At 41.6% G+C, this 505,147-nt stretch overlaps 2 protein-coding genes across 3 annotated transcripts; one reads left to right on the top strand and one right to left on the bottom strand.

Annotated features, from left to right (window-relative positions):
* Positions 1-2,223: 2,223 nt before the first annotated feature.
* On the bottom strand, positions 2,224-4,048 carry IL17A (interleukin 17A). Its single transcript, XM_005239204.4, has 3 exons — positions 4,022-4,048; positions 3,201-3,445; positions 2,224-2,461 (listed from the first exon to the last, which is right to left on the bottom strand). The coding sequence occupies exons 1-3, from the start codon at positions 4,046-4,048 to the stop codon at positions 2,224-2,226; spliced, it is 510 nt and encodes a 169-aa protein (XP_005239261.4).
* A 44,270-nt stretch (positions 4,049-48,318) lies between these two features.
* On the top strand, positions 48,319-328,040 carry PKHD1 (PKHD1 ciliary IPT domain containing fibrocystin/polyductin). 2 transcript variants are annotated; one of them, XM_027789196.2, is made up of 67 exons: positions 48,319-48,529; positions 53,947-54,102; positions 55,244-55,365; positions 56,621-56,698; positions 58,725-58,869; positions 59,844-59,943; positions 63,113-63,170; positions 64,502-64,580; positions 66,796-66,870; positions 68,111-68,175; positions 69,183-69,222; positions 69,784-69,854; positions 71,749-71,850; positions 72,152-72,247; positions 73,360-73,495; positions 74,327-74,441; positions 75,276-75,551; positions 76,320-76,409; positions 77,147-77,240; positions 79,418-79,560; positions 80,476-80,606; positions 81,593-81,777; positions 82,150-82,288; positions 84,876-85,030; positions 86,511-86,695; positions 87,747-87,869; positions 89,480-89,585; positions 90,069-90,347; positions 93,370-93,500; positions 94,294-94,429; positions 97,796-97,991; positions 99,441-99,508; positions 102,146-103,759; positions 103,915-104,058; positions 111,932-112,145; positions 116,556-116,706; positions 140,918-141,068; positions 154,261-154,473; positions 171,209-171,416; positions 172,384-172,541; positions 174,138-174,332; positions 175,399-175,524; positions 178,175-178,308; positions 183,265-183,377; positions 185,351-185,450; positions 186,768-186,902; positions 190,143-190,278; positions 191,983-192,229; positions 208,439-208,616; positions 209,124-209,319; positions 217,309-217,374; positions 219,070-219,189; positions 227,872-228,009; positions 236,549-236,662; positions 238,604-238,691; positions 242,105-242,259; positions 244,179-244,331; positions 244,700-245,578; positions 246,747-246,909; positions 250,858-251,018; positions 293,541-294,546; positions 308,133-308,268; positions 310,617-310,704; positions 314,303-314,410; positions 318,013-318,168; positions 319,360-319,494; positions 323,558-328,040. In XM_027789196.2, exons 3-67 carry the CDS (start codon positions 55,314-55,316, stop codon positions 323,623-323,625), a joined length of 11,796 nt encoding a protein of 3,931 aa, XP_027644997.2. In that variant the 5' UTR covers positions 48,319-48,529; positions 53,947-54,102; positions 55,244-55,313; the 3' UTR covers positions 323,626-328,040. The 2 variants fall into 2 exon arrangements, with proteins under 2 accessions (XP_027644997.2, XP_027645000.1); XM_027789199.2 differs by lacking the exons at positions 293,541-294,546; positions 308,133-308,268; positions 310,617-310,704; ... (2 more) ...; positions 319,360-319,494; positions 323,558-328,040 and adding an exon at positions 285,734-289,887.
* The last annotated feature ends 177,107 nt before the right edge of the window (positions 328,041-505,147 follow it).

Genomic DNA, 505,147 nt, shown 5'->3' with positions numbered 1-505,147 from the left:
CACCCAAGCGGCTCACAGAGGTGAGCATAAACTTGGCTTGAGGCCAAAAAAATAGAAAATGGCTGTGTCCTAAGGCACGGATTTAATTGGGTTGGCAAGTGGTCCAAGGGAGAGTGACATTGCTGGAAGGGCAAAGTGTCTTTGCAGCCTGTCCACAGAAAGCTGTTAGTGTTTTGTTACTCCAACGGTTTCATCTCTTGCTGACCTGCTTCTGACTTTTCCCACACAGTAGCTCTCAGCATTACTAACTAGTCTCCATTACTCATGTGCCAACCCCAGCTAACAGCACATCACTACCAGGTAATAAAGGGTGGGACTTACTGTAACTTTAACCGTTAGAAGTTACTTGGGCTGCTGTAGACAATTTGCCAAAGCTCTTTCTATAGTAAGTGGTAGGACATGGAGAGTTTATCTAATGGACAAGGCAGTCAGCTCTAGTTCAGTCTTCCTGGACTGATATAATTTATATAACTCCTTGAAAACCTCAAAGGATGAGTGTTCCTTGATATTTTTTTGTTTTGTTTTGTTTTTTTGTTTAAAGTCTGTTCCTGTGCTTAATATTCTTGGGACAGTCAACTGGGGTGAACCTCAGGACTTGCAGGGGACCTTAAGGAAGAGTAGTTGGAGATAAGGTAGGAAACAAGCTAAGTTCGGGTCACATATGGGCAAAGTTCTGTCAGTGTTTGAAGGAACAGGAGTTCATTGCCATTGCAGATACTGTGATCACTCAGACTTCATGTTTCCTTGGACCAGTGTGTATCTGCTAGGTCAAGGGGTAGTACGAAACCTGTGGCTGTGCTGTGAATTTATCTTACGGGCTGACCCACCTGATTTTGCCTGGAGTAGATTAGGGAGGGTTTAGGCTCACTGGCACAGCTGGAGGGAAAAACCTCCAGCAGTAAAAGTTGGGATGATTACATCTCCAGTTAGCACAGTTCTATCTGGAGAAGATGCTTTCACCTGAGAGGACTTTGCCTGTCATTAGAGACTTGCACCCCTGAGTTCTGCATCTCTAGAAATTCTCTATTTGCTGTTGCATTTGCCAGCGGCTTTTTGCCAGTGCCTGAGAAGGGTCACACCTCCCCGGGATGGCAGCAAACAAAACATCCACATCTTCACAAACTGGCCTACCCTTTGAAACAGGGAACATTTTAATCTAAGCATTTTCAACCCAAGGTGCATTTGCAGGGCTAGATATCCACCTATGCAAGTCCCAGCACAATGTAGTAGAAGTGCTGCGTCAGTGTGCTCTACATTTGGAGCGCTAACTGCTGACAGCGGATGTGTCGGAAGGACACGAGTACTGAGAAAACTACGACTGCAGTTAGCAATACGTGGTTATTTCCTTCAATTATCCACCCGACTCACTCATATGCTTCTCCTTGTGTACCCAGGCAGTGACCCTGCTGCACAGAAACTGTGTTGGATGGGTTGGGCTGAAATTCACTGATGGTGTTGGACCAAAGTTAAAACTCAGCAGTGGAAATGCCCTCACCTCTTTAGGGGGGGGAGTCTCTTTGTGCTGAAAAAAGTATTCAAAGTGTTGTGTTGAACCTCTCTTTACAAATTCCTTTCAGATAATTAGGTGGATAACTGGGTAGTGACCCACTGCTTTTTTTGCCAGTCTGCCTTTAATGTGAATCTATTGGGTGTCACTTGGTAAATCGTTTTCCTCCAGGCATCTTAGTTTCTCTTTCGGTAAGGTGGTGTTAATGATACAAGCCCTAGTATTTCCATGGGCTTTACGTTCTTCTGCAGCATCATGCAAATCTCTTATATAGTCATAATTGAATTGGGTGATTTCTTGCCTTATCAAAAAGGCTTCTTTATAAAGAATGGAGAATACCATAATTTTTTACTGTTTTAAATATTTTTTATTACCCAAAGATAAATAAACAGGTACATTATTACTAACATTTCCACCAGCATAAATAAAGTTACATAAACAGACATTTCAAAACATAAACTGAAGATGTGCAAATAACTCCCATTACTTCTTCAGCCCAGCATATGAAGGTGTCCGGATTCTGAAATCATAATTCAAGATTTTGGGGAAAAACATGTATTTTTTTTTTTAAAACTGAGACTCTTTCAATTTTTAATACATTTTGATAGATTCTAGCTAATCATTATGGCTTGATTCAGTTTTGTGGAGACTGAATTTCAGTGCTGTTAGGCAAAGGAGTTCTCCACAGCTCCCTGCTCTTACGTTCCTGGCTCCCTTTAAGCCTGGTGTCGGATCAAGGGGGTGACACATGTGCAGCCCACAGTGATTATTTTCTTTTCCAGTCGGTATGATTGGTGGGAGCCCTTCTGCTCCCTCTGGAGGACGAGGATCTCCTGCTTGATGGGGACAGAGTTGAGGCTGTGGTCCAGCTGCCCATCCAAATTCACGCATCTGGAGTGGCGGCACTTGGCATCAGCAATCACTTGGGGGAAACGGTTGTGGTCCTCGTCGATCCTGCCAGTGGACATGAAAGGAAATAGCTGAAATGGAAAATGCTGCTGCATCTCCAGAGGCATGATAGTCTAGATCACTATGGGCTCCCAGCTTGGGAATCTGTACTTCCTGGGAGATTGCCAATGAAGGGGCAGTAGACCCTCCACTACTGTAGGTTTTTAAGAAATAGTGTAAATAAGTAAATATTGCAGGTTTTTAAGTGTAAGGCAAGCATGTCAGGACTGCATGCAACTGCCTTGGCAAAAACAGCTTTCTTCAAAAGGGCACTGACTTTGGAAGACGGATTAGTAATTATTTGAGCTTTCCAGCATGTCAGACTAATGGACCCAAAGACCTTCAGCTTCCCCCCAAACCATGAAACAGTCTTAGGGCCTGATGCTGATGTTACTAAACCACCACTGAATTTGGTGCAATGTTAGCCCTCCAAGGTATTTTTTATGATGTCTTAGGTAAAGAATGCTTTTGAAGCTAAAGCTTGTTCCCATACACAAATAAACTAATTAAATCACAGAAGTAATTTGCTTTGCCTTCTGTATGTTGGCCTAGACCATGTTTTTGCTCTGTGGTCCTTTCTGTATTGGTTATCTTTCAAAGGGGATTCTACGATCTGTGGATACCCTCATATTTCCAAAATAGCTCAACAGTGAAGCACTGAAAATAAAGACGTGGGCATAGCCTTGGCGTTATTCTTGACCAGGGCAGCCGGTGGATTTCTAGACCACAGGGACAGATATTGTACCTGTAATCCCATGGAGCCAAAGAGCGGCTGCTGACATCAGGAGTCACTTTGGTGTCCTGGTTCATGCTGCTGATGCTTACATTGACTCTCACCATCTGAGGGAATTTTGAGTCTTTTTGGGGCGGACAGCCAGCATACGCTTGCTTGAGGAGGCTCTCCAGCTTGAGCCCAGGGTGTATCACCTTCCCATCAGCAGAACCGGTGGCTGACAGCACGGTCAGCAGCATCAGGAGCAGTGAGCTGAACTGAAGAGAATTGGTGCATTTAGGAACACGACACAGGTACAGCTGCTGTGACACAGCATGCCTAATGAACTCTTCTGTGCAGCTGGGAAATTCATCCACAGTCAGCCTTGCTGGTAGTTAAAGCCTACACTGCAGGTTGCAGTAAATATGGAAAAATGTGCCATATATCACATCCACTCTTGCTTTCATTAAGTAATTCTTACAGTGCTGACAGGTATGATATACACTTAGTTGTAATGTGGTGCTAAAATATTAAATTATGGAAAATAATATCATACAGGATATAGCACAAAGGATATAACAATAAAAAGACACTTTAAAGTTGAGTTTTCAATGTATTTCTTGACTCAGCGTAATTTGCAGTAGTCCTGTTCACTAACATACCTGTGCAGCCTTGTTGTTGCCCTGTGCTGGTGCTATTCAGCTGTCTCCCATTTTACTTATTTTTAGTTACTAATGGTTTAAACAAGCATTTTAAAGGTGGGTGCAGATCTCCATTCCTGACACTCATCTATTAAAATTTAAATATGTCTCTGTCAAACTGGGGGGAGAAAAAACCAGAAAGCAAGTTCTTACCAGAGAAGCACGAAGGATTGGCAACATCTTCCTTCCTTCTTTTACTGTGGCTGATGCTTGTGCTGGGCTCTGTTGAATTGAAGGTGTTTGGGTACATGCGCTGCTGGACGTTTTATAAGGCCTCCTGTGCTGTCCTAGTTAATTTGGAGTAGGTGTTTTTTTCCCAACCTGAACTGTGGTTTCTGACCATAGCTTAAGTGTATGTATATATATTCCATTAACGCAGGTGGAAGACAGGATATGGGCTCACTCTTTCTTAGATCTGTAGATGGTGTCTTTACTTTTAGCTATGCCACCCAAGCAGTAACAAACCTCAGTGATGATACTAGAAAACCACCATAAAATGGGCATGTGCTGCAGTAAGTGGGGGCAAAGTATACAATTTTAAAGTGAGACTAGAGTTGTTATGAAGTCAAACTATATTGATGTGTTTCATCGTCTTGGGATACTGTAGGTATCAAACCCACTGATGTCACTGGCATTGACAGATTGGATCTGTTTTCTCCTAGGTCAGTCTGATGTCTTTTCATCCTGAATTGGGCAGATGTTGGACAGCTGGCCCCTGTCCAATTGCTCTCCAATACTTGCCATTTGCTGTCATTTGTCTTGATGCCTGAAGAGCTAGGTTCCTTCTCAGCCTCCCATTTTTTTTCTCAAATGTCCTAGTTTGGATCAAACTATTTTTATTCATGTCTACACCTCAGGTGAGGTATGTCAGTTTTGATCAGAAATCCAAACAGCGTCATTCTCCATCTGGGAAAAAAACCCCCACCAACCATAAACATTGGTTTTGAACTTGCCACCTTTTCATTTCACTTCAGGCTCTTGCACTCTGAGACCGGGCTTTCATCCTAAGGAAAGGGGTCTGGGAAGTGTCTCCTAAGCTAGGGAGAGGACAGAGGGGCTCAAGAGAAACCTTGCAAAGGCTGTGAGATGCAAAATGACTTCTCTTGTAGGCAGGAAAACCGGAAGGAACCACACACACCTCCTCCATGGTATACAGGTGACAGCATGCTGCACTTGGAAATATTGGGGGCTAAAATACCTTGCATCGTGTAGCCCCAAGGCATTACGACTCCCTGTGTCCCAGCCCTGTATCCTGGGTGACAGTGATCCGTGTTCCCATGTAGCTCCTAACCCCACCCTGCTGCCTCTCCATCCTTGTAAAACCAATACACTGCAGCTGTGATGTACTCTGCCACGTTAGGATTTAAACATGCGATATTTAAGTATTGCATTTTTAAATATTTAAATCCACATGTTCAAGTGGACCGACACTATGTGATGAGGTGACAGTCAGAATCCCTTTCTCCCTTTCAGCAGTATTTTTCTAGATTTTCACTAAGATACTGTAACCTGGAGAGGCTGAGCTGTTTGAAGGCTGTGCCCCCTTGTGACTTTGGCTCTTTGTTGTTGCTCTAGCTGATAGCAACCACATTGTTTTGTCTTAGGCAGGTGTCTTCATGAGCCCTGAGTGCTCATGAAAATCTGTGGGCTTGACCTTGAAAGAGACCTTGCCTTAAAGGAGGCATGTCTGCATTCACTCCCCTCATCTGCTTTCAGGGATTTAAATCAAGTTGGTATTACTCTCTAGTAAGTATTTTTGTCACTGGGATTTATAGCATGTTCTGGGCCAGGGTGCTTCTGTGGCATCATCATTATCCTTCGTTGAGAGCTGAGAGCTCCACAGCTATGCCAGCCAGCAGGAAAGCAGGGATGTGAAAATCCTGGATAAAGCAGATACTGGCCTAGGAACTATTGCTTTCTCTTCCAGGCAAAAATCCCAACCACTAGCCTGCAGTGTCTTCTTCCTGGTAAATACTTCATGGCATAGCTCGTTAAGACAACTCAATGTCTTCCAAGGAAAGACTCTGCACCCAGAGTGCTGCAAAACCTGGCATGCAGAGGGAGGGGGAGGCTCAGATCCCTCAGGCTGCAGCTTCTCAGGTCATGATGCTGATGGTAATGAACTATGAGATATAATAAACCAGCTACTGCCTTCTCTGCTGAAGTTCCTGGAGAGTAAGTAGGTGGGTGATAGACAGACACAAGGGTGTTGATGCTGCTCTTAGGCTGAATTTCAGTTACATTCTTTGACCAAGGGTCTTGCCTTTTAGAAAGGAGGGAGTGAACATAGAGTCTAGCCTTCTCGAACATTTCTTTCTTTGGAAATGGCTCTTGTCACTTTGCTCTGACTGTGGGTTACAGATAGCTGGGGTGTGCACCATACAGTAACAGTCAGGGTAACAGCCTTGATCTGCTAATGTATTCCTTTTCTCAGGTCTGATTTTGATGATGTTTTCAGATGAAAATGATGCAAATGAAGTGTGTTTTTTACATTTGCTTAGTATTTATGGGTAAGTCCAAATTTTACTCACCTTGTGCCATCCAAAGGAGGATGCAAATAAAGGTAGAATTTAGTTTGTGGTTTCTGGGATAGAAATGACCTATATCAGCTTGTTTAAAAGATGCTGATGCTTGAAAAGTTTAATGTATAATTCAGTTTCCCTCTTAGAGTTAGAGGTGCGCATGTTAAAGGAAACGGTCCCCTCAGAAGGGGTTTTCTCTAATGCCAGTTACTGAAATAGCCATTCAAAGTGGGACAGTTAAATTTCCAATTTTAGAAGCAAAAAAAGATTTCAAAAGACTACAAGGTAGTGGAAGGTCAAATTCAACCAGCCTGACCCTAAATCCAGGCTCATCTACTTTAAATATGTCAGTGGTTTGGGTTACCTCAGTGCTTGAAAGGTGAATAGTTAAACATTCAAACACAGCTAATGGAGCACAATGTTGCAATAGTGAAAAAAACCCCAAAATACTTTCCATGGTTTACTTTGAGCCATGAACACATTCATTTGCAATTGTCATAGGCAAGATGAGAGGCTCTCAGGAGAAAATTTACTTCTTGAAATGTTTCCATGAGGTCTGAATTATACAGACGAAACTCACATTTCTGGTTCCAAGATTTTTCCAACTTCTAAATAATTATTCTCTAATTTTTCCTGGTCTGAAGTGAAAACAAAAATTGAACACAATTTTTGCCATGAGATTAGAATTTACCCCATGGGAATTGTTTTGTTCTGACACTTATCTCTCTTTCAGCTAGAGATCTGAAAACTAGGACACTAACAAATGTTTACAGAAACAGAAAAATTAAAGGTTATCTAAAGCTTTTTGAAATCAAGCCTAGCCTTTCTCTTGGCTCCGGTGAAAGCTTTCTTGCTATTAAGCTGCTACTTAAGTACTTGACCCAACTGAGATCCTTCAGGCACCCAAATTTGAGTGTGATGGTCTTGATGACATTTTCTCCCCTCAAAGTCAGTGTGCGTCAGTGCCAGAGCTCTAGTGTCCTGTTGTAAATTAAGAGAAATAACAGATAGCTCCATATACTTTAAACAATTTTTTTTCAATCAATGTTTTTTTTCCCAATCACTACCAGTTCAGTTTATGCTACTTCTGGAAAATAAGGAACTTTACTGTTTAGATGTAGGAAGATACTTACTTCTTTTTTCTTGTTGGAGAGAATGCATTTTCTTCCTCCTGAGTTCATATTTTTATAAATCCCTATAAATAAGACAACACTCTTCCTCCCACATATAAGCACTGGATGACCCACTGCATTGTGGTGGCACTTTCTAGGAGAACAATGTTTCAACCGAGCTAGAGGCCTGTGGTTATCTGAGAGAAACTCAGAACTTGGCAGGGCAAGCTCTGAGCACCCTGATTAAACACTGAAGCTTAAGTTTAGTTTAGTTTAATTTAACCCTGCTCTGAGTAGATGGTTGGATACTTTTCCTTCCCTGTAGATGGGGTAGAAATTATCATCTCCTACTCCATGCCTAAATTTTCCAAGCAACTAAATCAATATCACAGTTATTCAACCTCTGTGGTCGCTGTCAGTGGTTGACACGTGTGTTGCATGACTAATATCTAATCGATAGTCAGCAACGGGGAAGTCACCATAAAGGAAACAAACCACTCAATCTTTTGGATTACTGTTTGGAGAGACAGGCGAAAAAGAGGGCTTCCAGGTATGTGCGTTGGACTTAACAAGAAGCAGGGATTTTAAACCTGCTCTGTGGTAATTAATAGATGATTAATATTATATGACAGTATACATAATATTACATGACTGTCATGTAGTCCAAGTAAGTGGAGGGGGGCTTTACATGGTCAGGAGGTGGGCGCAGGATATGACCACTCAGATCACAGCCAGATCCTGACCAGCAGAGTACCACTACTTGTGTTACTGCAGTGCCTAAGGGTTCGTCGTAAAGCTGGGACAAATTAGCGCCTGATGCCTAATGGAAGGGACAATATCTCCTGGTCAACACAAGATACTTGTCTGCATGTAAAGGGAGGTCTGAGAAATGCAATGACTGGCTGATGAGAAGGAATCTAGGCTGAAACCAGATCATCAAAGGTGGTAAAGATCTTCCTTGAACAATTTGATTTGTCCCCTCGTTTATTTATTTTTGCAGTTACCAATAATGTTAATGACCAAATAATTTTGTTATCGATTAAAGATCTTGCTGTCCATGTTTATTTTCATGGCTTCAGAGGCATCCTGTGGCAATACATTTCACAGCCTGTTAAAAACTGTACAAGAAGAAATCCTTTATGCATAAAATTGGCTGATATTGAAGCTGATAGAATGGTTCATACAATTAAGTCATTTTGAAATTCTCTGCTGTGCTATCTGCTTGCATCCTGTGTCTCAACCACACCTTGGTGTCAGCAAATGTCAGGAAGCAGGGGGAGAAGGACTGAGGTCCCTGCTGCTGCCCTGCACCCAGCAGGTCCTGCTTGCAGCACTTCCCAAATATCCATCTGAAGTTTTGTTTACTACAGGTTGAGACATTTATTTCCCATCCAGACTGGGTAGAGGGACAAGTTGTTCCTGTTCCCTTTCCCTCTTGGGTTATGCTTTCAAGACCTTTGCACATCTGGTTTTTATCTTGCTCTGCTTGGGAGGATCTCCACTTGACCCATCCATCCCTGGCAGAGCAGCACTCCAAGCTCAGGCAAATTGTCTGCATCGTGCTGACACATCCTGATGCTCACAGACCCTCTGAGGGGCAGGGAACTGGTACCTGGCAGCTCCTCACAATGGCAGCACTGAGAAACTCCCCGGGCTGCACAAAACCGGTGTCAATTTTCCAGGCTTTGGAAAATCTTCCTTTTTGGGATGATTGTAATTAAAATTTATCTGAAATGCAGTAAGTTCTGAAGGTTGCCAGGAAGCCCTTGGTGTATTTGTCTTTATCTCAAAACCAGTTGTCAGGTACAGATTTATCAGCCTCTTTCACCTCCAGCTACACATACTTTTTCTGCAGTAAATTAGCAGTAGATGCACTGGAGTGCTCATTTTCCAAAACTGAATATCTGTGGCAAACAGAGAGAAAAACATGTCACCTTGTCTGGAGAACATCTGAGATGCTTTGCACCATCCATTGGGGAAAAAAAAAAAAGATAAATTGTCCTTGTGTAGTTTTAGCAATTCCAGATGTTTAAATCTGCAAATATGAGTTTCTCATAATGGGCACAGCTTGTGATTTTACATTTGTGTCTCAGCCCTGACTTCAACAAGACAACAAAAGGAGAAATGCAGCAGTGCACGAGGTTACTCTACAGTTGTTTACTCTCTCCTGGCTGCTTCGAGAGAGGAGAGAGACCAGAACATGGGATGCTGAAATTCCTCACTTTGTACTCTTAAACACCTCATGAGGATGAAATTTATCTTGGTCCCCAGTCTGATTAATCCTGTTTATTTGGGAAGGCTTCAGAAAGCACAGTGCAAATAAAAATCTGTCCCTGAAATGTTCAACCGTATCTGGATGGAGAGCGAAGCGGAGGGAAGATGAAGCAGAACTGTTAAATAGGAGCAGTCTCCTGCATCCTCAGTTCTCATCTGCCAGAGGTTCTCCCCGCAGCCCTGGGCTGGGCTGATGCCTGCCAGGCTTGGGATCTGCCCCCCCAGCCACTCGGCAGAGGTGAAGCAGCCCTCACTGCGCTGGGCACCACGCAGTGCCCGCCCAGCTGGCTCATGGCTTCAGCTGCAGCCAAGGCGATGCCGAAAGAAAGGGGCTCAAATTGAGCGTTGAGAGGTCAGTGCCACGTGGGGAAACACCAGCCCTTAGCCGGTGGCTGCTCCGCCACCAGATTTCCAACCAATTTCAGGTCAGAAAATGGGTTTTATCACCAATACACTCACTGTCGATATCCCAGGGCTTACACTGGGGGCTGCCTGGCAGGTTTCATAAGGCAGGCTGCAGAAATAAAGTTGTTTCCACTGTGGCCATTTGCCCACTGCTTGGGTAAAATCTGAAAAACGGTCATTCATCACCTCGTTTTAAGAAGTCAAGCTCTTTTTTTTTTTCTTTTTTTTCTTTTTCTTTTTTTCTCTCACAGAGAAACGACTCCTGGCCACAACATTTTGTGTGCAAGAGTGTCAGAATTCAAAAGCATTAGAGAATAAAGGGCTCAGAGGGCTTTTGGTGAGAGTGGCAAATGCGTAATGGGGATCCTAATTTTCAAGCCCATTCTCCTAGCTGGGGTTTGAGTTGAGGGTTTTTTTTTTGTTGTTGTTGTTTTTGGGGTTTTTTTTAAATAAGAAAAGGAAATTCATCATTTTCCCAAACATATGCAAATTCAGACCGCAGTGCAATGCAGTTTCCAGAACTATGCCAGGCAGAGATTTCAGAGAATAACCACTGCTGAAGGTCTCCTCCTCCAAGGTGTGTGGCTTTGCAGCAATGGAGTGGGGGTGATGGGTGGGTGACAGAAGCCCATTATCCTATTTTAACCTGAATGATGCCTTTTAGCCAGACCTGATCCTGTCTGTGCTGATGCCGTGGCTACAAGAGCAGAGCGGAGAGCTTTGGCAGAGCTCTTGAGTAATTTCTTTGTTGAAGTGGACCACCACTGCTGTTTTTAACAGCTGTTCCGGGTGGACTGACTGTACTGAATCCAACTAGGGCTAGAAAAGGGACTTGTGGTCCTGCCTGTATTTCAAACAATGTGCAATCTTGCATGACTGTTTACTCCTAACAGCTCTAACAGCTTCTCCATCAACACTGCAGGACATCATCCATTCTCTGGCGTTCATTTACAGGCCTTACTCTCTTCATTTTCCATTGCAAAGAGTAGGCAACAAACGACAGCCAACAAGTTAGCCCCAAAATGGATACAGGGATGAGAATAGCCAAAACCAAAGCTCAGCAAACTGTAAGGGTTGGGAGCTTTTCTTTCTTCAGTCCCTCTTGAGACCAGAGTCAGATAACTTAGTTGCTTCATCAGATAACTTCTTCACAAAAAAAGAATTCAAGTAGCTCTGCCAGAGTGAAGTCTTATTTGTAGTTGCAGCTCATAAGCCTCCCAGCCAAGAAGCTGTGTGGCTACCGTTCTCACGAATGCTGCTTATACACACCCTACTCATTGCTAATGGGTCAATCTAATTGGTAGAAGAGGTTATGAAGAAGCATACAGACAAAGGTCTCACATGGATCACAGAGGGATTACAATGTCATATTTCGGTCTTTGCTTCCCTGATGCTCCTCTGGGAATTAAGGAATGTCTGTTTTCTCCACCCCACAGAAGCTTTGAGAAGTGGTGTTGGGTTATAGGCAATGGTGGAATTTTCTGGGCAGGACGGTGCATGAAGACCTCTCATGGGACACCATGAACTCATGGGGTAGTAACTGCTCCCTTGTGATTCCAGGCTAGGGATAGCAGTACACAAAACATAAAGGTGTTTCTTTGCATTTTTGTTCCAGTGTTTCCAACCACTTTTTCCCCTTGTGTGCGCAGATCCTAGACATCCATACACGAATCTGCTCTCCATCTCAAAACCAATAGAAATATTCTGGTCTGAAATCGATTTTCAAGAGAATTACTTGTATTGTTTGCAGTTTTGAACTGCTGTCCTTTTAAAGCTTGAATTCTCCTTGTTAAAAGTACTTAAGAGCTTGAGAGAAAGTGGATTCAATATTTAACAAAATAAATCTACAATCAACCACGTGAGAATTTTGGGTTTAGTCTATAGAGAGAAATAAGTAATAAAGACTACAAACTGAACTAAAGACACCAATATATAAAAAGTCTGAATAACTAACACCAAACTAGAACCTAAACATGCTTCTCAGTTTCATAAACATCATAAAATGAACCTGTGTATTATTTTTGCTTTTCATTTGTAAGCTGCAATAACAGGTTTGGTTGTGCAGGCTGGTTGTGTATGTATTTGGACACAATTCCTTGGCACAGAATTAAAATATCTGTTTTAACTACCTCACAAGTAAAAAAAATTACAAAATTATAATCTGTGGACTATAGAGGTTATTTATGTAATTGCAACCACACAATTATCACGGTAACAGTCTGTCACAGCACTCTCCAACCTATCAAGCTGCAGCAAGGTCTTTCACCATCTCATACCAGCATACTCTTCATGCCAGTCCCTCTGCTGCCTTTTCGTCACCTCATCCAGGGCATGTGTTTTCCCTTCTCTCACTTCTTCCTCCCTCTGTTTCTTTCTCGGCTGCTCTCTCTTCATTGGGTCTCAACCACTTAACCAGCCACAGCTGCACCTTATCTACATCGGCCAACCCACCACCCCTGAAGCCAACCGACAGCTGTATATCATCAATGCTAATTAACTCAGCTTCATTCCACTACAACAGTCCAGACACCTTCATCTTTGCATCCAACCTTCACTTCAGAAGATCTGTACCCTTTTAAAAGTACCAATACTTGAAATCAAGCCTTTGTAGATACAACGAACAATATATAGAATATATAGACATCTGTATTTATTTCCTCTGGAAATACGGTACAGACACTCAGGAATAGAGGAAGCTGTTGCACTAGAGGGAACAAGCTGAATGGGGTAGGAGCAACAAGCTTTCAGAGGAGAGAAAATCAAAGTTACGGATTGTTAGACGTTGGTTTTCTGACTGCTCTTCACATTACCTGTATAAGCCATGCTGTGCCGAGCAGTGGGAAGGTTGTATAAATATACAGGATTTGCATGCAGAACTGTAAGAAAACTCTGATTTCCCCAAAGTAACTGGTTAAGGATTTGCTAAAAGCTCTTCCAAAACAGTATCTGAATTTTGTCTCCTTTTTTTTTTGTCTTTCCTATTATTTTTGTTACTGTGAAGATTGAAATAATTACAATGAAACGTGTCCAACACTTCTAACCAAGGAGAGAAATCCTCTTGCTGCTTCCTACCAGTTTGCAAAGCCTGTAAAAAACCTTCAGCACATCCCTGCAGAGGCACATGCCCACAGCCTTCACCTCAGCTGCCTCCCCTCAGGCGGTTCCTCTGGGCTGGCTCAGGAGATGGGATTTAGCGCTGAGAGCAGCAGTGCAGGAGATGGTAGATATCACAAGGCTTCTGTGGTGCACAAGAGCTGATGACTGATAAGCAACTTCTATGAGACAAGCGGAAGGAGACAAGCAGGCAAAGTAACCAAATGTCTCATCATCCCAGCCCGAATTTAGTTTGCAAAGGATTCAAGCAGCATTTTACCATATAAAGTTGCATCTGGCCAAAGTAAAATGCTAATCAGATGGTGGGGTGATCGCTTATCTGTCTTGTATTCTTTCATTATTTTTTTTAGCAAAGGAGGGATGGGCAGAGGCTTTTTGCATGTGCGCAGGTGACCTTTGTTCCCTCAGGGGAACATTCAACTGCATTGAATGGTCTCATGCCCTGGCAAAACCTGGGCATGACTGGTGGAAGAGCAGGTAAATGGTAGTTGGTCAAAAGGTGGGTCTTGGTCCTTCTCCTCATGGAAGAGTTATGAGGAGAAAAGAGAGAATGGTAATGCTCTTCCCCTTGGAAAGCAAACACCAACAGCGGTCCTCCTTGACGATGATACTCAAAAGCTTTTGGGTGATAAGTGTCTGGTTTTGGAGAACTGAGGTAATGAGGTGGATCACATTTAGCTTATGGAGGTGTTCCATTTTGGGTTATTCAGTGTGAATATATAGACTTCTATGTTTATTTCCTCTGGAAAACAGCCATTTGGGGTGAATGCAATGCTTCCTGAAAACTGACAGTTGTGACAATTAATGACCAGTAAAATTGTATTTTATTTTACTTTCATAAATATGCAGAGTATTCTCTAGGTGGATTTGCACCATGTTTTCATCTGTTGTGAATAGGGAGTTTGCTTAAAGAAAGCAGCAGATTGCTGAAGGCTGTTTCTAAAGTGGTTTAGACTTTAAGGTGCCTGCAGTAAACAAAAATTGGGTCAAATTTATACTTTCGGAAGGCAATGGAACTTGGTGATTTCTAAGAATGATTTCCTTCCTGAATTTACTCATCGATGCTCCTTGTATCTCATAATTGTTTGGCTAATAAAATGTAATGGAAGAGCATGTCTTTCTGCGTAAGTCAGTGGAAAAAATCACATTAGCAGCACCGAAGCAAAATGAGATGTGGTGACAGTCAAACCATGCGGATGACATATGTGTGAAAATGCTGCTGACTACAACCCTCTTCATTCCTGCTGTGCCAGGACTAAGTACGAAGGATGGCCTTGTCTTATAAAGCTTGGCAGAGAAAGGAGTGAGATATGGTCCTGCTGTGCTTACTCCATGGTGGAGAAAGCTGAACCACATACAGTTCAACGTCCAATGCCATTTCTTGCTTTCCAAAACATGTCCTGGGGGACCAAAACGACTCCCAAGTTCACTGGAAAGCAAAAAACCACAAAACATGACATTTTTCTTTCTTTTTATAAGATTTTATTATAAGAATTATAAAAATTTATCATGGAAAGAAACTGGATTTTTGATCCTTAGTGAAGCAAGGTATTTTTGTCCAGATCATAATGAAACAAAATTGTGAGTATTTGAGTATTCAGAAAGACCTTTCCTTTTAATAGTTGTTGATATTAGTTTTCATTTATGGTAGTGGTAAGAAATCTGTTGGTGGAAGCTCTGAGTTTATTAACTGCTGAAATGCAGGAGGAACACAACTATGGGAAGAATATCCTGTGCCCAGTCACTCTAATGCAAAGGATGCTTACCAAGATGGAACATCACATCAAGAAGCTAAATATTAATTTCTGTCTTGTTTTACACATTTTATTTTTCCTCACATTGTTGAGCAAGTAGACATATATACTTGTTCCCCACTCATTTTTTTTTACATAATTTTTCTAAGGTACTTGACAGGACAGTTGACTGGAATCTCTTTTCCTTTTTAAGTTATGGGACTATTTCCACTTATGTGCTGCTTCTCCTGGTTTTTGGGGTTTTGTTTTTTTTTTTTGGTTTGGTTTGGTTTTGGAGTTTAAGTTTTTGTTTGTTTGATTTTTCTTGGGTTTTGTTTTTAATATGGCTGCTTTTTCCCCTTCAGAAAAAAAAAGTAATAATCCATTTTTTTGCTTTCAATTAAATCTTAAAAACCCCTCAAAATTACTTCTTAAATTTTTTATGTTCAAAATCCATGATTTTTGAGGTGCTGGGAGAATCCCATTATATTTATAGTACAACCAATGAAATGATGAAAGAGAAAACAAAGAAACAAACAAAATCTTAACAACTCTGAAAGGGTAAACTGGAAGACAAAAAGGCATACACACCAAAAAAAAAAAAAAAAAAGGAAAAGAAGAAAAGTACAATATTTGAGGGGAAGGGCAGCAGTGGCTGGCAATACTGTACTTTGGTGATGCTGTGTGCTTCAAAGGAAGGATGCAAGATGCCTGGAAACGCTGTTTTGGGTGAACTGTGTGTGACAGGAGTCACCAATTGTAACTCTCTCAATTTTTAGTTGCTTGGAAAGCCTGCAAGCAGTTATCTTATTTCAGGCATCTGTTTAAATGGGACTTGAGCAGAAATCTCTTTGTAAACCAGGACTGGATTTAAGCATGTGTTGTACTCAGTCCAGAGACAAACAAGACCTTGCTTGGGATGACTTTTCCAGCCTTGCTTTCTGCTGTATGTTACTGCTGTAGACAAAGGTTTTGGCTTCTGCTTCTCAGCAAAATCAACATGAAATAAGGTTCAGAGGATATTCTGTAAAAATGGATTATTGCTGCTCTTCACATGCCTGGAACACCTGAGTGAAGGTGTACGGGAGGGAAAATACTCTCCTTGCTTGGGAAAGGAGTTCAGTACAGAGATCCCAGAAGAAGAGCCATGGGGAAGGAGCTGTGAAAGTACAAGGTTATGCTCCCTGCTCCATCCACACAGGTAACAGAGTCACTGAGCAGCAGAGAACCCATCTCTGATGTCTGTGTCATCTGTAGCCTTGCAGGAACTGCTCAGCTCCAGGAAAGGAGGTCAGATGAGAGGAGGTCATGTTTTCAATGGTGAAGGAAAGCGGAAAGCCCTTCTGCAGCAACTTCAGAGCTGACCAGCACATTTTGGGAGGAAGAGGCTGAGCAGAGATGTGCTCAACCTGAGCATGACTCATCCCAAACACCAGGAGGTTTCCAGCAGCCAGCAGCGGAACAGCTCCTGCAAGGATGTGAGTGGGTGACCATCAAGGGCTCAGTGCAACACATTCCACCCCACAACCCTAAAAGACTGAGCTTGCCATAGCACTGACCTCTCAGTGCCTCTGTGCAAGGATAAGGCTGTGTCTGCAAGGAAGGCAAGCCCATGGGCTGGCCAAAACTGCTGCTCCAAGGGTTAACTCTAACCCAACTCATGCTGGTGTGCGGAAGGCCAAGCATAGGCAGGTGAAGTGTGGGGATGTGCTGGGACATGCCGTGCTACACCCTGGGGTAGTGCTGGGCTGGCAACGGCATTAGGGAAGGGATTTGTTCAAACCCAAAGGTCACCCAAAGGCACACACAAGACTTTTAGCTAAGGGAAATTCAGTTAATTTATTAGCAACGAGTAAACCCTCCCTAAGAAACTTTTAATTGGATAATTAAATAATTGGAAACTGACTTGTATACTGAAAAACAAAGAAGGAAAACCATAAAGCAGACACTTAGGGAAAAACCTTCTTTCCCTTCCCACAAAGCTCAGATCCAGGCAAACACCTCTCCTCCCCCTTCCTTGTCTCCAGTCCCCTTGTCACCACACACTGTACTCAGACCTCCCAGTCCCTTTGGTGAGTCCTTCAGGGGACACTGCTCCAGCATCGGTCATCCATGGCTGCGGTCCTGCAGAGGTACCCACTCTGCCACAGAGGGCCTCTGGATCAAGATGGATTGACCAAGCTCCCACACATTGTCTGGATTTCCCCAGTCAAATGTTTGTAGAGCCCTTGCTGGCCCAGCAAACCTGGGGCAGGAGGGACAGTGTGGCCATGGGGACCTTTTTTTCTTCCCTTGAGGATTTTGTCCCCTGCTGGTGTTTCCCCTGTTGAATCTTAAGTTGCTGCTGAGCACTTGGACCCAGCCTGTTGTATCTCCTTCCCCATCCAAGACAGCTCTGCTTCAGCGATGGGTCTTCAGCCTCCACAGACTGGTGCTGGTCCTCGAGTGCTGAACACCAGGAAACAGTTTAAAGGTAAGGACATGCTCCTGGGTAAAGACATGCTCCTGGATAACCCCAAAAGCCAGCTCCTGACATGGCTAGAGGGTTTTAGGGTGCAATAAGTGCTGGATGAATGTAAGCTGCCATGTCCCTGACCATGTCCTTGCTTTGCAGTCACTGCCGGTGCTGTAGGACTCACTCCTTATTGGTGCCTGAGGGATATCCTGGGTCTCCCATGAAGGGCTTGCTCCATGACTAATGTCTGCTGGAAGCATCAAAGCAGAGAAGAGCTAACCATCCCTGCTGACTGCCCACCACCACTGCCAAGCTCGAGGCTGGGAGAGACCCACCACCTCCTCTCCATCAGCCATCTGGGATATGGTTTATTACCTGGCCACCTCTTGGGAAGTAGTTTGAACTCAGTAATGCTGTGGTGGTGGCTGAGTGTGGACATGACCAGATGAGTCCATCAGGTCTCAGGGACAGAGAATGGGCCCTGGCACAAGTTATTGCTTTAGCAGAAATATACCTTCTACATACTGTGCTGGAAGTGTTGGATCTTCTGTTCGGGTTGAGTTTATTTTGGATGGGACCATATTTTCAGACATTTCCTACCATGAAAAACATGTTTTTTTCTCAACTGAGAAGCTGAGGATTGCACATCCTAATACTTGCTTTGCCTGCTGTGTTAGGAGGCTCTGGGTATCTACTGCATAACCTGACACTGTGCCCTGCAGGTGTACCTTCTATAGATGTGGTGTTCCTGCAGGGCAGTGCTGAGGCTGAGCAAACCCAAGCTGTGTAGAGTGCAGGTGCAGTGAGACATGAGATGTTAAAAAACTCCCCTTTCGACTCATCTCCAGGAACCGTTTCAAATCGGGAGCAGGTTGCCTCAAGTGCTAAGAAACCTCCAGGGATTTAGAACTGTGAAATGTGGTATCTGCCTGTGTGGTGGTGAAGATCCGTGAGTTGCCAGTGATGACAGAGTCCTTGCTTATCATCAATTGTGTATCTGGCATATGAATGAAACCTGGGTATCTTGGAATGATTTGGGTTTTTTTACCTGAATTTACTAAACCTTTAAGATTCAGTAGTGCCATCAAACCCATACAACTCCTCCTTGCCTCTCAGAAAACCCCCTTGACATGTGATGGGGACTTAAAAGCTGGTGTCTTTGCTCTATCTGTCACACACACATGATCCTGGCCAGACTGCCCCCCTGTGCACTGTAAACCTTGTGTGTCTGAGTCTTCCAAAGGACACTGGCCATGGAGACCTGGCAGAAATGGAGCTGTGTTCTGATATATCCCCGTGGGGAAAATGCAGGGACTGAGAAGATGTGGCACTCCATGGAGCATTGTTGTCCTGTAGCAGAGGCTGAAGCTGCTTGGGAGAGACTGATGCCAATCCGTACTCTGTACAGGCTGCATCTATGCTCCCTCCTCCCCATTCATCCAGCAAAAAATAAGGGCATAATGGATGATGAACATAATGAGCTTTTGTTAATATGCATTTGTTCATTTATTTATTGATAGCTTTGCTTTTTTTCCCCTTTTTTTCCCCCTTTTTTTTCTGCTTTTTTTTTTCTTTTTCTTTTTCTTTTTTGCTGGGATGAAGACAGGGGTCAACTTTCTGATGAATCCCTAAAGTTAGATGTCCAAATTCATTGCCTGGCACAGAGAACAGGTCAGGCCCTGTCAGCAAAGCCTTTTTCAAGTTATTTGGCTGCTTTTCTTCATTTGTTGCAGTGTGGTGTGGGTGAGAAGATTTGGAAGATACCTTGCATGAAGATGGGTAAGGTGATGTGTCTGTGGTGGGCTAAATGGCTATGGGATAACTAATGTGCTGTTTCCTGTGGGTCACAAATACGTACCTTGTAGACTATGGTTATGTATAGCTCCTTTTTGCATTAAATAAATAAGAAAAGACACAAGGACACAGTGTGCTTTCAAGGATATGTTACTCTTGATCTTTATGTTTTAATTATTTTTAGATTTTAAATACAAATTCTTCGGACTGGCAGTGCTCAGTAAAAGGGGGTGTGGTGGATGCGTGCTCAGTAGGGAAGGGGAACAAAGCAGGTTGTATCTTAGGGTCTTGTAGGTCCACATTGACTTAGAAACCTGCTGAACGTTGCAGAGCCAGCAAGCCTTGGATGTGATATTTTGGGCCCGTGGTAATACTAGAGCAGGCACGTGTGTGTACCCTTGCAGGGGCAAGCACCCTTGCAGTAACACTTATTAAACCCAAAAACCTATCCCAAACCTTTTCAGGTGGCTCATCCCCAGATGCACCTCTGGAGGTGTTCAGAGAGATAGCAGATCCATCCAGGAGGAAGGGCTGGTGGGGCCGAGCTGAGGCAGAGGGAGGCACACCTTCCCGGCTTGATGTTTTCAACACTGCTATAGCTGGTTGAAGGGGACCAAACCTCCGAGGAAGATGGGCTTGGTTCCGTTTGACCAGCCAGAGCAGAGCATAGCTCCTGACCATGCGACTTGCTTGGCTTCGCTGCACCTTACCTGCAAGGGGAACTGGATAGATTAAACAGGGGCACTGGTGCCCACCCTTGCTTAAATGGAAAGAAGGGTGCTGCAGCACTTAGGACACCGGCTTAGGAGACCTCACCAGTTTCCATCTTAGGTGTCTTCTTGTACATCCATTTTGGCTGAGAACTGGTCTATACACAGGGTCCATGTGATGCCTCCGTTCCTGGGTGGGTGGTTGGACTAGGGTGAATTTCCCACTAATACATAAGGTAATAGCATTTAAGGATGGAGATAAGCCTCAGGAGCCAAATCCTGGGTCCCTGTCTAGATGTTTCACAGAGTCTGGGCTTGTTTTGGAATCTGGTCCCAGCTCATGAGCCTGGACATGGGTGATGAGGAAAGTCAGCTGAAGCTTGGAGGATTGGCATTTACCCATCTTGAGCCACAGCAGCATGTGTCTGAAGATTTCTCTTCATACAAGCAATTTCCTTCCTGCCACTTTCTCTCTCCTTATTTTCCCTCTTTCCTTTTTTTTATTTATTTTTTTAAATTATTTTTTGTTTGTAATTTTTAGATAATAAAAAAAGGGAAAAGCAGGAGGCAGGAAGAGAGGAAAGACCCTTCCTTTGTCAATTGAAGGGAGGTCACCTGCCAGTTGTCAGTCAGGCATCACTTTTCAGAGAGCCGCCCCAAGCCCTCCAGCTGTACCTGGGTGCCTCGGCAAGGAGACAGCTGCTGGAGCGTGAGCAGCGGGGCACGGGGCAGCTTCCAAACAGGACAAAAGCAGCATTTTTCCAACCCTGTGCATAGGCCCCTTTCCATGTGCATATGGTTTTTCAGGGACCTGATAACATTTTTTGCTGAAAAGCATTTTTAATTAGTAGGAGGTTTTTTTCCTCTTTATTTTTTTCTCCCTTTGCCCTCTCAGTGCTCAGTGTAGGGAGCAATACTAATTCAAGTAACCTCGGGACTCCTTTGCTTGCTTCATGGGAGCTCTTTGCTTCATCAGGTCTATTCATTAGCAAGGAAAGCATCAGCAACATAAACTCTGTGTTCCCTATGGACACATCTACCCTGGTGCCAAAAGAACAGCTCAGGCAGACCTTCAGCTAGAACATTCATTTCATGTGCTCTCCCATCAGTGCCAGACTGTTGCAAATGTAAGAGAAGTGAGGAAGAATTAGATCTATCCTTAAGCTGTTTGATAATTTTACTTTCAGTCAGGGTCTGGGTGCAGATAACCCAACCAGGGGATGGAGGGAGGAACAGAGGGTTGAAACAGTGGCCTTGACCCCAAGCCAGGCTATAAGTTTCCCTAAACCTTAGCCCCATGTCTGCATGACTAGTCTGCATTATTTCTTCTCATGTGTCCTTGCAAGTGTGTGCCTGTAAATTAATCCTGGCCCATGCTGTGCGGCAAGAGTTAATGCTGATTGCAGGCTCCAGTGGAACAGGCGTATGCAGGCTGGAGACAGCTGCAGAAAGTAAATAAGGGATGGGATTCCACTCCAGATTTAAAACTCAAATTTATATAGTCAGTCAAGACTAGGAACAGGTTCAGCTGACCAGCCAGAAGGGTTGCCTTCATTTGCCAGCACATGAGCATCTGCCACCATCTGGGGAGCCATAGGGTATCTGAGACTTTGACAAGTCACATGCAGATATGGCATAGGACATACCTGAAGAAAGGCTAGAAGCCAGTGGACTACTCTTAGGGTATAAAGAGCATCTTTATAGGCACCTAAATAAAGTTTGAATCTCCACAGACTACAACATGTCTTCAATGTGTTAGACATGAAGAGACCACCAGATGCAAAAAGGAAATGTTGTGTTGGAGACATGGACAATGGGTTGATCAGCAAAGCCAGGGAGAGAGCAGAGGTCAGGATTCACACCTCTCTCTGCTCTTTCCACTGGGTGTCTTTTTATCTTGCATAGTTCTTAAGATCAAAGAGAAAAAAATAATTTTCCTCTACTCTGTTTCTCTTCTGAATTAGTCTTCATAACTTAAGAGTTAGGTCTGTAGAAGAAAGACAGGATGAAATGATGTTTGACAAGCACCTTCCTGAATTACATGTAGGAGACCACAGGACTTGGGTCAGATGCAGAAGCCTTGGTTTTGATTCAGATCGAAATTTTGCAAAGCATCTTGGTGACTGAGGAACATAAATGTCATTGGTTTCAAGGTCTATATTGGTATATTAGATAGTGCTGAGGTACAAGCACAGGAACTCAGTGGTTTCTGCTGTGTTTAGCACAGTTGCTGGCACAGTTTTGACCTGTGTTAACTAGCGCTGACCCTGATGGTTCCCAAGCTGAGCTTGGGAATCAGGACAGGTCAAGGACCATTCCTAGTAGGGAGTCTGAAGATGACCATCTATTTAAGAAGGTGAGGGAGATGAATAGTCTTTTTTGCCCATTGTTTTTAGGGCAAAAGTACAGGTCCTGGCACTATTTAGTCAGCTAACAGTGACGCAGACAATGAAACTTGGACTTCTAGATGCCAAAGTCTCTTTGGAGTATGAGGCCAAGGAATATAAACTACAGTGGTAAAAGCTAGGTAGCTCCAACATTGCCTGCAGCAGAGTGTTGCCAGCCTGAACTACATAACTGGCCTGGAGGTTGGACAATTACATGGGTACGAATTTGCTGAGTTATGAGACCTACCTGCTAGGACTACCTCTCACAGCCAGGTTAAAATTCAGTTGTGAACATTAAATACTGCAGCATAGATGTGTCCTTAAGCTTCTAACTAGATCAGCTTTGTAGAGGGAATTTTGGGGTGAAAATGGGAAATGAGGGTCTGAAAACCTTTTCAAAACTGAGACTGTGATGCTAACAGCAATTCCCATCACTGCAGAGCTTCAGAAGATTTCCTAAATGCTTTATTAAAACAGAGATTGATTGAAGACTGCCTAAAATTTTGAGTATTTGGCCTACAGTGGAAGAAATTGATGTATGAGAAATGGTTTGAACTTTTCAACTCTGTGGAACAGGATATTCAGGATATCCTCAAGATATTCAAGGCATCTCTAGGTTGTCCTAGATGGGTGAAAGGCAACTGGCCCACTGTCTTGCAGTTTGCGCTTAAATATATGGAATTTATTGGTACATGGTGTTGTTAGACCAAAGGATTAAGCAGTCCTTAGAAGAGGAAGGGACATTTGTGTGCATGGCAAGACTATCCTGAGCTATGATAATATAGATTTAGGGAAAAAAAGCCCATCATTCTTCAAAAGTCTGTGTGCCTGCTTTGCTGCACACTGTCACATTAAATAGGAGGCAACTTTCTGCCGCCTGTTCTATTACTGTACTGAGAGAGTGTATTGCATTGATCTTGACCACTCTGCTACAGCAATTCCTGCTTCTGTAGCATTCATTTTAATCCCATTAAAGAAAATCTTGTAATGAATTACTGGGAGTAAAGGGGAGATCACATAACCGATGTGAGATCTAGATCATATTCAGTCTCGTTCCTTGCAAGTCATTCCTACTCAGTGCTGTTTGATTCACTCCACGTCACTAAATCCGAAGCATTTTCCACCAGCTGAGAATGGATGATAATTATTGAGGCTATCTGGGTTGTAGTAATTTTCTGAATGCTCTTGAAAACCACTTTCAGGACAGTGTAAATACTGGGGTTTTTTAGGTGGAGCCTACAGTCAGATGGGTGATTTTTCTGGAGAAAGATGTACAGAGTACATCTTTGTTACCAAATTTGCATGGATTCAGGACTTTGCAACCTTTTTAGATTTGCAGATCCCTATGGGCTTTCCACAGGCACTGAGGGCACTGTAGAGTGAATATAAGCTGCCTGACTATATTTGACAAAGTAAAATTTAAATAGAATGCAGTTACAGAAAAGCATTTGACTCCTTGCAGTAGCTGGAAGCAGAGGACACTGGTGATGTCTCCCTGAAACCACACACTTCCTTACATTCCATAGCAGCCTAATCCATATGGGGATATAAAGAAGCATGTCATCTCATAAGAGAAGTCTGGGTTGTGACCTCTGGGCAGCAGGACATCTGTCCATCCTCCGCTCCTGAAGAGTTAGTGCTGCTTCTCGGAGTGTTTCAGTGTTTTAGAGCTGATGGTCTGCTTCCTCCTTGGAAAAGCAGTGGCAGCACAAACCCCTGTAATTTCATGGGTGCCCTTGGGCAGTTCGGGATGTTTTGGAGGTATATTTTCAGGTGGTTCATATTTTCCAGTGTCTGTTGTTTGCAAGCACTCCTGTGTACGCCAGTGCACAGTGCTGAAGGCTCGAATCTCATGTGCGTGCATGGAAGTACACGTTGGATCATGTCTTGGACTTGTTTCAATAGCCCTGAAATCCTGAAAAACTAGAGTTTGCTGTAAAAAAACAAGTCACATGAGTAAGAGGTGGTAGATCACGTCCTTTCCTTTCACTTTATTACTGGTATGAGGGCCTGGCTGAGAAGAGGAGCTGTTAATATGTGCACAGGGAGATAGTCCCTGCCCTGGAGAACTGCCTGGCCAAGTAGGCAAAGCATTCAAAACCAGACAGCAGCTAACTGGAGCCTGGCCAGGTTTTTCAGAGACAAGCTTTTAAGCTGTAGCATCACAGTCATTTAGGTCAGAAGGGACATTTGGAGGCCTCTTGGGCATCTCCTGGCTCAAAGCAGGGCCAGCTTAGGTCAGATTGCTCAGCACCACGTCTAGCTGAGTTTGCATCTCCCCAAGAATAGAGATGTCTTAGCCACTGTGGGTCTCTGCCCCAGAGTTTGACTTCCCTCATGGCAAAAATCTTGTTTGTTGATATCTAATTGGAATTTCCCGTATTCCAACATGTGTCATGTCCTGGTGCACCTTTGAGAGGAGTCTGTCATGACACAGAGATCAGGAAATACGGACCCATTTCTGCATTTGATGACAGAAATGACCTACAGAAGTGAAACACAGGGCACCCTTGTGCCTGCTCCTACGCTAAGCACTCAGTTTGGAGCTTTTGTGCCCTCTCGTCCTCAGTCGGGCAGGCATGCTCAGGGATGCCGGACGGGCTCAAAGGGAGTTCTGGCCATGCTTGGGAAACAGCTTGTTGAAATCAATTTGCTCACGTACCAGATTCACAAAGATGGTTTATTTCTAAGCTGAAGCATCTCTGAGGATGGGGGAGGAGAGGGAAGCAACCAGGCTAGTGATATGCAACTAGTCCACATGAGTATAGAGTGCAGGAAAAGAAAGTAAGTTTTGTTCCCATGTCTTCTCTTCCAAAAGAGCCAAAAGACTAAGGAATGATCTCAGTTGATGAAAAGCACTACAATCAAGCTGGGAATAGCCCCAAGCTTTGAAGGAAACACAAAGCCTCTTTGAAGGCAGACCCTAGCAAGAGGTTGCTGGCCAGGCACAGACTCCGGATGGCCACAGAGCGTGTACGCACTGCTCAGGGGCTGCAGACCTTCCTGGAGCGTGGAGGCCTCTCCCCAGCTTTGTTGTCACCCTCCAGGCATTTTATTGTGTGTTCAAGAAATTGGGTCAGAGTGGCTTTCCATGCCTACAGGGTTCTCCATCCTTCCCTGTGGCAGAGGCGTTCCCCTGCATGGTGCTACTTCAGAAAATACCTCTTTTGCAGCTTCCTCCAAGATCTGACATTACTGATTTTCCACCTCTTACATGCAAGCACCTTGGTTTTTCTGCTCCTACTTTCTCTCCCTGTTAGTTGCTCAGTAAATGTGTGTCATTCAGTGACGTATGTCCCCAAAAGGGTTTAGGATGGAAGTCCATCCCGTGGCATGGCTCATTGTAACGCTCAGTTGGGGCTGAACAGGTCAGTCACCTATGTTTTTACTTACAGTCAGATTTGAAGGACTAAATAGTTTGTGGCTAGAACAAGGCACGGAAAGGGATTCATGTACTCTGTGTCAGCAGAAAAAGTGATGTCAAGACATACATGGCTGGCCCCGTGGTGCATGGGAAGGTCACAGCAGAAGAGAGACTCACACTTCTCTCCTGAGCCCCAGCTTGGACCCTTCTTCTGTATCTGCCACCAGTGGAGAAACAATCCAAATAGCTACAGATATTTGTAAAAGAAATTATTTTACTGGCACTTTGTTCAAGCAGTATTTCAAGCCTCGGTCATCACTACGTTTGCCAGAGAGAGTCCTGGGACAGGTAATAGCTGCTTCCCTTTAAGTAGCAGCAATCCAGCAGATTTCTGCAAGCAGAACTGGCAAAAATTGTGGTAATTACAAATATAAACTCATAGCTCATACAACATTACTATCTTTTCTTTTCCATGGATTTACAGGCTGTTGAGTCTAAGAATGACTCAAATTTATTTTCACTTAGAAATTTTGTGATTTTGATATTATACATGCTGCTTTAAGGAATTTTGCTGTTATAAAAAAGACTTATTGACTGCAGTGAAAAGGTGCATGGCTTTTGTAGCGAGTTGCTTGTTTGTTTTAAAAGTAAAGGTAAAAAGGTAAAGACTTCCCTTTGTGATTTCTAGAACAATTCATGGTGGGGAATTTCAGATTCAGTCATTACTTCATTAATGACAGCAACTGAAAAAACAAATGAGTGTGAATTTTAGAGGAAAATGAGTCAATGCAGTGACCCAGTACATGATATTGTTTAAAAGCCCACAGGATCAGGAGTGGTGTCTGCATTTGTGCTGTATAGAGATTTTCACACCAAGTGCAACACAGGTGTTGAAAAAGACCTCCAGCAAAATATTCCTGCTCTTTATTTTTTTTTTTTTAGTGGAAGAGAGACCAATATTATAGGACCATTTATTATGATTTGAGATTAAGAACTCAATGTAATATTTGCTTCCCAGTTACATGAAGGTTTTTGACTCAGAAGAGGTGGGGAGCTTGAGTCTTGCTGGCATGAGGGTAAAACTCCCAGAGATTTCAGTAGAGCTATGACTCAGTCGGTGGGTTCCCACTCTCTCGGGTGCAGAGATCTGTTTACATGAGTTATCAACAATAATGAATGAAAATACGTTTCCTCTTAGCCCAGTTAGCCCTCATGTGGATCTGCATGTTTCATATTAGTCATGATTATAAACACCTAATCGAGTAGAAAGAACCAACCCTGCTTCATCTCTGTGCTACATCTGGTGCCCTGAACAGGACAGGACTAGGGGCTACTGCAATAGCCTTGTAAGAGATTTTCTCCATTAAGGAGAAAAGGTACCCTTGCCAACGAATTTCAGTTAAGGTTTGCTAAATGACATCCACTTCCTCGCCCCCAAGTCTTTGACCCCAGATTTCTTGCTTCTCATTCCAGTTGCACAAAAGTTTTGGATTGCAAACCTGTAGGTGTCAGGCAGGGAAACTGAGGCTTAGCAGAGGGAAGTGGACAGATGGGACCAGCATCAGATCTCCAGAATCCCCACCCCATTTGCTATCAAGTACATTACTGTACCTTCCTATACATGGCTACCGAGCATGGCAGAGGAGCTCGAGGAGGTGAGATCCACCTCACTTGGTGTGGGACACAGGGAAGTTGTACATCCAGCCTCACTAGGGGCTGGGCTGTTGGCAGCTTTGACAAGGACACATACCATCATCAACTGGCAGTGGGAGGCCAGAAGCTTAACCTAGAGGAGACTGAGGGCAGGAGAGAGGAAAAATGGAAATTTGCTGTCTAGAAAATAGGGAAGGAAATAACAGCATTAGTAAATTTCATGGGTCTAATAAAAAATTCTGCCTAAAGGTGGGGGAACTGAAACAAACAAACAGAAAGGATTAAAGATAAGGGAGGAAAATTCTTGCTCAGACATAAGCAGCAGCCCTCTTCAGCAAACCTTTCATTTTGGTTCCTGGCTTTGGCTAAGCCATCTAAACTCCTGTGTCTTTATAGGAAAGACTAAGAGCCCTTACCCAAGAGTACTAATTTCTGAAGTTTTTCCTGTTTGGTTTTTTTCTGAAATAAGCCTAAGAATTCTAGAGCAAAGAAGTTTTGCATAGATACATTTTCTAGACTCATTTAATATATACGGAAAACATATTGTCCTTCAACAAATTGTACAGGATACTTACAGTTGCTTACTGGCAGCATGTTCTTAAATTTCTTATATGCCTGTATCAAAGTATCATACAAGTTCTGGGAACAGATATTGTGTGCAGCATGATTAGGGATGAAACTGTCACTTTGAAGATCCTTGATCCCAAGCATGTAGGTAGGCAAATATTCCCAAGTTATGTATATTATTCTGGTATAATTTGTTGACTGGGATTTTAAAATCTTATGTAAGTATAAATGGGCACTTGCTGATGATGCTAAAACCTAACTTGAGCAAGATGTGTGTAAAATTCAATGACTTGAATGAACTGGGACTGTTGCAGTACAGGCTCACTAGGTTGGCTTTCCAGACCACGCTCTCTGAAGATTTAAAAACCTCAAAACAGGTAGAATGAAGAAACATGGATTTGGAAATTATAACCAAGTTACTAGAAGTTAAGGAGCTGACTGGGACGCATACTTGAGTGTAAGAGATTGACAAGAATAGCAATAAAAGCCTGCAATGATGGAAGCCAGTAGGGTATAAATGTATCCATTTCGAGCCAGTATCTTTCTTTTTGACTATCGAAGAATATTATATCCATTGTGAACAGCAAATATGTGAACTAAGAGCCAACAGATCATGCCTTTTTGAGCCACTGAGGGTAACCCAATCGTCTGAGGCATATCCAGAGCCACATCTGTCCCTGCCTGGTGTGAGGAAGAGGAGGAGGAAAGAATGGGGCAGCTGTCCTCCAAGGGTCCCTGTGATTGGGACAGTTTGCCACTGAGGACGAGATGGGAGGTGATAGTCCCAAAACAGGGTCTCTAATATGCCTGGCATTCAGGCACTCACTCATCTGGGCTCTTTGTCAAGTTTATTTTTCCACCCTGTATTTGAAGACAAATGCTTTCCTAGGAGCAGTTGCTACTGGAAGGAGGGAGGCTGTTTAGCCTTTCGTTTGCCTGCTTACACGCACATGCATAGTGAGGTGCATTGATGTGACAGCAGTGCAAAGCAGGGAATGGGTAAATAAAAGTAATCTCATTGTCTCAAAAGGGAGACACCCCCATCCCCCCACCCCCAACCTGAGAGCTAAAAGGTGTTGTGGTTTCTCTCCCTAATCCTAATCCTTCCAAATACACTACCTTTTTCCGCAGGAAGGATTTGATCCCAAACCTTTGCATGGCTGGAATTTACCACCTCACTGTTCCTCTATCTATATCAAAAGGCACCTTGCATGAGACAAAAACTCATGTAGAGCCTTTTCTTGTCTTTCTTGCAAATTTTCTTTGTGATCACAGGCAAAGCAGTTAGCTTTGGAAGTCGAATTCGTTGTCTGAGGGTACATTTATGCAGCAGGGCTAATTATTCTCATCTAAACACTGTCCCAACCACAGCTTCCAGGAAGTTAAACACTCAGCAAAGCAAGTTTGCATCTGTCTGCAAAACACTGCTTGTATCTAGCCAGAGACTATATTTAGGCATTTGGGTTTTAGAGGTATTTTGTATGCCTGGGTTTTTCAAACTGTGGTAGGGTTTCATGAGGGTGTCTCAGAGATTACTGAGTTTGCTCCATAAATTATGGTAATGAGCCCTCTGCCTGAAGTCAGTGGGAATAAGGCTTCAGTGAGCACCTCTGAAATGTTCAGTCCTAGCGTGCTGATATTTCTTGTCTTGAAAAAGGGAGGTACTAAGCAGAGTACAAAGCTGGAGAGAATAAGTGAGTTGCCCAAGGTTGTTTGGAAAGGCTGTGTCAGAATCACCAGCAGTCCTGGCAATATGCCTGTCCATCCTACTAGTCTCCTTGGTTGATTTTCTACCACTTTTAACTTGATATAAAAAGGAATTGATGTTATGGCTCTGGCTCTTTAAGTTGTATTTTCTGCTTTATCTGGTCTGATAGATGGTCCTTTTAAACTGACATCTTGGCTCTGGTTTAGCCCCGTCATAATTTTATTTAGCCGGCCTGATCCTTTGCACAAGAGCAGAATAATTGTCCTTGAGCAAAGCCTGCTCACCCATATCCCCACATTATGAGTGGGGAAACTGAGGCACAGAGCTGAAGCTGTTTGCCTGCAACAAACTGGAGCGCCTGTAGCAATGCCTATACAGGTTCAGTGTGGCCCCCCTTGCCCCTTAGCTTTCCTTTTTTCCCCATATCTTGAGTGCAAGTGAAGTTAGAAAATAGTGCAATTCAGGACAATTGTCCTTCAAGAAGCTGCTAGGATTTTTGCCACTGGCTTGAAAAGGTGGGGCATCTCCCTTGTCTTCTTTCTCCATCTAAGACTGTTTAGCTGGGGAGTTTTGGATCACCTCATCTCATGAACCCTTCCTCGTGCTAAAGCTTTCTCCTGGAGACCACGAGTCTTGATGGTATGCTCTGAGAGCAGGTGTGAAGGGTACAGCCTTGGGGAAGAGGGCAGAGCCCTTTTCCTTTAATTTCTTTTTTGGTTAGTTCCTCCACATGTGGTCCAAGCGTAGGAAGCTGGGGGAATGCATTCAGCCAGGAGGAGTTTAACCTCACTGCTAGGCTTTTGATGGCTTCAGTCATGCCTTCCTAATTAAAATAACCAATACTGCTACCAGGCTGGAAGTACAAGGAGCAGCCACCCATGAAGGGCAAGGACCCACAAAGAGGGCCCAGGAATGTGTCAGGAAGGGGCTGTCTCCGTCCATCGACTCCAGAAGGAGCCAGGGTTGACTGTGGTCTTCACTTAAACTCCTCCCTTGAGAGTCTAAGGGTAATGAGGATCAATCTGGACTTATGAGTGCCTGTACTCCTGCCTTCCACCCACGAAATGGAGAAAACACTTCATTCCTGGTAAGGATTCTGGAGTGATAAATATATCAAAACCATTGTGGAGATGACATAGTCTAACAGCTGGCTTTGGTGGACAGGGAGCCACTAGCTGAAACTTGCTGGTGACTAATTATTTCAAGATGATAATTAAAATCAGAAGATCACTTCCCCTGGAAGGTTTTAGTCACACCTGGGTACCCTTCACAGTCAAAGGAGTCTCCTAGGGAGGAATCTGAGATTGCAGAGCTTCCCAGGAGGTGACACTGGCTCTCCAGCCTATGCTGGGTGGCTAAGATCCTACAGCCCTTCCTCAACAGTCCCTGTACCCCCTGGGTTGCTGAAGGTTTCCTTGTGAGCTGAGAGGTCTGGCCAACAAGGCACCAAACACCATCTCTTCTGCCCTTTTTTTGAAGATGTTCCTGAAACTGAAACACATCTCTTGGTGTTTTTCTGTCCATAGCTATGAGGCTGAACACATGCACCTTGAAGGATGCTTCAAAGCCGTGACCATGGGCCACATCCAGGCAGTGTGGTCTGGTCCACAGCATCCTGTTTGGACCATGAGGGCACCATCTCACCACCCTTCTCTTTTCCATCCTCGGCATCTCCTTCCATCCTGAGCATCTCTTGCCCTGCCCAGAGTTCCTTGTGGTTCCTTAAAATGCTTCACTTAACCCTGGATACATGACATTGCCTGCCTCTTGCCTGTTCTTTCTAGGCTTGGCCACAAATATCAGCAATTCTCACTCTGCAGGAGATATTGCATTAAAAAAAGAGTAAATCTCAGACATTACCTTCAGCAAAGTAGCAGTCGGTCTCTTCATCCTCCTCTCCTGGGTCCTTTATGGCTTCATAGCACCCTAGGAGTGTTATCTGGGCTGGCATCTTCAGCAAGGGGTGTTTTCCTCCTTTTTAAGGTTTCCCCAAGGAAGCAGGAGCTGGTGTGGTCAGAAATCCTGTCCAGCAAGCAGCCTATGCCTGTGGGTGCCGAAGAGTCTCTTAGCAAAGGCTGAGGCTAAAAAAGCACTCGAAGCAACATATGCTACTGACCCCTATGTGTGTGCAAGTGTGTACGGGGAAGCAGGTGTTTTCCCCTTTCCCGCTCTCCTCTGTATCACTGCCTCTGTTTTGTCCTTCTCTCTAGTGACAACCATGTTACACTACGCTCTTCTCACTCAGTTTTCTACCGTCTGGACTCATTTCCCCCACACTGCATTAGCATCCTCCTGACTCCCTTGCTAGGTCTGTTGCTAAAGGCTTTCCACCAGTGTTTCTGTCTCGTCCCGCTCAGGGCAGACCAGCTTTCTGCAGCCCTGGGGTCTGGTTGTCTGTTGGCTCTTCACATGCACCTTCCCCTCCCTGCCTCGCTCTACTGCTAAGATGCTCGCCTGCCATCCCGCGTGGTCCCTGCCCCAGCAGGCTGTCACCATCCCTTTTGTACTGCCAACCCGCCCGCCACCCCCACCCCCACCCCCACCCCCCGGCCAGCCCACCCCATTGCCCCGTCCTCCCACCTGCCTATGTCCTTTACAGCCGGTGGCCATTCCCATCCCTCCTGTCCACCTCAATCACCCTGCTGACAGCGGCATGTTGAGTGACACCGCTTCAGCTGTCCTGTGCTGGGAAGGCACTTCTTCATTTTATCCCTTTTTCCAATGCCACAGCTTGGAAAAAAACCCCAAACAAATCAAAAAACCCCCAAACAACCACCATCCCACCCTCACCCCCCAAACTCCAACCACTACAGATTTCTGAGAATGGAGGCATTTATTACAGGTACATCGGTTTAGTATTTTAGCGGTTAGAGGGCTGCTGCAGGAGGAGAAGGGAGCTAGAGCTGGAGCTGCTCTGAAATGCTGGTGGGGTGCTTTGGCTAGCAGGGGTGGTTGGCAGGGCAGGAGGAGCTGGGCTTTTGCAAGCGTTGGGGTCAGAGATCAGGGGCTGAGCTCAACCAGCTCCACAGGTCACACCGGTACAGCCAGGAATACCAACCCTGCCCTGGGTCCCCTCCACCCTGGTGTCTTTACAAGTACATCATTAACTATAATCACCTTCTCTTTTCTTCTCCCTCAGAGCTGTTTAAAAACTGGCATCCCTGGGAGACTGGAAATTAATCCATTTGTATGGGTGGATGTTTGCAGAGAGGTTTTGTCCAGTCTGTTGTCTGGCAGATAATATCAGTGAGGTGTTTGAGTGCCTCAGGGTGCCTTTTAGGTCCTCATCCTACCCTGGGAGAGGGCAGTGCTCTCAAAATGTTTAAGGTAGAGAAACTGAGGCACAAGATGACATACGCAAGTTCTTGGAAGGAGTTTATGGCACAGCATGTACTTAAAAAATCACACCATTTACTCTGTGTCTAAACTAGTAATTCAATATAATTGGCACAGTTCCCTGGCCCTGATGGTAAATGGCCTCACACTAGTATCATTAAAGCCTTTTAACCTCCAAAATGAGGTTGCTGTATCCAGCTGCCAGTTGGGAAGTGTCTTATCCCATGCAAACTCCTGAACCGTGCCTGGAAAATGATGGAAGAGAGTATTTGTCTCAGCTAAAACCATGCTGAGGATGTTCCTGCAGTAGGGGTGATGGAGGTCCTGCACTGAGCAGCATTGCCTGGTCCTGTTTCATTTACTTTAGGGCATTGCTCTCCCAGACAGACTTATTACAGGCTGTCTTTTACCACACAGCATGCTTCCTGGTTTTTGTCCCCATCCTACCACTACTTATATCCCAGGTGAGTGTTCAAACCTCTGGAGGGGATTGCAGGGTTATATGGTCACTCTGCTTTTAACATGAAAATGTTTCCCTGCTAAAAAAGCTGAGTACACTTCAAAAATATTTTTCCCTGCAGAAGAAAAAATGACACTAAACATTGATGTTTTGGCAGAAAATAGGGGAAAAAATATCTATACTTTTAAAGGGTATCTTAGTTTCAATCTCATAGGAGTCTGGTAAGGAGCAGAGTGACAGGTTTACTTTTAAATTTGCTTCTTTAACTTGAGAAAGATGAGGATTTTTCCAAATTTCAACATAAGGAAAAAAAAAAGAGGTGGAGAGGGGAGTGGCGGTGAAAAGTATGAAACTAAGATAAGTTACTTAGGCAGATGCATTGGCCTGGTCCTGTCCTATCTGGTACAACCCTGACTTCTTGCTCCATGGTAAACAACAGTAATACTAATTTCAGAAAAAGATGTAACCTGTTTTTTTTTCACTGAGTTCACTATCCCATGTAACTACACAACTTGAAAAAATAATTTTTTCTTCAAACATTTTTGTAGTGCTCAAAGATTTTTGGACAGTAGGGAAGAAATGCTTATTTGATCTGCTTGTGAAAGATAATAGTTTGGGAAGGAGCATTTCCCCCCACCCACTAAGCAATGTGAATAAATTACCTAAACCCCAAAAGCTCCTGACATTCAACGCAAAGTGTTCCTGGTGTTGCTCGCCCAAGATAGTACATGGATGGTGCTCAAGGTGCTTTCCTATGGACATGTGCTCCTCTGAAGCCTGGGAGGGTGCAGCACACAGAGTGGGGGCTGTACACCACCCCCTGCCCTCCCCCAACAGCCTTCATAGCTGGCATGCTTTGCAGAACAGGTGGGTGCCCCTATGGCATGAACCAGAGCTGTGAGGGTGCTGTGCACATGTATGTCACCTTCTGCCTTGAAGCCTCTGCAAAATCTGTCTGTGGTGAAAGGGGACAGAAGTGGGATGAGAAGAAATAAGAGAACAAATATGAGCATCTCATCTTTGCAGTGTAGCCAAGGTCCCGACATTGGGTTTCACATGGACTCAGAATCCCAGGCTGCATCACCAGCAGCGTGGGCAGCAGGTTGAGGGAGGTGATTCTGCCCTCTGCTCTGCTCTTTTGAGACCCCCCTGCAGTGCTGCGTCAGCTCTGGGGCCCCCAGCATAAGAAGGACATGGACATGTTGGAGCAAGTCCAGAGGAGGCCACGTAGATAATGAGAGGGCTGGAGCACCTCTCCTATGGGGACAGGCTGAGAGAGCTAGGGTTGTTCAGCCTGGAGAAGAAAAGACTCCAGGGAGACCTTAGAGCACCTTCCAGTACCTAAAAGGGGCTGACAAGAAAGCTGGGGAGGGGCTTTTTAACAGGGCCTGTAGCCACAGGACAAGGAGGAATGGCTTTAAACTAAAAGAGAGGAGATCCAGACTAGATATAAGGAAGAAATTTTCCTACAGTGAGGGTGGTAAAACACTGGCACAGGTTGCCCAGAGAGGTGGGAGATGCCTCATCCCTGGAAACATTCAAGGCCAGGTTGGACGAGGCTCTGAGTGACCTGATCTAGTTGAAGTTGTCCCTGCTTATGGCAGGGGACTTGGACCAGATGGCCTTATAAAAGTCCCTTCCAACCCCAAGCATTCTATGAATCTATGATCTTTCCATTCAACCTTTTGAAATGTACCTGTAGTGCTGTCAGTGCTACAACATGGACTAGTTGCCTGTGGGAAGCTCTGCTGGAAAAACATGGTGATCTTACCAGGATGCTGGAGACGCCACCACTCTGTCCTCCCACTCTCCTAATGTTGTAGTTTGATCAGGTTGATGGGAGCATGGGTACAAGGTCACCAAAGAAAGGAAGGAAAAGGAACCACAACATATCTTGTGCATGGCAGCAACATGAGGTTGCAGGAAGGAAGACATGACAGGGAAAGGAGACACTCATGCCTCAGTTTACCCACCTGCCAAAGAGGGAGAACCATGTGGATGACTTTCCATTGCCCTCTAGTAGTTTATTGAGGTTCTGCATTAATCTTGCCATGGAAAGATTACATCTGGGTGGCTGGGGGCTGGTGCTCTCCTGTAACACCCTGGGTAGATGCTTGGTTGGACGCAGTGTCACTGGAGCCTGCTGGTGCTTGCAGGTGGTGCTGGGTTTCATGAGGATGCAGGGACAGCAGCTGGCACAAGGTGAGCATGTAACTTCTTCTGCAACCATGTGAAAGCTGTAAAAAGAGGATCTTTTCTATATAGAGCTACCGATACACCTTGTAGTGATACTGAGAGCAGCACTTTAGCTCAGGGACCGCGCATGGTCCCATGTGGTCATGGTGGTCATGAAATTAACCTTGGCTTCCCTGAATTTGCTATAAGGTGTCAGCCTGCTCCTTATGGATAGAAACGTGGTTGTCCCTCTAACCCCATCACTCTGGTCCATTGCACACACTGAAACTTGCAGTGTAAAATGAAAAGTCTCTCTTTTTTTTTTTCCTTCATTTTTATTAAAATCCCACTTGTTTGAAAGAAAGAAGTTGAATGTGCTGCATTGTTTTTGGGGTTTTTTTTGGAGTCCTAACTAATAACCTATAGGGCATAAACTGCCCAAACTATGTTCACTTCATTTTTATTTTATTTTTATTCAATACTTAAAGATTCATGGGGATGTGGGTAAAATCAGTCTTCTACAGTGCTCCATGCTGATTATCATTCATGAAATAATTGATATGATGGATAACTATAAACTTGCCAGGCAAGTGTTCCTCTTGTAGCATTTGAACTACTGTAACATTAACCAAGAAGAGACTAATTTCTGTGTAAGGTAACCAGTCTCAACAGAAATGAGAAAAGCGTAACCATCACTACAGAAAGGCATTTTGTATAAGTAATGCAAAAGACCTACCTAAACCTTGTGTCTGAGGATTGCACCCAATTGTTTCTTTAATGGACAGACACCTCTTCTCTAGAGTTTTCCTCTCAGTGTAGGACATTTATTCAATAATAGGTGGTTGGCAGTGCAAATCTGATCAGTGAAAGTGTTTATAAATATTGGAGCTTTTCACAAGTGTTGGGATGGGGAGGCAAGTACAGACTATGGCAGATGAAAAGTTGTAGTGACGCCAACTTCTGCTGTTGCAGGTAAATGAACAGATGCTTAGATCTAGGATGAAAACTTTCTGTGTTGTGGCTGTGCTTGATCTGCTCAACTGAGCAGAGTCACACCAGATTTTCCCCTCAACAGGATGGGGTACAACATTTCTGCTGCCAGAGACTGGATGAGGGGACTGGGGAAGAAGCTCAGGCTCTGAGCTGATGATGGACACTTAAAACTAGATATCCTGGCAATTTTGTATGGTAGTTCTGGTATTCCTGGAAGATGTGAAAAGGGTAATTTTGCTTTCCCACTTTGTTTTTCTTTGCCATTGTAACTCTGTAATACCTACCATTGCCTTATAGCTTGGCTGGTTGGAGGAAAGCAGCCAGCAGTAGTTGTTTTTTTCATGACTAGCGAAAAACTTGGGGTTTGTTCCATCTTGGTCTTCACTAGCAACTGTTATTCTTCAGAATCCTTTCACTGAGGATCCTTTTTAGTGTGAGAGTAATACAGATGCTATTTATTTTGCGCAGTATTCTGTATCTTTACCAATCTAAATAGCACATGCTCCCGATATTCCTTTGTAACTGTGTACTGTGGTGCACCAAAACCCATGGACTTTTCTCATTTTCATTGTAGATGTAAAGTCCTTGTTAGATGGAAGTAGGGAGGAATTATATTCAGTCACGTAAGATTCATCTTTTCTGGGTCTTCAGTGGTGGTGGAGATCGGTTTGTATTTCTGTACGTTCCCTGGAGGGATGCAAAGAGGATGGAGGGGAACAGATCATCTGCCCTTCTGGCTGTGCCTTCATTCACACTGCCTGGGTAAACGTGGCTAGGAACAAGGAAAGTTGTGGTGCCTCACACCTGCTTGCATATTTGCGGGGGTGGAAAAGAGCAGATGTCCAGAGCTGCCAATTCTGGGAGTTCTGCAGGAATGTGGGGCCTGTGACAGCTGATTGAGCTGGAGAGGGTTTGGGTGGGGGAGTGTGCCTGCATGCTGCCTGGGAGAGTAGGTGATGGGGAAGGGAAGTGGAAAGTTGGCATGGACTCCAGAATGGAAAAGGCTGTTTGAACCTGGAACTCTTATGGCCTGGACGAAGCAACTACATCCTCTACCCTTGGGAGACACTAATTCTCGAGCCTCTGCTTCATTTTGAGTGTGCTTTCTGGGTTAGTTGATAGGAAAATCAGTTTGTTGACCTCTTCAGATTTGGCCTGATAGGGCAACTGCCAAAAGTTATCATCAGTCCAATTTCAGCAGCCAGAACTTCAACTCCAACAGTCCCTTGCACCATTAAGGGACATGAAACATGGGAAGGATAATAATCTCAAGAAAAGGCCAAGAAGTAGCCTGGTTTTCACCCAATATTCAGTGAATCTCCTAAGAAATTCTCCTGAACCGTGGCCTTTTCTGAACTGGCTGTTGTTGAGTTTGATTTGGCAACAAGTTTGGTTTGAAAGCATCTGAGTAGGACTCCACTGAGTGGGTTTGAGCAGAGCAAAGGCTACAGAAGCCCCCAGATCCTCCCAGCAATGCCAGTAACTCATGTGGCAAGTGCTCCTTGTTTCCTGTATTAGAGGTTCCCCAGTCTAAGGGATCTGAAGTATTATATTATTCCCTGCTTCATCAGGTTGATAGAACATTATGATGCCTATTGGCCCACTTAGTTCTTGTGAAATCAAGGTTCAAACAGACAAAGATTACAATGAATCATGCAAACAGCATAGTGCTGTCCACCTGCGGGCACAGATGTGGTAAAGGAACAGGACAAAATTAATAATAATGTAGAACACAAGGATGTTACCTGCTTTTGATGTTGAACTAATGAGAGAAAAATAGCTAATAAGATATTTATTACCTTCACAAACTCATTGTCTGAGGATCCAAGAAGTCATTAATCTCACATTACTCTGCTGTTATTTTTACTTAGATAAGGAGACCTTAAGTGAAGACCTGAAGAACTGAAGAGAACCACCCAGGGTGCCCTGTAAGTCTATGGGAGAGCTGGCAAATGGACCTGGGCTCCAGGTAGATCCACCTTTTTAGGACATTCAGTCTCAATTGTGGAGTGGTTACTTCAGATCTCCAGATACTTTCTGAAATCTGGGAAGAAAGGAGATAGATTTTTGAGGCTATCCAGTAGTAAAGGTGGGTCAGGTAAGACTGCTGGGAAGGCAACAGTCTTCACTTCTTTGCTCCTCTTGCCTGATGAAGGTCAGGAGCACCAGGGAGGCTGCTCTGCTGTATGGCCAAGGACTCATTGCAGCAGTAGGACTGCTTTTTCTAGCTATTGCCCAAGCCAGGAAGCCACTGTCATGCTGGTCTGCTGAGTTGGACAGCTTGTGGCTGTCTTAACTTATTGGCATTAGAACAGGAACAATGTATTCCTGCCTTCCTCTCCTCTGTACAGGAATGTCTTTCCTGGCAGGACAGCTCCATCTGCCTTCAAGGCAGGAAAAAGGATCCTGAAGAAGTGTTGTTGAGTTCTGGCATGTACTTAGACAGGATTAAAAAAAATTATGCCTTAGGGTAGTGTTTCAACCTCATCCACTGGTGTTCTTACAATTAAGGAGATTAAGGAAGAGCTCATCAAGGTCCAATTCCATGTCTGGTTTTTGGAAAATAGCTTGCAGGCAGGCAGGTGCACACATGGGTTGCATCAAGCTGTGCATCTTTGTCTTTCTGAAGCCAGGGTGTGAAATTTACTGCTCCTGACTGCCAAAGGATGGAAGAAAATTCTTCCTTCAGTTTCCAGGTAGTTTCAGGGCTTCATCCAGCACTCAAAAGAAGAGTTCATCTCATTCTTTTCTCCCCTCCCCAACCTGAGGCTGCAAAAAGCCCCAGGTTGCCCACGGTTCTTCAGGAGCCCCTTGGGGTCACAGCATGGCTGAGCAGGTCCTGAACCCAAAACCCCAACCCGGAGTCCCTTGGGGCAGGCAACTGTCAAATTGCCACCTTGTGTGAGAATGCATCTCGAGAGCTAATTGAGCTGGATTTATGGGCATGGGGTTCAAATGCGGGTAGCACCAAACCTCATCTGACTTAAATAAATAGAGTCCCCACCAGCAGGCCAGTGATTTGGAACCCTTGCAGATGCCCTTTGCTGTACCTCCACCCAGGAGCTGGAGGCATCATCCCCAGCCCCCAGCTGTTGCCCTTGAGGTTTACACAGCTGCCGCGGGGAGTGGGGGAGTGAGGGGTGGGGAACACAGCCTCGCAAGCGCCTTGGTCCCGCAGCGGGGTCAGAGGTGGACACGTTTGGGCTAAAAGAGGAACAGGTGGGTAAAGGGCTGACAGCGGGAACACTGGCACTTTTATTTTTAATGGCCCTCCCCCTGGTACGCTCACATACGACGCTGGAAAGAGCAAGACACAACTGTACAAAATGCATCTCACCAGACTGAATGGGCCCCCCTCCCTAAATATAAGGGATTGTCTTGCTTTTGGGAGTTGAATATTCATTCAATTTGCATTTTAACCCATGCAAAACTTCTAAATTAAAGTATTAATGCATACACTTAAGTGAGCAGGCTGTGATCAAGGCTTTCTTACTCATCCCACCTGTGTTCTTTTGTCCCCTCTTTTTCTGTATTTTGCATTGCTGTTGGGTCAATGAGTCCGTGCAGAGGCAGGCACAAGGATATTTTGTTTAGAGATGTAAGAATAATCAGTTGTTCAGACCTCTGGCAGTACTGAAAAGCTGGGGGAAAAGATATCTTGCTGTGGTTTAACAGAAGGGGTTTTTTTTTAAGACTGGGTAGGAAATGTTTTCTTGCTGGATTCAGGCAGTTTATGAAGGCCCTATGATCATAAGGAGAACAACAGAAGGAAATGTGAAAGAAGTAGTTTTGAGTGAGAAAACAAATTAAGATTCATAACACTAAAAATAGCAGGTGTGCTGGACACCAAACAACCCGTCAGGGGTCCAAACCGAACCCTGACACCTTAATTTAAGAGAAAAGCAATATGCAGATGCCACATCTGTCCTGTAGTTGGTCAAGGTACTTTCACCAACAGTAAAGGGATTTTTTTTCTTTAGTGTCTCATCCTCATAGGCATGTTATTGTCCCACCCTGGTGGAACTGTATCCTTCCCTCTGCTTTTAGGGCCCTGTATTTCTGCCTGAAGACGGTTAGGGGGGGAATGGCCAAGCTGACATACAAGCAGAGCTCGTTGTGTGTGCAAGCACCTGAGATACTTGAGAAAAAGGCTTTACTCTTGCTGGATGGGGTGTAAAACTGTTTGCTTGCGGTGTAACTGCTGTTGTTGAGCTGATGTGGGAGCTCTGTGGCTTCCAGCAACCAGAAGTAGCTGACAGGAGTGGAAATGCTCCTACTTGCTGGTATTAGGGCAGGCAATCAGTGTGCCCATAAAAACCAAAGTTAATCAAGCCTATGGTAAAACCTATTCTTTGACCGTGGCAATACAGAGCAGACTTAAGGTTATTTAGGTATCTGCATAGCTTTCTCATGGTGTAATAGGTTTGCTGCTCGTCTGTGCAACTTCCATGAGTTTGTGTCTTTTACTCCCAAGAGAAGGACAATATCCTCAAGATGCAGTTCACTGACCAGTACATAAACATGAGTCCAACTTAACACGGGTCTGTCCGGGAGTTTGTTGTGTGTGACATCGGATTAGTAGAGTTAGGACTGAGAGAGACCATTAATGCTCTGCTTGAACCCACCATGTGATGACAGGCTGTGGAGCTTCATACAAGGTGAATGAGACCAAATCCCACCCCAAAGATTTGATGACAGAAGAAGATCTCATTTTCTATTTGGCTTTACATGTTTCCCTTCACAACTGGGATCATTGCAAGTTGTTCTTTTTTTTTTTTTTTTTTTTTTTTTCCAGTCAGGGCTGTGGCACATCTTACATAGAAGCCAATTTGTGCAAATAATGAAAAAAAACTGTCACTTGACTCCAGCCCTGAGGAATACAGTGGCAAACCATTCCCTCGCCTGGAGGTGAAGTAAAGCCCAGGAGCAGCTTGCTGCAGGCTCTTTTCTTTCATGTGACTAATACACACAAATCCCCAGTCCTCAGGGACTTGGGGATCGCCGACAGCAGTGGCAGGCTGTGAGAAAGGGGTGAAGGGAGCAAAACTGTGCTCTCCTTTCATTCACCAGGGTCAGCTGTCCCACCTGTTCCCTCTGCTTAGACATGGGTAGCAGGGATGCAGGGGATGGGGCAGTGGCAGCCTTTAAAATGAAAACTCACCGAACAGGAGGAATTTTGTATTAAAATGAGAAACAAGTGGGCATTTGCCTTGCCACAAGGGTAGGGACGGGCAGAAGAAAAGAGACTGCTGGACACAGCGGTGGGATTGGTGTTTGCCTGAATCACTCCTCTGAGAACTGGGGACCAGGCCAAGGACAAGTTTCCTAATGAAAGACTAATGATGGATGAAGCTCAGTAGGTGCTGGGTTGCAGTTTGATTCAGAAACCCAATCCTCTACCAGCTGTTTATTTAAGCAAATGCCACGGCTTCATTCTGCCACAGTGCCTGCCTAGACTTCCCTGGGAGATTTCTTCCATCAAAGTGATGCTTCTTGATTTTAACCGCCAGCGCTGTCTCTGGGGTTTGCAGTCCAACCTGTGCAGTTCTTTTGTGCCATACAGTTTGCAAAGCCTGTAGCAGGTATCTTTTCCCACAGTCATGTGGGGTTGTGTTTCTTTGGCCCTCTTTAAATTGAAAACTTTTTTAGGCTAGATGCTATCTGGTATTGTGTGGTTACAGAGGACATGACACAAGAGAGCTGTAGCCTATCTTGGATACTATTGTTAGCATGATAAAAAGCCCTGTAACACAGAGACTGAAGGAGTGATGGTCCATCACACTGAAACAGAGCCCTGCTTGATGGGAAGTGTGAATGAGATGGTGTGTATGAGCAGCCCAGCAGAGGAAAATCTCTTGGAAGACCTCAGTACGAGGATGTTTTTTAACAGTACAGATGCAGCTAGTGCTTGATTTGAAGTTGCATTTTCCCCTCTTGTGGCTGCATTTGTTACTTAGGAGGATTTCTATGCCATGATGGGTCTGGGAACTGGCTTTGACCTTTGTTTTCCCTGGCCATCTCATGAGCTTCACAGATCCCACAGGAGCAGGGGACCACCCTCTACATGCTGCCGAGAAAACCAAAGCTGCAGCAGACAAATCCCCTGCAAGGTGCTGGTTTCTCCTTACTCAGCTGCCTTGTGCGTCCCCAGGCTCCAGCATCTGCCATGGGCAGGCAGCCGGGTGACTTGCATCCCCTCCACAACCCGTGCGACCACAGGGGACACGAGCTGAAACACACTCAACCTTGAAACCAAAGAACCCTCAAACCTGTCATTAAAGCAGCTGCACTGGCAATAAATTTAGTATTTAAAGAAGTTCATTGCTTGTTTAAAATGCAGCAAGAGTAGCTATGGGAACAACTTCAACAGTTTTATCATGATGAAAATTGACCCTGGAAAGACATGCAGAAAGGCTCCTGGAAGCACCAACATTTTTCCTCTCAAAGGAAAGTGTGGAACCTATTGCAAATCAGCTAGGAAAATGAACCAGGCAAGTCAGGAAGCTCAGTTAGGGGCTGCAAGTGTATGTAGAAGTAGTGGTAATAAAAGGTTTTAAAATCTGAATAATATGAATGTTAAAATTTTCAGGAAAAAATGCTTTTTTAAGTGCAAGGGATCAGGAATAAAGGAAAATTTGAAGGATATTTATTGCTTTTCAGCTTCTTAGTTGACTTTCAATCCCCTTTTGAAAATTCTTATGATGTCCCCTACATTGGCTCATGCAATATTCATGTTAATATTCTCTGCCTTCACTACTCTGCCTTGCGTAAATCATGGCAGACAAGGGAGCAGCTCAGCTGGAGAGGTTATGGCTTGGTGCCTAAAACACCCGAGTAAAGATGAGGAGATCTGAATGCCATTCCTGACCTAGCAGCAGCTCTTTCTTCTCCTGACATGGGAAATGTTCATGAACTAGCTGTACTGGCTTTCTCATATGCAGATTTCTGTGCTAAGGTGTTTAATGAGGAACTGAATGGGAAAAAAACAGACACTGCTTCTAAAATGCCTCTGCTCATCCCTGTCTGACTATTCTTGCCCTGCCTGTGAGCATCCAGACATAAGTGATTCATGACTTAAGTACATTGAACCTCAGAAGGAAAGATGGGATTTTCTGTGTGTTATTTTACAAAAGATGCACCTAATATCTCAAGCCAGTTTAACTCAGCCCTACTCCTGTGGCTATGACTGTGATGGAAAGGGCATGGTGCTTACCATGATGGGGACAGCTCAGCCTGTTCCACTAAATCCAGGACTGAACACAGTGGCTTGGTGAGGGCAGAGGTTTAAGGCTGAGATGCTGGTCCCATTTGAAGGAAGCTCAGGGCTGTAGAAAGCGGGGAAGCTGTAGGTACAGTCCACCCTGCATGGTGGGACTCTAGCAGTGAGAGGTATTTACCCAGTCTATGGAGACCATTAGGTCCTGATTACAACCAAAGAAACCCAACCCCTGTGACCCCTGGGGGCCAACTCTGAGTATGGCTGACAGATGCCAGATCCCTGCTGAGCATTACTGCACTGTCTCAACTCATCTTCCCATGGGTAGCTTCACCCAGATGGATGGTGATGGCCAGAAGGAAGAAGGCTGGAATTCAGAGAGGGAAATTCAATCAGAGTGGGGTTTCCAAATCCCCTAGGTTCTCTTGGAAATCCCAGCTCAGCACCCTGCCTGCTGGTGTCTAACAAGCCTCTCAAGAAAAAAGACATCAAACCCCAGGATTTATTATTAATCAGTCCAGCTTCTTAACACCTTCTCTTGTGACCTTGGTTGCTAGGAAATTTGTGTCAATACACAAAAAGTGAAGTATTAATAGAAAGAAAGAGCAGCTGTAAGAGCTCTGCATGGAGTGGCATGGCCAGTGCAGGGGCTGCCCTTGCAGGACACTCTAGCCTGTGAAGACTTCCACACTACATGTCTGCTAGGAAGCCAACCTTGCAGGGCCCCTTTCCTGCTTCTGCAGTAGTGCCCATGCTATAAAACTCAAAACCAGCCTCAAAACCTTAGTCACTGCATCCATCCTGCTCATCGGGAGGAGACACTGGCCATGCTGACTCCTGAACCATGCCTGGGAATTGTTTGAGCTAATGTGAGCTGGTCTGGGTCAAAATGATGCAGGGATTTGTGATCCACGGAGGTGCAATGCCCAAACCCTTGGTCCTTTTATTTCACTCACAGATATATCCACAAAGCTTGAGGCCCATATGCTGAAATCTTCTTCAGAGACTGGGAGCTTAGCTGCAGATCCTCAGTATCTGCAGAATTCCTGATTTGATTTTGGCAGGAGGCTGATGGTGTGAGTGCATAACCTGTCCCCTCTTGGGCACAGAGGGTTTGCAGGTTGCCTGGGGAGGTGACAAATGCAATAGGCACAGGTTGGAAGAGGATGCTAACTACGGACAGTGCCAAGCTGGAAGGCACAGACCTTTCTCCAAGACCCGTGTCTGGACTGAGTCCCTAAGTTTAAGCACTTTCATGTTGTTCTTCCCCCGCTGGGTGTCCAGCACAGCATACCTTGCATGGGAGAGGAGGGTGCTTAGCAACAGCAGTGTCCAGGAGAAACATGATGAGGCTGGTGAGGCTGGTGGAAACATAAGCCTCATTAGGCTTGCTTTCCTTTGGGGTGTTTTATGCTCTATTTAGAGGTGTGGATGCAGGAACTGTGAGTGCAGGCACCATTCCCACATCGTTCCCTGGTGACCATGTTTGACTTTGGTGAGGAGAAGGCAGGGAAGGCTGGTGTCCTCCACATGGGGTGGTTCATGCACCAGCAGGGCTGCGAGGGAGGAGGGAGGTTGCAGAAAAATTGCTAAACCTCGCCTTATCCCACATTATCCTCCCCTCAGCTGTTCAGCTGGGATGTGCCATGTGGTGTTCAACAACTGCCGCATTCCTCTCGCGAGGTGGCCACGGTGCGACGGCTGGGGGGAGCGCGAGGGGAGCCCTGGCTTGGCTCCGGCAAAGCTTTTCCATCCCAGAAATGCTGCAAGTCCTGGGGAAACTTAGAGCCTCCCATGATGCTACTTTCTGAGAGCACCTGCCCTGAAAAAGGCCTCATGGCCAGTGCACTGCCGTCCCCATTTTACATGCAGATGACTTGAAGATGAAGCTGTTCAGTCCAAATCATGCATTAGTGAGGGAACAAGCTGGGGGTAGGTCCCGCATCTCCTTCTCTTGTGCTTTTCTGCTTTATCTTGGCCTTTCCCTCAAGTGCAGGGGCTTAACAGAAAGCGGTCCTGGACCTGTGTCCGACAGAGCAGTGGCAGCTTGGCCGACCTTCAGTTGGGTTTCAGGGGTAGAGAGGTCTTCAACGGTTCCCTGCTTCCACCTAGTGACGAAGAACTACTGCTCACCCCTCCTGCTTTTCTCGGTGGCCTTGCGGGTTGCAGCGCAGGAATGTTTCTCAGATTCACGATGCTGGCCTGTCTGTAAGGCTATTTCTAGTCATACACCTAAAACCTGTAATCTCCAAATGGATAATTGCAAGCAGAAACAACCAGATGGCCCGGGGGTGAATGGTTTTGGGCAGAACTTTCCTTCAGCAGGAAAAAACTTGCTTGCACAGATATACAAACATACGCTTATCCATCAAATGGTACTGCTTTCCTGGTTTTGGGTAATCATACCCAAACCTAGTCATCAGCTTGGAGTGGGAGAGTATATACACTTCATTTAACAAGATTCCCATGTGACTTGACCATTCCTCTCCTGATCTGAATTACAGGCCTGTGTTTCTGGTTATTAAGGACAATGTTCTTCACCAGCTTCCCTTTTTCTTTTGACTTTTCAGCTCCTTCAGGGGGATGGTTTCCTACACAGTGCCTTACCTGATCTGTGACTTTCTGCACAGAATACACACCTTGTTCCAGGCAAATCCTTTGCATCTGCAAACCTTGGACATTTAGAATCATAGCATTATTTAGGTTGGAAAAGACTTTTAAGATCATTGAGTCCAACTGTTAACCCAGGACTGTCGAGTTTGCCACTAAACCATGTCCCTACATACCTCATCTATGTGTTTTTTTAAACACTTCTGGGGATGGTAATTCCACCACCTCCTTGGGCAGCCTGTTTGAGTGCTTGGCCACCCTTTCAGTGAGGAAATTTTTCCTAATACCCAATCTAAACCTCCCCTGGTGTCACTTGAGGCCATTTCCTCTTGTCCTATTGCTTGAATTTTTCCTATATAAAGCATTTCTTTAAGACTGGATTGCAAAATGTTATATAGAAAGACAGAGGTGACAGTTCATTTTTTTGCTCACTATGATCTAGAGAGTTTGAGTGACTGGGTATATCAGGAGCAGAAATGTCAGGGATCTGAAGGCAGCAATAAGCCTTAATGGCCCTGATCAGCCTCACCTGTGACCTTCATCCACACCCTGCCCATGGGTCAGGAGCACTAGATAACTTCAGCTTTGAGCCTGTAGTCCCTCCTTGAGATGTCATGTAGGAATACTGGTCTTTAGTCCTGATTCTAGTCCTGCCTTCTAGCTGGATTGTGGGCTCGTGCTGCAGTTGAGCCTCCCTGCTCCTGAGGGCACTCCCTAGACTGACCCTGTACCTGGTCCATCCCCTCATTTGGGACTTTTAGTGGACCTTGTTACCAGTATCTAGCTCAGTCTGCTGTGTTCAGGTTATCATCTTTGAACTGTCTCTTCTTTGACAATACTTCTTTGAGAATTTCTTCAAGTTTACTCTTCCTTCTGGCCATGTTTCCACTGTAATTCCAGCTAATGAGTAAACTGAGTGCGGACTGCTGAGCAGGATAGGGTTAACTTTTATTTGGTTCCTGTAATCATTTGCTATATTCAGCCGAGACATTGGGGCTTGGCCTAAGAATAAACCAAATGCAACTGGTTCCACTGCTGGGCAGAGCTCCAGAACTTCCCTAAAGGTTGATTGCCCATGACTTTGTGCCTCTGAATTGAGGTTGGGGAAGAACAAGGAAGCCTGTTTCACCTCCCCTTTGGGATGAGGTAAGAGCATGGATACATACTGCTATTGCATGATTGGTGCATGGTAACTCATTAAACGGCAGTTATGCTGTGGTGTCTGAGAGCTTCCTCAGTGGAAACTTCTATGAAGGCGTCCATACCGGTGTAAGGGCTCAACAGCCTATCATGTTTCTGGTGGCTCCATCAAAAGCCATCTGGGTTTCAAACAGATGAGTGCAGAGCTGGGAGTAGGGGTGATGCTCACCCTGTTATTCAGCACCTGATTTAGGCTGAGCTGGGTCTTCCCTGTAGCCAGTGGAGGCACATGGCTCTCCATGGGGTGAATGATAACACTATGTATGTCCACTGTACTCTTTTTCCACTGCTGACTGTATAAAGAGCTACACTTGAGGTGTGGTAAGAATTCCTGTCAAATGTAGACACTGTTGGGAATGCCATGGAAAAAGGGAATTAAGTGTATATAAGGAAACCCTGAGGTCCACTTGCTGTGAAAGTCACTCTCAGACTGGCTATTAGCATATCAAGAAACCATTCCATCTGTTTCTCTGTCATATTGTGGGGGGAAAAGATGATAAAATGGATTAATTGTTCTCCTGTTGGAGGATCTAGTAGTCTACCAACAGAAAAACGATTCCAGGTTAACTCTGTAATGGCCATTAAAGACTTGGAACAAAACAGTTAATAGCAGCAAGTAGCTTAGGTTAATAATTAAGCATGCTCAATGGATGGCTCTGAGCTGTCTGTGACAGGCATTGAACTTGGAGAAACTAGTCTGGTGGGTTTCAGCACACAGTGACTCAGTTACCCATGCAGGGGCTGAACTGAATGCCTAACAACCTCAGACTGAAAGTTGTGGTAGAGCTGGTGTCAAAGGGATGGAGCAGTTATGCTGGTGTCGGAGCCTCTGCACTTGACTCATCGGAGGAATCGAAGAACAAATTGAATAAGGTAAGTAACACCAGGAAAAGCCCTAATAAGAATAAAAAAAAGTAAACCTAAATGATCTTTTATGCACCTGCCCTGAAATAGGAGGTTCATGTGCATCAGGGCTCTGGAGTCTGATCTCTACAAACTGCAGTTAGGGTAAAATGTGCAAGAAAAAAAGGGGGGGGGGGGGTGTAGTTACAGCAGGCCTTGTGGTAGAAAAATCAATAGAAGCTTAGAATTTGGCTTTAAAGGGTCAGTGTGTTTGCTGTGGTTATGTGGCAAGTAAAGTTTCTGCCCAACCCTCACCTCTGAGAGTGTCGCTCTCCTGTTGCATTTTTTATACGGTGCTAACTCACACTGTGCATCTCTGCTCTTACCCAGCAGCTCTGAGGAGGCTTTCTGTTTGACATTTCATGACCATGATGTATAGCATTTGGATGATCTTAAAACCATGTTTATGGTAATAGCAATAGGGGAAGGAACACATGAAAAACTTTTAGCTTTGTTATAAGGTTTGCCTTTCCTAGAGGACCAACCAGCAGACTTGGTTTCTGGAACACCCACATCTATGGATGCATTGCATTACACTCTAATCTTGCAAAAAAAGTCCCCGCTCCTAAGGGAGGGAGAGGCTTTAGAGGCTGTGCAATATCTCCTTTGGTGTCTATTTTAGATCAGGAGTGTGCTTTTCAAGCAAATCAACTCATCTCCAGATAAGGTGATTTATTCCATGCCACAGAACTGTCCCAGTGAACTGATGCCAATCCTTCTGGCTAAATTCAAACCAAGATTGGCACCAAAAACCACTCCAGCTGCAGGAGCGGTCTGGAAACTAGGACCATGCATGGCAATCAGTTAGCTGAGGGCAATGTGCTCGAGCTTGTCTAGACAACAATTAACATGATGAGGCGTGTTTACAGAGCACAGGGGAGTGGGGGACGGATGGCGCCAAGGAAAGGTAACACCTTGCGGTTAATTGCTGGTAGTTAACCACCAATCGGGGATTGCCTAGGATGCAATGCTTAGCTTCAAGAACCAATCTGTTTAAAACGCGCAGCTTCTGAAAGTGTATAAACCCTCGTGCTTCTGTACAACAAATCGACATTTGCTTGCATTAAGCTGCGTCCCGTCTCTTCATTCGCCGCAAATTGGTGACCCCGACGTGATGCGTTTAAGGATCTAACGTGAAGGGCTTTCGAATCGCCTATCTGAGCGACATGCAGCGAATCCCACAGAACTTTGAATGATCTGCTGAAAGGAAGCAGGAGCCGGCCAGAAATCCCTCCGGAGTTGAGAGGTGAGCTGTGGGAAATCCGTAACGGGGAATCAGGCTTCGTCCCCAGAAAGAGACGTATATGGACTCATGAAGGGTCTTCTAGTCAGATCAGGGAGTCCGTGCCTCAGTCTCCTCAAATGGTGACCCCTATGGTGGTGTTCCGAAGCCTTGGAAGAATAAGGACGGAAAAAAGACAGCTCGTGGAAGAGGGCTGCGTTCCGGAGGAGACGGCTTGGCTGAACGATCGCCTTGCCGTCTGGACCAGGCGGACAACCTAAACCCCGAGGATAACGCCTGTATGCATCGAGACAGGTGAGCAGCCAAGAAACTTTAGAGACTTTGAAAGAATGAAAGTGTGTACATACAGCAGCCAATTGTATGATGCTGCCGCGGAGGGGAACTCCGTGTCGGGAATGCATTTAACATCTTGGTGGCAAATCCTGACTACTCTTTGCCAAGTGTGGACTAATTCTACTAACGGTGCCAAACCAGAGGAAGCTGTAAATTCCACCGACAGCGCGACTCTTCTCAAGACACCGTCAGTGATGGCGATTCTGTCCACACCTCCTCTGCCCCCAAAGCTTCTGTCACTGATTGCAGCGACCCTCACAACACAGGACCAAGCACAGGAACAGGACAACTCGGACAATGATTCCATTGACACTGATAAACCTTTTGATCCAGGTCCTATAGATCTGGAAAAGGAGCTAGACCTTTTCCCCACCCCCTCGTCTCTCCTGATGCATTGATTGTATTTTTGGGGAGGGTGAAAGGGAGTCTGAGGGATTGGTGGCAGGAATGCAAGTGGGAAACACTCAAGTGATGGGTTTTGGGAGTCGCTATGGCATGTTCAGTATTTTGTCAGACAAATCAACCTGCAGAGTGGCAGCCTGTGCAATACGAGGCTGTTAAAGGGTTAAGCAAAGCAGTGCGGGAAGGGAGGATTCATAATACATTTGCTATGTCCCTTCTTGAAGTGATGGCAGAGCCTTATACACTCACACTGCATGATTGGAAGTTATTGCTTTGTATGGTACTAACTGATACAGTATATGATGTGGTTATTTGATTTTTGTGAGCTATGTGTAGTGGCCTTGACTGAAAACCTTAATCGGGGAATTGCTGTTAACTATGAGCAGTTGGCTGGAGCAATTAACTGTGCCGATTCTGTGACTCAGGCAAGGTATCCCAGGGACAACCGTTTGCAAATGAATGAGATGGCTATTAAGGCAGTCAGGATGCGGGAGTCTTGCCACAGTCTTGCAGGGTCCTAGAGAGTCACTAACTTTAATACTAACTTTATTGATTGGCTTCAGAATATTTTGCAACAAGTCGAACATCAGGAAGCTCAAGGGTTGCTTTTAAAACAACTGGCTGTGATAACGTCAATGAAAATTGTAAACGGGCAACTTTCACAATCGCAACCCCAACATGTGTCAAATGATTGTAACGCAGAACTCACAGCAGACTGTAACTCTCAGGCTGAGTTCTGGAATGCAGCATAACAGATTTTTGCTTCTCTAATCTCTTCTGTAAGAATAGTACACGCTTTTAACTTGCTTAGTAAATTAGGCTGCTAGCTTGCTAAACAAAGTAATACTACAAATACTATTTTTTTTTCTGGCTTATTAACAGATGTTGATTCTGTCCATCATATGTTGCTACAGAACCGAGTTGCTATTGATTTTTATTATTAGCACAGGGACACAAGTGTGAAGACTTTGATAGGATGTGTTACGTGAATCTGAATGACCACTGTGAATTAATTTACAAAAGTACACAAAACTCAAAAGCCTTAAAACAAAGATCTGCAACAGAGCCAGGGGCGGGATGCCTTTGGTCTCTTCTCACGGCTGGGAAACTTTGGGCCATGACTCAAAAGTATTACAGGTTTTATTATAATTATCTTTAACCACCTTATTGATGTTTGCCTTATGTCTCCCATACTTTTTTTTTTTCCTGTATTCAGTGTTTAGTTGATTGTAACATAAATCAGGTCATGGTCACCCAGCTACACACAACCTTTGCCTTGTCGCAATTAACAAGCAAAAAAGAGGAGGATAGAGAATGTCTGAAGAGAGATGTAGTAGAGGAAGCTGGAGAATATTTGACCTAACAAGAGATGAGAGAACAGCTAGGTATTGTGAAGGAGAATAGGAGAGATAAACATGGTTATCTAGTGTTTAATAGGTGTCTGCATACTTGTAGAGATACATAGCTATGTAACTACATGAATGATTCCTGCCCTGAGCCTGGTGGAGCATACAGCTGCGGTTTGTGTCCGGGCTCAGAGATGTAAATAGGGGCTTCTCTGTTATGGTAAAAGTGTTTCTCTTTGCATAAAAAAGAGAGGGAATGAAGGGAATGACCCCAGAGGTATGTTCAGAGAAGGCATGCGATGTTTCGAACTTTTTGACTGAACCAGTTCTTGTTTGGTGTGCCCTTCCATCTATGTATAATGTTAATCTAAAAGAAGCTGATATTGTTTACACTTTGTCGATAATTTTCTGTAGATGCTAATGTAGTAGGAGGGCTATGATGGGAACGTGTCGCAGCGGTTCTTCTCTTATCCAGAGTAACAGCAGGGAAAGCATTAAAGAGTTGAATCACCTTGTTTGGTAGGCAGTTAAGAATGTGTCAAAATTGCCACTGCTTTTTGTTGTTGGTTCAAGGACATGGCTGTGAGGATTTTGATGGTATGTGCTGCGTGGATTTTAGGCGCCCCATTGCAGCAACATGTTATCAAAATCTGAGAAAATGTCAGCCTTTTTTGGCATCCATTCACTCAATTGGCAGTATTGTTTGTTTGCTATTACCTTGGTTGCTGTCATGTTTGCAAGGGCCCTGCAGAACATGGCAAACCTGGTACTAGCTGTTCAAAAACAAAAAGGGGAAATTGTAAAATTGTACGGAACAAAGACAGTGGGTTATTTTGACATTGATAATATGTCTTAGTTGGTTTTTTATTTGTTCTATTACTTGTGCCTTGTTTTTGCTCGGTTTCAGGGGTTCTTTTGTGCAACGGGAAGGGGGAGATGCAGGAGCGGGCTGGAAACTAGGACCATGCATGGCAATCAGTTAGCTGAGGGGAATGTGCTCGAGCTTGTCTAGACAACAATTAACATGATGAGGCGTGTTTACAGAGCACAGGGGAGTGGGAGACGGATGGCGCCCTTGGCGCCAAGGAAAGGTTACACCTTGTGGTTAATTGCTGGTAGTTAACCACCAGTCAGGGATTGCCTAGTATGCAATGCTTAGCTTCAAGAACCAATCTGTTTAAAACGCGCAGCTTCTGAAAGTGTATAAAAAACCTCGTGCTTCTGTACAACAAATCGACATTTGCTTGCATCAAGCTGCGTCCCGGCTCTTCATTCGCTGCATCCAGCCATTAATGGATGTTCGGTCCTTGGGGCTAGGCTAGAGCTAGTGCTATGCAACACCCCTAAATGTTTGCAGTGTGGATGTTGGGTCCTCAGCATCAGTTGCTTTGCTCTGCAGTTCTGCTTCTTTTGGGTTGTGCAACAAATGCAGACGTCTTTATTCTGGCTCTTGTATTTTTCTGCTATTATCACCAAATGATTTGCTGCCCAGTCCTGAGCAGTTCTGTTTTCCATTAATTCCCTCACTTTTGCATGAGGTCAGTATATTGCTATCAAAAATATCCCAATTACCAGATCAGTGTTGGGCGTCTCAAAGTGCTTGGAGAATGCTTTTTCTCCGACATTTTGTCAACGGCCCTGAAACTCGTTACTGTATTATCTGGTGAAGGCCAGATGGAAAGAAATGGGAACAGAGAAGCAAGTTCCCTTCCCTCCACTTTCCTCTTAAGGAAGGTATGCACAATGCTCCAACAATACTCAGCACCCTTGGACACAAGTTGACCACATCTTCTAATCAATGTTCAAGAGCACTTTGTGCCTATAGACCACAAGTAACTTCTCTGCATGTGTCAGTCCTTTTAAAAATTACTTAAACCATGAGGTATTCTGAATTGCTGTAGCAGTAACAAAGACCATCACCCCCACTTTTTTTCTCTTTAATTCTTTGATTAGTCTTGTTTTCTTTAACATAGCCAATTGAATTGATTAACAGCTTAATTTTGATTGGTTGTACGAACATTTACAGAAGGCAGCAAAGCAGAGTGCTATGGGCAATTGTTTAGGCTTTTTCAGGTGACCTGACGGGCTTTCACAAATGCACAAGAGAGCTTGAATCTTTGCAGCGTATACATTGACTGAAGCAAGACCACTACATGGAAGAACACATGAGATCTTGGTACCATTGTCCTGCGGAGGAACTGGGCCTGAGGAAAGTCGAGGTCAGTTCTTGTCCTTTTGTCCAATAACTGGCTGGTGGAGCAGGGATGTGAAATTTCTTTGCATCATTTTGCTCTTCTGTGGGACATGCGTTCTCTCTTTGAGAGTTGGTGATTATACAGTGCCTCATACAGTGATTGTGGATTTTGCCTTTTAGGTCCTACCGTAACAACAATCAAAAACCTGTATTAGGTTCTTGCCATATGATTTTATGTTTTGGGCTTTGGTGGTCTGAGCTGAGTTTTAACAACCAAGAGATGTTCTGAGTAAAGGGAACAGAACCCCACGAAAAGTAGTTGTCCCAGTCTCTGTTACTCGCTAGCGAGAATTTGGGCTTCTTTCTCATTTGCAAATGTGGCTAAATTAATTTCCATACTAGTACAAAGCTCAGGGTGAAGGCAGTAGAATTTTTTTGTCTATATTTTTAAATGTTAGAACAGTTCCTCACATGGGCTTTGCAAAGAGAATGTGTGATATGTCTGGCTATGATAACAAGTAAGACCAAGTAACTTCCTAGTGTACAAGGGTACTCAAATGTTTATTTTCTTAAATTTTAGAACAGTTCACAGCTGTTGGGGTTAAATTTACCAGTGTTCTTCCAAACAGTTCCTAGGCATGCCTGAGGAGCCGGCATGGTCCATTCCCAGTTTGGAGCTAGCTGTGTAAGGCTAGAGAGCTTAATAGTGTAGAAAAGTCCTACCGTTTGGCTTTGGAGCTGGAGAATGAGCATGGCATGATTTAATTTAATCTAATGGAATGATTTCACATGAGGAAGCATGGAGCTAGGAGATTTCATCATCAGGGGCTCTAAATCCTGTAATTGTTTTCACCAGTTCACCTGTGTCTAATGCTTAATTAGTCAGCCACCTGAAACGTGGCTCCAGTGGGGAGAAAGCTCAGCCTGAGCCTGTCTGGAAAGCGGTCTGCTCAGAGGGGCATATATTCTGTGTAGGTTTTTTGCATGGCAGGATAAAGAGTATGGTTTGCAATATGTCGATCCCTTATACTGTGTGAGATGTGACTCGGTGTATTCTCTGTGACTCCACATTGCAGCCCATCTTGTCCGTTGTAACACGGACCATTGCTCCCACAGCTTTGCAGTGTGAAGAAAAAATACAGGTGGGGTTTGTTTTAATGTTACAGGAAAGGTCCTAAGGCCCCAAGCCATGATCCTGGAGCCTGACTCCCATGAAATCCCCATCCAAAGTTCAAGATGAACCCTTGGAGGTCATTCTTTCTGAGTGCCGAGCTGATATTCCTTGCAGGTGGGTGATAGAGAGGTGTTGACTCCAACCACGCTGGTTGTAAAACTGCAGCAAAATCTGATGCCACTGGGTTGGATATGGGTTACTGTGAGACATGGAGAAGCATCTCTCAAAGGTGTTGGGTATTATGGGATATTAACTGCAGTATACCAGACATTATCTGTCCATATCAGTGGCTTTTCATGGTGTTATATCCATAGCCACTGGAGATTTCTGGATTAATTGTTAATTTTTTTTCCTGTTCTATCTGGGTTTATCTCATGTCTGTTGTTTTCATTCACTTGGTGATAGTCATATTGCTGTTTGCATGTTGATAGTAAGGGTTCATGATGCAAGTGTGTGCAATATTTGGGTTCAGTGATCAATACTGGTGTTCGGTGAGATTGTGTTCAGGTGCAACTAAGAAGTTGAAAACCTCCTGAAATGCTGAAAAGGAAAGTGGATATCCCTGTAAATGGACTTCTGGAAAATTCTGATCATTGGCTACAATAAAAGAAACCAGCCACTGGTTCACCTTTATTAGCTTCAGAGGATGAGGGTCACTCTAATAACTCCTAAATTACCTTAAGCATTTGATGCCTTTATGAAAGGCACAGCATAGCAAGTTACAAGTGATTTGATTTCAGGAAGCAGGAGTTTCTTTCCAGGCCTGTGGTTGTCTCTTTCCAGGCCTGTGGTTGTCTCTTTCCAGGCCTGTGGTTGTCTCTTTCCAGGCCTGTGGTTGTCTCTTTCCAGGCCTGTGGTTGTCTCTTTCCAGGCCTGTGGTTGTCTCTTTCCAGGCCTGTGGTTGTCTCTTTCCAGGCCTGTGGTTGTCTCTTTCCAAAGGACTTTGGCAAGAAAGAGCTGGACAGGCTGTCTTGGAACCAGAACAGGTTATGTTTTCTGGGGTAGCCCGAAGTCTGGGAGAGTGTACAGAAGACAGCAGACTCATTTCTTTGAGGGCTGGGGGAACAAACATGAGGTTTACCGTCTTTATTTTAATTATTGAGGAGAACAGGAAACTCAGACTGTAGCTTGGTTCCCCAAGTCCTGAAGGCATCAAAGCCCTCCTGAGGGGAAGCAGTACTGTTGCATGGAGGAGACAGTTGGAGGAAGAAGGATGAGCAATGTGACTAATTTGGATGCCTGCAAAGAAACGAGGTGAAGGGTGGGATTACAGGAGGACAGCTGTCTGACCACTGTGTCTCACCCTGAATGAGATATTTTAGATGTTTGCATTGCACTTCAGCCTGATGCATCTGGGTTGTTTTTGCAGTGACAGCTATGGGATTGCTCATTAAGCCCCAAGAAGGCAGTGTCGCTGGAGGGACGTGGATTACTGTTACTCTGGATGGTGAGTTTTAAACTTTTACAAAGCACCTGTCAAAAGTAGCAAAGGATCAGCTCCATACTGAGATCTGTGGTTGGAGTGATGAAACGACAGACCCTAAGCAAGCGGCATGGACTGTGGCACCCATAACATGAAATTGGCTTCAAATTATTACTTCATAAGCTATTGCTTATAGTTGCTTGTTTTTAAGTTCTTTCTAAGCAGAAGTCAGATTTTTACCTTATTTTTGCAGATGTAGGGCTAGAAATTTCCTCCCTGCCACCCTTTTTTTGAAGAAAACCTGAAAATCTCTGTTCATAAGTCCTATGATGTTGAAGCTTTAAAAACACTAATGCTAAACGTGAGATCTGAGTAAAAAATTCACAGAAATTGATATGTCATGCTCTTTTGGGCCAAAACCAGCTGCAAAAAGCTAGACCTGATTTTCCACAGTGTTGACTATTGATTCATTGGGAAGAGAGTTGGTTTCTGAGTCAGCTGTATGTTTGGTTTAGCTGCTTAAGTTCTGACACTTGATCATTCATAACTATGATGAATGATATTAGTCTTATTTGTCTGAATATTGTGCATTCACACAGAGATGATGAAATGGATGGAAGAAAGGAAGCTCAAGTATTCAAGGGAGTTGTTTACCCTGAGTGGCAGGCAGAGACAGTCACAGCTGGGAACTCACAGTTCAAGCAGAGTCTCTTTCTTTTTGGTGGGGGGAAGCAGACAGCTAGGCCTTGGGAGAAAGGGAAGAACCTTCCTGGGACCAGGAGGAAATGGAGAGTTTGCTGCAAATCAAGAAACATTGATGTCATTTAAAGTGAGTCTGTGGGCTGAGAACCACCTGTGAAGATCGTGAGCAAAGGCAGAGCTGTTTGTAAGCCTCCTTCATTTTTAGTTGTATTTGATCATGCTACAAAGGTGAAGCATGCTAGTTTATGTTCAGGTAAAGCTTGACTTTCTGAAGGTTAAAAGTCATTGATCCTTTGGACAGGTCACTCCAAAGAAATGGGCCAAGCAGATCTATATTACAGCACAAGCTGACTTGAGGTCTTGTCAGCAAAACTGCAAGGCATCAGCAACTGCAAAGACAGTGTCAAACGATGCTAATTTTGCAGGGCTTTAAGTATCTGTGAGCACGTGTTTTTTTCCAGTGTAGATGGCTGAGGCGATTAAAACTCCTAATGACTGTCAATCTCTGCAGTAGAATACATGTGGGAGAGACCAAATACTGTACTAGAGGCAAAAACCCATGCAGCCGCGTGTGGGATGAACTTGGTCTTAATGTGTGTACTGGTTCTGGCTGGGCTAGTTAAATTTCTTCATAGTATAAAAAACATAGCTTGTTTGGTGCTCTATTTTGGATTTGTGCTGAAAAGTGTTGATAACACAGAGATGTTTTAGTTACTGCTGAGCAGCATTTGCACACAGTCAGGGTCTATTCTGCTCCTTACACTGCCCTGCCAGCAAATACGTTGGAGATGTATAAGCAGTTGGGAGGAGACACAGCCAGGACAGCTGACCCCAACTAGCCAAAGGGATGTTGTATAACACATGATGTTGTGCTCAGCAATAAAATGGGGGTGGGGTGGGGGTGGGGTGAGGGTGGTGGTGGAGTGGGGCTTCATCAGTCAGTTGGTGGTGAGCAACTGTTTTCATTTGCATCACTTGTCTTTCCTGGGTTTTATTTTTCTCTCTTGTTATTTTTTCTCTTTTCCTTACATTCTGTTGTATTAATATTTCTTTTTCATTATTACAGTGTTTTTTATCTCAACCCGTGACTTTTCTCACTTTTACCCTTCTAATTCTCTTCCTCATTCCACTGGGATGGGCAGGGAGTGAGCAGCTGTGTGGTGCTTAGTTGCCAGTTGGGGTTAAATCATGACAATATGAAATTACAGAAACGTGATTAAAAAAAAGCCTGATTAAGGGCTCTAAGCATTGTGCCTAAAGAGAAGCTGGGTTGGACAAAAAAGTTTGCTGTGTGTGACTGAATGTGAGTGATCCTGTCCTCACAGAACTCTTCTGATTGATTGCTTAGGCTCAACATCCCACCAGCTAGAAAGTGTGTCTCCAGCCAGCGCATCCCCGCTGAAGGTCTTCCTGGTGAATCCAGACCTGCCCAGGCTGCCATGTGATGTGTCTCCTCTATATTTTGACTTATCCACCATAAGATGCAGAACAAGGTATGATCCATGACTACAGTATGGGTGAGACCTTACCGGTTGTCTGGTAGGATCCTCATTTTCTTTCAGTGTCTGTACAGGCAATTTGGGAGTTGAGGGAATTCTGACGACTGCTGCTGTGGCTGCACCTCATCACCTCTGAAGCTGTGTTGCATTTATTCTTGTTTCAACTTAATGAAGCTCTAGACTACCTAGCATGAGAGTCAGTGAGGCTTCTTGGAGAGGCTAGGCTCAGATCTTCAGTGGTTTGTAGACACCTAATTCTTAGACACAAAACTCCCAAGAAAATCTTGACAGAGATTTTACCAGCTCTTTGTGTCCTTGACCTGTCCAAGGTCATAGAGAGAGGTTATGAGTAAAGCAGGAAACAAATATGGTTTCAAGCACTGGCTGGGCAATCTAAACTCCCTGTTTTCTATCCTGTCATAACTTTAAAGGAGGTTGTTTGACTACAAGATGAAGGATGTTGCAAGAGGCTGTAAGAGTGACCCTAATTGGGCTCTTCCATCTCTTACTGCTATGATTTGGCTGGGAGTTAATTCTGCTGAATGCTGTGCTGGGAAATTGTGTGCATTAAGGATGCAGCATTAATTTACAAACCAGGATCAAGATGCCCTGTAGATCCAGGCAGCCCTGGGTTATTTTAATACTAATGAATAACAATTATTGTCTGAGCATGTCTAATGAGCATGTCTGTGTTTTGCATTAATGTACAATTTGGATAGAGTTCTGTAGTAGTCCTCTCACCTTCTGCACTTAACTGTAATTTCTTGCTGTGCCTCCACATTTCTTTTAAATCTTAGTTTTAGTGTTTGGGTTCATATGTGTAAAGGTTGGGTTCACAGTATAAATTTGCTTTGCTCTATTGAAGCCTCAGTGAACCTGCTAAGACTACCCTGTGAGGGAACTGACTTTTCCTAAAAAAATAAACCCAATCTGTATAAAAATAATATAACACATTTTCTTCCACCTAGGTCTTCACCCCAGGAGGGTTCATATTACGTGGAGGTGATCTTTAAAGGACGTTTGATTAACAACCTGACTGATGCAGAGAAAGAAAATTATACTTTCAAGGTAATCACCAAGCAAATATAGAAGTGATGATAAAGAACTCAAGGCATTGAAGGGAGTCTTAACTTCAGACATAGTATCACAGCGAATAGGTTGAAATTTTCTCTCTTATATGCTGTATGTATGTTTGTATGTCAGGACAAGATGTTAGGATGTTCCTTCTGCCCCTTGAGACTGGGAGCATCAAGGTACTCATTAGTCTGGCACAGGATAGACTAGGTGACCTAAGAGGTCTTACTGAATCAAAAATCTGGGTCCAGGTAAATCTCCCTCTGCACTTAAGCCACACAGAAGACCCTGTGCTGGCTGCTTCTGGTGTTACCCTCTAAGCTGCAGGGCTGACAGCTAACAGTCTGCATTGACAGGTAGCCATGGGCAAGAATACCTCCCATGGGCACTGCTGGTTCCAGGAAAGGACATCCCTTCAGGTCTAGAACAGCTCTCCATACCTAAGATGAGCAAGATTTAGAAAGCTCAGACCTCAGCTGTGATTTCATATCTGTTGCTCCATTGTTTTGAGAGTTTGCTACTCCCCCCACCGACCCTGACCAGTATTTTCCCTTTGGCTCTCAATGTCAAAGTAACACTGTCTCGGGGGTCGTGGGGTATGGTGGTATTTGACCAGTTGAGGATGATGGCCTCAGTATCTCTTGCAGAGCAGAAACCTTAACCATGGCTGCGTGTTTTGTGATGAGGCCTGGTGTATTCAGAAGTCATATCCCACTTCTGTGCTAACTTTGAGAATCGAGCAAGAAACCCCAGCATTTTCAGTAAATTGCACATTAAAGCTGAAGAGTCATTGGGTGGTTCAGCTAGCTTAGAGAGCTGATGAAAAATCACCAGGGGATGCTGTTAATGAGGCACATTCCAAGCTAAATAAAACACAATGTGTCTCTTTGTTTTGGGACTGGGACCTGGGAGCTACGCGTATTAAAAATTAATTTTGCCTCCACATTAGATTGAAAAAGCCTGCTTCAGGCAGCAACAAGTCTGAACAGCTCGGAAGACTTGTGTCAGCTAGTGGCCCTAGCTTTCATGCTGCTTTTGGCTTCTTTCTCCACATCAGCTCTAGCTCAGGGTATGGCATGATGTTGCCTTTGCTTCTCAGAAGCGGTCATCACTGGAGGGAGTTTATGACTACCCCTTCATCTTTAACTTGACCATGAGGAGGAAGCAAGGCAAAGACTGAGCGTTGAAAGGGAACGAGGTTCAAGGAAATCTCGGGGGTGGGTGGGGTGGGGAAACCTCAATATATGCAATGGTGTCTTTGATTTGATTCAGTAAATGAGTTTATAATTATTTATTGGACTGACAGCAGCATCTTTAAGTGCAAGTAAGAATGAGAGAGGGCTCAAAAAAAAGGTGAAGAAGACGAGTCCAAAAAAGAGCAACGAAGTTGGTGAAGGGTCTAGACCACAAGTCTTAATGAAGAGCAGCTGAGAGAACTGGGGTTGTTTAGCTTGGAGAAAAGGAGGCTTGGGGGGACCTTATTGCTCTCTACAACTGCCTGACTGAAATAGAGGTTGGTCTCTTCTCCCAAGTAACAAGTAATAAGACAAGAGGAAATGGCCTCAAGTTGCACCGAAGGAGGTTTAATTTGGGTATTAGAAAAAATTTCTTCACCAAAAGTGTTGTCCAGCATTGGAACAGGCTGCCTAGGAAAGTGGTTGAGTCACCATCCCTGGAGGTATTTAAAAGATGTGTAGACTTGGCACTTCGGGACATGGTTTAGTGGTGGACTCGGTAGTCCTGAGGTAATGATTGGACTCTGTGATATTAAAGGTCTTTTCCAAACTAAACAATCCTGTGATTCTAAATAGCATGTTCCAAGTTATTTATTTATTCATAGAGCTGTAGTTCAAAAGCGCACCTTCCCTTTCTGTAACTCTGATTGTGGCTTTCTCAAGATTTCCAGCTCTTTTTCATTGCCTGTCCAGGTACTTCCCCTCTGACACCAAACCACACTGTCCCAGCTATGTCAGCGTGTTACAAGATGATATGCAGCTAACCCAGCACTGGATAATACCCAGTGTGCTGGAGACAATTCCTTATCCACAGCAAGAATTTTAAAAACGCTTCCAAAGAGCTTCACTGCCTTTGTATTTTCTGTAGTCCTGGGATCCATATGCTCAGTTTGGACATAAGGCACTTTTTAGCTGCTGAAGCCATCCATTTATTTGTCCTCTTTGGTTTGCCATCTTCCAGGGAGGGACAAGGACATTTACAGAATATGCTGGTTCCATGTGAGTTAACCCTGTGTGGAGGATGTGTGCCTCTGGCCACTTCAGAGATGAGTAGTGCTCCCACATGCTTAGCCATTTGAATAGGATTGCTGTCAATGCAAGCAAAAATTTTCTAGAGTAATTTTGATTAAAAGAAGTCTCTCAGGTTTTAAAGCCAACTGGAAAAAAGAGGCAAAGGGCTGTTCTACTTGCAGATGCTTTGGCTGCATGTTCCAGGTCAGGTCTGTGTCTCAGCTGCTTTGGGAGGCTGATGATGACTTTCCTGTACTTGGAAAGTATCCCTGTGTGTTCCCCATCTTCTGAAGGCTTGCTCCAAAGCACAATCTCTGCTCCTTCTTGGATTCTGTTTAAGTCAAAAATAGTACCCCATAGCAGATTTCCAGTATTTCCTTGCTGTTCCCTCAGAGGCCAAGTTAGTGCTTTCACCAAAACACCTCTGACGCATTAAGATGGACCAATGCAAGCTTTTTCTTTGCTACATTGCTTTAGGGTACCCAACAAGTTTGCTGAAGGCTAACTGAAGTATTTTACTTTGTGACTTAGAAATAGTTTTGAAGAGTATACTATTGGGAAGAAAAATGGTGCCATAATGCAAGATAAAATGGAGGTCTTGACTTCAGATAAAGCATAGCTTAGAAATTTTATTGTGTATTAAACTGTATCTTCTGGAACTGACTCAAACCAGGGGGGACAGTCTGGGCACAAAAGGGGATGTAAAAATAGCAATAAGCTGCTCTGAATGCAGAGGGGGCAAGAAGAGTGTATGTGTACTTACTCCCTTCTCAGAGCAGGACTCTGCCTCAAAGATGAAATCTGAAGTGTAAATCTCTGAAATGCTGTTGCCAACCATGTTGTAAGCAATATGTAATCAGATCTTGTTGGACTGCTGCGAAAATGACTGCCATTTAACAACAAATTTCTCTTTGCAGTTCTCTGCTGCGCAGACGCCTGTGGTTTACCAAATTAGTCCACCATCTGGCATCCCAGGTACGGGACCTTTGTTTAAGCTGGAGCCCACTTTAATTATTATTTGATGTTCCATACATTATCCTTATGAGGGATCAGTCTTACTGGGGATTAAAACGGGCACCTCCAGAAATTAATGTCCAAGCCCATGCTGAACACAAAAATGGGTTTGCATAAGGGGAGAGAGTTGGCAGTGCTGGGTACATGAGAAGTGGGTAACACGCAATGACCAGGTTATTTGGTACTTGGCTTGGGCAGCCCAACTCTGCCTGAGTAGAGAGATGTTGCTCAGGAGGTGGACAGGTCTAATCAGTCTCAGCTCTTGAGTTGTCTGCCCTTAGTTATTTAGTAGTAGTTTCAAGAATTACCTATCGGGTGATGATATTGCAATACCATATAGACCTTTTGGTTATTGGGGCTTTAGATCAGACTTTAAAGTTACATGAGAAGACAGGAGTTGGTTTTGGTCTGAATGTTTAGCTGTTTCCCCCTATTTCTAGTCTATTTATATTTGCAGGCTTGTTTAGAGAAAATTCAAATGCTGATTTCCAGTGTCAAGATTAATCAAAACATTTTGGTGTCAAGAGTGCAGAAAGGTACCTGGATGATTAGATCACAGAGATGCTCCTAAATCTAGATTCTTATGCCTTGCTTTAGAGTGCCTGTATGGAGGTTTCTATGTGTTCGCTGGAGGTTTGACCTCCCAGTGTAGTCAGTGAAGAATGAGAGTAATGCTACATGTCTAGTGCTATTTGAGTTGTCCTGGAGCATGAAGGACCTGCATGGAGCAGGTAGATATGATGCAGAACCAGGAAGACTCATTCCCTTCTGGAGTCACAGTGGGAGGATAAGGTGCCCCAAATTTTTGACGGCTCTGTGTGTGTAACTGAACGAAGTTGTCACCTAGTGTTGTCAAGGGAGTATTAGCAGTGATTCAGCTGGCCACATCTATGCTGAGGTCCTCCTTTAGACCTTGACACTTTCTATGGTACCAATCATGCCATTTTGGTTGCCTTATGAGGTTCTACAGTAGAATTTGGATAGAATGTGGGGTTTAGCTCACAAAAGAGTTGAGCAAAATGTCTTCTCAGTACAAGTATTAAAGATCTGCTTTAAATTCAGGAATCAATTTTTTTTTTTTTTGTGGGAAACAAAGGTGTGTGTTTTGGGAAAAGTGAATTAAGTGCAAAGTCACCTTGAACTGTGGTAGAAGCTGAGAGCAGCCATCAGTGCAGCCAGTTACGCACCTCCGCAAAATTCACAAAGACCAAGAACAACTTCTGTTTGCCTCACAAAATCTGCAAATAAATTCTCTGCTTCTAAGACTCCAATTTCAATTTCTTTTTAAACAGGAAATTTAATACAGATTTATGGGAAAACAATTTCTGGAAGATATGAGACGCTGGACTTCAATGTGGATTATATTGATGGGTAATTATATACAGGCAGCTATCTGACCCCGTCCCTTTAAATTGGCATTTCTTCCATCAGCCTCCTTGACAGCAATAAATTGCAACCAGTTGGCCCAGAATTGCCATTTACTTCCTTTGTGGTTTATTGCAGCTCATGAGTTGGGCTCCAGCAAACTTTGTTAATCTAATTGCAACTGGTCCATTAAGCTAGTTGGTTTGTTTACTGGCAGCACAGTCAATCACAGCTCAGTGTGAATTGTACTGTAATTGCGCCTGGTTGCTGTAGATTTTATTTTGGCTAGCAAATTAAAACTTAACTAATTAAAATAATGTCAGAATCTAAAAGTTAAATAAATTTTCCCTTCCATTAGCGTTTTCAGAAAAACTATTAGTTTGAAGCAGATGCTCTGGTGAGTCAGAAGACAAAGCAGAATTTGAGACAAAAGGCTTTGTTGTTCACTACTTTAAACACTCTCTGGTCACTTCCTTGTGCTCAAGAAAGGTTTGATTTTTATTTTCTGCTGCTTCTATGGTTACATGCAACTGAGCAAAGAAGGTAGATTTTACAAAAATTCAGGACAGCAGCACTTTATAGTGAATACAAAATGAGCATGAATGCTGACCTGCTGTCTGTCATATGTATTTACATAGTATGGAAGTGTTCTCAGATACTGCCAAGTTGTGATTTCCTTGCACTTGTGTCAATGGCAGGGAAGAACTAATCCCAGGTGATTGTTGTAAAGAATGAACTATAAATCTATAGTTACTCTGTTGGTATTTTGAGGATCATTTCAGCAGACCAGGGAAGGTGTGTAATCTCAGCAGTTCAAAATTTTAATTGCAGCCTCAGATATTTGACCACTAGATGCTTTTTAATGCCTTCTCAGGCTGAATGGAAATGTCCCATGCTAAGTAATTAAATTCTCTGCTAGTGTGAATGAAAGCACAGTGCAGATTCCTGCCATAGCAGCTGCACCCATTTTTCAGCCCTACATTTTTGTTCACTGGATGCATATTAGCATCCTTTGTTCAATATTAATTATTGTTTTACCTGCCTCTAGTGGAACTGTGAAACCTTTGATCAGTGGGAAGAAAGGCTGGTCTGTCTGACTGCAGGTTGGATGTGCCTGCATGCTCCATTGCTAAATTACTCATTTACAGCTTAAACTCACTGTTGCCAAAAAGGAAATGGCATCAAAATCTTAACATACCAGACAGGTTCACATTGTAGCTTCACATGAATACTTTGCCCATTTTTGGTGTGTTAGTAAATACGTACCAGGTGGGGACTTGGACTAGACCAAAGCAGTCTGTCACGCAGTCACACTGATTCAGTATTTGGAGAGAAAAAGAGAACAGTGTTTTATACTTTCAAGTGTGTTCTGCACCCTTTTCCATGCTTTGTACGGGACGCAACAGCCCAGTGATGCTGAACCAAACATTTTGCAGCACTGAATTTGTTTCTGTTCATCCTTAAAAGGAAAGGTATCTCAATATCAGCAAGCTGTATTAACAAAAGCAAACTCTATTATTAAAACCTCATAAAACTACACTCTGAAACATGGATCATAGCAAAGTCCTTGCGTTATAGGTTTTGATTACGTATTTTCCTTAATTGCCTATTAGTTCTCAAATAATCTTTGCCAACCTTTGCTTATTATGCTAACTACTGTGAATTTATTGGTCCCACCTGATTCCTCCTCTCCAGTGGAAGTTGTTCCTTGCCATAGTGGTTTTTTACAGTGGGGATACTTGAATTTTCTGTTAGGAGCTTGGATGATTTTTAGCAGAGGGTGTTTATAGTGTTTTTCCTCAATGAAACAAAGACGTGACTGAGCTGCATCTTGAAGCAGTATGGCTGTACAAGCACTTGTGCTGCTTCTGGAATGTAGGGGTGGGTTTAATCCTCCTGGAGCTCAGACTTCCAACCCTTCTCTGCAGGGAGGAGATATCCAGCGATTCAGGGCTGGCACGGGTGTCTTGAAGATGGCCATGTCGTAATCTTTACAAAGGTGCAGTTCTCGCAGTATGTGGGTAATATACTTTGCAAGTGAAAAGATAAGAGGTTAGGGCTTGTCCAGTTTTCTAGAAGGTTAATACATGCTAGATACAAGTGAGGGGGAATTCCTGTCCCATTTGAAAATATTGGCTGCTGATTTTGACAGGATCAGGTTTTTATCTGTGAAGCTCTATGTCACATCATATCTTATCATTTCTGTTTATTTTTTGCCTAGGCCAGCTATCCTTATGGCAGAAGGAGATGGATGGACCAGTCTCTGCTCTTTTGCTGACAGGCGAGCTGGGAGCATGTCAGTTCTTGGCTTGCTTTTTGGTATAAGGGCTCGGCATGTCTTGTGCACAAAAAAAGTTCTTAACTTTTGGAGAAGCTCTTCTGCTTTGGCTTTAGGTGGAGACAGACCATGAGGAGTTGATCCTACGGTCTGTGACTGGGGTACGGGAGGGCTGTTGGTTCTCTGTGGCTCTAGCTATAACCAGGCAGGGCCATGGGTTGTCCTCTGTCCTGGAGATGATATGCTATGTCCTGGCCACATCTATTCTGTTCAGCTCTTTAGACTTCAAAACAGGGTAGCCATTTAAAAGCTGCTTATTGACCTTGGTCAATATGTTGTCTTCAGTCATATATAGACACTAATTTTGAAAGGTGAATTAGCTGACCTGAACCCAAACTGGGCAAGCAGAGCTCTTAAAATTTAACAGTGTAAGTAGACAGCCTCTGGTGCCTGGGCCCTGGCACTGCTCATGTACCCTTGTGTCCCCATCATGTATTAACGTATCCTTGTCTCCTGAAAGTTGCAAGAGACCCTTTATGCTGCTAGCTCTTGCACCCTGTTGAATTACACAAAAAGCCATGGGCTCTGCGGCAGCGTTTCTTTTATGAATGGTTAAATTCTCAGCCTGTGAGCCATGGAGAAGGGGGAGGCTGTTTTTACAGGGAACCAGGGGGAAACCTGCCCCCACAGAAGGTCACTGCTAAGGCTGCTGGGGTCCTCAGTGAACCTTCTAATAGCACTGCAAAATTCCTCCTGGCTCCCAGAAGAGGGACTTATATGAAAATCTGAGTTGATGATGAGATCTGCATCATTCTGTGGCTCCAGAAGGTTGGTGTAATGCCAGTTTAATTGCTACTTGTTCCTTCTTACAGAGCAGGGACGTGTAGAGGGGAGATACTTTTGTCTTCCTCTTCACCCTCACCCTGTGCCCAGACTTGTCTTTGCTCAGTTTTTATTTCAAATGAGGGTTCTGAAGGCCAGCAGCAGAATCAGCTTCTAGAAACAAGGGTAAAGGAGCCAAACTGGACCAGTGTGTATTGTTGGGAGGCATTCTCTGAAGCTGCTGAACTCTTGATCATCGGTGGGGAGATGGGTTGTTCCTTTGCCATCTCACGTATTTCACCCCGTTGTTTCTAAAAGGAGGCAAGCATGACTAGCTTAGATGTATAAGCCCACATCTTTTCTTGGTTAGATGATTCTCACTGTATTTTGCTCTTTTTTTTCCCAAGGCTTAGCAAAGTCCTTTGTCTCTTCACAGCTACCCTATTCAGGCAGAAGATGGACTGGGGACCTTGCAGTGCCGGGTGGAAGGGAACCACATAGGTTGGTGAAAAGTGGGGAAAATCATGGGTTTCTGTTATTCCTGCAACTCCGGAAGGTAGAGGAAGGGTGTCAAGCATCCGTTTCTGCTCTGTCTCCAAAGTTAGGAATGGTGTTCAGGGCTGAGTTCACATAAGCTGCTTCAGATCAAAGCTTACCAGTCTTCAACGTAGACACTGCTGTGATTTTATGTCCTCTGCAGTCTTGGAGAAAATGAAATGCTCAAGTGAAACCATGATGTGATGTGGACATTGCTGACAGCACCGGTGTGATTTGGGGTCTTTGCTCAGTTTACTGTTTTACTTTAATCCCTCTTGTATGTGGTGGACCTTCCCTTTGCTGCTTTATTAGAGGAATAAATTGGATGCTCCCTTCTATTCACAATCTATCTTGTAGCAGGTTGGACGCCTTTCATTGTTCCTTGCTTCCAGGCAGCCTGAAGAAGCTTCTGATTTCTTTTGGAGGCTTTGAGCAGCAATCTTCCCACTTGGGGAAGATGATTAGAGATATATAAACCAGAAATCGATATTTAGCTTTCATGTAGACACTGATGGCTCAGTACAATAGCCTGAGCTTTAGAGGTATCTTGGATTATCCAGCAGTTCTCCAGTGGGGTGTCAGAGCTAATGAAGGTCTTGAAAGAGGTCTGCACCTTCCTAGCATGGCAGGTGAGGTCAGATAGGATCCACAGGGTCTAAGATGACCCAAAGGGCTTATGATTAGGCAACCAAATCCTGCTTCTGAGGTTTGGTTTGCAGGTTCAGATATATAACTATGTATCTACATACAGTGTCTACCTATGAACTAAGGCTCTAAACTTCCTAAGTTGATATTTGGTTCAGTTCCTGCACACATACTCTGCTGAAATCAACACAGTTATACTGTTGCAAGGAGAGTGTAAGGAAGAGGAGAATCAGTCCTAGGATACCTGGATAAGGTTTGGCAGGATGAACTCTTCATGAAGCCCTCCACACTTCTGCCATAATGCATATTACTTTTCTCTCCTCCAGGGTCCCACAATGTTAGCTTCTCGGTGTTTAACAAAGGAAAGTGAGTAAAAATCCTTTTCTCTCTTTTTCTGTTGTTTCATATGGAGGCACAGCTGCATATGAGTCTAGGATAAGTGCATGATGTTTTTGCTGAACCTTGTGTTTCATTGCTTAGAAATGAGGTTTTGCTATCTTGAGAGGATGGTCATCAGATTGGGAATGAAAAGGCAGAATGTTTCTGCCCCAAGCGTCTCTGCTTTTGGGATTTAATACTTTAGATTCAGTGCCTGAAGCGTAAGTTATCTGTTAAACCTAGCCGAATAAAATCCTGTCACCACGCTTTTAACTCTTCATCCAAATGGGAAAGAACTTAGCCATAATAGCAGGTGAAAATGATACTGTCAAAACCATACTTTAATATGGGACAGTACTTCTAAGAAAGAATTTCAGCTGTTAATGGAGTCTCATAAATTTATGCCTCCACGTGCTGGTCAAGGGTGATGCTGTTCCTTGTAGAAATGTTCCACTGTTCCTCTGGAGAGCAACTGTCTAGTTCTGCCAAAAGAAGGTCTACTTAAGTTAAATGGCCAATGTTCTCTGAGGCATTTTCTCTCTCTTGCAGGTCAGCAGTACACAAAGATGCTTGGCTCATCAGTGCCAAACAGGAACTTTTCCTGTATCAAACGTATTCAGGTATTGCACTGATCCACCTCACCGGCTGCACTGTCTTTGGCAACCCAAGCGTGGTCTAAGACAAGACCTCTCACTGTTGCCCTTCCCAAAGGCCTAATCCTGTTGTGTCCTTGTTTTGAGTGTGCCACTCCCCTGGTATGGGCTTGACTAAACAAAAAGCTGCAGATGAAAAATTTCAAGATGATGTGCTAAGGCTGGATGTGCTGCCATGGGCTACATTCTACATCCCCAGTGAGTTAGTGCTCCTCTCGGGCAGGGATATGTTTGAACTCTGTTTTGGACAGCCTAACCTGAGACAGTCAGCTACAGGAAAGCCATATGGCAGGGTCTGGAATGACATTGCTTTATTGTTGGTCCTTTTCCTGTCAGATCAGTTGTAGGCTCGAGATGTTGCATCTAGAGAAACTTTTCCCCCCTTAAATCATGCTGCATTTGGTAAGGTTGAGATCTTAGAAGTGCAGACCTTAGGATGAGATAGATCCCACATCAACTATCAGGAGGAGATAGTGTTCAGCTTTTCCAAAAATTGAGTTCTGGATAAATGGTGAATGGCAGGTTACTACACCACTAATTAAAAAAAACAAACAAAAACGCCACAAAAAAAATAAGGTACATTAACAATAACAACCTCCTTGTGACGCTTCCAGCTATATTGTAGACAGCAGACAATGAAGTTCTGAGCACCCACGCAGGATTATGGTCATAGGCAATCACTGTCAGAGGTTCAGCAAGGCTGTATGCCCTACAGCCAAAGCAGAAGTAGGGTACCAGGGGCTGCAGAGCACTGGGCAACTGTTGACCTTAGAGGCTGTATAAAGCGGAAAGATTGCTTGGTTAACCTGCACAGGTCCTCAGCAGGGTCTCATCAGTTTTTTCCATTAAGTTGGCTGAAATTAATGTGATGAATGTACTAGTTCCTTATGGGCTGAATCTGAGACGCTTGTTTTTTTTAAAAGAAAGTAGCTAAGATGTACCTCTGTTATGTATATTGTTTATAGCATACAGCTTGTCGCCTATAAATTCAAAGCGCTTTGTAAAGGAGGGTGATTTTGTGTCCTTATTTACAAACTGAGGCACAGTAAAATGAACTAACCCTGCGTGAAGCTAGCTGTTGACAGAGCACCAGCAGAAACAAGATCTGCTGGATCTATCCAGTAGACTGTACTGTGCTAGCCAGTAGTCGATATTGTAGAAGTAAGGTTTAAATACCAGAGGAATTAACAAAAATTATATAGATGTAGACCAATGTCCCTTATCTTTTTTGCTAGTCTTTTTTTCAGTACTATAGAAGTACAATTGGTTGGTTAAACTATGACATTCGAGTGTAAGGTGGGTAAATGTCATTAAATAGAAAAACAGGTTTCCAGTGTGGAAGGGCATGATTATAACAGAGATAAAATCCTGAAAGATTCTCACGGTCACAATGTGGACGCTCCTTTGTCAGGTGTTCAGCTCCCTCTATTTGTCCCTGAAGCCTAAGGGATGATTGGAAAGCGTGGTAACATCTAAGCCTACAGGCTAAATTGAGAAGTGAGTCAGAGAAGGTCAAAAGGATTAAAAGTTTCACTTCCACTTTTTTTATTTGCAGAGCTCCTCAATAGCACAGAATATAACAATTTGTGATCTGAGCATGACAGATTTAGTCACTGCTAAATAACAGTCCAAGCAGTACAGTATTTCTCCTGTCATGCGGCCAAGTTACCCATGTTGTTACCTGGTGTAATCCCAGCGTCTGCCAAAAACCCCATAAAGGATCAGTGAGATGCTGGTTTCATTTACAAGAGTCTGTGGTGCTGGAAACACTGCAAGTGCACTGCTGACTTCAACCGAAATAGGGCAGGGATTAACTTTTCCAACACTGGCTTTTAGATTTCCCTTTTTCCTTCCTCTGCAGAGATAGCCTCTGTGTTCCCAGCTGGTGGGAGCCTTGGAGGAGGCACTGATCTTACTGTCACGGGGGATTTCTTTGAGGAGCCGGTGCAGGTCACTGCTGCAGGTAAGAGGACAGATGTGTGACATATATATTATTTTTTTTCCCCCAATAAAGTTGGTCATGATCCTGACCACAAAACCCAACTGATGTTCATGGATACCAGTGTGGGAGCTGTAGGACTCACCATTGGGAAGGTCCTGTTATTCTGACTGTGGACATGACCCGTTTTGCTTGCCTGATAGTAAAAGCCAAGGCTTTTAGCAAAGTGTTGACCTCTTTCAGAAACAAGATAGAAACACAGCTGAGCTGGAGCATGAACCCAAGTTTCTCACACAGCACATTTGTCTCCTTTTCCCACTGCCAGGTGTCCCCTGCAAAGTCAAGCATGTCTCTCCCCAGCAAATCAAATGCACCACTGAGCTCATTGGCCAGGACAGGAGGCTTGGTGCCCCCCAACCAGGTACAGTATTCAGATGACTGAAGGTCCAAAGAAGCAAACACATAGAAATGGAGGGCAAAAATCATTTGGTGATGAATGCAGTCAAGAAATGGGGCTTTCCAGAATGCTGTCTGCTTCAATGTCAAGCCAGTTTCTCCTAGGTTTGATAGGGAGGAGGACCACAAAAATGATCAGAGGGCTGGAACACCTCTGCCATGAGAAAAGGCTGAGAGAGTTGGGGTGGTTCAGCCTGGAGAAGAGAAGGCTCCAGGGAGACCTTATTGCAGCCTTCTCAGTACTTAAAGGGGGCTTATAAGAAAGATAGGGACAAATGTTTCAGCAGGGCATGTAGCGATTGGACAAGGGGGAATGTTTTTATACTGAAAAGAGGGGAGATCCAAACTAGATATGAGGAAAAAATTACTGATGATGAGAGTGGTGAGACACTGGCACAGAGAGGGGGGAGATGCCTCATCCCTGGGAACATTCGAGGCCAGGTTGGACAGGGCTCTGAGCAACCTGATCTAGTTGAAGATGTCCCTGCTCATAGCAGGGGTGGTGGTCTGGATGATCTTTAAGGTCCCTTCCAACTTAAACCATCCCGTGATTCTATATAGCAAGGAAAGGCAAGGTGGAGAGCTCAGCCCGCCACTTGCAGATGGGTGATTCTGGGAGGAAGGTCAGCCTGGTTTGTAGGGCTGTGGAAAACGAGGGGAGAAAAGTATGGATAATATTTAGAGGAAGGATAGCTGAACTAGAGCTACTGCAGAGGTTTCTGGGGACACTGCTTGAGTGGAGCATTGCAGTAGGAAACTATTGTGCATACAATGAATCTTAGCTCATTTTGACTGTGGGTTGTCTCAGTAACTTTTCCTATAAGAGTAGATGTGAGCTTGGGTGGATGCTCTGCTCTCTGTAGATTTTTTTGTATTTTCTTGTAGAGAATTTCAAGGTAGAACGAATCCCCTAAAGTGAGATCTGTGTTCTGCCCTGGACTGCAAAAAAGACCCACAAAGAGAGCCAATTTATTAAAATTTTCTGTTCTGGCCTGCCTCCTTACACAACTGATTCTAGTACGTGCTATGGAAGTTTTGTTGGCTGCTACTGAGAATGCTTTTGTTTTAACTTTCTAGGAAACAGAGGGCTTCTCTTTGAAGTCTGGGATGATGCCTCTGATCTGACAGAAGCAGGTCCTGGATATAGATGGCAGTTTGTACCTAATGCGAGTTCCTCAGTAAGACTTCTGTCTGGGGCAAAGAAGTCCTTCAGGTACTTAGTGATCTTAAAAAGAGATGAAGCCATGGCAATCGCCTTTAGTGGTGTAAGGTGTAGCAATAACATCTGACAGCTCTTTATAGCAGAGCCTTGCTGCATAGCTCCTATAAATCAAAGCAAACCCTCTGCTCTGAGGTCCTTTTGAAGCTCAAAATGTGCAGTGAAGTGTTTTATTTTTCCTTCTTTTACTTTCACTCAGTATTTCTACTCTACCTGGCCTAGATGTGCCGAAGTGCTGCAAAAAAAATAGCTACAGAGGTAGAAGGAACTCCAGTTAAAGGCTGTGTTGGGCTGGAGCTCTGGTCAGATGTGGAGCACCAGATCCTCAGCTGGTGTTGGCAGCTGCAGCACAGGTGGAGTTAATGGAAATAAATTTGCACCAAGCTGAGACAGTATCTGAGTCTTGTTGGTGTCCATTGCATCTTCAGATGCAGCCTTGAAAAGCTGTGCAATATGCAAGAATGCTTTCATTTTTCTATCACTTCTCTGTTTTTCTCAGTTGATCTTGTGTGTAATGTTGACCCTTTACCTGCCTGTTTGGGATTAAGACTGCTTGAGAAGAAATACACAAAAATGTGACCAACAGCAAAGCTATACTCATTTTCATGAGGCTGTCTTTTCCTTTTTGAACACTTCTGTAAAGCATAAATGACACTTAATGGGAAAATGGGTCGTCCTGAGGTTCCTTCAGTTTTAAAAGCTGAGATTTTGTTATAACTTGGTCTCACAGTCTCGTTAGACAGTGTACATGTGAAGGTGTGGTGTGGGGCTGGATTTTTTTGCAGTAACTTTTTTGTATATTAAGGTGGTTCTGTTTTTTCTTAGCTCCAGGCTTCGTGGATTTTTTGTGGCTCCTCAGACCAACAATTACACCTTCTGGATTCAGGCAGATAGCCAGGCATCTCTCTATTTAAGTTTATCCCAGGATCCAGAACATAAGGTATTACTTTTGGCAGAGAAAAAATAAGATCAGGATAGGAAATGGTTTTAAGGAAGGTCGTAACAAGTGGGATTTCTCCCAGAGTGAATTGACTTATTGGCCCTTGTGATGAATCTGTTGCAAAGTGCAATCTATATGATTATATTTGATTGGCCCCATCAGCTGCTCAGCTTGTGGAAAAACTCACTCTTCCAACCAGTCTTTGAATGACTTTTTCAGAAGACCTTTTCATTAGTTCAGCACATCACCACCACTAACAATCTGTGCAAGGGGACCTGGAGGCTTGCTGTTTGACTTCCTCAGTTTACTTCCTTTTTTGCCTGTTAAAATTTTGCCCTCTGAAAACATTGGTCCTTTCCTTTGTAAAGCTGAGAGGATGTTATAAATGAAGTTGATCTATTTCTCTGGGTTATTCTTAAACCTAGTAACTTAACAGGGCTAGAAGCAATATAAAGGACTTTTCTATTAAAAAAAAAAAGGGAAAAAAACCCCACCATCTCTCATGCTGCTAATGGTAAATGTACTACATCTCAGAAGGCTGTAGGCAATTCTTTTGTATTTGCAGGACATGTGATGTAGAACTGAAGAGTTCCCCATGCAACTTCTCATGGATGACTTGTTAAGGCTAGGGTTAGCTATAAAAATTATCTTTATGATACTGAAGCCTAAACCAGAGCTCTTTGAGATGATGGCTTTTCCCTGTATAGTAGGAAGGAATGTGTCAACCATCAATGCGCTGCTATCGGCACAAGTCTGTTTTTTTGGAGAGTGGTATTGGACAATGTGTCTTTTGACACCGGAGAAATGTCTTTGATTTGGTTGTTCTGGACACAGGTGAGGATAGCTTCTCTCCCTGCCGGCAATTCAGAGTGGTCTGAGAACTGGGTGAAGAGCTGGAGTGAGCGTTGGCAGCCAAAATCCCAGAAATTTGAGCTAACTGCTGGTTCGAAGTACTACCTGGAAGCGCTGCATCATGGAAAGGCACCCAGCAATGGGATGAGAGTCGGAGTCCAAATACATAACACGTGGCTGAATCCTCACGTGGTGAACAACTACTACATCGAGAGACATGAAATTCGGGCTCACGCCTTGCATCTTCCAGACATGCAGGTCAGTGCTGCATGCTTGACCCTGGGAGCTGGAGGAACCCTGATTCAGTTGACAGGGATGGCAGCAAATCCTGATTGTAAAGGTCTTGTCTGCACTAGATATGAAAGTGTGTTCCCACCGTGTTTTCAATTTGATGAGACAGTTGATGAGAATAGCATCATGAGCTGAAGGTCTTCATGGTTTTTACAAACATTGGTGGGCTCTGTAAACCCTATGGTTACATTATTACCTGCTTGCGTGTTAAAGCGTAAGCAATGCTGACTCCCTTCAGGTTTTATCTCACTCATTAAGGCCTCACCTTGTTAACTAATGCAAATTAGTACGAGTTTGGAATAGTTTTTATTTCCCCTCCTCTGTGACAGCACACTCTGTGTGTGTTACCTGGTCACCCAGATGCTGCAATCAGACAATAGAAGCTTTCAGCCTGATGAAGTGCTCAGCAATGATGGAAGTTTTTCCTGGTGGTTAAATCCCACAGCTGTGGGTCAGGAGCTTTAGGGGCCATTTGTGGCGGTGTGTCTGCACAGGTCATGTACCCCTTGCACTCCTGTTAATCTAAGAACAGAAGCCCAAGGCTTGTGTCAGGAGAGACCATGGAGGACAAGAGCAGTTTAAGAGTAGCTGAAGGGACTCTTGATTTACAGAGGCTTAAAAAGGAAAAATACAGGCCATAAAATCTTCCTTAGTAGAAGACATCAGGTATCAGCCTGTGCGTCTCATGCAGTTTGTACCTGTTTTCATTTATTTATTTGCTTATTTGCTTGCCAGATGTTGACTGTGTCTGGTACAGGGTATTTCAGTATCTCCTGGAATAACTCATTGCGCAGAATGATGCCCACAAATGCTACGGCTCGCCAGGTAGGTGTCGTGAAACACAGATACCCAGTCCTCTGCTGGGGTGTAATTGATGGAGCTCTGGTCCTTGACGGCAGTTAAGCACTTGTCCCAGAAGCTGAGATAAATTTTATATGATGAAGGGGTGATTTTTGTTACTGTGACTGTCTCGCAGTGACATTTTTGGAAAGACTGACTCCCAGGTACATGTTAAGCATAACACAGCATCTTTTCTTGGCCTGTCATGTCTGCAATGAAGTATGCGGTGTCTTCAGATACCAGAATCTTGGGCTTCTCCTTCAAGACCACATGTGTAGTGTATGGCTCTTGCTTCAGACAGGAGCTCCCATCTCACTTCTTCAAAATCCCATAGTCTCTTGGTGAGGTAGTTGGTCACTGTTAAAACTACTCTGGGTGATAGCTCCATGATAGCCATTGGACATCTAGTCAACAGAGCATCATGCAGATGCCCAGGCTGTGATATAGCTCATGTAAGAAATATGCATCTTTCTGAGGTGGCTGCTAGACACCTAAAGGATGTCTCACGCCCCTGAAGGGTATCAGACATGGAAGATTATGCTCTGTGTTGAGTTGAATTTTATTCTCTACCATTTGGCCACCTGCTTGTTCAGAGCTGCCTTGCCACTGGTCCTTAGCTCATGAAAAATGTAGTGATGATGTGTATGTTGAAGATCTCTGCTGAAATGATCCAGAGACCATTGTACTGTGATTGCTTTTCACTTTCTTAATTTTTTTTAAAGGTGCAAACAGCAATAGAGGAACTTCTTTCAATAGGATGTGAAACTGAGCCAACTTTGGCTAAAATCCTTTTCCGTGATGGCTTTGAGAAAGAAGGTAGTGATCTGTGAGAAATAAGCAGTATTTTTTGTGAGAGTAGATTTCCTTTTATGAAATAAATATACTTTAAACAGTTACTGACAGTAAATTTACACTTTTAATGGGTTTAAGTACATATGTTTAAGTTTCTCAGTTATTTGTTGTTTGTGTGTATTCTGATGGGGGAGTTCATCGAACTAATATTTAAAACCATATGATTAACATAATAATGAGTGATTCTTTCTGAATACTCTGTGTGACTTAGTCATATCACAACACGTTTATCAAAGCAGGTGATATGTTTTGCTTGTTAAAAACACTAGGAGTAGAGACCAAAAAAAATTGCAGCTTTTGGGGCATGTGGAATTATTCATGTTTCAGTCTGTCTGCTGAGGAAGCCAATCTGGTGTAGCCATAGCTGCAGCTCAGGCTGTGGAAGTGGCTGATTCTGACTCTGGAGGTCTTTGCTTTCAGTGTTCCTCGACGACTGGAAGTGAAACAGTGCAAATATCTGTGGTATACTTGACTGGTCAGGCAAGGTGTAAAACATCAATCGCTTCTGTAAAAAATATCAAATTATCGATAATGGTTTTCTAATATTGAAGGTATTGTGCACATCAGAAAGCTTCTCTAGTAGAAAGTAACTCCAGTAACACTGGCACAGGTTGCCCAGAGTGGTGATAGGTACCCCATCCCTGGAAACATTGAAGGTCAGGTTGGATAGAGCTCTGAGCAACCTGATCTGGTTGAAGATGTCCCTGCCCGAGGCACAGGGGTTTGACTAGATGGCCTTTAAAGGTCCCTTCCAACACAAACCATTCCATGATTCTATATTTGGCAACAATTACAGTATACTTATCCTATGCCAAAAAGTGGATGTTTGCCTAGAAACCTTGTATTGCATTCTTGTATTTGATATGGAGAGAGAGAACAGGTCCCAGCCAGTAATATGTATATTTGGTGATTGATTCCTTCAGGTGAAGGAAAGCAATTAACATTAATTAGGAGGAGAGGGAAGCTTTATATAGAAAAATGAAAATAGCAACTGGACATTCTTAATGTGATTCCAAAACTACAACTCTGACGACAAAAGAGAGAAAAACTTGAGCTAACAGCCAATGATAGTTCAACAGTACAGTGGGAATAAAAATTGATGTATAACAGATAGAACAAAGGAAAACTTGTATTTTCATTGATGATCGTAAAATGTAGATGATGTAAAAAGACAGCAGAACAACAGTGAAATTATGGCAAATGGATGCCAGGAAAATAGAAGAACAGTCACACACATTCAGACTTAGGGTCTACCTAGCCCAGTGTCCTGACTTCAGCAGAAACTAAAATAGATGCCTAGGGAAGAGTAAAAGCTGGATGATCATGTGTAATAATTCATCATTAATTCTCTCCAAATATGAAATATTTTCAACTCAATAACTTCCTGAGTGGAATGTCTTTTTTTTTTATTTTTAATTTAGTTACTTTCAGTGGCTCTCCTTTCCCTGTATTTACATAATCTACCCTTGAACACCGCTGAGCTGTGCTCATAATCTCTTCCAGTGAAGATTTCAACAGGTCCAACACATGTTGTGCAAAGAACAACTACTATTTCCTTTTGCCTTTTTTTAAAAACAAAAACCAAACAAACAACAAAACACCACCAAAACTCTATTAACTTCATTTTGTAGGCTTTATTTCCCTTACTAGAAGAAAAGGTGAATTGTCAGTATGTGGTGACAGAAGAAAGCCTTTCATGTTCAAGGAAGGAAAGAAATCCTAGCAGTTTTTCAGCAGCGTGGTTGATAGACCAATAGCACAAATATCCCAAAGGGGAAGGTGGATTGGCTGAGGCTTTACCCATCAATATCTAGCTTTGCCTGAGTGTTTTCTGGAAAGGAAGGGTGGGTTTGGTCAAACACACTCTATATGGCTGAAGGCTGCTTTTTGCCACGAGGTTTTATGGTCAGAACAGTAATCTAATGGTCCCTACTCCTGTCTTCTGGCACCCTTTAAGGTGGGGGATAATCGCCCTGCAGATGTTCATCATTTATCTGATGCAGGAGAATATTTAAGTGTAGGACTGTCTGACTAATTTTACATACCTGCTTTCTGTATTTTCATGAATCTCTTGACTGTACTGGTGTCTTATGAATTGTTTTCAAGTGTCCTGTTCCCTCTTGGTTTTTTATCTCTGTCAGATATGAAGGATGTCATTGCCACAGGACACATCGTCAGCGGAACAGAGCCTTTCTGTGGGAGGTTCAGTGTTCACAGACCAAGCCAGCTGGTGAAAACTTCCCGCTCAACTCTACCAAGATATGATCTTACCAAATACACACATGTAGGTGGCTGCTCTTGAGTTGGTTGCACTGGGGACTGAATATAAGAGCCCAACCAGCAACATAATAGCATCTGGTCTGCTTAGACTTCCCCCAAGTACATGAAGGATCATGTCTTTGGACTACGCTTGTGGTCAGAGGAGAGCATCTTTGGTTGGGTGGATAGTCTGAGAGCCCTGAGGCATAGATATTTTTTAACACATCTGGCTGTTATTTGGGGATGTAACTCTGGCTGAGGGAAAGGAAAAGGTGGGGTGGTGTTGGGAAAAGATGAAAGATGCAGGGATGACCTCTGCTTAAGAAAAGGAAAAAAAATCCCTTATCTGGTTTCCAGTCTCACCCACTTTTCTGGTCATCTTCTACATCTACTTTTAATAGGAATAAGGTCCTGATTTCAACTCTTACCCTTTCTTTTTCACCTGGGGGAAGGCAAATTCTTGGGGGTTGCAAGGAAGGAGGTGGGAGGGAAAGACTCATCTCCAAAGCCCCCTGCAGTCCTTCCAGATTCCTTCCAGGTCATCACAGATCTCTTCCAGTCCTATTTCCCCACCTTGTACACATCCTAAACCTTGCATCTTGCAAATCAAACCAAATCTCCAGTCTCTGTTCCTCCCGCCCAGGTACTTGATGTCCCCACTGACACTTACCAGCTATGTTTTGCCCCAAAACTGAGGCCTAAGGGATCAGTTTCACACTATGTGGTGGCACACAGGTCACCTGGATGCCTTGCACTGTCTTCTCTGGGTGCTATTCAAGGCAATTTGGCCTTAAGCGGTGGGCTTCATTGCTGACCTTGAACGACATGTCTCCCTACTAACATTAAACTGGGATTTAAACAGAATATAATATCTTCTACAGGCATTACATACAAATTATGTGTGGTTTGATTTGTGAATTTTTTTCCCCATTTTTTGCAGGTGTGTTTTGCACATAAAGGCCTTATGAGCAAAATCCTTAATATCTTGATGTCCTACACCAACGTCTCTTTAAGTTCAGTGAAAAGGAACCTCACCTGCCTATGGGATTTCAATGAAACTGACTCTAAAAGGTATCCAGACACCTGTAGTTTCCCGAGATTGTTTTCCATAGTAAGGTGTACAAGGAAAACTGTGAGAAGTTCTTATTTGTATAGGAACAAACTGTCAGTTGGAGTAAGCTGATACACTCTTTGTGTCTGCAGAGGCATTCCCAGAATGTGCTTCCATTCTTTTTGAGGATGTACTGAGATAATTTGCATGTTTCTTGTTATATGCATGATCTCACCTTAGTAATTCACAGATGGAGTTTGTTCTGTCTCTGGTAACACCAAAAGGTTTCAGAGGACATGAATTTCCCAGTTTCTCTGGCAACAGTCAGTGGATTTTTCTGCAGTGAGATAGAGTTAGGAATTGATTCCCCCCCCGAAACATCAAGAGATCATTGGTACACAAAGTTTCAAAGAATGCTTTATTCTTTGATTTTCTTTATTCACTTAGAATTACATAGGTAGAAAACACTTGGTGTTAGATGTAAAACTTGGGTCAGGCAGACTTAGGAGTGCCTTAGGAACTTACCCAAGCTGCCAACTTCACTTTGTGATCTGTAAGGCTGTGTTGAGGGGGATGGGTGCATACCTGCAAGGGGAAGAAGGGGTTGGTGTTAATTTACTATGCGGTGGAGAAAGCTGGGAGCCTTGAGCAAACATCTGGTATTCTCAAGGGGCCTGAACTCTGCCTGACCCCCGTTCAGATTACTGCTGTTGTAGTGTCTTGCCAAGACTAGAGTGATGGTATTCATTCCCACATCCCACTCTTGTGATGCAGAGGAGGACACCTGAGCAGAGATCTAAAGCTTTATCTCTTCCTATGGGGAGCCCAAGACATAGAAAATGATCACAAGCCATTGAGCAAGTGTCTTATGTATGAGTAAATGAGTAAACAGTAGTAACAACAGCAGTACTTGACATTACCTGGAAGCTTCACAAAGCATCTCAAAAGTCGATGATTGCACTATCTCACAGCAAAAGTGACCTTGCACAACCTTGCTGTCTTCCAGCTGGACATTCACCTGCACTGACCTCTGGAAGGGGTGTGTGAATCTCTCCACACTTCTCCAGGACCTCCCTGCCAATTCCCCAGTGTTTGTGCATCAGATAGACTTGCTGAGCCCTGTGCTGCGAAAGAAAACATCTGCGTCATATTACCTTGATGAAGTCATCATCTCAGACAGAGCTGTGACTGGTAAAGGAATCTATTTTTTTTTTTTCCTCTTAATGTTACTGTGTTTCCAGGGTACTCCATTAAAATCTTTAATGATAAGGCCAGTTGAAACTTTTTCAAAGGGGAAGGGTATTTCACAACAGGCACAAAAATAATTTTGCTTTCTTGATTTTTTTTTTTTGTGTGTGAAAGCAATCAAGAAGGAATTGCCAAATTTGGGGTTTTGAAAATGTGTTTCTATAAATGAACCTCTTGCATTGTCTTACCCAGACAAAACCAAACACCCCACTCCCCACCCCCCAATAAGTTTCCAGCTATGAAATGAAAATAACTTAGGCATAGTGACAGCTGTTCTCCTTGCTCTAATGAATGCTTGTGCTTTTTTTCTTTCAGTTTCTCGGAGACATCCCAAGCCACCTTGGCCAGGTGGGAGGATAGTTGAAGCAGTGTCTGTAGTAGGGTCATCTCCCACTTACAATGTGTCCTGGGTGGTGTCTGGCTGTGGTGCAAGTCTGCCTCTTCTCTCTCTAAGGTAGGAACAGTGAGGAGATCATCTCAATAACCTGTAATACCTCTCACAGTTTCCCCTGACATGTCTGGGACTGGTTGTCATCTAAGACAGGACATAAGAGGCAGTGGAGGATAAGACTGCAGCTTGGCAACCACTGTGCTTTCACTACAGTCTTCTCCAGGCATTTCAAATGGGCTGTGTTCAGCCTGTTTAGACTACTGAATCCTACACAGATGTCTATACTCGGTAGATGGGCTGCAGGTCTAAATTAAGATACTTAATTTCATTCTCAGTACATCTTTTGAGCTTTGCTCATCGTATAGGGTCTTGAACGTATATTGTAGACATCTGAGTGAATGTATCTGATTCTGGTATTGAAGTTCCATTGTATGAGTGAGATTCAGTTGCCGAACCAGAGGTGCTTAAGATGTTTCAGCTAATCTGGGGTTAAGAAGATATAACGTAGGACTAGAAGGAGATTCAAGCCCTTCTGGAGCAGTGGATGGAGATCAGCCAGAGATGCTCCCACCAATTACTGTGTTAAGCAATGTAAGTGCCTGAGATGGTTTCTATTCTGGAAGTCCCAAAAATGAAAGTGGAGGTAGAACCATAGACTAATCTTAGAGAGTGCAACATTAAAAAGCTACACTGGCAGACAGTAAATCCTATAAAAGTTGGATTGTATCCAGTTAAGACAAAACATGCCTGATGGGAATAATAGAGGCAGGCAAGGGAGAAGCTGAAATGATGCAGCCTCTTCACTGCAGCTGTTATTTTGGCTCAGTTACACCACCCAAACTGACTTGCCCAGGTGTCCATGGGAAACCTCCTTTCAGAAGATGAACCTCAGTCTGCTGTAACTTACTTTGGGTTTTTTTGTGTTCTTTCTTCTTTGTAGCAAATGCAAAGTACCATGTCATTAGTTTTGAGTGCTCTAAAACCAGCTAAATTCTCCTTTAAAAGGTGGCTAAGATCTGAAGAAAATTAGGTCTGGTTCCCAGGGCAGCCAAATCCTTGCATCTTCTGGTGAAATCTAAGGTTTTGGTGAATTCATCAATTACATTTGGGTTCAGAGACATAGTCCAAGTCAGCACAAAGGAAAAGATGGGCACAATCCAGTCTATATCTCATTTTTCCCAGTGTGACAGCTGCTCAGTGGCAGCTCAGACTGTTGTCCTGCAAAGCCCAAGTCTAAGAAGTTAGGACATAAAAATGTTAAACCACATCTCAGACCTAGCTGTTATGTAGAAGTCATCTAGCACAGCACAGAAGGATTTAACTTGTGAAAATCCATCCTTGAAAAGCACATTTAATTGCCAGTGTCAACTGCAGTGTTTTTATATGAACCACTGATGGTAAAGCAAGGATGAGAATACAGGGGGATGTCTGTGGGGTTTAATATGCATAAACAGAGTTGTAACTAACAGAAAGAGGGGAAATTTTTACTCCTGTGTGTAGCCTTTACAAGACTGACATTAGAATACTACATACAGCACTGATGACCGCATTTTTCAAAGGGATTTAGAAAAACTGGGGAGGGGGCTGTGGAGTCATGATCATGATTATGGGGCTGAAGAAAATGTGTAGGAGAGAAAGATTTAAGAAGCTCAACCTGCTTAGCTTGTAAAAAGAGGATTAAGAGATGGATTGATCACAGTACTTCTCACCAGGAGATAAAAAAGAAAGAAAGAAAAAAAGGGTGCTGGCACTGGTGGGCTTCTTCACCTCACAGAGGAAGATGTAAGAGAAACCAGTGTGTGATGCTGAGGCCAGGAAGACTGAGAACAGAAATCAGTGTGTGCTTTAAAAATGAGTGGGCTGATCACTGTCTTTGGATATCTTCAGAATAAACTTGGCTCTTCCTCTTAACTGAGCCTGTGCCGTGCTTTAGTCTAATACAACTTGCTGCTGTCGGGACAGGAATATTAGCTATTATCTGATGTACTGGCTGTACATCAGACCAGAAGGGTCAGTGGATCGTTTGATTTTGTGTTCTTGAAATTTGCTCTGCAGAAGCCGCCGCTGAGCTCTGGGTCGTCAGCTGTTATCCCTACACGTACCCACACGGGGGCACCATTGTACCGCAGAGAATCTCATTTTTCTTTGAAAAAAATAATTTTAGTGGCAAGGGAGGAAATACTTTAAGTTTTAGAAACTGAGCCTTGGGTGAGCTTTAATACACAAAAATTATCACTGTCATTCAGGAGAGGTAAGATTTTGATAGGCTGGAGGAGACTACAGAATGAAGTAGGGGAAGATTTTTGCATTGATGTTATAGCTTGCTGTCCAGGCTGCATTGAATTGGTCCTTTAAAAACACCACTACCGGGATAGAATGTGCTCATGCTTGGTGCTGTATGAACTATGTCTTCTACCATATTTTTTTAAAAAAAGTGTTTTCCCTTTTGTTTCTCTTGTATGCATTGCCTATGTTGTGTAGGTATAAGTTGGGAGTATTTGATTCCAGTTGAGCTCTGAATGTGTTCTCCTTGGGTCCTTCAAGAGTGTTGTTCCCATAGGTGTGTCTCTGCTGCTGGTTGACATGGAGGTGTCAGGAGTGGGGGTTCTTGACTGCTGATGCCTTCAGGTGAATCCTTTCTGTCACACAGAGGTGCTTTGCTTGCGGAGGGCTCTAAGGAGTACAGCTACCTCTATGTCGCCACGGAGGATGTGAGGGTCAGCCTCACCATTCAAAGAGTGCAAAAGTCATCCCCACCTATTGGAGGAACCTTCCACATCCACTTGGCCAATACAGTCATATCAGGTAAAAAAAGATGCAAATATAGGTCCTGGATTTCCTTTGCAGGAAGCCAAGTGAAGCACAACCTTGGAAATGCCTGGGGTACAGGCTGGCAAGTTAAAACAGTAGTGACAGTTTGTAGATCTTTGTATTTGATGTCCTTCAAGACAGGAATTAAGGATTATAGGGAGGGCAGAATTTCTAGACATCAGGTATGGAGTTGTTCCAAAATAAAGACAGCCACTATGAAATACTTGCCTTAATATTAAATAACTTTGGATCCAATCCCGAACTAGGATTTTGCAACCCAAGGTTTTGTTATTCTGCTATTTCTTCAGCCTATGTACTTCTGGTTGTCTTGTATAACAAGATGCATGCAGGTTGGCAGGAATTTCATTCTCTTTTAGGATTACCAGGATTGGTAATTGGCTTGAAGATACTACAAAAGCTCTTGTGCATAGAATTGCTTGACTTCAATTAGTGACGCTTTTAGATGTGCTATGTTTTCTTGTCTTTGGTTTAAATAATCAAGGAGGATTAGAATGAAAGTTACCAGGTTAATCTGAACAAAAGCAATGAGAAAGTAACTGGTGACTCAGTTATAAAGCCAAATAACAAAACAGATAAATGTAGCCTTAGAATATTTGTGAAATAACTCTTTTCTGCATGTTGTTACTTAAGATTTTCATACAACAGCTGGAGGCTGTCTCTATGGTGTCATGCTTTGAATATCATCTTTCAAAAATGTACTCTGTTCCTCTTGCCCCATTCCCAGGTCTTGTGCTTTCCCTTCTTTCTTGTGAATTGGTTTAGAGAGACTTATTGTATCTGCAGCTTTGAATGGCTATGGGTGTTTATGTCAAAAGAACTAAAACTTAATTTGCATTTATTTGGGATTAGACTCTATAAAGTCTTCTTGATAGACTGACTTTTTTCACACCCATCTCATCTAGAAAGTTTCCAACCTTTCTAATTTGAAGGAAAATGATTTGCACACTGAATATTCATGTGTGATGTAATGTAAAAGTATTACTTAAAATTTGTGATGGTCCCAACTGGAGAGAAATGTCTAGGTTTTCTTGGCTATTTAATAGTGCAGAAGATCTTCAGACTAGATATAAGGAAGAATTCATTTATGATCAGGTTGGTAAACACTGGAACATGTTGCCCAGAGAGGTGGTCGGTGCCCCATTCCTGGAAACATTAAAAGTCAGGCTGGATGGGGTTCTGAGCAACTTGATCTAGCTGAAGATGTCACTGCCCATGGCAGAGGGGTTGGACCAGAAGACCGTTAAAGGCCCTTCTGACTCAAACCATTCTATGATTCAGTTCCATGATTTTTTTGGCATTTGGGGTCCAGTAAATTTCTCTCTGCTGCTCTTTGGCAATTACAGAGGTTTGAACCACAACAGCCTTGCACCAACAGTGAAACACCTTTCTACTAGCCGGTAGCTGTGCTTCCCTAGGAGTGATAATAGTCATTGCTTTCTAATGTCTTTTGCAGATGTTTCAGTGCACATCTCCTCCCGCCATCTTCGCAAGCTTTTGCAAGACAACGTAGACAATTCTACAGCCCCGTACTTCAACACCAATGACTTCATTGTGACCAAAGACTCAAACTCTTGCTATGAAAGCATCTGGACACTCACTTGGAAAACAAAAACTGGAGACTTGCCCAATGTTATCAGAGTACAGTAATTTATATTACTAACATCCACTTTGAGCCCCATTCAATATCTTTGTCCTTAGCTGATTCATTCTCCCAACATGTTTTTATGGAGACACACATGTGACCTTAGACAATCTATCTTCTTATCAGGAACAGCAGCTTAAGCAAATTCCAGATTAGATGATTTAAAAACCAATTGCAGTTGCAGGAGGAGAAATTACATCATCAGAGCCTGTGCTTCAAAATAATGAGGAGGCTAGAAAGTAATTTCTGTGCTTTGTTGCAGTTCTGCACAATAAAGGGATTCCTATACTGAAATAAAATCTATTATAATCATGTTAATATTTCAGTACAGTAACTGAAGCTCAGTACAGGTTTGTGGCATCATTTATGGGCCAAGAATGTTTTTCTGTTTGGGTTCATATTTGGTTCTCACAAATCTCAGATGAAGGCTCAGTTCACACTCTCCCACCTCAAAATTTGTCATGCACAAAATGAAAAAATGAATTTTGACTTCAAGTAGAAGGATCTCTTTTGAATAAGTACTTAGACTGAGCTGCTTCCTCCTTCGAAAAGAAAACCTATTTCTTTGTATATTCAGCTTCTAAAAGTGTAAGATCATTTTCAACAAAGCAATGAGCTTTCATGCTCAAGACATTGGCCTAAAGGGTGAGAAAAGCTTGATCTGCATCTTCACCTGTAGCACAGTCTCTTGTTTCACCCAAAGTCATGTATTTGGGAAGCAGATGTTCAGAGCTCTTTCCATGCCTAATTCCAAATGATATTATTGAGTATTAGAAATTTATTTGCAAATCTGGCTCCTGAATCTCTGTGCCTCAGTTTGCAGTCTCTTTGCCTGCAAAGTTACAGTGGGAATGGGGAGGTGTTGTGATGTCTTGGATAATAAAGATTTAGACCTGGAGATAAGATTCCTGGAAGAGCTTGAGAGAAGGCTTCCAGGAGTTATTTGCAGCCTTGTGAAGACTCTGTATGAACAGTGGGGGTATGGTTTTAATTTCAAATCACAGAACAGAAAAGGGCAAGAAACTTAAATTCTTTTTTCTTTGGCAGGTCTCTGCCAAACACCTCACTGGTCTACAACCAACTGTTTCTAGTCGTGTGGTTTATGATGGGGGTGTATTTATTGGACCAATATTTGGGGACATGCTTGCTACCTTCAATAACAAAACACAGGTGAGTTAATGTGCTGTCACACTTCTTATTAATTTATCCAGGTTTTGTAGATCCAGGAGTCTCTTACATATTCAGGTACCCAGTTCTGTGTCTAAATCCTTTCAGAAATCTGTTCTGTGCTTTGCCATAAATTGGTCAGATTCTGCTCCCTGGTTTGGGGAGCAAGACTTTCCTCCAAGAGCTGTTGCAGGTGGGGAGAATGGTTATCATGGGTGATGGAAGGCAGTTTATTTCTTTTGAGGCAGTGGCCGTGGGCTGGCATCAGCTCTGTACAGCCACCCTTGGTGGGTCTTATGGTGCTGGCCACCAGACTTGAGAACGATGCTCTATTCATCTGCAGTGTTCCCACTGTTACACTGATGGGCAAAATAATTGAGATGGTGGCTGTGGTACTTGCCTGTGAATTAGACAAGTCCCTCAGCCTCTGTGGATCTCAATTCAGGTGTGACAAGGGAGTAAGGAAGGCCTCCTGGCTGAGTGGGTCTGCTGGACGGAAAAACGTGAGGCAAACCGTGCTCTTGGTTGCTGCAGAGCAGTGCTCATTGCTGGCTTTGCTCTCAGCAAAGACTGCCAGGCATGATAGCGATAACAGGGTGATGCTGGATATGCGCATAGGGCAGCTGTGTAGCATCTGGGGCTAGGTCACCTTGCTTTTTTGGTAAGCCTGTTCCCCAGAAATACAGGCTGTCCTTCCCACAGTGGCTCAACCACCTATTGTATCTTTGCCACCTGTGTTGCAGATATACCCTCAAACAGACCAAATGAAACAGAAAGGGCAGCAGCAATCAGATTTCCTCTTTATATTTGAAGCTTTATTCTGGCTTGCTGCTAGCAACAAGTACAAAAATATCCCTCTATTTATTGTGTCTCCATTTCAGCAGAGTGCTTGGCAACTCTGTGCCTCTTGTGTTTCTTGGAGATAGTCTGCTTTTGCTTTTTGCAAGCGTTTGTGTTCCGCTGGTACACCCTTAATACCTGGGAGAGAGATGAAGAGGGGCTCTCCTATGCCCTAGCTGTGCCAATTGGCTCTTTTGAGATACCAGGATGTCAGAAGAGATATCTAATTATAACTTTTGTTAGATAATCAAGGTCACAGCCCAGCTTTCTTCTTTCAGCATGAGCAACAAGGGGAAAAAAACCAGATTTGATGGCTGCGTGCTGAAAATACATGTTCTGGGATTCATTCTAATCAGCCTTTCAGGGGGCTTTAAATACAATAAACTTGTTCCCAGGCTGGGGTGGGAAAGACTGGGTTGCGGCACACAAGGTTTTCCATAGATCACTAGAAGAACAGGAATTGCGAGGAGCTGTGGCATCCCAGCAAGACGGGAGATAAGATCCTGCAGGTACCGAGAAAGGGTGTCGATACAGCTTCCAAAGCTGTGCTCTGCTTTGCCGAAGGTGAGCCCTAACGAGCCTTGCAATTAAATTTGTGATGAGGTTGCCATAGGATAAACAGCTGTCTGACTGTGCTCTCCTCTGGCACAGGCCAAGTGCTCTTGGTAGCTCAGGGTGGCTACCAGCATCACTCTGCAGGTCTCCCAGGGGGATGTGGCTGTAGAAAACACCTCTGTTCCCAGCTTTAGGGTAACCTTCTTCTCTGTCTCCAGGTGGTGGTGGTGGTGAATGATGTCCTTGCAAACTGCTCTGGTTCATGCTCTTTCCAGTTCAGCCAGGAGCTGACACCCTTAGTCACTGATGTGGAGTATTCATCAGGTAATGGGGCTCTGTGTCTGGACAAAATGGCAAAAGTAATGTTCTGTGAAAAAGATCTGCCAGATGCTGATGACTTGGTGTGCATGTGTATTCTTTTGGAAATTTCTGATTTTATGGAAACTGTGGTTTCTGGTGGGGTACTTCTGATCAGCTCCAGTCTTAAAGTATGTAACACAGACATGTTTTTACAGCAATGTTGAGATAGTAGAGGTGCAAAGAGAAAAATAGCAATAATCTTGGCACTTAAAGCAAAAGGTGGTTCTCAGTGCCAGTTATTTTTAATAACTGTAAGGAAATACATAATAGCTGGACAGGGACAGGCGGAAATAAATGTTATGGGGGACAATGAGAGATCATTGGTGGTGTAGTTTTTAGGAGGTCCTGATGAAAATGGTAAAAAATTTTTAACTGTTGGTTGAAATTAACTCCTGGGCATTGCTACACAAAAATTCATGAGTCATCTTGTTACTTATATTCCTTCAGATGATAGGTCCCAGGCCACAGTAGTTATCAGGGGAGCTGGCTTCACTGTGGAGAAGCCAGCCTTGCAAGTGGAGGTGAACAACACTATCTGCCACGTCATAATGTTGAATCAATACAAAGTGGTTTGCCAGATGGAGAGGCTGCCAGTTGGAGTCTACAAGCTGACACTACTGGTGAGACCTTATGGCTTCGCACTCAATGGCAGCACAAGAGAAGGCATCTTCCTAAGAGTTGACCCAAAGCTGGTAGCTATTGAACCTCCTACAGCTTCAGAGATTGGTAGGTCTGAATACCAAGCCAACTCTAAAGGGACATCTGCTTTCTGTTGCTTACTTTTCATGGTGTGTCTTAGTTCTGTAGTTTCACTACTAAGGTCTTCACCTGATGAAAAAGCTGTAATATGGCTGGACACATCATGTGTACCCCAAAGCACTGGGGCAAGTCTTGTAAAGAGTGACAGATCTTCCTTGGTTCTTTGTGGACCAACCAGTTTCCTGCCTAGTTTTGTTTGGGAATAGTGAGTTCGAGTGCAGGTATATTCATTCCAGCAAATCAGATGGGTATTAGAGTTTCATAGCTCATCTCTCCACATCCATTTAACACATAGCTTTGCAGTATTTGAATTAATCTGGCCTAATTGTGAAATGGCTGAACTTTGGTTCATCCCACTCATATTGAAATGAATTCATATTCTGAGTTGTAAAATTAGATACAAAACTCAGAAATCTAGAGAAGCTCAAACTAAACTGAATTTCCTTCCATTCCCTTTACCCCTCCTTTCCTCAAAACAGAAGAGGAAATAAAGGGTGATATATTCCACCCCTGAAGACAAGAGCTTGGAAGATTTTCCACAGTGCTCTGGGGTCAAAGGACCATTATGACTCTCTCATCTGCCCTGTATGTGACACAGATGAAAAGACTTCGCCTGGAAGTTCCACCACAGTGTCTAGACAATTGTAGTTAAGACAAACTAAATGCTGTAAAAAGCCACCCTTTCTTTGCTGGGAAAGGGAAGAGCCTCCCCAACCCAATGAGAAATGTGGAGAACCTCTTTACACACTTGAGTTGTGCAGTAAGGACCAACAGTCTCAGCATGTGACTTGCTTTCAAGCAGCTGGGTATGCACCTAGAGAGAACATGATGCAGGTCTACACGGACAGTAAAAATTATCCTGCTTTTGTATGGAAACTTGCTAGTTTCAGTATTGCGGTGCTTTGAAATCATGGTAATACGCATGGCTGAGAGCAGAAGTACTGGCCTAGGTGCAGCATGAAGCTCGCTTAGCCATGTGGCTTGGTGAGCTGTCTGTGCTATGCTTGGCCACCTTGGAGGAGGCAGAGCGAACCTCTCTGGATGAGCCATGGGATGGACTTGGGACAATGTAGAGTTCCAAAGCTGGAAAGCAAGAAGTTATGGCTTTCTTTGCTTTTATTTTGTTGGGGTGCATGGAAAGAAATCTATTCTAACCCTTTTCTTTCTAAACCCAAACCCACAAAAAAAAACCCCAAACCAAAACCCAAAGAACACAAAACCAAAAACTCCCCCCAAAAAACCTAAAAGAAAAAAGCCAACAATGGCAAGTTTTAGTGCCTGGGCCTTGCTTCTTATTTCCTTCACTGGCAATCCTGTTCTCCCAATTACAGTGATCCATCACTCATTAAGAAGAAAGCAAGTATAATGTTATCTTACATTACATATGCCTTGAACATTTATAATTGGAAAGAATTACAGCTTCCATCTGTGTTTTTAATTTCTTCCATTTAAAATACTTCTCTTCAATCTTATCGTAAAGTGCACATATGCAGTATTTCACTGCATATGGATATAAGTGTAGATATCAAAACTTAAGAGCATCAGTCTTTACACAACACACACGGATTTTGTACTCTAAATCTGAGGCTCCTTATCTGACAACTGTTACATTAGACACGTGGCTTCAGGTTTGACTTCTTGCTGTTTCTGACTCTGCAGACTTAATGTTACAGGAGAGGAAGCATCTTGTATTTTGCTGCATCAGCTCCCTCTTGTCAACGTATCACTGGTCTTGGTGGTACTGTGCTGGGAGATCCCTGCGACCTAACTCTATAAGCATGGGATGCCTTTCTAAATATATTACCATGTTCCAGTGGATGGAAGGAACTTGCTGTTAACATATCAGATTGCTGTTACTTGCATGGTTTTGCTGCTAGCCAGAGAAAATCTAGAAGATTAAACTTCTGTAATTCTCTAGTGGTGTAAAGAATTAGCAGGACAAGTTACTTTGAGGAAAAGGTACAAGGGACTCTGCTGTCAATACATAATGACTTTTCTATAGAAGTTTGCTTAAATCACACATGAAAACCATCATATCCAGTTGGTTCCTAACACAGCCATACTAATACATTCACGTAAACACTGCATTGATAAAGTTCCTGCCTGCACAGTCTGTCTGTCCAGCCACAGCCCTAAAACTCTGCGGTACTGATAACTAGAGCAAGCAGCTGTAAGTTTCAAGCAAAATTTCTTTCTTTCTTTTTTTTTAAATTAGTCTCCGAATCACTTCAAAGAACAAAGTCCAGGTTAGAATTGCCATTAATGTCCATTCCTGTTCTCTATCCCGTTTCTCTTTCTAATATCCCTGAATATTCTAGTCACTTGGAAAAGCAGAGCTGCACCCTCACTATTTGCATTGGAAATGGATGCTGCAGAAAGATCAAGTGCGAGTCTGGCTTGTGTTGGGTATGATCCTGCATGTGATTGAAGAGGCTCAGCTGTGGCTGGCACAAAGCAGAACTGAGGCTTCTTAGTGCTTCACAGAATCAAACCCTCTGTGACTTTCCTCATAACCCTGCTAAGCCTTGAGCCCTGCCAAGTCCCCTTTCTAACCCAAGTTTCCTAGACACATGCTACAGGCTTTTTTGACAGCAGGGTGCTTGGCAGCTATTTGAACTGTGAAATCACCTGCTGTGTTAAGCTCATTTTCCATTCTTAGTGCTTCTTCCTTCCTTCCTTATTTCATTCTTGGGCTGGGGATCTTTCTGAGGGTGAGATCAGAGGCCAGACCTTGCTGGCTTAAATAAGTATGTAATTAAAAAATAAACCGAGAAACAAACCCAGTTCTGTATCATGGACAAGAATTCAAATAATAGGCAAGAAGGATCGCTGGTGAAAGAGAGGAAGGTAGGCACAGCAAGGTAGAAGCAGATCATCAGATCAACTGAGAGACAGTACTGCCTTTTGCAGTAACCTATTAATAAAGAAACCTTTGCATATAAAAATATTGTTCTACATCTTGAATGTAATGGAAGAATTGGTTTTGTAGGAGGAGTGAGAGTGGTTCTCAGGGGGACCAGTCTGGAAGGGGTAAACTTGGTGTTATTTGGCTCTCAGCCTTGCCCAGTTTTGGAGGATGGCAGAAATTCAACGAGAATTGAATGTGAAGTTCCCTCTCGGGTAAGAAATCACGGTGTTTTTTTTTTTTGCAACAGTCAGCAGCCTACAGGCCTTCCTGTGTTTTCCTGGCCTAAACCTGCACTAGGGGAAGGGCAAATGATAGTCCATCAGCGAAATCTTGGTTGTGGGACAATTTACTGTGGATGACTCCTACAGTTTAGACCAGCTTAATTAACAATAGATTGACTGGGAATTTATGAAAACCAGTGAAATGGAAAAAAATCCAGATTGCAATGTCATTAGCCAAGCCTTGCATAAACAAACCCGGGGCTTTGAACTCCAGCAAAATTGCCCATCTCTGCTTTCCGTTGTCTACTAGTAAATTAAACGTGCCTGGGACAACTCCTTTTGATCACATTGCTGAATCCTCTTCAGCTCCAAATTTTCTACTTTACATCTAGATCTCCTTTGGACGTTATCTGTGTGTCATGCAAAAATGTGCCTAAGGGGTTGTTAGCAGCAGTGCTGTTTACTGCATGGTGAAGTTATACCCAGGACAATGTTAATAGTTTACATGTAGGGATAAGTGTCTGTAACCTACGACTGTTTCATTTGCTAGAACAGATACAGAGAATAAAAATATCCATAGCCTGGGATTGTTTTAAGGTTTCTAACTTTCCATAGGTGTCCCTTTAAAGTCAATGTAACTATACATTTGATTTTGGTAGATACACAAATTCTGTCAGTGCCATGTGCCTAACTTATTAAGTATGGGAGATGTAGAAATATAGGGAATAACTTTTTTTTTATTGGTGCATTCTTATCCCAGACATTTTTTCATATCTTTTTCTAGGGTACAGAAGATGCTGCTGTCCGTGTGACACTAATTTCTGGATACCAGTCAACAACAGTTACCAACTTGTTCCAGTATGATCCTTCCTTAAACCCTGCTGTAGTATCGCTAAGCAGAAACAGAAGTGGCATAGCAGGTGAAAAGGCTGCAGACGTGTATTGGGCATCATCTATGGAAGTATTGTTGCTGATGGTGGTGGAGCAGGGGGAATCTAGGTCTATGGAGTTTGTTAATCTGACGCTGTTCTTTTGTTGTTTTCTTTTAACTTTGTACTCCTTGTGTTTCCTGCTAGCTCTGCTCAGGTCTGGTTGTTTTATGTTGGTTTGACTCTAGCATACGTGAGATAACGAGGTACTTGCCTTAGGCCAGTATGGATGATGTCCACAGGATGTCAGGTGCTGCACAGTGCTCCCTTTGTGTCCCGTTTCTCTGACTCTGCCCTGAAATTATTCCACCCATTTGTTCCTGGTAACAGGTTCAGCCATGAAAAGAGAAGCGATCCCTAGAGAACGCCCTTCTCCAGGGTCCCAGAGGGTTGATCATAAAGTGCATTATGTGCATTTTGGGTTGCTGAAAACAGAATAGAGGGAAATTTGTCTTACGGTCTCCCATTTCCAAGCTAAACTGTTTCTTCCAGTTTGACCTTGTGTCAAAGCATAGACTTCATGGACTTTGTGGGGGAAAAATCTGAAGTAGATCTCATGGACTGTTTATCATTCCTGTCTTTTGAATGTGTCTACTTGGGGCTGGGTTTTTTGCTCATTTCCCTTCTTTTTTTTTTTTTTTTCCCCACAAGGGTTTGGCTGGGCTTTGGGAATAGAAGGCATTAACAGTGAGCACTGTCTACTTAAAAACAAGTCTTTTGGGAAGGTTTACTACATTTCTGTGTGGCAACCAGATTCCTAGTACCTGAGAGGGAGAGGAAGGAAGACAGGAGGAAGAGAGAAATATTCCTACTTTCCTACCTACCCCACTCCCATTCCTCCAAGCATGCAATCATCTGCAGGTCTTTTCCTTGCTTTTTGTAACTTCTCCAGTACACACTTTAATAAAGCTCCCCCAGCTCAGCAGTTTGGCTGGATTTGGTGGGGATGCAAGGAATTAGGTGACTGCCAGTGACAAAATGCACTTCTTGACTCACGCTCGGCATTTCTGTTCCTTTTCCCAAATGCCCTTGTTGTTTTCTATTACTCCAGAACGCGTAAATAAGAAAAAATGTCCTTTATCATCTGAACATTATGCAGATACCATAGCACCAAGGGGAGATCTTTTTCTAGCCGCTGGCAGCCCAGGTGCAAGAAATTCCTTAATGTTATTGTGTCTCTTGAACAGTGGTGTGGCTGAGTTCAATCTCCTATTCAGAACCTCCATGGCTTCATTTTTTAACATAATTTCCCTCCTATATAATAAAAAGAATAAATAAATTACACTGATGCCTTCCAGGCATCTAGGATTAAGCTGACAATTGACCAAGAGTCCAAAGAGTTCACGCTATAAATATATTCAACTTCACAGGCTTTCAAACTTTATCTGACTCTTGAGCGTGCAGAATTGAAAAGCACTGGCTTCAAGATCTGCTTAGAGGACCTGGTAGATGAAGGGAGCTTTGTACAGGTTCTCCCACCTCACGGGAGGCAGAGACTCCTCCAAAGCAGAGGCTGGGGGGCTGAATGGCAACGGTGACCTTGCTAAAGCCAAGTGACCTTGCCCTCTGCTTGGGAGACAAAATTGCCACTGAATCTTTAGTAAGAATGCATTAACCTATAGAAGTTGATTTTGATTAAGACTTAAGAGAGAGTGAAGCAGGTGAGCTGCTCCTGACTACCTCTCTGTGGCTAGGATAACGGTGACGTGTGCTCAATGAAGAGGAATGGGCTAAAATGGAGTTGGTCTGTGACAGCTAATCTTTGCTATCTGTTCTCAAGCAACTCTGTACATAGACAAGTGTTTTGGGCTGGCTGGCTCAGGAGGATGATAATTTTCTTTTTTCTTGATTAATTTAGGAGAGGGATTTATATAATGTGAAAGCAGGGAGTTAGGGTTGAAGACCCCTCCTCATCCTGTTTATTGGTGCTTCTGCGTAATTGAACCCTCACCCTTCAGAGGAGACAGGAGGATGAGCTTCACCTCCTAAACACATCTCTGTCTGCACTTGTTTAGGTGCCTTGCATAGTCAGTGAAGAGAAATAGATGTTTCTATGGTGGGATTCACCACAGCTTTTTTTTGTCTCCCTTACAGTAAGATGAATCGTGCCATAAAGACCTCTTTTTCTCTTCATTGACTACAGAAAGCTATCTTGGTGAAAATACCTTTATTTGGGCTGTTGGATACCACTCTAATTAAGCTTTTTCAGGAGGAATTTAGGTTGTGAAATTTCCTTGTCTACTGCCCTTGTCCTTTTGTGTTACTACACTATGCACACATAAAGGAAAGCATGCTCTATAAACTGAGTATAATTTAGCTCACAATACAGCTTAAATGGGCGAGGACCATGTTTCCTGAAAACGAGGTGCTTTGGATTTGGCTGGGATAGGGTTAATTTTCTACATAACACCTTGTATGGGGCTATATTTTGGATTTGTGCGGAAAACCCTGTTGGTAACACAGGGGTGGTTTAGTTATCGCAGAGCAGTGCCTACACAAAGCCAAGGTCTTTTCTGTTCTTCACCTCACCCACCAGTGAGTAGGCTGGGGGGGCACAAGGGGCTGGGAGGGGACACAACTGAGACAGGTGACCCCAACTGACCAAAGGGATATTCCAGACCACAGAGTGTCATGCTTAGCATATAAAGCTGGGGGAAGAAGGAATGTGGTGAAATTTGACATTTTGGCTTTTGTTTTCCCGTTACACGTGATGGAGCCCTGCTTCCCTGGGGATGGCTGAGCACCTGCCTGCCCATGGGAAGTAGGGAATGAATTCCTTGCTTTGCTTTGCTTGTGTGTGCAGATTTTGCTTTACTTATTAAACTGCCTTCATCTCAACCTACAGATTTTCTCACTTTCACCCTTCTGATTCTCTCCCCCATCCCACATGGGCGAGTGAGCAAGGAGCTGTGTGGGGCTTGGATTATTTGTTAAGAATTTAGGAAAAATCCCAGAACTCCTCAGCTCCAGATTCTGTGTGCTTTACAAAGGCTGGATTTGGCTCTAATTAGCTGCAGATATTTATAGGATAGGTGTTTATGGTAAGGGAGCACAGATCCTGTCCTATCCTGAAGGCGTATCAGCAAGCTGAGAGTGGCCATCGATGGTTGTAGCCAAGCTCACTGTGCTAATGTCTCAGGACGACATTGGTGGTTGGTGACCTTAACAATGATGCCAAGGGATGAGTGGGATACAGAACTGTTGTGGTCCTCTGGTTTTTGTTTTGGGCTGATGGACATGACCAGACCTGTTCTGGCATGATGGGACTCCATACTCTTCCTCAGGCAATGGTTACACATGCTAAAATAACTCTTGACAGAAACACTGAAATAATTCCACCCATTTTTCTTTCTGCAGGGGGTCAGGAGCTTCACATCGGAATATCCCAGTTTGCCAGCTACCATGGGGCAGATATCAAGGTCCAAATTGGGGGCTCAGGGGCACAGATCCAGGTGCAGACGGACCGTGGTGTCAATGTGACGCTTCCAGCTTTGGCTGCGGGATGGTACAATGTTTCTGTTATCATCAATGGCGTTGCTGTCACTTCACACAGGTGCGTCAATGTATGTACCTTCCATAATATATAAATACAATTCTCCATCCTGTTTGATATTTTAGGGTTAATCTGAAAATAAAGGTAAGAGTTTTCACAAATTCTGTACCTAACGGTGAAATCTGCAGTGTGGTATAAAATTATGAATAATTATCAAGGCATTTATTGATCTGTGAAACCGAAGTCAGCAAACTGCTAATGCTAGTCAATTAACTCCCCTTGGATCAGTAGGAGGCAGAAGAGAAACATTTTAGAAAAAACAGTTGATTTGATGAAAAATGCATATTCAGGAAATCAAAGGTATTCACAGATTCAGGTCAAATGCAGATAAATCCTGCTGTAGGAAAACAGCACAAGAGAAGAAACACTTTTCATGAGAAAAACAAAAGCTAGTTTGAAAAATAAAAAAATGCTTTGTTTGGAGAATTTTTAAATGTTGCAGTTTCCATCTTTTAAGGTGACACCTCAAGTTCATACCCAGATAAATGTAGTATAAGTGAATTAAAATGTGGGGGAATACTGACCTTAAAGGGGGATGCAACAATGCATTCATGAGCAACATAGTTTTGCTCCTCAGCCACACAGCGTCCATGGCAGCTGCTAGGAATGATTCTGAAACAATGGTGCTGGGGAGGAGGGAGCTGCTTTTATTGCTCACAAACCACCCTAAGCTGCTTGTTGAGTTTTTGTACTTCAGAAGGAAAAAGCCCGTGGTCAGTGGGATGACATGCAGGGATTCATCCTATCTGATACTGGAGTCTGTTAGCGGCACCATCACTTTGCCTCCAGGGACAGAGAGTGGAGGGAGATGGGTCATCCCAGGAGACAACTCTGATCTCTGGTGGGCTGGATTGCAGGCTTGGGAAGGTCTACTTCTCTGATGTGTCTTTTTAGGACGGGGCTGTTTTTGAAAGGAGGGTGATGAGGAGGAAAAATAGATGTAGGTGGGACAGAAGCAGAGCTACATCCTTATCTGAGCAGGCTTCAGGAGGCTGTCTCTGGGTTTCCTCTTGCTGAGGTTTCCTCTTGCTGCAGTTACCTCTGCTGCCTCCTGGGAGGACATAAGGAGGGAAGGCAGCTGGGATGTCTCTTCAGTCCACTTGCATCTCCTGTCCATGGGCATAGCTACAGTGGCATTTGTTTGGTAAACCCCTCCCTCGTTCTTGCTTATTTTAATGGGCAATTCAGTTGTACCTCATGGACTAAATTTGACTCACAGGTTGCCACTTGATAAGACAGCATTCATAATAGATGTCACTGAAATCACATGGAAAAATTTGGTGTGTGGGGTGGACTTGTCACTGTGGCATTGAACCAAGGGGGTGTGACAGGCGGATGTTTGGTCTTCCAACCTAGAAGGAGTTGTAAGAAGGAATAGCATCGCAGCAGGAGAGAAAAATATATACAAAAATAAACCAAACCCCTTTCTATGTTGCTTGTGTTTTGCAGGGTTGAGCCATTAATCCAGTACATCTCAGAGATCTTCGGCATAGAGCCATGTTGTGGCTCCTTTCTGGGTAAATCAGTACATCTGCAGCCATTTAGGGACGTTAAAGGGATCAAGGGCACAGTTTTCCTGCAGGAATGGAAAGGGCATCCCATTTCACATCAGTTTAAATGAGGGTGGTTTAAATCTGTGACCCTTGATTGTGCAGACAGCAGCAGTCTGGAAATGTGGGATTGTAGTGAGCATCCCTCTACCTGGTTGGCTGGCTCTGGGCTCCCTGTGCTTTGAATTTCATTTCCCCCAGTGCTTGCTCATGTCTCCTTGCATGTTCCTATTGGGAAAACAAAGCACACCCACACCTGACTCATCTGTGCTGTTTCCTTCAGTCATTACACCTCCATCTTTCAAAGCTTTCTGCAAGAAAGTTAGGTGGAAAGCAGGATACAATTGTGCTTTGAATCAAACAACAATTTCAAGTGATCCCAAAGGGGACGTTCATTTTTAAGTTGAAATGACAAAAAAACCACACCTTTTTCCAATGTTAATTTTAATCGAAAGGGAAATATTTATAATTCCCATTCCAATCTTTTAAACATTGGAAATAATTTATGTGTGTTTCGGAGCAAAACATCTCTGAATTAAAAAGAAAAGTTTTACTTTAAATCTTAAAAAGCATATTTGGGCTGGTTGATTTATTTTGTCATTTGGCTAGGGGTGGGGGAGAGTTAAATCCCTGTAGTGAATTTTACATGAGCCCTTAGAAATGCTTTTATAGAAGACAGAGAAATTCTTGTGATGCAACTTCAGGTCCTCCACAGATTGCTCTCTCAGGTTTACAATGCATTTAAAGATACAAAAACTCAGTGGCTTTGTGGTGTATGATTAGTTCAATAGTTTGTGAAGTGCCCGAGCCTTGAAAGATGAAAGCAGGGATAGAGCTTGGAGAGTAAAGCCTATCATTTATGAAGATTAAGCTATACTAAAAAAAATAAAAATAATAATAAAAAAATTTGCACCTTTTCATATTTAAGCTTACATTGAAATTTAAATAAGAACTGATTAACTCTTTGGCTATAGTTTTATGAATGGCTTAAGCTGACTTAGAATATCACTGCTGCAAAAAGCCCCAGTCTTTCTCCCCTTTTCTCTAATCTTTTGTTGTCTCAACGCTTTCGTGGCCATCTGATTAAGGATTGGAGCTTGCTCAAAAGGAACCCTGTCATAAAACCAGTTATTTTTCAGCCAGATCATGGGAAAAGAAAGGGCATGGGCTTAATGGACAAAGAGGCTGAAACAAGGCAGGGCATGGGGGGTAACAGTACTGAAAACTAAAGGAAGATCGAGAGAGGCTTCAGCTGGGCTCTGGGCTTGGGAGCATGGGATTAGGCTGGGAATGCTGGAGGGTTTGCATTTTTATGATTATGACTTCCTAAAATCCAGACTGCTCCTTCTTCAGTGCTGCCCTTCTTCTCAGCACCCTGGGTGGCAGTGCATATACCGGTGCTTTACAATGTTATATAAATTCATACGTCAAGATTCATGCTTATTCCAGATAATTAGCACCTATTGTCACTGGCAAGGGTGGTAGCAGAGACTCCCAAGGCTCCTTCTCCTGTCAGTGTGGAGAGGAAAACTCCATTGCCATGCTGTAGAACAACTGTGCTGGATCAGACCAAAGATAGCCTGTTTCCCAGAGTGACCCAAACATGGGATGATTTAGGAAGATTATATGAGTGAGGAGCAATGGATGATGATACTTCAACAGACTTCCAGCTTCCAGCACTAGACAACAGGACAACTCATTTGGGGGTCATAACTTTGTATCTAACTCTTCCTGGATTGCTTTTCCATATGAATGATCCTATCAGTTCACATCGAGCCTTGTTTACCCAGTTGCTGTCATCTTCCGTGGTCTTCAGTAGATACCCAGGGAATGAAAACATCCAGGGCAAAGACAGGGGAAAGCAGGCAGCCTGCCTTCCTCCAGCCCCTGCGAGGGAAGCCCTGGTCAGAGTTGCCTTTGACAGTGGAGGGGGAACTGCTCTTCCCTTTCTCTTCCTGTTCTACCCACTTTAAACGGTGCAGGCTGGGAGTATGTCAGTAGGGGGGGAGGGCTTGAACTTGGAAGCATTCATCAATATATCAGCTTTTCTGGTCAGTGAACTCCTCGCGGGCAAGTGACCATCAGTGCATGGCAAATCTGGTGCTCTGCCTGAGTGGCCAGGCAGAACTGAAGACTGAAGGAAGGTCTGCAGTTCCGGCTTTTTGTTCGATAGTTTATCATAACCCATTCTGTTTCTCTGTATGCAGCAGGAGCAAACCATCTCTACCATCTTCTGTACAAGCAATCCCATTCCCTGAAGAATTAATTCTCTGTTTCCTCGCAGAGGCCCTTTCGCAGTGGCTTCTTCTAGTTCTGTGGTGGCTTTCTGCTGTCATTTACTGCCATGAAGGTCCCTGGCTATCTGATACCTTAGCCTCCTGTTCACGTAGGACTATCCTGATATATGATGGCTATTATCTCTAGCTGTCTTGTTCAAAAAAAAAAAAAAAAAAGACTTAATTTCTTCATCCATTCACCCTGGCCAAGACTGTCTGCCGTGCTTATCAGCTTTATGATGGTTTGTGATTGTTCACACACAGTTATTAATTCCTTTCCTGCATATAATGTCTTTCTTCCTTACTTTTTTTTTTTGTTCATTCCTAGGTGGAACGCTGCTCACAATCTCTGGGGTAGGCTTTAGTCAAAATCCTGCCCTGCTTTCTGTTTCAATGGACAGGCAAACCTGTACGGTTACTCACTTGGCAGAAGAGACAGTTTGGTGCCTGACCCCTCCAGCTGCTAATTTGCCCAATGAAGATTCACAAGACGTGTCTGTCAGAGTAAACGTAGTCATCAGCAGTAGGTCACTTCAACATGCTTTCTCTGCAAAAAGGACCACCACCTTTAATTACCAAAGAGCTCTGACTCCTCTGATTACTGTCATTGAAACAGAAATCACAGACAGCAGTCTGCTCTTGAGCATCCAGGGGATAAACATCACTGGATCTGTGGCTAAGCTTGGGCTCAGTGAATGTGATCTGGAGTTTCAACGTGGCAACAACTCTGCCATGTTTTATCAGTGCTCTTTGCCACTGAGCAGCCTGGAGCCTGGGACTTTCCCCATCCAGGTTATTCAGAGGCAGCTAGGATATGCTCGTGTGACAGCAAGGCTGCAGGCCCTTACAATAACTCCACGGATAACCTCTGTATTCCCATCACAAGGATCAGTCTGTGGTGGGATGTTACTCACTATATCTGGTATTGCTTTAAAATCCAGGAGGAATTTGGTACGGGTCAGCTTGGGAAGTAATTATTCCTGCGAGATCCAGAATTCTGGTAACGATGCCATTAGTTGTACTGTCCTCCCAGGCGCTCATCCTTTGCATTACCGCTGGTTGGCTGAGGTGTCTTGGGTTCTTAATGTCACAGTGACTGTCAACGGGATCACCAGTGTCTGCCTTGGAGACTGTACACTCCACCTTCATGAGCAGTGGACCCCCATTGTAGATCTGGTGACCTGGGAGATGAATGAGACGTTCACCTACGTGATGATCAAAGGACAGAGTTTGGCATGGGCAAGCGATAGCCCCGTGGTACATGTGAATAACCAGGCTGTCTGCAAGGTAACTTTCTGGAATGAGACCAGCATCAAGTGCCAGACGGGTTGCATTGCCCCAGGGGAGCACAACGTTTCCGTATCCAACAGGCAAAGTGGGCAAGCTTGCTTCAGAAAGGCGTCCAGTGCTCTCACCATCCTGCCCCAGGTGTACCAGTTTTACCCACGGAACTTCAGTACCAACGGTGGAGGCCTACTCACCCTAGTAGGCTCGGCACTGAAAGGAAAGAGAATGACTTCTGTTCTCATTGATCATCACCCCTGCCTTGTTCTCAGTGTCACCTGTGTAGCTATCCAGTGCACGGTGCCTCCGGGTAAGGGGACTAGGGCTTTGAGTCTAAAAGTAGATGGCATCTCCTATTACCTTGGAAGGATAAGTTACAGCGAGGAGTTCACCCCAGCTTTCCTTTCGCTTGTTGCAACTGGTCTCCTTTTAACCGTGACAGTTTCGCGAGTCACAGAGATGGACACCATCGACGTATTTGTTGGAGACTTTGCTTGTAGCGGTGTCACCATCACTCGCTCTGCTTTGCAGTGCTCAGCTCCCTGGCTCCCTGCTGGCGAGTACCATGTGCTGGGCCTAGATGTCCCCAGGGGCTGGGCTTCCTCCAACCTGACCTTCACCTCTCCTCTGATGGTGGCAGCTGCCCACTACAACTGGGGTAAGTCATGGAGGCTTGCTGCAGCTCCTCCACTGAGGGACTGCAATGACTGTTATTTTTGGCATGAAAGAAAAAATATGACTTCAAAAAAATACCCTTGTTGAGAGCTGACTGTCGGGCTTTGCCTTAAATCCCATTTTCTGTCTTTTTCCAAGGTGGTTTGAACGGAGGAGCGCTTTACCTGCGTGGAACTGGGTTTTCCCCAGGGAATACTTTGGTCACAGTCTGTGGCACCAGCTGTGGACTGTTGGGCAACATGACGATGACTGACCTGAGCTGCCTTGCCCCACGCTTACATGGTCAGTTAAGATGCAAAACCTGGCATTGTGTTAATGTCTTCTAAAAAACTGTCTTGACCCAAAACTGGGGGATCCCAGGGGAACAGAGCAGCAGCAGCAGCTCTGGAGAAAGGAGAGGAGCCAACATAGCACTGAATTGTGGGTTTTGAGCTCAGTCTGAAGACAGTTGCTGTCAGGGGCAGTTTTTGTGTCAATGGCCATGGTTTTGGACTAGATCCACCATGCGCCTGTGGTCACTCATGCTTTGTGGATGTGTATGAGATATGCTTCATCAATTGTGCAACTTCATCAGTTCCTTGTGGCAATGACTCCTTGGGAAAACGGCCTCATACAAAATGTGCATGAGAGCTGCAGGGTTGGGTACCCGAGCTGCTCTTGGCCATCGTGACCATCGGAGTGAGCTGAGCTCCCTTAAATGTCTTTTCTTCTGTGGCCTCATGTGTTTTGTGTTTTGGCTGCATGGTGGGACAGCTTCAGTGGGGTAAGGGGGTGGTGGTGGGGGAAAGATAAATGACTGGGAGGGTGAACAAAAGATGTACTGTGGCCAGTTCATACCTTTTGGAAGCTGGAGATAAGAATTTGAATTCCTTGAAAGGAAGATGGGATCATCCCACAGCCAGAACATCCTCCTTAACTGGAGAGTGGTAGCAGGGAATGATGCCAAAAACTAGCTCTTTCAGAGAGAAATAACCCTGCCTCAATTTTGGAGGAAACTCTTTGAAACGGACATTTCCTGGGGGACAGGATTTATTCCTCCCTCTCCAACTGGCAGCACAGAATTAGGCTTCTAAGACCTGCAAAAGGCAGGATTTAAGACTTGGAATCTCACCCTGAGTCATATGCCATTCCCCAAACACTAGGCAAGAGCCCCTACCTTGGTGCTGCAGCATTCCAACACTTGGTCATGTAACACTTCAGCCCCTTCATAGCTCTGATGTGAGGACAACATCCTGAGATCTACAGAAATATTTGCTGTTCTGTGGCCATTCAGAGGTCCATCATCCAAGTGACCAAAGATTTGTAGCCTCCTGTCTTTTGTGGACCTGGAAGAAAGCTGACAGGGAGAGTGTCTATCAGAGTAAATGGCCAGGGTTTTGCTCAAATGTGTGTGAACTCTCCATCCTTCAAAATAGACAAAAGTTGACTAGATTAGTTTCTGAGAAACCAGTCCAATGTGAAATTTAATGTTCTTTTGAGCAAGGATTGGGACAAGAAGCATCCAGTGGTGGTCTTCAGCCCCAATTATTCCAAAATTCTTAATTTATTCTTATAATTTCAAATGGTCCCTTTCCTCATCCATGAGGAATACTAAGAAAAATGGAGAGGAGGGGAAAAAAGGGATTTAAAACCCAAACCCAAACACTCAAAAGGAGACGCCAAGAGGTTGTAAGGCCTCAATTTTCTTTCTTTTAAAAAAGATCCAGGCATAGTCCACAAAACTGCTTATTATTGTTTTTTAACCAAGAAAAAAGACATGGTGCTGGAGCATTGATAAACCTACAGCGCAAAACAGGGAAGTCTGGTTATTGCAGGAAGAACAGCAGAATAAAATGCAAATCAAATTGATCCAGACTGTGAAAACATTAATAACTGTGTTCAAAATTCACCGGGTGGTGGGTGGCAGAGGCAGCCTCGGGAAAGCCATCTCAGAGGCAGGACCACGAAGCTTATTCCGACACTAGATGTCAGCAAGTGCCCGCTGATTGCTGGCCCCGTGTGGGCCGCCTTCCTGGTGAGGGGATGCGAAGGATGTGCTGCCTCACCAGCCAAAGGGACGCAGGCAGCCCTGCTTTGAGGCCAGTTACAAGACACCCCCTCTCTCCCCTGCCGTGGATTTTTGCAGCGTGCAGTCTTGCAAATCTCACCAGTCGAGTTACAAAAATGTTTCTCTCTCAATAGAGTATTTACAGGAAAATGTTGTGGGGTTTTTTTTTTGGTTTTTTTTTTTTTTTTTTTGCATTTAAGAAAAAGAATAAAAATCCTTCGCAGGCTGCTTAAATCTGTGAGTGTTTGCCAGGCTATTTGTGCTCCCTGAGACAGCCTGTGCACACCTGCATGTGGCATCTGCGAATCTATAGAGTGAGATGCTTTCCAGACAGAGTTCCTCCTAAGGGTTATACAACCCCACCGTCTAGGGCATGAATGGACTTAAGTGCAGTTAGTCCAGTCTCACCTCGTGGTTGACGTGCTGCTGTTTGCCCAGGGAAGTTTGCTATTTGGCACTCACACATCCAGTGCTCAGACCTTTCTTTCACAGCCTCGTCCACGTGGGAGAGATGGCAAAGTGACTTTGGGGATGCGGGACCATAAGCCACAAAAGAGATGGGAGGGATAGGTCTGTGGTGCCCCAGGGCCCCTTTGGCACAGAGGTTGGCCCAGCCAGGTTGGATGCTTGTCTGATATTTTCTAGCACTGCTTGTGGACTGGCTGATGAGAAGTGAAGAGTTCAAGCTGCATTTCTTCTGTTACAGCATGCTGTGAAGCAGAAACACCTCCCCTCTGGCACTGCGGGATGTCAGGTGGCAGCTCACTGCCCTGGGGTTTCAGTGCTAGGTCATGTTGTGTCTGGCCTGCTTAAGATTAAGAGATGTTCACGTGGAAATCCCCAACCAGTCCATCTAGCTTACTCGTGATCAAATCCGTAGGGCAAGGCTCTGCAGGTAGGAAATGTGACTTTTCCTTTTAACAGGCAGTTTTCTAAGACATGAGGAACTGCTAGTCTCCACAGGATCCATCCATAAGCCTGCCTGCCCCACAGGGTCTTCCTTAGGAACGGGTGTTGAGAGGGGTTGCAGCAAGGTTTTGGTTTGATCATTGATAAGAGCTGGGCAGGCTAAGTACTGAAACTGTGCTCAATCCGGAGCACAAGGAGTAGGAACGTAAGCCCACATGCCTTTATGAAAACTGTTGCTTGTTGCCAGCTCCAGAAAAACTGGAACGGAGCGAAAAATTTGAGTTTCACTCTTAAAGCTTAAGAAAATTAAATAAAATTAATGAAACTACGCTCCCTTCATGGAAAAAATAAAACAAACCGAAACCCCCAAACCCAAACTAACCCACAAGTCTTTCAAGGTTTAGTAGAGAACTGGCTTGATCCTGACAGCTCTCCCCTTCTCTGGTTCTTGCTTTGTCACTCGTGTCAAGGCGCTGTTGTGAATAGAGCTGTGGATTCTCTTCAGCTCAGGTTAAATTTACAGAACACGTGATTAACGCCTGTGGGATTGGATTGTGCTCCTGTGAAAGATGGGAAGATTGGCAGGAAGCTTGAGGCAGGTGAGAAAATAACTGAATATTCCTATTAGGTGCCATTAGGGTAGGTACCATATGTAAGTTTTGCAGTGAGCTGGTACCTGAAATAGTACGTTTGACATTGGGGTGAAAAAAAGCAAAGAAAACTAAAAGTGGTAAAGGCGGCACCTTTAAAAGGAGGTGAATTGGTAAGAAGATCCATCAGGGAAAAACCTGGTTGCACCAGCATGCTTGGAGTAACAGGTCTGGCATTAGGACTTTGATGTAACATCTCTTGGGATCTTTGGTGGCAAGTTCTGGACCTACTGTTAGCCAGATTACATTGTTAAAAGTGGATGTTTATGGAAGAGGATTTAGATGGAAGGCTAGAAATTAAATTAGGCTGGTTTAAAAGGAAGAGAGATATGGCTTGGTGGAGCTCTGTCTATGGGGCAAGAGTGGAGGAGAGAGGAATGAGTTTTGGTTGCAGCAGTGCAGATGTTCCAAGGAGATGCGCTGAGCTAGGACTGAGGAGGACTACAGCCAGGGAAATGGGGTGATTTTTATGAGTAAATGCAGAAGATGTGAAGGGGACATGTCATGGCAATTGAGACCTCAGTAGAAACCACGGCCTCTGATGTTTGTTGTGGAGATCTAACTAAAGGATCCAAATGGTCCCTTCTGTCTTTCAAATCTGGAAATAGAATTAAGAAAAAGGCGGGGGGGGGGGGGGGGGGGGGGGAAGCATATTGATTACACAGCAGGAATGTTCTGACAGTGAGATCTATCAGGCAGTAGAATAGATGTTTGCAAAGTCATCTCTTGGGACTTCTGAAACTTGGCTGTGTGAAATGAATGTCTCCTAGGGAACAATTCCTCATAGTCAGAGGTCGGACTTGGTGACCTTAAAAGGTCTATTTTTCCCCTTTCCCATTTATTTATTTATTTTAACCTTTGTCTTCTTTGCGAAGCACATGTTAATAATGTGCTCTTCAGTCTATTTTGTGAGCGGTGGATGACCAGGGATGTGTGGTTTGGCGCTGGGAGTCCTTGGGCAGTAGTTCAATCAGTCTGCAGCTGCCCTTGGAACTCCTGTAGGTTTTAGCCTCATCACACATCCGGCAGTTGTTATTAAACCGTGACCCAGAACAAAGCCCTTGTGCTGAGCATCCCAGGATCCTGCCTTGAGCCAGAGTATCCCTCAAAGACAGGGTTGGGGTCGGTCGGTCCCTAACCCATTACCAACATGCAGAGATTTGGCTGCCATTGGGTCTTATCTGAAAAGAGAAGATGTAATGGGACGAATGGGTTCATCTCAGTGATGGGATTGTATTACATGTCATTAGCAGGTTTTATCTTTATGGGGAATATAAAGCACAAAGCAGCTTCATTTTGAGGTTTGAACGCTAACCAATTAATCAGTATTTTGTCCCAGAACAGACAGACTATCCTTTTAGGACATACGAAGTACGTTGCAATCTTTAGTTGATTTTTTTGTTACTGTTGTGGCAGATCACAGCACCAGTAATACCAAGGGTTATTTGTGTTTAATGGTCAGAGGAACGGGGGTGAAAGGAAGGCCAAGATTTCCTCCTAAGAAAAGATACTAAATCCTCTGGGAGCAGGGGAAAATGAGGACCTTGGAGATCCCCAAGGAAGGAATGAGAAATGGACATCTCCCTGAAGAGTGGTATCTCCATCAGATGGACAGGAGCTGTAGGGTGCAGAGATGAGATCTCTCCCTCTTTCCATCTGAGAGGGAGAAGGTAGTCTTAGGTTTGCTTCTGGGTGTCTAGATTAAGCAGGGTTTTCTCAGATTTAGGTTCCACTGATCTCTCTACAACCCTTTGTAACCATGCTCTTTAGCTTAGATTTTATAAATGAATACCTTTTATTTGCCTGGTTTGATTTAGAAATTATTTCAGCAGTTGGCAGGATGCAAAACCTTACGTTCCCACAGGCATGATAACATTGAGATGTGGGCACCAGAGCACATCAGGAATGCTTGATTTCCATGTAACATTTTGGGAGTATCCAAAGAGTAACAGGCTGTTCTGCTGAGCTCTAAGGACTGTGCAGGTAATATCTTCTGGTGGCCTACATTATCCAGGCAAGTTCTTTGACAGCAGCAAGGTATCTAGGAAAATATCTAGGAAAATATTAATGTCCTGGGATTCCGTGGGTCATTTCTAACATTGATCTTAAAATAGGGTGCAACTGGTTTTCTACCCAGGGAAACTGTCATGTTCTTTCCAAGGCCACAAAAAAAAAAAAAAAAAAAAAAAAAAAAAATCCCAAAGCCTCTTTTGATTAGCTCAGCAACCTGTGGTGGTGTGTGGTGTTTTTTTTTTTTTTTTTTTTTTTTTTTTCCTTCAACTCTGGAATGTGCATTTAATCTTCCTTTGACCACCCATCTTCAGAGGGTGGTCCAACACTGGAACAGGCTTCCTAGTGAGATGCTCGATGCCCCAAGCCTGTCAGTGTTTAAGAGGCGTTTGGACAATGCCCTTAAAAACATGCTTTAACTTTTGGTCAGCTCTGAAGTGGTCAGGCAATTGGACTAGATGGTTGTGGTACATCCCTTACAGTGGAAAATGTTCTATTCTATATATAGATAGATGAATATTCTCTATTTAATGCTATATATGGTATTGGTCTAGCTGGTTATTCATCCAGATTAGCTGTACCTTCTCCATTACCACATCTGAGCTTATCATAGTCTTTTGTGTCACTAGTAGAATAGAATAGTAAAACAGAAGGAGCTGTTATACCCTTTTACAAAAGAGGGACTAGTTCTTTGTTCTGCAGGAAAGGTGTGGGTTTGCAGAGGAAGGAAAAGGGCAGTGCCATTGCTGCTTGGATGTCCTTCATCTTTGCTAGTTTTGAGCAGTTCTCAGCCTCTCACTGGCTGAAAAAAAAACCCCAAAACAGCCCATGCATGGCACCTCTGTTGGAGAAATTCCTGTACTGAATTGGTTCTGTTGCAGGTTGTTGCAAAGGCAAGATCTTCATAGTATTTAGTCCTATTGGATTACACTAATTTGCTAAAACACAGATATCTAGTGCTGCTTAAAATGCCCTTGGAATGGCAGCCTGGCCTCAAGGAAGGCACAAGGCTTTTGTGGGAACTATAGAACACCTGAGGTGGCTCTAGACATCATTTCTGGGAAGTAAAAGCAAAATACAGGCACGGTGCCATAATTGCTTTAGGCTTCTCTGTCTATTACTTGTCTCTCTCATGTTTATATGTTGGTCTTCGAGGCAGGGATTGTGTTTGGCAATGTTTGAATGGATGCCGAGCAAGAGAATTTTCACTGGATTTGGGAAAGGAAAGAGATTAAGCATGTTGCAAAATGTGTGAAGTAATGATGTGGGTAACTTTTTTCTTATTCTAAATTCAGAGAAGAAAAATACAGAAAAATTGTGAACTCTCTCTCTGAAGTTCAGAACAGATGAAATGCTAGGTTTTAATATTTCAAAAAACACCTTAAACATTAAATAGTTACAAACTTTTCAAAAGTACTCCATATGAGATAATTTTTAGAAAAAGCACTAAATCTTTTAACATTAGAAATATAGCATTTTCATATTTTTACCATTTCAAAACCCATTTTCAGAATTGCTTAGCAGCTAAGACATTCATTGACAATGACACTTTCCCAGCAAACAAAATACCTTTTGAACAAACTGGAACTTAGAAAAGTAAACAAACAAACCAAAATATTCCTTTCTTGATAAATTTGCATTGACTGTGTTTCTGAAACTTGAGGAACACTCCTGGATACTGCAGTACAGCCTGTAATACTGTCCATAGACCTTTTCAGGAGTTCATTACAACTATTAGATTAGTTCAGGGTTAATGAAAATTCTCCAAAAGTCCAAAACGTTCAGGGTTTTGAGAGAAACAGTTTTGATCTCCAGCATTGTTTAATCCTTAAATGGTTCCTTTTTTAAATTATTAAAACCAAACATTTCAACTGAGCTGAACTCCAGGGACAGACAGTTCTTTTTTTTTTTTTTTTGTTACCGTTTTTTGTCTGGGTTTAGAATAAGAAAACCTAATTTCTGTTTACACCACTGCTTCCTTAAATACATCTCAAAGCAAAGTGGCTGCTCCCATTACACTTTCTACCACATCCATGGAGCAATCTTGGACCGAGCCTCTAGTCACACTCAGCTGCAAAGCAAGGTGGGAGATCTCACTTATGTTCCCCAGAAGCCCTCCAAGCTGTGGCAATGCTTTCATGAAACCTGTTTCTGAATTTCAAAGTCGTGACAGACATTAAGTTATCACATGTCCCTGGTAAAGGATTTGTGTCTGATCTGTAAACCATGGTCTGTCTTTCCCGGGAGAACTGTCCGTGCATGTATGTAATCACTTCTGTCACCTCCTCCTGGACAGACCAATTTGATCCCAAAGACCATCCTAATGCTCAATGCACAAAGGAGATTTTGCTTTGTGTGAGCGAGCACATAAGGGACAGAAGGAGTTGTATGGAGACCTACCCATCCTCCAAAAGGATGCACCAAAAGGGAGGTTGGGATATGCACATCAGGAATCCACAATGACAACTGTCAGTAGCTAAGATATGCTTAGTATTAGTGGCTGCTTTGAGTTATTTTTTTCACTTTCCTGCCTTTGCAGCTTCTTTGGCCGTTCTCTGTGGCCTCACGCATTCTTCTGTTGACTGCCGAGAAGACAGAGCCACCTTCATCAAATGTGATGTCCAAGTCACCGTGGGTTCCTACCACCAGAGAGGATATGTGTCTTACCTGTATGTCTGTGAGGACAGCCCACCTCAGCAGCACTGGAGGGACATCAACCCACCCCAGAGGCGTTTTGCTGGTCTCTTTGCCAGGTTGGTGCTTCTTCTCCTCAACAGCTGAGTGGGGCCCATCCGAGCAACACCCCCCCGAAGATATCTCACCTTTTGCAGAACTGGCCTCTGCCAAATGATGGACTGAAGAAGCATATTTCTAGTTCTTAGGTTGAAGCCAGCAGAGCGATTTAGCCTTGAGTCCACTAGGGAGCTCCGCTGGGTTGTGAAATTCTTTCCTTGTGTCTATCAAAGCAACACTAGTCCCCCCCTCCTTCCCTCCCGTCTTTTTAAAGGGTTTGAGAGACATCAGAAAATCCATCTCGTAAACAGCCTGCTTTGTTCCTTCTTAGGTTTTAATATTTATCTTCTGATCCAAAGCAACATCTGGTGGATGCCAATGGGGAAAAAGATTAGGCATTATGAGAAGCAGAAGGTTGTGTTTTTTTCTTCTTCTCTCCCCCTGCCCCCCCCCCCCTCGCCCCCCTTCCTTTCTCCAAGCAGTTTCGTGAGTAAAAAGTAGCAGGGAAAATCCAGCAGGTTGTGCAATATTTACTCAGCAAGGGTGCTCAGGCTTTGCAAATCCAAGGCCAAGTTGCCTAGGAGTATAAATTGGTACCATTGCTTTTAATGGAGCTGTGGGGATTTATACCTGCAGAGCACTTACTCCTAGGAGTAAGAGGGAGGTCTGAATTAAGGAATAAATGGATGAACAAAACTTTCTAAAGGACACTAAAGAAATAGAGAATTAGAATATCACTGCAATACATTGCCCATGATCTGCTGTACATGGTGAACCCCATTCCTGTCTGGTGGGTGATGCTGCAGTCCAGGTGTTTCAATGGAGTTGCAGAGATTTGGTACTCATCTTTATCTGGTCCTTATGTCACAGCTGGTGTTGTGAGTCACCAGAGGGAGTTCCAGATGCCCTGTGTTGAGAGAAGAAAACCAACTGGATTTACTGAACACAGGCAGCAGACACAAACGGCATTATGTTTTTAACTTATTTAAAAAAAAATAATTAAAAAGAAAGATCTACATAGTTACAGCATCTGCCTGGCAGACTGTAATTTCTTCCCGCACACCAGTTTTCTTAATTTGACCTGGCTTTCATAAGAAATAGACACCTTAAGAATGATGAAATTTTTGTCAGTTTTGAGAAAATCTGTCCTAGGGCAGAAAAAAATTATTTTCCTGTTGCGGGAGAGCAAGGCAGAATTGTGCCCTGAACTGTTTGCCAGCAGACTGCAGGCCAGAGCGCAGGAATCTGGCCAACTGACCTGTCCAAAGTCACATCGTGCATTGGTAATGTCCTGTGACATCCTAGGAGATGGGGAGGACAGTTTTCTTGGGGCAGACACGAGTAGGGAGTCTTAGAGAGGTAAAAAGAATTAATCTTGAAATTAAACTAATTTCATCAGTTCTATTGCTCCTGGAATGACTTCAGTGTTTCAGTACAAGAAACTTGTCTTGTCTTACTGAATCCTGTTTTTTTTTTTTTTTTTTTTTTTTGCTTTGTGTTTCCTGGGTATCAAAACGGTGCTCAGGTCTTTACTTGTAAAAAAGGTGTCTGCAATGTGTCTATTCCTATGATTGTTTTTCTGCTTGCTCCTTTTCTTGGTTTGAGCTGCTCCTTTGTAAGGAAAAGTAATGCGGTCCGTTCGCTGACTGTTTCCTTATTGTTTTTCGCTGTGGTTTTGTCCAATTTAATTGTGAATGTCCCAGAGACAGGGTTTATTATTCCTTCAGGGAATCCTATCAGGGAGATATTTCTGAACCAAATCAATCAACTTTTTCTTACCTAATGTTTTCCCACTCTTCCAGTGTCTTCAACCTCTTTGTTATTATCATTAGTTTTTCCCCTTGTGCTCAAGCTTGTCTAGTAGTTAGAAATTAAAACTTGGGTTGCTGAGGAATTTTCCAGAATACTGAGTTTTTTTAATGGTAAATCTATTTCTAAACTGGTTCTTGCTGAAGTGGAGCAGGGACAAAGAAGATTGATTTCAAGTGAGTTTCCTGATCTGAAAAAGCTAGGGAGAAGTAGAGGAAGAGGGAGTTTAAAGACATCCAAATTACGTGTTTCAGAACTTTGGAAAACTTTTTTGTTTAAATTTCAGTTCAGAAAAAATGTTTCATTTCCAAATATTAATAGAATTTGTAGAAAAGTATTAGAAAATTCAACTGTTCAAACTAGAAAATAACTGTTTGTGGAATTGCCAAAGTATTACACATGGATTACTGTAATCAATAACAGTAACTAATAATAACCAAAAAACGTATGAATTTGTATTCTGTGCAAACATTCAAGTGGTAAGACATCCATTCCAGGACGGGGACAAAACTACTTAAATCATTCCTGGCTTAACTGCACATCAAATCTCTCCTCTTCTTTCTTACTACTTCTACAGTGGTTTGAATAAAGCTTCTCCTAACCTATTCTGTACTATAACCTACACTTTGTGACTGTATAATGGCAAATGTGTATTACTTAGAAGGGGTGCAAGTCTTGCCATTAACCATTCTGGTACTAAGATGCGTCACTGAATTTCCTTTAATATATCACCCCTTTTTTTTCTTACATTTCATTTAAATGCTGCAGTTTGTTAACAGTTTTCCAGCATCAAGGTTTCAGGATGCAGTTACTAGGGGACAGGGAGGAACTGGCTCTTTGCCTATAAGCAAAGCTTGTTAAGTTTTGTAAAAAGATGTGAACAACTGCTCAAAGGTCCTAGTATTGACTTCAGTGCCTGGCAAGTTGGGCCTATGCCCTGCATCCAGCCCACAACAACCCCTTTCTGTCTTTAAAACAGTTGGTTATTTAAAAGACACAGCTTTTTCTTGTAGCATTAAAAAGAAGTTCTATGCAGTCTTGAAAGATAGCCCAGTCCATTGAATTATTGCACAGGACAAGAGCAGTTCTCAAAGTGTTGCTATCAAAAGCATGTGTAGTTCCCTACGGCTGGCTTTTGATTATTGATACAGCAGAGGGAAAGGTTCATTTAAATATAGCGATAAAAATTCACCGTTAAGAAGGTTCAGCTACTTGCAGAAGGCTTTTTTCCTGTTGTTTCTAATGTGGCTGCTGCCTTTAACACTTTAACCCTGAAGAAGGGCAACAAAACAAACACCCCCTAAATGCACTGTCAGAGCAGCTCTTTGTTTGCACAATGAGCTGCTATATCCAGCATGGTTTGGAAATTTCAGGTTCATTAAACCATTCTGATCATCACCCTCCTAACAAAGCTCTGAGTGTTGCCTTTCCAATTAGGTCAATTTTGGTAGAACTTAGGCTCCTGACTTTGGCACTTCAGAAAATCCTGTTAGATGGGGCTTTCCCGAGCCTGAAAACCTTTGAAAATCCTGGTCCTATCTATCTGGTCCTCTATTTTGTCGAGCAAATCACAGTATGAACTCTGTCCTTTCTTAGCCACTCAGAAAAGTGGTATAATTTCTGAGCTATGTTGGTGTTTGCTCTAACTCATCTCCTTTCTGCTCGCCTTCCCACAAGATGCAGATGTATTTCTGATGGTGGGATGGGGAGAGGAAGAAGAAGGAGCAATGGCTGAGGAAGGAATGAAAAGTGATATTGGATTACACCATTCTGATCCAAAGCCTGTAGAAGTAAATTTGGAAGTTTTCCCCTCATTTTGAGAGATGTTGGATCCCATAGCTCCCCATAATGAAATGCTACCAAAGTCAGCAGCAACTCCAAGGGAAAAAAAAATGTTTCCTCCCCACCACCTTTCCTGTTACTTCTTCCCCCTATGCAAGGGGAGGCTTTAGAGCAAATGTCTGTTAGTATAACTGGCACATATATCGAATCTGCTTAGTCTGGGCTGTTAAGTAACTTTAATTAATTTACTAAGTTAATGTTCCAGTGCTAGCAACAAAGCATCATTGCAATCAGCTGGGTAGCAGGAATTGGAACCCCTAAATGAGCTCATTTTTTCACAGTTGGAATTAGGGACCAGTTAGCCAGTTGTGTGGTTTTTCCAATTTCTCCCCTTGCCCTAGGGGAGTTGCAAGTTATTCATTCCCTATTGCTAAGTGTGAGTAAGATGGGGAGGGGGGAGACAGGAACAAACCCTACACCATGTAGGAGTCCATCTTTGATCCTAACACTGCTGATTCCCTAGCTGTTGTCTGCGCTTATCTTCCTGCCTTGGTCCTAGAGTCGTGTTTGCTACTATTTGTAATAGTTTGGGGAAGCAGAAAGGCATCACTGAGAGATATTTACTGCATGTATTTTCATCCCGAGTCTGTGCAGATAAAGGGGGGAAAAACAAATAAACAATAAAAGAATGGAAACAAAATTACAGAAATTTGCAAAGTTTGACAAATGGTGGCCAGGAGTTGCCACAAGCTAATGGCTTGCAATGATTAATAAGAGTAAAAATAATTGCATTTCATTAAGATTGATGACACCCCATTTAACCTCCCTTCTCGTTTCAGCCCTAAAGTGGAAAGAGATGAAGTTCTCATCTATAATAGCTCCTGTAACATTACCATGGAAACTGAGGCAGAGATGGAGTGTGAGGGAGCTAATCAGCCAATTACTGCCAAGATTACTGAGATATGGAAAAACTGGGGCCAGAACACTCAGGTATAATCAAATCTTTTTTACAGACTGATTCAAACAGCTTAAAATTAAATTTGTAATATTGTGTACATTTAAAGGGGGCAAAAAAAAAAACAATTTAGGCAGAGCAGCAGCAATATATAATATTAAATGCTTTCCAACTTTGAATAGCAGTTGTAATGCAGTGCAGCTGAATTAATGGTTAACTATGGTTAATCATGTATTTTATGAGACATAAATGAGCTTTACCTTATTTTCTGTGCAATGCAGGTGTTTTTTCAAACTCTCCCTTATTTATATAAATTCAAAGTCTGTCTTAAAAGTGTTATTTTCTGTTACTTGAAATCTTAGCCATGAGATACAGAGTTTCAGCTCACTGGCAGAGACTTAGCATTCAGCATTTGTGCAGCTCTGCTTATATTCGTTTTTTTCTCCTCTTCGGTATCTGAAGTAAAATGGGACAGTCCTCTCCGTGCTATGTGCGGGTATAGCAAGAAGAAAGACATATGTAAAGAGTTCATGACAAAAAATTATGACTCTGAATTAACATGATTGTAGGGCTCTATATCTAAAAAGGTAAACGTAAAATGTCCTTTTAAAGTCCACGTGGTGTTGCAGAGTTTCTGGGGGCTTGAGCTAAATACTGGGTTGTGCCACCTGTGAGAAGAAATTCAGAGGGGCTGGATATTTGGAGAACATCAAATATCCCTTTGTCACTCACCTTTCCTAAATGAGCAGCTCCTGAGAAGTGGTGGGGACCTACCATGTACAGGGCAGAGCAAGTGGGAAGAGTTCCTCACCTGACTTACGGTAAAAAACCAAATGCTGTTTTTTAATCTATTAAATCAAATTATCATGCAGTCTTCTTGGTACAGTTGAAACCTAGAGAAATGAAGTTTGTTTGCTTAGCGTTGGTGTTAAATCTACCATGGTCATTTTTAACTCTGTAATGACGTTTCCTTTACTCCCCCATCCCACCCCAAAAGTGGCTGCAGTGTCCTGGCAAAGTAATCTCGGCGTGTTTCCAGTATCGGATTCTAGATCTTTTACTAAGAACCTCTGACTGTTTGCCTTACCTTACATGTATGGTACTATTGCAGCTGGGTATCCCAAAATACAATTGCTTGCCTTCATTCTGTTAAGTCTGTCTTGATCTGTGAAGGAATGTCACGTGTAGCCCTTTACCTATTCGTGTTGATCTGCCAGTCAGCCTTGCTAGTCACGCTACCAGAAACGTGCCCAGCTAAGGAGAAAACCAAGCCCCAAAACTTGCTAGTTGACAACTGCAGGAGGACAGCAAAGGGAAGTGCTCAGGCAAGTATCAGATCAATTGGTAACTGCTCCTTCCTATTCATATTTTCCTTCCTGAATGTGATAAGGGCATCTCTACAGCCCCAGAGCCTGGGCTGCAGCGTGTAGGAGGTATTACCTGCTGTTGGCTGTGATCTGAACAGCTCAGCTGTGTCACAGGTCCTGTAGTCTCAGTAACAAGATGATGACGGGTTGTCTTTGACTCAGGTAGGAGCAAGAATAGGAAGAAGTGGTGAGGTTTGGCCCTACTATGGTTTTTCTGCTCAGAGTGGGGAAAATCACGGAAGTCCTAAGTGTTCTGAATGATTAAATTCATTCAGGGAGAGCAGGACAAAACTAGCCGTGCTTTTAGATCTGGGATTTGTGGCTGCTTAATGAACCCAGAGGGCCTTTGGAATCATTTTATCCCTCTTCCCAAAACTGGTCTGGGTGAGCAGAGGTGGATGGGTGGGGAGTTCAGATAAATGGTTTCAATTTTGGTCCCTTTCCAGCTGACAGCATCCTGTTAAGATTTATGACCTGGTGCAGCATATACATGCTTCACTGTAGAGATTTAAATCATGTCATGTGAACTGGCCTTACCTTTCCAGTGGAAATAATGGTCCCCAGGTTCAGCACTAAGCGGTGAAATGCATTAATAGCACCACGTGCCTTAGGATAATGGTGCTATTAGCAGGCAGCACCACTCTGTGTACCAAGTAATGGGGCTGCATCTCTTTATAATAACATCTGGCACATCTATTGAACTCTCATGCAAGGATCTCAAAGTGCTTCGTAAAAAACGGGCCTGATCCGTAGCTGTTCTCAGCATACCTACACTGCTCAGTGCTTTGTTTTCTACTTACTCTTTTGCTTACTCTCTTCTGAAGGATGCCCAGGCAGGCTGATAACTTAGCAGTGTCTTAGCACAGCTGAGCTTTGTGGGAGGGTTGCGGCAGAGATGATTAGATGATGATGGAGCAGAATTAGCTCCAGGATGGCACTGGAAGTAAAAAGAATTGTTGCAGAAAGGCTGACAGACGCTTATATTATCAAGAGCATGGAATGAATGGGCATTGGCAAGAAGAGAGAACAACCTCTGTTCAGAGCAGAAAATATTTTTTTTTAAAAAAAAGTTTGGTTCTGGGAACTTGAGTCTAAGGGATACAGACATTAGGGTAAGGTCCTTTTTATTTCAGTCATTTTAAGACACCTAATAAGACCTGCCTGTAATTCTAGAAATAATAAGAAAGACATGAATGTGATTAGTTGGGATTTGGTAGGCTGGAAATGAGGTGAACGTAGACTGTGAATGTGACAAGGTTTGGCAGCAATCTCCTGGTGGGAGAACGCTGGGCAGGAAGATCCAGAGATGCCTGGGGAGGAGCGTGGTGGGTGCATGAGGGTGGCTGGGTGCCATGATATCCCCAGTAGCAGGGAACCAAACCAGATGTGACCTGGCAGCATCGAAGAGAAATCCATGCATAAGGATCCTGGTGTACAGTGAGTGGCAGAGGCATGTCCATTGGCTTGATCTGCCTTTGACCAGCACGGGCATTGCAGTGAATGGAAATAGGCCATTTTTCTCTTACCTGACTCTGCAGAACAGTATCCAGACAGTGAATTCACCCTGGATCTGCCAGCTTTACTAAAACTTGTATTAAATGGCTGTTGTAACTCATCCAGGAATCTGACCTTAGCCATGCTTGTTGGGTTTTGAATAACAACATGTTGCCAGATCAATTCTCCCATTTTTCTGGTCACATCCAGAGGGTATTATATGCATTCCTATAGTGTTCCCCCAACGCCTGTTTGAATTGCAAGTGTATATGTGCGCCAAAGATGCCAAAGAGATTAACAAATGCTGCAAATGTTCTTCCTCGGTGCATTAGAGGTGGTTGTCCTTTGAACTTCTTTTACTGTCTTAGATACGCAGAAACTCCAATTACTAGAGGATCATTGTACGTAGATAGAAATTCTTCACAGATGCAATTCCCCCGCCCCATTTCTTTAACTCCCATTTTCCCCTGCTAATTTTCATTAAAATAGATCTTTATATGTATTTAAGAAATTAGCTCTAGGTACCTTAATTTTTGGATGATCTGCATGAGATGGCTAAGCTTAATTCTGCAGGGAAGAGAGTTCTTCTACCTTTGATTTCAATATAACTTTGCTGAAAAATTGGGCTGTAGCTATCATAAAAAATTAGAATGTTATTTTTGAAAATGCTGTCTGTTTTGTTCATGTTGTACATGTTGTTCCCTTGAGTCAGGTACTTGAATTTGCTGTCTAGGTTGAATCCCTCTGAATATTTGTGGGCAGAATCCTCAGGAAAACAGCTGTATTTTCTGGTAGGTGATGCAATATCCATCACTTAAGTTTTGTCCCTTCAAAGCTGATCTCCGAGTTGTTGCTTGCATGGTTACAATCTGAGCTGGGCTCAGCTCTGAATCTAGAGGACCTCCAAGATTTCGGGGAGTTTCAAGTTGCTGGCTGGAGATCCGTGAGTTGCATGGCAGACTTAATGAAATTTAAGTTCACCAGCTTGGACTTTACCTGGGGACTGGTCTGTCCCACCACCCCCAGAGAATAGCTTTTATACTTTTCTTCATAAACTGATTTAGGCCCTTGCCTCACTTTCTGTTTGAAGTATTTTATCCCCTATGACTTAATTAGGTTGTGCAAAGTAAGCAGGAGGCCTCTGCCCCACTGTTGCATTCAGCATCATCAGTGTTTGTAACTTGCTTCTTTATTATCTAAGGAAGAGTTGCAGAATAATTTTTATATTGGTACATAATGAAGTTTAGCCTACTTAAAGGAGAGGGGGAAAAGAAAACAACCCATAACTGCCCCCCCACCCCAGCACTGATTGTATATCCCACAGGACTTAATTAGTTCACAGTTTCATGATACTCTGGATAATGGGAAGATATGAATTAAATAATAAAAGGGAAAAGTTCTAATGCTCACTCAGTACCTGTCCACTTCCACCTTGGTTGCATAATGAGATGTCAGCTACCGTGACACTGATGAGACATGTAAACCATGCTGATAACACACGTAAAGGATGCTCATGGGAAGGTTTGACCAGGCTTGGATGTCTCTGAACCCATTATGCTTAGTGAGCCTTCAGATTATTATTCCGGACCACTGGACCAGACCTAATCATCATGCAAGCATGCTGTTTGAGCAGTGCTTCCCTGCTCTGGCTCCCCCTCCTCCCCTGGCCCAGATGGGTGATATAATGTTTGTCGGAGGGCAGATGCCGCGTACATTAAGTCAGTCATAGGGAAGCTGAACTGGTATACTAGTGAATTCTCTACAACCCAACCCTCGAGGGGTCCCTATTAAGAAATAGAAGGCTAATAAAAAATAACTTGCTAGATAAAAATGCCATCCTGGATTATGGCTCTGCCTGGGTATGCTGTGCTGCCTTTAGTTTGTTTTTAAATAGGGCATTAAAGGAAGGTCCTGAGATTTAAGAAGTGGCTTAGAGTATTGAGGATCTGTAAATTCTTGGCTTGGTGATTGATACCAGGATAACTGCTTTGTTCACTTCTCAGCACAAAAAAAAAAAAAAAGAGAGAGAGAGAAAAATAAAACCACAAAAGGCTGTGTCTGAGAGATGCAGTCACCTAAGATACCCTGGCTGTTCAGCTTCCACTTAATGTAATCAGAACTAGCTCTCCAAATCCCTTGCATTCCACTGCAGATCTTAGAATCACTCCTTTCTTTCTTTTTTTGGGCCCTTGTTTTCCCCATTTACCATCACCCTGGATGCTGCATTATTTGAAGGGAAGGAAGGAGATGAGATCATTTTGCCCGTTGGAGATATACTTTATAAAGGTGGCAAATCCTAGGCAGCTTTCTGGGAAGCATAAAAGGTTCTCCGGAAACACGGAGCACTCTGAACGTAAAGGGCTCTTACTTTGTTATTGACAGCAGGACTGATGCCAAACCTCTCAACCATGTTGTCCATCTGTGAGGGACACAAGTGATGGGAGGTGACTCTGCTTGGCAGGTCCAGCAGGCTCTTTGCACTCTGCATAGTAGATGCCCGATGCTCTTTTACTCTTGTTTTAGTGCCATCCTCATGTTGAGTGGATGTTTGATGGGTGCATTTTTAAGGGTGATAGGGTCATAATTGGTTGTGCCTACATGCAGACAAGTGAGGGCTTCCAGTCCGTGGTCAGATAGGTTTATAAGTATCTTCTGTTTAAAAAAACCCCAATGAAATAACAAAATCCAGTAATTTTAGCAGGGTACCAGTGCCTAAGGATGAAGGTGTGGGGTATTGTCTTTCAAGCTTCTTTGCCTTCAGAGCCCTGGCACACTCTAATATCTACACTGTCTCCCTTTGGTGCCCTTTGGCCATCTATTTCCACCTGCCCTCCATCTCCTGTACTGTCCTTTTTTTTCCTTGAGCACCAAACAACACCAGAAAGGGCAAAGAAATCCTTTCTCTGCCTTCTCCAGTGCTCTCCTTTGCTGGAATGCCTATGAGGGCAACAGCTACACCAGTCTGAGAGTGGTTAAGCAGGATAGGGATGAGACATGCTGCCTGTGAGGGTGGATGCATCTGGGTCTGAGCAGGAGCCCACAAATGAGTCCTGGAACCGTGTGCTAGCAGAGTTGGAGCACTTGGGTTTGTGCTTCCTCTACCTCGATGCAAGGGAAGCGGTGCTGCCTGCCCTGCGTTACTGTTTTGGGGAGATGGATGCTAAAGGGTGCTTCAAAAGTGGCCTTTCCTCTTCACCCTCCTTACCTTAATACAGAAAAGTTTACACTGGAAGCAACAGAGCAGATTCCATCTTGATACATAGTTTTTTTGTAGGGGTTAATAAATCAGCTCCCCTTTTCTCAACTGGAGGGAGAATTATAGTAAGATAGGATATTTCATTCCTGTGTATCCCTTTAGATGCTTTAAAACACCAGATACCTTTATTTGGCCATAAGGGGTCACATCTTGCAGAGGCTGGGGAATCATTTCCTTTGACTCTAGCTTATTAGGGAGGATCCTGATAGTACCTGACATCATGGTGTCTTGGGCTTTGATCAGGGCTCCTGGATGCCTTGGCAGCACAAATAGCCAAAAATAACCATGTCACACAAGATGGGATGTCAGGAGTAAGGCTAGATGAAATTCTTCTAAACTATTGTGTGTATGTTTTTCATAAATATTCACTTTCAACAGCCCAGCAAGCCCACCCTTGCATCTCCATGTTCCCTGTTTTCTTACCCTGCTAGCTTGGTCACAGTGTTATTTTCAGAAGGGGGTAGGGAAGGCAACAAAACCAACCGAGATTTGCAAGCCTCACAGAAAGGAAGTGGGGGAGTCCATAATAATATAATAAAAAGAAAACCAGAACTCCAGTCTTGGGGTGCGGATGCTATCGGAGCAGAGAGGTACCATCTGCGAGGTTGTTAAGATGTAGAGAACCAAGATGGCCTCCACAGTAACCACAGGCAATGTGAAGAGATAAATGGTTGACCCGAGCCCGTGTCAGGCTAGGATTGATGCCACTATCAGCCCTAGTGCCTTTGCAATGATTTTTTAAAAAATCTCTGATAGAGTGTGTTATCTAGTTACTGGCACGAGGGCAATGGCCTGGAGGCAGTGAGGAGGAGGGGGGAGGAAGAAGGAGAGGAGGAGGGAGAGAAAGAAAAAATGGTCATTCCAGGAGGACAATCTCTGTTGGACTAAATGAGAAAATAAGGACCTTGCTCTGAAAGGGGATGGTAAATAAATAAATAATAATAAAAAGTGGCTGCTAGGTGTGTGAGAAAAGGATAAGCAAAATTGCTTCTCTTTCTTTCTCTGTGTTGTTGTGTGGTGTGGTTTGTTTTTTTTTTTTTTTTATTTTTTTTTTTAATGGGATCGGCCTTGGGGCTGCAATAGGAAATTTAGAAGAAGTGCTTGTGGTGTGGGATTTTTTCCTTTTACTTTAATTTTTTGCTTCCTGATTTGAGGCTTAACTCTTTCATCTCCTGCTGTCAGATCAAAAATGAAGGACTGAACAGCCCCTTGTTTTTTGTTGGTTTGGGGTTTTTTGTGTGTGTGTGTGTGTGTGTGTGTGGTTCTTTTTTTTTTTTCTCCCAATCTCGCCATTTTATTAGTATCTCTGAGGAGATTGCTTCCAAAATTATACATGCCTTTTCAGGTAGCCCTCTTCTCTCCATCACTCATACTGCTGCACTAGAGGCACATTGGAAGCTACCCCCAGGGTGGGATTCGGTTACCCCCGAGGTGGGATGCCATTATTCCCACGATGGGATGCCAGTCCCCTGTAACCCACAGCACATCACAGCCTTTCCACTTGCATTTAAACACACCCATGTGAAATCAGAATAGAGCATGGCTCAGTTTAATGAGAACTGTTTTCCTTCTTCTCCCTCCATTTATTCCTGCTCCCCACCCTTAAGAGAAACACAGATTCAGAGTGAAAAGTGTTGTTTTGGAGATGTTCCTCCAGGGGAGAGAAAGCAAATCTTTCCCTTCCTGCATAAAGGGAAGGCTCGAATTAAGGTCAGGAGGGTGTGGGGAAGCCTTCCTGAGGGACTGTAGGCACGTTTTCTCTCCACTTGCTTCTAGGCTCTTGTACAGAGTCTTGCTGCCACTTTCCTGTTTAATTATGACAGAAACTCTAATTGACGACTTCAACATTTAGGCAGTTTTGGGGGCAGGGGGGAGCATTCTGCTGTTGAAAGCATGGCTATGGTTCTCTGTTCATGGCACTCGCTCTCCATTTGGGGGAAGGGGCTTGGGAGCGTTTGATGCCTGGGTTTGTGCTGGGGTGCACGGCCTTGGCCTCTGTTTGAAGCCCGAAGGAAGCCTTCTCCATCACCCCATCTCAAATTCAACTGGAAAAGGGCTGGGCCCCTTGGAAACAGTCATTGCCCAGACTTGTTCTGCATTGGAGCGTGGCTTTGATGTAGGTGAAGGTCTTGCCCACCCTCCGTAGGTGTGATGTGGGCTGAAGATCCTTTCAGACACTTGCACCACTAGCTTGGGGCTCTGTGTCACCATATGACTTCATGTCCTCTCCCCAGTCCTGAACAGAGCAGTACCGGGGACTTGATGCTCCGCACAGGAGTTTTCTGTGTAACAGAGGTACTGGCTGACCTACAACCACTTCCCAAATGTTTCTGGGGCCTGGTTCATCACCCAGCAAGGTCTGGGCATGTGGTCACCTTGTTTTGAAAGCTGGGAGATGTTTATAGCACAGACTTGGACAGAGTGGGACCATCGGCAGGGCCCTTGATTTAACTGGACCATGAATGGAGATGCTGTCTTCATGCTCTTCAAGCACCACCAAAAGCATGTGGCCAAGGCTGAGGACTGGGTTACACCATGGTGTTGGAGGCAGCTCCAGGTCTTAAACAATGAAATGCCAGATCTGGAGGTGAGCGTGTTTCCTTTAGACTCAAGCAATAATCAGAGCCATTTTGCTTTATTTTTATGTTTTCTTGGTGTTTTGTTTTAGGCTCCTAAATCCACACTAAGGCCCTGATTGACAGATGAATGCCCAGTTCTGAGCAAATTTTAAACCTTCCCCTCAATGGCCTTGTTTCCTCATCCACATGAAAATTCATTTGCTTTAATCTTCCAAAATGCTGAGCCTACATGTGTGTTGGTATGTGTCAAGTGCCCTGGTGGCTCCATGTTCCTGCAAGTGACTCCTAACTGTTGGCAATTTATTCACAGACATTTATGCAGGAAAAAGACTTACTGGATGAATAAAAAGCCATTGACTTCTCAGGGACATTTACTCATTTAGATGAGCACTGGCTGGATATGGGTCAGTAACTCCGATGGGTTCATTATCATTAGTCGTGGCTTGCAGAGGAAGCAGGATCTCCTTTTTCTGTTTCTACAATGTTTCTGCTAGGCTGTAGACCATACCTGAATCTGGTGCCTCTGTCATTTATGGCATCTGGTGAGTGGTAGGTGCTGGATTAGGCCACTTCTATAGGGACATAGCTCTAAAAAGCTGAGTTCGGTACATGGCCTGTTCTCTAGCCATGAGTGCAGGATCAGGCTTCCCATCTGATCCACAAGAAGTGAGAAGCAGCCTGGGATAGAGTGTGTATGGTGGGGGCAAGCTGGGTTTTGCTTACTTTAGGAAAAAAGTTGGTAAATCCTGAGGATAACAAAAACCTGAAAAGCTTGATCTCCTAGTAAGCTGGTGGTATTGATAGAAAATCTTGTATTGTGATTTCTTCTGTGTACAGGCTTCAGAGTAAGAGTAGAGTAAGGATGAGCAGTATTTGTTGTGGTGTTTTTTCTTTTTTAAGGTTTGATTTTATTTTCTGGTTTTGTTACTGTTGGTGTTATCGCAAGGTTTTTCGTAGACTCAGCAATGTCAACTAAGTGTACAGTTAGAGGACAGATGAACTGCTGTACTATTTCAGTTCTGAGAGTGTTTATTAAAAACTTACCAAAATAATTGCTGTAGCAGGAGGAAAAACCAGCACGTTCAATCGCTCTGCCACAATTAATCTGCTGGAACCTTCCTTCTGTCTTTAAGGAAAGGGTTAATTTTATGTGACTGCTAGTAAAAACAAGCTGTTTTCATGATGAGTCTGTAATAGCTGGCTGATAGACTGACTTAACAACTGCTTGCTAAACACTGGGTAGGTTCCCCTGATTGGCAGCTCTGTAAGTGGAAGCCCCTCGTGTCCAATCTGTCCCTGTGAATAGCTGCAGAGCAAAGGACTTCATTAAGGGATCGTAAGGCTACCTCGTAAAAGCTAGCAAATAATTATGACAGCAATGAGAAGGAGTGGAGGGGACTGAGCGCTCTGTGGTCTCTGTGAAGAAAAGCAGACATCCCAGGGCAGGGGAGCATCAGGTGAAGTGGATGTTATAAACACTTTCCTGTGAATGCTGCATCTTCTCAATAAAGCCTTGGTTTAGCCCGTCTACAGCTCTAACAAAATATTCCCAGTTAACTTCATGGGTGGTGCAGGGCTGGGAGCTGTTAGCTCATACTCAGTTAAATTTCAAATGTCAGAGCTCATTAACGGTGATTGTAGCCAAAGACAGTTTGTGAGAAGCTCAGTAAATTTCACTTCCTCAAATGAAATTCAGGAAAGAGATTGCCATTTTGCTTATTGATTTATTTTCCTGCTTTCACACATCTTTGAGGCTTTGATAGTGATCAAGGGTCAGGTTCAGCTTCACCCACTTAGGGATTATGGTTCTCCCTCATTCACACAGACCCGCTTGCTCTTTCATTCTCACATTCTCATTTATTTACCTTTTTTCTTCCTGCCCTAATCTGTGTTTGGTGAGTGGAAGATGCAAGTTTTTGCTTTCAGCGTTGGGAAGAACTTTTCCCTGAGCTCACCAGCAAGCCCATGTGGGCACGCACAGCAACGCAGCATGGCTTCAGGTGTTCAGAACTGACCTGGGAAAAGATCGGTAGAGAGTCATGAGGTAATTCTGGATTAATTGTAGGGATGACTCACCCAAGGTACGTCTGTCTAAGCTTTCCTGTTCCTGGGACTTGGCTCTTTGTTGTCCTGAACAATTCTATGCCAAATGAATTGGTGCAGAAGAAGCTGGGCAGTTGGTGTTGCTCTGTAACCCCTTTTTGGGAGTCCTACTAGAGTCAGCACAGGGGTTAGTCAGGGGATGGAACCACTGGAGGTAAAAATGTGGCTTCAAAGCTGAGATGGTGCAGGCAATGCTACAGAAATTGAGATTTTCCATGAAGGAAGGGCTGCAGTCACTGGCCACCAGTATGGCCCCAAGCCAGTGTTCATTTTCAGGTCTGGAAGAAGCAGTTTCTGGATTACCAGGTACCCGAGGGACTTGAAGGCAGGTACCACGGGGTAACAGTTTCGGATAATTTTCTCCAGGTGGTGATAGCTAGTGTTGGCTAGGGCTTTTTTAGGTTTGCACCTGTATGCAAATCCTCATTTGGGTTTGTACTGTGGTATGGTGCCCATCTCTCCTCAAAATCAAATCTGCCTTTGGAAAACACTGCTAGGCACCCGTCTGCATCCTTAACCACTTGGATGTATTCAGATGCCAGGGCAAGGATGTGCCAGCAAGGGTCCTTGGGTAAGGGGACCCCGGATTTTATGTCCCCAAACAGCTAACAGGCAGACAAATGTGTGTGTGGGAGGGCAGACGGCAAAAGCCATGGAGTGTACATTATTTTGGGGGATCTGCATTCCCAACAAAGATGAGCTATTACAGCCTTCCAAGACAGAGGGGTGGCTTTATAGTTCAAACAGCAGCAGTTCGTGCTTTCAACTCAAAGGCCTCTCAGTTCAGAGGGCAGCATCTTGGTCAAGAGGTTCTCTCTCACGCTAGTCTCTTATCTTTTTGTCTGATTTAAATGAAGTTTGGGCTAAAAGCTCTTGAAATTACAAGAGTGGTTACTGTCCCATAACGTGTGTGATGCTGCTATTCAGCGGAGGCATACTCGTTCATGGCACAGCAGTTCAGTACAAAGTGCACTAAATTAACTTCAGCTGCCTTCTGGCTTATGTTGCGGTGCTGTCTGCACCCCTGCTGAAATTGCCTCTCGTGTGTCACTGTGAGCTCAAACTACTGGAAAAAAAAAAAAAAAGAAAAGGAAAGAAAATTAAATAGATGGAAGCACTGTTTCATTGGGAACCAGTTCTAATTTTAGCTATATAAAATAAATGTATTAAAGTGTACATATCTGTTGTAGACGTATCCTCATTTGGAAAGTGTCTTGCGTCAGGAATGTTCTCTTGTGTTTGTGCAGCAACTTGCACAGTAGTTTCTGAGGCTTTATCTGGATTCATTGCAATTAAACAGGTACTCTTGACTGCAGGGAAATAGCATGGGTGCTCCCAGCCTTATAAATGCCACTTAATGCTCAGATTCCCATTAGGACTTGGTAAACTCAGCTCAAGGTGGCAGTGCAAAGGTAACCTTTGCTAAGAGGTGACATCTTCCTGGCCATCGTAACCCAGTGTTACCCTATTGCTTATGTGACCTTTTCTGTAAGAGTCCCATCTTCACCTTTTTACCTTTCTGGCAGATAAGTGTTTTTGATGATGACAATAAAGATACCACAAAGCACTTTTATTCTTGGTTGCCCCATCTGGGCTGTGCGTTTGATCCGAACGGCCGGCGTTCCAGTCAGATTGCACTATCAGATGGAGCTGGCTCTATTTCCTGCATTATTCTTCCTGGCTGTACCACATTATGCAATTATGTTTGCATTTAAACCTGAGCACTTACCTGTAATGATGCTGTAGTTCAGTACATGATACATTACAGCAGTAGATAATGCATACAGATAGGCTAAGAAAGCATGTTGTTGATGTGCTAAAACTAAACAGGGCATTGCATTTGAAAGCGGGCTCTGAAAGCTCACAGATTAGGCTGAGAGGTTTAAAAAGCTTGCATTACTGAAACCACAGCCGTGCAGGGTGAAACCCCCTTGCTGCTGGGCAGGTACAGGATGGAAAGGGCAGGGCAGGTTTCCCGAGGGCTGCCCTTCAGTCTCCATCGCAAACGTCTGCCACTGGCACTGCTGGTTGCTGCCACCCACTTCTGCAGAAGCAGGAGGGTCTCAGCAGCTGCTGGGAGTCCCAAACCCTGCACCCCTGTAGCACAGCCTAAGAGAGGAGCCACGAGGCAGCTGAGAGAACTGACTGTGCCTCCACTGCTGGCCAAGCCCCTTACACCTGCCTTACACCTGCGCTTATCCCTGTGATGCAGATGCAGCCTTGGGGGACAGATTCTGACCAGCTGGTTTGCATTACTGTCATTACTGTGCTGTTATGAACACACACTGCTACACCCACACCCACCCACACCCACCCACACACCCACCCACACACACACACATGTTTACAGTGGTGCTCGGTGGCTGGCTGGCAGACCCTGTCTCCAAGCGCTCAGCGTGATGGTTACCCCTGAAGTGTACCAAGGCACTTAATGTCTCATCTCCTTTAGGATGTCGCTTCTGGCAGATAAGGTGAAGACTTAAGTAACTTCCCCACCTCTTTGCAGGGCACTACACTGGAGCAAGGGCACAGATTTCAGAGAGTAATAGCTTTCGACACTGGAGGTCTGTGTCAGAACCTACCCTGGCAAGGCAGAAAAGCTGTATAGCCTGAAGAAATTTCTTTGTGGCCATTCAGGTCCTCCCTCTCAAAGGTGGAATTTACTTTTAAAATACTTTTGAAACAGGCAAAAACGGTCAGGCAAAATGTTTTGATGAAGCTGCTGCAGTGACTCAGCAGAAACCAAACCTGGTACAATCAGCCATGAGTTTTCCTTGCGGGATAATGAAGCAATTCCCTCCTACTACAGCAAGCACATAAGTTTTCTCTTCATTACAACGGGGATTTCAACCTATAGTCTTCCTAGCAGGTCCCTCCTTCCATCATGTTCTGGGGATCTGTGGATGGAAGGAGCAATGACTGGGCAAATGTCCTCCTGTTTATTTGAGAGAGGGAATATACAGCTGATAACATTAGGGCTCATGAAGCCTTTTACCTTTCAGTTGCATGATGCTTAAAATGTTCTGGGTGGTAACAGATGTTTCAGTGGAGCAATACCGTGATGACAATGAAATATTTTTCAAGATATGCCTGAACCTCTTAATGAAATAGTGAAAAAAATTGTAATAGAAGAACAGAGGAAAAGTGTCCAGTGACAGTCACATAACTGGCTCTGCTGCTTTGGCTGAGGAGATATATGCTGTGGATGCATATATGGCATCAGTGTTTGTCCTTGGATTGTGTGGCTTTGCTGTCTATATGCTTCATTTTATGCATAGGATGTACCAAGTTGTAGCCTACACGCAACGTTTTCTCTCTTCAAAGCACTTTTGAGTCTTGGCCTCAAAAACCAGGTTTGCACTGGAGACGGTTTGTGCATCAGTTCACTTGTATTCCCTACTTCCCCCTGAAAGCTGTGTGAAAGTCGGGGGCTGGATCCCACACCAGTGCTCTGGCCTTCCTCCCACCCTTGCAGCTGATTTGGGACTCTCATGAGTGTTTTTTCTCCTGACTGATCCAAAACCCCCATCATCATCATTGGATCTCCACTGGCACCGTTGGGGTGGACCAGCCTCATTCCTCCCACCCCATTTACTGTAGCGTTCATTCAGAAATCCTTCTTGCTGACATATAGGTACATAATTTGATTTCTTTTCCTGCAAGTGGTTGGAAAATGGTTAAGCTAATCTTTGTATTTGCAATTTTTCTCTTAGATTAGTTGAAGTAAGTCAAGATCATTCAGTTGTGCGATGATACTTGCATGGTGTGTACTGCAAAGGCTAACACAGTCATCAGGCTCGGTTATCCTGTTTGTGTAAACAACATGATGTTGCAATTTTCTCATTACCATTAAATTACCATTTTTAATTTGTCTCAGAAGCCTTCATTTTTTGAGAAATCCCTGGTTTAGAGAGAAGTGTAAAATATATTTGCCCTTTAGCTGTGGTCTGGAAAACGAAAACCAGTCATGATGTGTCTGAAGTGGAAGATTGCACTGAATTCCCCATTGTGTTTACACGCACAGGATTTTCATGTAAATTGGGCTTGCAGTTAAAACTCTGCACTGGGATAGTTTCCACTGAAATAAACTGTCTCTGAATATCAGGCCATAGATGAACATTAGGAAGATTCTTGTGAATTCGCAATGACTAGAGAAAAATTGCATTTTGTAAAACAGGGCTCTTCATGTGTCTCAAGACGTTTCCTCTGCTTCCAGGGCATTTTCCTTAATATTTCCTTAATAATCCTGAGGTTTCGGATTCTAGGATTGACCTCCCATTATAACCATCAGAAGACCCTGACAGACCCAAGAACAACACTTTGGGACTGGTGTGATTGTGGTACCTAGGCCTGGACCTTCCCCTGGGTCTCGTGGTTTGTTTAATTATGGATTGGCTTAACGGCTCGTACCTGCCTGTTGCTTTGTGTTTTACCTCATATTTGGGTGAACTTTGTTGCCTGTGCGTAAGAAGCTGACTTGTGCTATGTCTGGGACATGCACAGCCCTGACACCAGCGGTCTTTTTGTGCCCTCCCTATGAAAGCACCATTAGATTTAACTAATACTCCATGTCCTTAATTAAATACCTCTGGTGCAAAGAGCCTTACCTTCTGTGCTTGGAAATTGCAGTGATTACTCCCCTGCTGGAAAAGCCTTTTTTTTTGGTGGTTGTTTTTTTGAGTGGTTTCGCTGGTTTAGTTATTTGGGATTTTTTTTTCTTTAACAGGAATTAAGCTGTTTCTCATGCCATTGTCCAGCTGCAAATTGGCCTGAGACTTGTGCCATGGGCTCTGACCTCTGAAACTGCCCACTCATTTTTTTTCCTGAACTAATCAGCTAGACGAACTATTTACAGTTGGCTTTTGGGTCTTCTCACTGCTTTTGCGACTGCCCCTGTCTGAGTAATTAATGACAGCGTGGCTTGTTTATGGTCTTGAGTTACTAATGCTGTTGGCTGCAAATGCATTTTTACCTCTGGGACGTGCTAGTTTCCTGGTTCTAGTCCCACCTCACCAGCCCAGGTCAATTTTTTGTGCGTAAACAGATTTATCCTGTAATAGTTGTAGAGAGACTAGGGTCATTCATCAGTCCCATAGAGAACATGCCCAACCAGATTCTTCCCTTCTTGTGCCTGTGCAACTCAGCAGAAGTCAGAAAGATTCTGACAGGACTTCCAAAATTTAAAAAAAAAAGGGGGGAGGGGAGGGGAAGAGAGAGAAAAGGAAAAGCATTTCTTTCTTTTTAACTCGAGATACAGGGAGTCTCAACTAGAATTAAAGGTATTGGATAGTGCACCACCTGTCTAGCCATGTCCCAGACCTGATCCTTGCTGTACCAATGCTTATGGGAGTCATTAATGAAGGAACTGTCACGTGGCTTTCTTCGGTAGGTTAATACCACCTACATCTGAAAGCTGGAGTAAAGGGTAAAGAGAAGTTACATAGCAGGAGATGATGCAGATAAGCATAAAAATATCATCTTGTGGCCTTGGAAAGGTTTTGCTGGGTTATGTTCCAGGCTTGTTCTATCATGGGCAATCATGTCAAGTGTGCCGATCCATAAGGGAAAACACAGTTTGCTCGCCTGCTCCCTCTGGAAATCTGTTACAGACTCTCAATGCATGGATAGTCAGAAGTGTTCTGCCGGTTTCTGTCTTTAGTTTACTCATAGCTACAGTTTCTTTCAGTCTCCTTGGGGATAATGTTGTCTTTTGGCATAAATGATTAATTTTCCCCCACTGTATAGTTCTCTAGGTATCTTTCCTTCCTTGTTTTTTAATATGTGTAAGGCTACTTTCTTAGTGACTGGGGACTCAAGCACAACCATTGCTGCCATTTTTTGTATAATTTCTATCAGAAACTGGAAGAAGACAGTCCCATTATCTCTCTCATCTTTGTTGCCCAGTTCGCTTACCAGTGTCTGCTCAGTTGGGTTAACCATGGGTGGTCTCTGCCATGACATGAATTCGAGAGGGGCTTCCCTTCAGGCCTCTGGATCAATAGTGAAATTCACTGTTTTACCAAGGCAGTTTGTGCCAACATCTAAAACGTGCCACCCTATTACTCATAGCTAAGCTGGCATCAGGGACTGTCTTAACGCTGGCTCTCAGAGAAAAAGGACATCAGTGGTCAGATCATGTTATTATCAGGATCATCATCACATGGAACTGAACTGGGTGAAAAATTTCTCAAGGTCTGAAGCTGACAAACTCCTAGGAGCCAAGAGGCTGTCTTTTCTTTGAGGGAAGGCTGGGAGAAATTAGAGAAGTTCAAATACCCTCCCTGTTTTGCCATGTTCTTCTTTAAAAAGACTTTCTAAGTGGAAATAGGTTAAACAGAAATGGTAGAGTTAAATGCGGTGCTTTAACTAAGAGGATGGAAGTAGATTGTCCATTGCAAACATTTCCAGAGGTTCTCCTTGTGTTACTTTCAACTTCCTTACATCCAGCTTAGAAGGCTGCTTGGAAATGCCTCAATCAATGACAAAGTTGGAGTACTGTGATGATGTGCTCATGAATGAAAGTCCTTTATGGGGTTGCTGATCACATTGTACGATCCACTAGACTGCTTTGGCACTCTGATATCCAGAGAAACTCAACACAGGCTCTTTCAGTGTTTGAAGACAGCTTCTCTGAAATTGCTGCGTGGACAAGACAAGCCCTGCAAAAAATGGTAACTCTTAATCTCTGTCCTGTTTGCTTTTCTGTAGTGAAAACTGACCTTTTGGAATGGGAGGGAAATTCCCTAGAGAAGGATTCACAGTGTGCTGGTTTTTAGCTCTTCCCTGCCAGTTAGTGTTTGTTTGCTGTGCTCGTGTAATGACCATCAGATGGTACCCTCTGTCCTGAGACTGGTTGGAGAAGCCTTGGGAACTTCTGCATTCGTTATTAGCCTTGACCGTCTTCAGTCTGGCCATTCTTTGGTTTCACAGCACTGCCAGCTATTCATTTCTATATAGAAGCCTAAATCCATATATTTGTCTACAAAACAAGGTGTTGCACTGTACTGTTGGTAGAGAGGATATTGTTTCTCACTGCTTATACTTGGTTTTGCACAAAGTAAAGTATTTTCTGTTCTCTTTTGGATGATGCTATTCTGTCTTTTCTATGAAGCTGTATACATGCCTTCATTCTCTCTGTTAGCAAAATCCTTATACGCTGCTGGGAATGAAAAGACAATTGCAAAAGTCCTCTTTCGGTTCTAGTTTATGTAGAAAAAAATACATTTTTTTGCACTGAGTGATGAAAAGCATGCAGGAGACTTCTTATAACAGCAGGATGAAAGAGTGTCCTGTCATGCTTGTCTCAGGGATCCTGGTTATACAGAGGAACACCTAGCCATACCAATTGAAATTCTGTAACTTTGCAGTTGTGAGAATTTTTCAAGTGATTTGGCAAAGGGTTAGAGGCCCTACAAGCAGGAGAGGCAGGGAATGACGCCAAGAGACAGGTTCAGCTTCTACGGGCACTGGGCAGTGTTTTGCATGCTAACTCCACTGTCTGTAGCAAATAACATGCATTTGCATCCCTTTCAAGTATGTGTAGGAGGGAGGAGCCTGCACCAATTTGTCTGTTTTAATTATAGATGTTCTACCCACCTTCCTAATTGCTCCTTCATTAAGGAGTAGTTTGTTGTTTCTTTTTTCCCTAGGAGCTAAAAATAATCAACTTTTGTTTGTTTCTGTAAATATTTTCTTTTTTTTGCCCTTGAGGAGATAATTATTTCTATTGTTGCATGAAGATGGTGGCCAATACAGGAGGAATAATTAGAGCAGATGGCTGAAAATACTTCCCTTGTAAAAGACATCTAGTGTAATAAAATACCTCCCCTCCTCTTTTGTCTCCTCCAAATATACATTTTTCTTTCCTTCAGGTGGATGTGAGTTGGGTGAGGGGTGTAAATCTTTTCCTGATGTATTAAACTGAGGAGCTGTCAAGAGTTCACAGCCTGGAAAGTGAGCTCCCTGTATCCATCACTGAAATTAAAGTGTTTTCGAATGTGGCATGGAGTCCTGGGTCTGCGGCGTGGGGAAATATATGCTGTACTCCATCACTTAAAATGTTAACCTTGTCTCACTGTGGTGACTGAGGACAGGAACACTTGCTCTCCGTACTTGCTGGTTAAATGGCAATCTGTCAGCACCAAGGAAAAGGCTACCTTGTGGGTGTCAGTCTCCGCTGTGTCTGCAGCACTCCAAACCTTTGCTTGGCCACACATGCTGGGAGGGGTGTGCCTTTCTCCAGCTGGAGACCATAGGAAGCAACTAGGAGACTTCCTTGCACATGCAAGCAGGTTGCTGTTGTGCCAGAGCGGTACTGTGCTCCGTGTCTTATCCGGGGTGTCTGGGGGAACAGATAAAGCTGGCTGCCAGGGGTGGAGTTGGTGGGAAAACCTCCAGGCTTTAGATTTTCTCTCTGTGGCCATGTTGCAGATGGCCCTCAGCTGAAACCCACAGCCCAGAAGAGAGTGCTGAAGCACAGAAGAGTCTTTTGTTTAACTACACTGCTGGCTCTTGGTTTGGTATTCAAATGTCCATCGTTTTCCGACCAGAGGATGAGGGCTCTTGTCTTTGTGTCTGTAATGGTTGTTGCAGTCCTCACTTTTGGGACTGTACTTTAAAAAATCCCCACCTAACCAAATTATAAAGTTACCACGAAGTGGGTTCAAATTATTTACACTGTGTCTAAACAGAAGTTTCTCAACCCTTTTAAGCCCAAACCTTGCATTTTGGGGAAGAGGGAGTTAAAAATAACCAGACAAACACGTTTTGTGTTGGCAGAATGATTGTTCTTCACAAAAATTTAGATGAAACATTGAAAGAGTGGTCACTTACAATCCCTTCCCTTTGTGACTTGTTTGCCAGTCTGTGTGGGGATGCCAGTATATCACTGTTATTTATTCATTTGTTGCAGTTGCTGCTGCTGTTTCTGAGCCCTGGCAGTCATAGGCACGAGCTGAGAAACTGGTACTGGGAGATCGTGTCCCCAGAGGCTGACATAAAGGCAACCCCAGGCTGGCTGACAACAGCAGCAGCTAAAAACATAAAATGGAAAGAAATCTGCCTGAAAATGGAAAAAGAAGGTGCAGAAGGGAGGAAGGAGACAATGTGCTGAATGACAAGGAGTACATCTTGTATCATATGCTCTTAAAACATCATTTTACCTTTACATAATTCATTCATTGTTCTGGAGCTCTATAATGGGGAAGGAGTTGCTACCCCCCCTCAAATTAACCTGTGTTATAACAAGAGGTATATAACTTGGTACATAAGGTGCAGGCTTGAAATGAGTTCTGCATGACACACACCAGGTGGATATCAGGCCTGGGGATATATTGCAGGACACTGCTCATTGAATGTTCATGTTGGATCCCGTCCCTGGTACTCATGCACTGTGCTATCCCAGGAAGAGCAATGGGCTCCTTAGAGGTTCCCAGCGCTTGTGATTTCCCACCCACCTGGAGTTTCTGCCCGTATTTTGAGGGTTTGGTTCCCCACTGAGTTAGGGTTATCTGCTGTACTCAATTCAAAGTGCACAATGTTGCCAGGGTGGGTTTTCTGTGGGTGTTGGTGTAAGGGCACATCCTGCAAAAGTTTGGGTGGCCATTTGAAGTGTTCAGTTCATGCTATATTTGTGTTCTTGGGGAAAACACCAGAAAAGTCTCTTGCCTCAATCTAGCCACTGATTTTCACGAACTTTGCATTTCTATGGTCTCACTCCTCCTGTTAAACCCAGTTGAAGTTGGCCATGTTCAAGTGTGAGCGCTGACAGTGACACAGATGGATGCAGAGATGTTACGGTCTCATAAGCTCTGTTCTTTCCAAATCGTCTCCCCAACTATCTGGTGTACATTGGAGCCGGAGTGTGAAGCTACCACTTGACTGCAGCAGCTGCAGCCAGCCAGCTCCAGTTTCACCGTTCAGGCCTTGTTTTATGCCAGCTTCTCTTTCCCCCATCCTGACTTTCAAGCTCCCTGCCATTTGCTGTACCCCATGCTGAAGCTGGAAAAAGCACAGGAGGAAAACGCTCACTGCTAGCCTCTGATGTGCAGCTTTCCTTGGCTCTGTGGGTTCCTCCTGGCTCATTCAACAAGAGAGCATGGGATAGGCACCCAGCCATGACCCTGGCGCTTGCAGCTGCTGCTGCTCTTCAGTCTTACTGAGTAAGTGTTTAAATTAAACACTGTCGGTCAAATGCTGGGTGCCAAGCCGGGGGAAAAATGGAAAAGGAAAGAGTTTTGCTTCTATGAAAAAATAGTGAGGGGGATGAGCTCAGCTGCATTTTGCCATAGGCTGCTTAATAGGGACTGGACATCGCCACCGGCATTCAGCAAAGGAACTTTAAAAGTCCATTACAGTTGGAGATTGCATTGGGCTTTTCTCCCAGAAAACATGAAGAGGGTAATCATATGAGATTCACAAGGTCCAGGCAAACTGTGCTTGTGATTCAGGGCAGCTGGCTATTTCATTAGCCTTGCACTAGGCGATACCTTCTTCTTTCAAAGGTCTTAAGGAGCGGCTCTTTCATCTTAGGGAAGGGTGTAGGACAGCAAGAGAAGGGTAACCAAATAAAATCTTCTGTGGTCTCATTTCCCTTCATCAGTTCAAAGCCTTTCCTCAATTTCTACAGAGCTGCTTTCCCTCTAACCCCCCCCCTACATTCTTCTGTGCCATGGTAATTTAAAGTACTTTCCTTTAGCAAACCCCCTTTCTCTCCTCAGAAAGATTCTTTAGATTTATTCTCTTCATGACAATGCTGGGATGATACAAGAGATTATAAACGTCTCTTCGTCCTGTGTTATTAGTTGATGTTCATCTGTTCACTTTTATTTTTAAAAAAATAATTAAATAATCCAAAATCACTTGAAAGACACACGTGCAAGTGACGCACATGGCAGCAGACTAAGCCAGGCATCTTGTCACTGGCAACCTTTAGGTACTGACTGGATGGAACAACAGAGATTTTTATGACCTTGGCCAACTAATTTCTGCCTCTGTGTAATCATTCTTGGGTAGTAAACTTTCTTTTGAGCAATAAAATCTGTCTGCCTTTGTTTAGGTTGATGGTGCAGGGGTTGCCTCTTACTGTGGATAAACGTATTACCTGAATAACACTTGGTTTCAGCGTGTTTGTATTTTTTCTGAGTGACATTCTTAAGATGGTTAATTGTTCTTAGTTTCCCAGATGGTTCCAACCATTTTTTGCCTTATTACAGTGGTGGGTATCAGCTACTAGCTTTTATGCCAGAGGGTATAACACTGAATGGTGTGGAGTGTTCTAAGGGTTGACAGCAGAAACCTAGCAAGAATAGCTTAAACACTCATGTTATATAGAGAACCTTAAATGAAGAACTAGTGTATTTTCTAGTCAGAAAGAGGGATTATCTTTAAAAAAAATATTCAAATTCAGAAAAGGAGTTTATTCTTATTAACTCTTGCAAAACTTCTACCAACAGCTGACTAAGTTTTTGGTGCTAGCAAGAACAACCTGGTATATTCCTTATGCCTTTGCTTTCCCATTAGAGCTACTGGAGGCTTCTAAGTGACTTCAGAGGGTTAGAGTGACATCAGAGTGACTTTATACTGTTTAGCAAGCCTTCTCAAAAAAACCCCCAATGTTCTGATGGATCCCACAATTTTGCAACTACATGATGAAGTGTTTTGCTAGTAGCATTGGTTGAGTTTGTGCCAGACAAGAATTTATGGAATTTGTAATGGAATATGCAGTTTGTGCTGCAGTTGGCTTGGTAAGCAGTGTGGTAAATATGGGTCTTTCCATGAGCTGTACCCTCCTCTGTCCCTTGTTTTAAGACAAAACCAAGTATAATTATCTACTTTTTCAGTGGATCTATTGTATACCCTTGTATATTGTGTATCATCTGCTTCAAAGCACTGTCAGTGAAGAGCAATTCACAGCCTCTCTGGAAAGACAGTGACTAAACATATCTATCCTTTCAGCTGGAATTTTGTCCTAAATCTCTGAAATATATAGATAGATGTTTGCAAGTAATGAAGATGAAACTTGTCCTATTACACTTAGCAACCATGGAGAAATTATACCCTCTGTAACAGTTGTGTACAGACGTGAAGGCTTATTTGTACTTCTATAATGATGAAGAGGTTCACTCCCTCTGACGCTGGAGGTTTTGCTTCCCAGATGTTTTCACTGCATGTGTGTTAATGCACTCCCAGGCTTCAGTCTAAATTGAACCAAGTAATTCCCTTTGCAAGGAAATCGTAGAATAGGTCAGAGGGTAGAACTTACCAGCATCCATACCCTACAGATGGGATGGATGTAAACCAGTTGTATCATTTAACCTGGGAGCCAGCACCCATTCCTTGCTGTAAACAATCAGGACAGTAGTCACCATATAATAGTTGATGACATATAATCATAGCTGCTATGGGGAATATTGTATAAAATATCGAGCACGTAAAGCTAGAATTGACAAATGCACAGTTGAAAGAATAACTATTGTACCACCAGTATTGATTCACCTAAACCGCAGCTCCAGAGCAAAAGCTTTAATGCACGTGATGTGCTTTGATTGAAAATGGAATAACTTTATTTTGCTTTTGTATTGAGGTTATTCTTTCCACTGCTGTTTTGGATTAGCATAATCCAGTGAGGACCACAAATATTTCCATGTCTGTTCCACGCCCCCCCCTCCCCCAAACAGTTGAGGCTGTTCTTGCTAGTTCACATGTGAGTCCAAAAGAATATGTTATCAGTGCATATGTCCACACTTGTACACACATCCATGCAAAAACATGCACACTTTCCTGAAGAAATCGGTCACACCTTCACTGCAAAGTTCATGATTAAAGTTTAGAGGTAAGGAGACACCATGACTGGAAACAAGTAGGTGACATTCTGACATTGTCACGAGTCGGGAACCAGTGCTTTATTTGGAACTGGCAATGCAAGCCATTGAAGGAGAGGCAATAATAATACTGGGTAAGCTGAGAAAGACAAAAAGGTATTTGAAAAGAGGAATGTGTCTCTAGATGCAGATGAGTGGCTGGAAAGCCTTTGTAAAAGCCTGTAAAGCAAAACATTTCCCATCGAGCGGGATGTTTTAATTCTAAACTCTTTAGGCTGTTTTTACAACATTGCCAGGAATTAACATGCAGTTCTGCCTCTCGGGAGGCAGAGAGAGACACACACTGGGAAACCCGCGGACTTTCCACAGCCAGCCCTGCAGCAACCCCCTGGTGACCCAGACCAGAATGAGACAAGGGGGGCAACCCCCAAGTTGCGGGAGGTGTTTCCGAAGGCCGGGGACCTCTCCAGCCCCAACGCTCCTCCATCCCTTGGCTCCACGCGGTGTCCCCCCGGGAAAGCAGCTGGTGTGGCACAGGCGTCTCCGCTGTGCTCTCGGCCAGCTGGCTTCCTGAAGGGTGGGGAGGGGTGAGCTTTGAACTTCTCTGGGTCTTGTTTTCTTTTCAGCTTGCCCTCCAGTTTTGCGGCCGGTGGGATGAAGACTCCAGCTGGCCTGCTGGCCACCAGCCGCGAGATGGCGATAACGTCACGATAGAAGGCGGCCGGACGCTGCTGCTGGGGACCACCACCACCAGGCTCAACCTGCTGCATCTTAAAGGTCTGCAGGAGGGGGGGTTCAGTGCTCTTCTTCCTCCAGGGCTGGAGTTTTTCATGGCTGTGATCTCTCCTTCCCTTCCCCAGCTCCAGCATCGCAGGAGACCCCTGGTCAGGCAGGCTGAGTCTGCTCTCAGTAGATACAACAGGATGATGATGGGGGACAGGGGAAGGATTTAATTATTATGTATGCAGAAAGCATCGTTTATGCTGTTTGAGACATAATGACAGTACGAGTAGGAAGGCTTTTTTTTTTTTTTTCCCTTTCTCTTTCCCCCAGCTACTGCCAGTGCTGCTGTCCTGAGTGGCGTTCAGTGATAATGGCAGTGCTGATAACAATAATCAACTCTGTTTTGTTTGGCATCTTTGAGGCAAACGTGTTGCAGAAGCATTTACAAAATTAATGATGTTACAGAATTACAGGCCACAGCTACCCAATGTAATAAATAATCCAAGATCCTGGAGCATGACTGGTGGAGAGTAAATAACTGTGCACAATTATGGGGGGAAACACTGGGTTTTCAGGGTTCACGTACCCTGGGGTAGATTCAGTGTGTCAGTATATCTTTGTGGCTTGTCAAAGTAGGAATTAAAATTACTTGTAATTCAGTGCCAGAAATATTACTCCCTGGAAATTAGGCCTTAGTTGTGAAAACTGTTGTGCACATGCTTGCATTAAGTGAATTACTTGTTCTGGTGAAATTACTTGCTCAAAGGTAAGCCTATGTGTAAGCCCCTGCTGAAATGGAGCTCAAAAACTGGGAAAAGGACTCTTTATATGCTTAAGGACCTGGATCATCTTTGCTTGTAAAAATGATTTTTTTATATTAAAGGGATGTTAAGGATATTAGTTTTTCATTGAGATGATGATGAAAAACGTGCTTTGACAATTATATTTCAATCTAACTTCACTCATTCTATAAAGAAAAATCTTTGCAAGTTTATCCCTATTGTGAGAATATTTCCAAAAAATATTAAACTTGCTCTATCTAGGTTCAGAGGTTTTCAAGACTTATTACAGCCGGCATCATTCCTGTTAAAAAACCCCACAAAACAATCAAAATTAAGTTAGAACTGAGATTAAAAACCAAAGTGAAATGTTTCAGTACAACTTTTTTCCCTCTCTTCCCCAGTGAAAATCCTAAATCTATATGATATGAGATTCTTCTTAACCTCATTGTGATTACAGCATACAGTAGAGGAGACAGGTCAGTACCCCAGATTTCTGAGACTTTTGGCTGCAAATCTGGATGAGGATTTCAGGGATCAGTCTCTGTGAAGAACTGAGGCACAATCTTGCAGCAGAAACCCTTTGAACTTTGCGCCCACTCAAAGGCACATTTGATCTATGAGTCAGCACTCACGAAGCAAACGGAGGTCTGATTGAATTTAATGAAGTCTGGAATGGTATCTTTATGGCTTTGCCTCATCTGACATTCAAATCATTTCTCCCCTTTATCATGTGTTCCAAGAAGCTTGGTTTATAATGTAGATTAAGTTAGGAAAGCAGCATTAAAATATTCTAGATGCTGTTATTGTCTGCATTGCTACATGCCAAACACAGGAATCAAACGTTTTAGAAACAGAAGCCTGCAAGGTAGTTGTTTACCCAAGCTTCATCTTTGCTGAAGTTTCTTTGTTGCATCCACCCCCACTTGCATGGGTGCTGCTAGCTGTTTAGTCTTGGTTAGATGTGGAGTCAAGACATGCTGGGGTCTACTCTGATATGAGACTGAGATTTATCTTTTCTAACCTTATCTTTAAGTTGTCCAGCTCAGGGAAGTTGGTTAGGCTCCGGTACTGATAGAGAGAAACACACACCACCAAAGACTTGTTCATCTTAGGCGTTACAGATACCCGTTGTAAGACGAATCATGGTCAGGTGAGCCACTTAAAGTAGCAACTACCTAGTCTGTGAGCAGGTCAGATTATTGACAACTTTCCCCAGCTGCAAGGTGGGCATGACAATAAGCCCCTAACCCGCAGGCAGGTGTAGATACGGGCTTCAACTGAAGCACCCCCTTCCTAGTCTAGCTGGAGTGGTTTTCTTAGTTGGAGCTGGAGAATGGGATTAAATCGTAGTTTTGCTCCCTTTGGCTTTCACGACTCGGTATCAGGCTGTCTGTGCACTCACAAGCTGAGAATATAATGCACTTTACAGAAGAAAAAAAGCTGGAATGCTACTGGATTCATGCCTGTGTAAAGATGCTCTACTGCCCGTTTTCTGGTGCTGTATCCAGCAAACCCAACACATGTTTATGGGCCATTTCTTGGATTCCCCTTTTTTAGGACACCATGAGGATTTTGAATACTGCCTCTATGTTGTCTCCTTATGATGCTTTGAACATTGCAGAAATTGTTTAAAGAGTATTATAAGAAGGGTGTCACCTTTATATGCAGCCTTAAAGTGACCCTGCTTTGGCTGTCTTAATATACAGCAAAATACATATAGTGGTTCTGGTAGTGACCAGGTTGTCTGAGCAGAAGATCTGGAGACCAAAGCAGTAGAGAAACAGCATTAGGCAACTGAATCCTGCTCCCTGCCATGGGGGCTCAGCAGTTTCTACCTCCTCCTCCACAAACGAAGCATGAACACGTGGTTATCGGCAGTGGAAAGTTTAGTAGCCAGACTGTGAAACTGCTCAGACAATACTGATTGGAGAAGAGATACAAGATAGACAGATTGTAGATAACTGTATATTCAGCATATTGCAGTTATTTTCATAATCCCAACATCACAAGTATGGAAATATTTATGGTAACCCAGGACAGATGGAAATTTCCTTTGCGCAGAGCTTACAGTGGAGTAACTCCTTTGTGTTTGATGGGTTGATACCTCAGACATATGTTAATGTCTTTGTCTGAATTTATAGTGCTCTAGGGAGCTCTGGAGGCCAAAAAAGCTGCCTGACCTTTCAGGAGTACCTTGGGGATGAATTTTGGGGTGATGCAGCCAGTATACCCTGTTGCTTTTCTAATGGCAATTTGGAGATGGCCATCATTGGAGGCATAAGGGAGAAGACTCCTTTGGCCCCTATTCTATAAAAGCCTCAATATCACTTGTCACAGCCCTTCCTGTCCCCCTAACATTTGTATCTTTGCTGTATCTTAGCTGTCCTGCTAAAACCAGCGTGCCAGTTCCCTCTTCCATGGTCAGGCTCCAGGCTGAGGTTTTCAGCAAGGTCTGACTCACCTCACCCACAGTTTCTGCCTCTAAAACCTGTGCATTCAGTTTCCAGAATACTCCAGCTAATCTGAGGTTTGGGGTTTTTTTCCAAACTATGAGATTCCAGAAAAAAAGTAGAGAACTGACAAGCCCCAGAGATACTCAGGACAGTGCCAATTATTCTTTTTTTTGAAGCAATGCTTATCCGTCAGTATTTTGCATTTCTTGTAATTCACGCTTAGATCAGACTCTGGCTAGAATGGGTCCTGTGCATAGAGCTGGGGAGCAGAGAAATGCAGATACTGATTTGGCTTGACTTTTTCCAAGGCTTTGGTGCTATTAGCAAAAAGCATCAAATATTAGCTGGTACACCTGCATAAGTAGTTGTCAACTAACCAGTGCTTCAGTCACTGCTGATAAAGACTGCCTTTGAGTTTGCTGAAAGAAGGAGAAAGCTTTTCCCTGTTTTCCTGTCTATGGCATCAACCATAAAACCCATTTAGAAATCCCTTGTCAGTAGGCACAGTTGGAAACTACTTGTGTTGCGGTGTTTTCTGTGCCATTTTGCTCATCCCATTTGGGATGTGCATTGTGATACTTTTTGCAGGCAGTTTCTAGTTCATATTTTCTTTTTTTAATCAGGCAGAGACATTACAATTAAAATACCGTAAAAGCGATTCTGGCAGTATTGCAATAAGCATGTTTTTTAATTAAAGAAAGAACATAGGATGTACAAATAGTACCAGCTAATGGGAAATTTCATCCAATGTATTTTTTAATTGAGATTTAAAAGGAAGAAAAGTCAGCCCTATTTCTCCCTGTTGCTGTGTGGTATTTTCCTGCATTGTTACAGTGAGGTGTACCAAGTCTGCAATAATTACAGTCTCAGAGCCTTAAAGTCCTGACTGTTTTCACGGGGGTGAAAAAAAAAAAAGAAAAAAGAAAAAAGAGATATCAGTTCTTTAATTTGTTAGTATATTTTTTTGCAGGAATTCAGTGTTATTCTGTAGAGTGCAACTTGCAGAGCTGGACATTCCTGGAAGAAGGGTTTTAAGGCACTGAATCTGTAGCAATTTGGTGGGTTTTTTTTTTCAGTTCTTTCCACAGCTCTAAACCCTGGCTTGTGGGTAGGGGCTGCAGATTTCCCTTTCCCATCATGTTTCAGATGGGCATGTACATTAGACTCCCAGGGCTCTTGCTTGCCAATGAAATTGATTTTCTGCAACTTCAGTAGCTCTTGAAACTCCTGTGGAGTGTTGTAGGGTGAGCAGATGGGCGGAAGGTAATCCTGGCCAAGCAACTGCACATCGCTTTGGCAGAGATGGGGCTGAATCCCGAGGCAGAACCATCCTCTTCCTCCACTCACCAGCATGGAAGGAGGGGATGTGCACCTTTCGGGGAAGCAGGTACTGCCTCTAATCATGGGATGGGAAGATCTGCTGAGTTGGTCTCTACCTGTCCTAGATGCTAATCAGGCCTAATCAGTAGCACTGTTAGTAGACCTGTCCTCACATGCTTTCATGTGGTACAGAAATACAGCCATTGTGACCTATGGAGGCTGGGAACTGAGGTCCAGGTCTTCCTAAGTTTTTAAACTACAAATAAATACTTTCAAAGGCATGAGTCTGTATCATGAGCCCTGAACTACAGAGGAAGCATGCTGTGTAATAAGTTTCTTCAGTTTTGAGGTATCCTCCTCTGGTGGCTTGACAGACCGTGCACTGCTATAGCTTTGCTGTAGGAACAGGCTGTCGCTAAGACCAAGGTCCAACCCGCTGTGCTGGACACGAGGAGATAAACCTTTAAATTCAAATGGCAGAAATCAGCTTGAAATGAGATAACCGTGGGTGGAGAGGTATAGCAAATAGAAACAGTCTGGTCTAATAGTCACCCAGACAGACTGTAGGTGAGCAGAAGCATATTCCTGCGCTCAAAACAGTGGTCCTGTCTCTTCCCCAGTGCATCCATCCCTTGCTGAGGGAGAAACATTTAATGCACGTCTGTCACGTGGGGACTTGAAATAATAGCTCAAGGTTATTTTTCCATCACACCTCTACATGTGGTGTTCACCTTGATGACTATACAAGGCTCATCTGGAAGCTTCCTTCATTAGGTTCTAGATGATGTCATACATGTTGGAAGCCATCTAGCAGTGTCCACACCTCTTCCCCACCAGGTTAGCTCTCCTCTTGCAAATGCATCAAAGATAAGTATCTCGGACGAGTACCTAAGAGCTGAAGAAGTAGAACGACTACTTTGAAGGATATATACCTATGGCAGCATTTTCTGGGCTGCCGATCTGAATTGCCTTTGCCTGTCTCCTGTACTCTAAGGGAAGAGCCCAACTGGCTTAAAAGGGAGCATGTGCCATCTGAGCAGATGGCGGTGAGTGCAGCAAGCCAGAAAACACAGGCTTGTTGAGCTTGGGAGACAATTCCTGTCTGAAAGTACACAAGCAGCTGCCGTCTCCTCGCCCAGGGACAGATTAAGGCCTCTGTCCAACCAAACGTTAGAATACAGGCTTAATTTTTTAGCATGTTAGTGATGTTCTGGTGGAAATACACAGGCATGGGAATTCACAGCTAGTTTGGGATCTGTACCCGTGTATTATGAATGTGGAGGTACATACCCAGGGAGGTGGAGAATGAGTTTTGGATTCTTGGTTCAGGCAGCCTTTGGGATGAAGCCAATATAACAAACTTCTTTTCTCCTTTGTGTCTTGCTTGGCAGTGGTCCAGCCTGTAACCAACTTTCATGGCTCATCCGACTGTCAAGTAAGCATGTCAACAGGGTGCAGGTGACAGTCGATGAAATAATCGGTTATTCTTATTTAAGGCTCTTAAACTCTGTATTCCTCTTCCTGTACACAGGAGGACCTTTGTTGGTTTTTTTGTTTTGTTTTGTTTTGTTTTTTTCCCCCCTTCCTGCTTGGAAGCCCCACCAGGAACACCCTTGGAGCCAGAGAGTGAGCAATAAGTGGGCTGCCAGCATACTGCAGCCTTGTTGTACAGGATCAGTTGTTTCAGCAGAGAGATTCCAGCTCTGGCAGTTGCCTTCTGCTGTTTGCCACTCCGGGATGCTTGCCAGGAATATAACTTCTGAGCTTAAGCTTGTCTCATGGGGGGATACTGTGGCTTTGTCATGTGAAACACCAAGTGAGAGGAACCAGTAAAGAGCAAGCTGGAGGCTGTGGGAATATTCATTATACATGGCCGTGGTGTACCCACAGCACAAGCAGAGCAGATCTTCCCTGCACGGTGATGGGAAGGAGCAGTCCAGCTGAGGAGATGACTTTTCAATCAGTAAATCCTCTTCTATGCAGGGGAGGTGTTCTGTTAGTTGAGGGGCATAGCACAATAATGAAGTATAAGACGATTCTTTTGGTACTTTCGTAACACCTTCTATTATTGATTATAAAAAACCCAAAACCTTTTCAGACTATCCAGCATATTTCTTGTAGCTTGCCTGCTCTAACACTTCATTCAACTTTACATAAAGAAGTAGAATTAAATCTGGTGATAATCACTTATATCCTTGCTCCCTAATGAGCTGTTCATTAGGAAAAACTATCTTGTATCTACAGTGAATGCAAAGTATGGCCTCAAAAGATGATACTAAAAAAGGCCTCCACGTAAAAGGTGCACTTTGGAATGGGAACTTTGCTTCCCTCTGGGTTTGGGAAACTGCTAGAGCGCTCTAAATCACAACCAAAATAAGAAATATCAATATCTATTTAATGCATTATAAGAACATCTAGGTTAGAAGGATTTTTTTTTTACAAGGTTTTTGAGAAGGGATATAAGCTGCTATTTATGAAAGTGTGAATCGTCATGACAGAAGCAAGGAGAAACGTCAGTCCTCACAATCCTCTACTCCATCATTATTTGTTCTTTTTTTTTTCTTTTTTTTTCAGAAGTGCATGATGCAGCCTGTTTCCATAGTAAATGTTCTGGAAACCTGGGCTGTGGTATTGCATGAGCCAGTCCAGGACACCTGTCTTAGTGACGTTTACATCAGCTTTCCAAATCCTTTTCTTTTGTTGTGCTCTGCACTATTTCCCAAGAACTTCAGATGTCTTTTTTCACAAAACCAGTTCTGCCAGTGGTATGATGTTGCTGCAGTTATTCACACAGCAGATTACAACCTCCACCTTATTATCAGGTTTTTATCAGGTTGTTTTCCTTAATATTCCCTTTCCCCCCTCCTCCCCATTATTTGGTCTGGCTGTTTCTCCTCTCCTGTGGGACAGATGGAGTTGCCTAGTTTTTCCCTCTTTCTTTTCCTCTCTCTCTCTCTCTCTCTTTCTCTTTTGTAAAGACAGATAAAGAAAGATTTCTTTTCTGGGCAGAGGTGGAGGCTAATCGCTGGGTTAATTGAGAAGAATAGTGCTTCTGATGTTCACACAAAGTATCAAATAGCCTCAACATATTTCTCCCTGCTCTCTGCTCTCCCTCACTCCACCTAAAGAGACCCATTGAATTTGCACATTACTGTACAGAAGTGATTATGGGTTTAATTGTATTTATTTTGCTTGGTGGGGAGGCCATCATAACAGTAGTTGATTGATTTTTATAAAATCACCCTCAAGGTCATATGTAGGACTTTGCTTTCCTGTGCAGCCATAACAAACAATTTGAGGGTCACAGCCAAAGGCTCAGTTGAGCAATATTCTTGCCTTCTGCTTTCAGAGAAGAGATCAAGTGCAATAAAAGAAGGAAGCATAACTTTTATTTTCTTTTTACAAAAGGGGAAGACAACCTTGTAAAGCAGCAGCTGTATATTTATTCTGATCCAATGAAAAACAGAGATACAGAGATCTAAGGGTTAGAGAGACAATATGCAATTTTTTGACATGAAAGTGTTTGTAAGCTTGGCTGGAGTTGGCTTTACAGTTAGACTTGGTAAATGGTTAAATGAAGCCCTGCTAATGCTTTCTTTTCTTTTCTGTGGATGCTGCTCTTCTTTTATCTTCAGCAGATGAACTTTTTTTCCCCCACTTTACCTTCTCCCAAGGACTGCTTGCCTTTTGCCTTGGTTCTGGAAGGGGTTCAGCAGCTTTGCAAATAGCCAGGGGACAACAGCATTACGGTGTGACCGTGAGTGTATATATCTGTTTCCTATGATTATATGTTGGGTCTGACTGCTGCTTCTAAGGGAAAGTGTCACACACAGCAGATGCCTTCTGGTGGTCTTGATCTTGCAAATCTTCGCACCATTGCCAAGTGTGCTTGGGTTGCCATTGCATCTAGCAACAGAGAAAACCAAAAGCCGGGCAATAACCACCACCTTGAAGTCCAATTATTATTACTCCTTCACATCTAAATCTTCACCCAGGGTGGGGAAACCTTGCTTTTGTGTAGGTTTTCCCCCAGGAAGGGCAGACTTGCAGGCCAAGCATCGCACAGCTAGTGCCTGCATGCCTGCTGCTACTGAAACTTCTTGGGACTATTGCTCGTACTTGCACCCGGTGCAGAACAGTCAGCAGCATTCAAATTTATCAGACACCCAGAAATCCACAAAAGATACAGGAATTCTTTGAATCAACAGAGAGAAAAGTCTATCAAGACAGCTGATATGCAGCTAGCTTATTACTGGGGAACAGGGGATTTTAAAAAGAAGAAAGGAAACAAAAGGGAGATAGAGGACTGGTCATAGAGGACCAGGTGTATGTAAGGAGGCAAACAGTGGTTTTTAGGAGCTGTATGAGGGTGAGCTACTCCTGACCTGCCAAAGCCATCTTGTGCAGAAAGGTGCACAAGAGACAGTGCAGAACAAGTGTTAACACCCATCCCAAAAGCATTAACTCTTGCTGGTTGAGCCACTCCTGTTTTTGCAGGAAGAGGGACTCCAATGTGAAGTTCAAGGTGTCACCTTTTCACTCCTTGCTAGTTTTCCAGAGAGGCAGATATCTATACCACTGGCAGCAAAACACAGCTCTGTGGTGTGCTCTGTTGTGTCTCAGCACTGCTAATGAAGGGAGGAAAAATAAACAGGTGCTACTGTTTTTCAGCAGACCTTCTGTGGGCCAGGCAGGAGGAGGCAAATCCCAGACTCTTACGGGAAACAGGCATTTTCCCCTGGCTGCCTCGAAGTCATCGGAATGGCTGCAAAAAGAAAAGGAATGAGGAATCTTACATTCTCCCATCTGTGTCATCCCATGGGGAAGGGATAGAAGGTTTTGTGCGAGGAATTCAGTATTTCTAACCTGTCTTGTAGACAGCTTGAAAATTTTGGATGGACAAAATGTGGCTGAAACTTGGGAAAAAATTTGGGGATGTTATGTGAAGCATAACTACAATTTTGCAATCAAAAGATAGGACAATTTTGGCTACCAGCCTTCCTGGTTCAGTGGTACAGCATGGCAGCAATTAGAATACTCATTAAAAATTGTATGAAGAGAGGTGGAAACAGAAATGACTATACTTCAGCATAGGAAGTCAATAAAGACCTTGGGGTAGAACTCTTTTTTTTAATGCATAAAATTTTATTTTAAAGGAATAAAATAAATTGCAGTGATTTACAGTTCCATTTCTAGATTGCGGGGATGAAATTATTAACACTGCTGCTATAAGGCAAATGTATTTAATAAGTATTTCTGTTCTATTATATCACAAAAGGAAGATGGACCAGCAGGTCCATTTATTACTAAAGAATGTTAATATAATGAAGATGTTAAATAACATCATTCAAGAATGCACATTCTTAAATCAACAGGTCTATTCTCATTCAAGAGCTTAAAACTGCTGGAAAAGGCATTTTGTGGCCCACAAATATTAATTTCAGAGTACATGGGAAATTACAGAGGACTGTAGAAGTTCTGATCTTGTCTCAGGGTCCAGGCAGGTAAACGGAAAAAAGATATTGGCTGCTTAGTCTGATATCAACCACAGGTCAAATGAGAAAACCGGATAAAGTTGAACGTTACAGATGATTGAATCCATAAATTACTAACTGTAGGAATATACTGAGTGAAAGGATAGAAATTTTATGGAAGAAAAGCCAGAAAGCTTTAGTTCACTCTCTAGGAAAATTGCAAGTTTGTTTGATAAAGTTAATTCTGTAGAACATGTGATCGTGTGATGGCTAACTAAGGATCACCTGCCAAGATCTCATGGCAGCCATCAGACATGAAATGTACTAACTCAGAAAGTAAAGTGTTAGTAAATTGAACCATTCTCATGCCTACTTGGATGCCACTGCACATCATTGATAATTTGAAAGTAAATGGAGAGTCGCTTATCGCATTTTGTGAACGCCATTCAAACTAAATGCAGATTTACACCGCTGGGAAGAAAGCTGGGCCAGGAGCAATTAGGAATGAAAGTAATGATTACACAATCAGGGACTTTGTCAGACAAAGCCATGATCATGAAAAGGATCAACAGTCTGTGTGGCTCAGGGATGCCCACCTGATCTCCCAGTGCAATGAAGAGGCAAAAGGAGGCAGTGGGGTGTTTTTTACCATGAAAAGCAAGAGGCAGAGTGTGGGGCTAAGCTGGTTTTGCCTCTATAGGCAGCATCAAGAACAATAAAGCACAGAAGAATTAGGAGGTCAGGATTTCAAACTACAGAATGAGAACTGGGTTGTGAAAGAGGATCCACCACTCCATGAATTGGAGACAATTCCTTGCAGGAAGAGTCCTGAAAACCTTACCAATCAGTCTGGATGAGGGCTGAGATTCGATTTTACCTGTAAGTACCTTCACAGAAAATGCTGTTTTCTATACCTCTCTGCAGTGCAACGCAGGAAGGTGCAAAGGGAACCGCTGTCTGAAAGCTCATCCTTGATGAATTATGGTTGGACATAAAGCAGAAATTGTGAAGAGTAAGAGAAATTTGCTGTGGGAAAAGATGATCATAGAAAACGGTAGAGTGATGTCCCCAAGTCGTTTAATTGATTGTCTGCCTTTCTGGAGGGTATGTGGCAGTCAAACACAGGCAACTTGACTTCCTCCAGTTTTTCAATAGCATGACGTGCACAGGCCATCAGGCGGTATGAGCTAATGGTCCCTTCAGTCTGCAAATGAATACCATTTCAAATATTCCCGTTTCAGCCTGGCATGTTTTGTATTAAGAATATTTCTGTTTTTCAGAAGTCTCAGATGTATCTCAGAAGAAATCAGGTCTCTTCTGCAGTTCTGTATGAGACAAGCTGAAGTTTCTGCTGTTTTATCACAGTGTATTCAGTATAATTCATAAAAATGCTATGTAGCAAGCTTAACAGAAATATATTTGTGTATAGAAAAATACGTCTAGGGAAAGAGAAAATGTACACATAGGGGAGCTAGTGTTTGTGAGATCAATCCCATGGTTCCCAGTGGTTATAAGCAAGAAAATGTAAGATTTATCTCTTTAATCTATTAAGCATATTCTGTAAAAACTTATGTGGAATCTACTGAAATTGGGAAAGAAAATATTTAATGGGTAGTCCTTATTCAAATACTAGCTTTGTTATAAGCCTAATAAATTAGAACTAAGGCTAAGTTATAAGACTTTGTTATAAGACTAAGAAATCAAGAAACAATGAAAGCCCCTCAACACAAGAATAAACAAGAATTACCAGGATAAACAGAATGTGTTCAGCAGGGGTGGATGCAACTAGGTGGGAAAGGCGCAAGTGCTATGCATCTCCTTTATCACTGAGAGCAACAGGACCAAATCAAAGGTGAACAATGATCAAGGTAGTTTTAAATCTGATTTTTATCTTAAAACTTCTTCCTTCCTTTTTCAACTCAATACTGAAGTTAAAGCAGAGGTCTGATCTCCTTCTTGCTAAGGTTTGGTAGTATCTGGTGGTGAAGGAAAGCCAGCTGTTTGGTAGGTATAGAGGTCACCATTAAAAACTGCTAACACCAGTAGAAAGCTGGCCATGGTATGAGGTGGCACAGTTATTAGCTACTTTACATAAAAGGGAATGTTGGGAGGATGATAGACACTTTGTAAAGAGGCCTGAGGTTGCCAGGCTTTGAGATGTTCCCTGCTAGCTCCTGGGAAGCATGGCTTGAGCGGGGAAGCCATCCCACATGCGAAATGATTAGATATCTGAGAGTCCACTGTGTCCAAATACATTGTAAAGGTAGGGACAGTGTCCTTCACAGGGAAGAAAATATGAATGGAGATAAAAGCATAAACCATCCTGAGATGACAGGCTGGGATCACCAGCTCACACGAGGCAAGAACAAAGATAACATTTGACAGAACTGAAGAGACTGAGTAAAAATCAGGGGATAGAAATGCTTTTTCATGCACCATATACTTAGACCACAGAATTCATTGCTTCAAGAAATCACTGAGACTAAATACTAGAAAGATTTGAAGGATCAGATCTATATTAATGACAAATCTTAGATGGTAAAAGGACAATGTTGGCAAGGAGATGAAGCCTTATGCTTTGAAGTGAAGTTAACCTCTAATTAAGGATTAAAATGAGGCTTTCATGGGATGGGGAGGTCATCTCACATTCAGCTAACAGGGAGAAGTTTCTTATATTGTATTTGGAAGCATCTGGTTTTGAACAGCGCCTGGAAGAGTATGCAGGATTAAATCAACCACTGAGCTAAACAAGTTGCCAGTTCTTATGTTCCAAAGATGTTCTCACTTCCTCTCTCCCTGTCACAAGTAGCCTGTAATCTGAAAAGTAACATGCAAATTAAGTAGTACTATCCCTTTTTCATGTTTAGAGAGCCAGTAGGTTGAAACTGAGATTTTCCAAACACAGCTCCCTTGCACTGGAATTGGAGAGACTTAGATGTCTGCCCAGGCTGAATGGCCTTGCTCAAGTCTAGAACGGCAGCCTGTGGTAGAATTGAAGAATGGGCTGAGTTAATAAGGTCTGTAAAAATCTGATAAATCCATAGGCAGAAGCACAGGGCAAGGTGGAAATTTTGCAGGATGCAATAATATTTTACTCTTAATCTCATAATTTTATTGCAAACCCATTTTTTTACCCATCTCTTACAGTTCCTTTGACTGTGAGATGATGACTGGCTTTTAGATCTATGGTTGCATATCACTCTTCTGTTGTCTTCAGGTGGCAAACTCTTGTTCACTGGTCCAGGACCTGTAGAACTCCATGCTCATTACATTCTGATATCTGATGGAGGAGAGCTCCTGGTGGGATCCCATGAGGCCCCTTTCCGTCACAAAGCGCACATTTACCTCTATGGAAGCCTCCATTCTCCATCATTATTTCCATATGGGGTCAAGTTCCTGGCAGTGAGGAATGGGACCCTTTCCATTCATGGTGAGTACATTTTTAAATTTTCTTCAAAAGCAAAGCACAAATGCATAAAAGAAAACAAAACAAAGCAAGAAATGTTTTTGGAGGGGGGAAAAAACCTCACAAAACAACTTTGGTCATGAACTTGGGTTTCTAATTGCAATGAAATATTTGTAGAAATCAAAACCTGTAGAAATTTAGGCCAGAATTTCATATCGTGTTCACCACCAGACCCCTATTTCTGCAGTATCATATGCACTAGATCTTAGTGCTGTATCTCCATAAAAGCTCCCATATGGGGAGCTGAGTAATTTTGAAAATCTGACCCCCTAAAAGTAGATGGTATCAAGTAGATATGAAACCCTGGCAGGGATTTAGGTGCCTAGAAGATGAATTTGTGCACATCTGTTCACAAATGAAAGTCTCTATCCCTTGGACACTGGACCTTGGATCTCTGTTGTGAATCACGTGGGTTTGCTCTGCTGCTAGAACGGGTTATCCTTCTGTCATCTTTCTCCTTAACAACTGGGAAGTTTCCTCCCCAAAGAGTGTATGACTTTTGGGATGCCCAAGAAAGGGTAGTCTGCCAGGTAGGCTGCAGAGTGAGGCCAACGCCAAGCACGCTGCAGTTGGTAGCCTGTGCCAGCTGGAGTGGGGATGATGCTTTGAGCACCAGCAAAGTGCTCCTGGCAGTGTGTTTTCCCCCCCTCCTCCATCTCTCCATGCTGTGCTGGCATCCCCATGCCGGTGGTCTGTCTCTAGCATTAGGAGCACAGCCAGTATCTCTCTGTTTTCCTGGTGGTGCACACAGCTGCACCTGCTCAGCACTGGTTGTTGTCATAAACGACAAGTCCAGGGCTATGAAGAAAAACCTGTGGCAATGCCAAGAATTTCAGTCCTAGATGCCCAGTCCTCTGATTTAACCACTGGACCTCTCTCTCAAAGGAAGCCCCACAGGGCCAGGGCATTATGTTCTTACCAAGTGGAAGAGACAAGGGACATAAAGGACAGAAAATGGCTGTAGGTTTGCACATGTTGTGGCACAGGGGAATTTAGCTACAGAGTTTTTTGGAAGGCTATATTTATACAGGTATAAAATGTCCTTTTCTTGGTGCAGCAGGTTGGATGTGGAATTCAGGTCCAAATTCGGCACGAATCAGAATATTAGTGCAATGCATGTGTGACAAGCTCTTAATTAATGGGTTGTTTTTAAAGGCAATATATGCCGTAGAGGAGAAAAAAACAAAAGAGCACAAATGTATGTGAATGCTTCATCTCTCTCCCTAATGTTCTTGTGCATCTGCCTTCATATTGGTAGGTGTTCATATCCTCCAGCAGGGCTTGAACTTACACCCTCCCGGCCTACAGGCAGAAATGCTGCTATCTGAGCATCGCTGACACATATGCCTCTTGGTCAAAAATTATGTCAGACACCGAGGGATACAAGCTGGGCATAGACGGGGAGTGAGCTGTACCGCTGTGTGGTAATCCTGTCAGTTCACAGGAGCTGAGCAAGGTCAGGAGAGGTGGGTTGTTGGAGAAGAGTTGATGAACAGATGCTTTTCTCGATCAGAAGAGATCAGCGGAGGCTGGGGAAGGTGCTACTGGCAGTGCAAGGGAGATGGGCTGCACTGCTCCTGAACGCCGTGTCAGGTGCTCTTGACCACTTTGTTGAGACACAGTGAGGCTAAATTATTTAGTGCATGCAAATGGATTTAATAATTTTGGTAAACTGGCTTTGCAGAAGGGTAGAGTGTGTCTGTCCCATTTCCTAGAGAGGCTCTGTGAAAAAGGGCCATTAGATTGTCTAGGCTGAACTGACTGTCTGCTACTGGCCATTGAGTTTCACACACTTATCCCAGCCTTGGGTTTGGTAACTCACATTAGATTAAAGCATGCCTTCCAGAAAGGCTTGGTCTTTGAGGACGTCAAGGGAAATGGAAGCTAGCATTTTCTGTGGAGACTTGTTCCAGGGGATTAATTTGAATTTGCCTGATAGCAGCTTTTGCTGCTTTGCTTTATGTGTCTTCTCCTACTACTTTAAAGTATCCTTCCGTTCTTGGTTTGACCCCTGTAAGTCAGGATTTTGTCCTTAAATTGTCAGGACTTTATAACAAGAGCCTTGTCTTCATGCTGGTTTGTTTTCTGGCAACTTAGGAAAAGCCAGTAGCATGTCCTTGCAGCTGTGCCTCCTGTGCTGCTTCCCCTTTCCATTCTGAGCCTGTATCATGACTGGCTACTTGTCTCCATCCTCATGGACAACACATGAAACTATAGAGACCAACAGGGCAGAAGTACGTTTTACAGTGTCACTTTGGCAATATGACAGAGGGAAGTAAACCCAGGTGTCCATTTCAGTACCCTCAAGGCATTTCTCACTGATATTTCATAAGTTTCACTCAGTGGCATAACTCCCAGCAATTCTTCATTCCTGAGGAAACCAGGAAGGTGAGGTCTGCAACCCAAGCATTACCTGGATGGAGATATGTGGAGCCAAAGGTGGCTCGGCCCATTAGTGGAAACATCTCTTGCTTTCAATTTCTTTTTGATTCTTATTCTAGAATACTTACACATTTCTTATTCAGGAAATCCATCTTTGATTCAAGAAAATTAAAGAAAAAAGCTATGAAGTCACTTTTAAGCTCCGCACTACATACAGACCCTGTGCATGGCTGCAATTAAGGTTCATTCAAACCAAGTAATCTGCAATTTAGCATGAAGCAGTAGAAGCCCGCTGGAAAGCAAGACCAAAAGCAGCGTGTTCTTTTGCTGGGTTCATATTGCCTACATAAAACAGAAATGTACTGTTCTGTCTCCAATTTTGTACCAGTCTGCCTTGTGGTACAGAACAAATTGTTGAGCATGACAGCTTCTTTTATAAATGCATGAAAGAGACTGACACGCTTAGCAGCACACATTTGTGAGATGCATACATACACATGCATATAGATGTTATCTCAGATCAAAATCATTAAATAAGCAGGCTTCCAAATTCTTAGCTGTCTTGGTGAAGACAGGACTGAGCACATTTTAGTTTCTTTCCTGTTTCAGACCGGGAAATTTGGGGGATGTTCTGCAGCCATGCTTGAGTTCAGATTGTTTAGTAAGCACTGTCAGCTCCTCACTTTGATATGTTAATATGACTAAGGGTTTCCCACAATCCCCTCGTGAGTGGCAGTCCTTTGCTCCGGTAGTTGTAGCAGACTGGGAAATTTCACTGTTGCCTTTGGCTTTAGCCAACTCCCCTGCCAGTCAGAGCGTGCCACCCATAAACTGCCTGTCAATCACACATCAGTGTTAAAGGGGGTTTCAGTCAGCCAGGGCGACTCGGCTTTTTGACAATGTAATTATGGCCCTTGCATCCGCAGTAGGGGCCTGAGCGGAGCTGAGAGAATTTTATTGATTGTTCAGAAGGGAAATTTATCACTGTCTCCAGCTCCATTCGTACTTTATTCCCTGAGAAACTCTCCTGACAAGCTTCAGGAGAGAAGTTTAGCATGGTGGCCTTGGCTGTTCTTGTGCCTTTGTCCTTCCCAGGGAAACTGGACTGGAGACACCAGTGGATGTTGTGTGAAGGGCAGGGACTGGGTGCAGAGGCAGCTACGTGGAGATGCTGCATCAGTAGCTGAGGACACCTACCCTTCCTTTGTGACAGCCTGACTCTGTGGTCCCCACACTCTAGTTGCCATCAATGGGAAAATTTTAAAGGTCTTTTCCATTCTGTTCCATTTTTAGCAGTCCTGTGATCCTGAGTTTGTTATTCCGTCGTGTCCCCTCAAAACAGACTGTGCCTGTTCCCATAAGAAAACCAGGACTTCTGCTGTGTATTTAGCTGAAACTTTGTCAGTGCCAGCACTGTGATGATATGGGGCATGAACATATGAACTATTCCCTCATTTTGGCTAATAACTTATAGTTCTCCAACTAGATGGAAGGTGTTATGCTTCAGGTTTAATAACATGCTACATTCACTTTGTCCAGATGATGAAAGCTGTGTGGTAAATTAAAAATAATGTGCAAAGAGTTTTGGTTTGATACTGTACCTATTTATAATCAGCAGAACTAAAACAGAGGCGTCAGTGGTCGTTTCAGTCCTCTAAAGTCACGGATAATCCTGCAAAGAATATCCCTGCACTTGCACTGGAAGCTTACTGTGGAAGATGACGTTGTAGAGGCAGTCCTGCACTTCTATCCCAGGCTTCTCTGCAACCAAAACAATCTTATACATTTTCAGGGTTAGCTCAGGAAACAAAAAAAAAGTTTGTATCAGCTGAGCCAATTATTAATTTTAATCACTTTTAATCAATAATGAAACACAAAATGTTTGTGAGCTGTGCACTACACTCCACAGAGCCTGTGTATTCCTCGAGACATCAAACATTTAATCAAATGCTTCTTGCTTTTCCCCCATTAAGCAGTGCTATGTATCTGTGCTGAGTTGGAGATTAAGAGATCATAGACAACATGAGAGAATTTGTTCTACTTTACTCACATATTAAAAAGAAAAGATTCCCAGAGATAAAAAAGAATAAATATCTGCAGCAGCGTGATTCAGGACAGGGTGCAGAGATCCACCAGGGATAAGATGTGCTTTTTTACCTCACTGAAATGTTCATCCATTCAATATGTTATTTGGTACTAACTGAAACCACTGATTTGCACATCCCTGTTAACACCGTGAGTTCAGATCCTTCTTCCCTTTCTGGGGTTACTCCCATAGACTGGTTTTCCTTAGATGCTGGTTGTTCTGTGTGGTGCTTGCAGGAGGATTTTTGCCTTCTGTGACAGCACTTTTCCTTTCAAGACCTTGACTTTAACATGATGCATTAAAGCAGATGGCTCTTGAACAGAAGGCTGAGCTGCCTTGAATCCCCTTGTGTTCACTGGGGGTAAGAAACTGCACTTAGGCACTTCCCATGGAGTAACTAATGTACAATGACTTGTTCCTTCACTTTCTTATTCACAACTATAAGATGACCATTAGATTTTAAAGACCTAGCAGATGGAGGGGAAAAAACCAGAGTGTGCTGGGTTCAGGGAAAGCTGCAGTGTCTTTCATAGCTTGCCTTATTTTGCTAACATAAATGCATCTATCACCTTTGATCCAAACTTAACTCAGTTGCTCTGTATTTTGGTGCTGATCTTAATGAGGAACACGTGGAAAAAATGGGACTGAGGGGTGGGCGCTAGTATATACATATTTAATATACTATATATAGACTATAGCTAATGTATTGGCTTGTGTTCCTTGACAGGGAGAGGTCTGTGGGTTACTACAAATGTGGAGGCTTCTGTGGGATGAAGTAGTTGCATCTTTTAAACTTTTGAATATAACACTGACATACCCCTTCCCAATTACAGAGCCCTTCCCATCCTCAGTAAGATACTCCTTGCATTCTTGAGGGTGCCATTCAAAAACATTTAGGTGGAAATGCTTTTGGTTAAAACTGTAGTTTCACAAAAGGGAACCATTCCACATGACTAGGTCACTTTCAAGGATATTTTCTACTGGAGAAAACAAAAATTATTCACTTTGTCCTCTTGTTTAGATGATTTTTTTCCCCACTGGGAGAAGGCAAAGGTGTTTAATTTTATCATTTTCCTTTCATCTGGACTTTCATGGTGTTATTTTTAGTATTATACCTGTTCCATGTCAACATTTCTACACTACTGAAATGCAATGTGTTCACAATATAAAAATCAAACCCCCTAAACCTGCAAAGTGACGTTAGTCAAAAAAGTGTAATGGTTCCAAAAGTAATTTTTTTGGTGGAATTTTAATTCTGTGGAAGGTGTTGAAGGTTTGGCCTAATTTTAAATTTGGATTAAATCATGTGTAGCTAGCGGTAGACTTGGCTTTCATTCTCCAGAACCCACTCCAGAGCACCACCCCTAATTTACATGAGAGGTGGAAGAAGTCAGAGAGTTACTGAAGCTGTGTCTACATTGGGCCTTGGATGAATGGGCCACTGAGCAGGTTAAAAGCTGATGTTAAAAAGCTGAGCTGTGACTACATCTTTGTACATTCACAGTGCTCGACCAGAAAATAACTACTAGAAAATGTTGCACGTCCTCATGTTGCAGTGGCAACCTCAGCCTAGAGCAGCATCCTGGTCCCCTGCACTGGTTGTACACATCATCAGAGTCTTTCCAAGAAGGACGTCTGCCCAGAGCCAAGCACGTGATAATGCCACAAGTGAGATGGCATATGATGGCTTTGCACATAGGGACCCATGTCAGGGGACTGAGTAGGTCCAAATTTCCTGTCTCAGTCTGCCCATTGCTTGTGCAAAGCTTGTGCCTTGTGCTGGGTTTGGTTCCACACACTGGGGACATCAGGCAAGCTATGGTTTGAGCCCATGCTCAAATTCCATCTAAAACACCCAGTACGGTCCCGAGTGCCCAGCACTGAGGCTGCTGCAGCTCGCCTGTGTAGCAGTCAAAAAGCTGATAAACTTTTGGGTGTCCTAAGGGATAATGAGCAGTTATAAATTAGAAAGGACCTCCTATTTCACCTCCAGGTGTGAATGAAAAGCTTTCTGCACTGGCTGTGGTGGGAAGTAGCAGGAAAGCTGTCTACAACTCCCCAGGAGCAGCCCACACACAGCAGTTTGTCCTTCAGGACTGTACGGGGGTGGAAAGACATCTTCCAGTTTCAGGCACAGACATTCCTGTCTATCCAAGATGCGTACTAGGGAAAAAAAACCCACCCAAATTCCTTTCATTGTGAAACAAGCTAGAAACACTTATGCAATATACCTAGGATTGGAATTAACAGGGAGCAAAAGTAAGCTGGAAACACTCAAGTCCAGAGGGCTGAGGGCTCACGGTTCAGGGGAATTTTTTAAAGACATCTGAAAATAGAGGGAAGCAGCTCTCAGTCTTCCTCATCTGATTCCCTACATTTTATGGCCAGTGACTGCACTAGTCACTGTGAGTTGAGGTAGCTGTGACTTTTTTTTTTTTTTTTAAGTCTTTATCCAATCCAAGTTCATGAAAGAAGTTTTCCAGATCCTTAATTAAGGATCTGGACCTTTAAAGGGCTATTTGACTACAGAGAGCTGCAGCAGCACAGCTGTGTGCAATCCTAACTAAGAAGGCTTTCTGGAAAAGATTTTCTATTCCTTTTAACTGAAGGAATTTTACACATTATTATTTTTACAATTTGTTTTATTAACTGAAGTAGCAGCAGCAAAAAGTCTCTGTGATAGATTTAAAAATATATTTTAAAAAACCCCAAACCCTTTTCTGAAGCACCCATTTCCAATGGCTGTATTCTCACTTGTTTGACACTTGGAAATTTTAGGAATGGCCAAGGTAAGTTTGAGTTGGCAGTGCAATTTGGATAGGGACAAGAGAATAATAAGGGATTATGACAGTGGAGTGGAAGCTGGATTCCTTATGTGGTCTGACACCTGAAACGCTGCAGTAAATTGTGTTGTGTTTTATTATTGGAGACTCACTAGTGGTGGTTTCTCCCCTCCCCTCCCCTCCCCTCCCCTCCCCTCCCCTCCCCTCCCCTCCCCTCCCCTCCCCTTTTTTCTTCCCTTTTCTTTTCCCTTTTTAAAATTAGTATAGCTATAATTCATTGTATTACATTTATAAGTCTATCTCTTGCAAAATTATTTTCTTTTTTTTTGGAAATGTAAACTGCTTGTTTCTTTTCACTTTGTGCAAGGGAATTGAAAGATCTTATTCTCATTTACTGTAAAGATTTACAACGTCCCTGCAACAGATTGACAGATTGTCTGCAGCATAACTTGTATAGTCACCATAAGTAGATTGTGTGTCTGAGCCCTTCAGTTCTTGTAAATTCCTTTTGTGGTATAAAGGGATCTCATTACTTCAACTTTAAAGCACCAATAAACTGTCAAAAGGTGTAAAAGAGCTTTATAGTTTGTCAACAGTGCAAACAAACTTTATGTTCGTAACCTGAGTTAATTAATTTGTGGTAAATAGGAGTGAAGATGAGATGCAGCAGGATCCTGGCCCTGTGTACTTAGAGCAGAAGGGTTCAAAGCCTGATGTCCCATGCCAGAAAACAAAGTTTTTTTGAAAAATATTAAACACATTTGTGAGAAAGACCAACATTCCCATGTCAGGCTTAGGGCTGGAACCAGTCCTCCTAAAATCCATTTAAGGAGTCTAGTTTCTACCAGCACGCCCATGCCTACCCCAGGATCTGCAGCTCTGCCTGCCTTGGGATGTGTCTCACACTGGCTGCTGGCAGGCTTAGTTAGGAGGTTCCCTGCGTTTCTAAAGTCAGGTGACAACACGTACTCCAAAACGTCTTTTTTTCAGGTCAGGGGCATCTGTTTTCAATCTAACCAGCATGCCATCTAGTCACATAAAATCATAGGCCTGGACCATTCCATAGATTTAAATTAGCATTAATCTAACTGAGTAGAAATGTGTGAAAGACAAAAAGTTCCTTTCAGAGCAAACTGGTGGCTAGGGAAATCATTAGGCAGTGAGATCTGGGGTTTCAAGCACCTTCTGGTTGCCACTGGAGTAAGAAGCACGAACGTGTTGTTAACGGTTGCACTTGATCTTTTCTGATCTAAATGCTTCTGTGCTTCTGTGTCTGTGGATGCAGATTGCAAGAGGATCAGACACAGAAGAATGACTGTGACAAATATACTCAGCAGAAAGACTGTTGTATCTTGAAGCAGCATCTTCTGGAAATAAAGTTGTAAGATTATGGCTAATAACTCTGAAAATGCTGGAAAAAACAACAGCACCATAGGACAGCCTTATGCAAGAAGCTGAATTGAGAATGAGAAACCTGAAAGACTCTTCCTAAATGTGCTGTCATTGGATCGATGTGTTGTAGATGTGCAAGAGGCTGGTGATCACAGATGCTTAGAAGAGATGGGCATACATTTTGTTCAAATACAGACTGACCCCAAGACAGCCTTTGTGTTGGGAAGAGAGTTGGAGACAAACAGGAGAAATAGAGGTGCAAAGTAAGAAACTTACGGGGAGAAATATGAAGGTGTATGTAACTAGGTGACTGAAGATCAGTCTTGGAACACCACAACCAAGGTACAGCTTGGCTAGAAGAAAGAAGAGGTATCAGCAGCCTTGACTGAAGTAAAAGAAGTACAAGTCAGCAGTCCAAAGAAACATTCTCAGAAGGAGAATGGTAGACAGAAAAAGTACAGATTGAGGGAAGACTTAGAAGAAGGCAGACCATGATGCAGCAGAACCTGACAGGAAGACCTGGAAGCATAAAAAGAGAGATGCAGGATGAACCCATGGATGGAAGAAATGAGAACGTGGGCAAAGCAGGCTGAAAAAACTCATTCTGCCTAAGGCTGTCTGCTCAAGCCATGTGCCTTCACAAATCAACTGGAGAATGGGTTGATCCATCAGTTTTCTCTGCCCATGCTCCATACATTCCTGAAGCTATGTGAGGAAGAGATGTAGTAGTCTGGGAGGTGTGACATCAGATTGAGAAAGGAGCAAAGGAACAAGTTTGAAGGGATGGCAGGAGAAAGGGCAAGGCTATGATAGTTATGTGACTGGAATCACCTTCTGGGACAGACCAGGAGAGGTGAAGGACAGGAGCTATAAGAAGCTGAAGAAAAAGCATCAGGGGATCAATGGGAAGAGAGGGGGGCAGATAGTGGCTGTTGGAGACTGAAAAAAAGCTGGAAATTAATGGATCACTCTCAGTTCAATGGAGAGTTGTTGTCTGGAAAGTTATTCCTTGGAGGATGGGGGATTGGTAACACAAGGTAACTACGATATCAACACCTCATCGTGTCCTGGCAGAGAGCTGGAGGTGACTCAGGAGGCTATGACCTTGTCTTTTGGTTTTGATCTGCTTCTTGGACCAGGGTAAACTAGCCGCTTTTCAGTTTATCTGTTGGAACTGACTCAGTTTCCCTTGTGCGTTCCAACAGTACCAGGCATTTGGGTAGATGCAGTTCAGCCACCTGCCTCTGGAGCTAATATCTGAACGATGAGCAGTAACTGAAAATGCAAACAAGAGTCTAAGTGTTGTTTTTCAGATGTGTTAGATTATTCCTAGCTGGAATAGTAGGCTTCAGTTTTGAGAAACTGGCCTGGCTCAGAGGAAACTTACTTCCCAGCTTTATCCCAGATACTCATGTAACCCCAAAGAAGCCACTTAACCCTTCTTCATCTCCTCCACACCTTTCTTTGTGTACAACAAGATTAATAACTTTTATCTTGTGGAGGCCTCAGCCATGTTTGCATGGAGTGAAGCACCATGCAGGCAGGCTCCTCAGGTCAGTGAATGCTGTGGTGGGACTTGTCTATATCCAGTGTAGAGGCTCCCATTAGATCTGGTCCTAGCTATCTACACGTGTGGAATATCTAGCATGGTGGGCCTTACTTCAATACAAATAATAGATTACAAACTATGCATCTCCTTTGGTGATCAGTGTCAATCCAAGTTTCTCTTCTGATGGAAGCTGGAAGACATTTTAAGGCAGTGGGCAAGGGGTGATTTTTTTTCATAAATGTACAAGGAATAGGTAAAATGAACCCTTCAACACTTCATAACTGTCTGGTCTGACACAGGGAAGCTTTAAAGGAGATGTTTTGTCTGAAGCAAAATTTTGCACTGGGATGAGGGTAATATCTGGAGTAGCCTTTCTCAGCTGAGATCTATACCACTGCTTTTTTTTGTCTCTCACTCTCTCCCTTGCTGCTCTGGAGGGCTCAGGCTGGCAGAAAAGTGGGACATGTGCTTAGGGTTATAATCGGGAGGAGGGAATCAGTGGCCAGGGCAGCACAGGTCTGCGCGTTCCTTCACACTCAAGGAAACTTGTAGATTTGTGGGGACAGCCACTAGCAAGGGCAGTTCGGGTTTCCAAGGCTCCTTGGCCACTGAAGTGCTTCTGAGTCAACTTCGGGGCCATCCAATCCCCTTGCTTGAATGAGCAGACAACTCTCCTGTGCCTGTAGCGGGACAGAGAAACTCCTCCAGAGGGTGATGCAGAGTGTGTACGCTCCCCAGGAGGCTATTTTCCCTGTTGACTATAGGACATGACTCCTAATTAATTAGCTTACAGCTACCTCTCCCTGCCCTGTAGTATTTTTTTTCAAACTCTTCTATTCGAGTGTTTCCAATTGTAGCGGCTTCTGCTTTCACAGCTGGGTCATCTTAAATCTTAAAACCAGCCAGCTTAAATTTTCAACACCTGTTGAGGCACCCAATGTGCACCTGGAAGAGGAGATGATATTCGTGTCTTTTGTGGTTGAAGTATTGTAAAAAATGGCCTGATTTATCTAAACCTACAAGACACAGCACAATCCACACCGTGCTTACTGTAGACAGACTTTCTTGTCACCCTGGAGATAAGTATGTCCTGACATACCTTGCTGAGTTTACTAGTTTTGGTGTGATTCTGAGACATTTCTGTAAAGGTCAAATTCTCATCTCCGGTTGAACTACTTAGGAGTAGGTGAAATCAGTGAAGTCATATAGCATCTGATGTAGATTTATAAAATGTTTTGTGATAAAGGCTGTAAGAATTGAAATTTATATTGTGTTTCCAATTCTCTACTTGACATATCAAAGACAGTAGCATTGTACACACCAGAATTGCCTTGTTATTAATAATTTTGCCAGGTCAGTACAAGACTGCATCCTCACATCATGCTTCCTACAGGAATCACAAGCCAGGGTCCTGGTGCCAAGATGTCCCTTATGCTACAGTTTGTGATTAATTCACTTTGGAATTTGCTTTCAAGCCCCTTTGCATTTCTAGGCTGCCATTTGGTAACATGGTTCAGCTCTGCTCAGTATTGAAGGGTGTTTCTGTCAAGTCATTTAGTAAAATGTTCAATTCCTGCTTTGCCTGCAATAGCATTTAGAGACTAAAGGTTCTGTCCTGTCCCTTTAACATGAAGGCACTTCTGCTTTAGATCTCAAGATGTGGTCTTTTTTCCAATCCGAGCTTAGTTAATTATTAAAAATGAGTTCAATAATTAAGGAGTTATACAGATTCATCTATTTTTCAACACTTCTGAGCGTTTCTGCTTGCAGTACTTTTTTAGGAAAGAAATAATTTAAATATACCACAGCTGTTGATCTTTTAAACCTTCTGCTTTCAAACAAGTAATTTATTTACCTGTTGCACAGCCCAGTCCCAATCACTGAAGGTTATTTTATGAACCCTGCATGTTTTATCTGAAATAAAGCTTGTTTTCAAAGGGAAACAAGAAAGAGAGCTCTGACTTTCCAAAGGGTGGTCCTGCAGACAGATGGCAGACAGGGTTCTTTGTTCCAGGCAATCTCCTTTAGATATTCATGATACTGTAGCAAGTGCATTGGTTCTTTGAAGAAGAAAAACTGGAGAAGACCTCTGGGAAATGAAGGTTGTCTCCCAGCTGGAGACCATTCCCTCCTGAGATGTTCACCAGCACATTCCACCTCCCCATTTAAAAGCTGGGTATAGGAGTACCTCTGAAAAGTGGTGTGTCCTATCCAGTCAGCCCACCTGGTAGGCGAGCAGAGGCCTGGAAACTTCTTCAAGAAGAATTCGATTTGGCTGTCTGTTAGCTGTTTGGCTGTTCAGTTACCTGAGCGTTAGCATAGAGAACCATTCCAGGCACCCTGACTGGTGTCCAATGTATCTATGTGGGGCTGGCAGATGGATGCGGGACTTAACATCAGACCAGTGTCTTTCTGGAACAGCAGCTAGATGCCAACTGTACATCCAAAATGACACGCTTAGGCACCTGAAACCAAGCCACAGTCTCCAAAGTCAGCTGCAGACAACAGTGGTGACAGTGACTTAGGGGCTTGGTAGGTGTTGTGCTCTTTGTCAAGCTATCCTCATTTAAACCTCTTTGACACTGAAACTGGAGAACGTGGGGGTTGTGTGTTTTCCTACCATTAGAACTATGTGAGATACAGGTCACAATGTTATACTTACTTTAAAAAAAAAAAAAGTTAAATTTTAGGTTTACCACCTGTAAATTTTTTCTAGAAAGGGGAATGGGTGATTTTAAACAGCAGTGGATGATGAATGCTCTAGAAAGAGTGCAGTTCATTTCTGTGTGGGTATATGATGGGTTCCCATCAAACCATAGGGCAGGAATGTGTTAGAGTTACAGCTACAGCAAAGAAACCTCATTTATGGTTCCTCCTTGGTGAATTGACCAGGAAAGCATCACTGACCAAATCTTGTGTGTCTCTTGTGCTGCTTAGAGCAGAATATGACCTGCAGATTTTGTTGAATGTGGGGATATAAATGGGAAGCAAGGAAAGCAGAATCTGCTAGACTTCTACCCTTGCTCTCCGCTTCCCCCCCCCCCCCCCCCCCCCCCCCCCCCCCCCGCCATGAAAATATTCTAAAAGTATTGGAAACTGGAAGTTGATCTTACCTAAATTATCAGGAAGGTAAAACTGTGGAATGGGAGACAGAGAGGGAGTCTGAGAGAGCACAGTAAGAAGTCAAAAAAGAAAAAGGAAAAAAAAAGAAAAAAAGTGGGGGGAGAGGGATGTTTGGATACCTTGAATACTCTTTGTTTAGAAGAAAAAAAATGCTTGGGAAGATTTTCCTTAAAAATTTTTATTTCTGACATCGCAAGTGCCTGAAACAAGCCTTTTCCATTAGAACATATTCTGCATGCAGAATGATGGTTTGCACCTCTTAATGACAGGAGTTGCCCAGCAGTGTTGCTGTAGTATGTGTGTGACAGATGTACACAACAGGAGTCAGTGGTGTGTCTGGCCACAGATGCATGCAAACACACATTAACACACGCACACAAATCAGTATTATAAACAAAACGTCCAGAGCTGGAGAAAAATGGTATGCTGCTCAACGTGCAGATGGCTGCTGTCAGTCGTTTGCTTTTATGTGAGTCCTAAAAATTCACGAGGATCACTCAGTGAAAGAAGGTAAATGAATAAAGATGATGAAATTGCTGCTAGTAGAAGAACGCATGTAGGCTGATATCGAGTGTTTTTTTAAGCTGGCTGAAGCTGTGTGAAGGATGAGGTCTCACAGGGAAAGTCTTTCATGTCTGTGCTGATGAATGGCGCGAGGTGGGCTTTGGCTAAGTCTGCATTAGAAAACAGCATGGCCCAGTAGAAGTAGGTCTGTAGAGAGAATGACGTAGGTGCTGAGGATGCAGGGTCCACACTGTATGTGTTTTGGGGCTACGATAGAGTCATTCTAGTCTGGTTCCATCAGCATCCAAAGTGTATTATATGTTCTACTCGATTACAACTTCTGCATTAGTTTCATCTGAAGGAAATCCATTTGATGCACTCCAAAACAGTTCTATGACATGACTGAAGCACATTAAGTGAAGGATGTCTGAAAGGTTTCCTTAACTGTAAGCTGAGAAATTCCAAGGTTGATTTAAAAAAAAAAAAGAAAAGATCATAAGCCAGAAGTATGTTGGTTAGGTTTAGATGCCCATCATTGACACACAGAGCAGGTGTTCAAATATACTTTAAGATGACAGAATAAAAGACTTGGTTCTTCCTTCCCTCATTCTGCTGTAAATTTTTTGACTTGGAGGTGCTACTCCGTATTTCTATCTTCATTAAGGAAAGAACTGGGACAGTGGAGTGTAACCAATGAGAAAGTGAAACAGGATATGGAGAGGAAGAAACTTGCTTAAAATAATTTGAAAATGATTTATTTGATGCAACCTCTACCCTTGGTGATTTCAGGTGTTATTTCTTTTCTATAGTACCATCAGGGAGGACAGTAACTTGCTGTGGGCTAAAGGTAAATTATGATCTATTGCAAAGGAGGGAAGGAAAAATATACTAAAGGTGGGGGGGTGAGGCACATACTATCCCCTGATGCTGTTCAATGTGTTGGATCTCACTGGGCCAATCTGTTCTAAAGCCTGCTAGGGAAAAAGAAATGTCAAGAGTTAGAGCAAACGTGATGAAGTGAAGAAGGGAGGGTGAAATGGCAAGATGTTTCATTGCTGGGCCTTGTTATATACAGACTTGGTAGTGTGTCCACTGAAGAGGAGGGAATTTGGGAAACGGCAGTTGCCACCTTGGTATTGCCTTCCAGTGGTGGCCCAAGGTTGCTGATGGAGGGGGCTCTTCATCTTGCTTTGCCTAACCTATATATCATCCCCATCCCCAGGGATATTACATGACCTTCACCTCACCTTCACCTTAAAGTTGAAAATTTGTTTTCAGGTTTAAGCAGACTAAGGCCTCACTAAGAATATGTTTCAACCGTGTTTTCTGAAGTTGAAGTTTTCAGAGAAGATGTCCCCAAATATACAACATTAAAAATACTACATGATGTTATTTCTGCTTTTGATGAAAAAGGCTGAAGCAAGTTCTTTCCATAGAACTTTCTTTTAAAAAAAGAAAAATATTGAATTTTTGATATTTTTATTTTTTCTTAATTTTTAAAAGAGAGCTAATGTTGAAAAAAATGAAAATGAGTGAGTTTTTTTAACACCCTCACAAATGATTTTTTACAATAATGCATTGACCAAGATTTGATAAAAATGACAACATATTTTTTGTGGATGAGAATTCACTTTTCAACAACTTTCCATTTTTTCAAAAAGAAAAATTACTTTTTTGAAAAGCCTTTATTTAAAAAGACAGGAAGTAGAACAACTTTTGTGTTGGTTGTTGCCACACACTTCCCTGGGACCTCCAGGTTTTGTTCTCCTCTACCTAGCTGTCCCTGATGGAGACTTTTTCAGGAACATCACCCATGGGGGACGCTTTTTACCTGCAGAGTATTCCTGGCTCTGGAACCAGCTTGAGATACATTTCTATGTATCTCTAGAATCCTGTTTCCGTCATCACATAATCTTATGCTGACTCAGCCAGATGTCCAGTGTCCACCATACTTGTCAAGTGGTAAAAAGAACCATCAACTTTTTTTTTTTTTTATTGATCATTTTTTGTCAACTGTTTGAAAGCAGGCTGGTTGCATGCTAGCCATTTTAGTCTTGCATTTGATTTTGCAGCCCATTGGTTGTGTTGCATGACCAGGTAAACCACTTAGCCCAAGATGTAAAAAAAATGACCCCTCAGTTTGTCTCTGCTGGAGACAGTGTCAGAACAACCTTATGTTGCTAGCTGAGCAATCTGTAGTCACTCTTAAAAGGTTTTGGAAGTGGCGATATTTGTCTTCACATAAGTCACTGAAATGTTACTAACAGGAACATATGTTTTTGTGAATGCAAGTTACTTGTAGACCTAGATTCACTGTATGTCATTTTGGATACATGACTGGGGAAGCTGGTAATTCAGAGTGCTTTTTGCACACAGAGAAGGATGATGGCCACTGCAGAGAATGCTTTTCTCCATTGGTTATGACAGGTGGTTAAGAAGAGGGTGTTTCTCACATAGGGAAGTCAGTTTGGAGGAACGAACCTCAGCTCCTACTGCTTGTTGAGCAAACTTCTTTCCAGCATGTTTTTTTTCCAGCTTTTTGGGACCAATAAGGACAAAATATATGAAAATGCCATGTTGTTTGGAAAGCACTGCATTTCTGATCCAAGCAGAAATCCTCCTTCATAGCATTAGTCCTGTATCTCCTACACAGCATCAGAAATAAATGAATGACTGGCATGATCCAAGTGAGGCAGGGTTTTCTAAACATGCTGCTTGTTTTTTCAAGTGGATTGACTTGCTTTTACTTTTCTTTTTTTCTTTCTTTTCTCTTTCTTCTTTTTTTCTTTTTTTTTTCTTTTTTCTTTTTTCCTTTTCCTTTTTTCTTTTTTTTTTTCCCTTTCCTTTTTTTTTTTCCTTTTTTTCTTTTTTTTCTTTCAGGCTGGATGCCCAAAGTAGCTTTCACACGCTTGAAATCATCAGCTCATGCTGATGACACACGATTAGTGCTCCAGGAACCTGTTGACTGGCAACCTGGTGATGAAATTGTGGTGGGACGGACCAGCCTTGGAGATGCACAGCAGCAAGAAGAAATGGCTATTATTGAGTCTGTGAACGACACGGAGCTGTACCTTAGATCACCGCTCAGGTATCCTTTCAAGGGCCAAAGGGATTTCTATAGCAGAGAGCTAAACCAGGGGAAAATTTGGTCAAAGTGAGGATTTGCTGTTTCCTGCAGGACACAATAACTATATAAATCACTTTAACAAAGGTGGTTAGAGATATTTCAGTTCCTCACTCCCCCTAAAGCTAGTGGACATCCAACCCTGAATGTTTCTGACTGTGTTTAAATCCTGTATCATAACCATGAACTCAGAAAACCTTTGAAGAAGAAAACACTGATGGCCAGTACAATCCAGTCGCCTCAGCATAGGGTTGACAAAGAAATGTCTTGCACAGTTCATTTCTTGAGAAAGTGCATTTTTTTTCACAAAAAGTGTCTGACTTCTGTAAAAAAAAGATAAAAATCTTCCCTTCTTGTCTGATTTACTTAAAATGATTAACACCACACTCAAAGTGAATTATTTCAGTTTGGAAATACTGCTTCCATGTTTCCAGTGAGTGGTAGTTTCACTGCATTTGTTCCCTTCGTCTTCTGTGCATGGAGATCTCAGACAAACAGCCCCAGTGTTGAAACTTGTTATCTGTTTGGGAGGCAACCAACCTCTAGTGCTCAGGAAGATTAATGGTATCATTTTCAGGCATATCTGGGGCTTTAAGAAAGAAAGTACTGATGGTTTTCACCCAAATATGTTTTGAGAAGAAAATTCAAAGGCTGAAATAGTTTGTTATAAACATGGTCAGGAAAAGTTCTGAGCTTGAGAGACAAAAAAGACATCAAAAGATATCTGTTCCCAGACATCAGCCAAGGAAAAATGTATCTAGCCCATATACACAGACACATTGGATGTGCCACTGTTCATAGTGAGAAGAGGGCTGAAACCAGCTCTGAATTTGGGTGGCTGCAGTCATCAGCTTAAGGTAAACATCACTGTTTACAACTTGCCATCGGGCAGGTGCAGATACTTTCGTTCCTTTTTTGTGTTTTTCCTTAGGTACTCCCACGGTGCTGGAGAGGAGTGGGTGAATGGCCAAGGTCTGCGTTTGAGTGCTGTGGTGGCACTGATTAGCCGAAGGGTTGCTGTTCAAGGAAATGCCACGATGGAGAGGATGTCACACCTCAGACAGTGTGTAAAAGCAGGTGTTGCAAGAGGTGAGGAGGTCTTTTCTCACAGGAATGTAGTGAGGAGGAAAATTGCTCTATTAAAATCACATTTTAGTATCGTGTATCGGAACTTTTCCTTAATAGGATAACTTTGAGACATATCAATGCCAGGGAAGCGAGTCTATCTTTCCAAACATTGTTTGACATTGAAGTGTGAAGTCTTGGGAGCTGAACTGCATTTTATTGTAATATCTCAGATGTATTATTTTCACATTGTTGTTTCAAGCCATCTTGGGAAAGACCCTTTAGTTTTGCCTGAGCCTAAGGGTGTAGAAAAGAAAGTATTTTCTGAAAACATGTTTCAGTGTACATAATATATTAAATTTTTAATTGTGTTTACTATTTAGTCATTTTAAGAAGAAGGAAAAACAAAACAGCCTAATGTTGTACTCTTTATTGTAAAATATTGAGATGCTTAGTGTTTAGGGATACCGAGAAAAAATAACAGGTGATGGTTTCTTGTAGCTTATAGTTAGACAGGTGAAACAGTGTTAGGTATCTCAGTTCTCCTTTAGTTTTACCTGTATAAAATGCCATGAAGTTTGATATTCTTCCTGATTTACACCAGCTGATGGTGAAGCAGAATCAGACACAGTGGTTATAATTTGAGGAGAGTTAGGTTATCTGGCAACCCAGGTGTAAGGTTTCCTTTAAAAATAAAATGCCTTGGGCTTTTAGACTGTGACACAGGACTTCATTTGATATCCAGCAGCCAACTGCTTATATTACTCATGGATTTATTGTTCATTTTCTGTGGAAGTCATAAATATAGTCTCTGAAATGTGCTAACTGTTTGAAGTTTTTATTTGAGTTAAAGGATAGGAGGATTTCTCAGAGGAGTCACCAGAAGATGAGCGAGCAGTGTTTTTTCGTGGTTAATTTACCTTCTTTAAAAAAAAAAAATTAGCATTACTGAGATAAGCAGGCAGTGCTGGGATTTGAGATCTCCTCTGCACCTCCACTGAATAAACCCAAGTTGCACATTCACAGCCTGAAATTCTTCATACCAAAATATCCTGAGCACAGACCCGTGGAATGATGTCTTTCATGGATGCTGATGCCTTCCCTGGCCCTATGATTTACTTTCCTTGTCTTTAGACTGTGGGTAATAACAGTTCCCCATCCATCTGCAGGGAAAGTCAGGAGAGCAAGGGTTTTAAAGAAATTTCAAAATGTTCTCATTTCAGTTTAGTTCACTACATCTGTGTCCAAATCCCTTTTCAAGAGCCTCACCCAAAGTAAATCAATGTCAAATCCATCTTCCCTATGCAAAGGACTATTTAAAATTGAACACAAGGAACTTGCCAAGGCATAAAACTACCACAGCTTCCTGCTGGTTTGAATGTATGTTCCTCTAAAAATGTCCACACTTTTAGGGAAGGAACCATGAGAGTATTTAGAGGGAGTATCAAATACGCTTGTTTGTGGCTATTTGTCTTTGGGTCTGTATTTATGATCACTGCTGGAGATGGAGTCTTACTGAGTCAACCCAGTGGGTTTCATGATGTTGCTTGGGGCACTCTGCACATCCCATGGTCACCATGGAGAGGTAACACTGACAGCTCCCACCACGTTGTATTCTAGGTGGCTCCGGGTGTCTGTACAAGAGAAGCGAGAGGCAGCTAGGGTCTCAGGACCTGGGCGCCATCATGGTTGTGGAGGCCTTCCAGGGAGAGGCGAGCCGGCTCCGAGTGGAGGGGGTCCAATTCCGCCACGTGGGCCAAGCATTTCAGCAGCACTGCAGTGCCCTGACTGTTGCTGGCAATGCACGGATGGCAGGTGAGGTGGCTGCACTGGAGGTGGGCCTGAATGATTTCAAAAGTCCCACCTTTTCCCACCCAAAGTTGGGGCGATGTCCTCAGAAGCTGCTCAGCTCTTGGGTCAGTTGACAAACTGGACTGGTAAATGTGAGAAAACCTCACCTGCAGTCTAAGCCCAAGTGAAACTTGATGGAGTGCTTTAAGCTGCTTTAGTTCCTTTGCATCTCTGGACAGCTTCTTCTGAAAATAATATTTTATTTTTATACCACACCTCTGAGTTGGCATGCTACTACTAACTCTGGAAATGATTGCACTATTACACTGTGAGGGAGCCCAGGGGAAAACAGGGCTGTGCGGTGACATAGACCAAAATCTAACTATCACCAGAAGGTTTAGGAACACATTAAGTTCCTTTGACTTTGTCACTGATAAGTGCAAAATTAATCTCTGTGATGAATGAAGGCTCACAAGACTGGTGGTGATAGGGGCAAGTTAGATGGGCTTAAATAATATTTTGAGAGTACTGGATGGGACTTTCCTCTTAAGCTAACCCACAATTATGCCTTTTCTATGCCACCTTCATCACTAAGTGAGGATCTGGGCTTCCTGGTGGCAAAAGGCAGCACTGGCCATGATCCTGGAGTACACTGGACAGGTTACCATGCCTGGCTAGACAAGGTGTACAAGATACCTGCCTTGTCCTTACTGCTCTACTGAAACGTTCCTCTTCTTCAGTCCCACTTCAATCATCCAACTGCCTGAGTTTGTAACATACTTCACTCTTGGGATCTTACCCCATGCTTTCATTGGATCTCCTCCTCCTACTTCCTCACAATACTGGACCACCTCCGTTAACCCATTTCTGTGCTCAGGGACCCTCTTTCCTACCGTGCCCATCCCAGCAGTGCCCACCTGTTGGCAAAGATCTGCCAGGTGAGTACGGGTGGGCGGCTGTAACCAAGCAGTCTCGCAGGAGCCAAAAGAATTAATTGCATGGCATCAAAGGATGAGGAGCTAATACAAAACTCTCCCTACTTTCAAGCTGCCATGTGCTTTTTGCTCACAAGACTCATTTTTTCCCCCAGACTCTTACATACGTGGCTGTTGTGTCTTGGACTCTTTTGGCCAAGGACTCCGTCTGATTGGCATCTCAGACTTTGTTGTGGACAGCAATGTTTTCTATAACATTTCAGGCCATGGGCTTCTGTTGGGTAAGTGAAGCAGAAAAATTCCTATCCTATATCTAACAGCAACATGTACTGATTAGCATTTGCACAAAAATCCCTTTCGAGGAAAGAATGGCAGATCCTTAACTGCACCCTGAGAACTTTAATCAAATCTGCATTTTCTGGTGCCAGTGAATCTGGAATAAAGCTCCCATGCTTCCACATGCAACTCCTAGCAGTTATTTCCATTTGACCATACACTCTGTTTCTTCATGCCAGTCTTCACTTGTTCTGGATCACTTACTTTTCAGTGTACAAGTGGAAGAATTTTTTTAGGGGATTGATTTATCTGTCATTGGAAGAGCACCATTATGCAGTATTTAAGACCCCAGTTCAGTGAAGCATTTAAGAGCATACTTACCTTTAACTTCAGTCATTTGACATCGAAGATAATGGAGTGAAAGCATATGTTAAAAGTTAAGCAGAGGATTTAGCACTTAAATAAATTGGAGCTTGGAGCAACAAAAGTGTTAAGCAACAAAATATTGCTCCTAACTAACCATCAGGAGACTGACTTGCAGCATCTTCTGCTGGGATCTCATGTTGCCTAAATACCTAAAGATATAGCTTGATTTTTGTTTTCCATCAGAGATGGGATAAAAATGACCAATTTTAAGATAAACAGAGGGGGAAAAAAAGCCTTTCAGTCCTGATCCTGCAGTTACATACACTTACACAGAGCCCCTATGCTAGGTCCTGTATTTAAACATAAGGAGAAGTGACAGATTATGATTTAAACAGAGAAGACTATAAAATGAGAGTGATTGTACACATCTTGCAGGGGAAGAGAGCTGGCTCAGAGAGATGCAATGCCTTGCCCAGGGTGATGCATAGAGTGCTCAGGGCCATGGCAAAGCAGAACAAGATCTCCAACCTGCCACATGCCTTGGCTCACTCATGCTAGGACATGTGTCTAGGACTCTGGGCTGAGCTGAACGTTTCCACTGAAGTTACAGGCTCAAAATACCTTATCCCCAAGATGTCTTTAATGGCTTCACTGTCAGCAGCTCCAGAGGGTCTGATGGATGAATTTATATATCATTTTGTTGCCTGTGAAAGAATATTTATTATAGCTGGCCATTTGCAGCTTCAGAATTGGACTCCCTCAGTGATTTCATCTAAACCCCTTATTTTCAGGGGGTTTGCAAGACAGTCATAAAAAGTCGCTCTGGGCTTAAAATTAATTGACAAACCACGTCTTGGCTTGGAAGTCAAGATCTTTTACACTACCTCAAAAACCTATATGGCTGTCAAAAGGACTGCTTTAGGATCCTGTTCATGCTCTGGTACTGGCATAATTTGTAGTAAATGCAGCCTGAAAGGAAATATTTCCTAAGCAGATCTTGTTCCAAAAATGCGGAAAGGCTCAAAAGACTTAGAGGGAGGCTAAGTATAGCTACTGACATCCCCAAAACCAAAGGACTTAAGTTTTCCTGTGAAGTGGCTTGTATGTGGGGTAGTAATGTTTGGGGGAGGGATCTGTATTTGGAGTAGAACTCGAGCAGGTATAATTGGAGATAATAATTACTGTTAGATAAACAAAACTAAATAGATTTAATTTGCTCCTGATGTGGGCCAAACAGAGATATTCCACTTTGTATTCTGCATCCAAAACACCAGAGAAGGTGAACATATGCTGATGTGTCCTTGTTCGGACTTGACTTATATGGGACTGTCCACTTTTTGCTGTTGGGTGGCACATTTCTTTGTGGTATCATTTTAAAAGAGATTTCTTTCTCCTTTTTTTTTTTTTTTTTCCTTTTTTTTCCCTTTTTTTTTCCTTCCTACTTCAATACTGTTACTAGTTCTGGGGCACCCCATGACTCCGAGTTGTGTGATCAATTGGTTGATTGATTTTTCCTTTTTCTCCTCATACTTGATTGCTTAGGGGGCCAAATCCCCCACTTCTGTGCAGAGTTTGTGCAGGTATTTTTAAGTCTGTTTAGAAATTTTTTCTTGCATGTTAGTAGGGCAGTGAATGGAGACACAGGAGACAGGACTTTGAATTCTAGCACTGCCAGAAGCATGGCTATATATGCATAGGTGAGCCACCTCCCCACTCTGAATCTCACTTTTTCCAACTGTAAATGTTCTTTATAATATACCTTTTAATCATTTTCTCTATAAACCTGTGACACAGTATGGCTGGTGTTATATTCATATGTAACACCTGGTACAGGGCCTTGTGCATATTGAATTGCAGAATCGTGGTCTCTGTTGCATCTTTGTAGAATATATGTTGTAGCATTCCTTCCCCTGATTGTTTTTATCTCATTAGAGTGTAAGCTCTTTGTGGCAAAACCTTTTTTTTTATCGTATTTACAGTGTTGATCAGATTTTGCTTGTGGCCTCCTGATGTTGCTGTGTTGAGCAGTCATGGCAGTCTTTGACCATCTCACAGCCATCTTCTACTGTATGTTAAAAACGGTTTTCTAAGTGCTTTTCAGACAGTGATTTACCCAGGACAGCTAGAAGGGAAAGCTAATTCCCAGGTGGGCCGTGCCAGCAAAGCAGTCAGGGCAAAACCCAGCAAGTTCTGTGACTTGCATAATAGATGGTTTCCAGATATATATAAATTATTTTTCTTTTTATCTTTTTATTTGTGGTTTTTTTTTTTTTTTTTTTTTTTTTTAAGGAGAAGGACCAGAAGAGGGGAACAGAGTCAGTAACAACATAGTGATTGGCCTTTCGGGAACAGACAGTTTATCCAACACTGAGACACTGTCACCAGCAGGGATCTACATCAGGGCTCCTGCCAACCATATCAAGGTAAGAAGCTCAAGTATAAAGCGTAACATTTCCTTTCTAATCAAAGATATCAGAAAGATACAGAGCTTCATTAATCGGGGAGATCATATACAGAACATTTGCTTTTTAGCTGAGCTGTCAGAAACTGTGCTTGTGATGCGATATTAAAACAAGTGCATATTACAAAATAAATTATATTCATGGGCAAATTTATTACAGAAAATTTTACTGCACTCAAATGGAATGAAATATTGCAATGGTGTCCTTCATTCTGGGGTATTTCAAAAAGTTGTTTTATTTTCTAATATTCATGGATTCATAAAAACTGGAATAAAGTCCAAGCTTAACTTCTCTAGAATTTTTCCCTACTTCTGTCTTCATAAAAAAAAATTAAATCTCAATTTTAATGGACTGGTGGCAAGCACACTAAAATTCAGCAATATCAGATGCACCTGTGTTGGGTTTTAAAATGGCAACTTAGAGTCCAAAATTTGCATTCCACTCTGATGAGGAGAATGTGTTCCCTGCCCTATGAAAATGACATTGATTTTAAAAGAAGCAAAGCTTCTTTATTCTAAATAGTGATAAAACATTGAACTCTTAAAAAGCTAACAGACTAACAACCCTTCTATCAAAAAGCTGAGCACTGTAAAAAGCTTTTTGTTCCCTAATTCTCTGATGCTTTCTTTTAGTTCATGCTTTTTTTGTCTTCTTCAAGTCACATTTCAGAATGAGTCAATTTTAAGTGTTTTTTGGGGGGGAATATTTCAGTGATTTCAAACCATTTTTCCTTCCCAACTACTTTAAGTCTGGAATTTCATTGAAACTGACATTTCTTACTGCAGTTTCTGTTGTGACAAATGCACATTTTTCATATATATATATCTGAAATCCCAACCTGTTCTGTTGCTAACCACAGAAACCAAAGCAATTATTAACTATATGTGAAAACCTAATTGGCCCCTGGGCTTCTGTTCCAGGAGGAAAGAATTGCACCTACATTTGAAGGTGAAAGAGACCAACACATTTTCTATGTTAGTATGAAAACAGTAACATTTAGGAAGGAGAGGACTTTTCTGCAATTCCCTCAAGGGCATATTTATCATTTTTAAGACCATCAAATATGGTTAAAAAATACAACAACGAGGCAAAATCACATGAATTTCAGCTCCACTAAACACAGAGTTTTGTACTACCATGCACTGACTTACCCTGGAGCTGTCTAGTCGATCGCCAGTGGCTCAGCTTTTGCAAAGGTTTGCTGCAATTACCTCTACGGGTACGTGTGAACTGACTGTGGTGGGTTTGCAGCCCATTTGTTTAGCTCTCCTAGTTCATGTGTCTTCATAGATACGCCCAAAGCCGTGTTTGTGACTGTGTATCGGAATGTCAGGGTTAAGCCTGCTCTCCAGAGGTGTGCTACTCAAGGCAGAATAGTAGATGGCCCTTGAAGGGTTGCTGACGAACCTCATTGTCAGCCGTCTCTCTGGGTGGGCTATTTCAGGCGTTGGGGCAGGAAAAGGAAAATATGAAGAAGTTGCCTAGCTTAAAATTATTAGCTGCACTTATTGTTCTACAGTACCAGGCAGTGCTCAGCAGAAGACGTGAAAGGACATGGATATTAAGAGAAAAAGTCACCCTTCCTCCAAGCAAAACACCTGTGTCTTGTGGACTTTTCCTTAGCACAGTATTAATAACTAAATGCAAGGGATGCTGGTCTGGCACCAGCATCATGATGTTATAGAGTTTGAGCACTTTTCATCTGGTCAAATGGCTCAAGAATTGGATACTGCTTTTTAGGTATTTGTAATCTTAATCTAATAGGGAGGTTTGAAGAACGGAATGGGAAAGACGCATCTTCCCAATGCCTGATTTCCAGGCCATGCCAAGGAATAGACATTTCCCCTTCCAGATTTTAATGTTAAGTGGTTGTTAGTTTTTGTGTGTGGGGTGCTTTGTGTGTGTGGGTGGTTTTTTTTTGCTTGGGTTTTTTTTTTCTGTTTTCAGATTGCCATCTTTCGATTACTGGTTTTAAACTTGCAGGCTGCAACCTTTTGGGCAAGGATTAGAGCTAAGATAGAGAGCTTTAGGTCCATCCTGTTACATCTTCTGTGCATGATGAGTTAAGCTTTCCACAGCGAGTCCTGCAATAATATTTTCATAACTACTCAATTTAGTAGTTTAGGAGCCTAAATTTGACTGAAGAGCTTAAATATCCTTGAAAATCAGTGGTCTCCTAAACAGTATTGAAATTGGGACACAGCAGTCACTCAAACCTGAGCCTACAAAGGCATTTGGAGACCAAATTCCCACTGTTTTCCCTTTGACTTAAGCTCTTAAGTGCATTTGGGAATCAGCCATTAGACAAAATTTTATACTCGTGCAAAATAATTATTACAAGGTTAGCATCTTTTTTTTTTTTTTTTTTTTAAATAAAGTATGGAAGCCTTGGTTATCACTTTTTAGTGTCATAAGACAACTTCATTAGCCGGCTGGTTTCTTGCCTTTTAAATAGTATCAGCATGAGGAACTGCAGATCCCCCTCTGATACTGGCTTTTTTGTCACTGAAACACATATCCTGTGTCCCTGGTTTTATTTTTTGGTACAGGGAAAAAAAAAAGGGTAATTTTTTATCTTTTTCTCTTGGCTATCTTTGGCCCAGTGGGTCTTGGACCTTTTGTAGTAACTTCTTATTCATAAGCATTCACCCCTTAAATCCCAGAGCCAGCATGCAGTGCTCATGCATAACAATGTACAGATGGGGTTTACAAAATCCAACGAGCATCCTCCCTTTCCTTTCTTGCCATGGCGTGAAGGACTGGGAAACAGCTGAAATGAATGAATGGGGTGGAGATCAGCCCATGTTTCCATGTTAGAGGAGTGACCGATGGTCACACTGTTGATAAATGGATTTGTTTCCCAATATTACCTAACGCAGCCATTCTCCCCAGTACCAAAGAGGTGAGGCTACAGCTGTTCGGCATTGATTGTTTCTCAACATTTCATCCCTACGGAGATCTTTTCTAAAACTTGCAAGGTGAGTGCCCACTGAAGTGAGCCCACTGGGGGTACTACTTGCATCCTGCCAGGTTCGGAAACTGGGGGGTGGTGCTGGGCACACTCTCCAGGGCTTTAATGTCATCTTTAAGGTCAACAGTTTGAGTCCTGGCTATCTAGAAGAAATTCATGAAATATTTACATTAGCAGTGTTGTACAGTTAAGAGACACTTAAAACGTCAGCCAACTTATTTTACTGACTTGCAATGCACACCTCCAGGTATTTGGCATGCTCAGGGAAGTAATTTCTCTCTGGAATTTTGGTTGCACGGACATTCGTAATATACTGACTTCCACAAAGAATTGATTTCCACACAAAATTCCCTGCTTGCCTAAAACCCCTGCCCTCCAGCCACTAGCTGGCTGAATAAATATGCAGGTTTTTTTCCTTGTGAATCATCTGTAGAACGGACGATTGGAGTCGCAAGTAAAAGATCTTGAAAATAATGTGACTCGACTGCAGAAGTATTTTATTAAAGGGAAAGGGTCTGTGGCTGCATTTTCGGAAAAAGCAGCAGTTTTGCCAGGGGATAGAGAAAGCAATGCTTTGGGTATTGATGCTTTGCTGCTTGACAGATGTCAGAGATCATGACTGCAGGGAACACACTTGGATGGGTCGGAAGAAAGTAATTGGTATATGGAGGCTTTCACCTCTAGGTCACCAGGCTCAGCTTTGAATTTGGACCATCAGGGACCAAAAAGTCATTAGTACTTCAACTTTGTCCGGTGACCTATGAATGTAACAGTGGGTGTCAGGCCGGACTTTAGAGAACAAGCTCTTCTTATAGCTGCAAGAAAGCTCATCTCAGACTCCCTTTAGAGAACTAGGTATCTCCAGAGCGCAATTAATCTTATCCAAGGATAGACCAGAAGAATTGCCCTCTGGACATGCCTATACTTTATTTTTTCCTGGAAAGGGAGCCATGGTTTACCAGCCTGGACTTCAACATCAAAGTTTTAGGCATCTAGGTAGGTGAGAGGGACCATGCCCAGATGTGCACAGGGTAACATTGCTGTACGGGCACCACCCAACACCAGCCAGCTTTGGCTGCTGGCCAGATGAAGCAGGTAAGAGCAGATTTTTTCCCTAGAGTATAAAAGCTCCTGATTCACTGGATACAAACACACATAACCCACTTGCTACTGATTTGGTAAGTACCAGACTCCTAATTTTAAGGCCGGGCAGACCTTATGTTTGCTTATTTTTCACCTCTTGCAATAGTACAAAGAATATACCTCTTGTTCATCTCTTCATTAAGAGATATTAAGTGACAATAACTTACATTTAAATTATTCACTTAACCTTGGTAAAAATAATCCCAAACAAGTAACTTACCACAGGTCTGAGTAAATTTAATTTTTTGGCCACTGACACATGCTAAAGATGTAGTTCTCTGCTTTTGCTTGAATTTTAGGCATCTCACCTTTTCAGTGCCAATGTTTCCTTTTCCTGTATTTGCTTTGGGAGGTATGAGAAAGATACAGATAATCAATAAACTGTTAAATCAGTACAGATAATGAATAAACTAAGTAGTTTGTGATTTACCTTTCTTTCATGACATTGCCTTCTTACTTAGAAAGGATTTTAAAGGTGTGAGAAGTTTTCCACACACTTTTTGTCTTACCTACTTCTTGAAGAATTATGGCAATACTATTTTTCTGTCATTTGTGTCTATTGCTTGGCCAACGCTTGTTGCCTGGTTTGAGAACAGTAGTTGTTTTAAGACTGGCCCAAGGACAGAGTGAAAACGGGACAAGACTGAGGACACAGAAACAAGGTACCAGCTTCTACCAGCCAGACTTACCAGAATCTGAATGGATTTCAGTTGGGATTTTAATTTGGGTTTTTCTTAGTTTTATTTTAATTTCCAGAGATCTGTGGTAATCTTTTTTTCACAGCCACATGTACTTCTCCGCAGGGTAACACAGTGTGTGCTGCTGGATATGGTTATTTCTTTCATCTCTCCCCTGAGGGACCATCCAAAATGCCTCTCCTGTCCTTCAGTGACAACGAAGCTCATTCCTGCACAAGGTAGTTGGAGATTTTTGGTTAAAGATAACTTAATTCAGTGCATGGTAGTGCTAACTATAATAGCAGTGGTGAGCAGAAAAGGCTTTACCCCTCCTTTCAGGATGTCTTCACACATCCACCCCACCCCCCCCCACCCCCAGTTTTGCATGCTTTTAGGGGTTCCTTTCTTGTAAGCAGAGTTCTCTGCAGTAAAGCAGGATCAGTGTTTGACAGTGACGTGTCTGGGACTGTATTTGAGGGCCTGATGGCGAATGGTTTCCTTAATAGTTTCAGTATGGTCCTTCCTCATTCACAACCCCAATTTGTTAACTTGCAGCATTTCTCTGTGCTGTTAACAAGCTCCTCCACTGTAGTCCCTCATTTAAATGATCCTGATGTAGTTTAAGGTGCCACATTTAACATACTTCCTCATCAGCCATTTAACAGCAAAGCACTGAAGCATGTGCTCTTGTGTTGAAAGCTCATTTTTAAGTATAGCAGGCATTTAGAGCAGAAAAGGTGGCATACAGAACAGATACATGGTTTGTTTCTTGGACGACTCCTTTAACATCTCCAGCAGGCCATCATTAGAGACTTGACACCAGCTTATGCAACCTGGAGCAGCATTTCTTACCTCCAGATGCTTAATTTCAGAGCAGCATGAACACTCAACTGTTAGAATTTCATAGAATCATAGAATGGTTTGGGTTGGAAGGGACCTTAAAGATCATATAGTTCCAACTATATATTCCCATTTATGCCATGGGCAGGGACACCTTCCACTGACCAGGTTGCTCCAAGCCCTGGCCAGCCTGGCCTTGAGCACTGCCAGGGATGGAGCATTCACAGCTGCTCTGAGCCTTCTGCCCTCACAGTAAAGAATTTATTCCTAATATCTCATCTAAATCTAACTTCTTTCAGTTTAAAGCAATCCCCCCTTGTCCTGTCACTACATGCCCCTGTCAAAAGCCCCTCCCCAGCTTTCTTGTCAGCCCCTTTTGGTACTGGAAGGTGCTATAAGGTCTCCCCGGAGCCTTCTCTTCTCCAGGCTGAGCCACCCCAACTCTCTCAGCCTGTCCCCATAGCAGAGGTTCTCCAGCCCTCTCATCATCTTTATTTCTCTCCTCCGGACTCACTCAAACAGGTCTGTGTTCTTCTCATGTTGGGGGCCCCAGAGATGGACACAGCACTGAAGGGGGTTCTCACCAGAGCAGAGAAGAGGGGCAGAGCCCTCTCCGTCGACCTGCTGGACATGCTGCTGCTGATGCAGCCCAGGGTTCAGTTGGCTTTTTTGTCCTTTGATTAAGTAGATTGAAGGGCCTAATCACTTTGCAGTCTAATGGGATAAAAGATGCTGTGTGTACATCAGATATTACATGTAGCAGTTGTTCCTGTAGCATTCAGGAACAGCTATTCACCAGAGCTTTTGCCTGTGCCTTCCTAAAACAGAAAGGACAGTAAAAATTGACATTGTACTAAAAGTCAGTGGATGGAACCACCTGAATTTTGAGGAAATCTGCATATTAATCTGGATTTAAAATCTCTGAGAGGGTCAAACCAAGGGCTGCAAGTCAGGAACATGTACATTTGGAATGTACTCCAAGTTGGCTGAATCCAAGACAGAGAAAAGCCTTATCTGTCCAGATTTGTATCAGGCTTATCAGAAGGTGATGCTGGTGGGAAGCTCATGAGCATGGGGGGGATGTTTTGCAGTAAGACCTGTCAGTGGTACTGCACACTGGTTGTTAGCCCTAATGTGGCTAATTCTGAAATTATTTGAAAAGAAATTTTAAGTATGCTCTCTGGCACGATTAGATGCCTAAAATAATTATTACCATCCACCAGTTTTTGATTTAGGACTAAATGATAGAAGTGTCATGCAGAGAACTGTTACAGATTTAAGGTTTTAGATATCAAAATGATGAGCAGGAAAATCTGCTTGTGAATATATGCACTGTAAAGAAACAGCCTCCTTTGCTTTATTTCCTAAACAGGTATGGGTTGCTGGTGTACCCAGAATATTTGCCAGACAGCCCACACAGACCTGTGCAGCTCAGCAGCTTCACAGCTTGGAGCAGCCGAGGTGGAGTTCAGGTATGTCTCTCCTGACTGTCCTCTGTGATGCTCAGGACCTTTACAAGTATATCACCTCTACACAGACTTCATCTTTTAAGGCTGCAGATAGGTCACGGTTACAGTAAAGCTCTTGTACCTGTACATCCATGTCCCTTAGCTGGAGGCTCCTATTTTGGTGATAAAGCCAGAAACACTTTTTTTTTTTTTTTGTGTGTGTGTGAGTTCTAACTGCCTCAGTGCAGAATCAATGCTACTTTCATCGAGAGCTGGTGTCCTTTGTAATCACCCAGCATCTGTCTGTCACTATGATCACAAAATCATAGAATGGTTTGGGTTGGAAGGGACCCTAAAGATCGTCTTGTTTCAACCCCTCTGCCATGGGCAGGGACACCTTCCACCAGATCATACAGCCAAAAAATTCCTCCCAGTGGATCTGAGCTATTTGTAGGGATTGCAGCTGGTAGAGGATCTGTTACCTTCACAGGGCTAATGGATTCCATGGGATTTTTTTCACCATTGTTAAAAATTTTAAAAATTGTTAAAATTAAAAACCCCACATCACCCTTTTTTATCTAATATTTTCTTCCCATACCAGTGCTTAGAGGCTGTGACCCGCTTAACACCCCATCTGATGACCTGAACAGATTGTACGTGATTCTCAAGACATGTTGTCTAGTCTAACACATCCTATGGCTCTTTCTTTGAAGGTGTCCAATTTTTCCATGCTTTTTTCAGACTGGTACATTATATTTCTGGAAAAAATTATTTGCATGAAAAAAAAACCCCAACAAACAAGCAAAAGGATGTTTTACAGGTGTTTTTTTTTTGTTTGTTGTTTTCTCTGCCTAAACTTGTAATTTCTTTGTATGTTACTGACTTAGAGCATACATGAACAACTAAGTTTATTCTGCTTCTTTCCATGAACTCCACCTAGGAACAGTCTTCTTGCTGTAGGTGACTGTAAGCGATACCTATGATTATTTTCAAAACATCTTTCTTCTACAAACATTAACTTCTTTATCCTGCTATTCTTCCCAGTAATAGACCCCCAAATATTTAGAGCACTTTTACCCTTTCAGTTACTGATTCTCAGTTCTGATTTTCTTTCATACCTTTCTTTTTTTCTTTTAACATGAAAATAAGTTGGTGGAATGTAAAGATTTTTGTATTATTAATTAAAAGCAAAAATGAGAAATTAAGGGGAGATGCTCAAATACTAAATACACATTCAACAATTTTATGTGGTGTTGCACTTCCCCTGTCTATTACAAGTCAAGCAGAGCTATAAATCATAATTATTTTTAATTTTTATTCCTTTATTGTGCTTTTATATAGATTTTTAGTAGCAGCAACCTTAAACTCCAACATTTCTGGATTTACACTTGCAAAGACTTTGGCATTGACATTGTAGAAAGCCTGGGAAACACTTCCGTAGCTGACAGTGTTTTAATTGGACGTGTTGGGCAAAAGGTAAGCACTGCAGGAATTATTTCAGTGCCTCTTGAGCTGCACAACAATCCTTCAAACAGGGATTTTGAGAAATAAGAAAGCAACTTGAATAACAGCCCTGATCCATGGCAGCTTCGGTAAAGCTTGGATTTTAAATAGATTGTATGCAAAGATAAATACTTAGGCATAGCTTCAGGATACGGTTTGGGCACTGATCTGTTTGTGCTCTAGCTATCTTCCACTCCTTGGAAAGATGATGCCTTCAACAGCAGCAGCAGCTGCTGCGAGGGACATTGATTTGGAGATGAAGCACAGAAACTTGGAGCATCAGTAACACTCTCCCAGCCTGCTGGAACTAAGAATTTTTTTGCTTCTGCTGGCAGCAGCAGAAGAGAAATAGCATTTGATCAGCTGGATCCTGCATCATTTTTTAGGTGTTCCATTCATACCAGCTGATGGTAGAGCTGAATAAACATCAGCTGTTGATGAACCAGAGATTGCATTCTGCAGGAAAATTCAGCACTATTTCCAAACTTGTTTTTATTTCAGTATGGAAATTTTGAAGTTGTTGTTTGTTTTCTGTTTTGTTTTGTTTTGTTTTGTTTTTTTAAATTTGAAACAAGGACGCTTATTTTTCTATTTGAATTTGGAATTATTAAAAGATTTTATATTAAAATGCATATTAATGTATATTCTTTATAAAACAAGATTCAAAAGTAAAACCAAAATCATACTTCTGTTCAGCTTAAGAGCTGAAGGATTTTAGTAAGACAGGTGTTAATTTTTTCCCTACTCATGCTGTTTTCCAAGACTGACATTGTCTCAGAAAAAACTTGGAATTTCACAGAACCCAAATTTTTGAGAGTAATATTTTTTGTTTAAACGAGCTTTTCTAACATAAACTCCTATAAACCTTTTGATGTAATCAACCAACACCATTTAACCATACACAACTGGGTTTAGTTTAGTGATTTGATAATAATGATGGAGATCAACAGATTTGATTTCTCACCTACTTAACACCTTGGTGTCCTATGCTCTGTCATTGCACCGTTGGTCCACCTGGAACACAGCGCACTACTTTTTTACTGCCATCAAAGTGTAACATTTTTATTTATGCAGTAAATATGATCATCTTCCATTATTTCTTCAGGCAGCTGGACAAAGTCCTTTGGGTGCTATGAGGTTGTTAACAGATTAATAACATGGATAACAAAGGAATTTTAGTTATAACTTGCCACGGCTGCTTGTTCATGATTTTGAGGTCTTTTTTGCCCTGCTCAGTTTTCTATTGTTGTTTAGGAAATTAATTTTCTCTCTGACTGGCAGAAAAAGAGTTTTAAATGAGTTTTCTTTAGAAGGTTGCAGAAAGAAGCCTCAGTAGCAGGTCTGTTGAAAATACGCAGCTCAGATAAAATCCTAGCTTCACCAGTCCAACCTTGCAGCCTCCCAGCGACACAATGAATTTCCCTCAGACACCAAAGGGTGGATGTCTTTGTTTTTGCTTTGCTGGATCTATGGAAAGACTCCAATGTTGTACTTGTTAAGAGATTTAGAGGCGCTCAGCTGTGCCTTGTTTCTTGCAGTACCCCAGGGGGGTGATTATCTTTGATTATCTCATGATAAGAGCCTCCTTGTCATAATTTACATCTTAATTTATGTAATTCTCCCTTTAATAATGATGTCTCTTTAATATCAATTAAAACTTTATGACATTAATTTAATGGGAACCTTGGATATTCCTCTCTGCTAGCCCTTCCAGTTTTTGAAAGAAGTGCTTTAAAACAAGATTGTTTTCTGGACATATCAGGGCATTTAAAAACTGGGGCTTTGATCAATTAAAATGTTAGTTGCAGGGGTAAGTCCAGGGCCTGTAAAAGCCAAGAGGAAGACTTTTGTTAGCTTCCTTGACATTCAGCAAGCCTCTTCCATGCTTCCATAAAGCAGCTCATAGTCCTTGTGGAGCCATTTGAGGAGAAGCATTTCTTCCTGAAAAAGCAGGATGTCTGAGACAGGTGACACACAATAGGGAGGAACTGTCATCTCACCTCTTTCTTCTATTTGCCATTTATTTACATAAAATAAATTAGCTACTAAAAAAAAAAAAAAAAAAAAAAAAAGGAGAGAGAAAAAGGAGGGTGGAATGGAAAACCAGGCAAGTGTAAGCAAAAAACCAACAGAGTCTTTCTGACTGATTTGTTACCAGAAGCCAGGGATTTCAGCTTAGCAGTGACTTGGAATAAGATGGCCCAAGGACCAGGACTGTGACCCCAGATGTTTTGACCTCAAAGTAAAAAAAGGTGATGGAACTACTGTCTCTTAATGAGACTGAAGATAACAACATCTCTCTGAATTAATGATCTATTTATAAAAGTCCATTTCATTCTACGTTTCTGATTAAAGAGAATGCTTTCACAGAGGGTGGATTTCTCAACTAATTCTCTACCAAGGCTTTTGAGAGTTGTTCTACAAAAGTGTTTATTGGCCTCAGAAACAGTATCACACAGTCCTGCTGGCCCTTCCTCTTCCAGGCTACTCACTAGCTCTAAGTACATCCTTCCCAGCTTGTCTCCAAGACAAACTGGCAGAGAGATGCACACTTCCCCTGTATCCCAGCTGACAGTCACCACAAAATCTAGTTTTTCTGTTCTGTTTCCTATCACTTGTGGGTTTTGCTCTTCCTTTCCACTTGTTGTTACTCCGATGGACCCTGAAGTCAACTAGAACTTTAAGGAGAGCCTAGCTTAAATGCTTCCCCACCCCATCCCCAATCACATAAAAGGGCTTTAAATCATAGCAGTCAGGTTTTCCTTAGGACAGAAATTAGAATTATTAGCTTTGTAGAACAAGAAAATTTCCTGCCTACTGGACAAGACAAGGTAAAGTAAAAGGGGCTGTAAAAAAATATGCTTACTCTGCCTTCCAGGTGAATTCTTTATTCCCAGGGAATGTGCAGTTTTCTTTCCCTTCAAATGTCCAGCCTTAACTACTGTGCAACCGCCCGGACAAAACAAACAAGGCAATCACTGCCCTGAATGTAATACAATCACATACTGCAAATGGTGAATTAAGCAGATGTTACTTGTCAGAATTTGCAAAGCCATAGCTTAGATCTGTCCTTCAATCAGCATACATTGCCCCACAACCACTGACTTGAGTGCAGTCACATCCTTGTGTGCCAGCTGCTGTATCCTGGACTCATTAGACTTGGAGATTCGCGTGGTGATACGTTTCCCAGTGCTCTGCGTTTCTTCATTGCAGGATAGGACATGTATGTCAGCAGGACTAAAAACTCCCAAAAGATACCAGGTATTTGTCTCCAACACAACCTTCAGGAACTTTGATGTGAACACTTGCACAGCGATCAGGACTTGTTCTGGCTGTTACCAAGGGCAGGGTGAGTCTGATTTACACTTATTTCACAGGCTTTCCTCAGTCCCTGGCTTCCTTCCATTTCAGATTTAGATGTTTAGAAGTTCACAGTTTCCACAGACAACCATTGATAGATATTTCAGCTGAACGCCACAAAAAAGCACCGTATAATGACAAAGAATACTGGCCCAGTTTTAATTCTGTGATCTTGTCACTATGTTTGCTATAGGTGAATTACCAAAAGCTAGGTTTTGAGGTATTTGCATACCTGCTGTCCTTAGGTTTCACTGTATTAATAGTTTTCAACAGTGTCACTCTCTCTGTTTCACTTCCCCAACTGGAACAGATGGATAATGGCTCCCTGTTTGCAGGGAGGTTGGGCATAAGGTGACAATATGCAGATGCAAGATAAATGTTGTGCTAGGTGTGCAGCTCAGATGAGAGCTGAGAATATCCCTGAGCTGGGATTGTAAAGATTTACATAACAATCAGTCCTCAACATACTCACCCTCTTTAGTGTGTGCATTTTGCTGGCGTTTGGGTGGGCTGAACCAGCTCGTTTAGCTGCTCTGCTCTGCATAGGTTGAGGTTGCAGGTTCTCTCCAATCTTCCTTGGAAATAGCTTCATCGCTTAGCTGAAGCCACATATCACATGTATTTTGAAGACAAAGGTAGCCTTATTTTTGTGCTGGTTTCATTTTCTCAGTGGAATTGTTTTTTATACACTAACTTGTTTCTGCTTCTTCATTCTGGGAAGTTTCAAGATGGATGATTTATTTAATAACTATAACAACCTCACAGAATTTCACCAAACTCCTACCTCAGGCCAGCCTAAACCTTAGATGAATTTGCCTGAGATAATGTGTAAACTAAGCATCCTTTTGAGCTTTAAAGAGGTACCCAAAGGCTCTTTGAAGAATGTTTCAACTGCAATTACCTCTTAAATATATTTATATATAAATGAATACTGTCCTACAATAACATAACAGAAAAAAAGACTTCAAGAGTTGAGATCAAAGAACAGGAGGAATACTAAAATCTGACTTTAGAGAGGCTACAGTTGAGAATACGATAGTCAGATAGTGGTGCATGAACACCCATGCCAAAGCTGACTTGTTATGGTCCATGAGGCAATGATTTTCTGTCATTTCTGGAAATACTAATATGTTCAAAAACTCCCTGTGCTGCAGCCCACATGACCATTCCTTATTTTTGTAGTTACCCATGTTACAGTAATGAGAAGATCCTTCAGACACACTTTTCAACCAAGAATTTATTGTGCGAGGTGCAGTACATGCACACAAGTATATTTACAGGCATGTAAACAGTCCTTATCTCTAAAGATTTTGTCTTATAAATAAGGCAGAAGATATCTATAAGAATCACTGTTTTGGAGACTGTAAATTTTGGCATTGGGACTTGTGAAGAAACATTTGGAGTCACTGAGGAGATGTTAGTAGGGCCAGGAGAAGCACTTGGATCTGAGGGCACTGGACAGGTTGGACCTGGTCATAAGAAAGCAGTGGCAAATCCTACAGCCATCTTTCGTTCTTTATTTATTTATATTTATTTATTTATTTTCCTGAATCTCCCCTTCTTATTGACTCAGCAGACATTTTTCCAGAGTGAATGTGGAATGAAGCTAGTCTCTTTTTCTCCAGAGATGTCTCCAGGCTTGTTACTTGAGAAGGTCAGTCTCTGTTTCTGAAATGCCGCTTGTTCCCCCCAGGTGGATTCACAGTGAGAGCTGAAGGTCTGACCTTCATCAACTCACCTTTCCAAGTGTCCTTCCCCTTTCCTCACTCTGCCATCCTTGAGGATCTCGATGGCTCTGTCACGGGGCAGAAAGGAAGTCACCTCCTCCCTTCTACAGATATCCTTGCACTATTTTGTACAGCCAGTGCCAACTTCAGTCAAGATTCTGGTGGCAGTGTTTGTGGCAGTGACCTTGTTATCCACCGTATGTCTCTTCACATGTAAGTAACCATGCCACTTCTGAAAATCTGGTATGAGTGTTGCTTGGTATGTTCTATATTGAGAGGGCTGCTGGGTCTCAACACAGTCCCAGGACTCTTGCCCCCCTGCTGGGTCCTAAACTAGGTCAAAATCCTGCGCACTGGCATACATTAGTCTGGGTTTGTTGTTCACATGGTCTCTGGCACTGGTTTGGTTCTGGCTACTTGTTCCCACCCAGACAGATCTCAGGCAGGGTTTGAGAGGCAGCAGAAGGACCATTCCCAACTGGCAATTTGGATGGGGGCACCATGGTTTTGGGAGGGAACTGCATGGACAGCTATAAGAATTATGTATGCCATTGGCCTTCAGGCCAAAGAGCAGTCTGTGGTTTAATTTATTTACGAATTTAGTTATGGGCTGCCCAAGTTCAATATTTTTCTGATGTTCTCAGCAAGCTGCTTACATTTCTTACCTTGGTATCCTATCTGTAGTCTTGATTCCTGTGCAATTCTGGCAGTGTTAAGTGGACCTTTAAGTGGAGGCTGTGATGTTTTGCCATTTTGTTATTCAGATTACCAGGGGGATATAAAGTGACCCTTGCAGAAATAAGAATCCAGCTCAAGGGGGGGACTTAGGCTTAAAGTGAGATTGATAACCAGTCCCCAGACACCCAGACATCTAGTGGGTGAATTGCAAACTTTGCCAAGATTTTCTGAGTGGTGACCGACAAAATGTGAGAGAAACACTTCAGTTGATAAGATACAATATTTTAAAAAAACTTTTAATTTAATTAGATTTTAAGTGAAGTTCTGAGAGTGTTTCCTTTTATGCTCACTGTGAGAGATTTCCTCAAATGCTCCCAAAGAATAAGTGGTCATGAATAGGGATAGGTTTTCATCTCTTAAGCAGAAAATATTTGCCATCTGATTTCACTGTTATGATATTTTCATCAGATTCATGTATTATGTTTTCTACTAAAACTGAATTTGACATTTGATGGTTTCATTGTCCCAGCTGTCATGCAATGAATACCTATATTATATAGAAGATATACTAAGTTCATGGTGTATTAAATTAAAAGAAAGCTCTCCAGTAGGTATGTTTCTGTTGCTCTGTTAGAACATCCATGCCTTTCTTACTCACCTCATCAGGACTTTCTGATCTTTCATTTTGCTGTTCTTTGCTTGCTGCAAGTTGAATTCAGTCAATTCAAATCATCAAACCTTATTAATACTGACTCAGGCTCACAATCTAAGCAACTTGTTTCAGTCTATACATTTATGGTTTCCTATCAACATGACGGGATCAGACAATGATACAAGGGAGATATGAAACTCAAGAATAAACTTCTGTTATTGAGAGTGGCAGAACATTTTTGGCAACGAGGTAATTGCTTTTCCAGAGTTAAGATGCCAATTTTCACTTGATTTCAACAGGCACTTATGATAACACCAAAGTTCACAGATGGGAATGAAAACCTATTTGTTGTCTCAATCATAATACAGGAAGCCAAAGCACAAAAGAGCAAATCACTTTATGAGTGAAAGGGACTACAGTAAATCTGTGATGTAGCTCTCCGAGCTTATTCAGCGATCAAAAATTACTGTTAAGATTTGGCAGGTGATCCAGAAGCTTAGTATGAGTGAATTCAAATTGGCTTGAAGGCATATAAACATACTGTCCTGAAGAACATGTGTGGTCCCCACATAGACATGGACAACGTGTCCCACTAGACGTGATGGAAACCTGGGTCCTTCATTTGGTTGCCCATGGAGAGACATATAGTGCCATTTAAAATGCCCTCTGAGACCTCCCTTGGCTTGTCATTCTGTGGCAGAAGGGCAAGGATCTCCTGGAGACACTGTCAGATCTGGCATCTCTCACCAAAGGTTTTGATAGCTTGGGACATTTTAAGCAGGACTAGATGCCTCTATTTCTCTAATTTTTCTCTTAGGGTTGGTCAGCTGAATTGCCCTTTGGGCTTCTACTGACTGGACTTACTATGATGGTAGTGTCTGTAATGGGCACTTAGTCACTCAACGCATATTTAAACACCAGTAGGCACTTGGGTGTCTCAGTCCTAGACTAAATGACAGAATTTTCCTCTGCCTGTCCTCTACACTGGCTTCTGGGGAAATAAGACTTCTGCAAGCACAGGGAGCATATGCACTCTGTACATTAATACGTACATGTAAGCACAGTCTGTCTCTTTTTTTGACTTCGTCTTGAATGCTTTCCAGTTTTGGCTGTTTGTACTGTTGAAGGCTCATAATGGTCCCTGGCATGTTTTGGCCCAGGACAGCTATCCCATGCCCAAGCAATTCATGAGCACAAGAGATCAGCGTGACCCAAGGAACTGTTTCTATTAGGGCAATGTAGATGTCCCTATGCTGTTTTGGAGGCTGAAGGAGTTTGTATGATGTGACCAGGCCATGCTAGCTAGTCTCAAGGCTGGAAGACAGGCAATGGGGATGGCCAGCTTACCAGGGGAGGTGTAGCCACAGGTCTGTGTGTGAGTGCTTACAGAATCTATGAGTAGATGAGGCACAGTTTTCTGTGTAGATATAAACACATCTTATGATGTAGGGTACATATCCTCCTTCCTGGTATCTCTTCAGACTCCCTGTCAATTATGACTACTAGACTACTAGAAGTTTGAAACAGAATGATACTTTTGAATATTGGTTTTCATTTCCAGAAGGATAGCAAATGGTTTTGGTGAGTTCTACTGGCACTGCCCTATATCCCACCTTTGTAATAACCCAGCCCTGCGATGCAGCCAGGTCTTTCCCAATAGCTTTGATGGTTTTACGGCTCCCAGTGGATGTTCCAGCTCACTTCTGTTGCTGCACTTGTTTGTTCAAGCTGGACTTGTTCCTGCCTTTGAGCAGCTGGTACCTAAAGGGATCCAGTGGAGAAATCTGTTCAGCCAAGTACTATCACCAGTTCTATTACCCAGGGAGGACACTTGTGAATTCCTGGCATAAAAAAAAGGGGTGGAAAAGGCTTTTAATGATCTAAACATCCCTCCTGCTTTTCTTCCCATGCTTATCTTCCCTTCCCAGTGCCCTGCTTAACATTTCACTTTCTTTTTGAAGTACAAGTCTGAACCATTATCCATTTTTGGCTGTTTCAGGTCAGTAGTATACAGGCAGAAATCCTAAAGTGCTCTGTCAGAGGGCTGATAATAATTCATTTCTGTTTTATAAATCATGTTTCAGAAGAAAGAGGAAAAAAGCCACCTTCCCAAATAGGAAAAAAAAAAAATAGCATCCTTCTTCAAAGGAGAAAACTATAAGGCTTTCAGCTACCTGCAGGTTTTGCATGTGATTACTCTTTCTCATAATGAAAACAAAACTCCACAATAAATTAAGAGCTGGGATTCATTCTAATTTAACAAAAAGCTTGCTGGGTAGAAGACAAACTACAACTGTGTTAGATGTCTTTCTGGACCAGTTAACTATAATGTCTTAGGCAAAGCAATTCCCTTTCTAGTCTGCTTTTACCTTGATTATATGGACCACCAGGTCTTTGGGTCGAGGCTGTGTGGGTGGACAGAGCTTCTCATAACATTGCCTGTAGTGTGATTTGAGTCCTTTTGGATACTGCCACAATGTAAACATTAATAATTCATAATAAATAATGTATTCAATACACCTTGTTGCTGCTTGTATCAAAAGGTGGTTAAGGAGCAAGTACAAGTAGGATTTAATCTACACCATTGTTGTTAACTCTGGAAATGTTTGAGCCCTGACCTAGATATTGTCTTTGCAGTAAATTGCTTAAGAGTTTTAGTTTAGTCATACCAATGACTTCTCAATCGACCTTTTCTCTCAAGCAAGTACCATTTTTCCCCTTCTTTATTATTAATCTGCATGAGCTGGGAGTCAACTTACATCAAAGATACTTGGCAGTCCGAGTAGCAGAAGCCAGCCGTTAGCCTGTCCTCTGGAGGACTATGTAGTTAACAGAGTAGCCCTCTCAGTTGTGAGTATCCTCTCTGTGCTGCTTCCAGATCCTCTCTCCTGAGTAGTTCCTACCAGCCAAATCACTGTCATGTTAAGTTGAAAGACTGTCAGCATGCAGCCAAGAAAATGCAGTGAGTCAGGGAGGCGTTGGTCATGTGGACAGTGCTCCAAAATGGACCTGGTAGAGGAGCAGGGTGGGGAATGAAAGGAGATGAAAGGATTGAAGAATAAAAGTCAATGAATAAAATACCCACAGCATGATGAGAGGATGAGGGGGTGGGGAAAGAAGAAGAAAGTCTGAATTTGGTCCATATGTATTTGAAGAGTGTTCACAATAAAAAGGGAATATTTTAGGATTAATACAACAAAACATGACTAGGAGCAATTGGCAGAGGTTGAGCAGAGAGAATAAAGATAGATGGGTGACAGGAAAATATTCCTAAAACTGTTGTCTCTGGGATTCACCTAACCTCAGTAAAAAGATAAAAGTACTGTGGCTTGGCTGCCTTTAGTTTCTGATGAGCAAAGAATTAAAGATCGCTCCGGAAGAAATTTTTCTGTTGTGCTCTGCCAGGCCCTGGAATATGGAACCTGTCAGATTTGCAACCTACTGCTTGTACTTACCATTTGTGTTAAGCTCTGTAGTTGGTAAAACAGGGGTGCTATCAAAACGAGGGGTGAAAAAGAGATTAAAAGCCTCTGAGTCCAAGCCTTAAGCACTGAATCCACATTTGCTGATCATCAGGCCAAAGTGATAGCACAAGAGTATCCTCATTTCAGTATGAAGTCACACTGTACAAGGAAAAGGTTGCAGGCAATAGCAGTAAAACAGCCCCATCTCCTGTGCCGTCTCTTGGTCTGGAGCAGTGCATTTCTGTGTTCCTCAACACAAAAATGTGAGAGGCTTGCAGTGATGGGTTTTTTTTTGCTTCCCCTGAGTTTCAGGAATGGACTCCAGCTCCAAAAATCTTAAAAACTGAGGCAGGTAATGGATGTTGAGGAAAGCCCTAGCATGGCAACCTCTATCCCAGCATCCTCAGGCTCATTCCCTGACCCTGAGGGCAACTAGCAAGGCTTGGCCATGGCCGTGTTATTAACCTTCTCAGCCTGCAAAACATCAGGGAAATTGCGTCAGCAGTACCTTTTAGGCAAGATTGCCTGCCTGGGAGATGTCTGGGACAGGGCTAGTTGGCGCAAGCTAAAATCACGTCTGGGACCATTTTAATTATTTAAGTTACAATGTGGGTAATTGACTCTTAATCTTTGTGCTGGTTAATTTATCAGAATGCATGTAGTGTATTGGCACTTCCCCCCCCCCCCCCCCCAAACATATGTTTGGGAATAAAAAAAAAGAGTTTTTTGTTAGTGAAAACCCCTAGAAGCCTTTTTTTTTTTTTTTTTTTTCCTTTTTTTAAGAGAACAAGTATCTTGAGCATTTCTTGACTGTCTGTCCTCAACTCCTTCACACTAAAAACTTCCAGGGAAATCGAAATCCGTTTCCAAGCTTGCATTGCTGTAACAAAAGCCTTCTTCGCGAAGTCCAGTTGAAAGTTAAACTAATGTGTCACGTAAGCACCCTTTAAAGAGAGGTTTTATGTCTTTTAAAAATGTAATTGAAGCTTATAAAAGTCTTTATAAATTTATATGTGAGAAAGTTATTGAGTAGTCTGAAGAACAGCTTATGCCATGGCATAGCACAGCATGGCTGCAGGCTAGATATGGCTGTTCCAAATGCCACTGCTACCCATATTATCATGAAACTATGAATCTCTATTAATATTAAAACAAATTTTCATTAAAAAATTGTCATAACATGATTAAGTGACTTTAAAAGTTTCTTCACATTATGCATAATTTTTACAAGAGGAGAGCATTAGAATAATCGGCTGCCAGGCAGCACCTTGCGGCAAAGGGGACTCCAAACACTTCACGGCTGCGCATACCAGAAGGAAGTTTGCCTCTTGTTCCTTTTCATTTGCTTTCCCCTTCTCACTGCAGAAACCTGGTTCTTGCTTAGCACTGCTCTTGTAGTTCAAGCCTTTTATTGCTTCCCGCTCCTCTAGTCTGCTGCAGAGGAAAAGATTAACTTTCTTCTTTATAGCCTTAATTCTTAAATCTGGTCTAATATCCTCTCCTGTAGCGCATGCATTCAGTTGCTGCAAACCCAGCCACTGCTGATGGGTTAGTGTGAAAAGAACAGCGTACCCCCTACCTCCGTGTCTTTGAGTCTTGAAGAGAGTTCAAATGTTTACTCTAGTGTTGTTTTTCCTTTGATATTTACTTACTGTGGTGCCTTCAGATGAACACCCACCTGCTCTGAAACACCCTTACAACCACACTTCTCCCCTCGATGTGCACATGCTTAGTTGCTCTCGGGTTGTGCATCCTTCCTGTGTACATGACTGTATGCACACATGGGGCAGTTTATGTGCTCACTTGGCCTCATAACCCAACCCTGTCAGGGCTCCTGTGGCAGAATGTGCAAGGAAAGTATTAAATTATTGGCTGCTGACTGTTCAGTTAACCAACACATCAGCTAAACTTCTGAGACTGAACACCTACTGTGCTATACTTCCGGCAACTGAGACATCTCACCACAACAGCCATGAGAAATTTGGTTCCTAGTGGAGGACCCCTTTCCCTTTGCCCTGCAGCCTGAGGTATTCACAGCAAAGCCAGATCCTGCACAGGCTCATGAGTATACATGACAAGATGGTTCCCCAAGCCTTCCCCTTCAGCTTGACCATTGACTGGGATATTTCTGGGTGCAGGAAGGTGTATCTGGCATTGAGGCAACATTTTCTAGCCCTACACTTTCTTTGCTTTCAAGGAGAAGTATGGCAAGCCTGTTGGATGCTTCTTTTGGTCTGGATAGATCTAAGCCAGGCATGCCAGCTGGGCATCACTGTCATAACCAATGTATTATTAGTCCTAAGTCGGTGTTAATTGGAAGAGGACTGCAACTGAACAATGAGGTGCGGTAAAAACATGCCCAGAGTACCTGTGTCCAGATTTTCAGATCCACTTTGCATGCCTCAGAGCTCTGCCTAATGTGGGGTAAGTGGAGTGACAAAGGGGTCCTCTGCAGGTCTCTGCCGTGCTTACGTTGCAGAATTGTTTGAAGTGTTTGCTTACCGGCCACCTTCCAGCTCAGAATTTGCATCCAATTTTAACTTCCCTTAAAACACCAGCCTGTAAACTATTGGACCTGGGGAACTGATTTAAGAACAGAGAGGAGTTAGGAAGCCAGGGGTAGCAAACTCAAAAGCTACTTTAAATGAAGCCATCTTAGCTTCTCAGTGAGAACCCTCTCTGGTCCTGAGAGATCATCTCAATTCTTCTTTTACTTGAAATTCAGAAGGCCTATTGCACAGTGGCTATTCAAGATCAGGGACAAAGATCTAGTTATTTTTGAAAACACCAGTGGATGCAAAAACTCACTGATGGTAAGGGTTCATAATACAAGGCAGATTTGAATCATGTCCTTGGTCTCTCAACAAAGATACACACATTTACTGAAAACAGCCGAAAATTCTTAATTCTTGGCAATTAAAATAGAATGAACTGGGTTTGGGCCCAGCATCAAATCCATAAAGTGTTTAGTATGGTCACAATTTGGAATTAGTCTCCATTTGACCAACAAGAAATCAGACTGTTGATAGAAATATTCAAAGTTCGATGCTATATCGTTTCCTGTTTTAGAAGAGAAATAATCACAATGGATTATTGCACAGATATATCAAACAGAAAGCATTTAGAGCTAAGCACAGTGCCTGCCTTCATACACAGATATGGACCCTTAGGATAAGTAAGTTAATGGTAAACATAAACAGGAGAGTTAATATTTGTTCTACTTGGTGTTGTTGATTGGTTTAACAAATCCTTTGTGGCCCATCTATGTTGAGCAGTTCTGCACAATACACTTGAGCTAAATTACATAACAGTTTATACAATCACAATCAGTAAATTGTGGCTCAGACTGTAAAGTCCTATCCAGTAATCCTGCCATATTTCTAAAGCAAATTGCTCCTTAATTGAAACCTGCTTCCATATAAAAATACAGCCTTTTCAATGAGTCATCCTTTTTTTTCCCCTTACAGTTTGTAAAGGCTTCCAGCAGTTTAAAGTGAGGGTTAATTTTGCATTAAGACCATTGCCTCCTAGTTTCTTTCAAATAAAGCCAGGGGAAGTTCAGGGGAAGGCTCTTTCCTCTGATAATGAAGCTCCCCATGTTAATGATGCGTGCAGGCTCCCTTGGATCCTCTGAATTAGAAATACTTGTGTGTGCAAGCTCTGCTGTGCTTCATTAACATTAAGGAGAGGTAGATTGGTGGCTATTTAGGGCACAGTGAAATCGCTGGCTATTTAGGGCAAATGGAAATGGTGCTAATTGTGGCTGGTAATTCCATTAGTAGGGTACTTCCATTTTGGTGTCTGTTCCTCATGTAGGTGAAAAAACCAAGCATGCTGACATCATTTCAAGGGGACTGTAGTCTCAGGCTTAACATTGCCTTGTACCAGTTATCTTCTACGCTGAGGTACAAAGTTTTTCAGGTTTCCCAAATCTTTGCTTTGATGAGTTGCTGCTCTGTATGTGTTTGTGGGTGTCAAGACCTCGAGCAAAGTATGTAAAAGGCAAGGACATAGCATTCCAGGTCAAGAAACTCCCAGAGATTTCAGGCCATAAGATATCTCCTGCTCCCTTTCCTTCCTGGGTCATGAACAAACATCCAGGTGAAAGTCAGGGAAGCCGGACTATCATGGTATGATACCATGCAAAGCCTTCTTCCTGAGAAAGGCTTTCTGGCATAAAAAAAGGGCATTTTCAAACCAAAACCTCACCAATGAAGATTCCCTGTCTCTCTATCCTAAACACAGAACCATTCAATGCAAAAGGAAGTTGGTAGTGTCTAAAGCAGTCAAAAATTTATTCTAGCTCTGAAGTCTATGGAGAGAGGACATGATACGGAGGATTCCCTGCCCTCTCTCTTGCTGGCTGAACACAGTGACTTCAGGGACAGGGGCAATAGTGACAATCCCTGCCTGGCTCAGCAGGCGCGTCTCCTCTGTGACGGCCCCACCTGCCCAGGTGCCCGCATGTGACAGGTACGGGGCTCGGCAAGGGGAACCCAACAATAAGGACAATGGTTCATCTAGCTTGGAGATGTCCCCGAGGTTAGGTCGGCCTATGCCCTGCATCACAACTGCCTCCATAAAACCCGCAACGGGTCACTGTCATAGCGGACTCCCTTCTGAAGGGAGCGGAAGGCCCGATGTGCAGGCCGGCCCCACATCTCAGGGAAGCCTGCTGCCTCCCTCGGGCCCGGGTTAACGGTGTGAAGATAAAGCTGCCCGCCTGGTACCGCCCTCAGATTATGAACCACTACTGATTTCCAGGCAGGCAGCGATGAAGTTGGAACAAGAAGTCTGAGGGCAATCGAGAGAGACTTCAGGACTGTGGGATGACTGGTTAAGGGATCAGGAGACAGCTGTTCTCCTCTGCCCTTCCAGCTGCAGGGAATGATGAGGGGAGAGACGGGAAGAGCCAGCAGGTCAATGCTTGGCTCCAAGCCTGGTGTTGCCAGCAGAATTTTGGGTTTTCCAATCATGGCTTGGTTTACATGCAAGCAGCCTGCTGGCAACAGATGGGGTACACCTGTCTCAAAGGAGGAAAAGGATCTGTGCACAGGAGTTAGCAGGGCTCATTGAAAGAGCTTTAAATTAGATTTGAAGGGGGAAGGGATAAAACCAGGCTGGCTAGAGATAAGCCTGTGGATGCCGTATCAATGTTTGAGGAACGGCGTGCTAGCAAGATCCTTTGGTGTGCTGTCTTAGTGGAGCTGGGAATGGAGATCCATGTGGCAGCAAAGACACAAGGGTTATTGGTGTGTTATAAACTATGGAAGTGCCTGAGAATGGTCATGTAGGAATTAGGGCTTCTCCCCCCAAAAAGGTGGCAGGATCAATAGTCAAACTGAAGTGCCTCTACACCAACATACTCACCATGTGCAGCAAACAGGAGGAGCTGGATGACATTGCGCAGCAGGACAACTATGACATAGTTGCCACAACGGAAATGTGGTGGCATGACTTGCACAACTGGAGTACTGCAATGGATGGCTATAAATGCTTCAGAATGGATAAGCAAGGAAGTAGAGGCAGTGGGGTAGCCCTTTATCTTAGGATGAGTTTTGATTGTCTAGAGCAGGGGTCATCAAACTATGGCCCACAGGCTGGATACGGCCCCCCAGGGTCCTCAATCCAGCCTCTGGTATTTACAGAACCCCCTCACCTCCCCCCCCCCCCCCCCCCCCGGGGTTGTGGGGGGAAACCAAGCAGCTGCAGACGACTTCCTGCCACTTCATCCGTGCACCGGCCCGCTGTTTAAAAAAAGTTTGAGGACCCCTGGTCTAGAGCTTCATGGTGATTATAGGGTTGAGTGTTTATGGGTAAGAATCAGGGGGAAGGCCAACAAGGCAGATGTCATGGTGGGAGTCTGTTATAGACCACCCAACAAGGATAAAAAAGCAGAAAAAATACTCTATAAGCAGCTGGGAGAAGTCTCACAATCGCTAGCCCTTGTTCTTGTGGGGAACTTCAACTTGTCGTATGTCTGCCGGAAATGCACTACAGCAGAGAAGAAACAGTCTAGAAGGTAGAAGACACCTTCTTTACACAGCTCATCAGTGAGCCAGCCAGGGAAGGCAGCCCACTGGACCTGTTGTTTGTGGACAGAGAAGGACTTGTGGGTTATGTGGTGGTTGAAGGCCATCTTGAGTGTAGCAATCACAAAATGGTAGTTTTAGGTTCTTGGAGAAGTAAGGAAGAGGATCAGTAGAACCACTACCTTGGCCCTCCAGAGCATCGGCTATGACCTGTTTAGGGGCTTGGTTGACAGAGTCCCTTGGGAGGCAGTTCTGAAGGGAAAAGGACTTCAGAAAGGCTGGACATTCTTCAGGAAGGAAATCTTAAAAGTGCTGGAGCAGGCTGTCCCCATGTGCTGAAAGATGAGTGAGTGAGGAAGATATGGGCCTGGCTGAGCAGAGCTTTGGCTGGAAGTCAGGGGAAAAAAGGAGAATTTATGACCTTTTAAGAAGGGTCAGGCATTCAGGAAGGCTGCAAGGATATCATGAAGTTACACAGAGAGAAAATCAGAAGCCCAACTAGAACTTAATCTATCTACTGCTGTAAAAGACCATAAGAAATGTTTCTATAAATACATTAACAGTAAAAGGAGGGCTAAGGAGAATCTCCATACTTTATGGGATGTGGGGGAAAACATAGTGACAAGGGATGAAGAAAAGTCCAAGGTATTTAATGCTTTCTTTGCCTCAAACTTTAATAGTCAGATTGATTATTCTCAGGGTACCCAGCCCCCTGAGCCGGAAGACAGAGATAGGAAGCAGAATGAAGCCTCCATAATCTGAGGGGAAATAGTCAGCAAGCTGCTACACTGGTTAGATACACACAAGTCTATGGGGCTGGCTGGGATCCACCCAAGGATACTGAGGGAGCTGGTGGAAGTGCTCACCGAGCTACTTTCCATCATTTATCATCAGTCCTGGCTAACTGAGGAGGTCCCTGTTGACTGGGAGTTGGCAACTATGATGTCCATCTACCAGAAGGGCCAGAAAGAGGATCTGGGAAACTACAGGCCTGTCAGCCTGACCTCGGTGCCAGGGAAGGTTATAGAGGAGATCTTAAGTGCTGTCACATGGCACGTACAGAACAACCAGGTTATCAGGACAAGGTTTATGAAAGACAGGTCTTGCTTGATGAACCTGATCTCTTTCTGACAAGGTGACATGCTTAGTGGATGAGGGAAGGCTGTGGATGTTGTCTACCTGGACTTTGGTAAATGCTTTCACGTTATTTCCCACAGTATTCTCCTGGAGAAACTGGCTACTCATGTCCTGGATGGGTGTACTCTTTGCTAGGTAAAATACTGACTGGTTCCCTGAGCCCAAAGAGTGGTGAGGAATGGAGTTACATCCTACTGGCAGCTGGTCACAAGTGGTGTTCCCCAAGGCTCAGCATTAGGGCCAGTTCTGTTTAATATCTTTATCAATGATTTGGATGAGGTGATCAAGTGCACCCTGAGTCAGTTTGCAGATGATGCCGAGTTGCGGTGGAGCGTTGACATGCTTGAGGGTAGGAAGGTTCTACAGAGAGATCTGGACAGGCTGAACTGATGGACCAAAGCCAATTGCATGAGGTTCAAGAAGGCTCAGTGCTGGGTCCTGCACATGGGTCACAATGAGCCCACACAGCGCTACGGGCTGGGGGCAGAGTGGCTAGAAAGAACCTGGCATGTTGGTTGACAACAACTGAACACGAGACAGAAGCGTGTTCAGGTGGCCAAGGTAGCCAACAGCATCCTGGTTTATATCAGAAACAGCACAGCCAGCAGGACCAGGACAGTGATCATTTCCCTGTACTCAGCACTGGTGAGGCTGCACCTTGAAACCTGTGTTAGGTTTTGGGCCACTCACTACAAGAAAGACCTTGAGGTGCTGGAGTGTGTCCAGAGACAGGCAACAGGGCTGGGGAAGGGTCTAGAGAACAAGTCTTACGAGACACAGCTGAGGGAACTGGGGTTGTTGAATCTGGAGGAAAAAAGGCTGAGGGGAGACCTTATCATTGTCTACAGCTACCTGAAGGGAGGTTGTAGCAAAGTGAGGGTACATCTCTTCTCCCAAGTAGTAACAAGCAATAGGAAAAATGTCCTCAAGTTGCACCAAGGATGTTTAGATTGGATAACAGCAAAAATTTCTTCACTGAAGAAGTTGTCAAACATAGGAACAGAGAGCCCAGGGAAGCAGCTGAATCAGCATCCATAAATCATAGAATCACAGAATGGTTTGGATTGGAAGGGACTTGATAGATCATCCAAGTCCCATCCCCCTGCCATGGGCAGGGACACCTTTCACTAGACCAGGTTGCTCAAAGCCACATCCAACCTGGTCTTGTAATAACTACCATCCCTGGAAGTGTTTAACAAATGCATAGATGTTGAACTTCGGGATGTGCTTTAGTGGTGGACTTAGCAGTGCTAGGTTAACAGTTGTAATTGATGATCTTAAAGGTCTATTCCAACCTGAACAATTCTATGATTCTATGACTTGTCTGTTAGAAGAAGGCATACAGGGAAAGGTGTATTTCACTTAAGTGTAGCCATGTGGAAGTTAACTGTCTAGTTGAAGATATTTATTTGGGGTGCCTTTGTAACCTCTTATCAAAACTGGTGTCTGACAGAGTTGGATTCACACTTCATTCACTAGCTAGTGAATTCACATTCACATTCATTAGCTAGTGAATCTACATGGCTACTGTGGAATTGCCACCTAACTTGCTGACAGATCAATCAGGTGACTTGCATCCCTCCCTATATCCCAGCAGGATTGCCCCCTCCTGGTTTTCTTGTCTGTCTTTAAAACTTCTTGGAAGTACTGGGGAGAAGTCCCTGAGAAAAGTGATTCAAGCTGTCTCATGAGAGTTCTCTTGCGATGAAGAGTAAGATGAGTAAAGAGCAAATCCAGGTGGATTTGTGTTGCACAGAGGATGGGTCTGAGTCTCTGTCACTTGCTGTGGCATTGTGCACCTTTGTAGCTCGATAAGGCAATTTCTGATGTGCAGGAGAGTTTAATGCTGCGTACTGTTGCACATTATATCAGGTGTGCTTCTGCTGCTGGAAATGTTTTCCTGAATACCTGTGCAGGTGCCGTTAACTGTGGCAATAACATGCTGCTTGTCATTTACTTGCTTAATTGGCAGCCTAATATCCTGGTCCAGTTAATGCCTATAAGAGGAGGTTTATTAGTAGTACAAAAGCTGTTTAATCCTTATAAACTCCTTCCAGTGAGTTTCATTGGTCTGCCAATATCTTATGGTTGACTGATTCCTTGCTGATTCATGCTTCTGTTTGCCATTGCTGTTTCTCAGCTAAATGTTTCTGGGAACCAGAAAGTTCTTTGCTGAAGTGACAGCCACCAGAATAACAAAAAACCCCTCAGTATTAATTTTAAAAGAGAAAAAAAAATCTGCAGGCAAGATGACTGTTGTTCTAATTATGTATTGTCTCCAAAGCAGCAAGGGGAAAGTCAACCAAAAATTACAAATATAAACATGATGACGTGAGTATTAGCACTGTTTAGTTTTGGTAAGCCACGTCCAGTCTGGAGGGTTGGGTAATATTCTGAGATGTCTGGTTGTAGGGTCATACTCCAATATTTTGAATATTGGGAATATGGAATATTCCCATTTTCTTTATGCTTAGAAGAGGGGTTTTTTTAAGCTTGATGTCAGCTAAAATGCCAAAACTGACTAAGTGGACTAAAGGTGAAACTGCCAACTTGCCTTGATCTTGCAGCAGCACTTGATTCATGTATAAATCTGCTGCATTCATCTTTATGGCAGAATCATGGTCCCAGGGTACCTTGGCAAGCCATCAAGGCTTCTCCTCAGCTAAGAATTAGATCTGCAGTCCTTGGATGTGTATCCCTAGCAATTGCCCATGTATAATGTGAAGAATGTAAAAAGCAGGAAAATAGTTGTGAGTTGCAGTTGTGCGACTGCAACCCCAATTCTCTTATAAGCATGTCTAGTGCTGGCAGGGCCAGGGATGGGAGATGCTGGTGGTGATGGGGTAAGACCCTTGCTAGAATTTTGGACACTTCTATCAGAGCTTCTCCTGTGTCTTTAGTGGCCTAGACAAACCTGTGCCAATCGTGCTCAGGTTGGGGAATAATCTCTGCCAGTTGCGGTTGAGAATAGTAGCACAACGAGATACCTCAAATTCTCAGACAAGCTTAGGCAGTCTGTGCATGTGTGGGCAGTAAGGGGACAGGGAGAGGGTTCTTAGGCTAGGGTTTATTCTTCCTGACTTTTGAGATCAAAACACAATTTCTAATGTGGAAGTCTTGTAATCCAAATTTTTTCAGGTCATGGAGAAACATCAGCTCCAGAGAACACATCTGACATCCTCTGAAGGAGCTAGATGCTCCTGATTGCCTACAGAAGGAGAGGTGACTTTCCCAGCCTCATTCCAGATGTGAAGTGGTAACACAGTGCAGCTAACCAGAGCATAGTTTCAGCCATGGTATCCATCAGTTTCAAGAGCTGTTGCCGAAATACAAGATGCTGAGGACCGGAGGGTAGATCTTTGTTTTGAAAAAGTGGCTTATGCTCAGGTGTTCTTGATCGATCAGACATGAAAAGACAATGGATGTTCAATGTCTGAACACTGGAAGAGTTAGCTGCATTTCAGCTTTATCTTTCCCTTTGGGTAGTTTGCTGCCATCATCTAAGCAGTTCCTGAAAGCAGAGTGTTCTGTATTTCTGGACTTTACGTTACACAGCCTTCCATTTCAGGGAAACTGGTGATCAGGGCAGTAAGAGGTTAGTCTGGCCAGGTGCCCAAATAATCAAGATCAGTTTAGTGTAATTTGAAAAAAAGTCTATGTGCTGGAAAAAGACAGAGACTGCCTCTGGTGAGGAAGTCAAGGTGGGTGGTTATACCCATCCCAGCTTCACACTGTTACTTCCTATTTTTAGTAAAGGTCTCCAGAGGCCTTACATCTAAAGGGTTTATGCCCACCCATGATATCATTACTACTGTTGATCCGTTCAGTGAGTTCTTTCTTCTCTGACTAGATTGAACAGAAATTAAGATGCAAAATTCTAGTGAAAAAGGGGTTTGAGTTCTCATTTGGATGGTCAGAAGAACTGCTGTACTAAAAGCTCCCCCATTTTGTGAAGGCTTTCATCAGTCTGCAGCAGCCCCAGCTTTGTACTGCCTGCTGGCCTGGGCGCAGAGCAGCTTTTGGAATTACACAGGATTTCTGCACCTTCAGCCTCGATGAAACTTTTGACCACTCAAGTGTACATGAGTAATCAGTAAACTTATCAGATTTTATGAAGAAGATGATCCTAAAAGTTGAGCCTAAGGCTCATGAGTCTGGTGGATGGTGAAATACTCTGACAGCGTAGGAGCTGGTACCCTGGCTCTTGCCATTGTTCTCCTCTGGCACAGGCTTTGCTCCTCTGTGTCTTTATTCCTCCCACCCTTTCTCTCTCTTTCTCTTTTTACAGCATTTCAGGCAGAGATTGTTTCTTACCATATTTGTGAAGAGCTACACAAATGAAGTCACATTCTGAGAGAGAGCCAGCATATACTACTGTAATTCAAATAAACAGAGAACTGTAAAGGTTGCAAAATGACAGAGTTCAGTGAAAAAATGTGATTCTGTTTTTTTCTTCCAGAAAAGAGGCTCCAGACATTCCCTATAATTTAACTGTGAGTGACAGTAGGAATAAGACGACCACAGTCAATTATGTCCGTGATACTTTATCAAACCTGTATGGCTGGATGGTTCTCCTCTTGGATAAAGAGACTTATGCATTGTCATTTGACAACCCTTTGGTCAGCAAACAGCTCCAGGTAACAAGGGAAATTTTTATATTTTCGAAATTATATCTGGAAGAGATAATCATGCTTTCATCTTTCTGGGCAAGCAGAGAGAGAGAAAAAAAAGAAGTTAAGTGCACTGAGAAAATCTATATATGTATAGGCAGGGTTTAGATATGATGACCTGATCCCTGAATCTCTCAGTGTAAATTTGGAGCAGGAAGATGATTTTGGAAGTCTTACATGAAAGTTCAGTGCAGTGTTTAGGAATCCACAAAATTTTTACTGTCTTAAGACATACTGAAGCATGGTCTTCAGAAGACATTGTTCCTCTGCACCTTTTAAAGATGATGAGGGGAGTTGATTTTTCACCATCACCTTCTACTTAATTTTACATCTCTCTCCCACATTTCCAATACACATTTTGCAAAAGAATATGTTGCCTGTGAGGAGCACCATCCTCTTTATCCCTTTATACTGCACTCCATGGAGCTCTAATCACAGGCACAGGCGTGTTTATTTTGGTTCCCTCTTCTCCAGTATTCAGTGACGTTTAGCAACTTCATGACTGGGAATTACTTGCTGGTAGAACACAAAGATCTTCCTGCTCATCCTGAGGTTGTGGTGTCCTGTGGGACAAGGACTGGACAGCCACTCCAATCGCTGCCTTCATATGGACATCATAGGAGCTGTGACTGGTATCTTGACAGCGGCCTGAGGAAGCTAACTTATTTGGGTAAGTGCAATATGAGGGATGAAATGTTCAAGAATGGTGGTAGAGCTGATGTCTTTTTAATTTAAACCCCCAGACTACATAAGGCCTCAGACACAAGTCTATCTTTCAATGGTCTTTCAATAAGTGAGAGGTCTTTCAAAAAGATCAATCAAATAGGTAAATGAATTCACATCAGGTCCATCTCCATCTGATCTATCTGATGTTTGATCTATCAACAAAAGGAATGTATCATAAATATTGGGTGATGTGACATCAGTTGCATTTGAATTGGTGTTTTGGAGAGGTAAAGGTATTAAATTCCATTAATGATCGCTGTTGTCAGCTGGTCCCATATCACATGTATCATTAATAAATCATGTGCAATCTATCTAGGCTGAGACCACCGAAGGCAATAGGACTACTGGGTGAGAATTTTTCCTATAATTGTAAACTTCCAAAGACATCATAGACCTTTGCAGTTGTTGTATGTTGGCTTTATACATTATATCATGAAGTATGGTGGTATTTTTTTTAAGAAATTCCAATATTTACTTATATGTATTTAAGTTTCATTTATTCTTTTGAATCTGGGACATTTTCCACAACCTTCATTCTCAAGTAAATGATTATATAAGGGCCCAAGGTCTATATGGAAAAGGCAAGGTAACTATTGTTGCCATTATTAATAATAGTAGAACCAGGAATTACGAAAATGTTTCAGTGCCTTTGAGAAGCATAGCTTATCCTTTATAACTGTCATACGTGGAAGATGAAATATACATGCTGATTTTCACAGTAACAAAAAAAAAAAGTAACTGATCTAATCTATTAGGTTTAATGAATTTCTCTTGATTTGCACTGATGAGATGGCAAGCAAATGGCATTCTCATGTAGGATCCATTTAGGAATTAGTAACTAGAACCATCAGTGGGACAGTGAAGAGGAAAACACAGCTAGAATGAGGGCAGGCAATCCACTGAGTTTAGTCTAACAGCAATGAAAACCATCCAGTGTACATTTGAGGAGAAATGGGGAAGCCCATACCTTGACCTCAGTCTGAGGGTCATGTTGCATTCATATATGGTCCTGTGGCCAACTGGCATTGCACAGCTTGTGTCCATACAGCTTAACATTGTATCTCTCAAAACAGGCTGGATGCACCCAGGCTTCAAATTAGGAAAGAGCCCTGTCCTGTGCAAACTCCCAAACCGTAATGGTCACCATCTGGGAGAGTGCATTCGTCTGGGCCAAAGCTGTGCCAGGAACTTGGTCAGCAATATAGCCATGTAGGTTATTGGGGGCCAACTCTTAGTTTCATGTCCTGAGCCTGTTTAGTTATACTACAGATATAGATTGGCTAGCATAAATCTAGCTGTTGAGTCTAAGCCTCACCCAAGATCAGGCCAGATATCTACTGAAAGAAGAAACATGTTTTTATTATTTCAGTTTACTAACAGTGTAAATTGGTTACTTCCAATATAAAAATCAACTTTTTTTTTGGTTTGGGTATCCTGAATTGCACTTTCATAAATAAGGCAGTATGGTGACACTCAGAATGTGACATTTATATCTTGGCCAACTACTGTTGAAAATAGAGCAGGTGGCAGTCTTGGGAATATTGGGACAAAGAAATCTGTCTGGTATATGTCACTCTTGCACCATAGATACTTTCTTGTCCATCTCTTCATTTCACCTTGATTATTATATTATGAAGAGCTCATTGTTTTCTCTCATTTTAATAGAGAGAGAAACAATCATCCCAAGTATATGAGGGGAAATTTATGAAAACACCTAACATGTATAATTCATGCTGTGAACATTTTCAGAAAGGACTTTTATAGCAGTGAGATCAATAATTCAGTGTCAGGTACCCAATATCTGATGCTGTTGGTAGGGTAAGTCTGAAACAAAGCGAATGGGTTCCTTGCCCTGGTGTGCCGTTTAATTTCTCTTCTAATCTCCGCTGTGCGAGCCGAAAGGGTGAGGATAATTAGCCATCAGAGCAGACTCGTGGCATGTGGTGGACTTTCCATCTCTCAGGGTCCTTAGATGATGCTTGGCTGTCTTTTCAGAGAAATATGCTCCAGCTCTATGAGAAGCTATTAGAAACCTCATGAGGCGAGATTCACGCTCAGTAGGAGGTCAGAGAAGGCTGCCACAATAGTCCCTTCTGGCCCTAAAAACCCACTGGTCCACCTACCAACCTGGAGAGGACAATGTTTGAAGGTCTGGCCTTCAGAACATGTTCCTGCCTAACTCTGCAGGCTGTTTCTTTATTTTTTATTTACATTTAAGTATGTGAAATAATTAGCTAACTAATTAATCCCGTTTACAAGCTTTGTCAGATTCTTCAGCTGTCAGTCATGCCCAAGCCCGGGGCCGGCGTTGAGTCTCAGCTCCCTCCTTCATCTGACTTGGTCTCCATGGCTACAGGCTGCATCTGCTGACACCCCACTCTCTATTTACTGCTTAATTAAGAATTTCACGCTAAGCTCTTATCTGCTGCTAAGAACAAGAACACACTGTTAAGAAACTCCAAATTTAGGCTGCTGCACAAGGAAAGCCTTTCTTGTTGTCCTGACTGCGTGGAGCCTCTTTAACTACCCTCTTGGCAACTGCGCTGCCACCCTTCAATCAAAAATCATTAAATGGGGCAGAGATAATGAGCATGTAGCATATCAAAAGGAGGATGTTTGCTCGGGCTAAGGAGGAAAAGCTGTAAGGGCCTATAAGCAGCCGCCACTTCAAAGGGAGAAGGGGCTGATAAAGAGTCATTTGTTCCTGTTTGACTTATGTAAAAGGTCTGGTATGTCGGAGTCCCGTCTCGCAGACGCGGGTCCCCCCTCTCGATGCTCGTGTGTCAGCAGTCAGGCAGCTGGGCGCAAACAGCATCAGCCCAAGCATATAATCACTGGACTCCACACCAACAATGGGCACTTGTAGGGGGTGGCGGAGGGAGGGCTGGGGGACAATGGGAAGACAATTATTGCAGCTGCTCGGGAGGGCCATAATTCTTCCTGCAGAAAGTAGCTGGCTCTTGCAGGGCGGAGGGGAGAGCTTGAGCGTATTAGTCATCCTCTGACTTTTGGAAGCACTTTGCCGTGCCGGTGGGGTTTCGACAGCTGCTGGTGTACCACCTCTTTCCAATAATTGTACATTCTGGCAGGGGTCAACTTACTTTTGACCTTCTGCTTTTGTGCCCGTCAGAAAGCCTTTGAGGGCACACTATAGGGAAGTGGCAGGGGTGCATTACATCCAAAATTAACATCAGTAAATACGTATCAGATGCCAGCTCATTCACAAGCAGGCTTCTGAGTTCACACAGCCTTTTGCTCAGGCCTGCACGGGGGAGAAAAGGGGGGAGAAGGGGAGGGAAACCCCATGATTGAGAAGATATTGTTATTCAAATGAAGCAGGCAGCTGAATGAAGCCACCTTGGCCAGCAGTTTGCATTGGGCTCGAGCTTTCTCCATGCCCCCTTCCATCCAAGATTTTCTGGCATCTTACGACTGTTTGTTTATCTTTGGGGGAGAAAAAAAGGTCGGTCTAACACAAAAGGCAAGAAAATATACCGTATGGAGGGGATTAAAGGAGTTAAGTTGCCTTGATGCTTTGCATGCTCACAGTTTTGTAAATTAGGCCGGGGCATGGCACAATGCAGGGGATGTTGAATGGAAAGAATTGTAAAGGAGAATGTTTCTGCTATGTGGGCTACCTGTGCAATGATCCTGTTGAAAAAGGTACTCACTGCTAAATGCATACATGAAACCCTGTTAACCAGTCCCTGAGTCCCTTTGAAAATAATCTTTTCAGACCTTTTTAAAGGAATCGGCACTGAAGGACCAATAACCCCACATCCCTGCTGGCTGCTGGGTGAAAGGGAGACAAGAAAGCTTGAGGCATCCCATGTCAGTCATTTCTACATCAGCTTTGCTTTGACATTATTCAGTCTTCCGAGCATCATCCTGATTTTCTCTGGGGCACCCCATGTCTTGACATAAACGTTCCTCAGGTGTCACTGATGGGCCCTGAACTTGCTGTGTGGCTCTCTGAAACACTGATGGGCTGTGGCACAGCCACGTTTTGGGAGAGTGCACCTAACATGACAAGATCGTGCTGAATCAAAAAAACTTTTGTAACAAAGGATGTGGAAAGAAGTGTCACACTGGGACATCTGGGATTTTTTTTTGGAAGAAATATCCTGTGTAAATTACAATAATAATATTATGAGCTTTTTAAGTCAGTTACAAATACGAACATATGGTGCCACAGCATGTACTGCTCCTTGGTTAAGGTCTCTGGGCCATACCAGAATTGGCTAAAACCCAGGGAGATATTTCATTTTTGTTCACTTTTGAAAAGTTAAAGCAATTTTATTTTAGAATGAAACAAAGTGTTGGCTTGCTTCAGCTCCAGATTTCTCTTGGCTTTTTTCTGAAGTGCTAGACACAAACATTATTGAAAACATCATTGAAAGGATTATCAAACTTTTTATTTATCCCAAATACATTTTTCAGTAGACACAACTTTTATGGAGACAGGTCATCCTGCTGACTTTGCTCAAGCTACTCATGTGTGAGTTGTTAAGAGGGCCTGAGGCTCAACCTCATATTACTGCTGTGTCAGAAGCAGGTTTACAGTTTCCATAGTTCTTCAGAAAAATAATTTGATTACACTTATTGTCTTTTCTCAATCCCTCAAGAATGATCTCATTTCCATTACACTCTGTGGGTTTCTGTAATTGCTTTGTATAAAAGAAAACACAGGCCCTTAAGAATGTTTGTTTCTAATATTAAAATACAGAAATAATTTCTGCAGCCTTATTGCTCAGAGGTAAAGGAGAATCCTAGGTGAAAGACCTAAAGAATGGAATTAATTTGCTGCAGAGGGCTGGTTGTACAGGCATGAGTCTTTTCTTCCAGCTAGATAAAACTCACCCTATATCAGTTGTTTCAGAAGGTCAGTTAACCAGATGTGGGCTGCTCAGTGACCTCCATGGAATGAAATGTCAGTTCTTAGCAAAGAGGTGCCCTTTGTAATGGACACAAAGACAAGAATCAACCTCCTAGATGAGCTCCTGTCCTTCTGGCATGGCAGCAGAGAGACTAGAGAATGTAACAGCTACAGAAATAAGATGAAGAAATATCCTTATACTCCTGTCAGGGATGGTCTTTAACTACATGATAGCTGCAGGAGGAATTTCATGCCTTCACCTCTGCTTCTACAAATATTAATCTGCTGTAAGCAAGAATCTGTGTCCATTAGCCCAAATCCTTTTTTTTTTTTTTTTTTTAACATCTCACTGCAGTGTCCCCACAATACTGTGTGTCTGGGTACCTCCTGTAACAGATCCTGGTAGAGGATGACAAAACATCCTAGCTCAGGTTCTCCAGTTTCTAGAGGTGTGTCTTATTGTGTTGTTGATTGTGCTGTCTAAAAGTTTTGATTTCCCTGTGATGTATGTTAGCCCAATTGATGTTAAATAGCATGGAGTTGCTTGTTATTTGTAAGTCAGGCTATTGGAACCATTTATCCTAGTTTCAGCCTTTCCTAATATCCACAGGCAAAATTCCCTGTCACTGCAAAGCTGATAAAAGACTAAGTTGCTCCTCCTTACTGTTCACTCAAGGAGCTCTGAACCAGATGAAAGTTACCAGGAGTATTGTCAAGAAGGCCTATATTTATGATTTGCAGCCCAAATATCCAGGAAGGGCTGTAATAAGACAGAAAATAGATGAGCCTTAGAAAGGTTTTAAACAACTAAACCCTGGAGCCTTGTAACTACATTTTGAGAAGAGTCACCTCTAATTCAGTGTTTACTAATGATGTCCTTCATCTGTATTGCCTGCATCTCTTCCTGTCCTGCACAGAAACAACGATAACATACTCAGCAGCAAAACAAAATAACCAAAAGGACTATGTCACTGTAGTCTTGATTATTCCCCTGTATCTCTCCTGTTTTGATCAGTTTTTAGGACTATTTGTGTGAAATGGCAACAAAATGCTGATTCACAACCATTGCACTTTACATGCCATTGACACAAATAACTGTACATGTACAAGTTGCAGAGCTGTGGAGAATTCAGCCCTGATTCCTGCACTCATGTAGAGGGTATAAATGACTTATAGTGGTCTGAATTGTCATGCTCTGTGGTTGGGTGACCCTTCAAATATGAGAAACTTTTATCCTTGCCCTGACTCTGGACATGACTGTACTGAGTTAAGTCTTAATGGTTCCTTTCTTTACTGTATAAGGGAACTGAACCCCTTTATGAGGTCTATATAGCATATCGATCAAGTTTGATGTCCCTTTAGGATTTAATTAGAACAGCTTTTCTCTGAACAATGCAAACATGCTTAGTTAGACAATTGCACTGTGGTGTTTGCAAAATTAAGCAAAAAAACCCCAACAAACCTGACAAAATATATTTATTGAAAAGAGTAGTGTCAAGGCTTGGTTCTCTCGCTTTTCCTAAGACTGATGAAACTGACTCCTGATTTTCCCTGCTGTAAGGGAGAAGGAAGGCCACCATAACCATAAAGGTACCCATAGAAGAGTATTGTCTAAAAGCCACGTGAACTCTGTGTCAAAGACTTTAAATTAGCATCTTCCTGTCATTCTTGCTCCTCAGAGTTTTATCTTGTGGCCACTCAAAGACGTGAAGCTGTTTAGCTGGAGCTCTATGGGATGATTTGGGACAGTTTGTCTTGACTGATAAATGGATCAGACCATAGGTACCATTAAAAGAAGGTGTCACAGAAGAACAGGGCTGAAGCACCTGATTACTAATTAATCAGACATGAGGAAAACCTCATGGAATCAGTTTCTATTTAATTATGGAAGCCTCATTTGGCATAGGAGTATATGCTGCTAACTCAATTGAGTGCTTTCAACTGACATCAAATAGTAATTATCAGAAAGAATCAAGTTTTTTGATTATTCATACTAATTTATTGAACACTTAAAATTAATGAACCTCAGTTATTTTAAATTTGCTCAGTTGCACTGGGAGAAACGGAGGGAGGTAGGGAAGGACGGTTTTCACAATTTAAAAGTACAGAGACTTGTTTAAAGATAAAATAAGTAAATTACAATATGGCAAGAAATCCCATTGGTGGGTTGATATACACATAGGAAAGTTCCTGGCATGTTCTGGAACTGAGGAAAGTTCTGACAATAGCTTCATTTATACAATTCTTCTACCCTCAAAAAAATCTTCTAATGACATTATAGGGTCACTGTAAGGGGCTGGGCAATGCACAGGATTTATCTGTTTGTCAGAGTGTTTAACCTATGGTTGTTCCAGTCTGGTGACTGAAAGGAAGTGCCTTTATATGCTACTGGAGGTGAAGAGGAGGTAGCCTTTTAGCTGCAGCTGAAACAGTTTTCTCCTGCTCCTTTTAGTTTGATTTGCATTATCCTAGCCCTTCTCCTGCTGACAATATATTGGCACAAAGGTTACAACTGTGATAATTGCTTCTGACCTCTTTTCACATTAGAGAACACAGGGTCCCTGTCTTCAGTCTATAAAGTCTGACTAATTAAAGCATCTCTTTCAGATACCAGATTTGGGGAGGGAAAAAAAAATCAAAACCAAACTACAAAACAAAAGCTGTAATTTGTGGTTTGAGCCAGTTAATACATTATGCATTCAATGGTGTGATATCATTTGTGTTAGTGGAACTGCTGTGGATTTATAGTAGGTTAAATGAGATTTGTGTTCCAGCCTAGAATTTCTGATTGTTGAATGTTTTCTTTTAGCTGTTTCTAATGAGTTGTCTTGAGACCCTTCATATCTGTAAATTAAAACGTGTTTGTTTAATACTTTCTCAAAGTACAAAAAAGACAAAAATGCTTAAACTCCATGTATAGTTGCTGTTCAAAAAAATATGTTTGTTAGAGATGTAAAATGTTGTTAGACATTCATGTGTAGCAATTGATTCGCTATGATCTTTTTGGTGTTAATTTGCAAGGCCTTCATTTAAGTCCCTAAAATTCTCTGTCTTCAGTCACAGGAGCTGACTTAATTCAGGTCACACTGAAAGAGAAGGAAAGCTCGGCTTCACCTACCCCAGGTGTGTGACAGTCTATGTCTGAAAGGCTTGGTCTGGGAGTCACAGCATTTCTCTTTTACTGCTTATTCAGAAATGAATTGCTATTTTTCACTTCAATATTTTATACATCTATCAACCCAAAAGGGATTCTTGGCATTCGTTTAAGCATTTCATTGAGCCATATCTACCATTGCTCAAGATAAATGTGTGATTCCACAGTATAAAAGACTATAAACATTTGCTAAGAAATACCATAGCAGATCAGAAAGGTCATGGAGAATGTAAGACTACAGTGTATTTTAGTGCTCCATGGTGAACTTAGTGTAATAGTCTGACATTACTGCACAGTTACATGTCAAGTCAGTCTGAAAAATACACCAAAGATGGGGACACCTCCGAAGTCTGGTCTTAGTTGCATAGCTGCCCTGCTGTGTATTAACAACAACAACCATTTATGTGGCAATAGGGTTTAGAGACCTTTTTGAAGAACGTTTCTGCCTGAACAAACAAGTAATGCAAAGACAGACTCAGCCTTAAGAATCTCCACCTGGGTTTAATTTCTCTGTGTTTCCCTGTGCTGGCAACAGAGGGGTTTTCTACTCCACAGCATTACCGAGCTGGGTCTAGCCCCCCATGCTTAGGCATGAGCTTGCTCTTGTGTTGTCCATACTTAATGAAGCCCCCTTCAAGAACTACAACAAAAGCTAGAATTTCCTTTAGAGTGGTAGGACAGAAATAGGTGCTTGTAGAGGCCTCCAGAGGGAGGCCCTGCCTGCATTCGTGTAGGTCGTACAAATCTTAATCTATAGGATTTCCCTTTGCAGGCTTTTCTTCTTCTCTTGATGGCAGAACAAACTTAGGGAATTAATTTATGAAGACTGCTTTGTTAGCTGTCTAAAATTCAAATGCAAACTAAGCACCTACATTTTGTGAACTTAATTTCTTCCTGACGCTAAGGCTCAGAAGTTTCATTTTGTGTTGAGCTGAAAAATAAATCTTTGGGGAATGAGCAGGAGTTGCCATGTGTCTCAGCCAAGCTGCTTTTCCATGACAGGTCTCAATTACGCCTGCAGTGGGAAGACTCCTGCTTTTCTGAAGGCTAACAAGCTTGTAAGGGCTGATCACTCATTTTTTAAAAATCTTTCATATTTTGGGAAACTATGGAAATTCCCATACTTTGGGAATTCAATCTGCTTTCTAGAACGCTGGGGAGAAAAAAAATGCATGAGAAGAGCTGGCACTTTCTGGTGGCGTTAGTTATCATTTTGGTCAGCTGGTTTCGCCACCAAGCACAGGTGACTGGCTTTTATTTCCATTTGTTCATCTTAATTTTGTGTTCAAAGTGTTCAGAGCTTTGGATGGCATAAATAAAAATAATGAAGCAGTTGCTTGTGAAGCATATTTACAAGGCGTAACATACGCTAAGTATGACAAACATCAAGATTTGCTTTGCTTTTGATGGGTTCCAAAGAATTTGAATCTGTTTTTTTCAGTTATCTCCCTGCCCTTTAACTCTGAAAACATGGTCTTGGGAGAGATCTGTTTTCCCATTAGGCAGCTTCCTTTAAGCATGGAAGATAACAAAGAGCAGTTAGTGTTGCTTAATCAGGGACAAAAAGAGGATGTTAATGTCACAGATGCTTGACTATCAAAGAAATGGTAATTCTTCCAGCTACTGAAAATGATAATTCTGTCTTTGTATGTCCTGTTTTGTAGTTCCTTCTGATGCTCTCTTGAAATGGTCACACCCGGAGACATGGAATGATGTGGATAAAGGCTGGGGTGGATTCAACTGCAGCGTCCCAGGCCCTGGGGAAGACGTCATCATCTTACCTAGTAAGTAAGGAAAGAAAGGTGTTTAATTTCTGTAGGAGTGCCGGGGTCTGTCTACATTAGGATATGCATCTATGTTGCAACATGGGATCCTTGGCACTGGTGTCCATTCTAGTGTGTGCAGGACACCACATTTGTTCCTCATCACATTGAAATCTCAGCTGCAGTACAAAAGTGTGATTTTTGGAAGAGAAAAAACCATTCTTTTCCATTTACACACACAAAAAACCACAGACACTTACTCATACTGATATTTAAGCTTAAGTATATGCAGGGACTTTATTTCAGGAGCAGAGAATTTGCAAGACCCAGCATCACAGCTCACAAAGAGGTCATCTCTTGATCCACCTCTCTGCGTTTTATGTGGGGAGCATGTTTTACACTTCCACAATTGTACCACCTTCCACATTCCTGTCACGGTTCCCACTGTCAATGACAATCTCTCAAGCCATTTGCCGTGGATGCCTCCGAGATGTTTTAGCCTACGCCTGTATTTCAACATCAGACTTGAGTTACATTTAAATCCCAGCTCAGCTTACAACCTCTTGGCATGAGCAACCTTCTGAATTCTAGCAAATATATTAGGCTACTCGCAATGAAATCTGGTGGAAAAAACTTGGGAGAACCATTTTATATAACAGCTGACCCTGCCCTGATCAGGAAGTTGGACTAGATGAGGTGCTAAGGTCCCTTCCAGACATAATTATTGTATGGCCCTATGAATACTGAGTGCTATGTATCTGACATACTCTAGGACTTGGTGTTGGCTCCTTCTCATTTGTTTGAAACCAGGTAAGTGTCTCTATCTATCACAGCTCCAGTTCTGAAAAAGGGGATACCACTGCTCCATGTCTCTTCCTCTTTCATGAGTTTTTTGGCTTATGAAGTCTTTGTGGAATGAAGTTTCTGTTGCTTAGTATGGCATTTGGGCATGGAGCCTCAGCCATGGTTAGAGCTTCTCTGTCCTGTGTCATTGCATCTTTATATATATATATATATATGTATAAAAATTCAGGTTAAATTAAAAATACGTTTAACCTTCAAAGAATATTTAATTTAACCTTCAGTTTTCTGATAAATGTGAAAAAAAATCTATATTGTTTGAAGCAATGCTTTTCTTCACTTCTTTTGGGGAACTTGCATATAGCTGAAGATTTGCATTTTCTCATTAGATCACTCTTTCCTGTCAAACAAGCACAATGTGGATTTTTTTTTTTCAATTCCCCCATCTTTCTAGCTGTAATGCATAAATGTGGTTAAGTGTTAGTAAGTTCAGAGGCCAGAGAAGGCACAGAAATGTCCCTTCAAGGGTCTGCTTTGCTCCTGTAGGTCCTGTGTCCTATGTACATCTAACGTAACAGTAAGCACATAGGTTTAGGCATCTTAACCTCTTCCTTGGCGTTACAGTTAGTAGAGATAGAAGGGTTGCTGAGCTGGCCGAATGTAGGTATCTAATGTGAACTGAATTGCTCTTCACTGATGGTATTATGTGGACTCCAGGACTCAAGTCACTTCATTATAGGAAAATACGTAGTGTTGATTGAAGCACTCCAGGAGCATCCTGCCTAGCCCGGTGAAACCCTAGATGGTCACAGGTGGCCCAATGTCATATTTGCCTGTCCTGTGTGAGGTCTCAAATATCCAAAGGTATTTCAGATAGTACTGAATATCTAAATGAATTTACTATGGTGGGAGCTTAGACACCTAGCTCCTATCAGACAGCTCAGTTCAGGTACCATAAATTGAGGCCTGAACCTCATTTCTCCAGAGCAGATTCAGCAGCACCTGAGATATGAACCTACCTAGCTTGCAGTTAATGTATGTCCTCTGAACCCTGATGTGAAGGTCTGCTTCTGTCTCCCTTGACAGTATAAGCAACACTAATGTCCATGTAAAGGTCTTGTCAGTGGGAAGCTGTACGAGACCAGGGGATTGACCCTCCATCTCCAAAGTCCAGAAGTAACACCCAAAATGCTGGGCTTGCTTACCTCTTCCAACAACATTACTCCAGCCGCACCACTGGTACTTCATGTTGAACATACACCTGCTTGCCATTCAGAAACACAGTGTCCTTTCTGTCCTGGACTCCCTGGTTCCCACTCCACTTTCACCTTCGTTATATCTGACCCCTTATGCAGGCATTACACGGTGGGGCATTTCCCATGTGCTTTGCTCTCTTACAGATCTTCTTGCCATGGTTGGACTTTGCACGCCATTGTGTATTTTGTCCTCCATAGTTCTCTGAGAACAAGGCCAGAGACACCACCAGATCATCTGTTTCAACTTCTTGTGTATCACATTATAACCAGTTCACCAATATCAGACCATGACTGTCATAAGACCAGGCAATTTCAGTCTTTAAAATCAGGTGTCAGATACAGATATGAAGAGGCACAGAAGTGCCACTGGTGTCTAAGGGCCCTGCACTCGTAGCGAGTTAATTATGTGGGGTGTGATCAGATGGCCACAGGAGGTAAATCACAATTTACACAGAAGCAGAAAATAAAAAATAAATGAATAGAAAGGTTTGGCTAAGGATTTGGAGTTCTGTTGTTTAGATTAGATTAAGAGAGTGGAGGCTGGATGCTGAGGTTGTGATGATCCTTTGGTGCGTTGCAAACCTACCTATGAATAAAACTCCTCTGTGGTTCCTGCAAAGGTGAGTGTAAACCTCTTGATAAAATAACTCATTTTAGCTGCCACATGAGATATTGACCATGGCCTTTGTCACATACCAAGGCTCTTCATGGCTAAGGTGTGCCTGAAGCATTGCACATTGCTGCCCACAGCCCAGCCCAACTGATCTAGTTCTAGGACTGGAAACAATACTGCCGCATCAGCATGCTGGTATACCAGAACTAATTAGCTCTCATGAGAGCCAAAGCTCATTAGCTCAGGCCTGGCGCTGTGTGGCATGACCACACAGCCTTTGGGGTCAGAACTAGCATCTCACAAATTTAGAGCAGTGCTGGTTTGGTCAGCTTAACTGGGGAATGTCTGCACTGTGCCGCGGGGTAGGATGGCAGTTCTCTCTAGCATACTGGTACCAACTGATTGGGAGGCAACGGGATAAGGATTGCCCCCTTAGACATAATCTGTTGTTTTACCATGGACAGGAATGTTCTCTGCCTGTCAGGAAGTGAGGGGCCAGGGCAATAAAGGTTGTCCAAAACCAGAACACAAGTTGGTGCCTGAGCAGCAGGATAAGGCCCTGTGAGTTCCCGGTTCTGAATTACTGTGTTCAGCTGCTTAAAGCAAGGTGCTCCACAGTGTACAATAAAATTGTCTCTTCTCTTCAGATGCTTTTTGAACTTTTGTTAAAAACCAAAAAAACTAATGGATGAAAAGGAAAGAGGCAAACGATAAGCAAAAATGCATTGCCTGCTAGGACCAGTGGAGAGCCATACTGTGTGACTGTCTTCCTGTCGGTGATAAAATCACTTAGCTCCCATCATCAGAGTAGATATATGTCTTTAGTTGGTGTGCAGAAACTGCACTGTTCTTCTCTCCAGTGCCTTTCTGGAATTATTCTTCAGTTTTAGCCCAAGAACATGAACAGAAATGTAAACACAAGCTGTCTATCACCCAATATATATTTAGAGAGAACTGCTCTTTTGCATGCCCATCTTCTCTGATCATCCTCCCTCTGCTTTCTTTTTACTCTCCCTCTTCATTCTTACTGGCTTGGATGCGTTAAAACACTTACTGGCAGTGGGAGTTAACAGAGTGCAGGGTTTGAAATTGGAGTCATTGTCAGCATTGGTGTGATAAGGCCACTGGGTTTGTTGCTCAAATGAAGGCACCTCAAATGTGCTTAGGCAAGATGAATTTTCTGTCCATCTGTCATACTTCACTTTGCTGCCACAAATGTGTATATGAGTTTCCAGTTACAGGAAAGTCAACCCCTTGCTTGGAACCAAAATCTAAAGTGAAATTGACAATTTTAAAATTTATGTTTAATTGTAGCATTTTATGAATGTTTCCCTTCACTTCCCTTTCCACTAGCTTGTGCATATCCTGCTAAACTCAGAATGGATCCAGATGGCTACAGAAAAGTGAGAGTCTGTTCTTGTGAAAACAAACATTCTTCAAACCACCCAAACTTTTGTGCTGCTGTACACACCAAAATAAGTTTTTGCAGTTCACTCCTGGCAAGATGCAGCTGTGTCTCACTCTTCACACCAAAATAAGTTTTTGCAGTTCACTCCTGGCAAGATGCAGCTGTGTCTCACTCTTCACTGTCTTTTAGTTATAATTCCCTTCTGGGAGCCATCCATACTGATTTTCAGGTTGGAAGCCAAGCCATGGGGCTACTTCTGGTATGCTCTACATTAGCGGGTCGGTCCTTTCAGCCCCCAGAGTACATTTTTAGAGTCTTATAAAAACAAATTATAGATGATTAGTGTTCATTTCTAGTGTGAAGGGGTGCAGGAGAAGATTTGGTCTGGACCTGACACTGTTGAGATCTCTGAATGAATATGGATTCCCAGAGTTCATTGAAAACTAGGGCACTGCCCAAATTTAGCTAATGAAGGCTTCAGTTTGCTTATTTAACGAAATAAAGAAATTGCAGCCCTAGGGCTGCCTCGTGGGTCAAACTCAGGAAAGTTTGAAAAGCTAGAAAACACCTCTATTAGCAAAATGTTCATATTAAACCCCAGGTTTTTGTGTTGCTGCTTGGTGCCTGCTTGACATCTAGAGGCTGCTTTTTGGAGGGCTGGAAAACTGGAGTTGTGTACTAAGTTATTCTTTTTTTGCCTTGTTTATAAAGCATGGGTGAGTCTTCAGGAGTTAATAACTTCTTTGTACAAGGATGAATTTCACTTGTGACAGAGATGGATTCTTCATGTTAAAGTGACTTTAAGTGTTGGTGTGTTACAAGCCCCCTCATTGTCTGTCTCCCTAGCAGATACAAGCCTCTTCCAGCCCCAGCTGTAAATCTTTAGCTGAGGCTGCAACTACTTGTGCTTTTATCTCTGGAGGTTCATCCTCCAGAGCCACAGCCATCCCACAAGGACCTCTCATATGCATCAGGCTTCAGCAGTCACACCACCTTGAAAAACAAGCTGGATGAGTTTAGTCATGCCATTCTGGCAGCCAGCAGTGGCATTAACTTCTCAAGCCCTCGGATTTTCAGGGCTTTGGTTTATGGTTTTCGCTATGACACACTCCTGATACAGCACGCTCTGGATGGAAAGAGAATGTGTTATAATTCCAGGCAATGGAATGCTGTTTTGAAGGGTATTGATATGATATCATGTAGCCTCTGGCAATTTCTCTCTTCTTTTTTTTTTTTTTTTTTTTTTTTTGGTCTTTTTTTTTTTTTGGTCTTTTTTTCCAGTGGTGAAATTCACTCTGTTATTCATTTTCTGATTTTGATTTTCTTTGAACTTTTTCTGTTTGAAGAGATGAATGCTGCAGTACTGTATCTCATATAATAGCTCTTCTGTTGTGCCTGATTTCCATTCAATAGTATGCTATGGTGTTTTATACAGCGATGCGGTTGATCAAAGGCATTTTATGTCATTGCTTGAGTCATTAGCGACTTCTCAGTATTGTACATCTGAACATTAAGATTGTGGCATACCTGTGAACTTTTGTCTGAATAAAGTATATGTATAACGAAACAGAACACTGTTTTCAGGCTCAAACTATGGTTTCCTGAAAGTGATTGCCTGCCATTATATGAATGTCTTCATGGGAGAAAACCACCTCCGGTTTATCTTTCCCTGAAGGTAAACCACTTGAGCTCAGTGACCTAAAGTTTATGTTTTTAACCACTTAGTCATCATCTCCCTCTACTACGTAAATGAGTGTATTCTCTAAGGACTGTGGAAGGAAGTCTCCTTTGAATTTGTTTGCTTTTCTCCTCAAGTGTGGAAGGACTTTTTCTTCCTCAAAGGAGTGTTCTGTTGTTTTTACAGAGCAACATTTCATCCTGCGAGGACTTCACACCCCAAAGATCTCACCCCAGAGTGCTGTTATTTTAGACTAAGGAAACTATAGTTTTGCAGAGATATCTCTGAGTGGGGGAATTTATCACTCCTGTGTTTCAAGGCTCACATACATGATGCTACAGTTAACAGAGCAGTCAGCATTTACTTTGTAAAACCTTTTTTTTAGAAAGATGTGCAACTCAGCAAAAATATCTGTTCTAGACTGAAACTTGACATATAAATGGTATGCCTAGGAGCACTTCTTTTCCTTGCAAAAATGTTTCAGTCTGTGTTTGATGAATATACTTATGGCCTTTGTCAGCTGCATTTTTTTGCCACATTCTTGAGCTGTGATTTCACAAGCTAGATTCCCCTTCTCTCTGAGAGAGATCATTTTCACATCTTACCCCTTATTTTCTTCCCTGTTTCATATCCTCACATACTGTGCCTTCTCTTCTCAGCTCTGCAGGGTAGAGGACCGTACCCATCCTGTAAAGAGATTATAGGCAGGAGTTTCTTCATGCCTGTAAAAATGTATCAAGTGCTAACAGTGTGAGATTTAGGGGAAAAAAAGATTGCACTTGTTCTGTAGAGACTTATTACATCTGTATGCTGTGAAAAACCTTGCATTCTTTAAAGATGCTTCAGCCCAATGATGCAGGAATTTCTTTTGAGATGAGGTGCTCAGAGTAACCATGGGTTGCTGCAGTTCTTGCAGTAGCCCTTGAGAATGGAGGTCCTGGGCTTTCAAGGTGTCCCTTGCTGATGTCCTGAGAGAAAGACGAAAAATCTGGGAAAGGAAGAGGTGGGATGATTGAGTTGTAAGGATAAAGTAGGAACATGTATGTAGAAAAGAAAAAACAAATATGCAAGCAGATCCAAGACCCCATTACATGCAGAAATTTTCTTTCCCTTGAAGCTGTGAAACTTCAGGGTTGCAAAACCAATAAGTAAAAAACCTGGGAAATTAAAGACAGTCTACTGCTTGTGTTTTTTTTTTTCTTCAGTCTGCTTCTGAGTGTATTTTGAGGAGGGGTTTGGTTATGTTTCCTGCAAACAGGGTTTGGAAAAATTCTTAAACCTTTGTGCCAAATGGTTTAGATTAGTCCCTCTCCACATGTTTTGGGGAAAGGACTTTGCCTGTGTTACACATTGCGTGGTCATTTGTGTCTTCATCCAAAGCAGTTGCTAATGGCTACAGGCAGAAGAAAACCTGTGAGGTAGCTAATCCACTTCCCAAGACACTTCATGGATCTTCCTGTGTTCCACACCTAAATTCTTTATAGGGGCCCATTCTCACCACTCTGTCAAAATCCATTAGAAAATATGTGTGTGCCTTAATCTCTCCAGTTTTGTATGTCTGTGCCTCACAATAAAAGCATATGAGATCAGTGAAAGTCACAGCAAATCTCTGGGCAGAATTTGGCAGTTGTCATTATGTTGAAGACTTATTTTCTGCAAGATATTTCTATGGAAGTCACAGCTATTTCTATGGAAGTCAAAATTAGATCATCTTATTGAACACTTTGTTAAGGAAATACCTTGCTTTTCCTTCTTCCAGGGACATACACTGACTCAGAGGTGTACTACTATACCTGGAAAATTAGTCTTGTCAATAATGAAAGGAGATGGAAATCACAATTTAAGAGCCTGAGCCATTTTCCAGTGCAATCAACCAAAAAGCTCCTAGTGACATCAAAGCGCATTAGATGGGCCCTGAGGCTGGAATTCACCTCTGTGCGGTGGGCTACCTTTAAACGATACACCATTTCCATCTTTCTTCATGTCCTACTTGGAAAGCTTAAGTGGCATTTAAAAGGTTCACAGGCTGTAGACTTGCAGCTTTAGGAGGCAGCCGTGATGCTGGTGTTGTGCTCAGTCAACAACAGTCCCCACTCTATTCTGCAATATAAAAATATGCTCCTTGTTTTGTCCTGAAGTACCTAAGGGCATGGAGTTTTCCCTGGTCACTCTTAACCAAATTTTTAGTAGGGAATGAGTAGTCCTGTGAATACAGAATTGAAGAAGTCTGGCTTCCCGCAGATTGTGCTGGTGTAAGCAAAGCTTTCCTCTTGGTGGGGAAGAGGTGGGCTTTTATACCCAAAACCTGAGAGTAAAGCCAAATTGCAGGGAAGGAAAAGCAGTGACAGGGTGTTACTGGACTCAGGTTATGGTGTGTGGCTTCAGCTTGTCACCCTGATCACTGCTGTTAACAAGGTGGGGACCTGCAGGCTCTTTGTGCTGTGAAGCACCTATTTGACACTGTTGGATTTTTTCACTTCCATCGATCCTGTTGTCTTCATTGTCATAAGGGAAAAATGATGTCTGGACACAGCTTAGCTTAGTCCTTGTTCATTGCATTGGGTGATCAAGATTTACTTTCATAAACAGAGCCAAGTTCAACTAGCAAGACGAACACGTCTCTGACTTGCTGCCCTTCACATGCATTCTTAAAGGTTCAAGCCACATTTGATGAGACTTAAGCATGCAACAGTATAATTGTAAATACGGAGTTATTATTAATTTGTCAGATTACAGCCACCCTGTCAAGCCCCAGCTTTAGATGAAGTTCTGGTTATGGATGCTGCACAAACACACACGCCCTGCTCCAGTAGTTCTAAGCAAAAAATAATCTAAATAAAGCAAAACTCAAGCAAAGCTAACGTTCTTCACCTCCATGCCACACTTTTTGGCAAGCAGTGTTGGTAGGCTGCCATCATTATAAACAACCCTCTGCTTTGTTTTGCAGATCGGACCATCCTGGTGGATACGGCTCTTCCCACTCTGAGAGGCCTTTACATTCTGGGGACTCTCGAGTTCCCCAGCAACTCCAGCAACGTCCTGAGCGCAGCCTGCATTGTGGTGCTGGGGGGTATGCTGAGAGTTGGTAAGTGAGCAGCCTGGGGTCTGGATGCCTGGTGTTTATTTCTGCTCTTGATAGAGGAAGTGGGAAGAAAGACTGCACAGTGTTACTATAAACATGCTGGCCACCGTAATGCCCCATGACTATCTGGCCATCTGCAATGTGGACGCCCAGAATCCCCATTAAGGACAATGATTATCCACTGGAGCTAATTACCTGTTCATTTAACAGCAACATATTACAAATACCGTTGTCTTCACTGAAGATAATGGAGATACTCCTGATTTCATCGTGGCTGAGATTTTATCGGATATGTGTAAAAGTCCTCCCTACGTCATGTGGGGTTGCTTTATGAGACAGTAATTCCTCAGGGCAGGATCTACCTTAGTGTTCAGGCAGTGCCTGGTGTCTGTGAGCATTAGGAAGGCACTTTCTAGGTGACAGAAATATTTAAACCCAACATAAACAGAGTCATGGAGAATCCCCAGAGTGCCTGGAAATCCTGCTGTGGCATAAAATTGGCACAACTGGATTCAGTACATTTGTTCCTCTCATCCTCTACAGGTGAGCACCAGGACTTAAAGGGAGGTACCACCTTGCCCCTACTTCTAGTGCTTTCAGAGTCCCCAATGTCACTGGGGCTGTTCCACATTATTTGCAATGGACAGGATCAGTGTTTTTCCACCCACAAGCAATTACCCACATAATTCTTTTTAAATATCAAGGTTCCTAAAGCCAGGCATTGTATTTACTTACAGGAATCCTTAGGACACTGGGATCACATTGTTGATCACTGCTTGACCTTTCTCAAGATTGGTTTCATGAACTTTAAAAAGAGAATTTGTTTGTGTAATCACCTCCTGAGGAAGTCTGCTCCAATATTTGTTTGTGGTTAATCTCAAGGGACTGTTTAGTTAATACAGTACTGGCCAAAAGAGTTATTTTGCAGTCTTGTGTTTTTCTTTGGAAAAAAGAGGTTTGAAAGCCTAATCTAGGAGGTTAATATATATATATATACTTAAAAGAGTCTCAGTCATTTCTTCTTACACTCTTTTGTAGTTTAAATATGGTTTCATATTGGTTTTAAGGAAAAGCATGTGTTCATTGCAAAAAACACTTATTAAAAAAACATTGAGGCACTTCTTTACTGCACAAACTCCCCTCCAGCACATCTGTCAGTAGTAATGATATTAAAAGCCAAACAGGTATTTGCAGCTGTTGAACCACAGTCCAGCATCTTCTGGAGGGCTATCTTTGCTCTTGTTGCAGCTGTGAGATCATCGGTGGGTAGAGACTCTGCAATTTTCCCGCATCTTATACTGGTTTCTATGCTTGCCTGTAAAACCGGGAGTGCATGCTTTTTTTTTTTTTTTTTTTCCCTTCCTCTTTCTTTTCCCATGTGTTCGAGGCCTAAAGGTAACTTCTTGGAGCCCATCTGTCCAATCCTGACTGTTCTGTGCCTAAAGGAAGGTTTTGAAGCCCATCTGTCCAATCCTACCACACCCTAAAGAAATCCTGACACAAAATAGATAATGAGACAGTTTAGTAAACAGATTTAATACATGTGGACATCAGCATTCAACATTGCCTGAGCAGGATCTGAGGTTGACATCATGTGAGCCAAATCCCCAGGTCCTCCTTGTTGTGTAATTTCTACATGCCCTGTTTTCTGCATAGCGATCTCTGGTCATGTGGCGTTGCTTCCAGTTCGGTGGCCTGGGCCAAAGACTCTCTGGTAGAGACTTAATGTTTTGTTCACTTAAACTGCTAGAGAACAATGATCAGTTCTAGAAAAAAATATGTCCTTTAGAGCACTTGGCATCTTATCTGCAGGGAAAAAGCAAAGTCAGATGGTTAAAACAAGACTATAAGTATACAGGAACTGGGTATATGTAACTATGAGTATGAGAAATAAGTATGAGAAACATGTAACAAATGAAAAAAAAAACAAGTGAAAAATTGGAGTTTATGAAATGACAACAAGAATCTAATTAATTTTATTAAAACAGTGATTTGCAGGGAAACTAGGATGAGAAATACAGTGATTGTTGGAAGATCAGGATTCTTGGGACACCTTTGATCCTGCACGGTCTGTCAGCACTTTCCTCTTCAATGTATGATCACAATCCAGTGTGAATTATGATCAAGAGAATGACTGAGAGATGTGAGATAATTAAAGAGATGTAAAGGGTTGCAAGAACTCTGTCAGAGCCCTTGGACAACCCAGAAGTAAAATGTGTGGATCTATCCCCACAATAATTTCTCTGGGTGCTCCCAGGCCTTCAGTGTTGTTGGACCCGGGGAGATTTTCTGATTACTTCTTCTGTAGTAGTCACTCCCAGGTAAAGAGCTGCTTTTTTTCAATTAAACTTTCAATGTCTCTTTTTTGATGGTATTTGCAATAACATTTTTAGAAACCTCATTTATTTCTACCTCCCTGCATTACCATGCTGTAAAAAAATTATGTATTTTTCCAGTGTATAGAAAGAGAGTTTGAGGTTCAGAGAGATTAAGCAATTTGCTAAATATTGTTAGCACACCTGCGTCATAATAAGAAAAGAAATGTTAGGCTCAACATTAGGGCCATTCCATTCATTTTAACCCAAACATCAGCATTAAAAGAAATGTGCAGAAAGTGCTCTGTTCCACTGCTGAACAAAGCCCTCAACTCCTGATAAGGCTGCAGAAAATGCTGAAGTTTGTTTTGCATGAATTCATCCGCTGGACTCATCCTGAACTCCACTGTACTCAGCTGCTCTTTGCTGGCAGGCTATTTTTGCTTTTTATAGTAGAACTAGCCAAGTCATTATCCAGATAGGATTTCTCTTTTTAGTCTCAACTTGTCACATTATTTTTTCGCAAATCTCATGATGGCTCCTTGTCAGTCATTTCACTCAGTTGAGGCAAGAAGCCTAAGGTCATCATTAGCTCATGCTTGATTGTCTGGAGATGAAACCCCAGACATTTTTTATGTCTCGTCTCTTGCTTGTGGTAAGAGCTCTACTACATTCACTCGCCTTCTTTGCAGTACTAGTAAGAACCCCCATATTGACTTCCCAAAGGGTAAATCACTGTACCTCATGAAACGGCCGTATGTTAGTGATGGTTAATGCTCAGTGTTATAATGGCAATTAGCACACAAGTGAGTTTCCAATTAACTGCCTTTTCCAGCTTCTCCAGTACCTGTTTTGTGGGTCCCATCTTCTTCAGCTGTCAGCTGATTCCTATCTTGCAGTCACATAGCATCCCTGCACAGCTATTCAGCTTGTATGAAGCTGGAATACTGTTGATGTATTGAGAGCAATTTCTTATCCCTGATCACAGAAAAAGTGGTTTGAAAAGTTCATTGCACCATCTGCATACCCTCCAATTAATCTCTTGGCCTCAGTCTGTTTGATTTTTACCCTTTCCAAGCCACTTGGTTTCTTTTAACTGATCGTACCATGTAGGAAAGGGATTTGGTTCACATGTTTAAGGGACTTGAATTTAGGCATAACGTGTGGACATCAGCATGTGAGCTGGCTGTTTCACTAGAGATCTAGTCAATATAGGCAATGGAGCAGCTTCAGTCAATCGGACTAGGCAGTACAGGTATCCAGCACAAATTACAGTCTGTGCTGTATTGTCTGATCTTTGTTGGCTCAGATAGCCAAAGAACATGGAAATATCTGCATTAAGAAACCTAAATGTGGGCATATGAATCTCCCTGGAAACACAGTTCAGTTGCCTCACTACAAGGATTTTGTTTCACTTTGGGCATCCTCTGGTGTCCAACCTGGCCTCCAGTTTCTGTTTAAAAAGCCACTGTCCTACCATTGAACTGCTCTGTCTTGTATGTGCTAACCTCACATAGTGGATTTGGAGGGCACCAGGACTCTCAGGTGGGATTAGACATCTATATTTAGGCAGCTGAATCGTATCCTATGTGTCTCCTTGGACATTCATCTCACTTCTGGCTGCTGGTTCCTACTCCATAGTTGCCTGTCTCTCATCTCTTCTGCCTGTTTGGCAGCACAGATGTAAGAGGCAACCCATGAGATGTCTCCTTGTTTACAGGCTGCTTTTACAGGCTTCTTTGCAGAGTGAAGTCTGGATACCCGAAGGAACAGCTTGGGAAAGAGAACCCATGCTAGGTGACTATCCAGCTGTGTATTGACCGTGAATAAAGTCTTCAAGCTTTCTGGTGACAATACGCTACAGTTTTCAAAATGGCTGAGTAGCTAGAGTCCAAGAAATTTTGGATTCAGGAAATACAGAGCTGATACTGGACATGGTTACACCAAGATATTTAGCAAAGTCTATTTGCCGATGGAAGGGAGAAGATCTTATCGCAGATTTCCTTGCTCTTATATACAACAGCTGTTGCAGAGTGTTATGTTGTAAAGAAAGAAAAGGCTAGAAGGGAGGAAACAACCACTATTCTAGGAAAGAATTGAATGAGTTTTGCTATGGAAAAAGAAAAAAAAAACCCACAACAAAAGTCTATTGGGAAGAACATCTGGAATAAAACTGAAATATGAAAACAATGGAAAATGCTTTTGAAACTCAACAGCAAACTAGATCCAGGCTGCAGTCCAGAATAAGTAAAAATCTGGATAAAAAACCCACACCTTACTCTCTGTTCACTCTTTTTCCCTCCGTATAGTTGCATAGTAGGGTTTTATCCTCTCCGGAGGTTAGGCCTGTTGAAGGTTTATGAACCAGCTGTAACCACTGTGCTAATAGATCTCTGTTGCAATCAAGGCAGCTGGATCTCACACTTCTTCAGGAAAGTACGTAATCAGTGATTACTTTATTAACAGAATAGGTTGTTTCTTATGCATAAGATTATTATATATATGGAGGGGTTTTTTTGCACTGTATAGTACATGCGTTGTGCTGCCAGCACTCCCTGGAAGAACATCAGCTTTAGATACCCCTTGTAGAAGGTCACACACCTGCAGTGAGGCCAACTAATGTGATGTCTACCATCTGACAGACAGTGAACACATCAAGCTGACTGTGCAGTGCCTGTGCAGAAAGCCCAGCTTGTAGGAAGTTGTGCAGCTGCTGCGTACGCACCAGCAGATTGACCTGTGTCTGCACTAAAGGAATACCTGAGACATCCAGAGTGGACAAAACACTGCTCAGGCTGGCAGATATGAATTATATCTGGACAGATGAGAAAAGCCTTCAAACTGCAGATAAAACTTCCAACTAGAAGAACATGTGTTTGAGGAAACCCTGCCTGTTTTCTGCATATGCTCTCTGAAGTCCCTCCTGACTTTTTCTGTACACCTCACCAGACACTTCTGCCAGCTTCTGGTTGCAATTACTTTTTTCTTGTTCTTTGCCAGCAGTGCCTTATTATTGTACCTTATGATCAACCAGTTTGCTCATCAAATTGGTAAGCCTTCCAGTTGTAGTAGGAGTATGAAGTGGGAACCATTTCTGTGCATCTCATGCAGCATAGGTAATTCGACAATTGATGTAATCATATGTAGAACTTGTTCACCACAATAAAGTGGGATAAGTAACTTGAGGTTTTCACATCCAGAGTTCAAAGACAGACACTTAAAGCCCAGATCCTTCACATATGTGTTGCAGAGATTATGATTCCAGTGGTTATGGCACCTTGGTAGTTTTAATAAAACTACTTATTACAAGAGCTGTGGTTTTGTATTACTTTGTAAGGTGATGAAACTTATCCAGCCCCAGTGACTTGTGTGCACTAACTATTTTAGATTTCCCTGTGAGTAAGCTGAGGTAGCTGCCTATTCCATAGCTTCATTTTCATGAGCCATTCTGTAGGGCTGTATTTAGACTAAACCAAAGTGCGTATCTCAGACATTACTTAGCTTTTCCCTTTGTTTTCCTTTGATCTCCATCCATTCATAGACAGAGCATCACCTTTTCAAGACCTGCTTGCTATCTTATATTTTGAACATTCTTCACTTCCTTTCCTAATAATTCTTCAATTCCAAATTATTGCTGACTTTGCTGCGCCATCTCTTTTGTTGTTTTTTTTTTTACTCCTTTTAGTTTATCTGCTTGCTTTCAGTATCTTCATACTCCTCTGGGTCATTGATAAAACATTGCATACCACAAGGCTTGCAAGACCAGACTTTTCTAAGCCAATGCCCTATTCTAGTCAGTCAGCCTGTAAATTAATGTGTGCCATGTTTGTGTTGTACTGGTGTAGTTTGTTAATCAGAAAGTTTTTTGCTACTAATTCAAGCGCCCTGAAGAAGCCAATTATATTATATCAAAGCCATTATCTTTATCAACTAAACCTGTAATCTCATTAGGAGATGATAACAAGGAAGTTTCACGGGACCTTTTTCTATAAAACCAGGTTGATTGGCATTAATTATATCATCCACCTTTAATGATTTATTAATTGATTTCAGAGTTGGACATTATGTTTTTATTTATTTTTCCCCTAGAATCAGTGTCAAGTTGACAGGCCTGTAATTACCTGGGGCTTTTACTTTTATCTTTGTTTGAAATATTGGCACAATGTTAGCTTTCTTCAAGTACTCTGAGACATCGTGAGTGATCACAAACTTACTGAAAAGTCCACCTTGATAGTCCATCTGTTTTCTGGACCAACTCAACCTTAGCACTTGCATGCAGTTTTATATACCGGTGATTTAAAGCTATGGAACTATTAATGGAAATAAGGAAGTATTAAGATTATTTTGTTCCTAAATACACTTAAAACAAATCTAACTTTTCTGCTTATAGATATCTTGTCTTTTGTTGTGTCATATACCATTTACACTTCGCAGCCACTGAAGCATTTCTGTGAACATTACCATCCTATCTTTTTCTTTCTTTTCTAAGATTTTAATATGGTGATGAGCTATTACAAATAGTATTATTATAATGTCTTTGCTTCACACTGATTATATTTTTGGTTTGTGTGTTTGTTTTTTCTTTAACAAGGGTAAACTTCCTTAGCCTATTGTCGTGCTTTTTCAGATTAAAAATCATTAATTTTAGCTAAATGTAGACTTTTAAAGGAGTGATAACTTCCATTTCAAACCTTTAGAATTCACATTTCCAAGCGTTTGTCTGTGATTGCTAAACGTGGAAACCTACTTAGAAATTTTTTTAAAATCGAGGTGAGAATTTGATATATCACATGGCTATTTTAACTGACTTAACTAGAAAAAATAATAATGCTTTGTAACCAGGAGACAGACAGCAACACCAATAATGACACCAACAGTAATTCATGATGACATTTAATAATAACCCCCCACTTTAAGGGGACATCATCATCATTAGGAAATGGTAATTATGAATAACATTTTAAAATCAATATGAAGGTCTCCAAACATTTTTGCTGAGTCTTTCTTTGGTCTTCAGTGTAGCTAATAATTTTATCCCAGAGGGTAAAGGTTGACCTGAGGATTGGGAAAGGTATGCTCAGGCTGAGTATTTTAGATCACAACTTGCTGTGAGGGTGAAGCAGGAAAACAATCACTCCGCACACAAAAATAGACACAAATGTCTGCATAACTCTTCTGCTGCTCTAGGTGGATATTTTTTTAACCTAGTGTGTCAGTGGTGAAAGCACTTTTCACTAGTTTTGCTTTGTGAAGGTAGTATATAGTTACGACACAATCCCTGGTTTTCTTCTGTTCAAACCACACTTACGTGAGTTTAAACAAGAAAGTCACAGATGGTTTGGATGGGCGATGGACACTGTAAGATTGAATTCCTTCCATGTCCCCAGAGAAGATATGAGCTTACTGGTGTGAGATATATTAGATGGGGAGCATGCAAGTCTTGTGCTGTTAGTCTTTTATCCATTTAAAAGCTGTACAGAGAATTCAAATATCCACAGATATCAGCCAGACACTGATGGGGAACAATGAATTTATTTATTGATTTCACTTAATTAAAAAATGCTCTTAAAGAGGAATGTTCTTTAGGACACAAAATCATCTCTCTTTTCCAAACTAGTAATTTTTAAATATTAAAAGAACATGACAGGCCAGCTAATTTTGTACAGATATGTATGTATTTTTTAGTTCTACATCTGCTGCAGTTTTCTGTTGCATAATTGATTTAATCTCTAATTTTAAAGGAACGCTGAACTCTTTTACTGGACTCCACATACATTTCTCCAGGGCAAAAACTGTCCTACTTTTCCCTCCTTAGTATCTGTCTAGTGCTAGGCCATTTTCTTCTGAAACTGTAAACTACCCTTGGTGAAATAAATGAAGTCAAAATTGGAATACAGTTTACTGTACAGATTTATCACCACAAGATAAGAGCACCATCATACACAGCAAAACTTCTTTGACATTTTCTTCCCCCCTGATCTTTTCCCTCAATCTTTCCATTGGTCTGAAAAACCATTTTGCCCATCCTGGCTGCACAACTCATGTCTGGGAACTGGTGAAATTGTAAAGGATCAGAAAGGCAAAAATGGGCTAAGGAGGGAAATGTTAGTTCAGCCATTTAGACCATTAAATTTGGATTCAGACACCCCGGTTCCCCCCTAGTTTCAACATTACAAAAGCTATTGATGCCTCTGTGGTGGGTTATTGCTGTTTTGTCTTTATTGCAGGTTCTTTTCAACATCCCCTAGAAAAGGATTTAAAGCTGTTGATCCTTCTTCGGGCATCTGAAGGGATTTACTGTGATCGTCTGGAGGAAATAAATGTCCACCCAGGGAATATTGGTATGTGCTCACCTTTTCGTAGCAAACCAATCTTAGGCAACTGCCAGATCTACTGCTGTGAGCCTAGGTCATACAGGAAAACATCTAACAAAGGTACACACATTTTTTTTAGCTAAATTTTTTAACTTTCACCAGCTCAATTCCTTTTTTTTTTTTTTGTGAAGATTTTGTTTAGGCCAAATTTGACAGAAGTGAGCAAGTAGGTGGCAATTCCTGAGGTTTCATATGAGAAACTAGAGAGGAGTTAAAAGGACTTGCACACACTTACAAGGGGTTTTCTTGGTTCTAGATTTGAGATTTGTAAAAGGTGGTTGTCAGAACTGAAGTTATTAAAAATAAGATAACCTTGCTGAGTAGAGTGAAATTAATATTGCCAGAGGCATTTGGTCTCAGTTATCTTTGGTCTCTCTTAGGATAAAACAAATGGTCCTCAAGTTTTGAGGCTAGTATTATGTTTAAACTCATATCATTATTTTTAAATGCCTCACTTAAGTAAGATTAATTAAATCCAAGAGCTACTGGATGGATTCAAATACACACATTTAAATATTTCCAAGCATTTGGACCCATACAAAGATTGACAAATGAAGGTTTCTATTAATTTTTACATGTTCTCACATAATTATGGTTAAAGAAATAAATTAACTTTTCTGTTTTCCATGCTTTAAAATATCTTTTAAAAAACACTTGAGTATTGCAAGACATTGTTCATTGCTGAACTTTTGTAAAGATAGTAGAAATTCAAACTGCTATCAAGACAAATTGCCTGGATCAAGATTTGTAGAATATTAAAGAAATTCAGGACAAAGGAAAAAAAAAAACCAACATAAATTAAGAAACAAAAACCCCCACATGATTTGTTTCTGATAGTGACATTGAGAAACTACTACACACATTGATCAAGTGATTACAAACCTAGCAAGTAGCTATGTAGATTGTTTGGAAGGCAGGACGAGGAAATGGATTCTGAGGGGTATTTTAAGTCTACATTACTTAGGAGTTCAAATATAACAAGAGCTAGCAAATGGACTTCCTATGATTTTAGGCTGGAGGAGAAGATAGAGGCATTGCTGTCGTTTAGCACGCTGTCATGGATCAAATGAGACTTCATAACTGTTGATCCTATCCTCTTAAACCACAGCAAATGCAAGATCATAGAAGTTATATTGAATACCTGTCTTGGTGGGATAATCAGGGTTGCATTACCAATGCTTGGTTTTCTTTTGGACGATAAGGATCATGTATCCTGGAAAAATTTGTTTGGGCAGGAGATTAGTCCAAGTGGTAACAGAGGTTCAAATACTTAAAACACAACTCCTCTAAAGCAACATGTCACTATTAGAGTTGCAGAAGAAATTTTGAACTGACTCATACTGAAAGGTTTTAGATCAGGTCAGCAAATGAAAGAAAACATTTCAGTGCAGGAAATCATAATTTTTTTCATGTTTCAAACTTAATCTTCTTGGAAAATGACACCTATATGAAAAATTCTATATTTTGGCTTTTTGCCCTTGCTTTGGATCCCCTTTCCAGAACAAAACAGTGAATTATTCAGACATCAGAAATACAAATAGTAGCTGAGTAATTTTTTGTATTTTTCATTCTTGGAGTTTTTACTTAATTTATTTGCTTAAGGTAGATTTTTTTTTAATTATTTTTTCTTTTTTTTTTTAGGTAAATACTTTGTCTGCAATTCTAGTTTGAGTTAATGAGACTTCTATGGTACAATACCCTTTCTTGGCTTTACACATGGTGGTCATTTTACTTTATTTCTAGTTCACTTTTTATTTCAAGTGGAGGCTATGTGCTGTTCTTACACTTTTCATAAAATATAAAACCATGCTTTAATAAATATAAATATTTCCATGTACTTAGTTGGTTCAGTTCTTCTCAAGTCTCCTTTCCCCTAACTTTTGAACTCCTGCTTTTGTTTTTTTCCAGGGGTTTATGGACACGTGCAAATTTATAGTGCTTATCCTAAGATGTCTTGGACACATCTGGAAACTAATGTTGCTCCTGGCAATGAAAGGTGGTATTTTGCCCAAATACACCTGCAAATATTAAGTTTTGGATCCTGCTCCTATGACTTGTATTAATGTTCCTATGAGTTGTACTGCTCTTTTCCTTTGTGATAGGCTCTGTTTAAACTATATCTAGGTAAAGAACAACTATGCTACACCTTGCAAGAAAATTATACTATTTTAAGATTAATTTTAATTCTAAGGAAGAACAAAGTTGAGATTTTCTTCTTTCCTTCTGTCCTTCCTTCTTTGCTTGCTTCTTCCCTTCTGTCCTCCTTCCTTCTTTCTTTTCCTTCCTCCATCTGTCCCTCTACTTTTTTCTTTGTAGAATGAAGAGATGTACTCAAAAGTGGCTAATATCTTAGTGATTAGGATGTTTGTTTTGTTTTAAGAGACCTACATTAAAATCTCATCTCTGAATTAAGCAAAATTGGGATATGAACCATGTTCTTCAACATCTTAGATCAGTCTTTCACCAGTTTTTGGAGTGAACTTATGAGTCTTAATTTCTCCTGTTAGAGTTAATATTTTTTGTATATGTAATTATTGTCAATTGTCTCAAAGAACATAAGGTTGCCTGTATAGCCTGATGAGTAAGTTTCTGTCTAGGGATGTGAGTCTTCCAAGGTATAGACACGTTTTCACTTAACCTTGGCAAAAATAGCTTTGAAAAGCTACCTTCTCTTTCCCCTGGTGCTGCCATCCATAAGCTTTTACAGCCCCTGCAGCAGACTCATCTTCATCATCACTTACCCATGAATTCAGTCTGAAGGCTTAGTGAAAACCATCACCTAAGGCAGGTTAAGTGGAGTTGCCACAGATGCTTGTTAAGTGAATAGGTGTCTATGGCCTGAAGTTCAAACCTTTCATCTGAACCAGAGAACATGTTTGCATAAGGATCTCCCTGTACATGCACTGACCATTAGTTGGTGTGGGGTGGGCACCTCCTAAGCTGTCACTGGAGCTCTCATTCTTGATTTTGTGTTACAGAAACTTTTTATTGTCTTTTTGCTCTATTTCTTCCAAGTGCTTCATTTTAAACTGAAATATATGTATTCAAAGCAAAAAATTCTATCAGTCAGGCCTAAAAAAAATCTCATTGGAAGAGTTCCAGGCTGGGTAGAGGTGAAATATCAGCATTTAGGGAAGGAATTACTTGGAAACTCATTGTAAAGGTAGGCAATGGAAGCACAACAACCTCACAATTAGAATTTGTTTGTTGTTAGCTCTCACGCAGTTCAGTGTCTAGAGTAGATTAATTGTTTAGGCTTGCTGGATAGTCAGTGGACGAGACAGATACTTACAGATGCTGATTCAAATCATGTAACATTAGAATCCCCTCTGGAAATCCTTCTCTTTCCCTGATTAGAATGGGAGTTCAGAGCAAGAAGATTCTCAACTGAAGCGTGCCAGTTAAATACTTGGATGAAATGGATCCAGGCTAGTATTGGTCTGCTGCCCAGATGTTTTATATGAAATATCACGAGGTGCTAAGATACAAGTATTTGGAGCTCATTCATTGACCTTGAATATGGCACAAAAAGTTGTTTCCATTATTAAGAAAAAGAAAGGGGGAAAAGCTACTTATCATGAAAAGTCTACTAATAGCCAGCTAAGAGTTAATGTGGTTAGACACAGGAAATAGGCAAGTCAGTGCTAGAGCATGAAAACTGAAGGAATTGGCTTTTTTATTGACTGAGAGAAGCTGCTGTATTTATTTTCCGGCACGAACATACACAAGAGTTAGGGAAGAACTTGTGTTGTCAAAGAGGAGGAAAAAAAAATAATAAAAAGGAAAGTATATATTTACTTGCAATGAAAATCTAAATGAGTATTTCAATAGATCAGTATCTTAGATGGTGTCTCTTAAAAGCCACATTTTCTTTTCCTTACTGATTCCTCTCATTAGAATTCTTTGAAATGCAAGAACCAAAAGAGTTATGTTTGGGTTCACAAGATGTAAATTGGAGTGTATGTCTGGGACTGGACTTAAGATTCAACTTCTAGTATGGGTTATATGTAAACTGACAAAAATCCCAAGCATATGCCACAGTAATTCCTACTCTGTGTAGTTTTGCTTCCTCTTTGCCAGTGCATTTATCCTTGAACAGTACACAGTTCTCAGTCACACTAGCACTTTCCTGCCGTTTCAGAAGGTATCCAGTGCTTCCTCTAAGCAAAAAAAAAAAAAAAAAATAATCAAAGTTTGATAGACTTCTCTATTGAATGTTCACAGGTGCTGTGAACTGGAAGTACTCATCTTAAGCCTGCTCATATTTGAAAAAAGGTGTGAGAAAAGACACTACAAAAACTTGTAAACATATATCTCCAGCTCTATCCCTTTAGGACTTTCCTTTCTCTCTACACTTCTGTCACTCCTGACTACATGATGAGGTGTTTTCTCAATTCATTCGGTGGTCTTTTTTCTCAACAATCACCTGAGCAGTATAGACCATCACCTGGCCAGCACCAATAACAGGACACCTGACCACCCCCTGTAATAGGAAAAGGTGTTTATCAAATATATATAAAAACTGATCATTGTCCATTTTGCTTCCATTAAATGCTTTTATTTTCTATATGTGAAGCTAAAACCCTGCTGACCTCCAGATAGAGCTTTGAATGCAAATGGAGATTTTTAGTTGAAAATTGAAAAAGATAATTGTAGGTGTCTGTGTAATGTTTAAGAAGGTAACTAAGCTCCTGGTAGAGTCAGCAGAGTTCTCGGTGCTGGAGCCTAGAGGACTTTGCCACTGCTAAGGGCAGGATTCAGGTACCTAAACATAGGTTTGGGGCTCATCTGAGGTGCCTTTAAGTCCCCTCCATGGCTTCCAGTGGTGTCTCCAGGAACACTCTCCATGAACAACTCCTATCATATCTACCAGCTGATGCCTTAAATATCCTGGAACCTGTCAGGTAACAAGAGGTGCTCTTCTTTAGGGAATCAAATTGTGCTCTGTGTGCCCAGTTCAGAGAGGGCCAAATTGCCTTCCACCCAATACTGACTGTATCCATCAACTATAGCAGAAGCTTAATGCCAAGTGCACACACATACACAACCCTACACAACCTACATTTTGTTGTCTAAGTTCGAAGCTGACTTTCAGCTCTAGGATATTCCTGGCACCAAAAATAGCCTGACACATCTTTAGGAGGCAACGTAATTGAGTCCTGCAACTCCGTACTGGAACAGTATACCTTGTAAATCAGTGGTGTGAAATAGACATTTCAGGATTAATTTCCTTCCACATATTTTAGACATCTGTTTTTGCAGAAAGCCCTAAAGGGGCTTTTCCTAAAGCATAGCCTGTGGATTCTTTCCGAGAGCTGCCTAGGCAAAACTGATGTTCATTTTTTAGGAAATCTGAGAGCATAACTTTCATAACTGTAATGACATTAACTTAATATCTTGCCATGACAGGATTTTTGTGGAGGACGAAGTAGACTGGAATTCTGGTGGAAATATTGTGATCAGCTCTTCCTCCTATGAAGCCCACCAAGCTGAAGTAGTTACACTTAAAGAAGTCAATGGTCATAGCATAAGAATTCATGAACGCCTTCTGCACAGGCACATTGGTAAGGAATCTGCCTTTCCATTTGAGAGTTTTCTTCTGAAGTATTGACTTTCCATTTCATACCTCACCAAGATCAATTTTACTTTATTGAGGTATTTTCATGTCTTCCTCCATTTGCTTTTTCTTTCTGTTTTGATCTGCTAAAAACATGATCCTCAATATTGCGCAGAATGGCTGATTCTAACATAAATTTCTGGGAATAAAATTAATGCTGAATTCAGTGCTGAATAATTTCAGAAAACTTTGTGGTGTTTCGTGTTTTAAGTAGAACTGGTTAACAAAGAAAGAAAGTAACTGAAAGTAAAGGGAAAAAATACAGGTTTTTTGAAGACCATTTGCACAATTTTTGTCATTTTTCAAAACCTGAAAAATTAAAAAAATCCTTTTTTTTCAAATTTCAAAATAGTTAGATCCATGGAGTTTTAAGTGCAAAATTTTACCAATTTCATGGCATGAAATTAATATATTTGTAATCCAATATGTAAATAAACATAAAATATGTATGTAACTCTATTTCCTGTGTAGATTATATGGGATCTGTATTTAGGTGGAAAAATAGATTATTTAATTTTATTTCAACCTATAAAGTAAATCTATCACCATCTATTTAACAAAATAAAAAAACTTCTATTAACAGATCAAATTGTGAAGTTCCAAACCCAGGATTTTTCCTGTGTATAGCAATGTATTTTTTAATTCAGTCTTTAGTCAAGTTAATTGGCATGGAAGTTAGTAGGATGGATAAAAAGGTTCAGAAACAACGTGTGGTTTAATTGGCTGTACCTGTGCTAACACTTGGAACTGGGCCCTATTCTACAATTGTCCTCAGTGTTAAATGCTAGTAGCCTCCATGGCACATTTTGTATGACAGTTGCATTTGAAAATAATAATAATAAAAAAAGTAGTTCAAAAGATAACACATCTAGACTCCATTTCCAGTAGTTTGTACATTGCCTTTCTTTTTTTGTGAGGGAAGGAAGAACCCTGCCAGTCAGTCTTGGGGCCAGAGAATGGTTCTTAACCTATTTTCTCAGCTAATGTAGATATAATAAGAGTATCCTGAGATGAAATGATTGCATACACATTGAGTACTGCAGCAGTTGTTAGATATAGCTGAAAAAAAAAAAAAGAAAAAAAGGACTCATGGGAGAACTGAGCTACATAAATACTGGGATTCACCTGGGCAAATGTAGATATCTACAGTAAATGTTCACACATGAGCTAGTCAATCTCAGCTCCCTTGATAATCAAAGCAAAAAAACACATACTTCTTGTTTCTATTTAATCTCCCCCTAAAGCAGATGTGTAAAATAGATAACAAATCACACTTGAGAATTGCCTATTGCTCTCCATTGTGCATAAAACCAGTTTGGATAAGTAAATCATATCTGTAGGTATCTGAAGTCACCTGAGTCTAATTCCAAGCTAGACATCTGCATAAACTCTCTCAAAAGTCTTGTTTAGGAAGGCTTTGTTTAGAAAATGCACACAACCACAACAAGACTCCGTGCAAGTTGTTTTTAGCATTGTCATTGGTCTGATCCTAATGAGAATTCATGGAGATCAGCTCTGCAGCATACTGAAGAATAACTCCAGCACATATAGCTTAGAAAAGATGAAGTGTGAATCTGTTCATTGATTTGGCGTCTGCACACCGCAGGGAAAAGGTTTAGCACATTCTTTTTCTAAAAATGAAAAATGTTGGTAAAATATAAGTGCGTGGTGAATATTTGATGGGCAGGTGGCCTTTCTGTTTTTGTGTTGATGCATGTAGGTTGTGCTGGAGGAAAAACACACCTGAATGTCAGCGCATATTCTGAAGAGAGGCTGAGCATAAGCTGTCAGGCTTTATGTCCCTCAAAGCAATGGTTTATAGGTATGATAGACACTTATCACATTTTCTTTCTTGAAACTCTCCAGGGCATTCCCATGACACAGAAGACGGTAGACGCATCCCTTTGGCTGCGGAGGTTGGACTCTTAACACGGAACATACAGATAAAATCTGATGTGGTTTGCACTGGGAGGATGCTGGTGGGACGTTTTACAGACTCTGGTGGAAGAGAGTTTGAAGGTACTTGAGATTCACCTGTCCTCCTTGACCAGACCAGTTCTGCCTGAGAAAGTACAGTCTAAGAACGGATGTATCCGTTCACATGTGCTGTGCAACTCTAAGTGAACTATGACTCTGCAACATGTATGAAACTTGAGTGCTAATAATATTTCATACATAATGGGATATATTTTAGGAGGGTCTGTTCTGTGGTTAGATGTTTTCTGCTGTAACTTTATATATATTTATTATCAAATATCCATTGCTGGCAACACACTGGCAAAGACTGCCTGCTATTATATGCCTGAGTACTGTTTAGATGGCTGTCACCCTTACCAGTTCTGAAGTAATTTTGTAGCTTCTGTTTCACTATAGTTATCTCATTGCAGGTGTCCTTCAAATCTTAAATACAGAATTTTTGAACTTTGGGCCTCCTCAGCTTTCTGCCGTCGAATTCAGGAACATATCTCAAAAGTCCTCAGTGGTGTCATCCAGCATCAGTAGTAGCTGCGGAGCTGGCATTAAAGCGGTCATGAGCAGCTGGATCTTGTTGCATGATAACATGGTGTTCAATACAGTTGGACCTGGCATTGATTTGGAAGGGCAAAATCATTCTCTCATCAGGAACCTTGTTATTCTGAGCAGGCAGCCAGAAGGCTCACTAAACTGGGTTGCTGCCATCAAGGTGAACCTTGTAATTGGTGTCTCCCTCTGTGGCAATGCTGTGGCAGGATCTGAGCGAATTGGCTTCCATATCAGGGGCCAAGATTGTTTGTTAGATGGAGAGTACTGCAGTGAAAATGTGGCTCATTCATGTCTCCATGGTATTCATCTCTATCAGGAAGATGGATTTCAGACCTGCACTAGAATCACAGGCTTTCTATCCTATAAGAATTATGACTATGGTGTCATGTTCCATCTTGGAAGCAGCGTCGTCATGGACAATGTGGTGCTGGTGGACAACACCGTGGGTCTCATGCCAGTAGTGTACTGTCTCTACGCCATGCAATGCCACACAGGGAAAAGATTCATAGAGCTTAGAAACTCCATCATTGTGGCAACAAGCTCAACTTTTGACTGTATCACAGACAGGATCAAGCCTCACTCAGCTGATCTAACAGCCAAGGATCGACCACCATCCTACCCTCTAAGAGGCCGTGTTGGGATTTTATGGCCTACATTTACCACTGTTCTCAGCCAAAGGCCAGAAAACCCATGGCACAAGACTGGGCATTGTCCAAAAGTCCTGGGGCTCATGAAGCTGAAAGGTTGGTCTTCCATGTCCACTAGGCAGACTATTCTGTCACTGCTTTTCTTGACTAATTTAATTTTTCCAATTGAAGTTACAGCTTTCCACACCACAAGTGGTCATGGTGGAGAAATCCAAGCCTCAGTGGAATTAGTAACAGAATTGCTCACCAGTTTGATACGTTCATTAAAAAGAAATTAATTATTTGGTATTTTTCATTTACTGCATTTACTGCAGGATAATTATGTCATGTGCTAATGTATATATTTTATCTCAAACATGCCTGCCTTTTGTACTATCTATTTTTCCACCTGATTCATCTCTCTGATCTACAGTTACCTCTAGCTAAATAAAGATAACAAGTTTGAGAAGTGAATAGCACACTTTGTATAGAATTTGCGTAGAACATAATGACTACAGCTGCACAGAAACAGTTATGGCTTTTATTGTTAGAAGGGATTGCACAAGAGGAATAAAAGTCAGTTATGTATCCCTCGTCTTTGGTTCAAATGAATTTTACAGTCCCCAGAGTAGTATTTGCATTTAGCAGAACCTAAATAGCTGCTTGCCATGGTGGGATCTAAATACCTCAGTTTTTCATGCCTTTATCCCTCATTGCTACCTACTTCTGTAAGAAAATACATTATCCTCTTTTTACTGAAGAATAAGAGAATCAGAGAAAGACAAACAGAATTGCCTAGGGTATTGCAGAAAACTTGCGGCAAAACCATGGATTTTGTAGCTGCGTAACAGTTCAGTGTCAGAGCCAAGCCTGTGTTACCAGACCCAGCTCATTTTCTGTTCTTATCTGGCAAGTGGATAAACTGTCCAAGGCATGTTGTCATTAGACTGGTTCTTACTCATTCAGATGAAAATTTATTAATCATTCTTACTTTTGTTTCTTTCTCAGTTACCATTTTGTTTGACTTCATTTCATATGGGTATGACTTGGCTTGTGTCAACTTAGGACGTAACTTGGCTACAAAATATTCTAAAGCCAACTGAGGATCTATGATCAAGCAATTATTCTGATACAAAAATTATTTGTACATATATATATGTATACACACACACACACACATATGGGAGCAATTTAACATGGAAAATGTCATAGAGCCTTTCTTTCTCTACTTCTGGCACTTCCCCAACCACTTTTCCTCACTTGATCTTCTCTTAATCCCTGGCAGAAGTCACCTTTACTGGTTTTACAAAAAGCTGCTACAGTGAAGACAGGGATGTCTGCATCATGTCAAATGCTGACCATTTAGGCATCATGCCTCTTATCACAGCAGAGTCATCAAGGATGTTACATGTCAATGAGAGGGACAAGTTCTACTTTCACCCAACAAGGTAATATGTTTCATTTTGAACTATATTTTTCAATGGCTTGTGGGGGAAAAAAAAAAAGAAAAAGAAAAAAAAAAGGAGCACCCTCAGTTTTGGGCCCATCTTCACCTCTGTATCAGCTGTTTTTTTTTATTGTCTTACAATGATTTTAAGCAATTAGCTTAGACTGGATGTCTAGCTGCAGAGCAGTCCCATTCTTTGTCTCTGTCTCTGCTTTTGTACTGCTCCTGTCTGTCAAAAGTCAGGCTCAGCCATCAAACAAACATGCACAGAAAAACTGAAATCCAGGGGGGAAAAAAAAAAAAGCAAAGAAAAAAAGAAAAAAAAGAGAAGAAAAACCTTAGCAAACTTAGTCTAGGGCAATTTTTGAAAATTTAAGGTTCAGATTCCATCAAGGTGCTTCTCCAGAATAATCCTCTTGGATTTCCCTTTTTACTGACATTTGTATAGCAGAACAAGCCCCACATATCCCATTTCTTAAAACTCCATCCTGAGCACCTCTGAATTCTCAACCGCAAGCTTCAGAAAATGTCAGGACCTCCAGCAAAAAACCCTGAGATACGGAATGTCCTTTTGATTGGGGAAGCGGAGCTTGATTTTTGCCTGCGAGATCACATTGGAAATGTTGGTCAGTACCAGGCAGGCTGTGAGATGTCAAATGATTGCCAGAACTGCTCCTGCCCAGGGAGAATATCGTCTGTGCATGTAGAAACATGGAAGAGGGAGGGAAAAGCTTCATCTATAACCTTAAAACACTGCTGGTTGCAGCAGTTTAAACATACCACGTCCAATGGAAACCACATGCCTATTTATTTATTACAACCAGAGAACACAGCACAGAGGCTATGTCAGGAAAGCCTTGAAGTAGCAAAAAAATCCAGCATGGACTCCACTTGCCAGTCAAAAATAATTGGAGGTGTCCCACACTGCTATGTTTAGAGCCCCTCCAGCCTTCTGCCAGAATTTTTGCTTTTTGCTCTGGGCATTAGTTTGAGTGTAGATTTCTGAGACCTGTCCAGCTTGTCAGCTCCCATTATGTTTCACTTTTGTGTCCATCCCACAATATTATGCTATTAGTGAGCTGCTGAATACAGAGTCCACTGCAAGGGCTGGTGATTTTCAAACATGATGAATGCATATGGATAACTGAATGCTTTCCTAGTAGTCTGGCAAACCTCTGCGGTGATTACATCCCTCAGTACTCCTTGTGCATTATCTGCGTGCATTTATTTAATCCACCTCTGCAGCTGCTGAGCTTGACCTGGGCTGTGGCTGCATAACAATGCTTCAGCATCCTGGAGGGATGTCTTGGTGGATATGTCCTGTCAAAGAGAAGGTGAGAATTGCCTTAGAGCAAGAGAGGAAATGGAAACATCAGACAATATAGCAACACCATGAGATACTTTGCTTGTCCTACTAGTAGACCTAACCATCTGAAACGCTGGATCTTCTGAGAAATGTCCAGGAATTGAACTAGCTGTCAGGATCAGAGGAACTATCTTTGTTCTCCATCTATTTTGAGCTGTGTTTGCTGGGGCCATTGTCCCATTTGTTTCTCTGCCATTCCTGTAAACCTCTACATTCAAAATACCAATAATTGGGTTGTTCCAATCTGAGCCCAAGAAATTCTAATTTTTCTTCAAGACCATGTAGTAATCTGAAGATGTTTTCCTGGACTTCTCTGGATTACAAGTCATCGTCTTTCATTGTATTTTGTAATAGGAATGATATGGCCACTTGGCTAGTTCCTTTAAGCTGTGTTAAACCTTTAGTCAAAATGCAGTTAAAAGCACTTAAAATTCTCAAAATGTGATTTAGCTCACTGCACTTCAGTGATCAAAAAATTAAGTGTGTAATCTAAAGAAAACACTAAATTCTTTCTGTAGTCAATAGAGACCCTTGTCTAGGAAATGATTAATCTCAACTGTCACATATATGTCTCAGGTGAGGTGAGCTCTCCTCCAACAAACATGTCCTGTTGCAGATACCTCCCTCCATGGATGCCAGTTTTTAATGATTTACATAGACATTTATAGCCTTTTTTGTCTGCTTCAAGCCACTAAAGTTACAAATCCCTCCTGAGAGTATACTGATGATAAAATTAGATAAACTTTTTTTGAAATTAGATGTAACTTGATGAAATACAATATCATGGCATCCAAAAAGAGCTTTGTCCTTGTTTGGACTAATGCTCTGAAATGCTAACCTGATTAGTCTTATTTTCAAAGTATGGTTTAGTTCTATTCTTAGGACCTGAATCTGTCATTAGAAAGAGAGAAGTAGCTATTTGTTGTCTGGGAGACAGTACTGGTTGAGTAATCAGTTACTACTAGATATGTGTGATTAGGTGATGAAACCCTGGCTCAGGTGTACCTTTGGGGTGAAATCCACGTGCAATTCACTTTAAGACCATCAAAACCACAAAAGTTACATTGAATCTCCAAACCCATCTTTGTATTAAAACATAAATTAGGACAATAATCCTTTCAGACACAGTCCCAAACACCTGATTATGAAAGAACAGCAACAACAAACAAAACAGGGTTATAAACATAGCAATCCTTATGCACTGTGTCCTATTAGAAAGTTATTTCTCTTTCAAGTTTGCTTCTGCTTTAGAAATGTTAAGTGGCTCCTTCACCTGCAACAAGCTTCTCTGAATCCTTAGCAGAAGTCTCTTTAATTTGTTTCTTATGGTTATGTTAATACTAGCAAATTAAGTAGAGCCAAGGAACTGGCCATCAGAACTTGAGTTTTAGCACTGTTCAACTCTTAGCATGGTCACTGGCTTGTTTTTGGCATGAGCCAGCTAGCGTTGACCCAACTAGTGTCATAGCTCAGGAACTGCTCAAGGACTTTTCTAAACTGATAGTTTGAATGTGACCATCCTGTTTTGAACGCTAAAGGAATTTAACTCTACAAACACGGACAGACTGTACCAGCTGATCTAGGAAAAGCATGGGTTCTGAAACTGGCTAACTTGGATAGATGGACCCTCTGTGGCCTGACTGTAAATCTTCCTCCTGCTTGTTCCAGGAGTCTCCAAGCTTTTGTTTAAGATGTGTGTGCCCTTCTGGCTCCCTTTCTCATATATTCTGCCATTTAACCTTGCTTCATGCTTTCATCTGCATAAATATAGTTGTTTATGGGAAGGTGCAATTTTCTGACCCTTCAGAGGGCTTTCCCATTCCAAAGTGCAGAGGTAAGAGCAAGGCAAACAGGTACTACTGGGCAGCCAGCGCTTTTTAACAAAATACTACGTACAACACACACCAATCTTTAAGCAATAACTAAACAATCCATCATCTGGTGGATGTGAAAGAGCAATGCCTGTTCTGTATCAGCACTGTACACTGCAGCACAGATATTCCTCGTCGCTTCGTGCCATAACAGCCAATACATGTTTCTCCTTCACTCAGCAACTACAGGTTTCATCTGCCTGGTTATATTGATGGTTGCATTATTGCAGTTCCTCAAATCAGAAAAGCCAAAAAGGATCCAGAGTTACTCAAACTGCAACTGTATAGCTGGTTTTAAGGACAGTGATGGTCCACACTGGCCAAAACCAGCCCCAAGGAGGAAGACATATGGAAATAGAAGTTATGTTGGAAAGAAGATGACTTTCTCTGTCCAAACCCAGCCAACATTTGGAAAGAGAGGATGTTGAGTTGTTGGGTTTTTTTTGTCAGTTTGGATACAAACAGGCCAAAATATCAATATTGCTGCAGAATTTCTTTGCAGAGTATGCCAAAGTATGCTTAGGTTTCTTTCATTTTCACTAATTTTCCATTTTTTACTTTTCTCGGGCATGTGAGTTCATCTGGTAAATATTAAGACATTGCATGTATGTGCAGGAGTGTTTGTTTCCAGTGTAAATAAATTACAAACAAGAGCACAAAATGTTTCCTTTGTTCTCTTCTCCATAATAACATTACCTCTCCTACCTGTCAGTGTACAGACTTCTGAAGACACCATGTTCCCTGAAAAGAGATGCAAAGGCTCGAGGAAGGCGCTTTTCAAGGATTTGGATGGAGGTGTCTTGGACCTAGATCCACCTGTTTCTGTTTTCCCAAAGTCAGAATTTGAATGGATACAGTTCTACTTGCAAGCTGGTAAGTACCTGTGCTGTCAGCAGTGCTTGCAAAGTCATGCATACATTTGACCCATGGGATACAATTTCACCCCAGGCTTTCACTGAGACCTACAGCTGAGGACGAGATGGTGGTGGTCCCAGATTGTGTGATGCCTTTCCAGGATGGATGTAGTGAATTATAGTGTAGAAGTCTGGCAGGCCTCATTGCACAGCTCCGTGTCCACCAGTGCCTCTCTGCCTTCTTGCAGAATCATGTCACCTGGCATCCTTAAGCCCCTTTGGGGTTTAATTAATTCACTTTAAGACCAGAACAGAACTTATGTGCCCTTTGCAAAACCCTCTGGGACCACTGACACATGCCGTGTGAATGCTATGTAAGTGCAAAACAATAACAATAATTGGCCCAGCAAGGATTTTCATCCATATCCCACTGAGGAGACAATCAAGCTCAAAACCCACTCCAGAAGTTTAAAGAACGCTCCCTCTGGTTTAAAAAGGCCCATTCTGCTCAGTAACCACTTTCTGAAGGTTCACACAGCAAGGCTCCATTCTCATCCTGATTAAAACTCTGCTCTCTGATTCCAAATAAACTCTTTAATTAGAATTAGCGTTTCCTGTGCCTGCTGCTGAAGGCGGACATTTTGCTGAAAAGGCGCATCATGTGTGACTTCAGCGGTATGGGAGACTGATGGAAGGGACTGTAATTAATCCTGTTTTCCATCCCACTCTAATACTGATTAAACACCAGAACTTTAATCTTTAAACAAAATGCCTAATGTGTACCCAGTAAAGGCTTTTCCTCTAAGGATCCCACTCGAACTGGCTGCTTACAGGGCTGATTAATGTGTTCTTTAGTTGTAAACACACTGGTTTTTACTCCACCTTTTCTGTCCTGACTATGAATTGCATGCAAGTGCGATACCCTAGCGGTATTACCACTTAACACCTGCATATTAATGCATACATCTTTTTGCATACAGAACATGGATTTTATTTACATTCATACCATTTTTAACACACCCTGGTACACAGTCACAGGCGTGCCAGGAATCTGCACCATCTAAAGTGCACTGACAGTGCAACCTGCACTCCACAGGGTTTATCTTCTTGTGGAATGGAGGTGACAGCATATGGTAAACGCTGCCTGCTTCTGAGGCTGTAACAAAATTGCTGTTTTCTTCTTGCTGCCCAAATATGAATGAAGATCTTTTTTCCCCCTGCCTTCACAACTGTGTGTTAAATTCCTCTGTATTTCCCATTCTGACCTGCAGTTCCTTTCCTCTCGATGTTGACATTTGGAAAGGCACAGCCTGATGTGCAGGTGAATTCATAGTCACCTTCTTCCCTTCTCTACCCCCTCCTCCTCCTTCTTGAAAGTTGCAGTATGGAGTATTTTGCACATTGCAACACAGGCTCTCATGCTAGACAAGCAGGAGAAAACGCTCACCTTTCCTGCCCCCACAGGCCTTCCATGGGGCCAGATTCACCCTTGGCATGACAGTGCTTCAAGGCCAGTGGAGATGGTGGTGTTATGATGTTGTTGAGCAGCTTTTGGCTTTAATATCTGCCTTTCTGAAGTACTGCCTTTCCTGAATCCAGATGACCATTTGGTACTTACGTTATCTGAGTGGTCAAGACCCACCTGCTGAGTCTCTCATCCATGTGTCCACCTGGTACCTTTTGTCCCTGAGTTACCACTCAGGTTACCAGTGGCAAACCTAAGTAATTCTGACCACTTCCAGCAGCTTCATCAGAGCACTGCAATGCAGTGGCTAGTTCTCTGCTAGCCTGACTAACCACAGAAACAAGAGATAGACTTTTCAGGTAGCTACACAACATCCTTGCCATTCCCTTGTGAGGGACACAAGTTTCTTTGAGACTTAAGATCTCTGGCTTTCCACATCCTCTTAAGTACACCTTTATCCAGGTGCATATATATATACATTCCCTTTAAGCTTCCAGTTTGGACAATCAGCTTAGAAATTATTTGCCCTCAGCCATTCCTAGATATTTTGATTACTCCAGGGGGAGCAAACCAAAACATGCGTTATACTTGAGGGATGCAAAAGCCAGGAAGATGCTTTCTCAGAAGAATACATAGGGAAGAAGCTGTGAGAGCCATAACTGAGGCACAGGGGATCATTCAGTTTGATATCAATGCCTCTGAATTTGCATGACATCTTTTATTGAAAATGCAATCAATATAGAATATGTGTTATATATTATTTATATATGTGTGTGTGTGTATGCAACAGGCAAGGAAGGGCCACTTTGCTTCTTGAAATCTGCCCACTGCAGGTGGGCAGTAGCAAGCCATGCAATGTATAATTAATTATGTACCCACTTTTTTTTTTTCTTTTGTCTTCCTGTGTGCTTGGTCTTTTGTCTTTCTGGGTTCCTCCTGTGTGCTTGATCTTTTATGTGCTGTCTTAGTTCTTTGGGTAAGGGACCAGGTCTTCTTATTTTGGCTTTCTGTAGAAGCAGAGTTGTTCACGTGAAACTGAAGGTTTAGTTTTCTGGATAAACAGAGAATTCAGAAAAAAACCCCAACAAACCAGGAGGGAACAGATAAAAGATTTTTGTTACTATTATTTCTACTAAAAGAAAAATGAGCAACAACAAAACTGGTTTTGAGTTAAACAAAGCATAATTATTTTTCAATCTAAAGGTACTTTTTGCTTTTTTCTTTTAAATATAATGCTGCGAAAGTTTAGAATGAAATGTTTTCCAGCACGCACACCCCTGAATCATTTATGAGGAACTTTCACAGTATCATTTTTCAAATTATCCAAAACAATTTAATGAGTTTAACATGAATTTGTAACTATTTTAATCTCTTTGAGCTGCCATTTTTGGATGACAAAATGTTTTTCTCTCAAAACTCATCTCTATACCAAACCTCTTACAAAAGAGCTTGGGGCCAGGCCTGGAGCAGCAAATGGTACCACAATACAGGAAATACCAGAATCACAACCTGTACAGCAGAACTAGCTATAAACATGCGTGTGTCTAGCTGAGGAATGAAGGGTAAATGAACAGTTTATGTACTCAGTTGAGTTCTGTGTCCACATTAAAAGCCCTACTCCACGAAGGAGACCTGATACAACCATCACTTCTACAGTTAGTTTCGACCATTTGCTGGCTACCCGCAATATTTATAGGGCTCTGTTTATTGTACTGCCTCATGCCTGTAATCTGACAACACACAACTCCCAGAGACATTGAAGTTTGTTGCCTTCCCTTGGTGGAACTGTAGCTGAAGGCCAGAGGCTGGTAGAAGATTCAGCTGACCCCACTTCCATTGTCTTCAGTGTCCTTTCTAGTGAACAAAGCGAGATGGACACCTTAAGGGCACAACTGAAGTGGGCTGATACATGTATGTCTGAGAGATTAAACCAATTTTTTCAGGTTTTAGTCTAGAGCCTGCAGACACACATTTTCTTCCTGCTGGCAGATATGTTCTAGGCATTTTTGGAAGTAATTTGGGCTGAATAATCATAGAAACATAAAACAGCCCAGGCAGGAAGGGACCTCAAAAGATCATCTGGTCCAGCATCTTGTGGAAAAGGGACCCTAGAAGAGATTATCTAGCATCTTGTCCAATCACATCTAGAAAACCTCCAGTGATGGAAGCTCTACCATGTCCCTAGGGAGGTTGTTCCACTGAATGATTGTTCTCACTGTAAAAGATTTATTTCTTATATTGAGATGAGACCTTTTCTGGTGCAAATAGTGCCTGTTGCCCCTTGTCTTCTCCATGTGGCTTCTTGTGAAGAGAGAGCCTTCATGGCTTCTGTTTGAGTACTGGAATACTGTGATGGGGTCCTCCCTGAGCCTTGTCTTCTCCAAGGAGAAAAGACCTAACTCAGGTGTTGAGAACAGGAAGTTCCAACTGAATATGAGGAAATACCTCTTTACTTTGAGGGTGACAGAGCACTGGAACAGGCTGCCCAGAGAAGCTGTGCAGTCTCCTTCTCTGGAGGCACACAAAACCCAACGGGATATGACTCTGTGCAACCTGCTCTAGGAGAACCTACTTTAGCAGGGGGTTGGACTAGATGATCTGAGGTTCCTTCCAGCCCTGACTATTCTGTGGTTCTGTAATTCAGTCTTTCCTCATAGGACAGGTTCTCCAGCCCTTTGATCATCTTTGTGGCCTGCCTTTGGATCCTTTCCAGTCTGTCTGCATCTTTCTTGAATTGTAGGGACCAAAAGTGAACACAGGTGTGGCCTGATAAGCACTGAGTAGAGTGAGATGGTCATATCTCCATGTCTGCTAGCAATGCCTCTGTGGATGCAGCCCAGGATCTGATTTTGCCTTTGTTGCTTCATCAGTGCACTGCTAAATTATGTTCATCTTGCTATCCACCAGGACCCCCAGGTCTTTTTCAACAAGGCTGCTCTCCAGCCACACAGATCCTAGCCTGTACTGGGCTGTTTGGTTAGAGGTGCAGGTCTTGGCACTTGTCTTTGTTAAACTTCATATAGTTCTTGCTAGTCCACTCTTCCAGCTTGTCCAGGTCTCTCTGTAAGATGGTTTTCCTTTCTGATGTGTACACCTCATCATCCAGTTTAGTGTCATCAGCAAGTTTGGCGAGGGTGCTTTCAATCCTATCATCCAGATCATTTATAAAGATGGTGAACAGCATGAGGCCCAGGATCGAGCCTTGGGGAACAAATGAGCTAACATGAATATTAAATTATTGCCAGTGTCAGTCATCCAATTTAGTGATAAAGTGACTAAGAAAAGCAGAAATGAGCAAATATCAGTGATTTAACAACTTCTTTGACTTCTTTTATCCTGCCTTGTAGGAGAGATATTATGATGGGGTTATAGCTGGAGAAATGAGAATGTGGCAAGGGAAGCAAAGAAAGGAAATGGTCATCAGAAAAACTGTCTGCCAGTATCTCACTTGCAGACTGACTTTCCAAGCAAAGCTGAAAGATTGCAGCTTGCTGTACAGTTCTTTAATCTCAGCTTATATTTGTAATTAAACATTAGACTATGAGGATTCCAGATGTTAGGACAGGTGCCTTTGAATGTTCATATTCATGCAGGCAGATGCCCAGTGGTATTGGGTCTGGCCGAGCCCCATAGCAGCCCTCACAGTGCTGTGCTTGTACTGGGGGCTAGAAAGGTGGGGATATCACACCAGTGGTTTGACTGCTGCTGTGCAGTGCTCCCACAGCACCAAGGCTGTCTCACCAACCTTCCCCCCACAACCCCCCCTGCTTCCCCCAGTAGGCGGGGGGTGGGCAAGATTTTGGGAAGGGACATAACCAGGACAGCTGACCCAAAGCGACCAACGGGATATTCCATACCATATGATGGCTGCTCAAATATCAAAGCTTAGAGAAAGGAGGAAATATGTGGGTGGCATTCGATATTTGCTACATTTGTCTTCTGGAACAACTTCTACATGTACTGCAGCCCTGCTTCTCAGGAAGGGGCCAAACATCACCTGCTGATGGGAAGTAGAGAATAACATCTTTTGTTTTCCTTCACTTTAACATGTGCAACTTTTGCTGTTGCTTCAATAAACTGCTTTTATGTTTACCCACAAGTTGTGGGTTTTTTTTCCATCTTATTTTCTCCCCCTCTGTTCTGCTGAGGAGGGGTGTGATAGAACAGCTGGGTGGGCCCCTGGCATCCAGCCAAGGTCAACCCACTACACCAGCCCTCAGTGATCTTGTGCAAATCCAAAAGTAAGTCCATCCCAATCTTATTCTTACCCTTTAGCATGGCTTCAAATTTGGCCAGAAGAATAATCTTCCCGTGTCTCATGGAATTGTTAATTATAATGCAGAGTTCCCAATATGACTTCCACGCTGGTTTCTAAAGAGATGCAGAAAGATCTTTAGGTTTGCATTCAAGCAATTTGATAGGGTAACTGATGTAGTCTGTCTTCTACTTTCACTTACTGGAGTAATTCTGGTGTACTGAAGGATTATGAAGTTCTGGGCTATAGGATTTAGCTATCATGCAACTTTTTCTTCCTGTTGTTAATATGTGCTCCTTGCTTTTCCTGTGAATAATTGCATTTATTTTCTACCTTACACTAGTAAAATCTGGCACCTCCTTGTAAGTTCTTTGACTACAGTAGAAGTATCAGTGAAATTTAAGTCTGTAATACCCCTGTGGGATTGGCGTATATTTTCACACTAGTTTCCTAGGCAGAGTACAGAATTTGTGACTCACCCAAGGTCAGTCACTGCATTAACGCATTCCCTTCCAAAACCATGACAGCCAGACTCTTAATTTAAAAGCACCCCACCCTGCTTAGACAGGTTGAACAGTATGGTTGCATTAACTAGAATCAGCCGAGTGTATTTTACATACTACTTTTTTATTAAAAAACACGCCTGGAGCATTTTTTGGAACTTTACTGAACATTTAAATTATGTTTGTGGTTTTAAACAATGAACTTACAAAACATTATTATTATCATTATCATTATCATTATCATTATTGTTATTAATATTGTTGTTATTATTACTATTATTATTATTAAGGCTAAAGAAATATTTTATTAAAAAAAAAAAGAGTCAGCTCTAGTGGGAATCTATTGGTGAGAGGATTGTGTTGTGGACAACTGATCTGACCAACAGATAACTGAGACTATGTTTTCCTATGTTCTTTTCAATCTAGACAAATCTAAAGCTGTGAAATTCCTACAGTAGTCTTGTTTTCTCTCTAGAGGTAATTGGTACATTTTCAGATGATAAAAGTGTAGGTATTTCATACGTAAATGTTTGTCTGAAGCAACTTGCACAGATATTTAAATACTCAATTTTGCCAACAGGTAATGTAAAAAACTCTGAAAGATCATGTAGCATTGAAGTCAAATGTCATAAACGAATATGGAGAAGTTTGCTGGGTTCATCAGAAAAAAGATAAAATGTCAGATCTAGGTGTAAACAGTCTAAAATTCCCAGGGATGTGGATGAAGGATTTTTGTACAATCATCTTTCTTCTGGTAATTTTTATTCTTAAAATTCTCAAGTAATAGTTGAGGAAGTGTATAGTTTTGACACATAGGCTGCCAGTATAACTTAGGGCTAAAGCTGGGTGAAAATATTGCACCATATTTATTTAATATTCCAAGGACTATGATTAGCCACACCTGCTATGCACAATCATGTGTAGTAATTAAAGATGTTTGAGAACAGACTGCAGGTTTGCTAGATTTGCAAGGAATGAAACAGATGCAATATTGGCCTGAAACATTTATTGTTTTCCTCTGAAGCTTTTTTTTTTGTTGTTGTTCATAAATAGAGATTTTCTTTTTCTGCAATAAATGGCCCATGCAAAATGGGTTGAAAGTAGCAATGGAGGACATTAAAAGAGCTGTTACCCAGTTATTGTTTTATAAAAACAAAACCCAATATGATCAGAAAATGCCTGTAACTTTTACTTAATTTTCCTGAAAACACATGACTGGTAAAGATTTCAGCAGACCTTAATTAAATTGAGACCAAAGTTGGGAGGATTATTTGGATGCTCATGGGAGAACAAGGTTTAAAGTAAGCCAAAGGGGAAATAGTTATTTTTGTATTTATCTTTGATACTTCTGTGGTGGCTCATCAGATGTGAAACAGATGAACCTGCTGAACTGAAGGATCAGCTCTGTTAACTGAGGGCAGCATGGCAGCATGAGGAACATCTGTGGGTGATGAATCCACCGGTTGGGAAAGGCCCACATTTTTTCTGGATGCCGCCATGAGACTGTGCCTTAGGGGACAGTTCTGCCAAGGAATGACACTCTGCATTATTTGTTTTGGTAAATCATGAAGGAGTAGAGCAGAGTTGGAGATTTAGCAAACTAGGTCAGCATTGGGGCTGATGTGGCCATATGACAGTTCCATTTTGAAATACTATAAATTACATTCCCTCAAACTGAGCTGCATCTCAGCCTCTAATAAATAGCTTTTTTCCTTTTCCAGGGATGTTATTTCCTTAATTCAGAAGCTAGGAAATAAGATGAATGACATTGTTCATTGTCCATGTGGTCAGCATAGAGAAATGCATTTATACATATACATAATAGAATTATGGAATGGTTTGGGTTGGAAGGGACCTTCAAAGGTCATCTAGTGCCAACCCCCTGCCACGGGCAGGGCCACCTTCCACTAGACCAGGTTACTCAGAGCCCCGTCCAGTCTGGCCTTGAGCCCTGCCAGGGATGGGGCACCCACAGCTGCTCTGGGCAGCCTGGGCCAGCGCCTCGCTGCCCTCACAGGGAAGAATTTATTGCTAATACCTAACCTAAGTCTCCCCTATTTCAGTTTAAAACCATTTTCTCTTGTCCTAGTGCTTCAGATCCTACTAAAAAGCCCCTCCCCTTCTTTCTTGTTGGCCCCTTTAGGTACTGGCAGGTGCTCTGAGGTCTCCCTGGAACTTTCTCTTCTCCAGGCTGAACAACCCCAACTCTCTCAGCTTCTTCACAGGAGAGCTGCTCCAGCCCTCTGATCATATTCATGCCTTCCTCTGGACTCGCTCCAATACATATAGATACATACGTACAAATGTACAAGTCTATCAGACTTCATGTGCTTGTTCCCATGGAGAGCACCAAATGCTTTTCTCATGATGAATCAAAAAAACCTTGGGCAAACCCACCCATTTCGCACATTCACTGCTCTAAACGGAGGTTAGCTTTTTGTACTGCCCTTCCTACTTTTCTAAATTCCTCAGGTACTTTTACAGAGGCATGCACCAGTGTTTGGTTGCATAAAATGTAAAATACGTGTACATATCTATTAGGAATAATGAAATTTGGAAAAAGTTATATTAAAGTCAGGTCCCTGACTATGGGAGATAACCTTAGCCCTTAGGACAGCAATTGTTTTTGATGACGTGCCGGCAAATAGTTTGTGCTTACAATTGCTATCAGAAATTCTTGGCTTCTCCTTTTAGCCTGAATCCCTGAGGATAAAACAACAGATTTGTCCTTTTCAAAACTGAACTCCTGTATTTAAGAAGTTATTTAGAATAATGACACCATTTTTAGAGTCTGTGAAATCTCGAAGAGCCTATTTGTTTCCCTGTGAGCTAAAAAAAAGCTCAGTGCCCCAAACCACCACATTATCTTCATTTAGGAGTGTGGTTACAAATCTGATGTCCACCTATCTACCCTTCTGTATATAAATGTTTTCTGTAATCTGAGCATAAGCTTTTTTATTGTTGACATGATGAGGCTGCTATTTCAGGGTAGTGGTTCTTAATTTGTGATTTATAAAACATTGATGGTGGTCCATGAAACCTGAGTAACTTATGCACACATCACCCATGGATTAATTTAGGAGCCTAACAGTTAAAGGTGAAAAGAATTGTTAGGCATCTGGAAAACAGAAGCTATGAAGAATGACTGGCAAAGTTGGATGACTGTCTTGAGGAGAAGAGGTGAATGAGAGATTTGAGAACTGCCTTCAAAAATATGAAAGGCTGCTCTGGAGTAGAGAGAAATAAATGGCTCCTGAAGTCTATATAATCAGAAATAGTGGGCTGAAATTTCATCAAGATATTTTTAGATGTGGTGAGGAAATGTTAGAATAGACACTAAAACACTGGAACAAGTTGTGGAGTCCCTATCAGTAGAGGCTACACAAACTTGCTTATATGATCCAGATAGAGCTGATCTTTTCCGGAGGTGGGGGAAGGATGGATCAAAAAAACTCAGAAGGCTCTTTCTGGACCTATTTTCAAAATTCTGCAAGGACGCTCAGTGATCTACAGGAACCTTTGAGGTCTGACAGTGATTTATGTGTCCAAAGACCAGAGTGTTGTAGTAGGAAGGTCTGGTAATTAGGACTTTCTAAATACTGATGATGAAGACAGAGAGTGACTACTAGGGAGGTAATTAGTGCAGAGAGATTCTCTCCCAACTCACGTGCTTGGTCCTTCACAGCCAATCTGCCTGTTCTTGTGGAATGCTAATGCACTGGAAAGGTTGTGTAAGTGTAGAGGTTAGTCCCATGGAAAATGGTGTACAGGGTCAGAGCAGAGTTTACAGCACCAGAGAACCAAAAGTGAGGCAGGTTCCTTATCTAGGACCTTTCCTTAAACCTCAGTAGCTGAGACATCACACATTTTCTCCCGAGGGACTGTTTCACTCTTATTTATCATTCCTGCTTCAGTGATGTCCACAAATCTGAGCGAGTAGTTGAGTTTTATTACTACTACATGCCATTACTACTAGATACCATACAGGAACTTTTCTGGTACCTTCTGGAAGAAACCGTTGCTTTTAATAGTCAGCCCAGAAGGCTTCAGGAGAAACAGAGGAAAGTGGAGAAGTGAGCTTCTCCAGAGTCAGTCAGGGACAGAGCTGAGGACAGCAGCCTACAGCGTACATCCTCTCTAGGCTCGATGGCTGTTACCTTTAAGTAGACAAGATGGCTGTGTTTATGCAATTAAAAAAAGAAATGTGGATTGCATCCTGCAAGTATATTATTTTCCTTACATCTTAGAGGCATATCTATAATCCACCCAAACTGCTGAGTGTTAGTTTGCAGAGCTTTACAGGGGAAGCACTGCATTTTGCAACAATTAATTTTGCAGAGGAAGCAGCCTGTTTAAAGACGCCTGCAGCAGTCACTAAAATATGTGTTGTTTTTCAAGGCCACCAGACACACAGTTGGCTAGGTTGGCTAATAAACAAAACAACAATGCAAAAACCCAGCCTCATGGGGTTTGCAGGAAGAAAGGATGAGAAATAAAATGAATAATGCTTACCTGCTAGGGGTGGGTGAAGACTATAATTGTTTAGCCCCCAGCAGATCCCTGCAAGGGTTAAAAATGACAAAGATATTAGTTGGTGACTGCTAAGATTGTTGGTTTCAAGCTCTGGGCAAAACACAGACTGTTATTTACCGGACTTGGTCGATTTACTTCTTAATGCAATAATGACCTGTGAAATGAAACGTGAGCTAGACAATTGTTCCTCATTGTTTCCAGTAAAACATCCTTTCATACCCCATTAAACCACCATTAATTCCATTTGAAAGAGAAGCAGGCACAAACATCAAGGAATATCTCTATTTTCCTCTTTTCCTGTCTTTGTGGGACTGATCAAGGCCTCTGGATAACAAACAGCTTTCTTATCCGTTTTAGAGGGTGTTGGGCACCCTGTGGGGGCCACATTTCTGGATAAGCACCACAGAGATCTACTGGATTGGCACCCCGTGGATCACATTCCTGAATTTTGCAGAAAAGCATATCAGCTAACCTGGCCATCAAAGTCAATTTATTGATGTTAATACATCATATTTCTCTCTCTTTTTTAGTTTGGCTTTCTTGAAGCGTAAGATTTACATCATCATGCAGTGTATGTGCATATGTATGTGTGTGCCATCTCCCACCCAGTAATCTTTAACATATTTTCAATTTTGATCAAAAGTCGTAGATGGATCAGTTCTCAAAGATAATAGACTCCTACAGATTTTAAAAAAAGAAACCTGTCTTTTTTAAAAAAGTCTGTGGAAAAAAAAAAGGGGGGGGGGCGGATCTGGGAAGAAAAACACTCTGTGTGAGCCCCTCTGTCCCCCCATAGGGGGATATCCCTTGCATCCATTTATCAGACACCAAAAAATGTTCTCTGGAGAGAAACTCCTGTTTTGTGTTCCAACTAAAGGAAAAACTTTTTCACATTGGTATGCACCAGAGAATCCAGCCACAACTCTGTAGTAAAGCACTCGTTCTGCTTTGCATGAAACTAGTTTCTCTCACTCCTGATTCTCCTCTGCTGTAGCATTAAAAGATGTGGTGTGGTGCTTAGGGACATGGTTAGTGGGAATTGGTAGTGCTGGATTAATGGTTGGATTCAATGATCTTAAAGGTCTTTTCCAAACTAAATGATTTTATGATTCTGTATTACTGAATAAGTACAAACCCATGAAAATATAAAACTGGAGCATTTAAGATGTTCAGATTTTATCCAATGATACCAGATCAAAAAACAAACCCCCAAGATTATTTTTTTCTCCCTTAACTGGAGCTCTAACATAAGGAAGAAAAGTAGCAAGCCATCTGAATGATGAGATATAAATGCTTCTTTTCTTTTGAAAAATATTGGTGAATAAAAGCAGACAGAGACTGTTTTCCTACTAAAGTTTCCTGAGAATATTTTTTTCCATGGGGTAAAAAATGAAAATTGTTTAACACTTCAAATATTTCAGCCAAATTAATTTTTGTTTTCCTCCTTTATTTTGAGGGGGACACACATGGCCTGATTTTAATCAAAAACCAGTTTTCTTTCAATTACAACGCAGAAACCCAACTTTCAGAATTCGTTTTCAGTTAGCTCTAGTCACTGTGAATAACTCAGAAATATGTAGGACAAATTGTCCCTCAGTTAGTCCCCCATTCTATCTGAAGTTATAAAACCAGAGTTATAACATTTTCTGTTCATGCATGAGTTGTTACTGGGCAGGCAATATTTCTGGAGGTGAGGGATTGATTGATTTCTAATCTCCAGCGTAAGGTATAGAGGAGACACTTGGGTGGGATGTTGTGCTGGAGATGTCTGTTGCTGAGAGGGGTTTGGTAATGCCTGTTTCACACAACAGAGTGATAAAGTCTCCTTGAATCCAGCACATCTGCATGTCAAGTGGTGTGTTACACGCTACACAAAAGGAGGGGAGAGCTGGAGGGGATAAAAGTAATGACAGTTCTGATGAAGCCCAAGGTCTGGCACAAGAAAGTCAAAATCTCCTGACACTAATGTCACCATCATATCACCAATGACCCCCAGGACCTCCTCAGCTCGCTTCCTTTTCTATATTTTCATTCTGCCTGACTTGTCTAAGATCTCCAGCCCCAACAAACATTTATACCTCCAGAAGCCAGGACCCCACACCTCTGTCTCCCAGGACCCCTAAGATCCTCCTGTCTCCAAACCAAAACTCTGACTATGTGTCACTTCTGTCTTTCTTTCTGCTATTATTTACCACATTCTCCATGAAGCAGAGGTCTAACGCCAAACCCTACGCCTCCACAGCCTTCCCAATCAGCAACCAAACAGTCTCCTTGCTGCCTTGTAACTGTACCTGAAAGCTGGACCATGGCATTTAAGCAGTTCCTTGGCAGGTGTTGTCCACCTACTGGGAGGTTACCATGGATCAATGGCTTTTACCTAAGAGTACCACTGAATTTCATGAAAGCCACAGTCTGACAGCCCATATTGTAATACGTTTCATCATCATCCATGTTTTCCAGTTGCTTCTACTTTTGTACTTTATTTTGATTTTATTTAATTTTTTTTTTTAATGCTGTATACCTTTATGTTATTTGCTACACTTGTTGCCTTTGTTTTCCCATGGTAGGTTTATGCCTGGGATAAGATTTCATCTGCAGGTTTGCTCAGAAATGGTTCAGCTGCAAATAGCAAAATGAATCCTTTTTTTGGTGTGTGTTATAAAACAAATGTCTGAACTCTAGAACCTATGGGCTTGCAATAAAGAATTGAAGGCTAGCATGGAAACAATGCTGAGGCCAGTGAAATGTTTTCTATCCACTGTCCCCACAAAAAAAAACCCGAACCAAAACTCTGTCTAGAATTATCTATGAAAATAAACTGTAGAGATTCATTATCTTCTGATGTGCTGTGAAAGATCTAAGCTTTGGCTATCGGCTGTGAAATTTTTTGTTCCTGCTCTGCTGCATTGTTTGAAGCACAAACATCAAATGCTCCTCATCTTTCCACTGTCTTCAAAATACCTGAGTATTAGGAGCCTTAAATCCCATGTTCTAGTTCCCTTGCATTGGGTCTGCTAATTCACAGAAGAATTCTGGGCATTTCATGACCCTGGTTGATGCCCAAGGCGCTGTGTCCCTAGGAGGCAAACACATGTTATATCCTAACTTTACAGACTAGGTTGGATAGGAGCAAAGGGATTACCAGGAGTCATCTGTAGTGGAACAGAGAAGAGATTGCAAAATTTAACCATCAACAAGTATGCCATCCATCAACTGGGAATGTGCTGGTTATATTTTTTGATTAACTAGCCTTATTATCGAGGCACCTAGAATAGTTTGCTTTGTGTAGGATTGAGTTGAGGTTTTTTATACATGCCTATGTATGTCTCAATGACTTTTTATAGGATCAAGTCTCATTTGCAAAAAAATGTATCCCTGTGAAAGGATTCAATTGCAGGTCTGAAAAGAGATAGACAATGAGAAGTACAAAAGCCCTTGCCATGCACATGAAGGGCAATGGCCTGGGAAAATAAGTATCTTTTTTTCTCTCCCCTGTAATTCTTACATGGCAGTATTCTGAAATGGAGAGGATCGTGACTGTATGTTTGTGTGCATGCCAGCATGTGTGTTTATATGCACACACATAGGCACTGTCTTCACAACTGTGCTTGGAAGCATTTCATCATTTTTTCCCTCTTATCTTCCAAATATTAGCATTTAATGAAATACACATTTCCTTCATTTATTTTGAACCTACTCCAAGGCCAGCAAATACCAGAACCTCAAATGTTATGACAGGATAGATTCTTTATTGGTTTGTTTTCTTTTCATTCTTTCTGTTTTCATTGTGATTTTTTTTTTTTTTTAAAGATTATAGACCCTTATGTTCTAACTCAAGGAGCCTGGCCTCCAACCGGGGTACACAAATATGTCCAAAAAAATGTCCCTGAGACCCATCCAATGCAGACAGCTGTGCAGCAAACAGGAAATTGAGGAAGTCAGGTTCATCAGAGGCACAGGATTTCCTTCATGGATGTTTCAGATAAAGCATCTTTAATATTTCTATGCTGATTCAGTGCTGTAAAAGAACCATGAGAAAAGCAGGGAAAATATCGCCTTGTGGCTTGAAAACAGTGATGTAAAAGCAGAACCGAAAGGCAAGGTCTTGTGGGGACCATCATACCTTGGCAGTGTTGACACGACCTCTTGCAAGCAAACTCGCACTTGTCTGCCTGTGATGCAGGCTGGCAGGACATGAGCCAGCTCTGAACCACGTGCTGCATCAGAGACACAAAAGGGCAGGACTGGTGAGGATGGGCACATTTCTATACTAATGTTGTTACACATTAAGTTGGGCACAGTCCTTCTAGTTTGAACTCTGGGCAGAGCAATCTCAGGTCTATCTGTCCAGGGCAAAGCAAGTATCCTCCTAGTTTACAACAAGCCATGCTGGAGGTCTCACCGCTGGCAGACATGCACCACAGGAGCTGGCAGTTTCAACCATCAGCATGCGAGGAGTGATTTAATGTGAGTGACAGGGAAACAGGCTGCTGCTGCAGAACCATTCAGGAGGTCTGAGTTCATTGCAAAACTCTGCTAACACCTTGTCCTGTGACTTTGAAGAAGTCACTTGATTATTCTGTGAAATGAGGTTAATTCTTTTTCCCCCCTCCACTCATTGGTTTATGATAGCTCTCAACATGTCAGCGTTGGGACTGAAAATGTGTCTATGAAGCATCTGGTATGATGTGATCCCAAACTAGTTTGAGGTTCCTATGAAACACTGGGAAAAATTACATACCAGTAATTAACAGTGTCCATGTGGCATTACTAAAGCAGGCAAGCATTTAGATGTCTTCCTGTATGACCTTAATTTGCCTTGTTCTCCTATTTGTGCTTTTAGGTTTTGACAGTCTTGCATTACATGATCATAGTAACGAGCAAGCAACTTTGACTCATTTGGTCCAAGACGTGACTGCTCTGGAGATGGCTCAGGGCTGTGTAGCACTACTTGTTTGTATAAAAGAATTCTGCCTTATCTCCTGGAGAAACTGAAACATGTGGGATAAATAAGGGTTGGAGGAGAAGAAGGGTAGGTTTCATAGCACAGGTGGTTACTGAAACCCATCTGAGTAACAGAACAACTCTAAATGAGTCTTTCAAACCAAACCGTTTGCCCATGACCTTGTTCATGTTCCCATAATATTTCCCCTCTTGCCTGGATCCAGCCATGCCTGAGAGTGGTGCTGGAGAGTGCTAGTTGCAGGGACCAAAACTTCTCTGGGAAATGTACTAATGGTCACAGTGTATGGGTGATCATGAGCTGACGCATGAGATCACGTGCTGACACTATTTGGTTTACTGGTGTAGATGTGGTCTGGGTGATACGCACACTGAAAAAAAGCAGTAAGTGAAGAAACTGCCCATCTCAGTTTCAGCTTGAGTGCATTCAGGACAGGGACTGAACAGGGTGTTTTAGCTAAAGAAATGCAAACATTGACTAAGTTTGGACCAAGAGGTTGGTACACCTAAAGGCAACTTTTCGCAAGATAATTACTAAGTCAAAACATGCAAGATCTTAATTTGCAAAAGATATTGTTGATATGGATGTCATCACTCTGTCAAGTTCAAAGCACATGTGGTGGACACAATGAGCACCTTGGGGTTCTTAGGATACGTAGTATTCATACAATTATTCATTAAAATAATTAGTTGAAAATAACATATTAATTTCCTAATGCATTTTTGGAGAAATGTATCTGTGCTTTGGTTAAAAAAGTAAATTCGCCAGCATTGCATTTAAGAAACTGGAAAACAGACATTTGCATCTGGGGTAGTTACATTGAAGACTGAGTCTAAGATCATGCCATGAACATAGTTATTAACTTACCATATAAAACTTTATAGTAATTTTAATGTAGAAATACATAAGTCTATATGATTATAAAATCATTCTGCATTCTGCAGTTGCTGGGAAAAGACAGACACAGCTGGTGAGGCAGCTATTACACTGAAGCATCATAAACTGTCTGGAACAACTTTACTTTTCAAGGAAAAGTTGGTTTGTTGTTGGTTTGGCGTTGTTTTCTTTTTTCTTCTGTCTTGTAGGCACATTAAATTGGCAGCAGTACCTCAACCTGTCTTAGAAAACAGGTTGTAAAGACGAGATAACCTTGTAACTGTAATCTACCCCAGAATGGGGGTCATGGACCTGAGTCAGATATTGGCCCCGCTTGGGACTTCAGTGTCCTTGGGTTTTTCCATTGTCTTTTCTATTCTTTTTTTGCAGTTCTGGGTAACTGCCCACTAATTTTAGTTTCAAGAGGCCCTATTTTCTGGTGTCTTGGATAAGGCAAGTCGAATTAAAACTTTGGCATAGCCCTTACTTGAGAAACCAATAGAGAATTTAACTTCTGTGTTTGACAAGCTAATTGGCCAAGGTTTAAAACCATTAGTTATGCAATAAAACTGCATGCAATTAATTAAAGGGAGCTGATTATTTTCAGTCAGGCTCTGTTCCTGAAACATCCTCCTACTCACTAATAAACTTTGTTCCTGCGGTGGTTTTTCTGAAATTAATAAACACATTGCAAAAACTAGAGTGAGTCTGCCTCATTGTTTTCTTCCCATGCTCACTAAGATGCAGCAGTTACTGGACTGAAAACAAAGTTTCATTCCTATAAGGTCCACACTGCAAGAACACTTTTCCCTTCCTGTGGGATTAATAGGACATTATTATAGCAATAGCTGATCAAAGGTGCCACCTGGGTTCAAGGTTGTACCATAATTAAATATGAAAGAAGCAAAGGGTACAGTTCTATTGGATAAATATTCAGTTGAAGATGATAGTTGATAAAAATTAATTCCTTAATAGCTGAGGAGAATCTTTGGCTTTTCCGGAACCTCTGCTACTCATTTGGTCCCCTTTGTGACAAATTGCTTAAACCTTCTGTCTGCATCTTACTCTGAGCAGTGACCGCAGTTAAAAGCATACCTCACATTGGAGCAGGGCTGGACGGTACTGTCTCCGGTCTCTGTGCCTTAGGAGGTGGGCACAACTGCCTCCTTCCATCTCTGGAGAGGGAGCTAAGTGATAAAGAAATAGCAGGACCTCTCAGGAATGAAACCTGGTAGAGCATAATTTGCTGTGGGGTAGAGGAATAGGCTGTGTCACTTGTTGAGAACTTTTCCAGCCCTCTGGCCCTAAATAATACATGTTATTATTATAAGCTATTAGATGTATAAGTAGAACCAACAAAAGTATTTTTTTCTCATTGCAGGAAAATTATATATATCTACCTTACTGTTCAAAACCATGGTGTAGACATCTAAATCAGCTTTAGAGAAACTATTTTGTCCAGCTCCCTGTGCAGTCTGCTTCAGGTGGCTGGTTTGGATCATTGTGAAGTGAGGGAAACCTGCTTTCCCCTTTGCTTCTCCAGGGCCCAGGGAGAGAAACGTTCTCAGTCACTCAAATTTGTGTCTGAAGAAGGTAGCCTAATGGGAGTCAGTGACAACACATAAAAATATCCCTTGCTCATGGAGAGCCTGAGGGTCTCTGGAGAAAAGATCTGGCTCTGTACGTCCCTGTATAACACTCCAGAGAAAAAAGCCCCAAACCAGTCAGAGCCCAGGTACAAGTGCAGTGCTGCCCACAAGGGTCATGCAAACGGGAGTCCTACAGGACTCTGAGGTTGGCTTAAAATTCAAGGTCAAGTTTTAGCGTGTTTCTAGTGTCCTGGTGAAGGTGGTGGTTGCTTTGGGAAGAGTATTAAGCATTTAGAGACTGGCATTTTTCTCATACTCATGTCTTTCAAAGCAGCCATTAGACAGTTTGACCTGAAAGCAGACCCAATCCCTGTGCTATTTGTTGTTGTATCTTGTCTCATCCATGTTTTTAGCCATCCTAACCTCCAGTGATGAGGTGGCCCAGAATTTGTGTGACTGACAACTTCTGGGCACAAGGTCACCCTTAGGAATTACTGTTAATAGCAAATACTACCTCCATGTACGGCTCTCCAAGTCACTCTTGTTCTCGAAAATATTAATGCGTCAATGTTGGATGTTTGCAGGTTTTTTTTACTGTTCTCTCTGCAAAGTGAGTGTGGGGCCTGATTCAGTAGAAGGCAGAATAGAAGCTAACTTGTTTACTTTGACCCATTTTACTTGTAGATTATGTTTCCAGAGAAGCCCTTTGTAACTAATAACACTTTGCTGCAACCCTGGAGGGCTCACAGGTTATGGGATGGTGGATTATGGAAGAGGGTGGGTGGGAAAAAGTCAATAATAATACCAATAAAAAAGCCATCTTTCTGATCAAAGGAGAAAATGCTTGAATAAAGATTATATTAAAAAGAAAAATGTAAAGGTCTTGTTAAAACCTTTGGGTTACTGTCCAGTTATGTGGATTTTCCCTCTAGTGCTTATTCTGGCATTCATTAAACCCTGATAAGTTACATAGAAACACTTGAAAGAATGATTAGAAATGCTATGTGTGAATAATAGAATTGCTTAAAGGGAAATGGAAATTCTTAAAGGGAAATGCATACTGACATGGAAAGTGAACTCGTGTAATTTTCTCATTGTCCAGGGTTATTATCTTATTTTTTGTGGGTGTTGAATTTATATGCTTTTATATTCACAGTTTGGGGCTGCTTAGGAAAATAGTATTGCCTTTTGCTTAGCTCCAGTGGGAGGCAGATGTGCTGATGGTTTTTTGAAAAGCAGTCTCTTTTTTCAGGTGCCTTTCTTTGAGAGGGTTAGGCTAGAGTTTGGAGGGGAAGAAAATTAAAAGAAGAAAAGCTGCTACAGTTGTGAGCATCTAGAAGAGAAGTCAGGGTGGCCTTGGGTCTGTTGGAAAATGACTGTATGAATGTTCCCTGGGAAAAGAATGTGTCTAACTCTTAAATAACTTCACTAGGAGTTGGATGTCAGGCACCCAGCTCCTTGTGTCATTCTAGAATTCTCAGTCTCTGACTTGGAGTGTCTGGGGAAGGCACCTGGGATCTGCAAAGGAAAAAGGTGAAGCCTAAGATCAAAGGACAATAAATACTTCTGGTTTAGTCCTTGAGGTTTCTTGCAGCCACCACCGTGTCCAAGTGCTTGCTCCACAAAGCAGCTTCCTCCCACCAGTTAGATGGTTCCAAGAGCTCAAACATATTAGCAGAACCGTGATAGAAGGCCTAGGAGAAAAAGAAGTTTTGAAGTGAGAAGTTAAAGCGTACCACCAGCTGAGCAATCTGATTGCTGGATTGCTTGAACTGTTAAGAGCAAAACTCTGGCATGCAACTCCTTTTTGTCCTAGTAGCCCTAGTAGTGCCTCAGTCTGTGCATTTGCAGCTAAGAGCTATCATACTGTAAAAATGGGACTAGAGACCCTAGGCAACATCATACAGCCAGAGATTAATCTGTTGTGAGGAACTAAAGCCCTGAAAGTAAAAGAAAGGGTGGGAGGGGAAGCTGAGGCACAGCCCAGTCTGTGGGTTTTGAGCAAGTCCATGGCAGAGCCAGAAGCCTTACCATGGCTGGTCTGGACTTGGACACAGGGCTTTCCTCTCCATCCTCCAGCGCTCCCAGAGTGAAAGTCCTCATAATGTAGCTTCAGTCCCCTTTCCACAGGTTAGCTGTTTCATGGTTAACAGGTCCAATAAGGTCCACCTTTGCATGGAAATGGCACAGCCTTATTTTGCCAACCGGGACTGACAGGGGAACACTTTGTGTTGCAAGGAACAAGGCAGCCAGCACCTTCGGGAGGCTCTTTGCTTGAGTAAGAGTTTATCGCTTTCTGACTTGGTGTGTCTCTTTAAACCACCAAAGTGTTAGTGCCTGCAATGTCAAGCACTGGAAGGTTAAATCAAAGTTAAATTGTTGCCGCAAGAACATGTTATATTCCTTTTCTTTGCTCTTCATGTTACAGAAATAACATATTACCACCGCAACAGCTCGGGCAGAGGGGAACTGAGCTGATCTTGTGGTTGAATTATGAAGTCAAGCTATAAAAGCCCTAATCTAAACTGTGGGATAATGAGATGTGAGAGGATTTTCTGAGGTCCACTGCTGATCACATCATGTTTGTTTAGTAAGATGGGAGTGTTTTCACTGAGATAAAAGCATAGATTTCATTGAGAGAAGTTTCAAAACCGACCTTCAATACTTTAAGCCACAGTGATTTAATGGGACATGAACAAGCGTTTTTTAAGCCATTCTGAGGTTTTTTGCACTACCTAAGCTATATGTGGGTATAACGTTGACATGTCTGTCTTTGCCAATGTTATCCAATGGGATTTGAGAAGTGTTTTTTCCTTATATTTTCTTTTTCAATGATGCGGTCAAAAATCCCTCTAATTCAGAGGATGAAACCCTGCACCTATGAACTCAATGTCTGTGTTGACACAACTCTCAAAGAAGCATCTGTGGAGAAACTTAGGGCTTGATGAGCTCCCAGATCCATCCACCTTTCACCCCCACAAAGACCACACAGGTGGATGATTGCAGTATAGAAATACCTGCGGTCACCCATGGACAGCCAGTTCATGTGTGCCTCACTGCCTGTGAAGCTTTCAGGCAGACCAAGGCTCACCCCATCACATGTGCTCTGAAAGTTGATTTTCCCTTGTTCCTGGGGCCTGTAATTGCTCGTTTATAGCTGCTGTGGGCTGTGGGTCAGGTCTTGAGGGAGACCTTGTGGTGTGCTAAGGAGAAGGCATAGATGTGTCTTGAATGTCATGGTTAGAGTTAGATTAGCTTGCTTTTTCAAAGACATTCAAAAATTCAAATATTTCTTTTTTGGAAAAAAATTCAAAGAAATTAAAAAAACCTCAAAAGAGTCATCTTGCTTAACTGAAATAATTTATCTCACCCTAAAACTGGTGTCTAAGATGCATAAATTTCCCTTTCAAGGTGTTGATCTCTCTCAGCTGAAGGAGCCAAGCCTGGACTTAGATGCTTGTGTCTAAGCATATAAACATGTAAACTAGATAAGAAACCAGACCTAGGGGACTCAAAAATAATTGCATAGAGTATTTTCTATGTGGTCAGTGGAGATGTTCTCTGAACTGATTTTCTAAGTCTCCATCATAATTTAGTTGGTGAAAATACAGCAATACAAAACTATGGCCTTCTAAACATGGCACTAGGCATCAGGGCTGGGTTTTACAGTGAGATCTAGAAGAAAGCTTCATCCACCTTTGATTGAAATATCCTGATAGTAGGGAGTTGTCATTAAAACCTTGCCAGACCCACTGTTAGATCTCTGATCTAGCAGATGATGTGGAAGGAAAAGTATATGGGTGATACAGCAGTTGTTCTGATTCTTTGCCTCAACCATTATGTTGTGTGTTTATGGCCTCTATGTTTTGTGTAGTATATCAATACCTAGAGTTGTTTCATATTAGTTTTGGGGTTTTATTTTTAAACCTTTTACAAGTCTCTGAGATAAAATTTCAGATTTTCCAGTTTTATCTAGAAAAAAGCTATCTATTTTGATTTCACATGCAATTTTGAGTTTTCATTTTTGGTTTTAAAGGAACTTTTTCATCTTTGTTTCCTTTGTCATTCTTTTTTTTCATTGGAAGTAATATTAAATGGAATACAAAGATAGCAGTCTCACAAATATTATTTGAAATTAGATAGTGATGATTTTTAAATACTTTGTTAGAAAAATCAGGAAATCGAATATTGATGTGAATTTTTTCAATTTTCTGAGCTAGTAGATGGTCTTATGAGCATGAATAATTGGGAACTGTCATTTCCTATGGCTTTTCCTTTTGTGACTGATTGATGTTGAAGAAATCAAAAGCTCTGAAAGAAGCTTTTTCAACGGCTTAAGGACTTGAGGATAGAAGGGTTTTGCAATCAAAAGACATTTCTAAGACATCTCCTCTAACCCCTTTAAGTGAAGGTGTTGAGTGAAATAAAAAATGCTAGGATACACGAAGGCATGGGTAGAGGGACACATGCATAGTGCAACTAGGTAAGTCTTGCCTCCACAGGAAACCCAGTAAAAAACTTAATTTTCAAATAAAAAGAAAAAAAAATAAATTAAAAAAACCCTAAGCTTCAAGTTACCCGTTTTAAAAGAAGAGAGCCCATCATATCCTAGAATAAGAATGTGCCTTTGTTTTTGAAGGACTGACATGCTGTTTCTGACCTACGTGTGCTCCTGACCCCAGCACTGTCCTTCCTCCTGTTTTACAAAGCTGAAATTACACATTGTGTTAGAACCCAGTATGACTATGCTCCAAAATGAGGTGACTTTCCATCTGCAGAAGTGTCAGAAGATCTGGTTTTCAGTCTGTTCCCAGCCACAGAGCTGGCTAGCAGACCCAGCCATACGTCTGCCTTGACCCCAGGGATATCAGAAGGAAACCTCACAGTGGGTTAGAGGCATGCAGGTTCACTTACACCTTCCTGAATCCACAGGAAACAGAAATCCTCCATATCAGGGAGTGTCCAGATGTACAGCAGCCAAAGGGAGTAGAGGTACCTTGCTTCAAGCCTTTATTTTATTCACCCAATGTGTCTCTGCTCTCATCAACCCTCACCGAGGCCATTAACTACAGTTTTCCTCCCATCAAGGAGGCAGGCTAATTCAAAGTCGAATTTTAAATAGATTGGACCATTGCAGCAATGCATTGAGTTGATGGGTGGAAACTGTAGAAAGCTCCTTCTGTTGCCATCACACTTACGTAAAAGTTGAGTAGCATTAAAGAAATTTATTCCCCATTTTGTAAACTGATACCATTTTTAGTTTGCCTGTAAAATACTGCCAAAACTACCCTAAGTGTGTGTATTAACTGAACATGCACACAATATATCCTGTGTTTGTAATACCTGAAATAAAGTGTGCATCCTGCTGTCTTTGGTGTACAGACCACTGAAATAGTGAGGCCACCTCCTTCTTTTCTCCTGCTGCCACTATTCCTTTGGTCACTATCACCCCCCTGCAATCCAGTGATCTAAAAAACAAGAACTGGCGGTGACAAAGCATCAGAGGGAGGCTAAAATCCGTGTGGCATGTGACATAGAGAAAAGGTCACATTGCCCTGCATCAGCCCTCTCTTAAGTCAAGTTAATTAATGGTTCTTTTTTTTTTCTAATTCAACTGGATGGGCCTCCAGGCAAAGTGCTATTTGTAACGGCACCACATTCTGGAGTCACCCAGCCTGATGCTGCCATGCCCCTGCATGTCCTTATGTCTTCAGGCCAGGAAGGATCAGCCCAGCCCTCCACTCACTTTTCAGGTGTGCCTATTGCTCCCAAGTCATCTGGCAAAGAGTGATTATAAGCCTGATCTAGGTGACTTGCCATCGAAAATCCAAAGGCTAACATGAGCATCATGGAGCAAAGCAGACAGAAGATGCAAAGTCTCAAGTGAGAGGCCACAATAATTTCAGTCTTCTCTGTTGTGGACACACAATGGACTTCTGTCCACAGCAGGAAAAAAGCCACTGGTGGAGCATCGACAGAGGGAGGGAGTGAAACACAGGGCCAAGATGTGTGCCTGGTCCTTGTGAGGGCAGCTCCCAGGCTGGGCAGCAATATCTACCTCTTTCATCAGTTCTGCCTCCACCTTGGCTGGGAAATGTGCTTCTGCCCTGTCCCTCGTGTGCTTGTACACAGATGTATGTTGGCTGAAGTGCTGTGCATGACACTGGACCCACTTGGGGTCCTGTCGAGAGGGCTGTCCTCATGCTCCTCTTGTTCTTGCTCCCTGTGGGTGCATTTACATCCAGCCCCAGCCCATGTTTCTGACTCCTCCTGGCATTCATGGCTGCTGTGGATCAGCCCTGTCTGTCTCTGAGCCTGTGCTCAGAACAAACCTTTCTGTGCACACCATGCTGTATGGTCAAAAGAAAACCTAAGAGTTTTCACAGTTCTCACCTGTGGGTGAGGCAGCCAACAGATTGTTCTCTCCAAAAACCACTGGTACCAGAGTCCTGGTGGTGTAGCCATGTCTTACCTCATCCCACTCTTCCTCCTGTATTTGCTCAGTGTGTCTGTAAGAAGGATTCCCACCCCTAGCTTTTTTCTGTGAGGCTTTATGCATGCACATTTCACTCGCCATTTCTCAGCACATCCTGATTAGAGGGATGCCCGTGCGTGATGAGTTCAGGAGAGGGCTTACTTGATGGCATCGTGCATCAGACTATTTCCCACAGTTACATGAGGCCATAACCTCACTGAACTCAAAGATTATGACTGACTATTGGAGACCAGAGTTGGACTCAGCTGCATCAACCCAGAGTAGAGACAGGAAATTATTCCCAGGTTTTCTCCTGTGGTGACTCCAATTGTCCCAGATCCATCCTCCCTGTATTAATTAAGGTGCAGTGGGCAGGCTTGTCTCTCTTCAGCTGCTGTCAATCTACTGCTCATTTCCAGCAGGGAGATAACAGCTAGGAGGTGACTAAGATTGTCCCTTCCTTCTTTTCCACTCAGTTTAAGGTCTGCGCTTGCAACAAACAGAAGGCACACAGCAACAACTTCGAATCCTGCCTCACTAATCACGGTTTTAATAATCACTTCAGATTGTTTTTCTCCACTTAAAATACTTCTCTAGTCCAAGAAAACATCAGCTCCAGCCTTGTAAAAAGCTAAGTGAACAGTAATTGTTTGTTTGAAACAAGTACGCCACAAATTGGAAAGATCTAAGTGTGAAAAAATTCAACAGCCTCCAAAAATGCCCAGAGAAGGCCAAATATTTCAAACAATGTCTGCTTGATCTTTGCCTGTAGGGGTGAATTCTTCTCTCGAAGGGGCTTGGCATTAACACTGGCTGTAGGTTTCCCTGTTAATTTCCTCAGGCTCAGGACACCTCTCTAACTGATGTGGCCTGCGCCCTCTGTTAAGTTTTGCAGTGATCACAGCAGCGCTCTCCGGGGGGAGATGTTAACATGGGTAGGGGCTATGCCTGCGCTAAGATAAATCAAGTGATGCCAGGCCACAGACATGGAAATGCAATCCTCTGCTCTGCGGAAATGCTTACAACAGCCCCCAGCACGCTTTTGCCCTGGGACAATTAACACTCTCCCAGACAGTTTTCGGGTGCAGTCTGGGAGTTAATGTGTGCCAAGGAACATTCCCAGTTAGCCTGTTGGATGAATCCATCCTGGTTTTAAAGCTGAGAGAGTTTAATAGATGAATGGAGCCAGACCATGTCAGTTGGCCTCGGTGTCTGGGAATACTCCTGGGCACATTTAATTTACTAGTGAAGACATAGCCAGAATGTCTCTTCAGGACCATCCATTACTTATATATCTGTGTTGAATTCAATGTTTTTTATGCTAGTCTGATTGTATCCCACTGCCTCTGGTTTTAAAGCTCTTATTTTTCTTCTTTTGGCTGCTGTAGCTGATGTGGGACATGATCTGCTGTCTTCATAAATCTCTGCTGTGTGGGTTTACTCAGTATTCAAAGATGCCCAGATTCCGAGAGCTGCTGCACTTTTTTTCCCACTCTGAGATGATTAAGCAACCTTGATTACAAGCAATTAAATAGGCATCCTTTCTCTTTTGTAGCCTATGTGTTAAATTTCTTGAACAGTTTTTTTTGTTCTTTTCTGATTTTTTTACGTTCTCTCTCATGTATTTGGATAGTCACCACAGTAGTTGCTGACTCCATAGGAGTATGGTTAGGAAAATCCTTCTGGTGGATACCTCATTTTTAACTCTACCAGTGCCTTGTGTGTTCCTGAGCTGCTTGAAGTGGGATATGTCTCACAAGAACAGCGGGGGAGCACAGTGGTATGGTTCTCCACAGTGTGGTTGCAAAGATCTCAAACCTTCTGACTGCCTCTGTGCTGGCAAACTACAAAGCACCAGAGCCAGTTTTATGGTCCTGGAGCTAACTCTTGGTGTGGCCACATGTATAATTATCAAAATCCCTTATCCTCCAGACCAGATGTGTTTTGTCCAAACTGGGATGGTCACAAATCACGTTAACCTTCAGGCAGCTCCTAGGCACTGTTTCAGTCAGTGTTAGTTGACCTAAACAAAAAAACATGCCAAGAATTGTCCTTGGAATTTAAAATATGTGTGACTGAGTACCAGGGCTAAGGCATAAGCCTTCACAAGTGTAGACATAGCCTCAGTGTATCTCTTTTTAAGGCTGATGGAAAATGTCTGTGTCGTATGGGACACAGAAGGTAGAGTTGAGCCTGGAAAATGTATGGTTATAGCTTTTAGGAGTTTTCAGCGTGGGCAGCATGTTTAACATGCCATCCCTACCCCAACCCCAGATGAAGAAATGTCTCTGGCAGTTCAGACATTTATTCTGTTTGTATTCTGTCTTCTGTGAAAGAAATAAATCCAAAATCTCAGATGTTGTTCTGGCTGCAGTGTTCATAGCTAGGTTCTGAGATGTTTTGTCCCTTTTCAGTCCCCATTGGCATCACTAATTTTGAGAGTGATTCCCCATTCTTTTGGGAAAGGTTTCGTGACTGGAACTAGAAGGTCTCTGAAAGGTTACAGTTGCCCTCAAATCCTTCTTATTGATCTCTCAGGTATGGAATAAAAGCAAGAGCATTAACAAACAAAAAGAAAAGAAAAAAAAACTCCAAACCCAAACCCCACAACCCTGAGGAAGGAATAGAAATGGCTGATTGATGCCTTTCTCTTCTTACAATGATTTCTGTTGGTGAGGGCAGGGAGAAGACAGATTTGGGGAGTACAGGAGATGCTTGGACAGTCTTCAAAATAGTAGTTTTCATTGATGACTCTGGCTCAAATTGTATGTAAAGGCAGAACCAGAACTAATCTAGTTCACAACATATTCTATAAAGAGACTTCTTGGTTAAAGTGGAGGGTCTTTACACTTTTTGTTAACCTCTTTTCACTAATTATTAAGTGGACAGAATTGATATCTCTATTTCGGTGTTTATTCACAAACTTACAGTGTATGCTTTAGGATTACCTAGGAAAATATTAACCATCTGGGCTTGAATTATGTGAAGAATCTGATTAACAAACCAGACTGTAGCTGTCAGGTTCTTGAAACCTTTCTTCCAGCAGTGGGAAAAGGTGAAGTGCCATGCTGGGTTTGAGAGCTGGACCTGGTGTAGGTACACCCTTAGTACCTCTCGGGCTCAGTTCCTAAGAGGTAAATCCCCCTTTCTCTTCCTACTCTCTTTCAACTTTAAGTCATCTGAGGAGTATCTCCTTGTCACCTTTTTCAGAGCATAGCAAAGGGTAACACTGTCTTTGTAGACCCCTGGCCGTAACACTTTCCAGGCAGATAATCTTAAACCGTTCTTGCTCCAGACCAGCACTGTCAGCTTGCACAGATAAGCAGAATGGTCACTAAATGGTCACGTAAAGGCTGTTTTGGTTAAACACGGGGTGCAGGTCTCCCCTGATGATACTGTTTGGTACCATGATGGCCGTTAGTGCCTGGAGTTACAATGTGGTTTGTGGTGCCTCAGAGATGCGGTGCAGGCTTTGATGATACAGATCTGATCAACATCCATATGCCCCTTAGATGCCTGCTGGATGCTTGCACAAAGGTCAGACATCTTTAGTGCTCTCCCAGAAGGTTTTTAATGGAGTGAGCTGCTAGCTTTTATCCTTTCTCATAATTTTATGAGGCAGAATCCCCCCTCCCCCAGGCAACCAGCCAGCCTGCCACTAGCTATTCACTTTAAAATTATGATGAAGCTTGAAATAAAACACAGCCATGGACTGAACCCACTAACCCTCAGTCCAAAGGTATTAAGGCTGCTGGTTGATAGAGACAATATCTAGTTCTTAGAAATGTTTTGCTTCTAGCACCCTGGATGATTAGGAAGAGAGGACTAGGCAAAAAAGATAATGATTCTGTATTTGCTGTGGAAATGGCAAGTGCAATTAGAATTGCCAACTGAGTTGTGATCAAAATTCTGATTAATTACTTACTGCTATTTCACAGAGAATAAATTAGTGCGTATCTAATTGGCGTTACTGAAATGTATTCTGTGCCTCACTTGCATAAATTAAATGTAAAGAACAAATCTAGTGCGTGTGTATGAGAGAGAGAGAAATAGAGGGAGTAAAAGAGAATGCATGATCCTGGGCAAGATCCTAGTGATGTAAATCAGGACGGCTCCAGTGAAGTCTCTGGATGGTGAGGCTCAGACCCAGGATGCTAAAAGAGGGACTTTAATTTGGGTGTTTGCTGAGGGTCTGTGCTATATAAAAGAGGAGGACGGACTAGAGGATCACAGCAGCCTTTCTTCTAGTCTTATCAAATCTCACTCTATCAAAACCAGTCACAGCAGTATAAAATCCTATTTTCAGCTTGTGATGCCATGGCACCAACCCCCACCATACTATCAGAGACTTCCTATCATACGATTTTTGTTTGGTTATTTATTTCAATTTCAGATCTGCACATGCTCTAGGCACATATACAATAATGGCAATTACACGTTGTACAAAGCACATCAATAATTTTAGTATGAAAAAGAAGGAAAATGCAGAGCTATGATTCCAGTGCTTTAATCGGCAGGACCACATTATGTCAATGGAGTGGGGGGACAGAGGACTGATTAGATAAATTCCCCCTTGCAGTTCCAGCACCCAACACTGAAGTGCCCACCATGTTCTGAAAAAGAAATGTATGCATTAAAAATGTATCTGCATTTATTTTCCCTCTGGTGTCTTTTTGGTTTTTTTCTAACAAACAAAATCTTATGGAAAAGAAAAAAAACCCCACATCCCTAGACTGGAGCTTTGGCGGTACAGTTGCTCTCTAAAAAGAAATCAGTGTGGTACCTCGGTGGAGAGGGCTGCCAATGTTGGTGGTGATTAGCTGAACATCCCCCTCCCTACTGCCCCTCAACTAACTTCTATCCTCCAAGCAGAAATGGGAGAATGTTGGCTGAAGTGGTGAAGCAAACAGACCCTCCCATTTTGCTGATCTGTGGATTTTACTGTTACCTGGAAAGGAGTTATTTTCCTAAGCAGGGGTCTAGTTCTGCCTGCATACTGTAGGTGTAGCTGCGCTGAGTATAAAGGGTCACCCCAATACCTCCCAAAATTGCAATGAAATCAAGCAGTTATATGAATTGCCTTGCAGTGCCTTGCCATCATGCTTGCCTTTCCTTGCCTTTTGTCTATCCTCATTATAGTGGCATGGAAGTATATGTTCTAACCATAAACTATTCTTTTTTATTTTGTAATCTTTTCATAACAAACTGCCGTCCCACCTCTCAAACAAATATTTCACTTCTGCCCACTTGAGTATGAAAGGGCACAGCCATCACCAGTCAGTTGTAATGATGTTCTTTCTTTTCCTCTCTTCCTATCTCTGCCTCTCTTATCTCCATAATCTTCTTTTCTTTGTCTCCCTCCCACTCCAGACAGCTTTATTAAATTCAGATCTCTTCTTCTGAGGCCTCTGTGTCTGGGCTCCCATTCCACGTGAGCCGCAGAGAGCAAAAGAAAGAAAAAAAAAGTCAAGTTTCCCTCCTCCCCTGGATGTCCTTGGCAGCACAGGGATCCTTTACACAGCACATCCTTCCGGTTGGGTATTCAGGTTACTGACTGCAGTGCCGCCAGAATTATCAACCCTTTTTGGACCTCAGGGAAACATAATGTCCAAGGAAAGGTGAATTCATTTTTGACAACCAGCAACATGTGCCTGAACATAGTGTGCCACACTTTGGGGCAGGATTCGTGTTGGAAAGTGAGATCTCTGCTGAAGGCTCTTCCCTAGGGAAATTATACATAAACAGAATTCCAGTGGCTTTTATGGAAAGTGGTTATAACCCAGATGTCTTGACAAGGCAGCACAAATTTAGAACTGGACCGATTTTCTACTTGCGGGTTTAGTCTTAGTACTTAGCACTCACTCAGTACTTAGTGTGCTCTGACAGTGGAACGAACCTTTCCGCAATCTGGGAGCTGATAGATGCTCTGTGATGGCCCAAACCAGCAGAAAGGCCCATGCGGGTTCCTGCTGAGACCCTGCCAGCTCCAGCTTTTCAATTGGTATGCCTAGAAAATGAAATATATTCTGATATTTTTGATGCCATGAAATATATTCTGATCTTTTTGATGCCATGGAATAAACAAGTAAAAATCATGTTTGTGCTCATCTTATGTATCTGTCTGGCAATGCTGGAGTTATACCAAAAAAAACAGAGACCCAAAATTGTCCATACTGGCAATTCTTTTCATAAAAGTTAGATAATATAGACTATTATGCGTGAAGGGCATCCTTTAAATACCGCAGGATGCCCGAGTTAAGCAGCCTTTGGGAATCCTATACTGTTCTGCCTGTCTTAACTCTGTTTTCAGTGCACTTTTTTCCCTGGTGCTAAAACACTAAAAAATCTCAAAGAAACAAATCTGCTTGATGCATCTGCCTGGTTTCCTGTGCACGGCTAGTGTATTCCCACATGATAGCTTTCAATGAAATTTTGTAGCAGTTGAATATTTGTATGCTTAACCACATATTCAGGGCAATGATAAATAAATACATAGTACCCTAAAACTGAAATTCTCAAATAATGCTATTTTCTGTCATGTTTTAGGGCTTGAGCATAAGGTAAGCACCCTCAATAACAATTTTTTTTTTCCCCAGCAGTTTGGAGGATTGCCTCATGTAGGAATGAAGCTTTATAATTTTATTCTCAGATAAGGTTAAAACATCAGCTGTTTTATACTGGCCTAAGCATCAAGCTGTTATCAAATAGACCACCTGAGGAAGTGGGCTGCTGGGGATGTGTTGTAACCATCCAAGCAGAGGCACCCAAACCTTTGCAAGCTCAACCACCAGAAATTACAGGGAAAAGCAGAGAACAAATGGCCTTCGGTTTTAGTCCCTTCAAGCACTGTATGATGGGCTGTTACTTCTCTTTTCTGTTTCCTGTTGCGGGCTGGGATGTTTTCAGACTAAAGTCCCCATAACCTGAAACCCAGCCATCATTTATGGCAGTACCCTGTGCAGCATGGTTAATAAATAAAAAGTTAAGAAAAATAAAAAGACAACCTTTCCACTATTAACAAAAGACTCTTCAAAGCTATTCTTTTGCTCTGGGCTTTTACAATAATAAGCTGAAAAAATACATTAGAGAGCAGACTCCTTTCTAGCCACTTCATATTTCATTTTGCCTCTCACTTGTCTATTTATTTTCACGTCTTTCCTGATTACTTCTCAATTGTAGAAAGACAACATTAGGCACAATGAGTTTTAAATATACTCCCTGGCCAAAATAACTCCAAGGGCTGTCTGAAATTTCAAACGGCTCACTAGTAAGTCTGGAATAAAATGCAAAGGGAGTAATGCCTACTAGTTAGAGCAGGACAGTCAGGACTGGGTGGGTGTTTGCAGTGGTCCACCAATGTAGGGGGTTTTTTATGTCTCCATGAGCACCATTCCATACAACCTGGATCACTGTGACTCCAAGTTTATTCAGGTTTATATGAAGATGAAGAACACTGTCTGGTAAAGTATAAGAGATGCTCCAGCTCCAAATCTCCTCTTTCCCTGTTGGAGCTGTCCAGAAGACTTTGATAGGACAAGGAATAGGCTTTGGACTACCTGAAACAAGCACAAATGAGTGTAACAACTATTTATAAAAGTAAGCCTCAAAGCTTCTTCAAACAACCTTGCAAGTGTGTAAAGTTATGTATGAAAGTGTCACTAAGGTCACAGATCTTCAAATAATTTTCAACTCTAGCAGCTTCTTCAGACTTACTCTAATTTGGGAGTTTTACCCTAGTAAACATATAAACCCCTAAAATGTAGACATACTATGATTTATGATAAAGCCCTCAGAAACCTGATCTGACTTTGTATTTAGCCTTGCTCTGAGCAAAGGGATGAAATGAATGCCACCAGGAGATCTCTTCTGGCCTATTTTTCCCTAAGATTTGGCATAGGCATTGCATTTTTGGACTATGCTTACAGTCACTTTTGATTTTCTTGTAAGTGGTGTTTGAAATCAGCCTCCTTCTATCCCAGCAGCTGTGTTGGTTCCAGAGGTTAGGGGTTAGTTTCTTAGGCTCTCTTTACATTTGCTTAGATGTCTCGTGTGAGAAGTTCTCTGTTTCTGTGCTTTCCAAGGTGTTTTGCCCAGTGCCCTCTCTGTTTCCTACATGAGCTGTACTGCTCAGAGCATGGGCTGCAGTGTGACTGCACCAGGCACAGGTGGAAGCATCTGGATCCAGCGGCTTCACCATCGTAGCTATCAAAGCCAAATGCAGAGTTTAATCTTTTTCAGGGCCTTTCTCAAAAATTTGTTGGCAGCCTGCTTAGATCTGCCAGGAGTAGAGGAACTTTCTTACTTATTTTCTAGATTAACGTGGCAGTGGCTTAATCTCTCTTCTTTCTGTCTTTTCTCTTGTTCATAACTGGAGAAGATGGTTGCTTTAGAGGGATGTACAGAGCTATCATTTCCCACTTATTTCAGAACACCTATTACCCTAGGTGTCCCGCAAGCCTCGCTAGCTACATCATTAAGAGTTGAGCTCATTTCACCTAACTTCAGCTGTCCAAATTCAGGCCTTCAGACCAAGGCTGTCTAGGTTTCCCACATAGCCAGTAGAGACAGATACCTCCAGAAGTGATACAATCCATCCAAAGGAAAGCCGGAATGAATGACCCTCTAAAAGTCTCTCTCCTCTCTCTCTAATGATTATTGTCTAGATGAACAGCTTAGACTAGACAATTAGCTTAGACTAGATGCTTAACATTTAGGCAGCTAAAATTAATGTGATGAATGCCATTCTATGTGCTCAGATAATGACTCTAGCCTTTGTATCTCAAATTTTAGCTCTTCAATATGTTTTCATAGGTGTTCAGATTCTGCGCTATGCTTTCAGATTAATTTTGTCTTCTAAGGCTTAAAATACTTACCTCCCATTACTGTTCATTGTCATAAATATGTCATGGTATAATATAGCTGTCTGTACCTGTAATAGAATCCTTCTGCTTTAAGATTCAACTCCATAGCCCATACAGGACTAATATTGCTGAAAATCACCCTAATAATGTCACAGGGACTCTTGTGCTTGCGAACCTTTCTGTCATGAGCACAGGCTCTACGACTGTACCTTCAACCAAGGCAGGCACAAATAAGATTTTAACAGTTTTTATAACTTACTTGGGCAAAGAAAGAAAGGAAGAATGAAAATGAAGGCAAGGCTGCTGATAAAAATGATACTGGAGGCATTGGGCAGGATGGGCAGAGAGCTCAAGAAGCCGCTTCACCCATCCATTTGCTCCAAAGTGATACCTATAATTAGAACACTCCCAAAATAAATTAATATAACCTGCTAAAAAACTTCTTCAGTTGTCTTAGATCCACCAGGTTCCTATTCAGTTGGTTTAAAAGCCTTGCTATTCACTTTTTTCTTTTTTAGTGGAAAGATGTTTTTCTAATTTCTAATTTAAATGTCCCTGGTTAAGATACCTTATTTAGTTCTCTCTGCATTGAACATGGGATAACAACCTTCTTTCCTAATAATTTTTATGAAGCTTCTATAAACTAATAATACCCTTTAATATACTAATTGAAATGTTTGCAGTCTTTCTGGGCTGAACTTGGGATATTTGAAATATGTTTGTTTAAATGGCATATCTGATGGAAAAAAGGCTTTTCAGTAATACAGCTTTACAGAAAAATTTTACATGGTCCAAAAATTTTATAAGTTCTCCAGTAAAGCTGAAAACATACTAGAATTTTGCTATTTAGTCAAATTTTTTGATTTGTTAATTAACAAAAAAAAAAAAGGGAAAATATTTTATGGCGAATCCTGAACTTTGTTCTGCCCTTTCCTTCACTTATGTCTTCTTTTTAAGCTTAATGTCTCATTAAGCTTTAAAGTCTCATTTTTAAGCTTAATTCTAACACAACTACTTCCAAAATCTGCAGGTATTTGGCATTTTCCTTCTGGTCCACTTTTAATGGAAAATTGTTTGGTCTCTTTATGAGTCTGTTCCCAGGACCAAAGAACTGTTCTCATTGGGAAGAAATGATAATAATAATAGTAAAGTGGAGTTCCCTGCAAATTTTATTTTGAGGCAGTTCATTTTATCCCCTTACTTTATTTTTGCAGAAGAAAAGGATGATTTGTCTTTGCAGTGACTGCAGGCCAAGGAAGGAAAGAGAAGCTGAGAACCTTCCCGTCCATAACAAAACCTGGCAACGATGGTCTTAATAGAGTTCAAGTTTATTTGACTAATTCTTTCATCACTTGTCAGAGAACATACTTTTGTTTGTGGTAACAAAACAAGCTCTTTCCTCTCCCATTTCTCCAGTGAGCAGCACAAGCACTTGTGTGGAGCACAAATTACTGCTAACCGTTATGATGTTTGCTGTCAAACTCATTTATTTATGCAACCGCTGTGGAAAGGCCTGGGGCTCATAAGCAACCCTGAAAGATTTCAGAGCCCTGGTGTGGGGTCATGAAAGGGAAAGTGAGGGGGAGGGTGAAACCTCCACTGGTTATGAGAAAGGAACTGACACAGGAAATGGTCACATATGGCACAGATTTATTGTGTCCAGGACTTCCCATTCAAAACTCATTATATCCACAGCTCAGAGCAGTGCATGGCACGGCCACATTCATTTTTAGGTCTGGCATTCGATGAAATTGCTGTTCTTCTTTCAGGTGGCGGTGGTAGTTTTATCATTCCTTGGCCAGAGAGATGGTGGCTGGAATTGCGTTGGCAAAGGCTCTGCTGTCCACTGCCCCTCGCCTGGATGCTGATCCCTGGGTATCAGTTTGGCTAAAGCTTTAGTCAACAGGATTGCCTGTCAGGAGGAGAGAAAAATCCTTCTGGGCTTTAAATACACCTAAATGAAACCAGGATTATCCTTAAGGAGAAACATAATGGGAAAGGCTTTAGCAGTGACATGAGAAACAAATTGGTACTTGCAGAACAGCACTTTTTTTCAAAGGTGATATAATTTGGACCCAAAGATGTTTCTCTTTGTATTTTTCTCTTTTAATTGTGTTTCCTGGGAGACAGGGTCCCTCTCACACTCAGCTATTGGTTCTTTGAATGATGGTTAATGACTTCAAGAGGTTTGTGGGAATACTTGGTATTATCTGTTTCATGAGAGCATCTGGAAGCTCCAGTCAGGGTCCTGCATCTTATTTTGCAAGCTGCAGTACAAAAAGCCATTTTTCCCACCCCTTAGCTGTGTATTGGTAGCTGTCAGGAAGGCTACGTTGACCCGAAGTATCTCTCCCATGTTGTCCTATGAGGGTTGGTCCTGTCCTGGTCACCACAGCCCCATGCCACACTTTTGATTGCATTACAGTAGGGTTTAAGGTAATGACTCCTGCGTTCTCCTTCAATCAGGGTTACAGTTTAAGGGTGCTTAATTTACTGCACTTCTGCTGACTCTCTGAAAAGTCACAGAATTATGAACCATAGATCAATTATGCTGTTTAATCCTTTTTGTCTCCATGCACAGTATCATGTTGAGTAATGCTTCTTTTGTCACCATATTGGAGTTACTCCCAAAATAAGCTTTATAAGGAACTTTGTATTGTCAGGATGGTCAAAATGACTGAAGTTCCCTAATGATGATGCAGACAAAAATCCTCCCGAATTGCGTCTTTCTGATTAAGATTAACAAAATGATGGACAAATTGCTCTGGACCAGTGCTGACAAAAAAGCAGGAACAGGCCTGATGTCTACCTCAGTGGAGTCAAGCAGCACTGAGGTGGGGACACTGGAGCTTCCCAGTTACTCCTGCTACGTCAACTACTCCAAACCCAGTTTGATCCCAAGCAACCCAGCAGCATTCAAGACAGTTCCTGGCCACTTCCAGAAATTAACACAAGCCAGGAGCCAGTCTGAAAGGGCAGTTTGGAGGTGGCCACCACCTTTTGGAGGGTCAATGACTTTAATACTATGGGTAGGCCATGCCAGCTGCCCTCAAGGACAAGGAACTGGCCTTGGCACTGATTATTTTATTAGTTTTGATGCATGCAGTGCCATAGCAACTTGGTTCCAGCCTAGTCTTCTGGGCAGAGACAGTCAAGGTATTTCCAGATGTGGTCACCTTGCAGGGCATCTGAGAAGTTCTGTGGCACCATAAGTAACATCCCTTAATTCAAGCATAACACAAGGCCTGGGCTGGGACATCACACTAAAGGGCGCTTCAGATTTACTGACCTACCTCCTTTGAGAGGGCTCAAGATACTTCCCCCTGGCTAGGTTATTCTCCTCCCTGGCTTTTTGCAGCTTTGTGAGACAGGTTTGCTATTTTCTCTCAAAGACCACAGATGATCTCTGTGACTCAAGACATTCCTGACCTCTAAATCACTGAAAACTTGAACATTTTGGGTGAATATTGCAATATATATAGGTTTGTGCTTTGTTCCCATACTCTTTCTAGATGACTCTTTTTGATCACTGTTGGAGAGCATCCTGGCCTCAGTGGGTTTCTGGTCTCCCTTGTTAAGACTGTACTTGTGCACTTATGCTTTAAGGTCAAGAATGAGTTGTTACTATAGACTGGGAACTGGAAAACCTCAACATTTTTGTTCGTAATGTTGAAAGATATACTATCATCTGTAACATATGTGCCTTACCTCTTAGGCATAGGGGAGTTCTGATGGGTTAGTGCTAACATAAAAATATATAACCATATGAAAGATGTGAATAATATTTGATTTCACAGCGAATAAATACTAACAATGTGTGTGGCCGTATCAATGCATGCAAACAAGAAATGCAAGAACAAATTTTTCATGACTATGTCTGTTTTTCTCCAGATTTGTATGTGAAAGGGAAGGGCCAATGCAGATCCCGTGATGCATAATAGGAATGAGCTTATACTACAGACTTTACTTCAGTGGACACACTAATAACAGTCTTTTCTCTCCTTGGGCACCTACTTTTACAAAACTTGTAGGAACATAGTGTCTTTGAATCCACAAATGTGACTGAAATTGGCCAGGGGGTTCAAAGTTTTTATGGAGGAACGATAAACAGGAGAGCAAAAACCCCACACAGTGTGATGTTATGAGACTCATTTCCTTCTAAAATAATTTTCTTTAACAGAAAGACTTAACAGCCTAAAGCAGTCATTCCATTTTTATGTACACAGTCCCTGCTCTCAGTATATATTTTTGTGTGTGTATCTCACACACGTACATATGTACGGAAGTACATGAGTAAGCACATGTGCCACCATGCATTCCTATGCGTGTGTTCCCAACACACATCTTGTGAGAAACCCACCACAAATAAGTTACTTGACATTGCATATCTGTGTGTTAATCCTCTCTGGGAACACTGCTAAACCCAACTGATAGCCTTAGTTTGCAGTTGGTGGGATTTCTAAAAACGATGGGGAATGCCTTGTTTCATTATCCGCTAAAGTTGATGGGCTTGTTTTCACTTACCCACTGAAAGATTTGCAAGATTAGTGTCTGTAGAGTCATTGCTTTCGAAGGATGAGTGTGCAGGCATGAGGACCCTGTGCCAGGGGTGAGGATAAGCGGGGCTGAAATTATTTATGGGGAGCATCTGAACTCAAGAAACATAGAAAACCTTCTGTATAGAAAAAACGACTGACCTCAGAATAATTTACCTTTGCTAGATTTCTGAGCTCCTGTTGCTGGGCCCCTATTTTTAATTTTTATTTATTTATTTATTTCACATTTGAATGTCAGCAGGTCAAAAGGAACAGTTAATGCTGATGAATATTTTCCCCTCAGCAAAGATATGTGCTGGCCAGCCCAAGGCCAATGAATTGCAATTTCTAAACAATGTCCCATTCATCTCCCCTCCCCCTTCCTCCTCTACACACTTTTATATTTTTGTAATTATAATTGTAGTTAAATTAGAAATAACTGACTGGCAAATCCAGTTGGATGGAAAGAAAATTGTGGGAGATTTATTTTATTTTGATAAAAAACTGACATTGCCTTTTGTTTTTGTCAAAAAAAGACTATATTTTTCCTTGTACCATGAATTGTGAAATCTATCATGAAATAGGTAAAAATTATTGAAAGAAATGGTGGTGTTAACCTGAAGGGGAAAATCATTAATGTTGATATATTTCATTCAATTTTAAATGTAAAATTTATTTTATTTTATTTTATTTATTTGGCGTTGGGGAACTAGGGAAAAGGCAGGAGACTTGCAAAGGACTCTGTGTGCCTTTAAGTCAAAACATCTATTTTAAAAATACTCTTCCCTCCTTCCCTCCTGCTCCATTTTTCTAAATAAAAGATATGAGATGTTGTTGTTGGTGGTGGTTTTTTTCCTAAGCAAAGAGGACCCCCTCGGCGCATTTTTCTTTTCAAATGTGAAATGAGGTGGAAAATCCTCATTTCACGACAGGAAGGACAAATATTGACACAAAGTTAATATTTGTTAGGAGCCCTAGAAGCAACCTGAGTGCTAAAATCTCATATATATGTTTGTGTGTCTATGTGTGTGTGTGCGTGCATGTATATAATTAAATAATAAACTTCACTTGATGATAGGGGAACCTGCAGAAAGCAAAGTCTGCTCTCTGACGCTGAGGAAATAGCTGCAGAGGGTGAACACACAGTCCCCACGTGTTATTTCTCTCCCTTTCTTGCGCTGAGTAGGACATACACAGAGCATGTGCCCGTGCATGTACCTACCGCCCATGTGCCCTCTTCTTCTGCTGGGGTGCATGCAGCTCCTGGTGTGACATTCAGCCTCACCTGTGCACACATCGCTACAGATATGAACATCTTCTCCTTCTTTCCCACCCATTGGTAGGGTCCTCGGTTGACTCATGTATGCCAAGTGTGTCTTTCTCCCTGTCCCTCCCTTTTTTCCCCCCTCTCACACACGTGTATGTGCAAATGCACACACACGCATGCACGCACACACAAATAGGACCTGTTTAATCTAATTTCACCCATTGCGGGGGGATGCTTCTGGAATTTATCACTGTTACTGTTCATTGCCAATGTAAATAGCACATGTCAGCTCAATATTCAGTGGTCACTCAGTATTTATTAAGTCCTGTCCACTCTGGCCTTTTTTAGAGGAAAGCCCCGGGGCAGATTAGCTGCTGGCCCTGACACGCCGTGTCACTTATCTATTCTCATTGATTATGAGAGTCAGCTGTGGCCAGGACTCACTTTTTTCTTCTCCTCTCAGACCCCTCTTACAAGCACCCCTGCTTGGATTTTCATGAGGAAATAATCAGATTAGGGCTTCAGTGACGAGTTCATATGGAGTTCTCTTTCTCCAATGTGCTACTAACTGAATAAACGTGTTTTGTGGTAAATTGTAAATGACATTATGATTACTAAGGCCAGCATGGGTTTCATTTAAAAGTGATCGAAATTGCAGGCTGCAGAAATTGTGACTGGCAGATAAGGCCATTTGGAAGGAGACAAGCAACGATGCGTGTGTGTCCATGTGCACGTGTGTGTGCGCAGGAAACCCAGCAAACCCAGTTTGCAAGGCAGGCAGGGCAAAGGAAAGTCCTGGGAAATCACAAAACATCAGCAAACCCCATTTGTAGACAAGAGAAATATCAGCAGGGAGAGATGGGATGTTTCCGGGAGAGCAGACAATGAGATCTGTCAGCCTTCGTGGGCTGGCTGCCTGCCGCAGGGTGCATCCTCCTCGCGCCCCAGGACAATGCTGAACGTCTCCGTGTGCAGTGTTTCCACTTCTGCTTCTGAACGCAGTTGCCTCGCTCTCTCCCTTTGCCCCTAGCACATGCTGATAGCAAAATACTGACACTGATAAAGCAACAACAACAACAAAAAAACCCCAAAAAACCCAACACAACAAACTAAACCAAAAAAAGAAAAAAAAACACAAAAAAAATATGAAAAAGCAAGAAAAAGGGAAAGAAAATGGTAAACTGGTGTCTAAAAGTAGGGGGTTTTGCACAGATCCTGTCTCACTTGGCTGTTCCCACCGAACAGAGCTTGACATTTATGTAATTTCATTGCTTTCCTTGGCGATGTGCGGAGTGAGAGCTCATTCCGGGAAATGCTCACAGACCATAGTCTGCACATGAGGAATCCCCTTGAAATAAATAGTAGGTAAGCGTCCGCAGGATCCAGGCATTGAGGGGGAACTATAAGCAGAGCCCAAGATAATTTCTCATAGCTTGTTTCTTTTTCAGGAATCTGCTATTTCTTTCCAGCAGCGAGTTTCACATCGTGCTTCCTTGATAAGGAGAATGGTCTTTTAGTTATCAAAAAGTTTGTGACCCTCAAGGATGTTGCTGTCCCTTTCTTTTTACCATTAGCACCAGGCACTGCTGTTCTGCACACATGTCCCCGAAGCTGCTGAATGAGGAGTGCAGGGATCGTTTAGACATCGACCATGCTTTGCCTAACATGTTCGTGAGCACAGCTGACTGGGGAAGGATCAGGCTTGGTGAGGGAAGGAGGATTACAGCTGGCTACGGCAGCAAATTCCTCCTCTGATTTTATTTTGAAGAGAGGAAGGAAAAACAGAAACACGCATCTTTTCCTAAGATGCTCCAGGCAGAAATGTTTATGGTTTTGGTGCCTGTATCTGAACTCATTTACTTTTATTCTCTCTTTATATAAAATCAGTAATGATCTCATCATTACAGCCTGGGGCACAATTTCTCTCGTCTTAAAGCAGAGACCTACATTTGGTCAGATGGAGCATACCCTAACTCAGAAGACTGTATGGATTGCATCTCTTCAGTGTAGAGCGTCTGTAACAGGATCCTCTTGACTTGTCTCCACAAACACTTGGGATGGGATTTGGTGGCAAATCCTGACATACATGGAAGTGTCTTAGCTCCTGTTATATTCAGTGAAGGAATAATTCAAGTGTTATCAATTCAAGTGTTATCTACAGTGACTTTTGCACTCCTGTGGATTATGTGCCATATCTATAGATGATGTAGGTACCCAAAGAACTCCAGGTGACATTATGTACTTGTGTTTAAGTCACAGGATCCTACCTCTGGTCATTAAAGTTCAAGGATGATCCAGCTGAAAAAACAGGAGTATTTTAGGGTGAACTTTGTCACTTTCTAAACTGCTTTGTCTGTATTGATGGCTGAGGAATTCAAGGTGTTTCCGTTACCATAAATGTGCATCTAGTGTAATTTCAGGTGCTGTGGGGTGTCCCACCAGACCTCCAGCTGCACCCTTGAGGGACACAGGTCTTCTTATATCCTGTCACATGTATAAGATAACTCAGGGCATCCCATGTGATACTAGATGCCTGACTGTGGGCAAAAAATTTAAACTCCAGATCTCCACTGACTGCAATGGGACACCTGAAGCACATGTAAGGGTCCCAGTTATTTGTAGGTGTCTGAATCTGGTGCTTTCTTCTAGGTCTGAAAGTCAGTCAGATGGTTGACCACAGGAGTAGATTAATGATGTTCTGGTCCTTTCCCTTTTACTTGTTTGCAATACAATCCCTGTGAGTGGGATGAGATGCCTTTGAGTAGAGTTAAATTACCTTTCCAAAGACCTGCAGTCATGCCCTGATTTGTTACCCTGCTTCAGGCTTAGGACCAGAGAAATGTAGAAGACACAAGGACATAGGGACATAGTGCTGGGTCAGACCAAAGGTCCATCTAGAGAGCCTGCTCTTTCAACAGTGACCATAATTTGATATCTAGAAAGAATAAGGTAAGTGTATGTGATGTTTCTCTTTCATTATTAGCAGTCTTCGGCTAATTTTCAGCTCAAGGACATGCTGAGGTAGTTGCGGTTTCTACTTCTTTAGTATCCCTTAGTGTCCAGGCTTTTCTTAAGAATGTAAAATTTTAGTACCAGCAAAAATGACTTGGAGCACTGAATGGGAAAATAACCAGCCATACTACAAAATCCTGAGATGATGTCTGAAACAATTAATTTACTTTTTTTTTTTTCCCCCTATGTCCTTCTGTTCTTTTCTAGGAATTTACAGAGATGACAGCATGTGCATCTTCAAGCCCTCAGTACAAGGCTACTTCTGCAAACAGGCAGATCATGCACTTGTCATCCTAGAAAACTTGGACCCCGGTATGAGCAGCCAGAGGCTGTTTCCAGTGGTAGTAATGACTGACAGCTTTATGGACACCTTCAGTGATGTGACTCCACACACACTGTGTAATCCTGAAGAGCATCGTTCTACTTTCTTTTCTGTGTTGCCATCCACCAAACTCACTACAGTTTGCTTCCCAGACGTAGCCCCTCTGACTTTCAGACTCTACCTCCTCAGTGGCCGAAATGCAACCAGACTTCCCCTAGCTATATTTTACAATGAACCACTCAGCCTTCGTGTTTTCATTCAAGGGAAATATGTCTCTCCAACCCCATCTTCTTTTTCAACGAACGAAGGGGCAGGAACCAATTACTTTAGCTTTGAGGACAATCTTCTCTATGTTATGCTCCATGAGAAGGAACCTGTTGAAATAGTTGCTGACCTTTCCCTTCTTGTAGCTTTCACTGTAACTGAGGCTGTTGGGGAAGAGGTTGAGGCACGTATAATACGTCGATTAGCTGATTTCTTGAGGATTGGTCATGACCAAGTCAGAGCAGTGTATCATGTGCTGGGAGGTGAAAGCATGTTGAAAGTGATTTCGGCCAATGCTAGCAAAAAGAAATATCACTGCCCTAACATGGCATTTTGCACAGCCTTTCACAGCAGGTATGGCTCAGAGAAAACGGGGAGAGGACCAGTGAGCACCCGAGCTCTGCAGCCATCTGATGCAGCTGGTCCATCAAGAGTGCTGATCATTGAATTTGGTGACCCACCAGGCCATCCAAGAAATGAGTCAACAAATGACATCTTAAAGACTTTGGCCAGAACGATTATCAACACTCATCAGACTGGAGACCTCCAGAAAGGCCTTGGCTTGCCTATTGATACCTTGATGGTGACTCAGTCTGCCTTACTCTTTCCAGCAGAAGCTAACAATAGGTAAGTATCAAACGCAGTATCAGCAGATACTGATTTAAGTGCAGTGAGATTTGATCACTTGATCTACCTATTAAGCTAGGGAGCAAGTTCTCCATTGACTGAAATATGACTAACCATGCTGAAACAAGTTTCCCTGGCAGAGCTATGCCCAAGTACAAGCTGGACTCGAGAGTATGAATCTGTTGGTGCTCATGAATCTGTAGTGCAGAGATGTCCATGATGCTTTAAACCAGGAACACAGTTCCTGGAAGTCTGCCTTGAAACTGTCAGGTACTGGGTAAAGTCAATGTTTCTAAAGAAGTTCAGACTATGACAGATCTTAAATTTTAAACAATTAAGTCTATGAATGTTTATAAATTGATGTAGCACCAGAGATGCATTATTAACGATGGGTTGTTGCCTTAACTAACGTGTAGGTCTAAGCCTTGATTCATATACTTTTAAAATTTAAGGCCAGAAAAGACCATTTAATCTTATTCTTCAGTCTCCTGCATGATACAAGCCACTGCTCTTCACTTTGATACCTCAGCATTGACCTTTCTTTTTGGCTAAAATTCTAGAAAACCATCTGGTCTTGAAGATACCAGACACATCCAATACTACCTGAATGTGTGCCTAGACATTGGATGCTATCTTTGTTTTTGCTGTCACAAGTACTTGGCCACTTTCTCTTGTCAGCCTCTCTCTTCAGCTTCCCATGAGAGTTTCGTGTTCTTTCCTTCACTGTTACGTCAGTGAGTTTCTGGGCATTGATTCTTCTTCCTTCTCCAGATACCTCCAGAGTAATCAAATCACTTAGCTGTCTGCTTTTTAATAAATTGAAAGGTTTGAGTTCTGGTGAGTGTTTGTTTCCTTCTCTGTCTCTGTTTTCTAAATCCTTTTTGAAATGTGCATGTCTGAAAAGCCAACAGTTTTTCTTTAGGGTGTATTACCCACTGGATACCTTTAAGATTCAGCTGGAAGCTGAACAGGCTGCTGGGCCACCTTGCCTAGACCGTGCTTTTGCCAAGAAAGGTTGGATCAGATGATCCTTGAGGTCCCTTCCAAGCTGGTATTCTGCTGTTCTCTGAGTCTATGATACCAATGCCATATGCAAAGGTAGCATTAAATCCCATTTTCTACTGGAAGAATTCAATGATCCCATTAGCCCATTTTTCCACAGAAATAGGTGAGCTCCGTCATCTGTTTGCTCATGATATTCTGTAATTCCTTTTCAGTTCTAACTTTCCAGGACCCAATCCACTCTGTTTATTTGCCCAGATCCTACATAACACATGGTCTAGGTGCCCATGTTTGACTTTTCCTTCCATAATTTATCAGCTGACCGATCCTTCCTTGCATTCTGTCAGCACTGGATTTATATTTGTTTCTCGATGCAGATATAGCATCAGGCCTGCAGCTGATTTTCACAGAACACAGGATGCTCCTTTATAATGATTTCCCAGTGGGAGTTACCTTTTGAGCTCCTCAGTTACCTATTTCTTGGTCAAATTTGTATATACTCATTTTTTTATTAATATTCTGTACCAAGACTCACTTTTCAAAGGCCATAATTTTTCTACTGCTCCACAGCAACAAACAGCTCTTTCTGTCCCTCCTTCCTCTGTCCCATCTTGCTCTTTTCAGCCTCTTGCAGCCGCTATTTGCACGGCCCAGATGGCAGCCCTTATCTGCAGAGAAGGCTGTGAGGAGCCAGGCTGGGAAGGGAGCAGACAGCAGTGTATTTCAGCCTCAGATCCCGAATCTGTATTAAAAGCATATGGGAAATATGAAAAAGGTAATATCCCATCTGTTTTTAATAGGGGACATGGGATTTGATGTTTGGCAACCTTAGTGTGTACTCTCTTGATATTGCATAATGTTATTTTTTGATGTTGTGCACTACTGAGCCTTACCCAAGTATAAGCATATTCCATCTATACAAAAAAGAAATTGGATTTGTCTAAGACTTGCTTTCTCTAATTAATACCATATCCTGAACATTTAGCACTGACCTCCGTACCATCCTGATGTCTGTTGGCTGCTGGTGATGCAAACTACTATTCACATGCTTAACTTTTCCACTAGGCACTGTGTGGCTTATGGTAGTGAAGCACGCATACTAAGGGCACTGGTCTGTGACCATAGGAATCTTCGATTTTGTTGTTTGGTTTTGGTTTGTTGGTCCGGGGTGGGGGGGGGTGTAGCGGGGCGGGGGGGGGGGGCGGAGGGGATGTTGAAGTGGTGTAGTATTAAGCACAGTGGGAAATTATTAGTTGCAAGATCAGGACCAAACTCTCTTCAGAGAGAATTTTTTTATCAGCAGAACTAACATCACTACGGTCAGGGTGGGTATTTGTGTTACGATGCCGGACACTGCAAAATGGGACAGAAAAAAAGTGTTGTGGGAAGTTTTACAGCCTGTGATAGGAAATGGCATCCTCTCTCTGTGCCATCCCAAGACATGCCATAGCTTGCAGAGTGTGACAGGTACAAGACCCCTCATTCAAGGGTGTGTGTTATTGATGATCAGAACAAAAGGAGCGACAATAGCTACCCTGTGGGAAAGGAACAAGGTAAAGATTTTGCCAGAACCCTATTCAATACCTATAGGTTCTTCAATGTATTGGTGTTACATCATGGAGTGGGGAAAGCAGGGATCACCTAAAGGAGAGAACCACCCTCGTCTCTCTGCCAGGGATGGAACCTTGTGGCTGCCTTTTTTTCAGGTGCAAATAGCATCTTCTCCACACTGGGGACTGCTCTCCCAGCTGAGGTTTGCCTTCCCATCTGTACATGCCCTGTGAAACCTGTTGAAGCAGCAAGAACCAGGAGAGGTCCTTAGGAAGGAGGCTGCTTTATTGTAAGGAAAAGAACAATGCTAGCTTAAAGCCATAGATTCACTGTCTCAGCAGGGAAAGACCTGGGATGTGTATTGAAAAGAATACCAACATCACCAGACCACCAACCAGCTCAGAGCTCACCCACCCTTAGTGCCTGGGCTCCTCTGCAGTGATATTTATTGCTGCCCATCAGTCATAGCTTTTCTGGAATTACTCATGGCTGACATTTCTGATGCAATAAGGCCACAGATAACAGGCAAAATGAAATCAGGGTTTTCCTGTTGGGACATGTAGTAACCCCACTGTCTATCTGTCTCTCTTTAGGCAGTACATGCTGGCACAGGCAAAGAGAATGGGTCTGGGGTTACAGATCAAGTTAAATATTCCTGTGTATTTTTTCTGTGGAAGGAAAACAGAAATATTTTCGCCCCTGAGTAGTGCAAAAAACAGTCGGGCTGTCAGATATACACAGAACCTGCACTCCTGCTGGGCCTTGTGGTTTCAGACTAGTGGCTTCTTTTGCATCAAGACAACAATAAAAAGATCTTTGATGAGCAGAGACTGGGTGTTCATCTTTGCAGCCCAGGACAGTGAAGCTGAAGGGAGCCTGAGGAACTTGTGTGGTTGGCTAGCAAGGCAATAAAGTCTGTATATCACATTGTCAAGCCCTAAAAAAAAAAAAAAAAAAAAGACTTATCTGTTATTCTGTTATGATTTAAAATGATATTTTACATGATTTTAATTTAACTCCTTTGTTAGGGTCACTTGCAGCATGGCTCATTGGCTTGTCAAGGAAAGACAGAGGTGATTGCTGTGACTGCTGTGATTGCTGTGACTGCTATAGTCTTGCACAGCTGGAGAATCAGGGAGATGGTTATCAGGTAGTTTTATTTTCCTGTGAATGTGTATTTTCCTGTGAATGTCTGTGTATTAATATATACTGCAAGGTATTTACAGACAGAAATCTCTGTTTTGCAAAGTTTGTCTAATATCAATATGAATATAAAAGCGAAAGAACGAGAGCACAAGAAGAAAGGTGTGTGTGTTTGTGTGGGTATCTATACAAAATCAGAAATATAAAGACAGTCATCCAGAAGCCACTTAGTCCATATCCCCACACTAAAGCAGGGCACTTTGCTCCTTCTTGATGGACCTTTAACCCGCCACAAACTTAAATTTGCAGACATTAATCTTTCTTTATTAAAAACAAGGTTTGGGGCAGTGTGTGAAAACCAGTGTGAGTGCAGGCAATAACAGTGTTTGAGACTCATAGCAAGCAAAAAAAGTGAAGCAAATCATTAAAGAGCTGCTCATTCAGACAGCAAAACCCATGCAGAGAACTAAATGTGAAAGTACAACTAATCCACTATGTCACGTGGCATATACACATGCAAGCAGGGTTACAGGGCCAAACTAGATTAATTCTGACTCATCCTAACTCCAAAATGCTTGGGTTTGGTAACCTTCATGCAGGTTTCAGGCAGGCTGCTGTATGGAATTGCACAGAGTTCTAAAAAATGGGAGATGATGACTTTTTTCCTGTGCAGGGATCCAGCTTCTCCAGTGGGTAGGCAAAGGCAGAACGCTAAAAATCCTGACCTCGATGCTGCAGCTATTGCAGCACTTCAGGCTCTACGAAGGTTTTATCTACCACACAAGCCCTGAAGCGAAGATGTAGAAAAGGTGATACTCGGGACCTTAAACTGTAAGCTTAAAATCTCCTTAAAATTAAGCTTACATAATTGTAAGTCAGATGTTCATAGGGACGCTATAGAGGGCATATGCTTGCATAGCATGTGGCACTCTGTTGATATTTGAACAAGACAAACTCAGTGCAAGTAGATACAAGGAAGGACATTTAAGATGATCATGGAACTGGAGTGTAATATCATCATAAAAGATACCATAAAAGATGTAAGAAATAGAATCATAGATATATAGAATAATTTAGTAAAGAGTTTGGTTTGTTTAACTTGTCAAAACAAGGCTGAGGGGAGATACCATCCTATTTGTGAAAATAGGTTGGGAGAGTAAATACCAGAGAGGAAGTTCTAGACACTAATGGACAATGACAATACAGGAACAAAAAGGTATCAAGTATTAAGAGGTGAATTTGCATTTAAAGATAGAAGAAGGTTTATCCTCAGAGAATAAAAGGGAAGAACCTTGCAACAGAACTGGAACACCATTTCCCATTCAACGTTACCCTATTTTCCTGATTATTATTAATTTTTTTCTCATGTGGCCAAAGCTATATTCTATTTTTTTTTCTTTTTTATTATTAGTTTGGGAATAGTTGAAGCCCATTTTTGTCCAACATCTCACTTAACAGTCTAGTAAAATTGTGGAAAAGTACACATAAATAATCCAGAAGGCTTCTAGTCAGAGAAGTAGAATTCTGTAATTGGCTATTTATAGGAGCAATGGGATAAGAAACTTCATGAGAATCAAGTGGAGGCTAATACATGTATAAAGTGTCATGTCACAGAAAACTGTGATCATATTGCACTTTAGGAATCAGGGTGAATTTCACTATTTTGTTCTCAATTCACAAGTCTTTTCAAATTGGGAAACTGAGTCATTGTGGGATCTGTCAGCAAGAGGTCATCGTGAACTCAGACTCAGACACATCTTCCTGCAATGGAGATGGTGGCAATAGAGGCTTGTATGTGAAAAGAGTTTGCATGAAGACATTCTGGGTCCCAGAGGTGAAGATTTTTTATTACAAATGCTTCTGCTAATTTTTTGCTTCTGGTGGCATTTTTGGCAGAAAATTCAGGAAATGAAATTGGGCATCAAAACTGAACTGTCAGTAGCTTTGTGGTGTGGTGTCAGGAAGGCACAGTCATACCAGCGATGTTACATAAGGTCTTTGACTATGTAGATGTTTAGCTCCAGGTCTGCTATTTTGGCATTTTTCTTCAGAAAGGGGAAACTGAGGACATATCTTGTGGCCCCTCTCCATGGTTGGTAGAGGAATTAAATTGCAGCTTAAGCAGAAACACTTTTCATTCAGGGACTGTTTCAAATAAGCACAAAGTATACCTTGCAGAGCAGGTATACGAATTACTCCTGCAGGTTGAACATAGTGCCACAATATAGGTTACTGCTAATGACAGTGATGTCTGTTCATAAGACTGAATGTCTGTTTTTGAGGAGGGAAAAAACAAAACCAGTCAAAGTAGCCTGCCCCTTTATATATGAACCTTGTGTGAAGCCAGTATTTCCTTTGCAACTTTTCAAACAAATCTCCAAAATACCCTTCTATACAACAGCCATGGAGCTCATATTCCCACTGCAAATCAGAGGATAGTTTTTCACCACTGCTTGAATGGACAGGAACCCTTTTGGCAGTGTCACGGTTAAGATGTCTACCACCAGTCACCAATCCTCCAAGCTATGTTTCCAGTCTAAGCCTTACTTTGAACCTAAATTTATGTTAGTATTTATTATGCATGGTAAAACTATCTAAAAATTAGTCTGTATTACTGTCCTGGTTTAACCCAGGCTGGTAATGAAGCACCACGCAGCCACTCGCTCACTCCCCACTCACCCAGAGGGATGGGCAGGAGAGGTGGAAGTAAAACTCATGGAGATAAGAACAATTTAATAATTGAAATAGAATAAGAATGAAAGAACAATAATAACAGCTGTGATAGTAACAGTTCTAATGAAACGGGGAAGGGAAAGAACAACATCCAGAGGGAAAGGAAGAAAGGAACATGGGTGCACAACGCAACTGCTCACCCCGCACCGGCCGATGCCCAGCCAGTCCCTGAGCAACACCCTGCCCGCCCCAGCCAGCCCCTGGGTGTCTATAGCAGGCACGACGCCCCATGGTATGGAATACCGCTTCGGCTAGTGCGGGTCAGCTGCCCTGGCTGCATCCCCTCCCCATTCCTTGTGCCCCCCCAGCCTTTGCACTGACAAGGCCCGAGGAACTGAAAAGTCCTTGACTTAGTGAAAAATTACCCAGCAGCAGCTAAAAACATCACTGTGTTATCAACATTGTTCTCACATCAAAGCCAAAACACAGCACTGTACTAGCTCCCAAGAAGATAGTGAACTCCATCCCAGCTGAAACCAGGGCAATTACTCAAAGGTGACACCCATGAATTACAAGATTCAGGCAACTGGAAGTCCTACCCGCAGTATAACCGTGGTGGAAACCACTGCTTGCTCTGACAGTGGGCTTCCAAAACCCGAGTTGTTTCCTGTGTGGGAAGGGAGCAGGAGGTAGGAAAGGTGAGAGGACAGCAGGAGGAAGCAGAGGAGGAGGAAGATGGAGAGGTAGAAGAGAGTCAGGAAAAGGAGTGTGGGACTTTGCAGGTCTCTATCCCTCTCTAAGGAGGTATATACTGCCATATATTTCCCATGCCAGTGTGGGTCTTTGAAATCAAAGGGTTTGTGATACTAAATCTCAGTTACGAACGAAGAGGCTTAACTCAAGAGGAGCTTTTCCCAGTTCCTCAGTGTTGCTCAGAAGTTATGGCTGTTCAGACACATGCAGGGGAGCCAGGAGTTTCCTCATCGCCTTTCTCAGGCACTGGAAAGAGATCTGGTCCCAGTACCATCAAACAAAACCTGCCTTGTTTATATCACATATGGATCCATTTTCCCCCTTAACAATTAATGGAACCCACAGTAAAAGTGATGATTTACATGACACATGCACACAGCAGAGAGGAGCTGCCAGCGCCATGTCTCTGAGGGACTGATCCTTTCTTCACTCTGCTTTATTTAACATGTGAGCAGTGTCACCTCTATCAGCAGAGCTTGTCTGGCATGACATTCGAGTGAGTGATGGCCGTGACGGCTCCCAGGTCAGCTGTTCTGCTGTCGCACCACACTCCTGACCGGGGCTGCGTGTTGGATATGAAAGGGAGAAAAATTCTTTCACATGCTTTGTCAGCAGGAATCTGGCAAGCAAAAGGTTAAATGGCTTGGGGTGCTGGGTCTTTGTGGGGATGTGTGTGTGTATATATATATGTATATGTGTATATATACATATATACATATATATATACATATATATATATATATATATATGTATATATATATACACACACGCACGCACCTTGGTTTGGCTGTAGGACCTCATGCCCGCAGGCCACAGCCACATTATCATCTGGAAATTGGATAACGACAGCACAATGACAAATCCAGGTTGCTTGCAATAAGGTGCTAATCCCTTTGCTTTAATATCGGAGCAGCGTGTAATGATGTTTGGACATCACTCCAGTTTACTGACGACCCCACTGGGGCCGGCAATAGAAGCGTACAACTGTCTAACAAGCCATCAGGTGACCGCCGTCGTCAAAGCAACGGAGGATGCAATCTAATCTTCCCTCCATCCCTTCCAGCTCCCAATAAGGACCAGATTATAGAAGTGGCCCATCAATGCTTGGTAACTCGAATCAATTAACGTTAATTCGCACAATGCTATGATGTATTGTGATCACTTTCATTTCAGAGAAGGGGGAAGAAATTGCTATAATTCACCTAAAATGAGGTTGTCTATGGTGCTGAGGTATTAATTGGGTGTCCATATTAAATGGAAAAGGAGCACGGTAGTGAAGGAAAAGTGGATGAGTGACTCTCTTGGCTGCTATTGACCTATCAGAAGAAGACAGTGCCCTTTTCCTTTGCTTTTATCTATTACAGTTTTCCCTATTGCGTGTCAAGTTGATGTATTATAAAAAATTCATTTGGTGACCTTCCACCCCCCTAGCAGATTAAACAATTTCACTGGGATGGCATCATTAACAGGGCCTTGCATTTAATGATGATTTCTCTAAAAGGCCACGGAGATTCGATTTTAAGCTAACAGATTTATTGCACTATTATAACATATCGTAAAAAACTGTACCACCTACGGTCTGGTTTTAGGATAGAAACTGTTTAAGAGTTTATGTGAAGCTTAAAGTGGTATTACCTTGGGATATGCAGCAGCAGCAAAGCTCTGACCCCCGGCGGGATGCTGTTTACATTTAATAAAAGACATTTCTCCGACAGTAAACTTTGGGAGTGTGTTACGGAGGAGGCCTGGCTTAGCTCCTTGCTGCTAGCAGGTGGCTTTGTAAGTAGGGGTGTTTCAACACATCTGCAGCAATTAATGGCAGTCACTAATGAATCTGGAGGATGTTTCTCTCCTATCTGATACATCTGCTCTGTCCCTCTCCTTCTAAAGGCTCTTGCTGATCCCACCTCACCCTTGAGTGGATCCATTAAGTTCCTCCGGTCTCCCTATTTTTCTTTTTTCTGTAAACAGTGATAAGGTGTCTTATCACTCCAGACTGCAGGAATCTGGACTCTTCCAGCTGCATCCACCAGGCAGCTGCTTGCCTTCAGCTTTTGGTGCCACTGGGACTAAAAAGTGAAGGTTGTCTGAGCTCAGGGGAAAGACTGCCCTTACTGGGAAGACATGTCTCTGTGTTCCTGGATGGCTGTGTTCATGCTCTGTGACTATGCCTGATTTGTAAAATGGGGAAAAAAAAGTCCTGAAAGCTAGATTGAGAGCCATTTGGAGCTTGAACAGTCTCTAGCCAATGGAGAAATGGGAATCTGATGGTGGTAGTGCCCCAAAAAGCTTAATTTCAGAAGCTGGTGAAAAAGACTGGGTATTTTAATGAATACATACTCCAGGACAGTATGCACTGAACCTCTTCTTCAGAACTTGTTCAGTCTAACCATCTTACCTGATGCTTTCAACAGCTGTAAAATATCCAGCTTCTAACTAAAGCATCTTTGCTTTGTGAAAGGAAACCCTGACAATGATTAGATAAAGAGGCATAATTCTCTTGCTCAGCCTTGGCCACAAAGGCAATTCAGTTACTTGTTTCTTACCCAGGTCACCATCAATCTAGGCCCCCTTGCTACTTCTTCACACTGCTAGATCTCTTGTTAGCTCTCTGCCATCACACATCCACCTTAAAGGCAGTGGACGCACGGCTTCATGCAAAGCTCCCTGCTGATGCTAGCTAGAATGTGCATTTAGGTGCTTAGGTTTTTTAATTTTGGCCTTATTGACTCATCCTATGTGAAGGAAGGGAGACATCAGTGATGTCTGACACCATGGGTCCTGTTCAGTCCTCACAAGGAGGTCTGAGCATTATATATTTATTGTTTCTCTGTTCTCAAGGAAATCTGCAGCCTGCTTTCCACTGGAGTTTATTTCCTCTAGCTTTGACTTCTTTCTATAATATGGGAAAAGATGGCCATTGGTGGAAATAACTGTCATCCTTAGGAGAGCTTTTTTGCTTAAAGTGGTAATTACTTCAGGCTCATGGTCTTCTGCATGGTCCCATCTCTCTTTCCCTGTCTCTATTACTTAATGATAAAATCTGCAGGGGGAGACAAAGCCCTAACAGTGCAGCTGAGGGGGCACAGGTACCTGGTGTCTGGTTAACTTCATCACCACATGACATGAGAACGTACTTCTTACCCAAAGACGCAAAATTCCTCACAGCCCTTCCAGTGAATCTGTACCTACTTTGCCTCACACAAGTCCTCAGCTTGCCTATCTCCTGTCTTCACTACAGCATCTTCTTTCTTGTAGCCCGTCTTCACCAGCAATCACCATCTTTTCAAGAAAAAAAACAAAATGAAAAACCAAACAACAACAACAACAACAAAACCAACAACAACAAAAACAACACAAAAACCCCCTCCAAAAACCCACCCAAGTCTTTGGCTTGACCATGATGCATTTTGGCATATTATTTATTCTACAACTTCTTCTGAATCTCCTTCCTCTTCCAAGGACATACTGACGCCATAACACCAGCATTGCAGACATACCCAGACAACTGTTCAATTGGTTTCATTGTCTATGTTTGTTAGAAAATTAAATATGCCAGGAACTGTTCTCTGGCACCAAGGCCAATTGATATGGATCGGTCTGTGTCCACAGAATTAAATTCTCTCACCCACCATTTCAGGGTGGCCTCATCCAGACTGCCAAGTGAGAGTATTCTCTGACTGTATTAGCTCCCAGACCATTTGTCCTGGACTTTGCCGTTGGCCCTGGACCATAGTTTGTGATGGACTGATAGTTTAACAATAGAAGCGATCAAATGTCAGTGCCAAGGCTTGTTCTTTGGCATTATTTAGTTTTCTAGTATAGATGTATCCATCAACTTTAATGGACCCTTGACCTAGGCTCTTAGTCTAATCTCTTTCCCCTTGAAGTCAACTGATAATAGTAGCTATGATGATGATGATGATGATTACCATTACTATGCTACTGCTATATTAGTACTTTTATTATTACTGTTTATATTATTATTATTGCTGTTGTTTTGTTGATTCTGTTTTTATTGTAATGTCTATTGTAATTATAATTAAACTTACCAGCTTTCCTTGATTTCAGAGGGACCTCCTTCCCTCTGCCCCAGATCTCTCCACCTAGGTCTCAATCATGCCTTTATGCCTGCAGCAGACCCTTTACTTTCTCTGACCTCTAACATCCTCGCTACTAAAGAGCAGACACTTGCTTTCCTGCAGAGCCTCAACATGTTCAGCAGACATGCTTTGGCACTAATGGTGAAAGGATCTGGGTTCCCTGGTGTCCCTGCTGACTAAGGTATCACGACCAGCTGGCTGTGCCCACATTTAAAAGAGCTGCAAGACACTGAGCAATGGAGCCGCTCCCCATTGAGAGCTGTCAGCAGGGAATTGCAAACCAGCCTGCTCCTTCCCAGCACGAGACTTCAGGGTAGTGACAAAACAGCATGCTCTTCATGCCCATCACAGGGAAGGCAGGACTCCTCACTGCGGTCCTTGCTAGGCTACAGGCACGCTTGTCCGTCCCCACTTCCCAGTGGCAAAGCTATGCCAGGAAAACCTGTTTTCCTTCCAGCACAACTCACCAGGGGAGCAGGAGGCTGCTCCTCTCTCCTCCTCCTGCTCCTCACTGACACTGACAGCAGGAACACAACCGGCTGTGTGCAGGGCTGCACCCTAAGGCAGGGACTCCCTCACAGCAAGTCAGGTGGCACCACGTGGGATCTAAACACCATGCTCTGTGCTGTGTTAGCTGGATTCAAATCACCTGCAAAGAGACATTAATGTTTAAACATGCGTATATTGTTGGTTTGATTTGGTTTGTTTTCTTTGCCGCTGCTCACCCTAGGGAGTGGGAACTACTTTCTACACCCACATTTTACAGCAGCCTTCCTTTAAGTCTGAGATCTGAGTGCAGTTTTACCATGTAGGGTGTGGGGGGTGGAGTTCAGGGCATTTCATGACAAATTTTTTCCTGTTTGTTGGTGGTTTTTAAAGAAGCTGGAGAGAGAGATAAAAATATTTTGGGCTTACAGAAGCCATGCCGAGACTGACCCAAACTTGTCTGGACTGAGCTGGAGCCAGGGAGCCCACAGACAGTGCAGAACTCTGCCATCAAAACAGGTGTGACTTGGTGTATTGTTCCTGCAGTGAGTTTCAGCCACAGTACTAGATGCGTACTGATGGAAGGAGCTGGATAAGAGTACAGACGAATGCATTGGTGCTGATGACATGTATTTCAAACATAACACTGCCTTTCAGACTCTTCTGCTCACAAAAAAGGAAAAGAACCAGGGTAACAACTGAAACTTAAATCCCTGAGCTCAGTCTTCAGACTGCAGGTATCCTTAAAGCCTTAAGCTGATCTTCCCAGTGTCTGTGGTTTGGACCAGTATTTCCCATCAACTGCAGTATAAACAGTTTCTGGTTTGTAATGCATATAACACCCTGAAAATAAAACCCTAAAAACCAGAACCCAAACCAGAAAACTAAGTTAAACCAAAGGAAACTTAGGCTCCATTTATCTTCTGTTTGTAAACACCTTTAAGCAAAAACTCGAGATGAATGAATAGCGTTTCTACTTTCATTTCAAGACAATACCAAACCCCCAGCCGCTTCACTGCAATTGCAGATTAGAGGGTTTTATATATATATAAATTATATATATATGAGAGATACCAAATGACACAAAGCACTGGGAGGGGGAATGAAATGATATAGGCTCAGAATAAAGTGTTGATTCTTTATTCAAATGCAAAAGCCCTCTCCTGGGATGCTCTAATTTAAATTTCAGTCTTGGAAAAACCAATGCCTTTCAATGGGGTGTCTGTATACTGCTATATTCCAGCATGCAGACTTTGCAGATAATGAAGGGTAAGAACACAGGTGTGGCAGGATAAAGAAATACAATAAAGCCCTGTAAGTGCTGTGCTTGGGTAGTGGAACTGAAACTTTGTTCTTAGAGGAGATCAGTGGTGTTAACTGGAAATCTTTCTGCCGGACAGGAGGCATTTGCAGCCTTCACTGTTATCAGTGCACTGCAATGAAGACTTTGGGGTTTTATGAATCCATAAAATCCTTGTCTCTGCCACATACTTCCAATGTAATAGTGAGGATAAAATTAACTTATTTTGTTCTTTTCTCACCTTTCCATCTGTAACCCAGGGATTAAAACAAAAGGATTTTTCATTACCTAGGTGCTGCTGTCTGCTTGAAGTGATGCCTGCTTCATATTTCCATACATACTGCTCTCACCCAAGGAATCAAAGTGCTATGATAAGATAAATCAGTATTGTTTGGTGTAGTGCTCCCTCCCATTCCTAACAAACACCTGCCTTACTAAAGTAGAAAATCTCCTGAACAGAAAGTAAAATGTCATTCCTAGGTCGGGTGTGAAGTATCTCTGGGACTAGCACTGGGTGTTTTCGTAACATTAATTTTCTGATTTTTTTTTGCCCCACATTCCTTTTCATGTGAAAGAAATGGAAGCAGACAACATCCGGAAACATGCTTGTACGTGAGACCTTACAACATCTCAGTTCAGGTGCAGCCCTCAGACGGAGAAATCGAGAAGCAGCTTCCTGTACAGCCAAAAATCATTTTCCTGGACAAGAAGGTAGGATCTGCCCCTCTGTGGATGGATGCTTCTATTAAATCTACACAATTTTGACATTTCCAAGCAATCCAAAAGCTATGAGACAGACCTACATATGGTATAGGACAGCTCTATAAATAAACAGTCTTTGGCATTCTGGGAACATCTTCCAGGATGGTCTCTGTTCACATTTCTCAGCTTTTTTTCTGCGATTCTTAGATTCATGCTGTAGAAATCATTGTGTGCAGTTTTCTGATTTCACCTTCTAAAGTTTAGAGGATATCATCAAGGAATGTAGAAACAGCAACACAATCATGAAGGCTGGCAATATCAGGTATAATGAGGGGTCCTGTACTGCCCAAGCCAGTCCACAGCATGCAGAGCAGTACTGTATAGAGAACACCGTGTTTAAAACAAGCTTGGACTTCTATGTGATGTGCTTTAGCACTGCCAGAGGTGGTAACACAAGTCCTGGAAGCAGCAGACTAGGTCCAATGAGTCCTTAGATGTTGGTGGGTCTTTGTACTAGATTCCGATGAAATCTGCATAGCATGTCTTTGTGCTATGTTTCTATTTTCTTTATATTTTCATGTCCTCTTCACAGTTTTCTGGCTATTTTCTATTATGGAGTCATTCCCATTTTGCTGGCCAGGCAAAAGTATAGCTGCAGAATAACTAATCCCAGGAACGACATTGTTACAGTGGTAACCCTAAAGCAAGGTGTCAAATCTAGGCTTGGGCAGCTTTGTGGGCATTATTTCTGGATACAAAGTTGCTTTACAGTAAAACCAGATCAATAGCCATTAGTCATGAGACTGATTTTACAACTTTGAGGCATAAAACTTTCAGCTTCTTTCTGTCTCAGCTCCATTCCCTGCACACAGGCATTTTGTTGCATTGTAGGCCATGGGAGATGTTATTTGGCCTCCAGCTTCTGCAGGAAGGTAAGACCTTTCCACAAGACAACTCCACTGGATGTCATAGTTGGCTACCTGAAATGCCACACAAAACTTACATCTAGGCAATAGAATCTTCCCTGGAGTTTTATGTCCTTATTCAGACATGTTTCAGATTTGCCACTGGACTTGAGAACTGGTAGCTCCCTCAAAAAATAAAGAAACCTGAAAGCTAATGGTCTTATATACACATAGCCTATGAAGTCCAGAGCCTGAATCTACTATGGCTGGATAATTTAGGTGTCAGGATTGGTTTCTTTCACTGAGTTTACGAGGACTTTAATCCTCAGCCTGACTAAACAGAACAAACCTACTCAGTTTCCTTGAACCTGAGGAGGTTGTCCTGGGCAACCCCTTCTACGTGGCCCTGCTTCAGCAGAGGGTTGGACTAAATGACCTCCGGAGGTCCCATCCAACCTCAGCCATGCTGTGACTCTGTGAACTTAGATACTGTTGTGGTTTAACCCCAACTGGCAACTAAACACCACACAATCACTTGCCCACTTTCCCCCTCACTGCCCCACTGTCCACCAAGTGATGGGGAGGAGAATCCAGAGAAGGGTGAAACCTGAGGGTTGAGACAAGAACAATTTAATAATTGAAATAAAATAAAATAATACTACTAATAACAATAATAATAACAACAATTGCAATGAAAAGGAGGGAGAAGGGGCAAGGAATAAAATCCAAAGGGAAGGAGGGAAAAAAACCTAAGTGATGCACAATACAACCACTCACCACCCACTGACTGGTGCTCAGCCAGTCCCCGAGCAGGGGCCAGCAAGCCCCAGCCAGCTCCCCCCAGTTTATATACTAAGCATGACATTCTGCGGTGTGGAATATCCCTTTGGGGGGTTGGGATCAGCTGTCCTGGCTGTGTCCCCTCCCAGTTTCCCGTGCCCCTCCAGCCCTCTCACTGGCAGGGCCTGAGAAACTGAAAAGTCCTTGACTTATTAGAAACATTACCTGGTAACAACAAAAACCATCAGTGTGCTATCAACATTTTCCTCACACCAAATCCAAACCACAGCACTACAGCAGCTACTCAGAAGAAAAATAACTCCATTCCAGCCAAAACCAGGACAGATGCCACAGAAACCACAGTGTCAAAACCAGTTGCCTCTCCGAGGTGATGTGAACGTGACCCTAGATACTTCATGTGAAGCAGCAAACCTTGCCAGACTTTACTGAAACAGACCTGAAGCTTCAAGAACTGGTTCCTCTGAGCTTAAGCTCATTTTAAAGTGTTGTGGTGAGCTTTGTGACATCTCTAACAGACAAGTGACATGTAGAAGCAAACTACCCTCACACTGGTCATTAAAAAATTATTGCAGTTGTTAAAACCATCAAAACTTTCTTTCCTCTTGTTGAGGAGACAAGACCTTAATTCTTCTCTTTTGTTCTTCCTCCAAGGGTCAAAGAGTTGACAAACTGGGGCCTCCCTCCGAACCCTGGGTTGTATCAGCTCACCTCAAGGGATCCTCCAAGGCTGTGCTAAAAGGTTTGGATGTGTTTTCTTATAGGAAGGGTTATGGCAAAGCAGCTATGCAGAATGATGGTGATAAATTTAGGAGCTGTCCTTGTGAAATACTCAATTTGAAAACTTGTCTTTGTGCTGAAAAGGGGGTTGCAGTAGGAGTTTGGTGAACTGCCCAGTCATACGCCAAAGAAAGAGAAGTTTATACCAAATATTTTCATGCTCTGGCAACTTAAAGTGGTATATCTAGTAGTTCATCTTTCAAAGACACATCTTAGATAAACAAAAAAAAAAAAGAATGAAGGATTAGAAATCCTAATACTTGATTTTCAGCTAATGTTAATTGGGGCAATTTCCTTAGAATCAATGACATCCTGTTTGTCCCAGCAAAGGATCTGGCCAAGTACAGAGAAAAACAACTGCCCAGTGTTTGCAATTAGCATACTTTAAAGTAAAATGCTTGTCACAAGGGATCAAAATGCTTCCCTTCTGGTCTTCATCTGCCGAAAGATCTGAACTCATGGTTAACTTTAAGGCTGTATTTCCCTTGAGGTTGTTGTGGCTATGAACATGCTTAGATATAGAACTTTGTTTAAGTACAGTGCTAAACTAAAATCCTGTAGACCGATCATATGCTTGTAAACTAGAAAGTGGAAATAATATTGATTATAAAGCATCTTAATTTTCATTGCTAACATCTCTAAATGTAAGCAAAAAACACACACATTGAAAAGTGAGTCTTCCTACTACTACAATAAAGTATTTTGTTGGCAGTAAAGCCATTTGTGTGTTAGCTTTGTCTTGGAAAGTTCATATTTGGAGAAGATAAGTGGTAATCATGCTGTAGATCAGAGCTTCTCACACTTTTAGTCTGTGTTTCTGTGAATTAGAAATTCTTCCTGCCTCATCATAGTCCCATATTTACAGGTTAGAAAAATCCTTTGGCCTTTTCTGCTGTTTTTCCTGCCTTTTCAGAGTGGTACACCTCATAGGTTTAGGAACATGGGTCTAGATGAACCACAGATTATTGGATCAGCTACTGGTTAACAGTGGGAGAAAGGAAGGGAGGAAGGGAGAAAGGAAGGAGGGAGTTAAGGAAGAGAAAAGAATGAGAAGACAAAAGGAAAAGAAAGAGAAGAAAGAAAGATAAAAAGAATGAAAGAAAGAGAGGGAGAAGGAGAAAAAGAGGAGAAAAAAAAGTCATTGAAGAGAAATGCACTTCACATTCTTTAAAAGATACATGCATCAAATTAATAGTCAATAAACTCCAGCACAGAAAGAACTGCATAGTACAGATGTTCTGCATGTAATAGTTTGCTGCAGTTTTTCCTTTGACAAACGTCCTTATTGCACTCGTCTTTTGAAGCATATGAAAGCAGCATTTAATCGAAATGGGTCCCGTCTAGCACACTGAGGCTGCTTCATCTGACAGCAGCCAAACTGCCTCATGGAAAGTAGTTTAGCTCCAAATTAGCTTGCTTCTACGTTAAATACCAGCTTGCCTGAGAGTTCTTTGTGAAGACTCCCATATATATCTGTAATATTCTGAGCTTTGAAGCATATGTGCCAGAAAGCTGAGATAGTCTCAGTACTGAGAAGTACAGTACAGTACTCCAGGCTTCATCATAGACTGGAAATGGCAATTATAGAGTATTCGAATACAGCTGACAGGACCGTCTATAAAAGCAGTGTTACAGTGAGTGTCAGAGCCAAGAAAAGTCTTGGTAGTCCGGGCAGATACTGTCATAAGGAGGATCATATGCATAGTAGATAAATAGATGAGCCAGGATCAGGCTGGAGCAATTAGAGAAATGTAGATTCCCACATCTCCACCAGGTCTCTTCACAGTGTAAATTGCTGCTTATTTATACCTCACAGCTGGTCCTGGAGACTCACAATTAAATTGGGGCTTTGGTGTGCTAGAGGCTGTACAAAAATAGGAAAACATCTATGTGGTCAAAACTAACTGGGATATTAGTAAGTTAAACAGTACCAGATCATGGAGAGGGGAAACCAAAATTTCTGTTGCTAAATCATTAAAATGTGGCATGCTTTTGCCCACAACCTTGTCTCAGGCAATTTCTGGCCATAGTTTAGAAGTCAACACAGCAAGGAAGTAATCTCAGTAGGCAGTTTGCATTGCAGCATCTCTGTTTGGAGTCTGTAAGAGTTGAAGAGCCAGGACATGCTGGTTCTTCAGTACCAAAGAATAGATCCTGGCACTGTTTAGTTTGTATCACATAGGTGTAAGCATGAAAAATGGGATAAAACCAAAGAGAAAGTGTCCTGCAGTCTTGCCTACCATCAAAAGCATTGTCCCCACCTGCTGAACGCTCCCATGCATCTGTGATCGCAAAATGTCTCATGAAGATGTTTGCTACCTCACCACTTTGTTCAATATCCTGGGCATGAGAGTGGCAGAGCAGAAATGTCCTCCTCATATTCAGGCTTTATGTACCTTCACCTGTGATGCTTAGCTGCAATAAAATGTCAAACCACCTGCTTCATAAAGCAAATAGTTATTATGTGTTGTCTCTGAGCAGGCAAAATCTGTGTTTGTGATCATTGGAGCAAGTCCAGCATCCTAAGGAAGTTCTGACTTCTCACCCCCACCTGAACCAACATTTTGAAATTTGTCAGTCTTTAAGATTTTACCCCTCTCACCCCAAGAGTCTGAATGAAGCCCAGACCTGGTCAGCATTGCTGAAAGGCCAGGACTTGGCTGGTGCTCAAAGATACACACAATAAAATGGAGATCTAGTTGCAAAGTAAATCAGAACTTTTAAAAAGAGCCTACAAAAATAACAGCCACGGCAAGTGTAAATGTTGGGTTGGAATGCATTCCCTGATAGCTTTGAACAAGAAGTAAAGTGATGGAGAAACGAGGTCTCCTGGGTTTCATTTTAATACCCCCCCTGGAGCTTTCCTCTGCCAGGTTTCTTGCTGAAAGTGTCCCTGTACGATCACAGTCGTCACAGACATTTTTCATGGCCAGATCCCTTTCAAAGCATCTGACAGGGCTGGAGAAAAGTTCAAAGTGATTTAACAGTAGGACAGGAGGGATATGCCCAAATGATGAGGTGAAATACCTACAAATCAGAAAAAAAGTTAAAACAGTCAGCTCTTTTCCCTTTGCTGCAGGGGCTGGCTCCTTGAGACCATCCCTTTAGGACAGAAAATAGTCTCTCGCTAATACTGTCCTAACCTTGGTGACACGCTTAGTCACACAAGACATGGGTTAAATCAAAAAGATGAGTGCCTGGAACTTTCTAGTGCACCTGTGTAACACCTCTTACCTTTGCTTGATCCCCTTAACATCTGTATTCATGTTGTACTCCTACAACATGGATACGTACAGTAAATGCCATTTCACAATTAACTCAAAGAACCGAACTTCAAAAGCTAAAGTCGTCCAATCTATCAGGATATTGGTGCTCAAGTACCTCTGGAGACCTTACCCCATATGAAATTTCTGGGGTTAGACAAAATGTTTACAATTAGGAAGGGCACTGAATTTAGTCTTTCCAAAGTCCCCTTAAAGCTACAAGGGCTCTCTGAGGGGCTGAGGTGGTACTTGTCTGGGGAGTCTTAATTGCAATGTAATTTTTATATTACTCTACAGGGCTTACCCAAGTGCAGGTCATAGATGGATGTGCAAGCTTTTCCAGTCTGGCTGTCTCCAGCTCAGGTACAAACTGGAAACTTGTGTTCACTGTCACATCACCTCCAGGTAAGCTCTGTTTTCTGCATGGTTTTTTGATTTGGTAACTGAACTCAAAACCCTGCTACAGGTGGTCTGAATTTATAAAAAGGGAGCTAAGCTTTGTTTGAATGAGTGGAGCAATGCCAAACCTCTAAACAGCCTGACTCCTGTTACACATCCAAGCTGGCGTTACCCAGGCAGCAAGAGAGCTGGGTGATTCCTGTGCTATTCATGCAAGATCCCCAAAATCAAGATGAGTCAGTATAGAGAAGCATTGCCAGAGAAAGGTGCCTCTATCTCCCCGGATTCCTTAGCTATATATCCCATGTAGGAACCAGGTACTAAAGGTCAGATAAGCTGCCAAGAGCAAACTTTTTCCTTTAAACTGAGTCTTCTTATTCCCTCTTTTTTTCCTGTTTGCATTCAGACAATTTCCATCTGTGCTCCCAGCTATTTTCATAGTGCCTTTCACCGACCGTTTGTCTGCACCTGGTCATCTTTATGGGTGCAACAGGTTATGCAGCTTGTACAAGGCCCCTGAGCAGCCCAGTAATGTTGACAAGGCAGGTGTGCCTACATCTCCTTAGAAATACCAACTGAGGGGCATTTGGCACCTTGGGGATAAGTCACGGAGTGAACTCTGGCTTGTAAAAGCCTCAGGGCAGCTGCACAAGAGAAGCACCTGTCCAGCTGTTTGGGATCCTGAATGTGTCTACAAATGGGGCTTTGAATGTATATAGGGGTCAAAGTGCTGGTTTCTTGTCTCAGAATGACTGTTGAGGCAAGTAAATGGAGAAGCAGAAACATGCTGTCTGGTGTGTAGTCCAAAGACATATTAAGATATAGGTGTTCTAAGACTAAACATAAAGTCTCTATTCTGGTAGTGCATACACATACACATACATATCTATCTATATATATATATCTAGATAGATGCAGATATAAATATCTCATATATATAAAATGAGACCCATCAGGTGGAATGAAGCCGAGGAAGCACAGATAGAAATTTTTCCAGGAAAGGTAAGGCAATGTGTATGCCACTGCATGAAACCCTGATGAGTACTCCTTTGAAGTGCTGAACATAACTTCGTTTACGCATGTTCGGAGATGATCGCAAAATAGGATAGGTACAGACTGAGCATTTTTAATTAGATAACTCCAAGAAAGCATGGCTTTTTTTCAGCCAGAAAAAAAAAAAAAAAAAACAGAGAGGGAAATACATCAGACTGGTGAAGTGGCCAGTTGGAAGTAGCTAATGAAAAAAATTTGAGCTATAAAATTGGAAGAAGGTTACTAACATTTAGACTGTATTTTTCTGAACAGCTGATCTTAAAAGGTAGGAATAGTGAGAGCAGATCAAACTGCTTTTGAATGGACGTCAATACACTTGTGGGTGGTACTGTACAACGTGGTAGACACAATGGAATGGGATGGGATTTATAGCCCAAAAAATCCGGAGAACTGGGCTGCAGGAGGTGCTTGGAGGTGGGTTTTAAAGGAGGCACACATTCCTGTTTTAAGGGGCACATATGCTCATTTTGAGGGCGCATGCTGCCAGACACCCACAGCTCCCATTGCCTTCACTTCAGTGACAGCAGATGGGAATCGAGCACCTCAGAGGATCCGACTCTTCAGTAGGAAGTGCAGCTTAATGAAATGTGTTTAGAAAGCTGTTTCAGGGAGGTCATAAAAATCTTTCCTCTGAACAAAGATCAAAAGGAGATCCCTTTTCTGAAAGATTTAGCCCGTCAGAGAGTTGCAAAGAGATATTTACAGCTTGCAATGCGGATGGCTGATGCCTCCATGTAGGTATCACCTCTGTAAATCAGAGTACTGTACACTTCTAATACACATTGCAAAAGTACACTCCAAAGAAGCAATTCCCTTTGCTTGTTTGTAATTGGGAACTGTGCTGGAGACAGTATAAAGGCTTTTATACTGCCAGGTTCTTATTGAAGATACTTGCTTATTTTTGAGGTAAACAAACAAAAATTAAACAATCAAATAGTAGATGTTTGGGATACGCTTTCATCACTAGGTTTCTATGTGTACCCTGGCACAGTTTGCTGTTTGGAGACAGCTCAGAAGATGCAGCTGACACTGAATGCAATAATCCCAAATGTTTCAGTGGTAGCTCCTGGGGAGAGCAGACTATTCATAACAACATTGCATAGTCTTGCTCCTTGTTTTACAGTAATATTCATTTAACTGATATAGATCCCAATGGGCCTGATATATCCACTTTCCATTTAAACCAATAGCAGTCTACTCCAAACTACTAGAGTAGTGCAAAGCACCTTTAAGCACCTGTGTAGAGTCCTTGATATCTGTGAGATTACTTCTCAACTGAAATTCATATGTGTTTGTACTTGCAGGCAAATTTTTCCCAATTGGAACATGCTTCCCACATTGTTCTGATGAAGCTCTGATTTGTTCAAGTGGACAACGTTGACACAAATCTAATTAGTTTCAGATAGAAGTACTTACAGCTACTCACCCTAGTCTCCAAGCCTCCATCTGACAGTGTTTCTGAATTTTTTTTTAATGACTTGAAGGAAAAAAGGTTTCTACATTTTTACTAAAAGTGCAACTCAAACATGTAAAAGAAATATCCATCTGTCAAAAGGATTAGGATTGTGGGGTTGGGAATCATAAGGAGTCAGGTAGTAGTAAGACAGGTAATGAGTTGATGTGCTAATCCACATCCTTCAAATTGGTCTATGGAGTGTCAGGGCCAGTTTTGTAAACTCCTGTTCTTCCCAGGCACATTTCCATTCAACATGCTTTTTGGAAGTGAGTCAGGGAACCAAAAGCTCTCCATATTTCTGATTTTTTAAAATGGCAGTATTAGGCATCTTCCAGTCCTTGAAGGTGCTGAGATGCTGAGATCAAATGAACTCCTGACCACAGAAACTAGGAGTAGTGGCTGGCTTGATTCTGACTTCTTTTACAGAAAACTTTGGGTTCTTTGGGTGAAAAGCATTGTGTACATCAAGACACTAAACACTTGCCATGTTAACACTGACATTTTTTATTTATAATGCTCATTCTGCACAATGGAAATGTTAGCAAGTTTGCCAGGAGTTTTCTGCATCATGGACTTAAGCTTAACGCTAGCGAATGTTTCTAGGTTCCCCATAACTTATACTGGTATGAATCGGGTATAGCCTGTAAAAACTGCATGACTTAGCACCTTTCTTGTTGCAAACCGTTTCTCTGCCTTGCTAGGCAGAATGAGCATGTTTTCTGTCTGGGCCTGATCTGTTTGTCCTCAGAAACAGATGTTTTGTGAATGTATTTTTGGGGTTTGGTAGTCAGCTAAACAAATACATGGAAGAAATGTTAAGAATTGTTAAACACAAAGAGACTGCCATCTGCTTCAGGAAGCACTGAAAGCTTGAAACATACGTTGGAGGAGTATTGTTACGTATTTGGTTTGTCCTGGTACTCAGTCCTAAATAAATATTGTTGGCTAACGTTGGATCTGGAGACAGACAGACTTACGGGTTGTTCCTGCATACATTTTTAACAGCAGCATCAATGTTGAAAGGCTACAACATGGTGTTTTAGCTGTGAAACCAGTGTTCTTGCTTTCATAATAAACTCTGACTGCTTTGAATTCTCAGGGGCTAAGTTTACTGTGCTGTCTCAGCCTTTTACCATCTTCCCTGTCCCCATGGGAGCAAAGGCCAGCATGATCCTTGTTGTCATACTGAGTTCAGCAGCATCTGCATTCATCCTCGCTCTTGCACTCTGCTGGTTCAAGAAGAGCAAAAGCAACAGTAAGTTGGAAATACCCACTAAAATATATACTTACAGACTCTCGATTGTATTTAACAAATCTTCTGAGTGGCCACAACCGGATTCAGATGATGGCACTCAAAGACAGCCCTGAGAAGTTCAGTCATTAGCAGTATGGTTTGTAGTTCACATTTACACAGGTTTGTGCCTATCTGTTGCCTGCGTCCTGGATGGAAAAAGTACTAACTGTATGTGAAAATGATGAAAATCCGATTTCTATAGTGCAGGCAAGGAACTGAGAAATGGAGGAAATATTCACTATGATTTCAATGATCCATCCAAGCACTGCATTGTCCTGATGAAGGATGACAAAGCAAAATATCTTGCTGTGGTGAGGTTATGCAAAGCCTTGGAGCTGACCAGGGACCAGACACAGCTGCAGTGTGGATGTCAGAGAGGCAGCAGCACGGCCATGCTCACATCACACCATCAGCATCACAGGAGTCAAAGCAATAGTGGGAGGGCTTCAGCTTCTCTGGAGCTCTCCCCCAAGCAAATCCACACCTCTACTAATTTACCTTAAGGTTGTTTCCTTTTTAGCATTGATCTTAAAACAAATACAGCGACCACAAGGAGGCTTTCTCACTGCAGAAGGCATAAAGTTATTTGTGTAAGAGAAGAACTGAAGATAAAAAGATGTAACTGTGACTGTAACTGTTGGTGGTTTGATTGCCAAACAGCCTCCTCAAAGTGCTGGATATGTTGAAAGTTACTAATAACTTGGCCTTTCAGATATGCTAACTGAAGCTGGGACCTAGCCAAATGTACAGGTAACGAGTAGCGGAGGAGTAAATGCACATCCAAGCTAGTAAGACATCTCCACTCGTTTCAAGACCTTTTTACTAGATTTTCAAAAGTTTTGCTTGCAAGTAAGTTTGCAAATCCAGGCTAAAGGGTCTTTCTTCTAAACTGCACCATGAGCACTAACTGCAATAAGGTCTGAATTTCTAGTATTACTGAACATGGTAATAACATAAGGAAGGGTTCTACCCAAGACAACAGGGGGAATCCTAACAGCAAAATGTGAGATGGTATGAACATTCCACTTTGGGGCAGAAAGAACACTTCTAGGTTACCTGTTAATTCCCCAGCAATATATTGTTGCTTGAATTAATAATTGCTGCTGAGCTGAGGATGGACTGAGAGTGATGTGACTGTATGTTTCATTACAGCAACGAGGATGGAACAGGCTGATGTACAGCAGGCCAGTACCAAGGGACCCCGTAAACAAGTGCAGCCTCATGCAGCTCACATCCAGCCTTGCTACAATCAAGGAGAAAATAGAAGTGGTGTGCCTATAGCAGGAGGTGAGAGTGTAGTTCCACAATAATTCAAATTTTTAAACAGTTGAGTACTGAGAGTTATTTTAGGTCTGTTAAACTATAGGTTTGTATAGGATCAGTGGCATAGTTCTTCTCAGAAGGTCTATCACTTTATTACCTCCTTGTCCTCCTTGGTTTTTTTCTATATGTCATTTTATCTCCTTTTATACATGCAGTGTGAAACCTTGGCTGCACTGAAGGGAGCAGCATAATCCCTCTTGCCCTCAGTGAGTCCATGACTTCACCTAGTGTTTTTGGAGCAGGACAGCGACCAGCATTCTCAAAGCTCTGGAGGGATTTGCAGTCTGTGGAGGACTGCAGTGAGGTATGCTGGAGGTAGAAAAAAACCAAGCAGGGCTCATTTACATGGTCTGTGTTACCTTGAACCACTCGCTGGACCTTCATGCCATGCTTTCTGAGCAGTGAGCCCAAGCCAGCACCCCACAGCAGCTCCATTCCCACCCACCCTACTCAGTGACCCCCTTTACTCTCCAGGGACCTGCCACAAACACCCGTTTTTCGCACACCTCCTCGAGACTTGTCTTTTCATCATCTGCTGATCAAACACGACTTCTTCTGAGGTCATGGAAACGCAGACAGCCTCAGGGGCCTGTGGCTGGCAGCACAAAGCACTGGCTCCACTCTCTGCAAGTGTGAAATGTTCTTACAGGACTGGGTGGTGCGGTTGTTTTTTGTTGTTTTTTTTTTTTTGTCTCACCTGCCAACAGCACAGATCTAAGGGCATTCGAATAACCCCGCTGAACCACCCGTTTATTCTGTTTTGGGAATTTCTTCTTCCTCCTCCTTCCCAAAGCCTGTGGATTACATAAGAGGCAGGAAGAGAGGAGCTGAAGTTTTATCTCCTTTTAATTAGCATCCATCACAAAAGCAGAGGGAGAGGGAGAAGGAGAGAGGAAATTCTGCAGTTTATGTGTTTTGATATTTGCTGTACTCCTCCAAAACACAGCGTTCAGCTGTGTGCCTTAGGATACATATCTGCTATAAATTCATTTTTTATCTAATTTGTCTGAGATCTAAGCTTCCTGTGGAGGTCTGAGATCAAAGGATCTGATTCTGTCTGATGTCGGCTCTGACACATAATGCGTGCTGACTTAGTTCTGTCTATAAACTCGCAGTGGGAGGCTGCCATTCTCCCTTGGCACCTTTACATAGTGAACTTTCATTTTGGCTGGGGAGGCTGACAGGTATAGCGTTGATTGGAGCCGTCGTGTAAATAATTCATGGAAAGATTTTTTTTTGTCAGAAAAAGGCAATCCAGCCACTTAAAGTCTTTTAGGAATAGTTGCAAGAAAAAAAAAAAAAGATTCCCCGATAATGTTCAAATCTAAACAAGGGTAACAATATCTTAAGTGAATTTAATACATATGACTTGGAAATGTTTAATGTTTGATTTCCCCTTATTTAAAGTACTGTTGGCTTTGGAGAGAGAGAGAGAGGAAATCAGAGCTGCAGCCCTTTTTGTTTAGTTTTTGCTTTGTAGCTGTTGCCCCCATAAGAAATCCCACTTTTCTAATGCAATTAAGTGTTCGGAGACTTTGTTATTAATCACTACAGTAAGTCTTGCAAGGCAGAGTTTTTCTGTTTGGTAGGTGCTTATACAGTGTGGAGTCCAACGAAGGTCAGGGCCCTGGTTGTTGTCCCAGAACAAGTAGCTGAGGATGGAGATGAAGAAGAAAGCTGTATGCGTAGATGTGCAGTACTGCAGGGGAGAAGGGATCAAGATATTGCCTTGTCTGACCTTGGTGTAACAAAAAATCTCCTCAGATTCACATAATTATCTCTCTCTTGAATTAAATAACTTTTGATTGACTAACACAAGGCTAACAGAGCGGCACCTGGAGGTGAACATAGTGTTTCTTTTTTCTTTTTGCAATTTATTTGGCTGGTTCATCACCTTCACCATTGAAAAGCTGTATCCTCTAACAGCTCACATTTCCTAACTTCAACTTCCAGTCCTTTCAGGTAGTGTACCTGATTGATCCTTATCCTGAACTCCTTGGCCACCATTACCCAGAAACTGCTGTTGCATTCCTGAAGAGGCTGTCCATTCTGCAAATAGGGTGTGCATCCCTTGCTCCTAGAGTGCTCCAGTCGTCTCCTCCTTCCTTTCTAAAAGTTTGTCATTTTCTCCACCTTTTACAAAATTTCATTGGAATAAATTTTAGTTTTAATTCCAAATCACTGGTGGAAACACTGAACATCTTCTGTTTTAGTGGTTGTGTCCAGTACTGCCAGGCACCCCCACCTCTGAGAATTGTCTCCCATATATTATCACGGCTTGAGCTCTGTCTGTTAGCTGGTACTTAATCCAGTTAATCGTGTGCTTTAATGATACTGAATAGTTTGTATTTAATTTTAAAAAATCAGGATATTTTAGATTACTATGTCATATAAATCTCAAGGCAGTATTTCGTCCTTGAAACGGCTTATATCTAGAAAATATTTAGCTTCCTCCATTAATTCAAACTCATTTGAAAAGGCCTATTTTTCACAGTTGAAAATGGCACCTTTGAAGATGATCAATACATATCAGGAACTAAATGAAGCTTTGGTATAGGGGATCGTGACCTGATCATCTTGTTTATGTCTATAAAGCAGAAAACTGAACCCAGCGATGTATGTAATTTGTACTTTAAAACAGCCAGCTATCTAATGTTAAAGGAATCTCAAGAAGGAAAACTGTTGCACACAGAAACATGTGTGGCTACTGAAATTTTTCTGACAACTTTCCAGTGAACTTCCAAAAGGTACAATCCTGAAATTGAAAGCTAGAGGTTGTACAAGTTGAATAAAAGCCAGCACTCTTCAACAGGAAAAGTGAGTACAAGCATAAAGTCATTGACATGCCTGTCAGAGTTCAAGGAGTCCCAGGAGCATCTGGATGATGCTTTTAGACATATGATTTAGTTTTAGGTATTCTTGAGAGGAGCAGGGAGCTGGACTCAATGATCTTTATGGGTCTTTTCCAACCTGAGACATTCTATGATTCTATGTTTCTATGAAAATGATTCCAGCAAATAGAGTTCCAATTAATACATTACAGAAAAGGGAGAAGGGAATGAATCTGGCCAGAAGGTCTGACGAACCACAGGGCTAAATGTCACAGGCTGCTAAGGGTTAAACTTCAAGGACAAACCTGAAAAATCAGGAGTGGTAACATTTTCTTGGTTCATTTGTGGTAAGGACCTATAATATATGCTGATGAAGGGACTACAGAAGCTGATGGTGTCCACTAACACATGAGTATAAAGGTTTGGGTCTGGACTGGTTTCATTTTATTTTCAGGGGGGAAGGGAGAGGTTTGCAAGAATTTTACAAATGTTTTTCAGCATCCAGATGAAGCAGGCTGCCAACCTTGCACTGAGGTGATAACACACCCTGTCAACTCAGAAGTCATCTGCTGTAACACTACAAGCAATTCTGCTTCTGTGGTTGATAAATGCTTGTTTTATTAAGATGTAAACATTTTTAATTTCCACATGAAAAATGTATAGTATATATTTTGTTTTTTCTGCATTTTTTCAATATAATTTTTTGATCAGCATTGCAGGTTACTGGCTCTGCCTTGAGTAGGATTCAAATGTTGGAAATCAAAAGTTCTACCTTACCTTATAGCCTGATTCATAGAGAGTTGATATATTTTATAGATGTGTAGTATTAAATTTATTAACAGTCTTAGCAATACATAGCTTATTAACCAGTTGAATTCTATATACTTTTATTATTGAGCATTCCCTGAAATACTTGTTAACCATTGGAAGATGTTCTAGAAGCTGTTAGTGTACCAATAAGAACAAACCAGCTGTTTTGGTTGTTTTATATTTATTTCTGGGAACAGCTCACGGTTGTTTGGTTTTAACAACTTGTTTCTGTCAACTAAAACTTGTTGCCAGTTGTAATTATTTCTCCAACAATAATTGCTTTTTCATTAATGTCTTTAACATGCAGTGAAGGCATCGAAGGGTAAGGAACACAATGGTGGGGTCTGACAATTATTGTAAAGCACAAATAAGTCTTGCTTTCACAGATATGGAAGGAACTGGAGCAGTAGGATGTGCCCCAGGACAACTGGAGGAGCTGAACCTGCAGCCCTGAGAAGCCAAGCCAGTGAGAAAGATGAGCACTGTGCAGCGTAAGACAGGTGACAGAGACACCCTTGCTTCAGCTAGGAAAAGTGATAGTCACCAACAGCTATATGGAGGAACATCTCCTGGTGACTCTCTGCAACTTCAGCAGCCAGCTGTCCCGGGATGCTCCAGCCAGAAGGATGCTCCTCAGCCTTCAGCTGGTTACAAGAAGGAAAGAGAGATGTCTGAAAGGATGCCCAACCATCAGAATGATGTCGGAGAGCATGTTGCTGTGGTAGCAGCAGAGGTGTAAGAGAAGTGATGTGAGATGGTGGACCACTGACAAAGCAGACTTTGCCTCATAGTCAATGGGAAGCTGAGTCTTTTGTCTCTGTGGTCAGAGAAAAACAGACACATATTGGCACAGGGAGCCAGACGGCCACACGTACAAATGAACCCCTTGGATCTGCAGCCAGCTGGTAGACTCTGGCCATGTCAGTGTTGACCTTTCTTAGCTTCTAAAACAGGATGGGTGCATTAAAATTGCCTGTTGAGAACAGTCCTTCTGACACCTCTAAAACTCTCTCCAAGTGTTGTTTGGGGGAGTGTTAGATGGCTAACCAGGTCAGCTTTGAGATTACATCCAAAAGCATTCGGGGGTTAGCCTACCAATTAACAGTCCAGATGATTGGATTTCTGACACTTTAATATACCAGCACTGATGTAGTTCTTAGTGTCTAGAACAATGCTGATCGGTATGTATGCATATATATAAATATATATATGCAAATATATACGAGTTTTCCCATTTCTTCCAATCATGCCTTTAGTTTTGTGTGCATAAATCTCTTCCTTTTTCTGAGGAAAAAACAAACATGTATTCAACTTTCGTCTCATTGTGACTTGAATAAGTGCTTCTATTCCTCCTTTGTGAAATCTGTGTTGGTTTTTGTTGATTTTTTAAAATTTCTTTTAAATCATTTTGCTGAGTTAAATCTTCACCATGGCATTGTTTTCAAACAGTCTTAAATCACTGGCTTGTTATGAACATTACTCTTTATGAATGATAATAATAACGTTGATGTTCTTTGGTTGCTCAGAGAATTCCTGTGTTTTGCTTTACTGAGCTGGAAGATGAGGAACTTTATTATGCCCTCTCTGTACCATAAAATTCTTGGTTGCAAGGTGTCCTGGTGGCACAAGATAAAATTTATATTCCTCTGCAGGAAAAATACTTCATCAGGAAGATGAGGTTTCTGACCAGATCAGCAGGGGAAGAGAAGGTAAGAAACCTTGATCTGAAAAAAAACCCACCCAAACAACCAGAAACCAGTTCACTTCAAGTTGAAGGAGATAAGGTGCAGATTCTTGTCAGTGAGCTACGCGGTTCTCTAAGCACAGAAGCATGCTCACCAGCATTGGTTTATACACTATGGTGTGTTTATAAGCATCATTTTCAGGTGTAATCAGATGGATTCCATGCTGAGCTAGGCTTCTGCCTGACGGCACAGGAGCTTTTCTGGCTTAAGACAGTTGAGGATGAGGGTCTTACATTATCAAGTGCAACAGATCAGCATTTCTGACCTCTTCCATGGTATGGAAAAGCAATTTACTACAGTATTTTCTGCAGAGGCCAAAATAGTGGTTTATGTGAATCAACATGGTAGATCCCTAAGTCTTGTGATTCAGGGTCCGAATAAAAAATTATACCTTGCAGAGACATCCAGGTTTGGTGAAATGATTTGGAGACCCTTCCCTTCCTTCACAGCTGATATCAAGTCTTAGATACTTTCATGTGGTAGGATAATTCCTTTCCTCTCTGCAGAACTACAATTCCTCCCTCCCCTAAACTCCGCTCCCCTCCAGTAATTCTACGCATAGTAAGTGACTCTATCACATCCAAGCAGTGTGGAAGCAAATAATATATAATTACAAATGTCAGAATGTATGCAAATAATATGCAAATAATAGTGAATGTAAATTATATGCAAACATTATACAATGAAGCCTTCTTTTGGGGGAAAAATCAGACATACTGGAAACAGTTAAGGGCTTTAATTAATCCTTTAATTCATAATCCTTGCATTTATCCATACTTTGTTTACAGAATAAGTAATGTCTTGCATGTATAGACTTCTAAAGGCATAAGCAGGGCTAAAAAATCTTTGATTGCAGCATTGTTTCTCTTGATTTCCCACACTACTGTACATTAATTGGGTGAGTGGTGGACCATGGGGAAGCAGTGGGGAGAAAGTGAAGCAAAAACTAATGAAAAATTAGTGCAAACAAGAAGTGAATCCTGAATAAATAAGAGATTTAGGGGAACCTGTTTATCAGGAAAAAAATCACTGTAGTGATGAGAGAGAAAGATGTGACTGAGACTTCGTGGTTGAAGAACATGATTGAAAATGAGATGGTATCTTTTCCAAAAATAATTGGTTCTAGACTGACTTCAGCAACACTTGGATTAAATGGGATTCTACTGCTTTGTGGCTGATGGAGGTCCACGTTTATTTTGAAAATTTTTCCATCTAGACAGGCAAAGGAAAAAACCAGCCTCTTGCTCTTACAGGCAATGTATGGTTAGATGAACAGACATACCCAGACTGCTCCAGGATGTCCTGGGCAGGGCAAGGAAAGAGAACACACATCTCATGTCCCAAGCCAGAAGCTTCATTTTACAATAGTTTGAATATCAGCTTGGCCTATAGAACACCTTCATGTCATTACTGCCTTGCCATCAGAACTTTTGGTGATCTTGCTCAAGATTCTTAGTCTTTACATTGTTGAGTTCTCCTTAATCCTTACACTATAATTAGGGCAACAGTGGCTTCCACCTTTGCATGGACTTTTTATGGATAAATCCATGTGTTGAAATGCTCCTTGATAAGAAGATATTATACATTCCAAAAGGCAATGTGCGGGCAAGACAGTAGGGATGGAATGGAAGAAACCAGAGGAAGAACCCACAGTGTGATGCGGGTTACCCACGAGGAATGGGGTGCCTTGATAGACTTGAGGTTGTTAAGACTTCTGGGCCAACTGCAAGGCGTTCATCTGAAAGGAGTTCACTTGTTTATACACTCAAAGTCCAGCTTCTGCAAGGACACATGAAAAGGCAGCATCAGGATGTCAGCTCAGCTTTTCAAAGAAACCTATAGGCATGTTGTGGCAAAGACTTGTGCTCTAGCTCAGCCCACATTCAGGCCAGCCCTGCAAGGGACATTAAGCCCTTTCAGCACATCTACTTAGGCTTAGCAAAGTGCTAACTTCCCCACACTGAACACCAAGGAAGCCTTCAATGTGCAGGCCAAATGAATGTAAAAGTCTCTGCATCTGCCTGTGCAGATCCATCCTCCGAGACTCAAAGTCTTTCTTGACCATCTTGTTAAGTGTCAGTGAAATTTGACAAGTTTGATTCCACTGCAGACAACAGCAAAATTTTAATGAAGTTTGCTAGATTTGGGGTTTCCACCTGCTAATCTCTTCCTGTCCCATCTCCAATAGCACTTGAATTCAGTTAATTGTTATAAATAGGAGGGTAGCTGAAAGGATGCCTTGTTCCTAACCAGGCTCTCAAGGCTTGTCTGAATTCCCAGACTATGTATGGTCAAAATTGTTCTTCTTCCTTTTTATCCTCCACCCCCCACCCCATTTTGTGGATGTAGTATTTTCTCTTCTTATGTCTGAAGTAGAGGAGTGCATTACAGACAAATTTGCCTAAGGCTTTGGGCCACAGTTGATGAGACTTCACAAAGATACAGGAACAGGCACACCGACAGAAAAAAGAAAGCCTGTGAAAAATTAAAATGACAAGCCTGGTTAGGGAGCAGAGATAACTGGTGATGTAGTAAAATTAATTACAGTCTAGGTTGAAGGAATTGTGTGCCTAAGACAAAATTAAAAAAAAAAAAAAAAAAAAAAAGAAACCAAATAACAGCAATGAGATTATAAACCCTTTCATCATCTCTATATGGTATAACTTCCAATCCCTATTTATTATGACATTTATTATGGCATTTATTTCTATAGGATGAGAGGTATAAATGGCAAATAAAGGAGGCAAGTGTCCGGTCAGAAGGCTTTTTTGTGATCTTCTGATTCTGGAATGAATAGACTTAATAAGAGTGAAATTAAACTCAAAACCAATCTTCAGTGCACTAGAAACTGTGTGAGAAAACCTTCACTGGATCGGGAAAGCTGCATGATGCAACACTCCAAGGGTGGTTATGGGTATCTCCTGGTTATACAGATTCACAGGCTTCTTAGATTTATTTTTTTTACAATCATTATGCATTTGCCAGGACTTGAAATTATTCCAGCTTTGTACCTACTAAAAGGTGAGAAACATTGAGTGATGATTTGTTGATCAACATAAAGACAATTGGAAGAACAAAAGCCAGGCCCTACCATAGGGTCATTCCAAGATTCAAGAACGTAGCAGCCAAGGGTGTTTGCACAGGGATTTCTATGGTGTGTAAAAGCCATATGCTTTTTGGGGGGATGGGGACAGGAGGTGGGTGCTACCTGAGATATAAGATTTCACATATTAGGTGACATGACAGGCTGCAGTGAGGGACAGTGAAGTTCCTAGGAGCATGAGGTCAGCCTAGGAAGCACCTTTGGTAGGTATCACAGTTCTTTTTCACTGGCTCAGACCTCTGTGTGTGTGTGTGTGGAGGTCTGGAGCTGCCAAGAAACTACCAACAATCTTCTACTCTCTCACCAAGGCATTTCAAAATTTTCAGTTTTGAAAGAACAAAATAAAACTAGAGCAACTATTTCATTAGTGAATTTTCTGAAAAGGAAAATAGAAAGACATAGAGAAAGTTTTCTTTTTTAAACTGGAAATTGAAATGGCTTTTGAAGGATGGTTGTTTGGGGAGTTATTTACACTCTCCTTTTGCTTTCTTTTTGGTTTATTTATTTTTCCTTTCCTCTTTTCTCTTTTCTTTCACATTCTGACCAGCAAAGACAAGGAAAAATGTAGGGAGGAAGGAAAGAAAAAAAGTAATAAAAAGACACAATGGTCCCAAACTAATTGAAAAATAAAATAAAAATAGCTTAGTTTGGCCCTAGCTTTATGCTTAAGGTGAATACTTTGGCAACCTCACCCCACCCCCCAAAACTGGAAAATTATGTGAAAGAAAAATCTGACTCTACCTAAGCTTCTGTTCCTCTCTTTTGGTCTACAGATCAGTGAATCATTTTCTCCTAAAATACTCCCAGCATGCTGTCAACTTTGCTTCAGATGTTTCAATTCAAAGCTTCTTCCTCACTTTACAAGCTGAATGAAAAATAGTCCCTACTGCCGATGAACCTGGCTCAATCTGCAGTTGTAAACAAAGGCTATGGCAGAAGAAGGCCATGAACATAAGCTAGGTAAACCTCTGAATAGCTTCCATATTGCATTGAACCAGACCCCTCATACTGAGGACTGCCTGTGCTGGATATTTGAGGAAGGGTATAAGAAAAGGGGAAAATATGAAATGAACCTCCCCTGGATTTTATTTTAAGCAAGAAAAGACTTTCTGGTTATAATGGTTGCTCCTAATGGCCATTGGGTAGACCTATTGTCCCTAACCATTCTCTGAAAGTGTGCCATTAATATCATGTTACACCAAATTATGTATATCCCATGTGAAAAAGCAAGTTTCTTCTGCTTTTATTTTAAATGTTCTGCCTGATATTTTCCAGGTTTTGTTGCAGGACAAATAGGGAATAATGCTTATTCACCTTGCTTTTCCAGATGTCCCCACACATTTTTTGTTGCTTTCCAAGTTCTGTGGGAGTCCTATGGGACACAGGGATCTCACTTAAAATTCAGCTGAACAGATAAGGGGTAGTACCTCACAGGAAAAGAAGAAAAGGAGAATATATACTCAGTCCTCCTGCAAGAGACCTCCCTCTTTCTTGCTTTGTGCAGTTAAACCTCATGGAGGTAGATGCTGACTAGGACTCTGACTTTTGCTCCTCAATTAGAAACCTCAGTTCAGGTGGAAAAAAGCTTTTAATACTAAACCCAGCCACTTTAACTTGGGATCACTAGGGAAAGAAGAAAACCAGAAACAGGTGACACAGCCAAGGCATGGGAGCGGATCTCCTCAGCAGCGCTGTGGAAGATGCACTCCAGCCGGATGGAACGGCGTATGTCAGAGCGGAGCGGCATGCGAGCTGAGCATGGAGCATGCACTGAAATGCTCTGCTGCTTCGGGTGTAGGTCACCCCATTCATTCCCCACTAGGTCATTTGTCCATACCCAGGGACGTTAGGTGTGGTTGGATTAATTGGTGCCTTCCTCCTGATACACCTCTCTGTTCCGAAGTACATTAAAGATGAAGCCGGTGCCCAAGACACGCCAAGTCTCACAGCCGTCAAAGGGAATGATGCTAAAAATATCCCACCCTTGCTTCCCACCCACCTCCCACCCCCCCAACTGTCTCTCTATGTCTAGGTGCTGACAAAAGTTATTTGTCATATTCCCTTCATTCAGTGAGTGACAGGAGACTGGTGTCAAGTGAGAAAATGAAATGTAAATTTTATTAAACACCCTCTCATCTCTGTGTATCAATCCAGATTCCAGCCTAACACAGCAAATCAAATCCTGTCTTCACCAGGCCTGAGGGCACACAAAGAATCATTTCTCCTTAATACCATTCCCTCCTAGTAAAATATTTTTCTGTTTAGTAAATGAAAATTTAAAATGCAAACCCTATTTTAATCCCAGAGAAAAGATGTGCATTGCAGGGAGAAGGATGCTACATTTCATTCTGTTATGCCTCCTGCTTTCTTCTTGTTTTCAGACACCACAACGATGATTAGCTGAAGCATAAATTCCAACTCCCTTTTAAGACTTGCCCATCGGGACTTTTTATCTTCATGTCCACCACTGGGCTTAGTAGCTTACTAGTCCAAAGATGATTCAGTATCCACTTGTTTAATCTAAAATTGCATGGTAAATTATATGATATACTGAAGTCTGAAACACTATTCCCCAGTGAATGGCATCAAAAGTTCTTTGCTGTGGGTCCTAATACCTCTATTTCTCTGACGATGAGTGCCATGGTCCACTGTGACAGGTGAAATTGTCAGAAAGGGAAGCTTTCAATTCAAGGTTTCTTGCTGTTGAGCAAAATCGTGGTTTCTTTGACTTCCCTGATACGCACAGACAGAGCATAAAAGAATTTGCTGATTTCGATAACAGTGTGAAGACATTTATATGTTTATCTGGGCTGTGTAGAGGTCAAAATTAGGATGAAGACAATACATACATGAGATAAACCCTGAACACAAGACACATTTTCCTTTGCTCCCAAGAGGTGGCACTGAAGAATATTTTTATGCAAGTCACTGATTAACCAGCCCTCCACCTTACTGCGTGAAGCTGGAAGCACCGGACCATTGCTCTCCAAGACACTCAGTGGAGGAACAAAACCAAGACCGCCTACCTTTCATCTACACTCATTACTCCTAATTATTAAAAGTTAGGTGTCTATTCTAATCTAATTCTCCTTTGCTTCTGGTTAATACCGTCAGATGCACTCAGGAGGGTGCTTTGCTTTACTTTTCGTACACAGCTATGGCAGGGCAGGCTGAATCACCCTGCAGAAGAGCCTGTTTCTCTGCAGGTGTTACCTGAATAACTTGGATGAGGTGCTTGGCTTCTAGCCTTTTTAAGCAGGCTTTTCAGCTTAACCTGGTGATGCACATCCTACGTCCAGTGGGGTCTTTCACTGAGCAGTTCCCAACTCATCAAGAGTTATTTTCTAATAGGAAAAGTACAGTGAAGTGCATAAATCCTGCATAAGATGTTCTGTGGCAGTTTTTCCCTCCTCAAATAGTTCCCTGCTCTGTGATTGTCCCTCTTAGTAGTAATTCATCCAGTACCATCTTATGTTGGAAGTGAGGATCTTGGGATTGCCTGGTTTCCCCACCTGAGGCAGCCCCTAAGAGGTTACAGGGGTTCAGGTTTTTGGTCATCTCATGCTCCTAGGAGATAACCATGAGGTCAGTCAAGGTTCCCATCTCGCACATCCGACAAATATTGCCTGCAGCACTCCATTTCAAGGAGGCTGAGGGTCTATGCAATCCTCCAAAACTCTGGAAAAAATTGTGATAATCCTAAAGAAAATGTTTTCATAATTAAAAAAAATACCCACAACATCTCTGGTATTCTTTTTTAAATTCAGGTTTTCCCTTCAAAGAGAAACAGTAGATTCTTGCTAGCTCTAATGGCTGCTTTTGCTAACCCCTTTTGGAGGCAAAGATGCCATGAAGCAGGGAATAGTTAAGCAACTCACTAAAGCTTGCACTAGGAACAAGTGGAAATGAAATCAGAAAAAGCACCCGTTTCCCTTGGCTATCTGTCCTCAGAAAAATTCACGACACCATTGCTGTTATCTAAGCCTGTTTCAGAGAGAAAAATGGAGACAGGTAACACTGAGAAAGTAATGCAGCTTATGCATTAGGTTGGATATCAGCTGTCCTCAGTTCAAGTCTGCATCCTGCCACCAATTCCCCTCTCTGACCTTAGGCCACTCATTTAATGTCTCTGCCCCTCAGCTCCTCGCATGCAAAATAGAATGCTAATACAGCTTTTCTCCATACCTCAGTCCACTTTGCCCACTCAGGCTTCAGGGTCCTCAGCACTGAGACTGTTTCTAATTAATTATTTTCCAAGTGCAGTCCAATCCTGGCATCCTGGTTGCCATTGAAACCACCCTTGAAACAAAAGAGTAATAGTGGTGGTAGTAATAGTGATAGTAACAGAAATAGAGATAGAAATAGAAATGGAAAGAGAAAGAGGAAGAGGGAAATAGAAATAAGAACAGAAATAATAAGTGCACCTAAACTGGTTTCACTTGCAAGGTGCTGATGGTTAAAGGGAAAAAAAAAAAAAAAAAAAAAAGGAAAGTGCAGTCCATGCAGAAGAGCTGTCATGTCACACAAATTGTCAGCTTCCCTAATATCACCAATCCCTCCTCCGCCTCACCAACTTAAATTCTCCCATGCCTCAAGGTAGACGGCTGTTGGGACTCGGCGCTCTAGATACATCCACACCGGAGATCAGTCATTTCACACTGCCAGTGGGCTTCTTTACTATTCTAATACAGAACCGATTGCACACTATGACTAATAATGTTGGCTGTATGAAAGAATTATTTATATAGAGACTGAGAAAGGCCTCCTTGGATTTCCAGACAGGACAGTCTTGATTTGGAGAGAGCAAAGCATAAAATAACTTCAGGGCCATTTCAGGCTGCCGTAGTCTGCCGGAGACAAGCTGACAATTGGTGCTTGAATTTGAGGCTGCAGATGTACGTGCTCTGGCAAACTCCCTTCCCTCATACCCTAGAGTACCCCATCCTCAGAAATAAAAAGGGACACCTAGTGAATGCCAGTCAACACAAGCTTATGGAAAACAGGTCCTGTCAAAGTAAACCGATAGCTCTTTTTCTGACGAGATTACAAGTTTAGTTGATAAAGATAGCGGTATGCAAGCAATAGGCATCTGTGAGGCATCTGACTTGGTACACCACGACATTTTGATTACAAAACTGGGGGGAAAAAGCACAAAATTAACACAGTACACCTTAAGTGGATTAAGAATAGGCTGGCAGCCTCAAAACGTGTTTATAGAAGTCACTGCTGAGTAGGTTTGATTCTAGTCCAGTCACAGAGGGATCAGGTTTTGCCCTGATGCTATTGTAGCAATGTTTTTTCTATAAACACGAAGATAATCTAAAAGTTGGTAATCAGCCAATTGGCTAGTGAGATGGAGGTTCAGGGGATGATAAATAAAATAAGAGGACAGATCCCTTATGCTGTGCGATCAGTGGATCAACCATGCAGACAAACGAGATACATTTTATTGTAATGATAGAAAAATTACACTTAAGTATATGGCTTTATTTACTAGGCAGTTTCTCTTCTGACAGCTGGTGACTGAAAACAGCTTGTCATCATGGTAGGTAATAACTAAAGATGATTTTCGTCAGGATAAAGGTCTTACAAAGGAGCTAATGTTGTTTTGCTGCATAGACACAAAGCTTTTAAATAAGAAGAGGTTGCTTTTATTCTAGGATTTATAGTGCTTCTGGTTTTGATGTCTACAGTTCAAGAAGTTGTTTATAATTTTGCAGAGGGTTTGCAAAGGAAACACAGGTGGGGAAAACACTTTGCATAGTAAAAAAAGGAGGGATTTAAAACCAGCTGAAAATTAGGTGCCCAGTGTAAATTTGTCAATTAGGCTTTTGCTGTAACCTGCAATGGGTACCTGCAGAAGGTGTGTCACTTTATATCTCTTACTCTTATCTTAAAGTGCAATAAAACACCTCTGAAAGTGCTGATCTTATGACATGGTCACAGTCTAAAAATACCTGTTGGTCAAAGAGAATTTTGGAAATAACTTCTATTGCACAGACAAAAAATGGTAAGCCAAGCAAATTCAGAGTGGAACTACTGGGATGTGAAGGGTGAAGATATTGGTAAATAGTTTAGTAAGGGAGGAGGTGATTTTGGGAGACCCTTCCTTCAGGCACACTCACCAAAGGTGTCTGCAGCATCTTTGCACCCACCATCACCCTTGACCACAGACAGAAGAGCACAATGGGATCCCTGAGGATTTCCTCTGGCTCCTGGACTGGCCCAGCAATCTCCTTTTGTCATTCAGAAGATGGCTCATCCCTCTTCCTTTTCCCATCCCGCTTAGTTTTCCCAAGATCCTGGAAACTGGAGGAGAGCAGGAAGTGTTGCTGGACAAAAGGAGGATACTTCTTGCAACATAGGTGGTGGGGGACATAGAGGGAGGAAAGAGGGACGAGAGGCTGTGTGCAGCTTCATCCTTCACCCTGGGAGATGTGTGCTGAAGTGAGGCAATGCCTCATCCTGCAGCAGCAGGGAGAAAACAGGAGAGCACCCAGGAAAGGAAGCAGGGCAGCAAAGAACAGCTCTGACACCACTTCCCAGTCCTCTTTATACATCCAGAGCTGATTCAGCCTTCTAATATTAAGAAAAATCCCATGTAATTAAGCCTTTCATGCCTGATTATCTCATCTTACAAATCTTCGGTAAACAATCTTTGAAAACTGCATTATTAGGAAGCTAAGGCATGTTTTTGTCATGAGTCTCAGGACTTGCTCCTCACAAGGTTCCTCTCAGTGTGAGATGTTCCCAGTGAAGTGCCAGATGCTGCCTCTGAAGAAATGACAAATGTAGGAGCAGCCACCTGTGACTGACATTGTGCTGACTCCACAGCCCGTCCAAGTCCATGAGGTACCTTCTCTGGACATGCAGGTTTAGATAAGGTCTAGAAGGTAAATGGAGTTAATTTACAGCTTATGTTTATACAAATTCTCTTTCAAAGTCATCGGCTAGGTTAGCTCCTTTCCAGATCTATGGAGTACAAACAATTGTGAAACACAAACTGTGATACCAAATAGTTTTGCAACTCCAAAAATGCAGCTGTAAATAACTTTCCACTTTTGTAGAGTTTATAAGGACTATGTCTTCTCCATTGAGCATTGTAATGGACAGACTGGAAAGCTTGAGCTCAGATACAAACTTGCTTTTCAGATGAGCTCTGGCCTTAGTCTGTTCAAATGGAAAAAAATTAGAAAGACTCACTTTCATTAAGCCATCAAATTCCTCCTCTGCTCTACCAAGACATGACATATATAAGGCTTATTAACATTGCTTAATAAAATAGGTGTATTACAAGGGTGATTACAGATTGGTATTATATTCTTGTACTACGGTTGCTGCAGAGGCTAAGCCAGTACTGCTCTAATCTTAATCACTGTGGATATTTCAGGAATAAAAAAAAACCCCAACACTATCCTTAAAAAACACTGCACATATACTCCCCACACCTCTCAGGATGCTTGGCTCAGTGAGGGAAATATCCTTCTTGTCAAGGTTTATTTATTGGTTTATAATATTCCTGGGTTGCATAATAGAGAGATGTCTACTAATACTCTAGAGAAAGCAGGATTTCTCATGAATTTTATACCCATAATTTCCTTTGGGAAGTGCTGAGTATGATACCTCCTGAAGGACTCTGTGGAAAATTCATGTAAATAAGGCAAAATGGATTCATGGCTCCAGCCTGCAGTTATCCTGTGAACAGTGTTTTGTGAAACGAAAGCACTGAAGGCTTAAAACATGGACATTTTCTTTACACACAATGGGCCATGGTGCATTAAAAGGACTGGCTGGTGCCTGCTCAGGGTATTCACAGAGATAAAAATTTGCCTTTCTGGCACTGCACTCTGCACTTTGCCATGATGAATGCACATTCAGTTTGGGCTAACAAAAGTCCCTAGACCTTATCCATGAAGGACCTTCTAATAGCACCATCATCTTGCATACTGCATGCTTCATATACCCTCTGCTTATACCTTCTGATCAGGGGGGTGTGTCGTTTGGTGTATAATTATATTGACCTCTACAATGATGCTTCTTGAACTTGCACCTCCATGAACCCATCGACGGCTTTGAAAGTTCATCAAAAGCAAACTTCATTAACCCTGTACAGCCAAAACCTCTGCTGCCTGTACCAACCTCTGCTGGTGAAGAACAGCTAGTGCTGCCCTGGGCAGGCTGTCAGCACTGACAATGCAATTCTGCTTTTCTAATGTCCTTTCCTAACAAGAATATCCACATTATCTCACAGATACAAATGAAGCTAGGCCCACAGTTTGGTGTGGACAATCCAAGGAGAGGTGAAGTTCATCAGTTTGCTCAAAGGCAGACAGAAGAAAGGTAGAAAAAAACCCCAGAAGTTATGGGTTTCAGAGCATTAACCAGGATTTCTGTCATTCTGCTTGGCATCACCCTCATTTAAATCTCCTTGTAGGAGAAAGGCTTGCAGTGTTATATATCTTATCTACGTAGCTGGTGAAGGGTGTAGAGAACAAGTCTGATGAGGAGCAGCTGAGGGAACTGGCTGGGGTTTTGAAAGGAGGCTGTAGCAAGGTGGGTGTCAGTCTCTTTTCCCAAGCAACAAGTGATAGGATGAGAGGAAACGGCCTCAAGTTGCACCAGAGGAGGTTTAGATTGGCTATTAGAAAAAATTCTTCACTGACAGTCTTGTCAGACAGTGGAACAGGCTGCCCAGAGATGTGGCTGAGTCACCATCCCTGGAGGTATTTAAAAAATGTGTAGGTGTGGTGCTTAGGGACATGGGTTAGTGGTGGACTTGGCTTTACTGAGTTAACAGTTGGACTTGATTCCCTTAAGGTTTTTTTCCAACCTAAATGATTCTATGACCTTTCCTTTCTGACTTCGCGCTGATAACTGGAATTACTATGGAAGATACTGATGTTCCACGCTAGAGCCCTAAATAAGGATGAACAAAATGTTTAACTTTCTTATTTTGATGGAAAATTAAATATTTGGCTAAATTTTAACAGTTTCACAGACTGTCTGTCTTCCTCAAACGTCTTTGTTTTAAAATTTTCTTTGAAAAATCTAATGCCCCAAGCTTTCAATGATCCTCCGGACACCAATATTTTTTGAAGGCATTGACCAAAGTTTTATGTTTTCTAGTATTCTACAGACAAAAATCCTTCTGCTGTGTTAAAGGCCACTGAAATGGGTGTGTAAGGGGAAGCCATGGACTATGCACTGTCTGGGACATGCACTGTTGGCTTGACTGGGAGAGCTGGGGACATGTCCTTTTATGAAAAGACATAGAAGTTTCTGTTATTGGTAGGAGTCTACTCACTGACATCTTGTCTGCTGAATGCAGGTGCAAACATTTTCATTGCTTAGTCTGAAGTTTGTGTGTCCACTGGGTGCATGAAAAGAAGTGGTTTCTCTTTCTTCCTTATCTATTCAGTCTGTAGATGCACCCCCATCAACAGAAATGGCTGATTTTCTTGACATATATATCATCAGGCAGGATGTCTCACATGATTGCTTATTTCTCCCCACCTTCCCCAAATTGGGAAAAAAATTAAAAAAAGACTGAATGGTATAGATTCAAGAGCAAGGGGCACATTGTGAATTGTACAAAGGATGTATCAAAGGAGAATTTCTTTCAGGAGGAATCATATTTCTACTTTTTGCTAAATAGTCTTCCACTTTAAAACCAGGCAAAGTACAGACAGGTCTTCAGCTTCTGGAGCAGAGCAATACTTCCATAACTGCTGTAAAAATAGCTAAAAAGATAAAAATTAAGAAGAAAAACTCCTATCTAATTTTTATTTTATTTCAGGAAATCTAAGAGAGACCATGAAATTAATAAGTGACAATTCCTACTGAATTTTACACAAGTATTTGATATTGCTGTATGGACAAAAAGTCACAGCTGATACATTTTGCTAGGTCTATTTTGAACCACAAGAAACTGGGAATTTTTGAGTTTAGGCTGTATAAAGGTCCTGTATCCTTACAATTCATTTACTGGTGTGCAAGCTGAATCAAAACTTGTGATTTTGTCTCTAATAAGACCTCAAAATCTTCAAGGCAAGAGATATAACCTGGGTTTTGTTCTGTCTAACAAAGTATCTGCTCATGGCTTAAGTTCCTATTCTCAAAATGCTGCCTGGAGACCAATGCAGTGGAGAAAAATAAAATAGAATAATGTAGAAATCCATATTCAGGACAAATAAGTGAATCCTCAGAGGAGGTAGGCAGGCACAGAGGAGCTCTTCTGATGTACACCAGCTGAGCATCTGATGCCAAATATCACTAATGAAGTCACCAAGCCAAATAATGCACCCATCCTATTCCCTTATAAACACTCCAATACCCCCTTACAGCTGTTTCCAACTGTGTCTCTGATCTCCTTGCTAAGACATTTAAATCTCCTGTTTCATTTGCATGGTTATCCAGTGGAATAGCTCCTAGTGTTTCTTTTCTTGTTTGCAAAACTGAAGGGGGGGGGGGGAGGGATGAAGGGGGGGGGCAATGTAGAAATGTGAGGATTTTTCTACATGCAGGGAAATTATTCAAATCTGACAACTTACTTTTGTTCCACGAAAGACTAGCTTGGAGGCTTGGATTCTCGTGGGGGCAGATAGCCTTTTTTTTGTAAAGTCTTACCATAATTAGTATTTCATCCCATCTTGTTTGGCATCCAAGTGTTGCGCTGCATTTCTCTACAAGGGAGCTGGCTGCACTGGAAGGACCATGGTTTGGTTTTGTTGACAGTGGGTTTTTTTTTCTAACCCATGAATAGGTTCTCAGGTCAACAGATCAAAAACTCTGCAGGAAAACTATCTGCAGGGCAGCTGGGCTGTGGAACAGAGCCTAAGACCCAGCAGAGAAACAGAAAGAGGCGTCTTGTGGTGCAGACATCAGAATAACTTGTCTGGTCCATATCAAAGATTCATTTAGCCTAGTGACTAACAGCAGCCAGAGTGCCAAGAGAATAGCAGAAGAAGCAGGACAGCAAAGACTGAAATTTCCCTGGCGTACTCCCCTACTCTCCTGTGACTTGCCACTCAGGGAAGGCCCATTGCTATTTAACATTCCTTGATGATTTCTTGCCATTTATTTCACCTACTGTTTTTGTGGGTTTTTAACTGGTGTAAGTTTTAAGTGTCTTCTTGTCATCCTACAGCAACGAATAAAACCGTTTACTGTTGTATCCTTTGAAGAAATAGTCCTTTCAAATATTTCAAACCTGCCTCTTGAGCTATTTATTTTACACTTCCTAGTGCTTTTACTGCAGGAGAGAGTAAAGGGTCATCCCCTGTCTGCCTTCCCTCTTCACTCTGCATATCTGTTTCCAGGCTAAGTCTGTCTACTCCATTTGTAGTTCTGCACTGAAGTAAAGGGGACTATGCACTCCAAATTTTTAATGGGGGTTCAGTGCCTGTAAGGAATATGTAGATACTGTTTAATATCAAGCCCTACATTCTGAACTGGCATGTTATCTTCTGTTGCATTCCATTTCACGTATTTTCCACCCCACATTTTCCTCTTAGTTTTGGTTCCTCGGTCTCCTTCTCCCTCCACAACTACCAGTACCCTTTTGTCCTGGAAAAATTATCTAGCTTACCTGTTTCTTACTTTTCTCCTACAGCACCCATTGAATTACCACTTGAACAAGTCTCCAGTACTCTCCATACAGTGACGGCTGCACCTGACAAAGGGAAATAAAAAAAATATTTAAAAACATTTAAAAAATAAGGATCAGATGCAGCAAAGAGGTTGACTCCCACATGGTCTATTCACTCTCATGACATCTTCCATATTTTTCCATTTGTGCTGATTCTGACTTTTTATTTTGCTCAGTCAGAAAGTTGAAAACCCACTTTTTCAAGGCAATTGCATCTCACAGAGCACTGATTTCTGTATGAAATAAGAAGTCTGGTCCATGTGGTTCCCAAACCCCTTGTTCATATATATCTCATAAGATGGCTGGGGTATAATTATGGCCATTTTTGGCTGGAAGGAATCTGCTAACAGTATCCTTAGCAGAATTTATAGTGTGCAGCATCCTGAATTCCTTTCACACTACATCCCAAAGCATACAACACAGATTCTTAATGTTATGCAATAAAAACCTCATTGTGGCCATAAGGCACACCTTACATTACAAAAAAAACCCAAAAAAACCCCAAACAACCCCCCCCCCCCCAAAAAAAAAAAAAAAACCAACAGAAAGTAATATTCATGTTTTAGGGCCATGGAGGCATCCCATGGGATCCTGAGAAGCTGTAACTGTGATGTGGTGTGGATTAGATAGTTTCATTTTGAGGAGGTTTGTCCTAAACTGTGTAAACACAAGCCATTTCTAGGCTACCTGATCTCAAACCCAGGAATCACTCCTTCACCCTTTCTTATCTAGCACTGTAAATAAATTTTAGATAGCTAAGATCAGACAAAGTCCTTAAGCTTACCCTAGTGGTAGTGGACAGTGGTTTTGGCAAGGAAAAAATTAAATTTTCCTTATAGGTGCACTGCATTGTTGCACTGGAGAGAATGCATCCAGCCTTGGGCTGGTGCATTGCTGTTCTTTTTATTTTGAAAGGAGCAAAGAGCATTGAGCTTTTCCTGTAAATGAGCAGCAGCATGTCTCCAGCTGGCGAGGAAGAGAGGTGCTTTCAATGCACACGCCACAGCACATTGCTAAGGGGACACTGGGAAGTCCATTCTCTTCTCTTGCTTTGTCTTCAGTGGCATTGCCTTTTTTAAGAAGTAGATACTAATCAGACACACAGTGATTACAAAGGGGGGTACTCCTACAAGAAAAAGAAAAGGGAAAAAATGGAGAGAAAGGGATGTACGCTATTTACTCCCTCAGCTACAAATCGGCATCGAATTGGAGTCTAAGAAGTGTACATTAACATTCAGCTGGCTGTTACTGCGAGCCATAATAGACACGAGCATTGACTAGACCCAATATTAGTGATGGTACTGGGAAACCATCTTTGCTTTTGGCTGCCTGAAGGCAGTAGTGATCCCCTGCTTGTCCTATCTGTCAGTCTATTTGATCTCCAAATGAATTGCTTTTGATAACAGCTATATAAATGCAGAACTGTTCCGCTGGGCCTTCTTAAATGAGACTCCTCTCTTTCATCTCCCAGTCATTTCAAAAAGCAGATAGACTTGTTAGAGGTTTTTAATGCAATGATTTATGTTTTATCTTGCCTGGTTTGAGGCAGCATTTATTTAGCACTAAATTCTTCCCAAGCCTATATGTGAGGGAGAAACACTTCAACACAATACTTTGGACTTCAAATAGTGTCTCTTTGTGCACGTGTGTGTATGTGTATGTGTGTGCACGTGTGTGTACCCTGCTTCATCAGAGAGAAAAAAAGTGATGTACTTTCTTTTTAGGAATTCGATGCTCCAGTTCACTGGGATCATAGCACCTCCAGCCAAATTAATGGAAACAGGAAGGAAACAGTATCTGAAAATCATCTAACTAGTAGCATTCAGTCTGGGGCAAATAACAAACACTTTGGCGAGGAAGAGGAGAGAGAGCAAAATTATGTATCTTTATTAGGTTCAGGAAAAAGAAAATCTCTGACTCTCTTGAAGCTATTAGCATTTCTTAACGTTAGCAAAAGCCTAGTATAGAGGTGGATTGTTTATCTTTTGCGTTTTTCATTTTCTTAGTTGCTGCATGAGGATATGCAGGTATTTGGATCTAAAAATCAGGTGAAGGGTTGATTTTTGGGACACTCGCATTAAGACTCTTCACTCATAAAGGAATAAGCAATACTCCTGCTGATGTGTGTGCAATAGAAAGAACTGAGGTCCTCTGGAGTAATCCAAGAACATTGACTCCAGACTCCATGTGAAAGCATAAGATAAAATTTCAGGCCTGGGCATTATAATTTTTTCCCCTTTGTTTTACTGTAATAATGGTTGCATTAGAGGTATAATCCAACCTCTTTATTCCAATTGTGAAACCTTAGGTTTCAATGCACAATGGATATAAGAGAAAGTCCTTTAAAGTAAATTGGACTAAATATCTTTGGGAGAAGGAACCTATGCTCTAAGGAGACCAATTTTTGAGAATAGTGAAGCTGGCTGGCTTGTAGCTGTGTTATGTAGCAAATCATTCTCTCTAATGAGAAATTACTGATACATTCAGAAAAATCCTTTCTGCCATGGAAATAAATAATACAATAAAAGAAGCTAAATGAAAAAAGGAAAATATATGTAATTTAAATAATCTGTTTAAAATAAGGTAATATCTTTGATGCAACAAGGAACTGAGCAGTAATAGGAAAATGAGCCTATTTTTCTTTGAAATGACAAAGCTTATTTTTTGTCTTGAAAGGAAAAGGGAGATTTGGGATAGCATTAGGCAGAGGGGAGATTGCATGCTTCCACATCTCAGGTTGGGGTGAAGCATGAAGATGCTGTACAGGAGGCTTCCAAGGGATTACTTATCCCACCAAGCTTAGACACATATTTTATGCTGAAGCTCAAGTGACACCTACTTCTCTCCGTCAGCCACAGAGGCAATTTAGGGATTTTAAAGTTCTAAACAGGACTTCATCCTCTCTTTTCTGTTCCTGGTGCTGCTTCAGTTATTTTAAAAAGCTAAGTATTGTCTGGAACAAGAAAAGATAAATCCTGAATAGCCTGATGGTTTAGAGACTACCTTGACAGCTGTTGGCTCCAGCTCAATTAACCCAGGTTCACTCAGATTTTCTGTCCTGCTGGTTGGAGCACTTTTCCAGGTTATGTGGATCCTTCCCCAGCTTTGTGTCACTATCACAACTGCAGGTTTATCCTACTGAATTCTGGATGAATGGTCTGTTAGTGGCATGTAGAAAAAAACCAAAAAAAATCACCACCTCCTTTTGCTTTTGTTTAGGATGCCTAAATCTCTAAATCTATCCAGGGGAGGGGGGTGGGGTGGGGGGGGGAGGAGTTTAAAAATTTGTTGAGGAATACTGTTTTCCTCTAACTGTTTGTAAACATTTGCCAAATTTAACACACATCCTTAGATAGTTTCCACAGTCTCAGATTTGCACTTTCTAAAAAATAAAAGTGAATGAAGCCCAGGTCTACTATGTTCATTTCGTTAGCAGGAGAGGTGCCATCCTACAGCTTCATGATACAGCATGTATCATACATGGCTCTCCAGACACCTGGAGATACGTCCCTTAGCTTAAGTGCCGAGTGTCCAAAAGGAACCCCTGTGCTGGCGTCATCTGTCAGGTGGCCAGTGACCATCATCCTCAACACTCCACAACAGGATGCCTTAGTTTGAATTGTTAGAAGACAGACACACACTCCTGCAAACTGCAGCACGATGGATCAAATATACAGCACAGAATCATCTTCCCAGCCTAAAATACTTCCAAACATGTAAAACAAATATGTAAAGAAACAGAAAGTTGTAGTTCTTTGGATATCATAAATCTAGCGATTTGCCATTAATATTAAAAAGTAGTTTCCTGCCAAAGGATACTTGAAAATGCTGTCAAAGCTTTACATGCCTAGACTGTATTTGTATTTATATTTGTATTTACATATGCAGATGTTATTAAAGGGGAAAAAAAAAAACCCAAAACCCAGAAAATTCAGAAGGCATTTTTTCATACATTCCATTAAAGAAAGGTATAAATTGACAAAATATAAAATTAATATTGGATGAAGGACTTAGACACATATGCTTGTTCACAAACATCTTGTCCATCCCAAATGATGTATAAAAACAACAAAAAAAGTTTCATTAAGTGGTGTGATTCTGCTCTTATCAAAGTCAGGATAACTTTTTTATTTACTTCAGAAGGAACAGCATTGATGAAGTTCATAGAATTATTTTTATCTAGATTTATATATACATATATATGTATATTCTGAATATTTTTCTGAACTGTCGTCTACATAAAAATCTAATCAACTGACATTTGTTTAATGAATACAGAAATACCTCCATGTCAAATGCAACTATTGCAAGGAATATCTGTCCAAAAGTAGTCAGAATACTACCTGTGTCTCTTCTCGCTTTAAAAGGAGTCATATTGTTTTCATTTGGAAATATTTTCAAAAAATAATGTTTCTAAGTATTTTCATTCTTAAGGATTAAAACTCAATGGATGCTCATGCTTTTAAAACAAAATCAAACATATTATTGAACATTGGTTTTTTTGGAGCACCGAGGTTTCCACTGGAAGAGATCTACAATGTGTGTGGAAGAGAAATAGAAAGCCTGGAGAAAATAATTCACCGGGGGGAAAATGTCACTTATTTCAGTCCCTGTAAAAAAATGTTCTCATTGCTCCTCTTACTTATTTGCCATTTACAGTAGTTTAAGAACAGTTAGGGATAAAAATATTTTGTCTCCTGAATGCAACAGTCTTGTCCAAGTTAGCAGCAAATGCAGCTTTTTAGCAGATCGTGCAGCACTGCTAATAGGATGCATTAGGTCCTGCGATCTGCTTTACAATGTGAACAGCTACACCGTGTTTAATTCCAGTGCTAGTTTTGCACGTTGCACAAAGTAGAATCACCCCTAGATGGAGGAAACTATTTAGCAGCCCTTGGATCTGTCAGGGTGTCTAGCCGTGGCAGCCGTACCCCATTGGCAATGGTGTCAGACTCAAGAGGCAGCTACACAGAGAAGCTGGGAGAGTGGTGGTAAAATCCTGGCCTGGGAGGTGAAGAAAAAGCTCTCCTGGACTTCACCTCTTTTAGGCATTTAACACAGGTCCTCTGTGCTTTTCTAGTCTGTTTAGACCAGTGATAAATCTGCAACATAGGCAAGTGTAAAAATGGCACTTACAGGAATGGACAGAAAAGTGAGGCCACCCCTGGACCCCTGTGTTCAGTGCTGAGCCCCTCACTGCAGGGGGACGTGGAGGGGCTGGAGCGTGTCCAGAGCCGGGCAGGGGGCTGGGGAAGGGGCTGGGGCACAGGGCTGATGAGGAGCGGCTGAGGGACCTGGGGGGGTTCAGCCTGGGGAAGAGGAGGCTCAGGGGGGACCTTATCGCTCTCTATAGCTGCCTGAGAGGGGCTGTAGGTGGTGGTGGTGGAGGGGTGTGTGTCAGTGTCTTCTGAGTAACAAGCAATAGGACAAGAGTAAATGGTCTCAAGTTGCACCAGGAAGATGTAGATTAGATATTAGGAAAAGATTGCTCACTGAAAGGGCGGTCAAGCATTGGGTCAAACTTCCCAGGGAGGTGGTAGAATAACCATCCCTGGAGGTGTTTAAAAAAAGCATAGATGTAGTACTTCAGGAGATGGTTTGGCAGTGGACTTGGCAGTCCTGGGTTAACAGCTGGGCTTGATCTTGAAGGTCTCTTCCAACATAAATGATTCTATAATTCTGTGATTCTATGAATTGGCTTCAGGGACAGTGAATGGTCAGGGCATTTGTAACTTACCATTACATGTATCACCAAGATTGCTCCAGAAGGAGAGCCAGGGTGATCTGGATGTTTCCATGGGTCTTGTATGATTTCAAAGAAAAAAGTAAAGTTTCAAATCCTTATATCAGATTTAAAAAATATGAGGAAAGTGATATCACAGTAAAACTTCTGTTGTTCAGGAAATTTAGCATACCAAAGAGAAGACAGAGACTTTTGCAAGAGTTCGAAAATTATTTGAGTAATGAAATAGAAGCATTATTAATCAGTTTTGACAAATGAGAAACCATAGTACAGAGACTAAACCCAGGATTTTGTGTTTTGTTGATGTATACAGATATATACATACATATATGAATGTATATATGGGAGCTCCTGTTGCTATGGAGGACTCAGTGTAACTGGGCAAGTTTCTAAAGAGCACAGTATGCTGAAAACATGGCCTTAAGCATCATAATAAAAGCTGAGTGCTGTTGATGGCAGTAGAAAACCATGAAAATGTTCCATTTGAAATGTCTTCTTCTTGAAAAATGTTTCTTAAATTGGAGCTTTCTATAGGAAATGTTTCTTACGAGAGAAATGGTTTGCATTTTTGGCAACTGAAAATTGGCCAGAATTCAAGGTTTTTTTCCTCAACTATTGGCTTTCTGACAAAATTTTAAATACTTTCCAAGGCAAGGCTATCTGAAAATGCAGAACTTCAAGTTTTTCTCTAAATGTTGTTTTAGAATAAAGTACCTTTTCTGTCTTCTGACAGAAGGTACCTTTTAGGAAGGCACCAAGGAAGCAGGTGAGTTTGTTAGCTTTAAAGCCTTATTGAAAAGGTGATGGGCACTTCAAGACCTACCCTTAAATTACACGTCCAAGGTGCCTGAGAAAACGGTAGCAAGACCATGAATCACATTCAGCAATTCCAAACAGAAGGTCAGCACCTTTCTCTTGGTAGGTACCATCTTCCTGTTCCTTAAAGCAGAAGTTCTCAGGTGGTTTTTCTCAGATATTATGGAGTAGAAAACCAGGAATAACAATTCATGTTCTTCTTTGGTTGCCCAGCACAATAGCTCACAGCATCTTCGCAGGGGAATTTCCATACATGCCGTCAGTGCATGCCCTTTTTTACCAACAGGGAAAGCAGACCACATTCTAGTACTATTTTTCTTTTTTGTTTGCTTTCAGTCTGTAAGTGGTTCAGGCAGCTAATTTGGGGTTGGAGCAGGGGGAGAGCAGGAAGAAGGAGGGATGCAGCACTCCAATATTTTCCCCTGTATAGCATCACTTATTAAAATCCTGTTGTCCTGACCATTGTTGTTGCCATTGAAGTCTGGTTTATTTACTTGAAAATCTGATTTGTTTCATTTTATTACTGTGTTTGCGAAGTAACTGATATCAGATTCTGCAGGAAAGAGCTGCCATTTACCAGCAGGCTGTGATGGCTCTGACACGGTCTGCAGGACCGGCTCCGAGGCTTGCTCTGCCCCGGGGGCTCTCGCAGAAATAAGATTACTGGCAATAACTGCTTCAACTGCTTTGAATAACAGACACAACTCAGAGAGCATAAAATTAGCATAAACACAGCATCAGTGTGTTCCCTCGGCGGATACGAGACAGGCAGGATATGGAAAATTGACTGAAATGGGGTCAGGCGCTGCTGAAATCAGAAAGGCAGGAAGCACTGCCAGGCGGAGAGGTGGTGTTGCTGCTAATAAATAAATAAATAAAACAATACCCATGAAGTTTTAATAACAACCTAGTCAGAGGGGTGGGTAGTAAAAATACAGCACCAGTGTCAGAACAACCCTAAATGTCTTTCCAGGCAAATTACTCTTCACCATCCTTTGGCTTTGGCACTCCTTCTTTGGTGCAGGGAGGGGGAAGAAATAACAGTAATATTAACAGCAATAACAGCAATTTCCTGTAACAAATTTCCTGAGTGTGGGTTGTTGTTGTTGTTGTTGTTGTTGTTGTTGTTGTTGTTGTTGTTGTTGTTGTGGTTTTGTTTGGTTTTGTGGTGGGGTTTTTTTGCAGTGCTGAAAAGAGGAAAGGTGGAGGGAGGGCACACCATGATAATTTGAGGAGGATGCCCTAGATTTGTTAATGAGTGGTACTGAGTATTTTGCAGCGTTCCTATCTCTTTATATTTATCAAATATTAAAATGGGAGATGCTTGCTGACACATTCAATAAAGAAGTACATTAGGAGGGGAAGGCACAGCAGCTCTGATTTTGCAGTTTTAGTAATGAGATGCTGCAGATATCGCTTGCAACAGATTTACTCGTGGAGCTCTGGATGTCCAAACCCTCAGACCTGTTCATACAGAGAAAGATGGAACTAGCACATGCTTAAAATCAGAAGTTCTTCAGAAACCCAAACTACTGAAAAAGACCCATAGCAAGCATGTGTAGCTCATAACCAGCGTGAGATTTGGGATATTGTTTTCAAAGCAGCCTCCCCTCCTTTGAAGAAGAGATGTCAGAGGAGGGTAATCCACACTGGTGGAGCATAGGTTGTTTTCATTCAAGAAAGAAAACGTTTATGACTATGCTCCTGCTTCCCACTGTTGGGAGTTTGTCCTTTAGATGAAATGGAGACTCTCTCAGAGTCTCGGGATCAAAGGCCTTTATCAAGCCCACTTACAAAGCAGAGCCTGGGACCCACTTTCAGAAAAGCACTTTAACCCATATGTACTTCAGAGTAATACAATATTCCACATTTCAACCATCTTTAGCTAATGAGGAAGAAAAATCTAAAAAAAATATTTTTTTCCTAAAATTCATTAAAGATGGCTTGGTAAGCTTGTTTATCTTCCTTTCTCTCTTTCTCCTCCTTTCCTTCCATTTCTCTCTTACTCTTTCCCCTCCCTGCTCTCTCTTCCCTCTCTCATGCAGAAGCTTTTTCAAGGCCTTGGTAGGGAAAGATGGGGTGTTGTCAAATATAAATCTTTGCCTAAAAATTTATCTGTGGAAACTCAGAAATGTTACACGACATTCCCACTGTCACGGGTGATAGAGAGGTTGAAGGGAAACACCCAGAAGTGGTAACCACCTTTGAAACAGTTACTGGTGCAAAAAAATAAAGAAATCATAGAATCATACAATTGTGCAATTATTTAGGCTAGAAAAGGACTTTGAGACCTGGATTGAAATAAGGTCAGAAAAGACTCTGAGAGAAACAGTACTGCTAGCCTAGCCAGAAGTTGCCTTAAAAAAAAAGAAGCCTGCCATTGTGAGATTTCAAGGCCAACAAAATTTATGAGCTAGCTTTGGATGTGAAATGAAACTCTTGACAGTGTGCCCTTGTCTTTAAAAATAAGCGCTAATTACCCTCTGTCCCTTGCTGGTAGATCCAGAGGAAAGGGCAAGTTTAAAAAGGCCCGGGAAACTAAACTCCTTTTTCACCCTTAAAGGTGGTCCTTTCAGGTCAGAGGGAAGGAACATGGTTGTGGAGCCATGTATAGAATGCCTGGGGACATATAAACGACTTTGTTCTCCCCAAGGCATCAATCCAGCATCTCTTACCAGCACCACATTCGTTAAACAAATAAGCAGATGAATGTAGCAGAACATGTGAGGAAAAACAAATCAGACTTAGAAAACGTCCTGGAGTCCAGCCATGATTTTCCTGTAGAAAATCTCTCTTTCTGTTGGGGTTAACCAGCATTTAATTGTTTTATTCAGAAAGATAATTGACTCTGATGACAGTGGCAGGACTAAGCCCTCAAAGACTGTAGCTTACTGGCATGCAGACTGTCATGGTCCTCATTCATTTAGCCTAGCTACAGCTCCTGTGTCAGATGTATAGTTGCCCTAGGCTCCCCTCTATAACCCATAGAAAGAGGTAGGCTTCTCCAGAGAGTGGTGCACATCTAGCCTGGGCTAAATTCCTATCTGACAGCACTTTTCTCAGTGACTGTAACTGGAATCTAGGATGGCTATGTGGGATACCAGTCAGAACACCTGAAGTTCAGTTTACTAGTAGAAATACAGTTTTAGTGGCCAAAACTCCCTTATTGTCTCTTGCTACTTCCCTGTCTCCACTTGATACTCTCTTGTTCCAAACATGGATCAAAACCTTTGCAAATACGACTTTTGTTTTGTTTTCTTGATGACTCATGGCTTTACGTAGTAGAATCCTGGTCAAATACAAAGGCTTGCAAGTTTTATGATCCCCTCATCTTCATTGCATTGACTTTGCATGTGTATAAATCCAGATTTGAATTATTCAGCTGAAAATTAGACCTCAAGTGAGATGATTAAAAAGATATTAGAAGTGTTAGCACCCATTTTCAAAAATGAAATTTTTACATATACCCTTTCCTTATTCTTAAAAAACATAAATACAGAGCTTAAAGGAAATTTTCATTTTTTTACTGATATATTTTAATGGAAATATCATATAATAAACTTCAGTTCTCTGTTACTAAGAAGCTTTGAGTAAAGGCCACACTTGCTACTCTCGAATCCTCTAAATATGATCTAGTTTTGATTTGGGACCATACAAATAAGTTTAAGAAACAAGATGAAATTTACTTTAAAAATCACTGACAACATACTGTTACTGAAGTATCATGAAACTTCCATAAAGACTTTTAGGATCTGTAGGGTCGCTATCTGAAATCCATTAGAGTAAGAAAGCAATTCTGATTCAGGTAAGACTGACTAACAAGTCTTAGTTTTGGGTGATTAATTCATACACTAAGATGCCAGACCTAGAGACACTTCATTGCATACCTTTTCAGCTCTCTTGACCCAAGATAGATACTGTTCATGACATTAAGGCCATATGTATTTTTTTTTTAAGGCTAGAAACTCAGTTTGCAGGTTTAATTAATCCCTGCATTTCTAGGTGTTGAAATGAACAGTTGAGATTCGCAGAAGTGTTTAAAAACTTCCCACTTAAACTGTATTTCTGGGGAAAAAAATACACTTTTAATTGGATGAATACTATGGGAGCCCTTCAGTCTTCTGAATGTTTTCCTGGATATGAATGAAGAAAATAAAAATATTTCCCTATTTCACAGGAATGGTGGGATGTTAAATATAGTCATCAACAAAAAAGAAAAAAAATGTTGACATACAAGCAAGTTCTGGAAAGAAAATTTTCATTACCATGTCTTAGTTCCATTTAATGCTTAATTTTCAATGGTCTGGTTAATTCCCTGAAACATCTTGCTAATCTTCTCTCATATAATTTTTCCTGCTGAAAACGTCAGCCAATTGTTGGTAAGCAGCTTGGTACTAAATCATTTAGTAAAACAGAGGCTTGTAATCAGATGGTACTTGGCCAAGATGCCCAAATCAGCATCCTCTTTATTATTCTTAGTTCTGCTGCTTTTATTCTATCATGGTCAAGCCCTTGGTTACACCTATGTTCGGGAGAGATCGACAGCTTTGGGTACATGCTGGCATACTGCCTGATCTTACTGGATTTCTGGCTTGTATCAAGTAGGCAATGAGTCATGAGACATCACAGCCATGCCATTTTTAATTTAGTTTCTAGAGCCAAAGGCTATGGCAATATAAACTACCTAGTCCATGCTTGGAAATCAAGTTTAAGTGGGGAGCGGCACCAGATTCTTCTAAAGGAGCTGCAGCACACACAGAAATAAGAGTTACTTGCATTATTTAAGCGATGTTGAACATCCACCAGAACAAGAACATCAACAAAAACAACAGGTACTGAATGTAGCCCAGCATCACAAAGTGAAAGAAAAGCAGCATTAGCTTAGTCACTATTTGCTGAACCTTTGTTTAATTGTATTTTATATGTTCCGTTCTTTCCAACAAACATATACTTCTAATTTCTAACACTTTCTACATCATCGTCATTGCTAACTTTTCCAAAACTTCAATAATCAGCATTTGTCTGAATTTATTCCATTGCCTGACCATTACAGACTTCTAGAAATGTTGGAATAGGGATGAAAATGCAGACACATTGTGTTATGAGGTTTACCAGAGAAGCTCAGGAGCTCTTATGACAGTATCTTTGAAATCACTGTAATGGTGCCAAAAGCATCTTATTTCATGGCATTTCTGATAAAGGACAAATAAGGTAGCTATTAAAAAAGAAAAAAATAAAAGCAATTCAAATAATGTTTTAACTGGAGGTAGTTGGAATAGCAGAGAGTAATTCTTGATTCTGAAGCTGTTTTTTCTCTGTTTGAATCATCCTTTTATGGGTGCATCATAGTCAGCAATCAAGATTCCTTCCAACTTCTTGTGGGGAACAGAAGATGGAACCTGAATTCAACCTGTAGTTCCAGCAAGAATTTTAAGGTAGAAAGAAACAGTTAAGTCATAAGCGGTACCATCAGGTGGGACTCATCTGCCCACAAGTATGTTCTGCAGAGTGTACCACTGTGCCAGATTGCAGCTATATCCCAGTTGCCTTGGGAGTCAATGGAGAGAAGGAGGAGCCTGCATTTCCTTCTGTACTAAAGCACTTCTAAAATGCATCAGATGAACCACTTATTCTTCTGCACTGAGGATGAGGAGGGACTTGGCTGCCCTGCTCAGCCGTAGCTGCCTGCAGTATGGAGTGACGGGAGGTATATCCCACTGTTGTTCCAGATGCTTATGGGTTGACAGCTTGAACCAATGCCTCAAGCATTAAGATCTTAATTCAAAACATTGTCCTCCTTAAGTTCCCGACACATAGATTTCTTTACCTAATTCAAAACCAGATAGTTGTGGTGTTTAAATTAGAATTTTAATGTTCGGGGTTTCTTTTAAAATCAATAATGAGAAGTAAATGTACTTGGAGAGGATGACTGACCCCCTTTTAAAATATATATCAAAGAAATGTTAGACAAATTGCTCTCAGAAAATGCCTCTTTCTTTCCATTGACCAAAAAGGGGTGTTGGAGGAGAAACAACAATCTGACAGCCTAATATTAAACACAAACTAAAACTAGCAAAGTTCAATGCCATTGCTCACTTCAGTGGGGATAATTCAGGTCTGAATATCTTTAGTTCTTCTTCTACCATCACAGCAATGTTGCACCACTTGCTAAAGAACAAGAAATTAAGCCCAAGGCAGCATGCCAACCACTACCCTGTGTGCTTTGAAATAGAAGGTGGTAACTGTCAGGATGTCCAGACATTGATCAAGTTAGTAAAAACAGAATAAAGTTAAGCACATTTTTGTTGTTCTTGTTTTTAATTTTGTTGTTAAATTTCCTGGTTCTGCAGTGAGTTTGCTGAGATCTGAACTAGTTATTTCTGTATGCAAAGAAATTCACTCCTGCTGAGGCTCTTACGTATTTTATTATTTATTTTCTAGTAATTAGTCTGAACCACTGACTCAAACAGAACTAGCCAAGTGAAAAAGAAAATATAACAAAGTCCCCCAATATGTTGTCTTTGCCTAAGGCAATAAGCAGCTGATGGCTAATGGGACAGATGATGCTCCTCTTCTCAGTTCATCCATTTAGTTGCTTGTTTAAGACACAAGAATGCCTGTGTGCCTTGACCCACACTTTGGCATTTGAAACTTTCATATGCGTTCTTGGTAAAGCTGGACAGATATTTTCCCTGACCTTTGGAAAACACCAATTTTTCAGCAAAACTTGAAAACTGAAGCATTTTGCTATGCAAATACAGACGTGCTACCTTTCAAAATTAAGTTAGATCCCTTCCTCTCTTTCTTTGGTGATGACAGGGCTAACTGCATGCACTGCAAGCTCCTCTACTGGAAAAGCAAAGAAGTGGCAAATGGCAGTCCAGTGTCAGTAAATGTGGTGGGAGATGCAGCACCGAGTTAGAGAGGGAGGAGAGAGCAATCTGTATTTTGTAAGGTATGATGATATGTATTAATGAGGCTATACAAAGTGAACTAGACGGTGGGGGGTGGGGGGGTGGGGGGGTGGGGGAGGTGATGGGGGGTGGTGGTGGTTTTTTGGGGGTGGAGAGTAGCACCCTGCAACCAGATAACATAAATACAATTGCTTCTGGTATCAAGTTTCCTCTCCTGAGACAGATGCCAATAACAGGTGACATCAATTGCCTACTGGAGATGCCTCTGTCCTCTTTGGGAACTAGCCTAAGTCAGATGCCTGAGTTTAAGGCAGGCAAAGTTTGACAACGTTATTCTGAGTCTTAATTTGTTAGTTCTGTCAAAGTTAGGTAATGATCTGCAATCTGGGGCCATAGATGTCCAGTAATTTAACAGAGTGTAAAGTCACTTAGTGAAAAAGTGTGGATGCTTCCTTAAGCTCTTGGTTTACTAAAGGCTTTACACGATGGAAGAATTTCCACTGCTATTGCTTATCTAAATAGCTAAGTATAACTACTAGAACGTGGTTTATATTAACAACTTCAAGGCACAGTGCATGATAAAAACACATCAGTTTTCCCCTCTGCACATGTCATATGTCCTACCTTTTTTTTTCCTACTCCCTGCCCTCTGGTACATGTCAGTGCTGTTCCTGGGGTCAAACAGAGTGAGAATCTGATGGCAGGAATCAACACTGATTTCCACATTGACTCTGTTTATTTCTATTCATTCCCTTGGGGACTTTGAGGTTTGTCTGTTTTGTTTTCTCCTCATTTTCTTCCAAGGAACTTTACTGCTGCCTGTAAGGGAGGCAATCCAGCTTTGCTGGCTGGCAACAGGAGCTCAGGGGCTCCTGAAAACGTTGAAAACTTTGCTTTCCAGAATGTTTAAGAAAAGTGAGTTTACACAGCTTGCACAGAGTGCTTGCAACACAAAAGGATTTGAAACTCACAAGTACAAAATACCTTCCTGTTCTATGTTCCGGAGCTCCAGCACTGTCCTCAGCATACAAACTCTTACCCCTACAAGGCAGAAATAGGCATTAGAAATCATTTTAAAGGTCTGCAGAAAGTTTTCTCAGCAGTGCAATAAAGCAGCAGGATCCACTCCTAATCCAGAAAATGGTGCAGACTGTCTCGTAATTGTGCCAGTAGTACAAGATTCTCTGTTCCTCCAAACTCCCTCTGTATCTGTATTCCTCCAGCCTCTCCATTGGACAGGAAGGTCCCAGGCCTCGGAGAGATGCTGATGAAAGATCCCTTTATGCCAGAAAAATCTGCAACTGGACTACTAGTCTTCTTAAAAATGAATGAGGCTAATAAATCAAAAGGAAATAGTGAAGTATCTGGCTCTAAATTAGTAGGAGGGACATGCAGTGACTAATTACTTCCTTTAAGTCCGATTCTGTTATGTCAGTGTTATAGATGATAGAATGATAGCATCATGGAATGGTTTGGGTGGGAAGGGACCTTAAAGATATCCAGTCCCAACCCCCCGCCATGGGTAGGGACCCCTTCCACCAGCCCAGGCTGCCCCCAGCCCCGTCCAGCCTGGCCTTGAGCCCTGCCAGGGATGGGGCACCCACAGCTGCTCTGGGCAGCCTGGGCCAGCACCTCACCACCCTCACAGCAAAGAATTTCTTCTTTATGTCCAATCTAAACCTACCCTCTTTCAGTTTGAAACCATTGCTCCTTGTCCTATCACTACACACTCTGGTAAAATGTTTCTCTCCATCTCCATCATTTTCAGGAATTTCCTTAGCTTTGATAACCTTATGTCCATCTAACGTAAAGATGCTGCATTTCCAGAGTGGGTGTCCACAACAAATCCTGAAAAAGGCAGCTGCTTTTAGAAGTGACCCCAGTTGGGTCACTTCTGGCTTGCAGAAACACCTGAAATTAACAGCGAAGTATGAAAAATTCTGCTTCTAGAATTTGATCTCTCAAGAAAAAACGGGAAGGAAGAAAGGAGGTTTTACTTATGCTCTGTGAGTTCTTTTTTTTCTGCTTGAAAGAGAGATAAAAGCTGGGATTTAATGTTTTGGTTCTGATTGGAAAACTGCGCCGCTCTTCCTCAGATGTCCCTGTCCTCCTTCAGCCTGTTTCCTCTGTTCTCTTCCTCCTTGTCCTCCTGAGGCGTACAACAAGAAAATTACTTCAAAAATGGTGAGCTTTCAACTCTATTCCTTAATCACTAAACTTGGTGATCCCTGTCCCCATCCCTGCCTCCTTCCTTTTCTCCCTCTGCATTTTTACCGCCCATCACTTTCCCCAGCCGCACAGACCAGACCGAGCTCTCACCTTCATCTTTGATATGTACAGCTTTGCCAGCTCTTGCTCTCATACACAGTTTTGTCTTGCCATGCTCCTGGGACATGGGTTTTGGGGTTTGAGTTTTTTTGTGGGTTTGTGTGGTTTTTTTTTAATTTCTCCCTCTTTTCCTTGTTTTTTCTGTGTAAGCTAAACTGCTAAAGCCACAGCAAAGTCATCAGCTTTTGGGAGACCATCACGCAGCATCACCTCTCTGCCTGTAAATTACAGGCGTGTTGGAACCACCTGGCCACAACAGGCTCTTGCTTTTGCTGATGTATTAAATGTACTGTGGCTGCTGCCACCAGCAGGACGCTCAACAAAAACGAGGTGTTTTTCCAGCCACTGCTTTAACAGCCAAGTCTCAAAAAGAGATAATTAATAGATTGGAAGAATTTACATTCTAGCATCAGTTTATTTGCTGTAACAAGCTCCCTTCTGTATGATCTCTCTCACAACTGTCCCTCCAGATGATCTAAGGAGAACACGTTGCTTTTTCTCATCCAGACTGCAAGAGGTATCTGAAACCTGTGTATTTTAAATGTTACCATTTTATACAATGCATAAATTGAAATAAAGATGCAAAGAGAATGAATAATGAAGAAAATGCAAGAAATACTTTCACCTGATTCAATGATGACTGTGACCTAAAGTCACTATTTTTAGTGAAGAAGTTCAGCAGTAAAATCTGTTTCCCAGTGTCAAAAAAAAAAAAAAAAAAGCAGCTGTATTGTGCCTGCCAGTCCTTCTGCAAGAGCTACTGCATGATTATTGATTTTCTGTAACTGGCTACCTCAAAGTGAGAATGCTATCATGAGTTCATAAGTTGCAGTACCGTGTTAGTACAAAATGCTGTACACCATCTTTCACATGCTTTAGGACTTTTATAGGCCATTGTCTAAGTGTATCCCAAAAAGTTTAATTAGCTTAGTTTTCTCAAAAAGATTCCATTTCTTTATAGCCTGGGATAAATAAAGCCCAAACCTTTTCCCACAATAAAAATGAGATGTTAAAAAGGTACAGAATTTGTAAAGTTCCTATACATTATCTCTAGAAAAAAAAGAAAAAAAGAAAAAAAAAAAGTTTAAGAGATCAGGAAGAAATGTAATTGCAATAAAAACATGGACCTAACTGCAACTTTATATACAAAGAAAATGATACTGTCAACATACTACTTTTTTGGAGAATATATCCAAACTCTCTTGCACTAATAAAAAACAGAATATCACAACTTTTAAAAGTCAGTTTGGTTTATTTATTTTTTTTACACATACTTGTCTCACTCCATTTAGTTCAATATAAGCTAAACTGAAGAGTTTTGGGTTGACTCTGGCTAGCTTGCAGGCTTCCAATTAGCCCCAGATATATTGAAATTCAAAGCCTTTCAGAGTAGGGTGAAGGCATGTTTATTTTCATTTTGGAAGGAATGCTTCCCATAAAAATAACTAGAGCCTAAATTGCTATTCCATGTTGTCATTTAATTTTGTGGATGAGAATTTAGATATCTCATAGTTCAATTCTTATGTCATTGGGATTAAGGAAATTATTGTGAAGGAAGGCAGGATGAGGGCATAGAGCACAACCCATATCTGAAATGATTCTCTATTTAATTCTGGAACAACAGTGCTCACACAAGGCACTATTGTGGACTTGCCATTGGACTGGAGCCTATTTCGTTCAATTTCCATATACAGGGAAATTGCTCCCAACTCCCTCAGGCAGCTTTTCAGATCTGCTCAGGGATACTGAGGAAAATTAATCTGAATTAATTTTTGAAGTGGATTAGTTCAACTAAATTAAAACACCGTGTGGACTCTCTCATTCAGAATTAAAGTGGCTTTAATTTAGTTCTGCTTCATTCAGTTTAATGTTGGATGAAGCAAGACAGAGTTGAGGCTCCTTTAGAATTATGTCCGACTGAATGCAATTTCAATTCCCACCTTCAATTAATCTGGAGTTATTTTGCTGACTGTCCCTTCATAAACAATCATGAAATGCCCTCCATGAACGACAGGACATGGAATACAAAGATCTCTGTCTGCAGATGGGTTGTGGGCAGTGTGGTAGAGTCCTTTCCCACTCTAGTTTCTCTCAGCCTCTGGCCAGAAATCTGCAAGAGGGACATCTCAGCCCTGTTGTATGTTCAGTCCTAGGCTCTCTTCTCAGCCTGGAGAATGTAAGGGTTTCTAAAATACGAAAATGTGAAACAGACTCATTTTTCAAGCCTTTTTTATTAGAAAGATAGTTACAGCTTCCAAGTCACTGGTGACGTGTGTTGTATTTATACTGTTGGCTTTCTATCTCATTACAGTTCTCCAGAGCCTTCTGCTCCTCTCACCTCTTCAAATGAATCATTATATTAAAAAAAAAAAAGAAAAGAACTATTTTAAGCATAAAGGGCCGCTGCTCACCAGAATTGGGAGGAGGGAAAGAGAAAACCAAGGCCTTATTCAAATACCTTGGGAACAGAGATGGACCTATTTTCTCAGGGGCAAATTTCCCCTTTCATACATGTGAGAGACCACGTTCAGGTTGATGGTGGGGTAGTGCTGATACACATCAATAAGAAAATAGGGCATATCAACTAAAAAAAACCACAATCCTGACTCATATTAAATCAATTAAAGGTATTCTCCATCTGGTTCTACCCAAGGGGTTTGTACTGATTTAACTAAATTGGTTTCTAAACTGATTTAGTTAAATTGGTGCATAAACTGTGTGTGGAACAGCCAGAAGTAAGTACAAAAGAATCTAAGTAAGTCAAACAAATCCAAGTGAGTATAACAGGCACAGTGAAAGACTTGGATATTAAGTGGCAGCGTAACCTTTAGGGGTTATTCTGAGCACAGATGTAGATCTGACAAAGATGTGAACATCTGTCTCTTGCCCACACTGACTGTTGACCTCAAAGCACTGGGAGGTGGGGCACTGATCCCGGAAATTTGAGGAACATGTTCAGGAAGGTCCAAAGTGGTGCTGAAGCTGGCTGCTGTGCTTGGAGCTTCATCCAGCCAGTGCTGAGCTACAGAAAACAAAGCAAGGATGTGGCAGAAGTGTATAAAAGGCTTATTTATATAAAACATAAATTTAAGAAGGGTGGTTAAGAGTTGTATAGTGGCAGACATCAGGTGTAACAGAGAAGAGATAAAGACAAGAGCTATGCAGAGCTGAACTTCAGTATGAGGGGGTAGTCTCATGGCTGAAACTATTTCTGAACAGTCAAAGTTCACACCCTAGAACTGCTGTTGATTCTTCTTATCTGGCCGTGAAGAAATCATCTCATGCACCTATCTCGGTGCATCTGCAGTGGCCATCACCATAGTGGTACTGGAACTGTTGTCAGTGTAGCTGAGACAAGCAAACTGAGCCCCTTCCTAGCCAATTCCTGGGTGTGTTTTAGGAGTATTTTAGGATCCATAGCATGAGCTATGGATCAGTGCCCATGGGCAGTTTGGGTGTGTTCACCTTATTCTGGACGCTAAGAGAGTTTAATTGCGGTCACATCCAGGCAATGACAGATGGCTTCAGGACAGAGTATGTCCTGGAAATGTTTAATTTACCAGTACAGATCAGGCCTTTGTGCCTCAGTTCTCCAACTCCAAAATGGAGTATTTTGTATGTACTTTATGTACATGTGTACAATTCAGGGAATAGGAGATGAGGTAGAGAATTGCAGGTATTAGGGGTGTCAAAGACCTATTACATTAGCTTTGGCTCCCTGTCCTCTCTTGCACCAAGGGAAGAACCAGCCACAGATCATATTCTTATCAATGAGTTTTTATAGGGTGTTACTCATCTTGCATGAGTTAAGCAAGAGATGAAGATGTTACTAACAGCATCATGTATCATTAACTCCCAGAATTACTTCACCAAACCAGCTTGGGGTTTTGAATTGGTATTACACTAGCAGTAAGTGCCAGCATTCTCTCTTTCTTTTCCTGACTTTACTGATTATAATCTCCCTGGGCACATGCCTGGTTTTCATAATTTTTTTGGACAACACTGAGGACATTATCAGTGTTTGTGATGATAGGAAAGAGAGGAATTATGCACAGTGTGAAGCTTCCTGATGCTTCCTGATGTTTTGAGGTTGCATTCACATGACCAATACTGTTTCTTTTCTGTTCAGCCCCCATAAATCCTCTGGCTGGCACATTGTAAATGCCCGTGAACATATTTCTTGTCTTTTGGGGTCTTTCTGCTTCCCGTGCAAGTCAACTTCCTTCCTTCTACTTGTGTACTGGACTCACACAGTGCTAAGTCCATTCAAAAATGACCACAGATGAAAGCACTCACTGTTTGGACATTCAGCTGCTTCCTACAGCTGGCGAGTAACCAAAACTTCTCAGATGGCTTAACATGTGTCTGGGAGGAGCTCGGATATGAAGTCACTGAGAACACATACAGACCTCTAGCAGATAGAACTGACACAAGTTTGTTAGTACCCAGGCAGGATAGCTTCTTAGCTCTGCTGGTTTTGGTCAGGGTAGAGTTAATTGTCTTCATGGTAGCTGGTATGGTGCTATGTTTTGGATTTGTGACCAAAACAGTGTTGATAACACAGGGATGTTTTAATTACTGCTGACCAGTGCTTAAACAACGTCAAGGACTTTTTTGCTTCTCACGCAACTCCACCAGCAAGCAGGTGGGGGTGCAAAAGAAGTTGGGAGGGGACACAGCTGGGAGAACTGACCCCAAATGAACAAGGAGATATTCCATACCATATGATGCTCAGCAATAACAGCTGCGGGAAGAAGGAGGAAGGTGTGGGGGGGTGGTGTGTGTGTGTGTGTAACCATTACGTATGATGGAGCCCTGCTTTCCTGGAGATGGCTGAGAAGTAGTGAATGAGCTCCTTATTTTGCTTTGCTTGCGAGAAGTCTTTGCTTTTGACTGTCTTTATCTCAAACCATGACTTTTCTCTTTTACCCATCCCACTGAGGGGGCGTGAGTGAGTGGCTGTGTGGGGTTTACCTGTCTACCAGGGTTTAACTGAAACATTAACTCAAGCTGTTCAACTCTTCCTCTTAACCATGCTGGATCCTAGGTCAAATCTCAGGCCATGAAGGCTTCACTAAAGTGTTTACCATTGAGTTATTGTGGAATCTTCTTCAGTTTTCTTTACTTCCCCCCTGCAACATGAATAAAATATATGAAAAGCTAAAATAACAATTTATGGAGAGTCCATGGGCCTGGTGTTCTCCTCTTGCTTGTCTTCTCCTTCAGGAATAACTCCCATGAGTAGCCTTGAACATCCTTGAACAGCTATAGTCAGCTGGTGAAAAACATGCCTAAGAGATGTGCCAATTACTCTGTAAATGGCTCTTCCTACTTTCTTCCTTTATTTTTTTTTTTTTTGGGGGGGTGGGGGGTGAAGTTAGTGCTGAAGTTGTAGCAAAATTATTAAGCTGTAAAATTAGAGATCTCTTTAATAGCCATTGAAGCACACAGATCCTGACATGTATTTGCATGCTGACCTGCACGTGTTCAGGTACAGAAGTCCTCACGTGCTCCTGAATGTGACTTTGTACATGCATGAATTGTCTCCAGATGCAGTTTCAGCAGCATATGAACAAAACCTTCAGACTTATTAAGTTTAGCTTAAATAAAGATTTCCTGTTTATTACGTTTCCACCCCCACCTAAAGTAATTACAATCAACTCAGGAGGCTCAGGAGTAGAAACTATTGGCAACTAACTTCCTAAGAGAATAAAGTTTAACCCTGATTCAGTTAGAGCTCATGGCTGCGAGTCAGGACATGTTATTTTGTATCTCAGTCCCAAACCAGATTTATTAGGTGTGATTAAGATCCAGGCACACAAAGTTAAGTGAAGGCATCTGAAATGAAAGTATTGATAGGAGCATTAATGGACACAGTTGCCCAAATCTAGACATCTGGTGCCATTTGAGAGTGCCCAGCATATTCAAGATATTCACATGAGAATGAAATTGTAAGAGCCCTCAACTCTTTGGGATTGTCAGCTAAAGGCCAGCTGGAGTACCCTGAGATATCTCAAATGGCTTAATAAAGGGACAAAAGACATGTCTGTACACTCCTTGTAGTCAACAGGGATCCAACCTATGAAGCTGAGAGAGCGGTTCAAAATAGACAACTACATTTTGGAAGCTGAGTAACTCCTCTGGTCTCCATTGTCTCACTGTAGGTGGGGGTTGTCCTTCCAGGCTGTCTCGTTAGAAGGGTGTAAGTTTTCCTTAAGTCCTATGTCATGTCTGCCAGGCCCATGGAGATATGTCTTGGACATTTTAAATGGCAATAAGTATCTATATAAGTAACTACATAGGCAGCTGTGATTCCCATTGATTAGAATGGGAATGTCAACACATAGTTCTTATCCATACACCTATGCAAGTGTACATATATCTAAATGCAGGTGTTTGGACCTGGAGCTGAAACCCACTTCTTGCATGATATTTAGAAAATCAAGTAATCCCTCTGAATTTCTGTTGCCCATTAATAATACGGACATGATATATCCACAAATTCACATCTGCACAATTTGTCAGGCACCAGATCTGTTTCCTCAGAGCACTGTCCAACAAAGCCTTAAGCAACATGTCTGTTACTTTGATGTACATTTTTTCACATGTTACTGTGAAAAAAAACCCTAGTGGCCCAGTCCTAGAGCTATGGCTCTATCAAAGCCTGTGCCGACCATACAGAGTTGATAAGACAGGCTTATACCCAGCAGAGCTTAGGGGCAGAGAAGCAGGGGGCAGATATCATCTAAGGGTTGACCACAACACACATAAGCCACTGTCAAACCTTCCGGAGAGATCTGGAGGGCAATAAAGCTTGGGGAAAAGTTGCGTTCAGTTCCATCACTGCCTTGCATCACTGCTGTTTATCTTGGGAAAATTGTATAGTATATAAGGGTGATGATATTCATCATCTATAGGCCAGTGCACTAAAGCCTTGTCCCAGCAACAGACCCCCACCAGCAGGAACTCCTTCTAGTCTCCACATCTTTGGCACTGACAGAGGACTCTGCTTTCTGTCAGTGTATTTGTGCAGTGACACATATTCTCTAGTGATTAGATTAACGTTGGCAAAGGCAATATGAAAAACCCACACAGATTACCACTGTCACCCACAGTAATTACATTTATTCATTTCCATTTAGCCAAGTTTTTACAAGCTGAGCAAGGGGCCAAATAAGCAATAAACACAGAGGCAAGAAATTAAAATGCTGATCCGTTCACTGTGAAAACAATCAAACCATCATCTTTCTTTAGGCAGCTCATTCATCATCCAAGCGGGCCACAGTGTGCTGATATGGAGGGCTGGAAATCTAATGTTATTACATGTAAATTCACTAACATGAAATTACTGCCCCTGATATGATTTTACTAATAAATTAGTTCATTTCTACCTTTTCGCAAGAGACTTTAGGGACCGTGGAGAATTGTACACGAGTCTCGTAATCTTGCCTGCTTTATTTCAAGTGAACAGGCAGTTTAGTTCCTCCCTCCACCACCACCCCCTGCTTCTCCCTGTGACTCTTGCCTTGGCTTTGTTTCATTAGGGGATAAATAGACAGTTGTATTTCATTTCGAGCCAGTTTTGTGGCCTTGGGTCCAGGAGAAGAATAAGGAGGTTTCTTGGCTTGGCATTTTACTGTTGTGACACTAACTGGGAGAAGCCAGTATCATAGAATCATGGAATAGTTTGGGCTGTAAGGGACCTTTAAAGGCTGTCTAGTCCAAATCCCCTGCAATGAGCAGGGACATCTTCAACTAGATCAGGTTGCCTAAAGCCTTATGCAACTTGACCTTGAATATTTCCAGGGATGGGGCATCTCCTGCCTCTGGGCAACCTGTGCCAGTGTCTCACCACTCCCATCGTAAAACTTTTGTTTCATTTTATCTAGTCTGAATCTATCCTATTTTAGTTTAAAACTATTACTCCTTGGCCTATTGCTACAGGCCCTGCTAAAAAGTCTGTCCCCATCTTTCTTACAAGCCCCCTTTAAGTACTGGAATTCTGCAATATGGTCTCCTCAAAGCTTCTTTTCTCCAGGCTGAGCCACCCCAACTCGCTCAGTCTGCCTTCATAGGAGAGGTGCTCCAGCCCTCTGATCATCTTAGTGGCCTTCCTCTAGACCAGCTCCAGCACGTCCATGTCTTTCCTCTGCTGAGGACCTCGCAGTTGAACACAGTACTCCAGGAGGGGTCTCACCAAGGTGGAGCAGAGGGGCAGAATCACCTCCCTGGACCTGCTGGCCATGCTGCTTTTGATGCAGCCCAGGATATAGTTGGTCATCTGGGCTGCAAGCGCACATTGTTGGGCATATCCAGCTTTTCATCCACCAGTACCTCCAAATCCTTCTCAACAGGGCTGCTATCAGTTGCTTCATCCCCGAGCCTGACCCAGATGCAGGACCCTGCACTTGGCCTTCTTGAACCTCCTGAGGTTTACCCAGACCCACTTCTTGAACTTGTCCAGGTGCCTCTGGATAGCATCCCACCCCTCAGGTATGTCTAGACCTTTCCTCAGAGTTTTCTGAGCTGTAAAGTCTGTGCAAGTTGAGGTTTAGGAGCCTAAATTTCTTTTTTACACTAAAACTAGGGGGGCAGAAACCTAAGTTCCTAAGCTGATAGCAGAGTCACAGGGCTACAGTGAGTAGGGTCAGAGAGAAACAATTTACATATGGAAATATTGAGACAGCTCCATTTGTATATCTTTCCAAATAGTTTTGCACCACATATCTCCTTTAGGTCAAAGCTCCAGCTTTCAAGGAACATAGTTTCACTGATGTGCAGAGGATGTAAATGACTTGAGGTCAGTGACCATATATCTGCTTGCACATTATGGGGAATCTGGTCCACTAACTTCAATGGGCTTTAGAGTTATGCAGAGAGCTGTAACAGGCTCAAAGGCTTTGGCAAAGTTGCTGCTGATTTGCAAAGGTGCAAGAGGAGAATGAGGTTAGGATTAATTTCTCATTTTTGCCCTGTTTAATTTGCTTCTCATAAATCTTCAGTGAGGGGATCTGGGCAATCTGCAGAAGGAATTATAGTTTATTCTTCCAGACATGTAGGTGGCTCTTCAGTCTACCTTTGCAGCAATAGAAACACTTTTCTCAGTGTACACCCATTGCTCCCCTTGAAGCCAACTGCAAAGTGCAAGTCACTCAGCGCTGAGTTTGGTCTTTTTAGCTCCTCAGCTGTAAGAAAGCAAATCTGGCTGATGCTCCTTCTGTCACTGGTGGGCCAAACCAATTTCAGACCATCAGGTCTGCTTTCCCTGCCACCATGGCTTTGCACTGGAAGCAAGAGTCAGCAGTGAAAACTCAGCTGCTGGTACCTATGGGACCCACTGAGAAAATTCATATATCAAAATTCCAGTTTTACACCAAGCAACTTTCAGGAGCAGTGGCTAGATCCTCACTGTGTTTAAATCTCTTAGATTCACTGGGGCTGTACTGATTTATAGTGGGGGTGAGGGGTGGGGGGGTAAGGGTGGGGGTGGGGGGGGTGTGCGGGGAAGGGGGGGAGAAAGCATGTTTCAAAGGCAGCTGTCAGTTCTGAGGTCTTGCTGTTTATTTGCTATGTTTTCATGCATATTGAGTGATTGAGTTATTTCATTTCCCCCTTTCCTCACCTATTCCAGCTCTGCCTTGCATGTTAGCATCAAAGGCACATCTATATCTCACGACATGTGTTTTATGGTGTTTTGGCCAATAAGACCCCTGCAGAGGATCTGGGTCCTTTGCTGCTGCCAGATAAACAAGGACATTTATCTGCTGTAACACAGGTGTCAAAGAACTACACACCTAAGCTTGATCCAGTTATCTAAGCTCTTCCTATAGTCAATGGGAAAAAAATAGACCTTTTTAAGAGGGTAGTTTTGAAGCAGATGACTATCTGGCAGTGCCTAAAATAATAATACATATCCTTTTTTTTTTCTGGGAATTTGGCGTGCCCTTTTGCTGTGACTCTTTTGATCATCTCCACTTAATGCACTTCAGTTCATCACAATTTCTTGGTTCATTTGGTCTCAGAATGCACATACAGGATTAGTTTCAAATGTAATTAAACCAGAAGATAAACTCTAGAATTGTACCTGATATTTTCTAACCATGAATGGGAATGGGAACAAACTAAACCAAAGTGAAATCCCTCTGAAATGTCTACATGGATGTTAAGACTGCAGCATGGATTGCTTCGATCTACAAATCCATCCTGTCTGTCCAGACTATATAACAACACAAATATTGCTTGTGTTTTCCTTCTGCCTCAAAAGGTTGTCTATAGCTTGGTCTTAATTTTGAGATGCCTGAGTAATGCATGCTGACCCTCAACTTAGGAAATAAGCGGTTTGTCAACAGTTTGACATAACACAACATTAGCTTGTGCAAGGTAATCACAGGACAAACAAAATCACAGTACTTCGTCCCTATTACTAGGAGTACAACCACTGTAAATATCTTCTGACTGAAGAGCTGTTATTTCATTAAGTAAACAACTAAAATTCCCAATAGTCTTTCTACTCAATAAACTGATTATCTGTAAATCAGTGAAACTTGCTGTCAATATGGACGAGCTGTTGACAATTTTAGTAGTTTGTCTTATCTTGATCATCTTAAAAATGAAATTATACAGTCAGAAGGACCTCAGTACGTCAGGAGTTTGTATCTGGATCACTGAGGTTTACCTACCAGTCGTGTCTGCATGGGGTTGGGATGACAGAAGGGGGGGCAGTGATCAGGGCAAGGACTGTGCTAAAGCAAGGGAGCCTATTCCTGTCCTCAGCTACTCTTAAGTAAAGCAGAAGGTTGTTCCAACCAGGCCTTTAGACTTTCATCAGAAATGAACTAGCATGATAAGAGATTTCAAGCTTACAACCCCACTACATGCAATTAGTACCTAAGTGGGACATTAAGTCAAGGAGTCCAATCTGCTGCTGGTGGAGCTCCTCTTCAGTCACCACAGCCAGGGTGACTATGACACATTGCTTTCACATTTCAGAGAATGGGAGGTATCAGGGACATTTAGATTATCATCAGACCAGTCTTCAGACTAGTCTTGGATTCACAGTGAAATCCAGACAAGGATCTTGGACTGGGTTGAATGGCGCTGACACACTTCTCGCTTCTCTTGCAAAACTTCAACTCCATCTGACTCAAATGCTGGGGTGTGTGCTGGTGCACCCCTGGCTCTCCACGGAGAGACTGTTAGAGCTTAGCTGATGACCATGCTAAAAACACGACCACATTCATCCCACCTAACCTTAGGTACCTAAGGGGCCTGCCAGACCTGTAGTTGCAAATTAAAAGTGGATTGCAGAAGCTGCTAGTTACCCTCAGCTGTATGTCCCATTCCTTTGAGGGAGGTTGCCATCCCCAACGGAGGACCTTCTATTCTCTTATGAACTACTGTTAACATCATGCATATTAAGCAAAGCAAAGCTGGTGCCAGTTAAGCTGAATACACCGTGATAAAAAACTGGAATCATCCAGGACCTGCTTCTAGGGAAGATCAGTTTCAAGACAGGAACATATATCCCTATATTGAAAATGTCAGGCCCTCTCAGAGGCCAGGGGAGATGGGTGTGTGACAACCTCAGCTGTCCATTTCTAGTCTGCAGCCAGAATCCATGAGAGCACTCAGTGACCCACCTAAACAAGCAATGCATTTGGCATGGACATCCTAGATGGTCAGTGGGAAGTTACCTTCTGCAAGTCACACAGATCTTAGGTTACTGCTGGACTTGTTATGGTTCTCCCTCTTATCCCACCTATCTTATCCCTTCTTCTCCATGCCTGCTTCAGCCCTGGTTATTTATATTACATCAAGGTTTAGAAACATGAGTGAGGTTGAAGTTTATCTATGCTAAACCCAGAATGAGACAGCCTTGCTCCCGGATGCCTAACCCTCCAATCTAGGTAGCTGAGAGGGAGAGCTTGCAAACAGGTACAGAGATTAAGTGACTTGTTCAATGTCCTATACCTAGTCAGTGGTGAAGCCAAAGCTGACTCCAGGATTTCTGACATTCTGTTCTTTGCTGTATTCCTTAAATCACAGTGCCTGGCTGGGAAAAATCTCAACATGCACATCAGCCTGCTTTGGCCCCAAATGATCACACATCATTCAATGCCAATCAAACGTTGTGAGGAATTAAGAGGAAGCTATGTAAAAGTATCAAGAGATACTGTGTTTGTTTTTCTTTATCCGTGGGATAAATCCAGGAGCCTCTCCTTTGCTGATTTTGTATTATGCATTTGAAAGTGTTGTTGGATCAGATCAAAACCCGAGGAAGCGAGAGGGGTATTGTTTTGAGCGAGGGTGTTTTGAGGCCTCGGGTTGCTTATACAGCAAAATAAAGCAGTGCTGGCTTCTTTCTTTTCTTGCAAAGATCCTTTAGGAATTAGTCTGGCAATTCCAGCACCAGAGAAGGGCTCTTCCTTTGCTAATCACCTGGCTTTATTCGACTCTGAAACTCACTCAGAAGCTCCCTGTGTGTGCATTAACCAAAGGTACAGGATTATGTTTGTTTAATAATACAGTGGTGTCTTGCTGAACAACTGTAATTTCCATGTACTTATTGATCTTAATTTATAATGCCATTAGCTTTCTAAACTGCCATTAACTAATGATGGGCTCTGTAGGCTTAACAGCTCTTTCAAATCAGTTGCTGACAAGCAGGCCCCAGAAGCATTTGTCAAAAGGGTAATGGATCCCTATCAGAGTGGCAATAAATTAGGTTATAGTCTTATCAAATTAAACAATGGATGAAGGAAAATTAGCTATCAATAAAAATCTATAAAGCTGCCCTGATTATTCCCAGTCAATTATATCAATTAGAGATCAAACAGTGAACCCCCTGCAGTACGTTAAATAGAACTAACTGGGGCCAAAGGCGGCCAAATTGTGTTACAAAATGCAACACCACGGGCAGCTGTAGGAGATAATCATTACTGTCATTGACAAAGGAGCTGCTTTATTAGAAAGCTGGATGTTGCCTGCAGGCAGGCTTCTGGCCAGAGGACAAAGGCTCTGCAATGAGGAAGGGGAAAGAGGCTTGAACCTGGCTGCCAGTGTAGCAGCGTGTTTCTGGCTGATAGCTCCCCCAACTTTTGTCATTTAAAGTAGGCTGGGCTTCATCAGATTCTGCCGAGTCCTCTGAGAAGTGATTTTGTCAGCAGATGCCTTTCCCTCTCTCCCTTTGTTTATTTTTAAAGCTGTGCTGTTGATCTTTTCACTAATGATACACAATGCTTTGAATGATTTAAGGTCTAGATTGTAACTTCAGGCACATACTAAAAGGCGGTGCTGAGGGGCGATATTCCAGCATCTACCATGTGAAGCCACATATCCCAGAAACTGCCTGTGAGACCTGAGCAGGTCTCCCTTTCTCTGTCAGTCTTTGCACCTGTGGTGGGAAAAGGGGTCTCTTCCCTTTTCATATTGGGGTACAGATGCCAAGCCAACAGTGCTTCATTAGGTCGCTCTTGCTGGACAGTCCTAGGCTGGAGTGGTCTGCTTGTGTCCCTGCTGTTTTCTACTGCAGCTCATGACACACAGGGATTTGAACTCTTCTTCCCATTGCAGACTGATCGTAGGGTACCAGGAGCCACATTTAGATATTTCTTTGAGAGATGCAAAAGATCACCCCAATAATTCCCAGCAGGCTCCAGATTTTCCATCTGTTTTCGTAATGTCAGCAGTATACCCCACAGTGGTCTGTTTGAATTTTGTCCTCTAGCACCAAATCTCAGCAAACCGCAGCTGGACTGTACACCTGCATGCTTTAAACCTTCATGGGATGATGATGTTGAAGGGAAGTCTGGCTCCAGGTGTTCATGTGGCTATCCGTGTAAGACAGTACCTATGTGTGAGCACGTATGTCTCTGCTGCTGGGACAACTTCCCCTCAAGCTCAACTGCCACTTGAAACGTCAGCTAAGAAATGAGCTGCTAGTGCAGGCCACCAGCCATGACCACTCTCCTACTTTCTTTGTATAGGAATTTAAAGTTTCTTCCAGGCTTTCTATAAAGTGCTTTGTGTCTGGAGTGAAAAGAACAATTTGTGGATCATTTTCTCCCCCTACTCCCTTTGTAGCTGTCTGTAGATTCACAGGAGTAAACTCAGTGAGTTAGGTGGTGCCTTTCAGTTTCCCCCCTGGGCTGAAACTTTTCTCTGAACTTAGTCTTGAGGCAAGGCTGGCTCTGCAGTACATGAAGTCTGACATGAGACTTTGGGCTGCTGCTAGACCCAGGACAGAATTTGGCAAGTATCCATCTCCTGAACCAAGACCTGAGCAGCAATATGCTTTGTGTTGGTCATTACTGCTAGTAGGAGCAGCTAAGTAAAGACATTCTTAATTCTTCCTGCAGAAAATATGGGATCAGATTCAGGAGAAAACAGGGTTCTTTTAAAAATAAAATACTGTTTTGCTCTCTACCTTTCTCTTCTAAAGAGACATAGACACACAACCACTGAATACCAACCCCTCTTCACAAAAAAAAGAGCACAGAATCATAAGACATCACCATTATGGGCTGTAAAACAAGGCATCCATGCTAGGAAACACTGAAATCAAGATTACCGAAGTATTTCTAAATCAGCCTATTTGTGATAGTACCTCACAGGGCAATCCTTGATACTGTGGTGGTGGTTTACAAAATCTACTGCAAGGTTCCTTGCAATTCCTTCCTTTGAACAAAGTGATGACCCAGAAGCACAGAAATGGCACAGCTCAGTTGTGGGTTGTGGTTTGAACCTAATGACTAAATTTCTTCTGGTATCACATCAACTACTATAACGTAAAAGCATTTCTTTGTTCCTTCCTTAAATTTTATACTTAATCTAGTGGAAGCTGATCTTTAGGGGTGTAGCCCTCAAACTCTGGACTAGACTCCCAAAGATTCTCAAGGCCACCCTAAACGTTACTTTCTTCCATTCAAATCAGCAGCGCAGGTCTCTGTGTTATGTTCTGTAACAAACCTGTAGGTATGTGCACGTGCACGTGTGTAGTATTTTTTAAAAACTGCAAAAGAGAACACACCCCACACTCATACTTCTTCCAGCAGAGGAGTGTTGAGAGAACAAATTTGATTGATGTTGCTCCTATTGCACTAAGGTGTACTGGAAGGCTTTCAAATACACCGTGATGAGACTAGACTTGAATACCTGTAATATTTCTTGCTGAGCAAAGCACTTAGTAAATGGGAGTAAGGATGATGAAATTTGGTCCTAAAGGGTTACCAGGATGTAACTGCTTAGGTTTTTGATCCTGCTCAGACTTTTGAATGTGCTTTATTACGTGCCTGAGAGTCACCCCTTTCAAGACACAAAATCTCCATACTTTTTGAAATCAAGCAAATGTGTCAGTACTTGCAGGACTGGGGTGTGACTGCACATCAGTTTGTAGTAAAGCCAGAGAGAAAAGAGGAATGGGTTATGTTGGAATATCCTCCTTTGAAATTTCCACTTCAGAAATCTTGGGTGTTTTGGTTTGGTTGTTTTTTGTGGGTTTTTTTTTTTTTTCCTATGGGCAAATGTCAGTATATAAATAAGTATAGGAGTCGCTTTTTACATTTTCCAGCTGTCATTAAAACAGAGGTAAGGAAAGCAAAATAAATGTACTTTTCATTCAAATTTTCAGGGTGGAAACATTAAGAAATGGAGCAACACCAAGAAAAGTCCATGTGCTTTTTTCAAAAATATAGATTTTATGTACAAAGTATTTTTCAACAGCTCTCTAATTTTTAGAGTAGTTTGTTTTATTCCATATCCCATGGGAAAGAAATTGTGCACTAAAACTTTTGCAAGGAGATTTAGGTTAAGCAGTGACCCCCCACTTTGTCCCCCAGGAAATTAACTCAAAGTCTTGTAGAAACTATGAAACATTGGAAAGGAGTGCCTGCGGAAGCTGTGGAATACCCATTACCCAAAATCTTATAGGTGAGAAAATATAAGCATGAAATTGGAGAGAGAAAGACAGAAGGGGCCTTCCTTGTGGAGGATGGAATGCTTAGTTGCCATTTTGGAGTCTTTTCTAAACTTGTTTTGATGACTTTGTTCTGTAAATGGTTAAATAGATGCTCAGGATTGTTGTCAGTAACTCTGTCAAGACTTATTACAGGAGCTTGACCCCTGTGAATCGACGGGCTCTGGCAATATCCATCTGAAGATGTTAAGCCAGCTGGCTGACACTGTTGTGAGGTTGTTGTCTCTATAGTCTTTGAGAAGTTATGCAGATTAGGGGACATCGCAGAAGACTGGAAGAGGGCTAATGTCACCCCCGTTCCAAGGGCTTAGAGAGGATCCAGGAAATTACAGGCCCGTCAGTCTTACTTCAGTCCCTGGAAAGTTATGGAATGAATCTTCCTGGTGACCATAACAAGTCAAATGAAGCACATGACTGCGAAAAGTCAGCATGGATTCACCAAGGGCAAATTGTGCATGACAAACCTGGTTGCCTTCTGTGAAAAAGTAACCTGCTTGGTTGATGAGGGGTGAGTGGTGGACATTGACTACCTAGATTTCTCCAAGGCTTTTGATACCATTTCCCACAGCCTCCTCCTAGAGAAACGTATGTGTTATGGTATAGACAAGTGGTCCATGCAGTGGGTGGGGAACTGCCAGCCCAGCTGCACCCAGGGAGTGGTGGTAAATAGCTCCTTTTCAAACTAGCAACCTGTCACAAGTGGGGTCCCCCAGGGATATATATTGAGCCCAATGTTGTTTAGTATCTTCATTAGTGATTTGGATGATGGGATCAAGTATAACCTGATGAAGTTTGCTGATGATACCAAACTGAGTGGGGAAGTGGATGCTTTGGAAGGGAGAACCACCCTGCATGAAGGCTTGGATAGGCTGGAGGAGTGGATTATCAACAACCTTATGGACTTCAACAAGGGCAAGTGTAAGGTCTTGCACCTGGGAAAACATAATCCAAGAGTGCAGCACAGGCTGGGATCTACCCAGCAGGGAAGCAGATTGTGGAAGGGGTCCTGGGGATCCTGGTGGACAGCAAGCTCCATGTGAGTGAACAGTGTGCTGCTGCGGCAAAGAGAGCCATCAGGATGCTGGGTTGCATCAACAAGGGTGTCACCAGCAGAGATGAAGGAGTCATTATCACACTCTACTCAGAACTTGTCAGGCCACACCTGTAATACTGTGCTCAGTTTTGGTTCCTGCTGTACAAAAAAGATATAGACAGACTGTAGAGGGTCAAGAGAAGGACACAATGATCAAAGGACTGGGAAGTCTACCATATGAAGAAAGGCTCAGAGAACTGGGTTTATTCAGCCTTGAGAAAAGAAGGCTTAGGGGAGAACTTGTCGCCATGTTCCAGTATTTAAAGGGTGGGTACAGAGAAGATGCAGATTGCCTTTTTACAAAGAGTCACGAGGAAAAGACGTAGGGTACTGGGTACAAGTTGATCCTGCCGACATTCAGTTTGGACATAAAAGGAAAATTTTTCATAATGAGAACAATCAGTCATTGGAATAATCTCCCTAGGGAAGTGGTGAATTTCTCAAAATTGGACAATTCAGGTGCTGGGCCATCTTGTCTAGACCATGTTTTTACCAAGAGAGGTTGGACTAGATGATCCTTGAGGTTCCTTCCAATCTGTTATTCTATGATTCTATGACTAATCAATAATAAATGTTAACTGACAACCCACAGAGAGGCATCAATTCCAGTCATAAGCACCTAAAATGCAATCAATCATCAAACATGGACATTACAGCAAGACATCTAAATCTGGAAAGAATTAAAGGATGGAAAACAATGATGGAAAAAAGGATGGAAAAGTGGGCAAAATTGCTTCATGAATTTCTGTTATTATTATTAAGTCTAATCAACAGCTTGGTTCATGCTTCTAATGCAATGCAGCCACACAGAGAAGGAACAGTGTGTGTCAGATGTTACTTGGGCTTTTCCTCTCACCTAAAAGCTGCTTTCTGGATGTTCTTGACAGTCTGTGCCTGGAAAATTATCATTTCTAAGGTCTTGCTCTGGATATCTGAGCTTCACTACTAACTTCACCTATGCAGTCAGTAAGGAACCACATTGTGAAAGCTTTAATTTCTTAGGCAGTAACATAGAGAGCTTGAAGTGGTGGAAGATGACCACCATCAGACTGCCTTGTGGGAATGATCTCAGGTTTGTGATAACCCCTGAACTGTGCCTGACATTTTGGGAGTCACAGCTAGCTGGAGGAAGGATAACATTTTAGCAGTATAACTGACCAAGGTCTAGTGTACAGGGGCATGCTCAGGAATGGTTTAGCATGAATGTAGCCAGAAAATTCCCCAGGGTATTTCAGTATTCAGAAATGTCCTGTAATAAGGTAGGAGTTGAGCAGCTCATGCTATTCCACCTCTAAGGTCACTCAGCCTGTGGCAGAGCAGGGAACCATATTCTCCTTTCCCAATTGTCCTTAACACCAGCATTTCTGATTTCTAGGCAACTAACCAGCTCAGAGACAATCAAAATAGGATATGCATAAAGGTGAAGGTTTGATTTGGAAAAGTCTAGTAATCAGGGACACAGATCACTACTCTGTGCACAGTAAGAAAGAAGTCACCTTTTCCAATTCTTTCTGTATTCTAACTTCAGCCCTGGGAGCCAGCTTCCTATATATATGCCTGAGTAACCTATCTGATGACCCTGAAAAAGTTTAGTCTCTCAAATTCTTCCTATCTTAGAGATCTGCTCATCTTCATTTCCTGCTCTGACAGTATTAGCCAGAAGACTAATGGGAGGCCAGAAAGCAGCTAATGATGCAAAGTTTCCTGGAAAAAAACCCTACCTTTCTAGAACAGCCCAAGGACTGAGAAATTTGGATTCACGTAGGCACACTCTGTTGCAGAAGCCTGGGTCACTAATCTTCCCTTTTAACGGAGTACCTCTGCAATTTGATTCAAGGACTCCTTTCCGAGCAATGAGATGCAGCATTAGACACCAGACGCAGAGAAAGTGGGGTGGGTGCATGGAGGGGGGAAGGGAAAGAAAGTAATTTAGCATCTGTCAAAATGGATTGTGAACATACAGAAGATGTTATACTGTTAAGACTTCTCTCTGTCTCCCTTTCCCTCTCTCTCTTTCTTTTATTAAAGGCCTAGGCAATTTAAAAATGGAGACAGTGTACCCCACTTAATAGCATTGCTGTTAATCTTCTCACCAGTCAGCTCTCAGCTCTAAGTATTGAATGCACAAAATCCCTCCTCCTGTCACCAGCTGTGGTTAGGGAGTGACTGTCCTCAGGGGCTCCAAGCCTTTAAAAAAAAAAAAAATCACCGCTGAGAAAAGGCAATAACAGGAGTCTGCTGTTGTCTAACCTGCCATATAAATGAAACAATCAAAGAAGACAACAAAGGAAACTCCACTAACATCCAGAGGCAAAAGCAGTTTGCTGTAATATATCCTGGTTTGGGGAACTATTTTTAGCCAAACCCCTCATTTTTTTAACAGACACACACAATCTTTTTCTAATTTTGATTAAGAGAGGAGAAGGAGGGGAAAAAAACCGCAAACCCTTAAAGACAGGTGAGGAAGAACATGATGAGGCAGCCAGTTACAAGAGAAAACTGAATTAAAACAAATCCTTGTGAGTGTATGAAGGCTAAAACCAAAAATTGCTTTGAATATTTAAATAAAAGCAGGTTCTGATATTAACAGTGCTCAGCTCTCTGGAAGACTCAGTCATTACTAGTATTTAATATTTTTACTGTGATCACAAGTAGGCACTAATGGCTTGAAACCCTGTTGTGCTCGGAGCTGTATCGGCATAAACAAAAAAGAGGGTTCTGACTTCAAATTTTTATATTTCTTCCTAAGTAATTTTATAAAATAATTGTATGTATTTAATGTATATAGATGCATACCTGCACATGTGTGAGCAAACTCTCACACACACATAGTAAGTGGCATGTGGTATGTATATAAAGCACACATTTAAATCATAGCAATGAAATTTCATTGAAAAATATCTCTGAGATTTGGGATAGGGGTTTATTTTGAGATTTCTGTTTCCAATCTTAGTTCCTGAGCCATGATTTTCTCATGTAGTTATGGATCTCCCAGAGCTAAAAAAATACCCAGATATTCCCCATTCACTGTCAAACACTGAATTAGCAGCACTAGAGAAATGAACCTGTGTAGTAGCTTAAGGCCATGTGAATGATTTATGGCTGGCACCCACAATCAACACCAGACTATCAGGCCATAGTTAGAGCATTCAGATGTTAAGGACAATCCTTTAGTTCTGCCACACAAATTATTTGCAGTCTCAGAACTATCTAATACAACACGTATGAGCATCATCACATCTAATCGTATTTCCACAGAAATGTCATCGCATCTTTAGAGAAGATGGCTGCATTTGAGCTAGTAGTCTAGACTGCCTTTGTAAACAAGTGGCTACTTCTCAGGTGCAGCTACTTCTTCAAATGGTCCTTCCTTCTTCAGAGAGCCATACCCCAAAAGTACTACACCTCTCCATGGATGATACATAGAGATCTGTCTGCAACAAGGTCAACTGTAGACAGACGAACTTCCATCCATGATGCACTGTGTTTTGGCTATACTTTGGTCCAGATCCAATAGCTGGGATGATTTGTATTCTCTAGAAAGATTATTCAAGATCCTGCAGCTTACAGCCCATTCACAGGAGATGTGGTTTGAATAATACCAATTTGAAATTGCTCAGAGTATTCTCCTTGCCAAGACAAACCCACGTTTTGCTCATTAATGTCTTCACCTTGAGTACAAAGTTCCTGAATCAGAAAGCTTGATGATCCCTAACATGCATCCCCAAAGTGGCCTCCTAGAGAAGAACATGCCTTCATTTGCTGTTAGCATCTACCACACTAAGCATATGTGCTTTCTGGGTTGCCATTTTCAGGCATTTGACCATCTCCGCTGAATGTACGGGGAATACGCAACCCTAAATTGGGCACTCTTGGTCATCCCATTGGAATCAAAACCTGAAGTTTTATCCATTTATGCCCTTAGGTCTTGAGGTTGTAGGTTCGATACTATGTAATGGCTGCGAGCATAGTCATTACATTGCAAACCTTCAGTATAAATTCCTGTTAATTGGATAACAGCCCTGGGCAAACCACTAGTAAAGAACTTTAAAAGTAAGTTGGCAGCTTAGAGCCACCAGCTCCTTAAAATCTACCAGTCATCTCCTGCAAAGTTATTTAACAAAAGTATAGCTTTTAAAAACAAAACAAAACAAAATAAGTTCTTGTTGTTGCTGGCAGTCTTGGCTGAGAGCCAAAGCACTACAACGGTTTTCTTGCTACAGGAAATAAAAATTGCTATCCACAACTGTGTCAGTACTTGGGAGAAATATCCCCTTGTTTTGTGAGATGATTCTAGAAGGTAACTGCACCAATTTCCATAGAAATACCTTCATGTCAAAGACACATCCTTTGTAAAGGGTCACTGCTAATTAATAGATCACGTTTATTAAAGAGTAACCCATTTTTGCCATGCCCAGTGGGTAAATAATGGGCATACCATGCTCTCTAATATCCTCTATTAGTGTGCTTATGGCCATTCATAATTCAGAAGTCTTACATCCATAGCACACTTATTCCTGCTATTAATCATTCATCAGCCTTTGATAAAGTCTTGAGAAACGTATCCCTTTACATAAAGACTGACCAGCAGATTGACAAATCAGGTGTGCTGACTGGGAAGCCAAATTAGCATCCTGTTATTTTTTCTTTCCCTTTCTGAACTTTTCAAAACATGTTTATTATTAATTCATTCCGGTAATGAGTATTCTGTGCTCAAACTGTAAAAGTTAAAAGATTAAGGCTCTTGAGACTCTATTCTGTGTGGAAGGCTAGCAAGCCAACAAAGAACATATGGGAGGAAGGCAAGAAGTATTTTGTTATTACAAGCTCAATGTGAATGGATGTAAACAACTATGAGTGACTGGAACTGCATTCAGGCTCTCAGGAAATTCGAAGCTGTGGTAAAGCCTTCAGAAGTGGCCACCTCCCATCCTTCGGTTTTGTATCCAGCAATGGGGTTTGGGTAGCACTAACCAGGTGGGGATGTGATGGAGTCAGCAGCAGGAGCTCACACCTTACTGGTTGCTACCAGATATTCAAGGTGTAAAAGCTGACCTTGACAAACAGGTTTGCAGGTCAAAGATGGATGGAAGAGATGCATCCTTTCACTGGTTATTGCTGCCCAAAGAAATCAACGTTTCTGAGCCATAGTAGTCCAACAGGCCAACCCATCCAAGCTGATCGTTGAGGACTTACAAAGCCAGAAAGTGTTGACTGAATCTTACACCCCTTTCTCCCCTTCATCTCCCAGCTGGGTTTAGATTTCAACACCATTTCTGTGAAACGCTCAACTTCTTGCTGTTCATTTCAAGCCCGGCTGACAGAGCTCAGCTTGGATCTGGTACCCGTCGGGAGCCGATAAGCAGTTTCCACTCACAGATCACACGTAGCTGAGTGATGTTCAGAGACCCCCTCGCTCCCCCAGCCCTGCGCCCTGCAAAGTGACATTAGCGCTGGGTAATGATCTGTAAATGTGTCAGCACTGTGCCACCTAGTGACACCGCTGCCTAGTTCCTTTGGTGAAGTCACACTGATCGCACAACAGCAAGCCGTCATATAATTAGCATTAATTTGGTTTCTCGGTAGCTGGCTGCTGCACAGCTCCCTACTCAGCCACTCTCTGCTTCTCCAGAAGACTTCCCTCAACATAATAAGAGCTTCATTAGGGATTTGTTTCCTCTATTTTTTGGTTGTATAAGACTTTTTTTTTTTTTTTTTTTTTGTATTTGTTAAAATGGATTTTCTGCACATTGCCATGAATCTAAACTGCATGAAGACTTTAGTAGGGAGCAATCTGTTAATGAAGTGTGCTGGATTTTTTGATACACAACAACTAGAGCTGATGGGCAACTTCTGGACAGTTTTTTCCCCCCATTATATAGTATAAATTCCTTTAATATAAGAACAATTTGGTTTTGACAAAGTTTCCATTTCTAAAAATTGTTAATTCAACTTTTCTGATTGTCAGTTCCTCCAGTTTCAAAGTCCATTAAAGCAAAGTTCCAGGTTTCATTTGGAAATATCCATTAAAACAGGCATGTATACTATAAAATGTGAAATTGAAGTAAACTGCTCTGGCTGATCTAAACCAGTTTGGGGGAATATTTTTTTCTAATTTTGTTGTTATTGTTCTTGCTATTGCTGGGATATTGTCCTTTTCAGTGAATGCAGTTCAAGAAACTTTCAGAAAGCTAAATATTATTCTTGGTTAAGAAAACTATTCCTGATTGACTTTCCTCGTAACAGTCAATGCAGCAACATTAATGTGTACTGTATAACCTACATCAGTTTTGACACAGTGCAGGAGGGAGATCAGAGAGCAGGAGTCCAATGAAATGATCAGGCAGCAGATTTAAAATAAACAGAAGGTTGCACTTCTTTTGTTTGTTTTGAGTTTTTTCTTTGCTTTTCATAAAACCTAATCACATTGTGAAAGTCACATTGCATTGAGATATTGTGGAATCTTGAAAGTATAAATAATTTATAAAAAAAAAAAAACAAACAACCAACCAAACAAGCCAAACAAAATTGATAAAGGCTAATTGCAGAATAATGGAATAATGTATAATCTAGATTGAAAAGGACATCTGGAAGTCACCTGATCTAGGCCTTTGCTCCAAGTAAGGTCAGCATGGCTGCCTTAATATTCCTGTTTTCCTTCAGTGTGTGTGTGGTTGGTGGATGGTGATTACTTGAGGCATCCCCAAATCTTGATGGTTGCATGTTTTAATGCTTTTGGAACAGCACAACGTCCAGTTTTCAGAGGGTCACAATGCATATGTCAGGAATCATATCCCATGAAATTCAACAATACTTTGCTGTACATAATAGCCTGAATAAAAATACATACTATCAATGAGTTAGAAAGTTTCTGTTTGAGTAAGATGTATACAGCTAAACGCAGACTTCTCGACAGGAGCTGATCATCCCTGACTCCTTTTACAGTCATTGGCACTACAGCAATTGGCACTAGTAGATGTGATTCATCTCAGCTTAGAGTAGATGTCTAAGATAGGTCACATCAATCACACCTTAACAGAATCTCTTTCTTTACTGACTGAAAAGAAATCCAGGACTGACCTCTTTGAATTGTTCTTATTTTAGAAACTTTTTGGACAGATTTTTTATTCAAAATTTGCTGGGGTTGAAATTGTCAAAATATCATGTTTCCCAGCCTTAAAGTTTAAATTTCCGAGTTTCACCCTGAAACATACTCTTTAGAAGTATGGTTTAAGGTGAAAATTATATGGATATATATTGAATTACAAGGTGGCATTGAGTTTAGCTATACGGATATGTATAGTTGGTTATTTTAATATTAATGTCTTCTATTTACTTGTCTTTTCCTATTAGTAGCTATTGAACTATTTTCCAAAGAAGGTCAGCATCTTTATCACCATTTTAGAGACATGGAATCACAGAGAAGATGATTGGAAGGCATGCCTGCAGGGCCAGCCTCTTGCCTGAAGGTGGACTAGGTTCAGCCAGGGTTTTGTCTAACCAAGTCTTGAAATCCTTCTCAGATGAACCTTTTATGACTTCTAAGGGCCACACTTCCAGTGCTGCCCAACCTAATGGTGAAAACATTTTCCTGACATCCAGCCTGAACCTCCCAAGCTGCAACCCATGGCCTTCATGTTCTATCTATAGACAACTGAGAAATGTTTTGGTCTGTTGTATTTGAACTACATGTCAAATCCTTATGGGGTGTTCTTAAATTGCCCCTTAAACTCCTTCTTACCATTCTATGCAAGACCTGCCCATGCAAAGCCTCCTTGGAGGTCACTTTCTCTAAAATCCTTATGATTTAGTAGCTGCCTGCTGCACCCTCTCCAGTTTCTCGGTTTCCCTCTTGCACTGGGGTCCCAAACTGGACACATTATTCCAGATGTGGCTTCAGCAGCTCTAAGCAGAAGGGGATAAGCTCCCTCAGCCTGCTGGATGCACCCCTGTGCTGGATACACTCCTCTACAACACGGACACCAGTATATGGTTTGCTGTATTCATGATGACAGGACGGTGCCAGCTCGTATGTAACCTGGTGACGACTGTGATCTTCACATCATTTTAACTGGAGGCACTACTCAGCCAGTCATTTCCCATGGGGTTACTCTATGTCAGGTGCATCACTTTGCACTTCTCCTTATTGAACTTCACAAAGTTTATTTTGTCCCAGTCCTTAAATTTCTCATGCTTCCACTGGAGCGAAGAGCTGTCGTTGGATGTTCAACTACTCTCTAGCTTCATAACAGCTTCATATCTGTCGAGGGCACGCTTTGTCTGACGTGGAGGATGCACTTTGACCAAGTCAATGATGGAGATACTAAATAGACTAGAGTAGAATACAGTATTTCAGATGGAAGGGACCTACAAGGATCATCTGCTCCAACTGCCTGACCACTTCAGGGATGACCAAAAGTTAAAGCATGTTGTTAAGGGCCTTGTCCAAATGCCTCTTAAACACTGACAGGCTTGGGGCATCGACCACCTCGCTAGGAAGTCTGTTCCAGTATTTGACCACCCTTTCATAAAGAAATGCTTCCTCATGTCCAGTCTAAAACTCCCCTGGTGCAGCTTTGAACCATTCCCACGTGTCCTATCACTGGATACAAGGTGAAGGGATCAGCACCTCCCTCTCTGCTCACTCTCCTCAGCAAGCTGTAGAGAGCAATGTAAGTCCTAGACTTGACCCTTGGGTTATTCCATATTGGCCTACAACCTGACTGGCCTGATGGGCTCACAGTTCTGCAGCCTTTCTTGAGGGTGGGAAAAGCATCAGCCTTTTTCAGTCACCACCACCTCCTCTCAATAGCTACAATGTTTCATAAATGACAGAGGCCTCGCCCAGCCACATCAGCTAACAATTTTAGTAACCTCGAGTGTATCCTGGCTGGTCCAGTGGATCTGATAGCACTGAGGTCCTCTGAGTAGTGCCTTCTCTGTTCCTTCCTCACCCCTGGCTGCCCCTCTCCCTACCAAGCTGTGTCGATGCACGCAGGGGTCTGGAGCAGTCCTTGTGAAAACTGATACAGAGAAGGCAATGTGCACTTCAGCCTTTCCCACACTGCTGGTGATTTAGATTCCCTTCTGCATCCATCAGTGCACCTGCATTTTCCCTGAACTTCCTTCTTCTACTGGCACACCTGTGGGTTCCCTTCTTGCTGCTATTATTCTTCTCTGTCTTAGTGCCAACTGGGCTTTGGTCTTGTGCTTTCATCCCCAAAAGCCCAAGAAAATCTTTTCTACTCCTCCTTTGTTTCTGTTATTTTCACTTAGTGGAAGCTCCCTTTAAGCATTTTAGTTCATCAAGAAATTCCTTGATTAACCAAGCAGACCTGGTTGAATTCTTGCTCTTTCTGCAAAACAGAGCATTTAATCCAGAGGTCTTTGGTAAGTTTTCTTTAAAAATATGTCAGCTCTCCACAGCATCTTCCCCTTTTCTGTCCGCTTCCAGGGGTTCTGCATAGCAGCTTCCACTGACCCAGCCTGCTCTCCAGAAGTCCACTGTTCTGACTCTGCAACCACTGTCCCAAGGTTTCCCCCAGATCCTGCAGCTTTGCTGCATCACTGCTGTCCAAACTACCATCTATGGCCATATTCACCACCAGTTCTTCCTTCTTGATGGGCAGCAGGGCTAGCAGGGCACTGACCCTGGTTGCCCTTTCTAGTATTGAAATCACAAGATATCTTACCCTAGGCCACCCGGAGCCAAGAATAGAATCTATTTCATTGTTTTCTGTGCAGTCTCAAATGAAAATGTTCTATAAATATGTGCAAGCAATGAGGAGAGTGGAAGTCTCTGAAGACGTGTTCCCATCATTCTGCTTTATTTACTGGAGAAGATGGTTAAAAAGCATCTTATCTTACTTGGGAAAAAGCGGTACATTTGCCAAGGTCAGGAAGATGCAAAGAGATTTGCTGAAGGCTATATTCTTTCTGATCTGTTCTGCCAATTTCCACTTCATATTCAGCAATCTGTCCACACATGGGGCTCCTAAGGGTGTCAGCAAGAATTCCACAACCACAAGAGAAGAGCTGGGCCCTTCGAAAGTTAGTTGCTCAAGTTAAACCTGCCTCAGGGCAACTTTGACTTATGCATTTGGTTCCTTTGACTTATGTGTTCAGTTCCTTTTGATGAAATTATATGTGTTCACAAGCTGCTATTTTGTCTGTCAGGACAGAAAAAGTGTAAATAGAAAGAACATAGGATTGGAATGGATTGCTTGCATCACTGAGCCTAGGTCACCCTTTAGCATAGACAAGCATATCATATGGCGCCTTTTATAATTTTGCCAAGTCCCATCTTTAAACTAGCTAGATTTGTTGTGTCCTAGTGGTCTTACTGAAATGCCGTTCCAGAGTTTCATTTCTTTGGTGGTTAGAAACCTAATTTCCAGCCTAAAATTATTGTTTGCTTGTTTATAACACCATTGTTCCTTTGATAGCTTTGTCCATTTCTTTGGGAAGTTTGTTTGTTTTTTTTTTTCCCTTTCTGCCTGCTTATTCTCTTCTCTCCTCTGTAAACTTACTCTTTCAAAGCCTATTGTGCAAAACTGATACGGTCCTGCTCTTCTTGCATCTTCACATGTGTCAGAGTTTCCATTCTCCTTATTAGCTACAGTGGCCGCCTTTCCATCTCTCCCAGTCTGAAGTTTTTTAACTTGGGTGAGTATGAATGACCTGTGTGAGGCACGCTGCTGTGTACAGACAAGTTATGGAGCCTTGTCCTTCTTAAAACAAGTTAAAAATCTTAATGAAAAATCCACCCCTTCCTAAACCCATTAAAACACTTTTTTCCTATTACCGACCTGGTGCTATTGCTACCCCTTTGCCTTCCTCTGATCAGCACATTTCTAATATTGCACGTTTTGCACAGCCCTCCTTCCTTGCACACTCACCCTACCTATTTTTTTTCCCTTTGATGACCTATATCAAACAAAAGAAAGCACCTATTTATTTATTTTTTAAAGAAAAATACACAATATGATTAATAATGGAATCATGCATTTTACTAGACTAGACTAGATTAGTAGAATAAACTAGTTCAGTTGAAAGGGACCTGCAACAATCATCTATTTCATCTGCATCTGGACTTGATTTTAGGTACTGCAGCCTTGGCTCCCCCTGAGATTCTTTGTTTGTTGCTGTCCCTACAACCATGTTTGAATTATATGAGAAACTCTTTGGATATTGCTTTGCTTGAAGATACAGCTATGATTCTGCAAATTTATAGTTATGATATACTAGATAATACTATACTCTGCCTCTCTGTATCTGTTACCCAACTGTGGCCTAAACAGGACCTTTTAGAGAAAGAGAAAGAACCGACTGTGATCAACCAGCATGAGGAGTCCCATCTTTCCCAAAGGAAACCTCACTGCTGCTCCCTCTATAGCTTCTTCTTCCTTGTCTTTCATGAACTATTCCTCTTCCTCAGATCTTGCTGTTTTCTCCACACCTGCATCTCTCCCTTTGCATTCCCCAACCCTAACTGCTCCTACCTTTCCCCATATCCCACCCCCATGTCCCTGCCTCAATACCTTATCACTGCTGCTGCCTTTCCTGCCCAGTAAACTTTGCTCTCTTGAACTACTGCTGCTCCCCCTCATCCTCAGTTCCCCAGTTCCAGTTTCTTGTTTGCCCATTTCTCCGGACCCCACAGCTTGCTTTATGCCTTTTCAAGCTTTCTCTCTGCATCTTTGCTTCCTCCTTCAACATCCATGGTTTGTTTTCTTCTACATCTCTCCTCAAATCTATCCTTACTTCTATCACCAGCTTAATGGTTTAGAGTCCATGTTAGCATTTATGCTGATTCTATGTATTTGTATATAGATATACAAATATGTACCTGTATGTGATCAGTACTTTCCATATATATATCCTTTCTCACTGCTGTGGCTCAGTGGTTGAAAACTAGTGAACTAGAAGTTGTTTTATGGCCTGAAAAAGTTTTCAGGCCTTCTAGGTTGTTTTCCTTGGTTTTTTTATTGGGTTTTTTGTTTGATTTGGTTTTGTGGGGGTTTTTTTGTTTCCTGAACTAGCTCTTGTTTGCTACTGAACTGCTGACATGAAAGCCCAGGGGGGATTTCTCTTAAAGGCTTGGTGAAGAAATATAGAATCTGAAACCATGATAAAAATGGCAAATCTCCCACCTCACAGGAGGTGGAAGGATGTTTACATGAGCAGCTGTAATTTGGTCGGGGTGCTGGTATTTAACTTCTCATGCCGCTCATCAGAAGTGCCAGCATCTCAGCTCATGCTGATTTTTCTTCTTTGGCAGACTCTGAAGACCAGACTGAGGTTGGGATCCATTACACCAACCACTGTTCAAGCAACCTACGGTGAAGGCAAGGCCCTGCCATGAGCAGCTTATACTCATTTAACACAGAAAGTCCTTTGCCAGCGTGACACTGCTTAAAAGAAAGGGTAATAGAGCCTTCCTAGCAAAGGAGGAGGCAGGAGCACTCTCTGAAACCTTTTCTTGTCTATTCTCATGGCGCTTCCACCCGTCGAGGCTAAATCGGTGGATACGACAACTCCAGAGCCCCAGACAATGTTGCTACAGGTCACACAGGGAGTGAAGAGGAGCAGGAGGTGCTATTTACATGTCAAAATAACTGATGTGAACATTCCTGTGACTACTTCAAAGGAACTTCTCATTATCTTTGTTATTAAATGCTTCTGTATTGCTAAGAAGGGGGGCAGGTTAATTGGAAAAATTATGTTTAAACTTTATAAACAGTGCAAGCATGAAGCCCATCATTTTAATAGATGTTACCGTGTCTTTTGGATCTAATAGATCTTAACTGATGCATGCTATCATTAAGTTTGATTTAAGAAACTACCCCTAGAGATGTTTAAAATGAATAGGAGACAAGTTCTCAATGTTAGAAATATTTGATTTACCTACATCCTTACCACTGAACCAGTTTTCTGAGTAAAGCAGGAGAGAAGAATATACCACTTTACCATCTCATCTTTCATGCTAATAAAACAAAAGGAAAGCTTTTCTACCCAATGCATTACAATATCAAGTCATCCACCAGTGCAATTCAGTCACCTCCAAAGCAGCTGTTTAATAGTGCAGTGGGACGCTTCAAACAGGGACTTGCTAACTAGATCTGAATAAATTATTGCATGAAAATAACCCTTTTCTCTTTGTGAAAATGAATAACAAAGTTGGGTTTCTCTTGCATACTTCTGCTTCATAAGAATTTGAAGATTAGCTTAGCCAAACTTTAGGCTATTTCCTTTAACAATTCATTGAGTATTTAGGAAATAAGATTGTCCATCTAAGCTGCAAGCACATGGCTCTGGTACCTATTTTTGCTGTTCAGGTGCTGAGCAGTGAACACCAGACAAGCAAAGTTAACTGGATGGGGTAAAACAGGTTCTGAGAAGAGTGGCATGCTGGAAATCTCAGAGATCAGATGGGCAAGGCCAGGGATCTTAACCAACAGGACTTGTGGGTTAATGTTTGCTCTTTAAAGGGATTTTTTCATAGTGACTTATGTATCTGAAGCCACCAAGTAAGTCCAGCCAGAGATAGAGCAAAGTCAGAGTGATTCCACCTTTGAAGGGCAATGAGCTATTGTATACAGCAGTATAGAGCAAGTAAGATAATGTGGGGGAGCCAGCTTGGAGAGGTAACCACATGTTTAATACACAGTTTGCTTATTTGTCAGTAATTTCCCTCTGAAGGAAACCACAAATACACTCAGTCATTTTTGTAAACTTACAGTAAGCCTCTTCATACCTCTATAACCTCTCCAGTCAAGCTGTAATCCAGGCAAGAAAGCAAATTCATGGTTTAACACAGTGGCTGCCACAGTTTAACAGAGACCTTTTGACCCATAAATAGAACAATTTGTGCTATGGATTGTCTTTCATCAACCATCATTTGTTAATGCCCCATTCCATTCAGGAGAATGCATCTACTTCTTGCCATGTGTTATTTTTACTTATGCGCATATGAAAAGAAGTGTTACAAGAACTTGTGCTGCTTGATCTTCTCTCCTTCCTGCTGTCCTGTTTAATCCAAAAGTAAGAGGTGCTTGTTTTCCAAGGTTGGGATATGTTGACATTACTCTTCCAGTGTAATGTGTCTGATGGGATGTACCTCAAAGTCCAGAAAATCACTTCACCCATCCAGAAACTGAGAAGTTCTTCCTAATCATGGAAACAATCCATTCCTGTCTTCCATAATGTCCAGGCTTCAAAACTGTGAAATTATTATTTTTTCTTTCCCTCAGAAAAAGAATAGTCTTTGTGTGCTGCAACTGCACATAAAGCTGTGTGCAGTACATGGAATCAGTAACAGTGTCAGCAAATTCCATTAGATCACCCCAATCTCTATCTGTGATGGGGCTTTTATTCACATTTGGGGAAAAAATGGCATCTACCTGTCTAAACTTCAATCCCGACATGACCTGCATAAGCAGAAAATCTGTTTTTTCTCTGATTCACATTTCAGATAGAATTTTAGAAGGAAAAATGGGATGATCTTTGGGTAATTTATAATGAAAGAGAAAAAAAATATTTAGCTAATACTTTAATTACATGACTGAAAGTGTCAAAAAATGACAGACATGGGTTAGTTAATAAGATAGAAAAGTAAAATATCTCAGCTATCATTTTGATATATGCTATATTCTCTAAGAATAGGACATTACTGTTCCCGGTGAGATCTACACTTATTCTTAACTCCTGGACATTAAAAAAAGAAAGATGAAGAAGTCAAAGTTGCTGTTCATATCAAATCCTCTGAGCCATGTGCACTCAGGCAAAGTACCACGTGTGCAGCTGCTGCTACTTGCATAAACAGATGCAACACAAGATCAAAGATCATCCTTCTTGAAAGAAGGCCTTGAGGATAACAGGTAGACTCTAATATCTTGAAGTTCAAGCGTCCTTAAGAGTCAGGCCTCAAAAAACATTAGATTATTTTAGCAAACATGATGCTTAATAAAGGAGTACATTCTGGGTTTGTTTTATTTGCCTTCTGGTTTCTGAGCCTTTAGGGTAGCCCCTATAAAAATTGCATCCTCAATCTTTTATCTGCAAATGAAAAAGCCAAACAATTTATTCTTATAAAATATGACTGAGCTTCCATGATGTTTTGGACAGGAAGATTTTGAAAGACATCAAACACATATAGAACAAAATCTGGAAAGAAACCAGAGGTGTTAAGCTCTAATTGCCATTTGAGATTACTCCCAGGTTGTCGTTAGTACCAGATACATATTAGGTGATGTTTAAATAAGAATTAAAAAAAAAAATAAAAAAATTAAACACAAGCGCCAAATTCTTTGATAAGGAAACAGATGATCTTTAACTAGATGATCTTTAAGGTCCCTTCCAACCCAAAACATTCTGTGGAACATTGTAGAAGAGCATCTGAATGCTTGGAGAATTTTGGGTGATCATTTCCAAAAGTTTGGAGGACCTATCCACAGCTTCCCCTGTAGCTGATGAAAAATGGATTTATATTGCTCTGAAAGTCAAAACTGACCTCTGTAAAATCATAAATAAGCCATGGATGTGTCCTAAATTACTTGTCACTGTTGAAAGTTCAGTCTTGACAACGGGCATACCCAACTCTTTGTGTGGATACAAGAAAAATGTCTCTGACTGGTTTTAAACTCTAATAAACATTCCTTCCATGATCAGATTTTAAGATAACTGTTCCTGTTTACTCCACAGTGTTTGTCCTATTAATGTAACTATCACTGGAGTAATGGTGCTGCTTTACTTACAAGCAGATAAAGTAACTCTACCATCGCATAAAAGGAGTACTTTAATCTGGCCAGTTTTGGCATCTGTGTTGAAATCTGTTTGAGGTGACTTTTATGGCTCACTGTGACCTTGCTGTATGTGAAAATATTGCCCATCTGAATTCACCCTGAAACAACCTTCCACCACATGTCATGCCCTGGAAACACGATGCACCATAACCCTGTGCATAATACATGGGCAAAAGCTGAGCTGGTTCAGTGGCAAGGACTGACATTTAAATCACAACAGAAAGGAAAACAAACAAGTTGACATAAGCCAAAAAAATACTAGCTCTTCAGCTTTGGTCTGTTGTTTCTGTTGGGTTTATTTCTTTAGCAAAGGTCTGAGCTCTCACTGTAGGACACTGCAGGAATAGTTGGGCTGAACCCTAGAGTAAGCAGGAAAGAGGACATCTGTCCAGGGTTATTTCATCACCTGATTAAGGTGCTTCTGATAACCAGTGAAAGCAAGTTTAATACAGGTTTATTTCCATTCCAGAAATGCCATTATGCCACAAGGGGGTAGGGGTGTTCTGTTTAAAACCTTGCAACCTATTCCTATAGACCCAGCATTTCAATGAAAACAGTGTTGAGTATTATAAAAAACAACACAGATTGAATCCGCACAGACATTCTCTATACCATCTGCATTTCAACTATTGCTTTCCTTATAATTAACATCTGTTCACAGATATCAATCTGAGCAGCAAGGATGAAATTATTTAAGAACTGTCTATCTTTCAGCCTAGTGTGTTCCGGGGATGGTTCTGGAGGTGGAGAATGGGTTACCCCCAGGAAAGAGGATTTGGTTACAAGGAGCACCTTTCATTAATCTAAACAGATTGCCAAAGGCTTGGCAGCGCCGAAATGGACACAACTGGATCTCATCAGAGAAAGTGCCCCTCAAGCGTACAAAAAATTAAATAATGTTGGTGGGGTTGGCAGTGTGTGTGCACTCACTTCTTCACTGAAAAAAACCAACCAAGAAAATCTGTGCAGATAAAAGGCCACAGGTGATCCCTGAAGATGTGTATTCCAGAGGACAATGCAAACACCTTTTCCTCTTAAATCGCTTATTAAGAGGAAAATTTAAATTAATGATTTAACTTTTTTTATTATTTTGTTTCACTCCAATATGAGCCTGCCAGAGACCTGGCTGTTTTGTGGTAGAAGAGGATGTGGCACCTGGATATAGAAAGAGTGCCTCTCCTAAGCTGCTTACCTTGTCCAGGCAATACAGCCCTAGCATGTCTATTCAGTGCAAAACAGAAAAAGGCAGCTAAGACACTGGGTAAATCTTTTCAAATATTCTCAGAATCGCTGCTTGTTGACATGTGTCATTACAGGGTTAATAGGATCCACCTGCAGCCAGCTTTCTGTTCCCCTGTTTCTCCTGGCAAACAAACACTTGAGAGCCTTCAGCCCTCTTCCAGTGAGACACCAAGCAATATTCCTCCAGTCCTTTTCAGCCAACAGCATCTAAAGCATTTTGCTAGCCCTAATAGATCACACATATGATAAGAATGGGATAAATTTGTTTTTTCACATACCTTTTATTAGAGATATAGATTAATAACCCTCCACCTTGTCTTATTTCACTACAATTTTACATGAGCATTGAAATCAAACAAGTTTTCATCCTTCAGAGGGAATGGCATGTACTTTTCTTTTCCACAATTGTCCATAAGCATGCATAACCTACCTGCCCCTGCTACGAGGCAGATTAACCTTGTCCTATCACAATGAGCATGGATTGGGGCAAAGAAAGTGTCTTTAGCAGGAGTAGGAAACGAGATATGGTCAGACCAGCATATTTTTTTTCGTAGTCATTTTTCTGTCTGAGCTGGCATCATTACTCAGAGCTATACCCACTCCTCAGCTTGCCTGGTGTGCAGGGGTACACGTGTAGCACAAGCAGACTGAGATGCGTCAGGCTGGGGTTTGTATTCTTGAAATTCTTACACCATGCGATCCAGATCACCTAATCCATATCAGCTGCAGATCTCACACCCTGCTTCCCCCAAACTGTCCTAGGCTGGGTCAAATAGAGTCAAATAATTCAAATAGTGCCAGCTGGACCCTCTCATCTTTCTCCTGCAGAGCTCTGGGAGAGTTGAGGCTATGGAATATGGACCTTCCACTGGAGAGGTGCTTGGGACAATGGAATCAGCCCCCAGAAAGTGCTCCTGCATGACACTGAAAGGGAATAAAACAAACTTAAGTGTTTATAAAGAAATTAAACTTTTTCTCAAAATTATTTTAAAAGCTATCTTTTTATTATTTTTTTTCTCAGATTAGAACAATTCAGCAAGAAAATTCACAGCCAGGGAAATACGTTGTGAGAAGGTTTTGTACATTTGTTTCGGAGAAAACGATGACCTTTAAAAAATATTCCTACCATTTAGTTAACATATCAGACAGAAATTTTTGGTGTTAACCACCTTTTTCTTCTTCCTTAAATCTGAGGCTAAATTAGGGAAGTATCATTTTTAGTGGAAGTTTCTTCTCCTGTGTGAGCAGACTGTTTTGTCAACATTTCACCGCCCAGATGCAATGACTGAGCTAAGAAATTAAAACTGAAGATAAATAAAAGGAAGATGCATGAAAACCAGGTAATTCAAAGAGTTAAACAGAAGTTAAAAAAAACTGGAGAGGAGACTTTTTAAATGGAATTTTCAAAAGCAGAAGTTTGAAAGTACTTCTTCAGCAAAAGAAAAAAAAACCTCTTCTTACAAATGTTGATGGCTTTGGCTGGAGGGGAAAATTGGTGGGAGAAGAATAAAACAGAGCATTGTCCATCCCCCCGCCACCTAAAAATTGTATGGGAATCCGGACCCTTCATTCGGAGCGAGCACAGTTTTGTCCTGCAAAGAGAAAAATAAGAAAAAACGAGACAAGAGAGGGAAAAAAGGAAAAAAAGAAAAAAACCAAAACAAAACACAAAAAAGACCAACAACTTCCAGCTATGCTCCAGGAGGAATTTCATATGGAGCTAACTAAGGCAAATCGGCATCTCAAAGCTGCTTTGGTCCTGTAAGTGAGTGGGGTAATAAGTGACAGATCCAGCGGGGCGAGGGCAGCGAGCAGTGGGACAGGCGCGCAGAAGGCAGGTGCTGCAGTCACTCTCCTCTCTGCCAGGAAACGCAGGAAGAATGCATGACCAATTCGGTTTCAGAGCAGAATACTCTCTTTAATGGACAGAAAACACTAACCTTTTATTTTTTCTCTTCCTCTCCCTCTCTCTTTCCCCCCTCCTGCTTTTATTTTTTTTTTCTCCATTTTTAACCCTTTGAAAGGGCAAAGGACAAGGCTTACATCTCTGTTGCAACCTATTTTAACCCTGCCAATAGCTTCCATGTTACCTAGAATCCTGGACAGATGCACTGTTGTGTGAAAACAAAATAAACATCCTGAAAGGGTCAGATTATCTGAGTGTGGTGAAATCAGGTTAAAACATTCAAAATACTCTATCTGGCTTTTTTGCTTGCTGCAAAACCGACAGGAATTTTATGGCTCCAACAAGCGCTGCTGGTATTTAACATTTTGACTACTGGGGGGGTGTGTTTGTGTGTGGTGTGTAAAATTAGGAGAATCTTTTGCAAAGGAGGGAAATTCTGAAGTGGTGCAACACTATGGGGAAAGCTGACTGAAATAAGCAGATTTTGATGTGACACTTAACTTAGTTTCTGCTGAAAGCAAGGGCCAAAGCTGTTTTGTGCAGGATCAAACCTTGAAGTAGCTTGGATCAACTACATAATTAGGTTGTCATCAATCACAGCCATCATCAGCAACTTTTCTTCCTTGGGATTTCGTCTCTTTCAGTGTCTGTGCTTACGAATACAGGTACTCTTTCCAAAAGATGCCTAAGTTAAAGCTTACTTACAGATAACACGAAGGAGGTGCAACCACTGTGTGGAAGCACAGCGCCAGCAGTACCCTGTACCCATCCTTACACACGTCCCATGGGCAAGGCACACTGACCACACACCAGTAACACATACACAGCCATCCACAAATTACAGAATTTATTTCCTGGCTTGGCTGTTTGCTCCTAAATACAGTCCAGGTTTAAGAGTTCTGTATATGCAATATGGTATAATTCCATTATACAAAGATTTTTTTTTTCCTGTGATAAACTTGGAGTTAATGGGAATGAAATGTATACTCCCTCCTACATCCCACAGATGCACAGTGAAACTTATCCTCCTGCCTACAGCTTGCTCAGAGTTTTCCAATAGCTGAAGTAAAGCAGCATTATTAAAAAAAAAAAAAAAAGATTAATTTTACGACTCAGTAGTTTGAATTATAGCCTATGACAAAACCAAGATATTTGAAACACAGGAGAGAAGTATGATTTTACTGGGATTTATTTTTTGAATGCCCTTGATTCATACAGACCCCTATTTTTTCAAGTTTTGGTTGCTATAGTTGTAGGAAAGAGGAAAACTGTTTTCGTGTTTGTGTGTGCACATGCGCATATGCATGTCTAATATAAATTATACACTTTTGGTTTATGTCTGTGTGCATATGCATATGCATAGGCATATGTATATGTATAGCATAATGCACAGTCTTTAGGATTTGTAAAAAATCAGTAGTTCACATCCATGCTTTAAAATAAACTATTTTGATTTCCCATATTAAAAAAAAAAAGTCTAATGAAATTAAGGGTTGTTTAAATCAGGGGCAATTAAAAAGCACACATTTCTTTTCCTAGGGTATGTAATTGTATTCAACGTTTGCAGCACAAGGCCTGCCTGTAGGATAAATAATGTAATGGGTTTTGTGATTTGATACTAAAAGCATAACGAAATCCTACAGCTGTAGCCTTATTTTTCTCCACACTCAAACTGCTCACTTTTTTAAATTGCATATTTTGTACAGTTAATAAAAAAATCAGATTCTTTGTCTGGGAGAACCAATTTCCAGCATAATAGGTAATTGTATATAATTACAGGAATTTTAGAAAGTGAAACAAAGAAACAAAAAAACGGTGACTGTGTTGTTGTTTTGTGATTGAGATTAAATTGACAGCTGATATCTTTCAACGTGTATGTTTTTATCCCTTCAGTACAACAAAATGCATGTAACTTTTGCACAATTTGTGGAACAGAGCCTAATATGCAAAAGATTCAATTCTCACTGGCACCAGGGACAACATTTTTAAAGGTAATGAGATGCCTAAAGATACAAATCAGAGATCTAATGGGATTTTCAAGAGTACCTCAGTGCCTAACTTCTGATTTTGGGTGCCTGAATACCTGGGAAAAAAATATCTGTCCAGATCTTCCAATTAATTTTAGCTACATGTAACCACTGTACAATCCCCCTTTAGAAAACTGAACAGTGGCAAGATACCATCAAGAAAACACCTTCATAATTTGTTGTTTCCCCCGTGAGGTTAGCAACCATTTTAACAAAATCAGGGCAACTTCCTCTAAGTCATACAGAAAATGTCTTAGATCTCTTAAAACTATTCAACTTGGTGTTGATGCAGTCATGTTGACATATGACCAGGCCTACCATGGCCAAATAAATTCCCATTTTTCAACTAAATGGCAGGAACTGAAATCACGTGTGCTACTCCACCATGGTTTAACCATGCTTTGCCTCTCATCCACCACAGGCTTTGGTCACTCACCGCGGTTCAGCTGGGGCTCACGTACCTCACAAGGTGCTGCTCCTTGTCTAAGGAGGAAGGTGCACCCTGCCTGCTGCCCTGGGTTTGGACATGCATTTCGGGCATGTTAGTGGGACATGTTAAAGGGAAACTTAATGACTCAAAGGATAGGAAATGGAGAGAGGAGGCACGAATGTAGGCTCCAAGGTGAAGGCTGCTTTTGTTCAATACCAAAAAAACCCCTACGGGATGAATCTAGGCATCTTTCCTCTGCATCCTCCACAAAAGAGAATTAGCTTATTTTCCAAATGAAGATAAAAACTCAAGGACCACAAAGCTCAAATATTTTGTCATAGGGTCATTAAACTTCCCACCAACTTTGGAATCAAATTAATCTCAATGAGAGAAACTTGGAATTATTAAGGAAATGTTTTTCATTTTTATTATTGTAAAATGCTGATGACTCAAGCTGGAGTTATTCCTGGGAAGATTGTTTCCAACATGCTTACCTCTTCCACTGCAATTTGTGAAACCCCAAAAATGTTCTAATTGTTCAGTTCTGAGGCTTCTCAGAATGGGGTGGGGGTGGGGGGTGTGGGATGGGGGTGGGGAGCAGAACCTCTCCCTTTTTCTTGAAGTGATTTTTTCTGGCTTGGAATTTCAGTTTATTCTAGTTTTAACAAAAGACAGATTTTTTTTAAAGAAAAAAAGAAGGCAAGAAGGAAGGAAAAAAGGAAAGAAAGAAAGGAAGGAAGGAAAGAAGGAAAGAAGGAAGGAAGGAAGGAAGGAAGGAAGGAAGGAAGGGAGGGAGGGAGGGAGGAAGGGAGGGAGGAAGGGAGGAAGGAAGGAAGGAAGGAAGGAAGGAAGGAAGGAAGGAAGGAAGGAAAGAAAAGCTTCCTATGTGATCCAGTTGTCTTGAAGTGATGCCAGGACAGAGGTGGACCTTTAAGAGGAGCAGGTCTGTGCTTGCTGCAGGAGTAGCTGGTGCCTTTGCCTGGGGAAGCAAGGCAGGTAACTAAAGGAACAAAAGAAACTGCAACTTCCTCTCCTAACACCCCAAGAATGACTGTCCTGGCCTAAGGGATCACCATTTCCCCAGGACAAGTTAGAAGTTTCCTGGAGTCGACAAAAAAACTCATCTTAAGTTCCTCTTTCTCATCAGTCTTGCCCTTTGATATGAGGGGACTTTAGGGGGAACCCAAATAGTGTCACCTGGTGACCCGTCTACCCCTGGAGGTGATTTTTTATTGCCTAGAGCTCTGGCAGCTTTGTCTTAGTGTGGCTTCTGCTCCCTCCTTTCCTGCTTAGCGCACTAATCCTACCCAGAGATCTAACTAGAGGGGTGCCCTTCGTGATCCAAAGCCCACTTGCAACAGCAATGATTAAAATTACTTTATCTTGCCTTAAATAATCTCACATGGGTTCTCACAATTCAGCTCTGTTTTCATTGTTCAAATCCATAATATCAGGCTGGAGCAACTCCTCAACAAAGCTGCTCTTTTCTGACCCCTTGACTTCTTGGGCAAGGAATATAATGACCTCCATTGATTCAGCTGCTGGTAGCGAGAGTGAAGGGAAAGAGGTTTCCCGTTTCCTCCCCAGCGAGGCTTCTAGGTTGGTGGAATTGTTAAAGGATTTTGTTTTCTGTCCAAGAGTCTTATGCTGGTGCCAGGCTTGCGTGCGGGAATTAAAACAAGGAACAGAGGCAAAGGAGAGACAAATAATTTAGATGAGGAAAAGATTTGCTCCGTGCAGGATGTCTGTCTATTTTGAGACAGATACAGCTAGAATGAACCTCAGTTTGTAGGATGGCTATAAAAAATGCAGAGTATGGGGGGACAGTGTAGCACAGGCGGAGTGAAAACCTCCATTGTCTTTGCAGTCCAGTTTGGTAAATCAAGGTTTATGCTAGGGATTAAAAAAAGATGGCAATGGCATTCGAGACCTTTAATGGCAGAGCTAGAAGTACGGACACCCACCTTCCAGATTGTTCTAGAGGGGTTTGGGATATTGCCCTGCACGGAGCTCATGACAAAAAGGTCTCTAAGTTAAGTGGAAAACCTCTCTAGAAGACAGAGAATCTGTCCAAGCCCATCTGTGTTGTTACCCTCTAGGTTACACCACCAGCAGCAAACATGCGCAGCATCTATCACCATTTGCACATTAACAACAACCCTTGTAAACATAACCCACATTCAGGTAACAAAACATTTGGTAGAATTTGGTAGAAACATAGAAGGGAAGAAGGATTAATAAAACATGATTACTGGAGGAGCTGGGTAGAGTCTCACTTGCTTTTGCAGTTAAAAACACATTAAAGTTGGTGATATATTTTTATGGTGTTTTCAAGGGACTCTCATACAGACTGAATGAAATAAAGGAATCTTGTTTTAAATACAAAGCAGGACCACAGTTTTGCTTTTGTTTTTCTACACACACACTTTTTTTTTCTTCTTTTTTTTTTTTTTTTTTTTTTTTATTGTTTAGTCTTTATAGCACTACTTTTTAGGAATACTTAGGAATACCTGAAAGGATCAAAAAGCTTCTACAGCCTCCTCAACTATTTAGCAAGCAAAGTGTAACCGGAAAGGTTTTCATCTTGCTTTACTATATTTTTCATCAGTTTGTTCCTGTTGAGTAGTGATAGGTGCTCACAAGTTCCGTAGTGTAGTTTTGCCAGGATATCTTTCATGAGTTTCACTATTATCCCATGGTGTTACCAACACCTACAAAAAACTAACCTGCTCTGCCTCTTATGCCCACATATAAGTAACCACAAAACCACGGGCCAGACTGTAATCTCCACTGGTGTAAATCTGGTGTAAATCCACACTGTCTTCCCTCTAGATTTACACTGTTTTAATGGAGATCACATCATGCCCCACCCTCCCCAAACTAGAGATAGAAAAGGCATGTGAAAGGACCTGAAGACAACCCTTCAGCAGAGCATTAATGCTTCACTAATATCTGGTTTCTACAACCTCAGTCCAAGTGCATGGCTCATAAACTGGGTCTTATTCTGCATGTTGATCTGCAGGTTAAGACTTGCTCATTTAACTGTTTCATTGCTTGTCCATATATCTTGCCTTCTAAAAACATTTCACAGGAAGATTCAATGCTGCTGAGCTACCCCTTCCCTTCGCTTTGTAAGTTCTTGCCTTCCAGGGGATCCAGAGAGCAACCGGAGTTTGCAGGAAAAGCATACTTAGATTTGAGTGAAATTCAATTCACTATATTTTGAAAAGAGGTAGTTAAAATGTTTCTAGCAGAGGAGGGCACATAGGTAATCAGATTCTCAGTGTGTAGTGCAAAAATACAGCTGGAGAGGCATGCACAGGAGAAAAAGCCAGGTGCCTGTCCTTTGTGTGCATCGTACCAAATGCACAAGAGAAAGAGCCTTTGGGACCACAAGAAGAAAACTGAACAAAGTTAGACCTGATGAGTATTTATTATGAGAGGGTTTTATTGGTTTCATCTCCTGACACACTTGGAGACAGGAATTTGGGATAGGTTTATTTTTAAAATCTGAATATTTCTACAGCATGGAGAGGCTGTCTGTGCATAACCCGGTAGTAATGCAATCAATACAAGTGTGAAACATTATGTGTTTGTGAGTCAATTAGATTCATCCACCAGAGGTCATTAGATGATCAAATGACACTTTCTCACTGTCTTTATAAGTAAAGGTATCCGCATTCTATGCTATAAAAGATGCATTCTCATTAATAATAAAAAGCTTAAAGGAAAAATAAAAGTGTTATGAAGTAAATTATCACACAGTGAAGTTCATGATTTTAAATAGCTTTGATAAGAAAACAAAAATAGGTTCTGAATAATATTATCATGAGAAATTACAATGCTCATGAATTCTTATTCCAAAATGATGGGAGATGCTTAAAAGGTAAGTTTGACTCTCCATTATTCAAATGACATATTTCTAATTGTACCATATGAATGGCATAAATTCTGCCTAGAATGGTCCATGACTATAGAAAATAACAGGTAATATGAGAGAGATATCTAATTGTGCTTGTAATGAGATAGAATGACTCTCGCCGGCTTTGTTCTTGCGTACCTTTACACCAATGGAAACCAGAAGTCCCTCTGTCAAATAAACAAATTGGATCTGAAGAAAGAGAAAAGCTTTCTGATTTTCCTCTCTCCAGTTTCTCTCCATCCTCACTTTGATTTGTTTTTTCTTTCCCTTAGTTTCTTCACTTGTGATAGCACTCTGTCCTTTCTTTTCAAATACCCTTTTATTTCACTTCACATACTGTCTAAATGTAGTTCCGTCTTTTTTGTGTTATGCTCTTCAACTTTTATCTTCCATTTCTAGTTTTAGCTTTGCTATTTGCATGACTTTTGGGGCTGATCTCGTAGTTGGTTTTGGAAGAAATAATTCTTATACAGGATTAATAATGTAGCCGAGGATTTCAGGTCACTATCTGTGCAAGCAGCTAGGATTGCTTCCCAAAAGTACAGTTGTCCTCTCTAGTGCATTAAAACAGGTAGCAGATAAATTAGTAGGAGTTTTTTGTGACCGAGAAATTCATAATTGATCAGACTCCTTTTATCCATGTTTTTCCCAGCATGTTCTCCTTTACTACCCACCAGGTACTGGTTGCATCGTTCACAAGGACATTGCCACTGAGGAAGAAATATTTTAATCAAAGGGTGAAGTCAAGGCTGCTTGGAGGGCTCTGGCAGCTGGGAGCAGGGTTTGTATCCAGATCTCAGACAGTGGGACAAGGGATGAAGGCACAATAAAAATGAGCTGGAGTTCAGGTCAAAAACAATTATAAGGTTTGCTCAGTTGCTGAGACTACTCTGTCCCAGGATAATAAATGATACTGGTGCTTGGGTCCAGCCATGGCAGAGCCAAGAGCTTCACCTTGCTTGAGAGAACATAGTTCTTCTGGGGTCTTCTTTGGGCCTTTAGCTAGGAATGTTAAATTTTAGCCTCTTTATCTTGGATTATGTTCCAGCTTTAGCCTTCATGTGTCACCTAATATCCTACATGGTTTGAAACTATCTGGGCACTGTCTCAGCTGTAGCTGAACAAAGAAGTGTCTGATTGTGCAGAGCAGGGAACAGAAAGTCTGGGAAGAGGTGGGAGGCCAGGGTGTGCTGAGGCTTCGTGCCCAAGAATGATCCTGTGATGTCAAGGGCTAGGTCAAGAAGAACTCTGAGACTGAAGGGCTGGCAGCTTCTGGTGGCAGATGGTCTCTGGGGGTGAGTTGGAGGAGCTGAAGGGCCCAAGGCAGGAGGCATGAAGCATGGTGGAAAGAGTATTTTAGAGCTGTCATTGGCAATGCTCACTTGGGGTTTAAACACAATGACCCATGAGTGTGTAAGAATTCACCAAGAGAGCGGCAATGTGAGAGAATATTCCATCATTAGACTATAATTTTTATTTGTATTCATTTTTGAGACTGATTGTATTTCAGACCAAATTGAATCTGTGCAACCTGTCCTGAGAGGAGGTCAGCATATAGAACGAGCAATGCTGCCAAGCAACAGTGGCTATGGTTATAGCAGTACCATAATTACAGAAATCAGGCAGTACCAGGTCATACATCTTGGTACTGGTACTATTTTGGCCCAGATAAATTTTAAGAAATTCCCAATAGGGATCCAAGAGCTAGCCCAGGACAAGGGCCATTCCCAATAAACAGCTGGGACGTGGCTGCTTTTAGAATTTAGGATGAATATCAAAGATAATATTAGGTGATCAAATTATGCCAGTTGGCCTGAGGGTGAGTGAACAGGCTCTTTCATGGGATAAATGATTTGGTAGAGATTTCACCTGAGTGACTTCAGTAATCTTGTAGTTCAGGTGTAAAACCCAAGACAGCACCCTCAGGAGCAGACCAGTGATATTCTGGATAAAAGGTGTAACTGACTTCAGAAGCCTGTGCTCTTTTTCTCTGTTTGCTTCCAAGACACCATATAAAGCAAGTGCCATGAGTGCTTCATGCCTCAGTTTCCCTATTAAAAAAAAAAAAAAAAAGAAAAAAAAAAGAATGGCATTTCTTCATACTTTCACCCACTTTTATGCCTCTTAACTATAATCTTCCAACGACTTACGGTGTTTCTTTTTCACTTCAAGGTCATGGGAAATAATAGCTACCCTAGTGGGAAGGTAAGTATCATAGCAGATCTGGGGACCATAATAAAGAGCAAGTGATTTTACAAGTTGCAGTTCCTTGAGGACAAATGAACTCCATGACATCCATGGCTAAATGTGGATCTGAACAGAAGGAATTCAGCATTTCTGTTTTAAGTTTCTGGGGTCCTGAAATTTCTATGGTGGACGTACAATCCTTGCACAGTGAAAGTAAGCCTACTAGTAGAAGGTGAAATCTTCTATATTACACTCACAGACCTTCCAGAATTAGTCCTTCATTCCCAAAGGCTTATAGATCACCTTCTAGATACCATTACCAGAAGAGAAACAAGTCCACCCATAATACCACATTTAAATTATGGAACAATGGGAAAAAATAAAACATGGAGGAAAGAAAACAAAGACTGAAGGCTGGAAAAATAACTGCTAGGAGGTGGTGGAAAAGCCACTCTGGACTTTGTAATTCAAACATTCATTTGAATGTATAAAAATACGGGGGAAGAGCGGGTATTTTATTATGTGTTAGCAATGCCTGAGGCTGCTGGAAGATATGACCCTACCTGTTGGTGAGAAGCTTAGTATCATGAACAGTTTCATTAGCTGCAATAGATTGAATCAAATTAGCATCACCTATACCTGGTAACAGCTAGTTGATCTGAACTTGGTCTGAGAAAGGAAACAAATATGTACATGTATGCATACATATGTATGGTGGTTTAGATTAGGCAGCAACTTTTAAATATTTTTCACCACCTACCAAAAGTATTCACATGCAGTTTTTCTTTTCCAGTCTTGAAGAGATGCTGTTCTTTGCCTACAAATTTGGCTGCAAACAGACAAATCCAGAAATAATCAATTCATATTTCTTCCCCTAGTAACCTCTTACAAGTGACCGCCTGCAGCGATGAGCCTTCCTCCGTGCATGTGCAGTCAGTCTGGGCTGTTTTCTCTATTTTTGACCCACATTCCCTAATCTATATGTCTTTATCTGACTACTAGCTATACAGGGCAGTGCTGGAGATGGGCCCTCTATAGTCTTTGTCAATGTCTAGGAAAACAAAAAAGGTTTATAAAATATGACCGGCTTTAAACTCCAAAGGGTGCCTAACTAAACTCAGTCATCTCTTACAGTGAGAGGCTCATTTCAGCCTCCTGCTAAGACTAAAACCACACAGTGAATATAATAAAGAATTTTTATTTTTGCCTTCTAAAAATGCAATTACAGTAGAACTTCACTAATTTGAATTTCCCTAGTCTGCATAGTTTGTGGTGGACTCACACTCTCCCTTCACTTACTCTCCTACCCCCATGCTCAACCCCAGCTCTCCCCACCTCTCTGTGGATGCTCAAATGTCAGCTCTGGTATCACTTTGCACAAATCTTTCTAGATATAATAACTGCTCAACACGATAGTAGGACTTGGCTCACTTGCAGTGTAACAGGTAGTTTAGACTATGAACACACATTAGGTTTTTGGAATTGGATCCTACAGAAACGGAGAATGAGCTCCAAGTTGTAGAAGCAAAACTCTAATCTCTGATAGAAACTCACATACTGCTCAACCACACCAGGTTCATCTTCTCCAATGGCCAGACTCTAACTGGAGCCAGAGTAAGATGTTTCATAAGAAGACCCCAAAGCGGATGATTTTAAGATGATTTAATTCCAAGAAGTATGGGATATTTGTTTATCTGTGTGTTTCTGTCTCTTGGTTACACGTTATTTTTGGGTTGGTTTCTACTTTGAAAAAAAGAGGGTTAAAACAGTCTCACCACACTCTAATGAGCTCTCCTGGGACCTCCATAAATGTGTGTTATATCAGTGTATTCATTTTAATGGGGCGCGGCAATTTGCTGTATCGGAATAATGAAGCCTAGACTCATACGGCTGGAAGGGACCTCAAAAGGTCACCTCCTCCATGCCCCGGCCCTAGGGCAGGATCAGCTCTACCTATGCTGTTTCTGAGACGATTTCCTAACCTCTTTGTAAGGGCCTTTAATGAAGGAGAAGCCACAGAAGGTCTAGCTTGAACACCATCACATAGCACTTTGCAGAGATTGTTTCATACTGAACAACATACAAGTGACACTTTCAAAATAAAACATGCAAGTCAAAAGCAAAGAAGAGATGTGTATAATTTTTATAAGGAAGGCACTTGGGGAAAAAAAATAAGAAATAAAGAAAAAGAGGGGAAAAAAAGAGGAAAAAAAAAAATAAAATAAAAAGAAAAAGAAAAGGAAAAAGAAAAAGAAAAAGAAAAAGAAAAAGAAAAAGAAAAAGAAAAAGAAAAATGAAAAAGAAAAAGAAAAAGAAAAAGAAAAAGAAAAAGGAAAAGAAAAAGAAAAAGAAAAAGGAAAAGAAAAAGGAAAAGAAAAAGGAAAAGGAAAAGGAAAAGAAGAGAAAGAGGATTGTGATATCAAGGTAAATATTAAGAATTTATAATAATCTAATTACTGGTGAATAAAAGTAACTACAGCTGTTCGGATTGTTATAAATACAAACTTCACATAAACTGTTCATGTGAGTGAAGTTAGACTGCTTCTCAATAGTTTATGAGCTTCTATTTAACACAGAATAAGATCATCTTAACCCTTTATATGTTAAGATATTGCTAGGTATTTTGCTGTAGTAATAGAATGCAACATCAGATGCCACGGATTAATCACATATAAAATGCCTTCTTTTGTTAATTAAAGAGTTTTGCCTTCAAAATCCATTGACAAGTCTCAGTTAAACTTTTTTTCATCAAAGGTAAAAGATAAATATAAGCATCCCATTTACCTCCCTTCCTTATACACCAAACGTTATCCTTTTTGTATTTGTAATCATATGTGTTTGCTCTGTTTGTACCCTTTCTGTTCTGCTCTATTTTCCCTGAGAGGAGGATCAAAACTGAACATTCAGCTGAAGACGAAGGAGCACTGTGGATTCTTGCAGCTGTGTCAGAATCGCAGAGTTCTGCTCTCTCCCTACCTTTATGTCGGCATCAGTCACATTTTAGCAACTTCTTCACTGGCAAAGGTTTTCACAGGATGGGTTATTTATTTCGTCCTCTAGAAGTTTAAATAATTGTGATTGTCTTTAGTCCTATTGGCCACAGGTATGGTATTGATACAAGCAATTTCCCATCTGCTTGTTTGTTCTCCCTGCTAACACTTTTCCCAGATCTCCATTTACTCAACCTTCTGCCTTGTCTTTAAATTTTAAAGAAAACCATTCTTATCTTGCCTTCAAACCAGGGTTTATTTACTATTTTCACCTGAACAGGCTTTATTTTGTGACTTTGAGAATGCTTAATTTTGTGGCATGTTTAACAAATGACATGAAGAGATGCCAGAAGATCACTCCTTTCCGGGAGAGGTTGCATTTCTCTCTCCTGCTCAGTTTTTCTCCTGGTTGGTTTCAGCTTAGGGAAATCAGTCTTTCTCCAAGCAGGCAGTATGTGTATTAGTAGCTAGGAGTACATTCCGCTTGCAAATCACAAGCAGAATTAGGTCAGGAGGCCATGTGCACCTAGGCAACCATCAGTTTTAGTTCAGCAATCAATTCAGCACCAACCACCCATACTAGGTTTGTTGGTAGTGCTGAAGGAGAGGAACAGCGAACCGCAAGCTTCTGTGCAGAGAAGCGCGAACTGCTCCCCGAGAAGGGAAGAGGAAGAGCATGAAGCGATGTGAGTCATGAGTCTAGCAGTGGATGAGGCGGGTGTGGGCCCAGTCCCTGTTCAAAGGACTCCTTATTTTGCATTCAACAGTTATTTCATGTAGCAGAGAAACAACGCTGGGAGTAAGGGCTGGAGCGAAGGCCTTCATGCTGAAAATGTTCTAACCCCAGGGTCAAACCTTTTCTTCCATCTGCATTCTTAAGTTAGCAAGATAAAAGTGAGAACAGACTTTTTCCTTGCTGTTTGAAAAAGGAAGCACTTACTGTAGCAGTGCTTTAAAAAAAAATACAGTTGAGGCATTGGCTACTGATTTAATTGGCAACTGCAAGTGGTTCATTAGCACTGTACTTCCCTTCGAAGCATGAGGTGTGATTCACCTTCAAGGACTTTATTGATACAGGTCATTGTGGGATTGCGTGGGCCAGGGGCTATATATCCAAGATGTATAATGACCTCCTGTGAGGTCTTTTCGGGGGGAGGAGTGAGGGGGAAAGGGGTAAGAGCAGTTTGCAGGAATGCAATCCAGCCATGTCAGGTAGAATGAGATCCTCACTTATCTACTAGCATAGACACAGTTCTGATGTGTTTCTCTTCAGAACATCATTTATGTGGCAAAAATCTAAGGCTAAAATATTTCATTTTAAGGTTAAAGTAAAATTTAGGGGTAATTACCTTTCACAGCAACGTGGGGTGACTCTACCTCTCTCACACTTAGACACAATTTTTCCAAAATATCTGCAACTGGGGACTGGAGATTCCAGGGTCATCCAAAAATAAAGGGGTGAAAACTGAACAATTTGTGTTTAAAAAAAAAGCCAACCAAACAAACAAACAAAAAAACCCCAAAAAACCCAAACCCACAGTTTTTTTCTTTCAGGCTTTCCAAAGCCATCATATTGCAAAGACAAGGCGTGACGTGTTCAGTCACACCATTGCTCCTCCATGGTCCAGGCACTCCTGTTGCAGAAAGCCTGTTTTGAAGAGTGATCTGACTGCTGGCCAGCACTGGGTTAAACTGTGCTCCAGGTGGATCTCTTTGCAGATTTGGTGAATGGGGCAAAAATAATTTGGAAAAAAAAATGATGAAATTTGCTTGATACAAGGCTGCACTTGACCTCAGGCAGACAAGAAAGCAGACTCCTCATGCTGACGCTCCAAACCGGCTCTCTTCCCTGCTAACTCAGAAGTCTGGAGCTGCTTAAGGATATTTACACCTATTTTAACAGAAGCAATATCATATTACCGTATGATGATTTATAGTAAATAACAGTAATCATACGTGATAAGGAGAAAGATGCCTTCCCAGCAACCTCAAATCTTACATATGTATCTGAATATCCATGCATGTCTTTATGTGTGTTTAGATGCATACACATCTACGTACCTGTACCTATCCAGCTATACTTGTAGACACACTGTGGCAGACACACATAAGCAATTTAAATATTGATGACAGATTCTACTCTGTAAAACATCTGTATAAACACCGAGTTACTTACTGACCTCATTGCAAATGCAGGGAACAAACAAATATTCAACAGACACGAAAAGAAACTGAAATGACAGGTTTAAATTCAGTACCATTAAAATACAGAACCAGGGGGGTTAAAACAAGTCAGATGGTCTGCACCAGATCTATGTTATGTATTATGCATGTGTTTTATACAACTCTGTATGTTGGCGGATTGGTATCCAAAGAAATAAGTTAAAGTTGTGACCTGTCTGCTTTTGATTTGCTAAGGTCAAAGAGAGCGGATACCTCTTCTTCACGGAGAGTTATATATGCAAATCGCTGCACAGATAAGCCAAGTGTGGGCAGTACCTCCTTGTTACTTGGGAAAAAATGCCTGCTTGGCTCCCTATGGCTGCATCTTCCATACAAAGATGGGTTTGCTAGACCTTTTTTTTTTTTTTTTCTCTCCTGGTGAGGGTTTGCTAAAGGTTTTTTCATGGAAAGCCTGGATGGCTTGTGAATGTTTTATCCTCCTGAGCGGGGGCATTGCTAAAAGGGACAGAAAATGACCTCCATGCGAGTGTCGGTCAAATGCTCAGAACAGCTCTGTGGTGGTGAATAAAAGTCCTGGGAAGTGTTTGTAGCCCAAAAAAAAAAAAAAAAAAAAAAAAAAAAAAGGCGGCAGGGGGGTGTGGTATCTGGGCCAGAGGGTGAGAGCTGTTACATGTGTCCCTGTCTCCTGCTGCTTGAGGCCACTGGAGTTCATGGAATAACAATAAAGAATTAGAGAGCAAGAGGCACGTGTGCTGCAGCTGATTCTGACTGCTCAAAAATGAGCCATTCGTCGTGGCCTGTGCAAATGAGCTATCGGGACCAAGCAGATGGGACTCCGTGTGTGCATGTGCCTGTGAGACAAGGAGAGGTTGGTGTCACTGAACTTCTGCTTTATTGTCAGATTGTCTCCTTTTATGGGATCCTCTCACTTATGATTTTATTAATACGTAAACCTTTCACTGGAGAAGTGGATGTGAAAGCTGTGCATTGCTCATCAAAGAAGAAAACGAGCAAACAAAAAAGCCCAAGTCCCAAACATTTACCAGACCCTGGTAATTACATTTACTGTGACACTTTTGGCATTTCCTCTTCTTCTATGGGGAAAGCTACATCTAAAGTGACAGTGACAAATAAAGAAGGGTTTTAAGTATTGATCTTTTGTTTTAATGGTGACTGTGGTGGCAAGTTGCAAGGCAAAGCCTGTGGGTGTCAGTGGAAGAGCTCCCTTGGCATCTCCAAGCTGGAGTTCTGACACAAACCAGAATAAAGAAGTAATGGGGGATTAACCCCTTCAGCGTCAGCTAGCCAGAAGTTAAATATCCAATCCAAGCTAGTTGTTCTGTACATTCAAGAAGGGACAGGTATGCAAGGGAGCAGGCTGAATGGCCCTCAGGAGGTAGGTCTCCTTCTCATAGGTGAGTCAGTGAGCTCAGGCTATTCACCTGTCGTGCGCATCCCAACTTCAGGGGAGAAGAAGTCACATTTGATGTTGGCTCCCATTTAAGTCAAGTTACTAGCCAAAGTTTCCTCTTATGTCAGCAGGATTAGCACTGGGAACTGAGGCCAGAAGGAGTGGGCACTGTGGCACATGCCGGTGAATGGTCTTATTGGGGTTAATGATGCCACTTGAAGCTTAAAAGGCTGCAAGAACTTGAACATGTGCACGTTCCCATGGGCTTTGTGTCCATACTGAGAAAACTGAGCACTGACCCTGTGTCATGATTGCGGGGGGGTGTGTGTGTGCGGGGGAGGTATTAGCATAGCAGAGCAATGAAAAAAAAAAAACATAAGAGTTTTGAAAAATTTCAACAAAATATTTGGAAGGGGTGGGCTGGAAAATGCCAGTCTGTTGAACCCATGAGTTTTCTCAGGAGATTAGCTAGTTTAATATTAAAGAAAAAGGAAAAGGAAGCGGAGATGTCAGGAAGTACAAAAATAGCCCACTTGGACAATATTTAACAAATTTTACAAAGGTTTTTTGGTCAGCAGAGATTTTCAATTTTGACTTTTGAAGTGATTTATGGTAAAAGAAAAGGCTGAAAAGAAGAAACAGTTTAAAGCTATTAAACCGAAATAGTTTAACTAACTAATCCATATCTGGAACTATTAGAGTCTTTATTTTTCCCAGTTAGTGTTTGAGCGGTCAGAGGCTCATGATTTTATTTAGCCTTCTGAATATGTAGGTGAAATTTTGGCCTACATCTTGGTCAATAACCAGACAAGTCAGGAACTGGACTATATCTATGGATTAAAGCAAGTGAGCAGACTGAATTTTATTATAATTTTTGTGTTAGTCAATATTTTGGAGATCTTAATAGATACATGTACATACTTGCATATGTATATAGTCCTAGCTCAGGCAAAGAGAAAATCACTATTTTTATATTCAATCCACTTCCCTGAAAAAAGTAAACATTTTTGGGGGGAAATGTTCACCTACTCAAAAAAGCTAATTTTACTCCAAAGCAGTTTCAAAATAAATTCTTCAACCAAGCATAATGATTCATATTATCTACCCTCTTTTCATATCAACTTCTGCATGAAAAGGAAATGGCTAATTCTTTGTGGTTAGACCTGCAAACATATCCTATTATAAACTACTGGTTCTACCCTCTCTGCTTTGGAAAATTAGTTTGGTTGGCAAATTGTTGAATTTATTCTCAGGATCAAGGGAATCATCTAAATTCAAAGAAAGCAGACTTCTCCCCTCCCCCCCCCCCCCCTTCAGTTTTATTAAAAATTACCTTGAATATTGTATTTACCTCTCTTATCTCCATTTCTTTAGCCCTAAAGGAGGAATATCATCAGTTTGATTCTAATAATGCCTAGTGGGTCCACTGTAAAAACTCTTTGTAAAAATGATCTCTCTACCCAAAAGACAGCAGCTTAAAAAGGAAAAGCAGATAAAGTATGATTAGAGCTGGTTCTCTTTTTTCCTGAAATATAAACAAACCTTGATATCAAAAGCTACCTTCTTCTTAAAGTGCTGACTTGTAGTAGCAATCTTATTGAAATTCTCATGGAAGGTATTATCAGAATATTTTATAAAATCTGTTGCATTTTGAAAAGCAACTTTAAGAGATTCTTTTCTTCTGTACCTTTTGGGGAAAGAAAAAGTTACAATGAACAATTAAAATCTTGTATTTGGATAACGGTGAACTGGAGCAAAGAGAAGCGTGAAGTGACTTGTATAAAAGCCCTGTTGTGGAGCCCTGAGATCCCACACTGGAAGGAAAACCATGAAGACATTTGGAGACAGCCCTAAAAAGGCAGTTCAGTGGCAGAAACCTGATTTAGAAGCAAAAAAAAAAAAAAAAAAAATTGCAGCAGGGTTAAGAGAAGTTGGGATATAGTCTTAGGAAAGGTTTTGGTTTGAGGTTTTTTTTATTCTAAGAGGTCTTACAGCTCTCCTGGGTGGTCCCTGTGATTCTGGCCTCACCAGACCCTAGTCAAATGGGACACTGCCTGATGCTGATCACTTTAGGAACCTTTAAAAGCCATTAACAGAGCTTTGTTTCAAACCCAAGCTCTAAGCTTGAATTGCCTGTGCTAACTGCAAAGCCAGCCTTTTCTCCTACCTTATTTCCAAATCTTTCACTGAATTCCAACTTTCAGAGATCTTATGTGTTGGTAAAACTTGAGGGATATCTGGTATTGATTGAGGAAAGCTGTGAATAATCTGGTGTTTATTCCTTCTGCTGCTGGTAAAAGAATATGTCTAGACTTTTGTATAAGCATATTGTCTCTATTTTATATTATCTTCTTCTTTTCTTTCTTTTTTTTTTTCTTGGAAAAACTACTTACTGCTCTGGCTTCCTCAAGAAACAAGGCTGAAATAATTGCACTGTCTCTTCTTCCACCTGTCTGTAAGTCCCTCCTCTTCTACTCTAACCCTTTTGACTCCCCGACAAGGACATAGCATTGACCAGCATTTCCACTTGGCATGGAGCTGGGATACCCATCACAGGTCACAGAATCACTGAGCACAGCTTATAGGGTTAGGGAGTGCTAAGGACCATTCCCAGTGAGGAGTTCACATGTAGCAACCAATTTTTTTGAGAGGGTAAGATAATTTAGCTGTATCAACATAAGCTACGTGGTGCCAGTGCAAGAGAGAAAGTTTCCCAGGTGGTTTTATACAGGAGTAAAGACGTAGTTGAAGGTAGCTAGATTTCTACAAGTTTTATCAGAACCAGCAGCAGGGTCACTAAGAGAAAGTAAAGCAGAATGAACTTCTAAAGAAATCAGTCTGTTAGTTCAGTTACATAATTTGGTTTCTTTGGGGTTTGTTTGGGTTTTTTGTTTGGTTTTTTTGTTTGCGTTTTTTTTGTCTAATGATATTGGTGTCTCTGAGTTCTGCTTTTACCTTTGTTGAGAGCAAACCAGAGACTTTCAGTTGTGCAGGATAGATCTGGCTGTGGGTTTGAGGGCTGACATTTCAAGACGACTGTAAGAGAACAGTGAAAATTGAATCATATGGCTGATAAAAGAGCAAAAGCAAAATAGAAATTCATAAAATTATAACTGAAAGTATTTTTGTTTGGTTTTGCACTAAGTGAAAAAATTTATTCAGATGCTACGTTTTTGCAGTTTGAACAATTTGTGAATACAACTTGTCCTTGGCAATATGTTGTTTTCTGGGATTTGCTGTGGACTGGACTGGGATGTGGACCAACCCCCACACTGCTGAATCTACTTTTGAATTGAAATATTCCTAAATAAACTGTGCAGGAAAAGCTTTTTTAGTTGGTTTTTTTTGTTGTTGTTGTTATGTTTTGTTTGGTTTGTTGGTTGTTGTTTGTTTTTTTTTTTAATTTAGCAGAGGAGTCAGAAATTTTACAGAACAGAGTAGAATAACATCAGACCATCTTAAAGTGTGTGAGTTTCTTTCTGTAACTTCTTTTATTCTTATGGCTCAATTCTGTCTTTGCACTTTTCAGATCAAATGTTTTAGATAAGCAGAATATTCAGGGTGATGAAGTTACACCTTCTTAAGGTCCTGATTTTTGGTCTGAATTTCTGATTTGAAGGAATCCAAAAACTCTGTGTGGTACACACTTGGAAAAAAATTACTTCCTTCATAATCAAGTGAATGCATAGCATTTTGCACAGCTGAAATAAGGCCACTGAAGCAGGAACCTTGGTTCATGAACAGGCATCCACATTTTCTTGGGAGCTCTGAGAACAGTGCCTCACCTTCAGTGAGATAATAATAGTAACAATAGAAGAAATATAGAAAATTGTCTGCTTTTACGTATCCTTTGTCAAGGATGAAAGAAATGCTAACTTAATATGGATCTTCAACACGTAGGACATCTTTATGGTTTTCCTTACCTTTCACATAAAGATCAGAAACAGAATGTTGCCAGGGGTACCTGAGGGGTCATCAGTTCAATCTGGTTTGACAAATCCTGACTTTTATGTGTTCGGCATTAAACGGTCATGTTGAAGATGACCTAATGGCTCTGATACTCTGAGCTTCCCATGCACCTTACCTTTCATTAACTCACCACTTACAGATGGGGACAGTGTTGTGATGTGCCTAGCTCTTCAGTAATTATTAGCACGAATAAATTCACGGGAACTGTAGTACCATTTAACTGCAGAGAAATGTTTAGCTCTGACAGCTCATTAAAGAAAGCACCATCTTTAAAGGAACTGATGCAAAAGAGAACATATGAAGCTTAACCCTGAGGTGGATTTGGCAAGGCAGAGCAATGCCAAATGTCCTTTATGGATTGCACTAAGGATCTGCGGACTGGACTAAATGCCAGGTCAGGTGTATGGAGTCTGTGGCCTATGATGTGTTTACAGTGGATGGCAATCAGATTATGCAGAAACATCGAATAAACTGGAATTTCCCCGATTAAGAACAAAGCCGGTGTACAGGAACTTGAGGACTCAGTAGGTCAGACAACTTATTAATTAAAGAAAATATAAAGCTGCATGTACTCAGGGGTCCTCCTAATATTTTACTGGTCTGATGAGTAACTTTGGGCAAGACCCTTTGATAGATAAAACCACATGACTTTACATGAGACTTCTGTTCCTGAGTCATGTAGGTGCTTCTGAAAATCCCATCTTCACAGCTTTGTTCTTGACTTCTCCAATAATTTAAACTAATATTTGGGTTCTTTACAGGGGTATTTTTTTGTGTGTGATAGAGTTCTAAAAGCATTTCAGGGAAAGGATTTCGGGCAGGGGCTATTTTATCTCCTTATAGGAAAAACTCTGTCTCTTTTTTCACAAAACACAACCAAAAAATCAAATCAGCAGTCAATTAAATCAAGTACAAACAATTCATTTTTCACAAGTGTGAACATTCATATTTTAATCAGTTTCTGGCATTTTGTATGAAAAAAGTCCACTTTAACATGAAAAATTCTTTAGATCAGTGAAATACACATTTTGATCTAGTAAAGTTAGAGTGATGTAGGGGTGCTGGAGCATGTCCAGGGAAGGGCAACGGGGCTGGGGAAGGGTCTGGAGCACAAGTCTGATGAGCAGCAGCTGAGGGAACTGGGGTTCTAGAAAAGAGGAGACTCAGTGGGGACCTTCTCACTCTTTACAAATACTTGAGAAGAGGTTGTAGGTGAGGCGGGAGTCAATCTCTTTTCCCAAGTAACAAGCGACAGGACAAGAGGAAACAGCCTCAAGTTGCACTGGGGGAGGTTAGGATTGGATATTGAGAAAAATTTGTTCATGGAAAGTGTGGTCAAGCATTGGAAGAGGCTACCCAGGGAGATGGTGGAATCACCGTCCCTGGAAGTGTTTAAAAAACACACAGATGCGGTGCTTAGGGACATGGTTCAGTGGTGGGTTTGGCCCTCCTGCGTTAACAGGTGGACTTGTTGATCTTAAAGGCCTTTTCCAACCTGAACAATTCTATGATTCTGTTAAAATAGCATATTTTGACACTTTGAACATTATTGTCCTTTTTTTTATCTTTTATTTTTTTTTACAAAATGATAACTTGTCGCCTTTATAACTCCATTTAAAAATACTTAATAAAAAAATTTGTACTATGAATAAGATTACTATTTAGGAAAAAATAACCATGCAAATATCTGACCATACCTAGAAGACTAGAGCTATGCTGGTAAATGTAACAATAATGTCAGGCACTAGAACTCGATTTTCCCTCCTATTAAATAGAGTGGCTCCTGGACATCTAGAACTGTCCCCCAGAATTTCTGGGCCTGGCTCAGGAGCTGGAACTGGTAATGGATTATTCCCATGGGAATTCTGGTTGTGGTCATTCTGTTTCAGACGTTAGGAGGATTAAATATTTTCAGTGCAAGGTTTTCCATGCCAGCTGGCCTCAATGCCAGACAACTGTCTGGAGTGTGTCAAAGCGTAGGCAGGACCAAAGATTATTCAGGAAGCTTTATGGGCTGTCATAACTGATAATACCCATCTCCCATGTATCACAGGATTAGACTGCTTTTCATCCTGCATTTCTCTCAACTTTCTGCATATGTTCATTAAAACACGAAGAAACGCAGCTATGCCTAGGCCTGGTAAATGGTCCTTGTCTAGTGATCCATAGACGAAGGCAGCAAGGGTTACAGTTCGATTTCAGCTTAATTTTACTGCATTACTATAGTTTTTCTTCCCCCTAACTAAATTTCTCTCTGTCCATACAAAGTAAGAAAATTGGTTTTGACCTGCAAGCTGTTTCAAGCTCCAGCACAGGTTTCCTCTCTGATTTTGGACAAATGAGCTAAGCCTGTAAAACAGTTCTTTCTTATCTACAAAAAACAAGTGGTAAGCAGACGCAGTCAAGTCTACATTTATGGATTTCTATCTTGTGAGGGAGGGTAATTAGGAAATGCAGAGAGAGACAGGTAGGTACCTAGATAAAGTTTGAATTTTAATACACATTGGTAGAAGTTTCAGAGGAGCTGGATTACCTAAGGAAACCAATCGAAAGGAACTGATACAAAGGAACAGAGGTGGTAGTATCTTACCTTATGATGGTGTAATAACAAAGGTTACATTGGGGACGCATATTCCAGTACATCAAATATATTCTTACAGTCGTAGGAGCTATGTTACTTGAGGAGCATAGGGTTTCTATTGATCCTGTACATACCAGTGCCATAAAAGTGTCTTGGATACCCCAGGGAATTTCAGGTGACAGTATCTATAAACTTTTAAGCAATTAAATTGAGTCCTCCATAAGGAGCTGGCCATGACAGTTGGGTGTCCCTCCTATATCCTCATTTTTACAGAGATAGTCTTTAAGCCCTGACTGATGTAATTTTCTACCCTTGCAAAAGTCTGCTTACACTCAGATACCTTTGAATACTCAATGTTGTAGCCAGTAACTATCTGTACCTTTCTAAATTAGTTAAGTTTTAGCTTTAAAAGTTCTTTTGCAGATAAACTCCATGATGTAATCATACAACTTTTCACTGGTTTTGAATTTGCCAACTTGATTTTTAATCTCCTTTTTGCATTGAATGAGTAAAGTTTAAGTTCTTTACACACTTTCTGTAGAAAACTGGCTGGTTTACAGTTTTACTTATTGTTCTGCTGTGTGTATATGTACCCAAACACATAGAGCTGCTTAACATTACACACACACATCACGTATGTATATTTCTCAAGATGGAAATTATGTATTTTTATATGCAGGTATATGTATTCCATGTATGGATGGGAAGGTATGGAAAGGTATTGAAGTGACCATAACATGTATTTTATATTTCAGTGTAGTTAATGTATTTGCAAAGTGATAGACTCAAAATCTAGTTTAACACATTAATTTACACTGGCTTGACTAATAACACTGTTGCATGGACTGAAAATGTAATGAAAATGAAAAGTAGACCTTCTTTGAATAATGTGGAGGAGTGTATAGCTGTCCCAGTAAGATCCACTTGCTAATACCACATAGTCAAATAAAAATTGGAGGCTCTCATTAATGCTCTGGAAGAAGGCTATTGTAAATAGTATGTTATAATTGCGTTTGCAAAATATATTTAATTGATATCTCTTTGAAATGAGGACACTTCATTAAAAACTGAGGGGCACAATAAAAACCTATCTTCATGAGACCACACCAGGAATCCTGAAGTCACCTTAGGGGAAAGAGAAATAATACAGAGGGACACACAGAGACTGCACTGGCAAGAAATGGGAAATAAAATTCAACCTGAAAAACTCAAGGTAAAGTACCCAGAAAAAAAATCAATTCATGTATAAAGATTGTGTGGAAAGTGAGACTCAGAAGGCAAAATTACTTGAGATAAAAGTGGTCTGCAAAATAGCCATGAGGTACTTATGTCAGGACATAGAAAATAAAACGTTTTTGCAGAGATAACGTTACAGCTACAGAGCTGCTAACTCATTTCCCTGTATCATTCACCAGAAGGAACCACACATATTATAAGTCCTGCTCCAACATCTAGTGAAGTCAGCAGCAGTTTTTACAGCCTCAGCAAGTTTGGGATTTTGCCTACACTCTGTTTGGTCTGGATGTGTTAAAGCAAGAAGAGAACTGAATCTCTTCCTCTGTAGAAGTGAAGAGCGAGACTAAGAGACAATTAAGAGGCTGAGTAGGACTGACATATAAGGACAGATCCGAAAAAACTAATACCCATGTAGCTTGGCTAATAAATGACTAAAAAGAAACAGGAAAATTGCCTACAGTCATTTGAAGGGTTTAAATGCCAAGGAGGGTGAAGAACTATTTAGGGTGTGGACATTGCCATGAGCAATAGAATTCAATTAACTAAAGAAACATATAGGCTGACTATCAGAAGGGAAAAAAAAGAGTCCTAAAGTAACTTTTATACAACCTGTCACTGGTGGAAGGTCCATTAATAGGGTCATTTAAAATTCAAAACAGGAAAAAATACTGTTGGGCATAATTCTTCAATAGTCAAGGTATGGGACAATGTGATCTTAAGACTTTAAAGAGAGAAGAGATCATAATAATCAACTTATTATACAGGAGGTCAGACAAGACAATTATAATGGTCACTTCTGGCCTCATGCACTATGAATCTATGAAAGCAGAGATGGACAAGACATTCAGGAGAGGTCTCAATTTTGTTACTAAGGTAAAACTCCCACTGAGTCTGAGACGGACTGCTATTTTTATGTGGAATGGGAAGGGGGCATCCCGGAAACATCCCTCTTTTCCTCCTCACCCTGTGTACACATGGCCACATTTTGCTCTTTCAACCAAATGACTAGATTCTGACACTGAATCAGTTCAGTGATAGCGAGCACAATATCCATGTCTTAAGAACTGGAAGCTTCTTACCAGTAAGTGAATCTGAGGGATTTCAGCCTGAGTGACCCGGTTTGTATAAACTAAAGTTGAACGTTTTCTTTGTTTTCCTAAGTTCATGATTGCACTGACTTAACTTTAGCCTACAGAACTGTCTTCCTATCCTATACAGTCAATCACAACAAACAGAACAGGAACCCTGAAGCTGGGAATATTGGACAGAGGGAAGAAAATACTATAAACTGTAAATCAAAGATGATGTCTAGTTTATGAGAATTTTGCCTGAAGATACATTTTTTATTCCCAAAAGCCTCTTTGCTAAAGCATTTATTACTGATCCTAATTCCTCTTGCAAATTTAGTTAATACTCAGATATCTTTTGCATACAGAATAGCACACATGCAGTTACACTAATGTGTCTCAGTTGCTGATGAAGGCCTGAATAGAGCAGACTACAAAGTGGTTGGGCAGATAGTTGAATATTCATCTTAAAATTAAAATGTTGTTACTTGTGGACATAATGTTGCATTTAGTTAAATTTCTGTTCTAATTAGTAATGTCATGAGTGTAGCATAGCCATATAAGAATTCTCAGATGTCATAGACCAAGCTGTAAAGTGGAAGGGTGTCCTGTTAATGTCCAAGGGATATTATATAATAGAAGAATAAAGCACTGACATGGTTTTCATTTCCTGGGTTTAGATAATATCTTAGCACAAAGGGCATTTCTGCTACCACCACCAGATTAAATGAATCATTTCCTCTATAAGCAGCCTTGCATTTCTTTTCTTGCATTCCTTTTCATTCTGCAAAGAAACTTCACGTTTTCAGAATTCACAGAGCTGCTGTCTACATAGAGAATAGCCCAACAGGTAGGAAAACCAGCTGAGTGACAAGGGAACTTAGTCCCAGCTCTGAGCAATGTTGTCTTACTTCAACTGCCCTGTGCAGAAGCTCTGTGGTTTGCAAACCAGCATAGTACTGGGCTGGAAGGCTGGGAAAGATAAGGGAATCTGATACAATCCTAAAGTTTTCATTCAGGATCATGTTATATCATAGTTCAGGCGGGCAGTACCTCTACGTCAGTTCTTGTAACTTCACCTGGGTTTTTATTCCTGACATCATCAAAACATAAGGGTGCTGACAATACGCAAGAATTATTCCAAGAAGAACAAAAAGATCAAAGCTGGGAAGGACAGAATTATTAGGAATGATTGCAAGGATAGAATAAATATAGCTTCGCTCATAGATGGTTAACAGAAGCATAATAATAGTATGCAAATATTTGAGAAGTGTAAATGTCAAGGCTTGAACAGTGAGTATTTAGGAACTGACAAGAAGCTTTCTTGAGATGCACTTGGATAACGAGTGAAGCTGAAGAGTTGAGAGAGTATTTAATTGGAGAACTCCTAGTCAGAAGTGATGAATGCCACAGTTAATGGGAATTTCAAACCTCGGGAATTTTAAAGATCATATTAATCAAGTTGCCCATGTTATGTCAGTACATGGGAATAGTATCTTGTTTGGAGAAAAAAAGCTGATCATCATAAAAATAGTTGAGAACCACTTCCCTGAAAGCAAACCTTGCCTATAGTCTCTACATGGTTATGTACTGCAGTTGTACTTGCACTGGCAAAGGAAACGTTCCAATGAACTGATGTTCCTCTTGTTGATTTGTGATCTCCATAATTTTGGCTCAGTTATGACACTATTATCTCAGTTTGATTAAGCCATGTGAAGTGCATTATTGTTCAGAGTCTGTGGGCTGAGAGAGAACGGAAATATTACCACCCAGACATCTTGTTTTAACAAGGTTAAAGATAAAAGAAATCTTTTATAGATGCTATCTGACTCTGGAAAAGTATCAAATTTGTGTGCACAAGCTGGAAATGGATTACTTAGCCAGTGGGTAATGTTGGAGAGTCCCCACCCTACTCATTAAATCTCTAGCCTTGAAGTCCTCAAGGAGAAAAAGTTGATGTGCACTTGGGCTTGTGTGATGTTTCTCAAACACTTAGGTGTGTCCTGTAACAGCAAGACACAAAATGTACTTGTTGGAGGAGGAGGAAGTGGGAACAGAGTATAAATTGGCTTCCAGTACCAAAATAATGTAGTGCCTCAGTATGAGAACAGTCTTTGTTGACGGAAGCATGGATGTGCACATCACAGTTGGCTTAAGCAGAGAGCGTGGTATAAAATATCTTTATAAACTGGTATGTATCGGGAACATTGCTTAAATGGTGGGTTTTTGACTCCTCGTCTTATAGCATCCAGTGAAGAGCATTGACAGCATGACGGCTAAAACTTTCTGTAGCAATCAAGAATCTGAAAAAGTTCAGTCTGGTGTTCAGTGAAACAGTTTATGAATACACATTTAAGTCAGTAATTATTTTAGTGGAGGTACATTTTAATTTAATAATTTAAAAACAACAATAAATGTAGCTTTGGAGAGGCAATTTGATTTCTAGTTTTTAAAAAAGAGGAGTGAAAATGAAAGAAACAAAAATAAGTTTATAGTACACAGACATTAACTAATTAGGAAAAGAAAACTGGAATGAAATGCTTCTGTCTGGGTCAAAGTAAGTGTTGACAGTAGTCAATATGTTTCTTGTTTCTTTTTTTTTTTTTTAAAAAAAAAGAAATAAAAATATAAATTTGGGGAATAATATTGACTCTTGAGAAAAATCACCTCAAAAGCAGCCAGACTGGAATCTATTCTGACATTTTGTATATGAGTATGATTTCATTCAGGTACAGTAGACTGTGGTCAGAGAGAACAACAGGTGAAATAACAGATTTTATGAAATGTTAAAGTCAGAAGAGACACGACATCATTCCAAGTTCTTCACCAGGCTGTCCATCACACAGGCTGCAGAATTCCTTTCAGTGATTGCTGCTGTATAAAGGACCAAGAACATCCTTTTGTCTAGGCCATGCTCTCTGTAGTGGCATGGATGAAGGTATCTTTTGAAGCATTAAAGGGTACTATTGAGCTAGAAAGAGTAGCTGAGATCCACAGCCTGACTCTCTCCTCTGACATGGGCCTGACCTATAACAGGTCCCCTTTCTTCAGTTTCTTCTGCTAGTTGTTATTCCTCCCTGGAGCATCAGAGAGACAAACAAGCACGAGTTTCTTTGGAGACCTTTCTCATATCTACTTCAGAGAGGGGCTTAGCCAGAAACAGGCTGCTAAAGAAATGTAAAGGTGTGAAACTTCAGCCAAAACTCAGTCTAGCAGGTGTTCCACCCACTGGCTTCATTTTGGTAAGTTCCACCTTATGTAGTCTGTAGGTAACAATCTTCCTTAGGTATAATTTTTGTTTTGCTCCTTTTCCTGGTTACAGATGAAACATGGCCCAGTTCCCTTTGTATGAGCTCACAGATCCTTATCAAAAAATTTCTTTGTGATAAACAAAAGAGATCGAGCTTCTCCCTCTTACTTCAAGACATAATTTGAAGCCCTCACATTATGGACCCAGACCTGAGAAGAGTTTCCCAGCCACCATGTTCAGATGGCTGCAGTAGAGATTAGCCATGTCAGATGACCCCTCCTCAAAACTTTTCAAATCCTGTCTTAAAACTTAGTTTTTATTTGCTTTCCATACTATCAGTGGTAATCTCTTCCGGTGCCTAACACTTTTCACGGTTACACACTTTTTATTGTATTGCATCCTCAGGCTTTAACAGCAATGAAGCAAATGCTTCGCTTTAGGTTGCGTATATGGTGTATCCCTTTGCCAATGAGGCTAATTTTAGTGGTACCTTCTGGAAGTTGATCAGTTTTAAGACATGCACAGCCTGGGGTGTGCTGGATATGATAGTTAAAGAAACTTGGAATTCTGCCCACTCCTTTTTGTTGTCTGAATCTCATTTTTCTCAGAGAGTTAAAGTCATTTTTTAGTATAATTCCGAATTGAATTGTGATATTTAGGCCTGTACATAGATGCTTCAGCCCTTTGGTGCTGGGAAGTTCCACCTGGTTCCTAGACTCAGGTCTCTAGTGCATCCTACATCACATTTTCTGTTCTTGTGTGGATGTTGCAGATACTCACTGGGCCTCGAACAGAACTAGTGGCCTAGACTTAGGCACCTGTGTTAGCCCCTAATTTCCAATCATACAGTACAAAACACAATGCAAATACAAAGCAAACTTCCCAATGACATTTAATTTCTATCAATGATCTGTTATAGTTTACAAAAATATCCATCTAAATGTGTATATGTAGTTATGTATTTCCCTCCCTGCAGTCTACCATAAATCACACTGCAGATTAATTTTCATAATACAGATAATTTTTTTTAGGTAAAGTTGGATTAATTTAATTTCACTCTGAAATGTAACATTGCATATAGATGATCAGTGCTAATCACTCTGGAATCTTGCTGTATTTAATGGATAGGAATAACCACCTTCAAAAGTTAATTCACCTTGTAATTTCGAATGTCTACTTCAGGATGAGAAAATTCACAGTCCTGGAGTATTTTTTCCCCTTTTGAATGTGGAGAGGGCTTTTTGTGACTGATCTTGGTACAGAAATTTAAATTGCAAAGATCTACCTTCAGTCAAATGAATCTCACACCTAATGTCTGATAAAATAAGGTGCCCAGAATGAATGAAAGATTATGGAGGAAATCAAGATCTGCAGCATCATGCAGAGGTACCAGAGCTAGTTTTAAATGTGGCTGGATCCTGGAAGCACAGAGGTACTGGGATGACAGAGGAGCATAGATCATTATAGGCATGTCTCAGTGGAAACACTCTTCTTCATATACTGGTAATGAACGAGGAGCTCATGATTTCCGAAGGGTGGTATTCAGGCAGATTATCACCTCTACAACCTTTTGGGTTGGAAAATGTCCAGCATCCCTCTTTAGAACAAAAAAAATTATTGCCAGATTTTAACTGATGTCAGTATACAGAACTAGCTTTAAATTAGCACTATCCTTTTGTCAAGTGCCATATTCACTTTCTTCCCTAAAACTGTGTGGTGTGGTCACAGCTGTTTAGGAGGATGCTGATTTGTACCCCTAGGAGTGGTTGTACCTCACTAAAAACAGAAGTGATTTGGCTAGATTGTACTACCAAAGCAAAATCAGCTCGATCACTTTCTACTGGGAATGAACAGGATTTGTGCCAGTCCATTGCAGAGAGGAAAATTTCATCTTCAGGTTAAATTCACTTTCTAAATGACCTAAGGGAAAAACATGATAGAGGAAACCAAATATGACAGCAGATGACTGATAAGTAGGTTATTGAAACCTGTGTTTAAAAACAGGGGACTAAAATTCTAAATTATAGGTTAGTTTCCAATATTTAAATGAAAATATCTATTTTAGTTCACTGGAGATTATGAAGTGAAAAACTGAAAACTGAAAATGAAAAGTTTTGATGTTGATCATTTTAAAGTTGACTTGAGTATTTTTTATATTTTGAAAACCAGAATTTTTCAAATAAATAGGTTCATACTTATCTAACATTTAGACTTAGGTAGACTTCCTTTCTTTTTTTTTTAACGTATACTTTATGAGATGGTGCTGTGATTGCACATCTGCAGTGTCACATGCAGAGCATGGGGATCTGAAAAAGTCAAAAGGATTCAGTTTTGTGACTTTTTTTGCTTAGGGGTGAGGACTGTATCCATAGGTCCTGTGCACCCATTTCTGAGAGGTTCCACCTAATGCATCTAACAATGTCAAAAATATAGGGCTGGGGGGGAGACACAGTATGGGTTTTGCCCGTCCACACTCCATGCTGTTCTCACATTTCTCTAATCGTGTAAAACAACAGTGTTGATCAAAGAACCAGAGTGACTTGACAACAAACAGTAGACCAGTTATGGGTTCTTACAACATTTATCTGTTACAATATCTTCTGGGAAAGTTTAGTCCTGGAGTGAAATTTCTACTGCTTGTTACATGTAGTTAAGGGCAAAACACACTGTTGCATCCCCGAAAACAACTTAGCTGCATTCATTAGACAACGCAAGGGTGATCTAAGCACAGGATCGCTATGTTTCTCAAGAGAAAAGGCAGGATCTAACATAGCCTCCAGGAGACTTTTAATTCGGAGGCACAAACAGTTTGATGGCCATTAAACTTAACAGCTGGCAACACAAGGAGCCAAGAAGGAATGCGGAGCCAAGGAGTAATATTTCTGCCTTCCTGGGATGAAGTGTGAGAGAGTTCACTGATACTCCACACTGGGCGTCCAACAGAAAGCAACAGAAACGGAGACACTAACACATGAGTCATTCTCTGTGTCTTCAGCCTAACAGTGATGGAAAGTGAACTTTTTGCGTTATCAGCTGGCAAAGGTAACGCCAGCTGCAGAGCAGTGATGTGGGAGCAGCAGCAAGGTTGGCAGGAGAAGCAGTAATTGGGTTTTACATCCTTCACCAGCTCCTGTTTATGGAGAAGGAAGGAGGAACCTTGGGGTTCAACTACCTTGGAATGATTTGGCTATTTTAAACAAAGTTGTGGTTCTTGGGGTTTAGGAATTTATTCCATCAGAGCTTCCTTTTCACTCCAGCATCAGGTTTTGGTGACTGTCAATCACTATTTGGACCCTAAGGCTGGTATAGTCCTTTACTTTAAACAGAGTAAATAACAGGGAGGTTATAAAAAGGCAGAGAAGCTGGTGGTTCAGAAATGGCCCATGTTGGTGTCCAAGCATGGTCTTCACCTACTGAGTTATAAATCAGTGTCTGCCTTGAGAATATATACAGCTTTCAGTGCTGGCAGTAATAAAAATAATGTAGAATTATTGTTGTTTTTTAGTCTTGCCCATAACTTCATGAGATTCATTTCAGAGAAGGAAGATTTGGAAGAAAAGTTCAAGGCCCCTTCTGGATCCATCCCTCATTTAGCCTGAGTCAGCTTTACACCTCTCAGGCAGTGTAAAGGGGAGTTTCAAATGGGATAAATTATGCTTTTGCTCACTCTAATGGCTTTTTGCACTCCTAAAGAGGTGGCAAGAGGCCTTAGTATAAATGAGACTGTTTTATCTGCTTTTTTTCTTCCCTGGTCAGTGTACTTAAAATGCTGGTGAGCACTGGGAAGTGAAATCCAAAGGGAAACCCACACCTGTATCAAAAGGACACCCATTTTATGTTTGAATTTATTTTTTTTTAATTATTTCTTTTTCCTCCCCTTTTATATGCAACAATTAGGCCCGGAAAGAGAGAGGTGAAGATACGTGCTGGCGGGGAGCTCTGCAGCATTTGAAAACACTCTCTGCAGTAGAGTCTCAGAGTTTATCGCTTACAGTTAACCTCTGATGCAGGAGTCCTGCTGCTCCTGAGGGAGAAAAAATATCTCGGGAAGGAAGTTACCTACAAGTATGAGCGCAGGCACATATATGTGTGCACATCAGAGTGCCTGTGCATGTGGTGGACGTGTCTTATGCTGAAAGCTGCACGTATAAAAAATGTAAAACATGACATCTCATAATATTTTCATATTGGGTAACTACAGAGAATATTTTGGCAAGGGTGCTTAATCTAAAATGTTCAATTTTAATCAGCTTGAACTATGGTCTGTCTTTCTGTGAACTGAAAACCACCAATCAATTTTCCTTTATCTTTTTTTCTGTTTTTCTTACCCAAGGCAATGCCTTTTGTAAAAGGGTATTTATTTTTAATGGATTTTTTAATGAATTTTTCAGTCAAGCTATTAATAATGCCATTAATTATAGGCAGCTTGTATTAAAGTGCATGCTGGCCTCTTAATCCTGACCCCCAGCTATTGGCTTGCAGCTAATCCAGCCCGGTGCTTGGCAGCGGTGCCGGCCGCAGCCCGTGGCTGCTTGGGAACAGGGGGAAGATGGGACTGAAGGATAAGGAGGGATGGGGAGGAGGCGGGGGGAGCGGCATTTTGAGTATATACTTTGCCAGAGGGGGTGAAGTTTAAAGCCAGATGATACGTTAGTGCAGTGGGGATAATCCTGGAGATGCGGTGCCAGCACTTGGGAGGACCTTCCCCAGCGGAAGGCTTTGCTCTGCCTGAAAGCCCTGGCCAGTTTGATAACCCCCAGGAGCCCCGCGCCAGCTTACCTGGGGCGGTTGTGCGCGACGGCCGCCCCACTTCAATCTGCTTAAAAGATCGGGCAGACAGAAGGCCCTGGCCACATAATAGATTCCTTTCCCTTCCCCAGGCTGCTCATCTGACATGATTGTTACCAAAGTTGCTAATTATCGGCTGGTTGGAAGATAATGAAGGGGCCCCATCCTGTGCGGTCAGAGGAGAGAAACTCTTGTCATTAGGAGCAGGACCAGATCCAAAGAGTTTCCAGCCTTTGTGCATGGATGCATATCCCTGTGTTTTGTTTTCTGGGGCAACTGGACGTGTTAGATCTTAGAATTCATCGTTTTGTGCCCGTGATGTTTTAACGTTTCTTTTAAAAAAAAAAAGTATAAATGTTCTTTTTTATTCCTGTACTAAGTTTTGTTTGCTTTGCTTTGTTTGCTTTGTAATTTCTCTCTACATATCTTAGGAAAAAAAGAAGAAAATTAGATACATTCTTCCCATTTTAAGTGTCTGTGGAACAAAGGATGTGCACTTGTCCCATTGCAGAGCTGACTCTGGGCTACTCTCCATGGCTGCGGGACACAAGTTTCATATTCACAAGCTTGAGGAGGAAAAAGCATTTCTATTGAAGATCATGCACCCATAGAGATGTTAATCTGGTATTTTGTGGTAATTAATTTGAACATTTAAATAAGTGGTTTGGCCACTAGATTTGTTAATGGTTTTTAAAAGCCACCAATGCGAGGCATGAAGCAGCTTCTGTCCAAAGAAACAGAAAATTTGGACATGGAAGAGACTGGGACACTCTGGAGAGAAAATATACTGGCGGTTTATGTTCTTTAAGTTTCCCTCTTTTTTTTCTTTGCTTTTCTTCTTGCAATTATTACAGAAATGTGTATTAGGAAGGTGTTTGAACACTGGTATGTGTTTGGGGGTCCACTACTCAACGCAGACTTTGGAAATGTACAGAGCAAGGCACCAGCTGCTCCCATGCCCAGCAACAATATCCACACACACACACACCCCCCAAAGTCTTTCACTCTCTCCAACCACCAAGCAAGTTTTTTAAGTGCAGCCACAAACCTGGAGCTTTCTTAGGAAAAAACAGTGGCAGGCTTGGGAAACACCTGCCCCCTCTGACGCTGCACCATCATCCTCCATTAAGTCTCTGTCCCGATTTGCTTTCCAGTGGGAAAGCTTTGTGTCTCAGTGAATAACTCTGGAACCAGGTATCAGTATTTAATAGTGTGGATATAGGTATAATTTCAGTGACAGCATAAGGAATTATGCCTGGTAATGATTTACTCTTTAAACTCTTAACACTATTTTTTTATTATTTGTGGGGGTTTTTTGTTTGTTTGTTGTATTTTGTCAACAGATTATCTTGACTGTAATAGAACAACAGGAAAAACCAAAACGGTATGAACTTTTTCCTGGAAAAACACTAACATTGGATATTGTGGCTGATATTCCTCAGTTTCATCAGTGGCTTACAGATTCTGCAGGTCTTTTCTTACCACTTCTGCTCTCGCTATGTCCTGTTAGAGAGCAAATGACAGGTAAGAAATGGAGAGGAAAGGGTGGACGACCACTAGGAATGAGTGCTGACCCTCCAAAATCATGCTCCATAACACTACTGTGGGAAAATACGGCACAGCACACACTATCCTAGTCACTGTGCTTTGTCTCAGCTTCTCTTTAGATTTACTCTAGCTGCAGTGTTGACCATATTGCAATAGTCTGTGGCAAAACGTCAACAGATTAAGAAGATGCAAGTGTGCCCCACAGCCATAGCATGCACTGGATGATGCACCCACATTACCACAGAGAAAAGCTTAATCATATACAATTAAACTAAAAATATCACAAAGTAGTTGGGCTTTTTTTCTCAAAGTTTTAAGTTTAGGGGTTTTATCCAGTCTGTGTGAGGATATTCAAGATCCTCCAAGTGGAAGAAGAATCCAGACAAATGTATGGTCTTTTTAAAGTTGGTCCAAAGAAAACCAAACAAATAGCAATTACTTCAATAGTGCTGCTTTTTTTGCCAATATTCTTAAATAAAATACAATGCAAGGCAAATGCAACAGATTTATTTTTGTTATTTTCATATATTTTATGTTTTCACACTCTTTTCTTGTCAAAATCAGAACAGCAGATACACAAGTACAACAAACTAGTAAGGACCTCAGGCCCTTTTATCACCCAATGGACCAATTTCCAAATCCAAGACAACAGCTTGGATAGTTCGGATAACGTCAGCCGTGTCCCCCTTCCTACAGTTAATCCCTTTACTGATAGATCTATTAGCACTGTTGAACTCGTTAGTGGCTTTTACTTTTTTTTTTTTTAATGAATCATGTATTTTTGAACATTTACCCAACAGAAGTTCTGAAACTTTTGAGATTCACCTGTTGGTAGTATTCTCTCTACTTGCCCGTTTTCAGAAAGATCAGGGTTTTTACAGTTCTGAATGAAAGGGATATTAGCCTGTTAATTTTGAAGGTCAGATTGAAACTGAGTTTGATCAGACAAGAATGAATGAATAACCGTATGTTCTGGCAAGATAGCTGTAAACATATCTAAGAGAAATGAGTATGATGGTCTCAGCAAGCTTTCCTGAGCAATGTGATTTTTGCCATCAGAAGGTTATAAATTACTCGGAAATTTGTTATGAGTTAAAGATGGCCTTGTTTGGCCCCACTGTTTGCTGTCTTTCACTAAATACAAATATACACATACATCTTTCTTAATGGAAGGGAGGGCTGTGCTAGGTGTCAGTGCCTTTAAACTTCAGTTTGATTTTTTTTCCCAGTCCTGAAGGAGCAATCTTATCACTTTTTACTGAAGAATAAAAGGGACGGGAGAGCATAAAACTAATCCAAATTAATTTTGGATACATTTCTGCATAATGTAACTGGAAAGTTTGTCCCACAGCACTTCTCTCAGTTTAGGATTTTTTTTTCCCCATTTTTTTAAATTCACACTAATTTAGTAAGCTATATAAGTGAGTGCCTAGCTTTAAGGGTAAAAGGACTTAATATGTGCTCAAGCTCTTGATAAATTGGATCTTGATTAATTTTTGTAAATCTATCTTATTTCTGGCATAGCTCAGGAAAGCTGTCAGTCCCTGCCTGGAATAGGAATCTGAAAGGCTTTCAGCACATTAGAGTTGTCTTTTCAGGTCAAGGCTGAGATACACTGAAAGGGAGGGAGGATTGCATTGTGCTTGCTTGACCTATGCAATATTTTATTTTTGGATAAACAGAGCACTGCAGCTTCCAGTTTTTTTCTGATCCATCAGTCTTCACAAAGGCTGCATTCAGCAAATAGGGCACACTGTTTCAATATGTGTTCTGTTTCTCTTTCTATCCATCTCACTCATTTCTCTTTGTAAACCTCCTCATGGCCTATATATATTGAATTGCAGATCTCATTTGATGCTTCCACCCACCCACCCCCAGTACATGACAGAAAGAAAAAAAAGAAAAAAAAAAGAAAAAAAAAAGAAAGAAAGAAAAATGATCATTATTGTTTTTTCTCTACTTGACTCAGTGTGGGTCAAGGATTTACACCCTTACACCAAAAATTGCCTTCTAATAGGAGCTGTTTAGCTGAAGTCAAGCAGCTGGATCATGTAAATCTGTGTAACTCTATTAATTTAAACAGAGCTGCTCAGATTTATACCAGCTGAGGACCTGGCTCACAGGAAAAACTTCTAAGAAAAAGTGTCCTCTAGCTGGGATAAGCAGTTTGGCCCCTAACAGCAAATTCATTTTCTTTTTAAAGTAAGAAGTAATATGATGCAGCATCCTGAGTTGCAGGATTCTTTTCCCCTGGCATTTCAACGGGAGCCCACTTCCAGAAGACTGGATTACACAAGGGAAATAGGACAAAGCAACAAACACTGCTGCTTCGGCATCATTCACACACTGATCCTTGTTTCTTAAAAAAAATAAAATGTTCAATATTTGCCAATGAGAATTCTTCCTGTGAACTATTTGTAGCCCGTTTTCTCTGACTGGCATGATTGCTCATGTCATTCATAAGGAAATTTTCTCCTCCCTGGCTGACTGACCTTTTTCCAGAGCAGATCTAAAAACCTTTAGAAAAATAACTACTGGGGCTATAAAGGGTGAGACTTTAAAGTATGGAATAATTTTCACCTGTATCTGCCATAACGCCATATAATTTGTAAGTAACCACTAATGGGACCCCACGAAGGGCAATGAGGTGCTGCCTATTTTCCTGGGAAAGTCCAATGCCTGGAATGCACTGCTTTGTGCTGAAATGTTGTAGCAATGCCCCAGAGACAGGGCAGACGTGGTGGGGAATGTGCCACTACTGCAGCATCTCAGGGCTGCTTTGTTTACATACTGGTAAATGTAACTGTTGATTCTGGTGTTTCTGAGTTTCCATTTTAGCTACAGATTGGAATATTAGTGAGGCTCTTTCATTCATCAGTAGATATGAATATTAGTCTTTGTGTCCTTTTGCTCTGCATTTCTGCACTGCTCAAGAAGATACTACCACACAAGGTTGCAAGATAGTGGACAAAACCCCAAAATCTATTACAGATAATTACTTTCACATGAGGTATAATTACAGTCTGTTTTTCTCCTGTAACTACAGTGAGAATCTGTGGTATTTCACTCATAAATAGAAGATGCAGATCTACACTGGAGATACCTAAAAATAGATGAGCCTGACCTTTACTTTCTGGTCTTTGCATGCTGTTGGTCTGTGCTGTGGCACAGAATTCACATTTTTCAGGATGTAATTTTTCTCCTTCATAAAATATCCATTTTTGTATGCTGCTACACATTTTTGTTACATGCCATACACTATGAATCTCTGATCTATAAACTGTATAAATCTATTGCTATTTGTAAGCCCATTTTCAATGATTCTGTTCTGTAGTTTAAAAAAAAAAAAAAAAAAAAAAGAGGAAAAAAAGAAAAAAGAAAAAGCCTGCTGTAAAGTACCTTAAGAATGGGAGCAGATATCAAACATTGGCACATCAAGAGTGCATCACGGTCTCTGTGCCTCTACCAAGTCTGAAATAATTTGCAAGTTGAAAATAATTTTGCTTCTTTTATAACAGATGGGGAAAATTCCTGGTTCTTCTCTACAGAATAAGATGTTGAAAGACCAAAAAGCTGTTACAGAGGTAAAAAAGATCAGAAAAAAATGTTAAGCATTTTGACACTGTGCATGTCCAACCAAAGTCGTCTCTGGTGCAGAAAAATGGCAGTGAATCAAGATCTAATAGTGACTCAGTATTTGCTGTGTCTGTGACTGGAAATGACTTTCTGAGACTACATTTTCATGAAAAAGGGCTCGGCATAACAAAACATCTTCTCTTTTTGCCTTTTTCTTTTTTCTTCTCCCATTTCTCCTTTTCTTTGTCTAATAAGGGTTTAAAAAAATAAGTGAAACTCAAATAACCATTAGAGATCACCAAGCATTTTCTAGCATTAATGTGCAGAATGCATTACTCTATGAAACTCTTTTTTCTGCAAACCTGCACAACATTTGCATCTTCTTGTGAGTGGGGATGGTGTGCCTGAATCCAACCTTTCTGTTGAAGGTAACCAAGTTAGAATGCCACAAGGGCCAGCCTAGGGCTTCTGGCACCACCATAAATTAGGAATTGTGCTTTATTTTCAAGCTTTGCAGTCTCAGGAAACATGGCAATAGGTGCTGCTTAAGTATATATCGAGACATTCCCTTTCCCTGGGAAATTACAGCCTCCTGCAGGACATGAATTGCTCTTTATTGGGGATTCTCTAATGGCAGATTTTCCTGTGGCTGCTTGTTTTCCAATATCTTTCCTCTGCAACCAACATGAAATCCCTCTTATATAAGCAATGCTCTGACTCTGGAAGTAATCATGTATTTTTATAGCCAGAAAAAAACCAACATTTGATTGTTGAATCTAATTTTCTGTGTAAAACAGGTGATAAAGTTTTACCTATTAACATCTGTTTTGAGCTAATTGTGCATTTCTGGCTAAACCATATCCTCTGGTAAGCCATTCTTTCTTTATATGAAAATATCAGAAATTGAGAGATTCATGCCACCTTTTTGATGTTTGCTGTTGTGTCTTGGCTGTGCTAAGCACTGGTGCTCTCTTTTTGTTTTTCCCTTCTCTAACTTCAGCATTTTACCACCAGACCACCCTAGTATTCTTCTTTGTTAAAAAAAAAAAAAAAAAAAAAGGTTTACTTAAGACCTGATATTTTATTTAAGAAACACAGATTCCAAATTAAAATCCTTGTAATCTTCTTTGCAGACAATTAGCCAAAATGTGACCTTTAACTATCCCAGTCTAAGATTTTTCTCTGAACCATATCTAGTCTGTAACCTGCCTCGAAGAGGAGTGTTAAGCGTTAAATACTAGTTTTACCAATACAGTACACAAAGGCAAGGCTAGTTCCTTGATTGTCCACTCTATTTCTGTGATTTGTTGTCCAAAGTTTACTCAACTTACTTAACACAGCACAATATTAGGCATTATCATGAAGCTGCTTTTTCTTTTGTGATTGCTAATTTTTTTAGCCTTTCTGTTTTGAACAGTATCTTTCAAACAGGTCAGGGAATCCCTGATGTGCAGCATATGTCTCTTTTCATGCCACATGGACTCAGTTTGTCCTTATCAAAACAAGCTGAAACGAGGGTTTGCTAGTAAGGTGTAAGCGTAGGGAATTGGAAGGTCCATGTGCACCAGTTCATACACTTTCAGAGTAGTATTACTTCACCCTGTTTTCGTTGTGTACATGTTAATTGATTAGCAAAACCCAGTCATTTAGGGTTTTATTGTCTATGAAGAAGCAAATTCCTCAAAAATTGTCAGGCATCTTCCTTCTTCCTTTTCATTGTCACTTCTCTTAGGGTGGGATGAATAGGGGACTTTAACCACTCAAATATCTGCTGGAAGCACAACACCGCAAGGCACAAGCAAGGCACAGAAGGTTTCTGGAGTGCATTGAGGATTATTCCTGACTCAGGTGGTTGAAGAGCTGATGAGGAGAGGTAATCTCCTCATACTGGACCTCATACATACAAACAAGCAAGGGGATGGGAAGGATGGGGGCAGCCTTGGCTGCAGCAGCCCACAACAGTGGAGTTCAGGATCCTGAAAAAAGAGCTCCAGGCAAAAACCACAATCATGGCACTAGACTCCAAGAGAATGGTTTGGCTTTTTCATGGATCTGCTTGAAAGAACCCTATGAGAGAGCATTCTGGAGAAAAAAAAAAAAATTGGTACAGCAGAAATGGTTGATTCATGGATGATCTCCTCCAACCTCAGGAATGGTCCATCCAACATAAAGGAAGCCAAGCACCTGCTGAGTGGATGAAGGGAAGGTGTTGGATGTATTTTTTTCCAGATTAAAGCTTTTGATACTGTCGATCACAGCATCCTTCTGGACAAGTTGTCTAGCTGTGGGGTGAGTGGGGTAATGGTGCACTTGGTAAAGAACTGGCTGAAGGGCAGAGCTCAGAGTGTTGTAGTGAATGGGGTTACCTGGCTGGTGACTGATTGCCAGTGGTGTTCCTCAGGGTTCAATTATAGGGCCAGTTCTGTTCAATAATACTTTTTTCAGTGATCTGGATGCAGGAGCTGAATGCACCATTAACAAGTTTGCTGATCATACCAGACTGGGAGGTGCTGTTGACTCTCTTGAGGGACAGGAAAACTTGCAGAGGGATCTAGACAGATTGGAGCGTTGGGCAATGATTAATGGGATGAAATTTTAGAACTCTGAATGCTGGATACTTTGCCTAGGATGGAATAACACTGGTCACAAGTGTAAAATGGGAGAGGAGTCGCTGGACACCAACCCTGCAGAAAAGGATCGGGGAAGGGGAGGGCAGCGCTGGTCGACAGGAGGCCCAATAGGAGCCTGCAGTGTGTTCTGGCAGCCAAGAGGGCAAACTGCACCCTGGTGTGCATCAAACAGCATCACCAGCTGCTCCAAAGAGGTGGTTATCCTGCTGTACTCAGCATTGGTGCACCTTGAATACTGTGTGCTGTTCTGGGCCCCACAATGTAGAAATGATGTGAAGGTCCTTGAATGCATCCAGAGGAGGGCAGCAAAGCTGGTGAAAGGGCTGGAAGGAATGTCCTGTGAGGAGCGGCTAAGGACTTTGGGTTGGAGACAAGGAGGTGGCAGGATGACCTGCCAGAGTCATGTGGAGTGTGTGGAGTGTGTGGAGAGGGAGGTGCTGAGCTCTTCTCCCTGGTATCCAGTGATAGGACACGTGGGAATGGTTCAAAGCTGCATCAGGGGAGTTTTAGACTGGACATGAGGAAGCATTTCTTTATGAAAGGGTGGTCAAATACTGGAACAGACTTCCTAGCGAGGTGGTCGATGCCCCAAGCCTGTCAGTGTTTAAGAGGCATTTGGACAAGGCCCTTAACAACATGCTTTAACTTTTGGTCATCCCTGAAGTGGTCAGGCAGTTGGAGCAGATGATCCTTGTAGGTCCCTTCCAAGTGAAATAGTCTATTTCAGGGGTCCTCAAACTACAGCCCGCAGGCCAGATACAGCCCCCCAGGGTCCTCAATCCGGCCCCTGGTATTTACAGAACCCCCCCGCTGCCCCCCCCTCCCTGCCAGCGCCAGGGGTTGGGGGGGGAACCAAGCAGCCGCAGATGACTGCCTGCCACTTCATCCGTGCGCCAGCCCCCTGTCTAAAAAGTTTGAGGACCCCTGATGTAAGAGATGGAAGCAGAGTCAGGTGACCCAGGAGAAGTATAGACACACTGCCCAAGTGGAGGGATGGGGCTAGTAAAGCAAAAACCCAGCTGGACTTGAATTTCACAGGTGAAGTGCAACATAAAAAAACTTTTACAAACATGTAAGCAGCAAAAGGAAGACCAGGGAGAATACTAGTTTGCTGTTGAAGGAGGAAGGGGACCTGGTGATGAACACACAAAAAAAGATGAGGTATTCAATCCCTTCTTCATCCATCTTTACCAGTAAGACTGGCCTTCATGAATCCCAGGTCCCCATGATCAGAGGGAAATTCCAGAGTAAGGAAGACTCACCTTCAGTGGAAGAGGATCAGGTTAAAGAACATTTAAACAAAGTGCACATACACACGTCAATAGGACCTGATGGGATGCACCTATAAGTGCTAAGGTAGCTGTACAAGGTCGTTGCAAGGACACTTATTAATCTTTGAAAGGTGACAGTGATTGGGGAAGGCTCCTGAGAACTGTAAGAAAGTAAATATCACTCCTATGTTCAAAAAAGGCAATTAGGAGCATCCTATAGACCTCCAAGGAAAAAGATTAGCCTTAGGTTCTTGAAAACTCCTCCTTAGGTAGCAACAATTAGATTCTCATTTAATTGTCTATTCTCCAAGCTAAACACAGTTCCCTCAGCATCTCTCCATACATCTTACATGTTCCAGCTCTGTAACTGTGTTAGTAACCTTTCTTGGACTTTCTCCAGTTTTCGATCTCTTCCTTCTACAAAGAAGGCCAAAACTGGGCAGACCATACAGTTCATAAGATCCAAGTAGCGGGAAATAATATTTTGACCTACTGGTTGCAGTCTTCTTGTGGCAGCCTCTGTTTTCTAGATGGCTGCTAGTAGATGAGCTATACCTGTGCAGAGCTGGGTATGGGTCAAATTCTATTTACTCTCTTAATAGAATAAACTTGGAATGGGTCCACTTGGCTGCAGAGTGAGATACAAGGGATGGCAAATCAACATTGGTGTCAACTGTCTGTGAACATGTTCTTCATCTGTGGCATTTGTTCAGGTAATTTGTGCCAGCTTAAACTTATTTCACTGGAAGGTAACGTGATTCTCATTAGCTCACATATGTCACGGGCTAAGAATGTGCACAGAAACTCCTACTGTGGCTTAGCTGACTTACAGCAACACTGTTCTGTGGCTGAGTCCTCAGACTCAGTTTTGTATTTCTTAAGCCCTGGCAAAACAAAAGAGATGAAAGAGGATCTCTCTGATATGCCATGAACATTTCAGACACAAACCCTGAAAGAACTTCAGACGAAGATTTGGTTCTGAGCATCCTCGGTGCCCAGCTGCTTTGATGAGCTGATCCAAAATCCTGACCTCAGTCACATATGAAATGTGGATCCAGTTCTAAACTGGACTCTGGCTGTAATGTGTAAATTCACATCTGTCTCCACCATTAATATTTCAAGGTCTGAACGAAGCTTGGCCAGATTTTCTCTGATCTCTGCCTCATTGATATCGACTAAAGAAGTGCTCCTTGCTTCCAAGAGCAGCTTCTCTGTGTAAGACACAGTCTCTGCCTGCATTACTTCATGCAGCCATAAGAAAGCTTTCTATGGAAATTCATACACTTTTCAACATGAAGATTTGGCTAACTTTTTTTTAGCAAAAGAGGTGCAAAAAAAAGATTTAATGATTTTCCTCCTGACTGTCCTAAAAAGCAGATGTAATATGCAGAGGGAAAACCTGCTTGCACAGAGCAGACATATTTCTGGGCATCTACGTAGTTAGCAGAGGGAGGATGTTCAATTAGTCTCTTTACCACAAGCTCCCCAGTTAGTCTCCCTCTGGAAAATAGGTGAGAAATTCTTATATTCCTCTCAATATGTTAATCAGACAACTGGTATCACAGTTCTCTAACTGTGTAATACCAGTCCCCCTTGGCAGATATATTTTATTTGGATAATGATGTGAAATTTAAGATCTACGTTTCAATTGTAGAGAGCCATAGGCAGTTGTCAATTTTAGTGACAGACATGAACCTGGAGCTAAATTCCTGTGCACAAGCAAAAATTCCAACAGGCGTAGCGCAGTTCTGGTCCCTTAATAGAAATACATTTTCTCCCATTGAGGGGCAGTATTTTTAAACTGTGCATTGCTTCTCCTGGTGCTGGCGAATCACAAATGCTCTCAAATGCTGCTTTTTACTGGGACAGTTTGGTGACCTCAGCTATCAAGCAGTCTGCTGCAAAATCTAATGGGTATCTACTTTTTCTGCCTAAAGTGTCCATCGCGTTGGTACCAAAGCACTGTCGTATGAATCTCCTGCTTTTCTTTCCCACTGCTGAATATAATTCTGCCTCATCCTGTTCCTCTGAATCCCTGGTCTTCCTTGGCAGATATGATTTTTAGCGCACACTACACTTTGTCTCTCCTATTCACTTCAAAATGTCTTAAATCTAAGTTAGCTTCTGGGTCCAGTGCAGAGAAGGATTTTCTTTAGCTCTACCTAAAATCTCAAAGACTTGTTCAAGGTGGCTATTCAGACCTCTCTTTCCTTTTTTTTCAAGAGCAATAGCCTAACAGAAAGCATCCTTTTCCTGTAAATACCAAATTGTAGGTATATCATCTTAGGTTTCTTTCTGTTGTTGTTGTTGTTAATATCATTATTATCGTTACTATTATTTTGCATAAAGTTTAGAGGGGAGATTTTCAGTAAGTGAGAGTGACATTTTCTTTAAAACTTGTGGGTGTATCCAGAGCCTGAGGTAAAGATGAGCTGCATTCTATTAGTGTGTGGATTTTTTCTCCAAAGTAGATCTAACACTGCTGAAAGCTGTCCCCAGAGCTGTCAATCAAAAAAGGAACGATATGAATAGCAGCAACAGTAGCACAAAATTCCTCCATACTATATTACAATAGGCAAGGCACAAGGTTAGGACTCAGGGTTCTTTTAAATCTGATTGTTCAGCTTTGCCATCTAACCAGGAGGAATAAAAGAAAAACACTTGTGTCAAGTCAGTCTAAAGCCAAATTACTTTTTTCTCCGAATACCTAATGAAAAAGATCGTTTGCATTTCTTTTTAAACATTTTGCAGTAAAAACTTAAGAGCTTCTATTAAAAATTAGAGTTGATCTGGATGTTGTTCTGTTTCCTACAACATACTTTTAGGATGCTGTGGTCCTAGGTCCATACCTCTTCCCTCCTCAAGTCAGAACAGAGTTGTAAACAAAATCTCTCAGCTTTAACAAGGTGCTTTAGTGAATGCACTGTGGAAATGCTTGGACTATAACTTTCATCAAATCTGCTTTGTTTCACCAAAACTACTTAAGTACTAATGAATGCTGGGACTGGAGCTGTCTTTCAGGTACATTCCTCAAACACTGAGCTATACAGTTACTGTACACTCTGTGTGGCCAAGATGGTAACTCCTGCAAAGCTGAACTGCTCCAGCTCTGACAGCAGAGGCAGAGCTGCCTCAGACAGCCCTTTGGCACAATAGCTCAGGCACAGCAAGAGAAGGTTGGATCCCATTTCTCATGCCAGAAGGAACCTTCACAATTAGAATCTGATGTGGGAAGGGACCTCTGATATCATCTAGGACAACTCCCCTGCTCAGAGCAGGATCAGCTAGAACAGCTTTCCCAGGACTATGTTTGAATCTCTCCAAGAATGGAGGCTCCACCACCTCCCTGGGCAACCTGTGCTGGGCTTGGTTTGCCTGACAGTAAAAAGGGGAATTCTACTGTTTTAGCAGAATTTCCTGTGTTTCAGTTTGTGTCCATTGCTTCATGTCCTTTCACTGGATACCTCTGAGAAGAGTCTGGCTCTGTCTGATTTATTCCGCTGTATTGTGTAGCTACATGCACAGACAAGATCCCCCAGAGCCTCCTCTTCTCAAGGCTGAAATGTATTACTCTAAGACTCCCTGCAGTCCTCACTGACAGAAAACTCCCCAGAACAAACATTTCTGCAAGAGGGTGAGTGCTAAACTCTGGGCAAATCACTTACCTCCTACATAAACTCAAAGATCTACTAGCTAAGGACAGATTGAGGCATCTGCTTTTCGCCCAAAGACCATGCCTAGCAGGTAATTTGGAGGAAGCCCCACTCATTTAGAGGTTGGGAGAATTTAATTGTGTGATCAGAGCTAGATAGTGACCATTGGCTCAGGATCTAGCAGCGTTTAGTTTACTAGTATAACTGTAGCCACTGACCACATGGGTCCTGGGTGGGTGTCACCTGTCACCACAGTAGGTATTTACATCTGACCTAACGGTCTGAATTGCCTTCAGAGACATGGGAGAAAGATCCTTCTAGGACACAGTTCATCTCATCCTGAGGCATGTTTCTAAAGCAGGTCAGGTGGGTCAAGCCCCGGAAATGTCTGCTTCTCTCTGTGACTGTAAGATGATTAAAGCAGACCCAGCAGCCTACGCTGTAGGCGTCTGAAGCCAGTGGTGAACAAGCACAGCCTAGGTAAGTGCCTCCTTTTTCACTGCTTAAAGTCCCCAGGCATCAGCTATTGTGACATGCCCAGAACAAACACAGTCTTCCTCATGATGGGTGAAACACTCAGTGCCCATGGGACAGGCAAATGCCAGCCCCGAGCACGTCTCCCTGACTGGATGCCACTCTCAAAGCTGATGTTAGCACTGGGTCAAGGATGAGCCCGCAGAGGGCTCGTCTTCCCAATCCCTTTTGCTCCTGCAAAACCTCAAATCCTCTCTCCCTTTCTGTATGGTGCCTGTGGACCCGAGCACCTGACCTGGTGCAGGAGCGCTTCAAAACCTTTGCAGACCTGCCTGTTTGCCAAAATACTTAAGTACCGAAGATACATAGTTAATATACTTCAGGGCCATATAAGAATTTGCAAATCTGGCTGCCATAATCTGCATCTCACAATGAAGGTTCCTCATTATGGGCACAATCCTGCTGTGTTAACATCTGCAGATGTTCTGACACAACCACGAAAGCTGCAGTAGGAAACGTCACATATTGCTCACGCTCATATTTCTGGCACAGAAGCAGTTGTCCTCTGAGCTGCTTCCCCACAAAGAACGCTGCACTTCAGAAGAATACAATGTGTGCTAGGAGGGTTTCCATTTTCCCAAAGAATCAAGGAAACTGGGGGCTTTAATCGTATTTATGATTCTTTTAAACTAGATTAGTTGTTCCTATTGTTAACAAGACCATGGTGCTTTTTGTCACGTTGGAAGTGTGATGTGCTTTAGCATACCCAGATTTGAAAACAGAAGCTGACAGGTTTTTGTTCGCAATTGTTTTGATAGTAGATTTTTCCTTTTTTTTTAATTCTTTCTTCTTCAGATTCTGTCTCTATTGATCTTTAATGGCTTCCAGATGGGATCACGTTTGGCCATTTTATAGGCTGAGCTCTGAAAGACTAAGAAAATACAGTGTAAAAAAGCAGCCCATTAGCTAATAAAAAATAAAAAGGCACTGCAAATATACTAATAAAGTTTGTAATGTCGTAATATATTAAGGAGATGACAACTGCGCAGGAAATAGGCCTGGCCTGGCTGCATGGAATAACGAGGGAGTTTTAACAGCTTATGGTAGAGGTAACAGCTGTTGAGCAAGAGCAAAACATTGCTTACATTTTACATTGTAGCTGAAACAATACATTAACTGGCCTTCCTGCTAAGGCCTCCACTGTCAGCTAAGCCAGTAAATTCCTCTATGGGAGACAGCATCTTCTCATCCTTCTGGTTTATACAAGGTTGGAGATGCCAGCTGCGGAAATGGGTTGTTGAAGGTCGTGATGTTGTGCAGATTGTGCAATGTAGCTTATCCCAGCCACAGACTGTCAGAGAAGAGACATTAGAAAATATCCTCTAGAGTCTAATACACTGATAAGAGTATCTCGGTCCTGCTTCCATGTGCAGCACACCCCGTGTAGCTGTCAAGACCAGTGTGAACGGGGTGTAAAACATTACCAAACAAGACCATTTGTTTGCAGAAAGCAGAGACTTTGCACCCACATACTGGCACGTGTGCACATATGCACACCTATTTTGCCCTTGTGCATAGTATGTATCATAAGGTGATGCTTTGTACTGATTAAAGTCATTTGCACTATTATCATACATGCACCAAGCACAAGGCTTCTTCAGCTCTTATTTCTAATTATATCAATGTCGTTAGAGAAGTTGCTGACAACTGTTCATGCAAGGTACTGTGTGTATGCCAACTGCATAGGCAGTCACAGTTTTAAAAAACTTGCCATTTACATGCCCAGGATTACCAAGGACATAACAGTGTTTCACAAAAGGGGCAAACAGGAGGCGTGCTTCAATGTAAAGTCATCTGAAAACAGCCACTTCTGCAGAAAACCTGTGTGTGAAGAATGCAGTATCTTAGGAAGTGTCTTTCAGTTTGAGGAGTCCGTAAGTGCATCAGCAACGGTGTGTGTGTCTGCAGACACATGTATATGCGACATGCATGTCAGAGGTATATGTCTGTGACAGAACTGGGAGCAAAACTCACATTTTACTCTTACAGTTCTTTACTCATAAATCTCAAATTTCTTTCCTTTGGAACGAACTGCATTAAACTCCTGAGATCCAGATTTAGACTACCTGCCACTGAGGTCTTCTGTGTCTTCACAGTGTCAACCCTGGAGATCAATATCAGGAAACATTAAAGGCTTCTTGGCTGTATTCTGTTTTATTACTTGGAAACAATAAGCATTTGGTTTCCCAGTTGTTTCTGGTCTCATAATTGCAGTCCTAATACAAACGCATACAACAGCACTGGGCTTCTATGTACAGAAAATGACAATAAGATTAAGAACATGGGCTTGATTATAAAGGCGCCATTAAACTTCGGTGTCATCCTCTTAGTGCACTCCACCCCTTCCCTTCAGAAACAAATGGTGTCGTTGTTTGTTTTCAGCTGCAGAAATCTTCATTAAAGTTGAGGAATTAAATATAGCACTTTAGCTAATTAATTATGGTTTGATCATTTTGACATCTCCAAATGACTCAGCCACATACCTGGAAGCTTTGTCAACTCAATTGCATCTTTATTTTTGTTGCCTTTAACCAACAATGAAGACTAATGCCACTCTTTCCAGTTTTCAATCACCTCTACAGAAGTGCTCCCCTGGCAATGTGCAGGGACAGACCTAATTAATCCCTCATCTGCCCTGCGCTGTGTCTATACATCACACTGGCAGTTGGAACTGCTGCTTGTTTTAAGGCTATTGCTGGAATGAAATGCTCATCTGTTTTTCAATAATTTTACCACAGGTGGTGATTTGTAATTAGAAAGGGCAGAATTCAAATTTTGATTTTTTTTTTTAAATTACCATTATTATTATTATTATTATTATTTAGGAGAAGCAACTGTAGAATGGGAATAGATGAGAGGAAGATTAGTAGTAGTAGTAGTAGTAATAATAATAATAATAATAATAATAATAATAGCTGCTGCACAGCAGGGAGAGAGCATTAACTTCTAGCACTATGAACAATAGTAGATTTTTGGCTTATTGAGAGAAAAGGACAAAGAATTGCACCAATGCATTTGCACACAGATTAAAGATCAAAGACTTAAAGAAAAAATATTTTTGCTGAGCACAGAGGAGCTTTGACAGCTCAGAACCTCTACAGAGCCCTGAGAAGATCCCAGTATCAAGTCTCTTTTCTACCTCTTTTCCACCACTTGCCTCATTTGTTACTGCTTTCTGCATGAAAGCAACTCCTGGTTGATGAGGTGTTGGTACACAGGTTCTTACACTTTGACACCAAATTTTGGAAGCATGATTTACCCAATGGCAAGACATCTGCCAAAACTGCTGGATAGATTTAGCATGATGTATAATGTCATGGGAAAAGATCATGACTACAAAAAAGTCAGAGATTTCACCATATGCTGGGCCTCTTTGGTTGATATCCATGTGGTTTTGCTTGATATTCATTATCAGCAACCACTTAAAACCTGATCAAATTCATCTTGAGGGACTATCACCTTAATATGTTTTGGATCAGGTTCTCAGATGCTGTGACAGGTACAAAAAGCAGTATCTGCATTGTTACTTGGTTGTGACAAATACTCATCAGCTCTAAACGGTGGGGTTCCGTGGCCTTACATAGTATTCTGGACTAATTTCTGTAATGGTTTCAAAGCACTACAGAAAAGATATGCTAATGCAAATGCTATAGATATGCTGCAGGTTGATTTTAAACCCAAAGTGACTAGGACATTAGCCTACACTCCTAACACCCTATTGTAATTTCACAGAGACTTCACATATGGCCTCATGTAAGTGGCTTAGAGTGAGATTTTTAGAGGCATTGGTATGTTGGTAGATATGTGTTAGTATCTAGTAAGGTTTTCAAGAAAACATAGATTCTAACACTGTTCGATTTAAGCTCATAGGAACTTGAAAAATTCCTAAGCAAATATTTCTGTCTTTAGAACCCTCATGAGCTCAGTACACTACCTCATGTTCCTCTGACTTTCTTGGTGACTCCTAGATTGCTTTGAAAACCACATGGTGATGTAGGTAAAGGTTGAGATCCTACCCCTTTCTGAATTAGCCCATGGTGTCTTGTAATGAAGACTTCCCTCCTGTTTCAGGGTAGGGTTGTTCAGCTTTTCATAAGGCAATGAAATATGAATTAATCTAAGGAATCTAAGTCCCTAGCTCTTACATTAGCACAGTCCTGTGAGAGATCTGGCTTGCAGGCCTTCCTTTGTTAGCTGTTTTGTATGAACTGGAACAACTTCAAAAGCAGAGGCCCACCTCACACCATCCCATTGTTCCGGGAACAGCGAAGTCTTCAGGGAAGCAGAAAATCTGGGTCCAGTTCCAAGCTCCAAACCACGCAGAGATGAGTTACGTGTTGTTACATCTCTGCTGGTTACGATGGGTGCACCACCCCTCCGAGACGTTTTACGCCCTCAATGGGAAGAGAGGCTAACTAAAACCCAGTTTAAGGTTTCCTATTCTTGATGTGTTACTGGTAAGGGGAGGAGAGAAGTATGCTTATGTGCTGCTTCTGCTGCCAGTGAGGATGGGATGTGCAAAATAAATTAATGAGATTTCACCTAAACAGACCCTCCCTCCAAAGAGCAATTGACCTGGTTTTCAAGGTCTGTGCCTTAAGCAAAGCATTCCTCTGGTTGGTTGCCACACCAGTAGCCTCAGCACCTGCCTGGTTTTCTCATGCCTAGACCTGGCCTTGGCTGGCCTGTTGTGGCTACTTGGTGCTAGGAAGGGGCTTCCTAGCAGGTCTTCCAGGTGACATGGGTTCCTTACCTGCATTCACAGCCCCTTTTCTAATGTTCTCAGTTCAACGCCATCTGTTATCCTTGTCTTTCGACTTGTGGCCTCTTGCAGTTCTCTGCCTAAATCCCACCAGGGCTCCTGTCCCTAGGACCTGAAGGACAGAACTGTGCTGTGCTAAATGACATACCTGAATGATTCCTAAATGTTAGATTAGCCTAAAAATTCTTGGGTTTGGATGTTCTGTTTGTTTGCTTTAATTTTGGGCTACTGAAAGAATAATAGCTTGACATTGAAAAAAAAAAAGGTCCAGGAGACAGGGAATTGTACCTACCCCTCTCCCCATCTTCCAAACCTATCTCACGAATTGAATACCCAGACAAGTCACAGGTTGTGGGAATTACCAGACAGACACCATGCATTTTTCTTGCTCAGCTATTCCAGAATTACTTTTCTTTTTCACTTTTCCTCTTTCTCAGGGCACCTTGCCCATTTCCTGATGCCCCAAAATCTCTTTCTATGTGGCCAGGCATTTTGTTTTAATTTTTTTTAATGAATTCAGCTGAGCACCCACACATCTTCTTAACCATGGATTTGTACGCTTAAGAGAAGACATGGAGATATGTTGATGTTTTTGGTTAGTATTCATGCCCTCAGTACCCTTTTTTTTTTTTTTTATTTTTTTTTTATGAATATACATGTTTTCTTGGCTGTTTGCGCAGGAACCCATCTGTTAGAATGGCACGGTTCCTGCTCACAAGTGGAATCAGACCCTGGCTGGAGGGGGGAGGTTTCAGGCAACGGCAGGTTTTTAAGTGGAGCAGCAGGAGCCCTATGGGAAGGCGCTCCCCCATGCCGGCACTGGCACCACCTGCCTCCCTCCACAGCAACACACCAGTTGACACCATTGCACCGACGGCCAGTGGGGCCAAGTGGGTTAGGGGAGGAAGGTGCAAGGTTCAGGGGCTGCCAGGAAAAGTGCTGGTGTTGCAACAGTGCCCTTTGAAAGTCGTATTTGGCTAGGGCAATGGCACAAACATATTCCCACTGACACTAAACTTACTGCTTTGCTTTCTGTCCCCAATATCCATGAGTTTGAGTTTTCAGACTCTTCAGTCATAAATACAAAACTTTACATTGTGTGAGAAGCAATTTGGAGCTACTTACAGACGCACCCAGGCTTCCCTTTTTGAGGATAAGACTAAAACTGTTTCAGGAGAGACTAAAACTGTTTCAGGAGAGACTAAAACTGTTTCAGGAGAGCAATTAAAGATCTGTCTAGGTGGCTGGAGTGTTAAACTGGCTATAAAGATCTTCTGAGCAGCAGGAATGACATTACAAGTACCAGGGAAAATCCACAGAAGAGGTAAGACATAAACCCAGGAGTTCCCCAATTTAAGGGATCTTTCAGACTTCTAGAATTGTTCCTGGCTGCATTAATGAGAGAAGGAAGACCTCAAAAAGTAGTGGGTACAGAGCAATAATTCTACTGTTACACCAAAGGTCTTTATTCAGTTAACTTGAGGCTTTCTCCTTATTTTTCATTTTTATTTAAGTTGAAGTAAAAAAAAAGAAAACAAAAATTACCTGTAACATTGTAAGGGTGGTGACCATGTTAAAAATAAACCCCACTGTTAATCAGCTGCCTCGGTGGCCAGCAGACAAAAGATTGAGGAGATTTGGAAACTAAATCACTCCCTGGTCTCCAGACAATGGATGATGGGATCCACTTCCACAGTGGCTCTAGGAAGCTTGTTTTTCAGCTGCTCAAGCTTTATTTATTTCGGCACCATTAGTGAATTTAATGTCTTTTATCCTGAATTTTTTGCTCATGAACCACGTATGTGAGCATGGTCTTAAGGGGAAAGGAATAAGAAGTCCTAAATTTCTAGGTGGTGGCTCTACCCTGTCCCAACATCAGCTTTTATTAGAAAACAGGATCCCAATTTGTTTTTTGACTTGAAGCTCAGAAACTTCTCAGATGATTAAGTAGCAGCCTTCCTTCCAGTTTAGCCTGGATGTAAAGAATAACTACACCTATTACAAAAAAACATCATGCTGTCTTCTTGCTGTGGCTTTTTGCTTCTCTAACCTTAAGGTTGATAAATATTAATCAAATATTTTGAGTTCAATGTATGCTTAATTGTTCTCATCCTAAGAGTGAGAGATGTCTGCTTAAGGATTTTGTTCAGCCAGGTCCTTGGGAAGCAGAGGAGCCTATTTTCTTCTCTCAGTGGAACAAGAACATGGTTCCTCCCTTAATTCAGGACATTGGTGGGACAATGAAGGAATTGCATGTTGGCAACTCACATTTCCTCTAGCCTCTGGATAAAGGATTGAGTTTTGTGCATGCTGCCAATCCTTTAACGATCTTACACACCCTATAATCACCCTAAAAATTTGAATAAAAGGGGGGGAAAAAGACTGAAAAGGAAAAGAAAAATCCTGAGGGCTGCCTTAGCCAAATATCTTGGACTTGAGAGCTATTTGATCATTAGTCTTAGTATGGATAATCGGTGTAATGCTAAATAAAGAAATTATACACTGAAATGGAAAATTCACTTGGTAAGTGCCCAAAGAATTATTTCTTTTCTGGAAGCTAACATTCCCAGTGAAAGGCAAATGTTATTTCCCCCTCATTGTGCATTGCTTCTTGAGGTGTTTAGCTGGGGTGTGTGTCTGTATTTTTATACGCTGATGCTAGGACTCCCCTATGAAGTGTGGCTTCACAGTCTGCCAAGCAGCATCGACATGTACAGAAAAGCTCTGTCTTCATTGTGCAGAGCTAACACAGGTTAAACTCAATTCAGGTTTTTAACATTAGCTTGTCTCCCCCCTTGTAATTGATTTTCCCTGACTTTTTTGTCTGTTTTAAGCAAGGGTACCAGAATAAAATTTCAGAGGTACTTACTTTCAGGTTGGTATTGCTATTCTTTGCACTGAGGATGCTGTGGTAGACTGAGGAGTGTTTGCAAAAGAGACTGATTCCCTGGAAGCCACTTGAAAATTATATGTTAACTGCAAAATTACAAACACACACATACATAGGAAACAGGGATTTGATCCAGAAGTCTTTGCAGTTGGGGTGGGAGGATGCAATGACAGGTTTTGGCTGCGTATATGCAAGCAGGGCACAAGGATGTTCAGACTTCACGTCACCTCTCCCAGTTATCTCTGCACTGAAGTTATAAGGAAAGGGAAAATCTTTGCCCCAAATTAATCAAGATCCAGAAATTAACAGGAAGACAGAACAAAATGAATATGGAGAGGAGGTGCAGAGGAGGTGGGAGGAAATAGATGAGGAAATGTGTTTGGGGAAATGTAGGGAGAAATGGAGGAGACGTGGAAGAAGTTATTACTGGGGGCACAGTTGGAGAGGTGCTCTTGGAGGAAGATGTTCAGTGAAAACAGGAGGTACAACTCTGAGGGGACTGTGGCCCAAGAGCAACCCATGCTGGGGCAGGAACAGATATCTGCCCATGACAGATACTAGAAAAAAATAATTCCAAGGCATAAGACACATAAATCCTTTTATATTTAAATATGCTTGACTGGATCAAGGGCCTGTGATACAGGTATGTGTGGAATGAAGACAAACTCACACTTGCTTTGAATAACAGCACAGCGATGATCACGCAGTATTATTAACCTTGACTCTAGAAATACAACACTCACTTACCAGTGTGCTCCTCCCATAGCCAACTATTCTGAGTGCAGCTCTATGATACCAAGACCATACAGTTAGTGATTCTAGAAACAGACTACTTTGGTGTCTTCCCATATTTATCTGGATGCTCTACCACATATGGCATGACCATATTTCTAGTGATTTGCTTGACCTTAATGAAAGAGTTTGTTACAACACTGGCAATGCAAGTTCAGCTCAAAATTAGTTTTCTCAGCCTCATGTAGCCTAGCGTGCCTTGATAGCTTTTTTTATCAGACCATCAAATATTTCCCACATGTAACAGGCCACTAGACCTTAAAATACAGCCCTTTACTACAAAAGTAGTGCTGTCTTTAAACTTCTTATAGAAACAACCCTACATCTTTCTCATTGATTAACTGCAACTCTAAATCTTCAACCTGTCTCCATCTCCTTTTTAGTCTCAACACCTGTTTTGCCCAAATTTAGGTCATGTGAATTAGTCCTGTCAAACAACATAAGAAGAAAGTCTGCTGTATTCCAGGAAAAAACATCTCAGGGCTTCAAATTAATTTGTGGAATTTAAACACTGTTCCTTCATTGAAGTTAGGCAGATGTTAAATATCAGTGCTAAACATATAGAGAAATAACTCCTAGATGTGTTTCTTTTTTTGTGTCCTTTATCTCACCTGAAAGCACAGACAGCAAACATTGCGATTCTGTGCCAAGTCATGATGTGTGTGGTTTTGTGCCATGTATTCACCTCAGATGCCTGTAGTACAGGAGGAGTGATATGCCCCTTCAATTTTAATGATGTACTTTGCAGATACAGTCCAAGTATCTGTAAAAGAAACAGAAGGGGAAGAATGAGGTTGAAATCTTCTGAAATCTTGCATATCCACATATTCCATGGTTACTTTCACACTGTATATGAAATTGTGATAGCACAGTCATATTGCCTTTGTGATCTCATGTGAGTCCTTTATACTGAGCCACTTTTTCCAGTATGATGGGAATAAAGCTCTATACTCTGCACCTTTGTTTCTAAGGATTCAGTTTTCTGAAGATACCTGCCAGTACACTGAGCACAAAGGGCAGGGTTCCTTCCACCCCATGGACTAATATCATAACTTGCACAAGCAATGTCCAACAGCCACTATTTATTGGTTCCCCTATGATCACACTGAAATTAGCCATTAAACAGTGAAAAGCTGAAAGTTGTATTTATTTGTGACAAAATAAGCAAGATCAATCTCTATAAAGAGACAGTAATTAACAACGGTGTGTTAGTCACAGTGCATTATATATTGAGAGACAAATACTTTGCCAATAAAATGGCTCTGTGCAGACAAAGGTGAAAAGGCCAAGTGGGTTATGGAAAGACACGCAGCAGAACATAAGAGCACACAAGTCCTGTATCTCAGGCCTCTTCCATCTCCTCTAACTTCTGCAGAACTTACCAAGACCTGTTGTGGGCTAAAATAAAAACAAAAAAAAGGAAGTTGAATAATGGCAGAGACTTTCCAAGGGTAGGGTCTGTGGGAGTAATTGAAAACCCAGTGGCATCCTACGTGCAGTTAAATGTGAGCGGACAGAGGACTGGAGGACATGCCCTTTCAGTGCCCAGCGAGAGCAATCCTGAGTTGTCAAAAGTGGACAGAACAGATGACCTCAGAGGCTTTTGCCATCTCTAATTTTAATGACTCCTTGAGATGCATGGCTCAGAAATAGATAGACACGTATTTCAATGTTTCACGACCTTTGGCACACCCAAGGAATGCTTTAGCTGTCATGATGTCCTGTGGTAGGCTTGGCGCACACCAAGGCAGGAAAAAAAAGCCATCATCTTGGCCTGACTTTGCCAGAAAAGTCTCCGGTTTCACCCCATTAATGAAAGTTGTCATTTCTCCTGCAGTTCTGAGTGTGTGTCACTGGCAGAGAGGAGGCAGAGAAAAAAGGTGTGTGTGTGTGTGTGTGTGTGTGTGTGTGTGTGTGTGTGTGTGTGTGTGTGTGTGAAATAAAAAAATAAAACCTCAAATCCTAAAAGTCATCGTAACAAACTTGCTGCTGAGTGAAGTTGCTGTTTGGCTGAGCATGGTGACTGCTGTGCTGTGACAGATCCTGTCAGAGAGGCACTGCCCCGGCTTGCAGGTGTAAGCATGACCTATCAAACTGAATGGGAGCTGACAGAAGGGATTTCGGCAACGTGAAATGGAGAGCTGACATGAAAACAGTGACGTGTGAGGGACTGAATCACCGCAAGCACAACTGTCACAGATGATGTCCAGAGAAATGACAGGAGAATACCAACTTTACTTGATGTCAGTTTAGTTGTCCTTTGTGTTTGGACGAGTAACTGCTAGGAAGGGGAAAATTTTAAAAGTGCACAGGAAAGGAAAAAAAATAATCACCAGAAAACCCACATGTACATCCATTTCAGCTCAACATCTAAAGCAGGTTTTGTGTCTTAGTGCAGGCAATTCTCTTTGCTGGCATTTCTTGACACACTTTCTTCTGGCTACAAGGGTAGGTTTGCATAGAATGTTTTAAGACTGAGGTTTTCTGTAGTCTACTGACAACACTGAAGAAGACCTGCTATGACTGCTGCTGTCAGCTAATTACTCCTACTTCAAGGATGAACAGTCAGTTACCTTTCCACAGCAAGGAGCAAACATTTTCAAGGCATAATTTTCTAAGGATAAAAAATAAAGCAATGTACTAAGACATCTGAGATTTGTGTTGCATCATGCTGCAGACTTCCTCCATTGGACAATCACTTCATGTCTGTTACTCCTCCTGACATGCTGTTGTGTAGCTCATCAACTCTCTGGGACAGTAGCAATCTCTTCCTTGCACTCTTCTAAGTGCAATCAAGTCTCATCTAAAGCAGGTATCTTCAGTCTGTGTTTCATGAAAATAGCCTAAGTGTAGAGCAGAAATGGTTTTACTATGTTGAGACTACAATAAATATATAAACCTCTTCATGTTGTCATTAATTATTCAGCAGTGATCATGGCCAGGAGTGCTGATGTTAGAAAGATGCTAAAGACACCAGAGTTCAAAAGGGAGCAGAATAATCACAACATTACTACTGCCTCTGCCCGTGCCAGGCTAGGTGACAGGATTGATGTGAAGGTAGTGAAATGTGAGGGGCATGATGGGCAGTCCTTGAGGCAAGGAGGCAAGGTTCACACTTCTCCCATAGTTCTGGTTTTAACTAGAGCACCAAATAGTTTCTCTAAGCTCTAAAGTGAAGTGGATTTTGAAATCTTTTCTTTCTGTGTGACTGGAGTGCCCTGAAGTAGATCTAATCCCATATATTTTCTTTCAGTTCAAGAAAAGCTATTTATTGTTGCTTTTCTGAGTGAGCAGACAACCCCTAGGAAAAATTATGGTTGATGAGTGAAAGTATAGACTGGAGAGAACTCTAGATCATAAATCACTTATTCTCTTGGCTTAGTTACAGTATCTGATTTGATGGGGTTTAAAAAACAAACCAACAAAGAAGACCAAACAAACTCAAACAACTTGAATTAAGTCTGGTTCATATACTAAAAGAGCAGAGAATATTAGAATTAATATTTTCTAATGAGGACAAAATTGGAATACTAAACAGAAGTTGTTTTCTGTGACCTTGAGTGTTTTCTCTGACCTTGAGCAAGTCCCCTTTTTCATCCTCTACTGGCTCTCACTGTCTATCGACTGCTTAAGGCAGGGATCCACTCTCCCTGTGAGTCAGATTCATAGTCTACAGAGTCTGTAAGAATATTTCCATTGATTTCTCAGGGTTCTGGATCAGCCCATCAGCAACCGTGCAATGCCTCATTCGGTTGTCACATTTGTACTTCAAACGCCCAAACGTTTCCACATTGTAAATAATAGCTAACATCTCATCAAATTAATCAGCTGACTATCAAATCAGATCATGATTACAGATGATCAAAACCTGGAATATTTGTTTCTAAACATTGTTTCTTTATTTTCAATTGTTTCATCTGAGAGGGGAAAAAAAGCTAAAACTTCAGAAATTACATAGAAGGTGCAATTACTGAAGCATTTCCTTTCAGAAAAATTAAAATAACCTTATAAAAACTTCAGGTTTTCAGAACCTGAAAAGCCTTATTTTAGGTGAATGGCATGCTGCAGTAAAACAAACAAAATTATGAACTTTGAAACTATGGAAACAGAATGTTTCAAATTATTCTTTGTGTACTGAATTTTGTTGAGTCATTGTCTATCAACAGCATATTAGTGTTTAGTGAAACTACCATTTTCTGTCAGAAAACTATTTTATCCAAAACCATTCCAGTCTTTTCTAAAACAAAAGAATTTTGATCATAGGACAAATCACATAATAAATTGTACACATTTTGATCAAAGGCCTAACAAATTGCTCAGAAATGTTGAGATTATATGATAGATTTTCTTTCTTTTAGAATCATATGCATATGTGGCACCAGCCATGGTATGACAAAAGACTTGGAAGAAACTAACTACATATAAACATTTCTCATTCATTATCTTGGGTTTCTGCTACTGTGTGACAAATCATTAGTCGTAGTGTAAGGCAAGCTTTAAAAATGTAATTACTTAATCATGCAGTTAGTTCCCCATCAATCCTACCAGCACTTGTTCTTAACTAGCTTTAAAGAACAAAATTAGGAGTAATTTGTAAGCAAAAGTAATTGAGGGAAGGCTGATATTGCCAAGGTGTTGACAGCACTGCACATGGTGTTTCTTTTAATTCCCCAGCAAAGCAGTGGTCTGCAAACTTCTCTGAATAGCACTGCTGGCTGGCTGCTGGTGGAGCCTTAAAACATGCCTCAGTGTCCTAGCACTGGGGTCACAAATGAGAATTTTCTCATTTTGTGTCATCCCATCTTCAAGGGTGGCAGGAGGGAGTCATGGGGTCATTCAATGTGATGGAGAGAGGATGGGTCCGTGAGACCTGGATTTTAGGTTTACAATTAATCCTGTCTGCTTTTTGGAGATCTTGGCATCAGGAACAGCACTGACCCAGAAAAAGAAAAGGCTGTATTGAGAGCCAGAAGAATCAGAGCTTGTAGTCAGTGATTTTTATACTTGCATAAAACTCCAGGGGATCTAAATTAGGGTAGAGTAGAAATGGGTGGTGAATGGGAATTTTTTAATGCGATCTGTTTCATTGGAGAGTGCAGATTCATCAAAGCTTGGTCTGTCACAAGGAAAAGATTATTAACACTTTTTTCACCTCTGACAATCCTGAAAAGTGTTTTGAAAGCATTCAAGAATCTGGTCTTGTTATTTCCTAGAATGAAAAAGTCTAGTGCCTGATTTAAATCAGCTTGTGAACCACAGTGTGTGCACGTATTACATATCTACCTATCTATCTATTCGTACAATACAACCCTGAAATAGTCAAAATGAAAATGAATAATTTTGAAAATATTAAAATTAAATACTTAAAAACTAGAAATTAGGTTAATTTTGGCATCCTTGTGCTTGAAATAATAGTAAAGCTGGCTGGAAATATATCTGTTAATGAAAGAAAGTAAATTACTAAAAAAATTAAATCTTTATGAAGACAGAAAGGAAATTAAAAATAAGATTTTTTTTTGAGGGAGGGGAGGAATGGATTGACTTGTACACAAGATTTTTTCTTCTTGAGCTTATTAAGTTTCCATGCAGGGTGCTGCACATGAGGTTAGTGTTTAGGGAGATTCCTCTACACCTGCTACGTATGTTATTGAGGAGAAAAAGATCGATATTAGCTAAGTCAACCGGCAAGAAAGCAAGGAGTTTTCCAGTGGAAACTTGTCTGCTTTCTATGAAATATTTCAGGAAATCTAATGTCAAGATGTATCTCTTTTGAAAATTGGCTCTTTGTTTTAAGGAAAATTGGTCTTAATTTGGGAGGGGGAGGTGTCGGGTCAGTTTTCACTCTTCTCCAGCAGCCAGCAAGGCAATATGAACTCTGAGGAAAGAAGGAAATCAAGAGCTTTCTGATACTGTGATCTGTGCCCTCCCGCATGCTTGCAGAGGTACAATGGGAGAGTGGCTTTTCTGAAAAGAGTGTCCTTCTGGTTGGGGGTAAGGGGTGGAGAAGGCTATGCCAAGGGAATTATAAGAGATTTAATAAGAACCGTGTGCTCATCTTAATCACTTCTAAAGCACTTGAAGCTCTTGCTATTACAAATCCTGCCTTTACATCATACACTTGTCTTGGCTATGAGTTGCAAATAGGGAGGGAATGGAAGAAAAGTCACTTTGGCTGTATAAAAGTGATGCATGCTCACATCTGTAACATGGTGTTTTGCACCTTGGCAATTCAAAGGGATGGAGAAAATCACACCAAGCTATGCACCCAGGTAATTTACGTTCTCCTTTTTTTTAGAGACATTGTGTGGGTAGACCGTTAGTTTCATTTGTTGCTTTAGCCAACAGGTATTTTAGCAACAGAAACAACAGCATTTGCTTCTAGGGTTCTTGCACTAAAGATCAGGATGTAAATAGTGTTTTTCTTGTGATTAGCTGAATGAGGACAGGCTTATATTGCTTTTTTGCAGACAAAAGGAAAACATCTCTGTTCAGTCCTTGAGCTGGTGCGGCATTACTCAGCATTGATCTAGGAGCTGTATAACTGTTACTGAAGCCCTAGATGAAAACTGGGGGGGAAAAAACCAACAAAACCACATGTTAAAAGTGTATTAGACGATGGCTCTGAATACTGCTACAAAACCAGTTGCTGGTGCCCTTTAGCCCCCTAGGTTTCTGCAGGAATAACATGTGAAGAAACTGAATATTGGCCAGTTTTCCAAACTACTTGAAAGACCTATTTGGGGGAAATAAGAATGTGACAGATAAGAACAGCTGTGATGTAACTGTGTTTATTGCTTGGTCCAGCTGATTCAGATTAGGATTGAAAATGGTAGAATTCATCTCTGTTACACGTTAGACAGCTAAATATTGGATGTCTGGATCTTGTGTTCTCAGGTTTGACATTTGTTGTACCAGTAGACAGAAAGCAGTACCTCCTGAGAGCTCTTTACCTGTCTTACTGTAGAGACCTGTGTTAGGAAGAGACAAGTCACTCTCACAAAGGATCTCTTTTTATTGACTGTGAAAGCACCCCTGAGTGCCTAGCAGAGACAAGTAACAATTAGACACATAAATGGGATGAGCAGAAAGACACTTGGATGCTTTAACCTTGTCTCATGACAGAAAGGGAGACTCTAGGCTCTCCTCTAATTTTTGCAGTGATGTGTATTTGTATATAACTGAACCAGTTTTGCAAATATCCTTTCTTCATTGCTCAACACTGGTATTTGTGCAACATTAACATTTTGTGTTTAGCAACATACCAGGGATCTGAGGGAAGATGAGCCAGCTTCACACATCCAAAACCTAGGAAAAAGGTGATGTGAACAAACTAGATTAGCTGGACAGAAACCATTTGTTCCTCATGAGCTCTCACCCTAGACTCTAGACCTTCTAAGTTCTGTCTTTAATGATGGGTCTTGTTTAAAAACTGCATAATGTGGGGGTCTCCAGTATTCAATAAAAGGACTGAAACTGCTACACAGTGCCACAGATTCACTTGCTGAACATGTCATGAGGCAAAATTTTATAGGCATTGTAAAATCTTTTTACCACACACAGCTGCATTACCCAAAATTACTCAAATCTTCAGGGCATCTGAAACACACACTACAGCAATAATAGGCTTTGCTGCTTAAAAAGTGATTATGACTAATGCACAAAAACAATTAGCACCAAGCTTAATTGCAAAGAGTTAAGCACAGTGTGTATGTACACATATATATATATATAAAAGTGTAAACATATATGTATATATTTGTGCATAAAGATGGCATTCCATCCCTAGTTTCTTACTAGAAAACAGGATCTAAGAAAAGTAAAGATGAGGGGAATATGGGTATTTCAAAGAAGAAAAAAGCTAAAATTAAAATAAATTAAAAAAAAAAAAAAGCACAAACCCAAACCCCAAAACAAAACACAAAAGACTTAAAGAGCTTGTTCAATTGAAGAAATGGAAGCCACTCAGAAAGCACAGACAGTGCTCTTAGTGTTAAGGGTAAAGAGTGCTTTACTAAGAATGATCATAATTGAGTTAGAGCTAAATGTCCATTGACAGCACACTCATTTTGAGAGTGAACAGAAATCGATACTCAGGTGAAGATTACAAAAGAAGGAAAAACTTAAATTCTATTTATTTCCTGTTTTCTTAGCTGATTTTTGAAAGTGTTTATGTTTTTTGCCTCAATGGCCATGTTATCATGAACTTCCATACGTGAAGTACTTGTGTACTGATGCTTTTTCATGCTATCAAGATTTACTGGCTGAATGATCCAGAGGAAGCCAGTATGTGTATTCTGCTGGCTAAATTCAGGACAGCGTGTCGCATTTCATGCCTGCCTACCTCCAGCCCTGCCAGAGAGAGTCAATGCAGTCTGATAAACTAGCAGAGCAGGTACCAACTATTTTATTACTTTCATTGTTTGGAGAGGTTGTTGTTATTTCTTGTGCAGCTTCCAGTGGTGGTGATCCTTAAAAAAAGGACAGAGTTGTGATTAAAGCAGAAATAATAAGGGAAAAATGAGCTAAACCCTCAACTGTTGCTGGCTTCATTGACTTCAAGAAAAGTAGGTCAACTGATGTCAATTGGGGGCTCCACCAGTTGAGTTAGCTGTTCCTTCTGCTTCAGGCTTTTGCTGTGACTTTCAGTAATTACACTGTACAGCAGGCACATAAGCAGAGTGACTAAGACATCTAAAATGAGGCGGATAAACACCAGAAAAAATACAATTATTATGAGTAGTACGAATTGCAGTAAGGCCCATAGGCTGGAAAAGGCAATATTTGTAGTGTGCAATCGAACATGGATAGGGTGATGCCTGGGAACACTGCTGTGCTGGCAGGGCTCTGCCAAGCAACCCTTTCACCCCTGGCTGTGGATCACTGCGTTAATAACTATGTCAAGGCTTCCTTGATTCTGCTGCTACAGATGAGTCGTTTGATGCTGCTTTAGACTCTGCAGCTGTCTTTGAACTAGTAAACCTGGAACAGAACAGCAGGTCAGTGGCTCAGTGTAGTTCCCACCATTAAATTGGTAGCATAGCCACTGGATTGTGGCTATATCTAATATATAGCCTAGCTATATTTTCACAGAAAACTCACATGAATTATTCGGGCCACGGCACCAGAGCACTCCCCACCAGGTAGCTTGGCTTTGAGGGCAACAGTGAATGGCTGTATGGATATAAGCACTGCTGCACCAAGTAAGCTGAGTCCCAGAATTGTCCCTGGCTCAGTCTGTGAGACTGAAGAAAGTCCAGTGTACCTCTACAGTATATATTTACCCTTTAAGCAGATATCTCTTGTTGAAAACTAAGGTTTTTGCATTTATAATGAATACAAAAAGTATATATTGACATGGAGATCAGAAACACGCGGGTTTTCTGCTTGGCTGCTGTACAGGTGTGGATCTTGGGATTTTTTTGGCTGGATTCCTCTCTTAAAAATAATTAGAAGGTCAAAAATTTGGGACCCGTGGTGATGCTACAATATTGATATTCTATTTATGATTTACTTCACTTAAACTAAAATTTAGGCAAGTAGTATTAACTCTACAGCTGCTGCTGCTAAAACAGAAGAAGACTTTTTCAGAAGAAAATTTATCCATCTCCTAGATGTCTTTCTCCAGATGGGACAAATTGAGCATCCTCCTTTATCAACCATTAAGGGACCCTGGATAACTTGCTTAGAACTTAGGCCTGGTGTTTCAATGATGAAATTAAGGCATGACTCATATTCACATACTTGAGGTTTGCTAAAGGAGGCTGGAACATCCAAAGCCCCATGATAGTCAATGGGAATCAGGTGTCTAAAGCCAAACTTTGTGTAGATCAGTGCTCCTTACCAAACTGCGTCGGTGCAATAAGCTCTGCCTTGTAGGGGAATTCACAGTCATGGTTTCCCTGTCTGGTGCCAGGTAATAGTTAAGCAGTTAACTTTGCTGCATGTCAGTCAGGACCCCATATGGAAAACTATCTGAATTTACCACTAAAGTGGAACAAATACCATTTGCCTTGTTCTATACTCAGTGGCCCAATTTTAGGAAGCATCAGAGGACGACATTGTTTGAATAGCAATCACCCTTCAAAATAAACCCACTGGAAAGAATTAACTAGAATGCACAATTTTTTTTTTTTTCTCTTCATTCTTTAATTTCTGCCATATCACTTCTATAATAGCTTACACAGATTACAGTGTTACTTCAGTGAACTCTATTAACATATTTGCAGTAAGAGAGCTTAGAGTCTTCAGACATAAACCAGGACTCTGCATAACTAAGTGCTATATACACACTGAAGAGAGAAACAGGCCCTACTCTAACGTGACATTCTTCTTACGTAGAACTATATATTGAACTTTTCAAGTATATTCTAAATACTCAAATCCAGCTGTTTGAAAGCCAGAGAAAAGATTACACAAAACTTTTAAAACTTGAAGTTGATGCCTTTACTGTTTTCACAGAATTTGAAATATATTTGTAGGAGCTTTTTCATCTTCATACATTCACGATGTATTTGTTCTTTAGCGGTGATAAACTGGAGCTTTCTTGTTGCAAATCTGGTGTCTTAAAAATTCAAAGTTTCAGAAAATGTCAGCAGAAAAAACCTGATATTTTACTCAAAGGCTGCTGTGTTTTGCATTTCTGATGGAAAAAAAATTGGAAAAAAATAGCTCTCTAGGAGAACATCTGTTTGTGATTGACTTAAATCATTAGCCTGGTGTTTTGTTTTGTGGGTTTTTTTTTTTCCTCTGAGAACCAATCTTCAAGCTTGTTTCTATCCCATCTAATAAAAATCTAAGATTTTCCTATATCAGTTTTGAAGAGACCAAAATGCTCAATTTTCACAAGAGGGAGAAAATAATAGTGATTAAGTTGAGCTCTATACCTCCCAATAGAAAACAGATATTTTTTATGGAAAGTGGCCACAGCTGCACATAACAACATGCATTAGTGCATCTTGCAGGGAAATGAAATCGAACAGCAAGACATGATCATAAGCATATCTTGGAGTGCAGTCAATTTGTCCAGTAAATATTGTGGCATTAACAGTTTTATTTGTTGATCATTTCTGATGTTAATGGTAATGGGCCCCTTTGGTATTGGGATATTTATGTCTGACAGTGTGGTGCAATTTACATTAATAAGACTCATTAATTTCAGATGGTTTCTAATATGGAGGAAGGAAATATTAGAAGTGTTTTGTGGTTTTTTCCAGCATTAGTCTCTCTCTCCACACAGCACAGAGCCACTAAGCTACATTGCTGTACAACAATGAATGTTCCCTTGTTGTTGTTATTAATGATTTGCTTGCCTGCCAGTGTTGAGGGTGGATAGCTGCCTCTTGGAGAAATTATCCTGCTTCCACATTTTACTTAGACTTTTCTTTTTTTTTTTCCTTTTTTTTTTTGTTTGTTTGTTTTTTGGTCTGTGTGGAACTCATAATTCCAGATGAAACTAGAAGCATTTCTGTTTCCTTCTCCCTTTTCCTACATCCTCTTTGCTCCATTGATGATGATAATCCTGGCCATCAGTTAGAATCTGGATGCTAAAATTAAGTACAACTTTGTGGGAGGATCTATGACAGAAATGACAATTCCTTCCTTGAAAATGATACAAATGACTCAGTTTTTTAGTGTGTTCAATTTTTATAACAGGAAATAGAAAGCTAATTACTGGTTATTAAGGGCTTTCTAAATCTCTTTCTCTTTTATTAGTTGGACAATGAACAGTTACTTCATATGAGATGGGAACAGTCAAAGCAAATAATTTACTGGGATTGATTTCCATAATGGGTTTTCAGGCACAGACTCACAACACTGGCAGCTGACATGATTGCCACTGTCCTGCCTTAGCTTTAAAATGTTTTTCATTCTTTATGAAAATGGAAGATTCAGAGTTTTAGCTCTATAGAACTCAGCTAGCTGCGCTGGATAAAAGTGCACAGCCTTGCAATGACTAACTCCACAATGTAAAGATCCTGGTTTGGGTTGGGATTTGTTTTACAATACCTTCTCTTGTTTTATTTTGCACGCTCTGAACAAATAAATTTGAAAATATGTTCTTTTTCAAGCAGCACAGAAAACATGAGACTTTCTTAAAGAAAAGAACCTAAGCAATTCATTGTGTAGATAAAGCTGACGAGTAGGGCTGTGGAATGAAAATGTGAGGTTTTAGCTGTAGGGAAAAAAAAAACAAAACAAAGGAAACACTCAGGGTTTCACTCAGATACCATTAAAAAACATCTCATTCTTATTACTTTCATCCCTGAGAAGTTTTTACAACAAAACTGGGTGCTGTTCAGAAAGGTGCATTCTTTTTCAGTTCTCAGCTTTCCCTCCAGTGACTCAGCATTACAAGGAAAAAAACCTCTCCAATTTCTCTTAGAATCTAGATATGAAATAAGAAGGAATATTTCAGAACTCATTAAACATATGGTAACAAAGTTGAGTCTGAACAAAATCCTAGCTGGAAAGTTCATCACCTGATTCAGATAGTTGTTGAAGTTTAAAAAAAATCTTGTATGGAGAGCAATCCTGTGTACATTTATGCAGGTGCATAGCTTTTGGGTCTTCCATTACTTCTGCTAAAAGCAGCATCAGCAAATGGGCATGCAGTAAAATATGTGCTGAGGTGTTTAAAATAAGTATTTAATAAATGGAAAAAAACTACAGGCTGGCAATTAGAAAAGGGAGTAACTGACTTAAGGAACCGAGTGAAGTTAAAGACAGTCAAAAGCCAAGTTTAATGTATTAGGAAACAAAGGTGTGCCCAAAAAGCAAAGTGAGAGATGGTCTGGGTAACTTGTGCCCAAAAGTATGAAAGAAAAAAAAAAGAGGCCAGCAAAATATTCACAGAGATTCCAAATCCATTTTAGACACAATTGGCAAATGACCGAAGAAACAGCTTGCTATGCTAATACAGAAAAATAGTAAATGGAAGATCAGAACTATGCTAGGGCCTCAACAAAATTATGGAAAGGGTTATTTAAGTTATAATTATTAACAGAAAGTAAGTGAAAATAAGGTAACTGCCAAATATAAGGTAGAGGAAAACAGGCACCACAAGTCAAACCTTGTGTACTTTTTCAATGTCGCCACAGGTTTGATTTCTAAATGCAGCATGTATTAGGATTCACTCATATATGTTCATTAAAGTGTTTCTAACCGCCTTCTTTGTCTATCAGTCCTTCCTTTACTGATAGAAGAAAGAGATGAGGTTAGATAAGAAAGAATAGCCCTGCTCAGAATTCCTCCATTTTCATCACTTGTTGACAGTTCCATTATTTCTGTTGAAACGAACCAGAAGCATAAATCCATGCTCTTCCCTTTTGCCTGACTGCAGGCAGATGCTCAAGCAGCAGCAGGAAAAATAGCTCTGTCCCTATCTCCCTGAAGCAAAACTGCTGCCCCTGGAGCGAAGGGAAATTTCAGGAGCAAGCCAAGAAATGTACATTTCTCATGACCATGCACTCATTAAACCTTCCACTTTGTGTGTGCAAGTTCTTTATTTGCATCAAAGACAAGGGTGGCTCTTTCTGTAGCGCAGACTCCTCTTTGATGGATGCTTTCTAAAGCTGCCAACAAAAAAAATGCAATAAAACAGTAAAGGGAGGTATGAAATGAAAATAACAATGCAATGGAAGTAGTTTACTATGCAGAATTAATGTCCTTATGGCACTATCGTATTAATTCCCCTTTTTCATATTTATATGGTGACTGCAGAGAAATACAGATAAGTTTTATTAATATTTATTTTTAAGCAGTGTCCCACCTGCTTTGCAGCCATACAGTTGTCTTGCAGGTGAGCAGTTTGTGGATGACACCTAACTAGTTCCCCAGGACTACAGCTGTACTAATACACCAGACAATACCAGGTAAGTCCTATGCTTTGGAATTCAGTTGTCTACAGGACTAAGCCATGTCTGGTTTGGGTCTGTCATGGATCACCTAGTGCTCTTCCGAAGATTTCCATGCACATTTTGGTTTAAGAAGGGCCAAGAACCATTTCCAATAGGATATTTGGATTAATCATCTCTGCTTTAGTGAATACCAATAATATGGACTGCTTATTCACGTACACTAGCAAACTGCATTAAGAGGCATCTTAACTGGTGATGCCACTGTGACCGATCTTTAATGCAAAAGCCTGAAAAGCCTGATCCTGAAGGTCATTTCACGAGCACTTTTTGAACAAACTTTTAAGATTTTGGGTTTAGAAATGTCCAAACCTACCAAAATATATTCATAGTATTTCATACATAATATAAGTAAAATGCTTGTCCTTTTCATTCTTGAGTTTGATTATATATATTTCACAACCAACTCTTGTGAATTGTTTCTCCTTAGAAGTCCTCTTAGTTATTTCTTGAAGTAATTTCAGCCCTTAACATGAATCTTAAGCAATGTAGGTTTTAGGTCTCCTTGACCTAAGTTTCAATTCTTTCTTTAATACTCAGATCCCACTGATCCTACCCTCAGTCGCTGCACACTACTAGTATCCACCATCTAGCTGTGGTAACAGGACACTTTAACCTCCTGCAGCACATTCCAACCTGTAGTTTGCAGTCTGCAAGTACGACTTACTGTGATTTAAGTTCAATCCACAAATTTGCTGCCATCCCAGGCTTCTGGCTAACTTCTATGGCTACATTATAGGTGAATTTCACTCAGCTGCTGAAGCGAGGAGACCCACCAACAATGTTGGCCATGCATATGTTTTAGAATTTGAAGGTTTTAGAGGAGTTTCAGTGAGTTGGGAACGTAATATTATATTTTGACTGTCTACCATGGCACCTGACAATTATTCAGGCATTATTACAGCGCCTGCATTTGAGAGAGCGTTAAGGATCTGTCCCTTGGACCATCAGGGGCTGCCAGAAATATATTTTGTATAAAGTCAGTGAACAGAGGTAGTTGTGATGTACATTGTGGGTGCCTGATAGGCACTGTGACTCTTTCGACTTGTTTAGTACCAAGCTAGAAGTCTTTAACTGTTTGTTGCTCTCTTGAACCTAGAGAATATAATACTGATAAAAGCCAATGAAAATACCATGTTTTAATACATCCGTTAAGAGTTACTATCAAACATTGTAAAATCAATATGGCTTGGAGGATCAGCTGCAGCCTATTTAACAGTGATAGTAGTTATCAAAGCTGGATTACAGATACTTCCAGGGCTTTCTGTTTTGCGAATTATTCTTCACATTGGTATTTCCTTTCTTTTTCTGAATTAACTCTCACAGTTATAACATGTCTGAATTTTGCCTTTATTAGTGGGTTTAAACTGTGCTCTTGTCAAGCTATAGCATGATCATACAATTAGATGCCACCCACAAAAGCAAGAACAAAACAACGTACCAAGGTTCATAGCACAACTTAATTGACCAAAGGACTTGGCTAAAATTAACCTATTTGTTTAGGGTCAGATTCCTCTCCTGTGTAGACTAAGACCTAATTCTGACTGTCCACTCCACTCAAATCATACCAATACTTGAGAGTGAGGTACTGCTGCTTTAATGTGGGTGAAAAAGAGAATTAGTTTTTACTTTTTAAGATAAGCATAGCTGGGAATCATATCAGACTGGCCCCTAGTATAAAAATCTATTACTACTTCTTTATAATTTTGCCAGAGCTGAGCCATTTGGATAGAAAAATTCTTTGTACTGAGTTTACATCCAGCCACTTTTGTTTGTTTGTTTGTTTGTTTGTTTAGGTTTGGGTTTTTTGAGGGGTGATTTTTTTTCTAATATTTTGGTTTTAACTTTTGAAGTGTTTCTACTAAAAGACCTTACTATTTCAAAGAACAAACTAAAAGAATCATCAGACACCATTAATCCTGCTTGAGGAATCACCTAAAACAAGGTCAAGGATGCTGTTCATGTGAAAACCTTCCCAGATTTGGCCAATTTTCCAATTCTGGAAACTGCTTGGTAATAAGACAGTGTCATTATCCAGTGGTTTATTCTGAACACAGCACAATTCAGCCCCTCATGTCTCCTAGAAGACTGTAGATCCTTGTCTACCTTTCATAGCTTCTTGATCTCAGAGCTGGGCAGCCTAGATCTGGTAGTTTGCAAAGTGCATGGAGCTGGGAAAACCTGGCGAGCAGCTCAGTAGGGTGCTTTTGATGTGGTAGTAGAGAATAACAACCAACCCCTGCTACCAGCTCCTTTGGTCAATGTGAGCTGAAGTTTGAAGCCTGTTGACAGATTTATGCTGGCAGAGTGCAGATAGGAGAAAGGAAAAAGGAACTGCAAAGTCCATTAACAAATGATACAGCAGAGCAATATGAGTCAGATTTTCTTGCTGTTTCTAGGTTTTAAACCTTAGGTGGTTATTTGGCCTGAGAAACAGTTCAGGTTGTGTCCTGTGGAAACCAAACTACAACATGCTATCACAGCATTAAAAGCTCCATCTTAAGGAGTAGATGTATGCAAACAACCTTCCTCCTGGAACTGTTAAAATTCAGAATTTTCATATCTAGCATTCTTTGAAGATTCTTCATTTGTTGTTGGTTTTGGGGTGTGTGGGGGTGTGTGTGTGTGCATGTGCGCGTGTGTGTGTGTTAAATCTGAATTTAGTATCTGTCACCCTCAGAAACCAAGTGAACCCAGCAATTATTGCTTGTGGTTCTGAGTCTGTCCATGTCCAGTTTCAAAGAGCAGGCACTTGAATTTTTTTTCAATTCAATTTTCAATTCAAGGGTTTCTAATAGTGCTTAAAGCTATAGCCTGTTTTCTCCAAGAAAACTGAAGAAAAGGAAACAGGTTACCTGCAACCACTCCCAGTGCCAATCTCCAGACCACATTATGTATAAATACCACTTTACCCACCTAAGCAGTAACATAGACAGCTGCTTAGATGTACAAGTACAGAAGTCACTTTCTGAAAGATGCTTGTGTCCTTGAAGAAAGCACCAGGGTATTTTTGTGATGTGTGACAGCTGCATTTGGGGTTGTTCTCCCATATCTGAACATATTCTGTAAGTGGAATTGCTGTTGATTCACTGCTGAAAACAAGGTTCACGTTTTCAATGGGGACACAGCTTGAAATAAATCTGTATTACTTTAAAAAAAAAAAATCACCCTTAAGAGTAAATTAAAGCAGATACGTTGTCTTTGATCAAGTTACAAGCAGGCAGAAGTGTTAATATACTGGAGCGTTTTCACAGCGGAAATGAATTACACCATAGGCCATGCAACTGTAAAGTCAAACGGAAATTGTAACAAAAAAATCAACGACTGAGTCTAAACTGTGAAGGATATTGGCAAATGTCCAGGAAAAGGTATGGTTGGTGCCAAACTCGCATAAAAGAATGGTTTAACAGTCAGTCCAATTGCTATAACTGCCTCTTTTTTTTTTTTCTCTTCCCTTTTTATTTTTTTTTTTCTTTTAGCTGTTTTTCCTATTGTAACTAATCTCATTAAATAAGGCCCATTGTCTCTCCCCCTCAGACAACAGGCTCATTCAGGGGAGCTGTGCCATGCATTGAGATCCTTCAGCAGGATTTGAAAGGGACAACAGCACATCATAAAAAATAGGATGGATTGAGCGTGTTCCACCCTGAAAGGCAGGAAAAAGCCTTCACAGCATGTCTGAAATTCAGCATCATTTGAAGACATCTCTTGGAAAAGCTTGTGTGAAATCCTATCAATGTTTAAGATTATGGGAAGGTGGGAGAGAGAAGTATTTTGGGCATGTCTGATGATTCCATAAACCTATGGCAGCATGACAAAAGGAGGGATCAGCCACCAGGATTAGTGCGGGGGTGATGGAAGGAAGGCAAAATTGAATGCAGAGAAAGGTAAATTTTAAGAATATGATCCAACTCCCTCCGTGGCAATGGGAAGTTTCCCATTAAATTATTAAAGAATTGTAACAACTGCACTTATAAAATACCTCTTCACTTATCCATGTCTTCCTTTTCTTGCAAGAACACTTGGTTAAACGAATGGCGGTCACGAGGAAGCTTCTCAGGAGATAAATCACCCAAATCTTAGTGCTAACAATAACACAGAGATGGCTAAATTAAAATTGTAACAATAACTACTATGAGTAACCAGTACTTACAACTAAAATTCTGTGACAAACTTAAGTATTTGGACTCTATGACCTTAAGGGTCTTTTCCAACTTGAATGATTCTATGATTCTGTGTTTTCACTAGCTCAAGCGAGACACATTTGGTGTTAAGGCCTTTAAGCCTAAACACAACAGAACTGCAGAGTGAAGGCAAAGAAGAGAGTAGAAAAAAGTTCCACACTTGGAGAAATACTGACCTGACTCCCATGGGAGTCTGTGCATACAGTACAGCACCTGCGGATCTGCTGGAGCATATTCAGGTACTACCAAGAGCACCACACTGTTGGTGTCATACTCTGTCTAGAAAAATATTTCCTGCTCCTCAGCTGATATAAATTGCTTGGTCAGAATGTAGCTCATCCAGTTTTAGGATCCAAGGAAGCTCTTCAAGAACCAGGGAAAGTGCCTCTTGTCCTGTCATCTCACTTTGGGCCTAGGGACGTTCTCCATGTCTGGGACTTACATGGAGTCTCCTTATGGCTGGCTTATGTAGCCTTACAAGTCATAGTATTTGAAAAACAAAAAATAAAAATGTTATTGTTACCTTCAGTACCAGATAATGAAACAGGTACAATTTTCATGGAGTCCTTCACATGGCTAACGGAAAAAGCAACAACAGTCTTGTGTTTTCAGCCAGACCTTTTGTTCATTTGTGGCCACCACAAAAGCAGATCCCACCTGTTGTCCTCCATGTTTGCATTCCTTTGTGCTTCTCACTGTGTTGCTCTTCTCTTTGGCCTTGTCTTTCTGCCTTTTCCAGCTTTTTCACACATGCCCAACCAAGCACTCATGCTCCTATGCTAAGTCTGGCCACAAAGTTCACCTGGCTCAGGTGAAAGTAGCCACAGAGGGACAAATTAAACAAACCCCCGGTTATTTCAAACTCTGAACTTCCTATGTAGGATCTTGTCGGGAAACTGATCATTAACAGACTACAGGCTCTACTTTAGGGAAAAAAAATAGCAAAGAATTTGACTTAAAATTCTTTTTTCAACTGAGCTTCACCAATACCTTTCAACCTTACTACAGGAAGTCAAGACCTTTTGGAGTTTTGACCATCATTGAGCAGCACATGCTTGGGTTGCCCTGAGGAAGATTTCTCTGACAAGGAAAAAAAACAGCATACAGATGGAAAGGCAAATGTATGGACAGATAATCCTTATGTATAAATAGTATCTTCAATGCAATGACAGTCACAATGTCAACTTTCAGGTGACTTTCCATTCAGTGTTATACCTATTGAGGACAATAAAGTGATCCAGGTGAACTAATTAACTTGTATCCTGGAGAAGGATGTAGTCACTACAGAAAAGCAGTACAAAGCAAAACTTAAGTGTCCTAGACTCTGGCCTGTAGCAACAGGAATAACCACAAATATTAAGTAGATTAAAAATAACTGTCATGTTACATCACAGAAGCTTTATCCCTCAGTCCTGGCACATCTCTACACAGCAGTTATCATTAGCAGTTGCAGTTAAGAGCAGCATCTTAAGTATCTGTTCTTTTCATTTCCATTAATATCTTAAGAAACAGAGGCATTATGGGCGAATCAAACTCAACTGGAACATGAAGTAAATCCCTCATCCATAGCCAATTTGGATCTCATTTTACACAGAGCTAATCTAGATTTAAACCTGCTGAATTAGACTGGATTTGCAGTCAAGTTAGCAAGAGCAGACTCAGATCCTTATTATCAGGTATAAGGTTCTGGCTGCTCATCTGGTGTGAGTCACCTGTGCACAGCACTGGAGTCAACTGAGCTGTCCTAATTTATACCTGGTGATCTGCATCCCCTGTTGTTTTAGTGCTTTGCATAAAAGTTTTGTGCCTGGATTGTCGCTGTGTGATATAGCTAGTCTGGTAATTCAGTGACAGAGGTGCTTCCGTTAACAACAGTTTAAACTGTTTGCAGAGATAGGGAAAATATTTCTGATTACTTTTAATATTTGAATCCTTCAGTAATTGTTTTTTATTTTAAATTTTAAAAATTAAAAACCCCAAACCTTTTAGTTACAGTAAAAGTACTTTTCATGTTTTAGATCTCTTGCCTGCTACATGGCATGCACAATGCACTAATCATGCACTAGGAGTCCGTCACAGAATTGTTTGATAACATCATGGATCTCTCCTATATATTTCTATGTGCGAATAAATTTGGTATTCTTTCATAGTAATTTTGTGGTTGTAGAACATTGTGGTCTTACCATCTATCTGGAAATTCCTTACAGAAATTCTGAGACCTTCCTAGCAGCTACCACATTTGAATTGCAAGGTAGATTGTTTCCACACATCTATGTTCTTTCAAGTATTTATTGTGCTTTGCCTTCATTTGTAGAAAGAATTTGTTGGGTTTTTTTTAAATGAAAACAGGTCATCCACTGTGAAATAGGATAATGAGAGTAAAAACTTTGAAGGTTGTAAAGTCTTTGGGGAAGTTATTGGCTTTTTGTTGCTTTTACACATAGCAAGGAGCAGAAAGGAGCCCTTCCTGATTAGTCACTGCAACACTAGGAATAATATGCATAATAAACAGTAGTAGCTCACCCCAGGGCACATTATTAGCACCAGCTCTTATTTAGGCTCACACAATCAGAAAAGAACATGCTGCTCATCACATTTCATCCAATGTCACTGTCAGACAGCACTGCCATCAGCACAGCCCACTGGTTTTCTGTGTAAGCTCAGACTGCTCCAGAATCTTACCCCACTAAATCTTAGTCACTTTCCTTATACATCACCAGGGTAAAGAGTGTTGTTTTGGTAACAATATGATTATTTCACTTCAGAAGATCCTATCCCTCTCCATTGGTTGTTTAAACAACTTATCTGTTCCTTATATATAGTCCAAATACATTTATCCATCATTTTGCCAGTATAAGTATGCCATGAATTCCTGACATTGTCTATTCCACCTATGTGCAGATAAGCTATGATGGAACTTGGGACAGAAAGAGTGGGATGGACTTTAGATAACTCCACCAGCCACAGAAATAAACTTTTATATCTCAACTAATTACCAAAGTCCCATTTTAACTTATCTCAGGCAGCAATTCTACACTGAGGGTGTTTGTTTCTAGCATCATAATTTTAATCACCCACAGGTTTCCATGTATGCGAGGTGCACCACTCCTGCCAGCGGAGACTGAGGGAACAGATTTGGCAGATTTTGGAGACCACTTCAGCTGTTTGAGTGTATGTGCTTCCTTCAGGATTCATTGCATCACTCTTCAAACCCTATTGACTGAATTAACTCACTCTGAGACTGAAACTGGGATCTAAAATACCCATGTGGGCACCAGTGCCATAGCTGTCTGGAATGAGGAGAGTCGAGTGCCAGCTCAATGATTAGTTTGAGTAGTAAAAAAAATATCTAATCTGGGCAGGATAGTGACACCAGATATAGACACATTTAATTTTTTTTTTTTTTACTTTTTTTTTAATATTATTATTTTTTTGTCTTAAATTCATGTCTGTCACCTCCTGGCACAATAGCTCCTAACTTTGACTGTAGCTCAAATAAATGGATTTGAACTGTAGCACATTTGCAGTGTCCTGAACCTGACTTGCAGAATAAAGCTTCAGACCCAGAAGAAAATCTGATCTCTTCTAACGTGTGAAGGAAAACACACCCTCTTTACTGAACTTCATACTCTGTTCTGGCACACTCATATTATAAACTGTTGTTGATTATCTAATTCTTCTGGGCATATGAGCAATGCCAGAATGTCGGTTTTACATTAAAAGGATGCAGTTTAAAAAACAAAACAAAACCCTAAATACAGAAATAAAATATGTGTTTAATTAGGGCTTTAATCTTTCCTGAGCTCATTAAAAAAAAAAAAAGTGGGGAATGGATGCCCATAGGGTCTGATAATATTTTCCTAGACTGAAAACTGCTTCTACAACATATATTAGTAAACATCCATTTGTGTTAGTAATTAACTTCAGTGTTTGGATATCCATTTATTTCTCCTGATTTCATGTTCCAGTCCAGATCATTGTTAAATGAGCAACACCATAATAACATTGATGGAACTGTTTGGACAATTGTTTTTCAGTTAAAGCTGAGACATAGCTGATCTTTCTCTGCCCCACAGCTGAGCTTGCAGATTGCTTGAGAACTTTGCTTTTGGAGCAGATGAACCAGAGAGAGAAAAATTTAAAAAAAAAAAAAAAAAATTGAGATATTGAGGCTACTGAACCTTGTTTCCAGAATATCACATCTCTCCAGGAAACAAAAATAGAATTTTCATCAGGCTGTAATAGCATTAAAAAGAAAAAAAAAAAAAAAAGAGAGAGAGAGAGAGAGAGAGAAAAGCCATTCAGGGAAAAGATGCTCAACATACAGAGACAAAGGCTTCTAATACCCGCAAACTGATTAGCAAGCACAAGAGGCACAAGGAAGCAAGTGCTTCTCCATTAAAGAAGCTTGATCAAAAGTAGCTGATGAAGCCAGAAACAAATACTCCTAGGGCACAAATCTGGAGGCAAGAGGTACTGAGGAAATAAGGATCACTGTGAAATTTCCAAATACTGGCCTGAAAATCCCAGGGATCATTTTCAGCCACAGAGGTTGAAAAGGTTAGGAAACATCCAAAGTAGAACAAACATCATGCAACATGGAATTAATCCCCAAGAGTTTGGAGTTTCATTGGCAGGTAGTAAAGGTATCTCAAAGACAGGTGAAGAATTGAATAAAGGAAAATAATATTATTCAGTCATTCAGAAACAAGTGAAATGCTTTGCTGGTCCTGTTACTTGGGACAAAAATAAAAATATTGATATTGTTCCTTGAAGTGTCAAAATATGAGCATACATACACATATGCATATGCCTGTATCCCCTGTCTGTAGATTTGTGGGTGTGTATAGAACTGTGTCTGTATTGCCTTAATGTAATAGACTCCATTTCATCTCAGGCTTGGTATAAAGGAAATATTTCCTATAAATAATTGATTATGGAAAAATATTTCAAAAATTGTGAATTTTTAAAAATATTTCATTAATGTTAAAAAGTTGGAACTCTTCATAACAATTCCACCCCCTCACCCACCCCCCACCCACCCCCCCCCCCCAAAAAAAAATGCTATTGAGCAGGGAGTATTTTCAAACCATCTTCACCAGTCAAAAAAATTTGTTTCAATTACTTTGTTTCATTTTACATAAAGATGAAAACTGACATTGGGTAAAGGTGTAACAGGAATCTTTTATCAGCATGCAGCATCCTAGTCTTTGTGTTTGGATGTAAGTCAATGAACTAGAGCGGTCCAGGGCTGATTCTCTGCCCTGAAGCAGCAGAGCTGGCTTCCTTCCCACAGCAGCGTTCTTCTCATCTACTGGGAACAGCTAGGGCCTGGGCAAGCTCTCAGATGGTGCCTGGTCATTTTTTTTTTGGTGACTTGTAGGCAGATCTGTCCAAAACCTTGGCAGAGAGCAAGCCAACAATTAAAATCTATACCAGACGTAGGAAATACAGCTCAGCCCATGCTCTGACTCTAGTTAACTGCTATAGACAGGAAAGGGTAATGCTAATTTTCTGTGTAATATTGGCTAAGCCAATTAGGTTTTCAAACCTTTGTGCCTGAAGTTAAGCATATAAATTATTTTTCAGGTATTTAAATAAAATTGGCTAGGTTTTGTAAGAATCTTCTGAGTCAATTTTCTTTAGACTTCATTAAAACTTTAGGTGATCAGTGTAGCAGCTTCTTCCATGCCTGCGTTAAACTGAGACTTTTTCTTTTTATGTTTTAAATCCCAATTTGGATTAGGAACTCGATTCTGAATTATGTCCTGAGCTTATTTCTAAACTTGCCAAGAGCAAAATTATTATAAAGCATCCCAGACAGATATCTTGTTCAGGACAGGGGCTTAATCCATATAGGAAAACAAGAATTATCCTGCATATTTTAAAATGGAAATTTCAGCATGTGTTTTCATTTGAAACCAAAAGTTTTTTACTTTTTTCTCGGGAGAAAATAAGAAGAATTTCCTTTCTTTAATGCTTCATATGTTTGTCTCGGAAGTGGGCACCAGGTGCATGCTTTTGCTCTGATTTAAGTAAACCAGGATGTGCCAGCTGACTTGGGTTATTGATACTATTACTAAGATATTGGTATTATTGGTATTGGCAATGTTACTGTGATATTGATATCATAAGCTGAATACATTTTGTCTGTTTAATTTGACCACAGACCTCATTGCTTGACTTGAGGAGCTGTCTCAAGATGTGCAGCATGACACATGATACATTTCTGTGGGAAAACTAGTTTTGATAACTGGCCTTTTCCAAACACAGCATTTTATCCAGACTTTTAGGCTTTTGAAGCTGACATTTTCTGACCTACTAAGTTAACTGATTGGGATCATCCACACTCTTTGAAAGATCTGTCTTCAACAGGAATGCGCTGAATTTGCAAAACAGACACAGGGAGATCAAGTTTATGCAGCTACTGTAATGTAACGTGATCTGTTTACATGTACATACCACACATAGCAATGTAAAACCTCAACTCCTTGTTAGACTGTCTAAATGCTATGATAAAATAACTAAAAATGATGACAAAGACAGCCAAATTGTATAACTGGGATTGTCAGAGCAGCCACAACTTTACCTGAAATTAAAGCTTTCCACTTTTTCCACACTGTGTGTAGGAGTAGTAACATGCAGTCATTGCCCCAAAAGATATATCAGCAGAAATTAGTACATGAACACATAACCCCCACAGAAGCTAGTAATTGGAAATGCTTGCCAAGAATCCAAATACATGCATTGTCAAGTGAGATCTGAAAGTCAAATATATTTCTACATTTCTGAAAGTTGTGTTACAATGGAATGAGAAGTGATGGGCTTCATACAAGTTCATTAAGGTGCAAGATGTGAGACTCATCTTGCATCTTGTTGGAAAGTTGTGCATCTAAGACCAATCTCCCCCCATAGCCTGTGGAGCCACCTCCTCTTGTCCTGACATCAGTGTCTCAGATAGGTGGGATGGATCACCTCTAGCAGCGAGGCCACCTCCTAACATTGAGATGAGCAGCAACAGATAAAATTAATCTTCCTTCATGATCATCCTTATGAAGCTCTGATCTCTTCAAGACAAATGATAGACATGCTTGGCCCCTGACAACAGTACCATTAATTTTGACAGGATTTATGTAGCAGCAAGGATCACTCCACTTGGTGGTTATGCCTTTCACTAGTGAAAAGGGTTGGAAGACAAGCCCTCAGAAAATGGGGCATGGATATTTAATTATTTTTTTTAAAGTAGCTGCTGTTTTTCTGAGGTGTTTCTTAACTAAAGATGGAACTTTAACGTGATCTGGAAGTTGGAGCAAAAGCTTGGAAACACTATTACTGCTATTTATATCACTGTTTAGTTAGCAGTACTGGAAGGTATTAATATCACTCTCTGCATTATTAGAGTGAAATAAATGTTGGGAAACATTAGTCATGACAGAATGAAAAAAGAATAAAAAAGTGAAGAATTTATTTTCTCCTTCCTATTTTTTTAATAACAATAAAATCTATAAAACAGTCCAAATAATAAGAAAAATCATGTTAGAAACAAACATCAATATAAAAATAATAAGAACCACCACCAAATCTGCTCTTCAGACAGAAAACAAGGTAATTAACTCTGCTCCATCCTGATGGTCTTATTTGAATTTATGCGATTTCCTTTATTTTGTCCTTTGTTTGTTCTATTTTCCTTTACCCGTGTGCTTTTATCATTTCTGTTGTTTATTCATGGCAGAGCTGGTTGCAGCTTTCAATCAAAGAAAGAAGAAAAAAAAAAAAAAAGAACAGAAAAAAACCACCTGCACCATCCTCCAACTGGCCAACATGGAGGTTGGAGACCACACGGGGATCAAAGCGATATGAGGACAACAGGGGTTTCATTAAAATGTTCTCCTCTGTGCCTGAGGAAAGAGCAGTGAGGACAGGGTGAGAGGGAGGGGGGGAAGGGAAATCATCTGGCCCAAACAAGTTTAACTAAAAAAAAAATCCAAGCAAACCACCTGTGGTCTCCTTGGAAACTGGCTTGCAACCCCTCCAGCCACCTTTTAATGAAACCCCAGAGCCCCTTTATTAATTTATTAAAGAATCTATTTTCTGAAGATTCATAAACCGCGCATAACTCATATTCCAACACATCTCTGCTATGCTAATAGCGCATGCTGCCATGAATAATTAATTCTTTAATTAGTAATAATTAGAGGTTGTTGTATAGGTCAAACCATTGGGCTGACAGCATGCTACTGTCAAAATGTCATTTGAATTAACGGGACTGTGGCCCTTTCTACACAGAATGATTCGTCATTTGAGGTTGCTTGTCCCCTCCTCTCCAAATTTTATTGTTTTAATGGTGAGTTGCTTTAGAATCTGTGGAATATGTGAAAGGAAATTTTTAATAGCATTTATGGCACAAAAGAAAAGGCTGCAGACCTTCAGCAGATTCTTATGGTGGTGGATCGTGGTCTGGGCAGTATTTGTTCCCCCTGTGGGAAAAACAAGAAAGGGATGAAAGCAGTTGCACTGACATTCCGCACCAAGCAAAATCATAACTTATTAGTCAAAAACATTGCCCACTCCCTACATCCCTGCAGGGGATACAGTTGAGGGCCTAGTTCTTCTACTCAACGGATGACCAGAGGAATTTAATCCTAGGAACTGACATACCAAGACCTAGGTTCAATCCTTTGGCTGTTTGTAGCCTGATGAATTTTTAACCATTGTTCTCCACTTCAGGTGGAGTTCAGGTGAAGTCACTGGTATGAAAATTCTGGCTTGAAAATGGAGTGTTAGTCCTGCTCTGTGCTATAAGAAACCAACAGTCATCACCAAAAAAGGGTAATATTTTACCCTCCAAATTAAGCCACTCAACTGGAAAAAAGGGCTTGGGCAAGAAGGCCGTTAAGAACGGAAAGGGAAATCAACGAATACATGAGAGATAAATGTTGGAAGGCAGTTAAGAAGGGAGGGGAAATCAATGAATTCATGAGAGATAAATGTTGGAAATATTGAGTCTGCATCTATTTATTTCATGCCTGGGTATGACACCCTCTAGAGAAGGGCAGGAGGTCAAACCAAGGCTGCAGGTTTCCTAGAAGAGCTCTTTACAGACCCCTGGGACCAGAATTTCTCATCTGAGCAACAAGTGACAGAGCTTATCTGGACTCACTGGAACTACAAGGAGGGATTAGAAATGCCTATGAGGAACAAACACATTGAAGATTATTAAAAGTATGGAAAGTAAAACTGACTTTTGAAGTGCCTGGCTTGGAAATGCTGGTAACTGGGGAAATATAAGGAATTATCAGATATGCCCTTTCTTATTATTCCTCTACAGGTATATATTTTTGGCTGCTCTCAGAAACAGGATGATTGGTTGCCTGGACCTTCAGTCTGACCTAACATGGCCGTTATGTTTAAGCAACGATTCCTGTATGAGGAATCTGATGCACTTAGCACGTCTTTCTTTGAGTGTCTTATGAGGGAGGTAGCAGACCTCTTCAGATGCAGTGATGTTATTTACCAAACTTGCACAACCAAAGTGAGGCGCTGGGTGAAGGTAAACGAGCAGGTTTGCTATGGCTAGGCACCACAGTAACAAAATGAACAGAGGAGAATCTGTCCCAGTTTGAAGGGGGATAGAGGAGAGAGATAGTTTAGTCAGATAATTGCAGTGGTAGCACAAGATAGAGGAACAAATGTGCAACAGGCATGGTGAGGTAAATCACCTAGGCCGAGTCCCACACTATCGCAATTCCACTGATCTTGGTTCAGCTCAAATATTCTGCACATCACTGCTGTACCCAACAGACCCATATGTTAAGCACTGATGGAGCAAGGGATTTGATTCATGCATTGCATTTCATTCCACTTGAAAGACACCAACCTGAATGGGTTGGCGTTGTTGCAGCCATCACAGAAATACAAACGCACAGCCTTAATCATAACCAAAGTGAATGAAAAGAAGTCCCCTACCTCACAGTAGAATGGATTGGAACCCAAGAGCCCACTCCTTTCAATTCCTGTTCTGACTACAAAACACACATTCTTTCTTTATAGGAAAAACCATAGCAGTGTTTTTATTCCTCTCTTCCTTGCCTACTAACAGAAGAATTAATAAGCAGAGGCTAAGCAAAAGCAAAAAGGGCTTGAGTATGTTTTTCAGTTAAAAGGAGATTAAAAACAACCCTTTCTGCGAAGAGAAGAAAAGAAAATGACAAGAAAATAAACCCATAACAATATAGGCAGTGAAGTGGCAGCTATTTCGCTGCCAGTCAAAAAATTATTTTATCAGAAATCCTTTTGTATCATTACATATTGATGTTTAAAAAAAAAATAAAACTAAAAGAAAGTCACCAGAGATTGCACATGAAAGTTGTTTGCTGTTGACAATGCAACAAGGTCAAGCAGGATTTTACATGAAAGCTCTTTGAAATCTACACCAAGGGGTCTGGTTCGTAAAGCGAAACAAACATGTTGGTGGCAGTGAACATTGTTGCAGATCTGCTGCTCGCAATACAGGGGACAATTTGTCTTCTCCTTCCGAAAAAGTACAAAGGTTTATTTGTGTTCAAATGACTTAAATTAACATCTTAATCAGATTTTTCAGTCAACAACTTCTGACTGTTGCCAAAACACCGTACATTAATAACAGTAATAGAGTATTGGCAACAGCGTTCAAAATATGAAAGAACTCAAACATTTGTCACCGGAGAAAGCATGGTCTATTCAATGGTCATTGAATACAGTTATTAGCCCAAAGTCAGACAGATGTTGTTTGATTCATACTTCTGTCTTTAGTGTCCTGCAAGACCAGCTACACATTAAATAGTCTATATGTGCCTTATTTTCCCTAGCTGGGAAAAGCAGAGTGCCCAGGAACTTACTGGGGAAGAGATAACTGGTGTATTCTTCTAACACAGATTTTATTTTTTTTTTCCCCCTTGTGTGCACTGTCCTGGCAGAAGACACGGTCTTCTGTTCTCTCTATCCATTCCTGTGATAGGTCTTACAGTTCTCCTAAACAAAAACCCATAGCAAGACACATCTTCATGGTGCTGCCATGAACTCCTTGAACCACAATCTGTCTCTTCTGTTCCTCCTTCTGTCCACAGAACTTTCCATTTTCTGTTCTCTCACAACCAGCTACACGCCGGCTTCATTTCTTCTTAGGATTTTCTCCAGTGTATCTTAATCTCTTTTTGTAAGACACAATTGTTCTTCTTTTTTTTCTTTCCACCTGTTTTTCTGCCCATTTCTTTCCACAGTTCTTTCTGTTCAGAAAACTTGTTTTTCAACTTGTTCTTCCAACAAAGAAACTCTTCTTTTGCCTTGTTTTTGTAGTTTTACAGTCATCTGCCCAGACTTTTGCACACTCCTTGTTCAACGGTTACCAAAACATCCTGAATTACCCACATATCTTGTCTCTTCCACCAAACCCTGTCTCAACTCATCTTTGTAGCATTTTTCTGCCCAGACCTCCTCAGCTATGAACTCTATGGACTATATACACCCTACCTGAAAATTTGTGTCAAGATCTGTAAAAGGAGACCCCCTATCCTACAGCTTCTGCTTCCAGGCCTCTCTTGCCACTGACGCTGTGTTAGTTTGGGTCATGGTTGAATCATCACCTCTCACCAATTTGTCTTCCTTGTCCTAACTCTAAAGCATGAAGTGTGAAGTATTTTGTGGCTTTAGGCAACCTGGGCTAGTGGAAGGTATCTCTGCCCACGGTAGGGTGGCTGGAACTAGATGGTCTTTAAGGTCTCTTGCAGCCCAAACTGTTCTGTGGTGCTATGAAGTATGACTATTTCCCTCATATTCGTTAGTTTTCAGTGAGACTTTCATTATTTCCCTTGTGATAATCCTCAGCTTATGAACTCCTCTTGTCAAAAGTTGCTCACTTTGTATCTTTGGTCCAAGTCAGCCTATTCCTCTGTTAGCACTGTCTCCTAGCTGTGCTCAAACAGCTTCTACCACCTAGCAGCTCCCAGCTTGTTTGACCCTCCCACAGGCTGTTTAGTATGCAATGTCATAATTCTAATGCAGTGACTTCCAGAATTTAAGACTGGATCATATTTGATCAGTTTTTTTGGTTGGTGGGGTTTGGGGTTGGTGGGTTTTTTTTGTTATTGTGCCTGTTGATAAACTTCCACCATGTACAACACAATACAAATAATACAGAACCTTGCAGTGGGCTTCACTTGAAAGGTTTTGTGTTCATACAGAGATCTGCATGCTAGTTAATGCACAGATCTTTAGGTCCTACTGATAGTTACAATACCAACCCTATTCTGCCTGTATAGATGTCCTATCCTGCTATCCATGTATTTGTGGAAGTTGTAGGTGTGATGTTAGTTATCTATCCATGTTATTTGACAGCCTAATGAATGCATTCAGCTGAGTGGGAGATATAAACACATCCCTGCAATACAAGGATGCACATCATAGAGAAACAGTCCATATGGGTCTTCCAGGTTGATTTGCCCAACTCCATTCTTTTGCCATCTTTCTACAGATGATATACCAATATTTCCAAGTTTTAACTTGCAGAGAGTATTGTGTATGCTCTTCTCCTTGACAGCATGGTTTCCCAGATAAAACTGGTCCCAGACTCCCAGGACCCCCCAGGATCTTCACACTCTTGTCCCACTGCGAACCATGCCCATGACAGCTGCACAAGGTGTACATGTTGGATAGTGGACTAGCAGGGTCCTCTACCGTGCTGGTCCCATTACACAGATAAAATGCTCCGACTTTATTTCAGGAAGACTGCAAGATGAAGCTTTGGTAACAAGGAATTAAATCAGTCCCCCTGTTTGCTTATACAAATGGTGCTTACCTGTGTCTTCCTCCATTTTCACCTCATTTCTACAGCTGTGCTGGAGGTGATCCAGTGTATTTTGGATGATGCCAACTTCTAGGGCCACAGCTATTCTCTGACCCCCGCTATGTTAACCCTCTACCAGCATGTTCTCAAGCCACCACTGTTGTTTTTCCAAGAAGCTATGCCACCTGTAGCATCCTCAGATATCTCCACTCTTCTCATGGGGGTCTCCCCTCCTCAAAGGCGTTCCTGCATGCTTGGTCTGGTAAACAGGTCTCTCTGCTGCATGCTCTCAGGCTTGGACCCATATGCCCTGACATATATTATTACAGGTACCACCAGGAAAGATATATGAAGGAGAAAAGATTTGTTCCATAATAGATGGATAGACTATAGCAGTGCACTCTTACCTGTATAATACATCACTGGGAATACTTTTCATATATCATTATCTCTTGTCAAAGTACTTCTCCATAGAAAGCTGAGTTTCATCTCAGCTCACAAGGGAGCCTTGAGTTGTAGGCAGGTTTGCTGCAGTGTCACAGATGTTTCAGATGAATTGGAGTAGTCTCTTCTAGTGAACTTGAGTCAGCAGAATGTGCCAGATTTGTCTTTAGTTTTCAGTGTGAGGGATGGCAAAATTAAGAATACAAACCAAATCTTTGGGGGTAGAATTGGACAGACACGCTTTGCCAACTAATGCTGTAAAATATGGGAAGAGCATGTGTGGCCACACCTCTCATGCAAATGTTGGCTTTGACTTCACTTCCAAGGTGTTGGCTTGACTTCTTTCCTTTGATTTGTCATAAGAGTATCAGAACAAAAACTGCTGTGCATGGTGAGACCAGAAGCCCATCTAGTGCCTTTTTCTGTCTTTTCTGTGAGGGATAATAGAGGCACAGGGTGATCAGTCAGTACTACCTCCTCTGCATACTCAGGGCTCATAACATGCTTGCCCCAATCACTTCCTAGTCTTGATTCTGCTACATGTATTGCACAAAAGCAGATTTCAGCTCTGCTTTAAACTACTTCCCTTCCAGACTTGGGATAGAATGTCACAAAGCTGAGTTGTGCAAGTTAGTTATTATGGGGAAAAAAAAGACCTTAGTGTAACACCTGACATTCAGGTTTAAGCCAGCCAAATGTGCCTGAGTCAAATTTCAGCGTTGCACACCTGTGCTGGAGCCTGAAACTGCTGTCTTTTACTTAAACACGTCATGGGTTTTTTGCATAAAGTCTTTATATGTTGTGTTGTTGACTCTCTTCCTTAACTTCCCATCCATGGCTAGCAGAAGGTCCAAACCACTAGTCCTAACACCTCAGTTCCTTTTTTCTTTCTTTTTTCTCTTTCTTTTTTCTTTTTTTCCTTTTTTGACCTTCTCTCCCCGCTTTTTTTTTTCTCTCTCTCTCTTTCTTCTTTCTCCTTCCTCCTTTCTTCTTGTTATATTCTTCTTTCCTTCTTCTTCTTGTTCCTTTTCCAACAGAAAGGATGCTGTTCTTCAGGTAGTTTGTAAAATGTACTGGCCCCAAACACAGATCAGGAAGGCCTAGAATCCAAATGTCTTAGTTCCTGTCTGAATTCTAAAATTATTCTGATTTTGTGCTTATTGTAGAATAAATTCATCCTGAGCCTAGGATGTGTCCTGGTTAGTATGGTATCTCTTTGGCCTTGACAGTTTTACTTTCTGGTCATTATCAGAGCTATTATGGATGCACAGGTTGATTAAAACATAAAAAGCAGTTGCTGCCCTGAGGTACCTGTTTTCTTTTTAGCTCAAAGGAGTCACGGTAGCCTTGCATAGCTTCCACGCAGATTCTTCTTATGCTTTAGGTGTCCAAAGGGCAGGACAGCCAACTCAACCATCACTGAGGCATTACTGGGAATCTCAGCATTTTAGGAGATCTGGACATTTCTTCCCAAAGTTTAAATGACAAGGACATGCCAGGAACTTAATAAAGGGTTCCTTTACATTTCTCTTCTGTACAGAAATTCCTAAATGTTATCTTTGATTGGCAGCTACCATGCAGAAAGCCTGCAATTTTGCACTGTGGTTGAGCCACAGTTCTGTCCTCCTCACCCCATTTCCCTTAAATGCAGAGCAAAAGTGCAGGAGTAATGTGAAGAGCTTTAAAAACCTCTGTTTCTGGCCATGCCAGGGATTCTCCAGGCAAGAAACATACAAGAGTAGAAATTCCTTAAAAAATGGAACATTTTAATGTGTTTACATTTTTATTTTTAAAATAATTTCCTTGAAAATTAAATGCTCATTTGGTTCAATGGGCATTTAATGGCCATTGTTCGACTGTGAGTACTGGCAGTGGTGCGGCAGTGATCACTCTGCTCTGCTTTTGGGTTCCAGTGGGAACAGGTAAAGTCAAAACTAAGCTACAAGCTGAAAAGCAAAAAAGAAATCAGTTTCACGAGTGCATCTGTATGTCTTAGGTATTCTTTCTGTCTGTATCCCTGGGTTTTTTATTCCATAAAGAGTATGTAGATGACATGTAAATGTTATGTAAATTGGGTCCATAGTCCATTAAAGCGCAATATTATAATCACTAATACCCTATAGGCATGGACAGATCAACCAACCAAGTTTTATTTGATCTTTGTCAGAGGCAGTGAGCACTTTTATGCAATATTTTGTGTACATGCCTTTATTGTGAAGAACATCTTTCAAAATGTGCCTGTATGGGATAAATAGAGGTTGGTGACATGCCTTTCTGCAGCAAAGTTCAGCAAGTACATTACTAGCAAAGAGACATTTTACAGACTGACCAAACTGAAGGAATCCTGCCTTCCAGTGACAGTTTCCATCTAAAGCCATCACCTAATCAGTAAACTTGAACAACCTCAAATTGCATACAACACTTAGCCTTCAACACCTGCTACTTTCACTAGCCAAATTAAAAGAAAACAAGTGCATACAAAAAAAGACTGGAGGGCTGTTTGGCCCTTGCTTAGGAAAAATATATTCCTTACTAATTGGCCCAACTGTTAATAAATATTAACTGGTTTACACAGCCCTCCCGTTTACTTAATGAAATGGTAGTTGAGGGGTTAATGGGTTAATTGGGGAAAGGAAATGAATCTTCAAATGTATCAAAATATGATAAGTGATTTAGCCTGGTTAATAATTTACATATCAAGACAACCTTTTTCTAGTTGCCACATATACTTTCGGAAGATAAAGGTATAAATAATAAAAAGCCAAACCTAGGTAAATTCACAGTAAATGTAAAGCTTACAATTTTTAGAGTGTAATCACTGTGATAACATAGCAAGCATTATGATGGATTCTTTATCACTATAAATTTTTAATCAAGACTGTTTTGTTTTATTTTAGATATGAATCTGAGAAACCAAATGAACAGCTGTGACACTAGAAATCAAACAGTGTAATACTCTTTCTCAGTACTCACACTGAACTCAAATGTTATTCATGCTTTGCAGTTCCCCATCATCATCTGCTAAGCCTCACCTGGTGATTTCTAATGATGCATCTTGCAAGAGTGTAATATAGCTTGTTCATCCTTAGCCTCATTTTCCACAGGAAGACAATGTTCTGTTTCTTGTTAAAGCAATTGCCAATGCTGTCTTGTGAACTTTCATAATGAGAGATGCTGTCCTGCCCATATTGGGGCTGGGGATGTAGAGTTAAGATTTTAAAGAATGGATTCACCTGACCTTATAGTACTCATTCAACATTTACGAATCTGTTCTTGATTGATCATCCCTATACTATCAATATCAGCACTTTCAGAGTAATCTCATTCTTTGATAAATATCAAAGACAGGTGGGGACTAACCACTCCAGGAGTTACCCATCTTTCTCCGTTAGCTACAAATGAAGAGTATGTATCTAATCTAGACTAGACCTACAGCTGGCATATAGACAAAGAGCATATAGGGTGAAATTTTCCACCCCACGCACCACTGGCATGGCTGTGATGTAGCTGAAATAAATGGTAGGATTGCTATCAATGTCTTCCTTGGTCCTTCTAACATGTTCACTAGGAGTTAGGCTCGTGTACACTCACAGTTTGATGCTCCAGGTGCAACAAGGGCTCACATGCCACAGAAATGGGGAGTGAGCAAATATTAAACAGAAGGTGAAGCCTTGTACACTGTAATCTCTTCCACAGGGTTTTAACAGAATTGTTCTTGTAATATGCAATAGCATGTGTAAGGTGGGAAAACATCTGGTACCCTTGTCAAAGACTGAGAGCAATTGGATCTCCATCAGCCTGAGCTACGCTAAGTACTGAGCAGAATACATGATATTTCTGTGTTCAGTTCTGGAATACTAAAGATCCAAGCTCATAAGCAAAGAATTCTCAAGCTGCATTCTTGGATATATGACAATTACATGGGAACTAGAAATCAGACACAGATTAGTAGTCTGGGGTGTCAGGAATAAGTGACATGACTAAATTAGAAAGGCACTACTAAATCAGTCCATGCAGACCTGATCTTCTGCACAAAGTGGACTAATCTCTCCACAGCCATGATGGATTTTCATTGCATTTTGTATTATGCACTGCATAGTATGAAACTACTATAAAGCTTACATACATTCCTGCAAGTAGATGTGCATCTTTAATTCTCCTCTAAGAATAATTAACCCTTAATTAATGTGACAACATTTCTGAGCTACATTTAAAATCTTTAATCATTCTATTTCCAGATTTCAGAGAAAATCAAGAGAAGATAACTCCTGTTTTCTTCTAACTTGCTTCTAACATGTTGCAATGTTAGTTTGGTCCTCCACTGAACACAACTGGTTTGCTTCACCCTGAGACAGCCGTGTCTTAGTGGTGGAAGCAGCAATTCCTTCATATAAACTTAAACAGTGAGATGGGATATGTGGGGAGAGTGGCACAAAAAGATAAAGAATTGAGTTTTAAGAGCTGTTGAAAGCTTTGTAGACATAAGTTCTTTCAGTACTGAAAACAAACAAAAGTGGATTTGTTTTCAGAGATAAGAAATATGTTTATCTCAAAATCTTCCTATTTTGAGGGCCTCTATCATGTTTGCTATGAAGTATCATCTTGATTAAAGGATGACCAGACATTGTGTTTGTTTGAATGAGGGGAGGACAGAAGATGCATTTCACTATCCTTAAACCATCCCTGACACCACCAGATGAATGTCAGGTCTAGTCAGGAGAAACAGAAATGATAGGCATTCCTCTGCCTCCTTGAACAACTTACTCTATTGGAAATGACATTTACCCCTTGTGAATGGGTCCCATACAAAGGCTTTTGTATGACAGACACGACACAAACTTATTTGGAGCTCTCCAGCAGGGCATTACACACATACACAAGAATGAATTTCACCTTGCAAAACCATCCTGCAGTTCTGGTTCCATAAAGAAACTCAGGTGCTTAACTTAAAGGATGTGTATTATGTCAATAATAATTTCCCCAAGTGAGGGAAATACCTACATACATATATAACTTCCAGACTGTCTTGTCTCACCATACGATGGGATTGAGTTTGGAGGTGCCTAAAATACAGCTTTCCTCCTGAAAATAATACACCTGAATTTTGTGTTGGCAATGGTGAGAACAAATTTTAAAGTAGTTACAATCCTTGACATACAGGACATTTGAGATAGCAGTTAACGAAATTATTACTTGGTTTCCTGTTTATATCATGTCTTGCCTGCCTACCTGCTTCTTCTGTCTGTCTATCCATTTATATCTACTAATCTGCAAAATGAACTATGAAGTACAGCTGAAAACACAAAGCTTTCATTCAGGGCTTTCTATATCCAAAGAAGAACCTAAGTGTTAGCTAAATACTTACATTCCTCTGGCACACAATTTATAAAACTTTTCTTCCTTTTCCATAGACTTCGAATATGTGCCCTTGTCAGGACATGCGAGGTCATTGATGTTGTCAAAGATGATCTTTGTCAGTTATTGAAATGAGAACTAATTTGACCTAATCTAAGCTGACAGATAAAATGGTTCATTGGTAAAACAAGCCAGTTCCAGAAACTGGTGCTAAAGAAGACTACAGGACTAAAAAATGTGGGTTTACTCTCAGTTCAGGGTTTTGAAATTGAACTTTTAATAGAGTTCAGCATAATGCATCCAGCCAGAGCTATCAGCAGGAAGAATGTGTGATAACACACCTCTTACATTATGTTTACACCTTACATACAGTTTGCTGTAGCTTGCTCTTTTGCAATGCTATACAGTTAATTTCATTGCAACACAATGATCGTGATGATTAGTGACATCAATGTAGAGTCCAGGAGGCATTGACATTGTGACCAGGAAATTATTCTAAAAATCTATAGCCCAGCAAGTTTTATTGTATCAGGAAAGGAAGTTACTGCTGTGTGGATCACGTAAACCAGAAATGTTTGATCCTGACTGCATCAGAAAAAAACATTGTTGGTTTCCTTAAAAGGGATACGGCTGTTTGGCTTTTCTTTAGCAGAGCATTTGAGCTTCTGCTAAACTTTGCTGAGCAGGAGACTGTGCTCTCTACAGCTGGTACCAGCTATTCTGCCTCTGAGTAAACCTAGATATGAACTTTAGTACTAGCAGGATTAAGGCCAGGAAGACAGGCAAGAATAAGGAAGATTAATGGGAGTCTGCATGCTATTAAAATTAATCACTTAAAATTAAAGATCCTCTATCTCCTGCGGCCCCCTGATTGTTGTTGATATGACAGTGACATAACTGATATATTCAGCTCATGTCTATATCTCTTAATAGCTGAACTGACATATTCTATTTCTGCAGAGTCCCAGCATGAATGGAACCCAGCAGATTTCAAATATATGGGAACATTACTTACATATGGCTCTGATTTATAACAAGGAAAGGAAAAAGGAAAAGGTAAAATAATATTAAGCATTAGCACCTAATATTTAGCAAGCAGCTGCCTTTCCCAAGGATCCTGTAAAGCTTTATGAACGTGACATCTCTTAAACATTCGCTTCACCCATCAGTGGAAAGCAGTCACCTAAGGCTGCTTAGACTGCTGTGAACATTTTCCCTTTAAACAGCTTTGAATGGAAATTGGCTCTTTGTTCAAAGTGAGAATGTTTATGGAAAATATTCATCTCATTGAATAAAAAAAAGTGTTGTTTTCCACTGTCAAAACAAGCTTGTTTTGTTGTTTATGTTTTGTCATTTTTGCTTTGGTTTTTTTTTTTTATCTAAAACCAGACAACACTTGAGAGTACATTAAGAGGTAAAAATTCTTTAATTTGTTTTTTTTTACCAGGAAAAAAAAAGGCGGCTTTTTGTTAATTGCTGACACTTTGGTGTTAACTGCTGACAACAGGTTGTGATACCGTAATCTGTGAGGCAAACCGTGATGCACCTATGAGAAGGGACGTTTTAAGTATCAAAATACTGAATACTTTATATTTCCTAGTCCTTTCAGGCAAGTCACAGGATCTTCAAATGTTCAGGATTAAATTCAGTAACTGAAAAGTATTGAAAAGTGGGAGTGCAAATGTATAAAGTCTAAAGTGGCAAATAGGTTAGTTATGGCTGGACAAACAGTGATTTTTTTGCAGTTTGCTGATATATGTATGAAGAATGTTGTCTGAGGAAAATGATATCCTAGCAAAATAAAAAAGGTAAGGCGCAATTTATGTTGTTGAACAAACTGAACTGTTCAACTCAAATAAGCAAACTTTAATTTCACTTCTGATCCATTATATTAATTTTAAACTTGTAAAAAATAAAGTACATATTATTTTAAATTTAAGGCTCTTCTAAAAAAAATAAAAAGGTCATCTATTTTTAGTTTACAGTGTCTGCCTTAACAATATGAAAAAAAGAGAAAAAAAAAACAGGAAAAAAGTATGAAATATTTCATTATTCACTAAGAGTCTAAAGGTTTTTCTAAGAAGTTTTGATGAAAAACTTTCCTCCAGATCCAGTTCTGAAAATCTCAGGAAAAGGTATCATGTATGGTTTATAGAAAGGGAGATCATTCTAAGACTGATATTTGAACCTAAAATGACTTACCTTCCCTCAGAACTTAAACTAATACTGGGGCTTCTTTGAAGTGCTGTTGTTTTCCTGGTGTCTTGGCCTAAAACAGAAAGGTCAGAAAATCAGATGCTAAAAACCAACCTACTTGTTTCCCTGGAACGGGAGAAGTTTCAGGGTGTTCCTGTGTATCAACAGAAGCAGCTTCTCTTCTTTTTTAATGTTTTAGTGACTGTGATAAAAAAGACAAGGGGATGCCCTCTGATATTGGCAAAGGAGAGATCAGGGCAAATGAAAAAGCCATATCAAAGTTTCCCTTTTTTCGATTCAAGAGACAGTGCAAAAATCTACCTGTTTTCCCAATGCACATACGTGTATGCATTTGTATGTATGTATTTTCAGTTCTATGTGATATGCATTCTTCTCCAGGCAGGGTCCTGTATAATGCATCAGATCCATTCCTCTTACTGTTTTATGGTGTGTAATTTCCCGCTACAGTACAACAAGTCAGATTGCAACAGTGATATATTTAATAAAAAATTAGATACACTTCTACTGCCTCTCTGGGTTTTTTTTCCCTTTCATCTATCTAGGATACTGACCACATAAAGTTAGTGTTTAAAATAAAATGACTCAAATTGCTGCTGAATAAGTAAGATACTCTGCATGCTGCAGGTTCTGCCTCAGCCATGAAGAATGAAGATGTTTTGTAAAGTGCTAATGCCTGCCACACTCTTGAGTTATGGGTCACGAAAGAAGCAGAACACTTACCCTAGGGACACAAGCTATCCCACATGTAATATATTTTCCAAAAGTGCAATGTGCTCGTAATTTCTGGATGTCTGTAAACTCAGAGTTATTACTACCACTATAGTTCAGTTCAGGATTTCTATCTAAACTCATGCTTTTATGAAATCTCACTCTCTCTCACCCTGCCTCCTGCCACCCATCCCCACCCTACCCCACCTCACCCCACCCACCCCAATTAGCCTACAGGCTAAAAGGTCAATCAAACAAATAAACCAGCAAAATGCAAACTGTTCAGCTCTATAAACCCAGTGCTCTCAAGTCACTTTTCTCCTGGGGAGGAATGAAAATGGACACCTCCTGACATGCTCTGAAGATCAAAACACTTGGGTTATTAGATATCCAAGCCTGGGAATGCAAGTGCTGAAACTGGTTGTCTCACATGTACTGCAGCCTGCTGCCAGTCATCTTCTACCCACCACCTCCACTTTTTTTCATTGAGGGTCCAGCCTCAATTCACTGTGCAGTAAAGCAGTTTTTGAATTCATATTTATACAAATAAGACTAATAGGCAACCTCAAACTAATTCTCTGGTCAGCTGTCTTCTGTCTCAAAGTCGATCAGTGTTACTAACTCAGTAATTCAACAAATTCCTCTCATGGACCAAATGCCTCAGATGCCTTCATGTTCAAATCCAGAGAGAAGATACTTACTAGAATTAGTCTGGGTAAAGAACTAGCTGAGATGCAAGAACTGGACATGACCCAGAGCAACCGGAACTGGTTAGACTTGCTTTGATAGTTGGACCATATGATATCTAGAAGTTACTTCCAATCTAAATTATCCTAAGAATTTATAACTGATACTCTGCCTGGGTTACTTTAAGCTGATAGAACAACTTGCTGTTTTGTTTTGTGTTCAACAACACCACCAACAACAAAACAAGCGTTCTCAGAAGTTATTACAGAAAGCTCTGAGGCAGGAACTGGAGAACTGCTAGAGAAAAGATTAAGAAAGTCCCAAAGGCCATAAGACCAGACACCATGAGAGGTTCCCTAAAGCTGAGAAAGTAGCAAGGGCCCAGAGTTGAAAGCAGCTTGATGTCTTTTCTAGGTTAGAGGATTTTTGCTGTTTAATAGAAAATGGCAACCTGCTCTCACATAGTGTTATAATGACACGCACAGATGCTCTGGTGAGGCTGGGACCTACGTGTGTTGGCAATTATATGCAGGAATGCTGTATAGTTGTGACTGGATCTTAATATGACCCATATGAATATACAGCCATTTCTACACATACAAAAGTAAAAAATGGTAAAAGATAAACATGGGAAAAGCATCTTGATCATTCCTGTTGTTATGTTGTTATGATCATCCTGATCATAAACTGGCAGTATGGTGTTATTCTGCTTTTGGCTCCTGATGCTGACCACCTTCTAAACCATTCCTGGGCACAGTTTGGGAATTAACACAAGAAAGGGACTGTTTTCAGTATGTATATGTATGTGATCATCTTCTTTTGGATGTTAAGAGAAACTAATAGTATATGGCTAAGAGATAAAAGTTGTATTTGATGCCAAAGAACTGGTCCTGGCACTGGTTAACTTATTAGTTAACTTGCCCTTAAAGTACCTAATCAGTTTAATTTGCTTTCCAAGAGGAACATGTCATGTCATCATAGAATGTTTTGGGTTGGAAGGGACCTTAAAAGCTCACCCAGTTCCCACCCCCCCACCACAGGCAGGGACCCCTCCACCAGCCCAGGCTGCCCCCAGCCCCGTCCAGCCTGGCCTTGAGCCCTGCCAGGGATGGGGCACCCACAGCTGCTCTGGGCAGCCTGGGCCAGCGCCTCGCCGCCCTCACAGGGAAGAATTTCTACCTCATCTCTCATCTACATCTCCCCTCTCTGGTTTAGTTTAAAGACATTACCCCCTTGTCCTGTCAATACATGCCTTTGTAAAATACCCCTCCCCAGCTTTCTTGCCAGCCCCTTCAAGTACTGGAAGGTGCTATAAAGTTTCCCCGGAGCCTTCTCTTCTCCAGGCTGAGCCGTCCCAACACTCTCAGCCTGTCCCTACAGCAGAGGTGCTCCAGCTTTCTGATCATCTCCATGGCCTCCTCTGGACTTGCTCCAGCAGGTCCATGCTCTTCTTATGTTGGGGGCCCCAGAGCTGGGCACAGCACTGCAGGTGGGGTCTCACCAGAGCAGAGCAGAGGGGTAGAATCATCTCCCTTTACCTGCTGGTCACGCTCTTGGTGATGCAGCCTGGGATACAGTTGGCTTTCTGGGCTGCTAGTGCATATTGCCACACAGGGACCAAGATCCAGGAACATGGAGAGATGTGACTTCAACGTCTGGATTTTTTCCTCTTTCATCTTTTAGAAAGTGCTTATGCAATAACATAAAGTCACAGCTGTGCTTAGATATGAATAGTATTTTAACTCCTTTTATAGTTACCTCTATTACTGGCCACCAGAACTGATGGTATTGGAAGATTAAACAGGAGACTTTACTTTCACTGTAGCAACCACCGTTGCCAGTGGGAATGTTTCTGGGTTGTGAGAACTAATATCAAGGGATAATTCCCATTCAGGTAGAAAAGGTAAAGGAATTAAAGTTAGGCAACTGGTCCAACCTATTCATCTTAGACTATAACCAAGGGAAGAAGACTGGTACCTCCAGAAGGTGATACTGGTCTCCACCTCTTGGTCCAGAAGTGTGAAGCCTCATAGTCCTATCCTATAGTTGCCAGCAGATTTCTAGGGCATCCAGTTGTTGACCATACAGAAACAACTTAATTACTCTCTCTATACATAACATTTCCATTTCCAATTGTGAGATGCATCTCACCCTCTCTGGCTTCAATAAATGGGGTACCTTATTACCATTCATTGGTGCCAGGAGAAAACAAAATAATTTTTCAAGATGATTGAAAGAGGAATATACATTTCAGCAGAATGTGAGAAAGTAAAATCTATAATATATCTCGGACAAGGAGATCAGGTTGTTTATATAAGTCTGTCTAGCTTTTATGAAGCTCCTCAGGTAGGTCTGCAACACACCAGTACAGAACTGGACACTGTTTAGATGGAGTCAGTACTTTTTGAAGTAAAATGAGCCTATCCATTTAGGTGGATCAGAAGCAGACAAGTAAAACCAGTGGTAGGCTTCATCTGGCATTGAATAACATGCCTTTAGGAAAGGAGAGGACTTCATAAAATCTGTAGTGCGTAGGTAGGCTGTCATGAGATATTGCAAATGTCAAGACACCCAGCATAGATATTTCTTCATTAGGGCTGGCTTGAAGGAGGGATATGGCTGGAATTAAGAGGTCCATAGCAGGATAAAATGCATTCCTTGCCACACCATGAGGCAGGGCTGCTCTTGCGGCAAAGGCTTACCATCCACCTAGCTCATGTCGCTGGTCTGGACTAAGTATATGTGCCAGGCTCTCTTCCTTCTGCCCGAGGGTGTGGGACAAAGGCCAGCTTGAGTCCTTGGTAGTATTCCCTTCTCCATACAGTGTGGCCACATCTGTGTTGCTCCCTGGGAATCAGCAGGGCCCATGCTTTTCCCTGAATGATGCTGGCATTGTTGGGTATTGTTCCTTCACCTCTTCCTCTCATAGACACCAAGCCAACAATTTCAGACGACCTCTTACTGCAATTTTTATTTTCCCAGGGAAAGAAACAAGGTGCTGTGCAGAGCTCCTGTCTGGTAGGACCCTGTAGCTGAAAGCCATCCCTTTGAACCACTGAAAATGGGGTATGAGTTCCATTGAAAGATGCTTTTCAGATACAGCAATTTGTGACAATATCAGAGCAGGGTTGTTGTCAGCTGCCTGTAATTCTGTTGCATACTGAAGCTTCCCCAGGTGTATCCCCCCTAGCTAAGGTGTGGGACCCTGCTGAATACCAGATCCCTTTGTTGCATATTATCGTGTTAGCTAAGCTGTCACGAAAGTTGCCAGTATATATGTGGAACACAGAGATTAATCCAATTAAATCTCCACTGACTTTTCCACATTCCTCATGTTGCAGCCTATATCTCTTCACAGGTAGGCGTTAGAGCATGGGTGAGATTAATCAAATTACGTTTATGGAGTGGCAACCCAACAGCAAGCGTGACATAATGAGAGGGGGAGAGTGAGTGAGTGATTAGCAGCTAAGCTTTAACCCACCATAACCGCTGGTGATCCTTAACCTTTCAGTGTCAATTGTAATTGTAAGGGTGGACTTTAAAAAAAGGCTTTAAGGTAAAAGCATTGCACTCCCTGACCTGAAGTTTATGAGTAGTATAGCTTTCAGATTTTTTCCAACATCTGAAGAAGACCCCTAAAGACACTGTATGGTTTATACAATAAAAGCTAATATGAATAACGTCTTTAGTGAGAACAAAAAAATCTGGGAATTAAAACTAACAAATATGCTCAGATTGAAATTTATGTAGTCACATAATGACACAGATGGTAAATTTTACTGATATATATTTTTCCCTGGTGTAGAACACACAGTTGCAATCCAGCATGACAGATTGTATCCTAGGCTAAAACTGTGTCAGACACAAAATAATCATAAGATGCTATCATATAATTTGCACTGGGGCCAGCCTGAATCTTGTAAGCATTCTTTGTTCAGCTGCATTGAGTTGTTTTTCAGCTGGGTTTTCCTTCTGTAATCTCTCTTGTATTTTCTTTTATTAATGCTTCTTTTCCCTAGTTTCAAACAACTGTCCCCCTTATAATTATTACTATTGTTGTTGTTATAGAACACATAATAATACTGATTATTAATACTACTGGTCCCATCCAGTGAATTAATTCAGCCTGATCTGCAGCCCTTGGTGAGGTCAAATCGGGAGGTTTAAGTCACAATTGAATGTGCAGAGTTAGATATGAGATTCATTTCTGGTAGTTGAGCCATTTAAGCTAAATTAGACTCTCTAATTAGGCTCCTGCTATTGAAAAGGTAAAAGAAATGTTTCTCCAGAGACTGTTTTACCTTATCACTTCCAGAAATTTATTTTAGGATGGGCAAACAACCCTATGAGGATCATCTCACCTCCAGAAGACTGACTTAAGTGAAATACCTAACATTTTAATTGCTGAAGTTAGAGAAGAATAATCCCTTCTGTGGTGGCGATGGTGTTTTTTTTTTATTCACAAAGCCCAGAAGGAGCATCTAGACTGACCAGCCACACAGTGTCAGAGCCTGCTCTCCAGCCCTGATACCATTTCTTTGAAATAGCTGAAGTTGTTGAACTACATTAATTCACAACCTTTGGGGACTACTTGAGAATTAGATGACCCGCAGCAAGTGCATGTGAGGGGCCATATTTATGATTCAGTGGTGTAAAATGAAAAGAAACCCCATGTCTTGGTTCACACCTAGGAACTGTTTACTAGTATAGATGTAATCAGATCACCGAAATAAGGCCCAGTTTGCAGCTCTAAGCACCTCTTCATCACTAATCATACTTGTAACTGGATTTTACAGATGTGTTGAAATTTATATCAACAGTTGTCAGCCTGCAAAAATACATACATGGTTTTTAATTCATGTGGTGTGAATGATCCTTCCAAAGCTGAATGTTTCTTAATGCGTGTCAAGCAAAGTACACAATTAGCTGTTTTTCCCATGAAATCTCCAAATGTTAGGTTCAAGCTCACTACATACCCTTTCCTTTCCCTTCATTTTAAGAGAAGAATGAGAAAGAAGTGATGGTAAACGGACTTTGTCACTCCCTATGAGCCTTCAGAGAGAAACCTTTTAAAATATCTGAACATTTTCTGTCATCTGTGGTTTGTGTATGCTAAGCAAAGGTCCAGGAAATGCAGGCTCTATTCCCACATCTGCCAGTGGCTTGCTGGGTCATTTCTGGCAAAAGTACTGTTTCTCCTCATGTGAGACCTGTGCCTCCATGGATCTGATCTTACTATGGACTGCTGGTGAACCAGTTTGCCTTGTACTTTACAGCCATGGATGCACATTCATTTTTTCCTCTTCTGACATATGACAATTTCATCAGAGTCAAGTTGGAGAAGGGCTGGGTTTGAAACCAAACCAGTTCCTCTATCCATCTTTCACCTTGGCTGCACCAGCAGTAGGACTAGTCCAAAGAAAGTATCAGACGTGTGGCAGAGAGCAGGGGCAGTCAGCCTGCACTTCAGCTCATTATGCACGATTAGGAAACTGCTGCCTTGGCTTCCTTTTCTGCAAAAGCAAGCCACAGAGCAACATCCAAGTTCACAACAACCAGAGAAGAAAAGACCACGTGAAGCAATGCACACCTTAGAGCTTGCAGTTTGCTGCCTCTCATGAATTCATGCTGAAGCCATCAGCCGAAGCCTTTAGATCCTGTTTGCCTTGCCCAGTGTGATCCCAAGCCTGAGGCATGCCCTTGTGGTCATAATGGTACCAACATCAGCGCATCCAGTTCTTACAGGGGCAGCACTTATGGATCCACCTTGAATATCTCTGCCTTCTGCTCCTCATTCCTTACAGCTCTGGAGTCAACAGGAACAGAAGATGGGATCTTTCCTTTTCCCAAGCACACATGCAGCAAAGCCCATTAAAGTCTGAGGTACAGCAGCCCATCCAGTAGGATCAGGCCACCACCTAAAAACTGCTTTTCCTTGGATATTTTTGCTCAGCAAGTGGTATCGCAAGTCCCACTTTACGCAAATGCCGCCTGTTATTGCTGCACATTCTTGGCACTCATGGTAATGAGCTGGAGTCATAATGGGATAAGCTGTGAACTTACAGCAATAATAGTAATAATACAGAAAACTCACTCTATTTTTAATGTCCCCATACTTACTTCCTTTGTTCAATGGGGCTGTTAGTTTAAAGAAAAGAAATTAAACTGCAAGAGCTACAGCAGGCTGAAACAGTTTTAAAAGGCCGAAGACAGAATGACAACACAATAATAATGACAGTGCAATAATGTTCATTTATAAGATGGCTTTGATCCAAAGCTCTTCAAAGTACTTAACAAACTGTAGACAGAGAGCAAACTGAAGGCCACATGCTTTTGGGGCTAAGGTACAGGTGTGTTGCAGTGAATTTCTAGATATTTTGGAACATTGATTCATTTACTGCTTAAAGATGCTGAATGCTGTAAGATCAAGAAATTGAACATGGTGACAAAATTAATGCGATTTTAGGAATTGGAAAAGAAGGCCAAAGCTTTTACAGATGGAGATTACTTATTTATAGGGGGCTGAGGGCTCTGTGATTTGGCAGAAAAAGGCTACTCAAAATCCCATGTCCTGGAGTTGAATCTAGATGATTTCAGACTGCAAACAACAACAACTTAGCAGTTACAGTAATTAACCATCAAATCAATGCACTCGGGAAGGTAGTGAACTGGCTGTTGCCTGAAGTGCTTAAATCAGACTTCCATGCAGCTTGAAAAGGTATAATCTAGCTCAGAAAATGTATGAGCCAGATGTAAGAATAAAATTATAAGGCCTTTCTTCAGGAGAAGCTCAACCAAGATGATTGTAATGGTCCTTTCTGGCCCTAAAAATCCATTAATAGATGAATCCATTTATTTATTTCCAAAAGGGCCAGGGAAGGGATCGAGTGGGGACACCAAAAATATATTTGTGTAATGAGTTAAAAGTAGGATGGTTTTTCCTTCTTTAATATTTTGACCGGACTGATTTAATTCTGTACTTGTATGTTTGCTATCAATTAGTAATATAATTTGTAAGTAATAGTTAATAGTAATAGTAAAATAGTAATAACATTTTTTGCTTCTATTAGTTCTCTATTCAATTCCTTTCTTTTTCTTTCTTTTCCTGTGAGCCATAATGGTTTCTTAGAACACCTGGGGCTTTTCATTTGGCTGTATTTTAATGTTATTTCCATTCAAATATGACAAATCAAGGGACTCAAACCCTCCATTTCAGATGATGCCCACTTTCCCATCACTCTCTTCATGTCCTTTCAGTGGGAGGCAGTTTGCCTAAATAAAGATTTCAGTTCTGTTTGGGTTTTTTTACAGCTCTTGTGATGTATATTTATGTTTATAAACAAAACTTCAAAAATATGTTAAAATTGGTGCATGTTTGGGTGTATTTGTACTTGAAAGCAGAACTTGACTATATTACTAAAATTATTAATTTTTATATCTTTCTGTTTGTATTTACAGCAGAGCTGGAAGATGGATATACAGCCAGATATCAAACCCTTGAAGCAATGTAACCAGGGCAAGTCAGTTTAGCTAGGGTCTAGAACTGTGCTTATCTGGCTATACAAACACATGTGACTTTATTTGGCCTGATAGAGAGGGTCCAAAGGAAGTTTTATCCTTCATAAAACCATTGGTTGATGGAGTGAGCACAACTTCCCAGGACATCTTTGTGGCTCTTCAGTTCTTCCAACCAAGTGCCAGCTCCCAGAAAGATTGAACTAATCCAAATCCAGAATGATGTTATGCTCTTCTCTCACCTAGCCCTGTGTGCACAGACCTGCTCTCTCTTCCTGCACTGAAAAAAGGGCACTGAGCAAGTGTCATGGGTTGATAAAACTTGATACATTTCTTGCCTTGGACTACTTTTCATCCAGACCACCCAACCACACAGCTGGATTAGCTGACTCAGGGTGGATGGGAGCATGTGACTGGGAGATCCGAACAGAACCACACAAGCCCATGTTTAAGGAATGTCTGCACTAATGAATAGGTAGAACCATTCCTTAGTTATTCTGAAGCCAAATGACATGACACTGCTTGCACTCATCTTACTGCACCAAGAAACAATAGCTTACCAGTGTAAACCCCTCTTTCATGCTAGCCTTGAACCATGACCAGGCAAGGAGTGTGCTGGTTGACTTGAATTAAAACCATGTCAGCTGTGCTAAGTGTACCAATAGAGGCGATAATGGGCAAAGACTCATGCCTGTACTCAGCTCAGTGTGCTATTTTTAGAATAGAATAAGCCAGGCTGGCTTAGGCTTCCATAGAAATGCAATCTCAGACCATGCTGGTGTCTATCAGATATCAACATGATCTGAGATCAGACTGTGGGCAGCAGCTGGCTCATGTCTAACCAGCTTAAAACGCAAGCTTGCCTCTGTCAGCACCTACCTATGCAGGCTTTAGTTACTTTTCCTCACCTGCATTTGAAAAAGATCAAGTTGTAGTCATGGTGGAGTGCTGGCATTCAGGCTATCCTAGATCTTGCTGATTTAACTCCCCAAACTTGCTCGTTAGTCTAACCTTCATAATGATTCATAAAGGTGCAAAATGGACCTGTGTAAAACAGTAGGTGCCGATAGTGTGTATAACATGGAAAAAATCAGCAACAATGCAATCAAGTAGTCAACAATATGCAAAACCTGCCTATAAAAGCAACTGCTTACCCATGTTCAAACAGTGTGACTTCAACAAGCTGGTGGGAAGGGGAAGAGGCTATGGAAGTTCTTGCTTAGGCAATTGCATATGCTTACCCACTGATGCATACGTGCATGCACATATGAGTGTATCTGTGTGTATGCATATCTGTGTGGGCTTTATCTGTGCCAGTAAGCAAACCAGAAGCAAACTTGCACAGAAGCAAACACTGGAATTTGACAGTCTCTGCGACTAGTCAGATGGTCCCTGGCATGTTGCTGATCCAGGCTAGCTAGCACTGTCCCAGACAATTCCCAGGCACAGCTCAGGATCCAGCATGTGCCAGGCACTATCCCCGGTAGGCAAGTTGGAATTGGCTATTTTATTTTGGAGGTAAGGTTGTTTAATAGTAAGGAAATGGCCAAAGTGTGCCAGCAGGCCTCAGGGACAGAGAGCTGATCCTGACACTTGCTTAGCTTACTAGCAGAGATGTAGCCAAAATGTCTGGCAGGAGATTTGTCTTGGTCCCACTTCTGCAAGCTTGCCTGGCAGTAAACACACAGGCTCCTTTCTCCAGTGCCGTGGCTCAGCAGTGAGGAGCTAAAATACTGAATTGTGTTCATCTAAGAATGAATAGAGAGCTATGCCACCAACATGAAGTGATGTGAAGGGACCAATCTGAGACAGAGATGTGGAAGAAAAACCACGAAGCGGCAGCTCACTGTCCCTGCTGAAGCCAGCAGGATGGCAGGAACGGGAGATGGAACCTTTGCCTTTCAGTGTAGTCCAAGTACACAGGCTCTTTGTCCTTACACACCCGCATGAATCAGTTTGTTTTTCCTGACATCGCTATGATGAACAGCAAAACTATGTTCATATTGTTACCCAGCTCAGCTGAGTGCTACCAAGCAGCACCTATTCACTATAGCCCTCTTCCTATTATGGCCTAAGGTCATCTATCTACAAACATTTTGAGGATTTAGCTCCATCTTTTTTCTGCCCATGGCCACCTGAATGGAAAACTATGGGGAAAGAGTTCAGATGGGAGAAGTGAGGGGAAGAGGTAGAGAGAGGAAATGTCTTCTCAGATTTGTTTCTCTCTCTAATTAAATAGAGGTTGCTGTTTCTTCGAGTTCAATCTATAGTATCCATTTAAAAATAATAATAAAGATTCTACTTATCATTTTGTCTCACAGAAGGCTTGCAAGGAGTTGTTCCATAGCCTGAGGCTAAAGCTAGCCCAGATATTAGCTGAACCAAGCAGGGCTGTCATTGTGAGCCAGTCTGCACCCCTGCGACGTTTTAAAAAAAAATAAAGTTAAATTAATGCCAGAAGATGAAAGCTAGCAAAGCATCTGAACTCTACAGGAAAACACAGACTGCAGAGGAAGACAGGCCCAAACACCTGTGTTTAGTCGTCTACCACAGGACCTAAGGTGGACTCAGATCACGGGCTCTGAGGGAAAGAGCTCAGCGGCTTATACAGCTTTCCTACTGTACCTGCTTACCTGACCTTGACTCCCCAGGTAGTGGGAAGAAGAAGGTCTTGTATTCAAAACACTGCTTTATAGATGCCCTTTAGCTATTGCATTTGGCTTTCCTCTCCACCTCTACAGGGAAATAGGACTTCGCTGCCTGAATAATAGGTGAAGTTAATTCTTCTTCTGGGCACACACTCCCCAGCAATTATATAAGTTCATCTCAGGCACCACAGAAAGCTGCTTTGTGCAGCCCAGGTAGTGAGTTTGTAACCTGAAGAACCAGCAAGGAGAGGAGCAGGGAGGCCTGTTGCTGAGGGAGACTGTCACCAAGCAGCCTGGCAGGAGCAGAAGTGTCAGTGATGCGCAATGCTGCAGACCCTCCAGCTCAAAGAGACAGCGGCACTGCAATATGTCAAGCGCATCGCTGAGTTTCAGCTCAGTGGAGAGGACAACACATACACCTGGGAACTGGGGAACATCTGCTGGAAGAAGTCACTTGAAAAATAACCTTGCAATGGCTTGGGAGAAACATCTGTGCAGCAAATGACATACCACCAGTAATGGAAGGATCAAAAGACAGACGTTGAGGAAAGCATAAGAACCATCTTGTGTCGATAATACAGGGAACTGGTGACAGCAAAAGGGGAATTTAGGTCAGCACAAACTTACTTGGCTGCACAGCTTTTATGCACAGGAGCTGACGCAGCAGCTAATTGAAATGGCTGTGCAGCTGTTTAACCGCTGACCAGTGTGAACAACAGGGTTCCAAACTTTCTCCCTTTTCCCCATTCTCCAATCTGAAACTCTTTCTTTGTTTTATTGTTGACTTCTTATAAGAGTTTGCTCACAGATGTTTCCTACTGTGTACGTACATAACAGCAATCTGGGGAGGATATGAGTACTTTAAACCAGATGAATATTGTATCCTTCTAAGAGACATGGAATCCAAGGCACAGGATGATATATTTAGTCCAGAACAAAGCTAGTTGATATACAGGATAGAAAAAAACCTCCCAAACCCCTCATGCCTTCACATTGGCTCTTATTTTATCCATTATTTTGGACAACTCTGTTATTCAGGCAAAGCAAAGATTCAAATGAAACATCTTCCAACAAGATGCATTCCCTTTGGGAAGTACTGGGTAGAATTCCTCAGGCTACATATTTGGGAAGTCAAATTAGGTGGTTACTTTTGGTTTCATGTGCCTGCAGATTTGAAGAATAGGAAATAATTTCATTTTTCTGAATTAGTAGAAGTCAAAATCGTGGCAGGGACTGTGTTAACAATTCATCAGTGTGTAAAACCGAGGGTCAGTACTCATAAATGTACCTGAACCTGTTTAGTTTACTTTAACTGTAGCCAGACCATCCTAAAGACTCATGCTGGCATCCACCTGTAGTTGAAATTGTGGACAGGAGCTAGTTCATTTCTGGGCAGCTTCCAAAACCAGTTAGTACAGGTTCCAAGCCTACACATGCCCCAGTACAAACAGGTGAAGCGGCAGATCAGTGGGATAATATCTCAAATTTGCAAGATTATTTTTGTTTGCATGTGTCTGCTCTTGCAGACACATGATTGATTGGGAGAGACAATATACCCAGATTACTACAGCCACCCAGGAACAGGCAGCAGCATTTTCCTGAAATGGGAACCAATGTTTGCTGGCCATGATACCCACCAGTCCTTACCATTCCATAAACTTGCATAGCAAACAGAGCTCTTACAGAAATAGTTTGAGCAGATTTCCACAGCAATTTAATAGAATAAAATGGAGACAACACCTGCAAATTGTAGATATCTCTTCTGTAACCCCTTCACCTTGCCTCCGTGAGGGTCAAGGCATCAGCTCCACAAAGGTGATGTGATGTGCCTTTTGAGCAGGGACCTGACACTACAGCAGGACTTGGAGAGCTGCTGGTAGGCCCAGAGCGGGAAACTTGTGGGAAGAGGTCAAACCATAAGGATTACATGGTACAGGTCTAAGAAGTTGTCATGGTTTAACCCCGGCTGGTAATGAAGCACCATGCAGCTGCTCGCTCACTCCCCACTCACCCAGAGGGATGGGGAGGAGAGGTGGAAGGGAATGTAAAACTCGAGGGTGGAGATAAGAACAATTTAATAATTGAAATAGAATAAGTATGAAAGAACAATAATAACAGCTGTGATAGTAACAGTTCTAATGAAAAGGGGAAGGGAAAGAATAACATCCAGAGGGAAAGGAAGAAAGGAACATGGGTGCACAACGCAACGGCTCACCCCGCACCGGCCGATGCCCAGCCAGTCCCTGAGCAACACCCTGCCCGCCCCAGCCAGCCCCCGGGTGTCTATACCAGGCACGACGCCCCATGGTATGGAATACCGCTTCGGCTAGTGCGGGTCAGCTGCCCTGGCTGCATCCCCTCCCCATTCCTTGTGCCCCCCCAGCCTTTGCACTGACAAGGCCCAAGGAACTGAAAAGCCTCACCTCAAAGCCAAAACACAGCACTGCCCTAGCTCCTAAAAAGATAATTAAGTCCATCCCAGCTGAAACCAGGACAGAAGTGAAAAGATAAGATGCTGAGTAAGGAGAATAAATGTGAAGTATGTTGAGTGCTAAAAATGTGGAGGAGAAAGCAAATATAATTTGGGCAATATAGGTAGGTGGACAACAGGATTTGTGCACACTAGAGACTTGGAGGTATAATTGAACAATTAATCTGGACTCTGTGTCTTTTATCCAGGCATCAGCCCTCAGATGGTGTTGAAGAAGAAACCCTGGGTTAGACAGCGTTTTTATTTTATTTTGTTTTGCATTAATACATCCCTTACTGAAGACATCAGAACAACTAGCCCATTTATCTGAACTCTTTCCTGACAGAATTTCTATAGTCTTTGAAAAGTGCCTTTTGATTGTGTTCTGGATGGGGAATAGGAAGAATGGGAGAGAGGTAAAAGGGTAAAAAGAGTGAGAGACTAGGAGCAGGAGACAAAGAAAAGTTAATTAGATACACATTAATTTTGAGAATGTGGTGTTTCTACAAGTGAACAGATGCAATACACTTAAAGAAAGATCTTTAACCTTCAGAAGAACCTGAGTTCAGTGAAGTGTAAAAACAGGACAGAAGGAATAAAACAAAATGAACAGGCTTCAGAGGACTTCTGTCACTCATCACAGTGCTGTGAGAAGGAGACTGAAGTCAAGAAGTCAAAAGCCCTAGGTATGTTTTTACTAATTTTATGTCTGGTTTTCTTCCTTTCTTCCTTCTTGACCAGCTCATGGCTACACTGGTCTTAACAGTTCACCAAGTTATCAGCACCAAAGAATCGCATGTGTAAAATGCAGGCATTTGGTTTGTGTTGCGCACCTGGGGTCTTACTATTTGAAAAATAATAAAATGACACTGTGAGAATGAACCTTTTCAGTTCACTGTTCTCATAGCAACTGATTCATGACAGTATGTGAACAATTAATGTCACCATATAGTTGGTGAAGTAGGAGGCAATATTTGTTCTATGGTATTGAAAGAATAGGACTGAAGTTGGTCACTGCTCACCTTTGTGCTTGTCACCAAAGCACAGATTCAGTAATGTCCTTGCCCTTCTACCAGAATTTTACTACCTTCTCATCACTGTAACTCTCCTCTTTCCATTGTTCACCTCTTTTAGCATGTGACCCAGCTTAGGATTCCATGCACTTTCTTGAAAGAAAATGATTTTGTAATTGGGATTTCTATACATGTTCTACTTTTCATGAGACAGGGAAATCAGAGCTAAATCCCATTTAGCCATTTCTGAAAATATACCTAATTTCATCAGATGATCCATACTCCAATTCCAAGGGAAGTCTATGAGACTTGATTTTCCAAGGGAAATCTTTTGTTTGTCTACACTATTACAGTGGGTCAACACCTGACAGTCTTCATTGCCTTCATGATTGTTGACTCCTTGGTCCCCTTTCTTAAGTAAACTATAGTAAACCCACAGCTGATGAAACAATGTTTCCAAGGTCCATTCCAGAAACTGCTGTTGTTTTACTCCTATGCAAAAGAGTTTTCCCAACACCATACCCTGAGGATTTTCACTCTCAAACAGTTCCAGATGCCCTCAGGAGAAGCTCAGTATCCTGCAATGCTTTTCCATGGTGCTAAACTACAGTATGAAAGAGCACAGAGCTGCAACATATCCCTCTTGCTATTTCGCACCTCTTGTACTCAAAAAAACACTCAGAAAATTACTAACTGTCACAGGACCACAGAAAGAGCATTTACACTGATGTAAATACCCAGGCCAAATGTTCTGCAGCACCTCAGATGGCCCCAGTCTTGACAGCTGTAGTTACAATTAACTTGTATGTGTCCTTGACACAGACCATGAGGAAAATATAAATATAGCACAATAAGAATTTGGCCTTGTTCTGGTCTCTTTGGTAAAGAAAGTGGACATTCTTCCACTCCGATAGATTTCCCATGGTTTGCACAGATAAAAGGATTTGGGCCTTTTGAAATGAAAAGACTGCTACTACATGCCAGCATGCTGCTGACGAGGTCTCATCAAAAATGCACCATGACCATGTCTCCCCGTTGGTTCCTGTGTAAAGCATGTAGCAACCTGTGTCTGCACCACAGGAAAAGCTGTTTGAACAGATCATCCTCGGGACTTGATGCTGAATGCGATACTGCACTCGAGAGTCTACTTTCTGTTTGTGACTCTGTTTATCATACTACGGGTCTTGATTATTCTAATGACACTGGGCCTCTTCAGAAACACATTGTTTATACCCCCAAGGAGTTTGCTGTGCACACAAATATTCTCAATCTACTATATAAACAAATGTGTTATTCAGCAGACAGCTGCAGTTCTGCTGCTGATAACTGGTGAAGGGGTTGACAATAACATAGCAAATATTTCCACCACCTCTGAGTAGTCTGCAGAGTTGTACAGGGACTGGATTCATTCTCCATCACATCACTAGGCTTGGGAGCGTGCATTTCTGTCTTCTCTGGGATCCTTGGTAGATTTTCACTTAAACCGAACACCTTAATTCTTGGCCATGCATCTAAAACTTCATTTTGTCCTATTTGAGCAAATGCCTGATCAGGGCTTTCAGAAAAGGAGTCAGTTCTGAGACCCACAGCTTTGGGAATATATCAAACACAGGTGCTTCTCTACTAAAAGCACACAAGGTGCAAGAAGGTATGAGTTGGAGTGAATATGTTTTTTCACTGAAACTGTAGTGGTGTTGACCTTCCCCACTTTAGTTACCCCTGCTGATTCACAGAAGTTCTTTGTTTGGATACACGTTTTAGAAAGAGATCTTTTAAGGTGTTGAAAGTGTTTAAAGCCTGGATTCCACTTGAAGGGAATGTATATATGGGGAGAGGGAAGACTGAATGAGAAAAAAAGGAAAAGAAGAGAGATTCTCTAGACAGCTGTACAATATTACATAAGGATGACTGAAATTATTAAAAAAGAAATCAGTGACTTTGATAGGCTAAATACAGTATAGTTGAAATTGTGTCCTGGCACACAGAATTGGGAGCCAGCAGAGATCATCAAAGGTAGCTGGGTGTTGAAACCAACTGGACTTAGCGCCTGCATATTGATTGCTGGTTTCTGGCCCTTCTCAGTGCAATGTGAACATCTCTCTCTCTTTGAGTTGTTTTCAGAATACCAAAGTTAGGTTGCCTTCCTTCTTTCCTTAGAGCCAGGTGGGTAAAATTTAGAGATACCGGTAAGCCAATCAAAATTACAAGCTGCCAGAAGAAAGTAAAAAACCTCACCTTGTTGTCCCAGCCATGAAAGAGGGATACAAAGTCACTTTGTTAAGCAATAATGAACTTAAAAGCACCTCAGCTATTCCAAGCACATCCAGTCTAACCCACAACCACAAATTCCTGTCATCCTGCCTTTGCTGTTGTGTTGACACTCCACAACAGACTAAGCTGGCCTCTAGAGATTGATGTTTTGAGCCCTTATTTCTGATCTTATTTTTTTGCGTGTCTGCTTGTTAGTTTTTCCTCCAATATTACTTTCCTTAGATGTGGATCTGGCCCTCTCTAAATGAAGAGGTGTCACGCAACAAAGGGTGAGCAAAAGGGGCTGCAGATAAATATGTGATTGTCATTGTCTGTCCTTTCCTGCCTTCTTTCTTTGGCTCACACACACACACAGATGACAGTTCTTACAGGTAAGGCTCTATAAATGTGGAAGAAATGTAAAGAAATCAAGTAAATGTTCAACTGGTACCACTCTTCACTGCAGATTCATTTTATGTCACTGGAGCCAAAAAGGTCATCCTGATTGCTAAGTCAGTATTTATAGATTATATAGATATAGATATGATATAGATATATAGATTCATTTTGGTTTATGTGTGCATCCCAAGCTTCATATTAATTTCATAGGTCTCAGGAGTTGTGATTTGAGGGGTTGCAGGAGTGAATGGTTCCACTGTGGCAAGAAGACATAGGTGTTGATCCCTGCCACGAATGCTGGCATTTTAGGTGGGAAGAGGAACTGAGACCAGGACAAAGCTGGATCTTTTCTGTTGCAGAAAGGAGAGAGACAGAGGAAAACACAGAGCTGCAACAGAGACCCAGGGGAAAGTCCTCCAATGCAAACTGGTCCTAAGGGAAGACAAGCAGGGGCAGTGGCCAAAATCCAGTGAGAAGCTGCTTTCCAGCAGATCTATGCCTTGCCAGGGTTCTGGCATACATTAAATAATCAGGGTGATGGCCATTTTGTGGCCTGAAGCAATCTGCTTTCCGGGCACCCACCTGCCTTTGACCAGCTCTGGTGCTCACCATGGGAAAATTACCCCATTTTATTGTCACTCCTTGTGTTCTAGCAATTCCAGGACATCAGCACTGATGTAGCTGAAAGTCTCTAACCCCTCTCAGCACTTTGACTCTGAGAGGCTGAGCAGAGCAATACTGCACAGAAGCATCCATAAAGGAGCAGCAGAGGTGGGGTAGGAGCAATCCTTCCCTGGCAGGGGGATTGTGGTCATAAAATACATTAAAATTTCAAAGTACTCAAAGGCAGCATAGAAGGAGGGGGTCTTAGAGATATCTCAGACAGACTCTAGGAAGAAAGACTACAGGTCCAGAAAAATATTTCTTGTACTCAGCCTGTGCTCACTTTGTCCTGAGTCCTCTGTCCTTTCTTTTAGACCAAAATTTGAGTAAGTAAATTTGTATGTTCATTGTAGAGCTGTTTAGAGTATTACACTGCTTTTGTCTGGCTAGTTAAAACCACAATCTTCTAATTATGATCTCATAAATTTGAAGGTCAGAAGAACCATTATTTTGGTGTAGTTTAACTTTTCCTACACCACAAGACACAGGATTTAGCCAGTGATCCTTCTATCAGGCCTGTAACTTCTGGTTGAACTAGGGAGTCTCTTTAGGAAAGACATCTAATCTTGATTTAAAGACTTCTTTAAAGACTACTTAACAACTCATCAAGCTTGTCTGGGGTTTCTTCTTTGGTTTATAGAAGTAATGAACCGAGTCCCCCATCCTCCCCTCCTGGAGATACTTCTTAATGGAAAGTAAAAATGCCACAATTACGACACACCATGTGTGGGACATAAAACCTCACTCTCACTCTAGTATCTGTGTCGTATTTAATAAAGTACCAACAGAGCAGCAATAATGTACACTGGGAATCAGGCATCATAAATAAAAGGAGGAAAATGTAATAATGGGAAGTTGGAGAAAAATATGAAAGCAGCTATAAGAACAGAAACAGACAAGATGAAAACAAAAAGAAAAAAAAATTCAAAAAACCTCACAGCCAGGCATGGAAATAACATATTTTAAAGTAGATGCACTTTTGGAGGATTCTCCCTGAATACAAGAGATACACAGGCATGCATGTACAGACACACACACATATACACACACACGACTTGCCAGATCTTACCAGATGATGTAGTTGAGGCTGGCTGAACTTAATTAACTTGGATGAGTGGTTTTAGATTTTAACCTTCCTTGTTTATTTGCTTTCACTGTGCAGTGGTAAAGACTTTCAGACATGGAGGGAAGGGGAGGAAGAAAGGGAGGGGTGAAATGGCTCTTGAAGAAAACAATAAGCAGCTCCATATTTGTCCAGTTGTTTGTTTTTAAGGACGCAGGATAATTGCTCAGTTGTCAGCACAGATCTGACACTGATCTACACCACCTGAGCATATGGCCCTGGGAATCTTTTCCTCTCTGGATTTCAAAGATAGTTAATAGTTCCTTTTTCTTACAACTACATCTTTGTTCCTAAAAGAATCACTGCAGGGGCCTGTTGTTAGGCACTACATCCACCTGACATCGTTTGACCACTTCCATAGTTCACTTAGCTTCCAAAACAAGCTGTTTGCATCCAAATTCATTTATGGGAATGGTCTCTGGCTCTCGTTAGCTCCCAGACCATGTCTTGGAACTGTTTGGGAAAGTGCTGATTGGTCTGGGCTGAAGATTTGGCTGGCAGTGGAGAAGTTGGGAAGAATGAGCTCCAAAACCAAGGTCTGTGCCCTGGCTCTGGGTAATTCGGTAATTTATGCATTGTCTAAACACCTAGAACACGGTGAGAGAGAGATATATACTGGCAATATAGGTACTTCACATCTGAATTTAAGCATATCAGGACTTTAACTTCTCTAAACCATAGCATCACAGAATGGTTTGGGTTGGAAACAACCTTAAAGACCATCCAGTTCCCACCCCCCACCACGGGCAGGGACCCCTTCCACCAGCCCAGGCTGCCCCCAGCCCCGTCCAGCCTGGCCTCGAGCCCTGCCAGGGATGGGGCACCCACAGCTGCTCTGGGCAGCCTGGGCCAGCGCCTCGCCGCCCTCACTGTAAAATATTTCCTCCTTCTATCCAACCTAAATCTACTCTCCTTCAATTTAAAAACATTGCTCCTTGTCCTGTCACTCCAGGCCTTGGTAAAAAGTCTTTCTCCATCTTTCCTATAATCCCTCTTTATTCATAGAAGATCTTTAAATATATATATAAAGATCTTTCCCTGAGTCTCTGACAAATGTAGATTTTGACATGGTCTCCCACATAGCCTAGGACTCTGTCTCTCAGCCATTTACACAGCTTTATTGTTCCTGGTTTTAGACTTTGTGTGATGCACATCACAGGGAACAGTAACACCAGGGTCTCTGCAAGGTATTTGAGTGATTCTTCTTAGTCAAGGGTCTATTTACTGATGTCTGGGGGTTTCTGCAGAGATAATAATCTGCATTTGGGAAAAAGAAAAATCATCCTGGTTAATTTGAGAGGAATGTATGAGCAGAGTTTAACCCTGAAGAAAATACTTGAGGTCTGAGGTCCAAAGTCCAAGATGCAGCTGGGATCTAAGGCAGATGTGTGTTCCTACCTTCCTGTGAAAGGGATGTTTACCACTTCTCCTATACCTGTCAGAAACAGAGCTGGCCTGGGCTGGACTACAATGGTCTGGCAATGCCTATCAAAGAAAATTAAAACAGCAACAGGAAGCAACAGAGGCCTAAAAATGTTTGTCCATCTGTAATCTCA

Source organism: Falco peregrinus, chromosome 7 (assembly GCF_023634155.1).
Source record: "Falco peregrinus isolate bFalPer1 chromosome 7, bFalPer1.pri, whole genome shotgun sequence".
In the NCBI taxonomy this organism is placed as follows: Eukaryota; Metazoa; Chordata; class Aves; order Falconiformes; family Falconidae; genus Falco; species Falco peregrinus.
Note: the sequence above shows the minus strand (reverse complement) of the source record. Positions and strands in the feature narration are given on the sequence as shown.

What these genes read in the sequence shown, in the direction of transcription:
- IL17A (XM_005239204.4), bottom strand. Translation starts at nt 4,048, where the DNA reads ATGTTGCCAATCCTTCGTGCTTCTCTG. An exon ending in CAATCCTTCGTGCTTCTCTG is followed by an intron (nt 3,446 to 4,021) that starts GTAAGAACTTGC and finishes AATTCTCTTCAG; the next exon opens with TTCAGCTCACTGCTCCTGAT. An exon ending in TTGGCTCCATGGGATTACAG is followed by an intron (nt 2,462 to 3,200) that starts GTACAATATCTG and finishes GTCCACTGGCAG; the next exon opens with GATCGACGAGGACCACAACC.
- PKHD1 (XM_027789196.2), top strand. Translation starts at nt 55,314, where the DNA reads ATGAACCCTTGGAGGTCATTCTTTCTGAGTGCCGAGCTGATATTCCTT. An exon ending in CACCGTATGTCTCTTCACAT is followed by an intron (nt 192,230 to 208,438) that starts GTAAGTAACCAT and finishes TTTTTCTTCCAG; the next exon opens with AAAAGAGGCTCCAGACATTC. An exon ending in CAAGAAGAGCAAAAGCAACA is followed by an intron (nt 318,169 to 319,359) that starts GTAAGTTGGAAA and finishes GTTTCATTACAG; the next exon opens with CAACGAGGATGGAACAGGCT.